This window comes from Protopterus annectens, chromosome 7.part0 (assembly GCF_019279795.1).
Source record: "Protopterus annectens isolate FY-2018-M chromosome 7.part0, PAN1.0, whole genome shotgun sequence".
In the NCBI taxonomy this organism is placed as follows: Eukaryota; Metazoa; Chordata; order Ceratodontiformes; family Protopteridae; genus Protopterus; species Protopterus annectens.
The window spans coordinates 986,736,094-987,312,809 of record NC_056739.1 but is presented as its reverse complement, the minus strand read 5'-3'; the positions used below and the strand labels follow the sequence as shown (position 1 = coordinate 987,312,809).

Sequence of the window (576,716 nt, the reverse complement as noted above, 5' to 3'; positions counted from 1 at the left end):
CATGGTGCAATGGACAAAAGGCACTCTCACTATCAACCATACACAGCAGTAATGTGGCGGTGATGCACCCTGTGGTGCTACAGGTGCTGCGTGATGCTCCGGACAATGTGTGTGTGTACATGCTATGCATGGCCTTTCCTGCTAATGTGTCATGGTTACACATTGCCCTATGTCTATTACATGTGCAACACAGGTGAGCTGTGGCAAGTTGTCCAACACCCGTACAGTGCTGTGTGGATGTACATGGCACAACACATGCATGTGCAGGTGTCCATGTGTATGTGTACAGTGCCACTGCTGATGTTCACAATGGCTACAGACGTGATGTGTACTGACATATACACAGCGTCCAGGTGAACAGTTGCACCGACGTCACATGGGGACCTATGCCAAGTGATATGGACACAGGTGCAGCCAGGTACACATGTCCACAGCAGGCTAACATCTACATGGTGCGTGTACAGTGTGATGGGTTGGCACACAGATATGATGTGACACCCACTGCTCAATGGTGTGAAGCCAACACATCGGCTGTGTCACTGCCACAATGCCTTTCACAGATTACTGTGCAGATGTCATACTTGTCATAGCAATGTATTTCCAACAGTATGCCAGCACAGCAGTGTAAATGTGACCTGCCACCATCATTATGTCTTACAGATAATGCCACGTTCCCGGCTTCCCGCTTTCAGTCGACAGGAGGAGGAGGTGATCATCCCATACCTCCATACTAATCATGACGTCTTATTCAGTCATGTGCCACAGCAGGCACAGGAATGACAGGAGATGTGGGAGGAGATGTGTAGGAGGGTGAACAGCCTGGGCGGATACAACCGCACTTATCAGCAGATCCGCAGGCACTGCACAGACCTGATCCGGCATACAAGACAGCGTGCCGCTGCAATTGCCAGACAACAACGTGGGACAGGTGGTGGCCCACCAACCCGGCCCCCACTCACAGCCATGGAGGAGCTCCTGGCCAGTCTGGGGACACCCATGGAACAACATGCAGAAATCCATGCGTCCATCGTGGAGGTGGGTGTCTCCCGAACTATGAGCTTGGAGCTGCATGGTAAGTCAGTGTTGCATGTTTGTATGATAAGTGACGTGGGGGTGGGTGTCATAGTACAACACATAATATAGCAATACATGGCAGGTATATGGCCACACAAGATGCATACTACAGTATGCTATGTTGTGTTAGCAGACATGTGCATAGCACATGCTAACTCACAGATGCATGATGTGACATGCACAGTGCTGACCGTGGCGATAGTAATGGATAATGTGAATACCTTTGTGTCATCCCTTTACAGATACGTCTGGCGTGTCGCAAACACAAGGGTCTATTGCAGGTAAGTCTGTTGCTAGTCAAAGGCATGATATGGTGTATTGATATTCCCCATGTGTCCAGGCATGACATGCACACCTGTGTGTGCCCCAGTCACGGTATACAGGTTGCACCACCCGACACACACACCACCCATGTACAGTAGATACAACCGTTAGCGTAGAGTGGCATGACACCACACGACCTATTGGTGTGTTACGTGCATTCAGCTATGCATACAATGGTGTAGGTGTTCCACAATGGCTGCATGTGTAGTATGCATTGGTATGCCTCTGCAGTATGCACACAGTACCACATAGTGAGCTGTGATCTTGCCAGAGCACAGGTGTTACCAATGTGAGCTATGCCCCTGCATCGGGTGCACACGTTGTGACATGGCACATGCCATGTCCCATGCACGTGGATGTCTGGCTACAACATTTTCACACCATGACATGACCTATGCACGACATAGCAGACATCCACACTGTCTGCATATCTGTAGGGAATGTGACACCTTACACCAGTATGGTTGTATGTCACATGGGCCACCACAGGGCCGTGTGCACGATGTCCACCACACACAACTGTCAATGACCCAGACAGACAAGGCCATGGTCGATACCTACAGGCATGTTGCCACACAGTACATCCACAGTGGGTAGTCACCGTTGCACCCTGTGCACACATAGTGGGCTCATCACTGTAGTGGACCCCCTGGACATCCGATGTAGTACACCAGTGACATGGAATGCCTCTCCACAGCTACTACAGGTGCCTCCAATGTCCACCATATACGTGCTGCTGAGCAGCTGAACTGACTTACAGACATGGCAATGTAACGCGTCCCGGTCACGCATCGCACAGAAACATAACTGTGTCCTGCTACTGTGCAGTGGCACAGTGCCCGCACTCCACACTGTACAGCTATGTACACAGATCACACCAACCGCACCTGCACAGACATCCCTGTTACCCATACATTGTATCTGTAGACTGTACACATAACACTGCACCGTGACAGCCGTTGTGATGTGGTGCATGCGGTGGGACACCATCGTCACATGTCCACATGATACCACACATGTTTGCAGTGTACATGACATAGTGTCGGCAGCCATGTGTACTGTCAACTCGCCCGTGGCCACACGGTGTATCACGGTGATGCATGCAAACTACCATGAATGTGTGTACTGCATGCCTACTAAAAGACACCTGCCTGTTGTACTGTTCCCACCAGGGCAGTGTGCATACTGCCACTATGAATGTCTGGTCTACATTCACTGGTCTGTGGTGTGTGAATGCTGCATGCCACCTGCATTATCACATGCATGATGTGGTTCCAGACTGTAATGGCGGCGCAGGCACGTGCCGAACGGCAGAACCAGGAAGGGCAGAGGCTGCAGAGGTCTGCAATCCGTTCCTTGAATGACAACATCCAGGCATTGGCGAATGCCCAACAGCATCTTGCCAATGTTCTGGATAGGAGATTGGGTGAGATGGTTGGTATCCTCGACCGAGGCATGGCCATCCTTGAGCGTGGGCTGTCCGTGCAGGAACACCAGGTAGGGGTGAGGCATAGGGCACGTGGGCGTGGGCCAGCAACACCACCTGGTGCAGGTCAGCATGTGCGTGCCACCTCCCATGCCCACCCACACAGTGCTGGTAGCAGCAGCAGTGCAGCTGCTACTACACCAACCACACCAGGACAGAGCAGGCCACATGGGCGGCCCTGGACGGCCCCGCGTGCACGCTTTCCAGCGGACATGTGACATCGGAGAGTGGACAGTCTGTACCTCCACCCGGTCGTGCCCATGTGACCCCAGGCAGGCACAGGTCACGTCGCCGCAGGCGGACACAGTGAGCCGTAACACCTGCACTGTACAGTCTGGGGCTGCCAAGCATACCCGTGTAGGCATCACAGATGACTGAACTGTGTACACACAAACCCACACACAGCAAACACGACTGTAGGGCTCCACCACACCCACATGCAATCTACACAGTCATGCCCAGTCAATGCACAGGCCCTTACACACACACATGATGTCATCCATTGGTACAGCCCATGCCTGTGGCACACATATCACCCTGTGCATATGATGAAGTCTCTGCTGCATAACTGTGAGCTACACCATCAGTGCACGGTTATGCAAACATATTCTGATGCACAGGGTGGACAAGATAGTGAGAGGTGTATGTGATACCTGTGTCCGCATAGTACGTGATGTGTATGTTGTGGTGTGTGTGTATGGCTGGTGACAGGTGTGTATGTGATGTGGGTTGTGCACTGACATCATGCAGCAGACATACCATGCAGGACAGGTGCAGTATTCATTGATCTGTGTACACAGTATGCGTGGTGGTTACATGTGTAGCACCATGTTGGTTCAGTTAACCCGTATGACAATGATGGTGTACTTGCATGTGCCTACTGGGAGTACTGTAATTAGTTCCCCATGTGTAGTCGTGGGGTACCCACAGGCATGTCTGGCAACATCAGCATAGCACAGGTACCCGCAACCGGCATGGACACCTACATAGGTACATAGGCGCACATGTACATAACAGGGTATGTGCCCTATGACATGTGTGGACCTAGCATGACTGTGTGTGGCTGCTAACACCCCTCAGGATGAGGATGCCACATCCATCAGTCCCCAGTCCCTCGTCCAGCACTGACACACAGATGATGCCTGGCGCATAACTATATTCACACATCCACACGTCATTATTACTCCTGGACGAAGGCAGTCAGGGCCTTTCCTTCACATGGGCTGGCACTCCTCTACGTGTTGTAGGGGGTCTCCGGCCGTTGACCCTGTTCCCCCAGCACGTCCCACTCATCTTTGTGGTGATGTGTCTGACAGTCGCTTCTGTGCCCGTGTTTGCCTGGAGCCTAGGAAGTGGAATATGCCCATGTCACCCAGGTCAGACATGGCCGTGTATGCACTCCACACTGTACAGCTATGTACACAGATCACACCAACCGCACCTGCACAGACATCCCTGTTACCCATACATTGTATCTGTAGACTGTACACATAACACTGCACCGTGACAGCCGTTGTGATGTGGTGCATGCGGTGGGACACCATCGTCACATGTCCACATGATACCACACATGTTTGCAGTGTACATGACATAGTGTCGGCAGCCATGTGTACTGTCAACTCGCCCGTGGCCACACGGTGTATCACGGTGATGCATGCAAACTACCATGAATGTGTGTACTGCATGCCTACTAAAAGACACCTGCCTGTTGTACTGTTCCCACCAGGGCAGTGTGCATACTGCCACTATGAATGTCTGGTCTACATTCACTGGTCTGTGGTGTGTGAATGCTGCATGCCACCTGCATTATCACATGCATGATGTGTGTGTGTGTGTGTGTGTGTGTGTGTGTGTGTGTGTGTGTGTGTGTGTGTGTCTGTATTGTAACCGATGGTATGTCTTTGTATTGACAGGTGCTGTAGGTGAGTTACCCTCCTGCGGTCCATCTGATGCTAGTGTCCCCACAGATACTAGTGGTGATGACCATGTGCATGAGGCACAGGCAGGGTCGTCACAGGCAGACACTGTGCCATTGGAGAACATCACACTTACGTCCCCTTCATCCCTGCACACGGTTCGGATGCCGACACATACCCCAACACCGTTGCCCATAGATGACGGTCAGTCAGCGTCTGTTGGCACCGAGCAGGAATGTGTGGTGGCTGCAGAAGATGTGGGTACACACGATGTTGCCAGTGTAATGACTGGTGCAGTGCCACGCAGGCATGTGGCAGGTGCTGCTCGTAGGGGGAGCACCGCTAGACATACACTTGCCGTACAGGGTGCAGCAGCTGGTATAATCAGACGCATGTTCCAGACTGTAATGGCGGCGCAGGCAGAACCAGGAAGGGCAGAGGCTGCAGAGGTCTGCAATCCGTTCCTTGAATGACAACATCCAGGCATTGGCGAATGCCCAACAGCATCTTGCCGATGTTCTGGATAGGAGATTGGGTGAGATGGTTGGTATCCTCGACCGAGGCATGGCCATCCTTGAGCGTGGGCTGTCCGTGCAGGAACACCAGGTAGGGGTGAGGCATAGGGCACGTGGGCCAGCAACACCACCTGGTGCAGGTCAGCATGTGCGTGCCACCTCCCATGCCCACCCACACAGTGCTGGTAGCAGCAGCAGTGCAGCTGCTACTACACCAACCACACCAGGACAGAGCAGGCCACATGGACGTGGCCCTGGACGGCCCAGCGGGCACGTTTCCAGCGGACATGTGACATCGGAGAGTGGACAGTCTGTACCTCCACCCGGTCGTGCCCATGTGACCCCAGGCAGGCACAGGTCACGTCGCCGCAGGCGGACACAGTGAGCCGTAACACCTGCACTGTACAGTCTGGGGCTGCCAAGCATACCCCGTGTAGGCATCACAGATGACTGAACTGTGTACACACAAACCCACACACAGCAAACACGACTGTAGGGCTCCACCACACCCACATGCAATCTACACAGTCATGCCCAGTCAATGCACAGGCCCTTACACACACACATGATGTCATCCATTGGTACAGCCCATGCCTGTGGCACACATATCACCCTGTGCATATGATGAAGTCTCTGCTGCATAACTGTGAGCTACACCATCAGTGCACGGTTATGCAAACATATTCTGATGCACAGGGTGGACAAGATAGTGAGAGGTGTATGTGATACCTGTGTCCGCATAGTACGTGATGTGTATGTTGTGGTGTGTGTGTATGGCTGGTGACAGGTGTGTATGTGATGTGGGTTGTGCACTGACATCATGCAGCAGACATACCATGCAGGACAGGTGCAGTATTCATTGATCTGTGTACACAGTATGCGTGGTGGTTACATGTGTAGCACCATGTTGGTTCAGTTAACCCGTATGACAATGATGGTGTACTTGCATGTGCCTACTGGGAGTACTGTAATTAGTTCCCCATGTGTAGTCGTGGGTACCCACAGGCATGTCTGGCAACATCAGCATAGCACAGGTACCGCAACCGCATGGACACCTACATAGGTACATAGGCGCACATGTACATAACAGGGTATGTGCCCTATGACATGTGTGGACCTAGCATGACTGTGTGTGGCTGCTAACACCCCTCAGGATGAGGATGCCACATCCATCAGTCCCCAGTCCTCGTCCAGCACTGACACACAGATGATGCCTGGCGATAACTATATTCACACATCCACACGCCATTATTACTCCTGGACGAGGCAGTCAGGGCCTTTCCTTCACATGGGCTGGCACTCGTCTGCGTGTTGTAGGGGGTCTCCGGCCGATGACCCTGTTCCCCAGCACGTCCCACTCATCTTTGTGGTGATGTGTCTGACAGTCGCTTCTGTGCCCGTGTTTGCCTGGAGCCTAGGAAGTGGAATATGCCCATGTCACCCAGGTCAGACATGGCCGTGTATGCCAGGCACAGATCACCACAGAGCAGATGTGCTGGGAAGATTTACAGCCGGAGTCCCCTGGGTCGTGCAGCTTGTGACACATGTCCTAGCACCGTCATCCCCGCCTTGTGTAACGCTTATGTCCTTCCGAGTGCTGCAGGCATCAGGTTAGCTACAGGCCAGATGTGCCATTGTACGCAGTCATTGCTCTGGTGTGTGATGTGTACAGGGGTACAATGAACACCCCTGATGTGGATGCGATTCCTTCCAGACCAGGAGGCCACAGTGGAATGTCTTCACACCCACATTGCCATTGTGTGTGTTGACAGAGGTTACCGACAGGTGTGGTAGCCATTTCCATGTACATGTCCACCATCTTGAATGGCTTACCACCTACATGTGACATTGGGCCGAACATGTCCTTCACACTGGGTAGGTCTGCACCTTCTCTGGCATGTAGTAGAAGGCCATGGCTCTGGCACCAGTTATCCATGTCTATGACGCCCTAGGTGGATGTCCGTGTCACATGGGGTGTTGGGTATGGTGGCCGGTGTGTAGTCATCTGCATACCTTGCCTGCCACAATCCCCCTATGATTGCATGCACATTGGAAGGTCGAATGCCGTATGGCAGGGGGCCCAGGACTGAGCCCTGTGGGCCTCCACTGGAGACCAGATATGAGTGTGACAAGGCACCAGGAACACCGACCCTGTGTGGTGTGACCTCCAACCTTTCTGAGAAGCATCGGGTGACATATGTCCCCACATGTCTGCTGGCGAGCCTTTCCATGAGTCCCATGTGGAGTGTGCTCTGAACGCTCCCACCAGGTCATGGTACTGTGTGCAAACCCGCGTATCCCCATCAATGGCCTTGGTGACCACTCCAGACAGGACGAGCAGGTTCGGGAGGCAGGATCCGCCCTTGACTATGTTGTTGTGGGTATGTTCCGGTATTGGCTGTACACCGCTGTCTGTATCCATGGGCACCTGTATGGACCTCCCCACAGCTTTGCAGACAAGGCTTGTCAAGCTGATAGGGTGTGGCTGTCTACAGTCCATAAGAGCACTACCCTGGCATAGTGGGACCACAGATGCCATATGCCATCCATCGGGGACATAGCCCATAGTAAGGCTAACATGACACAGTGGCCGCATGTGTGGGCTGAGGACCTCAATGAGGATGGGTAGCACACAGCCAGGGACACCATCGGTGCCCATTGGTGCTGTGTCAACTGCCATAGAGATATGGGATCACTCCAGGCCATATGAGATGTTTCGGAGGCTACACTCTGGTGGGATGGATATGTCCCCTCTTGGGGGGGGGGGGTGGATGTATGCATGGAACATGTCCGCTGGTTTGCAGACAATGTCTGTGGGTGCAGTGACCGTTGTACCATTCTGGACCATTTCCGGCAAAGTCTGTGTGCCCCCAACCATGTCCTTACCACAGTTAGGGAAGGCCCTATGGTTGTCACATGTGCCCTCTGCAGTACCACTCCAACAAGCGGCCGTGGATGATTGTATGTGTGGCCGTATGGTGACGCCGGTATGAATGGGAGATGGTTTCCCTGGTACTGACATTGCTCTGTCATGTATTAGCTCCAACTGTTGATGTACAGCTTGTCAGTGGCTGGGGTCCACCACACCATGTGCCTACCTGTGGTGGACAAGGTCCTGATGTTATCATGTTTGCCTGTTGCAGACATGCATGTGGGTGCTCAGAGAAGGCATTCGTTAGGCGGTTGGCAGTCTGGCCTGTGTTCAACACTGGCATGGAGGACTTGTAGGGTACCACACCGGTCGTATGATGTGTGTGGTTTGTTATGGAGAGGTCATCACTTAGGTCCTCCATGCCGGTGTTGGGTGCAGGATGTGGATGACCAGTGGATCCACTATATGGTCTGGCATCACCATTGAGGGCTGTACATCCTGTGTGGGGCATATCCTCACCATGTGTGATGGGCAGAACTGTCAGACATCCCCCCCTAGTGTGTATGGTGCATGGCTGTTTAACAGTGGCCAGGTGTGAGAACACCTGGGACCGGGGCGTAGTGTGTTGTGCCATGGGTAATGTTCCCAGTCTATGTATGGGTGGTTCATGTCACCCAATACGGTGCTGTTGTGAGAGCATGCACACTCACCAGTGTCCTCAGGACGTCTGTGCAGGTATCCTGTGTTTGGGAGGGTTGTCTGTAGCATGCAACAAACTGTAGGCCAGTCCTACACATGGTTCATTGCACCTAGATATTCCCCGCTGCAACGGCCATGTCTGTGGCATGGCCGGGTTGCTGTTGTGTGGCTGGACACACACGATGGTCCACATTCCGCCACCCATGCCGTCGCACCATGTGTATGCATGTCTGCTCTGTGCCGAGTCTAAGTGTCTGAGCATGCCCAGTAGGCATCTGTGTAGATAGACACACAGCACAGTGCACACCATGCCCGACTGCAGTTATACCCCGGGTGCATGCCTGCATCCCCTTCACAACGGCCACGTCTGTGGCTTGGCCAGGTTGCTGTTGTGTGGCTGGACACACACGATGGTCCACATTCCGCCACCCATGCCGTCGCACCATGTGTATGCATGTCTGCTCTGTGCCGAGTCTAAGTGTCTGAGCATGCCCAGTAGGCAGTGATGTACTGCTCAGTAGTTACTTGGTATTCCCGACTGCAGCACTAACGTGTTACTGTACGGCGACCTTGGGATGGTAACAGGCTGCATGACTGCGCACTCTGACATAATTCCCGATCGGGCGCATTGCCTCTGCAAATGATACCACCCACGTAGGGGTATGCCTCCTGACAGCGCTCTGCTCAGTAAACTCGGTAGCGCGTTCTGTAAATGCTTCATACTGTAGTGTGTTCATGTAGATAGGCGTAGGTTCGTCTCCCGTCCCTTCCGTGTGTGTGTGTGTGTGTGTGTGTGTGTGTGTGTGTGTGTGTGTGTTTCCAGCTGCCTCTGCGAATGAACATGCTTTTAGACGCTTCGCAACACATACCTTGGCTATTGCCAACTATTGTCTTGCGGGTGATGTCACCAGCCTACAAGTATGCCTCTGACAGCGCTCTGCTCAGTAAACTCGGTAGCGCGTTCTGTAAATGCTTCATACTGTAGTGAGTTCATGTAGATAGGCGTAGGTTCGTCTCCCGTCCCTTCCGTGTGTGTGTGTGTGTGTTTCCAGCTGCCTCTGCGAATGAACATGCTTTTAGTTGCTTCTCAACACATACCTTGGCTATTGCCAGCTATTGTCTTGCGGGTGATGTCACCTGCCTACAAGTATGCCTCTGACAGCACTTTGCTCAGTAAACTCGGTAGCGCGTTCTGTAAATGCTTCATACTGTAGTGAGTTCATGTAGATAGGCGTAGGTTCGTCTCCCGTCCCTTCCGTGTGTGTGTGTGTGTTTCCAGCTGCCTCTGCGAATGAACATGCTTTTAGACGCTCCGCAACACATACCTTGGCTATTGCCAACTATTGTCTTGCGGGTGATGTCACCAGCCTACAAGTATGCCTCTGACAGCGCTCTGCTCAGTAAACTCGGTAGCGCGTTCTGTAAATGCTTCATACTGTAGTGAGTTCATGTAGATAGGCATAGGTTCGTCTCCCTTCCGTGTGTGTGTGTGTGTGTGTGTGTGTGTTTCCAGCTGCCTCTGCGAATGAACATGCTTTTAGACGCTTCGCAACACATACCTTGGCTATTGCCAACTATTGTCTTGCGGGTGACGTCACCAGCCTACAAGTATGCCTCTGACAGCGCCCTGCTCAGTAAACTCTGTAGCGTGTTCTGTAAATGCTTCATACTGTAGTGAGTTCATGTAGATAGGCATAGGTTCGTCTCCCGTCCCTTCCGTGTGTGTGTGTGTGTTTCCAGCTGCCTCTGCGAATGAACATGCTTTTAGACGCTTCGCAACACATACCTTGGCTATTGTCAGCTATTGTCTTGCGGGTGACGTCAGCAGCCTACAAGTATGCCTCTGACAGCGCCCTGCTCAGTAAACTCTGTAGCGCGTTCTGTAAATGCTTCATACTGTAGTGAGTTCATGTAGATAGGCGTAGGTTCGTCTCCCGTCCCTTCAGTGTGTGTGTGTGTGTGTGTGTGTGTTTCCAGCTGCCTCTGCGAATGAACATGCTTTTAGACACTTCGCAACACATACCTTGGCTATTGCCAGCTATTGTCTTGCGGGTGATGTCAGCAGCCTACAAGTATGCCTCTGACAGCACTCTGCTCAGTAAACTCGGTAGCTCGTTCTGCAAATGCTTCATACTGTAGTGAGTTCATGTAGATAGGCGAGGTTCGTCCCGTCCCTTCCGTGTGTGTGTGTGTTCATTCACAACTTCTTGAAAAGCAAATTCTTAAACTGTTCACAATCAACAATGTGAGATTTAAGAACGTGTTTAGACTCACATTGTTGATTGTGAACATTTTAGAATTTGCTTTTTTCTGCAGAAGTTGTGGAAACAACGAAAACGTTGCATGTTTTAATAAACTGTTTAAATGTTAAGAAGACTTGTGTTGTGTCGAACTACAGGGACTATTCTTGCCGCAGGTTGCTGGTTTGTTTGTTTTTCATAGTACAATATCATGTAATACGTGTGTTCATAGGATGCTTTCTGAGATGTTGACATGTGTGTGTTTTGTTAGCAGTGCGTCTGTGCTTTCTATGCTGTGGCTACATGTTCATTGTTCGCATAGAAAGTGACAAATGGAAGTGTAAGGGTGGATATTTAAAGCCTGGATGCTTCCATGTTATGTGTAAGTCTCACGGGGCCTACGGGTGGTAGCGCATACATGTCTATGAAGAACGTTTGGATACCATATGCGACCTGTCGTGGACGAAATGTTTAAGTTGACTGTTCCATCTACCTATGTGTGACATGGTTTGTGGCCATAGGGTGCCAGCAAGTCTTTCCTGTTCATTGGGTGTTTGCCATGGTCAATTGACATCAATCCTATTAATTCACTGAAGGATGTCTTTCATTGGTGGGAACGCCATAGTTTGACCATCGTATGTCTTTCCCAGCCGACGCTGAGATTGTGCCATTGGTATGTTTACACAGGTCACCCATCTGTTCCACTGTATGGAAGCGCAGATCCCCATTGATGTGCTGGCAGATTGAGTGCTGTGTACGCCGGTATCTGCCCAGCGGTCTGGCTTTGTATGGGGAGTGTCTACTGTAGTTCCTATCTGTATTTCCTGGGTATGCCTTGCAACAGCTGTGGGATTCCCCAGGTTTGCAGCTATGGGTGCCATCTTGGCCGTACGTTTGTCCATCCATGGGAACTGCCTACTGGACACTAGTATAGGGCTGTACACATTTCACAGCTGCATTCTGCATTTCCGGTGGATGATCGGCATTATTAGTGCGGAGTAACGATATGCCATGGCCACGTCCCGCACACGGGGCGGGACAACGAATCATCTGCCAATCCACACCGAGACCCATTTTTGCATACCCACGATCCCATGTCTGCAACCCTCGACAGTACCCATTGCACACCCTTCATGTGTGCGGAAATGGGATGTGAACGACGTGTATGGGCGCAGCAACCTGGGGAGTCCTATTCATATGTCCTGCATTTCATGGACGGTTGTCATCACCCTTGAAGACGCTTGTGGTGCATATATCTACCTGTGCCGTAGTCACGGCTGTCACCTCTTCTGGGTCACACGATCGCAGCCTGTTGCCAACACTTAAGGAGAAATTTTGGGTCCTGCAATGGACACCGATGTGCATATGTAAAGTGTAGAACATGTTGGACTGTGTCCATTCGGCCAGTGGGTTTGACTGCCGCCGTATGTTCCCCAGTCCCGGATGTCTGTTTGCCTACCCATATTATGTAGTGCTACGGAACCCGTGTCCTTCCACAATTAACCCATATGGTGTTACTGTAGTACTGCAGGTTGGCAACTGCTCTAAGTAATCCTCAGAGGTACCATTGTGAACTATCCGCCACTGTATTGTCATTATAACACAGCCGGTACATGTAGAACCTATTTATTCATGAAAGGATGTTATTTATGTGTGGGAACTCCATAGTTTAACCATAGTATGACCTTCCTAGTTGACGTTGTTGGTGTGCCATTAATATGTGTTCCACAGGCCGCCCGTATGTTCCGCGGAGTGGAAGCAGGTGATCCCCACATACTGGCTAGCACCTTGGCTGCTGTGTACGCCGGGATTCGCACGGCAGGATGGATGTCTATGGGGTGTGTCTACTGTTGTTTCCATCTGTATTTCCTGTGTTATGCCTTACTACGGCTGTGTGATTCCACCAGGTTTGCTATTATGGGTGCCATCTTGTCCGTCCGTTTGTCCATCCTTGGGAAATGCCTACTGGACACTGGTGTAGGGCTGTACCCATTTCACAGCTGCATGTAGCATTCTCCGGTGGATGATTGTCAGTATTGGTGGGTGGTAAGGCATGTTCTGTACCCACATCCTCCCACGGGGCGAGACAATGGATCATCTGCCAATCATCTCCAACACCCATTTCTGCATACCCACGATCCCATGGCTGCAACCCTCGACAGTACCCATAGCAAATCCTCCATGTGTGCTGGAATGGGATATGGACACACATCTGTGGACTCGACAATCTGTGGATTTCTGTGCATATGTCCCGCATTTCATGGACAGTTGTCATCAACCTTGAACACGCTGGCGGTGCATATATGTAGCTGTGCCATAGTCACGGCTGTAGTTCATCTTGGTCTTCCGCACCGGCTGGCGCTGTAAAAGGACAAATTTTGGGTCCTACAATGGACACAAATGTGCATATGTAAAATGTAGAACATGTTGGACTGTGTCCATCTGGCCAGTGGTTGTGACCGCTGCTGTATGTTCCCCAATCGGATGTGTGTTTGACTACACATATTATGTTGTGCTACGAAACCCATGTTCTACTACGATCAACCCAAATGGTATTGATGTAATGCTGCAGGTTGGCAACTGCTTTAAGTAATCCTCAGAAGGCCCAGTAGGACATATACGCCACTGTATTGTCAATATAAAACAGCCAGAACATGCATACCCTATTTATTCATTGAAGGATGTTCGTTATATGCGGGAACGCTAGTGTTGAAACATCGTATGACCTTCGTAGTTGAGGTTGTTAGTGTGCCATTAGTATGTGTTCCACAGGTCGCCCATTTGTTCCGCAGTATGGAAGTGAGTGATCCTCATGTTGTTGCTGGCAGATCGAGTGCTGTGTACGCCGGTATTCGCACGGCGGTCTGGATTTGTATGGGGAGTATCTACTGTAGTCCCTATCTGTATTTCCTGTGTTATGCCTTACCGCAGCTGTGTAATTCCACCAGGTTTCCAGTTATAGGTGCCATCTTTGTCGTACACTTGTCCATCCATGGGAATTGCCTACTGGACACTGATATAGGGCTGAACACATTTCACACCTGCTTTTAGCATTACCCAGTGGATGCTTTGCATCCTTAGTGGGGACTAAGGCACGTGCTATACCCACAGCCCTCCCATGGGGCGGGACAACGGATTATCTGCCAAACAACACCAAGCCCCATTTTTGCATACCCAGGATCCCATGGCTGCAACCCCCCACGGTACCCATTACACATCCTTCATGTGTGCGGGACTGGGATGTGGACGCACTTCTATGGACATGACAATCTGGGGATTTCTGTTCATATGTCCTGCATTTCATGGACAGTTATCATCAACCTTAAACACGCTGGTGGTGAATATGTCTAGCTGTGCCGTAGTCACGGCTGTCACTCTGTCTGAGTCGATCACCGCTGGTCGACGGTGCAAACGGAACAATTTTTGGAGTCCTACAATGGACACCGATGTGCATATGTAAAGTGTAGAACATGTTGGACTGTCACCATCTGGCCAGTGGTTTGACTGCCGCTGTATGTTCCCCAATCGCAGATGTCTGCTTGACTACCCATATTATGTATTACTTGGCCTATCTATATCCACGTGCCAGTAAGCGGAAATACAGCAAACCTTGCGTCCTGCCCATCTTCATAAAAGACATTATTGAACATATATCGGCCAAAACAGACAATGACAAAAACGATACACTCCACAGTCAAAAGATACTGAGCTCTTTCACATACTAACATGGGGCATCGTCGAGTACCTAAATACATTACATAGTCGTCCCTTATACACTTCCTTCAGAGTCAGTTTAAAGTCAATTAATCAATAAACCTGCTCATAGTTAAGTGGACAGTGCTCCAAGTCTTGATGATAACGTGACATATACAAATCAGTGTTGCATACATTACTTAATGGAAACAATAATACGACAACAATGTGTTAATATAAATACAATATTGGTCAATACAATCAGTATATTGAAACATAGTTGATAATTGTCGTGAGTAAACCTTAGAATGTAGTGTGTTGATCAGGATATTTTATATCAATGTGTAAAATTGTAGCATTACGATTCCAAAGCATGGAATCAATAAGTACAATTTAAGCATATATTTTACAATTATGAATGTAAATGAGTGGAGGACACATCCTTAACCTTCCCTGCTTCGAGTGGATCACACACTCGCATTTCCTAATTGTGGGTTACGCGCAGGTGCACATGCATATCCGTATTCTGTTTATATATGTTTACTGGGTCTGTGTGGTTACGTGGTGTGTGTTAGTTGTGACTATTCCGGTAACATATCTCTGATCTGGTTGACGGACGTGTGCAGAACGCACTTACAACTTTATACATGTAACAGTCTTTGCAGCATGGACGCATTACGTACACGTTCACATCTATATGTTCTATAGTCGTAATTCAAACGTGACTGCATTCACGTTTGCCGGTTACTGTGACCAGTACACATTAGCTGTTTGGTGTCATTAATATGCATACCCATGGTACTTAGCTACATTTACATATCCCCCCACCCCCCCCCGCACTCACGCACGTCACAGGCATCCATTCTCCTGCTGGGAAAGGTGCGGTACTGCATGTTAAACATTCCTTATTCCCTCTCGCTCATGGCCCAGGATGCATATGTCGTGACCGCAGGGATGTTCAGATCACAGGTGCTTATATTCCCTACGCATACAGGCCTTCGATTGTCAGGGTGTTCCTGTGGTGCTTTGGGTTTTGTCTTGTCCGCCCAGTGTACGGAACTGCCCTGACCGTGTACGAATGTTAGATGAGTCACATGGGCACGGTTTGTCCGTGTCTATGATACCATGTCACCCCCCCCAATTATTCATAACCATGTGCGCTGATTGGCCGGTGTACCCGTTGTAGATCTTGTTAAACTAATTGCACACGGTCTGGTCGAACGGACCTATTTCCATTACTAACCCTCTGTATGTATGACCTGTGTCGCAATATTACATGGGTTTACCATTGCGTGACGGCTTTCACTGAGCCACAGACATGTCCGTTGCTTGGTTTGGGCCGGTTCCGCTCTGCTACACATTTAACATGGCGGAACAGGTTGAACAGCTCAGCCACGGGGACATCGGGCTCTCCGTCGCTGTTTAGTATTGAATCGCTATGTTGAGTTTGTTTCACAAAGCGAGACAGTGTCGACATTGGTAACGGACATCTCGCGCAGTACGTCCGCACCGCCGCTGGTGCCGTGATGTCTGCGCTTGGGCGGCGGACAGGCATTATGCTGTGCCATTATGTCTGGGAATATATGGTTTCTTGCCATAGATGATATGGCATACTAGCAATGACCCGCGTCTGGGTGTGGGTACTGCTGTATTACCCACGGGAAGAGTGGCCTTAAGTTAAGTGGTGCCCTAGGCAGAAGGACTCCATGTTGCCACCGCCACATCACCCGCTACCCCCCTCCTGGTCTACCTACACCAAATAAAGTCTGGAAAGGTGCCCCGAGTAGAGCAACGCCCTAGACGGCTGCCTACTTGGCCTATGCCTAAGGCCGGCTATGTGTGTGGTCCCTCGGGCATCGGACTCAGGAACGCGCCACGTCTGCCGTGGGTATGACCAGCATTACCCACATCCGGCCGTGGTTTATTGCTATGATGTTCCATGTGTACAGTGGTGCCGGTTACCATACATATACCTTTCTCAAAAGCCGATTTCACACTTCTGAACACTACTGTGGTCTCCTTTAAGGCCCCTGAGCCAGTGGTGAACATTCCTCAAACCGCTGAATCACGTACATATGCCTTCCACCAGCACCTACAGGACTGCATGGATCAGGCAATCCCATACAAAACTGAGACTCTTTGTACCAAAGACAAGCATCCAGTCTGGTGGACCCCAGCCATGAACAAGCTCTACAACGACAGGAGGTAGCTACTACAAGTTAAAGCGGAATACTTGTAAGGTAACACACCCTTGCTCATTATATGTGAAGAACTACAAGCTGTCATGAAATCATCCAGGGGAAATTCAACAGAGAAATTAACAAGGACTCAACAGACAATCATAAGGCCTTCTTTAGCTATGTTGGACACCTGGGAGGACACTCCCAGATATGCTCAGACTGGGTTCAGAATGATGTGAAGATGACTGCACCTACACACATTGCCAACATACTGGCTGACAGGTTCAGTGCTAACATTTACCCCTCCCCGCCACATGGAGAGATATCTATACCAGAGAATTGTAGATCCTGGAACATCTGTAACGCACAGGTGGGAAATGCTGTCTCCAAGGCAGTAAACACAGCATCCATGGGACCTGATGGTGTCCCAGCTGTGTACTCCATGAACTCTATGGGGAATTAAACCCACACTTAGGACAGCTGTTTAATCTTAGCCTCACCTCAGGATACGTACTCAAGTAGTAGCACAAGGCGACTGTAGTCACACTTCACAAGGATGGTGCCTCCACTGACCCTGGTTATTACCATCCCATTAGCTTGACAAGCCTTATCTGCAAAGCCATGGAGAAGGATCATAATGGAACTCATAGATAAAGACATAGGGGACTTGCATACTTTGGATCCAACCCAGTTTGGCTTGGTCAAAGTCAGATCATGCCTTTTACACGTGTTTGACTTTGTAGGATCAGTCACCAAGGCCATTGATGAGGGTAAAGCAGTCCATACAGCCTACCTCAACCTGGCAAAGGCCTTCGACACAATACCCCCCTCGGGTATCATTGATAAACCCATCATCTTGAACGTAAATCCATACATCGCCATATGGGTTGCAAACTGGCTAATTCACAGAACCCACACGGTCATAGTTGCTGGCGCCATGTCATACTCACAGCCAGTTACAGGTGGTGTCCCATGGGGCTCAGTCCTGGGTCCACTATTTTTCAGCATCTACATTTCCAAAGTACAAGCAAACACAGGGGGGTTATGGCTGACAATGTTTGCAGATGACTGCAAACTGGGTGCCATAGCCGGACACACATCTGACACAGATATCCTTCAGGAGGGCCTCACAGATGTGGATAAGTGGTGCCAGAGACATGGCCTACAGCTAAATGCCAGGAAATGCATAGTCATACCCTTCGGTAAGAAGACGGTTACCCCTAGCTAACATATAGGTGGCAATCCACTGAGCACAGAGGGAGTTACCAGGGATCTGGGGAGCCGGGTTGTTGTTAACCGTTTGTTCGACACACACGTTGCTAACGTAGTTAGGTAGACCTTCAACATTGCACACATCATCATGAAGGGATTCACATCTAGATCAGGGGAGGTCATTGTCCCCTTGTACTCATCACTCATTAGACCTATGATTGGGTACAATGCCCCATTCAGAATGTATCTGACCCGACACCTGCAGCAGCTGGAAAGGCCCCAACAGTTCATCGACAAACAGATGCAGGGTCTCAGGAATATGTGTTATGCTGACCGACTGAAAGAATTCCAGCTGTATACAGTCGCATACCACTTGCCCAGAGGTGACCTGTGCCTGGCATACAAGGCCATGTCGAACCCAGATCTGATGACTACGCTTCACCTAAAGAATTTATATCCCTCAGAACCACAAGGGCAGGTGACGTACACCTTGACACTGTCATTAATAGAACGTGCTGGTGGGACAGATTCATCACCCAGACACTCACTATGCTGTGGAACAACATCCCAGAACATGTGAGGCCAAGCACCTCGCTGGCCTTGTGTTAGTATTTTGACAAGGATGTCTGAATTGATTTATTTAACTAACCTTCTAAATGAATATTTACTTTACCACATTGTGAATCTTTACATTTTGTTGGTCTATTTTACATTAGTCATAATCATACGGTTTATCTGTATATATTATGTTTCATTTATATTACTAGGTGTCTGTAGTTCTTTTAATATATTGGCACAATCCGTAGAACATATATATGTAACTTAAACAGTCAGACATTTGGAAAACATTATGTTGGTTCTTCTTTCATATATATACATATATTTCTATTTTTCTATGAAGAATGTACCTTTCGAAGCAATGTCTGATGTACTCACTGTGTGGAATCTGTAACCCAAGTAAAGTTTGTTTGCTTGTTTGCCTTTAAGGCATTTAATTAATACTTAGCACATCTAATTTACTGACCAATTAAGGGTTTTAAATGTAGTAGGTTGGACTGCATTGTATGTATTCTGAATAAGTCTGCTTATGAAGCAGACGAAAAGAGCTTCAATAAACTATGGTGACTGCATTTAATTCCTGGTGGGCTCTGAGTGGACGCTGACGGTGTCTACAGTACCTCGTCTTTGCTTTGAACTTCCTCAGCTGGTTGTCTGTGTGTTTTGTATGGGGAATGTCAAGTGTAGTCCCTATGTGTATTACTTGTGTAATGCCTTACTGCGGCAGTGTAATTCCACCGGGTTTGCAGTTATGGGTGCCGTCTTGGTCATACCCTTGTCCATCCATTTGAATTGCCTACTGGACACTGGTATAGGGCTGTACACATTTCACACCTGCATTTAGCATGCTCCGGTAGATGGTTTGCATTATTAGCGGAGAGTAAGGCAGGTGCTACGCACACATCCCTCCCACGGGGCGGGACAAAGGATTGCCTGCGAAACTGCAACAGTCGACAGTACCCATTACACATCCTTCATGTGTGCGGGACTGTGATGTGGACGCAGTTCTATGGACCTGGTACCCTGGGTATTTCTGTGCATGTGTGCTGCATTTCATGGACAGCTATCATCAACATTGAACACGCTTGTGGTGCATATGTGTACCTGTGACGTGGTGACGACAATGAGTTCACGTGAGTAATGCAGGAAGCTAGCAGGCATTCAATGAATGGAATTTTTGGGTCCTACAATGGACACCGATGTGCATATGTCAGGTTAGATGTTGCTGGACTGTGTCCACCTGGCCAGTGCTTTTCACTACTGGTGTATGTTCCCCAATCGCGGATGTCTGTTTGACTACCCATTCTACATGGTGCTACATAACCAGGTGATTTAGTACTGTGAACAAATGTCATACATCCAAACATGCTGGTTAGCAACTGCTTCATATAAACCTCAGACATCCCAATGGGACATATCCGTCACTGTATTTTCAATATAACACCACCGGAACATGTTGATCACCTATGTATTCATTTAACCATGTTGTCTTCATAGGTGGGAATGCCATAGTTTACATATCCTACTTGACGTTGTGGGTGTGCCATTAGTATGTGTTCCACAGGTCGCACATCTGTTCCGCTGTATGGTAGCGGGTGCTCCTCATTCTGTTGCTGGCAGATTGAGTGCTGTGTACGCCGGTGTTGGCACGGCGGTCCGACTTTGTATGTGGAATGTCAACTGTAGTCCCTATGTGTATTTCCTGTGTTATGCCTTACCGCGGCTGTGTAATTTCCCCGGGTTTGCAGTTGTGGGTGCCATCTTGGCCATACGGTTGTCCATCCATGACAATTGCCTACTGGACACTAGTATAGGGCTGTACACATTTCACACCTGCATTTAGCATTCTCCGGTGGATGGTTTGCATTATTAGCGTAGAGTAAGGCAAGTGCTACGACACATCCCTCCCACGGGGCGGGACAAAGGATTGCCTGCGAAACAACACCGAGCCCAGAGTCTACATACCCAGAATCCCTTGACTGCAACAATCGACAGTACCCATTACACATCCTTCATGTGCGGGACTGTGATGTGGACGCAGTTCTATGGACCCGATTTCTGTGCATCTGTGCTGCATTTCATGGACAGCTATCATCAACATTAAACACGCTTGCGGTGCATATGTGTACCTGTGATGACAATGAGTTCACATAGGTGATGAAATAAGGCATCATTCCTGTCTTTAGACAATTTTTGGGTCCTACAATGGACACCACTGTGCATATGTAAAGTGTAGAGCTTGTCGGACTGTGTCCTTGTGAGCAGTGGGTTCCACTGATGCTGTGTGTTCAACAATCGCGGATGTCTGCTTGACTACCCATACTGTGTAGTGCTACAGGAACCATGTTTTCCGACACCAGAACCCAATGGTGTACATCCAATGTTGCAGGTTAACAACCACTTTAATACCCAGAGGTCACGATTGGGAGGTATTGCCACTTTATTATCGGAACAACACCTCCAGACTGTGTAAATCACGGGAACTTTAGGCCAGTCTTACCAGACATTTGCAATTGTAATTAGCAGACACGTGTCAATACATGTATGATAAGACATATTGTCATGCAGAAGTTAATCTATGTTATTTGGACATTGGCTTCTGCTATTGGCATCCGTTGCTGTGAGTGTTGCCAGTTACCATACACATTGCTTGCTCAGAGGCAGACTACACAATTCTGCACACTACTGTGGTCTCCTTTAAGGACCCTGAGCCAGTGGTCGACAGTACTGCAGCCACTGCATCAATCACATTTGCCATCTACCAGTACCTACAGGACTGCATTAACCAGGCATTCACTTACCCAACTGTGGTTCATTGTACCAATGCCAAGCATCCAGTGTGGTGTACCCCAGCCATACACAGGATGTACAACACGAGGAGGTGGCTACTACAAGGTGGAGCAGACACCTTGTGAGGTATGACACCCTTGGTCATCATATGTGTAGAGTTACACACTGTCATGCCATGGTCCAGGGCACATTCCACAGATATACCTACATGGACCTGGCTGACAATCATACCACCTTCAGTTGCTATGCTCAACACCTGTGAGGTCACTCCCACATATGCTCTGACTGGGTTCACAAAGAGGTGGAGTTTACTCAACATACACACATTGCCAACATACAGGCTGACAAGTCCAGTGAGGACATCTCCACACCCTCCCCCACACATGAGGAGATGTCTGTACCAGCGGTTTGTGGTCACCAAATGTTCTGTGACACACAGGTGGGACATGCTCTCTCCAGGGTGGTGGACATAGCATCCATGAGACCAGCTGGTGACCCCACTGTGTACTCCACTATCTCATTGAGGAATTAGACCCACAGTTAGGACAGCTATTTCTTTGTAGGGTAAGGTACCCAGGTTGTGTCGCATGGCAACTGTAGTCCCACGTCACAGGGCCAATGCCTCCACTGAGCCTGGTTATTACTGTCCCATTACCATGAGGAGACCTATCTGCAAAGACATGGGGAGGGATCATACTGCGGCTCGTACATGAATGCATAGGGGACATACACACTTTGCATCCAACACGGTTTGTCTTGTTCAGGGGCGGTTCATGCCTTTAAAGCATGGTTGACATTTTCGGGACAGTCACCGAGGCCATTGATGGGGTGTTGCAGTCCATACAGCCTACCTCGACCTGGCAAAGGCCTTCATCACATTACCCCTCAGGTATCGTTGATAAAACCCATTGGCTGGGATGTAAACACGTACATCACAGAATGTGTTGTAAACTGTCTATGTGACACAACCCACATGGTCATAGTTGCTGGCAGCATGTCAGACCTACTGCCTGTCGCAAGTGGTGTCCCATGGGGCCCTTCCGTGGGTCCACTCCTGTCATACAGCTACATTTCCACGGTACAGGCACACACAGGGGTGTTATGGGCAACATTGTTTGTAGATGACTGCAAAACAGGTGCCATAGTGGGACGGACATCTGACACAGATATCCTTCCAAGGGGCCTCCCAGATATGCATATCTGCTGTCAGGGACATGTCCCACAGCTAAATGCTAAGTAATGAAACATCATACCTGTCGAAGTACTAGTTTACCCCTGTCCAGCATAAAGATGGCTATCCACTCAGCACAGGGGTGATTACCAGGATCAGGGGACAGAGTTTGTCGGTCACCATTCATTCAACACACACGCTGCTATCGTGGTTCTGTGGGACTTCTACACTGCCCACCTGTTTGTGCAGGGATTCACATCTACATCAGGCTAGGTCATTGTCTCCTTGTACCCATTACGTGTTACACCTATGATTTACTACATTGCCCCATTCAGACTGTATCTGACCATACACCTACAGCAGCTGGGAAGCCCTCATAGGTTAATTGTACAGATGCAGGATGACATCATTTTGTGTAATGCTGCCCCACTTGTAGGACCCCTGCCCCATTAAGTCACATACCTGCTGTTTAGTGTTGACCTGTGCCTGACATACGAGGCCATGTCAACCCATATGTCATGTGTATGCTTCACCTACTGTATCTGCATCCCTCAGAACCACTAGGGCAGGTGACATGAACCTTGTCATGGTCATTAATGGGATGTGTTTGAGTGACACATATATCAACCAGACACTCACAATGCTGTGGATCTACATCACAGTACATGTGAGACAGAGATCCTTCCTAGCCTTGTTCACGGGTATGTTGTCCATTGGATGGAGAATTGCAGGTATAGGCCAGGGATTACATCATTATCACTGCTTGATGGAGGTACAGCAATATCATGAGTATTTTATCTGAAGCACAGAAGGTTGGCAAAGTCATCCTAACTATGGTGTAGTGTTATGACTGAACCTGGGACGATGGCCTACCCTGTACCTATGGACGTATGAACCTATATTCATAGTTTGTCACATTTACACTTGTCTATCCCCTATACTCTTTCTCCAGTGTATATTTCTGTGGCACATGATTGTCCTCTGTATTACATGCAGGTATGCTGTGTACAGTGCACATACGTCACAGTTGATGACAGTGTATCTGTGTCCCTAACACTGTGATACTGAGGACTACCACACATCCTTCACAACATTACATGCATATGTCCATTCTATTCTTCTTTGGCCTATGGGGGGTGTTAAGGCAAACATTACACAAGTCCCTGTTTGTGCATGCTTCATGTTGGTGTCTGACCAGGCTCCGTTGCAGTCGTGTGTTGGACGGTAGTGTTTCTGTGTGTTTGCCATGTGTTTTTATTGCCGGTACATCTGTGGGAGGTGTGGTTGGCACATGTTCCTCTTTGCAGGGACACCCATCCTGGGGTTTGTGTCATGCATCTGCACTTGGCATGTGCCATATGTCCTGTACTATTCCCACAGTCGTATGCCTTCATGCACTACTACTGCGTGTTACTGGCTGTTTGTATGTACATCCAATGTTGCATGTTAACAACCACTTTAATACCCAGAAGTTAATCTATGTTATTTGGACATTGGCTTCTGCTATTGGCATCCGTTGCTGTGAGTGTTGCCAGTTACCATACACATTGCTTGCTCAGAGGCAGACTACACAATTCTGCACACTACTGTGGTCTCCTTTAAGGACCCTGAGCCAGTGGTCGACAGTACTGCAGCCACTGCATCAATCACATTTGCCATCTACCAGTACCTACAGGACTGCATTAACCAGGCATTCACTTACCCAACTGTGGTTCATTGTACCAATGCCAAGCATCCAGTGTGGTGTACCCCAGCCATACACAGGATGTACAACACGAGGAGGTGGCTACTACAAGGTGGAGCAGACACCTTGTGAGGTATGACACCCTTGGTCATCATATGTGTAGAGTTACACACTGTCATGCCATGGTCCAGGGCACATTCCACAGATATACCTACATGGACCTGGCTGACAATCATACCACCTTCAGTTGCTATGCTCAACACCTGTGAGGTCACTCCCACATATGCTCTGACTGGGTTCACAAAGAGGTGGAGTTTACTCAACATACACACATTGCCAACATACAGGCTGACAAGTCCAGTGAGGACATCTCCACACCCTCCCCCACACATGAGGAGATGTCTGTACCAGCGGTTTGTGGTCACCAAATGTTCTGTGACACACAGGTGGGACATGCTCTCTCCAGGGTGGTGGACATAGCATCCATGAGACCAGCTGGTGACCCCTCTGTGTACTCCACTATCTCATTGAGGAATTAGACCCACAGTTAGGACAGCTATTTCTTTGTAGCCTCACCTCGGGTAAGGTACCCAGGTTGTGTCGCATGGCAACTGTAGTCCCACGTCACAGGGCCAATGCCTCCACTGAGCCTGGTTATTACTGTCCCATTACCATGAGGAGACCTATCTGCAAAGACATGGGGAGGGATCATACTGCGGCTCGTACATGAATGCATAGGGGACATACACACTTTGCATCCAACACGGTTTGTCTTGTTCAGGGGCAGTTCATGCCTTTAAAGCATGGTTGACATTTTCGGGACAGTCACCGAGGCCATTGATGGGGGTGTTGCAGTCCATACAGCCTACCTCGACCTGGCAAAGGCCTTCATCACATTACCCCCCTCAGGTATCGTTGATAAACCCATTGGCTGGGATGTAAACACGTACATCACAGAATGTGTTGTAAACTGTCTATGTGACACAACCCACATGGTCATAGTTGCTGGCAGCATGTCAGACCTACTGCCTGTCGCAAGTGGTGTCCCATGGGGCCCTTCCGTGGGTCCACTCCTGTCATACAGCTACATTTCCACGGTACAGGCACACACAGGGGTGTTATGGGCAACATTGTTTGTAGATGACTGCAAAACAGGTGCCATAGTGGGACGGACATCTGACACAGATATCCTTGAAGGGGCCTCCCAGATATGCATATCTGCTGTCAGGGACATGTCCCACAGCTAAATGCTAAGTAATGCAACATCATACCTGTCGAGAAGTACTAGGTCACCCCTGTCCAGCATATAGATGGCTGTCCACTCAGCACAGGGGTGATTACCAGGGATCAGGGGACAGAGTTTGTCGGTCACCATTCATTCAACACACACGTTGCTATCGTGGTTCTGTGGGACTTCTACACTGCCCACCTGTTTGTGCAGGGATTCACATCTACATCAGGCTAGGTCATTGTCTCCTTGTACCCATTACGTGTTACACCTATGATTTACTACATTGCCCCATTCAGACTGTATCTGACCATACACCTACAGCAGCTGGGAAGCCCTCATAGGTTAATTGTACAGATGCAGGATGACATCATTTTGTGTAATGCTGCCCCACTTGTAGGACCCCTGCCCCATTAAGTCACATACCTGCTGTTTAGTGTTGACCTGTGCCTGACATCACGAGGCCATGTCAACCCATATGTCATGTGTATGCTTCACCTACTGTATCTGCATCCCTCAGAACCACTAGGGCAGGTGACATGAACCTTGTCATGGTCATTAATGGGATGTGTTTGAGTGACACATATATCAACCAGACACTCACAATGCTGTGGATCTACATCACAGTACATGTGAGACAGAGATCCTTCCTAGCCTTGTTCGCGGGTATGTTGTCCATTGGATGGAGAATTGCAGGTATAGGCCAGGGATTACATCATTATCACTGCTTGATGGAGGTACAGCAATATCATGAGTATTTTATCTGAAGCACAGAAGGTTGGCAAAGTCATCCTAACTATGGTGTAGTGTTATGACTGAACCTGGGACGATGGCCTACCCTGTACCTATGGACGTATGAACCTATATTCATAGTTTGTCACATTTACACTTGTCTATCGCCTATACTCTTTCTCCAGTGTATATTTCTGTGGCACATGATTGTCCTCTGTATTACATGCAGGTATGCTGTGTACAGTGCACATACGTCACAGTTGATGACAGTGTATCTGTGTCCCTAACACTGTGATACTGAGGACTACCACACATCCTTCACAACATTACATGCATATGTCCATTCTATTCTTCTTTGGCCTATGGGGGTGTTAAGGCAAACATTACACAAGTCCCTGTTTGTGCATGCTTCATGTTGGTGTCTGACCAGGCTCCGTTGCAGTCGTGTGTTGGACGGTAGTGTTTCTGTGTGTTTGCCATGTGATTTTATTGCCGGTACATCTGTGGGAGGTGTGGTTGGCACATGTTCCTCTTTGCAGGGACACCCATCCTGGGGTTTGTGTCATGCATCTGCACTTGGCATGTGCCATATGTCCTGTACTATTCCCACAGTCGTGTATGCCTTCATGCACTACTACTGCGTGTTACTGGCTGTTTGTATGTGGTACACATGGACATTGTGATGGTTGGCTTGACCTATTCCCATGCTAGAACATACACATCTGTCAATTACGTTGTTTAAATCAAACTGTAACACTCATTTGTCTTTTCAAACTGACAGTCAATAACACAGGAACCTGAGATTAATAGCGTTTTACTACTGTGCAGCAGGAGGCAAAGAACTATGCAGTACAAGTTTAGACTTTTGTTTTACTCTATACATGTTACAGCTGTATGAGCATTGTGTATACTATCATCTTTTGCACACATTAATGATGTGGTCAGTCACAGGGCATTTACATCACTATAGTCCACAATGTTGTATTCCTACAACAGTGCTAAGGTAATGCTTATTAAATGTTTTCCCATGAGGATAGCACAACCTTGCGAGCCACATAGTCAATTAGAATGTACTTCGGTAAATTCTGCTCTGTCATGGTTCCAACACTGTTCAGATCCGGTCGTCACTCCATTTCCTACTAGGTTCCTTTGTCTCTCTGGTGAGCAGCTGTACTCTGTGTTACATAGAGCTCACAAGCCTATCCTCCTCAGTGGAAGGATGACAGATATACCTGTACATACATTTATTATTCTCTAACCGAGCAGATGACTAATGCTGAATGACATACACCTGCTGCACTGGTTACTGCCAGGGTCAGGGTTAAATCACACTGCAGCTACACTACAGGCAATTACATGCATGATAAGCTCTACTGCCATATTGTAAGATAGAATAATATGCATTATACACTATTTGCTTCTAAAGTAGCCGTCATATATATGTTTAAATATGTATTTTGCTAACATTCTCCCTCCTTTGATTGCTTCTATTCTATCCAGAAACATATACAACATTATTTCATTCCCTAGCCTCTTCCTCTCTGGAACGTTTAACTAGGCAAGTAATTTGTTGTACATTTCAAGAAGGATTGCATTTTGTATTGACAAATACCACTACAGATCTTGATACATAGTCTCAGGTACAGATACGTCGACAGAGTCCCTGACTAATACTTACATGCAAAGTATCCATAATAGACACATGCTCCCAATATGAGCAGAACAACACAAATGGCAATCATGATATTCAGTATGACTGAACCCCATCCACCAAATGGTTTGTGGAAATGGTTCGTCAGTGGGTTTGGGCCTGGTTCCGCCATGGATGACACCTGCTGTATTACCTCTAGGTGGGCTTTGATTTTGGTCATTTTATGTGGTACCTGGACACAGCGATCTTCTTTAATAAGCGCGCACGTACCAATTCTCGCCGGCAGGGTGCAGTCGTGTGCTATTACATTTTGTGACACAACAGTTCTCATTGCATCCAGTTCATCAGTCACAAGTTCAAGAGCGGAAAGTCACATTCATCATTCCTCCGACACGTTTTGACAACTTCCTCTGTTCCCTGATTGATTTCACTACTCCACAAGCTGGGAGTGTTCCAGCCCAGGTTATGACGCTGTCACTCAAGTCCATATGAATCGATATTCCTTTATCTCTTGCAGAAAACTGGAATGTCAGAACAGCTTCCATTTCACCCACTGGATTAGTAGGTTTCTCGACTGTGTTCCCAGTTCTTTGAGCTATGCGTGTTATAGTTCGTTTGTACCCAGAGGCAATTGTGCAGTATGTCATGTGACTGGAGCCAAATAACCCAAATAACAACTGCCGGACCAATTCTCAGGTAACCATTGATATGCTTTTTTCCCACAAACAACATAACAATATTCTACTTTACTACTGATGCGGGTTACCTCTGCATGTAACATCTTCCTGTCTATAACAGAGGACTGTTTATACAAATCAGGATGTTTCTGCACATCCTTCCACGTTGTTCTCATGAAGCTTCAATACAGATAATGAATGGTGCTACAAGTAGTACTGTGATCTTTGGCTGTTATATGTCATTTGTAAGACACAGTTATGTTACAAATACTCCCACCAACTTGAACTGTATCATGTTTATAACAACATACAATTACTTTTTGTGTAACAGGTAAGTACAGTGCCACTTTGTCCTGTGATCTCACAGAACCTGTATCAAAGTGTAAATATTCACAAGTCTCAATGTATCCCCAAGGGGACACCATACATAGGAAGTCCTCCATATGATGTAGGTATGGCAGTACAAACACAGCAATTTAAAATGTTCATAGTGTGTACATGCACACGCGTCATGCCTAGGTATTTGTTGAAGTGTGGAAGACACTCTGTGGCCAGTTCATCACGTATCACTATTTGTATCCATGTAGTTATATGCAGGTAAGGTCCCAGCAAATGTAAAGTAAACACAAACATGGTTAATAGGTGTATAATCATTATGACAGTAAACCAAATGTCTTTGGGGTTGCTTTGTATTGTTATACAGTCTGGCCCGGGTGATTCAGGCTCTATGGTATATCAGCTACAAGATGTAGATCAGACTTGATATCCTTTACCGGTTTGACAACTGTGAGGTGAACCCAGGACGACCTCTCAGCATACTTTACTGCAGTAGGCGTTGCCAACAGTACCTGGTACAGACCTTCACACTTTCCACTTGCCAATTATCTTGTTTGGATAACAGTGACATACACACAGGATACTGGTGTCAGCTATGCATCCGGCTTCACTTGCTCTTTATCTGTAAAAGACTTTAACTGCAAAACAGTGTTATTGGTTAACAATCCTCTCATGTCACCTGCTAATGAGCCATCGACCTCCGGCTCTGCAGGCATGACAGCTTTCCACTCTGGCACATGATATGCCATTCCACATACTACTTGAAGTGGGTGCAACACTTTACATTTGGAACTGTTGTCATGCTCAGCAATGCTAGAGGTAGACAGCAAATGTAACTCGTCTGGGTGTCACCCACCAACCTCCTCTACTTATTTCTCGGGATCCCATTGTACCGCCAGCAGTCATGCTGACTGTGGGTTGTACATGCAATTTACATTCATGGAAATACAAAATAATCCCCCAGGTTGCGTGATTGTCTGGTTCAGTAAATGTGTTCTATTGTCACTGTAGCTTCTTTACAGTATGCCAGATCTAGGGATACTTTATTTTACTGGCACCTTTGCCACTGCTGCTGCATCCAGATTCATGGTTGGGAATGCTTCTACCCATTTTGATTATATATATGTGTAATCACTAAACAGTATTACTTCCCTTCACATTTATTCAGATGTATGAACATCATACAAATAGTACGGAACGGTTATGGTGGTGTAGGTAAACTCACTCCCTTCGGTTTAAATGCTCCCTGTGCATGATATCTACTGCAAATGTGACACACTGCTCATGATGTTTGTATGTGGTTCCTAATTCCGTATGTTAGGGGTATTCTGTTAACCAAATGTACCATCCCCCCTGTTGAGACATGTCTCTACCCATGGCTCCACAAAGCCGCATATCTGAATACATTAGATGTTAATATTGGCTTTCTCACTGTGGATATGTGCAGTCCGTCTTCAAGGATTGCTCCTCGTCATACCCACGTCGGCTTTTCTGCTTTCATAGTTGATGTTTGCATTGTTTGTAACATTTCTACATGTAAAATGTCTGAGGATTGTCATTCCTCATTCAAACAAACACTTTACAACTGTGAGGCTGCTTGTTTTGCAGCTGCATGAGCTCATGCCTTACCTTTCCTACCGTTATCCTGTTGCTTTCTATGACCTGCACATTTACAATTAGCTACTTTAGTGGGTAACTGAATGGAATGGAATGCATTCAAGATCAATTGCGCATGATTAATCGGTTTACCGGTGGATGTTATCATTCCCCTATTCTTCCACTGCTGCTCATAAACATGCACTGTACAGACAACATACTGACTATCGGGACATATGTCCACACATCAGTTTTTCGCCACAGTACAAGCACGTGTTAAAGCTATCTATTCTGCTGCTTGAGCAGACACGTTATGCTGCAGGAGTTGGGCGTCTACAATCTCATTATCAATAACTACTGCATAACCTACTTGATTCGTTCCTGTAGGACTCTGTCTACATGATCCGTACACATTAACTGTCACCTCTGCATCATCTAAGGGTATATCACTGATATATCATGTCTGTGTGTAGTTATTTCATCCATTTCGTATAGGCAACTGTGTGGTGTGCCATACACAGGTGTCGGACGTGACGTTGATAGGTTTAATGTTGTACAACGTTCAATCACCATATGAGGTTGACTCAGTGGTATGGTCAAACAAGACAAATGTCTAGCACGGGTCAGGAATGCTATCTTCTCTTGCAGCAGAATGATCGCAACTGCAGGAGACATTCTCACAGTGAGAGGGTGGTATAATAACATTAAGGCCAGGGCCTGTACTGCCATGGGTGCTACAACAACTGCCTGTACACAATGTGGCACTGACCATGCCACAGTGTCCAACTGCAATGAGTAGTAAGCTATGTAGCGTTGCTTACTTCCATGCTGTTGCATCAAGACTGACGTCATATATCTCCGCTTACAATCTATAGTCTGACAACATGTGTTATGATTATTCGAGACCTAATACAGATGTTGAAGCTATCAATCGTTTTAGTCTGCAGAAAGTTGTTTCTGCTACTGTAATCCAGTGTAGTATGTGTTGTGCTGCCATAGGTGTATTAAAGATTAAGGCAGACAATACAGCGGATTCAAAAGCATTGTTTGGTAACCAGCTTTGACAAATGTTAGTCGGCCCAGAAAGGACTTCATTCCCTTCTTGGTAGTTGGCTTGGGTGCTTGTGAAATTGCTACCTTCCTATCGTCATGTAATGTTCTACCCTACTTGGATACCACATATCCCAGGTACTTGACCTGTATTCTCTGTAGTTGCAATTTATGCTTGCTTACTTTATGTTCCTGTTCTGCTGAATATCTCAATAATGCTATTGTATCTTCCATACATTGCTGCTGGGTAGGGGCCGCAAGCTGAATATTATCCACATAAAGTAGAACTTGACTGGCCCCGGGTGGAGTAAACACCGGAATGTAGCTAGCCATCTCCTGTGGGAATATCGTTGTACTTTCACAGTATCCCTGCGATAGCCGGGTATGGCTGTATCTGTTACCCTGAATGTAAATGCAAAGCAATACGGACTATCTGGATGTATAGGTATTGCAAAGGAAGCATAGCTTATATGTACCACGGTAAGATACTTCTGTGGCGTGTTCATAGCATTCAATATTGTGTGTGGGTCTGGCACCATCGGTACCCTAGGTATTATTACATGATTTACAGCTTGTAAATCCTGTACCATCCGCCATTCCCCTTTGTTTTCCGATCAGAAGATACAGGGTATTGCATGGTGAATAGCGATTACTTTGTAGATGGGGAATTCCCTCTGTGACTTTACAGATATCATCTGGTGTCCACGGTCTATACACTAGGGGGGTTGGGTCCTGGCCTTCCTGTCCTGCATGAGGGTTTGGTACTTCAATTAATTGACTGATATCCTCACTCTGTTCTAGTGACTGTCTTCTTACTCGAAAGTGTCCCTAGGTATGTGACGAGTTCGGGATGTGGTTGCAATAGCTTCGCGTACATTGGGTCGTTGTGATACCTCTGTTGCCACAGGATAACGTGGGGACTAGCCTGCCCTCCGCTTCATATCCTGGATGTGGTATCGGAGGTGGTAGAGGGGGCTGTCGCTACTACTGTATTATTATCTTCTTTGTGTAACGTATGATGCTTTCGCATTTGTAGTGTTCTGTTCCCTTCGGTTCACTACCTCAATCCACCTATGTGCTTGACGGATACCCAATTGTCGCTGTTTTGTCGCCTGCACATCTTAGGGCTGCCACCTTTTCAAATGCACAATGTGGGACATTAGTGTTCAGAACGTGTAATTTGCCAGGAAAAAGCATACCCACGGCCAGTACATAGGACAGGATTTCACTTTTTGCCAGGAGAGCTAGCAATTCTTGTAGCATTTCAGTTGCTTATTCTGTTTATTATGATATTTTGTTGTTCCAGATACAAAATTAGTGTTTTATGCTACCATTTGAAAAGATATCTGGGAAATCTTTGTCCTGAGATATCAAGACATTTGCCATTTGTTCGGTTTGTTTGCAGGACACAACTGGGCAAAGAGGGACTGTCCCTCACAGGGTGGGACAGGTGGTTACCCTAGAACATGTGCATCACATTTTCAGAGATTACAATGTTTCAGTAACGATATTTTGTCTAATATACCATCAGTGTCATATTTATTACCCCATTTTGCTGAATATCTCACATTATGTGCTCTCTGCGATTGCATATACTTCACGTCACCCGTCAAACGTGGATCACATGATCTGTTTGTTCACTAATCTCCCATGTCCTCTACACGACTGTTACATACCCTTCTCTCATACCACGTGGTATCTCCTTCCCTGTATCCACTGTAGTGTCTACAATGACTATTTACTCTGCTCTGTGTTCCCCTGACCTATGTTCAGATTTAACACTATTTGGATTGGTCTTCGACCCGCTATCACGACTGTTAACAGAAACACAATGTAGTCTGGTCCCTGATCTACAATAGACACAAAGAGGCAAACACTCCTTACCTGGGCCTCCTGTTTAAGACTGCACGTTTTCTTCTTGGGATCCAGTTTTCCGCTTTTCAGCCACAGATCAGATGGTAGACAGCCTCTTTACACACAACAATTCAGTTGGAGGTCTTTTCATTCAAGAAGAACCATTTAGGCAAATTCTCCTGCGCAGATGTCTAACCACCCATGCACTCTGACCTGTAGCTTACCAAGGGAATTCCGGATAAGAAGGATCACAATGTCAAATAAGTTTTTAAAACCAGACTGTAGTTATCAGTAGGCTTTTCTAAGTGACAGTCAATAACACAGGAGGCTCGGGTTCACAACGTTTTAGTAGTGTACACAGGCAGGCAAAATAATATACAGTCCAAGTGTGACAGTTTTGTCTGACTCTATACAGTATGCAATTTCTTTATATAGTGTTTACAATCAGCTTTTGCCCACCTTACTGACGTGGTCGGTCACAGGGCATTTCCATCACTATGGTCCGCAATAGTCTATACATACGTGGGTGCTGAGGTCGTGCTTTTAAAATGTTTTCCCATGAGAATAACACAGCCTTGCAAGGCACCTGGTCAATTACAGTGTCCTTTTGTGATTGTAGCTGTTTCAAGGACCCTGGACTGTTCCGATACAGTAGTCAGTTCATTTCTTAATACGTTGCTTTGTCTCTCTGGTAAGGAGTTGTACTCTTATCTTCGATAGAGCTCACAAGGCCATCCTCCTCAGGGGAAGGGGTGATGTTATGCATGTACATACATTTATTTTTCTGTCACCCAGCAGATAATTAATGCTGAGAGACATAAGCCTGCTGTACTGGTTACTGCCAGGGTCAGAATTCCATCACACTACAGCTTAGCTTCACCAATTACATGCATGATCAGTTCTACTGCCATATTGTACGGTACAATTCAATGTATTATATAGTATTTCGAGTCTAAACTTGCACTTCATATGTGTTTTTATATATATTTCTCGGACAACATCCATCTGGCCATATGCATGTTGTTCTGTCCTTTACCTTGACCGTGTGTATTTGGCCGTCCGGCAACGCTACTCTCCACATGTGATGTCCCACCTTCCCCTTCTTTGCCTTTAGCACCCTGTTAGGACGTCCTGTTTGGTAGGCACGTGTTCCGCTATATGTGTTCGACTTCTCTGCATAGCTAATCATCGATGCGGTGGTTCAACAACCCGACTTGTCCACATGTGTACAGTTATGTGCACCGTGTCGTATGCAAACCTATATGGTGTGGACGGGTACATACCACATGCGGGATGTTCACATTCTGCAGACACATTCACATGCAGCCATTTCCATATCTGTACCTGAGGTGGGTTGGTGACATGTGGTACGTATTTGCCCGCGTGGCACTGCCTAACACAAACATCTTACCACATTTCATGTATGCACATTGTGTGTAGGTGTATAGCTGCACACGGATGCTAGCAGGTTTGGGTGCACAGGTGTACATGGGTGGGACTTACATGCTACAATGAGGCTATTGTGTATTACATCTGAATGCATGGGTTCTGCTTCTGGATATTACACTTCAACATACGCCATCCAGTGTATGCGACAGAGACGTTGCTGGGTGTGGGATATGCTGCTATGCACATGTTTGCCTGTGTTTAAGGTATCTTGGTTCCTTCCTGTTGTTATGTCAACACAGCTACCCGGCTATGTACTGTCACTACTGCTTGTGACCATTATGGTTGGCACCTTTTCCAATGACCATAGTGGGACATGTTTTGTGGGAACATCGGATTTTGCAGGACAACACATACCCACAGTAAGTGGAGTTGACAGGACTTTACTTGTTTGCCATAATATACGCTTATTCTGTTAGCATTTGGGTTCCTTATTCAGTTTCTTATGCCATGTATGTGTTTCATATACAAATCATATGTTTTATGCTACTATTACATGTATATTGCGGGAATATTTTTGGCAGGGAATCTCAGGTCATTTTCCATTTTTTCGACTTTTGCAGGGACACAACTGTCCAATGAGGGACTGTCCACGGCACATTGGGACAGCTGGTAACCCTGGTGACCATGCCCATGTCGCTACTGGGGTTGCCACCAATTCCAGTTGCCAAGGTGGGATATTTCCGGGACTCACATCTGAGTTTACAGGCCGACACATACACACGGTCACTATATAGCATAGAACTTCACTTGTTTGCCTAAATAAAAGCTTATTGTTGTAGCAGTTTGGTTGCTTATTCTGTTTCTTGTGTCATTTAGGTTTTTCAGTTACAGAAATAACCAATTCATGCTACCATTACATTAAATACGGGATATCATTATGTCCTACAATCTTAGCACATTTGCCATTTTTAATATTTTTTTTCGGGACACAACTGCCCATAGAGGGACTGCCCCTCGCAAAGTGGGACAGGTGGTGACCTTAGTCGCTACTCCTATGTCGGTGCGGCGCGCTGACATGCTGCTGTACACCTTCTCTGAGTATAACCAGTGACGGTGCATTGCGGGACAAATGCGGTCTCATGCGTATCCTTTGCTCCTTGGACGGGTACACTTAAGCCTTCGTGGGTTGTATTTGCTTCTCCGTTTAGTTGGGACGGGTACTATGTTGCATACTCTACGTGCGTTTCATTCTGCACGGGCCCTGGCTGCTGCCATTACTATTATGGGCGGACCGTGGCAGTCAGCACATTAGGTTGCTCACCGCATGCCGGCTTAGCCACGCCTCCGGACGCATCCTACTTGGGCTCGCTCACGTACACTACGCACGTGTCTGTGGTTGCGGTGCACTCTCATTAATATGCATATGGCGCTACTACGCCGGTTATTCACTGCACCGCCGGCGCAGACCTTATGCCGGCCTTGCGCCGAGCTTCATGAATCCCGGGGACTATGTATTATGTGATTCATCACCTTTTCTCCAAAGGAGAAGAGAGACCTGGCTAGAGCTAAACTATGAGTCTAATTTGGGGGCAGTTAGAGGTAAGAGTCAGTGCCCAGCATCAGCAGCTACCGAATTTGTTTACAAAACCTAATATACATTGGTATTTACATAACTGCAAGAGCAAAAGGTTTCCGAATCACATTTATTTCATCCATTGATCAGAATGACCTGATACTCACATATTGACAACAACAGCAGCTTGTTAAACCAATGATTGTTATGATAGACTTTAGTTTCCTATTAAGATTAACAGAGTGCACAGTTCTTTTATACATGATGTTATAGTTACTGATGTATTTTCCTTTGTTATTTTAATGAATTTATCTAGGGGTGTAGCTAATGTGAAGTCAGTTAGTACATGCTAGAAGTGTGGTAGGGCAGAAAGCAGAATGCAGAGTGTTTTACATGCCTATTGCGTACTACTTCCCTTAAGATATTTTGTTAATACTGCTAAGGGATTTTAACTGGTGTTTCTGTGTGAATGTATATTTTCAAAGTTAAATTGGGAAACATTTTCACAATTACTTGAATGCTGGTATCCCACAATTCCACTGGAGTGGGTGGCATAGCATTATTATACATGCAAATTTTATGTTGCTTAGTGTCCAGATTGTTGGCCAGTTGTAACTACTTTTCATGGGCCTTCAGCCTGAGAGGTATGATTAAAGTGATTGGTGAAGTACTACAGTGTTAACTCCTCAGCATAGTATTCTTCACTATATAGTTATAGAAAAGACAATACAATAAACATCTTCACTGGTGACACAAAGATAAGTGCAATAGTGGAGAAGAGGAGGAAGCAAAGTCATTGTAAGGATGGGGAAAAGGGGGGGATACCCCAGGTGCCAGCGGTTTCCAAGCATGATCTAGACTGTCAATGAGGTGCCAACTGGTCCCTGCAAAAAGTACAGGCAGTCATTAAAACATTCAGTGTTTGTATGTTAGGAATTGCAGCAAAGAGCCAGTGTAGCTCTTTGCCATATTTAGCAAACCAGTGGAACAAAGAGATAACAGCTTTTTGTGTATCCTAAAGATAATCTTTTTTTTAATAATCATTGTATAGGTCTACTACAGGTCTGCACATGTTAGTAGCTTGTTGCACATCTGGTCACTGTCACTTTTCCAAAAAAGCAGGAGCTCAAACTCCCACTAGTCCGATCTTCCATTTCTACTGAGCCCTCCCATTACCAAACCCTATAAAACTACATAGCCCTACCAGAACCTAAACTCCAGTTCTAAAAATCCCAACCCAGTTCCCAACCTGAGTCCGCCACTCTCTTACCCTAAAATTCCACTACCCCTCTCTAGCCCTAAATTGCCTAATTGATCCTTAAACCTAAAACTTCAAACCCTTCTCCCTAAACTTGAATTCCCCAAGCACTCCTAACCCTAAACTTCCCTTCCTGCTCCCTAAATGCAAAATACCCATCCCACTCTAACTGTAAAATTCCCGTCAACATGACTGCTTGCTTGAACTTATATTCGAGTTTAAGCATGAGCATCAACCTACATGAATTATAAGGTGCTCAGGTCCCTAGCTTCAAGATAGTAGTCTCCAAGTTCTTGAGAGACTAGTGCTTGTAGTGTTCCCTCAGTGAACTGCAGCAATACGCTATCATAGCTGTTTACTATAGTTTAACAAAGGTGTAAGTAACTTTCTCAAGTCTGACAGGACTTTTCTAGTCCTAAAATTTGAGAGGACCTTTTTTGTGGAGGAAGGGTGTGCCAAATGGGAGGCATTGCCCAGGGCAAAACCAACGTAGCTACAATACTAAGGGGAAGATACTAGGAAATGTCTTTGAAAGACTGGCCAAAAACGGCAAAATAATGGCATCTGGGCAGAGTACAGAGAAATGCAAAATACCTGTCTTGGATCACAATAAATCCATTGTTAGATTATCTACTAACAGTGACATAACAGGAAGAACTGAGGAATCACATTTAGATTGGCCATGTGGAGCAAAGTGAGAGCACCACAGAAGCAGAAAACAGAATAACATGGTGCATCCTAAGGAAAATGAACTATAGAAGCAAAGAGGTAATGTTCTCACTCTAACAACCCCTGGTTCAACTACACCATAAGTACTGCTTACAACTTTGGTAGTCATAAAATGGCAAGGGCATCAAGCTGTATTGGAAGGAGCCCATATAGAAGCCATTAGAATGAGGTGTATCTGCAGGAGAGAGAGAACAGGCCCAGATTCTAGAGCAGTCTCAGCTTTTTTCACAGAAGAACAGAAAAGATGAGGGTGGATCATTATATATGCACATACAATCATGTCATTGACATGGGAGGGGGGGGGTCACCAAGAGCACGAATCATGAGATTGGAGAGGATGCCACCAGGAAAAGATATTAGTGAGTCACTGCTCCTTGCATCTGAGAATGTGTTTCTTTACAGAGAGGCTTCTGGACCTATGTTGACCCATGGAATAAATCACCAGAAAGACTGGTAGAAATGGAACACACCGTAGGAATCAAATAGAGAAAGGGTCAGGAGGAACAGACAGAGAGAAGGTAGAAAATTGAAAGTACAGCAGAAGAAGGAAATCATTTCTCTAGTCTATCAAGCAAATTAATAGAAAATGCATTTGCAACAATATGCATAAGGATTTATTCCAATATAGCCAACTGACTTTTTTATTTATATATTTATTGTTTTGTGGCAACTGCACCCATCCTATGAAAACAAACAAAGCAACATATAGTTCCTATCATGCAAAAAAGAAGAGCACAAAGACAACTTATCAAAATCCCTGGACTGGTGAGATGCATAGACTTCTAGCAAAAACAAGTGTGATTTTGTCAAAGATGACATTTTGCATTGTTAATAGATGGTTACTAAGCAAATGGCCCTAGGGGTTTTACAAGCCTAGCTGTGTAGCACCCTAATTGATCATAGTTAGATGGCCATTGCTAGCAAAGCAATTCTATGATTATCACTGACTGCCCCTGTCCATGAGGGGCATGGGTTCCACTTCGGGGTGAATTTACTGTCCTCCCGATCCAATGGTCAAGGTTACATTTAAATAGAGTCATAGAGGAGCTCTGATTCACATGAAGTGGGAGCTTATTCCAGAGGAGCAGCAATCTCTGTGAGATATACCTGTCTCTCCAACATGATTTGTTAATGTCACATGGTAGGTTGAGATCTCTGGAGCAAGTGACTCTTGTCTGACTTGATTTGCGGATGTGCAGCATATCCATTAGGGCAGGGTCAGAGACTGCTCTGTAGGCTACGCACAGGTCACCTCTCAGCAGCCTGTATGATACAGTGTATAGTTATATGGCTTTCAGTCTTTTCATATAGGTCATGCTTAGGAGGCCCTGGATTATTTTGGTTAGCAACTTCTGTGGTCTCTCCAGTTGCTGCAGGTGTCTGGAGTGTACATAGAGAAGAGAGCATTGTACTCAATTAGTGGTGTGATCATTGTACTCAATTAGTGGTCTGATAAGGGTCAAGTACAGTGAAGTTATAACCTCCTTAGTCTTGGATGCAATACCCTTATTTATGAGATGTGCAATGTAGAAGTCTTTCCTCAGCAATATGGACAAATCGTGATCAAAGTTTAGACTGCTATCGACCTGTGTTCCCAAGTCTCTCACCACTAGGTTAGAATTATATCATAATTAACAGTGGATACTTCATTGCCAAAGGGTATAATGAGCCATTTTTGGCATTTAGTTTTATTACATGACTTTGGCACCAATCGTTTGTCTGCATCTCCTGTAATATGTTAACATTGATGCGGGATTCTATGATTGCACCCAGTTTACAGTCATCTGCAGACTTGGTAAGCCACAGACCATCTACTCTCACAAGAACTTCAGAGAAATATATTTCAAACAGTAGGGGGTCCAGAACAGATCGTTGTGGTACCCAACTGGTAACATTTCTCTACCTGGTGGAGGCAGACTCCCCAACTTTGACAGTGTGCATTCTGTGAGCCAGTTGGCCACCCACCTAGTGATGCATAGGTTAATCCCCAGCTGGGAGACTTTCTCAATTATCCTTGCATGGGGGAACTGTGTCAAAAGCCCTGGCCAAATCAAGATAGGTGTTGTGTACTGCTTTGCCCTCACCCAGGCCTTTGGTGACATTCTCAAAGTCCACCAGGTTTAATAAGAAAGATCTACCCTTGACAAAACCAAACTGGGTTGGGTCGAGAGTTTGAAGGTTGTCTATGTCCTTGCTGATAAGGTCCATAATGATCCTTTCCATGGCCTCGCAGATAAGGCTGGCTACACTTATGGGCCATTAGTTCGTAGGGAAATGTTGACAGACCCCCTTTGTGCAAGGGAATTACTGTTGCTGTTCTCCACTCTGCCAGAAAAAAGCCTATACTCAGGCTATGGTTAAAGAGAGCACCAACTGGTTCCACTAGGTCTTGTTTTATATTGTTTAGTAAGTAGCTGGGGATGTTATCTGGTCCCATAGAGGCCATGTTTTTGGCCTTGAAGATACACGGTAGAGGACTGGTGGCAGGAATGCTTTGGGGTATAGTTGGTGGGGACATGGGGGTGAAGTTACTGTCAAACCTGTCAGCTAGCAGGTTGGCAATTTCTTCAGGTTCAGTGTGAGTGGTACCATCCACTATAAGTTCAGCATACAGCTGAGTATTCCCTTTTAGGTTTTGGACATAGCTAACAAATGCCTTACAATTGAGGGATGCAAATTTAGTTTCATAACTAACCTTAGAAGATTTTACAAGATATCTAATTTGCTTGTGCAAGCTGTGGAGGGTATTCTTCCTCTGTTGAGTAAGTTCCCTCTTGTGCTTAGATATAAGTTTCTTTCTTTTGTTGTATAACTTATTTGTACTTACAGTGCATCAGGGTGACTTGCTTTTTCTAGAGGACCTGTTTTTCTTCCTGTCAGGTACAGCCGGGTCAATACATTTGTTTAAGTATTTGTATACTTCTCTGCATAGAAGTCATTGCTGCCTGTGTTAGCAGGGGCTTTGAAACTTTTTATATCATCACTTAGTAGGCTACAGTTTGCTATAGAGAAAATTTTCAGTTTTTTTGCTCCTGTGGGGGTGTCAGGTCTGATCTTTACTTCAAATGAGAAAGATTTATGGTCTGACCTTAACAGGGAGGGGAACACACAGAGGGTATTGCAGTGGTCCCCATGTTGTTGAGCACTAGGTCTAGGACATCTGAGCCCCTTGTGGGGATGCATTATGCAGACTAACTGTTCCAAGGCATTTGAATTAACAAAGTCCAGGAACCTCATAGTGATTGTGTTTCTGCTCATATATGTCACCCAATTGATGGGAGGATAGGTGAAATCTCCCATGACCAAGGTGTTTGGCTGTACACTGTGGACTCTAGCAAGTCCAGGTAGGCTGTGTGATTTTCCTGGTTCATGGTGGGTGACCTTTAGCTGGCAATGATGTGGTAGAGTATTTTACCTATAGTTATTTGGACCTGGAATAGCTCAGGAGAGTCCAGTCTTGAGGTGTATTTGGATTTAATGAAGATGGATACACCTCCACCTTTGGTTCTTTCATGTTCATGTTAGGGTCTGAATGTGTGAAAGTCATTGTAGCCTTGTATGGCCAGGGTGCTTCCTGTGGCCTTGAACCAAGTCTCAGTGACTGCACAGACGTCAGCATCTTCCAAGGTAACGAGTGCTTCCAGGGAGTGCAGTTTACTGTTTAGGCTACTAGCATTAAGCAGAATGACCTTGAGTGTCTCTAGTGAATTTCTTTACATCGTAAGTTTTGTTGTTTTGACATTGCCTAATAAAGGCACTATGGGGGAGGCAAGTATCTTTACTAGTATCCAAAAGCCTTGAGGAAACAGGTGAAGGCCACCTCTGGCAAAGCAGTGTGGTCAGTCGACCATGGCTTCCCAGGCTGACAGATACTGGATCCCCACCTGGAGTGACACCAGAAGCTAAGCCAATTATTGAATCAGTCATTTTTTGCCTGTATTGTGGCATCATCCTAGGTAAAGGTAGAATGCTGCTTAGGGCTAGGGACATACCTGCTGGTACACATAATCTGAGAGTGCAGTCATGTTCATAGGTTCATAGGTTGATACTAGGCTATATGCCCTAGGGCATTTATAAGCCTAGCCAGAATGAGTTTGGCTTTCGCCACCCTTTTAGATTAGTTGACTGTGCCTCTGTATAGTAGGTCACAGAAGGTAGCCCTTTTAAGGTTAGTTTACTGTACTTCTGTCAAGCAGGGACACAGAAGAGATCCCAGGGGTAAACTTACAATCTCTCTCTATATAGTCCAGAGAAGTATGTCTCAAGTCATTCATTCCAACATGTACTATGACAGACTCATAACAGTAATTGTTTTTGAGTGACATGAATGTATGCATGATTTGATGGATCCTGACACCTGACAGGCAGCTTGACTGTGACCTTCTCCTTGTTCAACCTGATGAGGGGGACATCCGTGTCTCACACTATTGAGTCGTCTATGACCAGGACATTAGGTTTTGAGGTTTTTTCCCTTAGGGGCTTAATTGTTGAGTCACTGATATATGTGATGTTATATGTAGTGGTGGATTCTGTTTGTGTACTAGCATGTGTGGGTTGTTTGCACTTGGGAGGTCTCTGGTATTTTGGTAGGCTCTTAGTGAGTACCTCCGAGTATGTGGGTTTATGTGTCTTGACATTACCTTGTGTAATGTGAGAAGAGGTGTGTGTGACAACCTGTTTGATATCTTGTTTATTGTTACGTGAGAGGACTGATTCTAGTTTCATAGTATAGTTACATCTCTCACAAATTGTATTTGTTTGCTTTAGGAGCAAGTAGTTGTCAGTATATATGAGGCAATTACTACATTGCCTCAGGATGTCCATGTCAATCAGGCTGGCTAGAGAAATGTTGGTAAACTGACATTGTAGCAGGCAATCCCTGAGTACTAATTTGTGAGAAGGGCAATCTAGATCAGGTTTTTGTTCTGGGATTACGAAGGGGACTTATTCTATAGATCATCTTTTGCACTGGGATTAACAAGGGGATTTATTCTGTTAAGAAAAAATATAACTGCAATGTGCAAGCTTAAATGCATTTAGGGTTAAAAAGAAATTAATATGTTTATTCTGCTTATACTGTGTGAAATATGTACAGCTGCAGGAGACCTTGATAAGAGAACAATTGATGCCTGAAAGTCTACCATAGTCAGCAGAATATGTATTGAGGCCAGGGTTGTATCTTAACCCTAGGCAAATGTATCATATCAGAACTGGACAGCTGAAGGAGTGTGAGAAACAAGGGAGGGCTGAAATTAGCCCAAGGCCAGGTTGTTTTTCTCAAACACGTTTTTGCAAGACAGCAATTTACTGACTATGTCAGCAGTAAATCTAACAATATCTTCTTGTGTACATGCAGATAACTGTATAAGAACAGCATGGTGAACTATGGAAAATCAGACAAACCTTGTACTTACATGCTTTGTCTCCTTGCTGCAAGTAATAAAGGGTGCCTTACTTGAACCTTATGTGCATTGATCTTTGTGTTTTCCTTTACAGATTGGTCCCTCGAGCCGGAAACCCTCACTTCACCTCGGATCAGACGGCCAGGTGGCTGAAACCGTACAGGGAAGAAACCAAATTGGTTATTCTTATGTGAAAAGTCCTCCGACTGAATTGTCGTCAAAGAGGCCAGCCACTTTCTGATCTGTGACTGAAGGACGGGTTTTCCGCGAATCAGCGATCAGTCATGTGGGCTCAGGTAAGGTGAATCTACTTTTTCTGTTTCAAGATCAGGGTCTAGATGTGTATTGTTTCTGTCAGGTTGTGTTTTCTTACAGTCAGGGATAGAAAAGGTACAATCTTGTCATAGATCAGGTGAAACAGATCAGTAGGCTTTAGACAGTCATTCTGAAGAGACTTTAACAAAATCCGCGGTACACGTAAAAATTTGAAGGCATCAGGTAATATTTTTCTGAACAGTCTACATAGTAAGCAAAATAGGGAAAAATGGGTAATAATTGTGCAAAGACACCTGGAAATCCACTGTTAACGAAAGATGCAAAATACATGCAGTCACAGCACGCAGACAATATTAAATACTTTTCAAAATGGGTTATTAAGTATGAATTTGACGGTAAATTAGAAAAATCCACACTTATCAAACTTATCAAGCAACTCAAAACTGATTCTAAGGGTCAAGTTAAAAAACAACGACAGTTAGGAATTCCCCAGGCACACAGGTGGCTGGAGGAAGCAAACCGCAGAGACCAAAAGAACAAAGACTCAAAGACAATGTTTCTAGATAAGGAAGACAATAACTTTGTAGTGGCATCGGCACCTCTGCCTCCCCCTTCTTTACCAGAGTACGGAGCAAGTGGACAGATTGACCCACCCCCATTATATCCTATGCTCACTAGAGATAGGGACATTATAAAATTGAAATTAGCTAAAGTTATAGATCCCATCAAAACTAGGTCCCGAACAAAGGGAAATAATCAAGAAGAAGGCTCTGAATTATGGCAGGTGGTTAAGGATACACAACCTGTAGAAGAAGAAATATGCCCAGTTATAGAAGTTCCGAACTCTCAGGCAGGACAGGAAGATCAGAGTCCAACTATCTTAGTGTATAGACCCTGGACTCCGGAAGATATCCGGAAAGCTACAGAAGGGATTCCCCATCCGAAACTTAATTTCAGAAAATTTTCGGAAGATTTACAAGGAATGAGGCTAAGTTATAACTTAAATGGGGAAGAAATAGAAAAAGTAGTTCGACAGATTGTAGGACCGGATTCGTACATGATTTGTGGCAACTGGAATCCTCGTGACGCTGCACAAAAACCTCTTCCACACAGCAGCGCAGAATTAGACACTAGAGTGACGGGACTTACAGACCGCATCTCTGAGAAATGGAAACCTAGGGCAGACTGGACTTGCATTAATCAATGCGTCCAGCAGGAGGGTGAATCAGTTGACCAATACTTTGCTAGACTGTTAGAATGTTTTAACAACCACTGTGGGATGCAGGTTCCCGAAGATCAAAAACAAGATTCCCCATATGAACAGCAGTTAAAGAATGCATTTCTAAAAGGTAGTAGTACACCTATTAGCAGTTTCATTACAAAACACATGGTTGACCATCGAACAAGCAGATTACATTCACTACTCGAATATGCTAGACATGCTGAAAGGCATTTTAATAGCAAAAAGAAGAAGAAGGCTCAGGTATTTTCCATAGAAGACAGAGCAGAAGTTTATGTAATGCACCCCGGGAAAAAGGGCAGGAAAAATACACAGGGAGGTAGGCAATCTGATCAGCGATCAGAAGACTTTGAAGGACTCAAGAAAAGGGGAGAATGTTTTAAATGTGGTAAAAAGGGACATTTAGCAAGGGATTGCAGGAAAAATAAGAAGGCAACAACGGAAGATAAAGAAGGTGAGGACTGACTATATGATAGTCAGGAATCACTAGAAGAGCCAGTAGAGAAAGGACAAATGAGGATGTGAAAAGGGAAGTAGAGGAAGTACAGGAAATTAATGACGGCGCAGAAGAAGATGAAGTACTAGATTTAGCTTTATTGAGCTTGGAGCTCTATTTAGCAGATACAAAACCAGAAGTTACACTTTTAGTGGAAGGCAGTGAGGTTAAATTTTTGTGTGATTCAGGGGCATCACGGACCCTGATACACCCCTCCAAATTACCAGACAATTCAGAGTCACCTGATTACATATTGGTCAAAGCAGCGAATGGGCAGCTATACCGGGAGCCCCTCTCCCGCAATATCACCATAACAGATCCTGTTTCAGGATTAACACAAAGAAGTAAGATTGTAGTTTCTGCGAAATGCCCAGTAAATCACTTGGGCAGGGATCTTATGCAGTTATTTGGCATAGCGGTGGTTCCAACTATGCAGGGCATGGAAGCGCAACGACGAACCGACACCTTTATGGTTCAATCAGGCGGTGAAATGTTTTATTTGTACAGTCAGGACCTGGTTACGACTGGTCCAGGGACTGTGACCAAAGAACTGATGAACATAGCCATCAGTAAGTTTGCCTCCCTGGACATTGATAAACAGCACCTGCTGCATTGCACCCTGTATTTTTGTAACACACCAGGGCCTGATAATGAGTACGAAAAAGAATTATTTAAGCATCATACAAACAGATTGGTACTGAGAAACTTATACTGGGACACAGAAGGGAATAGTGTAGCCAGCTGTTCGCTGTCCCAGGAGTTTTTGACACTTTATAAGTCCAATCGACTACCATATGTTAGTCTGACCAAGAATAAAAACATACGGTGGGCAGACCTAGGGGAGAAAGTTACAAGATGTGAAAAACAAACAGAACTAGAGTTGTCAGGCCAGGGAATACAAGTGCAAAAATTGAATTGGGTGACTCAAGCTATCCCAGCTGTACATCTGCAGTCTCATGGAGACAGCTGATGGATACTCCTGTTGATGGAAGAAGAAAACGCCTTACAAGATATACCAGAGACCCTCTGGTCAGCAGGAAAATCAGATGTAGGACTTATCCGTACTGCAGGTCCAGTTAGTATTACACCAAAATCAGCGTTTAGACCACAAAAGAGACAGTATCCCTTAAGAAAGGATGCAGAGGCAGGAATAAAACCTATCATAGCAGCATTACTTAAGGGAGGGGTGCTAGTAGAATCCCCTGATTCTCCGTGTAATACACCTTTATTTCCAGTTAAAAAAGCCAATGGAGAATGGCGTATGGTTCAGGATTTGCAAGCTGTAAATGACGCAGTAATACCAAGGGCACCTATAGTGCCAGATCCACACACCTTGTTGAATGATTTAAAACCTCAACAAGAATATTTCTCTGTGGTAGACATTAGTAATGCATTCTTTTCAATACCAATACACCCAGACAGCCAGTATTAGTTTGCATTCACGTTTCAGGGAAAAAGATACACATATACGTGATTACCACAGGGATATTGTGAGAGCCCTACTATATTTTCACAAGAAATGTCAAGTAATCTGGCAGGATTTAACCCGCCAAATGGTAGTCAGGTCTTACTTTATGTCGATGACATTCTGTTAGCAGCCCCCACCCTGCAGGATTGCAGGGAAGATACAATAGCACTTCTACAATTTCTAGCTGCTGAGGGACACAAAGTGAATAAGAACAAACTGCAACTTTGGAAAAAAACAGGTAAAGTACTTGGGATATGTAATATCCAAGGGAAGTAGAACTTTAGATGAGGACAGAAAGGTGGCAATTTTGCAGGCACCGAAGCCTACCACCAAGAAGGAAATTATGTCCTTCTTGGGGACGACTAATTTTTGTCGAAGCTGGATTCCAAACTATGCCTCGGAATCTGCACCTTTAACTGACCTTATTTACAAGACACCTATGGCAGTGCAGGACTTGTTACAATGGACAACGGAGGCAGAATCTGCTTTCTGTAAGCTGAAACAGTTAATAGCCTCCTCTCTAGTTCTGGGTTTGCCTAATTACCATAAGCATTTTTTCCAGACTGTAGATTGCAAGCAGGGTTATATGACATCAGTACTAACACAACAACATGGGGATAAGCAACGTCCCATTGTTTACTATTCATCACAATTAGACCCAGTGGCATGATCTTTGCCACACTGTGTGCAGGCAGTAGTCGCGGCAGCAATGGCAGTGCAGGCTTCGGCTTCAGTAGTCTTGTTTCATCCACTCACTCTAAGGGTACCTCATGCGGTCACGATTATTTTATTACAAGAAAAAGTAGCATACCTCTCTCCTGCGAGGCATCTCTCCTGCATGACCATATTGTTGAGCCAACCTCATATGACAATTGAATGATGTACGACCTTAAACCCTTCTACTCTGCTCCCAACTCCTGCAGACGGCACACCACATCGCTGCCTGCAAATAATCGAGCAGAAGACATTACCTAGGAAAGACCTCACGGATATCCCCTTGGATAATGCCAAGGTGACATACTATGTAGATGGCTTGTGCAAAAGTAGCCTTGCAGGACAGAACCTAGTAGGATATGCAGTAGTCTCTGATACTGAAGTTATAGAAGCAAAATCTTTATCGCATCATTTATCTGCGCAGGCAGCAGAATTGATTGCTCTGACATGAGCATGCACCTTAGCGAAGGATAAATGTGTAAACATCTTCACTGATAGCCAATACGCTTTTTCCACTGTACATGTGTTTGCACAACAGTGGAAAAACCGAGGAATGATAACATCTACTGGCAAACCTATAAATCATGCGCAGCTTATTTTAGATCTTTTAGAATCTATTCAATTGCCTCGAAGGGTAGCTATTTGCAAATGTACAGCTCATACTAAACAACAGGACATAATTTCAAAAGGTAATGCGAGAGCTGATGCAGCTGCAAAACAGGCAGCTACAGAGGTATTCCTTCTAGATAAGGAATTACAACCCTCTGAAACCTTGAATTTAGATATGTTAAAAACAATGCAGACACTCACTACGCAAGCAGAAAAACAGCGATGGATGAAATGAGGAGCAATCCTCGATAAAGGGCTGTACATCTCTAAGGAGGGAAAACCAATACTACCCTCTAACTTCTTCCGCTATGCGGCATTATTGAGCCATGGGCAGTGCCATGTCTCAGCAGGGGGGATGATACAGCTGGTGAACCAGGTGTTCACAACGTACGGATTTACAAACTATTCTAAAAAAATTTGTTTAATGTGTCAGATCTGTAACAAACATCATGCACAGGGGGCGATAAAGCCTAAGCGAGGGAGTTTTCCCACACCACCATATCCGTTTCACACTATCTGTATGGATTTTATTGAACTAAACAAATGTGAAAACAAGAAGTACTGCCTTGTCATTATAGATATGTTCTCCAGGTGGGTGGAAGCTTTTCCAACCAAAAATCCAGATGCAGCTACAGTAGCAAAGGCACTTGTTAAGGACATTATTCCTAGGTTCGGTATTCCAGAAAGAATCTATAGCGACAACGGTATGCACTTTGTAAATCAAACCATACAGCAGCTGAGTAAGTTTTTTGGTATTTCTCTTAAAAATCATTGTGCATATCATCCGCAGTCTGCAGGGCTGGCTGAAAGGCATAATGGTATACTAAAAAGCAAACTAAGGAAATTGATAGCTGAAACGGGGAAAACCTGGCTGTACTGTTTACCTCTGGCACTGTTGAGCATGAGAACTGTCCCTACAGCAAAAGGACTGACTCCTTTTGAAAAGCTGTATGGAAGAGCTTATTACACACCCCAGTGGAAACCTCTCATGTCATCAGACCAGGAAGCTGATTTTACACTAGCTGAATATATGAAAAAGTTGTTGAGTTCTAAACATCTGTTGCAGTTTAATTCTGTTTCAGGTCAGAAACAAGCCGAAACATCGGAAGTGACAGTGACGCCAGGAGACTGGGTGTGGATTAAAATCATGAAGCAAAAGAACTGGGCATCGCCAAAGTGGGAAAGTCCCTACCAGGTGCTTCTTTCAACACCTACTGCAGTTAAGATAGCAGAACGGGCTTCGTGGATACACCTGACGCACTGCAAGTTGGTGAGAAACTTCGAACTGGACAAAGACCTTACCTCTCCATCGGGACCCTAAGCACAAAAGTCTGGCTACAAAGGGGGGTAAGATCAATAGGAACTGATCTGTCTCAAACCCAGTGAAGCAATCATTGGTGCTAAGGTCCTATAGGGCAGAGAGTAAGATCACGTTTCCAAGTAAAATGACTGAATCAAGAAAATATCTTTTTGGAAGAGCCGGAGAAGACAGAGACAATACAGAACAACCATTTCCACAGAAATATTGCATGACCATCCTACTGATCATCATGGTAACAATAATCGTTTTGTTATGGCCATTTCTCTTCTCTGTTATGCAAGTAGAATTTAATAAGCGTGAGTGGCACCCGAATTTCAATACTTACCAGGCAGTCAAATACGTGTATGCTGAAACCTACAATGTTTCGAATTGCTGGGTCTGCACAGATCTACCAACAGTACATGGGGGATTACTGCTAACTTCAGTTCCCCTAGGGGCTAATAAGACCTGGGACAACCTAATTCATGACACATAGAATGTCACGTCAAAAGATAAAGTAGCATTACACTTGTCTATTCGTCAAAAGGGAACTATGTGTTTTCATAAGAATGATACAGTCAAGGTCAGATGGAGCCATTGCAATGCAACAGTTCCCTATAGATGCTACACTAAGCCTAATAACACCGGATCTTATTGCAACACGAACTATGACTCGTTTTGTGAATTAATGCATAGAACAATCGAGGAAGTAAAACATGAATCTGTTCTATACAAACAACTGTCCATAATTGACAAAAAAATGTTTCACACAGGACAAGGGTATGTTCATAGTAAAGTTACCACTAAAATAGAAAATTGTTACTTTATATGCGGAAGAAAAGCATATAAATGGCTACCTGAAAACTGGTCCAGTAGCTGTTTTTTGGGATACCTGGTTTCGGCCATACAACACACGGCAGTCTTACTTCAAGGGAAAATTCGGAATGTCCAAGAAATCAAGAAGCCTGCTAATCCAGTGGGACAAATCGATGCACCCTGGAAATACCATCATGATTTAGGCCATAAGAATAGCAAGGGACTGTCGCACATGGATCTGGGTGATGACATCATATCTTGGGCAGGCATAATACCAGCATATGGAGCAACAAAATCGATCTGGAAGCTGAGAAAACTATCTAAACTTCTTGAAATAATGAGTAATGTGACCTTTTCTGCCCTAGAATTGGTAACCAATGAACTAACTGCCATGAGAACAGTGGTACTTCAAAATCGCATGGCTCTCGACTTCACCCTAGTGGCGAAAGGAGGTACATGCGCTTTAATCCAGGAGGAGTGCTGTTTGTTTATTCCTGACAACAAACACAAAATAGACAGCCATCTTGAAGTAATTCAGCAAGTATCGGCCATGACCAAACCAGGACCAAATCCATTGACCGACTTTTTCCAGAAATTGTTCGGGGGTTGGGGCAGCATCCTGATGAACAGTCTGGTTGCCATCTGTGTATGGGTAGCCTTACTGATGGTGTGTGGATGCTGCTGCATCCCCTGTATGAAAGGACTAGTTAAGAATATCATAGACGCTTCAGTTTCAGAAACTTTATATCAGAATGTTGAATTCGAAGAATTACTCAAAACTGAAAAAATGCTTTCACAAGCTTAAACTGAATGACTCCCTAACTGCAAATACTAAGTAGGAAATGGTTATGGGAATAAAAAACTGTTTGTGCTTGTTTTGAAGGTAGAATAAAGTATTAAAGGGGGGAAATGTTAAGAAAATGTATAACTGCAATGTGCAAGCTTAAATGCATTTAGGGTTAAAAAGAAATTAATACGTTTAATCTGCTTATTCTGTGTGAAATATGTACAGCTGCAGGAGACCTTGATAAGAGAACAATTGACGCCTGAAAGTCTACCATAGTCAGCAGAATATGTACTGAGGCCAGGGTTGTATCTTGACCCTAGGCAAATGTATCATATCAGAACTGGACAGCTGAAGGAGTGTGAGAAACAAGGGAGGGCTGAAATTAGCCCAAGGCCAGGTTGTTTTTCTCAAACATGTTTTTGCAAGACAACAATTTTCTGACTATGTCAGCAGTAAATCTAACAATATCTTCTTGTGTACATGCAGATAACTGTATAAGAACAGCATGCTGAACTATGGAAAATCAGACAAACCTTGTACTTACATGCTTTGTCTCCTTGCTGCAAGTAATAAAGGGTGCCTTACTTGAACCTTACGTGCATTTATCTTTGTGTTTTCCTTTACATATTCTTTAGAGGATCAGGGATGAAAAATGTGGTGATGCTGCACAGTGCTCAGCTGGGTTGCCTGCAGTGCTGAAGTGCACAGCTGTTTTGCCCACAGAGCAGCAGAAGTGAGCAGCTGTGTTGCCCGCCGAACAGCAGGTAAGCCTGGGAGGGTTTCACTGACTAGTATCTAGGAAAAAAATGTGATTTTTGGCATTTGCATCTATCCAGGGCAGTGCTAAACACCATTGCAAGGTGCACAGCTAGGTGAAAAGCACAAGGCTTATATACAGATGAATTTACACAGTTTTAAATTAGTCTGCCAATAGAAAATCAAAATCACACAATGATCCTTCCTCCAGTAATCCCCAGCTCAGTCAAGGCTATATCCACACTCTTTTGTGACATGAATGCAGGGGAGCACTTCTTAATGTAAGATGACTGGATCTGAGTTCAAGTGTATGAAAAACAGGCTAGATTCAGCATGTCTGGATATAGTCTATCCTAAAAGCAATATTTCAGTGCAAGACAAGTGCAGATAGTGAACCAGTGAAAACAGTCAAAAAGGCACAAATCAATGCAGTAAGAGTAAAATACAGTTGAAAAGTGCAGATCAAACTCAAAATAATCTGAATTTCTTGCTCTTAGATTTGGATGGCTTGGAATCAAGCAGAAACACTCTGGACCTCTGGAAAAGGATGCCAAATGGAAAGCAGCTTCAGTTCATTGAGTCAAAAACTGCACAAATGTGAGGCTTATATACAGCTAAATTTAAACAGTTGTAAGCTAGTATGCCAACAGGAAATCACACAAAATCACACAATGATCCTTCCTCTAGCAATCCCCAACTCGGACAGGGCAACATCTACACTCTTCTGCCACAAGGGCCCTTCTTAATGTAAGATGGCTGTATCTGAGTTCAAGTGTATGAAAGAGAGACTAGATTTAGCAAGCCTAGATCTTGTTTATGATAAAAGCAATATTTCAGTGCAAGACAAATTCAGATAATGAAGCAGAGATAAACAGTGAAAACAGTCAAAAAGTCACAAATTAATGCAGTAGAACAGTAAAATACGGATGAAAACATGCAGTTCAGACTCAAAATAAACTGAATTTCTTGTTCTTAGCTTTGGATGGCTTGGAATCAAGCAGAAACACTCTGAACCTCTGGCAAAGGATGCCAAATACAGAGCAGCTCCAGTTAATTTACATTTAATTAACAAGTATAAAATATACAAATCTCAGAAAGAAGTTCTAACCACATTAAAGGCATACAGCCCTCAGAATGCAGCTAGCTAAATTGGTAGACTGGACACAAAAAATTCTCCTCCATACTTAAGGAGCAAAAAAAGAGCTCTACACATAAGATCTTCTGAACTGTGGCAAGCAATGCCTGTTTGCTAAGTTTACAGAGGAATATCTGACATGCATGCATTCATTCGTTTTAAACAGCTGTGGCTATTTATAACATATGAATACTAGTTTCGACAGTGCTGCTATTGCACTTACACCAAACTGGCATTGTCAGTCACTCCCCCCAAGAGGTCGCACTTGGGGCATCTGCCCACTTAGCTCCACCACAGTGACAGATTTGGAATGCTTCATAAATGAGGTCATACTTAGAACTAGTAAAGTGTTACCACAATTTACTAGTGACCCTCTGGATGACACTACAAGGCATTAAATCCATAGCTATATAAATATGAATGAAAATGAACAGAGGACTGCAAATATGACTTGAAGGGGACAAAGAAAAATGAGTTCTGACTCACGTTGAGCTATCTTTGCCTGTCTGGACACTATCTCATACTTCATTTAACAAAAGTGGCACTGTACTGTCATTGCAACTGCAAGACGGTATGCAAACCTACAGACCAAAGCCGAATGTAACAATGCCTATGTAAAGGAAAGCCACCACGTCTCAGGAGTAAAGGAATTCAGTTAGTGCCAACACTGATAAAGTTACTGGTTACAGATCACAGGCACTGTTACCTGTCTTAGGACAGAAGATGAATGCCTGCTTTGACTGCATACCATTTACAACAATGCTATATGATGTTATAGCAACATCTTTATCATAGTAAGTAGGAGGAAAAAAATAACATGGTAATGCTGATGGATTGCTATTCCTTTATTACACAAAACATAAGGAAACAACACTTATGTACCAGTGTATATGTATTATTATTCAATAATTACACAGTCATGTACAATAAATGTTGTGCAAACAGAAAGAATAATCCAATTTTATCACAGCTGTATGACTTGGATAAATAATGGCCTAGATGTTATAATTTACCATAATCCAATTTTAGTGCTATAGAAATGCAGCTATATACTTATCCATATGTCAGATAACTATATTATGGGACTCCAGAGTAGAACGTTGAGGCAGGCTGTGCATCAGAGTGCTGCACACTCAGTATGAAGAGTGCTACATGATGGTAAAGATGTAGTTTCTTGTCCAAACTTTTGAGGCATGATCTGATTATAATAGGAAGAATTTGGAACTAACAAAAAGCTGTAGTGAATGCAAAGTGGTCCAAAAAGCCCCCCGCAATAAAGCTGACTCAGAGACAATAACGCCAACCCCAGTTATTAATTAGTATGCATAACTGGCAAATGTATAATCAAACAATGTAATAAATCCCTGACCATCACACAGGGAAATGAATGGAACCTAGTAAGCTCTATCCCAAACTGGGAAAAAAATGGACTACAGGGCTCAAGCCTGACTTGGGAATGAGCCCAGCTGTTACCCTCATAGTGATAAAAATGAATTTGCTCGAAGGAGGTAGTAGAGCTACTGGTTTGTGGGCCATGTATGGAAAAATCAAAACAAAAAAAAAACGGTACACTTACTCCCAAGACATGAACTACAAGAGCCAATGGTATATTAACACAGTCTGTATTTGCTTCCAAGTAACAGACCAAAGCAGAAAGTAACAATGCCTATGGAAAGGAAAGGCATTAGCCTGGTCTCAGGAGTGTAGGAATTCAGTTAGTATCAGCACAGATGAAGTTCTGTACTGGTTTGCATACATGTGTGGGGGTTTTACTGTACGCGGGTTTCACATTAGGACCCTACATTTTAAATTAGCTGAATACAGTACCTCAATTATGCTGTTCAGTCAGTGTATTGCTTTTATGAAGCCTGTTTGATTGGGATGAGCCAAATGGAAAAAAAAAATCAGAGATTCTTAATTATAATTTCGTCCAAATATTGGGTGACCTTGAACTCAGGTATTATTAAGTGTGATGTGTGGGATGTTGATTTCTCTCCCTATATCTGGGGGTGCTGGAGTTGAGCTTCTCATGAAACATCAATGTTTTCTTAAAGCTCTAATATATCACTTGGTTGCAACAGAATAGTTTCACCTGAAATCATAGTCAATGCACTGAATTGCTTCCCCTCAAAACACTAGGATGCAAAAGCATATAATACTCAAAAAGAACTGGTTCACTAAACACATTCACATTTTCCTTACATACACATTACTTTTTAAAGAGAAAAAATGAAAATATCCAAAGAAATTATATCTAGGGAAGGTATTAGAGAAAGGTCTAGCTATAAATAAAATCTTATTTATAGACGTCTCATAATGTACAGCATTACAGGATATACAGCAGCAGATCTTTTATATTTCTTATAGAGAGGTGATTCTGTTTAATAGTTCAGTAAGCAATAACTCTCTGTGTTGAAAGTACATCGGGGAACAGAATAAACGTGGCAACTCCTTTCTCAGAATACACTTCCATTATTTTCTGGAAAGGAGGATTATATCAGGCTAAAGCTGTATGCTTTCCTGAAAAAGTAGTTGTCACATTGCTCAACCTGGCTGTAAATAACCATATAAGAGCAGGGAAAGTCAGGCAGTTCTGTTTTTTATGGCCAGTTTATGACAATGACATTTAAACTAGGTTTGCAGCCCAGAATTCAGCAGCTTGCTCTCTGTAGAAAGAGTAATAGCTTAACTCTTATGTAAAAGTATTTGATTCAGCTGGTTGTTTATTCTAGGGTGTAGGAAATACTGTTCATTTCCACTTTAAAATCTTTATTCTGTCGTGATCACCAACAGACTTGCAGGTATTACTGATATGCTTATTCAAACGAATCGCTAACATCAATACTTTCAAGCCGACCCCCGACCCTGTATGTCAAACTATTTTAAATAAAAGCAGAAAAAAGTGAAGGAAATACTGTTTGCAAACTTGATTATTTTTCCCACAAACATAAAATATAATCATTAGCCACTATCGGTTTATAGCTCACAGGTAGTTACTAAACACGAAGTCCTGTTGACCACTAAGGAGCCTAGCCCAAATTCCCAATTATCCCAAAGCACTGTGTAAGTGATTTGCTCAGGTCACAAAGCTGGCAAATGCAGATGAAAACATGTAAACCCAGTCACCTTGAAATGGGAAGCATCTCATTAACAAATCAGAGATTTAGACCTCTGAGTTAATTGCCAACCAGCCGTTGCAGTCTCTTACTACCCAGCTTTTCAAAAAAAAAGAACTGTTCACTGGTAAGTTATTGAAAATCATTCCTCAGCTGACTGTCTCGAGTGTGACTCCATAGTCCTTGGATTTTGAGTAAGGCCTGTTTACTATTAGAGAATAAATGTCACAAAAGCTGCAACAAAAGCCAGTGATGATCAGAATGCCATCGCATTGGGTGCAGTAGCATCGGATCCTAGCCGTGAGTGGAAGAAGTCTAACATTTTTGAAAAGCTCAGTACCATGAAACTGCAACATCAGTAGGTTCATAAGTAGTTATTAACTTGTATTCCAGGTGACTGTTGAGGAGCCAAGCTTAATTCTGCAATTTTCCCCAAAGCATTATCTGGTTTAGTGACATGCTTAGGTCACACAGTAGGCAAAGGAAGACTGAAGGAAACAAACCCAGCACTACAGCTTGTTAGCAACTCATAGCCTTAATCCTGCACACTAACTACAAGACATAGATACAAATACCCCCTTTTAGGGGTGATCTTGGAGCATTGTCTGGTTGAGTGACTTGCTTAGTCACATAGCAGTTAAAAGGAGATGGAAAAAAACCTGGGATTGAGCCAGGGACCTTTAGATCTACAGTTTAACACTCTCCCAACTGAGCTTTTTCAGCTAAAAAGAACAGATACCCATACCAAATTACCAGTAATATCATAATACATAACTGAGGGTGGCAATCAAATCCACAGCCACCATTCATAAGCGATTTGAAAGGCAGAAAGAGGCACAGATGCAGACAGTACATATAATGGGATTTTACATTACATACAATGGGATTTTGATGTAGATGGTTGCAACTCTTTGTCTTCTTCTCTTTCAGCTATTCCCATTAGGGTTTGCCACAGTGGATCATCTGTTTCCATTTCTTCCTGTACTCTGCATATTGCTCAGTCACACCAACCACCTGCATGTCCTCTCTCACCACATCCATAAACCTTATCTTAGGCCTTCCTCTTTTCCTGTTACCTGGCAGCTCCATCCTTAGCATCCTTTTCCCAATATACCCATCATCCCTCCTCAGCACATGTCCAAACCAACACAATGTCGACTCTCTGACTTTGTCTCCAAACCGTCCAACCTGAGCTGACCCTCTAATATACTGATTCCTAATCCTGTCCACCATCGTCACACCCAGTGCAAATCTTAACATCTTTAACTCTGCCACTTCCAGCTCTGACTCCTGCCTTTTTGTCAATCCCACTGTCTCCAACCCATATAACATAGCTGGTCTCACTACCCTCTTGTAGACCTTCCCTTTCACTCTTACTGGTACCCGTCTGTCACAAATCACTCCTGACACTCTTCTCCATCCATTCCACCTTGCCTGTACTCTCTTCTTCACCTCTCTTCCATACTCACCATTACTCTAAACTGTTGATCCCAAGTACTTAAAATCATCCACCTTCGCCATCTCTACTCTCTGCATCCTCATCATTCCTCTATCCTCCCTCTCATTCACACACATATATTCTGTCTTAGTCCTGCTGACCTTCATTCCTCTCCTCTCTAGAGGAAATCTCCACCTCTCCAGGGTCTCCTCAACTTGATCCCTACTCTCACTACAGATCACAAAGTCATCTGCAAACATCATAGTCCATGGGGCCTCCTGTCTGATCTCATATGTCAACCTGTCCATCACCATTGCAAATAAGAAAGGGCTCAGAGCTGATCCTTGATGTAATCCCACCTCCACCTTAAACGAATCTGTCACTCCCACTGCAGACTTCAACACTGTCACTACCCTCGTACATATCCTGTACCACTCTTACATACTTCTCTGCCACTCCTGACTTCCTCATACAATACCACAACTCCTTTCTAGGCACCCTATCATATGCTTTCTCCAAGTCCACAAAGACACAATGCAACTCCTTCTGACCTTCCCTATATTTATCCATCAACAGTCTCAGAACAAACATTGCATCTGTAGTGCTCTTTCCCAGCATGAAAGCATACTGCTGATCACTAATCATCACCTCCCTTCTTAACCTAACTTCCACTACTCTTTCCCATGACTTCAAGCTGTGACTGATTAGTTTTATCCCTCTGTAGTTACTACAACTCTGCACATCCCCCTTATTCTTAAAAATAGATACCAAAACACTTTTTCTCCACTCCTCAGACATCCTCTGACTTTCCAAGATTTCATTAAACAATCTGGTTAAGAACGCCACTGTCATTTCTACTAAACACCTCCATGCTTCCACTGGTATGTCATCTGGACCAACAGCCCTTCCATTCTTCATCCTCTTCATAACGGTCCATACTTACTCCTTGCTAATCTCTTTCACTTCCTGATTCACTATCCCCACATCATCCAACCTTCACTCTCTCTCATTCTCTTCATTCATCAGCCCCTCAAAGTACTCTTTCCATCTGCTCAAGACACTCTCCTCACTTGTGAGTACATTTCCCTCAGTATCCTTTATCACCCTTACCAGCTGCACATCTTTCCCAGCTCGGTCCCTCTGTCAAGCCAATCGGTACAGGTCCTTTTCTCCCTCTTTAGTGTTCAAACGTTCATACAACTCTCCATATGCCTTATCCTTAGCCTTCACCACCTCTCTCTTCGCCATGCTCCTCATCTCCTTATACTCCTGCCTACTTTCTTCATCTCTCTGACAATCCCACTTCTTCTTAGCCAGCCTCTTCCTCTGTATACTCTCCTGTACTTCCTCATTCCACCACCAGGTCTCCTTGTCCTCCTTCCTCTGTCCAGATGTCACACCAAGCACCTTTCTAGCTGTCTCCCTTACCATCTCGCTGTAGTTACCCAGCTATTCAGTAACTCTTCACTGCCCCCCAGTGCCTGTTTTAACTCTTCCCTGAACTCCAGCTCACAATCACACGTTTTCAGCTTCCACCATTTGATCCATGGCACTGCTCTCACACTTGTCCTCCTCTTCTTGATCACTGACATCATCCTACAGACCACCCTTCTATGCTGTCTAACTACACTTTCCCCTGTCACCACTTTACACTCTCCAATCTCCTTCAGACTGGCCCTCCTGCATAAGATATAATCCACCTGTGTGCATCTTCCTCCACTCTTGTACGTCACTATTCACCACAGCCATGTCCATTCTTTTCGCAAAATCCACTACCATCTGACCTTCTGCATTCTTCTCCTTAACACCACACCTGTCCATCACTTCCTCATCCCCTTTGTTCCCTTCACCAATATGCCCATTGAAATCCACTACAATCACCAGTCTCTTACCCTTGGGTACACTCACCACCACTTCATCCAACTCACTCCAAAATGTTTCTTTCTCATCCATTGCACACCCAACTTGTGGAGCGTATGCACTAACAACATTCATCATTACACCATCAATTTCCAGCTTCATAAACACCACTCTATCCAACACTCTTTTCACCTCCAAAACACTCTTGGTATACTGTTCCTTCAGGATAACCCCTACCCTATTTCTCCTCCCATTCACACCATGATAGAACAATTTGAACCCACCTCCTATATGCCTGGCCTTACTCCCTTTCCATCTGGTCTCTTGCACACACAATATATCAACCTTCCTTCTCTCCATCATATCAGCCAACTCTCTCCCTATATCAGTCATACTGCCGACATTCAAAGTTTCTACCCTCACTACTACACTCCTAACCTTCCTCCTCTCTTTCTGCTTTCAGGCATGCCTTCCCCCCTCTTCTTCTCCTTCTCCTCCTTCGGCCAAAAGTAACCCAATTTCTGCCAGCACCTTGTTGGCTAACAGTACTGGTGTCGGTCATTGTTAACACGGGCCTTGACCGATCCGGTATAGAAATCTGTATTGTTGTCTGCATATGTTATTTGGCAGAGGTTTTATACCGGATGCCCTTCCTAATTAAACCATCCCCATTTATCCGGGCTTGGGACTGTCACAAAGAAATGCACTGGCTTGTGCATCCCCAGTGGCTGGGTTGTTTGCAACTCTTTGTAGTCATTTAAATAAGAGATAATATTGTAGGTCATAAGGTCAGATGCAAATGAGCAGACTTCCCTTTAATGGAAGGGCAACTTTCCAACACATGGAATTACACCTCATAGGCTATCGACCCAGAGGTCATTTTAAGTGTAGTCATTTCGTCCCAATGTAATACCATAGAAATGCTAGTCAATACCCAAGATTGCATTTAATGATGACTGCACATGTACAGAAGGGTTGTGGGCACTATCCCTGGTAAGAATTTACAATGTCTCATCCACTCGTTGAGGTTCCTGTTGAACAGTGTCATAGAGGTGCTCTGTTTCACATGAATTGGTAGCCTGTTCCAAAGACACGACAGTTGCTGGGAGATAAATCTGTCCCGTCAGTAGGTCCTATTTAAGTCACATTAATTTATGATGAGACCAAATGACTAAAAGATTAAAAAAAAAAAAATATATATATATATATATATATATATATATATATATATATATATATGTTTCTGTGTGTTAATCTTTATTTGTAAACTTCAGTATGAATTCTCATACAGAGCAACAGAATCACTTCTAAGCCAATAGAGAAAAAAAGTACAAGTTGATTCATGAAATTTCACTTTCTGGATTTTCTTCCACATTCCCTGACCAATAAGTGTCTCATAATTATACTCCAGAACGCTAACCATTTGAAATGTCAGGACCCACTACAGTGAGTCCCAAAATATATGCACTGAATCACCGAAAGAATGAATTTACATATAATAAGTCTGAGATGCCATTTCTCAGAATGTTTCCTTTTCTCTGAGGTATGGCCATCTTGGAGTTGGTATATATAAGTTTGAGGTGGGGGGGGGGGGGCAAAAACGAAGTTTAAAGGAGAAGGATGAGTTTTGACATTTGCTCTTCTTCTGTGTTTTTGGTCTTTTTTTTTTTTTTTTTTTCTTTGGCTTGTAGGCACTCAGCAGTTGGACTGCCAACATTTCAATAGGGAGCCCTCTGGAACAGTCATTATCCACATTACCAATGCTTATCCATGTGGAGAAAAGACTCAGAGAACTATAAACGATCACTGGAATGCAGAGGTGATGTGATAACTTTTATTGGACCAATACAGGTTTTACACTACAGCTACTTGGGCTTTCAGACTAACAGGAACTTTTCCACCAAGCCTTAATTATGTATCAATTCAAGATACAGTGTATTATTACTCACTTCTGCCTAGAAATGGACAGAGTACATTACTTCTTTCTCACCATCTAAAAAAAAAATGATTAAAAATACCAATGCAGGGAAAAATATTGTGTAGCTAAAAGGCTTAGAATTAAGGCACATTAGCTGTGTGCATGAAAACTTCATGGAAGAGTCTGTGGCCTTGCACAAAAGGTAAAGTCCACTTAAATAATACACTAGAACCAGTGTTAATTTAGGACACAAGAAAAGCATTAGAACCAGTGTTCATTTACGGGAGAATCTAGTTTTCCAGATGTAGTCGCCTAATAAGACTTTCTCAGTTCAACCAAAAAAGGATTATAAATATATTCGATCCTTCTCCAGTTCTGTATGCAGTATTTTCACACCTTCTAAACTGAATTTATAGTCTCCAGCATCTGCCACTTACCCATTACCACAAGGTTACTGTCTCCACAAAACTACTTGATTCAGATGAGAGGAAAGGTTTACTTCTAATCACTGACCAGAAAGCAATAATGAACAGGCATACAAAATATTAAAATAAATACGCATACAAATGTAGGAAAAAGCTATCTTGAGGATGCTATAATAGTGACTGTGCAAGCACTCTCAAATACACCCAGAAAAATATAAATAAACTTCTCAGTTTTTCAAAAATATCTGTTTGCAATTTAACAATTTAAGTATTCTGAGTTCAGATTTGCATTTTCCCATCAATATGTTTCTATCATATGACCTATAGAATTTGTATTGTACAAGTGTGTTTTCAAATGTAATTCTAAATTCCCTTTTAGAAATTACCTTTTTAACAGAAGTTTTATTTTTTACGCCATTTTTGCCCCCATTATCTATTGATCATTGGGTCCTTCACAGCCATTCAGCCCATTTGTACCCTTTCACCATGGTAAGGGTCAGGGAGGGGGCGGCCCTCATGTAAACAGTCATCAGGGTTAGTTTTAATAATTTCTTCTTTAGACCTACTTTCCCATACACACTTGGTGAGGTGGCAGGGAACTGACATGCAATTAACTGACAATATAAGACATCCCTTCAAGGTGCCCTGCCTCACCCTTGAAGTGTTCAACTTTCTCTGCTGGAGAATATTGCACCACTTTATGTTCCCGAGAGTCCACACAGCTCTCACCAGCCCCAGGAGTGGGGTGTGGACCATGCCCCTTCATTCCTCTCCCTCCCAATCTGTCTCTTTCAGTGCTAGGGCTGCTAATAGAACTCCTGTCTCTTGAACCATAGTCAGGACACCTTCCTTCTGTGAGAGAGAGCAAGGCTAGACGGTTTACATTTCCTGTTTTAGTTCATGACTGCAATGGTAATGTGCAAGGTTATAAAGTTTGGATCCCATACCATTGCCATCAATATGTCAAGTGTAAGGGAATGGACTTTAAGTTCTGCATCTGGTGCCAAATAATATACTATAGGCCAGGAGTATAGGCCTTAAAAACCATACTGGTTGCACCAAATAATATATGACAAATGGGGTAACTGGCCTTAAAAGCACACAGCAAAAGCAAACCAATGGTTCAGTTTATGAGCAACACCTACCACACCCAAAAAATTGTACACCATGCAGCTATAGAACAGTTATAATCAGTGATCTCACTCTGAGTCCAGTTTTTTAATGCAATCTTTTCAACAAAAAGAAAGACTAACCAAACCTATAAATAGTGTGTGTGTGTATGTGTATATATATATACAGATATGATCTCTGGACATGGCTGATGATGTCTCTCCAGTGCCACCATCCCATTTCTATTTTATGGAATATACTGTTACCAGCCAGATTAAATTGCACCAAGGTCTCAATTACTGTACAGTTTTCAAATGAGACAAACTTATTAAATTATTATTGCTTACAAACAGACTCTTTTCAAAATGGACAGATGACAGTCTCATTAATGTTATGGCTTTACCCATATAAACAAATAGAACTTCAGCCACAATGTTTGTAGCTGAATAAATAACATTTTACCTAACAGAAAATCAGACAAAAGAATAGAAGACTACACATAAATATGCAAGCAGGTTTATGACCGTGTGAAGAATGAAAGAAAACATTTTAAACATATACTTGGATGCAGAACAACTGTAACTCCACTTCCATATAATCATTCCTAACACTTTCTAGAGAATACTGTCATCTTACTTCAACCAAGTCTCTAAAATATTGAGTAGGTGCAGGTGACACAAGAGTAAGATTAGAGACTGGAGAAATAAAAATGAAAATACTGTATTCCAGAGTTAGCTTTCTCTACAATTTAGAGGTCTCCCAAACATTAGTAGTATTCCAAACAAAGAGGAACAGAGACACAGTTCTGATTCAGCACTCCTTCAATACTACTGTTTTAAGAATAAAACAAAATGTTCTGACTTTTAAATCAATGTGCTCAGAACACATAAAGACCTCTATTTCACTGAGAGGTAATGCAGCATTTGATAGGAAGTACCAAGTGTAAAATATGATGTTCTTAATATTGATCACTGCTGCAGTAGCCTTAGTAATATGGGTTATATCCTGCCAAGGACATAACATCTGGCCAGCATCCAAATCTTCAGGGCATCTTCCACATGCCTAACCTGTCCAGCAGCTTGAGCTGAGTTGACTAAAAGACAACCTTGGGTGCAAAGCTCTTTAGAACTTTACTGCTGCTGAAAAGTACACCCCTCTGAGGCTTTTGAGGATGAATGGTCATCTTCTGCTTTTCTTTGCTGGACAGATATGTTCCCTTTGAGGACAAGAAAACTTTCATTTTATTAAATTTTGTTGACATTTTATTACTTTCCTCTTCAGGAAAATTATATTAAAGCTATGAGTGTTGTTACTTAATTGAGTGTCTCAAGATGATAAAGTACTTTTAAATGAAGTATTCATTTTTTTCTGTCAATTTAATAGTTGTGTAAATTAATTGAAAACATATTTTCTGTAGAGAAATTGTTTATTTTTCTGTTTTGGGGCTGCAATTGTGTTTTAGTGTGCTTTTACGGTGTTTTTCCTTCAACAAAGTAACTTTTCCAGACTGGTAGTTTTATTGGCATTTGCTGTTTGTCTTCTCTGGTAAAGAATAGACTACCAGTTCCATGGTTGGGCCTTCTTCCAGCCACAAAAAGAAAAACTTAAGCAAACAGCCTTTGACACCACAGTAGGCTAGCAATTTGCCCCAGACATAGGTGGATTACTCTGCTGTGGCCATTAGTTGTGCCTCAGATGACATCTTTTACCCCAGATCCCTCTGCCGTAACACCTACAGCCACTATGGACACAGGGTTACCCATGTCCTCTGCTGCTGTTAGAGTCCAGTCAATGGGAAAGGGAGAGCCACTCTTGTCGTTCCTGGGAGAAGGAACAGGTAGGTTTCCCTGTCGTGTTGGAATGTTGTCCCCATCCCTGAGGAAGCAGTGGCTGTCATTAGTAAGTTGGTCTTATTTTCCTATCAAAAAGAAACAGAAAACCATCCATGTATCTAGTCCTGTCTTTGGATAGGAGCAGTTTACTGGGACTGGCTCAGTGTTTAATTCAGGCTATTGGTCTTCTTGTAAAGTAGCTTTTGTTAAAAGAAAGAGGAATTCCTATTTTCCCGAAGAGATTCAAGATTATTAATCTGAATAATGCATGGATGGATTCAAGGCTTTGTCATCAGATTTCTGATTCTCACGCGGAGGAAAACTCAGTTTCTGATTCTCCCTGTAGGGGGGTTCTCTTTCTCTGAGACTATTGCTAGAATGTCCTCATGTTTTCAGTGGTTTGATGAGTTTCTCAGCCCCACAGAATGTGCTGCGAGTTGCTATTGAAGGATTTTTCAGAACATACACCCATTCCTTCTGTGCTGTCTTCTTTAGAGGATCTGTGTCTTACTGCCTGCAAGTTTTCTGAAAGTCAGCCAGGTGTCCCTAAAATAGATAGGATTTGTAAAGTTCTTCAGGCTTTTAAATTTTTACACACTATTCCCAAATTTGTTTCAGGAGCTTTAGTTGATTCAGCTGCTGCTGAGCACTTAGTTAATTCCATTCCTGCTCTTTCTGGTAAGGACTGGAAATTATTGATAGCTATGGGGAAAGATATTCTTCTACAACTTTGATTTTTATAATTTTAAATTGCCAGGCTCATATGTTAAAGTTTATTTTGACAAATTGTGAAAGTATGATGAATGCAAACCAATAGCCGACAAGGCAAAAACAAGACTAAACTGCAGAGAATCCACCAACAGCAAAGATAACAAAAGGTCCTCTTTATTCACACCAGACTGAGCTCTTTCATATGGCTGTAACAAAAACTTCCTCAGAATCAGCAAATACATCACACACCCACATTTAAATAGCCCTCTTAACAGATCACATACCTAAAATATACATCCATTTAAAGAGATGTGACTCTAAAATCAAACACCCACTACTGTGTCCAAAATTAAAAACTCAAATTCTATACAAAAACAAACCCAGTAAATAAAATATGTATATAAAATACATAAATTTACACATGATAGGACAATAACCTAAGCACACTAGCTATAGAAACTGAGTCATTTATACCAGGGGGAACTGTGGCGTTTAGCTTTAATTGCCAATACAATTCCATATGCTCTAATAAATCACACCATGGACCCCCAATGTACTCTGCTGAATCACATCAATACCAAAAAATAAGAAATCATGTTTGGGGTATTTTTCAATATGACAACATAATGAATTGGTACTTCTCTTATGTTTAATATCATTTATATGCTCATAAATCCTTTCCTTAAAAGGATGGGAACTTCATCCTAATACGACTATTGCTCACAAACGCTTCAGTATTTTCCAAGATAAACTGGCATTGTGAACGTGCCACATTTAAACGTGCCCCTTCTCTTCAAACTAACAGTAACAAAGGGAGTATCATCCTTTTCTAACAAATTCTTAATACATCTGGGCATGTTGGTGCACAAATCTAGGCACCTTCCTCAAAATATTTGTTATTCCATCAAAAGCTTTAAAAATATTCCAGTTGTGTCTAATAATTTTCTGAATATCAAGGTATTCAGTTGTATAAGTAGTAATAAATGCACTAGAATACCCATCCATTTTTTGGTTGTCAGTCTCTATATAATGCTCATTAGCAGCTAAAATAGGTTTAATGTACCCCTGATTCCTTTTCGTTGAAACCTCTTCATAAATAACTTCAATTAATTCTATGGGGTAACTGCTAGCCACAAATATCTCCCTTAACTTAATGCTTTCTAGCCGAAACAGATTGTCATCTGATATCATATGGGCTAACCTCACATATTGTCCTTTTATTATCCCTCTTTTTTGATGGGTCAGATGACAACTACCATAATGCATTAGACTGTTAGAATAGGTCTCATTTCTAAGATAGAACTTTGTATTGATTTATTGATGTCATCATTATAAATCAAAACATCCAAATAACTAATACTGTCAGTACTGTAGTGAGACGTGAACTTCAAAAAGGACGTAGTGGAATGTAAATATTCAATAAATGTGTTGGTATACAATTCACTTGCATCCCAAGCAATAAAAATATCATCCAAAAACCTGGCATAAAGATGCTAGGTCGGAAAATTCGCTTGGTCAAACACAAATCATTTTTCCCATTGTAATAGGACTATATTTGCAAAAACAGGGGCTCAACTAGCGCCCATCACTACTCCTTTCTTTTGTTGGAAGAACTGCCCCTCTAAATGCACAAAGTTATTCTTAAGTAGCATCTCTAACAAAACATCGAGCACATTGATATCATCTTGACTAAATGCTCCAGATTTGTGAATGAAATCATGAAACGACTCTATTCCTATGTCCTGCGGAATCATGTTAAATAGATTCACAACATCTGTAGTAACAAAAGCCAGTTTGAGACTATATTTTACTTTTCCTCAATTTAGCCAAAAAGTCCCAAGAATCTCGTACTATGTGAGAAAATTTGGTAACCAAAGCCTTGACTTTCTGGTCTATATATACTGCCATAGGGTGGGTAATTGAAGTCCTGGCACTGACTATGGGTCTCATCGGGGGGTCTGTAAGGGACGTATGAATTTTGAGGATGCTGAAAAGAGGGGGGACCACTGGGTACTTCACTTGTAAAAAATCAAAGACCTCTCTATATATTTCTCCCTGGTCTAACATGTCCTGAAGAAAAAAAATTATCTTGGCATATCAAACTTGAACATAGTTTAGTGAAATCTGTTCATAACAATTTTCATCAAAAACATGAATAAACATTTTGTTCAAGTAATCCCCTTTTGTCATAATGACTACCCCACCCCCTTGTCCAGCTTCATAACCCTCAGTTGCTTGTCAGACATAAGTTCTCTCAAAAGTCTAAATTCAGCATTGGTTAAATTGTCATCATGTGCATCAAGACTCTTACATCCCAACAAACCCCTAAAATTAAACTCACACATCTTTTCAAAAATAATCAATGGCATAGCCAAAACAGGGTTGAAAGTATTATTCCTTCACAAGGCATTGCCCAAATATGTATTGTCAAAACCTTTAAATAACAATTTAAAGTTCAACTTTCTTAAGTAAAGTTTCAAGTCAATAAGCAAGGTTTCAGTTTTAGCATGTGCAAACGTTTGCCCCTTGCTTAACAAGCCTGGTAAATTTTCATCAAATATGCAGATTGTAAAATTGTAGACTTTAAAGTCTCCGCTTGGATTTACTAAAATATTAGGAAATGTTTCAACAGTACCTGTGGTGTAAACAATGTCATAATTGTCCAGGGATTCTGTAATTAATGGTGAAAGGAATTCCTCCTTGTGTAGCCTCCCCTGGTCCTCCCTCAATTCCAGGGTCGCTGGAAACAGGTCTGTGGATGATAATCCCCTTCTACATTGGAGAACCAATTCTGGTTCCAGTTCCTGAGCCTCTCAGACCTCCTGGGTTGAACCAGTTCTAAAGGGATTGCAGGTTCATCTTGTGTTTTGTCATATGCAGCCTCTATCTGAGGATTTCCCTCGTTCTCACCCCTAGACACATGGCTCCACCTTCTGGGCCCTCCTATAGGCTGGGGATATGCTTTCCCCTCCTGGTACTCATGTCAATCATGATCCAACTTTTTACATTTCCTTTCCTGAATATCTGTAACTACGGAATCAATTCTAGTAAAAATAGTAGCATATTGTTGGTGTTGAACCGAAAATAATACATCATTTTTAATTTTTGTGTCCAAAGATTCCGCTTCTCTCATTAAACTGTCAATGTTCAACTGGTTGTGTTTTCTCAAAATTTTAAGCATTTCTACACTTGTTTGTTGAACAATTCCATTAATTCAAGGAGCAATAGAGACCCTGCCACCAGCCCATTAGGGTACTTCCAAAGACGGAGTCTTTTAGGGTCTCTTTCAGAATTAATACATTCTGTTAAAAAAAATTTTCCACCTGCAGTTTTAACACTGCAAGAGGACCTTTTCAAAAGCATTCAAATATTCACTATAAGAACCAGTCTCTGTGCTTACGCACTGCAGGTTGATAATGGAATGTAACCAATGATTTAAATTGATGTTATGGTTAATATTGTCCCTCACCTCGGCTCCTGAAGAACTTGTACCAATTAAGGCTGGAGGGAGAGGGTTCTTCAAACACAAAGGTGTGCGCTGAAAGTCCGAATGAGGGGGTGTACTTATACCAGTTCTAGTGAAACGCTCCATGAGCTGTTGCATCAACAAGATAAGTTGCCCCACATTCTTATGAAGTTCTTCTAGACTGGGACCAGTCCTGTTACCACTGCTGCCTTGACTCTCCACAGAGGACATAGTAACAGACCAAGGCAAACCAATAACCAACAAGGCAAAAACAAGACTAAACTGCAGAGAATCCACCAACAGCAAAGATAACAAACAGTCCTCTTTATTCACACTAGATTGAACACTTTCGTATGGCTGTAACAAAAACTTCCTCAGAATCATCCAATACATCACACACCCACATTTAAATAGCCCTCTCAACAGATCTCATGTCTAAAATACAAACCCATTTAAAAGATGTGACTCTAAAATCAAACACCCACTGCTGTGTGCAAAGTTAAAAACTCAAATTCTATATAAAAAAACACAGTTAATAAAATATGTGTATAAAATACATAAATTAGCTAAATTAGCTATTTTAGCTGCTAATGAGCATTATATAGAGACTGACAACCAAAAAATGGGTGGGTATTCTAGTGCATTTATTATTACCTATACAACTGAATACCTTGATATTCAGAAAATTATTACATAACTGGAATATTTGTAAAGCTTTTGATGGAATAACCAATATTTTGAGGAAGGCGCCTAGATTTGTGTACCAACATGCCCAGATGTATTAAGAATTTTTTAGAAAAGGATGATACTCCCTTTGTTACTGTTAGTGTGAAGAGAAGGGGCATGTTTAAATGTGGCACGTTCACAATGCCCATTTATCTTGGAAAATACTGAAGTGTTTGTGAGCAATATTCGTATTAGGATGAAGTTCCATTGTACTTGCAAAACGGGGGGGGTCATAGTGTATTTAGCTATTTTCAGAAAATGCCCCAGTTTTTATGTTGGCAAGACTGTCCGTCCTTTTAAGGAAAGGATTTATGAGCATATAAATGATATTAAACATAAGAGAAGTACCAATTCATTATAGTGTCATACTGAAAAATACCCGAAACATGATTTCTTATTTTTTGGTATATATGTGGTTCAGCAGAGTACATTGGGGTGGTCCATGGCATGATTTATTAGAGCATATGGAATTGTATTGGCAAGTAAAGCTAAACGCCACAGATCCCCCTGGTATAAATGACTCTGTTTCTATAGCTAGTCTACTTAGGTTATTGTCCTATCATGTAAATTTATGTATTTTATACACAGATTTTATTTACTGTGTTTGTTTTTATATAGAATTTGAGTTTTTAACTTTGCACACATTAGTGGGTGTTTAAATTTAGAGACACATCTCTTTAAATGGGTGTGTATTTTAGACATGTGATCTGTTGAGAGGGCTATTTAAATGTGGGTGTGTGATGTATTTGATGATTCTGAGGAAGTTTTAGTTACAACCATATGAAAGCGCTCAATCTGGTGTGAATAAAGAAGACCGTTTGTTATCTTTGCTGTTGGTGGATTCTCTGAAGTTTAGTCAAAGTACGATGAATGTTTTATCTACAGTTTCTTCTTGTAAGGACAAATCTGATTTAAATAACTTAGTTTCTGCTACTGTAGAGGTCACACTATTCAGTGTCTGCACTGTGAGTATGACTCTGTTGATACTTCTTTCAGGGCCATGGCCACTGGTACTGTTTTAAGAAGATTTGCTTAGATGCATTCTCAGAATCTCACAGATGGAGTAAAACAAGATTTTAAATTCCACCTTCGACAGAAATTTAGTAGTTGGTCCTTCTGCTGCAGAGGTGATCAAAATATGATAAAGGGAAAAGCTGATCTAGGGAATCTCTAAGATTTTCAGCCTTCCAAACTGTCTAAGGAATTTATTTTCTTCTCATCTAGTTTTTGCAACAAGCAGAATACAGTGTCTCAACAGAATTCAGGTAAACAGACATTTAAGAAGAAATGATGTTCCAAAAGGAAGTTGCAAACTTCTCAAAACAAAGGACAGTCCAACAAGTCTAAATGTCTGTTCAAGAGACGTTGTGACCTCCCGCATCCTTGCCCTTTTTCTCTTCCAGAAAGTCTGAGTCTCCATTTTCTTCTTTGGCAAGATTGTACTGGATAAATGGGTTTGGAACATCATTTCTTAAGGTTACAGATGGCAAGGGAAGGAAATTCCTCCTTATCCTGCAGATTATACTGTCTAGTTTTGACCTGTTCCTCAACACATGCTGCCCCAAGAAGTGATAGGACCAGTTTATTCTTACCAAATGGGGAAGGGTTTTTATTAAAGGATGTTCATAGTGACAAAGAAAGAAAAAATGCTTGGAGACCAGTTCTGGATCTTTCTTCCCTAAACCTATTTGTGATAGTACCTAAATTCAAAATGTTGTTACTTCACAACCTGTTTCCTTTTCTTCCTCTTTCAAGTTTCCTGATAACATTAGGCTTAAAATATGCTTATCACATCCCTATTCATCCAGACTTCAGATGTTTCTTAAGGTTGTGTGTGTCTGGATAACATTATCAGTTCTCTGCCTTACCCTTTGGGCTATCCACTGTACCAAGAGTGTTCACAAATTGTCTAGCTCTGGTTAAAGCTTATGGCAGACTACTGGGTAGCTACATTTTTCAATATTTAGATGAGTTGTTTATCTTGGCAGAGTCTATTTCAAGATGTCAGGAATATCTCTCTCTCTTGGTTTAGACATCTCTTGCACAAACTGGAATTCCAAGAGAATATTCAAAAGTCTTTCATGACTCCCTCACACAGGATTGCGTTCCTGGAATGTCAACTAGACACCTCAGTTCAATGAGCTTTTCTTTCACAGAAAAAAGAGAGCTTTATCTAAATTTACTGTGAGGGAATGCCTAGGGATTTTGAGTCTCACGGCATCTATGATTCTCATGACATCCCTGGCAAGATTCTGCATGAGAAAGATACAGTGGCACCTGAAATTCCTCTGGTCCCAGCATCAACACTCTTTATCTTTTCAAATCCTAATGCTGGGATTTGTCTGAAGAAAAATCTTTTAGTGGAGACAACACTTATCCTTAAATTTTGGACTCCCCATCTTCCTGCCTGCTGCAAAGCAATCAGCCACCACAGATGCTTTGGACTTTTCCTGGAGAGCCGTTTCAGGAGGGATAAAAGTGCAGGGAGTGTGGGACACCACTGACAGACACAAGTACATAAATATAAAGGAGATGCTTGCCTTGATCAAGGAATTCAATTCTCTGAACCATCTTTGACTCCTGGGATGTCTTCAAGTGGTTACAAACAATACCAGCCATGTGGTACATCAACAAGCAAGGGGGAACCAGGTCATACCCCCTTTGCAGACTAGCCATATTAACTTGGGATACAGCAGCATAAGCACAGTCTCACTGTACAGAGATCCTATATTTCATCAGAGCAAAATTGTGGGGCAGGCAAGCTGAGCAGGAACAAGGCAGACCCTCATAAATAGAAACTAGATCAGGGGTCTTCCAAGATTTGATCCATCTGTGGCAAATTCCTCAAGTAGATCTCTTTTCCTCCTTGCTGAACAATCAACTGGAAAAATTCTGTTCCAGGACTCCATCTCTGGAAGACATATGCCTTTTCTTTGGACAGAAATGTTCCTGTATGCCATTCCACTCTTTTCGCTAATATCCAGAGTACTTCTGAAATTCAGAAGGAATCCCCAAGATCATTGTAGTGACTCTCTTCTGGTGCAGTCAGTCATGGTTCTCCCTTCTTTTGGAAATGACCAGAGGCAATTACCACAAGCTTCCTCACAGACTGATCTACTCACACAAGAGCTGGGGCATTTGATACACCCTAACATCAATCATCTTCAATTGACTGCTTGGATGATAGGGTCTTAATTCCTTGTAGGCATCTATTTTCTGAGAATGTGCAGCATTTTCTAATGGAGGCAAGAAAGTCTGCTACTAGAAAATTGTCTATTAACACATGGAAAAGGTTTTCTAGTAGCTGCCAACAACATAACCAGTATCAGTTTATGGATAATTGTTCTCTGGTTTTATAATATTTGTTCTTATGCCTCTATAAGGGTTAATTTACTGGTAATTTCAGCATGGCTGCCCATGGATCTCTGCAAGAATGGTATTTTGAGTTGCAAGCTCTAATTGTGAGTAAACACTACCTCATTTTCCACAGGGACAGGATTTCTTTGAGAACTAATCCTTCTTTTATGCCTAAAGTGGTACCCACATTTACTTTCAGCCAAACTATCCATCTCCAAGCTTTCTTGCCTGAATCTAAAAATGAGGAAGAAAGGATATTCCATACCTTGGATGTACATAGACAATACAGGCACTGTCTTGACAGAACTAAATCTTTCTTTGGTTCACTTGTTCATTTCTTGTGAAGGCAAGACGGAGGGATAACCTGTGTCAAAATGACGATTTCCAAATGGTTGTCTAATGCTATTACCTTTAGTTATACTCACCGTAACAGATCTATTCCAGGCAGGGTCAACTCTGCCAGGGCCTTGGCTTCAACTATGGCTTTTTATAAAGGGTTGGATTCTGGTAGAATTCTAGAAGCTGCCATTTGGTTCTCAATTTTCAAAGCACTGTAAGCTTCATGGCTTCTCCAGGTTAAGAATATGCTTGGTTAAGACCATTCTCCAGGGGCTCCTGGACCCTTATTTTGCATCCTCCTAAATACAGTTAGCTACGGTAATCTAAGGCTACTGCAGCAGTGATCAGTTATAAAGAACATAGTACAGTTGTGTAGGGCAAACTTACCATAACAGATGTTCAAATGATCACTGCTACAGTAGCCACTCACACCCACCATCCCCATTTTTTTTATGTTTGTTTTATGCCAGGGTATGGACATTTGTTTTTTTGTTGTTCTTAACACTGTCCCTTCAGTGCTCAGCCTCCCATTCCCTGCTGGCAAGAAAGCTCTGAAGGACTTTGTGACCCAATGTGTATTTTAGTCAGCTCAGCTCGAGCTTGATAGTTTGGCATGTAGAAGGAGCCCTGAAGCTTCGGAAATGGGCCATCTGTTATATCCTTGGCAAGATATAACCCATACAGCTAAGGCTACTGCAGCGGTGATCATTTGAACATCTACTGTTATGGTACATTCAAATTATACTTTCCATTATACTATACAAAACTACTTGTAAATAACAGTATAGATGTTATACATCTGCAAAACTCTTGACATTTGTATATCTAAAAACATGTGCAAATCTTGATAAAAGCTGTGTTGAAAAGTGAGGCGACACTACTAAAAATGTTTCAGTACCAAGCTGTCTCTGCTTTACCGCTGATAAATGTAGGGTCATATTCAGGAATATCTAACCGAGTATGCAAGACCATGCAACTTGATTTGTATTTCCCCCAGTAACGTGGAAATTCAGAAAGGATTGTTGAAAATGTAAGTTACACTGAAAATCCTACTGACTATGGAAGCAGACAGTTCTGAAGGGAGCCTCAAATAAATGAAGGTAGACTATGGTTCCCTTGCAGATGTAGTCATTACAGAATTGTTTACATTCCAGTATCTGTGTATTTGCATAGTGCTAACTTCTCTCTCATACCATGTTAGTGAATAGAATAAATAAATAATGGTGTCCGGATACCTGTGTAGGTCCACACACTCTGCATTATACTGATCAGTATTTGTGTACAAACAGAAGAACTTTGCACAGTTAAAACTATAGGCAGTCAACATTATGTTTTGCTGCTTGCAACTACATAGTTAGGATGTGGGTGATTTGCTAATTATTTGTCTCTCATAGGTTCATAGATGTATAATAGGCTAACAATGACTAGGGCCTTTATAAGCCTAGCTATGTAACCCAAATATGATCCACAGATTTGATTTAGATAGGGGGTTATTTACTGACTGCCTCTGTCCATTACAGACATAGGCACCAGACTAGCAGCAGAAGTCTGTATGATATCGAGTAAAGAGACAGGATTTTGAGGCAATCAGCGTAGGACATTGCATTTATTCCCTCTATTCTTTTTGCAAAGAACCATTGTGGATGAGTTAGTTGCTGCATGTGTCTGATCAGGTACATACTGAAGGAGGCATTATACTCTATGATTGGCCTGATGATGCCCGACTACAGTGGTACGATGACCTCTCAGGACCTAGATGCCATGCCCTTACTTATAAGTTGATCAAGAACAACTTAGATAGATTTATTTTTTACCTTGGACACATGTTTTTCAGACATTAGGCTACTATCTCTACATGGGTTACCAGATCCCTGACTAGTTAATCAACTTTTAGGACTGTTTTATTAATGAAGTAGTTACCCAGGGTGGTAAACTTCCCAAAAGGTACTATAATACATTTCTTGGCATTGAGTTTTAAGTTAGGGCTTTGGCACCAAATACCTGTCTGTGTTAGACCTTCCTGAAGGATGTTCTCATCTTGAGGGCATTCAATAACTGCTCCCAGTTAATAATCATCTGCAAACTTGGTTAGCCAGAGGACTTTAACATTGACTTTGATCTTTGAGAAGTAGATGCCAAAGAGGAGCGGGCTCAGCATGGAGCTTGAGGGGCTTCACTGATTACCAAATTCTCTGTGGATCATAACCTCTTAGGTCCTAACCATCAGACAGCTAGTTATCCAGCATGTTATACAGGGGTTTATGCCAAGTTGCATAAGTTTGTTGACAATGCCCAAGTGGGGTATTTTATCAAATGCTTTAGCAAGATCTAGGTAGGCACTATGCACTGCTTTCCTTTCATCCATTGCCTTAGGGATATTTTCGTAGAAGTCCACAAGCTTCATTAAGTATAACCTTCCTTTGACAAAGCCAAACTGGGATGGATCCAGTGTCTAGAGGTCTCCTTTGACCTTGTGGATAATTTGCATGATAATTATTTCTATGGTTTTGTGAATAAGACAAATCAGACTAACGAGTCAGGATCTGTTGAAGGTCATCCCTTATGGAGGGGGATGGCCATCACAGTCCTGCAATCTTATGTCACAAAGTCTGTTTTAAGACTATAGTTAAATAGTGACTCCATGGGTCCTGATAAGCTATATTTTAGACTGTTCAAGATGCATCCCGGGATGTTATCGCATCCCATTTGGGGTGTGTTCACAAATTTAGCAGTGCACTGGTATAGGCTCTCAATGTATTGTTGAAGGGGTTATGTGTTTGAAGGTATTTCTTGGGTATGGTTGGGGATGAGAGGGAGAGAATAACGCTTGGAACTGAATTTGTCTATCAGCGAGTTCGCTATATCACCAGGCTCGGTGAATGTGGCACCATTAATCACCAGTTCAGCACAATGCTGTTTGCTGCCTGTGAAATTTCTGACATAGCTAAAGAAGGTCTAGAAGGCTAGCTCTGAGCTTTCTTCTGGTAGGTACAGCAGCCACTGACATGGTTGTACAGAGTATGAGAGCAAATCAGTCTAGGGTGCTGTATTCTTGCGGTTTGGAGGGGCACTGAATTTTGACAAACCATTACTTAAAAAGTCGTTTGCCTTGGGATACTTTCTGTTACTGGTTTTATTTGGGTTAAGGAGTTCATTCTGATTTCAAAGGAGACAGCCTTATGGTTAGACCTTACCAAGGAGGATGAGATACTTGGGGATGCAGCTTTCTGCCATATTTGTGAGCATAAGTCCAGTATGTTGGAGCCTGTAATGAGCATATTCACTATTTGGTCAAGGGTGCTTCCATTTATGAAGTCCAGGAATCTCTATGTCTGTCTTATTGAGGTTATGTAGTATTCCCAGTCTATAGAGGGGTAATTAAAGTATCCCATGATTAGGGTTATAGGTTCTATGGTAAGTGTCACCAGTAGGTCCAAGTATGGACTGTGAGTTTCTTCGGACATGGAGGGTGACTTATAGCTGGCTAGGATATGGTATGGGATTTTGTCTAAGATGATCTGCATGTGAAGGAGCTCCAGTGCATCATCTTGTTTGACCAACCTAAAGGTATGGTTGTTATGGATGTATATAGGGACAACTGCATGTTTAGCTCTTGTATGTGCAGCTACTGGTCGAAAAGTGTGGGAGGCACTGAAACCTAGCACTGCCAGGGTACTGTGCACCACTTGAACCATGTCTCTGTAACAGCACAGATGTCTATATTCTCAAGTGTGAGGAGGGCTTGGAAGGAGTGTAGTCTTTTATTTAGGCTCCTGGCATTGAGCAGCAACATCAAGGTTCCGTTGAGTTGAATTTGCTAGGTCAGTAGGTTTGCTAATCTGACATTGCCTAAAAAGGCACTGTGAGGGTTGAATAATGTTTTAACCTGTATTTAAAAGCTAAGGGGGACAGGTGCAGACCATTCTTAGCAAAGTAATGTGGTCTATTAACCATGCCATCCCAAGATGACAAATATTGGATCCTCTTAGAATGACATCAGAAAGACAGCTAATTATTAAAATTGATCTTTGGCTCATACTGTGGCATCATCCTTAGTGCTGAAATTATGCTGCTCAATGCTAGTCTCATACCAGCCAGTTAGTCTGGGAGAGCTCCATGATGTATGTATTCACAGTCCAGGGAGGTTATGTCTGAGGTCATTTACACCTACATGGACTATGATGGAATTGTTCTGGTACTAGTGATGTAATGACTTGAGAGCATGAATGATTTGGCAGAGCATGGCAACAGATAAGCAACTAACTATTATCTTCTCCTTGTTCAGCCTGGTTAGAGGGGCATCAGTGTATCTTACAATGGAGTCCCCTTTAACAAGAGTTCTATGAAGTGTGTTTGCTTGCCTTAGGGGCTTCTCGTCTGGGGCTCCTTTAAATGTGACTGCATATCTCTGAACTAGATTAAATCTACAACACAAAGTTCAGCCATGTCAGATCAGTACATGTGGCTCGAGTTTCAAGATGTGTCAAAATCCCAACTGTAGCATCACTACTTTAAGATACTGATTTGAATCTTAAAGATGGCTATTTGTTTGGACAGCATCATGAAAATTAAATGGTTCCATACAACATTATTTGGCAAAACCACTTTTTTCTACCCTAAAAGGAGATTTCCACTTAAGCATCCCATGAAACTTATCAGAGCTCTATTCCTTCTGACCATCTTGTCAATATAAAAACTGGTAATTATTAGAAGGGGCCAGTAAGTATTCTGTACCACAAAATAACATTTAGCCTTCATTTTGTAACAGCTGTTCCCACCCAAAGTTAGACAAAAAGTGATAATTATATATGGCAGGCTACAACCTAATATGTATGTGATTTTGCATTTCTTAGCAGTTATGCCCAGTATTCTTACCTGGATGGCAATTAAACTGCAGTTTCTCTCTACCACAAAAACATGCCTTTTTGCAATTGTGCTGTTAAGTTACCAAGTTCTAAAATAAGGAGAGAAGTCCTCAGCTTAATAAAGTTAGAAAAGCTTACCAGTGACCCATTCTAATTTCATACCTTCCATAACACTTGCTCATTGCAATGGCACTACAGCACAAGGTTTGCAAAATCTCATTGCTAGCCAGAGGTGATATACGTTAGCTCCCTGTAATAAAAAAGTAGTTCTCAGTATTTAATCAATTAGTATAAAAAAATCATCTCCCTACTGCAGTTTGCCACCATAAACCAAGATAATCCTCATTACAGTAACACTATAGGGATTGTACACTCCCTTAGTTATCAGCAATCTTACCACTGACAAGTTTCAGCTCCACATAAAGAAAATGGATCATTCTAATTTCATGACCCAGCTCGCAAGTTTATCACAATTCTGTTCACCTTTACTTACGTCGAGATGCCAGCACTGCTACTTTCCTGGGCAAAGGAGACTCACTTTACTTGCTTAGTTGGAAACTGCATTTGAAGTAAATGATTTATTTTTATTGTTTTCTATTAGGCTTTCAACAAATGAAAATTAACTTTGTAATTTCTTAATATTCTAGTCACACATTGATAACATGTCACTGTCCAGTATGCCATCCTTGAGACTCCACCTTGTCAAATATGCCACATTTAAGAAAAAAAAAATCCCAAAATGTGATTTTGCACACTGACTGAAAAAGAACTGTAAAAAATCTATTACTGGATTAAAGTGGACAATGATACTGCCAAGCCCTTGGGCTGGATTCAGAAAGGTCACCATAAGGTGTGCAAATATGTGTACACTTTGTGTATCTTTTCTGAGTGAATAGACAACACAAGCATTGTGGTAGGGTTGTGCCTGACTACAGAAAGTGTACACTCCATGGTAAACTTTATGAATCTAGCTCCTCATGGTTTTATTCAATAAAATAAGTAACTGAATAGTTAGTCTCTGACTATTGATAGCTAAGTTGAATACTCAGATTTCCAACATCACTAATGTGAATTTTTCCTCTGTAACTATGAGTATTATGACTAAGTTTACAACATGCCATTTGCCATTGTCAGTGCCTCTAGTATCATGATCCACATCCCTCCACAGTGATTAATATGTGATGCTCAGGGACTATGGTCTCACAAATTGCATTGCTAATCGACCAACTAACAAGTAATGTCATGGGTCTACACCCACCATATGTTACAACTGATATTTGGCGGACAGGGGCTACTCTCAAACAGTTCATACAACTGATACCATTTATATTTGATTTGAGCAGATTTGTTATATTCATTGGCTTTCCAGGATTTCAGCCACCCTGACTTCACTCAAAAGCTTTCCACTGCAACTTTACCAACTAGAACTGAGACCTGACCCAAAACCATTTTGAATGCACACACTGTTTTCAAAGAAGGACCTGATGATACTTTTCCAGTGTTAGCACCCTCCTTTCTGTATTTACAATAATAATAATGCTGCCACTACCTATACTAGTCTTGCACACCAGTTACAAAATCACTCTTTCCCCTTAAAAGGAGACAACCATCATATAATCATTTGGTAACTATGGCTTTCACAACTGCCCTTACAAAGATGAATGCCAACAGTTAATGATTCACCAAAAATGAGCCAATACTTATATGTACTAACAAATTCACAACCAGCTACAACCTTATGCAACAGAATAATAAAATTACTTTACTTAACAGAAGTTGAGCAATAGAATGTTAACATAAACAAATATACACATAGAGAATAATAATGTTTTCTTAAACAGATAGCACATAAAAAACTAACTATATCTAAATGAACCTAGTTATACCACTAAATAGTCTTACCCCAATATGTTTTCCTCCACTGATAACAAATAACAGTACTAGAACACCATTTCACTTTTTTACTAAATAATTCTCAAACACCACGTAAATAACTCCATATCACAACACAAAGCCTAGTCTGTAACAGTAGCATCCTCAGCTTTACAATCTTCTGCACTTACCCCCCATTCTCACCTGATCTTCTACTCCTGATGCACATACTTCTCAAAGGACTACTTACTACATCTACCTTTCTCAACTCATTCTCATACATTCCCCTTATAATCACCATCTCCTTTCAATAAAAAATAAATCTATCATCAAATAGAAACACCATCTTTTATTCCACCCATACAGCTACTCTTCTTCCCAGAATCATACTCAGCACCTCTTTTTCATATAAATATCCCTCTACTCCCTTACCTACTTCTCCTCCTTTGTCAAGTTTCTAACCAGGATCATACCAGTTACTAATTTATCAACAAATGAACATCCATCCTTTACTAACATGCTCCTCCTACCTGGTACTCAGTTTCTTCAGATAACATACTCATTATTAGGTAACACTTCACACTAACCAATATACTCCACAAACCAAACCAATACTTAATTTTCCATTTTCACCAGCCTCTATAATTTTCCACACTTTCACTTCTACAAACCAAAATTTAACACACAAACTAAATTGTGCAAGCTGCTACTTTAAACCCAAAATTAAACTCAAGACTCTGTTCTGTATTACTTAACGCTTTTCTTTACTACAGTTGTGCGGAAACATATATCCCAATCCAGATCTATCACATCCACTAAATACTACAAAGACCAGCTCATGTCCCTCTGTCATACAAGTATCAGACGTCTCGGCAATAATATGTCTGATTGCCATGCCTGAATAGCCAAACTCCACAGACATCTTTCAAATAAAAGAAACATGGCTAAAACACAATATTAAGAATTAATTTCTTCCCCCAGATAGTGTCAATAAAGTTGACAGAAAGGAAAAAAAGAAGATGGCATTTTGTATTCAAACATTTTTTAATTTTCTACCCTCACAAAGTTCCACAATTCAACAATGACCAAATCCTTATCACCTTTCCAAAGTTAATTTCTCACAAAATCCTCTGCATCATAGCTCTAAATACTCTTCCTTGCAAAACATATTTCTACTGCTGAAAATATAAAATCCTGTCAGCACTCACAAATCTGCCATGAAACATGCATCACAGGTGACCTGAACATTAATTGGTACCAAAAAGACTCAAACCATCTTCCAGCTCAACTCAATATAAACTTGCATAGCTTCTCACAAGCTTAACTCTACCACCATACATGAAACTACCAGAAAGAAAGTCTGTCCTTGACATGGGCTTTTGAGGTGAGCATCCAGTCATCAACTCAGGTATCTTGTTGTTATACTGAGTAATCAACTTCATACACACGCCATTAGGACCACAATCCCAAAATTCAGTACTTAGTTAACCCCCATTAACCTGTCCTCCTTTAATAAAGATACCTTTATCACTACCTTAAAACTCTGCAACTGGGATTTGCCAACAACATTGCCCATAGATGAAGCCACAGTATATTTTAATACAACCTCTCTTAGTAGCCTAAACAGCTTAGCACTGATCAGAAAGAAAGAAACAAGATAATTATAACCCTGTCCCCTGTCTAAAAAGAAAAACAAACTAATGAGGGAATGTGACAAGACATGGAAAATGTGGCTCTCATATAAAACCACCCCAAATAATCAAACATTTAGAAAACAACAAAATCTTACAAAATTTTGTGTAATCTCTGACAAAACTATACATTACCAGAATCTGCAAATCACCCATCAACATAATGCCAAACGTTTCTGAAAAACCAAGAAAATATCCTACATACAAGACAAATCCTCCCAACCAAACTCTTTCCCAAGTGAATCAAATTAAAGAAATGCATCCAGATCTGATAATCACTTCATTAACTGTGAAAAATACCACCATTCTTAATCCTACTACACAAACAGTAGATAACCTGCCAACAGAGGATATTTAGGTGACTCATGCTCTAGCTTACCCTGTGTCTATTCTAACAGGACCCCCCAAGAATCATATATCCCGTACATCTGGAAACAATGTTATATCATTCCCTTATATAAAGGAGGAAATTCAGTAGAACTACCCAAATACCATTTGATTGCCATCCACTGATATAAATTATTCAACATTACAGTTACACATCATTAAATACTCCTCCTTCCTTATCACTTCATTTAACAAAACGCCAAAGTAATTTCACAGTCTAAACCTCTAGGTCACAGTTGGAGATAAGCTAAAATTTGATTATTACAAAAAGGTAGGCCTTCTGTGCAGAACAGAACCTTTGACAGACATCAGCGAAAAAACACTAACCTCCATATATTTATTCTCAAAATGTCTCCCAGACCAAAATCAAGTAATGATCACAAATCCTTCCCAATCATCCCTCCCCTGAACAGGTAGTGAAGTAGAACAAAAGGGCAATAAAAGAAAGTTACATGGAACAAATTATCATTTGTTTTTAAATAAAGTGATAGTGGAGAACTGTAAAAAGGGGAAGAATCTAAGTATGGCATGGATTGACTACAAAAATGCATTTGATAGTATCGCACATTCATGGCTAAAACAGTGCTTAAAAATGTATAAGATACACCCAACACTGATCGACTACATTACAGTGACCATGAAACAGTGGCAGACCACTTTGCAATTAAGCCATGATAAAGGACAAATTATTATCCAAGGGCTAAAAATTCAAAGGGAGATAATCCAGGGTGACTCTGTCACTGCTGCTATTCTGCCTTGCCCTTAACCCATTAAGCTGTCTACTTAACAGCTTAGGCCATGGCTATAATGTGGCTGCTAGAAAACAACAAAGCATAAAGACTTTTCATCGTCTCTTTGTTGATGATTTAAAACTGCATAATTCATCAGATGATTAATTGAAAGCACAACTGCAAGTTGTCAAAACTATTTCAGATTATATAAGAATGTCATTTGGTTTTGATAAATGTGCAAAAGCAACCTTTAAAGCAGGAAAGCTGCAACACCAGGAAAACATCAGTTTGGAACAAGAATGTGATATAAAAGAAATTGAGCAAGGAAGAGTATACAAATATTTGGGAACTGATGAAGAATCAACAATAAAACATGAACAAATGTAAATAAAACTTAGCAAGGAATATTTCAGAAGACTTAAATTAATCCTGAAAAACAGCACTGACATCTAAGAACAAAATCCATGCTATAAGCCAATTTGCTCTTCCTGTCCTATCTTACAGTTTTGGAGTGATTGACTAGCCCCAAAATGTGTTGGCTATATTAGATAGGAAAACAAGAAGTATGCTTCATGCTCACCAAATGATTTATAAAAATCAGTGTATACCAAGATTATATATTCCCTGTTCCAAAGGAGGGATGGGCCTCCTTGAAATTGATAACATGTATAGATCTGCAATTGTGGGACTCCACACATATCTGCTGACCTCACAAGACCCAAATGTAGTGAAAGTTTTGAAACATGAGGAGAATAAATCTAAGATGACTTCTCTGCTTAATTTAGTAGAATCACATCTGCATCAACCAGGAATGAAAATCAAACCAGAAGTAGATAAAAATCAGGCAGCAACTGAATGTGCCAAAAAACGAAAGAAAGAATATAAGGTGAAGGACCAGATGAGAAGGCAAGAAATGTGGAAAAAGCATAAATATAGTTGCAGGTATAGAAAATGTCTGGAAGAACCTCATGTTGATCAGTAACGAATGCAAGAATGGTTAAGGAGAAGCAAATTCAAACCAAGAGATGAAAGGTTAATATTTGCAGCCCAAGATAGTGGGCTACATACATGCTGGTGTACAAAGTCAATTGAACATTTGGGAGATACAGACAAATGTAGGTTTTGTAAAACCGATAGACCACAAAAACAGACAAACTTCCAGAATATCACAATAAGCCACAGGAACTGGAACTTAGACTGAGAACAAAAGGCACAAATTTTAGTGTAGACAACAATTTATTTTCCGCTTTTGTCATTAGACTTCATCAGAAAACAATATATTCAACAGTAAAATACGTTCAGTTTAAAAATATCTGTAAGCCAATATAAAGTACTTCTTCATCCCACAATTAAATGACATCACAGACTCAACTATTAAAGATATACTTCTTTTTTCGGCTGCTCCTGTCAGGGGTCGCCACAGCAGATCAACTGTTTCCATTTCTTCCTGTCCTCTGCATCTTGCTCTGTCACACCAACCACCTGCATGTCCTCTCTCACCACATCCATGAACCTTATCCTAGGCCTTCCTCTTTTCTTGTTACCTGGCAGCTTCATCCTTAGCATCTTTTTCCCAATATACTCTGCATCCCTCCTCAGCACATGTCCAAACCAACGTAATCTTGCCTCTCTGGCTTTTTCTCCAAACCTCCCAACCTGGGCTGACCCTCTAATACACTTATTCCTAATCCTGTCCATCCTCGTCACACCCAGTGTAAATCTTAACATCTTCAACTCTGTCACATCAAGCTCTGACTCCTGCCTTTTTGTCAGTGCCACTGTCTCCAACCCATATAACATAGCTGGTCTCACTACCCTCTTGTAGACCTTCCCTTTCACTCTTACTGGTACTGGTCTGTCACAAATCACTCCTGACACTCTTCTCCACCCACTCCATCCTGCCTGTACTCTCTTCTTCACCTCTCTTCCACACTCACAATTACTCTGAAGTGTTGATCCCAAGTATTTAAACTCATTCACCTTCGCCACCTCTACTCCCTGCGTCCTCACGATTCCTCTATCCTCCCTCTCATTCACACACATATATTCTGTCTTAGTCCTGCTGACCTTCATTCCTCTTCTCTCTAGAGCATATCTCCATCTCTCCAGGGTCTCCTCCACCTGTTCCCTACTCTCACTACAGATCACAATGTCATCTGCAAACATCATAGTCCACGGGGACTCCTGTCTGATGTCGTCTGTCAACCTGTCCATCACCATTATTAAAGACATAGACCTGTTAAAAATGTATTTGTTCAAGTGAACCCTGTGATTCTTTAAGAAACACAATGTTAACTACATCATTCATCCCTGGTGCTTTGTCAGCGTTTAACCTAATCTGCCACAGTGCTTCTTTTTGTTCCAACTCTGTCTCAAAATGCCTACCCCTTATATGATGTGTTCCCTGTTCCAGAACTGAAAACTGGAACTTATTATAGTTAGGACACTTCAAGGGGTGTTTAAAAAACGCATTTCTAATATCCTTCTTTGTTATGCTATAGTAGTGCTCTTTAATCCTGGCACAGGGACCCCAGGTGGTCATCCCAATGTAAAATGCAGTAGAATGAGAACATAACCCAATGTACACCACACCTTTGGTTTTACAGTTAAAATAACCAGACACTGGAATAGTATCGGGCAAATGGGGCAAATTTACAAACAGCCCCTCTAATATGTACCTTCAAACGGTACAACTTTCACATTTGTGCATGCCAAATGGTTTATTTGTGTGTAAAATAGTCATTTTCTCTGTTTTTTTCACCCTCTCAAATAATAATTTTAAATTATAGTGATTTATATACACAAAATGGGGGTGGGGGCAAACCGTTGCAAAAAGGTCCTGATTACCCTCTAAAATTTTCCAGCTGTCCTGTATAATGTCTCTTATCAATCCACTATCCAAAGTCATGTTCAAGTTACAAAATATTTCTTTGTTAGACTTGTTCAAGACTTTGGAGTCACTATAAGGAACTTGTAATATGGGCGGGTAGCGTGACATCCGATTGCCCATGACATACTTAGCTTACTTCTTAATTTGTCTTCATGGTAACCTCTTTCCAAAAATAGTGAACAAATAAAATCTATTTCATTAATAAAATCACTGTTTTCACTGGTCATTCGACTGACCCTTGGGTATGTTGTCTTTCATAAACCACGGATGAAAGCTTTTATAGTGTAGGTAACTGTTAGTAAAAGTTTCTTTACGGTGAATACTGCTTACAAATCTCTTCAATACCTTAACTCATTCTAAAGTGACGTCCAAAAAATTAACATTTAAACCCATGTCCCCTAAAGTAAATTTTAGAAACTCGGAGCCAGAATTTAAACAATCTATAAGCTCTTTCACCTGGTTGAGGTCACCTTCTAAGATAAAAAGAATCTACAATAGTATTTAGAAATGCTACCAATATGTGTAATTCCATATGAATTGCAGTAGTAGTCATTAATGGGCACATTGCAGGTGCTGCAAAGAGCACTTTTGGCTGACATAAAAGATTGAAACAATACTAATTTCATGAACTTTAATCATACTTTGACTTAGGAATGGGGTCCATATTCCTGTCATGGTATTAGAAACCCAAAAGATTTGGAGAAATTAAAAATGTAGGGAAATGCAGAGGCTGTACAAAGGGCATCATGTAGTTTGTGGTCTGCCTTCAACTTAATGGCATCTCCATGTAAATTTCAAAGAACACAGAAAGAGCATCATAGTCTCTTTCTTTACTCTCTTACAAAAAAACAGTACGTTACTACTGACAGCTCAATGAATTTATATGTAAGGTAAAATCAGAGCATTTGTAACCATGAACTTTACAGTCCGAATAAGCAAAAAGTAAAAGAACGTTAAACACTGATATTGTGAACAGCAAGGATTTCTAACAAATAAAAAATAGCATGGAAGAAAATATATTCTGTATGGTATGCCAGCCTGCTATAAATAAATGAACTGGTATGCTATAAAACATGATTTTTCTGCGGGGGGGGGGGGGGGGCTGCATCCAATCTACCTCTCAGTGTGGAAGCTTTGTTTCTGTATTGTTGATCTTTTATTATGGTACATAACTTTGGAGAAAAGGCAAATACACTGACTTCATGACTCAGTGCACCCTCAGTAGTACATTTAAAGATCAAGGTGGGGCCAGACTCCCTACACCCTAAACCCCTACTTTAAAAAACACTCTTTATATGGTTCCACTGCAGTTAACTGGTGTGTCAAGAGTCCATGGCAGACCCATAGTGAACTACAAAATGTCTTATCACAGTGATTACTCAAAAATAAAACAAGGTTAGGAAAAGGAAAGTGGAATGAAAGTCTGTCAGAGAGATAAAAGGAGGAAGAACAGAAGTGGACGGAGAGTAAAACATGTAATAAACATTAATAACAATGCAAACTGATCATAGAACAACACAAGCTGAACATATTGAGTTTCATAGAAGGGCACAGGTACATCATGTAATACCACAACTGTACACCTAGCTGTTGATTATGAATTTCAGAACATAGGTAAGTCTAAGATTAGAATCGTTTGAGAGTAGTTTTATCTGAATCCCTTTCATTCAGTTTTATATGTACATGATTTAGCATTACTACCTCTAATCCTGAAAATTGTGAAAAGAAAGCAATAAACAATCTGTTTTAAAACAAAACAACCCCCATCCCATAAAATAACTTGATAGGTATACAGGAACACTTTTGAGCGCACACACACAGACAAGCACTACAGGCCAAGCTATCTCACTCTAGCCTACCTATTCTCCATTACTGCAGCACACAAATATTAATTTGTGTCTTATACACCACCATGACCACTTATCACAAACCTCCATCAGACTCCATTTACACATTGCCTTTGCAGTTCTTGCTTTCTTCGCCAAGCCATCTATTGATCAAACACACCCCTCACTTCCCCTCCCTAACCCTGTACTCAGCTTCTGTACCCATCTTACATTGTCCTTATCCCACTGTTTCAATGGCACCATGACATTTCAGAACTTACAAATGTCACACAGTTACATAATCTATCCCCCCACCAACATTATTAATTTTACCCAAGCCTCCCTGGACCACTCTGACCTCACCCTTGAAATGCCAAACACTCAGAATTATGATTTCTTACCAAATGCCCAATTCAGCTGTCCACTGGAACACCCCTCTAAGAAAATTATTCTCTTAACAGAACTACATATGGGAAGATGATCTTCCCCCTTTTCCTCATTCTACCATTTCAAATTCCCAGCACTTCCCTAACAGCCCTGTTTAAGGTGCAATATCCCACATATGCAGCACCATCTTCTAGAGTCACCATGGACTTCATGCACATCCTTAAATCTTCACACAGTTTGCAAGCTTTCATCTGAATACTGTCCTCCAATCATCTGTCAGTCCATCTCTCACTTGAAATGCAACTCCCTGATACCCTTACCATTCTCTATTTCCATTGTGTCTGTAAATCCGAGCTTTCCTGCCTCTTGCAATTTTCGTGTGCGCTGTAACCTAACTTCCCTTGTTCTTCCTCCCTCCTTCTCCTTCAGTTTATCTATACTAATTTTCAGCTGTTTGCAATCTAACTACTTACCCTCCCTCAATCTAGACTGTTTTCTAAATTCCTCACACTTTAAACCTCATCCCATCCTCCTCCTTATGCTTCTCTTTAACCTGCATTGCCCCTCTATATTTTCACTTATCAGATTGTCTAACAAAAGACTCCTCAAACCTTAAAGCCTCCAAGCGCTTGTCTGCCAAACTTCATGTTCACCTTCAACACCAGTGTAATTACCCTGGCTATTGCCTTCACCACCTTACTCATCAATCCTACTTCTGTTGCCTCCATTTATCTTAAACCCTTCTCCTCCCACCCCCTTAATTTTTGAATTCAACCACTACAGTATACCTTGCAAAGTCTGTCATCTTTATTATACCTCTGTTTGTTCAGCGTTAACTCTTGTTACCCTTTAACCCTCCATACAAATCAGTCACAAGTTCTTTGCAGTTCCCCAATATTCCTATCCTGTACTGTCCTTTCAGAGCACAACAAAGCAATGGAAACCCTCAAATGCATAGATGAGATCACCACCACCATCTCTTGTAGATAGGAGAAAAAACTTTGTTGATGGCTGTCATCACAGTATAAATCCTTGAGGCTTCTTCTGGCAAGTTAGCAGATACAGAAGTCACTCTTCTAAATTTTCATTAGTGACATGGAGACCAGCTTCAGTTCTGAGATGACACATGACCGTTCAGTTCTTATAGATTACACATCCCCTTAACTGGTCTTGCCATCTTTAGGCAACAGAGCTTCACTCTGCTTTTGTGATACTGGAATAGTAAACATCAGTATATACTATGGTTACCTGGAGACCTCCATACTTTCTGGTTTGCTGCTGTAGACTCCTGATCTTATCTTCTTTAAATGCACCGGAACATTGCCCTCAACTCCTTTTTTCAGGTCAATGAGCCTTACATTTTCCAACACTGGTCTTTTCTCACCATCACCCTGAATTTGCAAGCTCAACACCACAAATTAGTCAGTTCTTCATCACATTAGCATAAAATCCATTATTTGTTCACCAGGTAAGTGGATTGGTCTATTGACTCTCTTCAGCCACAACCTGAGCTCAAAGAGCAGAAAATACATCATGGTCTTTCAAACAATATTTGTATGCAATGATTACACAGCAAAATTCAGACTACAGTAAAATTGAAAGCAGATTGTATATTTTAATGTTACCCTATCAGAATGCATTGAGAAAAAATATGTATAAAATGCAAGCTAAAATTTTAATAAAATACAGTGCAATCATACATATACTACATAAAATACTATATACATGTGAAATATTTAGATACAAGATGTCACATTAAGAGACTGAGCAAAGTTTATTAAACGTATTTTATTACTCATGATAAGGGATGGTAAGTTACCTAACCATTGTCATGGTAGCAGTTGAGGGTAGATTCAGTAAAGAGATGCTTATCAAGTGCATATTTATCTTTAAATTCCTTGTTATAACTGCTATAATTCCACAACTAGATGGTCTTCCCCACTCCATAAACTACTGAACTCAGCATACAGCCTATACAGTTCCATATTACTTTCTCCTCCCTTTTCACACACTTTTGCTGCTGTAATTCAGGTACAGGCAAAACACCAGGATGACCATAATAGATCAGGCTTTATAAGGGTCATCCAGAGCTACTCACTACAAATTAGAAGGTTACTCTAAACTTTGTCTATATGGACTCCCCATACCTGTTGTTAAAATACTTCACTTTCATTTGAGGGATATTTGTACAGCATATGCCATGTACACATAGTGTGGGGCACTTGGAGAGTCACATTATCTGACTATCAATCTGAGATGGACTGAGTAAAGCAGTTTATGAAGCTTGTGCTGACTGTACACAAGGCCTCTTAATGGTGTGACAAAGGATAGTAGACAAGCAGGGAAAATGAGCGCTCAACATTGGCTAATCATAGGGGCTCTAACCTGATATAACTCGCCAGTTTTTGATGAATTTTGGAGATAGTTGACTTGAGATGGAGAGCAAATTTTTGAATATTTTCACTGATGTGTTAAACATTTCACTTGAATACCTCTGTGCTTGTGTTATCCAAGAATGTTATATGTAATATAGTAAAGGTAATATAGAAGTCTGTATATTTGAGGTAAACATCTGGAGATACACATGCAGACACAGTGCAAATAAATCTGGAGTAACTAGTGAACAAAATAAATCCATCTTAGAAATTGAATGCAGATAATCTAGGAGTTTAGAACATAGGATAAAGTTGTAGTGTTTTATAAGCCCCAAGGCTCTGATTGTTTGTACTTTTGCTAAGCTTCTTTTAAAACACAATGCACCCATGAAGACCAAGAATATGTGTAATCAAAAGGAAATCCTCATAGAGGTTAACAGGCAGAGTCTAAAATGTAATGCTCTTCCTTGCAGAGACAGAACTGTTGCATGTCAGGGAGCTGTAACTGAGTGCAACAGGTTAATTGAAGAAGCAATATGTACTATTAGTCTCAGAGTCATTAAGTTTATTTGGTCTGATTTTTCTCTAGCAGTATTTGTTAAATCACTGAAACTGTAAAGATGTCTATAACAATTCTTCAAAAAAAAAAGAACATTTCTGCGAGCTCAAAAATGTGCATGCATTCAAACTGAAAATGTAATTATCTCCTCATTGTGTACCTATATGTAGACATTATTCAAAGTCATTGCCTTCATGACTTGGATCATAATAGAAAAAGCTCCTTTGACTAGCCCACCTTACTGGTTATCACAGATCAATGACTAAACTCTTAACTAACAGTAAATGTTTACTGTTGCAGTATCATTCGTGGTCTGTCATCTGCAGGTAGACATTTGCCCTTGAGCACTTGACTTCCAGAACTTTCAAACATTCTTAAAGGACAGCTGAATTCTATCATACCAAGTATGCTGCTTCGAAATCCAGATAAAAGTAAGCACAATCTTCAATACCACTTTGGTAGATGCATCATTACCAAGTGTGCCTTAGGTGATACTTCTGATTTATCTGCCTGCATTTCTTTAGTCCTAGTTAAGTAAGAAGGAATTATTACGAATGCACCTCAAAGACCTTGAAAACTGGATCAGAAGGAAAGGTTAAGAAAAGAAAAAAAATGCATGCATACATAAATAGATAGATACAGAGTTAGGTCCTGAATCCCTCCACTTTAAACAGGAAGATAGGAGCCCACATAAGATAATCTTCCATCCTCCATTTCCAGGATAGAGAAAGGTGATGGTGAACCTATAAGGCAAAAGTAATCCTTCTACTCAAACATCTACTATTATAGTGAGAGCATTCATACAGTTGTACTGTTTCATCATAAGGATTACTGCTACAGTATCTTTAGTTATACATGAAAAAAGCCCTAAAACAGATACCTACCCAGGGGGGGGGGGGGGTCACAGAATGTAGTGCAGGACAGCAGTGGTAAAGCCTGCCTTGTTCCTATATTGAATATCCAGCTTGAAGTATTTGGGGAAAGTAAGGACAGTAGTCACTGTGATTGTCTCACTGATACTCTACATTGAGACGTTCTTTCAAAAGCTGTTAAGGCTGATGTCCTGGTGCAGTGTTCTCTTACCTATCTGTCCAGAAGTTATTTCATAATATACTCTCATATCAAAACACAAACAACTGGCAATCTCCTTCTCTGAAATTTGGTTTGGGTATAGTCTGGCACAAAGACAAAGAGAGGGATGCACCACCTGAAGGCTTTTTCTTTCTTTATAGTACCTAAATTGTCAGTGCACATCCATCTAGTCCACCTAGCAAAATATCTCCTGCACCTTGTTGCAGTGGTAGTCCTGCAGTTTGATTCAAATCTACTTACATTCCATCTTAGAACAAAAGAACTCTAAGGCTTATTTTGTCTAAACAGATCACAGTGTGGGACTATCTAGGTATTAAGAAATACAGTTCAGAGATACTCTTGACAGCTATTAACTTCTATTACAAAAACAGCATTCTAGGATAAAAAATTAAGGAGTACACAGCCAAAAGGTTTAAAGTGCTGAAGGCTAACTTCTTCACAAATCTGAAGTACTATGGAGGATAGATGGTCTTCCTGAGGGGTTGAAGTATAGGAACACCTTCAAGAACAGCAGACTACAGACTAGGCGGAGAAGGTAGAGGCTCTAAAGAAAGGCTGACTGCAATTGCTCAAAGATGTACTTTTATGGGTGCATAAAATAACACAGTATGGAACGTCTCAGCTAGTAACAATAGGACTGCAAGTTCAGCAGCTTTATCAAACAATACCTTTAAATTTACATCAAAAATAACTGTCTTTTAGCATGTACAGCACCTCTGCAGAGAAAATTATCCCTGAAGGGTGTTTGGATGATGCCCTCCATGCTACAAGCCTAAAACTCCTTAGGTTTTTGTTCAATTGTGACCTGCTGTGCTATGTTAGGAGGGTGGAGAACTTTAGTAGCAGCATGGTGCACTCTGTGCATATAAATTAGCTGAGAGAAAAATGGGTGGCTTCATAGTAGCAGCAGAGCTATTAAACTAACCCTTGCACTTTTATCTTTCTTTAATGATCTTGGAGTGGAGAGGAAAGAGCAGAAATGAATACATGAGCCATTTTATTCAAGGGAAATTAAAAAAATGCACTGCATAGGTTCCTTTTTATGGGAATCTGACAAAAAATGTATCCACATGGCACATTATATCTGTCTCTGAGACTTCCCACTTTTGCAAAATTTTGGACATCCTATCTACTTCACACCAAATTATGGAGAAAGGATAATGATCTGCTGAGTTTGCCTGTCAGTATGTTCAGTTATGATATGATGTATGTGGTCAAAGGGCATAGACTTTGCTAGGAGGTCATGTCCCACACACTACCATCACTTGTGTGTGCAGTAGATAAGATTGGGTGCCTCCTTGATTATGTACCACATACCTATAATGCTGTCTGGCACCACCTTCAACATGCCTGAGTGCCAAAATGTCACCATCATTCCACTGATGTGCTTGCTTTCTATGGAGGTGTTCCACCTACTTTGTAAGTTCCATCTGGGCAGTAGGATCCCATCAAGCTATTTTCACAGCACCTGTTGTTATGGTGTGCATAACATCTGGGGTTATAATGGGCATAACTCAGATTGGCCACCACCTGCTGGAACCACCCATCAAAACTCTTAGGGGATTTGGAGGCAATTATTTTACTAAGGGGTACAGGTGCTGATCACAGAGTTTCTTGAGCTATCTTGGAATATTCTTCATATGGAGTCTGGAAACTGATAATTTCAGAACAGAGGCTGACTTGTATCCCAGAATCTTTAGGAATACTCAGCCCAACATGCACATCCTTTGGATATACCAGCAAAAAAATGATTCAGTTGAAAAGTCATATCCTGAGGCAGAATGTCTATCAATCTTCACTATTCAACATAGCTTATGAGAAAATCTTAGAGTTGTATGGTGTTAACCTGGGATTTTGATAGGTTCAGAAAATGTGTGATTGGATAGGTTCAGAAAATGTGTGATTGGTCAGGCAGTGAACAGAGTACTGCAGGGTCCTTTGCATCTCCTGTAAGGCATGTACTTTGATTATGCAGTCAACCAGATATAGGAGAATGGGTACTTCCCTCACCTAGATACTAGTGCCAAGGTGTTGGTTTATATTACATGCAGCAGAAGACATAAAAGGTGAGGTGATAGAATGGAAGTGTGTGTGTGTGGGTGTGTGTATGCGCACAATGCCTTGAAATATATGAAATGTGTGGAGTCCTTGTGGATTGGAATATGCAGGTAATTGAAACTGACTGGGCTTAGCAGGAGATCTAATACCAATAAATAAAGTAGGGCTTGCAAATTTAGTATACTGAATTTTGCTACTTTCAAAGATCTGCTAGGTTTGGAGAAATCTATGCTAGGCCTTGAAGTGTGTATCTTTTTTAAAAAGCAACAGACTTTTAAGAATCATTTTCCTTGTTTCTTTGCAGGCACTATCTCTATGAATCTGCACAGCAAAAACTGGGCCAAAATTCATTGGACTAACACTGCTTGATTTGATGGGACAGAAGGTATGCCAGTAATGGGAAGGAATGTTCTAAATTCTATTTTGTAAACTGTTTATACAACGCACTTTAATGACCTGCCTAAAGTTAGCTGGAATTAATTTCTTTTAAATTTTAAAAGCTTCCATCCTAGATGGTGGAGTTAAGGGTGGATTATGGAAGGGTTTTGAAAGGGATAGAAAAGGAACTACTTAGTATTAGAGGGTCTGTTTTGGGTGGTTGGAAATGTATCCCCCCTCCCTGATTAGCGTTTCCTGCAAGTATATGGCATGGATTTTCTGAAATGTGCACAAGATGCAAGAATGTAGTCCTTTCCACAATCAGCACATCCTCCCAGGCCACAAACAGCACTGCAAATTCATTATAGCATTACCACAGTACGCAGTACGCACTTTGTGCGTTGAGTGCCACAATTAAGCAGCTTAAAATATGAAGCTTGGATTTAATGGCATTTGTCACCTTTAAGCTTATTATATCTCAATATTCCAAACAAAAAAACTAAAGAAAATTTTAAAAAGTGCCCGCAGTGGCATATACTTGTCCTTTGGTCCCCACCCCACCTTTAGCCACCACTCCAGGCTAATTTCTTTTCAAGGCATTCTTTTACTAAAACTACTCACCCTAATTGCTTCCTGTAGAAAAGTTACTGTTTGGTGTGGTAATTTCTATAGCTGGCAAAAAATGAAGCTTTACTGACTCCAAATTGTCTCCCTCAACATTCTTTTGCACATTTCCTGGAAATGTGAATCAAAACGTTTTGTCTACAGGAATGTTTAATGATTCCCATTGAAGGGGGCTCAATCTTTAGCCATGCAAGTATGTGAACCACAGTCTGTCTAGCTGTGCCACTACTGCTGGCATTAGTGGCATCAAAACTGCATTTAATGGCATGTTAACCCAGCTTGAATGTAGTTTGCTTCATTCTTTTTATCCTATCCTTTAAGGCTTCAACAGGGATTTCACAACATGCACAAGGATATTTCCCAGCATTGAATTGCTTGATAGCTAAAGACAAAACTGCTTATGTGATTTAACAAAATGATCATACAATGAAACTTGGAGACAACATATACCACCCAGAATTAAGTGTTTCTTGCAGGTTTCTACATAAAATAAATATCAAATAATCAGACATTTTGATTTATTTGTTGGTAAGCTTTCTACCCTTCACTGTATTGGTACTATATACCCCAGGATTCATGAAGCTTGCACCAGGTGCAGGCGTAGCGTCGGAGTTCCAACCCCAAATATGGCTGCCGAGCGATCCAGGTACGAGCCATTCCCATGTGCACTACCTGCGTACGCTACACCCGCACAGCTCCTGGGCCCTGTATGCTAATTACTCCATGTGCAGCAGTGTAGCATGCAAATGAAGGTATGTAGCGATCCAGGAAGTGGTGCATGCATAGTGTAAGCATGCAGAAATGTAAACCGTAAAAAACGGTTTACATTTTTGCAAACATAAAATTGGAGCCATGACAGCCGACCAAACACAGGTATTATATTGTTAATATATGCCAATGACTAAATATATAGCCACTGGAATAAAAAAAAATGTACAAAATATAAAATTAGCATTTAATATATATAGTCACACTATCGCGATGTGGAAGCGCAGGGCAGCGGCGCGCAAAGGAGATCGCAAGGAAAATACAAAAATATAGAATAAAACTGCAATGTAACACATATCATGATTTCCCCATAATAGTCAATGGCAGGCATGCTACACCATACTATGGCGCAAGGGTTGCTAAGTGGCTGTGACAGTGTTATGCACGGTAGCTAGGAATTAGTAGGCAATGCCATGCAAATGAGAGGAGTAATAGTGAATCACAGATTCCCCGCTGGTGTAAGTATGCACCTCACAGCGTAGCATTATAACACCGAGGTGTGCCCTTGAGATAAAAATGACATCAAGAGAGGGGTGTGTCACCACTGCTGTAAGCACATTGGAGCATTGCTAAACCGGTTTGCCCCTAGCTAGGCAAAGCTGCAGGATAGGGGTGTGTTGAACTGCCCATAGCTTTGCTTAGCGGAGAGTACACAAGGTAACCGAGTATGCATGTGAACGGAGATGAAAACGTACGGAAATCCGGTAAACGGGTTTGTGCGGCACACACTGCAGTTGAAACAGGAAGGATATAGGAAAGAAATAAGGAAATGCTGCAGCAGGGAAATTGGAGTACAAATGACTAATTAACACCTAGAAGCCTACAGTGGGTCATTGACAACAGCTAACAAGGCTGGAAGCAGCTACCTGCAGAACAGGAAAGGGGAGGGGCTGTACTGCAAAGGAAACAGTAAAGTGTGAAAGCAGAACAAAGCCGATTTGCAGTATATCAGCTACAAGACGCATTTTACCATAACTGGGTAGGGAAAGTACAAAACAAGAAAGACGGCAAGTGGATGCATGCCTGATAATGGGAGGGGATCCAGGTTTAAAAGTGAATTAAAGGGCAACAGATTAATCAAGGCAGGCAAGGATAACTCCACAGTAAAGGCCCCACACTTGTAGTACTCATTGTAAAACCCATAATTAAGATACTCTGCGGCTGGAATAGCTCACACACACCCAATGACATCAGCAGCATCCATAGCACAATAGTATAAAGTGTGAAAGCACCTCACACACGCTTGTGTATTCCCATACACTCTGCACCAGTGGTGTATACAGACGGGGAACTTTTAGTATGTACATGTTAGGGGCTGCCATAGCTTTGATCCACCAGCATGTGTTGGAGACTGAAGGTGGTGTGGAGGATGATACACACGACCACCTCAGGCAGCAGAGGAGGAGGAGAGTGTTCAGACCCAGGGTAACCTACCAGGGGCTACATGATCTGGAGATAGTAAAGCATTACAGGGTGGACAGAGACACCCTACAGCAACTTGTGGAGCTGTGCCAGCCATGTCTCAGAGCCAGAACAAACAGAGGGGAACCCATCCCAGTGGATATGAAGGTATGTGCAAGCCTGAGAATACTAGTTACAAGTACCTTTCAAAGACCAACTGGGGATATCATGGGGATCTCACAGGCATCAGCATTCAGGGTACTACACCAGTCCCTGGATGCCATGTTAACACATGCCAATGGGCACATATATTTCCCCCGAATGCAGGAGGAGTTGGCCAGCAATACGTGTCTCTTCCACCATGTGACAGAATACCCAGAGGTACTGGATGCAATAGACTGCACACACATACATATCAAGTCACCACCTGGTGAGCAGGGTAGGTGCTACATAAACCGCAAGGGATACCCCTCTATCAACTGCCAGGTCATGTGCAATGCCCAGGGCATTATCATGGATGTGTGTGCTGACAGCCCTGGAAGCTATCACGACTCCCACATCTGGCATGCCTCCCAGCTGTATCAGGTATTTGCCAGGGGGGACATCCCAAATGGCCACCAAGTGGGGGATGCCGGCTATGCACTGGAACCATGGATGATGACTCCCATCAGAAATGCACACACACCCATGCAGGAACACCATAATGAGGCACACGCACAAACTAGAATCATCATAGAGCATGTGTTTGGGATGCTGAAATCACAGTTCCGTTGCTTGGACATATCTGGTGGAGTCTTGCAGTACTCTCCAGGCACGTGTGCCCACATCTTCATAGTATGTGCCATGCTACACAATATGATCCTGCAGAAACAGCTGCAGCAGGGACTGAATGGTGAAGGCCCTCACAGCCCACCACCATTGTCAAGGGCACCACAGGCACAGAGGTACTCAGACCATGAACACCCTGAAACAGCCCCAGTAGGCAGACGGAGGTGTGCCCAGTATGCCCATGCCTTGGCAAGGAGGGAATGTATAGCACACACACTGACAGTGTAGGCACCTAGGGACTGACACCTTTCTCCACCTGCACACACAGTAAAAATGGATGGCACACACACGACTACCTGTAAATTGTCATGTATAGCCAGTCTACTGTAAGCATCCAACATAGGCAGCCCTCAACTATTGCACACACAACTGCCATTGGCACAAGGTAAGTCAACACCTGAACAGTAGATTAAGCTAAAAAAAAAATGAATAGAATAAAAAACGCTCTCTTTATTAAAAAACAAAGCTTTCTTAAAAAGAGAGCGTTTTTTATTCTATTCGTTTTTTTTTTTTATATTTGTCGTGTAAGGAGTAGAAGAAATTTGAACTGTGGTTGGATTTGGACTTTTTGCAGTAAATTAAGCATCAGCATATGCTGATACTGTATGTGTAGGTTCATAGGTAGGTACTTGGCCAACTGCCAGAGGCCATTCATAAGCCTAGTCAAAATGTGTCATTTTTTGCCACCCCAATGATTCATTAACTGTCCCTCTGTGGAGCAGAGCCAATGGCGAAATCCCTGGGGTGTATCTACTGTTCCCCATCCACTCTTCAAGGTTTCTCTTGAAGATTGTTAGTGAGGGGCTCTGTATAATGTAATTAGGGATTTTGTTCCAAAGTATGAGGAGTGTCTGTGCAGGAATCCATCCCTTCAGCATCTTTCAGTTATTGTTGTGGCAAGGTTCAGCTCACTAGAGTGTGTGGCTCACTGTGACATGGATTTCCATAGGTGGAGCATATCCATTAAGCCTGAGTTCGACATGGCTGTGTTGGCCAGCAGAGATCATCTCTGAGTAAACGATATGCCACTGAGTAAAGCAGGAGTTTATTCAGTCTGGCTGCATAGGGCATATGTTTGAGGCCGGTAATCCCCTTGGCTAGGTACATTTGTGGACCTTCCAGTTGTTGGAAGTGTCTTCTGAGGTACATCCTAAATGGGTTATTATACTCTATGATGGGACTGATGAGTGATGAGTGATGAGTAAAGGGGCATTATAACCCCAGTATGTCTAGATGGGAATCCTTTAGAAATCAGATGGCCTACATAGAAGAATGTCCTAACTACTTTGGAGATATGATTGTCAAAGGAGAGATCACTATCTACCTTAGTCCCCAGATACCCCATTACCTCGTCCATGTTAAAGTGGCTGCCACTTATGTGTTAATATGTGGGTGCTTAATATTCCACAATGGAATGACCATGCAGTTAGTGGTACTTAGCTGGAGGCCATGACTTTGACATCCTGTGTCGGTCTCTGTGAGGCCCCTTCAGGGATGTCTGTGTCAGCTGGACTGTCAATTATGGCTCCCAGTTCACAGTCATTGCCAAACATGGTCTGCCATAGTCCACCTGTGTTTGCCTGTACCTCTGAAAAGTATATAACAAACAGTAAGGCTCCCAGGACTGAGTCCTGTGGGACACCAGTCATGACTGGTCAAGAGCTGGACCTGGAGACCGCTAGTTGTACCATGTGGGTTCTGTGTGTAAGCCCATTGGCAACCCAACCTGTGATGAATGGGTGTATGTACAGGCTGGTGTATTTATCAATAATACCTGAGTGAGGCATGGTGTCAAAAGCCTTGGCGAGGTCCAGGTAGTATGTGTGAACCACCTCTCACCTCATCTAATGTCTTGGTGAGTGTATGTAAGACGCCAGACAGGTTCAGTAGGCAGGAACTGTACTCAACCAAGCTGACCTGGGTTGGGTCATGTGTTTGGAGGTTACCAATGTCTTTGTTAATGAGTGCCATGAGGATGTGCTCCATACCATTGCAGACCAGGCTAGTCAGGCTTATGGGGTGGTAGTTACCATGGTCAGTTGTGATTCTACCTTGGTGGAGTGGAATAACCGTTGCCACGCACCATTGTATGGGCATGTAGCCTGTGGAGAGGCTGAGGTTGAAAAGCTTAATTAGGTGGGGGGGTCAGGTTGTCTTGTACTGTTTGCAAGATGCAGTCTGGGACAACATCTGCTTCCACTGACGCTGTGTTCTGCTGTTAGAGAGGGCCATTTCCACCTGTGTGTCTCTGATTTGTGGGATACTGTACCTTTCGGGTAGTGTTGTGGGCTCTTTAGGGGGTAAAGTATGCACTGAATGTATCTGCAAGGATGTTGGCAATATCAGTAGGGTCAGCATATTTTGTGCTATATTTCTCTGGCACAGTGCAAATGTGTGTGTCACTACTTAGATCCTTGACATAGCCAAAGCAGGCTTTGGGTTATCTTTCGAATCCTTGCGTACTTTTCTGTTGATGTTAGCCTTGGATAATTTCATGAGGGACCTACAACTCATACTAATAGCAGTCACGGATGTCTGCCCTTTGTGGGATTTTCTGTTTGTCTGAAACACTGTCCTACTTCTGTTGTATAGCCTGTTTATTGCAGGGATCCGCCAGACTGGTGTCCTTGTCTAGGAGGAGTGAGCCTTGGTTTACCAGTGATGGTACGAGCCATATATCCATGTAGGTGCTTATAGATTGCATTTGTAAATCTGTCTGTATCTTGAGCAGTGTTTCCCCTTAGCGTGGGGGCTGTGAAACCCCCACCCCTGTCTCTAGTAGTGTAAATTTAGCTGTAGGAAAGCTATACACTGTGGTTTCCATGGGTGGGGGAGATGTTTGGGTGTGGAAACAGTGAATAGTTCATGGTCAGATCTAGCCAGTGACCGGTTAACCTCTGCTGTGGTGCACCTGTCGCCCATGTTGGTGATGACCACTTCTAGTATGTTTCCCCCCATCATTAGGGAGGTTACCACCCGATACAGGGCATATGAGGTGATAAATTCCAGGAAGCACTGGGCCTGGAAGTGAGTACTTGAGTAAGTTTCCCAGTTAATGGTAGGGTAGTTGACATCGACCAATGCCATGGTGTGTAGTAGGACTGTCATGTTCTCCACTGTCTCCAGGTAGGTGGAGTGGTGGTTGTGGGTCATGGAGGGTGATCTGTAGCAGGCCACAATTTACATTGCAGTTGTGGCTGATATTAGCTGCACATGGATGATCTCACTGGAGGTCTAGGTATCCCTGATGAATATGGATACACCTCCTCCATGTCTGTGTCAGTCCATGTTCTGTGGCTGAAATGTGTGGTATGGGTTCTAGTCTGGTAGTGCTGGTGTGCTCTCAGGAGCCTTAAAACAGGTCTCAGTTACTGCACAGATGTTGATGTTGTCCATCCTGAGGAGTGCTGTGAATGCATACATGTTGTGATCACAACCCCTGGTGTTGAGTAGCATAACCCTTATTGATTCTGCTATTGTGCTGTTTATGGAGCTAGTATTCACCTTTGAGACTCTCCTAAAAAACGCACCATGGGGCCGCCAATTGCCTTGGCTAGTATTCCAAAGCCTAAGGCTGACACATAAGCCGGTATGGTATTGTTGCATGCATGTTTTCCATCTGTGCTTGTTTCTCATCTCTCCTGTAGGTAACCTACTGTTAAGCAATAGAAAGCCTTAAACTTATACAAGGCTTCTAGCTTCCAAGATAGGCTTATAGAGTGATTACATATCAGTGTTCTGTATGTTCTTGCTGTACTTAACTGTTTCCTGACTACATGGTGATTTCTCACTGTATATTGTGATCTGAAGGTCTGTTTATTCACATATTATAGCTGTGATGGCCTGCACTTTAGAGGTTCACAGATAGCCTACTACCTAACTGCCCAAGGGCAATTTGAAGCATAGCTAAAGTGTGTTGGCTTTCTCTGCACCATTGATGAAGTAACTGAGCCTCTGTCAAGCATAGCCAATGAAGCAATTCCAGCCAGAGTTGCCGGAAGCTGTTGAAGTCTGGGGTGGTGGAGGGTGATAGGGGCACTTAGTGATCTAAAGAGGGTATGTCAATGTGACAATTCAACACCATTAAATTTCCCCAGCTGGTCTTGCAGATATCAAACTGGATGGGCTCACCCACCCCCTGGCTGTATGGTTCTGGGACACATGATCCCAGGGGTGTATATTCTGTTATCCATTCACACAACAAGGTTTTCCTTGAAGTGTGTCAGTGAGGGGCTATGCCTAATGTAGTTAGGAATGTAATTCATTGTCTCACATTACATTTGTTATATGTTGTTAATTTAAGAGTAAGTGATGCTCAGTGGGTTTGGGTGCCTCCCCCCTTTGCTTAGCCTAGCTTACACATAGAAATCATCTAAATAGGAAATAGGCGGAAGCAACGTTAATGTCAATAGTGTAATGGTTACAGCATCTGCATAGTATCTGTGCATCCGAGGTCCCAATCCCAATAAAATCAGGAATGTTTGTCATGTTAAAAAGTATACCTTAACCAAAGCTTGCATATATATCGTAATCGTCTGAATAATAAACATTCGAAAAACCCATATAAACCCATGTGTACTGGAGAGTAAAGTCAACAGAGAATGTAATGTTATGTAAGCACATAGTGAGATGTTACTTCACTGAAATGTATATATCCTGAGTAGTTAGCGGATGTGGCGCACACAGGTTACACGTTACAAAGTTTAACTGTGTTTGACTGCTGCTATAATGTCACAAAAACACTTTTAAACATGCTTAGAACTGCTTAAATGAGCCTTATTCTGGAGTAAAAAATATTTTTAAAGCATCGCAGGTGTTGAACCCTGGACCATGCACACTATAGTCATGGGACTTACCACTAAGCCATCTGAGGTATATACATGTTTCACAGTCTTTGGACTACACCTTATACCACATGCATTCCACTGTAATGACCACAAATGGGACAGTCACTTTGATTACATATGTACAGTACATTGTAATGTACTGTAGTTTGTGAACCAACACATACAAGTCTACATATGTATAACTGTTATAAATTAATATGACATATATATATATATATATATATATATATATATATATATATATATATATATATTTACACACATGCCAGTGATGTCTGCACATAGATATAAATATAAAGATATATATATCTATGTGTATGTATATATATATATATATATACATATATATATATATATATATATATATATATATATATATATATATATATATATATATATATATATATATATATATATATATATATATATATATATATATATATATATATATATATATATATATATATATATATATATATATATATATATATATATATATATATATATATATATATATATATACACAGTTACATCAATAGCCACATATATAAACATCTATGAACACACTTCGTGACACAGAAGCAATCCAAAGGAACTGAAGTGTATACAAAACACATGCAGCTCTGGTATTATAACTATTAATATTAACCTAATTCACCATAGAAGGGATGGTTGTTGTGTATGTGAAGATTGGGGTGGGGGAGGAATGATGGGTAATGAAATTATGCATCAAGGAGAGCCTGGGTCGGATGTTCAATAAATTAACTGGAGGGTTATACATGGAGTATGGGGACAATAAAAAAAGGACACAAAACAAGAACCTTTCTCATTCATAATACACCCTGTCATGTCACATTGCAACACCTAATTTAGCAAACATATGAACATTAACATGTATCAGACATATGTACACCAACTGTCTCATTTGTTTTCAGTAGTGAGGAATGCCTGTACAAAAATGTATAACTTAAACACCATAACATTTGTACATATCTCAGATGCCTTAGTGGTAAAGTCAGTCACTGTGGTGTTCATGGTCCAGGGTTCAAGGGCTGTTAAGTTATTTTGAGGGCCAGAATAAGGGCTGTTGGATGCAGGTGGATTAAAGCACATTTAAGCAGTTGTAAATGGGTTTGCATGGGATTGTGCGACGGTAAGAGGCGGTTAAACACTGTTAAATGGAGAAGCGCTTCACAGGTTTAACCTTTGCTTAATGTCACATAGACCACGGGCAAACCTGCTTACAACCACTTAAATTTGCATTATTCACACTTTCCCTACCAATGCCTACTTTGAGAGGTAAAATAATAACACCTTCCAAGATTAGAACCCGCAACCATGTACTCCATCCTTAGGATAACCTACCACTAAGCTGCCTGAGATGTACCTATGCCAGTTATATATGCAGACAGGTTAAAACACAAAAGGGAGGAATGTGTTGAAATAGGACAACCCATGTACCCAATGAAAGGTGTATGGTCATTTATATATATATATATATATATATATATATATATATATATATATATATATATATATATATAGGGAGAGATACATAGAGACATGTCAATATATACAGATCTACATATATGTGTAGATATATAGATAGGTTAAAAACATCTACACATCTATGGAGGTAAAGATAAATGTATGCAATAATATATATTATATCTATATACATATACACATATATATATATATATATATATATATATATATATATATATATATATATATATATATATATATATACATGTGTGTAGACAGCATCCAAAGTGTTCATATCTGAGTATAACATGGACCATAGCAATCACACATCCCCCCCCCCAAACAATATGAACATAACATATGAAGAGTATATGCCCATACACTATTACAAATATGCTCTATGGACACAGTCACCAACACAACTGCAATGACTGCAAATATCCATGACAGAAATACACAGCTTTCATTTAGCAAAACTTTATTACATTCCGATGTATTGCCAAAAGTATTCAAGGACTAACAGTACCTGCATGCTATAAAGGAAGCTTTTAACTGTGCCTTAATGAATCAGCCTGCAATTACCATAGTATTAGTCCACTAAGGGATAGGTGTTCACATAGGGAAAGAACACCCACACACATATAGAAGTTGCATAAAAGGGGTTCCTACACACCTGCATCTATGTACACCCACCATCTCCCCCACACCCAAAATAATTACATCAGTACATACTGTCATACCATAACCAATTATTCAACTACTGTATCTGCTGAAACCTTAACATAACATACCTGGACACAGACACACTAACATGGCCCTATGTGAAATAGTTGCTGTTATACAATTGAACAGCTGCTGGTGTTACAGGGTTTGTATGAACTAATCCCGTTTCAGATGGTTGAAAGGTTTGTACACCAGGAAGCGTTACCGAGTACTGATTATCAGCACAGTATAATACACATTAACACCAAACTAAAGATGTCTGGTAAGCACACTGTAAACCCCCTAACATCATATGCATAGCTATGCAGCCTTGAGCTGGTCAAACATCCTGGCCAGACTGAAACTTATGCAGAAGTATTAGGTACAGACAAACCTGCACAAGTAGCAATGTTCAGAAAAATAACAGCAGTACTCACATTTAGACCAAATCCTCTAGGCATTACACACAATATATTACTGTTAGTCTCCATACAGCTGTTGCAATAGATTTCAAACAACACTTCCAGGCTGTATTCCTCACAAGTAAGGCAAAGTGACAACGCTCAAGTGGAGTACTCAATTATACTCCACTGTAGCCATGGTATTGGCTAAGGCAGTAGCAGCATAGCTGATGTGTATGTAATTAGCTACTTAGGGACACCAACTGGTTATCGGGATAGCACATGTTACTGATCAGTAACTATAAAAGGATGCCTTGTCACATATTTAAACTATCTGTATCTACCTGTAGAACAGTACAAAACAATAAAAGACAAACCGAAAACGAGTATTATACTAGTCAATAACACCTCCAATTACTAAGAAGACATGTATAACATGTAGTATGTCTGTGTATGTAGTACCTGTTCATTAAAAATTAGTGTAATCAATGCATATAGTGGAAAGAGCTATCTTGTAGCGATGTATTGTTGAGCAATAGTAATGCTTGAAGTATTCTACGTATGTACTGCTGTAGATCACAAGGAAAACTCCTCATACACCACAAGGGATGATAGGGGCTTGGAACTCACCAATTTGCTTCCAGCCACTGTCAGTGTCAGGGTTGGTCCAACAAGTATGTGCTATAACAAGGGATGGCATATGCCGACATATTGTAACAGTAGACATATGTATGGGTGTATAAGTAGATGAACATGTCAAAGGTGGGCTTACTGTGCAAATATGGTTTGCATTGTGGGATATTGTGCCAATAACTGTGTAATGTACAGTATTTTAGGCAGATCTGTATTCCATTCTACATAGCATTTCTGTTATGTTATGCAAACAGTAGTTATGCTTATTGGAAATTACAATACTCAATGACAGGATACATATCACTTGTATTCATCTGACAGTTTAGCAGCATGACAGCAAAGATAATTGGAAGAGCTAGGTAACTATCCATGTACATAACACATGTAATATCCACCTCTCTAGTATCGTTTGCAAGCAATAACAGCTGTGCATGTGTACATGTTATGCAAATGTGTAGTGACCCTTGTTACAGGGCTGGACCTCTCTAGTATCGTTTGCAAGCAATAACACCTGTGCATGTGTACATGTTATGAAAATGTGTAGTGACCCTTGTTACAGGGCTGGGCCAAATGGCTATGTGCACACCTACATAGAGTGGATATTGAGAGTAGAGACACACTGGTTGAACTGCCAGGTTTGTGTAGCCTAACCTCTCATTGCCAACCTAACAGCTGCTTGCACATACTGTATGTAAGGTAGTGCACAGTACTGGTAATGAAACAGGCTGCATTATCATCTTTAACTCCAGTGTAACATCTGCAGTAGGAGTGTAAGATGTAGGAGACTGCTGCCTATGTGTAATAGCTGCTTCATAGGTGATGGCTTACACTATCTGACTATATCCTGATCATGTTGATAGTGGCATCAGAGTCTATTGATACTTGACTCTGTTTGGGGAGTGGGTGTCTGTGCCCAACAGAGCTTATGGTCCTGGTGGATATGTGAGTATATACCCAGAAAAGGAAACAGACCTGTAGACACTTGCATCATCTGTAATCAACTATCAGGATGTGATGTGCTCCTCAGAGGAGGATTGCTGCTAAAGGTAGCTACAATGTTTCCATAATAGCCAGTGTTGTCATGTCCATAATGCAAATATTTACATGTGAGCATCACTGTCTAAAACATCTTCATAAGCAATAAGTAAACTAAATACAGTACTTGGTACTTGTAGTACTGAATGCTCATACAGGCATGTCCACTAATCAGCTACTGGTGTTTACTAATGTCAGCTTTGTGTATGTGACCATCCTGGGGGGAATGTAATCTCTATGCCATGTACACTGACAAACCCACCTAACACCACACCCCACACATTGTCTGGGATGCAGCTACAGGGGTAAGCTGGAAGGCAGTCCAGTCTACAGCCATGACTGGACTGGACAATCATGAGGTGTAGGTTAACACATGCATCTCATCATCACAACCAACACATACCCTTACCAGAACACAGTAATGACACCCACACACACTACCAGAAATCACACACATTCACAGATGCTTCTAAGTATCTGGCCAAAAAAAGGGACCTCCCAAGCTGGAATAGACAGACAATGAAATACACAAACTGTATGGCATAATTGTGCCACACCTCAGAACACGTGGCCGGAAACAGGACCAATAGTACTCATTTGTGAATGCAAACTCTAGCACTATGTTACACACCAACCTATACAAGGGCATATATAATGTCAGCTGCCTGTCTGCCATGATTAGCCACATACCCATACACTCAGGCCACCTTTTGAACTATACACATGGCTCTGGCATATTACATGTTGTTGTGCAGGACATGTGATGCAGTAGCCTGGACGGCATGGAAACACATGTAGGAACTGTCAGGTCTTGTAGCCCATGCAGGTATGTCCCAAGGCATGGGTAGCATTCTGACATTGGCTAGAATGATACTGCAGTACAAGGACAAAAGGATTGTATTCCACAATTGTCTAATGTATTGGTGCAAGTCAAAGGGTATCCAGTATCTGTCTGCCTGGGATAACATGGTTGACAGACCATGATGCTTTGCCAGACAGGGCCTGCACCTGTCACCCTTGGAATCTGGATACTGGTAGGGCTCATGCTTCCCCTATAGTGCCTTAATCATGCACATCTCAAGAGAAGGTTCACTGCTGTTACAGGGACAGCCAAGCAATAAACTGCGGGTCTCGCTACTCAATGATACATGTCAGAAACACAATACGGACACATGTCAATCCCTAACATAGAGAACATATCTGTGCAGTGGCTGAGACATGTTTCAACGCTCCGGAGAGCACACTTGCATGACCATGTTATAACACATACCTCACCTCTTGCCCATTATCCTTTATTGGAACACACGGGCTGCAGGTGTGTCCATATTCCTGAAGGATATGCACATCCCATCTAGTTGCACTTGCATAACTTCAGATGCATTATGCTGAGCAACTACCTTTGTGCCAAAGTGGAATTCAAATTGCACCTTGCGACAGATCACCCACCATGCCGCAGATTTCCCAAATGTCATAATGTACTGTAATGGGGAAGATTAGGTTTGAGACAGAAAACCATACTAATGGCTACTCTCAACTATTCCATTATGAACTGGGAAGACTCCTCATGTACCAACACCTGCGCTCATTGCATGTTGGATTCCATCAACCCCAATTACCTGAATCACAATAGTCACACAAACAGGGCTAACAGTATGCTACACATAGTCATTCTTCAAAGCCAATGTTATGCTTCATAAGAGCAAAGTAGTGACTGTCATGGCACCCATGCAGATGGACAATGCATGTGCAAATGCTGAATCCTATACAAATGAAGCTTAAGCAGTCACATACGTGCAGTGATCGTGCCATTGAAACAGAACCAAGATTCAACCAAACACAAACAAGAAGGCAAACTGGTGGTACCGTGCTTTAAACTGTATCACAGAAGGTAGTAACTGTTGTAAGAGTGAACACACATGAGTGAAGGTGAACCCTGGACAGCCTCAGTAAGATGCAGATACACCATATAAAACCACACAAAACTACTGTGAAACTAATCAGCCACATATTATGAGGCCAACCACAGAGCATTCTATAGCTGTGTCATTAATCGTAATGGCAATGACAAGACCTGACGTGCTGCACAGCACTATGGCATGGGAAATACTGCACCTACAGAAATAGCATCTGTTCATCCAGATAGGGTCTTGGAGAACCTAAACCCACTCCCACCTCCCCCCACAATAAGTACACATAGTTATGTATCCATGTATACTACAGAGCCCCTGTAATAACAACTATGCAGGTACAAGCTGCACTCTCTAAAGCCATACATACAGCTTTCATGGGACCTGTCAACATCCCAGAGTAAATCCTACACAAATGTAAAAACAAAAGCCATACATACAGCTTTCATGGGACCTGTCAACATCCCAGAGTAAATCCTACACAAATGTAAAAACAATCAGCTCTCCACATACACATCATGTTTAATCAGAGCTCCATGTCAGGCTGTGTACACACTGAATGGTGCACAGCAATAGTTATCACACCCCACAAAGGGGGAGTCACCATTGATAATGGGAAATAGTGCACTACTACCCTGCTGAGTCAGGTCTGTAAGGCCATGAACCATGATCAACTTATTGGATGTACTCAGTGCATATGTAGATGACAGTAAGGTTGATTCACACAGCATATCATGACGTTGCCAGGACTTAGGACACCATCACCCATACTGTGTCCAGCTACACTCAGTAAACTAGGTGTATATTCCTATGTCACAGGAGTGGTTGGCAACTGGACTGCTGGGCAGAACTACATGCACATCAAACCAGTGCCAGCCACAGTAATACAGGGTTCATTCCTGGTACTCCCCCACTTTGTTATCTATACCACACAGACTAACACAGAAGGCATCTGCCTTTTGATGTTTGCAAATGACTATGAACTAGGAGCAATAGTTGACTCAATGTGTGCTGCAATCAACATACAGAAGGGCCTTTGTGTGTCAGATGTGTGGTGTGTGATGCATGGCCACAATTTGACAGCTAAGTATTGCATTGTCCTCCCCTATGTTAAAAACCCTGTACCCATGAACTACCACCTAGGCAGCTGTCAACGTAATGGCAACTGTGTGTGTATGGGTTGCAGTTGGACAGTAGTCTTTCCTTTGATAGTTACTTCACCACACCAGTCAAGTAGTCATATGTGGCACCCCTAATCATGACAGGGTGCCATCCATAAATGTAGAGATAATTGTTCAGCCATACTCAACACTCATGTGATCCATAATAGATCACATATTTCCTTTAAGGGTTATTGCCCATGTGTAGATGGCCTACACTGCCCTTCCCAATCCCTAGCTCCACTATGTAGCATGCAGCCTACCCTGAATAAAGCCATGTCCAACCCAGAGATGTTGGACATGCTACATTTAACACATCCTGATTCCAAATAAATACATACTTCATGGATATCCACCTTTCTAGTACAAGGATCACAACATGCCTGACAGATCTCTGTCCCATACGCTTTACATACTTCTTTCATACTATACATCCCTGTCCAGCAAAGCTGCACATCTCCCCTCGCTGTAACATGGTGGGATGACTGCATGCCAAATATATCAGTAACCCTGTGGATCAGTTCTGTGGCACTGCTTGAACTGGCCACTGAAACTTACCTGTCTGTTGGCTACAGCTAGGTAACCTTTTTGCCTAGGCTCATAAATGGCCCAGGGCATATAGTCTACTAGTTCAGTATGACCATACATGCTATAGTTGATATCCAACCCTGCAAATACCATCAGGCTAGCTATTGCCCCATGTGTTTCACATGTGCAACACAGGAAATACATGGCAGGATGCTACACAGCTGTACAGTGCCATGTAGATGTATATGGCAAAACACATACATGTAAAACATTCCGTGAGCAAGTCTGCAGGGTCACAAGTCACGTCCCTAAAGGTTGTGTATGACTAGATATGTGACATATACACAGCATTAAGGTCTATTGCATTAATGTGAACACATCCAGGCATGTACTGATAGGTACCAGTACAGGCAGGCAGACAGACATGCCCACGTCAGGACAACATCCACATGGAGTATGAGCAATGACATCACATGACACACACATATATGGTGATAACATCACATTACCAGTAAGTGTCAAATGTGTGTGACTTAAACATGTCAGTGGTGTTAGTGTCATGTAGATTTGCAAAGACTTATTAGTAATTTTAAAAATTGTGATACACATGCATGTTCAGTTGTACTTCTGTACTTCTCTGTGAGTTACTGTGACCTGTCTCCATTGTTATGTCTTACAGGTATGCCACGTGGCAGGCTGCCATAATACACCTGCTTGGAGGTTGAGGTCCTCATCCCATACCTCATCGACAACCATTGAAAACTCTTCAGCCATGTGCCACAGGATGCACAGCAGCAGGATGCCCTGCGGGAGGAACTCTGCAGGAGGGTAAATTATGTTGGCTGTCACAATTGCACCTACCAGCAGGTGCGCCAACACTGCACCGGCCTCATAAGATGGGCAAAGCAGCGTGCTAATGCAATCACTAGGGAACAAGGTGCAACAGGTGGGGGGCCACTCACCCAGCCCCCACTCACATGTACCGAGTAGCTACTGGCTAACCTGGGGACACCTGCAGACCTCTATCCACAAGCTTTAGCTGGTATTTTGGTGGTGGGTGTCTCTCAACCACCAAGCCTGGAGTTGCCTGGTAAGTCAGTACTGCACATATAACACAACTATAGTTACATGTGTTACTGTACAATATGTAATATAACATCATATGCAAGGCATGTATGCACACATGCCACATACTATAGTCTGCTACTCTATGTATGCACAGATGTGCATACTCCATAGTATAGTGTATTGTACTGGCTTATGTGCTAACATGGACATTGCACCCTGTAGCTATCACACAGGTGTTGATAATGATCTTACTGCTGTGACACTCCTGTTTAGGTACCTCTGGCATTTTGCAGCGACAGCAGCCTGTGTCAGGTGAGATCATTATTTACCAGGCTTGATAATGCACAGATCATATTAATTGCATGCTATCTGCCATAACACACATACACATAATGTATGGTGGTCCTGTTAATTGACACTGGTTAGACCTGCAATACATCACAGTGGTTACCCATGTGAAACAATTGAAGACTATACAAAACACTTACAGTAAACCTTCCAAATTGTCATTGCCAGATCTGTGGACAACTGTGAATACAATGGTGGAGGTGTGGTTCACTGTAGGCACAGGTACTACAGATCAGCATTACACATGTTGGGAATACAAACAGTGCTGTACAGAGAGCATATGTATGCACACACTCTAAATGTGTTGGAGCTGGAGTATGACCAGCCCACAGGATACACCCTTGTGGATTATACCCTTGCTATGAAAGTCACACAATGTCATGTGCTATCTGACATGTCCATGACATGTAGTGGGCTGACTGCAACACTGCTCAACTATCCTGCAAAACATATCTCACATCCCATACATACCACCCTTTGTCTGCATAACCCTGTCCACAGCGGAGCATATGACATCTATGGGTGTATGTCATATGAGATAGCAATGACATGTGAAATAAATGGGCATCACAACCATTGGACAGAAGATGTGTACACATGGCCATGGAGGATGGCCAGAGACATGAAGCAACACACACAGTAGAAGTGATATACATGTGTGTACACCATGTTGTACATTGGCTCAACACAATACAAATATGTCCTTTGTGTAATGGTGATATTGCATATGTGAAACACTAAATATCATACAGGTCTGTGCACAGCTTGTGTAGGCATAACATGAAACCACCACATAACATGTCTTGAACATCTTGAGTGTGTCATGACATGAAAGCATTCACCTATACAGTATCCAAATACATACATGTGTTGCACAACATACACATATAACCACATCAGGCCACACATACAGTACATTCACCTTGCTGGTGTCAGACATCACTGTCATGCCTGCTCCTCATGTGTGTGAGGTACACAGATGGCATGTGGGACATAGAGTACTGCTAAGTTAGCCATGTGTGGGCGTAGTTGCCAGGCATCAGAAATATGGTTGCAGATGTGCAGGGGTGTCATCGGTATACCCTTCTGTGACCCGTTTCACACATTCCACATTAGGGTTTAGTGTGTATACACCTCAGTGACGTGGGTCACTTTCCACATTAGATATGTATTGTATGTGAACACAGTCATGGCTATGAACTGTGTCAGTAACTCACACTGTATAGCAATAGTGAAGCCACATGATGCCCTGCAATGGCTATGCACATCAGCTCAATGTGCAGTACGTCACTGCATATTTGTAGGGCGGACAGACAACATTGCTTCAGATGAAGGCCCATAAGCTACTAACACAAATGGTGCAATACAGGTATGTATGCTAACCACCACTATAATTTTGTAAGGTGCATGCCATCTGCTATAACACATGCATGCTGTTGTGTGCAACTCAGGGATGTATGATAACTACCACTATAATTTTCTAAGCTGAATGCCATCTGCCATATCACCTGCATGTTGCATGCCATTGGGTGCCATAGCATGTGTCTGTGTGTCTGTGTTGTATAACTTGTAATGTACAGTTCTTGTCTGCCCCTCACAGGTGTTGATGTAGGTGTGTTGCCCTCCTCCGGTCCACCTGATGTTAGTGTCCCCACAGACTCTAGTAGTGATAATGAAAGTATGATTGAGGAACAGTCAGGGTTGTCAGGGGCTAAATCTGTGCCATTGGTTGCCATTCCACCTGTATCTCCCTCATCCTCACACACAGTTCCCCTGCCTACACATACCCTATCACCACTGGCCATAGAGGAAGGACAGTTGGCGGGTGGTAGCATGGAACAGGGAAGTGTGGAGACTATGGAAGGTGTGCCTGCACACCATGATCCCAGTCAACTGACTGGTGATGTCCCACACAGGCATGTGCCCAGTGCTGCTCGTAGGAGGACCACTGGCCAACATGTCCCTGTGAGACAAAGTACATCAGCTGGAGTCACCAGATGCATGTTTCAGGCTGTAATGGAGACACAGGCACGTGCTGAATGCCACAACAGAGAAGGTCTGAGGCTTCAGAGGTCTGCTGTCCATTCTTAACTGACAACATCTAGGCAATTGCAAATGCTCACCATCATCTTGCAGATGTTTTGGATAGACAATTGGGTGACATGGTGAGAATCCTTGACCATGGCATGTCAATCCTTGAGCATGGAATGTCTGTGCTGGTACATCTGGTGGGAGTGAGGCATCGGGCACGTGGATATAGGTCAGCTATATCACCTGTTGAAGGTCTACATGAACATGCTACTACACATGTTGCTCCCATAGTGGAGGTAGCAGCAGCAGTGCAGCTAGTGCTGTGCAGTCCACACCAGGACACAGCAGGCCACATGCACGTGGTCCTGGATGGTCCCAACAGGGACACGGTTCCAGTGCACATGTGTCATCAGACAGTACCCAATCTGGACCTCTGCCTGGTAGTGCCCGTGCAACCCCTGACAGGTGCAGGTCATGTGGCCATGGCCAGACACAGTGAACTGTGAAACCTGTCTTGTACAGTCTGCAGCTGTCAATAATACCCCTGTGTAGGCCAGCCACATGTCAGACCTGTGTGCATGCATACACACATACCAGAAACAAATGTAGGGCACCTCAACACACACACACACACACACATAACATCCACACACACCCAATGATATCACAGGCCCTAACACACACATGATGTCATCCAATGGTGCAGCCAGTCCTCTGGCAAACATTATCACCCTGTGCATATGATGATGCTTGTGCCGCATCCCTGTCATCCACACCATCGGAGCAGGGACATGCTCATATGGTCTGATGCACAGGGTGAACATACTAGGTAGACAATTGTAAATTAATATTGTTGAGTAGTGTTGACAGGCAGCAGACATACCATGTATTACAATTTTAGAATGCATTTTGTGCATTTGACAGTATGTGTCATGTGTAACAACATTAACAGCATGTTGATCTTGATGTTCTGCCTTCCTCTTTCAGGTGTAATTGCATGTGCCGGGGGATGTCATTGTTTGCAGTTAGTGTCCCATATGTACATGTTGACTACTGACAGGTCTGTATGACAATACCTGCATGCACTTTGTAGCTTCCACATCACAGTTATAATCTCCTATGTTTCAATTGTGTTTACTGTTCTAATGATCCAAAAGCATGATAGCTGTGTAGTAAGCAACCGTGTTCAGAGCCATCACATCCATAGTGGGTGACATCACAGGTATAGTTACCTGGAGAGGGGAGGAGGTAAAAGAGTGGTATAGTGGATGATAAGGGTAAAGGCTAGTGGAAATAGTGGCTTCTCATTGGGAAGCAGTAATACCTGCTGCCATGACAGGATGCAAACACAGACACACCCACACACTCAGGGATTCACAGACACAGTAACACACACTCTGACACACACACACACAGTTGCCATTGTTGGGATGAGAGCCCCTGCCTATGTGCAAATCATCATTATAGTACTACGCAATTACAAGACGTGCCACAGAGATTACACATTTACAGGTAGTCGGAATGGCCTAAGATCGAGGACTTCGACAGGGATACTACAGTGCAGTGAGTGTATGTGGAGAGGGGGGTTTCATCAGTAGGCTATGTAACAACAAGCCACACCCCAGGGTATACATGTTAACAGGTGGTTAGAATGCCCGTCTAAGATTGATGATATCAGCAGGGATACTAGATTGCATTGAGTGGAATGGGGAGAGGGCATTAACATTTCACTATGGTAAAATAAAACCTCACTCCAGGGACCAGACAGCCATACACGCACACACACACACACACACACACACACACACACACACACACACACACACACACACACACACACACACACTGTGGCATTCACAAAGATATACACCTATGTCATACACATACAGACACTTGACATGTGAGGTTCAACCACCTGCCTATGCCTTTCTTTCTACACTTCAATCTGTACTGATGTCAACAACAGTGTTCAGGAGAGTGAAAAACATGTGGGATGTATTCCCAACCATACATGACATATATGGACACACACACACCCACACGTGTCAGTACTGTGAATCAAACACCTGCCTATCTCATGATAGGTATTACAGAGGTACAGCACTATCACATTTGCTACAAAGTGTACTGACTCTTTCCTTTGCCAACTGTGCTGATATATGCACAATATATGCACAGGGGAGGTATTACTGTTACAGGGGTCAAGATGTTTTCCTTCAGTGTCACCCTTACTGCATTCTACATTGTCTGTCTTCCACTTCAATTAACAAAACCAGACCTTAGCAGTTACACAGGTTATTGTAGGAATGGTTGTAACACACCTGTGAGCTGTCCTCAGTAATCATTCATCTGCAAAGTAGCCCCACCACTTAGTAGTCATGTCCAAACATCTGTCCATACCTCATGTACAGCTTACTGTACTTTGAGCATATCACCATATACAGTTGGCAATGTTGAGGCTGATTTGCAACAGCATGATGTACTAAGACAACAGTCACATTCAAACATCAGACACTGCACATGCATGGAATCTAAACAAACATCAATACATGTACATATATGCGATCTACATCAGTAAGTGGACTAACAGGTCAAGAGGATACATTCCACACTTTCCCCACGCCATGTGTGAAACATAACCGAACATTACACCATAATGGATGTTGTATACATGTACTGGTAGGACACAACCACCTTCACTGAGTAGCCAAGTGTACATATATGACAACAGCACATATCAGCAAGACACACACAGCATTATTCCATGTCATGCTCCTACAAACTGTTACTTGACAGTTCCATGGTGAAGCCAGGGCACTATAGTGGTTAACAGTGAGCACATCATATTTGCCACACACACTTCATGTTTACTGGAAGAGTGCCAGCAATGAGCTCTGTTAGAGCTAGGCAATACACTCATTCAAGCATGTGCGAGGTCTGTGGCTTGTAAACATCTCACCCCAGCACGTACTGGCTATTGTGGTACTAAGGCTAATGTCCAGACAGCACACAGCATGCATGGCTTGCAATTGTTGACATGGGGTATATGTAGGCGCTGTGGGCACATATGGCTGTACATGTCATGAACATATCACCTGTGACTACTCAGGAACATAAAGAGCAGAGCTGGATTTCCCTGAGTCTGTCAATACAGGCCTTGTGTAGGTCCTATGATCCTGTTATTTGGGTATGTTTGTAGGCAATGCATTAGGTGGACATGTCTAATGAAATACATGCCACATGGGTTGTTGTATGATATGATAGGTGTCATGGGTGACCAGTAGAGAGGGAATATTACCTCTGTTAACATAGATATCAAACCTTATGCACTGTTAGCATGCTATCTGCTATGTGCATATGTGTAATGAATGTAGCCACCTGTATGTAGAAAGGATAATGAAAGCTATGGTAATGTCATTTGTGTTGTATGAGTGTGGGATGTACATATCCAGGGCAGGTACAGTTAGGTCATATACAACCATTAGGGTGTGATTTACTGGTGTACAGCAACAGTCGACTGTGTTAATGCTGACAACATCCGATGGACCCTGGTATGTGTACAACTGACCTGGTTGCAAACAGTGGTATTATTGCATTGCATAACACATTATGCAGCTGTGTCTGTACATGGGTACTTTGCACAATTGATGTAAGGTAGTCGGAATGGCCTAAGATCGAGGACTTCGACAGGTACAGTCCACCAATCGAAGGTTATCTGGTGGTCTACCATACTATGTCATACCACATATGGATGTGTGTTGGTAGTCTGGGGACAAGGTGGTGGATGTATATGAGGATGCAACCTAGAATGCAGCATTTGCCACTGTCACCTGTACCTGACTCATCTGTGATGAGTTATATCAGAGTAGTGGTCTATACATGTGAGTAGCCTTTATGAATATGTGGACACCACCATCTGGAATGGTCTGTACCAGTGTTATGGCCCACATGTCTGGATCTGAGTTATACGCTGGTAGTGCAATTGTGCACTACACAGCCTACAGCTAGATGTTCCCCACTGCACAGATGCCAGTATTCCCCATTGTAGGTTCTACATTGAGCAAATGGATTACGAAAGCCACATATCTAGCACTGATAAACATAAGCATCCAATGCAATTGTCTTGTAGATGTCAGGGTGTTACTTCTGTGTGTAGGACTTTTGTCTTGGAATGCGACTATATATGTAAATGCGACCTAGATATTAGCCACACTCACTTGAAACATGGATGCATGTGCTCTGTGTGGAAGGCTTGTCGTTCAGACATGACAGCCCGGAATGACAGACACTGGACAACCTCATAATAACAGCAGGACATTGGCTCATTGTTTTTGTCTAGTAGTTGCCACTTGTACCATGACATCACTGCGAGTGGCAGTAATGTGCCTGGTAGCAAATGCCACATCTAAGGTGACGAACAGCAGCAGATGTTGTGTATATGACCAATGTGAGATATACTTAGTGCAGCAGTCCTGCTAATAATGACAACTACTAACACAGCCGGGAGAGGTCATCTTGACACCTGCACCTCAGTACCATTACACAATGGGGCTCACACATTATGCTTGCACATGCCGCTGTTCCAAGTATAATGCCACTGTCCATAACCTGCTATCAATGTATGCCTTTCAGGGCAGCAAGGTGTGTGATACATGCTGTAGGTAGCATCCACCTATGTGTCCCAGTTAACCTATTGTCTGTCATGTTCACACATGCATGATTGTGTATACTTAATATATATATGTCAGTACTTCATGTACATGTATGCAAGTGTATCACACAGCACAGACACAGATATATCACTTATGGGCCACATACAGGTATCTGGTAGTAAACAAGTATGATGTGCATATATACTGATAGGTAAGATGTACATAGCTGTAAACCAGTGTGTTTACAACAGGAGTCCATTACAACGTGTTCTGTATATATAAGTGTATGAGCATGCACACTGTGGCCTTCTGTGGTTAGAATCAGAGTGCATCCAAAACAGCCCTGTGCTACTAAGTGTATGAGCGTACCCACTGCCACCTTGTGTAATTTGAGTCAGTGCATCCAATCCCTTTGTTTCTAAATGTATGAGCATGCCCAGTATAACCTTGTGTAGTTGTAGTCATAGTGCATCCCAAACAGCCCTGTGCTACTAAGTGTATGAGCATGCCCACTGTCACCTTGTGCAATTGGAGTCAATGCATCCAAACAAGTTCTGTGATTCTATCTGTATGAGCATGGCCACTGTAACCCTGTAGAGTGATAGTAGTTGTCCATTCCACAGATTGGCATACTCCAGTTCAGGGCTTGTTGTGCTACAACTATACCTCTTAGGCCTACCTATGTCTTACCTGCAAATGGTGTGTCTTGTTTGTGCATACAGGTTGTAATGGACTCCTACTTTAAACACACAGGTTTACAGCTATGTTCATCTTGACTGTCAGTATCCCTGTTGTTGTCCTCAATCTTAGAAGGGCATTCTGACTGCCTTGGAATGTGTAATCTCTGTGGCGCATCTCGTAACTGCGTAGTACTGTAATAGTGATCTGTAGATAGGCAGGAGTTCTGATCCCACCCCTGGCAACTATGTGTGTGTGTGTGTGTGTGTGTGTGTGTTTCAGCAAGTGGTTGTGTGTGTGTATTTGTGTCTGCATCCTGTCATGACAGTGGGTTTTGCTGCATTCCAAAGAGATACCACCTTTTGCACTGGCCTTTATCCTTGTCCTTGTCAACTGCTAAACCTCTTTTCCCCCTTCCCCTCCCCACTGCAAGTAATCAGTCCTGTGATGTCATCCAGCTCAGAAGTGGAATCAGAGTAAGTGTAATTGTATGTGTTCTGTGGCACATACCCCAACTGCATACCACTGTACTAGTTACCTTTACATAGGGAAGACGTGTATGCACAATACTGGCAAGTGTGTGTGTGTTTGTGTGTGTGACTACCCTGTAGCCAGGCATACACATGTGTAATGTCTTTTAACATGCTGCACACCATGGTAGCCATCTGTGGTGACTGGAGTCTACAAAGTATTACACAGTTAGGAATGGAAAAGAATACACAGTCAAGAATGACTACAATTGGGTATGTTATTTTCCTGTGCCACTGTCAAGCAGTGACACAGACATGGTCACTGGGGTGTAAGTCCATACCCATCATTCCCCTACCCAAACTCCACAATCCATGGGGTAGATTACATTAGCCATCATTTCCCAACCCAAACTCCACATACACAACCATCCCTTCTCTGGTGAACTGATTAAGATTTAAATGTTATAAAACAAGAGATGCCTCTGTTTTGTGTACATGTCAGTTCCTTTGGAACCCTTCTGTGTCACAAAGGGTGTTCAGATATGTGTGTATATGTATATATGGCTATAGCTGTGTCTGTGTATATGCATATATGTGTGTACACATCCCATAGGTGTATATATATATATATATATATATATATATATATATATATATATTTATTTATGACAGTTGTACAGATGTAGACCTATGTTGTTTCACAGAGTACAGTACATTCATGGGTATTGTACATATGTACACAAAGTGATTGTCCCATTTGTTTTCAGTACTGTGGAATACCTGTAGTAAGATGTGCATTATAAAATCCATGAAACATGTATACAACCCAGATGGCTTAGTGGTAAGTCCAGTGACCTTAGTGTGCATGGTACAGGGTTCAAGACCTGCAAGGCTTATTGGTACTGTCAATTAGGACTGAATAAGGCACTTTTAAGCAGTTGTAAGTGGGTGTAAATGTGTTTTCGCGACAGTAAGCAGCGAGTACACACAGGTAACAGACATGTACAACTCGAAATACACTTGAAATGCCCTTCTTTGGCAATCCTGTTGATGTTACCCACCTACGAATACACCTCTGGGACTGCTGTAACCCAGTAATCTCCATAGCATGTGCTGTAACTGTGTAGTGTGATAAAGTAGTTTGGTAGGTGTTCTAACCCCAGACAAGCCAAATGTGTGTGTGTGTGTGTGTGTGTGTGTGTGTGTGTGTGTGTGTGTGTATGCCTGTCTGCCTGAGAAAGGAGCAATGCTTTTTAGAGTATGCACGCTCTTTACAATTCAGATACTCACCTTTGGCAATCCTGCTGTCACCCACCTAGAAATACACCTCTGGGACTGCTGCAACCCAGTAACCTCTGTAGTGCATGCTGTAACTGTGTAATGTTGTAGTGTGATAAACTAGTTAGGTAGGAGTTCTATTCCAAGACATGGCAGGTGTGTGTGTTTGACAGTCAGAGCCTGTATGGTGGTGGCTGTGAGTGTCTAACCACTGGACATGTTGGGGAGTGTTTTTTGTAATTTTCCTATATGGTGTCCATATGACGTCACAATGTCCACCTCACATGGAGTACAGATGTCAATCAGCCAAGGGACTGGGTTGGCAAGCCATACTCCTACATCTGGCAAAAGGCTTGGTGAACAAAGTATGCAGCCCTACTATTACCCGGAATACATTCTGGACCCATGTGTCACACACAAACACACTTGCCTAGAATATCCCACTATGTTGCTAGTACCCTGCACATTGACAGATAGTAGGCATAGTGTGATTGCAGTGGGCTGCAGATGGCATAGCACCCTGTCCAACAGTACAATAGGCACATAATTGCGGATAATGTGCCTTCACTATGTTCCCCACTGGATGCCTGCAACATATGTGGTGCCATCAAATGTGATCCACAAAGGACATGTAATGCCTTACACACATGCCCGGCATGGACAGATGCCACTGACACCAGGGAATGCCTGTATCATGCTATCAATGCATGTGCAGGGTCAACCTGCTGTCTATTAGCAGGTCCTGCCACACCAGGCCAATATTGGCATATCTGATAACAGTCTGTGTACACACCATGTGCCAGCCAAACCAGGTACACTTGTACATGCCACTGTACATTATTGTGGGACATGCACATCCCAGGCAATGTCCATGTCAAGGACTATCAAACACAGACATGGCATTCATTGGAAAGCAATAGCCATACATAGTGGTAACCAGGATGATAGAACAGTTCATACAATACCCATCTGTGTGGGACATTGCAGACTCTACACCCCTGAACCACACTGCACACCACTGTCAGGTGGTGTGATGCCAAGGATTACCCCTCACCCAACCTTGTACAGCCATCTTGCACAGCCACCCACTACACACCCATGAAGCAATGCACACATGCGTGTCAGTAATGGCACCTTGCATCTGCATGTGAGGTATGATGCTCCCAATCACAGTCACACCCAGTACAACTCCCATTGGCATACTGACTGATGTCAGACACGTTCACATGCCCTAGCCCAGAGTACCTCAGGATATCCCCTGTGGTGCATGTAGTACCTGTGCATTACTGCATTGTGGGAAACTAAGTAGTTAGGAAGTGTATTTGTGAACCTGGCAATGTGTCTGAGTCCCTTAGAGAGTGTAGTTGTGTTGACAATGACATCTGTTCATGTGGACAGTCACGTGTGCTACACCTAATGTATGTCTGCTATCTCTGTTGCAGATGTTGCTCACCAGCACACATATATGTTCTTACAGCACACCACCATGTCAGCTATGTGGCACATGGAGTAACTGCATGCACTTGTAATAGTAATGGCTGGTCAGTCAAGGGTTTGAACCCCTGTACTGGTAGATGTGTGACAGACAATGCTTAGATTTTAGTCTCTAAGCCCTTCTCTGATGTACTTTGCCTCTGTCTATCCCTCCCACACACTCTCTGGTGGATGTGGAGTTGTACACCTGCTCAGCAGCAGCTTTTGTTTTGTAAGTGATGGTCATGATCAGGTGATGGCCTCTGCGCCTATTGCAGTCCTCCTCTAGCTGATTGCATGTGGAACAGCTGTGGTGATGTTCCCATAGCCAATCGCATGGAAACACAGTACAATATCTAGGAACATCATATTGGTGTTTGACCATGACAGTCACTGTGAGTGAAACCTGGATCTGGTGTTTTGTAAACAGCATCACAGATGATATCCAGATATTCCTCAAACAACATACACAGTGGAAAATAGCCAAAAGACAGGAGGGTGATGTGCCAGACATGACTGCAGCATGTAAGTGTAGCTATGCTTCATTGAGACTACTGCCAGTTTAACAAGTTGTGTGGTAATGGCTGGTCTGCATGTTTTAAAACTGACAAGACAGTGCTCTGTTTGTGAGTGAACCCCCATCTGTAGGGCCATCTGTGGACTGGTCAGCATGTGGAACCATTTGTTTCTTTTGTTACTCACTGAACACACATCTGTGAACTGCAGAAGCATAGTGTGAGGATTGCAGTCAGTACATGGTGATAGTGATGAGAGTTACTGCCATTGCATCCCTGATTGGACATATGTTACATGAAACAGTGGTATGACAGTCAGTGTCTGAGGTTCTCACAGTGACATGCCAATAATGGGCCACTGTTCATAGCTGCAGTCACAAGTCTTATACACTTTGTACAGATGTCATGCAGTATATATGCATGTGTTGTGCTCCCTCTCCAAATGTATGCCATCTGTTGTGTTGGTTTGATGGTAATATCTATGCATGCTGTTATAAGTAATCCTGAATGCTGTTGACTATTACTAAGCCATATCTGTGTTAAAACTGCAACACCATAGGCTGTATGGGATTGGAGGTCCCGGCGGAACCTCCTGTCCCATTTCAGCTGGCCATGGCACCGGGCACCAGCACATTTGGGGCCCAGCCTTGGACCTCCACCTCTGTTGGCTCTGCACCACCTTCTGGTGGAACCGCCACTGAGGATTGGGCTTGTCCCCCCCGAGGGCAGGTCCAGACAGGAACTTGTCAGCCATCATACAGTCCTGGATGTGGTGCATAGGTGGCTCAATAAAGGGTTTCAAGGCCAGATACGCCAGCTCGAGGGCAGACTGTCACATTTAGAGGGTGAGCCTGCCCCTCCTAGACAGCCCCCAGCACAGCCACCTTTGCGGCTGTTTTGGTGCAGTGGTGGCAGCCCATGGGTGGGGACCTCCATCCCACTGTTTCCATCTGGGGGCTCATGGGCTTGTGACTGCCGAACACCCCTCCCTGTCCAATGTGTATCCCCCCACATGTGTCATATACCGACCCTGTATACTGTCTTGTCTGTCATCCTACCCAACCTATCCTCCACGAGCATACCTACTCTCCTTCCCCAACATCCCACTCTCACCTTACGGAAGCAAAAGACCAATCTGTTACTAGAACAACATTTGCCCCATACATAGCTGTCCATTTCACACACGTCCACTGGACACATGTAACCTTTTTAATTTGCACCACAACATACTACTGTTGTCCTCACCCCTCTCTCTCAGGCACAGGATCCTGGTATGCACATGACTCCTAGAGGTTCCAGGTACACGTGATGCAGACTACTGGTTCCTCTATGGTTACCCCATTTACCTTTTTCATGATGATGATGTCGCTCACAGTACCTTGCAAGAGTACTGTTCTCACATAATGATTGGACAGGAACTGTTGTAAATAAAATGCACAGAGTAATGTATTTGGCCAATGTACAAATGTTTGCATGTATTAATGACACATGTCTGTATGAGGGAGTCTTTATATTACATACGACAACACCACTACATAATAGAGGAGTTGCTGGTGTTTCCCTTTTCATTCCTTTTTAATGCTTTGGTGTCACATGGGATATTCTTGACATATCTATATATATGTATGTATCCATATCTGGACATAAATACACACACATACATCTACATGATGGAATACATTTCCTATACAGTTGAATAACTATGCTGGATGATATGTTTGCGATAACATCCAATGTCTGTATATCTGCCATGGCTTAGTGGTAAATCACATTGGCTGTGGTGTGCAGGGTCCTGGTTTCGAGCGTTGCAGAGACCATTTATTTTGTTGCTGGGCAGAACAAGGCCATTGGATACGGAGTGATTAAGGCACTTTTTAGCAGTTGTGAGCAAGTGTGCATGGTTTTGCGTGACGGTAAGCAGTGGTTACTTTTCGTTACAGTTCCTTACACTCAGTTATCTTCTTGATTGCTTAACCTGTGTACGCAGTGCTTACCCCCGTGCAAACAGGCTGAAACCTGCTCACTGCTGCTTAAAAGTGCTTACTCCCACTGACCTCCATGCTAAGCATATGCAATAAATTTGGCGGGACATTTGGACCCACAACCCTGAGAGAGGAGTGAGGACAATAATAGGATGTTGTGATGCCAATTAGAAACATTTACATGTGTCCAGTGGACACGTGTGTGAAATAGACAGCTATGTATGGGGCATGCTTTTTTTGCGGGAACAGATTGCTCTTCTTTTCTTTTATGTTTAGGTGAGAGTGGGATGTTGGGGAATTAGAGTAGGTATGATCAGGGATGATAGGTTGGATAGGATGACAGACAAGACAAGATGCGTACAGAGGCGGTATATGACACATGTGGGGGGGACACCTTGGATGGCAAGGGGTGTTTGGAAGTTGCAAGCCCATGAGCCCACCAATGGATACAGTGGGACTGAGGTCCCCACCCATGGGCAGCCACCACTGCACCTTCACAGCCCAGAAGGTGGCTGCACTGGGGGCTGTAGGAGGGGCAGGCTAACCCTCTAGTTGCACCACTCAGCCCTCAAGCTGGCATAGGCAGTCTTGAATCTCCCTGTTGAGCTCCCAACGCACCACGACCCGGACCATACCAAGGGTGACAGGTTCCTGTCTGCTACCGCTCCCAGGGGAGTCTGAGCCCCATTCCTGCAGCGGTTCCACCCAAAGGTGGTGCAGGGCCAATGGACGAGGAGGTTCCAGGCTGGGCCCCAGATGTGCTGGTGCCTGGTGCCATGGCCAACTGAGGTGGGACAGGTGGGTCCACTGGGACCAGCCTTCCCATACGAGCTATGTTGTAGCATGTTTAAGGCAGATATGGGTTAGTAATAGTCAACAGCATTCACAATTAGTTATAACAGCATGCATAGGTATTCCCATTACCCAGGGCACCAGATATAACATAGTTGTAGAGCAGGCAGAACACATGCATATATGGGTAAACAGTGGCCATTACAACAACATGCAGGTTTCATTGATGGCAACAGGCTACCAATATGGGTGTATTTTAACATGGCACATGCATAGAAACAGATGTGAATATTTATAAACCAATAGGACATATGTCCCAACAAAGGTTAGGAGTGTAGACATACCAAATGAGTTGTGTCAAACGGTTATGTTTGCACATATGGTAGGGGTGAGAGAGAGAGACTTCAATTAACAACTAATACATCCTTGTAGTTTTCACAACATTCATAATCATTGCAGTGGTCTGTCCCTTACATGTATTATTACACTACACAATGGAGTTATATTGTACAATGTTATGTTTGTAGATTAGTATGTACGGGACCTGTATCTTATGTACAGGCTTGACAAGATGCAGGTATTAATGCAACATGTTTTGAGAGTGCTCTCATGCACTTTGGGTGAGATGCTGGGATGACAGATATGTTTGCATGTACATTCTCTGACTATGTACAAGTCTGACTATCAGTTATATGTCATTAACAGCTGCCTACATTTCTTGGATCTTCACACTAATTTGTCAGGGGAACAGGGCAAAAGGCAGGTGATGTGAGCCATTTATCAGGACATACGGGGCAGATTGGAACTGTTGAGGGGTATGAATATGCACACCACTCTCCATTTAAGCATTCTAGCAAAATCTGTACAGTCATTAAGTGTAACTATGCATACAGCTTTCTCTCTGAACATTCTAATGTGCAGTTGTGTGGAATGATTATGCATACAACTTACTAGACCTCCTGGGATCCAAACACTTTCTCAGGCTCTTACATTTATTTGTTATGACAGTATGTGCAGGCTATTTACTAACCTGCCTCGCAATGCATCCTTTGCAGCCTAGCATCATAGGCCTGCTGGTTCGCAGCATGCTCATCTGCAGCTGTCAGGGAAGTACAGTGATATTTAGCCATACCTATCCATAGCATACACAAGCAAGGCAATTATTAACTATGTAGTGGAAGGAGTACTTAGTTCTGGGGCATTCTGCATCTGCCTTGCTTCCTGGATCCACTGTTCCAGGACATCCCCCCTCCACCACTTCAGGTCTGCATGGTGATGCCTGACCTGCTCACCAGTCCAGGTTATACCTGTGGCACTAGTGATGTCAAGGGCGAGACTGTCCCAGGCCACCGTTTTGTACTGCGAGCCCTGGTACTGGCCCTGCAGTAGTCTCCTGTCATGGTGCTTTACCAGGAGCCATACCATGAATTTGGATGCCTGGATGCCCCAGCGCTGTGCTCTAAAGCAAGTGCCTTCTCCCACTCCAGCCATTCTGCCTGCAGGGGGATGCTACAACCAGTTATGAGATATATTCCCGCTTCTTTGGTTTAAGTAGGGCCAGATTCCCGCACTTTTCAGTAATTGGCTGGTTTCAAAAAGGCTAAGCTATGAGCACACATGCTTACTTCAGGTTGGCACTGCTTAAAGAGGTGTACCTGTGGGCATATTGTATTGGCTTCCCTACACATTGCTTACAATTACTTAGTTGGGCTGTGCGGCGGTTAGCATTGCTTATTGGTTATCTAGCATTACATTTGAATTTTGTCAATGATGTCTTACTCATTACAGGCTATGTATGTGTCTGGTATCTGTCATTCACATGTACGTACACTGTATGGGGTCCTGGGGACTTCTGAACCTTATTACAGTGACACCTCAACTCTATGTTTACTGCAGTACTCCAATTCACATATTTATGGTCTGTGGCAGGTTATTGAACATTACACTGTACATAGATTCAGTTCACATATTTGATATGTTTCCCTGTTGTAAGGATTAGTTTGCTGATACCTCCTTTATATGTATTGCTATCATGGCGTAGTGGTGTACTACTATGACTGTGATGTACAGTGTCCTGCATTCTAGCCTTGCAGAGGCTGGCTCTTTTGTTGCTGGCCAGAACACGAGCTGTTGGGTACAGAGTGATTAAGGCACTTTAAAGTAGTTGTGAGCAGGTGTGAGCAGGTTTGCATGGAGCTAAGCAATGCTAACATCCAGTTACAGTTTCTTACACTCAGCCTCTACACTGCTTCACCAGTGTGATACTCGCATACCGGTGGCCAAACAGGCTTGCTCCCGCACTTGCAAATGCACTGCATTTGGTGTTTGCATCTGACACTCCCCTGGGTGGGAGTGAGGACTACAATATTACCTTGTGATGCCTATTACATCGGATTACATGCCTACAGTATCGGGAATGGCTGCCCATTAGGCGTAAGCATGCCGTTCGACTGTATGGAATCCGCGTCCTGTCCAGAGTTTGATTCATACTACTGGTGTGTTCCTCTTACAATCTGCACCTTTCTGGCTAATACATGGGAACTGACACCATTCAGTATAAACAAGTAATTGGGTTTTGGAACCCACATCCTTCAGCCGAGTCATGCTACTGCATACCTATTATTTTATCATCTTTCTAAGGTTGTAAGTGGAAGATGTGCTTTCTGTCCCTATCAGACCTCTCAAACGATTGGGGACAAATATCAACTGAATCAGGGACAAGTCATGACAACGTCAGGGACACATTTAAAATATTAGTGCTATTAACCTGACACATTGACAGACTCAGAGCATATGAATTAATACACATTTTCTGAGGTAAATGAAGTTTATAACTCTTAATTGTTGTCATTATTCATTACGTGTAATTCACCACCTTTCCTCCAAGAGTCACTAGTTTTAGGAGGGATTAAGTGTGACAGAGTTAGAATCTGAGTCAAAATCAGGGACAGTTGAGAGGTATGGTCCCGATTTGTTCCCTCAATGGTTTATGTCCTGTCCAGTGGATTTGCTCTTAGGGGGTTTTGAGGTATGGGCATAAGCTATGCCCATTTCAGAATATTACTTACATCCCCGGGATGGTCCTAATATGACTGCGCCAGCCAACATTTGCATGCCTAGGCCCATAATTGCATACCCATAGTTCCCCCACCTGCCCTTCCTCTACAGCACTCATCCTTACTGTGGGTGCAGGTGGGGTATAAACACACCAATACACACTTCCCACTCTCCGCGTGTCGGGACACATGTACGTTGTTTCGACCCATGGGTTATCAGGCTTGCACAACCTACTGGTCCGTGTACGTCTATAGCCTGGTTTGATGAATCATTTCAGGGACTGAATCCAATGATCAGTAATTTTTGGTGTGTCCCACAAGGGACATTGATGTCTTTGTTTCAACATTAGACCTGGCAGGTCTCTCCCACTGGTAGTATCCTGTCGGTGGTCTGGGAAGCAGTAGTGTGTTTACTTTTATTGTTTGTCTGTATGTCTCACTGGCCTAGCTGGGGTGGGGGGGGGGGTGATGCTACGTGTTACACATTAGATGATTGGATCCCTCACCCCCATATGCACGGCCTGTGAACATATGTAAGTCGTAACTGCTGTATCATATCCTAGCTATATACATGTGTATATTTACACATATATGACTGTAAATATACACATGTGTACAGTCATATATATATATATATATATATATACATATATATATATATATATACATATATACATATACACATTACTACATATGGATATATCTCTATATGTATGCATACATGTATATATTTAGATATTGCTGTCTATATATATCTAACTACATATGGGTCTATGGGTGTTTGCATATGTATATATCTATATGTGGGTATGTATATGTATTCTGTCTTTGTATGTATACATTTGTACTATGGAGAGGGAGATGTATATCTCTATGTCGCTATGGGTAGATATACATGCACATACCTCTACATATATACATCTACATCTGGTTATTCCAATCCTTGCCATGTAGATTACAATTTGCTTCAGTGGGACTCAAAGCGGGTGTGGCTGACAGTTGGGCGATGCCTCTGCCCAATGAACACTTTTGCTTACATCCCTGGGGCTGTCCATGCAGATCCACATCAGCCAACACCCGCACACCTAGACCCATAACTAGCTACCCACAGTTCCCCTACCCGCACCTTCTCTACAGCACCCATCCTTACTCTGGGTCAAGGTCGGGTCTGAACACACCACTACATGCTGCCCACTCTCCACTTCACGGGACCCATGTCATACATTGTCTCGACCCATGGGTCATCAGGCTTTCCCATTCTTGTATTCCAGGTATGTACACACCCCAGCCAAAATGTTCAGCGTATCACCTTCCTTTGGCTATATGTCCAACAAGGGATGCTCCTGTCTGTGTTCCAAGATTAGATTTCACAGGTGCACTGTGTACCCCCCGGTTGTATCCTGCCTGTGGTCTGGGGAGCAGTGGACTATTTACATTGTTTGTGGGTTTGTGTGCATGTTTCCTGTGTCCGGCTGGGGGGGGTGGAAGGTTATGTTACATGTTTCATGTTTCTTGCTTGGGCCCCTCACTTCCATTGGCATAGCCTGTGAACATATGTCATTCTTGTGTGCTGTTTCCTATCATAGCTGCATATCTGTGTATATCTATGCACACACACACACACACACACACACACACATATATATATATATATATATATATATATATATATATATATATATATGTATGTATATGTTTGCAACCATACATATATATATATATATATATATATATATATATATATATATATATATATATATATGTATATGTGTGTGTGGCTGTAAAGCAATGCATACCCCGCGCAAACGCACTTACGCATGCTTACTGGTGTTTATATATGCTTAAACCTGCTTACTAGTGCCTTATTTATTATGACACTGACACTTCTCTCTAGTTCACTTTTAATTGTCATTTTGCAGGTTATACAACGGACAGATGTCAAAATATGTTCATATACAGATTACCGATAGAAAATGGTATGTGCTGCAGTGGGATTCGGAAAGGGAATGTCAGTTCATTAGACGGATGCTCTAACCAATACACTACTGCTGTGCTGCTTCATTTGCATATATACCCATATACCCATGACTCCTAGTTCCCCAAACACCCACCCCAACACTTCACTAACACTGCAGTCTTCCTTTCTCCTGTTGGATTCGTGGTGTATCCACACTACTACACATTGGGCACTCCCTACTCCTGTAGACCCATCCCATAGGTTGACTCACTTCATGTATCCTCAGAAATCCCAAACTTTTAGTCCACAAACATTGGTGACATGAGCAACCAGTAGGACACTATTTGCAATTTTTGGGTTGTCCCACATGGGACACATGTCTTTATTTCAAGATTGGACTCTATACTTCACCATATCCTTATTCCCGTTAACATGACACTACAATAAATTAATAAGTATGACTATGTGGTAATGCACATGTTAAACATGATAGCTAATTATGTATGAGTTTGGCGTAATTCTTTTACAAATAGACTGGTTTAGTAATTGGCGTTGCCATAGCTGGCAGATCACAGGAATGATTCCATGTGTGAGAAAGTACTCACATTTGATTTTGTCAGCACAGCACTGACTTCGGACATTGTACACACTTCTGCGTTTTAGCAGTTTCGTCCCTTCCCTTTTATGCATAACCTTTTATTCTATCTACTGTCAATGTTTGTAAGGGCACATTCATGTTATTTATGTCTGCAAATGTAATGAATGTGTTACAGGGAATATACTTCTACATATAGATGTATACATGTGTGTATGCATATATACTTATAACGAACTCGCTGACCTCCATGAGGTGGTCCAATTAGAACCAGCCCAATCAACCCTGACACACCTGGATCCATAATTTCATACCCATAGTTCCTCCACCCCACCCGAGTTCAATATACACGCATACCATCCATTGTCCAGATGCTATCTGACACACCTCCACACATTGCCCTCTCCCGAGCGTTAGGGGCCCTACATGTATGTTGTCCCAACCCATGTATTATCAGGCTCTCCCACAATTTAGTCCTTGAACATACCTGCCCTTGCTTGTGTAATGGTCGGAGGTCCAATCATCCTATCAATTTTTGCGTAGTCCCACTAGGGACTACCCTCTAATTGTTTGTAAAGTAGACTTAGCAAATCAACAATGTTACTCCCACTGGTAATATCCTGCCTGTGGTGTGAGTAGCAGGGCTTTGCTCACTCCTGCCCAGCTTGATATGACATACACTGACAGCACTATATAATACTGGGGTTGCTGTTGATTCCCCTTCTCATTCCTTTTGTATGCTTTATTGTTACAACGTTCATTCTTCATATATATATATATATATATATATATATATATATATATATATATATATACACATCTGTACATACTTATATACATTTCCTTTGCTGGGCACTGCTTACATCTGCGCAAGCGCACTCACACTTGCTTACTGGTACTTATATATGTTTACTACTGGTAATTTGTGCTTACATCTGCTTACTAGTGCCTTATTCATTATGACAGTACCATTTTGATTGAATGACGTTTAGTTAAACATCTCATGCGATACTCCAGTTCACATTTACATGTTATGTCGGTTTTACAGCAAAATGACATTCATTCCAAATGGAAAATTATACGTGCTATAGTTGGACTCGAACTGTGAATGCCTGCTTGTTAGGCAGATGCTCTTCCCACTACACTACTGATGTTTACGTTGATTTTGCATGTTTTTCTCTATTTGAATGAGTTTGATGTGTAAGCTATGCTCAGTGGAGGGTGGCCACGTGCAAACACGCTGCACTTTGCTTACACTTTAGATATTGCAGCAGTACAAATGTAAAATAGGGACACAGGGAATCTACTTGTGAAAGTTCTATGGATGGGGCTCAACATTCCACTACGTTCTTGTGTGTTTACTACTTTGATCTTATTTCAGTACTTGTGGACACTCCTGTATGCTTAGCATACATTTTGATATCCACGGACATTGAATTACTGGCTTACTATTAGAGGTGGGCTCTAATAGTAAGCATAGTAGGTTGTGCAACTGTCGGGGCATGTTTATGCCTCCATAGAGCACTTGTACATGCCCCCTGCACTCGCACAAGTTTCCTGTGCAAGTCGAGGGTGCAGTGGCGCACCCTCATAAATATTCATATGGTGCTGCTGCACCATCTGTACTGAGGACGCTCGACGCAAGGCTAAAACTGTCCTTGCACCGAGCTTCATGAATACCGGGGATAGTCTTACTATACCCACAAATTTGTCAGAAATTTAAATGCTTTCAGTGATTTTTTCATCATTACTTCAATATCGTACTCTCCTGAGGAAGAGAGTATTTTTATGATTCTCAAATGGTGGATACACAGTCATTGCAGCTGGTTCATAAGTAATAAAATAAATGCATTTTGAAAGCTGCAGTGATCCTTAATTCAGCAATTTAATTTGGCGAAAGGCCGCAGTACCAGAATACAATTTTGAAGTCCTCTGGTCTGTGTGGCAATGATCCCTTTGAAGTGTTTTTTTGCTATCTTCGTTTTGGTATTTTTTGTGATCCTTAATTCTAGTCTGCAAGCTTGAGTGTATGTTCCTGTAGGATTTAGTACTCTAACGCATAATAATCATCTAGACACCAGATCATCAGTGTCATTAATGTCAACACAAAAATATCGAAAAGACAACATTGACAAGTTATCGCACATGTTCCAAGCCAGACGATTAGAGCATGCAACAATTACAGTTTTTTTGAAAGGGGGCAAACCCTTCTGTACCGCCCCAGACCCATTGCTAATTATATATCCTCACTTCAGGACTGCATAATAACAGGGAAGAGGGAATATTCCTCAATCCCAGTAACACAGTGATTTCACACAGTTGTAGAGCTGTCTTATCAGCCAGTGTATCAAAAAGAAAACATAACATTTAAAAAGTTGACTTTATTAAATGCTTTTGTATATATATATATATATATATATATATATATATATATATATATATATATATATATATATATATATATATGTGTATGATCTACTTCATAACACTGAAATTTCATAATGTCGAATTTCATAACATTGAGACCATAACACACTGAAAATTCAAAACACTGAATACCCAAAACAATGAAAACTCAGAACATTGAAAATGTGCTTCATAACATTGAAAACTACATTGCACAAGTAAATAAGATGCCCTCCTCCTACAACAACACAACAAACACACTTTCTACTACGTTTCTCCAGAGATGCAAGCCCCCCTGCACCCCCAAGTGGCAGGCTCTGCCCCTCCCACCTCCCGTAAATTAAATATACCAACTCCAAGATCGCACTACAGTGAAAAAAAGCTAATTTCCTAACCTCAGACAATGTGGTTAGGAAATTAACTTTTTTTCCACTGTAGTACAATCTTGGAGTTGGTATTTAAATTTGGGGGGGGTGCAGGGGGGCTGCAGAAACGTAGCAGAAAGTGTGTTTGTTAGTTAGTGTAGTTGGAGGGGATGTTATTTACATGAGTATTGTAGTCTTCAATGTTATGAAGCACACTTTAAATGTTCTGAGTTTTCAATGTTTTGGAATTTAGATGTTTTGGTCTCAATTTTACGAAATTCAGCATTATGAAATTTCGATGTTATGAAGTAGACCCGTGTGTGTGTGTGTGTGTGTGTGTGTGTGTGTGTGTGTGTATATATATATATATATATATATATATATATATATATATATATATATATATAGAGCTCGAAATACTGAAATATCGAAATTCAGTATTTCAAGCCCATAAAGTGGAATCCTGAGAACAGCGAAAGCTCAGAAGCGCAAAATTCAAAACCTCAAATATCGGCGGTTTTGAATTTCCCGCTTCTGAGTTTTCACTGTGGTTATGGATTCAGTAAGTGTGTGTGTGTGTGTGTGTGTTTTAAGGATTTTGGGTACGGGCTGTGGTGTGCGTCAGTGTGTTTTGTTGCTGTGATGTGTGTGTGCGAGGAGAATGTAGCTTGTGTAGTGGTATTTGTGTTTAGTGCAACCACGGAGTGAAAATATTTAAGTAGGGAGGTGTGGGGGGCTTGCCCCCCTGCTTTTATGTAGTAGAAAGTTTATGTGTGGGGAAGATGGTGTGTGTGTACATGCAGTAGAAGCGCAAAATTCAAAATCTCCGGTGTGTGAGATTTTGAATTTCACGGTTCTGAGTTTTTATGGTTTCAAAAATTTGACTTTATAGATTCGAAATACTGAATTTTGATATATATATATATATATATATATGGTTTACTATCAAAATTTGGAACAGCAATTGTGCATTTATGCACAATTCCGAACCGAAACTATGAAAATGTATTCACCGATCCTTCATAAAGTCAGAAATCACAGCGTTGGTCCCATTCACAACACCAAACTTTTGGAAATAAAAGTCAGTATTAGCATCAATGTTTTGTACGGGGGCAAGCACTCCTGCACCCCCACACCCCCTGCAACTTACTTATACCAACTCCGAGATCGCACTACAGTGAGTAAAATGGGAAATTCCCCACTCCCCACTGTACCGATATCTACATTCACAATGCTGAACTCATAATAATGAATACAGCTCTACATTTGTTATTATGGTTCGTAATATTGCAGTTCGGCATTGCAGACTTTGAGTGCCACGATTTCAATCACGTGGCAGTCGTAAAACTGCCATTCCACATTTTGATTATAAGCCTGTATACATACATATATATATATATATATATATATATATATATATATATATATATATATATATATATATATATATATATATTATACACACACATATTTTAAACTAAATATTTCTTCCCAAGTCATGTCACTATCATACTTACTACAGCTCTTCACATTGCATTCAGCTTTATTCATTCTTAACCAGAGCCCCTACCCTGTCTACTGAACTGATTGATCAGCTCTTTGAAGCTGAAATTTGGGTCTCATTCACTCCATCTGTTTTGCTTAGGTCCAAAAGCAGAGTACACAGTCTTTTCAGACAAAAACAGAACCATGTGCAGTTATTTTCAACTACCCTTCTACAGGATACTTGCCTCTGCTATGATGTCCACCACAAAGAAAGCAGCGGACCAAGCTGTATTTTGAAGATGACCTTTACATTTGCCAAATTAAACTCATTCCTGCAGTTATTTGGCTTCCTAAAGCAACACAGGGCCATTGTTATCACCTACAGTATACATATATGATTTGTATTAGATGTCCTGGAGTAATTTTGCTCCTAAGTGAACTGTTCTCACTGAAATAAATATATACTTAAAAATACATTGCATATTATATTCCATGCAACACTTGTGTACATTTGTAATAGTAGTTAAATGCAGCAATAGGCAATTTTTTGTAATTTACATACCAAAATACGAGTTAGTTACACTTTCACTTGTTTTACATATAAAAATAGACATCATTTTTATGAATGACAAGAAAATCAAACACAAACTCAGTTGCATAAATAGTTGTGTAGAATCTTACCATTACCACAGATGACATTCCCTTCTATGTTTCAGTATTGTTAACACATGGGTTGTCTTCCACCTAACGACCCGATGTCTGGCCTGTATACAAAAGCTTATAACCACTGCCAGTACATGGGACATCGCACATAGGTTCTGACAGGGTCAGCCATTAATGGACATCTGCAGGTACCATCCTCAGAACAAGGAAGCCCCATGAGGAACAACAGTTCTAAGGCAAACAAGGAGTCATCCTAGGAAGGGACAAGTTGCAGGGGGAAGACTGGAGGGACAGAATACTGCAACATAGAAGAGAAGGAAATCTATGGTTATTGTAAGATTATACAACTATTCTATGTCCTTCTATTCAATGTTGCAGTATTCTTTACAATGGGAGATTGCCAAAGCTTAGTGGGAACCTAGGGAGGAGGAAGGAACAGAAGAAAGTGAGGAAGAATTCTCCACAAATCCTTTCAGAAGAGTTCAACAAATCCTTCCCTGGACCTAGAGACAGTGTCCAAATTGTAATGTTTAGACAAAGTATGGACTGAAGACCAAGTAGCAGCCTCCAAAATGGAATTAGGATCCAGGCCTTTAAAGAAAGCCTCTGATGAAGCAACCAATCTGGTGGAATGGCTCTGACAGAAGACAACTGATTTTCCATGAAAAACATAACAAAGAAATACAAGATGAAATAGTTTGTTTAGAAACAGGTAAACTCAGAGACCTGGGATAAAAGGACAGAGCTGATCTGACTTCCTTAGAGATTTTGTTTTGTCAAGGTAAAATCTGAGCTGACTGTGTACATCTAAGGTATGCAAAATCCTCTCACTACAGGTTTGAGGAGAAGGGAAAAAAGGAGGGCAGTTGGATAGACTGATTAAGAGACAAGTCATTCACCACTTCAGGCATGAAAGATGGATTAGTCATCAAGGATACACTGTCCTTGTGGAAGACCAAGAAAGGAGGGGATGCCTTCAAGGCCTGAATCTCAGAAACCCTCCTAGCAGAAGTTAAGGCCACCAGAAAGTACAGTTGTGTACACTTACCATAAATCTAGATGTTCGAGTATATTCACTGTTGCAGTCATTACATTTGGGTTATCTGCTTGCAGGTAGCCCTCAGTTGGCCTGATTATCAAAGTCTTGGGTCCTGCATCAGTTGCTGTCTCATCTTTTATGACTTCAGGTAGTCAGGGGTATAAAGCATGCAGCCGATGCCATTACATCAGTTTTTCTTGCCCCAGATGTCAGGTGCCCTCATAATGGGAAGCAATTATATACAAGGTTACACCTCCAACAAAAAGCAAATACACCGGAAAGTTTAAATACAGTAAACAAGAAGAAAGGTATAGCCAATAGAAGTCACGGGGCTAGAGGGAGGGTAACCAGGACTGCAATAGTGAATACACTCAAACATCTACATTTATGGTAAGTGTACACAACTGTACTATGTTCTTCATGTTTCACTGTTGCAGTCATTACATTTGGGTAGATTCCCAAAGCTAAGGAAGGGAGGAGGCAGTTAGAGAGCATTAGGACCAGCTATTAGGCAAATGAAAGACTGCAGTTGCAAAATCAGCTCTGGATTTAGAATAAATTGGCAAGTGGTAATGCTTGGGGAAGATATGTACAAAACTCCAGATAGCAGCTTCTAAGATGTCCCTGGTAGGAACACCTCTGAGAATGGCTGTAGAAGAAGATGCAGCCCTGGTGGAATGGGGTCTTATCCCCTGTGGGGTAGGTTTTCTACAGTGCTTATAAGCAGAAATGAATGCAATGGCCTATCCACTTAGAAATGGTTTGCTTTGAAATGGCCTTCCCCTCTGCCCCTGCAGCAAATGCAACTAGCAGCTGTTCAGATTTCCTGAGAGGCTTAGTCCTGTCCAAGTAAAATCTAAATTGTCCGTGTATGTCCAAGGAGTGCAGTATTTGTTCCCCTTTGTTATGTGGATTAGCAAAGAAGGTTGGCAAATGAATGGACTGATTAAGGGCCACACTGGATACCACCTTGGGCATAAAGGAGGGATTGGTCCTGATGGACACCCTGTCCGCATGAAAGATGATGAAAGACTCCACTGCCATGAGGGCCTGTAATTCAGACACCCTTCTTGCTGAAGTGATGGCTAGAAGGAAGGCTGTTTTCCAAGAAAGGAATTTCAAATCTGCAGTTGCAGCTAGCTCAAAGGGAGGTAGAGTGAGATTTTCCAATACAATGTTAAGGTCCCAGGCTGGAGTAGGGGCTCTCCTAGGCGGTCTTAAGTTTTTGGCCCCTCCGAGGAATTGCTTCAGCAGTGGATGAGAGAAGAGGTGTGGCTCCATATTGTAATGTGCTAAAATGGCAGAGCATTAATTTTAATGGAAGAGAAGGAAAGGCCCCTGTGAAGCATCTCAATTAAGTATTGAACAATATGCGGTAAACTGGGCACAGTTGTGCCCATCCTCTGAGTTTGGCTCCAAGAACAGAATCTTTTCCACTTTTCAGCATAGGATTTTCTAGTACTATGCCTTCTTGCCTCCAGAATGACATCCATCACTTGCTTACTGAGGGATGGTAATGGAGAGTTCAGGTAATTAGCCAGGCTGCAAAGTTGAGGGTTTGAAGCTGGGGGTGCAGAATCTGGCCCTCCTGTTGGGACAGCAGGAGGGTGTCTGAGGCAGGTGCCATGGTTCCAGCAGTGACACACTGCGCAAGAGGGGGTATCAGTGTTGGCGTGGCCAGTCTGGTGCAATGAGTATTGTCCTTGGTTTGTCCTGTTTGATCTTTAGTAGAACTTTGGAGAGGAGAGGCAGAGTGGGAAAGGCATAAACTGATAGGCTTTTCCAGGTGAAGGACAGGGCATTCACTTTCCAAGCTAGCCTGTGGGGAGTCCTTGTACAGAATTTGTCCAATTGGAAGTTCTGAGGGGAGGCAGAAAGATCTGTCTCTGGGCTCCCCCATATGTTTCTCAACATGTTGAATATCTTTGGTTCCAGTTTCCACTCGTGTGGGTCCATGAGATTTCTGCTTAGGTCATCTGCCAGTGTGTTTTGCTTGCCTGGCAGCTCGAAGATGCACTTGGTAGCTCAAGGTTGTGTTCCACAGAGCCATGGCTAGTCTGCAGAGAGGGTATGAGTGGGTACCCCCCCTGCTTATGTACCACATAACAGTGGTGTTGTTCGTCTTTACCAATAATTGTCCTGGAAGAATGTGGTTCTTGAAGGCTATAAGAGAATTCTGTACAGCTAACATTTCTTTTTGACTGATATGCAGGTGCATTTGACTTGGGTTCCATTTGCCCTGAATGCACTACCCTGCCAAGTGAGCCCCCCATGCATAGTCTAATGTGTTTGTTTTTAGGGATTGGGCTGCAGGGGGTAGAGTAAATGGCAGTCCCTTGTTGTGGTGGCAGGCCTCTGCCCACCAAAGGAACTCTGTCTTTATACAAGGAATGATAGGAATCATTGATTCCAGGTCCTGAGAATGTTGACACTATAGGCTTTTTAGATACCATTGTAGTTTCCTCATATCCAGTCTTGCATATGGAATTAGTAGAATGCAAGATGCCATGAACCCCAGGGCTTGCAGTATTTTCCTTGCAGATAGCTGGGTCTTTGTGGCCAGTAGTTTGAAGTAGGCTGTCAAATAAACTTGTTTCTCTGGCGTGAGGTAGGCCATCTGGGAAGTTGTACTCAAGCTTGCTCCCAGGAATACAATTTGTTGGCAGGGTACTAGGTGTGATTTATTTTCATTTATGGTGTACCCCAGTGAAGTTAGTAGTTTCTTTACAAATGCCGGATGATTTAATAGTATGTCCTGGCTTTCTGCCTGAATTAGACAATCATCCAGGTATGGGTATGTCTGAATATTTATTTGCCTGCAGAATGCAATGACTGGAGCTAGGCACTTTGTGAATACCCTGGGCATAGTAGATAAGTCAAAGGTCAGTGTAGAGAACTGATAGTGCATGTAGCCTGCTCTGAAGCGTAGGTATTTTCTGCAAGATTCCCTTATTGGGATGTGCAGGTAAGCTTCCTTTAAATCCAATGTTGCCAACCAGGCATTTTTGCCTAACATGGTCATCAGCTGTCATCAGTTAGCATTTTGAATTTTGGGATTACCAAAAAGGTGTTTAGGATAGACACGTCCAGGATAGGATGCCAGGAATTGTCTTTTATTGGTACCAGGAAAAGTCTTGAGTAAAAACCTTGCCCCCATTCCTCTTCTGGGACAGGTTGAATAGCCCTGATACTTAGGAGAGAGAGAACCTGCTTTTGAGCCCCTGCCCACTGATTTGGGGGTAGGTCTCGCCAACCACTTAGTGTTGGTAAGGAGTGGAAGTGGAATCTGTATCCTTGGGTAACTATATTTAAAACCCATTTGTCCTGGGTAATGAGCTCCCAATTTTTTGCATGCAGACTGATCTTTCCCTCTAAAGGAACAGTCAGTTGAGCAGGGCTTGGAATGTTTAAGGTTAAGTCATTGTGACAGTTTACCATATGGGGTGTCTTACTACTTCCAGATTTGGAAGTGGGAGCCCCCCCCCCCCCACTGCTTAGGCCTGTGAGTACCTTGAGACTGAAGCCTGGGTGGTCTGCTGGTCCTGGGTTTGGACTGAGAAGGCCTGGAAGAGACAGGAAAGGACCAATTCTTAGAAGGCCAGTGCCTACTAAATCTGGGAGGCTGTACTTGCAGGAAATCTATAACAGTTTGCCTAGATTTAGCTTTTTCCTCCATCTTTTTAAGTACTACTTCTGCTTTGTTGCCAAACAGGTGGTCTTCGTTTAAGGGACCATCCAGTAATTTATCCTTAACATAATCTGGCAAGGTTTGCTCCTTAAGCCAAGCATGCCTTCTAAGTACAGACCCAGTCACAGCAGCCTTGCAAGATGCTTTTAATGAATCAAAACCACATAGCAAAGTAGGTTTACCAACTTGCTCAGCAGAATGCATTAAATCATGTAATTCTTTATTTTCAGCACAGTCAGGAACCAACATAATTTTCTGTTTAAGCAATCCAGTAATATGCTGCTGATACTTTAACATATGAAACTGGCAGATTAAGGCCTAATTGCCAAAGCAGCAGAATTGTATACCTTCTTACCCCATCTGTCCAGGGCACTGGAATCTCTATCAGAGGGGGTAGGGTTTTTGTCAGTAGTAGCCTTAATGCCTTTGGGCCCCTGTGAAATGGTCTCTGGATCTGCAGTAGGATTCTTAGAGAGGAACTTGTGAGAGTCAGGTACTCTGTAAGACCTGTCAGGTTTCCTGGAAGCCAGAGGTAAAGTGTCTGGGGCCAGGCTAGATTCTAAGAAGGCATCATCTACAATGTCCAGTACAGGAGGGATAGCAAAAGGCCTTTGTTGAGGAAGGAGTAAGAATTTCCTAAGCCTCTTTTTGGAGTCAGAGTAATCCTGGCTTTTCCAGTGGAAATGCTCCCTAAGAGTATGCAAAGTTTCACTAAAAGAGACATCTTCTGGAGGGGAAGCAGAGGGAATTGAGTCCTCTGCATCAGAATCCTCATAGGTAGATAAGGGCAAATCCTGGTCATCAAAAGAAATAAATTTCAGAATCCTGATCAGAAGGAAAATCAGTTCTAAGTCTCTTAGAGGGAGAAGGGTGGCTTCCCCTGATTAGAGTAATAAGGTCTTCAGCCATTCTTATCATTTGTTTTTTAGGCATAGGGGCCTAACCATGCGGTCTGGGCATCGGTTTTCTAGGCGTGGATCAGGTTTTAGGCCTTGAAGAAGAAGATGGCGTTGGTTTAATATGCAAGTCAGTAGGCCCTAATACACCCTCAGAAGCTGGTGCCTGCACACCGGCTCCAGACTCATCCAAGGTAGAGACATTCACAGGTTCCACAGTCGGAGAAACATCTCGCGGCATACCGGTCTCTGAATAGGTCTAAGTAGAGGCCTGCGTATCTGAAGTAGTGGGTATCAGGGTCTGCGAAAGTACCTCACTGAGTACAAGCGAACTGGCGACTAGCTTAACGGTAACATTGTCGGCAGCTTTGGACATATGCAGTCTGTGTCTGTCTTTATCTTTGCATTTTTTCAGAATGTTGGTAGTCGGGTGGCTTACTGAAACCATTTCTGGATAATTGGACTGGGTACCAAAATAGTTAGATGCGAAAATGAACTGACAACGAATAGTTTGAGGATTGAATAAGGCACAAAACCGACAGCGAGGGATGTCGTGGTCTGGGCCTAAGCAAGGAATGCAGTACTAATGAAAATCTTTGAGGTATTTGCTTTCCACACGTAATACAATTGTTAACTTTTATTGACATTGGTTTAGAGCAAGAAAAAAGGATCCTCAATGCGGTACTTAGCTTTGTTAAAGACTTTGGATCTGAAACTCGAAAACAAAAATTTCAGGAGTCGGCTGACCAGCACTTGCGAACTGCTTCTGCTTTGGGCACCGCATGGCAAGAAAGACTGATGTAATGGCACTGGCTGCATGCTTTATACCCCTGACGTCATTGGAAGATGAGACAGCAACCGACGCAGGACCCAAGACTTTGATAATCAGGTTGACTGAGGGCTACCTGCAAGCAGATAACTCAAATGTAATGACTGCAACAGTGAAACAAGAAGAACATGCATTGTTTTCCAAGTGCAAAACTACATATCTGTTCTAAACCTGCACCCTAAGAAGAAGTGATCCTGAGATGGCGTCAGATTGCATTTCTTGAAATTTATTGTGAACCCTAGGCTCTGAAGGAGATGAATATCCTCCACAACTGGAGACAACTGATCTGGATTGTTGGCCAGAAAAAGCAGATCGTCTAAGTAAGAATAAACCTGAACCCTTTGGACCCTGAGGAAAGCAATGGCTGGGCCCAAGCACTTTGTGCAAACCCTTGGGGCAGTGGAAAGACCAAAAGGCAAGGCAGAAAACTGAAAGTGCAAAGAACCCACCGAGAAATGTAAGAATTTCCTGTACTGAGAGTGAAAGGGGATATGCAGATAAACATCTGTGAGATCTAGGAAAGCTGTGAAAGATTGAGGAACAATGAAAGAAAAAGTGTCTGAACTGACAGCATCCAGAAAGAAGGCACTACCAAGAAAATGTTTGAGTGAGAGGTCTAGAATTGCTCTCCAAGTACCATCCTTTATTGCCACCAGGAACATTCTGGAGTAAATCCCCCTCTCTCTCTGAAGCAGGGAGACAGGCTGAATAGTGCCTTGAACAAGAAGTTGAGATAGAATCTGAGGAAGCAGATGAAGTAGACAGGAAGGGGGCTGGGGAATCTCCATGAAAGAAGGGAGAATCTTCCAAGTCATAAAGTAACCATTTTTTGATGATGGAAAGAACCCAGGTATCCTGAGTGATCTTTGCCCAGGATGGAAAGAAAATGAGAGGTGAAGAGAAAGAGATGTATAACCTGGAAGTAAGGGGTGGTTGTCACAGGGAATTGAGCCTACCCTGAAAGGGCTGCTGAGTAGGAGGAGCAGAAGCAGTAGCTTTGGATTGAGGGGGTCTCCTAGTAGACTTCTTAGCCTTAGCACCAAAAGAAAAAGCATAGGAAGAATGAGCTGGTCTCCTAATAAAAGATGTTTTGGCAGGGAAATTCCTATGGCGTTTGGGAACTGGTGAGACAAGTATTTTAAATCCTGAAGTTCCTTTCTTTTTTCCTGTAGGGCTTTAAATAGTTCTGCAGCTGCTGAACCAAACAGAACAGACTTATCTAGAGGAGCATCAAGTAACTTCGATTTTATGTCATCAGGTAATGATTGAAGCCTTAACCAAGAATGTCTCCTAAGCACAGAGGCACAAGCAGCAGCCCTGGAGGATGCCCATACAGCATCACAGTTGCACTTGATGGAATGTCTAGCTACTTGAGAAGATGCAGCCAAAAGTGAGAAAACCTGTGACAACCTCAGAATCTGGTAACTGAGCCAAAGTCTGAGAAAGAAAAGCCAAAGAATATCTAGACATATGCGTCTGGTAGTTAATAGCTCTACTAGCTAAAGTAGAAGTATATACCTTCTTACCTAGTCTCTCAAGGATTTTGCTTTCCTTATCAGAAGAAAGAAGCTTGGCAGAAGGAGACAAGTGAGAAGATTTATCAGAAACAATGAAGGCCACAGCTGGATCAGCAGAGGGGCACTTATAGAGAAACTTGCAGTCATCTGGTATTTTATAAAATCTATCAGGCTTCTTAGGAGCAGGAACCTGGGAGTCAGATGTTTTGGAAAAAGAAGCAAAAGTGTCCAGAAAAGCTGGAAAAACTGGAGGCACAGCAGAGGGAGCAGGAACCTCCATTTGTAGCAGATCATAACATTTTTGTTCCTCAGAAATCTGGGAGGAATCATATTTTAAGAACTCTCTCATCTTATTAATGGTTTCTCCAAAGGAAAGTTCTTCAACTGGGGAATCTCCCCCATTTGACTCCTCCTCAGGAGATGCATATTCCAGAGGGGAAGTAATCTGGGTGGAGTATGCAAGGGAGTCTTCATCAGAGGAGGAATCCTCAGAATCTGTGTGAAGAACTTGAGGTACAGCAGCCTGCACAAGAGAAGTAAAAGCAGGAACAGGGAGAGAGAGAAGAAAAAGGCTTCAAAGCCATCAAGGCCCTAGTAAAACCCTGGGAGAAGGCATCCCAATCGGATTGAGGGATAAAAGGTATGTTTGGATGCTTGGTCGTTTCTTTTTTTCTAAGTATGTCTTTCAGTATGAGGAGACAAAGAGGAGGAACCTGATGTAGGCCTGATGTCCATTACTGACAGTGATGGATCCCTAGTCAGAATAACAGGAACTTCACCAGAGCCCTCTAGCAGCACAAGCTGCAGTTTCCCCTTAATCCATAATGGATGTCTGCATTGCCTTGGATGTGTTAGGATCTGAATCCTTGGTGGCTTCCCCAGGGGTACCTGCTGAAGTGGACCCAACCTCCAAACGGACCACAGAGTCTTCACTGACCTCAAGGAAGATGTCAGAGTTAGTATGAGCAGACAAACAGGTTTCAGGTTTCTACTTACTCACATTCTTCTTCAAACTCTCCTCAGCCGAAGGACCCACAGCACCTTCCATTGCATCTCTAGCAAGAAGCTTGAGTCATTGATTCTCAAGATAGAGATTTAAGGCAGAAAGACAGCTACCTAAAGCCTTTGGCATGAAGGCCTGACAAATGAAAAGGAATAGTAATCGTGGCTAGGTCCTAAACAATAAAGACAGAGTTCTTGGCTATCTTTATGTGGAATCTGCCTTCCACACCTACACTTGCCCTTCCTGGATGACATGAACAATTGCAAATGGCAGTAGCAATAAAAAAAAATCCCGATGGGGTACTTATCTGAAACTGGCAGCAAAGCATGGAATCCAACTGCAGACCATATGTAAAAGAGTCAACCTTCTGAAATAGCAGCAAAAATGTTCTGAGGATGGTATATGTGGATGTCCTTTTATGGGTGACACTGTCAGACAGTACAGTTGTGTACTCTTACCATAAATGTAGATGTTTGAGTGCATTCACTGTTGCATTCATTACATTTGGGTAATCTGCTGGCAGGTTGCCCTCAGTCGGCCTGTTTAACAAAGTCTTATGTCCTGCATCGGTTGCTGTCCCTTCTTCCATGACATTAGGTCGTCAGGGGTATAAAACATGCAGTTGTGGCCATTACATCAGTTTTTCTTGCCCCAGATGTCAGGTGCCCCCCAAATGGGGAGCTATATATATATATATATATATATATATATATATATATATATATATATATATATATATATATATATATAATTTAAAACAAAAAACATATACCTCCAAACAAAAGCAAATACACCAAAAAGGCTTTTAATCATAGTAAAAGAAAGGAGAGGTATAGTTATTGAAAAACAGAGGGCTGGAGGGAGGGTAACCAGGACTGCAACAGTGAATACACTCAAACATCTACATTTATGGTAAGTGTACACAACTGTACTATGTTCTTCATGTTTCACTGTTGAAGTCATTACATTTGGGTAGAATCCCAAAGCTATGGTTGGGAAGATAGATTTATACAGCATTAGGAGCAGCTATAAGGCCCTGCAGGACAGCAGTGGCAAAGCCAGCTCTGGATTTAGAGAAGAGAGGTAAATGGTAATGTTTGGTGAACGTATGAACTGAGCTCCAGGTAGCAGCTTCTAGAATGTCTCTAGTAGGAACCCCTCTGAGAAAGACTGCAGAAGTAGATGCAGCCCTGATGGAATGAGATCTGATCCCCTTGGGGATAGGTTTACCATGGTGTCTATAGCAGAAACAAATACAATGGCTTATCCATTTGGAAATAGTCTGCTTTGAAATAGCCTTTCCCTCTGCCCCTGCAGCAAATGCCACCAATAGTTGCTCAGATTTTCTTAGAGATTTTGTCCTGTTTAAGTAGAATCTAAGTTGTCTGTGTACATCCAATGAATGCAGAATCCGCTCACCCTTGTTCTGTGGATTGGGGAAGAAAGTTGGCAGATGAATGGTCTGATTAAGATCCATACTGGATACCACCTTAGGCATAAAGGATGGATTGGTCCTGAGAGCCACCCTGTCCATTTAAAAAATAATAAAAGGCTCCACTGCCATAAGAGCCTATAATTCTGAAATCCTTCTAGCTGAAGTGACTGCTAAAAGGAAATCTGTTTTCCAAGAGAGAACTTTTAGGTCTGCAGTAGCAGCTGGCTCAAAAGGAGGTAGAGTGAGTTTTTTCAAAACAAAATTGAGGTCCCATGAAGGAGTTGGTGCTCTCCTGGGAGGTCTTAAATTTTTGGCCCCTCTGAGATACTGTTTTAGCAGAGGATGAGAGAAGAGGGGAGGTTATGTGTTGTAATGAGCTGAAATGGCAGAGGCATGGATTTTTATGGAAGAAAAAGATAGGCCTTTGTGAAGCATTTCAGTTAAGTATTGCAGAATCTGAAGAATATTGGGCATTGGTGTGCTTATTCCTTGTGATTGGTTCCAGGCACAGAATCTTTTCCATTTGTCAGCATAAGATTTTCTAGTACTAGGCCTTCTAGCCTCCAAAATGACATCCATCACAGGTTTGCTGACAGATGCCAAGGGTGAAATTAGTTGATTAGCCACGCTGCATGATTCAAAGTTTGGAGTTGAGTGTGCAGAATTTGGTAGTTCTGCTGAGACAGTAGGTAAGGTGTTTAAGGCAGGTGCCACGGAGGAAGGTGTGATACATTGTGCAGGAGTGGGTACCAGTGTTGGTGAGGCCAGTTTGGAGCAATCAGAATCATTTTTGGTTTGTCCTGTCTGACTTTTAGTAGGACTTTGGAGAGCAGAGGCAGAGGGGGAGAAGCATAGACTGATAGGTTTTTCCAGCTGAATGCTAGGACATCCACTTTTCAAGCTTTTTTGTGATGAATTCTTGTGCAGAATTTGTCCAACTGATAGTTCTGGGGTGAGGCAAAAAGATCTATGTCTGGGCTCCCCCATTTGCATGTCAACATGTTGAAAACTTGTGGTTCCAGTTTCCATTCATGTGGGTCCATAAGATTTCTGCTTAGTTCGTCTTAGCTTTCCTGGCAAGAATTGAGCTTGTAGATGTATTTGATAAGTCAAGGCCGTGTTGCACAATGCCATGGCTAGTCTGCAAAGGGGGCAGGAAGGTGTACCCCCCTGCTTGTTTATGCACCACTTGACTGTGTTGTTGTCTGTCTTTATCAGTAGTTGTACTGGATAAAGGTAGTCCTTGAAGGCTGTCATAGCCCTCTGTACAGCTAGCATCTCTTTCTGATTGATATGTAGGTACATTTGATTTGGGTTCCATTTGCTCTGAATGCATTTCCCTGTCAGATGTGCCCCCCAAGCGTAGTCTGATGTGTCTGTAGTTAGGGTTTGGGTGGCAGGGGGTGGAGTGAATGGCAGTCCCTTGTTTTGGTGGCAGGCCTCTGCCCACCATAGGAACTCTAGTTGCAGGCAAGGTATAATAGGAATCATTGTTTCCAGGCTGTGACAATGTTGACTCCATAAACTTTTTAGGTACCACTGAAGTTTCCTCATATGCAGTCTTGTATATGGAATTAGAAGAATGCAGAAGGCCATGAACCCCAAGGCCTGCAGAATTTGTCTTGCAGATAGCTGGGTTTTTGTGGCCACCTGTTTGAAGTAAGTCATCAATTGAATTTGCTTTTCTGATGTAAAATAAGTCATCTGGGCAGTTGTATTCAAGCTTGCACCCAGGAATGTAATTTTTTGAGAGGGTACCAGTTGTGATTTATTTTCGTTTATGGTATACCCTAGACAAGTTAGAACCCTTTTTACAAATGCCAGATGCTTTAGAAGAGTGTCCTTGTTTTCTGCCTGAATTAGACAATCGTTCAGGTATGGATACATTTGAATATTTCTTTGCCTGCAAAATGGAATTACTGGTGTCAGGCACTTTGTGAAGACCCTGGGTGCAGTAGATAAGCCAAAGGGCAGTGCAGAGAACTGGTAATGCAAGTAGCCTGCTTTGAAGCAGAGGTATCTTCTGCAAGATTCCCTGATTGGGATATGCAGGTAAGCCTCTTTTAAGTCTAGAGTTACCAACCAGTCATCTTTGCCTAGCATAGGTAGCAAGAGTCAGCATCTTGAATTTTGGAATGTCCAGAAATATATTTAGAATGGATAAGTCCAGAATTGGGTGCCATGATTTGCCTTTTCTGAGTACCAGGAAATGTCTTGAATAGAAACCTTGTACCTTTTCCTCTTCTGGTACTGTCTGAATAGTCCCCATATTCATAAGGGTCAGAACTTGTTTCTGGGCCTCTGCCCACTAATTTGAAGGCAGATCTGGTCATCCTTTTGGGATTGGCAATGTGTGGAAATGAAATCTGTATCCCTGGGATACTATATTTAAAACCCATTTGTCCTGGGTAATCAGTTGCCAGTTTTGTGCATGAAGTGCCAGTTTTCCCCCCAAAGTGGCAGCCAAAAGGTAAGTGCTTGGTGATTGTAGAGGAAAGTCATTGAGACTGTTTACCATAGGGAGGTGCCTTGTTGCTTCCAGCTTTGGAGATGGAGGCACCCCATTGTTTTGTTCTAAAAGTTCCTTGTGACTGAAACCTGGAGCCTTTGGAATGTCTGGATTTGACTTGAGCAGCTCTCGACTGAACTGGAAAGGACCAGTTCTTAGTAGGCCAGTGCCTACTAAATCTGGCTGGCTGCACTTGAAAGAAATCTTTCACCATTTGCATAGATTTAGCTTTATCTTCCATCTTTTTTAAAACTTCTTCAGCCTTATTACCAAAGAGACTGTCCTGTTGTAAAGAAGCACCCAACAATTTTGCTTTAACATGGTCAGACAGACTTTTCTCTTTGAGCCAAGCATGCCTTCCTATCACAGATCCAGTTACAGCAGCCCTTCAAGAGGCCTCCAAAGAATCAAAACCACATCGCAAAGTATGTTTTCCAACTTGTTTAGCTGAATGTAATAAATCCTGCAACTCTTTATTTTCCACACAGTCAGAGATCAATATAATTTTCTGTTTAAGTAGACCCATGACATGCTGTTGATATTTAAGCATATGAAATTGACAGTTTAAAGCCCTGACTGCCAAGATTGCAGACGTGTAAACCTTCTTACCCCATCTATACAGCACCCTGGAATCTCTGTCAGAAGGGGTAGGATTTTTAGCAGTAGAGGCCTTAACGCCCTTGGGACCCTGAGAAATGGTTTCAGGATCAGCAGTAGGGTTTTTGAAAAGGAATTTGTGGGAGTCAGGAACCCTGTAGTATCTGTCTGGCTTACTAGGAGCCAGAGGCAGATAATCAGGAGTCATACTGGATTCTGAAAAAACATCATCAACAATGTCTAGAACAGGAGGTATAGCCAAAGGCCTATGCTGAGGAAGAAGAAGAAGAAAATCCCTATGTCTCTTTTTAGATTTAGAGAAATTCTGACTTTCCCAGTGGAAGTGTTCCCTTAAGGTATGTAAAGTTTCTCCAAATGAGAAATCCTCAGGGGGAGAAGCAGAAGGGATTGAATCTTCTGCATCACAGTCCTCATAAGTAGGCATAGATAAATCCTGATCAGAAGAAATAGAAACCTGATCTGGCCTTGCCTAGACCTCTTAGCAGGAGGGGGATGGCTACCCCTGATCAAGGTAATTAAATCTTCAGCCATTTTGATAATTTGTTTTTTAGGCATTGGGGCCTGTACACATGGCCCAAGTGTCATTTTTTAGACACAGAAGTAGATTTTGGCCCTAGTTTTGAAGATGGCATCAGTTTAATATACAAATCTTTAGGCCTGAAAACACCCTCAGAAGCCAGTGCCTGCACAGCGGCTCCAGACCCATCTAAGGTAGAGACATCCATGGGTTCAATACTTAAAGCATCTTGTGGCATACTGGACTCCAAATGAGTCTCAGTAGAGGCCTGCGTATCAAAAGTATCAGGTATCAGGGGCTGCGAAAGTGCCTCACTGAGTACCGGTGACTGGCTTAATAGATGCGTCGTTATCGGTTTTGGACCTCAGAGGTCTGTCTCTGTTTTTTTCTTTGCGTTTTTTAGGTATTCCGGTAGTCGGATTGCTAACCGACGACATTTCTGGATAGTTAAATCTTGAGCCAAAATATTTAGAAGCAAAAATATACTGACGTTTAATCGTGCATTGATTAAATTTAGCACAAAACCGACAGCAAGGAACGTTGTGGTCAGGGTCTAGGCAAGGAATACAGTACAAATGAAAATCCTTATGAGGTATTTGCTTCCCACAAGTAATGTAATTGTTAACTTTTATTGACATTGGTAAGGAGCAAGAAAAATTTTCTCCAATGGGGTACTTAGCTTTTAGTTGAAGACTTTGGTTCTGAAACTCGAAAATGAAAATTTCAGGAGTCGGCCGACTGGAACTTGTGAACTGCTTCTGCTTCGGACACCACGCGGCAAGAAAGACTGATGTAATGGCATCAGCTGCATGTTTTATACCCCTGACGACCTGACGTCATGGAAGAAGGCACATCAACTGACGCAGGACCCAAGACTTTGTTAATCAGGCCGACTGAGGACAACCTGCCAGCAGATTACCTAAATGTAATGACTGCAACAGAGAAACATGAAGAACATCCTATGTGCGACGTCCCATGTACTGGCAGTGGTCATAAGCTTTTTATACAGGCTGGACATTGTGTCATTGGGCGGAAGACAACCCATAATTAAAGAATACTGCAACATTGAATAGAAGGACATCAGTTATGTGGTTGGAGCCTTAAACTTCAGTAATGCATATCAAAAATACAGATTTACAGCTAGCAGAAACTGGTCCTGACAGATCATGAACTGTTTTTCAGATAATACAAGTAGCACAATTTATGGCATTTCTAACATATTACTAATTTTATACAAAATTTAACACTTCAGAACAGTATGCATACTTCATAGTTTCACTCAGCCTCTATATAAAATGTAATTTTAATAACATGCAGAAATTAGGAGCTGCCTTTAGAAACTGTACTGTAACAAGTGTTAGCAAAACATTTACCATTTTTAACTTTTCAGTCAACCTTATAAGCTCTTACTGGGATTTCTCATTTGGAATAATCATGCAAACACGTGGTAGGACACCAGAATTAACAGCCTTCACAATCCAATTTTTAAAGTGTGGTTCATCACAGATTGAAGTAGCTGTACAAGATTACCCTTTACCAGGTTAAGAAATACACAAGCCTTTATGATTACGCCAGTTCACGTATCAAAATAGCTCAGAAAGATACACACATTTTTATCATCCCACACTTCAGGAAACCATGAATACTGTGTTCTGTCAGCATATCTGTACTAGGTCTACTTGATATAATCGAAAACCCACTTACCTGAAACACTAAATGTCAAGACAACATTGCCAAACCATATTCAGGGAATGCCTGGATCACCAAACAGAACTCTGGGAAACAAATCACTCACTCAGCTCCACAAAAATAAAAAAATGAAGCAAATCAAACCCACCCACATGGGAGGCTTTTTCCCACACACCCCTAGCTAAATATACCAACTCTGAGATCACACTACAGTGGGGAAATAGCCAAAGTTCACCATGGTGGCCAACTGGTTCATTTCCTGGAGTTCCTGTTTGGTGATCCAAGTGTTCGTTGAAGAGAGGTTTCGGCAATGTCATCTTGGCATTTAATGTTTTCAATTATATCAAGTAGGCCCCTGTATTATATTGTACTGGCTTATTTAAGCACTATTGACTCATTGCATTGTCAATCAGACCAAACATATTTGTAACTACCATAGCCCAGCTAGATAGAATTTTTGTAAATAATTCTATGTAATTTGTAAATATTAATATGATACACAGGCGTGTGTTACAAATGTAAGAAAACAGTGTTATATGCTGAGCTTCAAAAATGTATCCACAGTGCACTCTGCTGGAAAGAAATCAGAAATGTGTATACACTCTATGCCTATGTAATGTATGTTTTATGGTAGAAACTGGGACATACAGGTTAACTTGCAAACTTTGAGAAATTAAGTAAAGAATTTTATGACTGTGTGTGATCTTAAGCTAAGAGACAGAATGTCTAGGCTAGGAGTTGCTTTCTATTTTCCTAAGACAGAGATGATTACTAGGTTTCACATGTAAAATGTATTTTATTGCTCTGTGACTTCCTGGCAACTGCAGATCATAAAGAAATGCTGAAGTTTAAGTTCTGTGAGCCTGGGAACGTAAGTAGAGGTGACAAGAATGATGTAATCTGAAATGAGTCAGCAGTAATGTGTATTATTAATTTAAGAACTCTCTCTCAGAGAAAGAGAGTGCATTTTGTATTTTGTTCTGAAACTGACAACTCATCAGCACTTTGCTTTGCTCTGTAAGTAAGACTTAGATCTTAGTATTTCTCTTAGAGATAGATAGAAATACAGACAGATTAGTGCAGATGTGTTCTATATTTATGTCAGACTGTCCTACAATGTTATTTTAAAATATTTACTGTGATTTCTGAACTCTATATTGTCACTGTGTTAAATTAATGAGCAATGTCTTCTGTTTTGATTATTTATTATTAAATATTTTAAAACCCTTTTTTTTAACTGTGGCTGTTTTATGTAGAGACAATTTAAGCTCTTAAAGTACTTGCATGTATTTAGTGATACTGTACAAGCCAATCCAATAGCCTTCAAGTCTCAGTCACACTATTTGGATAACAGCAACATTACACAGTAGAATTGGACACCCTTTGGTAAGAACCTTTATAGTAGCTGATAGTAGCAGTTTGTGACCGTCAGTACTACCTTATAGTCTGGGCAGAAGGGAGCATAGCTAGTGAACCTGTGCCAGCCTTCCCCAGGAGTGTCTGTGTGTTTGTATATAAATCAAATCTCAAAGTGTGTGTGTGTGTGTCAGCTACTTGGGCAGAGACACAAAGCACTGGTTGGCTGGAGGTTTTGGCTTGACTACTTGGCTGAGATCTGAACTCTACAGCTGTGTCAGTGGGGAGTCTTATTGGGGATCTGGAGAGAAAGGGAGCAACCAGCCCCGACTGACTGTGATCTCTGTGTGTTCTTAATGGAAATTGTACTTTACTGTGTGTGCACTTGTTATCCTCCAAATGTGGACACCCCTCACTAGTGCTAGTGGTGAGGATTGAGGCTCCTTAATTACTCGGCCAGTGCATGGGTGTCACATATTGTTTGGCAGTGGTAGGATATCCACATCAAATATTAATTGGTTGATAGTGGTGAGTTAGCCACATCACTTATTAATTGGCTTGTAGAGGTGTGAATGGTGAATTCTTGTAGCTTGTGTACAGTGACCACCGAAGGTGCTTTTGTACTCTAAATCAGCCACGCAGTAAACATTCAGAGTTCATATTACAATTGCTTTATTTCTTTTGTTAGCTTAGTTAGTCAGGGAGAGCAGACAAGCATGTCAGCAGAGGAGCATGGTAAGCTGACAAGGGGCCATTTGGCTGAGATGTACCAGGCTAAAGGACTGGTGCATGGAAACCTGACTAAAGCAGACATGAATGCAGCTTTGGTCACAGCTGCATCAGAAAATAGCAACTAGGAGGATGATCAGACTGGATGTGGAGATGTACAACACTCAGAGAATGGACAGATCAACCTTTCTACAGAGGACTTAAAAATCTATCTGGAGCTAAAGAGACTTGAGTTGGAGGTCAGGCATTTGGAAACAGAAGCTGAAGAGAAGAGGCAGAGACAACATGAGAAGGAGATGCTGACTCTTCGCCAAAGTCATGAATGTAATAGGGAAGGGAGTAACTAGACCCCAGAAGCACAAAAGGTCAGTAAATTTCTTCTACAGTTTACAGAGGGGGATAACTTTGATAGTTTCATTCATATGTTTGAGAGGGTATGTAAACAGTATGATGTTGACCAAAGGCTCTGGGTACAGTTCCTGACCCCCTTACTCCATGGTAAAGCTGTAACTGTGTTGTCCAAACTATCTGATCATGACTTTTTAAATTATAATATTGTAAAGAATTGTTTGCTAGAATTTTTTAAGCCAACGCCTGAAGCTTGTAGGAAAAAGTTATGTGACCATAGACGAAAGTGTGTGTGAATATGTTGCTGAACTAAGCACTTATTTTCATAGGTGGGTGAGTGGATGTCAGGTCACCACTTCTGAAAGGCTGGCAAACCTTTTGGTGAGGGAAAAAGCCCTTAGCACTTTTCATGAGGACATGAGGATCTGGTTAGCTGATAGACAATGCTCTACTGCATATGCGTTGGAGAAGAATGGAGACTTAAACCTAGCAAGCAGGGCATTACTGCACAGGAAAGGGACACCCAGTGCTGCCCATGGGTCTAAGGGAACCCATGGTGGGCAGCTCAGACTGCCTCAACAGAATTTGCCAGTAGCAGGGGAAGCCATTAGTCTAGGTACATGCCCAGGACCTAGGGTCAAATGTTTTGAGTGCAGTGGGGCCATTAGCATATAGATGTCCATGGAGGCAAGGTGGGGAGCAAAAGGTGAGGGAGCCAGTAAGTGGGAATGACAAAATGCCAATAGTAGGTTGTCTTGAGACAACAGGGGTACCAAACTACCATCCTGCAGATGTCCAGATAGGGAAGAATTTTGATGAGGCAGTACCGTGTGTTTATGCAAGTTACATGCAGTCAGGATTGGAGACAAGCATGTGGGTCTGCTAGCCTGGGGGAAACCCAGACAGACCACACACTTGCAACCAGGACTGGTGAGGTGGTTACTTCAGGGAGGGAGCTACAGTGTAGCAGTGAGACTGAAGTCGAGCCACATTTGCTTCTGGGTAATGACGTTCCCTTGGACAGAGTTGACTGCAAGGGCAGAGTTGAGTAGTAGTAGTACCCGGGCTGGCAGTGAGGAACCACTGTCAGAGGATACCAGACTTCTCTCTGGAAGGGGAGTGGGAAAGGGTTACAAAGAGAGAGTCAAGACAGGCTCAGCTCTCAGACCCTACATTACAAGGCCTGAGGCAGGTAGCTAGTGAGGCACCCGATTCTCAAGGGAAGGGGGAATCTATATACTGGGACAAAGGGTTACTGTACAGAGAGTGGACCCTTGAGGGAGGGCTAGATGGTGAGAGAATAAAGCAGTTGGCAGTGCCTAGAGCCTACCATGTGGCACTTCTAGCCATAGCCCATGATATTCCCTTTGTAGTTCATATGGGCATAAAACATACAAAGAGACATACTATGCAGGACATTAATTGGTCTGGAATTTCCAGAGATGTAACAGAGTACTTCCAGACCTGTGAGCAGTGACAAAAGGTAGGTAAGGCAGGAGATAACATGAAAGCTCCTTTGATGCCTTTGCCTGTGATTGAGGAGCCATTTCTGTGGGTAGCTATAGATATTGTGGGGCTTCTGAGTACCCAAAGTTCCACAGGGAAAAAGTATATCCTAGTGGTAGTAGATTATGCTAGAAGATACCCTGAGGCAGTGCCTTTGTCCTCCACTGAGGCAGAAAAGGTGGCAAATGTTTTGTTAGAGATGTTCAGCAGGGTAGGTTTCCCAAAAGAAATACTGACTGACAGAAGTGCCAATTTCATTCAGACCTCCTGGCTTGTCTGTGGAAGTACTGTGGGGTGAAGCACCTGAAGACCACCCCCTACTATCCCCAGACTAATGGTCTTGTTGAGAGGTTAAATTCTACACTCAGGTCCATGCTATGGACATTTGCAGACCAGTTTAAGAAGGAGTGGGACAAGTATTTGCCCCATCTGTTGTTTGGCTTACAGAGAAGTTCCCCAGGAATCTACAGGTTTTTCACCCTTTGAGTTATTGTTGTATAGGCATAGGGTGAGTGGGCCTCTAGACTTAATTCATGATGAGTGGGAAGGTGAGTGTCAATCTCACAAGGAGTCTGCTGTGGCATATGTCCTAAACCTCAGGACAAGACTCAGAGAACTAATGGGCTTGGCCCAGGAGAACCTGGCAGAAGCCCAATAGCAGAAAAAGGTCTGCTATGACAGGAATGCTCGAGCTAGAGAGTATGCTGTAGGGCAGCAGGTAATTGTTCACATTCCAGTCAAACACAACCAGCTGCAGGCAGCTTGGGTGGGACCCTACAAGGTGGTAAGGAAGGTCAGTGATGTTAACTACATGGCAGAACTGCTAGGCAGGAGGTAGAGGCACAAATTGTACCATGTCAACATGATGAAACCTTCCCATGATAGGGAGGCCGTTTTGCTGAGTATTTGCAGTAGATTGCAGGAGGAGTCTGAGGGAGATCTGGTGACTGATCTCTTCAGTGAGGCTCAGAATGACAAGTCAGTGGAAGGGGTAGCAATGCCCCAGCAGCTATCTCCTACCCACGTTCAAGAAATCTGAGCAGTGTTACAGGAGTTTGGGGACATGTTCACTGGAAAACCAGGGTGCAGGTGTAGCACCAGGTGGATACAGGACCCCACAGGCCTATTAGGCAGGCCCCTTAGAGGGTGCCTTAGAGTCAAACAGACTCTGAGGGAGGAGATGCAGGAAATGTTGGAACTAGGGGTAATTCAGGAGTCCAACAGTCCCTGGGACTCCCCAGTGGTGCTGGTGCCAAAGAAGGATGGCAGCACCAGGTTCTGTGTGGATGTCAGGAAATTAAATAGTCACACAGAGTCAGATGCTTACCCCATGCCTAGGACAGATGAAGCCCTAGAGCAGCTGGGTGGAGCTAAATATCTTACCACCATTGATCTTACCAAGGATTACTGGAACGTGCCCTTGACTCCCAGTGCTAGAGACAGGTCAGCCTTTGTGACTCCTTTTGGCTTGTATGAGTTCACAAAGATGCCCTTTGGGATGAAAAATGCCCCAGTGACTTTCCAAAGGCTGGTAGATCATATCCTAGCAGGAGCAGGATATTTTGCCCTTGCTTACCTAGATGATGTTGCCATCTACAGCCATTCATGGTAAGAGCACCTTCAGCACGTCAGGGAAGTGCTGGACAGACTACAAAGGACAGGGTTGACCATTAAGCCCAGCAAATGTCATGTGGGTATGGCAGAGACCTCATACCTGGGACATAGAGTGGGGAGTGGTAAGATCAGGCCAGAACCTGCCAAAGTGAAAGCCATTCAGGCATGGCCTGCACCTGTTACCAAAAAGCAGGTGAGGGCATTCTTAGAGACAGCAGGGTACTACAGAAAGTTCATCCCCAGTTATAGTACCATAGCTGCTGCCCTCACAGACCTAAAAAGGAAAAACAGGCCAGATAAGTTAGTGTGGACCCCAGCATGTGAGCAGGCATTCCAGAAGCTTAAAGATTCTTTGGGAGGAACCCCTGTGTTAGCCAGTCCAGATTACAGCAAAGAATTTGTTGTGCAGTTGGATGCTTTAAACCATGGGGTGGGGGCTGCACTTAGCCAGATTTCTTCTGAGGGAGAAAAGCACCCAGTGGTGTATCTCAGTTGTAGGCTCTAAACCAGGGAGGAATGGTATCCAGCTGTAGAAAAGGAATGTCTAGCCATAGTGTGGGCACCACAGAGACTTCAGCCTTATTTGTATGGAAGAAAATTCACCGTAGTTACAGATCACAATCCCCTAACATGGCTACAAAGCTGCCAGGAAAATGCCAAGTTACTAAGGTGGAGCCTAGGGCTGCAAGCATATATGTCAGTGCAGCACTGCAGTGGGATTTGTAATGCCAACGTAGATGGGCTCTCAAGACAGGGAATGGGGTAAGGTATACCCAGATAGTCTCAACCCTCTCAAGCAACGTTTCTCAAGGGACACTTGAAAAACTAGCATGAGTTCTCAGGGGGGAATAAATGTAATAAACTGAGAGGCTGCCAGCCCAGCTAGACTTTTGTAAATAATTCTATGTCATTTGTAATTATTAATATGATCCACAGGCTTGTGTTACAAATGTAAGAAAACTATGTTATGTGCTGCGCTTCAAAAATGTAACCACAGTGCACCCTGCTGGAAAGAAAGAAGATATGTTTGTAAACTCTCTGCCTATGTAATGTTTGTTTAATGGTAGAAACTGGGACATACAGACTCTGACAAAATAAGTAAAGAATTTTACAACTGTGTGTGATCTCAAGCTAAGAGACAGAATGTCTAGGCTAGGAGTTTCTTTCTATTGTCTTAAGACAGAGATAATTACTAGGTTTCACATGTAAAGTGTCTTTTATTGCTCTGTGACTTCCTGGCAGCTGCAGATCACAAATAAATGTTAAATTGTAAGTAATGTGAGCCTGGGAACTTAAGTAGAGCTGACATGAATGATGTAATTTGAAATGAGTCAGCAGTAATGTGTATTATCAATTTAAAAACTCTCTTTCAAAGAAAGAGAGTGTATTTTGCATTTTGTTCTGAAGCTGACAACAACTCACCAGCACTTTGCTTTGCTCTGTAAGCAAGACTTAGATCTTAGTATTTCTCTTATACATAGATAGAAATGCAGCCAGATTAGTATAGATGTTTTCTATATTTATGTCAGACTGCCGTCCTACAATGTTGTTTTAAAGTATTTCCTGTTATTTCTGAACTCTCTATTGTCATTGTGTTGAATTAATGAGTATTGTCTTGTGTTTTTATTATTTATTATTAAATATTTTAAACCTTTTAACTGTGGCTGTTTTGTGTAGAGATAATTTAAGCTCTTAGCATACTTGCATGTATTTAATAATACTGCACAAGCCATTCCAATAGCCTTCAAGTCTCAGTCACCCTTAATATTTGAATAACAGTAACATTACACAGTAGAATTGGACACCCTTTGGTAAGGGCCTTTATAGTAGCTGATAGTAGTGGTTGGTGGCAGTCAGTACTATCTTATAGTCTGGGCAGAAGGGGGGCATAGCTAGTGAACCTGTGCCAGCCATCCCCAAATGTGTCTGTATATAAATCAAATCTCAAAGTGTGTGTGGGTCAGTTACTTGGATAGGGACATGAAACACTGGTTGGACAGAGAGGGTGCTGGAGGTTTTGGCTTGACCTCTCGGCTGAGATCTGAACCCTACAGCTGTGCCAGTGGGGAGTATTACTGGGGATCTGAAGAGAAAGGGAGAGACCAGCCTCAGACTGACTGTGATCTCTGTGTGCTCTTAAGGGAAATTGTACATTACTGTGTGTGTACTTGTTATCTTCCCAATGTGCATGCCCCTTACTGGTGTTAGTGGTGAGGATTCAGGCTTCTTGATTGCTAGGCCAGTGCATGGGTGTCACACCCTTGCAGTTGAGTCTTCCTTTGAAAAGACTTGAAAACAATACTGGCCTTCTCTGAAATCTTGCAGTTATGAGTGGAAGGGACAGACCACAGCCCTTCAAGATGTGTGTTCAGTAAGGGAAACAATTAACAGTTTATTTGGCATAGCCAGGCAGCTAAGTTTTTAATGGCCACAAACTGTGTCAAATAGTACAAACTACGCCAGTCACTGAAGAACACAGTAATGAAGACACAAGCAACAAAACATGAAGGCTTTATTTTTTCATAAGTACAGATTTTCAATTCAAAGCTGTATGTGTATATCAGTACCAGAAGACCTACTTTACACAAATATTTAAAATGAGCACACAGATTTGAAACTAATAACCTTGGCTATCCCTTCCTAATGTTGTTTGCAGTGATAAGATTCCTTAAAGTGCAGTTTGGTTTTCCTTTGTCTACAATGTTAAAGTGTCTCACAACAATCTTCAATTATACTTTAAAGATGTAGTTTCTATAAGCACAATGGCATCTACAGTTTTCATACTTCAGATTAAGCAGTTGCTTATGTGGAGAAATCATTTTAACTTTGAATGACTATATTCTACTCTTCAATATGAAATTAATATCTTGGTTTAAGAAACAAAGCAGACAGGTAGTAAATCTTCAAATGTATGCTTTAACTCATTTGCTCCTACAGACCTCTGAAATGCCACAAATGTCATGGAAAATGTGTTTCATTGGTCTGAAGGAAATTATTATACATCTTAAGTACACTAGCTTATATAAATGAAATGCTAAAAAATGTTATCACCATGTACATGTACAGACACTCTGTAACCCTTTCTCCACAGTTTGTTGAAATTATCCGAACCTAAAAATTGTACAAAGGATAACAAACACTATTCATCCACTGCAGTGTGCACAGATGAGAATCTCATAAAGGTGGAATATGCAGGTGTAAATACAAACTCAAAAAATCCAAGCAATCGTCTCTTCATTTATATCACCAAAAACAAAAAAAAGTTTAGCTCAGCTGGTGAGAAGGGCACAGCCCTATTAGTACACTGAAGTGTTCCCGACAGACAGTGATTATCATTGTTTTGGCATGAAAGATGAAACCTTACACACTGAGTAGCATCCGTCCTGCAGACACCTTGAAAATCATGTATAAACCTGAATTGAAATTTTTTTCTCTCTTTTCATCCATTTATTCCCCAACAGCCAGTGCAAGTGGGCAACACCTTGATAAAGCTCTTTGTCAGATCTGTCCCAAATCTCCTGAATGGGTGCTTACTGACAGCATAGAGGAAGTCACCTCTACAGGAAGGGGGATAAAGCAATGGATCACATGGCCATTACAGAACAGCTAGAGGTGCTTCTTGTACTCAGTCCCCATTTTTGGCATGTAATGATAATGTTTAAAAAGGATACACACACTCCAATAAATGTAAGCCTAGACAAACCTTCTCTTCCATCAGTGCTGATAAATCTAATGTACACGGCCCATGTACACTAACAAAAGGTAACCACTGTGACCCCAAAAAACATTGCTTCTTTCATCTGAAAGAGAAAAGCTGCTTGATTCTTACTGGTGCTACTTTGTACTGAGAGACAACATAACATACTAGGTTAAAGCATTGCCCAGTATGTTTAAAACCAGAGAAATAATAGCTGGAACCAGCTTGGACCATGTTCCAGTATAATACACTTATGTTGCTCGTCATCATTAAAACATTAAGCGGATGTTGACTTACTTCTTGTGGTTTTCAATAACGCAAAGGCTATTGTACTGAATGAATGAGGTAAGTGGGTCTAAGCAAGAACTGGAAATATTTATAGAATGTAACTTTTTTTTTGCCAGGAGTGAGGCTCTGCAAATCCCTTTAACTTGCACAAAGGGTGCCAAATAAGCATAAAAGTACAAAGTTGTGGTATCTTTTTAAACAATTTACTGCTGATAGACTTTGCAAGAGGTCTCTCACAACAACAGATGAATTAGAGATGCTAACAGTATTGTGTGGTTTAAGTCAGCATTCATATGATCAGAATGCGTTAAACTGTCTACTTGGTAAACATCTGTAATTGGACAAAAGAGTTATGGTAGTATCAAGCATAATGAAGCAGAGTATCAGGATATACACTCTTCAAGGAATATGTCATGACTGCTAATTTAAAGGCATTCTTCCTTCTGATGCAAAATTTTTGTTAAATGTAGAGTAATTCCAAGAAACATTACTGCTAAATGTAACAGACTGATTTGGGACATTTGACTTTAGTTATCATGATTCGTAGTATATCCTGCACATGTCATCTGGTCAAATACAAGCATTCTTTTGATATCAGTGTTTTAGGGGCAATTTAAACAAGTAAGACAGGACATCCCATTTTTACTGCAGACATGAAGGAGTATAAGGCCAGGGGCAACTCCATGATCAATACTCTAAGTAGGTAACATAAGTAATTTAGCAGTGTTCAGGCCTATTGTCCAATTAGGACCACTGATTAAAACATCATAAAATTCATTTCCCCAGTGCAAAGTAAATGACTACACATGCATATGTATCAATAAACTGCATTCAATTTAACACAGAAAAATAGTGTTTGTTCAATACAGTAACCATACAGAAATTATTTTGCTAAATAAGTCTGTTTTATCAAAACCAGCATGTGTCTGATTAAATTTAAACAAGGGGAGAACATAAAAACTTGTGAGAAGTTAGTTTATACTTCTATAGGACATGATTTCTTGTATGTTTGTTGATTGCTGACAGTCTGTCTTTCTCGTAGGCAGGAATACTCTCCCTTGGAAAATGTAAGGGGGGGGGTAGAAAAACCTATGTAAGGTGCAACAAAGCTTCAGACCATGCTAGTTCTTCAAGTGTTGATATCAGCAGAAAGTTTTATCATGTTTATAAGTTAGACAATATGGAGGAGGACATCAGCCTAAGCAATGAGTACACATTTCTTAAGTAATAGTCCCTGCTTCTTCTCTTTCGTGTGAAACTGCTGCATTTCTCATCAACTTCTTACAGTGCTTATTGTCGGTGACTTATTCTTTTGAGTCAAGTTAACTGATCCACAGGCAGAACTGAGAGTCTGGGTGGATTTTGTTGTCCATATAGACACAATAAATCCCACTGGCAGGGCCATCTCTTCAGAAAGTACAGGTGTGTAAATGCACTTGCCATAACAGTAGATGTTTGATTAAATCACTGCTGCAGTACCCTGCATTCATGTAGGTTATAGTGTTCCTAGGATATAACAACTGGACAGTCTTCCAAGCCTTTAGCTCATTCTACTCAAGCACCTAGGATGCTTGTGGCACAAGAAGCCAAATGAGAAAACCAGCAGCTTGGGAAACAAAATTTTCAGGACTTTCTTAACAGCAAAAACAGAGATTTCTGTCCTGATACAAGAGAGAGTAAAGCTAGGGAACAAAAAAATTCTCTAGGTACAGCAAAATCCAACAAATAAAGTAAGAGGGTTGGAGGGTGACAGCAGCTCTACAGCAATGCTTTGAAGTGCACTTACACAGCTATACTATGCTCACTCATACATCAGGGCTGCAGTAGTCATTTCCAAAAGTTCACACAGACTGGGAGAAGGCAAGTTGAGGGTCCATGAGCCTCTGAAGAATGGACCTAGCAAAGCATGCTCTAGAGCTGGGAAAGAAATCTAGTTTGTAGTGCTTTGTAAAGGGATGTACAGAGGACCAAATAGCTGACTCTAGAATGCTTCTACATTTCACCCCTTTCCAATAAGCCACCAGAGAAACAAAAGTCATAGTAGAATGAGTATTGACCCAGCCATAGGTATTGTCATTGTGGGAATAGCAAGGGGCAACCTCCTGGAAATGGTCTTGCTTTTTCCCCTTCATAGGAAATAAACAGATGCTCAGCCTTCCTAAAGTATTTAACTCTGTTAAGACAATTCCAGATGTGTCTATGCACATCCAGAGTATGGAGAATCCTCTCTCCATTTTTTATAAGTTGTAGAAGGAAAATAGGAAGCTTGATGGCTTAATTCAAATTAACACTCAGAACTATTTTAAGCACAAATGAGGGATTTGTTCTTAAAAGTATCCATATCTTTAAGAAAAATGAAATAGGGTTCATCCACGATAGGAGCATGTACCTCAGATACTCTTCTTGCAGATGCTGGTTCAACAGAAGACATAGTTAACTTTTCTAAGTTAAGATGTCAATAAGGTACCACCTGTTGCATGCAAAACCCTTTGTAAGAAAAGTCTGAACAAAGACCGAGAAGAAAAGGGGGGATCCATAAGAAGACATGCTGAAATAGCCAAAAGATAACCTTAACACTAGAGTAAGATAGGCCAGAGGATAGTAACTTGTACAATTATCATAAAACCAGCGGTAGAGAAACCTGGAAATGCACCTGGTTCTTAGTTCAGCACCAGCTAGTAAAGTTCTTCCATTTGCTAATATATTATTTCCTAGTAACAGGATTCTTGGCATCTTTTAATATCAACTGTGTCTAACCCAGGCAGTCAGTTGTACCTGCTTGAGAATGTGGCATATCAAACTCCCCTTGTTTCATGTGAATAGATCAAATGTGGGAGGAAGCTTGCTGTAATAGCCCTTGGCTAATTCCATAAAAAAGGAGAACCACTGTTGCCTAGACCGGAAGGGAGTCATCAAAATGATTTTTGTAGTGTCCTTCTGACTCTTCAGAATGACCCTGGATATCATTACAAAGATGTAAGAACATCCTGGTCAGACACACAGACCCCGGGTAGTAAATAGTAAGGGTGGGGAAAGGTGATAAAGATGATGACAACAACGGTTATTGACATTCAGTCTGATGTGCTCACTGAACTATGCTGTGCACATCAAATGCAATTTTAATTTTGATAGTCTTTCCAGAACTGTAGAAAAATACATAAAAAAAAACTCTCAGCATACAAAGAACTGTAACTGGAAAGCTTGGAATATGAACACTGGCATTTTCCTGAATTGGGGGTAGGATATTCACAGTTTCCTGGTCAGGCTGTTGGCACAACATACATCATTTGTCAGCATAGGGCATGATGCTCAACAGTACAGTTTGCTTCACTAAAAATGGCCTGCACTTCTCATTCAAGGACTTCCATATGCTGACTAATGCATTTTTTTCATAAGTTGATAAGATATTCTAACACTGCTACATATCAGCCCCAAAACTGGATCACATTAGGGTGGCTCTCCTCAACACCAGAAGTCTGAACAAAAAATTACCTGACCTTGAGGCACTCCTGTATTTGGGAAAGATCCATGTAAGTACAGTTATGGACAGTTTAAATGTAAAGCAAGCACTCCCTCTATACCAGGGTTTTGCACTTTTCATATCTTCAGGCCCAATGGCAACTGTGGTGGAGTCTTCGTATTTGGCAAGGAACATATTGCCTCCAAGGCAGATCCTGAGAGAGAGACAAACTGAACTCAGTGAACTACAGGACACTGTAGAAAGGTTTAATAATCAATGAATAGCTTGTTACAGAACACCACCTTTGTGTTCTGATGACTACTTGAGATTCCTCAGTGTCCTAAACAATCTCCCCATTAGTGCTAATTCATTATTTTGGCTGTCTAACTATTCTTGAATAAACTGGGACACCTATACCAACAATATAGGATCTTCCCCAAAAATGTCTAGACTTTATAAATAAAAACTCCCTTCAGCAGTTTGCAAACAAACCTACTAGAGAATATCATTCGTAAACCAGTTATTACAATAATGCAACTTCTTGCATTACTATAGTATCACCTTCCCCAGTGAAGTTTGATCACAAACTTGTGACCTTCTCCCTAAACTCCCAAGTCCCTACAGTAAACTCCACTGGATTTAAGCACTACAAATGTGACCAGCCTCAACCTACTCTACGATAAAACATCAAAATTCACTTATCACTTCACCACCCCTGACCTTGATACAGCAACAAGCTTTTCTAAGGAATTCTACACCAGTTTAGAAACATACACAGAGCTAAAAATCCCTACCAGAACCAGGTATCACAGTAATTTCAAAACTAAACCACCCTGGTGGTTCGCCACCATAAATAAACTCTACAACAAAAGAAAAACTCATTAAATTATACAGCACATCCAAACCCTCTCTTCTCAAGGAAAATATCCAAAACTTCATAAAAAAAATGAAAAAGACCACCAGGTCCAATAAAGTAGCTCACATACTTAAGCTGGTCTCAGAAACCAAAGACAATTAGAAAGCCTTCTTTAGCTATGTTAGAAAACTAAAACAACAACCTTTTTCTGCTCTGAACGTTTTCATCATGACTTTTCCTATTCTGACCAGAGACTGCCAATAACCATGCAAACAAATTTGGTTTCAACTTCAGTCCCATGACTTCTATCTAATGCCCAGAGATACCTGAATCACCTACTCTCTCAATTATCTCATCTCTAATGATACTTTACTGGAAGTGCTAACGAAGGCCAAGAATACTTCCTTCATGGGACCTGAAAATTCTCTTGGTTACTTAATTCATAGTGTTAAGCATGGCCTTGAAGATCAACACCTTAATCGGTTTGACCTAAGTTTAGCTACTGGTTTTGTCCTTGCTAAGTGGTGTACTGCATTGGTGATGCCCATCTATAAAGGTGGTCTTAAAACTGACCCTGGGTAAATACAGCTCATCAGTCTTACAAGCCTCATCTGCAATGCGACCCGCACTAAAAATGAGACCAAGCCTCACTTTTGGAAAACAACCATTTCCCTCATGCATACATTACACTACACAATGAAAATGTAATCAGGGGCCTAGGAACTTTGGTTGATAATTCTCTTTCTTTTCACCATGACAGTGGTTGCTAGGAAATCTTTGTTTCTAGCACAACTTATTGCTAAAAGAATATCAAGGTCTAAAGAGGTCTAAAACTCCATGTTCAGCATAATCAAAGGAAATATAGAGTACAATGTCCCCTTTCAGCTATATCTCACTAAACATATCAATTACAAAAAAACAAGGTTCTTAACCAAAAAGATTGCAGGCCTAAAGTTCCTCAGCTATAAAAAGAGGCTGGAAGCTCGGTCCCTTTATTCAGTGCCTTGTAGACTTATGAGGGGAGATTTCAATATTTCATTCCATTACCAATCTGTTTGCCGTGGACTTTTGGTACCTCCAAGTCCAATGGCTCTAGGCATCTAAATCTTCACAAGTTTATAAACCACTGCCTCCCCAAACTCTGGAATAAACATACCCAGCATGTTAATCAGTGGAACTTGCTATCTTCCATAAAACATAACCTGGATAACCGAATGGTTTTCACAAACTTACTCCGGAATTGACTGTTAAGGCCCTCCTGGAGTAAAGAGGTATAAACCTGTGAAAGGGCCTAGGCATACATGGTCATAAGACACAATATCACTGACATATTTATAAATCTAACAGGAAGAACAAATACAAAAAAAAATCTCTCTATCCTCCATTTTAGAAACAAGCTGTACTTACTAAGAAGCTTGTTAAAGTTGAGCATTTGGAAAAGCTAAGCTTAGCTCATCAAATTTGCATTTCAAATGTCATCATTTTTCAGAATTCACTTTTTGAGAAACAGTGGCATTTGCATTTCAAATTTCACTATTTCTCAAAAAGAGAATTCTGAATGAGCTGGTCAGATCACCAGACCAGTTGGTTTTGCACTATTTTATATCATAGTTTCATGCCACCCAAAGGACACTAAACACTCAATACATGACAACAGTACAAAAGTGTGACACTTGCCAAAGATAAACTTAACTGTGGTCATCTAGAATTTCCTCAAGTGGTATGCATACCATTAAAAAAAGTAATACAATTTGAAAAACACATTTTTATAATACACAGTTTAAGCACTGGAATGTTCATCACACACTACTGTTAGTTTCTGTTTTCCTTGAACAATGAAAATGATGCTCAATGAACTTAACAGCCTCTTAACTCAAGTTGAAATTAGGTAGAGAACATCATCTAGTTCCAACTCCTGCTCAGTACTTTACATACAACAGGGGATTCATATGGAGTTCTAGTCACATGCCCAAGGGGTTACAGACAGTACTTATTTTCCATACAAGGACAGAGTAATGCATGCCTCAATGTAAAATGCCTTCAGCTACCATACCAGTGCAATTAAAAATAAAGTACTTCCAAGAACATTAGATACAGCTAAAGCATGAAAGAGTAGCTTACACTGAGGGGAAAAAGTAATCATTCACTGAAGACAGATAATGCAAATGTAAGTACTTCTTTAGCATTTTTTCAACAAGAAATTCTGCACGCTTATGACACAGACAACAGGCCTTCATTCCTGCCCCCACTGACCCAAGTTTTTGAAAAAGCAACAGAGTTTGGTAAAACTTCTCTGAAAGGAAAAATGAGGAATAGTAAGCTCTCATCTAAGGGATGTAAGGGGGTAGAGAACTCTACATACCACCTAGGGAAGGACAGGTGCTGTATGGTCATCATACACTATTTCCTGTGCATACATAAGAGTGTAGTCTACAGCAAGGTAAGCACGAATGCTTACTCAGTGGCATAACACCATTGCAACTGGCATGACTGGTGTCCTACCACAGCCACAAGAATGCCATGCATGTGAGGACTATTTCATGATGACGAAGCTGGCAAACAAGAATCTATGCCATGTTCATTGTGAAAAATTCCCTCTGACCCTGCTCAAGGTAAAAGTTAAGGCAAACTTGTGAAAAAAGTCTCTCAAATGTTGAGCAGAGCTACACTAATGGGATGAAAAGAGATATGTCTTTTTAAAAGACTGGAGGACAGGCTTTAGTAGGCAAGAGAATTAGGTGTGTAGACTCCAAAATAAAATATTTAAAGGTAAAAAACAGAAGCTTACACACATTTTTCTTATTAAATGACATCTAAACAAGTTCTGCAATCTGGGAGAGTAATTTTGATAAAGTACAGTTCTAATTTACCTGACCCATTTGATGGCATAAGTACCCCCTGTGCTATAGATCATGAATGATTTTTGCCTAGTGTGGCTGTCTTTGTCTTATCAATGTTCTTATTCTATAAAAATGAAACCTCAAGCTTTTTCTTAACAAAACAAAATAACTTAAATCATTTATAAAATTGTCAATTTTGCATGGCTGAAAATGTGCTAGAACTGCAAAAAGTTAATATTTAAAAATTCTCTTCCATTGCACAATAATTCCAGATTCAATACTGTTACTCTAAGTCGGTCTAAGTCTGTGTGCATCACTAGAAAATCATTTGTCTTAAAAACATTTTTTTGGCTGTCCTTTTTTTTAAGAAAGTGGAAAACTGTATGACATCAAAGTCCAGTTAATGGAACCCATCACAGCTCCAGGAACTCTATGTTGTGCTTTTACTATGCAGTATGAAGAAATCCTGCTCCTCTAAGATGAGAAGGAACTTGCTGAAGATCTTCTAGTATTTTCTTTATTCAAATGCCCTTAACAGCCATACATTACAGTTCTCTGACCTATAGAAATGCAGTCTTCATCTGTGTGGCATGGCTTTTCAAGCAATTTCTTCTCTTTCAGCTGAAAGGAAAAAGGAGGAAACAATTATCTATAATCCAATGCATCAAAATTCATTTTCCAAAGTAGAAATTCACTTTCACGTTTCACACATTAATCTGTAAAATAACAAAATGCACCGAACCTGATGGACTCGAGCCACAAACTACATGAGCAAAATGCATGAGTCTGCCACAAAATATCATATACTAAACAGTAAATGCATAAGGATAAATGTTGTTAAATTATACCTATATACATAATATCAGGTGAGAATCTAGCAAACTGCAGATTTGCTACTGTGGTTCAGTGACTCTCATGGTCTAGTCAATGCCTGGAAACGTATCAAGTACAGCCCTTACAATCAAGCACTATATATTACTAACAGTTTGATAATTAGGTGATCTTGTGTGCTCATGTTGAAGCCATTTAAGCTTATGGATCTTACACTGCCAGGCAAGATTCTCTAGATCTTCTATTATATGGAAGAAAAAACATCTTTTCCCAGTATTTAATGTGGGCAGATAAGATAATTAGGTGCTGAGTAGAAGATGGAAGTTCCCGGAAGGTGAATTAGTGACTCTAGATACCAATTAGCTAATTCAATGATGAGAATGTGATGCAGGAGCCCTACTTTTCTCTTTATGAAAAGACGCACTGCTTTGCCCCAGAAAAATCATGTTCTTTCTTCAGTTGCTTGGGTAAAGGACCACAAACTTATGGATCTCCATTAGCAGCTACTCACAATGACTAGACATGGATGAAGCTGGCAAACATGATCCATGCTTTAGCTGTTTAATAAAACTTAATGTTCTTGAAGCAAATCTAGCACAAGTGAATACACATCTGATAAATAAAAAGCAGGTCTCACTTTATCCTGCCACCTCAACACTAGCTTAGCTCATGTATCAGCACACAGAGTACAAGAAAGCTACAGATGGAGGGCATTTGAACAGAGTCTTCTGTGTGTATGAGAGGACTCAGTTTCACATGGATGGCCGCCAAAGCAAAACTCTGCATACAGCACAATAGCAGCCTTTTTTATACATAGGCAACAATCTGAAGTATTTGCCCAGAACCAATTAACTATGACAACAAAGTAAGTTTCTAGTTATTCATTAATATACAGAGCTGAAAGGAAGAGAGAGTAATACGGTCTTAATAAAAAGGATGATCCTCACACTACCCATTATGGAGAGAAAAGTAACATCTTTATGTGAGATGAATTTACCGGGGATACTCTAGTAAAAATAAAAAAGACTAGAGAAGTCACAATTTTCAGGCAAGAGTTTTGGAACAAAGCAGTTACTTCTGTGTACAACTGCTTCAGTACTTATGCAGAAATGGCAAACTACATTTTGCCAAGCACACTTTCTAAAAGCAGACTTGTAATTATCACCAAGTCAAAGCACTTCACCTTCATACAACCAATATTCAGAGAATGAGTGATATGGACATTCCCCAGAAAGAGACATTTCATCTGGACATTCATTTGATTGGTCCATTTCAGATGAGTTCCTACTACTTAGAATCAACTTATCTTCCACTGTAAGTGTAGACACTCTCTTTTATGTCCCACTTACTATGTAAACAAATTAATCAATAAAATATCCTGGCATTCATTTGGTTTAGGTTGGTAAACAAAACATCAAACTCATTTTGATAATCTTGAGATCCGATGCTAAACAAATAAATACCCTACAAACTGCATATTACAGACTGTTCTTAGTAAAAAGAGGACATCTTGCTGCCAGATGGGGGTACATTAATACAACAATAACCACTGAAAGGTGTGAGTTGTGATACTGACTCCCAGCTGGCCAGGGTTGGTCACAGTGGTGAATCTTGATGGACTAAATGAATGGGTGTGACCTTTACCCAACACAACCTATACTCACTTATGGAGTAATGTCATGGAAACATTTTATCAACATTGTTTTCTTTAGTTGAAAATGGTGCAAAGAAATGCAGTGTAGAGATTTTCATGAGATATGCTAATGATAGTCAAGTTGTTTATATAGAAAACATTCCTTTTTTCTGCTTGTTTTTGGAAATCAGAAACATTTATGTATTAGCAAATCATCCACAGTTCTAATAAAGGTAACAGCTAGTGTTTCCTTAAATAAAAATGCATTTCAGAAAATGCATTGCTCTCTTTTATAACCATGCAATCCATTACCCAATGATTACCCATTGCCTCCATAACTAATGACTATGATTGAATGGCAACCTCTAAATTCAACTTCAGCTTGATAAGCTTTCCACTCCTAAAAGTGGGGAGTGTATCTTGAGGGCGGTATTTGGCAAGGTACATATGATCTCCAAACTTGTGTTCCTCAGTTTCTATGGGCCTTATACAAATGATGTATAATTATAAAAAAAATGCTTAGTTAGAATGAAGTAAAGGACTAACATACATGAGAATGAGTGTGAACATATCAAAGTATATAGTTGTGAAAGTAAGAATACAAAAGAAAAAAACTTTAAAAATGAGAACATGCACCATTTTTACGGGCACACAGGAATAAAGCCCCAACTATGATCCAGGTGTTCCAAGTTCAAATGGCAGTGCAGGCATCTGTTTAAGCATATGTAGGGGAGAAGAGGAGTGATATGGCTTTAATGGTTCTACCCTCTACTGGGGGCAAGATGCAGAATGTTCGCTAAGGACATATGTTCCTACTGCCAAAACCCCAGTGGAGACCAGAGACCGTATAGTGGCTTCAGTGTGGTAGTACCGTCTTGAAGGGTTATATCAGTCATGGAATTGAGTGACAATACCTCACTAACCACCATTCATTGCTGATCCCTGGGCACGCATGGTGTGGTTGGAACCACAAAATCAAAACATGAAACGATTCCTGGTACTTTCTAAAATGATGATCCTAGTTGGCTCTTGTCCTAGTCCATCAAAAACAATCAGTTGGATGATTGCCAAGCAGTGCCTGTAAAAGGGTTCCAAAAATTAGAACTCCGAAACATTAGGTATGCTGTTTAAAAAATGGAGTTAAAGAGACGGGATAAAGTTATACAGAGAATAACTTTCAATGATGTTAAGAGTGGCTGTAAAACACAAGAGCAAAATAATGTTTTTCCAAGATTTCACATTGTAAGGTAGGAATCTTAGCCAGCGGGTAGATATTTGGACTGCATGGACTGAGGCCACACCTCCCAACCATACGAATTACTCGTTTTTTACCGAGTTTTGGGGTCTAAATGATGGGGGTGCATGATTCCCAAATGGCACCCCTTCATTTCCGATATTTTTTCCAGCTTTTTGTTTTTGAATTTTTTGTTTCGTGCTTTTGAGGTGATATCAGCTCCATCAGCCTGTTGGAATTGAGCTTAAGGGCTCACATCCACACATTTCAGGCTGTTGGATCTATCGGCACGACCGCAGAGGGTATTGCTACATGGAATATCTGCTGCAGCTGAGAATGGAAAGGAATTACGTTATTTTTGCAGAGAAGGATTATGTCTGCTGCAATGGGACTTTATTTTCTAGCACGGAGGAAAGTACTGCTGCAAGGAGAAGGAACTGTCTGCTACAAGAACGAACGGGAAGGATTACTGCAGGTATGTAGCAATCCAGACTTATAACACCGTAGACCCAGATATTTGTAGCACAGTTAAAAGTTCCATGAGGAATGGTCAAGCTAATGAAATATGGCAGCTGGTGGAGGGTCGGTTTCGGCCCTTTCTTTGGACAGACGTAAATCATGCTGGACACAGTAATGATTTTAACCGTGCCCTTCAAAAATAAATATCGATAGTTGAAAACTACTATTTACAGTCAGTAAATTGCACAGAGCTTAAAATAAGTGTAGTTTAGCCAACTTACATCATAAAATGAATACTAAAAGACATTTTTTGCATGTATTTTACTAAGAGCAAAGAAGTGTACGTAAGTTAATAAATACAGTGTACAGTGGCAAGTGGCAAGATGAAGAAAAGCAATTTGTAAGAGGATGAGGAGAAAGGGCACTTCTTTAGGGTGTATTAAAATAAGCAATCACTTATTGGTGATACAAAGTAAGTTTAAAGTAGTGGAGAGGGTGGTTAGTGTGTTAGAAAGTTTTAAAAGTACTTGAAAAAGGGGTAATGTAAAGGTTGTTGGAGCTTATGATGGAGGTAATGTAACAAGTTTGAGGTAATAACAAGGTGGCTAAGAAAGGTTCTATAATCAGTTTGATCTTGGCCTTTTTTTGGGCTAAAAGATTACATCAGAGAGTGCTTACTATATATATTAATAATAAGATATTTTATGTAATGCGTGGACAGTGCCATTTGTTATGTAATTGACTTGGGGTGTTGATGATTTGTGTAGCGCTTCATGTTTTTGCTGTCTTACTGTAACACTCTGCCTATATTCCTTATTTTCCCCTTACTATCTCCCTTTTCTTAGCTTGTTGCTTCTTGTCCTGGTTCTCCTTCACCTCATCTGACTGCTATGTGTTTACTTCTTTAGCCTACTTGTGTGTTCTTTGTAATTTCACAATTAACTGTTACCTTAAATAATAGCTTGATGTTTTCTAGAATATTTTCCTCTGTCATTTTACAATATCTACTATATCTCAATGCTCTAAGTTAATCAGCTGAGCCTGTATGATAACTTTAAAAAGATCTTAGCTGTTGCATATTTTTATTAGATGTCTTGTAACTTAGCATCCACCTCTTCTCAGTGACTGCAAGTGGAATGCTCGTTCCTCCTCCTTAGTTTTAGTACTAGACTGTTGATTGATTTTAGTTTACATTTCTGTAAGACTTTTGCCATTATTTGATGGAAGAACTTCCGAGCAGGAGACTCTACAGTTGTCATTTTTCCTGCGCCTGTGGCAATGACAGATAGTGCCCTTTAAGAAACAGGCTGGCTACTCCTTGTATTTTAATCACAGCCGTTGCACATGATTTTTGTTTTAATTGATATTTCCTGCCTTCCTAACATCTGAAGACTCAGGCTGTATTTTCACTATGTAACAAATTATCTGTAATCTGGGAGATGTTAATTGTGGGATTAGTTACCAAGTAATACCAACTGTAAACGTCTCACTGGTTGGAGGTTGATATTCCCAAACCATTACATGCTTCCTGTCCCAGATAGAAGTGTCCTTTGTGTTTGTTACATCATGATCTTCCAGTAAGCAGTGATGTCTGTCCTACACCAAGTCCACGTGTGTTCCCATTAACTGGGTGACCTATGAGTTGCTTGTGAACAGCGCACTCTAGAAATTTTCATGGATGACTCTGTATAGCTGTTGGTCTGTAGCTGTCTGTTTTAACATACCACCACTTTTATATAGTAGTGTTATTATCTTGGCTTATTTCTATAAATTAAGTATGATCCCCTGCTTAAACATATGTTAATTAAACTGGGAACTGGAGTGGCAGTGAATAGAGCCACTGTTTTAGGTAGCCTGGTAGGAGGTGGTCTACTAAGGGAGATTCATACTTCATCAGTTTGCTAAGGTTTTTCTACTAGTACTGTAGAAGTGGGTTAAAACTTGAATTTGGCAGGTGGTTTGTAGCTTTCTTGTGAAATATTAATTCTACTTGGCTATAGAGAATATCGTGCAAGCTTGAAAGCTTCTCAGCTGTGCATTTGAAACAGTGAAGTGTTGGGCATCTAATAATGTGGAGGTCCTAAAGGGTTCAGGTTAGTGGATTTGGAATTTACAAGCAGGTTATTGACAGATTTCCAGATACATAATTGATTATTATAGTTAGCATGTTACAATTTGCAGAAGTAGCTGTTTTGCTTTTCTTTTAATATTTTGACATTTATTTCAACTTTGTCTGTATGTGTTGAGCAAGTTACTGCTGTTTCTTTGTTTATACTACATTCATATCATGTCTTTTCTGACCTACTTTAAACTATCCCGGGTAGAATATAATTTCTCACTGATAGTCTGCATATAGTCATGTATTTGTTTAGCTGGCTTAGAAGAAAAGAATTGAGTGGTTGTAGTGCTGATTAGTGTTTGTGCATTATGCTACAAAATGTAAAAATAAAATCCAAATAATCATTGTAAAAGTAAAGCAGTATGCACACATTAGTGTTTATGGTAAATGGGGTGAAATAGCCAGGTAATGGGACACTATAATGGCCGCAGGGGGACTCGGTGCTATATTTTGGTTCTGTTGTTCAGTTTGCATTTGAAAGTTGGTATCCCACAATTCCACTGGAGTGGGCGGGGTTATGTAATTACATATGCAGATTTTATGTTAATCAGCTTACAGATTTGTACCTATTTTTGATGGGCCTTGTCCACATTTTTGATGTTTCCAGGTTGAGAGGTATGATTGAGGCTAGTCTATCAGATGTAAACAAATCAGTTAAAAGGCAGTTTTATACATACATTGCCACTGTCTTTTAAAGGGAGTTATATGTATCTTTTGTTTTGCATTAAAACAGAGGAGACTGGAAAACTTAACTTCACTGGCATTGTAACCCAAAGTAACAAAATATCTGCTGTGTATTTAGTGCATTCTAGCACTAAATATTAAATGCATGAGTGCATACCTTCACAAATGAGAATCATGGTTTCCAACTAACAACAAACCAGCTATTAGTCACAACTGGTTGATCACGTAATTCCCTACAATTTCTTTTTTTTTCCCCCTGGGGGGGTAGCGACTGTCATGTAGTGAACTTTACTTCCTACACCCAATACTTAGTTACAGAAAACCAATACATGCAGAAAAAAGGAAAGAAATTTGATTTTGATATTGAAAGAGTTTACAAAGATGAAGATGTTCTACTATTTTACCTACTTCAGAGGTGTATAAGTTGAATATGTCCAGTACAGTACTAGTTTAGGTTGAGCTGCTAACAAGTACCATGTATAAACTTGAAAATGCTAAACCTCTTTTTACTAAATGACAAGAATGTCTAGAAACAGCCATTTTCCTTTTCTCATGCCAGAAGAACTGCACAGGTACAGAAACAATGTTAGAAGGGAACACTTTGTGCAGGGTGCAGATGGTAACTGTAGCAAGAATGCTGTTTTGGAAGGCTTGAAATCTTTTGATTAATGACTAATGGAAAGCATTCCATTTTAATAAGCTGAGTGATTGTATTGTAATGTATGGCAATATTGTAGGTAGTAACAAATTCACCAAATAGGAGCCAAAACCACCCTAAAAAGAACAACAGGTAACTTACAGAAATAGGGTGAAGGAGAGTCCACAAATGACAGGCTGCAAACAACCACTTTATTCACAGAGTTGAACCATTAATGCTCAAACAACACACGTTTTCATCCAGATGAATGGAAGTATAGGTAAAATCCCACTTTAAATACCTCACTTTATGTAAAGCTGCCAATCATGATCGTCATTCAGTTTGAAACAAAATTCAAACCAATCAAATACATTGAGTATAATAAGAGTGCTTAAACATTTTTTAAGTACTCTTAATACTGAATCGTTTAAAAAATATACACAACTCATTATATAAAAACTACCTAAAACCACATATAAACCCTTGGTTAAAAAAATTTTAAAATAACTTTTATGTTGTTGTTGTTTCTTTCGGCTTTTCCCGGTTAGGGGTCGCCACAGCGGGACTCCGGTCCGCTAATGATTGTTAGTTGATTTTTACGTGCCGAGTTACCAGCCCTGATGTACAACCTTCAACGAAGCTATGCCCATTCACGCATGTCTCCACGCAGAAGGCGCTCTAGCTGAGAATCGTCTTACGGTGAGGCGACAACGCTACCGCAGCACCACCAACAACTTTTATGAATGGAAGTAATTTTTGTGAATGGAAATAATAGAAGTTGGTCAATATCACCATCTACTGGCCAATCATGCTAATTATGCCCTCTACTTTACGACCTTGATTAGATGTTCTCATGTTTCCCTTAGGGTCAGGGTATCATCTTTTTTCTTGTATTCACAAACATCCCTATCCAGTTTTTTAATCTTCCTATTAATAATAACACATTTCTTGTCTATTCTCTCCATAATGGCTAAATACTTCTTCCTTTCTGATCCAGTAGTGTATATAAGACCCAAAGTAATTTGGTTCAACTCTGTGAACAAAGTGGTTGTTTGCAACCTGGCATTTGTAGACTCTCCTTCACCGTTTCTACAAGTTACCAATATTGTAGAGAGCAAATATGTATTTATATATGGAAAAGATTAAATACATGCTTAAACCAGTTTATTTTTACAGTGGAAATGGTACTGTTTACAAAGTACTATCATAAGACCAAGTTTACACCAGTTTGCACAATTTTAACAGCACCAGCTTCTAACCTTGCAGAGTGCTAAATGCAGTCACAATACTCATAAGATAATGCCATACCAGAATGAAAAGTACATGATCCTTTCTGTCCCACTTCAGTGAGGTCCCTTTTCATTGACAACATGCAAGCTTGCCTAAAGTCAACCAGCGCTTCTTCATGACTTCAAGAAATGTTACGTAAAGGGTGAGAGAGTCTGCAAATTCAGTGACTTTAGATGTCACTGTTGCAGGTCTAAATTAAATTAATTATAGCAGAATTAAACATATTAAAATGAATAACAAAACATGTCGCTTATGCCCTTTGCCTACAGAAATGGACATTTTTTTATTTCACGTTGGCTGGTTTATGCACAGTTCGATTAATAGTTCAAAGTATAATCCAAGCAGGAAATGAAATACGATTGACCTTGCTTGTACCTCTGCATAAGAAGGCAGCCTTGGTTGGTTAACCTTTGGCATGTACCTAGGCTCTAGCTTTCCTGGTGAAACTAAAGAAAAAGCTGATTAGAGTTGCTGGGAAAACAGTGTTTTAAGGAAAATTCCTCTGTGGTAATTAGGATCAATCGGGAATAAAAAGAGAAGACATCATCCTTTGTGTTTTCTCATCAAAAAGGCTTTTAGATTGTTGGGAATTTTCTTTAATTTAAACACATTGCTTGCCAACAATTACACAAAATAAAATGGTATATCCATGATGAAATAAGACAGTGGCAAACTACAGAACAGTAAAAAGCTATAGGTTTATGGCACAACGTATGAAATATAGAAAATATTACTTATTTCTATGACATAACTAAGGGATTTTCTTTAAGAGATATCATTCATAGCTTTATATAATACAGGTATGGGTTATTATAAACTGAGAAATTTCTAGCTTTAATCCACAAGGTTCTTGACCTTTCATTTTAAGGCATTATTGGGTATTTCATATAATACAAGACATATGAATTAATTTGTGAGCTGAAAACAGTTAAGGCCACTGACTAAGCCATTGTGTTTTGTAGTACATTTGCAAGTAACTTGGGATTTATCAGATATAAACTCTTAAAAATCCATTGTGAGAAATGGTTCATCAGTAGACAACATCCTTCCCCAGATATGTAGCTACTTTTCTTCGTCTTCCAACATGAATTTCATTTAGAACGAAGTCAATAAAACTTGGCTATCACTGTTGCACTGTTTTCACTGCTGTTTTTGCAATGTGCTATCAAGCTGTAAATGTTTAAGAGTACCTACACCAGAACATGATTTTTTACTTGTGTATGTTATAAAGTCCCAAGACAAAAAAATGGAGCTACTGTACATCATTATACACCGTGTTTGTGCTTGCCAAGAATAATGTTGCGATGGCATCATAATAATTCTAAGGCAACACTATGCTGTGTTGAATACTATGACAAAATAACATGGAAAGATTACTACTGCCTGTCATAAATGGGATAGGTTAACCGTACTAAGACAGTAGCATAACCGCTTACATTTTTTGCTAAGACTGGAGTGCTCTACAGCCATGAATAGCACAGTTGTAACTTAGAACTGCTTTTAAGTTCTAGAAATCCCCTGCAGACATCTGTCTGACATACTGAAGCACCAAGACCCAAGAACACTTTTAGAGGTCACAAAAAGACAGAAAGAAAGAAAGAAAGGTCACTATTCCTGTTGCAGCAAAATACTGGCATAACCCACCTAATGAGACTGAGACCTCCACATCCTGCTAAATGATTAAAACAAAGCTTAAAAAATCATGTCTTATACAAATATAACTGTTCATATTCAGGCATCTCCTAAATATTGAAATCACTGCTAAACCTACATAAACTTTTACTTGGTGAAATTAGAAAAAAATAATTTTTACATAAATGTTTTACATAATGTTAAACAGCTCTTGACTGGCTTACTTATACCTGCCTGGCCATATTCATTGTGCCCTCCTAGGACTAGACACTTTTTCTTTCTAATACCATGACTGCAGAGTGCCACATGGTTCTATCTTAGGCTAACAACTGTAGACAGTGTATACACTTCCTTTTGTACAGCTTTTAAGAGAATGAGGTTTAGTATACAGTAGCAATGCTGAGGATACTCAGGTCTATTTCTCCTTTCCCCAAGATGACATGGAGCATGTACTCTGTAACTGATTATCTTGAAGATGTATACTCGTGGCTAACCAGAGATCAGTTAAAAAGTACAGTTTTGTACCTACCATAAATGTAGATGTTCGAGGATTCCCTTGCTGCAGTCCTGACAATTGGGTATAGTCCGCGTCCCAGTCGGCCCGAATACCAGAGTATAAGGCTGACGTCGGTCATGGCGCCTTAGACTGAAGTCAGTACGTCAGGGTACTAATGCGCATGACCGACGTCATTTCCTCAGTCTTTTCTTGCCCCAGATGTCAGAAGACCCAAAAAGACAAGTCCCAAAAAACAACCTGCACCAACAAAAACATGTACAATATATACAGTAATATATATACAAAAAATATAAGCATGTAAACTCACCTACACAACCACCCTGAAACACAGAGGGGAAGGAGGGAGGGAAAATTGGACTGCAGCAAGGGAATCCTCGAACATCTACATTTATGGTAGGTACAAAACTGTACTATGTTCTTCGTCTTCCCTTGCTGCAGTCCTGACAATTGGGTAGAATCCCAAAGCAGAGGTAAGGGAGGCTGGCAAATTATAAAATAGCAGGAGCTGACAACATGCCTTGTAAAACAGCTGTGGCAAAACCAGCTCTAGTCTTAGAGTATACAGGCAGGTGATAATGCCTAGAGAAAGTATGCACTGAACTCCAAGTAGCTGCCTCCAGAATATCCTTAGTTGCCACCCCCCTTAGAAATGCTGTGGAAGTGGCAGTAGCCCTAGTGGAATGAGGCCTAATCCCAGCTGGAACCTCTTTGCCATGATGGAATAACAAAATGCAATGCAAAAGCCAATCCACCTAGAAATAGTTTGTTTTGACACAGGCTTGCCCTGTGAACTTAAAGCAAAAGAAACAAGTAACTGCTGAGACTGCCTAAAATCTTTAGTCCTGCTCAAATAATAACGCAATTGCCTGTGTACATCTAAAGTGTGCAAAATCTTTTCCCCTTTATTTTGAGGATCTGCAAAAAACGTAGGCAAATGAATAGTTTGGTTTAAAGCCACACTAGAAACCACCTTAGGCATAAAGGAAGGATTAGTACGCAATGATACCCTGTCCTTATGGAAAATCAAAAAGGGCTCTACTGCCATAAGGGCCTGCAACTCAGACACCCTTCTTGCAGAAGTAATAGCCAACAGAAAAGCAGTCTTCCATGACAAATATTTCAATTCAGCAGTAGCTGCAGGCTCAAAAGGTTGTAGAGTAAGTTTTTCCAACACAAAATTGAGATCCCAAGCAGGAGTAGGAGCTCTACGTGGGGGTCTTATATTCTTTGCCCCTCTAAGAAACTGCTTGAACAAAGGATGCGAAAACAAAGGTGGGTCACAATCATAGTGAGCTGAAATTGCTGCCGCATGAATCTTTATGGAAGAGAAAGACAAACCTTTGTCCAGTAATTCAGTAAGATATTGAAGAGCCACACTCAAATTAGGCTCTGAAATCTCCAAATTCTTTGCTGTACTCCAAAATAAAAATCTCTTCCATTTTTCTGTACACTCTCCTAGTACTAGGCCTTCTAGCTTCCATAATCACATTTAAAACTTGTTGAGGAAGCTGAGACCTACCATGCTTCAACACAGAATATGCCAAGCTGTGAGATGAAGAGATGGAAGCTTGACATTGAGCAGATGACCGCCCTTCTGAGATAACAGATGAGGAATCAGAGGTAAAGGCCATGGAGGCTTCTTTACAAGACTCCTTAGAAGTGGGTACCAGTGTTGCCGAGGCCAATCTGGAGCTATCAAAATCATCCTTGGCCTGTCCTGTCTGACCTTTAGTAATACCTTTGGAAGAAGAGGTAGAGGTGGAAAGGCATAGACATGAAGGTTTTTCCAACTGAAAGACAGAGCATCCACTTTCCAAGCTGTGTGATGAAACCCCTTTGTGCAATACTTTGGCAGCTGGTGGTTTAGTGGAGAAGCGAACAGATCTATGTCTGGAGTTCCCCATGACACTGTCAATTTCTGAAATACATGAAGATCCAGTTTCCACTCGTGGGGATCCATGATTTGTCTGCTTAATACATCTGCTAGGGAGTTCTGTGCTCCTGGCAGAAACCTTGCCTGAAGAGTCAGTTGCAGACTTAACGCAGTCTCCCATAGAATCATTGCTTGCCTGCATAGAGGATAAGAATGTGTTCCCCCTTGCTTGTTGATGTACCACATGACAGTTGTGTTGTCTGTCAGAATCAACACCTGCCCTGGAAGAAGTAACTCCTTGAACGCCATCAATGCAAACTGGACTGCTAACATCTCCGTCATGTTGATATGTAGATGCTGTAGTCTGGCAGGCCACTTGTCTTGTATCCACTTTCCATTTAGATGAGCTCCCCAAGCAGTGTCCGAGGCATCTGTCGTTAAAATCTGACTCGCCTCTGGCCGGGTCACAGAGAGTCCCTTGTTTAGGTGACATTCCTGAGCCCACCACAAGAATTCCTTTTGAAGGCAAGGTATTATTTGAATGACAGTGTCCAAATCTTGGCAGTGCTGTGTCCATACATTTTGAGATACCATTGCAGCTTCCTCATATGCAGTTTGGCATTGGGAAGCACCAGAATACAAGATGCCATGAACCCTAATGCTTGAAGGACTGTCCTTGCAGTCAGCACGGACTGATGAGATAGTTGATGGAAGTAAAGTGACAGACTCTTTTGTTTGTCCGGGGTTAAAAGGCCATCTGGGCTGCTGTATTCAGTCTCACACCCAGAAAGCACATGTCTTGAGAGGGTACTAGACTGGACTTTATTTCGTTCACAGAATACCCTAGGCATCTTAGCACTGCTATGACATATTCCAGATGCTGTAGAAGGTGTTCCTTTTCTTGAGCCAGAATCAGGCAGTCGTCCAAGTAAGGATAAATTTGAATGCCTTGAAGCCTGAAGTAAGCTATCACTGGAGCCAGAACCTTTGTGAATACTCTGGGCGCAGTAGATAAGCCAAAGGGCAATGCAGAGAACTGATAATGAAAATCTCCAGTTCAAACCGCAGATACTTTCTGCAACTTAGCCTTATGGGCACATGAAGGTAAGCTTCCTTGAGATCCAAAGTTACCATCCAGTGATCCTTGCCCAGCAGAGGTAACAGTTGCTGTAACGTCAACATCTTGAACTTGGGAATGTCCAGATAAGTGTTGAGGATAGATAAATCCAAAATTGGTCTCCACGTGTTCCCCTTCTTTGGTACTAGGAACAGGCGAGAATAAAATCCAAGCCCCTTTCTGACACAGGGACTGGCTGAATAGCCCCTATCTGGAGTAACTGAGAAACTTGCTTGTGAGCCTCTTTTCTTTGTGGAGGAGGAACATCTGGCATGCCTTTGAAACGGGGCATTGTGTGGAAATAAAATCTGTACCCGTGATGAATGATATCCAGCACCCATCTGTCTTGAGTGATTAAATCCCAATTTTCTTTGAAAAGAGACAATCTTCCTCCCAAAGGAGCTGCCAGACGAGAGTCCACTGGCAGCTGGAAAGGCAGGTCATTGGTTCTGCTTACGAAAGGACTGACCCCTGCCCTCACCAGAAGTCTGAGCAGGTGAACTGTCTGATCTAGGCCTAAACGAACCTTGAGCCCTGCCCCTACCACGCCTAGACCTACCCCTAGACTGGGAACCATAAGCAGGATATGTCCACCCCTTATCAGGCCAAATTCTACTCAACACTGGAGACTGCACCTGCACAAAATCTTTAACAGTCTGCATAGACTTAGCTTTGTCCTCCATTTTCTTTAAAACTGCTTCCACAGGCGGTCCAAACAACACATCAGACTGTAAAGGAGCATCCAAAATCCTGGTCTTAACATGCTCAGCTAAATTCTGATCCTTCAACCATGCATGTCTGCGAAGAACAGAACTAGTAGCAGCCACCCTCGAGGAGGCCTGAACAGCATCAAAACAACACTGCATATGAATTAATTTGTGAGCTGAAAACAGTTAAGGCCACTGACTAAGCCATTGTGTTTTGTAGTACATTTTGCAAGTAACTTGGGATTTATCAGATAAACTCTTAAAATCCATTGTGAAATGGTTCATCAGTAGACAACATCCTTCCCCAGATATGTAGCTACTTTTCTTCGTCTTCCAACATGAATTTCATTTAGAACGAAGTCAATAAAACTTGGCTATCACTGTTGCACTGTTTTCACTGCTGTTTTTGCAATGTGCTATCAAGCTGTAAATGTTTAAGAGTACCTACACCAGAACATGATTTTTTACTTGTGTATGTTATAAAGTCCCAAGACAAAAAAATGGAGCTACTGTACATCATTATACACACGTGTTTGTGCTTGCCAAGAATAATGTTGCGATGGCATCATAATAATTCTAAGGCAACACTATGCTGTGTTGAATACTATGACAAAATAACATGGAAAGATTACTACTGCCTGTCATAAATGGGATAGGTTAACCGTACTAAGACAGTAGCATAACCGCTTACATTTTTTGCTAAGACTGGAGTGCTCTACAGCCATGAATAGCACAGTTGTAACTTAGAACTGCTTTTAAGTTCTAGAAATCCCTGCAGACATCTGTCTGACATACTGAAGCACCAAGACCCAAGAACACTTTTAGAGGTCACAAAAAGACAGAAAGAAAGAAAGAAAGGTCACTATTCCTGTTGCAGCAAAATACTGGCATAACCCACCTAATGAGACTGAGACCTCCACATCCTGCTAAATGATTAAAACAAAGCTTAAAAAATCATGTCTTATACAAATATAACTGTTCATATTCAGGCATCTCCTAAATATTGAAATCACTGCTAAACCTACATAAACTTTTACTTGGTGAAATTAGAAAAAAATAATTTTTACATAAATGTTTTACATAATGTTAAACAGCTCTTGACTGGCTTACTTATACCTGCCTGGCCATATTCATTGTGCCCTCCTAGGACTAGACACTTTTTCTTTCTAATACCATGACTGCAGAGTGCCACATGGTTCTATCTTAGGCTAACAACTGTAGACAGTGTATACACTTCCTTTTGTACAGCTTTTAAGAGAATGAGGTTTAGTATACAGTAGCAATGCTGAGGATACTCAGGTCTATTTCTCCTTTCCCCAAGATGACATGGAGCATGTACTCTGTAACTGATTATCTTGAAGATGTATACTCGTGGCTAACCAGAGATCAGTTAAAACTAACTCCCAACAACACAGAGGCCTTGGCATGACATGCACCCTTAAAAGATGCATCTGCCACATCACTGCCCATCATCATGTATGGTGGTTACAAGCCTGAATTTCCTAGCAAGTAAGAACTCTTTGTATTACTCTTGACACATGGCTAAAGCTTCAGGACTGCATGGCAGCAGTAGTTTATCTGTCCATTTATGACTCTGGTCACTGTCATCTGAAAGGGAGTGTCATGTTCTATTGCCCTACATGGGTTTTGAGCTCAGCCACCAAGTGACAGTTCCAAGACAGTTCCATGGCTTAATCATGATATTCTGAATCACCACATATTTTATTATCAAACTACCCATATGTGGAACTTTCTACCACAGTGGCTCTAAGAGTGCCCTTCATTGCACACCTTCAGATATGTTCTTAAGGCTTATCTTTTTGATATGGCTTTCAATGATGGGGGAAGGAGAATAAATGAACTGATTTTTTTTTCAGTCATCATATCTTATTTTATGTTACTGGCAATTTTTGTTACCTTAGTTTTGTGTTAGAACACCTAAATAAACTTCAACTGAAATGTGGCTAATAAAAGCAATTTGGTGTTCATCCTTAAAAAAGGGACTTCTGCAGTGTTTAATACTGGTGCTTCTCAAATCCAGTGTCCTATTCGGTACTGTAAAAAAGTTTTTAGACATGCAGTGAGACTAAACTGTTAAAAATATATGAAAAGATAATTAGAGTGAGCATGAAGAAGATGTTGATTTTGTTCATTGGGTACTGCCATCTGAATATTCTCTGTGACGTCTCTCTCATATGTAGTACATGTGGCATTATACTAGAACACAGCAGATATACAACACTGATGCTGACTTCATAACAAATATATCTGTGTAGTATTCACATACAAAATGGCTTCAGACTCAGGTAGGTTTACTCTGTAAAAGTACAACTGAAACAAATAGATGAATGCACACATACATAAAATAAAGCACTTCAGGTTCCTCTGGAACCTAGTCTTTTATATGCAGCAATCATCCACTAACTGTACAGTTATCAGCACTGAAGATGAGAGATCACCAGTGTCTGGGACTATCCCCAGGAGTGTATGTCCTGCTCACAGACATTTATCAGATAAAGCCATCTATGCACTACCTTAATCAAGATTTCACATGGACCTTCTGTAGATTTTATACTTGTATAGAAATATACACACACACACACACTTCCCTCAGATAAGCCATCTGTGCACCACCATCAACTGAGGCACCCACCCCATCCACCACACTGAAGGACGTGTCAGCAGAGAACACACAAGCTTATGTGTGCAAATTATGAATGATACACCAGAGGGATACTAGACAGGTATCATGAAATGCTGTGTTGGAAAGGGCATGCACATGCACATGCCTAATTAACAGACATATTTATCTTAACCTACAGCTGATATAGGCGATATAAGGTGTCCTTGCAAGCATGACTATGTTTACTACACTATCTACAAACAGTGACCAAGGAAAGAGAAAAACTGCCTTCACCCTAGTAAACTTCATAGTACATTCATCTTTTGGGCACAACCAACAAAAGCAAGTAAAGAACAGAGGACACTGAACACAGCTTGAAGCATGGTAGACACCTATATTTAGACTGAGCATATGTGCCATATATAATTTTATCTCACTCAGGGTGAGGGGGCAACTGCCACAAGTAAAAAGTGTTGCGAACATGATCAGCCAATACCACTCTCTCTTTAATGCAATACTGGGTTTTAAAAGCCAGTATTGCATTTGTGGTCAGACATGAGCTGTGCGCCACTCTGTGTGTGGCCTAAATTGTGGCAAATAGTTTTTTTGCATTTTTAAACTAAAACATGAGAGCTGTAGCTGTATTTTTTGTTTTTAATTAAGACATGAGTAACGTAGCTCTCCATGCATGCAGGGTATAAACTTTAGTGACTATTTGCTACATTTGTAGCAAACGGTTTACTATTGTTTAAAAGAAGACTTTTTTTGAATGAAATAAGTTGAAGGAGGGTTAGAGGCATGGCACAGAAATGTGACCTGAATGACTGGGGTGGGAGAGGGGTGCATCTCGTGACCTAGATGGTGTACCAGGAGAAGGAACGTTTTTTTTTTTTTCACTTTAATGGAAGGGAGCTGCATAGATCTAAGTCAATGGTTGTGGCCGGCTTATTACAGTGAAGTTCTTTTGAACAAGCTATGCTTCTGTGTAGCTTCTTTTTCTATACTTCCACTTCACACCCATATCTCCTTAGGACATCTGTAGCTCCTTAGGGCAATCAGATACTCTGTTGGTCTGACTTAATTTACTAAGTGACTTGCCAGCTAATAATGGGCAGTATTACAAAAGGCAAGCTGTTATTATTAACAAAATGACACTATACTGTTAGTCTATGATGTCCTGCAGTAGAGAAATTAATCATACTTTTTTATTATTCATATTTTCATATTTATGTTCATATTTTCATAATGGTGATCCCTATGTGCTACTGAGAGATTTGGTATATGTCATTGTGGGAATCAAGAAACTTCATTGACAATGTCCTTTTATATCACAATATATTGGAGGTATTACTAGTTATTTGTTCGTAAGTATGAAAATAAATAATATTTCCATATGTACTCAATATTTCAAAAAAAGCGACGTGCAAATTGTTGCATGACATCAGGCAAAACTAGCTTAAATAGTTGCACTTTAAGTTGCACATCTTGAGAGATAATTAGTGTTATTTATATTGCTAGTTATGGAATTATGCATATGTTTTCACATTTCTGTAAATATCTCAATAAGCATGCACTCAGAGGAACTTTTTGTCATCATGTCTGGTTAACAAAAATGTTCTAACAATACATGTCTAGATTGCATAGATACGATTATTTGTTTGTGAAAATGTAACAAAAAATATAACTTTCAGTTTGTGTGCATTATAATAAATTATAACTTTAATGCACTACTTTCACTGTAAGGAAAACTTACTGATAGCATTGCTATTTGTACAGCCTTAATAGCATTTGTTGTTTACAAAATACATTTGTTTATCTTACATTTTTTAAGTTTATCAGAAAATACTATAGAATACAAGCTGTGTTAGGCTGCTAGAGGTGTGACATTCCACACCACACAGGTGTTAATGAGTTATGTAGCACACATTACAGTTTATGTCAATATGAACATGCACAAAAAATATTGAGTATGTCATCCAAATGATACTGAGTGTGAACCACAGTGTACATTGGTGTGTGTGTGTGTGTGTGTGTGTGTGTGTGTGTGTGTGTGTGTGTGTGTGTGTGTGTGTGTGTGTGTGTGTGTAATATATACATACACTGTAAATACGCAGTATACAACACAGGCCAACTCAGATCGAGAGTTTTGCACTGCACTACTTAATTTAAAGACCACAAAACACACATGTAGAAATCACACACAGTGGCTACAGTATGGTACAAGTTGAGACAAACCACAGATGTGGGATTACATGCATCACTTCATGTACTCTGGTTACATAAGGATGCAGCTCTTGCACCAAACATGGCTGCAGAAAGGCATGAATTATTCCATGGTTTTCTCCCTTGTGCTAGACAGAGCTAGACACGAACACATGCATACATTTTTATAATATGGATTGGCACTATAAGCTCTGGATGTGACCATACGGATGCTGCACGTCTCCCACTGCATCTTAAGTATAGGATGGTCTACAAACTAAAAAAATGATAGGCTAAGAGGAATAGATTTGGTACTGGCAAAACTTGTAATGATCCCAGTACTACAACAACCCTAAAATCACTTTCTCTTGCAAAAGTCCACACACTACTGTAAACTGAGCATAGCACACATTTCACACACATTTATGGATTGCAAACAGACATATTATTGGTACAAAACAATTTGCCCCTTGTTTACACAGACCTGGTCTAACACAAGTACACACTGCATATCATGGATAAGCACCTTAAATTACTCAGGGTTTACCAAAATAAGGTCAGTGCCATCTTGCATATCCAAGATCTAGAAAAGCAGGACAGTGCAGCATATAATGAAAACTTCATGATATGGAGTGCTGTGTGACATTACTACTAACCGCATCTTAAGTGCAAACATACTGCATGTGCCACATCTCCGATATAAAACAGATTGTCCTTCCAATGGACTTGGCAGTCACTGTCCTCAGAAGATATAATGACATGATGAGAAGTGAGCCATATTGCAGTCAGCAGCAGCACTATGATGTTGCACAGTTCGCAGTGTACCATAAGTGCAGCACCAGAAGCATGTAACCCCTTATACACAGTCCATACTATACTACCAGGATGCATACATGACGCATTCTCTGTAGAAATATGTGAAACATGTAGAACACTGCTAGCCAACACTTGGCTGTCAAATGATACCCAAGGCAATAATTATAAAAATACCAGTATGTATGTATAATACTACTGGTTCATTCACAAATATAACCAAACAAGCCCAAGCTACGCAAGTACGGCAAAAGTGCATGGCCAAAAACCCAAATAGCAAAACCAAAAACAATGGCCAGCACAAGAACAGTGATGAGTTATTTCAGTAAATTAAATATAAGTGTACAAAATATACAAAATGTTTCAAGCCAATACATGGGCAAAACGGTTTCAGCTATGCCTTCATCAGTGCACTACAAAAAATGACAAACAAATCACTATATATAAAAAATGTAAATGACACACACCCCCTGCCTCTACCAATACAATCAAAAATCTCATTTAGACCAGTAGAAAACAGATCACCTAATTTATCTATCCACATGTTCCTTTTTATTAAGCAAATCATGCCAACTCAGCTTACTAGAACGTTTAATAATTATACGGTCTATAGCAATAAACCTAAAAACAGATGTAGAATCTTTTAAAGTATGTTTATAGAAAGCATTAGTCAACTTTTTATTCCTAATGTCACTTAAGTGTTCATAAACACTTGTTTTATACTGTTTAGAAGTCTGTCCCACATAAAAAGCAGAACTACACTGTGCCAGATAAATAACACATTCAGAAGAACAATTATTATAACAATGAACATCAAACATCTTAGACATATTGCAAGATTAAAAGTGTTTAATTTTTAAAACATATATACAAGCTGTACAATAACCACATGTGTGATGCCCGTGCACTGGCCCAGCAATCAAGGAGCCTCAATCCTCACCACTAACACCAGTGAGGGGCGTCCATATAGGGAAAGGATAATAAATACACACACAGTAAAGTACAATCTCCCTTAAGAGCACATAGAGATTACAGTCAGTCTGCGGCTGGTCTCTCCCTTTTCCTCCAGGTCCCCAATAAGACTCCCCACTGGCACAGCTATAGGGTCCAGATCTCAGCCCAGTGGGCAAGCTAAAACCTCCAGCACCCTCTCTGTTTAACCAGTGCATGTCTCTGCCCAAGTAGCTGACACAAACACACTTTGAGATAAGAGTTTATACAACCACACAGACACTCCTGGGGAAGGCTGGCACAGGTTCTCCAGCTGTGCCCCTTTTCTGCCCAGTCTAAAAGGTAGTACCAGTTGCCACCACCCACTAATATTTATCAACTGCTCAAAGGCCCTTCAAAGGGTGTCCAATTATTACTGTGCAGTATTATTATCCAAATGGTAAGTGTGACTGAACAGTCAAGGCTTATTAGAGTGACTTGGTACAGTATCACTATATACATGCAATGTACTCTAGAGCTTAAATTAACTCTACATAAAACAGCCATAGTTGAAAGGTTTAAAAATATTTGATAATAAATAATAAAAACACAAGACAATACTTCTTACTACACAGTGCTAGTCAAAAGTTCAGCGATCACAGAGAAATACTTAAAATACCGTAGAAAAGTTCTGACAACACAGAAAAACACTTAGTCTAATCTTGCTAATTCCTAGCTATTTCTAAAAGAAAACACAGTTCTAAATAACTTACATATAGAACAGGCAGAGTGGTGAGTTGAATGTTCTCAAGACAAATGCTCTGAGCTCTCTGATTCTCTCTCTTTAAACTGATAATACAGAGCTGATTCACATGACATCATTCTTCCCACTTCTCTGGTGTTCCCAAGCTAACAGAACTACATTTACATTATTTACACCGGTTCAGAAACCAGAGCATTAAAGGACATTTATACATGCAAATTCTAGCCATTAACTCTGGTTTTACAATAATAGGCAGGATGCCTCCCTCTAGACATATCCGAATTTTAACATCAAAGACAGTCATGAAATGCTTGACTTAGCTTTCTTACAGCAGAGTGCACTGTTGCTACATTTTTGCAGTTCAAAATCCAATGCAGTCTTTTCACATTTAAGAGAACAAGCCTGTGGCTTACATTAATATTTACAAATGACAAAATTATCTACAAAATTCTATCTGGCTAAGCTGGCAGCTTTCACCTATCTTCACAATATGGAAAGCATCCAAATACTGGGATACCATCCAGGCAGTTGCTTAGTAAAACCCACACAAGATGTGTTTTTTTTTTAAATGACTCAAATAATTCCCAATAGTTTTTCCTCACCTATAAGTAAAGGAACAACATGTTGGCAACAATTTAGCAAGCTTATGATCAGCCTTAAGAATTCCCCAATGTCTATTAAGTCACAAAAATACTGAGTACTGCTACCAAAACTGGTAACAAAATGAATATCAGTGTCACGTTTTTCTTTATTTTTATATTGTAACAACTTCTATTCACAGAATTAACCAAATTCTGAGTTTTAGAAATAACAAAACTATTGTATTACCTGGCCAAAACCTATGAGTCAGTTCATTATTGTGTTTTTCCAACTCAAACTCAGAAGAGCAAATCCTCTTAATCCACATAAATTGTGATTTTGGAATATTTTTGAGGATATGTAAAGGATGACAACTGTTCACATCCAAAAAATAATTATAATGAAACTTTTTTCCGAAAAAGAGAAGTATCAAGTGCATCATCATCATTCTTCATAACAGTTGCATCCAAAAAAGCAATCTGTTTAGTATCTAAAATGGTAAACTGTATACCCCATTTATCACCATTTAAATACTCTAAATATTCTCTCAAATATATGCCATTAGACTTCCATACAGCCAGCAGTCATCCAAATAATGATGCCAAATATCCATCTCTTCCATATAAATATTATGGCTAGGATTATAAAGCAGTTGCTCTTCAACACATCCCATAAAAACGTCAGCATAAATAGGGGCAAAGGAAGCCCCCATAACTGTACCTTTAAGCTGTAAATAGCAATTCTCATCAAAATAAAACACATTTTTGATTAAAACATACTCAGTTAAACAAAGCAGGAATGTATTAAATCCTAGACTATAAATACACAACTTATTTAACCAAAAATCAATAGCCATCGACCCACCCCAATGTGGATGTTAGTATACAGAGATTTTATATCCAAGGTACGCATATACCAAGATTTTTCCAATTGCATTTCTTTCATAATATTTATAAATTCAGTTGTATCCTTAATTCTAGATTGGACACCAATCAATAAGGGTCTTGGGTATTGAACAAGAAAAACAGAAAGGACAAAGGAGTTCAGTCAAAAATCCATGACTTGACACAATGGGTCTGCCAGGGGGACACTTAGGGGTCTTTATGAATTTGGGGTATCATATAGAAGTGTTGAGGTGAAGGGACAGAAACAGATGATATAATGTATTTTTAGTAACGATGCACTCATCTAAAGCCAAATGTAAAAAGGCATCAATTTCCTTTTTAAAATGTAAAGCAGGATCTAATACCATCTTCTGATAAAACTGCAAATTATTCAACTGATTTTGGGCTTCCTGTAAGTAAGATTACAACTGCATCCTCTTTATCAGCACTATTAATACCAAATTAGTGTTATCGTTCAAGGCATTTAATGCTTGATATTGCTCAGAGGTCAGATTTCTTTTAGGACCCAAATGATAATGAAAATTAAAATGCAGTTCTTTCAATACCTTCTGTTGAAAGACAGACACAAATTTATTCATAGGCAGAGAGAACCAGGAGGGTTTAAAATGAAACTGTAACTCAGCAGATACATTTTGATTATCAAAATATAGCAATACATTAAGTTTCATACAAAAAGAAATAACATCAACAAAAGTCTCTTCAGTCACTGAATAAGTTGGAACAAACCCCAGTCCCTTGTTAAGCAACTCTGTTTCGGCAGTAGTAAGGGTAGTTTGAGACACATTATGCAAAACAGAGCCATCTATTTCAGTAGCATCAGCCAAAGCAACACATCCAACAAATTGGCTTTTTTAGTGTGTTTATATCCAGCCCATCTATTATTAGTAAAGGGTTCTTCTTCTTGCTGCAGAAGCTTCTGCATCAGTGTCAACAGCTGAAGAGGATTACTCAGCTGAAGATGCAGTAGTACCACAGAAAGTTTAAGTATGGATCTAGTTAATTTCTTGCGATCTCTATTTGGGCCAGGAGAGGAAACAGGTTCATACTTTCTAGAAAACGTAACTGTTTTACGATAAACAAATGGCTTACCTCCCAAACAGTCCGCAACATCGCTTTTAAATTTTTTGATTTTCTGAGTTTGCAAATCACACTCAAAAGTACTTAATTCTGAAGTTAACAATTCAAGCTGTTTGTTTTAATCAGAATATTCACAAAAAGATTTAACCTCTTCGCAGCTCCGTTAGACTTCTAATGAAATCTTAGAAATCTGTCACTCATAAAAAGCAATTAGAACACGTACAAACATCAAGGAAACAGCTTGTTGTATTCTGAATCATTCTTTAGCCAATATATCATCAGGTTCATGCACCAGAGGTTGCATATGAACACACAAACCATGCGGACTATATTCTCTCACTTCACAAGTCTTTAAGAGTCTCAAATGCCATATATTGGCTCTTAACGTCTTCATAGAGGCAGTCAGTTTATCAAAGGCCGTATGCAATTGACCCCTGATGTAAAAACAGTGCCTGCCTTTTCTCCAGCAGTTGCAGCCAAGCTGTCAAATAATTCAGTGTCATCCTTATCCGACAATAATCCAGAACACCAAGACGATATATCCATGTTGTCAGAAATTTCCATACAAGAACAGCTGAGCTGGATGAAAAATGCCAAACACAGGGTCACTGAACTACAGGCAAGGAGTAAGGTCTGACTAAACCAATAGTGTAGGAAAAATGTAACCAAACAGGCCCAAGCTATGCAAGTACAGCAAAAGTGCACAGCCAAAAACCCAAACAACAGAACCAAAAACAATGGCCAGCACAAGAACAGTGTTTAGTTATTTTAATAAATTACATATAAGTGTACAAAATATACAAAATGTGTCACATCAATACATGGGCAAACCAGTTTTGCCTATGCCTTCATCAGTGCCCTACAAAACAATCACAAACAAATCACCATGCATAAAAAAGCAATCCTCAAATTAACTTAAAATATATGTTAAAAATCTAGTCATTTCCCTTTTTCTTAATACACTGTTGAGTGAAATACATTAATTTATACCAGGAAATGTATCTGCCAATGTAACTCCCTTCATTGATGGTGATTGCTGCTAAAAGTATCTGCCAATGTAACTCCCTTCATTGATGATGATTGCCCCAAATGCCTCCTTTTTCTTGTTTAGAATTAACATTAAAGAAAAAACAAACCACCATTTTTACACTCGCTAAACAGTGCTTTGTTTGTTTAGCAAGCATACTGTTTAAATAGAAGTGTGTGTGTGTGTGTGTGTGCATGTGTATACATAAAAGTAAAATCAAGATAAGAGTGAGAGATTTAGACACAAGGGAGACAGATCGCTGACTGAACAGGCAATCCATCAGCTCAGCGGTACCAACATTTTAAATTCACACTTTGGACTTTAATTCTAATTGATTTACCAGGTCTATATAATATATTTGAAATTCCAAAATATCAAACACCATATGTTCGAACTTGGAATTTCGAATATTGATAACATCAAAAGTTCAGAATAGCAAATTTTTTCCCAGGGAAAAAATTCGCTGTTCTGAGAAACATACACAAAACACAAGCACACCAAAATAAATAAACCACACACATACAGTTAACAAAACCCAACCCCACACTAAACCATATATACATTATTAACTATCCACTTGCCTTAACCTGCACCCTAACCCTAAGGTCTGTAAGTATCGCACACATACCCTACAAAACTATACACAAACAAAGCAATTAATACACACACATATATTTAACATAACCCAGCCCTACACTACACCATACATACATTACTAACTATCCACTTACCTTAATCCGCACCCTAACCCTAATGTCTGTAACTCTCACACCACAGTGGAGGAAATAGCGAAGCCATGGAACGGCCCACCAAAATCTTGCCTAGGTAAGATTTCGATGTTCCAGGGCTTCACTATTTTCATCATTCGATGTTGTAGGTTCGACGTTTTTACATTTGACATTTTACTACTTCGAATTATTGATATAGACCCAATTTACCATGACATGAAGATATGAATATACAGTGCAGCTAACCATGGTTTCTATCCATTTCTTAATTGCTCTTCAACAATACAGAGCTCTCCTTTTAACTGTGCTTTAACAGCCAGTGGCATATTTTTGCTACCTTACTTTACATGTCTAACAAACTGTTCATTGTTTTTCAATATTAGTGCAGAAACCACCCTTTTATTATGCTTTAACATAACTGGGACAGAAACATGTAAGTGGTTGAAGGTGATGAAAGAGATGCAAAATCTTTTTTTAATCTATATTGTGGATGAATGGCTCTGAGGAAGAAAGTAGTTTTAGTGTGTGTTTATTTATATATATAAACATTATATGTATGTGTGCATGTGCTCCTGTATTTTTGAGTGTAGGTTTCTATGTACATGCGATTATGTTATGTATCAGATTGTAAAAAAGCCTACCAGGGAATAGAACATGCTAGACATTGTGCTCCTAAAGAAATTACTGTTACTTCATCTCAAGTTTTACCATCATTTACATGCAGTGATCAAGGGGTTATAAAGGTTAACTTACTGTTGTCTGCCAAAATTAAATCTAACCAACACACAGAAGATATCAGATTATATAGAAGCAAAACAGTCACTATGTAAAACTACCTGGAGTGATGCATTCAGTGGAAAAACTGCAGATGCAATGTGGAAAGTTTTGTAAAAAACTGTTTGAATGCAAAAAAAAACCATCTGGATCTAGACACACAATGTCAGGAGGATATATTTTCATAAGAAAAAAATACATGATTAAGATGAGGCAAAAAAAGTATAAGAAATGGAAAAGAAGTAAACTACCACTTTGAAAACTGAAATAAACAAGCTGGAAAGACAAATTAAACAGTGCGAGATGAGATCAAGAAAAACTTGAAAAAAATTTATACAGAGATATTGAGCATACATAGGAAACCATTTTATAGATACATAAGACGCGGTAGGAGTAGTAAAGACGTAAAAATTGGTAAACTGTGTGTAGATTCAGATTGTAGATATATTTATGACATCTTAAGCAAAACAGTTTGGCACCACAAAGGGGGTGATAAATTGTCCTAGTGACATCCTGTAAACCTCAGATACGGAAATCAAATTAGATTATATTGAAAAAAAGTATGCAAACTGGATCTAAACAAAACACATGGAGAAGAAATTAGTAATAATGACCTGAAAACTCTTTGCCATAAATGTACAGCACCATTATATCTATTTACTAGTTCATACAAATATGAGGAGATTACTCATGATTGAAGACATGCACCTGTTAAATAGGTCTCTAAGGGAAAGGTAGTAGTACAGACCCAGACTCGTATAGACCCATAAATGTACTTTCATGTTGTGGAAAAATAATGAGAATGACATATTTGAAAAATTGTCAGAACTGGAAAGGCTGGGGCGTGAAACTCTATATCAACATGGATATGTTGAAAACAAATCTATTACCACCTGTAACACCATGTTCTATAGCAATACAACAGCTATGAATGAAAATTTGTGCTGTGATGTAATTTATATAGACTTAACTTTAGCATTTGATAGGGTTATATACAAAAAAAAAAGATCTGTAAATCAGAACAACTAGGTACTGATGTACTGTTGATAAGATGGATAGCTGCACAGCTTACAGATAGGACATAGAAAGTGTCATACAGCAAGTGGATAGGTGAAATTCGAGGTTACAGTCAGGGTATCCCATAGGTCTCTGTCCTACGCCCATATTTGTTTAGATCATATCTTTCATATCTTTTTCATCTGAGGTGTTCTACAGTCTATATGCAGATGATTTGAAAATGGGTAAATTGATTACATGTGTTACAGATGTGGCATATCTGCAAATGAACTTGACTAAATTGATCATTTGGGCACAGGAGAATAATATGCTGATAAACACTAAACATACAAGATTTTCTAATCATATCAACCAACTGGTTAATGACAGTTACAGAACAATAGGTTGTATAAAAAGATTTATAAAGAATAGGAAATCAGAAATGAAGTCCTTGCTTCTTAGTTATATTAGACTCCAACTTGAGTTTTAATAACAATATGGAAACTTATAAGAAATTAGGCATGAGTAAAATGGAAATAATTTAGTTTAAATATACCACATGCATCCATGGATGTGAAAATTTAAGTTATTATGAAACACTAAAATATCTGAACTTGTAGCGTCTCATATGGATATTAACAGGAGAATTTATTCAGGTATATACAGCATTTAGAGACACTCAAAATATTCAATAAAAATAGTAGAGAATCATCAGACGATCCATGTAGATGATACCATAGGAATGTGAAGTGCATTAATTGGTTCTCTGAGAGAGCAGCTGATGCATGGAATAGACAACCAAATTATATTAAAGCAAGCACTAGTTTAGATAATTTTAAGAACAGCCTGGACACTTAGTATGGGAACAAATGTTTTGGTGTTCTAACTTTTGACAACAAAATCTGAATGCTCAAAATACAGACCAAAAATACTCAAACCCACAGATAATAAATTGCAAAAAAAAAAAAAAAACACTCTATAGTACAGTAAAACAAAACCTCTAAACTATAGCAACATCACAGGACATGGTTTGCCTAACAGTGGTAGTGCTACAGAAAGGGTTTTAGTAAATTAAGGTGCAGGGTTAGGGGCAGGGTCATGTTTAGCATGCATTGTAGTAAGGTGGGCAGGGGGTCTTCATGCTCCCACCCCTTTTACCAGCCTACTTCCCTTTGTCAACATTCTGAACATTCAGCATTTTTAAATGCACCTAGTGTGAGGCTGGTAGGAAAGTACAACAGAAGCATTGGTATGTATCAGTAGAAGAAATGGGTATCCCCATGAGTCAGCAAGACTTCAGGGAAGGAATAGATCTACAACAATTGTGAAGAATTCCAGTTTATTACAGGTGTTAAATGTCAGTCATAAGTTAATCTGTGGACAACCAAAATAAAATCACCTCATAGGAGGGAATGTAAACTTGAAAGATGTTTGAGTTTAAGGATAAGATCATCAACCACAACATGGGTCATTTGGATTTCTGAGCAAGTCAAAGGAAAGCTGCTAATAAAGACAGAAGAGTAATACCGCACTAGTGTGTGTAATCGAGGAGTTCCATCACCTGAGAAGTAGTTTTTATTAATCAATGGATGGCTCATTGGAACTCACTCAGACAGCTCAGTAATAACTGAACAGAATTAAAAACTGTAAAATCAAAAAGATGACACTTGTTACAAGTCCTTTACTCACATTACTCTAAGGCTGGTGGTTTGAGAGAGAGTAATGGGAAGACTTTATGCCTTTCCACAAACCACACTGACAAAGGAAAAACTGCATTTTGTTCAAAACATTATTAAATGAAGGCAAGTGATTTTTCGTGGGTAAGTGTCTCTTAAATGTCTCCTGTAAAAGAGAGCTTGGTTATGGGCCAATGGCATTTTCTTTTTGAAATATCGGGATTTTTTTAAAAAAAGGAAAGATAGTAGCAGGTATCCTTTCAATAGAAATGGATCAAGACCTTAAGTAAAGATTTAACAAAAGAGTGACAGGGCAGGAAATACAGGAAACATCTTTTTAAAGAACTTAAAGTTATGGATTTGTAGTAGAGCATTTTGTATTCAACTTAGTGTGGAGAAAGTAGACAGATTTGTTGGTGAAAGCTTAGAAAAGAGCTGTGACTGAAGACATGAGTATGAAAGTAGGAGAAATGCGAATATCGGTTAACAGAAAACAACTCTCAAAATAGGCTGGTAGATTCCAGAGTGGGATGAAGATGTACTGTTGCAGTTTCCCCCAAGAGCTTTTCATCCCCTTTCTAATGAACTTTGAGGTTTCTCTGGATAAACTGCTTTTTTTAAATAGTACAATTAAGATGTTTTACTTGTATTTTTCTACTGCCTCAAATATTTCAATTCAGCCAGATAAAAAATATTTTTGGTTTCCATACCATTGCTAGAATGCCAAGTGGATAAGGCTGAAAAACAGTCTATCCCATCTGAATAGGATGCAAGTCATCAAAAAACAATCCTGATACAGAATTTTTGCTGGTGCTATTTTTATTACAGCTCCAGCAATGATTCATTGCTTTGTAATATACAAATAAGGGGGGGGTGGACCCCCACATAGGATGTAATGGGCATCTTGCCCCTCTTGGAAAAATGTGATTTGGGTGCTACATCTGAATGAAGCTAATACCAGTTGTATTACTATATCTCCATCTTTAGCTGAATGGAACTTAACTAGTTCATAGTTGAACCAATTTGCTTTGCTACAAATACTAAATTTTACCTTTTGTTCTCATCTAGGATCATAGATCTTGAGTGAGCCAGGAGGCATTAACTGTCATGAAGAAACTTTTTAATGGCATAAAAGAGGCATGTAGAAAGACGAGAGATAATTAAGGGTTAGACAGAGGACAAAAATGACCAGTTAATAAGTAGTAGGGTGAGGCAGAGCAGGTTATTTTGGGATGAATGCATTTACTTGAAGGACCAGTAAGTCTTGTATGGACAGTAACATAATACTGAATTAAGAATATCAATGTGGGTACATCAGTGAAGGGAGTTATGACGATGTCTAAAAGACAATCAAAGGAGAGTGATGGGTTAATGTTACATTGAATAGAATAAGTTTCAGGGGTTATAAGTGATGATTTGTTGGTGATGTGGATTTAACAGATAAAAGAATTCAGATTTAGGTCACCAACAAGTAAATATTTTTTTCTGTAGTTTCTGTTGGCTATCCATGGGTCTGACTCAAGAAAGGAGTTTAACACGTTAAGAAAGGAGGAGGAAGACAGTAAAAATCTGCTATGAAAAGAAAAGAACCATGCAGAAATACGTACAGTATGTGAACTTTTAGTTAGGCTCAGTCTCAAAAGGGGGAGGAAGAAAAAGATAAAGTTGTGGTATTAAACAACTAATTAATGGCAACATCTCACCCAGTTTTAGAGCTAGAAAGATAAGGCTGTGGTATTAAACAACTAATTAATGGCAACATCTCACCCAGTTTTAGAGCTAGAAAGATAAGGCTGTGGTATTAAACAACTAATTAATGGCAACATCTCACCCAGTTTTTGAGCTAGAAAGATAAGGGTGTGGTATTAAACAACTAATTAATGGCAACATCTCACCCAGTTTTAGAGCTAGAAAGATAAGGCTGTGGTATTAAACAACTAATTAATGGCAACATCTCACCCAGTTTTAGAGCTAGAATGATAAGGCTGTGGTATTAAACAACTAATTAATGGCAACATCTCACCCAGTTTTAGAGCTAGAAAGATAAGGCTGTGGTATTAAACAACTAATTAATGGCAACATCTCACCCAGTTTTAGAGCTAGAAAGATAAGGCTGTGGTATTAAACAACTAATTAATGGCAACATCTCACCCAGTTTTAGAGCTAGAAAGATAAGGCTGTGGTATTAAACAACTAATTAATGGCAACATCTCACCCAGTTTTAGAGCTAGAAAGATAAGACTGTGGTATTAAATAACTAATTAATAGCAGCATTTCACCCGGTTTTAGAGCTAGAAAGATAAGGCTGTGGTATTAAATAACTAATTAATGGCAACATCTCACCCAGTTTTAGAGCTAGAAAGATAAGGCTGTGGTATTAAACAACTAATTAATGGCAACATCTCACCCAGTTTTAGAGCTAGAAAGATAAGGCTGTGGTATTAAACAACTAATTAATGGCAACATCTCACCCAGTTTTAGAGCTAGAAAGATAAGGCTGTGGTATTAAATAACTAATTAATAGCAGCATTTCACCCGGTTTTAGAGCTAGAAAGATAAGGCTGTGGTATTAAATAACTAATTAATAGCAGCATTTCACCCGGTTTTAGAGCTAGAAAGATAAGGCTGTGGTATTAAATAATAAATTAATAGCAGCATTTCACCCGGTTTTAGAGCTAGGTCAATCATTTCTGTGACAAGAGAAGCTGATCTTTTAATTGGTTTTGGAGACTGACAGTATTTCAAGTGTGTACTACATAATTCAGGATCTGATGGTTTCTATTTTGTTTGATGTACTTCTGCTATTTAAGTGGGCAACGAAGACATGTTTAGGGTGAAAGATAAGAGGAAAGGAGATGTAAAAATGTCTGCAGACTGAAAAGAAGTTGTCCCAGGACTGGTTTTTAGGTCTCCAAATGTCTGTACTAGAATGGAGCTGTGCTATAGTTTGCAAACATAAAAGTGGAGTTTATTGAGAGGAAGTGAACAGTTTTTATATTCTCTCAAATTTCACCAAAAACTAAGTGGAAGTGCGTTTCAGATTCTTAAGTTAAAGACGAGATGGACAGATCAGGGTAACAAAAAACATGAGGTGGAAAAGGAGAGCATAGGAAATGAGGGAAGGTAATGGTAGTAAAGAGGGATAATTAAACGGAGTGAAACTTGTTAAGAAAAATAGGTGCTAAACTTGAAATATCGAAGGAAAGTTAACAAGGAAAATAAAGAGTAGAAGTGAAGAGATGAGGAGATGAGAGAAAAAAGCTACAAGAACGAAGCAGGGTGATTACAATAGGAAACAGGTTCACAGTGAAGGATGGTTAGAGGATACTACAAAGGTGCGTGAAAGGAATTAACGCTTGCAATTTCTGAATCCATGGTGATCTGCTAAGCACCGTTAATCGAGTCAGGGTTACAGGATTCAGAAACTGATACATTTCTCAACTATGTCAATCATCAGAATAGCAGAAACTAATACTCTGCATTATGTAAAGTTAATGAAGGAGAAATGGTGGGGCAGAGTGTGAATGGAGAAGGCATTAGTGGAAATGAGTGAGTTAAGGAGTGAGATTGGAGAGAGATGAATTACAGGAAAAAAAAGAGAAAGGTAGATTTGTCAGGGAATACACTGCAACCACAAAACAGAACACAGACACAGGCAATACCAAGAGGTGAATGGATAGCAGGTAGAAGCGAGTCAGGAAGAAAGCAACAAAGCTGATACAAGTAAAATGGACAAAAATAAGACAGGAAATGTAGCATTTTTTCTGTGCCATAAATAGATGCGTGTGTATTTTACAGGTTCTTCCAGCACATTAATTCACTGCTTTGGAATGAATATCCAGTGGGGTTGCCGTGTTTCTAATCCCATTATCTAAACCGCGGCATTTACAACTATTTCTACTGCCTGTAAAACTGATACTGTGTATGTTCTTTTGCACAGCACACAAGGATCTTTAAACAATTCAGTATGCGATGTGAAATAGAGTGAAATAAATCTGAAAGGTTATAGCAACAGTCAGTTGTGCTGTGGCTTATATTTAACACAGAAATGTATTTTATATAAAAATGTAATTTATACAATTTTTAATTTTTTTATAAAGTCCAACCCCACACCACAGCTGACAAATGAAACAAAAAATCATGATAAAAAGGGATAAAGCCTGGAAAAACTGGTACAAATATAGAACTCAAAATGCCCTTCAGCGATTTAGACATCTTAGAAACCTTGCAAAACCGACAGTGGTTCTCTCCCCTCTACAAAATATTAGAGAAATGCATCCATATGCAGCTGATGCAATACCTGGCCTTAAATAACCTGCTGTCAGAAACACAACATGGCTTTAGGCCCCAGCACAGCACCACTTCTGCTCTATTACATTTTACCAATATAATAAACCAACATAGAGACAATGGCCTGCTTGTGTCCACCTTGTTCTTAGACCTGCTGTCTTGCACTAGCAACTGCTCGTTCAACTCTCCTCAATAGGACTTTCACAATACTCCTTGCCATGGTTCCCTAGTTACCTATCTGGAAGGCAACAAGCCATTAAATTGCAACAAACCTACTCATATTTTCAACCAGTTACAGCAGGGCTCTATCCTGGGTCCTCTACTATTTAATATATTTATTAATGACCTCCTCATCTCCACTCACCATGCTAGTTTAGTTCAGTATGCAAATGACTCACACAATTATGGGCAGCCTCAACAATAAATAAACTCCAGGACATTACCCTGAAATCTTCATCTCTGAAGAAAACCTGGCTCAAAGAATCAAACCTCCTACTCAACCCCCCAAAAAAAGTTTCCAAAATTAAAAGCAATCTTTTACCAGAAAGTTAATAAATACTGTTATTGAAACTGTAACTCACAGTAAACTTCTAAGCATTACAATAGATGACAGTCTCAAATATGAATACCATATACTGCACACCATTAAATCTACACAACAGAAACTAGGCTCTCTTTATTGGATCGATGGATTCCTTGCAGATACTACAAGGAAAAACTCTAGCCACCTCCTTCTTTTTAATGCCGACTGTCTCACACTCTGCTCCTATCATAACAAACAATACTCATAAAAAGAAACGTGCTTCCTGCTACAATAAAATAGCTAAATTTGCTGCCAGTCTCCCTCACAGGAGCCACCATTGTCTTAGCTTAAAGCAATGAAACTGGTTTGAACTGCACAACTGCCTCATTCACAATGAACTACAGCACACAAACTAATTCATCATCCAGAAAAATGGCCTGTGCTACAAAACCTATTACTACCCTACTGTCCAGCAAGGGACATCCCCCCTAGTAAGAAATTCTTACTACTTACAAATAAGTCAAATAATGTTTCAGGAGACTCGCTGTACTCCCAATGTGTTGCTAAACTCTGGAATAGTATCCCCATGCAAATAAAACTCCCGACAAACTCAGTAGTTTTAAAACCACTGCTTAAACAACTTAACCAATCCTGGTCCTGTACATGCTCATCACAAGGTTAAAACTTTTTCTCTGTACAATACTGTGCAAATACTCAACTTAAACGTAATACTCTCAATCTCTTACTGAAATTACAAAACAATTTTTATATAGCTGCTGCCTGTACAATCCACTAAGTTGCATGTAAGCTTTCTCTTTAGCAACTTCCACCTCTGTAAAATCTTAGAATGCATATGCATAAATGTAACTCCTGTTTGTGTATAAATGTAACTACTCTGTGTTTGACTGGAAGCTTTTCTCCCTGGGTCTCCACTGAAAATGGGTATTACCCAGTCAGACTTTCCCAGTAAACAAAGATAAATAAATTAATAAAAGTATACAATAACATACCATAGTATTAAAAAAAAAACATGCTGGGAAGGGTTAAGGGTATCAGAAGAGAGAAGGTTGAAAGGAAAGCTGGTTGGATTATAGAATGTAAACTGGCTGCATTACCAGTAATGAAAAAAATAAAACAAATAGGAAGTCATTCTTCCTCTGCAAAAGACTTTTAGTAAGTCTTCATCTGCTGCGCTCTATAATGCATTACAGGCATTCTCTTTTCAAAGACGTTGGCAGGATGAAATCTGTATGACAAGAGCTGCAACAAAAACAGTGCAGGTTCAACCCAAGAAGGCAGATTAAAGGCAGTGTTTCTCATGAAGAAGTCACCCTCCTTGGGGAGGCACAGGATTAATTCAGTGGAAGCTTCAGTATGTCTGAAAACCTACATGCTTATAACATTAATGTGACCAGGTTAAAGTCATAAGATAATGACAATAGATATATACATTACTGAACAGTAAAAGAATAATGCAAAGCAAATTTTATTTAACCGGGTATGTTGGGGAGGTGGACCAGTCTGATTCTTTGCAGTTCACCATTTCATGTGGAACATGGGGAGGCCCAAAGTTCTTTTGTGATACCTAGTGTTTGATGGAAGGCCACAGTGTTTTGTGATCTGAAGGAAGCTCACTGTGACAGTCTGAGAATCTGTGTTCTAAATTAACTTAATATGTATAAAGTAGAAGAAAGGAAACAGCTCTGCAGCACAACAGAATTAAAACCCAAGAAAGCAACCTATATTAGCGAATATATAAGAGGATGACATCACAGTATGAAGTTAGAAGGACGATTGTTCAGAGGTGATGCAAAGTAGCATTTTTCTCAAAAAGGGATGATGCAAAATGTAGATTGTGATGCAGGAAATAAAACGTTGATTAACAAGGAACTGTTGATGGTCTATTACTAAGAACCGTTGATGGTCTATTACTATTAATTAATTAATTAACTAATTTTGGAATATACCCTACCGTTTACTACAGTGAACTCAATGAACTTATTCTACAATACTGCCTTATTCCAGATGGCAGAAAATAAGATACTGTGCTTTATGTATGTAACCACTGACTGACGCTCCAAAATGTCAGTTGTTCTATTACAAAAGAAAGAGTAACCTTTCTGCACAACTCTGACTTAGACTGCTCAGCAATGGATACTATCCACCTGTTGCAAAACAAATAAATAAAAACAAGAGAAGTTTCCTACGGTATGCACAATCTGAATGCCTCATTTCTATATAGACCTTTTTATCTTGCTATTTATTGCATAAGCATTCTGGAAAGCTGTACCTACCAGAATAAACTCAAACCTTTATCCATCAAAAAGTATAATGAATAACCATTTAGAAAACTAAACAGGGAGAATCTGACAGAAGTAAAAAGATGAGCATGCTTTGAAGACCACAGCTAATCACATACGCACAACTTCTATTACCAGAATGAACAAACGTCTCAGTTCCTTTTTGTGGTATCTGCCATCATAAACAAACATATACACTGCACAGTCTATAATTCCTTAATATGACTTCTCTAAGATTTTTGTGCATGTATCTTCAGTTGTATATTACCTATATATTGCTTGGTTTTTATGTCCATTTAAGTACATTGCTTTGTAAAGGTTCTTTTACATTTCCTACAAGCTTTGCATGCACACTACTGTGTATCTCTTATTTCACTGTTGTGTTGTCTATACCTTTCAGCCTGGATCATGATTAAAAATGGTCTTTGGAGTAGCTCATCAGACCAGTTAACCAGACATTAAATGGAATGACTGGTAGTGCAGATAAATCATGTGGCCAATATCAGATGACAAACCATCTTTAATTGTACTACCTTCAGTTAGAAGCCAGAGCATTTACTTGAGTGAAAACAAAGGCTCTTGTACCAGCCCTGAAGAAAAATATTTTTTGTCCAAGATGTGTAATATTGACAAAATGAAGTAAATGAAATGAAATCCACAACTACAAATTAGCAGCATGGACTGATACAGTTACTGAACTTTTGCACAGGCCCATATGATTTACTCCATCTCACACCAGGTTGAATTTCTTGCCATGTGTTCCTTTATTAGGAAGTAAGATGGATATTTGTCTACACAATGTTAGAACGCTTTGTTTTATGACCATGTAATACATTCAACCACATCCAGGTTACATAATTTACTTGGCCTCTGTTTACAGTAACTGATTTTTCTCCACTCATTAAACATGCCAGTTTATTTTATTTTATTTTATTTTATTTTACATTTGTTGACCGGGCTAGTCCAGCTGGATAATTTCCATTTTCAGTGGAGGCCCGGGGAGAAAAGCTCCACAATTAAAACAAGGTTAAACATTTAAGCAACAATGCATACATTTTAGTGTAGTAGAAAATACAGCGAAAAAAAACAGGTAAAAAACAAATAGCCTAAGCTATATATTCATATTTTTTTTTTTTTTAGAACAGTACAGTAATTTAGTCATTTGAAATAGCAGGGAAAGATAGTGATTTTTACGTAGGGAGGTATGGCTGAAGAGCGAAGAAGTCATTTAGTCTGGATTGGTACAGGAGCAGAGCCAGAAGTTGTTAAGATGTAATAGAAGTTGTTTTTTGAAAAGTTGAAAGGAGTCTAGTGAGGTAATGTGTGAGGGGAGGTTATTCCATATTTTCCCTATGGAGTTTGAAAATAGACAGTTACCTGCTGAATTTGTAATTCTAGTTGTGGTGACTTGTATCTTTTCGGCAGATCGCAACTGTTTCAAGTTTTTGTAGGGAGTAAGGAGGTTACTGAGAGCTGGTGTTTTTGTTGGTTGATAAAGAATGTTATGTGTAATTAAGAGTTGTTGATAGATAAGCTTGTCAGGTAGTTCTAACCATTGTAATTGTTTTAAGTTATTACAGTGGTTTCTTACTACATTTATAACATGGCTAGCATATTTTTTCAGATATACCCAAACAATACTTAACTGACCTGATTTCATCTGCACAGACAAACTTAAAATTCAATAACAACCATTTTAAAGGATTTCTACAGAAAACTGGACTGCAGTCTCCATCTCATACATAGTGTTTCCTTGGAAAATAACCAGAGTATTCCAAAAGGGTGTCACTATCCATAAACAATACTCCTATCCTTATCTGACTAACTGGACAAGGGAATATTAGGCACATTATTCACAACTAACCAAAAGTATGTGCTATTAAAATAGGCAACATATATGCAACAGTCTCTTTCACTAACTGAGGGAAACCACTGTCCTAGCCATAGAGCCTTGAGCATGCATGTTACACAGTGACACATCATCTTCAAGAAGGAACCCAGGTTGTCATCTGTGAATGTCACCAAGTATGCCATCTCCTTCGTGAAGATGTCCAGTTATTGGCATCTGTGAATGCCCTTAAGAAATCAAGTATACGGCAGGCCTTCTTTCTTCGCTATGCCAGCCTAAATATCTTTTTTTCTCAAAAGATGCAGTCCCAGCAATAACAGCCATGAGACATGTTCAGTGAGATTTGACTCTCTCTCTCTCCATCTATCATAAATAATAATTTAATCCATTTTGGGGTCTCCTGACCTTAAATCTATTCTGAAATCAGAGAGAACAAAGACAGGTCACAGCTTAGTTGCCATTTCAGTCCATTCTAGGGCACCAATCACACCAAATTAAATTTTAAAATAGTCAATTAAGTTAAGTAGGAGGTTTCTGTGTTGGAAAGTTAGAGTACCCAGATGAAATCCACACTGACAGATGAAGAATATGCAAATTCCATGTAGAGAATAACAGTCAGATTGAAGCTTAAATGCTGGAGCTGAAATGCAGCAACACTAACCACTACACCTCCATGCCACCCATAAAGCATACAACAGCAGTGTTATGTGACAGCATTACTGCTGACGATTCTACCAAGATGTCAAGAATGCAAATGATGTTACAATGAGGACAGCTACAAACCTGTGCAACGTTACTCAAAAGTTCTTACAGGTTCTTACAGTATGTATTATAATAATGAATTTATAGCTAATAAGCTTTGGAATGTCAAATGCTGAGTGTTTCTAAAACCTCAAATGTTGCGTGCATGAGGGCTTTATAACACACATTTTTCTAACAGTACTGTCCACTTTTTCAAGAGATACTGCCCAAAGAGGTGACACATTATTATAGCTGGGGAATTTATGAACATCAACCATTTGTGCATCTGATGTCTTCCTGAAGATATTATGCTGCTTGATCTCTCTCTTCTTTGACTCTCCAGAGATTTACTGAGGCACTGTTCCAGTCCAATCCATCATACGTACAGGGATTGGATAAGTGAATTATTGCATGACCTCAGGCTCAAGGAAATGATCTTCAACTTAAACTGCTGATTTTACCTCTTTGCAATGAAACAGGGAAAACAAATCATCCTAGTCTGGAGATAAGATTCGACAGCCCTTCATCTTAAGTAGATCAGAGACCATCTGCACGACACTACCCGCTTCCTTTTCACAGAGCAGCTCAGACAATACTCACATGGTAAAAAGGAAAGCATGAATAAAAATATTACCTCTGCAAGATACTTTGAGGTCCAAGCCTTCCACTCATAGTCCTAATTATGAAATACAAAATAAAAAAAGGTAGCCACAAACTTGAACCCCCTGCTTTGCAATCATTTTTAACAGAAACCTTTTAAATGTGCTCAGATGTGCTCTTTATCACAACATTTTGAAATAGTAATGCTTAGCCCAAAGTCAGAAAAATGCAGTTCTGTACTGATCTTCCTTGCTATACCATTGCTAGATTACACTGCATACTTCATGTAAAATAAAACATCTTAAATCATTAAAAAAAAAACGTATTTGTAATGTAGCATTTATAAACAGATTAATTTAGGAAGCATATATTTCTGGTGCACTGTATTATAACATGCAGTTGAGAAGGATGCATTAAGTTGCTCTCCCTACTGCTTTACATTCATGGATGTTACATTTTGCTTCCCAGCATCATTTTCAGTCCAATTAGCACTATACACTCTACTGACCAGCCCCACCTTCAATACTGAAGGATGCATGTAATGAACCTAAAGAGCTGTGGCTGCAGCAACCTGCTATCCATCTCACTAGTTACACAAGGAGGGCCACTTAATCATATTTCCTGTTCTCTCAGTAATGACAGATGCATAAAATGAACCTGAAGAGTTGTGGCTGCAGCCACTAAATCATGTTCCCTCGATAATGAAGGAAGCATACAATGAACCTCAAGAGCCATGACTGCAGCAGCCCTGCTACATATTGCACTAGTTACACTAGTAGGGCTGCTAAATCATGTTTCCTGTTCCCTCATGGTGTATTCATACAATGAACCTGAACAGCTGTGCCTACAGCAGCCAGCTACATATCTCACTAGTTACATTATTAGGGCCACTAAATTATGCTGTCTGTTCCTCAATAATGGTGGATTCATACAATGAACCTGAACAGCTGTGGCTGCAACAGCCTGCTACATATCTCACTAGTTACAGTAGTAGGGCTGCTAAATCATGTTTCCTGTTCCCTCAACAATGGTGGATTCATATGAAAAACCTGAAGAGCTATGGCTGCAGCAGCCTGCTACATATACATCCTTAGTTACAGTATTAGAGCAACTGAATCATGTTCCCTGTTCCTTCAATAATGGTGGATGCATACAACGAACCTGAAGAGCTGTGGCTGCAGCCACTAAATCACATTCCCTCAATAATGAATTATGCATACAATGAAAATGAAAACTTACTGTAGCCTGCTATCCATCTCACTAGTTACACTACTCAGGCTACTAAATCATGTTCCCTGTCCACGTCACAATAATTTTGTGCTCTGGTACAACCAAGCAAGCCTCCAAATCTCATAATTCCTCTACTGCACCATCTGATATCAAAGGGTACTGTTTGCAGAGGTTTCCCACCTACAAAAGCCTTGATCTTCAGTCATTGTAAGTCACTTACTATGCTGCCCCTTAATAGGTTCATACTACTGTACTCTTCTGTATGACAAAGTTTTGTCTAACCACAACTAGAACTTCTGTGCTGTTCAAGCCTCTGACATCAAAATCTGATATTATTTATTTATTTCCATTTTGATGACCAGGGAGGTCCACTGGGCTCAAGGAGCCCGTTTTCAATGGAGACCCAGGGAGAAAAGCTTCACATTGCATACAAGTAAATCAAAACTTACAATTACAATCATAGAATTATATACAGAGATGTAGCGAATTACAAATGCAAAATATGAGCACTCTTCATGACATACAGACATAGTTGATTAGAAAGCCATTTGTACATCATATGGTTGAACTGAGGCAGCAGAATAATCTGAACAAAATACTAATAACTATCAAATTGTAACTTTTTCTGTTGGTAATTACAAAGACTGAAAATTTGAAAGATAGTAGTAACTATTGGTTTTGTAGAAAGTGGGAGAAATAATGGAGGACAGTACTGTGTATACAATGTATACATTCAAGATAGTGCTGGAAGAAGAGAGAGGTAGCTGAGCAGTAGAGAAGGAGGTAGATGTTTAGCAGAAACAGATTCTGGTGTAAGCAGAGAGAGGCAGAAGTATGGAGGAGAAAGAGGCAGTTGTTTTGTAGCAAAAGTGGAGTACACACATAGCATAGATAATTATCTTAGCTAAATAGCATCATCTAGAAAAGAGTAGAGATAGAAAGCTATGTACAGTATTTACATTATATACATTCAGGTTTGGTTGTTATATTACGTTGGATTCAGAGAGGGGCAGCTGAAGAGGAAAATCAGCAGGGTGTAGAGGTAGATGTGGAAGTACGTGAGTAGGAGACAATAGTAGGATTAGGTAGGTAGAATGCAATTACATTTCCAGTTATGAAAGAGGTAGGAATGGAGCAGAGATTTGAAGTGTTCAAAGTTTTTAGAGATTCGTAGTGGGGGTGGGAGAGTGTTCCATTTTTTGGCTAAGGAAAAGGATAGCAGAAGCTGGCCAGCAGGACGCTTTAGTTTGTATACAGAAAGTAGATTTTGTTGGGCAGATCTTAGGGGTCTAAGAGGTGTGTAAAATGGTAAGATATTTGTTAGGGGAGGGCATGCAATAGGTTTAAAGATTAATTTGTGGGCTGTAGTGAGTTGGAGGTAGTCAAGGTAGTTGGGAAGCTCTAGCCGGTTTAGCATATGGAGGGAGGTACAATGGTGGGAGGAGTGGTTAGATTTAGTAGCGAATTTAGAGATTTTGTTGTAACAGATTTCTAGTTTTGCAGAGATGGTGGAAGAGAGGTTGGTTAGTAGTAGAGCACCATACAGTAGTGATGGTGGTAAGTAGGTAGTGGCGAGAGTTTGCCTTGTAGCGGGAGAGAGAAAGTGAGAGTTTCTGTATAGCATACCACATTTCTGATGGATTTTCTTAATATTTAGTTGGACATGTGTATCGAATTTCAGGTGTTCATCCATGGTAACCCCAAGAAGTTTAGTAAAAGGAACAACTTCAATAGTGGAGTTGGTATGGCTTATGATATTGAAGGATTGTTTGTTGAGGGAGGACTTTTGAGGGGGAGAAAAGAAGTATTTTGGATTTGTTGGCATTAAGGGAGAGATGTTTTTTAAGCATCCAGTTCTCTGTAGTTGTAAAGGCTAATTGGGTTTTAGCCTGGAGCTCGGGAAGGCTAAGAGCAGAGCAGACTAAGGTGGAGTCGTCTGCATATTGCACTATTTGGATATTAGGAATCGCAGAGTGAAAACCATTGATGAATATATTGAAGAGTACTGGTCCGAGTATAGACCCCTGGGGAACCCCTGTTGGGGTAGGTAGGAAGGTTGAGGTACCAGTTTGCCATTTCACAGCCTGAGATCTGTCAGAGAGATAATTATTGAACCATGTAAGGGATTTTTGGGAGAGGTTGAGGTTAGAGAGGTGATTCAGAAGATGGGTGTGTCAAATGCCTTGGATAGATCAAGAAGGACAGTGGAGACAATTTCTCCCGAGTCACAGGCATGGTTAACTATGTTTAAAAAAGAGAGGAGAGCAGTTATTGTACTATGGCCAGGATGGAAGCCATGTTGCGTAGTGGTGAGGAGTTGATTATTGATGAGGTAGGGCATGAGTTGCAGGTGGATGCATTTTTCAAGGATTTTTGAAATTGGGGAAAGAATGGCTATTGGTCGGAAGTTAGAGATGCTATTGTTTTTGCCTTCTTTGTGGAGGGGCAAGATGAAGGCAGCATGCCATAATTTGGGGACATAAGATTACTGGATAGATATATTGATGAGAATGCTGATGGGGATAGCGATACCATCTGGGGCAAGCTTGAGAAAGAGTGAGGGGATATTGTCGGGGGCATTAGAGCATGGCTTAAGTTTGGAAAGAAACTTTTTGATGTAGGAGGTAGAGATGGGTTTTAGATGAAAAGTGGGGGGAGGATTAGGAGTGGAGGGATGAGGAGAAGAAGGGGAAGTGGGACTGGGAGGAGATGTGGTTGGGAAAAGTCTTAGTATAGAGTTGGTAAAGGAGGAGTTGAAAAGGATGGCAATTTCTGTGTCAGTTTTATTGTTGTCAGGACAGGGATTAGATTTGGTACCAGGGTGCAAAAGAGAGTTGATGGAGTTCCAGAATTGTTTAGTATTTTTGGAGTGGGAAGCCTGTAGTTTGTTGATATGTCAGATATTCCAGAAAAACTGGAGCCAGAACACAAGGGATTGAAATGCACAATTCCTTACTGTTTTAGCAAAACAGTGGAAGCATCTGGGTATAGCAACCCAGAGTGAGTGACAGGGCTTACTTAATACTGGGTAGATGCTGTAATGGGAACCAGACTGTATAGACTATCCTGACTAGATGCTTTTACCAGTAAGCATCATGTTTTAAAAAAGCAGAAAGAGTTGTCTGTATATCACCTATTCTGGTTAAATTGAAACCGAAAGCTGTGGTCCTAACTGCTACCATAAGGGGAAATAGAAAGTACAGTTCTGTACACTTACCATAAATGTAGATGTTCGAGTGTATTCACTGTTGCAGTCATTACACTTGGGGTTATCCTGCTGGCAGGCTACCCTCAGTCGGCCTGAGTTCCAAAGTCTAGGTCCGGCATCGGTTGCTGTCGCCTTTTCCCTGACATCAGAACGCCAGGGGTAAAAAAGATGCAGCCGACGCCATTTTCTTCAGTTTTTCTTGTCTCAGATGTCAGGTACCCCCAAAAGGGTAGGCTAAAAATATGTCAATAAAACATGCAAGCACCAAAATATATATGTTATACCTTCATCTACAAGCAAATACACCACAGAGGTTGTATAGATTAGAGAAGTGCAGATAAGTTCCCGCAAAGATAAGGGGGATGGAGGGTGGGTAACCTGGACTGCAACAGTGAATACACTCGAACATCTACAATTATGGTAAGTGTACACAATTGTACTATGTTCTTCGTGTTTCACTGTTGCAGTCATTAGACTTGGGTTGAATCCCAAAGCTATGGTTGGGAGGCTGGAGCTAAATAGCATTAGGAGCGGCTATGAGGCCCTGCAAAACTGCAGTGGCAAAGCCTGCCCTGGATTTAGAGTAGAGTGGTAAATGATAGTGCTTTGTAAAGGTGTGCACTGAACTCCAGGTAGCAGCCTCTAAAATGTCTTTGGTTGGTACTCCCCTGAGGAAGGCTGCTGAAGTGGCTGCTGCTCTGGTTGAATGCGGCCTAATGGCCTTAGGCACTGGCTTGCCATGTTGTGAATAGCAGAAACGAATGCAGTGGCCTATCCACTTTGAAATAGTCTGCTTAGATCTAACCCTTTCCTAGTGATCCTACAGCATATGCCACAAGTAGTTGCTCAGTCTTTCTGAAAGCTTTGGTTCTGTTCAAACAGAAGCGTAGCTGTCTGCGTACGTCCAAAGAATGCAGAATTCTCTCCCCCTTATTCTGTGGGTTTGGATAAAAAGTAGGCAGATGAATAGTTTGGTTAAGGGCCACAGTGGACACTACCTTAGGCATAAATGTCGGGTTGGTCCTCAGAGAAACCCTGTCTGGATAAAAAATTATAAAAGGTTCCACAGCCATGAGTGCCTGTAGCTCTGAGACTCGTCTTGCAGAGGTTATTGCTAGGAGCAGAGCTGTTTTCCAAGATAAAATTTTGATATCAGCTGTAGCGGCTGGCTCAAAAGGGGGCAGAGTGAGTTTTTCCAAAACATAATTGAGGTCCCATGCAGGTATTGGTGATCTCCTTGGAGGCCTTAAGTTTTTGGCTCCTCTGAGGTGTTGCCTTAACAAAGGATGAGAAAAGATTGGTGGCTCTGTACTGTAATGAGCCGAAATGGCAGAGGCATGAATTTTAATTGATGAAAAGGATAGGCCTTTGTCCAGCATCTCAGTTAAGTATTGCAAAATCTGAGGAATATTTGGTACTGCTGTGTCAATTCCTTGTGCCTGGTTCCAGGCACAGAATCTCTTCCATTTTCCAGCATAAGATTTTCTAGTACTAGGCCTCCTGGCCTCCAAAATGACATCCATCACCGCTTTAGTGAGAGGTGTGCTTTGTATGACTACATTATCCGCCATGCTGTCAGATTTAAGGTCTTGAGTTGGCTGTGCAGGATCTGACTGTTTTGTTTGGACTGTAGATTAGGTATTTGAGGTAAGATCCAGGCTGGGCATTGAGACAAGTTCCTTAGGATTGGTTACCAGTACTGGTGGGGCCAGTTTGGGGCAATCAGTATAATTTTTGGCTTCTCTTGTCTGACCTTATCAGTACCTTGGGGAGGAGAGGCAGTGGAGGAAAGGCATATACTGTTAAGTTTTTCCAGCTGAAAGACAGGGCATCCACTTTCCATGCTTGTCTGTGATAAGTCCTTGTGCAGAATCTCTTTAGCTGGCAGTTGCGAGGAGAGGCAAATAGGTCTATGCCCGGGCATCCCCATTTCCTTGTTATCATGTTGAAGACTTGTGGATCCAATTTCCACTTGTGGAGCTCCATGAGGTTTCTGCTTAGTTCATCTGCCAAAGTATTTATCTTTCCTGGCAGGAATTGTGCCTGCAGATGTACTTGGTAAGTCAATGCTGTGTCCCAGAAAGTCATGGCTAGTCTGCAGAGGGGGTAAGAATGAGTGCCTCCCTGCTTGTTTATGTACCACATGACCGTGGTATTGTCTGCCTTTATCAGTAGTTGTCCTGGATGAAGTAGGTCCTTGAAGGCTGTCAGGGCATTCTGAACAGCTAGCATCTCTTTTTGATTGATATGTAGATGCATTTGGTTGGCGGACCATGTGCCTTGAATACATCTTCCTGCCATGTGGGCACCCCAGGCATAATTTGATGCATCCGTTGTTAATGTCTGCCTGGCTGGGGGTAAGGTGAATGGCTGTCCCTTGTTCTGGTGACAGGCCTTTGCCCACCATCGAAACTCCTGTTGCAGACAGGGAATGAGAGTAATAATTGTTTCCAGGCTGTGGCAATGCTGAGTCCAAATACTTTTTAGGTACCATTGAAGTTTCCTCATATGCAGTCTTGCATATGGAATTAGTAGAATGCAGGATGCCATGAAGCCCAAAGCCTGCAGAATTTTTCTTGCAGATAACTGGGCCTTTGTTGCCAACAGTTTGAAATAGGTAGTCAGTTGCCTTTGTTTGTCTGGCGTGAGATAAGCCATCTGGGCAGCTGTATTTAAGCTTGCACCCAGGAATATTATCTCTTGAGAGGGTACTAGTTTTGATTTCTGTTTGTTGACGGTGTACCCTAGGCATGGTAGTAATCTCTTTACAAACGCCAGTTGCTGTAGTAGAATGTCCTTGTTCTCTGCTTGTATGAGGCAGTCGTCCAAGTAAGGATATATCTGTATTCCTCTTTGTCTGCAGAATGCAATTACTGGTGCCAGGCACTTTGTGAAGACCCTGGGCGCAGTAGATAAGCCAAAGGACAGTGCAGAGAATTGGTAGTGCATTGAGCCAGCTTTGAATCTGAGGTATCTTCTGCATGTTTGATTGGGACATGCAGGTATGCCTCTTTTAGGTCTAAAATCACAAGCCAAGTCTTCTTGCCCAGCATGGACAGAAGCTGCTGTAAAGTCAACATTTTGAATTTTGGTATATCCAGATATGTGTTTAGAATAGATAAGTCCAGTATTGGTCTCCAGGCTTTGTCCTTTCTGGGTACCAAGAACAGTCTTGAATAAAATCCTTGTCCCTGCTCTTGCTCTGGTACTTGTTGAATGGCCCTCATGTCCATGAGGGATGAGACTTGTTTTTGTGCCTCTGCCCATTGTTTTTTTGGTAGGTCTGGCCAACCATTTGCCCTTGGCAGGGTATGAAAGTGAAACTTGTAGCCCTGTAACACTATGTCTAAGACCCATTTGTCATGGGTTATTATGTGCCAATCTTGAGAAAAAAGTGCTAGTTTTCCCCCTAAAGGTGCTGCCAGAAGATAAGTGCTTGGCGCAGGCAGGGGGAAGTCATTGGGAATGTTTCCTGTAAGGCTGTGATTTGTATTCTCCACTTTTGGAGGTAAAAACACCCCATTGTTTAGACCTGTATGAACCTTGGGGCTGGGGTCTGCCTCTTGGGCGTCTGTATCTGCCCCTTTGTGGTCTGTCTGACACTGGAAAGGACCAATTCTTTGTAGGCCAGTGTCTGCTAAATTTTGGAGGCTGTACCTGTAAGAAATCCTTGACTGTTTGCATAGATTTAGCTTTGTCCTCCATTTTCTTTAACACCTCTTCTGCTTTAACACTAAAGTATCATGCTGTAATGGAGCAACTAATAATTTTGCTTTAACATGATCTGGTAGATTTTGTTCCTTTAACCAAGCATGCCTCCTAATGACAGAACCCGTGACAACGGCCCTGCAGGAGGCCCCCAAAGAATCAAAACCACATTTCCAACTTGCTCAGCTGCATGCAATAAATCCTGCATTTCTTTGTTTTCTGCACATTCAGAATTTATCAATATTTTCTGTTTAAGCAGTGACATAACATGTTGCTGATATTTGAACATATGAAACTGGCAATTTAAAGCCCTTATAGCCAAGGTAGCAGAAGTGTAAATCTTTTTTCCCCATCTGTCCAGAGCCTTAGAACCTGTCAGAGGGGGTAGGGTTTTTTGCAGTGGAAGCCTTGACCCCTTTGGGGCCCTGAGAGATAGTTTCAGGGTCAGCAGCAGGGTTTTTGAAAAGGAATTTATGAGAGTCAGGGACCCTGTAGTACCTGTCCAGCTTAACAGGAGCTGGAGGTAAGGAATCAAGGGTCAGACTGGACTCTGAAAATACATCATCTACAATGTCTAACACAGGTGGAATAGCTAGGGGCCTGTGTTGTGGGAGTAAAAGGAAGTCTCTGAGCCTTTTCTTAGACTCTGAATAATCTTGGCTCTCCCAGTGGAAATGTTCCCACATGGTATGTAAGGTTTCCCCAAAAAAGTAATCCTCAGGAGGAGAGGTTGAAGGGATAGATTCTCCAGCATCAGAATCCTCATAGGGATGAACAGAGTATTCCTGATCAGAAGAGCTTAACAGTGCGTTGGTTAAATCTAGCACAAAACAGACAGCTAGCAACGTCGTGGTCAGGGCCTAGGCAAGGAATACAGTAAGAGTGAAAATCCTTATGAGGTATTTGCTTCCCACAAGAAATACAATTATTAACTTTTTCTGACATCGGTCTGGAGCAAGAAAAAAGTTTTCCCCAATGGGGTACTTAGCTTTTAATGAAGACTTCGGATCTGAAATTCGAACACGAAAATCTCAGGAGTCGGCCGACCGGCACTTGCAAACTGCTTCTGCTTTAGGCACCGAGTGGCAAAAAAGACTGAAGAAAATGGCGTCGGCTGCATCTTTTATACCCCTGGCGCTCTGACGTCAGGGAAGAGGTGACAGCAACCGACGCCGGACCTAGACTTTGGAACTCAGGCCGACTGAGGGTAGCCTGCCAGCAGGATAACCCCAAGTGTAATGACTGCAACAGTGAAACACGAAGAACATCCTCTTTTGCATGTCGTCTCACAATAGGTACAAGATGCATGAGTATCCAGGTACAGTAAGGCTAGAGTGACATGCTGCAACTCTCATACAAACACAAGAAATTAATTTCGACAGCGAAGCACAGGAAATAACTGCATCGTACAACATGAGCAGCACTGTGCACAATACATCTGTAACAAAAACAAAAAGTGTGACGGGGCAAGTTTATTACAACTCTGGTTACAGGCAGCAGCAGCAGTTTATGACATTTACAATACAGACATTCGTAGTACTTAAAACAGCAGTAAGATAGTTCTAGGTAGAATATTTACAGGCAGAGTGCCTTAAGTTTTTAAGCATGTTGAGCTGTAAGACATCTCCAGAGGTCAGTCATATCAGTGACAGAAAGCACAACAGAGAGTAAATTTGACTAGATGTGATTAGATTGTTGATCATATGGATGCCAACGTTGTAGGAAAGTTTCATAAATCTGTGAGCTTGTGAGTAACTATACCTTGGAACAGTAAACACCAAAAAAGAAGAAAAAGTGCTGTATAAAACCAAAACCCAATTCTTCAGCACTACGAATGTCACCAAATAAGCACAAGCAGGCAAAATCTTCCCAGAACAGTTTTAATGCAGCAATAAAAGCTCTACAAAATACATTAATGATAGCAGCATCCACAATATGCTTTTGTCTCTTACTTCATCAGATAATATGACAAGACATCAATCCCCTTATATACCCTCACCTAATTCAAATCAAACAATAAAAAACATTACGCGTTAAAATTCTATATTCTAAAATGTAATCTAATTGAATATACCATTTCATTATTTAATTTACACATCGTAAGTATCTCTATAACAATCTATCTATACTATTAATAAAATGTAATGAATTCATAAAACTTAATCACACACTATTATAAAATACATAAATAAAATAACATACCATACTTTCTTTAATACATCTCCCTCTAGTGGTAATATTAATAACTAGTTTAAAAAATAATGAATGAATTAATGAATTAAAATACTGTTAATGCTTTTTAGTGTAAATAAAAGCATATTAATAATGCTTTTTATTATTGTTACAGTCTAGCTGCCCTTAATTTAAGAACTGGGGCTTGGGAAACTGCATCACTTAAACCAGGGAATCTACTGGCCTCCAAGTAAATTTGCCAGTATAATTCCCTGTACTCCATTTTAGTTTACCACATACCACCCCTCACATCTTTAGGAATTTCTTCAAGCATAAAAAACTTGTAGTTCACCATGTCACATTGTATACTGTGTTTATATAAGGCGTTATTAATATTCTGTGTACATACAGCATTTAAATGTTCGTATATTCTCCTTTTTAACTTTCTCTTTGTTTTACCTATGTAAAACGCTTGACACATACACAAAGCTAAATATATAACGCCCATACTTTCACAATTACTGTATTGTTTCGCTGTGATAGTCTTGTTCCTAGAGGCTATACTAATAGACTCTGTTATATATATAAGGACACTGGGTACATCTACCACATTTAAAGGTCCACAATCTACATTTATTTGGAGTTCCTTTTGTTTTTATGTTGACTTTCCAAAATGGCTTTTATATTGAACCCTCTCCTCTAAACACACTTAAAGGGTGTATCAAATTTCAACTTTAAATCTGTCAATTTGCTAAACTTAGTCCATTCCTGTTCAATGACTTGAGAAATGATTTTAGAGTCACCACTATAATCAGTAATAAATGCTGAACTAAATGTGTCTTCACCATCTCTTTCTTTTTTGTCGTTAAATGTAACCCCCATATTTGATTCTTTAAAACCTAAAATAGGTGCAAATCTATTCATTCTTTCTTGTATAACTTCATTCTTAATTTGAATAATCAAAGGGCCCGGGTAACCTCGCTCAGTAAACATATTACTTATTACATTCCTTCACAAATTCTTCCTCGTTTGAGGTCATTCTACTTATTCTTACAAACTGGCCCTTGATTATACCTTTCTTCTGATGATAGGGGTGAGCACTAACAAAGTGTAAAATGGAATTAGAATAAGTTTTCTTTCTAAACACTTTCGAATTATATTTATCCTCTTTCTTATATATGGTGACATCTAAATAATCTATCTCCTTGTGTCCTATATTGTATGTAAATCTCAGAAATTCAGTGGACTTCGTTATGTATTGGTAAAACTCCAAAAATAACTGAAATGTTCCTTTCTAAAAAATAACTATATCATCCAAAAAGCATTTGTACAACATCCAACATTCTCAATATTTACTATTTAAAATGTATTTCTTTTCTCACATTAGTAGCACCAGATTTGCATACATAGGGGCGCACCTGGCGCCCATAGCTACAGCACTGACCTGTTGACAGAATTTTCCTTGAAAATAAATGAAATTGTTCTCTAGTACTAGTTCCATAAGTATATAAATGTGTTTCATCATTACTCAAGCACGCTTCTTCTCTCAGATATTCCTCCATCCATTCTGTTCCTATGTTATGAGGAAAAGATCCAAACAAATCTACTATATCAACAGTAACAAACATTACATCTTCATTGTATATTTCTTGAGTAATGTTTCTCAAAGTCCCAAGGATCTTTTAAAATAATATTTTTCATGATCAGATCTTTTAATTTTGTATCCAAGTATTTAGCTATAAAAGTAGTGACTGAACCTTCAGCTGCTACTATAGGTCGGAGGGGTGGGTCATGAATATTCTTATGAATTTTCGGTATCCCAAAAATTGACGGGACCCTTGGCTGAGGATTGTATAAAAATTCAAATAATTTTTTATCAATAAAACCCTCTAGCAATAAATCATTTAATGCCATGTATATCTTTTTATAGGCTATATTGATATGATTGTTGGATACCTCTCTATATTTCGTATCATCTTGCAAATTTTCTAACATCTTGGCCTCATACATAATGTTATTCATAACTATCCCCCCTCCCTTGTCTGGCCTCAACTCTCACTTGTTTGTTTTCTTTTAGCTCATGTAAGGTATCTTTCTCACTATGTGTTAAATTTGGAGGGAACCTGTACTTATTCAAATTGTTCCTTAGCTCATGCTCAATATTGACTTCCAAGTTTCTTAACTGGGGATGTAATGGCGGGTTAAAGATACTTGCCCTTTGTAAACTTGTACATTTACTTATTCCTGTGCCTTTCCCTTCAAATACTAACTGAAAATTAATTTTCCTCAAATACATTTTTAAATCAATTAAGGTCCTGCTAATGTCACATTTTTGGATGGTACAAAATTTAAGCCTTTAGATAATAACAAAAAATGTTTTTTATTTATTTCAATTTCACTAAAATTAAATATGTTAAACCCCTGGTAGGTGTACTTAAAGCCTTCTTGTATAATGTTGTCTTTTTCAAACAATATTTCATTTAAAAGCTGTCTCCGCCCTTCCCCCTCCTTTGATTCTACTGATAATTCACTGGCAATTGGTTCCGAATCCTTTCAGATCTCCGGAGGGGGAGGATACTCTAAAGGGTCTTGCAGAGAAGGTAAATTACTCTAAATATTCCTGTCATCTCTTTGGCCCTCATTATTGTAACAAGTCTGTTCATCCCTATGGTTTACTTGGGGTTCCATGTTCTCCCTATGTTTGTCTAGGTCAGGGGTAATGTGTCTTGTGTAGAAATTCCTGTCTGTCCCTATCATTTTCTTTTTCTTTCTATATGTTCCCTAACTAAAAAATTATTTTTCTTATGTTCATCTATTGTAAACATTAAATCACGTATAATGTGTTCATTCACTTTATTAATGTTTTCCATAAGTAACACCATATTTCTTTCATTATTTTTATGATAGCCTTCATTAAATCCATACCCCACTTATTAAACATATCTAATAACTCATAATGAAATTCTGAATCTTGTTCTACATTGTTTGGAAATTTCCAAACTCTTAAACCTTTGGGAACTATACCCATACCAATACATTCCTTCAAATATACATTGTCCAAGTCTAAACTTCTGTATTTCTATAACAAATCATTTAACATATCAATATTTTCATTGTATGAACTACCATATGTTCTATTATCTATTTGGCTATGTCTAAAATTAGTATTACAGTCACCTCTTTGTTGAGATACAGGAGTCTGTTCAACGCTATCAGCTAAAGTCTGCTCATTTCACCCAGTATCGTTTGAGTCCGTAAACACCCTCTGTAAACCGCTACATCCATTCTGGTAGCTTTTTTCTCTTATAGTTCTTGAAATTGAAGAAAAAACCCCAATTCCATCTTCTGAGACCGCTTTGCTAGTTAGGCAAGGCTTGTATGCTTCCTGGTTACCCGGAATAGCATGAGATTGCATCACCAACGTATGACATAGTGGAGTTAACACTCCCACCAGCTGGGTCAGCTGGCCGATAAGCTTGGAGACCTTGCCGCCTTCAAAATTCAACAATCCGGAAGTCCCTGCTGTACAAACGGCTCCATCCATCTTCAAAAGACCAGTACACACCAAAAAAGAAGAAAAAGTGCCGTATGAAACCAAAACCCAATTCTTCAGCACTACGAATGTCATCAAATAAGCACAAGCAGGAAAAATCTTCCCGGAACAGTTTTAATGTAGCAATAAAGGCTCTCCAAAATACATTAACGATAGCAGCATCCACAATACGCTTTTGTCTCTTACTTCATCAGATAATACGACAAGACATCAGTCCCCTTATATACCCTCACCTAATTAAAATCAAACAATAAAAACCATTACATGTGTTAAAATTCTATATTCTAAAATTTAATCTAATTTAATATACCATTTCATTATTTAATTTATACATCATAAATATCTCTATAACAATATATCTATACTATTAATAAAATGTAATGAATTCATATAGCAATAACCCACGCCTGGGTGTGGGTAATGCGGGATTTATCCAGAAGTGGGTTATTGCTATTATACTATGACATCATTTAAGAAAAGAAATAATTACTTTTCTTAAATAATGGCATTGTATAATGTCTCTTTTGCTGCCCTTCCGCAGCTGTCTGGTATCTGCGGCAGTTTTTTTTTTTTTTTTTTTATATCTGCGGCAGTTCTGATGTACTGCGCATGCCTACTCAGTACATCAGAGCTGTGGCCAAAAGCAACGGAGAAAGCAAGATCTCCGTTGCTTTTTATTGTTTCGCTATGTTAAATGGGTTTAACATAGCGAGACAGCTTTAAAATAAGCAACAGAGATGTCCGTTGCTTTTTTTAAACCTGTCTCGCTATGTTAAACTCTTTTAACATAGCGAGACAGTGTTTTAAAAGAGACTTATACTAATGGAAAAAGTCTGGGCGACCGGACCTTTTTCCATTAGTATAAGTCGATTTACAACGTGCACGCTGGCCAATCAGCGTGCACGTTTTGGAATATTAATGGGGGATCATGGTATAAAAAAACTTAATCACACACTATTATAAAATACATAAATAAAATAACATACCATATTTTCTTTAATATAGCTCTCTCTAGTGGTAATATTAATAACTAGTTTAAAAGACAATGAATGAAATAATGAATTAAAATACTGTTAATGCTTTTGCTGATTGTTGATCATGTGGATGTCAACTTTGTGAGCAAGTTTCATAAATCTGTGAGCTGGTGAGTAACTATACCTTGGAACACTTAACACGTGTGTAAAACTTGAATCCTCAATTACAATTCAAAGCAATTTTTTAGTATTGCAATGAGATGCCTTTGCTTTACGGATTGGTTCTGAAAAATGACTATGAAAGTCAATGTGCACATCTCACAGCTCCGTGCCTTACTTAACTACAAATTCATGTTAGAACCAGGAAACACACAGACAGGCTCATTTCAGAAGTGCATAGGTCAACTCCATCAATTTTCAGTAAACCCCAACTATACTGTTTTCATGAACTTTGGCACCAACAGGAAGCTAAAGCCTACTGATAACTTTAAACTTCATAGATGGAAAAAGTTACAAAAAACAAATATTTAGGGCTATGGCTAGACCCAATTATGTCCTTAAGGGAACACACACAACTGATACTGACAAAGTCTTAACCCAACTAAATCCAACTATCTAGTGTCAGAAGCTAGCACAGATACAACAAGAGTAATTTTAATCTAAAACTTGTATATACTTTACTAATTATATCCCTCAACTTACGCCAAAACACACAAATTATACAAACTATAGTCAACAAAATCTTCCAGTTTTTCCACCCTTACTTCTAAAGCTGATAATCAATGCCTTACCTACAGAAAGTTATCAGCCTTCCAGTAGCTGCACATGCAACTGTATGCACTACTCAAACCTTCCACCTGCTTTATAACTAGTATTGCTCCCACTAAGGCACAAATTAGTTAGGATCTCCCCCTATAATCTGCAAAGCAATCTTAAAGAGCCCTTTACCTTACATAGGCCAGAAATTATTCTACCAACTTGGAAAAGAATTTTAAGAAAACTCTTGACAATAGAATCACCTTCTTCACAACATTAACAATGACAGAAACTATCTACAGTGTCTTTACATCTAAGCTGAGCACTTAATGAATACAAAGGCCTGTAAATGCTTCAGACATGGGTTGGTGCACTAGGTCATCTGAACTCATACCTCCAGTCCATTATAGCTCCCTTTTTTATAGTGTTGCTGAGATTATCTCTAACACACAACTTAAAGTAACTTCACTGTAAATATATATTTATAGTTTACCCTATACATGGTCAAAGTGCATTGTTTCCAAATGCATTTTATTTGAATTATACAAAATAATGTTTGAAAAGTGGGAATTGTATGTTTTTTTTTTCCAGTGAGGTTACTAAATACCAGCGATAGGGAGATTTTCCCTTTTCACTAGTTTTGTGTGATCTCAGGGTTGATACATTTATGTCAGCCGGTATGTTGACGATGTAGTCTCCATGTCGGGGATACACAGGGTGCTCTCTCTCTCTCTCTCTCCTGAAAAAAAACTGCATTTTTATGTGGCTTACTTTGATAATTCTGCCCTGCAATCATTTACCATAAACTTCATAGGTTCATATGTGTGTACTAGGCTAATGGCCCTGGAGCCTTTACAAGCCTAGCCCACAGGATTACCCTGGCATTGTGTCACCTGACCTTAGTTCCCAGTGCCTCTGTCAAGTAGAGCCACTGGAGTGATCCCTGTGGTGAATTTTCTATTTCCCATCCACTCATCAAGATTTCTCTTGAAGAGGGCCAGTGAGGTGCTCTGTTTGACATGTATGGGAAGTCTATTCCATAGCCTGGGGAGTCTCTGGGTTATGAACCTGTCCCTCCAGCACGTTCTGTTGATTGTGGTAATGAGGTTGAGGTCTCTGGAGCATGTTGTGTAGAGGGATTGGGATTTCTTTAGATGTAGCATTTCTAACAGAGCTGGGTCAGACATGGCTTTGTAAGTCAAGCAGAGATCGCCTCTAAGTCGGCAATATGAGATAGAGAATAGTTGGAGTTTTTTTAGTCTGTCCATATAGGACAAGTAAAGGCCTAGAATCCTCTTTGTGAGGTACTTTTGCAGCCTCTCCAGTTGTTGCAGGCATCTAGTGAGGTACATGCCAAATGGGGCACTGTACTCGATGACTTGCCTAATGAGGGAAGAGTAGGGGGAGAGAATGACCTCTCTCTTCCTGGATGCAAAACCCTTAGTAATGAGATGTGCCACACAGAAGGACTTTCTGACCACAGTGGCAATGTGGTGGTCGAAAGAGAGGCTGCTGTCAACCTGTGTTCCCACATCCCTTATAACGTCTTCTGTGTTCAGTGGACTACCATCAATGTGGTAATTCATGGGAACCGGGTTTTTCCCAAAGGGAATGATGACACATTTGTTGCCATTGAGCTTAAGGCCATGGTTCTGACACCAGTCATTGGTCTCAGTGAGGCCTTTCTGTAGGATGTCAACTTCACTTTGGGAGTTAATAATAGCTCCCAACTTGCAATCGTCTGTGAACTTTTGTCAGCCAGATTCCCTTCGTGTTGGCCTGGACTTCAGAGAAGTAGATTCCAAACAGGAGAGGACCCAGGACTGAACCCTGTGGGACTCCACTCGTGACTGTTTGGCAGTCTGACTTGGAGTCAGCTACTTTCACACTGTGGGTTCTATCTGTAAGCCAGTTTGCAACCCACCTAGTGATACAGGGGTTGATGCCTAGCTTACTGAGGTTTTCTATAATTCCTAAGTGGGGAATGGTATCAAAGGCCTTGGCTAGATCAAGGTAGACTGTGTTAACCACCTTGCCTTCATCCACAGCTCTGGTGACTGACTCAGAGAAGTCGACTAAGTTGAGCAGGCATGATCTACCCTTCACAAAACCAAACTGTGTGAGATCCAGAGTTTGGAGATTCCCTATATCCTTGTTTATTAGGTCCATGATGATGCGTTCCATAGCTTTGCATATCAGACTCGTTAGGCTAATGGGGTGATAGTTCCCAGGGTCTGTAGTCGCTCCTCCTTTGCAGAGAGGGATGACTGTAGCAGTACGCCATTCGGTAGGGAAAAAGCCTGAGGTGAGGCTGTGACTGAACAAGGCACACAGGTGAGGTGTCAGTTCACTTTGTAGTCCATGTAGCACACAGCCAGGGATACTGTCAGGTCCCACAGAAGCTGTATTCTTGGCCTTGGACAGTGCTGTTTTAACCTGTGCAGCAGTAATACTGGGTGCCTAGCAATCTACAATTAATGTGATAGGTCCTTTGGGAGGGGAGAGAGGGGTAAAGTTGGCACTGAATCTGTCGGCCAGTATACTGGCAATATCTATTGGCTTGATATAGGAGGTTCCATTGTGCAGTAGCTCAGAGCAAATCTGGGAATTGCCATGGAGATTCTTTGCATAACTATAGAAGGCCTTGTGGTTGTCTTTACTATCTGCCGCAATTCTGTTTTCATAGCTAGCATTAGAGGATTTGATGCGTGATCTCTCCTTTTCTTCTTCTCACCATGGGAGCAATTAACACACCTTTAAATTGTAAGTATATAGTGCTCAGTAGTGAAAACCCATTTAATAAGCTGCAGACAAGATGTGCTATTAAGAAACTAGCAATGATTCAGAAACGTATAACATGCTGCACAATCCTGTCTGCAACAGGAATGCTTAGAGCAATATGTCAGAACAACTCAGAGACCATTGTACTGTTACAATATAAAAATAACTGTGGTATGTAGCTCTATACTAGTGTCATTGGCGAAGGATGCAGGTACATGTGGAAGAGTACGGGCTTGTCTAATGCATGTGCTTTCTTGGAAATTTTCACCAGGATTGGAATAGCACAGTGATTCAAAGAAATGTTCTACCAAACTATTTGGGGAGTGAAATGAAAAACGTATCTGCTATCAAAAGTTGGCATGTACCCACTCATTGCTATGGCTGCATCAGGACTTTTAGCATTGCGGCAGGCAACAGCTGCAAAACATTGTGTGTGTGTGTGTGTGTGTGTGTGTGTGTGTGTGTGTGTGTGTGTCTGGGAATATGCATCTGTGTGTCAGAGTATCTGTATGCTTGTGTGTTTGTACATTAGTATTAGTGTCTGCACGTGTTGCCAGATTCCTATGCAAGTGTTGCATGGACCATGGACAATAAACAGAACATGCCGGAGGGATAGATTCCTGCCCCAGAGACTTCCCATACTCTGGAATAAACTATCTTTCTATATCAAACAAAGCTCCTCATTAGCACTCCAAGAAAAATCTTGATGATTGGATGGGAAATAGGAAATTCACCCCGGGGATCACCTCTGTAGCTCTGCTCGACAGTGGCACAGGAAAATAATTTTCTTGGGTGGCAAAAGCCAGGGTACCTTTTTGGCTGGGCTTGTATAGGCCCCAGGGCCAATAGCCTAGTACCTACCTATGAACCTATGACTGGTAAGAGTAACCCTAGAGTGGTTACCTGTAACTGCAAAGAGTTTGATTCAGAGACATGATAATGAGCTGCTAAGGAGCTATTGCTCCATGCAGCTTTATCACATTATATTGTCACTGCATTACTGGATGCTATGGTATTGCTCAAATAGCACTAGCAACAATATATTTTAATGAATCTCTGCTTCTGGCTAAATGTGCACTTAAAAGTTATATATTACAATTGTATTCTCAATTAATTTACTCTTGCAATTAAATGTGGCTACTTCAATACTTGCGATAATATCATATGGTTAGAATTTCTTTTGTTTTATAATGTTGTATAGTTACCACCTCATCATCATTTTTGTATTTATACACAGACTGGTGATCTGGGTCATGCGGAAAAATGTCTGAAGACCAGTCCACCTAGCTGGCTACAAAATCAAAATAAATAAAAAATTAATACCTAAAAACATGTGCAGCCTTCCCATGATGCATGTTAACGAAGGAAGAAAAAACTAAATTTATTGCTGCACATGGCTTTCAGCTGTTGTAATTCTATCTATACAGCAATATTCTAGGCAATTTTATTTTTATATTGTACCTCCTGTTGAACATAATCTTCAGATGTGTTTCTTGGATGCACACATGCAACTGGATATATTCACCTATACGGTTTTATTCTGGTTTAAATCTTCCTGCCTACAAGAATTACACATGGCCATATTGCAGTACTTCTTGCAAATTTAGCTGATAGATTATGTGGCCTATACTTAATAAAATGAGTCAAACCTGAAATGTCTGTTATGTCAGTCATGATTAAGTTTTGTTAAACTACATTTTATTTTAGTGGTTCCAGGAAGTGGTGTCTCATCATACCTGTTAAATTTCTTGGATACATTTATTGTGCTGAAAATCTGTTTTTATAGAGCTGTGTTAACCCACTTTTTATTATTCGGTCTCTTTACTGTTCCACTGTGCATTTACAATACACTTACAACATTTCTACCACAGAACTAACTGCTAACAGTGATGTACTGTAATTTCAACCCGCTCTGCTTTTTCTGGTAATCACCACTGGGTAACTTGGGAGCCTTTTTCCTTTTGATCCTTTATGGAATGGTTCCACAATAAAATGCAGAGATACATTTTTAACAGCAATAGCTTTTGTTTAAGCAAGTTTTGTAGCATAAAGTATGAGCATAGGTTACCTAAATGTGTTAGTAAATCAGCCCCCGGGGGGGGGGGGGGTTGAATGTGGCCCAATGAGCATCTGAGTGCTATACAATCCCAAAGGGTTTGATTAATTTACACATTAAACTTACCATAGGAATACTTTATTACATTCAGGTTTTGCACTTTATTCCTGTTTTTAAATCCTACAATTGAGTCATATTAATATACTGCAGATATTTATTTAAATTAATCTCTATACCACAAATCTTGCAGACATATGTTGGTAATTAAACGGAAACTACAGTTGTGTACATTTACCATAAATGTAGATGCTCAAGTGTATTCACTGTTGCAGTCATCACACATGGGTTATCTGCCTGCAGGTAGCCCTCAGTCGGCCCGAATACCAGCGTCTTAGGATTTCTGCGTTGTATGCTGTCAGGTCATCAGGGGTATAAAACATGCAGCCGACGGCATTACATCAGTTTTTCTTGCCCCAGATGTCAGAAGCCCCCATAATAGGAAGCAATCAAATGGTGTGGAACACCTCCAATAAAAAGTAAATAACATTTCCATAAGATATGGCCAAAAAAGAGAATAGGTAGAAAGTAGAGAAGTCAAGGGGCTGGCGGGTGGGTAACCCGGACTGCAACAGTGAATACACTCGAACATCTACATTTATGGCAAGTGTACACAACTGTACTATGTTCTTTGCGTTTCACTGTTGCAGTCATCACACTTGGGTTGATTCCCAAAGCTGAGGAAGGGTGGAGGGAGTCAAGAAGCATTAGGGCTGGCTAGCAGGCCTTGTAAGACTGCTGTGGCAAATCCTGCTCTGGATTTAGAAAAAGTACAGTTGTGTAAACTTACCATAAATGTAGATGTTTGAGCGTATTCACTGTTGCAGTCATTACATTTGGGTAATCTGCTGACAGGCTGACCTCAGTCGGCCTGAATAACAAAATCTTGGGTCCTGCATCGGTTGCTGTCTCCTCTTCCATGACGTCAGGTCATCAGGGGTATAAAACATGTAGCCGACGCCATTTTAATCAGTTTTTCTTGCCCCAGATGTCAGGTGCCCCCCAAATGGGGAGCAAAAAAAAAAATTATATATATATATATATATATAAACTATGAATATATACATGCACTGTAGAACACATAAAATTTACCTTCAACTAAAAGCAAATACACCACAAAGGCTTTTGAGCATAATGAAGGAAAGAAGAGGTGTAGAAAGGGGGCTGGTGGGTGGGTAACTCGGACTGCTACGGTGAATACACTCGAACATCTACATTTATGGTAAGTGTACACAACTGTACTATGTTCTTCGTGTGTCACTGCTGCAGTCATTACATTTGGGTAGAGTCCCAAAGCTATGGATGGGAGGATGGATTTAGACAGCATTAGGAGCAGCTATAAGGCCCTGCAGGACTGCAGTGGCAAAGCCTGCCCTGGATTTAGAAAAGAGAGGTGCTTTGTGAACGTATGAACTGAGCTCCAAGTAGCAGCTTCTAGAATGTGTCTGGTAGGAACCCCTCTGAGAAAAGCTGCTGAAGTAGAAGCAGCCCTGGTGGAATGGGATCTGATCCCCTTGGGGACAGGTTTACCATGGTGCAAGTATCAGAAACGAATACAATGGCTTATCCACTTAGAAATAGTCTGCTTTAATATAGCCTTCCCCTCTGATCCTGCAGCAAATCCCACCAGTAGTTGCTCAGACTTTCTTAGAGATTTTGTCCTGTTTAAGTAGAATCTTAATTGTCTGTGTACATCCAATGAATGCAGAATCCGCTCCCCTTTGATCTGCAGATTTGGGGAAAAATTTGGCAGGTGAATGGTCTGGCTAAGAGCCACACTGGATACCACCTTAGGCATAAAAGAAGGATTGGTCCAAAGGGCCACCCTGTCCAGGATAAAAGATAATGAAAGGCTCCACTGCCATGAGAGCTTGTAGTTCTGAAACCCTTCTAGCTGAAGTGACTGCCAAAAGAAAAGCTGTCTTCCAAGAAAGAAATTTTATATCCGCAGTAGCTGCTGGTTCAAAAGGAGGTAGGGTGAGTTTTTCCAGCACAAAATTGAGGTCCCATGCAGGAGTTGGCGCTCTCCTGGGAGGCCTTAAATTTCTGGCCCCTCTGTAGTACTGTTTTAGCAGTGGTTGAGAAAAGAGGGGAGGCTCTGTGTTGTAATGAGCTGAGATGGCAGAGGCATGGATTTTTATTGAAGAAAAAGACAGGCCCTTGTGAAGCATCTTAGTTAAGTATTGCAAAATCTGAGGAATATTGGGCTTTGCTGTGTCTATTCCTTGTGCCTTGTTCCAAGCAAAGAATCTCTTCCATTTATCAGCATAAGATTTTCTAGTAGTAGGCCTTCTGGCTTTCAAAATGACATCCATCACAGGTTTACTGAGAGATGTGATTGGTGAAATTAGTTGATTAGCCATGCTGCAAGATTCAGAGTTTGGAGCGGAGTGTGCAGAATTTGACAGTTCTGCTGAGACAATAGGTGAGGTGTTTGAGGCAAGTACCACGGAGGAAGGTGTGACATATTCCTTAGAAGAGGGTACCAGTGTTGGCGAGGCCAGTGCGGAGCAATCAGAATCATTTTTGGTTTTTCCTGTCTGACTTTTAGTAAGACCTTGGAGAGTAACAGGAAGAGGGGGAAAGGCAGAGAGTGATAGGTTTTTCCAGCTGAAGGATAGAGCATCCACTTTCCATGCTTTTTTGTGATGAGTTCTTGTGCAGAATTTGTCCAACTGATAGTTTTGGGGAGAGGCAAATAGATCTATGTCTGGGCTCCCCCATTTTTGTGTTAACATGCTAAAGATTTGTGGATCCAGTTTCCATTTGTGTGGGTCCATTAGATTTCTGCTTAGGTCGTCTGCCAGAGTATTTTGCTTTCCTGGCAGGAATTGAGCTTGAAAATGTATTTGGTAAGTCAAGGCTGTGTTCCACAAGGTCATGGCTAGTCTGCAAAGGGGGTAGGAGTGGGTACCCCCCTGCTTGTTTATGTACCACATAATTGTGGTGTTGTCCGTCTTTATCAGTAGTTGTCCTGGATGAAGGAAGTCCTTGAAGGCTGTTAGAGCATTCTGTACAGCAGCATTTCTTTCTGGTTGATATGTAGATGCATTTGGTTTGGGCTCCATTTGCCTTGAATGCATCTCCCTGCCAGATGGTCCCCCCAAGCATAGTCTAATGCATCTGTAGTTAGGATTTGGGTGGCAGGGGGTTGAATGAATGACAGTCCCTTGTTTTGGTGACATGCCTCTGCCCACCAAAGGAACTCCTGTTGCAGGCAGGGAATGAGAGGAACCGTTTCCAGGCCATGACAATGTTGACTCCATAAGCTTTTTAGGTATCATTGAAGTTTCCTCATATGCAGTCTCGCATATGGAATTAGTAGAATGCAGGATGCCATGAACCCCAAAGCCTGCAGAATTTGTCTTGCAGACAGCTGGGTTTTTGTTTCCACTTGTTTGAAGTATGTTGTCAATTGAATTTGCTTGTCTGGCGTGAGGTAAGCCATCTGGGCAGCTGTATTCAAGCTTGCACCCAAGAATGTTATTATTTGAGAGGGTACCAGTTGTGATTTCTTTTCGTTTATCGTGTACCCTAGGCATGATAGAAGCCTTTTTACAAACACCAGATGCTGAAGAAGAGTGTCCTTGTCCTCTGCCTGAATGAGACAATCGTCTAGATATGGACAAATTTGAATGTTTCTTTGTCTGCAAAATGCAATTACTGGTGCCAGGCACTTTGTAAAGACCCTGGGCGCAGTAGATAAGCCAAAGGGCAGTGCAAGGAATTGGTAATGCAAATAGCCTGCTTTGAAGCGGAGGCATCTTCTGCAAGATTCCCTTATTGGGATATGCAGGTATGCCTCTTTTAAGTCTAGAGTCACTAACCAGGCATTCCTGCCTAGCATAGGCAGTAGCTGTTATAAAGTCAGCATTTTGAATTTTGGAATGTCCAGGAACATATTTAGAATGGATAAGTCCAGAACTGGAAGCCATGATTTGTTGTTTCTGGGTACCAGGAAAGGTCTTGAATAAAATCCTTGTCCTTTTTCCTTTTCTGGCACTGGTTGACTAGCCCCCATATTAATGAGGGACATGACTTCTTTCTGGGCCTCTGCCCACTGATTTGGTGGCAGATCTGGCCATCCGTTTGGAATTGGCAACGTGTGGAAATGAAATCTGTACCCCTAGGATACTATATTTAATACCCACTTGTCCTGGGTAATTAAATGCCAATTTTGAGCATGAAGTGCTAGTTTTCCCCCCAAAGGGACTGCCAAAAGATAAGTGCTTGGAGATGGCAGAGGAAAGTCATTGAGACTGTTTACTGTAAGGTTGTGCTTTGTTACCTCCTGATTTGGAGGTGGAGGCACCCCATTGTTTTGACCTGTAAGATCCTTGTGATTGAAACCTGAAGCCTTTGGAGCATCTGGGTTTGCCCTAAGCAGCTCTGTTGGACACAGGAAAGGACCAATTCTTAGTAGGCCAGTGTCTACTGAACCTGGGTGGCTGCACTTGCAAGAAATCTTTTACAGTTTGCATAGATTTAGCTTTGTCTTCCATCTTTTTTAAAACCTCTTCTGCCTTATTACCAAACAGACTGTCCTGCTGTAAAGGAGCATCCAACAATTTAGCTTTAACATGATCAGGTAGATTTTGCTCCTTGAGCCAAGCATGCCTTCTTATCACAGATCCAGTTATGGCGGCGCTGCAAGAGGTCTCCAAGGAATCAAAACCACATTGCAAAGTAAGCTTTCCAACCTGTTATGCTAAATACAATAAATCCTGTAACTCTATGTTCCACACAATCAGAAATCAACATCATTTTCTGTTTCAGTAAGCCCATAACATGCTGTTGATATTTGAGCATATGAAACTGGCAGTTTAAAGCCCTGATTGCCAAGGTGGCAGATGTATAAACCTTCTTTCCCCATCTATCTAGCGCCCTGGAGTCTCTATCTGAAGGGGTAGGATTTTTGACTGCAGAAGCCTTAACACCCTTGGGACCCTGAGAAATAGTTTCAGGGTCAGCAGCAGCATTTTTGAAAAGAAATTTGTGGGAGTCAGGAACCCTGTAATATCTGTCTGGCTTACTAGGAGCCGGAGGCAGGGAATCAGGAGCCATGCTAGATTCCGAGAAAACATCATCAACAATGTCTAATACAGGAGGCACTGCCAAAGGCCTATGCTGAGGAAGAAGAAGAAAATCCCTAAGCCTCTTTTTGGATTCTGAGAAGTGCTGACTCTCCCAAAGAAAATGTTCCCTTAAAGTGTGCAAAGTCTCTCCAAAAGAGTAATCCTCAGGAGGAGAAGCAGAAGGGATGGATTCCTCTGCATCAGAGTCCTCATAAGGTGGAATAGAAAATTCCTGATCAGAAGAAATGGAAACCTGATCTGAAGATTCATAATCAGTGCCTTGCCTAGGCCTCTTAGTGGGGGGGGGGGGGGGGGTTTGGGAACCCCTGATCAAGGTAATTAAATCCTCAGCCATTTTGATCATTTGTTTTATAGGCATATGGGCCTAAGCACGTGGTTCATGTGTCGGTTTTTTAGACATAGAAGTAGATTTTGGCCTTGTTTTTGATGATGGCGTCAGTTTAATATACAAATGTTGAGGCCTGAAACCACCCTCACAAGCCAGTGCCTGCTCAGCGGCTCCAGACCCATCCAAGGGAGAGACATCCGCAGATTCAATACTTGCAGACTCTCGCGCCATACCGGATTCCAAATGGGTCTCGGTAGAGGCCTGCGACTCAAAAGTAGCGGGCATCAGGGGCTGTGAAAGTGCCTCACTGAGTACCGGCAAACCAGCGACTGGCTTAGGAGAAGCTTTGTCATCGGTTTTGGACTTCGACGGTCTGTCTCTGTCTTTTTCCTTGCGTTTTTTGTGAACTCCGATAGTCGGATTGCTAACCGACGACATTTCAGGATAGTTAAATCTGAACCAAAATATTTAGAAGCAAAAATATGAACCACAAAGGAGATGAAGAGCGAAAAAAACACAACTAATAACCAACCAAGTTTTGCTCTATAGAAGCCAAATAAGGGTCCAAAGACTTGAAACAACGAAGTTGAATAAAATGGCTTTAATAACACACCAGTCTAACGCTGTACTCCAAAAAACTGCGTTTTCGAATATCTTCGTCAGAACCAAAAAAATACATCCTGCTATATACCAAATGCTCTCCTTTTATAACCATCATAATGAACCAATTAATGCAATAAAACAATAAAACAATAGAACAATAATCCAATTAAACAATTAAACAGTAACTTGATGTCATTGCCCACAGTTTACTTATCCTAAAAAAGACAGACTTTAAGTACATTTGGTTCATAGAATACTTATATAAAAACATTATTTTAAAAAACATTGTTTTTAAAAAAACTAATAAGAATTTGATGCATTGAATTTGTGTGAAATTAAATATAAATACCAAACAATTTAACACAAAAAAATGAATGAACCATCTAAAAATAAAAAGTTATTATTAAAATGACTATTACATTGAGCACCATCTAGTGGACAAAGATGGTATTGTAACTCATAATTTGGCTGCCCTTAGTTTGAGAACAGGGAGAAGAGAAACCATGTCATTGAGACCAGGATTTGTGTTGGCCTCCAGTATAATCTGCCAATAAAGTTCCTTATATTCCAGCTTAGTTTCCCACATACCACCCCTAACTTCTTTGGGAACCACGTCCAAAACAAAAAAGAGGAAAGAGGCTTGTTGGCATGTCTGGGTATGTCGAAAAAATGCATTGTTTCCATTACATTTTCTAATTTCATAAAGGTGTTCGTAAATTCTAGACTTTAACTTCCTTTCTGTCTTTCCCACATAAAAGGAATGACAGAATTGGCAAGTAGCAATGTATACAACACCGCAGGTGTTGCAATTAGAGTATGTGTTAGCAACAATCTGCCTGTCTCTGCTGGGAAGATGAATACTGGTAATATTGGCAATGTACTGACATTGCGTACAAGAACCACACTTGAATGTTCCAACCTTACCCATTCTAGATTTGTGGTTCAAACTACCCCCAAATTCAAACATGTTCTTAAAATTAAAATCTTTCCTGTATGTAAACCTTAAAGGTTCCTTGTGTATGTGTTCTAAATCAGTGAACTGTTTAAACCTATCCCATTCGCTTGTAATGGTCTGTTTTATAATGTAGGAATCTCCAGTATAATCCATGACATTATGCTTTTTCCCAACAATTGGTAATATTTTTGTTAGTAGTTGAACTAACCTCCTCCATACCCAAAATAGGTGCAAATCTGAACTTTCTCCCCTCTAATACCTCCTTAAACAACCCTCTAACCAACTCTTCTGGATAACCCCTCTCTCTGAACAAATCCATAATAAATCCAGCATCATTGACAAAATCTAGGTCGTCGGAGGTCATACGACTACACCTCACCAGTTGCCCTTTAAGGAGATTCTTTTTTTGTAAAAAGGGGTGACCGCTGGAGAAATGTAAATATGAATTCGAAAAAGACTTTTTCCGATGAATTTTAGATTTGAAAGAGTTGTTGAACTTGGTTAAAGAAACATCTAGGTAAATACATTCATGTTGATTTAAATTGTAAGTAAAGTCTAGAAAATTGGTTGTACTCTTAAGATAAGCTAAAAATTCAAAGAATCTTTCCTGGGAATCTATCCAAAAGATGCAAATATCATCCAGGAACAGTTTATAAAAAATCCAAGACTTGACGTATTCACAATTGTTAACAAATAGATGCTCCCACCATGACAAGACTATGTTGGCATAAGAGGGGGCACATTTGGCCCCCATGGCCACTCCTCTTTCTTGTTTATAAAATTCACCTTTGAAATACATTAAGTTGTTTTTCAGGGTAACTTCCATTAACAAAAGACATGTTCTGAAGTCATCAGAAGAAAGACCACCATACTCTCTCATGCTCTCCTCAAGCCATTCGAGACCAATTTCATGTGGAATGGAACCAAACAGGTCCACAATGTCAAGAGTCACAAAAGTAATATCTGAGGAATAGAGGTTAGATTTGATCTGTCTCAAAAAGTCCCATGAATCTTTTAGAACCGTGTTACCCTGGTTGGCCAAGTCCTTTAGTTTCACATCAATAAACTTAGCCAAAGGTGTAGTCACGGAACCCACTGAGGAAACTATGAGTCGTAATGGAGGGTCATCAGGGTCTTTGTGTATCTTTGGTATTCCAAAGACTGAAGGAACTCTGGGATTTGGGTTGTTCAAAAAGTTGTATATGTCCAAATCTATGGAACCTTCTAACAATAAGTCATTGATTAAAAGACTAATTTTTGATTTGGCAATATTGACCTCATTGATCGATGCTCTGGAATATTTTGAAGTATCAAGTAAACTGTCCTTCATTTTAGACTCATATAGAATAGAGTCCATAAGAACCGTTCCACCCCCTTTATCGAGTTGCATAATTCTTATTGTCTTCTTGTTTTTTAAGAAAATCAATAATTGATTTTCATTTGGGATAAATTGGAAACTATTCTGTGTCCTTTGATGGTATTTCTAATCTCTTTTTTCAACAACTTTTCTAGGTTTTTAAGCTGGGGGTGGAGGGGGGGGTTCATGGTACTTCTTTTCTTTAAAATAGGTAGCTCACTGGATTTGAAATTGGTAGCCTGGAACATTAAAGATAGGTTTTGTTTTGGCTTCTCTAGAGCGAAACTTGGTTGGTTATTAGAAGCAAAAATATACCGACGCTTAATAGTGCGCTGGTTAAATTTAGCACAAAACCGACAGCAAGGCACATTGTGATCAGGGCCTAGGCTAGGAATACAGTACAAATGAAAATCCTTATGAGTTATTTGCTTCCCACAAGTAATGCAATTATTAACTTTTACTGACATCGGTAAGGAGCAAGAAAAAGTTTCCCAAACGGGGTACTTAGCTTTAGTTTGAAGACTTCGGTTCTGAAACTCGAAAACGAAAATTTCAGGAGTCAGCTGACCGCCACTTGCGGACTGCTTCTACTTTGGGCACTGCACAGCAAGAAAGACGGATTAAAATGGTATGGGTTGCATGTTTTATACCCCTGATGACCTGACGTCAATGGAAGAGGAGACAGCAACCGACACAGGACCCAAGACTTTGTTATTCAGGCCGACTGAGGGCAACCTGCCAGCAGATTACCCAAATGTATTGACTGCAACAGTGAAACACGAAGAACATCATAGGTAAATGGTAATGCTTGGTGAAGGTGTGTACAGAACTCCAGGCTGCAGCTTGCAGGATGCCCCTGGTAGGGACTCTCCTGTGAAAAGCTGTAGAGGTTGAGGTAGCCCTAGTGGAATGAGGCCTGATCCCCTGTGGGGTAGGTTGTCCATGGTGTTTGTAGCAGAAATGGATGCAGTGTGCTATCCATTTAGAAATGGTTTGTTTCAAATGGCCTTGCCGTCTGCCCCTGTAGCAAAGCTGACTAGCAGCTGGTCAGATTTTCTGAAAGGTTTAATCCTGTCAAGGTAGAACCTGAGCTGTCTGTGCATGTCCAGTGAGTGCAGGTCCTTTCCCCTTTATTCTGAGGATTAGGAAAAAAAGTTGGCAAATGGATGGATTGGTTTAAAGCTACGCTGGATACCACCTTGGGCATAAAAGATGGGTTAGTCCTGAGGGAAACCCTGTCCACATAGAAGATAATGAAGGGTTCCACAGCTATAAGGGCCTGTAACTCAAACACTCTTCTTGCTGAAGTGATGGCTAGCAGCAAGGCTGATGATCTTCATGTTTCACTGTTGCAGTCATTACATTTGGGTAATCCTGCTGGCAGGTTGCCCTCAGTCGGCCCGAATTCCAAAGTCTTGGGTCCTGTGTCGGCTGTTGTTGCCCCTTCCCTGATGTCAGGTCGTCAGGGGTATAAAAGAAACAGCCGACGCCATTTTCTTTAGTCTTTCTTGCCGCGCGGTGCCCGAAGTAGAAGCAGTTCGCAAGTGCCGGTCAGCAGACTCTTGAGATTTTCGAGTTCGAATTTCAGATCCGAAGTCTTCTATAAAGCTAAGTATCCCATTGGGGAAACTTTTTTCTTGCTCCAGAACCAATGTCAGAAAAAGTTAATAATTGTATTTCTTGTGGGAAGCAAATACCTCATAAGGACTTTCATTCTTACTGTATTCCTTGCCTAGGCCCTGATCATAACTTTCTGGGTTGTTGGTTTTTTGCTAGATTTAACCAATGCACTATTAAGCATCGGTATGATTTTGCTTTAAACTACTTTGGACGCAGGTTTAATTATCCAGAAATGTTATCGGAAAGCCATCAGACTACCGGAGTTCACAAAAAACGCAAAGAAAAGGGAAAAAAAAAGACAGCCGAGGCCCAAAATCGACGACGAAGCTTCTCCTAAGTCAGTCGCCGGTTCTCAGTGAGGTGCTTTCGCATCCCCTGACGACTGCTACTTTCGAGTCGCAGGCCACTACCGACTCCCACGTGGAGTCGGCCATGCCGCTGGAAACTCAAGGTATTGGAGCCTCGGACGCTAATCTTTCAGATGGGTCCGGAGCCGCTGAGCAGGCACCAGCTTCTGAGGGTGTATTCAGACCCAAGCATCTATACATTAAACCAACTTCAAAGGCAAAGACTAAAGCACATTCAAAGGCAAAGAAGCAAATTCAAGAGCCACGTGGACAGGCCTCCATGCCCAAAAAACAGATGCTCAAAATGGCTGAAGACTTGATTACCTTGATCAGGGGTTCCCATCCCCCTACTGATAAGAGGCCTAGGCAAGAGACTGACTATGAATCTTCAGATCAGGTTTCCATTTCTTCTGATTCCTCTTCTGATCAGGAATATTCTTTTCCCCCCTATGAGGATTCTGATGCTGAAGAATCCATACCTTCAGCTTCTCCTCCTAAGGACTATTCTTTTGGGGAACCTTATATACCATGAGGGAGCATTTCCACTGGGAGAGCCAAGATTTTTCTGAAACTAAAAAGAGGCTCAGGGATTTCCTGTTACTACCTCAGCACAAGCCACTAGCCATCCTTCCTGTGTTAGACATTGTAGATGATGTGTTTTCGGAGTCTAGCCTTACCCCTGACTCCTTACCTCCAGCTCCTGTTAAGCCTGACAGATATTACAGGGTTCCTGACTCACATAAATTCCTTTTTAAAAACCCTGCAGCAGACCCAGAAACTATTTCTCAGGGTCCCAAGGGAGTTAAGGCTTCCACTGCAAAAAAACCCTACCCCTTCTGACAGGGATTCTAGGGCACTGGACAGACGGGGAAAAAAGGTTTACACATCTGCTACCTTGGCTATAAGGGCCTTAAACTGTCAATTTCATATGCTCAGATATCAGCAACATGTCATGGCATTGCTTAAACATAAAATGTTGTTAAACTCTGAATGTGCAGAAAACAAGGAAATGCAGGATATATTGCATGCAGCTGAACAAGTTGGAAAGCATACTTTGCAATGTGGTTTTGATTCTTTAGAGGCCTCCTGCAGGGCCGCGGTTACAGGTTCTGTAATCAGAAGGCATGCTTGGTTAAAGGAACAAAATCTGCCTGATCATGTTAAAGTTAAATTATTAGATGCACCTTTACAGCATGATACTTTGTTTGGTGTTAAGGCAGAAGAGGTATTAAAGAAAATGGAGGACAAGGTTAAATATATGCAAACGGTCAAAGATGTCTTACAAGTACAGCCACCTAGGTTTAGTAGACACTGGCCAACAAAGAATTGGTCCTTTCCTATGTCAGACAGCTCTCAAAGGTGCAGACCCAGATGCCCTAGAGGCAGATCCCAGGCACAAGGTTCATACAGGTCAAAGCAATGAGGTGCTTCTACCTCCAAAAGTGGAGAAGACAAATCACAACCTTACAGGAAACAGTCCCAATGACTTCCCCCTGCCTGCACCAAGCACTTATTTCCTGACAGCACCCTTAGGGGGAAAATTAGCACTTTTTTTCTTAAAATTGGCACATTATAACACAGGACAAGTGGGTACTAAATATCATGTTACAAGGCTACAAGTTCCATTTCCATACCCTACCAAAGACAAACGGCTGGCCAGATCTGCCAAAAAATCAATGGGCAGAGGCACAAAAACAAGTCTCATCCCTCATGGACACGAGGGCCATTCAACAAGTGCCAGAGCAAGAGCGGGGACAAGGATTTTACTCAAGACTGTTCTTGGTACCCAGAAAGGACAAGGCCTGGAGGCCAATACTGGACCTATCGATTCTGAACACATTCCTGGATATACCAAAATTCAAAATGTTGACTTTTGCAGCAGCTTCTGCACATGTTGGGCAAGAACGCTTGGCTTGTAACTTTAGACCTAAGAGAGGCATACCTGCGCATGTCCCAATCAGACAAATATGCAGAAGATAACTCAGATTCAAGGCTGGCTCATTACCAATTCTCTGCACTGCCCTTTGGCTTATCTACTGCGCCCAGGGTCGTTACAAAGTGCTGGCACCAGTAATTGCATTCTGCAGACAAAGAGGAAAACAAACATATCCTTACTTGGACGACTGTCTAATTCAAGCAGAGAACAAGGACATCCTTCTACAGCATCTGGCGTTTGTGAAAAAACTTCCAACATGCCTAGGGTACACAGTAAATGAAAAGAAATCAAAACTAGTACCCTCTCAAGAGATAATATTCCTGGGTGCAAGCTTAAATACAACTGCCCAGATGGCTTATCTCATGCCAGACAAACAAAGGCAACTGACTACCTATTTCAAAATGTTAGCAACAAAGGCCCAGTTATCTGCAAGAAAAATTCTGCAGGCTTTGGTCTTCATGGCATCCTGCATCCTACTAATTCCATATGCAAGACTGCATATGAGGAAACTTCAATGGTACCTAAAAAGTGTTTGGACTCAACATTGCCACAGCCTGGAAACTATAAATTACTCTCATTCCCTGCCTGCAACAGGAGTTTCGATGGTGGGCAAAGGCCTGTCACCAAAACAAGGGACAGCCATTCACATTACCCCCAGCCAGGCAGACACTAACAATGGATGCATCAGATTATGCCTGGGGGGCCCACATGAAAGGAAGATGCATTCAGGGAACATGGACCTCAAACCAAATGCATCTACATATCAATCAAAAAGAGATGCTAGCAGTTCAAAATGCCCAGACAGCCTTCAAGGACCTACTTCATCCAGGACAACTACTGATAAAGACAGACAACACCACAGTCATGTGGTATATAAACAAGCAGGGGGGCACACATTCTTACCCCCTTTGCAGACTAGCCATGAATTTGTGGAACACAGCACTGACTTTCCAAGTACATCTGCAGGCACAATTCCTGCCAGGAAGGACAAATACTCTGGCAGACGAACTAAGCAGAAACCTCACGGATCCCCATGACTGGCAGCTGGATCCACAAGTCTTCAGCATGATAACAAGGAAACGGGGATGCCCAGACATAGATCTATTTGCCTCCCCTCACAACTACCAACTAAAGAGATTCTGCACAAGGATTTATCACAGATAAGCATGGAAATTGGACGCCCTATCCTTCAGCTGGAAAAACCTATCAGTATATGCCTTTCCCCCTCTGCCTCTCCTCCCCAAGGTACTCCTAAAGGTCAAACAGGAGAAGCCAAAGATGACACTGATTGCACCAGACTGGCCCCGCCAGCACTGGTACCCAATATTAAGGAGCTTGTCTCAATGCCCAGCTTGGACCTTACCTCAAGTACCACATCTACTGTCCCAGCAAAACAATCAGATCCTGCACAGCCAGCTCAGGACTTTAAACCTGGCATCATGGTGGATAATGTAGTCATACAAAACACACCTCTCAGCAAAGCTGTGATGGATGTCATTTTGGAAGCCAGAAGGCCTAGTACTAGAAAATCTTACGCTGGAAAATGGAAGAGATGCTGTGCTTGGAACCAGGCACAAGGAACAGATACAGCTGTGCCAAATATTCCTCAGATTTTACAATACTTAACTGAGATGCTGGACAAAGGCCTATCTTTGTCATCTATTAAAATTCATGCCTCTGCCATTTCGGCTCATTACAATGCAGAGCCACCAATCTTTTCTCATCCCTTATTAAAACAGTACCTCAGAGAAGCCAAAAATTTAAGGTCTCCAAGGAGATCACCAATGCCTGCATGGGACCTCAACTATGTCTTGGAAAAACTCACCCTGCCTCCTTTTGAGCCAGCTGTTACTGCTGATATAAAGTTTTTATCTTGGAAAACAGCTCTGCTCCTAGCAATAACTTCTGCAAGACAAGTTTCAGAGCTACAGGCACTCATGGCTGTGGAACCTTTTATCATTTTTTATCCAGACAGGGTCTCCCTGAGGAGAATCCCAACATTTATGCCTAAAGTGGTGTCCAGTGTGGCTGTTAACCAAATGATTCATCTGCCAACTTTTTATCCAAATCCACAGAACAAGGGGGAAAGAATTATGCATTCTTTGGACGTACACAGACAGCTTAGATTCTACTTGGACACAACCAAAGTTTTCAGAAAGACAGAGTAATTACTAGTGGCATATGCTGCAGGACCACTAGTGGCATATATGCTGCAGGATCACAAGGAAAGGCTATCTCAAAGCAGATTCAAAGTGGATAGGCCACTGCATTGGTTTCTGCTACTTATACCATGGCAAGCCAGTGCCTAAGGGCATTAGGCCACATTCCACCAGAACTGCAGCCACTTCAGCAGTCTTTCTCAGAGGAGTACCAACCAAGGACATTTTAGAGGCAGCTACTTGGAGTTCAGTGCACACCTTTACAAAGCACTATCACCTGCCACTCTACTCTAAATCCAGGGCAGGCTTTGCCACTGCAGTTCTGCAGGATCTCATAGCCGCCTCCTAATGCTGTTTAGCTCCAGTCTCCCAACCATAGTTTTGGGAATCTACGCAAATGTAATGACTGCAACAGTGAAACACGAAGAACATACTACAGTTGTGTATACTTACCATAAATGTAGATGTTCGAGTGTATTCACTGTTGCAGTCCAGGTTACCCACCCGCCATCCCCCCTTTTCTTCTGATGGAACCTATCTTTCCTTCTCTGATTTATACAACCTATGTGGTGTATTTGCTTGTGGTAAGGTGAAGGTAATGTTTATATTGCTGCATGTAATTTTATATATAAATATAAATTTTGGCTACCCTTTTAGGGGGCACCTGACATCTAAAGAAAATGGCGCTGGGTGCTTCTTTTATACCCCTGATGACCTGACGTCAGGGAAGGGGCGATGCAGGACCCAAGACTTTGGAATTCAGGCCGACTGAGGGCAACCTGCCAGCAGGATTACCCAAATGTAATGACTGCAACAGTGAATACACTCGAACATCTACATTTATGGTAAGTGTACACAACTGTACTTTTTCCAAGACAGGAATTTTAACTCTGCTGTAGCAGCAGGCTCAAAAGGGGGAAGCGTGAGTTTCTCTAGTACAAAGTTAAGGTCCCAGGCAGGAGTGGAAGCTCTCCTTGGGGGTCTTAAATTGTTAGCTCCTCTCAGGAACTGTTTGATCAGAGGGTAACAGAGGAGGGGTGGGCTCAGTATTGTAATGAGCTGAGATGGCAGAGGCATGAATCTTAATTGATGAGAAGGATAGGCCTTTGTGGAGCAGCTCTGCTAGATAATCTGGGATTTGAGGCAAGGAGGGCACGGCTGTGTCCTTCCCTTGATACTGGCTCCAAGAATAGTATCTATTCCACTTTTCTGAATAGGATTGCCTAGTACTGGGCCTCCTGGCCTCAAGGAAATCATCCATCACCTGTTTGCTGAGGGCTGCTGGTGATGTAGTCAGGGAATAAGCCAGGCTTGCCAGGATCAGGGTTTGCAGCTGAGGATGCAAAATCTGTCCCTCCTGCTGGGACAGCAGAGAGGGGGGTCTGATGTAGGTGCCAGGGTGGCACTGCTGTCAGACTGCATAGGAGAGGGTACCATACCTCTCAACCTGGAAACATCAAAAATCTGGACAAGGCCCATGAAAAATAGGTACAAATCTGTATGCTGATTAGCATATAATTTGCATGCATAATTATGTAACCCCACCCACTCTAACAGAATTGTGGGATACCAACTTACAAATGCAAACTGAAGAATAACCAACCAAAATATGGCAGCAGATTCCAATGTCCTATTACCTGGCTATTTCGCCCCATTTACTATAAACACTAATGTGTGCATACTGCTTTACTTCTACAATCAATGATTATTTGGATTTTATTTTTACATTTTGCAGTACATCAATGCACAAACACTATTCCCTGGTTATTTCTTCCCATACTATTTACTATTGAATGTATGGATGCGTATGCAGAAGTAATTTATAATAATTTCGAATAATATGATAAACACTAAAACATTAAGACTAATTAACAATACAAATATTTAAGAGCTATCATAATGTATAAAATCGAAGATCAGTTTTTAAAAGCAATTAACTGTTGTATCAAGTATGTTTTTTTTTTCTTTGATTAAAACAAACTGCATTCCCTGGACGAAGGATGCTGATATATGCAGAACAGCAATTAGCTTAGGGATATACTAACATTATTACAGTCTCACAGACTGTAGTATTACAGATGTCAAAGAGGTATCACTTCCTAGCTGCCACATCTATCACGTTATACCCCCATATGCAGCTCTGGTTGACTTCCTCCTGTAGAATGACTAATGCTATATACATTATTAGTGCTGTGACCTCACCATAACTATAAACTGTTTGGCACTGAATTTATTGGTTTACCTCACCATAACTGGCAGTGCATGTAACTAATCTAGCCATCACCAAATGACTCTTCCTAAGCAACTGTGATATTTCACTGTACATTTCAAAGTCTAAAATGGAAGGCCTGTAAGTTAGTATAAAGACACTGCTGCATATTATGAGCAGAATTGTCAGCTATACCAAAGAAAATAATTAACAGCTTAAAACGAAGTTCTTCAAACAGATTATAAACCATACGTATGACACTGATTTACCAATAATTTTTCCTCTTCCACTAACTTCCTGTAAACACTGTGCAGATGTATATAAATGAAATCAAAACTTTAAAGCAGATTCTTCCATCAAAAAAGTCAATTCTTACTCTTCTGGAAAAGAATGGAACTAGCAATCTGTCTTCACGCAACCTGAAGTACTTTCTAGATACAAGAAACCAGGATTTGTACTTCACGGCATCTCAAGGAAGACCAACAGAAACAAATTCTGACTAACATACTTTCTGTGACATAGAAAGCTACAGTTAGGTCGGAATGTTTTACCACTGATCTTGCCTCATAATATCACCATATTATTTAATTCACACATCAAGCAATGTTGCTGACAAAATACAATTTTGTACTTGCTACAGATCTCTACAGTGAGAAACTAGAGACGTTTAAACTACATGTTATGAGCATGTGTGATCCTAGCTGCCATGATTTAGTTAATTCTGACAGGATCACAACCTTTTCTTCAAACATGTCCATAGAATAACTATTAGAAAAGCTCAAGTGTCTAATATCATTAGGCACTGCAGCAATAAGGCTCTTTCATACATTTTGCAACTACATATTGGAGATTTTCTCTTGTTTAGGCTAAAACACTATGAATGCAGTCTGAAGACAACTTCCAAATGCCAACAAGTTCTTCTCTACTGAGGATTACTGTTCCACAAATGCATGTCACACAATTCCGACTTGAAAGCACAAAACTGCTGTTTCACTTTCAACAGGAAAAGCAAGTGGAAAAATAATCAAAAAGCATTTTTTGTTTTGTTTTAAAAATCTCCAGACCAAGCTATTCTTTCCAAGCATTTACACATCAGACAAGCAGCTGAAGTAATTATTTAAAAAAAAAAAAAAAAAACACATGAGTTGTGACTTGAGTCATTTGCCATTACCTGCAGGCATGAAGCATTACTGCATGCAGTGACTGTTCCATTTCATAGCACAGACTTGAGGAAAGCATCACCTACAGCTCATGGAATGTGATTCGTCCCACCACACTATCCTAAAACGTCCCCCCTAATCCTTTTGTTAAGCTATGGGATCTTGCAGCCTGTGATTACTGCTTATGTAAAGAAAGAGGACATTCCGTCCCACGCTTACCTGCTCGCGCTGCCTGCTGCTTGGAAAAATAAAACTGATAGCACTGCTGCCTGTAATTCCATTGCTGCTGTATTCCTGCTCGCAGCCAGCTTGGATAAAAAAATAAAAGCGTTACTGCCTAGTACTCAGTGCTGCATTCCTTCCCACTCGCAGCCAGCCGGAAATAATGACGTGAGCTCCTTGAGCTCAATTCCGACTGGCTGGTAGCCCTGACGGCGCTGACGTCATCGCACACGTGATGACATCAGCTCCGACAGCGCAAATTTAAAAAAAATTTAAAAAATGAAGTAAAAAAATCGGAAATGAAGGGGTGCTAATCAGGAATCGTGGCACCCCTTCATTTGGACCCCAAAACTCGGTAAATACCGAGTAATTCGGTATGGTTGGGAGGTATGGTGGGTACCAGTGCTGGCATGGCCAGTCTGGTGCAATAAGGATTATCCTTGGCCTGTCCTGTTTGATCTTGAGTACTACTTTTGGAAGGAGGGGCAGAGGGGGAAAGGCATAGACTGAGAGGTTTTCCCATGTGAAGGATGGGGCATCCACTTTCCAAGCTTGGCTGTGGGGAATTCTGGTGCAAAATTTGTTTAGTTGATAGTTTTGGGGGGACACAAAGAAGTACACCTCTGGTGTCTCCCACCTGTGTATTAGAAGTTTGAATGAGTTTGGTTCCAGTTTCCACTCATGTGGGTCCATTCAATTTCTGCTTAAGTCGTCTGCCAGTTAAATTTGTTTGCCTGGTGGGAATTGAGCTTGAAGGTGCACTTGGCTGCTTAAGGCTGTGTTCCACAGAGCCATGGCTAACCTGCAGAGTGGGTAGGAGTGAGTTCCCCCCTACTTGTTTATGTACCACATAACTGTGGTGTTGTCCATCTTTATCAGGAGTTGTCCTGGCAGGATAAGGTATTTGAAGGCTGTCAGTGCATTCTGTACAGCTAACATTTCTTTTTGATTGATATGCAGGTGAATTTGTCCTGGACTCCATTTGCCTTGAATGCATTTGCCTGCCATGTCAGCCCCCCATGCATAGTCTGATACATCTGTTGTCAGAGTTTGGATGGCAGGGTGTTGTGAGAAAGGGAGTCCCTTGTTGTGGTTGCAAGCCTCTGTCCACCAAAGGAACTCTGTCCTTAGGCAAAGAATGATAGGAATCACTGTTTCCAAGTCCTGGGAATGTTGACACCAGAGACTTTTTAAGTACCATTGAAGTTTCCTCATATGCAGTCTTGCATATGGAATCAGTAGAATACATGAGGCCATGAACCCTAGGGCTTGCAGTATTTTTCTTGCTGATAGCTGGGTTTGGGTGGCCAGTAGTTTGAAATATGTTGTCAAATAAACCTGCTTTTCTGGAATGAGGAATGCCATCTGGGAAGTTGTGTTCAAGCTTGCTCCCAGGAATACACTCTTTTGGCTGGGTACCAGATGTGATTTCTTTTTGTTGATGGTATACCCCAGAGAAGATAGGAGTCTCTTTACAAATGTCAGGTGCTGAAGTGGCAATTCCTGACTGTCCGCCTGAATCAGGCAATCATCCAAGTATGGGTAAATCTGAATATTTCTCTGCCTGCAGTAAGCACTGCAGTAAGCAATGGCTGTAGACAGGCACTTTGTGAATACCCTGGGTGCAGTAGATAAGCCAAAGGGAAGTGCAGAGAACTGATAGTGCATACAGCCTGCCCTGAAACGTAGACACTTCCTGCAAGATTCCTTTATGGAGATGTACAGATAAGCTTCTTTTAAGTTCAGGCTGACTAACCAGGAGTCCTTGGCTAGCATAGGAAGGAGCTGCTGGAGTGTAAGCATTCTGAATTTTGGTACCACCAGAAAGGTGTTTAGGGTTGACAGATCCAGAATAGGGCACCAAGAGTTCTCTTTCCTGGGCACCAGGAACAGCCTGGTGTAGAAACCCTGTCCCCTTTGTTCTGCTGGCACAGGTTGAATAGCCCTGACACTGAGAAGAGAAAGTACTTGCTTTTGGGCCTCTGTGCACTGGCTTGGAGAAAGGTCTGGCAATCCGCTTGAGGTTGGCAGTGAGTGGAAGTAGAATCTGTATCCCTGGGATACAATGTTTACGACCCATCAGTCCTGGGTAATATACTCCCAGTTTTTTGCATGCAGGGTGAGTTTTCCTCCTAGGGGTGCAAGTACTTGGGCATGGCTGGGAAGGATTAAGTCATTGTGAACTTTTTCCATAGGGGGGTGGCTTACCACTCCCAGTTTTTGAGGAGGGAGCACTCCATTGTTTAGATCTGTGCATATCCTGAGACTGTACTGTTTGTGGTCTGTTGCCCCTGGGTTTGGGCTGAGAAGGTCTGGAAGGGACTGGAAAGGACCAGTTTATTGAAGTCCAATGCCTACTGAATCTAAGTGGCTGTACCTGTAAGAAATCAGTTTGCATGGATTTAGCTTTTTCCTCCATCTTTTTAAGAACAACTTCTGCTTTAGAACCAAACAAACATTCTCAGTTTAATGGAGCATCAAGTAATTTTGCCTTGACATGGTCTGGCAAGATTTGTTTCTTCAGCCAAGCATGCCTTCTCCAAACAGACCCAGTGACAGCAGCCCTGCAAGATGCTTCTAAGGCATCAAAACCACACTGCAAAGTATGTTTACCACCTTGGTTTGCAGAATGCATTAAGTCTTGTAAGTCCTTATTTTCTGCACAATCAGGAATCAACAATATTTTTTGTTTAATTAGATCAATAATATACTGCTGGTACTTCAAACATGTGAAACTGGCAATTTAAAGCCCTCATGGCAAGAGTTGCAGAGGTATATACCTTCTTACCACATCTGTCTAGAGCCCTAGAATCCCTGTCCGAAGGGGTAGGGTTTTTGGCTGTACAAGCCTTTATACCTTGAAGACCCACGGAAATGGTCTCTGGATCAGCAGTGGGATTTTTAGAGAGAAATTTGTGAGAGTCAGGAACTCTGTAGTATCTGTCAGGCTTTCTAGGAGCAAGTGGTAAAGTATCAGGGGTAATGCTGTATTCCATGAAGACATCATCTACAATTTCCAGGACAGGGGGAATAGCTAGAGGCCTATGTTGAGGCAAGTCTAAAAATTCCATGAGTCTCTTTCTGGACTGTGGGTAGTCCTGACATTCCCAGCAGAAATGCTTTCTTAGGGTATGCAAGGTTTCACCGAAAGAAAGGTCCTCTGGGGGGGAGGCTGGGGGAATTGAGTCCTCTGCATCTGAGTCTTCATAGGTAGATAAGGGTATGTCCTGGTAATCACAGGGGTCAGAGTCATCAGACTCATGGTCTGAAGAATTAGAAGGAAAATCAATTCTTTGTCTTTTAGAGGGGGAAGGCTGGCTTCTCCTAATTAAAGTAATAAGGTCTTCAGCCATTCTAAGCATTTGTTTCTGTGGCATGGGAGCTTGAGAATGTGCTTTGGTCGTCACTTTCCTAGGTGTAGTGCAAACTCTGGGCCTGAGAAATTCGGTAGATTTAGTCATTAATGAAGTAGTTGGTTTGATACGAACATCAGGAGGTCTGAATACACCCTCAGAAGCCGGTGCCTGCACAGCGGCTCCAGACCCATCCAAAGTAGAGACATCCACAGGTTCCATAGTCGAAGAAGCATCTCACTGCATACCCGACTCCAAATGGGTCTTAGTAGAGGCCTGTGAATTTGTAGAAGTGGGTAACAGGGGCTGCAAAAGTGCCTCACTAAGTACCAGTAGACTGGCGAATAGCTTAACGGAAGCATCGTCAGCAGTTTTGGACCTATGCGGTCTGTCTCTCTCTTTATCTTTGCATTTTTTCAGAAGATTGGTAGTCAGATGGCTTGCCGAAGCCATTTCGGAATACGGAGAATGAGAGTGAAAGAATTTAGAGACAAAAATAGCCAGACGATGAATAGTTCGGGTGTTGAGCAAGGCACAAAACCAACAGCGACGGACATCGTGGTCTGGGCCTAAACAGGTGACACAGTAAGAATGAAAATCTCTGTGAGGTACTTGCTTTCCACAGGCAAGACATTGGTTAGAGCAAGAAAAAAGGATCCCCAACGGGTTACTTAGCTTTAGAAGGCTTCAGGTTTGAAACTCGAAAAATGAAAATTTCAGGTAGCTGCTGACCAGCACTTGCTAACTGCTTCTGCTTCGGGCTCCCGTGCGGCAAGAAAGGCTGATGTAATGGCATCGTCTGCATGTTTTATACCCCTGACAACCTGATATCATGGATGAGGTGACAGCATCTAATGCAGAAATCCAAAGACTGGTATTCGGGTCGACTGAGGGCTACCTGCAGGCAGATAACCCAGGTGTGATGACTGCAACAGTGAAACACGAAGAACATATGCCTCAATGACTAAAAGATTTATTACACCTTGTCCTTTTTTTTTCAGAACGGTATGGTATGAAATAATAGCACTCATTAATGGGGTGAGGGGTGTCCAACATTGCAGTGATCTGGAATCTCTGATCATCTTTAAAGTTTCTTTCTTGGAAGTCAAAAAAAATGCATTGAATTCTGCTTATGTAAACTACAGACAATACAAACCATCTGGACTATGTTCTTGTCTGTCCAAAGCGGAGTACAAACCCTAAAATAGCTGTGATTTTATGAATACCTGTACCAGTGGCTAGCTAGAGTTTGTGCCGCTCCAGGCTTTGAGTTTGCCGCCCCTCCCCCCTCGCAAAATCATAGTCATATGAGCCCCCCCATACAAAGCCCACCCCTGCAGCCATTCCAGTGTCCCATTACTTGGCTATTTCTCCCCATTTACCATAAACACTGTAATGTGCATACTACTTTATGCTTCACTTCTACAATGATATTGTGGATTTAATTTAAAAAACTTTTATTTTAAATTTTATTGCACAAACACTGATAGACATCTGCTAAACAAAGCAATACAGTCTCGCAATGAAAACAGAGTTAGCATTAACGCTTCTCTGCCCTTGAAACTCACATTCATTGAAACAGCATTGAAATCCACATTCAAAGAAAACCATCTGGCCAGTGGCAGATAAAGTTTACCTTTGGCCTGTTTTCCAATGATACGTCATTTGCATACATATTTAAGACCATGCAAACATACCTGTGTTTTTTGATTCACCTTCCTGATTGTATTAAATTACGTTCCTTGTTTAATACAGCACACTTGTTAGAGCGGGTTTTAAATTTGTTTTGAACATTTTTCCAGTAAGCAATTAAACAAAATGTATGTATCAATAATGAAAAAAACTGCCCAATTCAGAACATTTCCATCATAAAAGTCTACTCAAATGTCTGTCATTACAATCCAGCAATATCAGTAAATATGCACAACCTCTGCAGAAGTAAAAGCCATCTAAATAATTCCAAATTAAAGATATCTGTAGCTAATTAAGAGGTTGCTGGTAGCAACTAACTTTATATCATTGTTTCATCTACAAATAAAGTGTCTGCTGCCCTTGAAAAATAAATTGCCTATGTTACATTAAAAAAAAATGATAAGTTAGTAATATTGCAATAGGAAATTGATGGCAAACTGATAACAGGTTCGTAGTTACTAGGTGTCTCGTCCAAAGGAGGACATTCTCAGGACTGCAACATCCACCCCCTTTAAAGTACAACACAGTACAGTATCAGCAATCCATCTATATACTGTGGGAGTAGAACCCACAGCCTTCTGCATCAAAAGCAAGTATACTACCTGTTGTACTAACAATGCAAACAGCCTTGGTGTAAGTAGCACCAAACTTTTCTTCCCCTGAAGCTCTCAGCTCCTTGTAAAATCCACTTGACACTCAACTATATCTGTCAACTTTGCAGCACAATAAATCTAAAAAAAAAGCCACAATGTATTGGGGGGGGGGGGGCATACACAGAAACAGAGTGACACATTTTTAACATTGTTTGTATAACCTTAGAAAGTTGCTAGAATAAAATGTTTTGTGTTAACATGCCTTTCCTGAACACTGAAACTTAAATGTCATTATTTAAAGAATTCAGTTCTCACTGATTTGCCGGAAAACCACAAATTTTAAGAGGAACAGACCAAAAATATGAGCCAAACGTGCAGCATTCACCCCCTAAAGTACAACACAGTAGAGTATCAGCAATCCATCTACATACTGTGGGAGTACAACCCACGGCCTTCTGCATCAAAAGCAAGTATACTAAATATTGTGCTACAAACAATGCAAACAGACCTGATATAAACAGTACTAAACTTCTCATCCCCTGAAACTCTCAGCTCCTTGTAAAATCCACTTGACACTTATATTTGTCAACTTTGCAGTACAATAAATCAGAAAAAAGCCAAAATGTATTGGGGGGGGGACAAAGGCACAAAACCAGGGACACATTTTAAACATTGCTTGTATAACCTTGGAAAGTTGCTAGAATAAAATATTTTGTGTTACCATGCATTTCCTGAAAGATAAGAAGACTGAAACTTAAATGTCATTATTTAGTGAATTCAGCTCTCACTGATTTGCCAGAAAACCACAAATTTTAAGAGGAACAGACCAAAAGCATGAGTCAAACATTTCCAAGCCAGGACAATTCCATGAATGGGTAAAGAATTCAGGCTCTTGTTCCCTGTGCACAAGGTACATGGTTTGAGCCCGAGTAACACCTAATTGGGGCATCACACACACACACACACACACACACACACACACACACACACACACACACACACACACACACACACACACACACACACACACACACACACATTGAAGCTGCATATATCTTCTTGTTTGAAGTTGAACTCGCTCTACACTTGGACTTCCCTACATGGCTCCTGGCTTGCGCACAAAAAAGTAGTATTTCAATGTCACGTACATTAACGACCGGAAAAGTGCCGCCTGTGGTGAACCGCCCCTCACACCCCCTTCTAGCTATGTCACTGACTCATACTAATAACGGAAATGGAAATTTTCCAGCAATATTGTTGATGGGTAGTTTTGTCATCAAGGACGTGGTGAGAAGATTAGATATAAACATTACACATTTATGAAAAACTGATAAATTGTTAATACTCAGCTGCAGTAAAGGGAACTATGCATGTAAAGTGATAAGGGTCAACTTCTACTTAGAGCGGTATCACAAACCCTAATACTCAGGCAATGCTGTGCCATAGCCTATAAATTCAAAAGCTGAAACCTATTGTTGACACTTTACATTAATATATGTAAGATCCCAGCATAGATAAACAGCTTGAATTAAGCTTCAAACTGGCATTTTACATCACAGTTCTGAAATGTACTCCGAGTCCAGGATTGAGCAATGGAGGGGGCAAAAGGATCACCACTTTACCTTTGTAGTCTTTAATTTGCTGTACACAACATTATTCAGTGTTTGACTTTCTAGCATATAGACAAGGGCCAAACTTAAACATGCTTTTGTGGTCACCAAGATTTAGTAGAAGTAATATGCAAAAATATGCCTGAATGAAAAACTGTGGGGGAATGTCATGGATTAGTTTAATAACTCTCATAAGTAAATTTTAATTTTAAGCAGTTCAGTACTGCACAAGAAACAGTAAAACAGTCAAATCCATGCTTTCAGCAGAAGTACAGCAAGATAATTGTAAGTAAAAGATCATGTATAGTGATGAGCTAAACCTTATGTTTAACATTAGCAAATGTATAGTTAATAGAAAATATGGTGTTTTAGTGCCAAATGCTAATATATGCGGTTAATAAAAAAACTATAGAAGAAAAAAAACGAATGAACCAGCAAAGTGCATCCTTACATTAAGACTGAATCAACACAAGCTGTTTCAGCAAGTTTAGCACTTTATTGTATTCCAGGATAAGGAATCCTGCTTATGTTTCAGCATTTAAAATACTGACGCTGTAATTTGCAGCATCAAGAAGCTTGTTTCAGATTTAGGAATACTGTTTACCTATCTCATAAGCTGGCCTTGGACCTAATTAGAGAGATTGCCAAACAAAAATGTGTAGACATTTGGTTTCTGTGTGTAACAAACACTAATTCTTTTTGAATGCAAAATTTTTATGAATGCCAGGCTTTGGTTATATGAACAAAATGGCTAATTTTTTAGGCATGTCTGCAGCCATGTAGTTTCAATGATATCATTATCCCTGGTACAAGGCTCAGCTAAGCTGGAGTCTTCACTGTGTAATACCTTAAACCTCGTGTAGTGGAGGCCCATGGGATATATACAAATGACCGCTTCAGGAAATAGTGCTTCAGCTACATGAGTTCTGAATGCCCAAATCCATTTATGCTACACTGATAGGTACAACCCCCCCCCCCACCCCCAAAAAAAAAAAAAAAAACACGCATGCCTAAAGCTAGCAGAGCTTTGCTTTACTGGCCTAAATGTACCCATAAAAACTTAAAAAGTAAAATATCATGGGCGGTATTAATACTGCACAAGATGTCAATAGCGCAATACTTGAAAATTATACCTATACAATGTTAAATTTTGTTTATGCTATTAAAGAAAACAACTTGTACTTAAATCATGTCAAGGCAAAAAAAAAACAGATCTACGATTTAGTCTAACCTAGCACAAACCAGTATGAAGCCATTAACATCATTTTATGATTGACTTTATGCTATATGTAAAAACTCTCAACAGTGAAACCAGAAAGACAAGGCAATTCAAACTATACTGTGGAGAAGCTAAACCAATGTTCCTTTTCATTCCACATATACAGTGAGTTCCTTATTACATTACTAAAGCTGCCTTCCCATTAACTGTACTGTCCAATAAATTTTGATGTCACAATGCATTTCCATGGCTCACTGCATTAAGGAGCTAAATGATGCAATTAGGCAAGGTACAGGTAATGAGGAACTGCCAAAATGTTGCCCTGCTGGTCAAACAAGTAATAAAAATTAGTGTTGCAGAGAGTCAGCCAGCAGAAGCCAATAATTTTCAATACGAGTTTTAACTTTTTTTTTTTTAATTTCTTGCCTGAAGTATTACAGATGTTCACCTCACTGCTTACAATGTCGCAAGAGATACTGTTAAAGAAATGACTCCGTTCCAACTTGCCTGGTAAACTATAAGACAGAAATAACTTTTCTCTTCCCCTTTCTAAGCTCTGTACTGAATGAAAGCAAGAGATCAGCCCCTATGAGAATTTCGATACTTGGCAACTGTTCGAAACTAGGTCAGTCTACTACCCAATGAGATGCACCTTTTACTAGTGGTTTGAGATAAGCGAGTTGGTGCCACTAGCGGGGGAAGAAACAAGTGATGACAGAATTGCTTGAAGTCAGGCATGCGTTTTGTTAACATAACAATATAAACAATCTGTTTACCATAATAACAGGGAGTGGGACAGGCTGCAATCACAAGGATGGAGGATGAATGTGGTGTACATGCTAACTGGGTTGCTGGGTATATTTGGCATATTCTATTAATTGATTTATTATATTTGTAGATAAGAGATATCCATTAGGGAGTCACACTTTCAGAGGAGTCTCAGGGTTTAAAGCCTCAAGACCAGGTTAACAGACATACACAGTGAACATCCAAATAATTACAGATAAAGGGTTTCTATGCAAGACACTACACATAAGAACAATAGTGTAAACCATCCATCATGTTACATGCGTGTGTAGTAATCATACTGTAAAGTCAAAATATTCATGTTACTTTGTCTGCAGTACAAACAATACAAAGTATGAGACAGCTGAATTTAAACATCTGACAACTAATGATTCAGCATAAAAATACAATTGGTGTGGTACTGGAAATAAGTAAACACGGTACAATATTTGGGGGATTGCTTATAGTCACTGAAACATATTGTGTCCCTAATTCTTTATTACTAAATTACATACAGCACAACGGAAATGCTGCTGTATCTGTAAACATTTTTTAAAAGGCTTCATTTTCCCCCAGAAATGTGTCACTGCGTATACAGAAGCTTTACCAAACTTTACCAGGTAGTGTATAGCTTGCATTTCTATAGCTATTTCTCACTTTAGTTGGGCTGTCCAGCCTTGCCCATAGTAAGTCATGGCCCTTCCTTTTGGTATTTACCAAGCTATGATGGCCATAACCAGGATTTTCTATCTTGAGTCCATGCAGTCAAGCTGTGCAGACACAGTGAATGAAAATACACAGTAGTGTCATGGCTAGGAAAATGATGGTCTGCGTGTCAGAGTTGTAATGATCAGTGTTGCCATGAAACGTTGTGGAATGGTCAGTGAAAATATGGCGGGTGACGAATGCTTTAAGGTCTGGGTGGAACCACTGCAGCTGGCTAATGAAGAGGGCGGTAATGTCATGATCTAAAGACTGCTGGTACTACAGCTTGCTACACACTGGGAAGTGTGGCCTTGGCTGGGAAGATGACCCATACCTCATACTAAATTAATTTTCTAACTCTGAGGTCACATAACAAGAAGAAAAGTACAGTTGTGCACACTTACCATAAATGTAGATGTTCGACTGTATTCACTGTGCAGTCATCGCACTTGGGTTATCTGCCTGCAGGTACCCCTCAGTCAGCCCGAATACCAGAGACTTAGTATTTCTCCGTCGGTTGCTGTCACTTCAGGACTGACATCAGGTCATCAGGGGTATAAAAACAGGCAGCTGACGACATTACATCAGTTTTTCTTGCCCCAAATGTCAGGAGCCCCCCAATAGGGAGCTATGTTATGGTGGAAAAAACACCACCAGTAAAAAGTAAATACCTGAAGCCCTGTAACAGGTGAGTAATAGAGATAGAGATAGAGAATGAGAGAGAGAGAGAGACAAGGGGGCTGGAGGGTGGGAAACCAGGACTGCAACAGTGAATACACTCAAACATCTACATTTATGGTAAGTGTACACAACTGTACTATGTTCTTCGTGTTTCACTGTTGCAGTCATCACACTTGGGTTGATTCCCAAAGCTGATGAATGGGTGGAGGCAGTCAAGAAGAGATGGGGCTGGCTAGTTTGCCCTGCAGGACTGTTGTTGCAAAACCCGCCCTGGATTTGGAAAAGATAGGCAGGTGGTAATGCTTGGTGACGGTGTGAAAAGAACACCCAGGTAGCAGCTTCCAGAATGCCCCTGGTAGGGACTCCTCTGAGAAAGGCTGTAGAGGTTGAAGTTGAACTAGTAAAATGCATTCTGACCCCCAAGAGGGGTTGGTTTCCCATGGTGTTTGTAACAGAAATGGATACAGTGTGCTATCCATTTGGAAATGGCTTGTTTTGATATGGCCTTGTCCTGTGCCCCTGGTGCAAAGCTGACTAGTAACTGGTCAGATTTCCTGAAGGGCTTAGTCCTGTCAAGGTAGAATTTAAGCTGTGCAAGTCTAAAGAGTGCAGGACCTTTTCCCCTTTATTTTGAGGATTAGGGAAGAAGGTTGGCAAATGGATAGATTGGTTGAGAGCTACACTGGACACCACTTTTGGCATAAAAGTAGGGTTAGTCCTGAGGGAGACCCTGTCGGCATGAAAAATAATGAAGGGTTCCACAGCCATAAGTGCTTGCAGCTCAGACACTCTTCTTGCTGAAGTGATGGCCAGAAGCAAGGCTGTTTTCCAATAGAGGAATTTTAACTCTGCTGATGCTGCAGGTTCAAAGGGGGGTAGCATAAGCTTTTCCAGTACAAAATAAAGGTCCCAAACAGTGGTGGGGGCTCTCCTCGGTGGCCTTAAGTTGCTGGCCCCTCTCAGGAACTGTTTGAGGGTGAGAAAAGAGAGGTGGCTCAATGTAGTACTGAGCTGAGATGGCAGAGGCATGGATCTTAATGGAAGAGAAGGCTAGGCCTCTGTGAAGTAGACCTGCTAGGTAATCCAGGATTAGAGGTAAGGAGGGCAGTGCTGTGTCCACTCCTCTAGACTGAATCCAAGAACAATACCTTTTCCACTTATCAGCATAGGATGTCCTTGCACTGGATCTACTGGCTTCAAGAATGACATCCAGCACCTGCTTGCTTAGGCTGGCTACTGGGGGAGAATAGCCAGGCTGCAAGGTTCAGGATTTGCAGTTGTGGATGCAAGATCTGTCCCTCCTGCTGAGTGAGGAGGGTAGGTGCCATGGTGGCACCAGTGACAGACTGCGCAGTAGTGGGTACCAGTGCTGGCACGGCCAGTCTGGTGCAACCAGGATTGCCCTTGGTCTGTCCTGTCTTATACTGAGTAATATTCTTGTAAGAAGAGGCAGAGGGGGAAATGCATAGATTGAGAGGTTTACCCACTGGAAGGATAGGGTATCCACTCCCCAGGCCCTGCTGCAAAGTGTCCTGGTGCAGAATTTGCTGAGCTGGTGATTGTAGGAGGAGGCAAAAAGGTCTGCCTCCGGAGTGCCCCATTTCTGGGTTAGCTGGCTGAAAGTGCTGGGGTCTAACTGCCACTCGTGTGGGTCTAGGAGATTTCTGCTTAAGTCATCTTCCAGAGAGTTTTGTTTGCCTGGCAGGCATTGAGCTTGTAGATGAATATGCATGGTCAAAGCCGTGTTCCACAGGGTCATGGCTAGTCTGCAGAGTGGGTAAGAGTGGGTTCCCCCTGCTTGTTCATGTACCACATCACTGTGGTGTTGTCCGTTTTTATTAGCAGGGGTCCTGGAGACAGTAGGGATCGGAAAGCTGTCAGAGTGTGCTGAACAGCTAGCATCTCTTTTTGGTTGATGTGCAGATGAATTTGACATGGGCTCCAGTGGCCCTGAATGCACTTGTCATCCAGATGTGCCCCCCCCAGGCATAGTCTGATGCATCTGTGGTTAGGGTCTGGGCGGCATGGGGTTGTGTAAAGGGAAGTCCCTTGTTGTGGTTGCATGCTGCTGCCCACCAAAGAAACTCTGTCCTTAGACAAGGTATGATAGGTATGATGGTTTCCAGGTCCTGAGAATGTTGGCACCAAAGACTTTTTAAGTACCATTGAAGTTTGCTCATATGCAGTCTGGCATATGGAACTAGTAGAATGCAAGAGGCCATTGAACCCTAGAGTCTGCAGGATTTTCCTTGTAGATAGCTGGATTCTGGTGGCCATTTGAGTGAAGTAGCCTGTTAGACTTGTTTTTCTGGAGTAAGGAATGCCATCTGGGATGCTGTGTTCAAGCTTGCTCCCAGGAATATAATCTTTTGACTGGGGACTAGTTTTGATTTCTTTTCGTTGATAGTGTACCCCAGGGAGGTAAGAAGGTTCTTTACAAATGTCAGGTGCTGCAACAGCTTTTCCTGACTGCCTATCTGAATAAGGCAATCATCCAAGTAAGGGTATATTTGAATCTTTCTCTGTCTGCAATAGGAAATGGCTGGAGCCAGGCATTTTGTGAAGACTCTGGGAGCAGGGGATAAGCAAAAGGGAAGTGCAGAGAACTGATAATGCATAGATCCTGCCCTGAAACGTAGATATTTCCTGCATGAGTCCCTGATAGGGATGTGCAGATAGGCTTCTTTTAGGTCTAGGGTGGCTAACCAGACATCTTTGGACAGCATAGGAAGAAGATGCTGAAGGGTGAGCATTTTGAATTTTGGTACCATCAGGAAGGTGTTTAGAATGGAAAGATCTAGGATTGGGCGCCAAGTGCCTACTTTTTTGCATACCAGGAAAAGTCTGAATAAAACCTTTGACCTATCTGTTCTGCAGGAACAGGTTGAATTGCCCTAATGGACAGCAGGGATTGAACTTGGTTTTGTGTCTCTGCCCACTGGTTTGGAGGAAGGTCTGGGAACACGTTTGGGGTTAGTAGTGTCTGGAAGTAAAATTTGTACCCCTGGGAAACAATGTTGAGGACCCATTGGTCTTTGGTGATGGAGGTCCAGTTTTTTGCATGGTGGGCAAGTTTTCCTCTGAGGGGCACAAGCAATTGGGCAGAGATGAGGAGTGGAGTTGAGAAATCATTGTGAATTCTTTCCATAAGGGATGGCTTAGCACTCCCTGTTTTTGAAGTGGAGGTACTCCATTGCTTAGATCTCTGCATCCCTGAGACTGTAATCTGGGGAGTCTGTTTCTCCTGGGTCTAGTTTAAGATGGCCTTGAGGGGGCTGGAAAGGACCAATGTTTCGAGGGGCAATGCCTACTGAATCTTGGAGGCTGCACTTGCATAAAATCTTTGACTGTCTGCATAGACCTAGCTTTTTTTTCCATCTTTCTTAGAACCTCTTCTGCTTTGGTGCCAAACAGATTGACCTTGTTCAAAGGAGCATTCAGTAATTTTGATTTGACGTGGTCTGGTAAGGTCTGCTCCTTAAGCCAAGCATGCCTTCTAAGTACAGAACCTGTCACTGCTGCCCTGCAAGATGCTTCTAGGGCATCAAACCCACATTGCAAGGTATGCTTGCTGACTTGGCTTGCAGAATGCATAAGCTCCTGTAATTCTTTATTTTATGCACAGTCAGGAAAGGTAGATAATTTTTGCTTAATAAGTTCCATAATATGTTGCTGGTATTTCAGCATGTGGAACTGGCAATTCAATGCCCTAATGGCGAAAGTTGCAGAGTTGTATACTGTTTTTACCCCATCTGTCTAAAGCTCGGGAATCCCTGTCCGAAGGGGTGGGATTCTTAGCTGTAGTTGCTTTTATACCTTTAGGCCCTTGGGAAATGAACTATGGGTCAGCAGTAGGATTTTTGAAAAGAAATTTGTGAGAGTCAGGGACTCTGTAGCACCTGTCTGGTTTCCTTGGAGCAGGGAGTAAAGTATCAGAAGTTAGACTGGATTCCATAAAGATATCATCCACAACATCCAGAACAGGATGGATAGCTAAAGGTCTATGCTGTGGCAAATCTAAAAATTCCCTGAGTCTCTTTTTGGACTGAGGATAATCCTGGCATTCCAAGTGGAAATGCTCTCAAGGTATGTAGGGTTTTCACCAAAAGAAAAATCCTCTGAAGGGGAAGCAGAGGGAATTGATTCCTCTGCATGTGAATCCTCATAAGCAGATAAAGGCATGTTTTCATATTCAGAAACCTCAGAGTCATCAGACTCTTGGTCAGTTAAAACTGCTGGGGACAGGTCTCTTTTTCTCTTAGCAGGGGAAGGCTGGCTTCCCCTAATCAGCATGATCAGGTCTTCTGCCATTTTAAGCATTTGAGATTGTGGCAAGGAAGCAGGTGGTTGAGTTTGGATCATCATTTTTTTAGGCGTAGCTCGTATTCTTGGCCTGAGAAACTCAGTAGTTTCAGACAGAACTGAAGATGTGAAAGAAGTCACTGGTTTGTGTCGAATATCTGTAATGCGAAGAACTTCCTCGGAAGCCAGTGCCTGCACAGCTACTCTGGACCCATCCAAGGTAAAGACATCCACAGGTTCTATAGTCAAAGAAGAGTCTTGCAGCATACCAGACTCCAAACGAGTCTCAGTAGCGGCCTGCGAATCCATCGAAGTGGGCATCAGGGGCTGCGAAAGCACCTCACTGAGTACCGGCAAACTGGCGACTAGCTTAATGGAAGCGTCATCAGCATTTTTGGACCTGGGCGGTCTGCCTCTGTCTTTATCCTTACGTTTTTTCAGAAGATCGGTAGATGGATGGCTTACCGAAGCCATTTCAGAACACGGAGATCGAGAGTGAAAGTATTTAGTGACAATAAGGGCCCAACAATGAATAGTTCGGGCGTTGAACAAAGTACAAAACTGACAGCGAGGTAAGTCGTGGTTTGGGCCTAAACAGGTGACGCAGTAAGAATGGAAATCTTGGTGTGGTATTTGCTTTCCACAGGCGAGACAATTGTTAACTTTATCTGACATCGGTTAGAGCAAGAAAAAAGGATCCCAATGGGGTACTTAGCTTTAGAAAACTTCAGGATGATTCAGTTCGGAAACGAAACATCAGGTAGCAGCTGACCGGCATCCGTGCAAACTGCTTCTGCTTCGGACTCTCGGCAAGAAAGACTGATATAATGGCGTTGGCTGCCTGTTTTTATACCCCTGACAACCTAACATCAGTCCTGAAGCAACGGCAACAGACGCAGAAATACTTAGTCTATGGTATTCGGGCCAACTGAGGGCTACCTGCAGGCAGATAACCCAAGTGTGATGACTGCAACAGTGAAACACGAAGAACATGGGCATATTCCCAAACACATCTACCACTGGGTTAGTCAATTAAATTGTGTTGACTAAACAGATGTAAACTCTACCTACATTCAGCATAATTAGTAGCTCCTGTATGTGTGTGCATATATATATATATATATATATATATATATATATATATATATATATATATATATATATATATATTGTAATAAAATTCTGTATGAACAACTACTTTGTATCAGGCATAATAAGGGTTAAACTATCTTGTGTGCAAAGAAAGAATTTCTAAAAGAACTGTTTGACCTGTTTAAACAGGCTGACCATGAAAGAATGTGCAGATGTTAACCTGCAGTTCAAGAAAAAAAACGGAACTTGTAATTATCTTATGACTCTTGCACATTTCTGTCTTAACTGAAACTGACCCTTGCATATTTCTGTCTTAACTGAAACTCAGTGTCTGATAAACATCTTGTCAAGTATGTATGTGTACGTGCAGAAGGGGCTATAAAAACCCCTGCAGTTTGTACAGAAGTTAGACTGCTGACATTCCACCATCGATGTGGCAGGTCTCCATGCATGTAAATAAAGCTTTTTACTTGCTTATCGAAATCGCTGCGTTTCTTCTGGCGAATGTTGGAGAAATAAGTGTTTTTCTTTTAACATATATATATATATATATATATATATACACATTTAATTATATTATTTAACATTTGTTTACTGGGAAAGTCTGACTTGGAACAAAGCCACTTTTCAGCAAAGGCCCGGGCAGAAGCGCTCCAGATGCATATCTTTGAAACGTGGGAGGAAACTGGAGCAAACCCACATGAATGCAGGGCGTACATGCAGACTCCACACAGAAGGCACTCCAACCGAGAATTGAACCGGAGAACCTCTTGCTGTGAGGTGTGTGTGTGTTTGTGTGTGTGTGTGTGTGTGTGTGTGTGTGTGTGTGTGTGTGTGTGTGTGTGTGTGTGTGTGTGTGTGTGTCTGTGTGTGTACATATCTGCCCAGATTAGTCCTTAAAATAAAAAACATCATGCAAAAGGTATATTCAGGAAGCTACAAATAATTACACAATATTAAATACAAAATAAAAAAGTGTGAACAGATCATTAAATACGATTATCGAGAATAATTTGTGATTTCCAGTTAAGAATTCATAACGGACAGCAAGAAACTGCCCCAAATCAGACCAGTTTTAAATGATTCACTACCACACTGTTAAAGTACACTTACCCTAGGGTTTATTCTGTAAAACAGTCTTCCAAAGAAAGCAATATTGCTACCTACAGACAGTCAACAACATGTCTGTCTTAAAAGCTGATACCAGAGTCAGTTATTAACCATATTGCCTTTTGCTGTAATTCTCAGCTTCATCTTAGATATGTAATAGTTATATATGGGTTTGTAGGACAAATCCTTCACATTCTCAAAGTGCTGAGATGTTTCTAATCATTTATTTAGGGTATTCCAACCTCAGCAATATATTTTTGTCATAAGATGTTTTAAACAACTTTGCAGCAATAGCTTCATTTGCTTTATCTTTACAGTGATGTCTTTATATTGAAAAATAATGAGTTTTAAGACTGTTGCTGACAGTAAAATATAAACCCAGAAATTAACTTTAAGGAAGCACATTTGGTTTGGTTACCTTCACTGAATTTAAAGATAAAAATGGTCATCAAGGAGCGTACCCCAAAAAACCTAGTAATCTAAGGCAGGCGGGTACTTGTCTTGGTAAAGAAAACTGTTCTCCAAGTGACTCATAAGTCAGCATCACAGTGGCCTGCACTTTTGTGTTGCTCAATTAATGTTTCATTTTACCATCAATACATTGGGAATAAAATTATGTTCTACCATTTTCAATGGCACACCGTAGTAACAATGGTTACAGAAGGGAATCTATAATCAGGTCTTCATGTCTGTCAATCCAGACTTATGACTGTTAGAGTTGTACAACAAAGTTGCCCCTGTATGTCTTTTAGAATGCACATGACTTCCATAATATCATCTGCAAGTATTTACCGAGTGTAGTTTGACAAATCTGATAAAATATCAGCAAACTCTTGTACCTGTTAAAACTGGGGGCCGACTTGAGACAGTCCTTTCCTCTTTCATCTTGCAGGAATAAAACCAGTGTAGGTTGCAGCAGCTATCATCTGTTTAACATACATCCTTGCATGACATTTATGCAAATCTGAAGCTAAAACACCAGCTACACAACTTTTACATGTTTGTTACCTTGAAAAGTCTGATATATTCAGACCCTCGATATAAATACTGCATATTGTTCATAATGTACTGATCTCAGCTGTCACACTACATGCTACTTAATATTCACCACCGAAACTAAAATGTAATTTCTGTCAAAAGTGATTGCTTGTGTTTCATACATCTTTAACTTCTACAAAAGTTTGCTCTTGGCTTGTAATCAGGTTATGGATGAGAGAGAGTCAAAGGATCACTCCATTTACCTGGCTAACATGACAATCTTCTCTTTACTGTTCCAATTTTAATATATGTGCTGCTGATTCAAACACTTACTTGGCTAACACGAAATCAAATAAATAAAAATTTAAGTCAAAGGATGAGCAAGGTCCTGAGGAGGAGACTTTTCATGTAAAACATCTTCAGCTATGATCAGCAAGCATGAAAGTATTATTTTTGGGAGCAGTGGCCTGAGGATAAAATACAAATGCTGTGGAGGCACTAATTCAAAAGGTTTTGGTCAGATGATGTAATGGAGATAACTCTCAGCTACAAATTCAGCCCAGGGTTCTCTCATGGAAATGAGGCTATGGAGGAAGCTCACTCTCCTTATGCTTCTTATTGATAAGGTCAACTACTAGAATACAAAACCAGAGGTATTTCTTTAACTGGAAAAGGAACTGTTTTGCAAACCTGCATCATCACAGGGAATTTCAAAGAGAAGTTAGTTCTAGTAACTTAGGCCTATTCTCAAAGAGCCTTACTTTCTGCCTATCTACTTCATACTGCATGATCAAGGACCCCTTCAAACAATACTGTTTTATTTCCCCCACTCTATATTTTCTTTCTTCAAGGTAGGAAAGAATCATGTTTCAACATGCAGTAAAGGGAAGTCACGCTTACAGACTGCTGTCAAATTATGGCATTTGGGGATGCCATGTGAACAGCCATAGCAAAATGGGTAAAACTGGTGATGGGCCTGCTTCAGTACATGATGATCATGATGGAAGTTTAGCTACAGGAGACTTAGCCCATGTTTTTCCTTTGGCAATGAATGCAGATAGTTTCCTACTATGAAAGGCAAGAAGACTGACAGAGTGGGCTAAGACAACAAATCCCCTGACTGTGGCAGCAAGCATGCCTTTTATCACACACAAGTTGCTAACAAAGACCATGGAATGTGGGTCCCACAAAACTGGGTACTGAAATTGTTATACTGGGTGATGAGCTGTAACAGGATTTCATTCTGGTGACCCCACTTCAGAAGTTATTTAAGATGGGGTGGTAAAGGCTTATTACATATTATATTCTGATGGCTGGTTATATACATAGTGTGTCAACACTACATGCTTCTTAAGGTGCAGAATTCCATAAAATGAATATAGTTAATATATGAGATGAGGAAAACAAGACAATTGTTTCTGGACTGCATTTTTATGCGGAGAGTGTTAGCTGCTGCAAGAAAGAGGATACTGGTTGGTAAGACTGGTACCAGACCATAGTTAATGGACATGATCACTTTAATGACATCTGCACCAAATGTGGCAGTATTTTTTTAATATACAGGCAGCTAAGCATATGGTACTTGTATCCTAATTCATACAATTCCCCCAAATAACACAGATTACATATCGATGTTTTTAAATTATTCACGAGAAAATTCAGTCTTAAACTAAAATACAGAATGCTGGTCATTTAAGAGGACTCTGACTATAGTCAGTGTGCAGACGCATACTATATACACAAACAACTAGGTTTAACAGTGAATGTGCAGGTTGGGCTGGCCAGGCACACGGAGTCTTGTTTCCTAGCTATTTTGTACTTCTCTTCCCTGTTTCAGCTTAATTTTTACCATTGGCTTGGGCTACAGTCTTTCAATGGTAATCCCTCCTGGCATTAATCTGTCCTGCCACTACACTGGAACTACCTGCAGCAACAATATATTTATGCTTTAAGTGACAGTCACACCAGCAAACATGATGCATACTTTTTTTTTTTTTTTTTTTAATTCATTTGCTGAATTAAAGAAACTGATCACCATGGACCCTTTTCAGTCACGTTCCAGACCATATCAGCAATCATAGATGCAATATATGTGCAAACATTAGAGTAGCCGGTCAATCAGGATGTTTCTGCGAAGTGGTAAGAAACCTGAATACCCAGAGAAAATCCACACAGACGAGAATATGTAAACTTCACACTGACAATGGACAGACATCAGAACTGAATGCTGGACAAAAGAACTATGAAACAAACATCTTAACCATTGTTTGATCCTGCATCTTCTAATACAAGAGGACTGAAGAGACTGTATACTTGTCTGTTGTTCCTTCAAATCATTTAATGGGGACAACACCTATCAGGTTTGACAGCACCAGCTCAGATACACATGTGCTAGTCTGGTAGTCTGGGCCACTCCTCCATTCTTCTTCATTCCAGCAGGTACAAGCCTGAAATCAGCAAATATATGTCACATAGCCCGATACATCAGTTACCTCTAACAGTAAGCAAAAGGAGTATAAACAATCACAATAATTCTGAAAAGATAACCTCATTCCACTTCCATAAAAGAAATTTCACTGATTTAGCTGTTACTTCTATAAGGAGGAGAACTTAAAGTGAAGAAAGAACATTTTAATTATACTGCATGGTTTTAAAGCTATATTCATTCATGTACATATGACAACCATTTCATTTGAATTCATATTACTGTTTTGTGACCCTGTGACATGTACAGCAATTAAAAAGTACAGTTGTGCACACTTACCATAAATGTAGATGTTCAAGTGTATTCACTGTTGCAGTCATCACCTGTGGGTTATCCTTGCTGTGTGGTAGCCCTCGGCCGACCCAAATACCAGACTCAATTTTTTTTGTGTCAGCTGCTGTTGCCTGTAGTCTGACGTCAAGTTGTCAGTACTATAAAGCAAGGCAGCCAATGTCATTACATCAGTTTTTCTTGCCCTAACCCATCAGAAGTACAAGGAAATAAGGTAAAGTGGTCCTGGTGGCTAAAAGCCACCATGGGAAGCTTATATCCCTCTAGGGGAAGAGAATATAAGGGGGGTGGAGGGAGGGAAACCAGGACTGCAACAGTAAATACACTCAAACATCTACATTTATGGTAAGTGTACACAATTGTGTTCCACTGTTGCAGTCATAACCTGTGGGAGGATTCCCAAAGCTGAGGAGAGGGTGGAAGGATAGGTTAGAGTCCTAGACATGGGTCAGCAGGCTATGCAGAACTGCAGAGGCAAACCCTGCCCTAGTCTTAGAAAAAAGAGGTAGGTGGTAATGCTTTGTAAAGACATGGACAGAGGTCCAGGTGGAAGCTTCCAAGATGTCCCTGGTGGGGACTCCTCTGAGGAAGGCTATGGAAATGGAGGCTGCCCTAGTGGAATGGGTACGGACAGACTTAAGGAGGGTTTTCCCATGTAGTCTGTAGCAGAAATGGATACACTGATATCCATTTGGAAATGGTTTGTTTGGAAATGGGCTTCCCCTCTGCCCCATGGGCAAAGCTGACAAGTCGTTGGTCTGTCTGAATGGTTTAGTACAGTCCAGATAGTATCCGAGTTGTCTGTGCATGTCTAGTGAGTGCAGAATTCTTTCCTTGTTTTGAGGGTTGGGAAAGAAGGTGGGTAGGTGTATGGCCTGGTTGAGGGTCACATCAGATACCACCTTGGGCATAAATGAGGGATAAGTCCTCAGAGAGACCCTGTTTGCATGGAAAATGATGAAGGGCTCAACAGCCATGAGAGCCGGAAGTTTTTTTACCCTTCTGGCTGAGGTAAACACTAGTAGGAAGGCAGTCTTCCAAGAGAGGTATTTTAATTCTGTAGAAGCAGCAGGTTCGAAAGGAGGTAAGGTTAGTTTTTCTAGAACATAATTCAGGTCCCAGGGTGGCATGGGAGGCCTTCTGGGAGGTCTGATATTAGAAGTCCCTCTGAGGAATTGCTTAATTAAAGGATGAGAGAAGAGGGGTGGGTCTGAATCATAATGGGCAGAAATGGTTGAGGCATGGATTTTAACAGAGGAGAAAGAGAGGCCACTCTTGAGCAACTCAGCTAGGTAATCCAAGATAAGAGGGATGGAGGGCTGTGAGGTACTGCCCCCTCTGGACTGGCTTCAGGAGCAGAATCTTTTCCATTTTCCTGCATATGATTTTCTGGTGCTGGGCCTTCTGGCCTGTGTGATAATGTCTAGGAGCAGTTTGCTTAACAGGGACTCCTTGTTAGCTTTTAAGGTATAAGCCATGCTGAAATATTGAGAGTCTGTAAGTCTGGGTGCAGTATCTTCACCCTTACCGGGGTCAAGAGGTCTGAGATCAGGGGAAGGTGCTTTGGGGTAAGGTCAAGCTGTGCAGTAAGGGGTACCAATGTTGTCGGGGCCAATCTGGAGCAATGAGGATGGCCTTTGGTCTCCTCTCCCTTATTTTGATCAGTACCTTGGGAATAAGGGGCAGAGGAGGGAAGGCGTACACAAAGAGGGAGTTCCAGGGGAAGGTCAAGGCATCCACCTTCCACCCTAGGAGGTGATACTCCCTGGTACAGAACTTTTGCAGCTGATGGTTGAGGTGCGAGGCAAAGAGATCAACTTCCAGAGTCCCCCACTCTTGAGTGTTTTGTAGAAAGATTTCCCTGTGGAACTGCCATTCGTGGGGGTACAGCAAGTTTCTGCTTAGGCGGTCTGCCAGGGTGTTGTTGACCCCTGGTAGGTATTGGGAAATTAGGTGTAGACCCATGGAGGTAGCTGTAAGCCAGAGGCTCATGGCTAACCTGCACAGGTCCCCCCCCCCCTGTTTGTTGATATACAACATTATTGTGGTGTTGTCTGTTTATATAAGGAGAACCCCTGGCCTGAGATGGGGTTTGAAAGATGTCAGAGCCTTTTGTACTGCCATCATTTCTTTCTGATTGATGTGCAAGTGAAGTTGCTGGGAATCCCAAAGACCTTGGGTGCACCTGCCTGCTAGGTGAGTGCCCCAAGCAATGTCTGAGGCGTCAGTGGTGATGGTCTGGCCAGAAGGGCGGAGATGAAGGGAAGATCCATGTCCCTGGCACAGGTCTCTGCCCACCAGAGAAACTCGGCCCTTATACGTGGGATCAGAGGGAGAGAAGTCTCTAGGGACTGAGAGCGTTGGCACCAAAGGTTCTTTAGATACCACTGAAGTTTTCTCATGTGAAGCCTGGCTAGAGGAATGAGAAGGATGCAAGATGCCATGTATCCCAGGGCTTGCAGGAACTTCCTTGAGGTGAGGTGACTTCTGGAAGCCAGCTGGGTAAAGTAGAGAGGCAGGAAGCTCTGCTTTTCTGGGGATAAGAAGGCCATTTGGGATGCTATGTCTAGCACAGCCTCCAAGAAAATAATCTTCCTGCTGGGGTTTTGCTTTGATTTCTTCTCGTTGATGGTGAACCCTAAGTTAGGACTGAGTTGACAAAGAGAAGTTCCTGGAGCAGCTTCTCTTTGCACTCTGCCTGAATGAGGCAGTGGTCCAGGTAAGGGTAAATCTGTATACTTCTCTGTCTGCAAAATGCTATGGCTGGGGCCAAGCATTTAGTGAATACTCTGGGAGCAGTAGATAAGCCAAAGGGCAGCACAGAGAACTGAAAGTGTTGTGAGCCTGCTCTGAATCGCAGGAATTTCCTGCATGATTTCCAGATGGGGATGTGGAGGTAGGGATCTTTTAGGTCTGGGGTCACTAGCGAGGCATTTTTTGTTAGCATAGGCGGCAGCTGCTACAAAGTTAGCATTCTGAATCTGGAGATCACCAGGGAGGTGTTCAGAATGGATAGATCCAGGATGGAGTGCCAAGAGCCCTCTTTTATGGAACAAGGAATAGTCTGGAATAAAAGCCTTTGCCTGTTTGATCTGAGGGGACAGGTTCTACTGGCCCCTGGGATATGAGAGTTTGGACCTGTTTCAATGTCTCTGCCCACTGATTTGGGGGTACGTCTGGGTACCCTCTTGGAATTGGGAGTTCGCTGAAAGAGAATTTGTGGCCGTGAAAAAATTATCTTTAATACCCATTGGTCCTTTGTTACAGAAAGCCAATTGTCTTTGAAGAGACAGAGAGCTTTCCTCCTAGTTTTTGATGAGTGAAGGGAGGGCAGAGAGGAGAGGGGGAGTCATTGTGAGTGTTTGCCATAGAAGGTTTGCTTAGAACTCCCTGCCTTTGGGACGGAAGTGGTCCATTGTTTGCTTCTCTGCTGGCCCTGGGATAGGGGCCTGGATGGTCTGTCCCTGCGGGGCTTACCTTGGCCCTGTCTGCTAGGTGCAGGGAAGGACCACTGCTTAGAGAGAAAGTTCCTGCTGAAGCTGGGAGATTGAACCTGAAAGAAATCTTTTACGTTTTGCATAGATTTTGCTTTGTCTTCCATCTGTTTAAGCACCTGTTCTGCTTTTTCCCCAAACAAGCGCTCCTTATCTAGGGGTGCATCAATAAGTTTAGACTTGACATGTTCAGGGAGAGGTTGTTCCTTCAGCCATGCATGTCTCCTAATAACAGATCCTGCCACTGCTGTCCTGCTAGAGGCTTCTAGGCAGTCATAGCCACATTGTAAACAGTTTGGCCACTTGACAAGCAGAGTGCAGTAAATTGCTAACTCTTTTGAATTAGCACAGTCAGGAAATGTAGCAATCTTCTATTTTAATAGTTCCAAAGTGTGCTGTTGATATTTTAACATATGAAACTTACAATTGAGTGCTCTGATGGCTAAGGTTGCAGAGGTGTATACTTTTTTTATCCCATCTGTCCAGAGCTCTGGACTCCTTGTCAGAAGGAAGAGGATTCTTGGCAGAACTAGTCTTAGCTCCTTTAGGTCCCTGTGTAATGACCTCTGGGTCTGCAGCAGGATATCTGTACAGGTATTTGTGAGAATCTGGTACTCTGTAGTACCTGTCAGGTTTACTGGGAGCAGGAAGGTGGGCATTAGGGGCTAAGCTGGATTCATGGCAAACATCATCCACCACTTCTAAAATGGGGGGCTGGCCAGGGGTCTGTGCTGGGGAAGGTACAGAAACTTTATAAGTCTTTTCTTAGACTGTGGGAAGTCCTGACATTCCCAATGGAAATGTTACCTGAGGGAGTGAAGGGTTTCCACAAATGAAAGGTCCTCTGGAGGGGAGGCAGAATGATGGATTCCTCTGCATCTGAATCCTCATAAGCAGTTAAGTCCTGACATTCCCATTGGAAATGTTCCCTGAGGGAGTGAAGGGTTTCCACAAATGAAAGATCCTCTGGAGGGGAGGCAGAATGATGGATTCCTCTGCATCTGAATCCTCATAAGCAGTTAAGGGATGCTGTTCCTCTTCAAAAACTGAATAGTCAGATTCCTCAAAATCCTGTTCTGCCATAATTTCTGGAGAAGGGTGCCTTTTCCTTTTAGAAGTTGTGGCCTGACTACCCCAGATAAAGGAGATGAGATCCTCCGCCATTTTAAGTATTTGTGCTTGGGGTGGTGGAGCAGTAGCAAGATGGTGGCTAGAAGCAGTTTTCCTAGGAGTGGCTTGACTTCTAGGCCTGAGAGAATCCATCAGTCTGAGAGAAATGGTAGTCGGATGTGAAGACATTGATTTTTGTCTAGATTCGGTAGTGCGAAAGGCCTCCTCAGAAGCCGGTGCCTGGGTCGTGGCTCTGAACCCAATCAAGGCAGAGACAGCCAAAGGCTTGGAAGATGAAGATTTCTGCGGCATACCAGACTTCGAAAGGGTCTCAGTAGAGGCCTGTGTAGATATCGAATCGGGCATCGGGGGCTCCAAAAGTGCCTCACTGAATTCTGGAGAACTGGCAACCTGCTTAGCGGTAGCATCATTGGAAGGCCTGGAGAACTGACAACCTGCTTAGCTGTAGCATCTTTGGAAGGCTCAGCCTTGTGTGGTCTCTGTCTCTATCTTTATCTCTATGTTTTTTCGGAATGTCCACAGATTGTTGGCTGATGGATGCCATATTGAAATGCGAAGATGGAACACGAAAATAATTGTCTACAAAAAGAGCTCTATGGCAAATGGTTCTCACATTAAACAGGGCACAGAACCAGTAACGGGGGACATCGTGGTCTGGCCCTAAAAAATGATGCAATAAGAATGGAATTCTCGCTGTGGGATCTGCTTTCCACAGGTGAGACAACTGTTAACTTTTTCAGACATCGGTTAGTGCAAGAAAAAAGGCTCCCCAATGGGGTAATTAGCTTTGACATTTTCAGCTGAAATTCAATTTCTGGTAGCGAACGACCAGCACTCGTGTGAACTGCTTCTGCTACAGGCTCCACTGCAAGAAAGACTGATGTAATGATGTCAGCTGCTTTGCTTTACAGCACTGACGACCTGACGTCAGACTACAGGCGACAGCAGCCGAAGCAAAAAAAATTGACTCTGGTATTCGGGCGGGCCAAGGGCTACCACAGCAGGGATAGCCTACAGGTAATGACTGCAACAGTGAAAAACAAAGTACATCAGCAAATGCAATGAATAGCAAACTCTAGACAGCTGACAGTTTCTGTAACAGAACCATTATATTGCTTTTGACTAAAAGGGGAAAGTGCTGCAGAGACCTTTTTGAAATACAACATAAAAAGCGATTCCTCTGTCTCTCACCATTATTTCTATAAAGCTTAGATTGTATTCCATCAACAGCGGACAAGTGAGACGTAACCAGTCATAGCCCTTTTTTGCCCAATGTCCTAGCCATGTTCCTTGGGTTTAAAAAAGTTACTAATAATCAGCACAGAAACGCTATACACTTACTGGCAATGGGAGCAGTTTTAAAAACTGGTTTCACTTACCTCACATCAAAGCTGCATCATCACAACTATGAAGCAGATTTTGTTCTTCCTTTAGCCTGCAAGTTCAGCTTCACTCAGCTACCTACTCACCTGTTATGTGCACTGAAGACGCAGTTTCAACAAATTCATACTTCCGGAAAAGGCACAAGTGGAAAATGAACAGAAGGTTTAGTGACTGCTGCTGCTAGGAATTCAGGAAAGCCTGATAAATACTGAAAGTAGAGTAAAAAAATGAGAAGACTAATGGATAAGACTGGGACATACATCACTTACCTTTCTACCAGGAGGGTACTAACACAAAGTGCCCTTGTGCTTAACAACTATGTGCTATTTCTTGTGCCTCAGATGTGAAGGTGACTGATGCCTTGATGCGTTCTTCAGCTGTGGTGCCTCTAAAGTGGTCACAATGCTTCATGTTGATACAACACAGCAGAAAAGTCTTAACTTCTTACTGCAGAGGCCAAACTAATTTTGTCACAGTTGAGGCAACTCAACTAGAGAAACAAGCTTTTTTCATACTTGCATTTAAGCTGGCCTGACAACTGACCAACCATTGAGTATCACATGAAGTCATCTCAATACTTCAGATAACAATACTATATTTGTTACTATCCATGTCAAAGAAAGCCATCATGTCTTAAGAGGATAATTATCCTTTCAATAACTGGATTCTTTGGTTTTCTAAGTTCTCTGAGTTGACATTCTTCAGCTGCTCTTCTTACACTTTATTAATTTGTTGTCAGTTAATACCATCATCAATTCATGACACAAACAGATTGGGCCTAATCTCTAGCGATCCAATTTATGGAGGGGGAAAGAAGATGACTGAGACCTCCCATTGTGAAGCCTTAGGTTTCCAAGTCATCTAGCTGGGGAATACATATAGATGGCACAGAAGTCCCTGCAAGATGCAGTGAACACCAGGAATACACATCAGCCTAGGAAGGCAAGGAAATGGCTCCAAATCCTCAACAGCTGTGGGGCATGGACAGCTACTCCCAGAGAGAGGTAATGCTGGGTCCTATACATATCAGATGGGAAAAAAAATTGTGTTCAACAGATCATCAGTGGGGCCAGGCAGTCAAGCCGGTAGCAGCAAAAACATTGTATATCTAGTGTACACATTAAAATTATAAGGACCAATATACATGTCAGATAGCAAGAAAAATGTCACCAGTGAATCATTCTAGTTTTTGTGGATGCTATTAAATTATTTACGATTGCACCTCTACAGCATGTCTAAGTTGTCTACAGTTGAAAATGCAATGGAAATATCAACTCAGGGGTTATTTCTGTGTGTCATATAAAGAATCCTAATGTTTTCACAAATAAAAAAAAATAGTGCTTAAAGACTTCTGAGGAATACAGCTAATTTTGCAAGTGTGTGCACGCACGCACGTGTGTGTGTGTGTGTGTGTGTGTGTGTGTGTGTGTGTGTGTGTGTGTGTGTGTATATATATATATATATATATATATATATACGTATATGTATGTATGTGTGTGTGTGTGTGTGTGTGTGTGTGTGTGTGTGTGTATATATATATATATATATATATATATATATATATATATATATATATAGATCTACTTCAGTAGATTGAAATACCATAACACCGAAATTTAGAAACTTGAGAAGAAAAGACCACAAATGAACATCAATGAAAGTTAACAATGCCGAAACTTTTAAAAATCAAAACACCTAATGTGCAAGCCCGGAAGCACTCGGAGGTTTTGAATGGAGCTGCAGTTAGAACAGCTTCTTCATTTAAACATACCATGTAAAGCAAAGATTTTCCACTTTTTGAATGCAGATCAGGGTACAGTTAGGATCAGGAAATTTACAATTGTCCCCACTGTAGTGTGATTTCGGAGTTGGTATATATAATTTTCAGGGGGTGTTGGGGGTGCTGGGGGCTTGCCCCCCTGCAAAAACATTGAAAATGGTATATTTTTTTAAGTGATGTTTTTAAATGTAGAGGATGTTTTTCCGATTACAGCTCAATCTCCAAGTGCTTCCAGACATATGCATTAGGTGTTTCAGTTTTTAAAAGTTTTGGCATTGTTAACTTTCATTGATGTTCATTTGCGATCTTTTCATCTCAGGATTCTAAATTTCATTGTTATGGTATTTTGATATACTGAAAGTAGCTCTCTTTCTCTCTCTGTAACTATATATATGCACACACACACACACACACACACACACACACACACACACACACACACACACACACAGAGGTGGGTTACCCGTCACAACTCTGAGCTGAAATACCAGACTACAGGCTTCTGAGCTTCCAAAACACCATAAGTTGCCTGTTTTTTTTGCTTACTTTTATACTATTTGCTGCAGCTTTTTATTGCTTGCTGCCTACTTTTATACTGTATTTATAGAATGTGTACTAAACTACACTGTTGTACTGCAATTGCCTGCATTACTGTGCCACTTGAATCTAATTTTGTTGCTGTTTTCACTGCTTACAAAGGTTTTTCTGCTATTTTCACTGTAAGTATTTACTGGTATGTTTCACTGTTTTAAAGCTATCTGTTCTGCTTGTTCTGGTTTTCCTGCCAGGCAGTGTTTAAATAACTGATCTGTTAGCTGTTTAAAACATTCTTTAGAGCTTCCTTGCTGATTTTCTGGTGTTTTAATGCCTTTTTAGTGTCTCACTGTACTTTCATTCCCGCCATGCAGTCTATACCTCTACTATTAATTACCTTGCTTATTGTTTTTCTTTTTAGAGAGCTGCTCAAAAGACTAGGGCTAGCCCACTCCAAACCTTCTACCTTACCCCCATTCCCACCCACCCCCATTTCAATTGCATTTATACCTAGCAACCCCACAGACAGAGCTACCAATCAACACCCTAACCTCAATTAACACTAACAGCTGTACGCACTACAACTCACCCTACTCTACAACATTAGTATATAATTAAATTACCTATATCCCTACAGTAAAATATATTCTCTATTCACAGATATAACTATACACCACCAGCCTATCTGCATACCCACACACTAAGCATTGCACATGCAGTCCATCTGCAACCTACCAACTTACATAAATACCTTTTCACAATACCTTTCTCACCACACAACATTCAAGCTGCCCTAATAAAATGCTCCCCCTTTACAAGGCTCACTTTCACATATCACTCCTTCAAATTGTCACAAGTTCATTGCTACTACTCTCACACTCCCTCACCTCCTATCATACTCTACAACAACACAACTGTCCCCCTCCCTGGCAAGCTACTCCACTAATACCTCTAAAATAAACTTCAAAACTATGCTATAGCACCTTCCTTTTTCTCTACTTCCAACATGGACTCTCATCTAAATAAATTCCAACAAGCTCATCAAATTCTACTTACACATACATGATCAATTAAACTAATCTGGTGACATACAAACAAATCCTGGCCCCATGCCACCACCAGACAGTAATCAGCAATAATATCAACCTCAAAACTCTATACCAGGAAAAATAAGGCTTCCCTACTCCTCCTTAGCATGAAAGTAGGGAGCACAGCAAATAAAGTTCATGACCTGCATGCCCTACTCTCCCTATACTCACCAGATGTAGTAATATTAATCAACACATGGCTTAAACCTGACAATAAAAGTAATGAAATAACTTCTGGATATAACATTCTAGGTAAAGACAGAATAACCAGAAAGGGTGGGGGAGTGATAATTCTCTTTAAAAGCCACCTAATACTAGACCTCTTAAGCCTAAACACTCCTGACTTTGATAACACTGAACTTATATTTGTCACATTAAAAATTAACCATAAAAAGCACATTAACATCATTGGTTGTTATATTCCACCAGGAAACAATATTCCCACTTTAGATAATTTACTTCACTGGACCTCCATGTCCCTCCCACAAGAAACAATCCTGATGGGTGACTTCAACATTGATTGGTTTAACTGCTCTTCATATAATCCATCATCCCATATTAACCTCCACGGATTTACCAAACTCATCACATCCCCTACAAGGACAGACAAATCTTGCAAACGTCAGTCAGTCTTCGACTGGATTTTGGTTAGTAAACCCTCCCTAGCATCTCATTCAGGCTGTCTCCCTGAAAGCCTAAAAGACCATCAGCCATCCACCTTCTGATTAATCAGAAAAAAAAAAAAAACTTCAACCCAAACATTTCCATATCCTCTCTAAGTAGTTGCATCTGGGAACCGCTCAAACACCTACCTCTAGAAGATGATGTAAACATCTTCAACACCACCTTCCTAGACATACTGAACTACCATGCACCCCCTAGAACTATTAGAATTAAAACTAATTATGCACCCTGGCTAACTAAAGAATGTAGAGCCTTACTCAAGGCTAGAGAAAAGGCCTGGGAGCAATTTCACAAAAACAAAACCAAATTCACAAGGCAAACATACCTACAACTGCATAACAAAGCAAAGAAACCAGCAAGATTACATAAAATCAATTTACTATCAAAATATCCAGAATAAACACGCAAAACACCCTCAAAAATTCTAGGCCACAATTAATAACATACTTCATCCAGGTAAATCAGCTACCCCCAATCCAACATTAACTAATAATTCTGACAATACTGTAACCCAATTCAGTAAATACTTTACAGAAACTATTCTAGCTCTAGCAAACTCCCAAGGGGTTGACAGCATATCTACTCCTTTTGCACCCCAGCACAGCACCAGCTCCCAAGATGACACCTCCCACTTTAACTTATACCTAGTGTCTATAAAAAAACTACTTCAAAGCCTGAAACCAACCACCCTAGCTGCAGATAACCTCCCATCTGACTTTCTACAAATTTCAGCAGAAGCAATAAAATGTCCTGCTGCTATACTCAATCAGTCCAATATCTGAAGGCCAGGTCCCTGTTATTTGGAAAACCTCCCATATTCTACCACTACACAAGGGTGGTAATTCCACTGAACTTACAAATTATCGCCAAATAGCTATCCTTCCCCCCTTATCCAAAATACTAGGAAGGAGTAATGCACACCCAATTAATGACCTACCTTCTCACGCACAAACTACTGCACACACCCAACATGGTTTCCGTCCCTTTGACAGCACCACCACCCCACTAAGTCATTTACAAATACAGTCAACCACCATAGAAACAATGACAATATGTATCTACTATATTTTTGGATCTGTCCAAAGCCTTTGACATGGTAAATCATAATAAACTCAAACATTCTCTCTGCCCTAAACCTTAGCAGCTCCTCTATCACATGGTTCCAAAGCTACCTTGCAAGATGACTGCAAGCCATCTAATGGCAACACCACCTTTCACCATTGCTCGCAGTTGCCTTAGGGGTTTCACAAGGCTTCATCCTTGGACCTCTACTATTCTCTCTATTCACCAACCAGCTCAGTACCTCCACACGTCTGTAGTACAATACACAAATTATTCAAACTTAATATGTCCACCCCCAACTTTACAAGACCACCATACCATAATCCAAGATTCCTATCTGTTGAAACATGGCTTACTAATGCCCAACTCATTCTGAATCCCAAAAAACTAAGCTCCTCCTTTTTAGCCCAACTAGATCCCCCTCATCTTCCCATTCTTTTACCATCATGTCCAGAAATCAAACTATGATTACTCCAATAGCCCACACCAAACTGCTTGGAATAGAAACTGACAATAACTTCAAATTTGACATTCACATAAGCCAAACCATCAAAAAGGTCAACAAGAAACTAGGTCTCCTGTATAGGAACAAACAATTTCTTACAAAATTACAAAAGCGAATATAGCCTACACACGCCCCTTATCATCCCTCCTGTACGCCTCCCTAATACTAACTAATCTCCACAAAACTGACAAACTGGAATCCTGCTATAACAAAACAGCAAAGTTTGCTACTGGTCCCCCCTATAGGTCACATGACTGTACTTCTCTCAAGCAATTAAACTGACTCAAACTCCCTCAGCTTCTATACTTTAATCAACTTACCCTTGCGCACAAAATCAGCCACTAACCTGAGAAAACTTCTGCTCTCCAAAATACTATACAAACATATACTGCCTCGAGATGTCTTCCAGTAACCTGCACCTTCTTGAGACCACCAAAGCCAACAACATAGCCGGGAATTCTCTCTTTTCTAACTACTTTCCAAAAATGTGTCACAATGTCCACAAAGCCTACCTGACCAAACTGTAGACGATCCAAATTTTACCTAACACTCTGGTTATGGAGGATTTCAATTATCCTCTAGTCCCCAGCTCATTAGTACAAAAGTTCCTTGAATTTGTCAGTTCAAATGTCCTGTAACAAATTGTTCATACCCCAACAAGAGGAACAAACATTCTAGATCTGGTCCTCATTAACATGTCAAACAGATGGAGTACCACAATTGTTGGATACTCATTAGTTAAATCTGACCACAAAATAGTCACCATTGCACTGGCACTAACACCAGAACTCACAAAGGGTGAAATCAGTAAAAACTTCACCAAGCCAAACTATATCCTCCTAGGTGAAGGTATAAATGCATTCCAAGCCCCATCCCAAGCTGGAAGTGATAACTACACTGAAGCTTACACTAAAGCCTTGTACAATCACTTGCATAAGTGTATAAACTCAGCTGTACCAGAAAGAATCAAAACTAGAGCCCCCAGTAAAAACAAGCTGCCGTGGTGGGCATCCAGGATGAACAAACTTTACAATAAATACAAAAAGTTGCTGTCCAAGAAAACAAAGGCAAGGCCCCAACAATGGAAAAGCAACCTACTCAGCCTCAACAGGAAATAAGACAATCTGTCAAATCCTGTAAGGGCTCCTTTGACAGAAACTTAGCAAGTACAGCCAAGGATAACCATAAGGCCTTTTATAGCTATGTACATAGCCTAAAACGTAGGACCGAAGCATGTGCAGAACTAGTGACCAACGATATCACACACGCTGTCCCCACAGAGATAGAAAACCTGCTAGTGGATAGGTTTGGTGAAAATTTTACCCCCTTATCCCCCCTAACTTATCACAAACTTCCCCCCACCCTACATATCTGATGAGCAAGTCCTCACAGTCTTGTCCAGGGCAAAAAAGCACAGCTTCTATGGGACCAGACGACATCCCAGGCTGTCTTCTAAACAGGCTGAAACATGAACTAGCATCTCCATTAAGTACCCTTTTCAATCACAGCCTAACCACAGGCTTTGTTGATGCGGAATGGAGAACAGCAACGGTCATTACCCTCCACAAAGATGGCCTAGCAACAGACCCAGGGAATTAGAGACCTATAAGCCTGACCAGCCTTATCTGTAAGGCCAAGGAACATATCATTATGGACCTCATAAATAAAGACACAGGCGACCTCCAAACCCTGGATTCTACCTAATTCGGTTTCGTCAAGGCCAGATCCTGCCTGTTAAATCTGGTGGACTTCTTTGAAAATGTGACCAGGGTCAAATCTGTGCACACAGCATACCTCGACTTGGCAAAAGCTTTTGACACAATCCCACATTCAGGCATTACTGATAAACATAGCAAACTGAATGTAAACCCCTTCATTGTAAGATGGATTGACAACTGGCTTACAAACTGGACACACTATCAAAGTGGGTAATTCCAACATCAACCAGCAGACCTGTTACCAGTGGGGTGCCACAGGGGTCAGTGCTGGGCCCCCTACTGTTTGGTATATACTTCTCAGATGTACAAGTCAAAACTAAGGGGTTGTGACTGACCAAGTTTGCAGACAACCGCAAACTAGGTGCAAACATTGAATCCCCAAATGATGTCAGTATACTCTAGAAGGCCTCACGCAGAGCAATGACTGGTGTATTAATCATGGTCTCAAACTGAATGCAATGAAATGCATCATTCCCTTCGTCACAAACAATGCACTTCACATTATCAAATCAACAATACCCTAAGTACCCACAAAGTGGTAAGGGACCTGGGATCACAAGTTGACTGTGACCTTAACTTCGTCCAGCATGTGTCTGCTGTAGTAAGGAAGGCTTTCTACATAGCACACAATTAGTAAAGGCATCGCCTCGAGAGCCCATTCAACATATCAATGCATAACAAAGCACCTACAGCAAAAAGGGAGGCCTCAAATGTTTCTAAGATGATCACAGGCCTCCTGCATGTGCCTTACACAGACCAACTAAAGTCCCTGTCACTATACTCAGTGTCATACAGACTTGAGGGAGACTTGTTCTTGGCCTACAGAGCAATCCAAGACCCAAACCTAATGAACTTGCTGCATATCAGTAAATCAAATTGGACTAGAGACTACCCATTCCAGGGACCTAAACATGGCCTGTGACTTAAATCTGTCCCTCCAGCATGTCTTATTTATCTCCCAGTGACTGCTGTATCTTTGGAACAGGCTACCAATTCATGTGAAACAGAGCACCTCTATGATCTATGACACTGTTAAAGAGAAACCTGGATGAGTGGATGGGGCACCGTAAATTCTTACCTGGGATAGCACCCACAACCCTTCTGGACATGGGCAGTCATCACTAAATGCAATTTTGGCTATTTTCATGGTATTACATTAGGATGAAATGGCTAGGCTTAAAATGACCTCTGGGTCAATAGCCTAGTAATCTCCTATGATTATATATATATATATATATATATATATATATATATATATATATATATATAAATAAACAAATATATAAGATGTAGATATATATGTGTATGTATGTATGCATGTATACTCATACACATGCACACAGGCTGACAAACAAACATATCTCTCTCTCTCTTCAGGTCTGGTGTATTGGGCTTTAGGTTATATACACATAATATATATTGTGTATCTATTTAAAAGGTATGGTTTTTAATGGGGCAAGTCACTTTAAAGGTTTTAGTGCCATGACTTATATTTAAGGAAAGGGGTGTGATCTGTTTTGTAACTCTGATGAAGTTCTGGCATCCATAGGAACAAAAGCACTTAGCAATGTTCATGAAAAGGTTGTGGACATTCATGGAGTGGCATTTTTCTATTACATTGTTTTCTGAGTACACTTTTAGTGTTTTGTAACACTGGTGCACTTTTTTTATCCCTAAAGAAAAACTTAGGTTTGCAGTTTAAGTACGGTCTATACTTTTGTAGGGTTCAAAAATGTGGTTTGCAGGCAGAAGACTGAAGAATGACCCAGACACTCTTTCAGTCAAACCCTGAACCAGGTTGAGTGTACCTCTTAGGGCACATTCAGATTTTGGTATTGGGGTTAATTTGTGCTTTGCCTACTCTGCCAGCTTCAGGGTCCAGTAAGTTGCCATAATGTGTCCAATATATTTTATTTTGCAAACACTGCCACACAATGTGATTTGATTTGAAGGGGAGGCATGCAACATAAAAGTTAACTTGTATCTCTCTTTTCCTCAGGAGCATGTGGATTACATGGAAAGTACAGTTTTGTACCTACCATAAATGTAGATGTTCGAGTGTCTTCACTGCGGCAGTCATTACACATGGGTTATCCTGCCATCAGGTGGGCCCGCAGTCAGCCTGAGTTCCAAAGTCTTGGTCCGGCGTCGGTTGCTGTCTCCTCTTCCCTGACATCAGTGTGCCAGGGGTATACATGAAGCAACCAACGCCATTTTCTTCAGTTTTTCTTGCCCCAGATGTCAGGTGCCCCCAAAAATGGTAGGCAATACATATTGCTAATAAAACATACCAAAAAGGTAAAAATAAAACATTCAGTAACCAGCAAATACATCACATAGGTAGTATAGGTTAGTCCCAGATAAGAAAGAGGGGCTGGCGGGTGGGTAACCTGGACTGCAGCAGTGAAGACACTCGAACATCTACATTTATGGTAGGTACAAAACTGTACTATGTTCATCGTGTTTCACTGCTGCAGTCATTACACTTGGGTAGAATCCCAAAGCTGAGTTTGGGTGGCTGGCTCTATGGAGGATTTGGTGTGGCTATGAGGCCCTGCAGCACTGCAGTGGCAAAGCCAGCTCTGGATCTAGAATAAAGAGGCAAATGGTAATGCTTGGTAAATGTGTGCACTGAACTCCAAGTTGCAGCTTCCAAGATATCTTTGGTAGGTCCTCCTCTAAGGTAGGCAGTAGAAGTGGCAGTTGCCCTGGTGGAATGTGGTCTAATATTACTAGGTACAGGTTTTCCATGTTGTGTGTAGCAGAACCGGATACAGTGTCCTATCCACTTTGAAATGGTCTGCTTTGAAATAGCCTTTCCCTGTGATCCTGCAGCATATGATACAAACAATTGTTCAGATTTTCTGAAAGCTTTTGTTTTGTCCAAGTAGAAGCGCAATTGCCTGTGTATGTCCAAGGAATGTAGAAGTCTCTCCCCTTTATTCTGGGGATTTGGATAAAATGTTGGCAAGTGAATAGTTTGGTTAAGAGCCACACTAGATACCACCTTAGGCATAAAGGTAGGGTTAGTTCTTAGAGAAACCATGGCTTGGTGGAAAATGATGAAAGGCTCCACTGCCATTAGTGCCTGCAGTTCTGAGACTCTTCATGCTGAGGTTACTGCCAGAAGCAGAGCAGTTTTCCATTATATATATTTTAAATCTGCTGAATTGGCTGGTTCAAAGGGAGGCAAAGTGAGATTTTCCAAAACGAAATTGAGATCCCAAGTTGGTGTTGGTGCTCTCCGGGGCAGTCTTATGTTTTTAGCCTCTCTGAGGTACTGCTTTAGCAATGGGTGAGAGAAAATAGGAGGATCTGTGTTGTAATGAGCCGAGATGGCAGAAGCGTGAGTCTTAATGGATGAGAAGGATAGTCCTCTGTCCAGCATCTCGGTCAAGTATTGTAGTATCTGAGGAATGTTATGGACCAGAGGGTCAAGGTTTTGAGCCTGGTTCCAGGCACAGAATCTCTTCCACTTGTCTGAATAAGATTTCCTGGTGCTAGGCCTCCTGGCCTACAAAATGACATCCATAACAGCTTTAGAGAGAGAAGTAGTCTGTTTGGCTAATGAATCTGCTATGCAGCCAGGTTTAATGTTTTGAGCTGACTGTGCAGAATCTGATTGTTTTGCTGAGTCAGAAGGTGTGGAATTTGAGGCAAAATCCAAGGTGGGCCTTGAGCTAAGTTCTTTAAGATTGGGTACCAGTGCTGGCGTTGCCAGTCTGGAGCAATCAGAATCATCTGTGGTTTTTCTTGTCTGGCTTTTAGGAGTACCCTTGTAAGGAGAGGCAGAGGTGGGAAGGCATAAACATGTAGGCTTTTCCAGTTGAACGAAAGAGCATCCACTTTCCATGCTTGTGTAAGCAGTCCTTGTGCAGAATTTTTGTAGTTGGTAATTCAGTGGTGAGGCAAAAAGATCTATGTCCGGGCACCCCCATTTTTGCATTATCATGCTGAAGATTTGTGGATTTAATTTCCAGTCGTGAGGATCCATGATGTTTCTGCTTAAGTCGTCTGCCAGAGTGTTTTTCTTTCCTGGCAGGAATTGTGCTTGCAGATGGACTTGATAGGTTAGAGCTGTGTTCCACAAGGTCATGGCTTGTCTGCATAGGGGGTAAGAATGAGTGCCCCCTTGTTTGTTTATGTACCACATTACAGTGGTGTTGTCTGTCTAATAGTAACTGTCCTGGATGCAGAAGATCCTTGAAAGCTGTAAGGGCATTTTGTACAGCCAACATCTCTTTTTGATTGATGTGAAGATGCATTTGGTCTGTGGTCCATTTGCCCTGAATACATTTTCCTGCCATGTGTGCTCCCCAGGCGTAATCTGAGGCGTCTGTTGTTAAAGTCTGCCTGGCTGTGGGAAGAGTGAAAGGCTGACCCTTGTTGAGGTGACATGCCTGTGACCACCTTCGAAACTCCTGTTGTAGGCAGGGAATTATTGGAATTACTGTCTCCAAGCTGTGAGAATGTTGAGACCAAACACTTTTTAGGTACCATTGTAATTTCCTCATATGCAGTCTTGCATATGGAATTAGTAGTATGCAGGATGCCATGAATCCCAAGGCCTGCAGAATTTTTCTTGCAGGGAGTCGGGACTTTGTTGCCATCAATTGAAAATACTGAGTCAGTTGTCCTTGTTTGTCTGGGTGAGATAAGCCATCTGGGCCATTGTATTTAAGCTGGCACCCAGGAATATTATCCCTTGTGAGGGCACTAGTTTTGATTTATTTTCGTTTACTGTGTACCCTAGGCAACTTAACAATCTTTTTACGAACGCCAGATGCTGTAGAAGGATGTCCTTGCTCTCTGCTTGTATCAGGCAGTCGTCCAGATATGGATATATTTGAATTCCTTTTTGTCTGCAAAATGCAATTACTGGTGCCAGGCACTTGGTAAAGACCCTGGGCACAGTAGATAAGCCAAAGGGCAGTGCAGAGAATTGGTAGTGCATTGAACCAGCTATGAATCTGAGGTATCTTCTGCAATTTTGTCTGATAGGGGCATGCAGGTATGCCTCTTTGAGGTCCAAAGTAACAAGCCAAGCTTTCTTGCCCAACATGGGAAGAAGCTGTTGCAGTGTCAGCATTTTCAATTTTGGAATATCCAGGTAAGTATTTAGAATGGAAAGGTCCAGAATGGGTCCCCAGGCTTTGTCCTTTCTGGGTACCAGGAAGAGTCTTGAGTAAAATCCTTGTCCTTTTTCCTGCTGTGGTACTTTTTGAATAGCTCTCATATCCATGAGAGCTGAAATTTGTTTTTGTGCCTCTGCCCATTGATTTTGTGGCAGGTCTGGCATTCCTTTTAGCCTTGGAAAAGTGTGAAAGTGGAACCTGTAACACTGAGACACAATATTCAGCACCCATTTGTCTTGGGTGATTGCTTGCCAGTTTTGAGAAAAAAGTGCTAGTTTCCCCCCTAAGGGAGCTGCCAAAAGGGAAGAGTTTGACATTGGAAGGGGGAAGTCATTGGGACTGTTTCCTGTAAGGTTGCGACTTGTCCTCACCTCCTTTTGGGTTTGAAGCACCCCACTGTGGTGGTCTGTAAGAGCCTTGTGGCTGAGATCTGCCTCTTGGGCATCTGTATCTGCCTCTTTGTGGCCTGTCTGACACTGGAAAGGACCAATTCTCTGTAGGCCAATTTCTGCTAAATTGTGGTGGCTGTACCTGTAAGAAATCCTTCACTGTTTGCATAGATTTTGCCTTATCCTCCATTTTCTTTAATACCTCTTCTGCCTTAATACCAAACAAATTATCTTGTTGCAAAGGAGCATCCAATAATTTTGCCTTAACATGATCTGGTAAACTTTGTTCTTTTAACCAAGCATGCCTTCGAATCACAGATCCTGTAACTGCTGCTCTACAAGAAGCTTCTAATGAATCAAAACCACATTGCAAAGTATGCTTTCCCACTTGTTCAGCTGCATGCAATAAATCCTGCATTTCCTTATAGTCAGGTTGTTCTGCATTTGTACTCATTTTCTGTTTTAATTGAGACAGTAAGTATTGTTGATATTTAAGCATGTGAAACTGGCAATTTAGAGCCCTCACTGCTAAAGTTGCAGAGGTGTAAACTTTCTTTCCCCATCTGTCTAATGCTCTAGAGTCCCTATCCGAGGGAACTGGATTCTTAGCCGTGGAAGCCTTAACCCCTTTGGGACCCTGGAAAATAGTTTCTGGGTCAGCAACAGGGTTTTTATAAAGAAATTTGTGAGAGTCAGGGACTCTGTAGTACCTGTCTGGCTTGACTGGAGCTGGGGGTAAAGAATCAGGATTTAAACTAGATTCAGAGAATACATCATCCACAATGTCCAACACTGGCGGAATAGCAAGGGGCCCGTGCTGAGGCAGTAAAAGAAAGTCTCTGAGCCTTTTCTTGGATTCTGAGTAATCCTAGCCCTCCCAATGGAAATGCTCCCTCATGGTATGTAAAGATTCCCCAAAAGAATAATCCTCAGGAGAAGAAGCTGAAGGAATTGATTCTTCAGCATCAGAATCCTCATAGGGGGGTAAAGAACATCCCTGGTCTGAAGACGAATCAGAATATATTGAAACTTGGTCAGAGGAATCATAATCTGTAGCCTGCCTAGGCCTTTTATCAGAGGGGGATGGGAACCCCTGATCAGAGTTATCAAGTCTTCGGCCATCTTGAGCATCTGTTTTTTAGGCATGGAGGCCTGTCCAGGTGAATGCTGTACTTGCTTTTTTGTCTTTAATGTAGGTTTAGTCTTGGCTGTAGTTGCAATGGTAAGTTGAGTAGGCCTGAAAACACCCTCAGAAGCCGATGCCTGCTCAGCGGCTCTGGACCCATCTGAAGGGTTAATCTCCGTTAGTCCAACACCTTGAGTATCCAGAGGCCTAGGCACCTCCATGTGGGAGTCGGTGGCGGCCTGTGGTTCTGAGGTAGCTGGTGTCAGGGACTGCGAAGGTGCCTCACTGAAAACCAGCGAACCGGCGACTGGCCTAGAAGAGGCTTCGTCGTCAGTTTTGGGCCTCGGATGCCTTTCCTTAACTTTGCGTTTTTTGTGCATTCTGGTCGTCGGTTGTTCCAGCGGCATTGTATAATTAAACCTTCGCCCAAAGTAATGGTGAGCAAAATCAAACCGACATTTAATAGTGCGTTTGTTAAATCTAGCACAAAACCGATAACTAGTGATGTCGTGATCTGGGCCTAGGCATGGAATACAGTAAGAATGAAAATCCTTATGAGGTATTTGCTTCCCACAAGAAATACAATTATTAACTTTTACTGACATCGGTCTGAGGCAAGAAAAATTTTCCCCAATGGGGTACTTAGCTTTATTGAAGACTTCGGTTCTGAAATCGAATTTGAAATCTCAGGAGTCGGCCGACCGGCACTTGCGAACTGCTTTTGCTTCGGGCACCGTGCGACAAGAAAGACTGAAGAAAATGGCGTTGGTTGCTTCTTATATACCCCTGGCGCACTGATGTCAGGGAAGAGGCGACAGCAACTCGACGCCGGACCAAGACTTTGGAACTCAGGCTGACTGCGGGCCCGCCTGACGGCAGGATAACCCAAGTGTAATGACTGCAGCAGTGAAACACGATGAACATTTAAATGAAGACTCTAGATGAACTTTTCACGATGTCTGCCAACAGCATCAAACATAATATTGTCAATTTTCACACCACACTGTCAAAAATTGGAGTTTGAATCCAAGATGCATATTTTCAGTAATCCTAAATCAGCTGCCATTCCATGACCAGGCATCAGCCATGTTCTAGCCATGTTGTCACCGACTGTGGAATGCCATCCATGTTAAGCACCTTAATTCCCAAGTCTTTAATGATGGTTATGCAGGCCCTGTTTCTCTCTTCCTTTGACTATATTAAGGTCCTTTACCTGAAGATCCCCAGCTCTGAACCCAGGTCCTTTTCCTATCATGTCCCCGACCTATGGGATACCACTTTCACAGTACCTTCAACAATGTGATTCTGCACACTACTTCAGCAGGTGTCCTTAAGATTTACATCTTCCACAGGGCTATTTGGGACCTTTTTTTTTATTACTGTGCTTTAAGTTACCATCACTCTACTTTTTATGTGACATCTCATTTTATGTGATATGCTATTTATGTATGTACTGTTTTATCACTGTGATGTGCCTAGTCTCAAAGGCATCCAAATAAATATGGAATAATTCAGCACTGATATACCTTACTACAGAGCAAGTCCTCTGTGATGAGGACAACGCTTGAATAGAACTTTAACATTCAAAGGGAACCTGAACCAGAAGTGCCTATCCCCTAGTTGGGTGCCCTTTAACAGCATTAGTCAGCGGCTAGCATCTCTTTGGTGGCAAATATTGATACTACACTAGACAAGTGGGCTGCATTTCTACAGTCATAGGAGTACATGCTTTGTCTGCAGCAACAGTGGCAAACAACTGTTCTGTCTATGCTCAGGAGTGTGGCAGAGATGGGACTACAGCTTGCAATGAGCATAACTTGTTATGCACATGTATTTTCCTTGGGGTTCTAGACACCAACTCAACACCACTTTCCTCAAATGCTAGTTCCTCAGTGGATCTTCCTCAAATGTCTGGATTCCTCACTAAAACTACTATACCAACTCTAAAGCTGTGTGACCATGGTTATAACGGTTATAAGGGAAAATTATAGTTTGTTGGAAAGGTGTTGCCTTTCAATGCTGTATGACCTCAGAGTGAGCAAATATAAGTCATATGGTTAAAGAGATGCAGAGCAGACACTCCTGCTACAAAAACACTAAGCAGATGCAGCAAAACGTGAATTTGTTTTGATTCTAGGAACTGCCATCATAGAGATGATGTTTGAGGAAATGTGATCAGGAAGTTATGCAATTTGTTTTCTTGGTCAGACTGAGTGTCAATTTCTACTGCATTCCACATATACAAGGATCACCTTGCCAGTGGTAATTTCAGTGAGGGATTAATTGCAATGCTGAAAACCACTTTTGCTAATTTGCAAAGTTTTGTTTCTGACATGGGCAAATCTCCCTGCTTGCCCACATGGCAGGGACCTCACACACACCCACCACCAAACTTGTATATACTTATCCCATGATTGCACAACAGTGAGGAAATGAAACTTAAGAACTGAAAGTGTTTTTCAGCAGGAATGACTTTACCAGCACTTGCACAGCTGGCAGTTCTACAACTGCTATGCTCCTACACAGAAATGGTTTGAACACTGTTCAGAGGCAGGGAAAAATCCAGCAGCAGATTGTAGCGAAGGCGAAATATGGATACACAGAAATGTAGAGCACCACCAGAAAGATTTGGCAGCAGGTGGCTCTCTCACAGAAAAGGCCCCGCATTCCTGCAGGTGTCATGAGTTTGCCCTGCTCTACTTCCTCAGATACTACAACTGCTTAATTTGACTGTCCTATCAGGAGAGGCTTAGGCTTCAGAGATCCATGCCTTAAAATGCCACCAGTTCAGCTTCAGATAAGGAATTATGCACAGAAGGTATTTCAATGAATTCCAAAACCTTTGAACCTTAGCCAAACCAAAAAGGGCTCCACATCTTGCTAGTGATGTATCTGAAGTGACGGACTTCTTTATGGAAAAGAAAGGAGGAAAAAAATGTAGATTGAGGATACTTGCTGACTGTCAACCCCTTTAAAGGCAAAATGGGGACTGCTAAACTATCTTCATCAGTTCATGTTTCATAAAAAAATGTCACAAAAGGATGGTGACAAAAAGTTTCTCCTTACCCCTACAAGTGATGTAATCTAAACTTAAGTATACTACAAAATGAAGGGGAAGACAGCCCACTACACAAGGTGTACGGAGCTTGCCCCCCTTCCAAAATGTTCTTTTTGTAGTTTGATGCATGATGTTATTTTTCTGAGAAAAGTAGTTTCCTTTTATGTTGAATTGATGACTAGCCATATATCTTCAGGTAGCAGGGTGTGAACCACAAAAATATGGAATAGCAGCACGAGCCCAAGAGTATTTATTTGCTTTTGTTTACTGGAAAAAGTCTGTCTAGGAACTGAAATTCCCATTTTCAATGGAAGCCGAGAGAGAAATACACCAAAACAAGGACAGAAATACGTTTTTGTCAATTGAAAAGAAAAAACAGTCAACAAACATTATTTGCAAATTATTTCAAACCAAACTGTCAACAAACATGCTTTACAAAGCATATCAGATTAAGGAAATGCACATTTTCCATATATTGTAAGTAAAATATAAAATACCGTATTAATACATTTGTATGGTATCCGTAGAGTTAGGCTGTAAGGGCTTTCTAGTTTGTTTTTGGTGGAAGAGTTGAGATTTGTAAATACTGCTGAGGCAAAGCAGATCCAAACATAATAGGTGTACAGCCCTGGTGAGCAATGTCCAGTGTGACACTCACACAATACTAAAAGTGGCTAGCATCAGAAAAAGGCTAATATCACTAAAACTCTTTGTTACCTACCACTATGATCTGAATAAATTATCAGAATCCAATAGGTCAACTACTTGAGTACACATACATAGGCATGGGAGGACCTGTAGACACCAGCAACACCATCAGTTCTGTGCAGTCAAATTCTCTTGGAGGTAGGGGGCGTTATGTTTAAACCCTGGATCCAAGGTTTGACCGCTATCAGCAAAGACTTATACCTGCAACTTGAATAACCCATTTTACTCCCTATAGAACCTCAAGATGACCCTACAAGTGTACTGAACAGAAAATATGCCCTAGGTCTTGCTCCATAAATCAAGACTGAGCAGTCCTCTGTCTGTTCAAGATTACAGACTCTAAAAAAGTAGGATAGCAATAATGCCTCTCACTACTGGAAACTATCAAGCCAAAGGTATTGGGTAGCTTGGGACAGAGTCCATCTCTACATATTTTAACTTAAACCTTCTGGCCAGTCATGACAATGGGACAGTTACATCCATGCCGAAAGATTATTGATGAAAGCTTCAAGATTTTCTTCGCACTGCCTGTAGGTGACATCTGTAGATCAAATGCAGTGTGACAAATGTCCGCATTTTCCTCTGCTGTTATGAAATCCAAGGAACACCTGCAGTCATCTCAACTCAACCTCGCAACACCTGCAACAGCTGGTGCTGGGATACACATATACCTGGAGATGATCTGAACTGCATTAACAACTGTCAAAAGTTATAAAGTACTTGGTTGTACACACCATATACTCCTGACATCAGGATGCAAGGAGTGCACTACAGGGGTTCACTTTAATGACATCAGGATGCAAGGAGTGCACTACAGGGGTTCACTTTAATAACATCAGGATGCAATGAATGCACCACAGTGGTACGCTTCAGTGACATCAGGATGCAATGAATGCACCACAGTGGTACACTTGAATGACATCAAGATGCAATGAATGTACCACAGTGGTATGCTTCAATGGCTTCAGGATTCAATGAATGCACCACAGTGGTACGCTTCAATGACATCAGGATGGAATGAATGCACTACAGTGGTACACTTCAGTGATATCAGGATGCAATGAATGCACTGCAGTGGTACGCTTCAGTGACATCAGGATGGAATGAATGCACCACAGTGGTACACTTCAGTGATATCAGGATGCAATGAATGCACTGCAGTGGTACGCTTCAGTGACATCAGGATGCAATGAATGCACCACAGTGGTACACTTCAATGACATCAGGATGCAATAAATGCACCACAGTGATATGCTTCAGTGACACCAGGATGCAATGAATGCACCACAGTGGTACACTTCAATGAGTGTGGGCACTGAAGACTCTTAGAAAAGAGTTAACTAAAAGGCAGAGGATGTGGGTAATTGGCCAAGTACCAGAACCATCACAGACAGCATCTCAGTTTAAGATCTTATTTTTTACTGCTTCACTTCACAACTTACTGATTTGATAATTAAATCACTACTTCTTCAGTGGAGGACCAGTTACCAGAAACATATCCTACAGAACTAATTATGTAATGCTTGTATTCCATAAACTGCAGAAAATACAATGTAGTCATAGAAAAACTGTTTAAATGAAACATGGCAACCTTTTACTCTGAAAAAGTACCTTTTCACAAAATGTAGCTGTGAATTTTTAATGTATAGTTATGGAAATATGCAGCTTCTGACTGGTACATCTGCATTTTCAATCTATATATTAACTTATAGCAAGTAGTTCCAGTTGTGTTAAGTAAACATCATTCCACTAGTGATAAGTGAACAGATTGAGCAGTTCGTACATAAACATTCTAATTTCTATAAAATTAGTGCAGGCAGAAAAACTTATAAGATATGCAGATAAATATAAAGGAAAAGTACACAATGAGCAATTTACTGATGACCCTAAAACGTTTTATAGAGAACTAGGAAACAAGCCAAAAGGAACAGAAACACCACCAAAAAAAAGAAGGAAATAGACACATTTTGGAGAAATATCTTTGAAGATCCTGTGAAACATAAAGATGCTGAAGGGACAGAAATTGTAAAAAAAAGAATAAGAAGTTCAAATGTACAGAATATGAAATGGGATGAAGTAACGGCCAGAGAAACTGAAACAAAATTAAGAAAAGCTCCTAAATGGAAAACCCCAGACCCAGATGTAGTACCTAACATCTGGCTAAAAGCAGTAACATCTTTACATAAAGATTTAGCACTGAGTAAGAACTATTTATATGTGCACCTCAAACAGATGTCAACCTGTTTAACAGCAAGACAATACTGCTCCTTAAGAGAGAACCTGTAAGATATCCTAAAAAACTACAGACCAATAACTTGCCTTTTGATGATGTATAAACTATACCCTGTAACTGATGCAAACAGAGTTTATATTCATTTAGAAGAAAACTCATCACGGCAATATAACAAAAGGGTAACAAAAGAAACTCATATGGAACAAAGGATCATTTTTGATAAATAAAGTCATAATGGAGAAAGTACAGTTGTGTACACCTACCATAAATGTAGATGTTCGAGTGTCTTCACTGTTGCAGTCATGACTGTAGGGTTCTCCCCTGCTGGCAGGCAGCCCTCGGTCGGCCAGAATCCCAAAGTCTGGGTCCGGCATCGGCTGTTCAACCATGCTCCCTGACGTCAGAGCGCCAGGAGTACAAAGCTGACAGCCGACGCCATCTTCTCCAGTTTTTCTTGCCCCAGATGTCAGGAGTCCCAAAATGAAAAAGGTCCCATAACCATTGCAAATACACCTCAGAAGAATGGTGGAAAAAAAAAAGGAAAAAATAAGAGGGGACTGGAGGGAGGGAAACCCAGACTGCAACAGTGAAGACACTCGAACATCTACATTTATGGTAGGTGTACACAACTGTACTATGTTCATCGTGTTTCACTGTTGCAGTCATGACTGTAGGGTAGAATCCCAAAGCTGAAAGAAAAGGGAGGTGGTCATAATGAAGAAGGGGCGGCTAAAAGGCCCTGCAAGACTGCAGAGGCAAAGCCAGCCCTAGACTTAGAGTAGAGAGGTAGATTGTAGTGCTTTGAAAAAGTATGCACTGAACTCCAAGTTGCAGCTACCAAAATGTCCTTGGTAGAAACTCCCCTGAGGAAGGCCGCAGAAGTGGCAGCAGCTCTGGTGGAATGAGTCCGTATACTTCCTGGGATTTGCTTTCCATGGTGTGAATAACAAAATCTGATTCCATGAGCAATCCATTTAGAAATGGTCTGTTTTGAAATGGCTTTACCTTGGGAACTTGAAGCATAAGAAACAAACAATTGTTCTGATTTTCTGATGTCCTTGGTTCTGTTCAGGTAAAAACGTAGCTGTCTGTGTATATCCAAGGAATGTAAGATCCTTTCCCCTTTATTTTGAGGAGTGGGGAAAAAGGTTGGCAAGTGTATAGTTTGATTTAAAGCCACTTTGGAAACCACCTTAGGCATGAATGTAGGATTAGTCCTCAAAGATACCCTGTCTTGATGAAAAATAATATAGGGTTCCACAGCCATAAGGGCTTGTAGCTCTGACACTCTCCTGGCAGAGGTTAGGGCTAACAGGATGGCTGTCTTCCAAGATAAAAACTTGATGTCAGAAGAGGCAGCAAGCTCAAAAGGAGGCAAGGTTAGTTTTTCCAAAACATAGTTGAGATCCCAAGCAGGAATAGGAGGAGATCTAGGAGGTCTTAAGTTCTTAGCTCCTCTGAGAAACTGTCGCATGAGCTGGTGGGAAAAGATGGGAGGGTCTGTATTATAATGAGCAGAAATAGCAGAGGCATGAATCTTAATGGAAGAAAAAGAGAGACCCTTATGTAAGAGATCTGTCAAGTAAAGTAAAATTAAAGTAATGTTTGGAAGAAGAGGATCAGAATCCTGAGCCTGCATCCAGGAACAAAATCTTTTCCATTTGCCTGCATAAGATTTTCTAGTACTAGGATGTCTGGCTTCTAAAATGACATCCATAACCTGTTTGGGCAGTAAAGAAGAAATCAAAGGCCCTGGATTAACCAGGCAGCCAGGTTGAGAGTTCTGACATGAGAGTGTAGGACCTGACCCTGAAGTTGGGACAGAAGGTTCGGAGACTGAGGTAAAACACAAGGGGGGTCCTGGCATAGGTTTTTTAAAGTTGGATACCAAAACTGCCGAGGCAAATTTGGAGCCAGCAAGATTATCATCTTGGGCTTGTCCTGTTTTATCTTCAATAAAACCCGTGGAAGAAGAGGAAGAGGTGGAAAGGCATATCCCGAGAGGTTCCTCCAACTGAATGACAGGGCGTTCACTTTCCAAGCCTCTCTGTGAAAAGTCCTGGTGCAGAAAGTCTGTAGTTGATGATTGAGATGGGATGCAAAGAGGTCTATGTGAGGACATCCCCAGACTGCTGTTATCATCCTGAATATTTTGGTGTCCAGCATCCACTAGTGTGGATCCGAAAGATTTCTGCTCAGACTGTCTGCCAGGAAGTTTTGTTTTCCTGGTAGAAACTGAGCTTGAAGATCCAGATTGCAAGCAAGAGCTGCATTCCATAGATCCATGGCTAGTCTGCAAAGGGGGTAGGAGTGAGATCCCCCTTGCTTGTTTATGTACCACATAACTGTGGTGTTGTCTGTCCATATTAACAGTTGTCCTGGTTGTAAAAGATTCCTGAAGGCCAATAGAGCTTTCTGAAAGGCTAACATTTCCTTTAAATTGATATGCAGGTGCTTCTGATCCTTTGTCCAAAGGCCCTGCAGACTATTGCCCTGAAAATGGGCTCCCCAAGCATAATCCGAGGCGTCCGTGGTTAGAATCTGGGAGGCAGGAGGCAGACGGAAGGGCTTCCCTTTGTTTAGAGCACATGCCCTGGACCACCAAAGAAACTCCTTTTGAAGGCAGGGAAGGACGGAGATCAGTACGTCTAAACTGTGGCAATGCTGAGACCATACACTTTTTAGGTACCTCTGTATTTTCCTCATGTGTAGTCTTGCATATGGTACGAGAAGGATGCAGGAGGCCATGTAACCCAAAGGCTGCAGGAATTTCCTTGCAGATAGATGAGTTAAAGTTGCCAAGGTTTTGAAAGTTGAAGCCAGCTGTAACTGTTTTTCGGATGTCAGAAATGCCATCTGGGATGTGGTGTTTAGAAGTGCCCCCAGAAAAGTTATCTGTTGTGATGGTGTCAAATTTGACTTTTTTATGTTTACAGAAAATCCCAGGAACTTGAGGAGGTTCTGTACAAATTCTAGATGCTGGAGTAAGACATCCTTGCTGTCTGCCTGAATTAGACAATTTTCCAGATAAGGGAAATTTGAATTCCCTTGAGTCTGCAGTAAGCTACTACTGGAGCCAGGCATTTGGTGAAGACCCTAGGCGCAGTAGATAATCCAAAGGGCAGCGCAGAGAATTGAAAGTGCCTCGATCCGGCTTTGAACCTGAGGTATTTTCTGCGATCCTGCCTGATGGGAATGTGTAAATATGCCTCCTTTAAATCCAAAGTTACCATCCATGCGTTTTTGGACAGCATTGGAAGTAGCTGCTGTAGAGTAAGCATCTTGAATTTTGGAATTTCTAGAAAGGTGTTCAAGACCGACAGATCCAGAATGGGTCTCCATGAGTTTTGTTTTCTTGGGACTAGAAAGAGCCTTGAATAAAAACCTTTTCCCATCTCTGAAAGAGGAACCAGTTCTATGGCATTCATAGCCAAAAGAGCTTCCACCTGATTTAAGGCCTCCGTCCATTGATGTTTTGAAAGGTCTGGCCATCCGCTTGGCCTTGGCAATGTGTGAAAATGGAATTTGTAACCTCTTAAAACCACATCCAAAACCCATTTGTCTTGGGTTATTTGAGTCCAATTTTGATAAAAAAGAGAGATTTTTCCTGAGAGAGGGGCTTCCAGGCAAGAAGTTCCTGTAGCCCAACAGAGGGAGTCATTGAGTTTGTTTTCTTTGAGATTGTGATCTGTCCTCTCCTCTCCTAGGAGTGGAAGCAGTCCACTGTCTTGGTCTATAAGCAGCTTGTGTTTGAGGCCTCCCTCTGGAACGTCTATATCTACCCCTCTGAGGCCTGTCTGAAGAGGGAAAGGACCAATTTTTAGAAGGCCAATTCCTGCTAAATCTAGGAGGCTGTACTTGTAAGAAATCTTTAACTGTTTGCATATATTTCGCCTTATCCTCCATCTTTTTAATCACCTCTTCAGCTTTTGATCCAAACAAAACATTATGCTGAACAGGAGCATCCAATAATTTAGCTTTTACTTGTTCAGGTAAATTTTGTTCCTTTAGCCATGCATGCCTTCTAATGACTGTGCCAGAGGCCGCAGCCCTACAAGAAGCCTCCAAGGCATCAAATCCACAGTGTAAACCATGCTTCCCAACCTGTTCAGAGGCATGCAATAAGTCATGTAATTCCTTATCATCTGCACAGGCAGAAATGGAAGTTAGCTTTTGTTTTAAAACAGACAGAAGAAATTGCTGGTATTTAAACATATGAAAATGACAATTTAAAGCCCTAATGGACAAAGTAGCAGAAGTGTACACCTTTTTGCCCCATCTTTCTAAGGATCGAGAATCCTTTTCAGAAGGAATAGGATTTTTGGCAGAAGCGGCCTTAGCTCCCTTAGGACCCTGAGAAATGGTTTCAGGGTCAGCAGAAGGGTTCTTGTATAAAAAATGATGGGAATCAGGAACCCTGTAATATCTATCAGGCTTAACAGGAGCAGGAGGAAAAGAGTCAGGGGTTAAGTTAGCCTCCGAAAAGGCATCATCCACAATATCCAAAACAGGAGGAATAGCCAGGGGTCTATGTTGGGGAAGAAGAAGAAATTCCCTCAGTCTTTTCTTGGATTCTGAATACTCCTGTCCTTCCCAGTGGAAATGTTCCCTCATTTCATGCAAAGTTTCCCCAAAAGAAAAATCCTCAGGGGGAGAAGCTGAAGGAATGGATTCTTCAGCATCAAAATCCTCATAAGGAGGGAAAGAATATTCCTGATCGGAAGAAGAAACAGAGGAAACAGAAGCCTGATCAGAGGAATCATAAGAAATATCCTGCCTAGGCCTTTTGTCTGGAGGGGGATGAGAACCCCTAATCATAGTAAGTAAATCCTCCGCCATCTTGAGTAACTGTTTCTGTGACTTGGGAGCTGGTTCAGAAGAGGCCTGTGTAGAAGTCTTTGATTTTGTAGGAGTCTTTGCCTTTGTCTTTGGCTTTGCCTTTATTAGTAGCTGAGTAGGCCTGAAAACCCCTTCGGAAGCCGGTACCTGCACAGCGGCTCCGGAACCATCCGAAGGAGCATTGTCCGAAGGTCCTGCAACAGGAATATTTAAAGGCCTGGTTGGCTCCTCATGAGAGTCCGTTTCGACCGTCGGTTCTGAAATGGCCGACGACAGGGGCTGCAAAAGCGCCTCACTGACGACGGCCGAACCTGAAGCTGGCTCCGGTTGTGCGCTATCATCAGATTTGGACCTCGGAGGCCTGTCTTTATCCTTGCAACGTTTGTGAACTCCGGTAGCCGGAACTGTATCCGACGACATTTTGTAATTAAAGCACCTACCGAAGTAATGAAAGGCAAAATCGTACCTTCGCTTAATAGTACTTTGATTGAATCTGGCACAAAACAGACAACTAGCTTACGTCGTGGTCTGGGCCCAAGCAAGGAATACAGTAAGAATGAAAATCCTTATGAGGTATTTGCTTCCCACATGAAATACAATTATTAACTTTTTCTGACATCGGAGTGGAGCAAGAAAAAAGTTTCCCCAACGGGGTACTTAGCTTTGAGTGGAGAAGAAAAATCTTCTGATTGAAGTATATCAGTAAAATTCGTCAGGAGTCAGCCGACCGGCATTTGCGAACTGCTATCACCGCACGGCAAGAAAGACTGGAGAAGATGGCGTCGGCTGTCAGCTTTGTACTCCTGGCGCTCTGACGTCAGGGAGCATGGTTGAACAGACGACGCCGGACCCAGACTTTGGGATTCTGGCCGACCGAGGGCTGCCTGCCGGCAGGGGAGAACCCTACAGTCATGACTGCAACAGTGAAACACGATGAACATCTGTATAAAATGGAAATAATCTAAGCATGGCATGGATAAACTACAAAAAAAGCCTTTGATGGCATCTCACATTCATGGATAAAAGTACGCTTACAAATGTATAAGATACACCTTACATTGATCTATTACATTAGCGTGACCATGAAGCAGTAGGAAACCATTTTGCAGCTAAGCCATGATAAAGGACTAATTATTATTCCAGGGATAAAAGCTAAAAGGGGGATAAATCCAGGGTGACTGTCACCATTGCTCTTGTCTTGACCTTAACCCATTAAGCTGCCTACTTAACAGATTAGGTCATGGTTACAATTTGGTTCCTAGAAAATAAAGTGTGAAGACTTTTCTTTTTGTGGATGATTTATAACTGTATAGTTCATCCGATGAGAAAATGAAAGCACAACTGCAAGTGGTCAAAACTTTCTCAGATATAAGAATGTAATTTGGTCTTGATAAATGTGCAAAAGCAACATTTAAAGCAGGGATGCTGCAGTACCAAGAAAACATTAGTTTGGGACAGGAATAAGGAACTTGATCAGGAGGGAGTGTATAAACATTTGGGAAATTTTGAAGGATCAACAATAAAACATGAACAAATGTGAATAAAACTTAGTAAGGAATATTTTAGAAGACTAAAATTAATACCGAAAACAACCCTGACATCTAGGAACAAAGTCTAAATTATAGACTAATTTGTATTTCCTGTTATAACTTACTGCTTTGGGTTGATTGGCCCCAAAAGGTACTGGATCAGTTGGACAGGAAAACAAGAAAAATGCTGCATTCGTATCAAATGATTTATAAAAAACGGTGTATACCAAGATGATATATTCACCTTTCTGAAGGAGTTATGGGCCTCCTCGAAACTGATTACATGTATAGATACGCAATATTAGGACTGCATACATATCTGCTGACCTTACAAGATCCAAACATAGTGAAAGTTTTTAAAAATGAGAACAAGTCTAAGATGATTTCCCTAGCAAAGACATATCAGTATCAAGCAGGAATGGAAATCAATCCAGAAGAACATAAAAATAAGGCAGCAAATGAATGTGCCCAAAAAAAAGGAAAGAATATAAGGCGAAAGATAAGATGAAAAGGCAAGAAATGTGGAAAATGCATAAATGTAGTTGCAAGTACAGAAAACTCCTGGAGCAACCTCATGTTGATCACGATCTAATACAGGAATGGTTACGGAGGGGTGAGTTTAAACGAAAAGATGAAAGGTTAATATTGGCAGCCCAGACCAGTGGTTTACAGAGTCCATTGAACATGTCGGAGAAAAAGACAAATGCAGGTTTTGTAAAACAGAATTAGAAACAATTGTACATCTTGTTGCTGGGTGTGATAAGGCCTGTATACTTACAGGCATAACAATGTGTGGCATGACTGTTGTTGTACTGGGAATTGTGCAAACATTATAATATTGAAATAGCTGATGAGCATTAGAAACATGAACCGCAAAATATTACAGAAAATGATGTTTATATCACATGGGATCACCCATTACCAAAAGTTCAACAAAATAGATGCAAGAAAAACAGATATAGTTGTCCAAGGAAAGATAAATGTAGCATTGATCATTAAAATTGCTACACCCAGTGATTTCAATGCATTTTATGTAGATAGAGAGACAAAGGCATAAAATACCAGGATTTCCGAGCAAAAATAAGGGCAATGTGGAAGAAGGATACCCAAACAGTTCCAACAGTAGTAGGAGCAACGGGTCTCAAAAAAGAATTTACAGTCTTATTTAGATATGTTACCACTGCAGTGGTGGTGCTGCCGTAGCGTTGTCGCCTCACAGTAAGTCGTTGTCCTGTTCGATTCTCAGCTAGAGCGTCTTCTGTGTGGAGACATGCGTGAATGGGTGTACCTATGTTGAAGGTTGTGCGTCAGGGCCGGCAACTCGGCATGTAAAAATCTACTGCCAATCATTAGCGGACCGGAGTTCCGCTGTGGCGACCCCTAACCAGGAAAAGCCGAAAGACACAACATTTAGATATGTTACCAATACATATAACTTCATATGAATTGCAGGAGTCATTACTGGGTACATTGCAGGTTCTGTGAAGAGCACTTTTGGCTAACATCAAAGATTGAAACGATACTAATTTCATGAATTTTTATCACAATTTGATTTAGGAATGGGGTCCATTCCCATCATAGTATTAGAAACCCAAAAGCTTTGGAGAAATTAAATGGAGACAAGATGAATACCTGTAGTTAAATGGCAGTGTAATGGACAGCTACATTTTCTTTTCTCCATATTCAGTTACAGTGAGAATAATTGTATTCCATTATCATGATGTCAAACAGGTGACATACAACACTTTATCTAATCACAAGTCATTGTAAAAAGTCTAGTTATGTTTTATCTAATGACATTCTACAATACTTCTTACCAGTTATAACTTTGATAAGGAAATTGCATGATTTTTGAGCAGAGGTATGAGTTTTTTTTTTAAGATTTATAAGTAATATTGCAGTTTGCTTTATTACAGTGCGCTGAGTTGTGAAAGCTGGTGGTTCACTTCCAGTGTTCATCCTTTTCTTCTACTGTAGAGTGGCCATGGTGAAAAAAAAAGGTTTTGCTAGTTTAGATGGACTGAATTTAGAAAATTTGTGTTTAAATATTTTGTTTTTTTAGATGAAATGAGACATCCATGTTCAGACATATCCCTTTCTAAATGGATCAAAAAAGGGCCATATTGTTCTTTCTTCTATGTCTGTAAGAGAGACTTATAGAATGGAATACAATAAAATGCTGCAGACTTGTTCTTTATGTTGGGATACTGGTCTCCTGTCCTAATATCGCCCATTCATTGTAAATATCACACAAGGTCATGCAATAAACAAGTTCTTACTGGCTCCCCACTTAAGCACCATGTTCAATAATAGCCTCGCATCAGGCTTTGTGCCCACTGAATGGCGCACATCAACAGTTATCCCACTCCACAAAGGGGAAGCCACCACTGATCCCAGGAACTATCGACCTATTAGCCTGACGAGCCTGGTCTGCAAGGCCATGGAACGTATCATCATGGAACTCATAAACAAAGACATCGGTAACCTCCAAACTCTGGATCCCACCCAGTTCAGGTTTGTGAAAGGCAGATCATGCCTCCTGAACCTGATCGACTTCTTTGAGGCAGTCACCAAAGCCGTAGATGAGGGTAAGGTGGTTCACGCAGCCTATCTCAACCTCGCCAAGGCTTTCGACACCATCCCCCATTCTGGAATTATAGCTAAGCTCACTAGACTAGGTATAAATCCCTACGTCACAAGATGGGTTGCCAACTGGCTCACTGACAGAACCCACACTGTAAAAGTTGCAGACTCCAAATCTGACCTCAAAGCAGTGGCAAGTGGAGAACCACAGGGTTCCGTCCTGTGACCTCTCTTTTTGGTATCTACTTCTCTGAAGTACAGGCTAACACAGAAGGCCTCTGGCTAACGAAGTTCGCAGATGACTGCAAACTAGGAGCCATAGTCAAGTCCCCTATGATGTGGACATCCTACAGAAGGGCCTCGTTGAGACAGACGTCTGGTGTCAGAGCCATGGCCTCAAGCTCAGTGCCAAAAAGTGCAGTGTCATCCCCTTTGGTAAAAACTCTGTACCCATGAACTACCACATAGGCAGCAATCTACTTAACACCGAACGTGTGATAAGAGACCTTGGGACCCAGGTGGACAGTAGTCTCTCCTTTGATAGTCACATCGCCACAGTAGTCAGGAAGTCCTTCTACATAGCACACCTCATCAGGAAAAAAGAGGTCATTGTTCCCCTCTACTCAACACTCATTAGACCCATTATAGAGTACAACGCCCTTTTTGGAATGTACCTCACAAGACATCTGCAGCAGCTGGAAAGGCCACAGAAGTACCTCACAAAGAGGATTACTGGCCTCAAACAAATGCCCTACACTGACCGCCTTAAAAAACTCCAGCTTTACTCAGTAGCATATCACCTACTCCGAGGTGATCTCTGCCTAACATATAACACCTAAAGAAATCCCAATCCCTCTGAGCTACACGCTCTAGGGACCTAAACCTCGTCACCGCAATAAACAGGACATGCTGGAGGGATAGATTCCTGTCCCAGAGACTTCCCATACTCTGGAACAGGCTACCCATCTATGTCAAGCAAAGTTCTTCATTAGTACTCTTCAAGAAAAATCTTGATGAGTGGATGGGAAATAGGAAATACACCCTGGGGATCACTTCTGTGTCTCTGCTCGACAGTGGCACAGGAAAGTAACTTTCTTGGGTGGCGTAAGCCAGGGAACCTTGTTGGCTAGGCAATAGCCTAGTACCTACCTATGAACCTATGAAACTATAATTACACTTATCTGGTTACTAAACTAAAAGTTAAATGTCTGGGGGGGGGGGGTTGGTTAAGACTAGTTTGCTAAAAATGAAGGTCAGATAATGCACACATGGGACATTTTTGCTAAGGGATGTTGCTTGTAACTAGTAGTGTAGTACTTGGGGACAGGAAACAAGCAGCAGAATACAGATAATTTGAGCCCAGCCAGTAAGACCTTGCAAAAAACAATCTTCCCTTTATGAAGAGATATGAAAGGCAACCCAGAAAAAAAAGCAGAGAAGTTTGAGAAAACAGGCTGAAATGTAAAAGGACACACACACATATTTAACAGTTAACCAATTTTAAATGCAAAATTTCAAGTTGACTGCTAACTTTCAGTCTTCTCTTGAAGCTCATTCTAAATGACAGCTTTCCCGACAACTGGTTGCATGTATAATCTAGTGTAGAAAAAGACAAACTATGAAACCTCAAGACTTTAGAAAGTTACCATTATATTTAATTACAAAAGTAAGAATATTTGCATAAATATGCAAATTTATTTATTATCTCGATTAGGTCTGCATTTTCAGTGTTAACAGTCCCAATTTAAAGTAGGTGTTTCCCATTTGACAGGAAAACACAGGGTTTTTTTGTGAGTCAGAAAAACAGATAAATATAAAAGCAAACTTCAGGACAAAACTCTTCCCAATGAAGTCTACAAAGCCTTACATCAGTATGCAGCAGACAATACCCAAACAGAAACATGAGTTTCAGCAGTGTAGTCAGAGTGGCACCTTTGTAGCAATTTAATATGACCTCTGGCAGCGATTTACCTCCTCTTCTACTGTCAACCCTCCGCTTCTGTCCTAAGGAAATGATTTACACAAAATAAATTCCTGTATCACAGAATCAAAGTCCTGAAGCTTCACTATAATGAGCTAATCTGTTCTCTCGCCCCAGCCCTTGCCACCACCATCCTAGAATCACAGTTTCTAAACAAGCACTTTGAGAAAACGCTTATGACATTTTGAGTGCTGATGATCTTTCCTTGCTAACAAAGTCAAACCGTTATGAAGACCTTTGGGGCTGGGGAAAACACTCTCAGTTCTTTGATTAATGACTCTGCTATCAACAGATATCTTAGCCCTTGATTTCAGAAAGGGCGATAACAGATGACTTACTGCGACAAGAAAAGCTACTGTTCAGCCAGCAGAACAGAATGCTGCTACAATGTGCGCAACTAAAGTAAGTCTGAAAACTGGGTGAAGTCTGCAACTGTGCAACATTAACCTCTCAGCAGTAAAGGAAGCATCAAACAAGCATTTTACAATGTACAATTAATCTGCAGCTGAATACAGCTTAGACGAATGAGGCAGAAGAGATGTGGAAATACAATGTACCTATGCATTTTGAATATATTATACTACAAACCTTCTCACGCACGCGCGCGCACACACACACACACACACACACACACACACACACACACACACACACACACACACACACACACACACACACCAAGCTATGCATTAGTGAAAACTCCTTTAATGTTGGTGAACTTGCAAATATGTTTTAAGTGGGACAATGACAACAATGAGATCACAGCGAACTATTGATAAGGAAGGTTTGTTCTCTTTATTCGCACTGTGACTTACTCTCGGAGTTAGTTTATTTAGGGATGCACAGAGACTGCATTTATGAATTACATCAAGCCTTTACTGAAGTAAGCTTCTCACGTCAGTTTACAAGTCCAACAGCTCTTTGAAATGCTATCAGATTAAATTACAAAACAAAAAAAAAAAAAAAAAGATTTTACTTGAGTTCAATAACTCACACTTCTCTTCAGTCTCACTTATAACAAATGTATGGGATGACTTTGCCCGTGTCTCTTGCTTTACTTCAGAGCATCTTTCTTCAGCCTCCCCTGGCCTCCCTGGTGCTCCAACCCCAATACTGAGCTATGTTTTCTCTCTTGCTACGTGAAATTCCTCTCTCACTGCAAAGTCCTTACCTGGGTATAACGTTCTCGCCTATATAACCTTTCTTGGGCAAGCTCTCACCTGTATGATTCTTTGACAGAGGTCATTGTCTTGGTATCAGGTTCCTGCCTATATTATACCTGTGGACCAGGTCACCACCTGCATCACTTAGTAATCCCTCTACAGTGAGAGGCAAATGTCTCCATTTTGAGCTTCCAATCTCTCTCTCTTTGTAGAAGTGTGCCACCTTTCTGAGTTACTTCATCTTCACCTACATGCAGCCTCACTATATGACAGATCTTACAACTCTTTCTAATTTCACCTATAGGCCTTTTTAGTGAATGACGATCTTCCACGTCTGCTTCATCACACAGTACATGTATAAAAACATATTTCCTCAGCAAATTTGAAAGGAGTCATTCATCAGTATTATGAAGGAATACATAAGTACTAGAGATTGTGACAAAATGAAATAGACACTCAAAATATCTGTGCTTTTCAGAATTTAAATCTGCAAGTGTTCAAAAGAAATTGGCCACTGAAAATCTTATCTGGTTTGCAATATATTTTCACAAGGGAAAAGCACAAATATCCTTCTCGAGATCAAAAAGCAGCATCAGTGGTGTAACAGGTAGCACGCTCACCTTTGGTGTAGTAGGCTGCAGATTCTTTTCCCACATTAGGGAGATCCATTGTAGATACTGCAGTGCAGCATGGGGGGGATGCATTCCTGGATTAAACCAAAGTCCCATCATCTTGACTTGGTTGTAGCTCAGGTAAATTTAAAAGATCCCATGGCACCAACTAAAAAGAGTAGGAGAAGCTTCCCAATGCCCGGGCCAAATTTCCCTTAAATGAGTAAATACCACTTTGGTCCCCTGAAAAAAGGCCAATAGCCTAGTGGGACTAACCCAGTTAAAGGAAAACTAAAATAAAACAGAGTAAAATAATATAAAATAAAGCAAAGCATTTTTGTGAACCAAAAACTTGATATTTAACTTGTACAGTGAAGAAATTGCTACATTGCCAATTGCATGAGAAAATATTAATAATGCCAAAGTAAAATGGTTGCCTTTATAAAATTCAGCATTAGATGGTACAGTTCATTGTCAGCAGTAATTTTATTCCAAAAATTCCACACTTATTATGCTACCCCCATGAATATAAAGCAAAGTTAGTAAGGTTATCATTCATCTTCTTTAACATCATACTATCTTCACTGTGTACATTTTTCCTCTGATCTTTACAACAGTTTTAGCCTGCATATACCCGTATTTCCATCACTGCCCTACCTGCATCCAGTGTTTCTCTATTCTTTTAATCTCTTCCCACCCACAGTAAAGCCCTCATGTACTGCTTTCACAATAATCTAGCTCGTCTTTCCAAGAATATTCAAGTTTTATAACTTGTGGGGCAATGCTGCCCATTACAGAGTCTATAAACAATTCATTACAGGTCTAAATTTTAGTAACCCAAAGTCAGCAGAATCTAAGTGCCTCTCAACCTTTTAGAGAAAGAAATCTGAACAAAGTCAAAATAATAGGTGACAAAGGCCCGCCCAAAAACAGGAACGGATGTTAAACATTGTTCTTACAAACTTAGAAAGTTGCTGGAATAACAGGTTTGTGTTAACATGCATTTCCAAAAGGATATGAAGTACATAGCTTAAATGTCATGTCACTAATTAGTAACTTCAATCTCCAGTGGTTTGCCAGAAAAGGACAGATTTTTATGAGGATGAGTCCAAAAATATGAGGCAAATGTCTGGACATTCTGCAAAAATATGGCCAGTTGAGAAGTATGCCTAGGCAGCAAATTCAAGGTATTAGCTCTGGCAGAATGCTGCTTTTAATTCTGTTCTTAGTGCCATCAATATACAAAGGGCTATTTCAGATATTAAATGAATGGCATTGGGTTACACAGTTCAGACTGGCCTTAACTGCACATCAGGTGGCCTTAAATTGACTGATTAACTATTCTCCTTAGTAAACCAAGTGCATTTAAAAAAATGTTAACACTTGTCTTTTGCTCTTAGTTTTGTACCATAACATGAAAACAGTTCTGAAAATACTCTGGTTTACTGACTCCCTGTGGTACAAACAGAAAGAAGACCCACATTTGACAACAGGCCTAGTTAATACAATTCTGAATGACAAAAAGGCATTCACATATCTCAATGGCAGAATATGCTAGTTTTTTTTTAAAGCAAGCTGAACAATCCTTTGAGATACTAATATTCAGAAGTCTTTACAGTAACTGTTAGAAACCATATCGTAATTTAGTATATGGGTATTCCAGTTTACTATTTCCAAAGTGAGTCACAACACACATTGTTGTATTAATCTCCACTTCATTTGTAATAGGATGTGTTTTCAAGTCATTCAAGTCTGTCAGCAGGGTCTGGTGAGCTTTTATGGCAGTAACCAGCAAAGAAATCTTTGCATCATCAGCAAACTTTATACATCATACCAGTTGATTCATGGGAACAGAGGTCATAAATAAATTTAAAAGACAGAGCCCCAAGACTGAGCCCCAGGGAATTCCATGGGTTTTACACACCTAGTACTAAAATTGCTTATCTTCTTTTAACTATCAGTCAGCTAAACCATATTAGTCGGTAACTGGGTAGATGGACAGGTGAAATAAAGTACAGTTGTGTACACTCAACATAAATGTAGATGTTCAAGTGTATTTACTGTTGCAGTCATCACCTGTGGGTTATCCCTGTTGTGGTAGCCCTCGGCCGTCCCGAATACCAGAGTCAATGTTTTTCTGCATCGGCTGCTGTCGCTTGCTGTCTGACGTCAGGTCGTCAGTGCTATAAATGAAGGCAGCCAATGCCATTACATCAGTTTTTCTTGCTCTACCCAGTCAGAGGCCCCAGTAAATATGGTAAAGTGGTCCCGGTGGCTAAAAGACACCGTTAACAACTTATGTCTCCCTAAGGAAAGAAGATACAAGGGGAAAGGAGGGTGGGAAACCAGGACTGCAACAGTGAATACACTCGAACATCTACATTTATGGTAAGTGTACACAACTCTACTATGTTCTTCATGTTTCACTGTTGCAGTCATCACCTGTGGGAGGATTCCCAAAGCTGAGGAGAGGGGTGGTAGGATTAGTAAGAGACCTAGGAATGGGTCAGCACACCCTGCAGAGGCAAACCATGCCCTAGCCTTAGAAAATAGAGGTGGGTGGTAATGCTTGGTAAAGGTATGGACAGAAGTCCAGGTGACAGCTTCCAGGATGTCCCTGGTGGGAACACCTTTGAGGAATGCTGTGAAAGTGGAGGCTGCCCTAGTGGAATGGGTCCGAATAGACTTGGGGGGGGGTTGCCATGCAAACTGTAGCAGAAATGGATACAATGTGATATCCATTTGGAAATGGGTTCCCCTCTGCCCCTGGGGCAAGGCTGACAAGTAGTTGGTCTGTTTCCCTGAAGGGTTTAGTACGGTCCAGATAGTGTCTGAGCTGTCTGTGCATGTCTGATGAGTGCAGAATTCTTTCCCCCTTGTTTTGAGGGTTAGGAAAGAAGGTGGGTAGATGTATGGCCTGGCTGAAAGTTACATTAGATACCACCTTGGGAATAAAGGAGGGATTAGTCCTCAGGGAGACCCTGTCTGCATGGAAGATGATGAAGGGCTCAATGGCCATCAGTGCCTGAAGTTCTGAAATCCTTCTGGCTGAGGTGATAGCTTGAAGAAAAGCATTCTTCCAGGAGATGTACCTTAGTTCTGCTGAAGCAGCAGGTTCAAAGGATGGTAAAGTAAGTTTTTCCAAAACATAATTCAGGTCCCAGACTGGAGAGGGTGGCCTTCTGGGAGGTCTGATATTAGAAGTCCCTCTGAGGAATTATTTAATCAAAGGATGGGAGAACAGGGGCTGTTCTGTATCAAAATGAGCTGAAATGGCTGAGGTGTGGATTTTAATAGAGGAGAAGGAAAGGCCACTATTAAGTAGCTCTGCTAGGTAGCCCAGGATAAGCAGGATGAAAGGTAGTCAAGTATTGCCTCCTCTGGACTGTCTCCATGAGCAGAATCTACACCATTTTCCTGCATAAGATTTTCTGGTGCTGGGCCTTCTGGCCTCTATGATAATGTCTAGGACCTGTTTGCTTAACAGGGGACCCTTGTTTGTTTTGAGAGTATTAGCCATGCTGATAGTTTGAGAGTCTAAGTCTGGGCGCAGCATCCCCCCCACCTGAGTTAAGAGGTTTGAGATCAGTTGAAGCTGCCTGGGAGGCTGTAAGGTCAGGCTGCGCAGTAAGGGGTACCAATGTTGTCTGGGCCAATCGGGAGCAATGAGGATGGCCTTTGGTCTCTCCTCCCTTATTTTGATCAGTACCTTGGGAATAAGAGGCAGAGGAGGGAATGCATACACAAAGAGGGTGTTCCAGGGGAAGGTCAAGGCATCCACCTTCCATGCTAGGTGGTGGTAGTCCCTGGTACAGAATTTTTTCAGCTGATGGTTGAGATGCAAAGCAAAGAGATCCACCTCTGGGGTCCTCCATGCCTGAGTGATTTGTAAAAAGATTTTTCTGTGGAGCTGCCATTCGTGGGAGTCCAATAAATTTCTGCTTAAGTGGTCTGCCACAGTGTTGTTGATCCCTGGCAGGTACTTGGCTATCAGGTGTAGTCCCATGGAAGAGGCTGTCAGCCTGAGGTTCATCGCTAGCCTGCACAGAGGGTAAGATTGTATCCCTCCCTGTTTGTTGATGTACCACATTACTGTGGTGTTGTCTGTTTTGATAAGGAGAACCCTAGGCTTGAGATGGGGTTTGAAGGATGTCAGAGCCTTTTGTACTGGCATCATTTCCTTCTGTTTGATGTGTAAGGGAAGGTGCTGGGCATCCCCAAGACTTTGGTTGCACCTGCCTTCTAGGTGAGTGCCCCAAGCTATGTCTGAGGCATCGGTGGTAATAGTCTGCCCGGTTGGGTGGAGGGTGAAGAAAAGACCCTTGTTCTGGGCATAGGCCCCTACCCACCAGAGAAACTCGGCCCTTACACAGGGGATCAGAGGTAGAGAGATCTCTAGAGGTTGTGAGTGCTGACACCAAAGGTTCTTTAGGTACCACTGAAGTTTTCTCATGTGAAGCCTGGCCAAAGGAATTAGAAGGATGCAAGATGCCATGTACCTCAAGGCTTACAGGAACTTCCTCGCAGTGAGGTGACTTCTGGAAGCCAGCTGTGTAAAGTAGAGAGGCAGGAAGGTCTGCTTTTCTGGGTATAGGAAGACCATTTGGGATGCTGTGTCCAGCAGTGCTCCCAAGAAAATTATCTTCCTGGAGGGTGTTTGCCTTGATTTATTCTTGTTGATGGTGTGCCCTGAGCAGGTTAGGAGGGTTTTGACAAAGAGAAGGCCCTTGAGGAGCTTTTTTTTGCAATCTGCCTGAATGAGGCAGTCATCCAGATAATGGTAAATTTGTATATTTTTCTGTCTGCAAAAGGCTATGGCCGGGGCTAAGCATTTGGTGAATACACTGGGAGCAGTAGATAAGCCAAAGGGTAGTACAGAGAACTAAAAATGTTGTGAGCCTGCTTTGAAGTGAAGGAATTTCCTGCAGGATTCCCTTATGGGGATGTGGAGGTAGGCATCTTTTAGATCTAGGTTAACTAACCATGCATTTTTCATCAGCATAGGCAACAGCTGCTGGAAAGTTGGCATTTTGAATTTGGGGATCAGTAGGAAGGTGTTCAGAATGGATAAATCCAGTATGGGGTGCCAAGTGCCCTTTTTTCTGGGAACAAGGAATAGTCTGTAATAAAAGCCTTTGCCTGTTTGATCTGAGGGGACGGGTTCTACTGCCCCTTGGGAAAAGAGAGTTTGGACTTGTTTCAATGCCTCTGCCCACTGATTTGGAGGTAAGTTTGGAATTGGGAGTTTGTTGAAGGGAAATTTGTATCCCTGAAAAATGATCTTTAAGACCCATTGGTCCTTTGTTACAGAAAAGCCAATTTTCTTTGCAGAGGGAGAGCCTTCCTCCTAGTATTTGGTGAGTGAAAATAGGGCAGAGGGGGTCTTTGAGAGTTTTTGCCATAGAGGGATGGCTTAGAACTCCCTGCCTTTAGAGTGGAAGAGGTCCACTGTTTGGTTCTCTGCTGTCCCTGGGATAGGAGTCTGGGTGGTCTGCCCCTGTGGGGCTTGCCTTGCCCCTGTCTTATAGGTGCAGGAAAGGACCAGTGTTTTGAGGGAAAATTCCTGCTGAACCTAAGAGGTTGTACCTGAAGGAAATCTTTTACTGTTTTCATAGATTTTGCTTTGTCTTCCATCATTTTAAGCACCTCTTCTGCTTTTGCTCCAAATAAGCTGTCCTTATCCAAGGGTGCATCAAGTAACTTAAATTTGACATGATCGGGGACAGGTTGTTCCTTCAACCATGCACGTCTCCTAATGACGGATCCTGACACTGCTGCCCTGCTTGAGGCTTCTAGGGCATCATATCCACAGTGTAGTGAATGTTTACACACTTGACAAGTAGACTGCAGTAAATCTGCTAACTTTCGAATTGGCACAGTCAGGAAAGGTTGAAATCTTTTGCTTTAATAGTTCCAAAGTGTGTTGTTGATATTTTAACACGTGGAACTGACAGCTGAGTGCTCTGACAGTTAAGGTTGCAGAGGTACATACTTTTTTACCCCATCTGTCCAGAGCTCTGGAGTCCTTGTCAGAGGGATTAGGATTATTTGCAGAACTAGCCTTACCTCCTTTTGGCCCTGTGTAATGACCTCCAGGTCTGCAGCAGGATTTCTGTACAGGTATGTGTGAGAATCTGGAACTTTGCAATACCGGTCAGGTTTTCTGGGACCAGATGGAAGGGCATCAGAAGCTAAACTGGATTCATGGAAGACATCATCAACCACCTCTAAGATTGGAGGGATGGCCAAGGGTCTGTGCTGGGGCAGGTCTAGAAACTCACTGAGCCTTTTCTTAGACTGAGGGAAGTCTTGGGATTCCCAGTGGAAATGTTCCCTGAGGGTGTGAAGGGTTTCCCCAAAGGAAAGATCTTCTGGAGGGGAGGCAGAAGGAATGTATTCCTCTCCATCTGAATCCTCATAAGCAGTCAGAGGTTGTTGTTCCTCTTCAAAATCTGAATAGTCAGACTTCTCAGAATCCTGTTCTGTCAGTGTTTCAGGAAAAAAGTCTCTTTTCCTTTTAGAAGATGTGGCCTGACTACCCCTGATAAGGGTGATAAGGTCCTCTGTCATTTTTAACCATTTGAGCTTTGGGTGGTGGAGCAGGAGTAAAATGGTGCCTAGAGGTAGTTTTCTTAAGAGTGGCCTTGCCTCTGGGCCTAAGAGTATCTACTGGTCTGAGAGAAATGGTAGTCGGAGAAGGCGTTGTTTTTTGTCTAGAATTGGTAGTGCGAAAAGACCTCCTCGGAAGCCGGTGCCTGCGTTGCGGCTCCAGACCCAACCAAGACAGAGACAACCAAAGGCTCAAAAGACGAAGAAGATTTTTGCGGCATACCGGACTCCGAAAGGGTTTCAGAAGAGGCCTGCGAAGGTGCCTCACTGAATTCCAGAGAATTGACGACCTGCTTAGCGGCAGAGTCATCGGAAGGCTTAGCCTTGTGTGGCATACCTTTCAACCTGGAAACATCAAATATCTGGACAAGGCCCATGAAAAATAGGTTCAAATCAGTACGCTGATCAGCATATAATTTGCATACATAATTACATAACCCTACCCACTCCAATGGAATTGTGGGATACCAACTTTCAAAAACAGATTCTCACACTTATTTTCAATTTCAGTTTGTTTGTTTTTTTTTTGGGAGGGACTCATTTAAACATTGCTTGTATAATTTTGGAAAGTTGCTAGAATAAAATGTTGTGTTACCACCATGCATTTCACTGGCAAGTCTTGAGCCCAGGACCCTGTGCACTACAGTCAGAGTAACATACCACTATGCCAAATCAGCAGTTTCCTGAAAGATAGGAAGACTGAAACTTAAACGGCTATCATTTAGTGAATTCGGTTCTCACTTCTCACCATAGCTCTCAACCTCTTAGCCCAAAAAACCTGGACAAAGCCAATAATGGGGTAATACACATTCAGTTCTCACTTCTCACCATAGTTTGAGCATCATTATTGACACTAAAATTAATTTTCTTCGACATACCAGTCAAATTAGTTGGTTATATGAGTTTGAAGGTGATAAGTAAAAGGGAACCTTCTGAAGATATGTCTCACATAGATTTACACTAAGAGTAGTATTTTTCTTAGATTAATAATTAGGCCAGTACTAGATTTTAGAAATTTGGTCAGGAATTTGTCATTTAATAAGATCATGATGAGAGCAGTGTGGATACAGATGTCATTTACTGGAAGCATTACAGGTTTGAAGGGCAGTCAGTATGAGAAAACAGCAAGACAGTCTGCTGTTATTCATGTTTTTATGCTTGATGGGTGACTTAATATTTCACAGGTTCATAGTTGTTCACTAGCCTAATGACTGCAAGGGCCTTTTTAAACCTAGCAATGTATCCCAAGTCTCTGACAAGTTTTGTTAACCTTGATAAGAAAAAGCAGGGGCTTGGAAGATGAAACATTTACAAGCAGGGCCTGAGAGATGTATCATTTACAGGTTGCCTGTATCCATTAGAGACATAAGTGCCAAGCCAGGGGCGAATGTCCTAGTTGCCATCTAATTGTCCAAGTTACACTTGAATTGGGTTAGGGAGGAACTCTGTTTCACATGGATGGGAGCCTGTTTTCAAGACATTGTAAGATGAGTTCATTTATGAATATACAGATTTAGACAAAGTTGCTTATACAAGGAATTTTAGAAATAAAAACTGCAATTAAGATAGGTAAACTTTTCTGAATGACAGAAATATAAAAAAAACGTTTTTCCATTTCAGTAATACAGAAATAAATATATATTTATCAAATATTTATCTAACAAGTAATCTAATTACATGGGCAGCTTCTTGTTATAGTTCCACTACCTGTAACTGACAATCTCAGAATTATGAAAAAAAATCTGTGAAAGTAAACACTGAATATTAAAAATCACTGTCCTTCTTTGAAGTTATTTTTACATGGGTTAATTCCATTGCACCCTACTCCCCCATGCAGGGGCTGCACCTCCAGACCCCAACAGTATATATATATATACATACATATATATATATATATATATATATATATATATATATATATATATATATATACACATATATACATATATACATATATATATATATATATATATATATATACACATACACACACACACACACACACACACACACACACACACACACACACACACACACACTCACTATCTCCAAGATTGCTATGCTTGTTCCCTCTCATGCAAATTAAATGCAGCTGTTATACTCAAATACATACACAAACAAACCAATAAATAAGTAATTTACACAAATAAAAGCATGTCACAAAATATTGCACCTTTTTTTGCCCAGAAATAATGTTGAAATATGTTTTAATGCCCAAAGTAGAATACAGCCTCTTAATTACTTTACATTCTAGTTATAACAGTCCCACTTTGCAAACATTTGTCAAAAATATTAAGTTTGCCCTCCTGGCAGATGCAAATACTCATAAAAAAGATTCTGATGGTTATCTTTAGTTGCAGAGTAACATTTGTGCTAAACATTCTGCTACTTAAAATAATAAACCTAACATACTGCTCTCCTCTAGAACATACAATCAAACACAAACTATTCTCTTAGGTTCAGCTGAGGAGACAGCTTAGAACTACTCAGACCCCTTTTGAGTCTGTTAGTGGAGAAAGGGCTTTATGTAAAACTGTACTAAGATCTTGGAATAAAATCCCAAGCAAGGTCAGAAATAAAGCATATATCACATCTTTCCAAACAAATGAAGGAAGTAATCACAAATGAGCACAAATGCAAGTGCTTCAGAGATAAATGGCAGGCATTACACAAAGAGGACAACTATTTACCGCCTATGTGAACAACAATATCAAATGCTGTGCTACTGAAAGATCAAGGAAGATCAAATTAGAATAACAGTGTTCTCTCACAAATAAATGCTTATTCATAACCCCAATGAGTGCCAGCTTGCTTGGTAGCACAGCGAGTCTGAAAACTAGACTAAAAAATATACAGATATTACTCAATTTTATTTGTGCTTGCGCTTGCTTGTTAACTAGGTAGACTGGTCCAAGAACCCCTTTTTGTCATGACCCAAGTCACAAATGGCAGAAGACATAGTGACACACACACACACACACACACACTTTTCCCCGAACATAAATAAAGGTTTCCTTACTAAAAACTGCAAGTCCGTAATCCATAAGGTCTCAGAGTTAAATCTGTTCCTGCTCGCATTTATGAGTTAAATCCTCCATTCAGCAGTTCATAAGGTCTCTGCTCCGGAGTTAAGTACATTCCATTACTGCTCAAATTTGAGCCAGTCCAGCCAGAAATGCATGCACAATGCGAGCTCCTTGAACTCAATTCCGACAGACTGGTAGCCCTGATGGAGCTGACGTCATCACGCACGTGATGACGTCGGCTCACAAAGCATGAAAAATAAAAAAAACAAAGAAAAAAAATCAGAAATGAAGGGGTGCCACTCAAGAATTGTGGCACCCCTTCATTTGGACCTCAAAACTCGGTAAAAGCCGAGTAATTCGGTACGGTTGGGAGGTCTGTTGTGTGGTTTGTCTCCATCTTGATTTATTTGTGTAATTGCATTTTTTCAGAATGTCTATGGATTATTTGCTGATGGATGCCATTTTGGAATGTGAAGACAGAAGACAAAAATACCTGGCTACAATAAGAGCTCTATGACGAATGGTTCTTGCATTAAAGAGGGCACAGAACCAGCAACGGGGGGCGGCGTGGTCTGGGCCTAAACAAGTGATGCAGTATGAATGGAAGTCTCGGTGTGGTATTTGCTTTCCACAGGAGAGACAATTGTTAACTTTTTCGGACATCGGTTAGTGCAAGAAAAAAGGATCCCCAACAGGGTACTTAGCTTTAGAGATTTTCAGCTGTAATTCAAACTCTGGTAGCAACCGACTGGCACACTTGCGAACTGCTTCTGCTACGGGCTCCACGGCAAGAAAGACCAATGTAATGGCGTCAGCTGCCTCCCTTTATATCACTGATGACATGACATCAGACAGCAAGCCAGAAATAAGTATAAGTGAGTCAAACCACCACAGTCCAGCCAAATAATGTCCAGAAGATATGTAAAACAACAAACAGTTTATTGGAAAAGGTTAGCTAGTCTGATGAAGCGGTAACCCTGCAAAAGCGCTAACCTTTTTCCAATAAACTGTTTGCTGTTTTACATATCTTCTGGACATTTATTTGGCTGGACCATGGTGGTTTGACTCGCATACTTATTTCTGGATTTGCTGCTTTGTTTTGTGAGTCTCCTTTAGCGGTTGGGATAGCTTATATATATATATTTTCATCATACAGCAAGCAACAGCAGCAGACGCAGAAAAGCATTGACTCTGGTATTCGGGCCGGCCGAGGGCTGCCAGAGCAGGGATAACCCACAGGTGATGACTGTAACAGTGAAACACGAAGAACATCTCATTTAAGCAACGACCCAGGTGCAGATAGGAGAAATTGCACAGCAAGCAGCAATGTGTATACATATGTACAATGTGTATACATACTGTACATACATTAGCATTCAAGTTCACATCGCAATTACAGTGAATAAAGTCAACCACAATCCAGTGAGATCTTAGTGACAAACACATTAGTTACTTATAAGAGAAATTTTACAAGGTTCTTACTATAGTTACAATTCAAGCATTGTTCATCTGCTGTTTCATCTTACTACAGTTTTCAAAAGAAGTTACTTCACACCAATAGAAAAGCTCATACAACTGAAATTTACTAACCATTACCTCAATGCATTTTCATGCCCTACCTTTGAACAAATGCTCATTCAGTTTAGTTTTGAAAGTGGATAATGTTTCTTGTGGGAATGTTGCCAGGTGCACTTGTAGCGGAATTTATTCCACTGCAACAATGAGAATTGCTTATGCCTGTCAACCTAGCAACCACTTGGGTCTTTATAAGCCTAGCTATGAGGCCCAGTCCAGTTTTGCCCTCGAGTGTATTGGACACCTATATGGTGGGGGTATAATAGTAATGAGGTAGTTAAGGGTTGTGTATATGTGTGCGTGTATGTGTGGGGGGGTGGGGGGGGGCTATGTTTAGGATTAGTTAACTTACTGCCTTTCTCTGTCCATCAGAGACATGGGTGTCAGACTGGGGGTAAATTTATGATTTCCCATCCTATCATAAAAGTTTTGCTTGAAAAGGATCAGAGAAGAACTCCACTTCACATGAATGGGGAGGCTGTTCCATAGTGTGGAGAATCCTCTGAGACACATATGGGTCTTCCCAGCATGTTTGCTGCAGGCAAAGTTGAGGTCCTTGAGTCTAATGTTCCTGATGCTGTTTGTTTTGCAGATGTGCAAGAGGTCCTTTAAAGCTGGGTCTGAGAATCCCTTATAAGCCAGGCAAAGATCACCTCTCAGTAACCCATAAGACACCGAGTAAAGAGACAGGGCTTTAAGGCGATCTGTGTATGACATGATATGAATACCCTGGCTTCTCCTGGGGAGAAATCTTTGAGGGCATTCCAAGTGTTGTAGGTGCTGGGTTAGGTACACACCAATGGGGGCATTGTATTCGATAAAGGGCTGAGTACAGTGGTACTATAACTTCCTTCAACCTAGATGGTATACCCTTGCTTATCAGTTGGGTGACAGAATGATTTTCTTATTATCTTGGGTACACATTGGTTGAAAGACAGATTACTATCAGCATATGTTCCCAAATCACCAACTACCAGGATAACTCATAGGAGTGTTTTATCAATGGAGTAATTAGCTTGGGTGGATGAGTTCCCAAAGGGCACTATAATGTATTCCTTCATATTGAGTTTTAATCGTTGGCTCTTGCACCAATCATTTATTTGTGTCAGACCATCTTTGTAGGATGTTTGTATTGTAGGGAGACTCTAGGATAACCCCAATTTACAGTCATCTACAAACTGCGTAAACAAGAGACCTTTGACATTAGCCTTGACATCTGAGAAATAGATGCCAAACAGGAGTGGGCCCAATACAGAGCCTTGGGGTACTCCATTGGTGAATGGTCCCCTGGTGGAAATGGTCTCACCAATCCTGATTGCTTGAATCCTATCTGTGAGCCAGCTAGCAATCTAGTGAGTTATGTAGGGATTTACGCCTAGTTCTGAGAATTTGTCAACACTACCCAAGTGGGTTATTGTATCAAATGCCTTCGGCAGGTCAAGGTAGGCAGTATGCACTATTTTTCCCTCATCCATAGCCTTGGTGACCTGCTCAAAGAATTCTATCCAGGTTGAGTAGGCAAGACCTTTCCTAGACAAAGCCAAACTGGGATGGGTCCAGTGTCTGTAGTTTGCCAATGTCCTTGTTGATGATTTCCATGACAATTCAGTCCATAGCTTTGCATATTTGACTTGTCAGACTGACAGGTCTGTAGTTCTTCAGGCCGGATGATGGTCCACTCTTGTGGAGAGAGATGACTATTACAGCTCATCATTCACTCAGTATGTAGACTGTTTTAAGGCTGCAGTTGAACTTTGCTTCTAGTGGTCCTGCTTGGTCATGTTTTAGGCTATCTAGGAGGCAACTGGTGATATTGTCAGGGCCCATTGAAGCAGTGTTTTTTTTTTTCCTTAGACACCACTGCCAAGACCTGCTCCCTGTTGATAGTTTTTGTTTTGGGGAGGGGGGGCTATGTTAAAAGGGATTTCACAGAGGGTAGTGAGGGTAAAGTTAGAGCTAAGTTTATCAGCTAGAAGATTTTTATGTCACCTTGGTCAGTGAAGGTTGTGCCATTTTTCATCTGTTCTGCACACTGCTGTGTGCTACTTTTAAGGTTCCTGACATAGCTGAAGAAAGCTTTGTGATTGTTCTTAGCCTGAGGGGTTATCCTGACCTTGTAATTGGTGTTCTTGAACTTTATTAGACCTCCTAGTTTCTTGTTGAATCAGAGGTCTCTTGTCTCTGTGAAAGTTGCTCTCTCTGATTTTGGCCATGACTTATTTTTCTTTTGTTAAGTTTACCTGTTAAGGTTAGGATTCCACCAGTGAGGTTTGTTTTAATGTTAGATCTTGATTTACTTCTGGTAGGTACAGCAGCCTCAATGCAGCCATTTGCATGTTTGTTTAGGTTTCTGTGAACAATTATGAATATGCAACTGTGTTCTTGGGATTTGCAGGAGCCTCAAATTTTGACAAACTGTCACTTAACGGGATGCAGTTAGCATTAGAATAGTTCCTAACTGTTACTGGTTTAGTTGGGTTTTCCAGGTTTATTTTTATTTCAAGAAGGCAGTTTTGATCAGACCTTACCAGTGAAGACAGCACACAGTGAGGAGTGCAACATTCTCATGTTGGTGAGTACCAGAGCTAGTATGTTTGAGCCCCTGGTTGGAATGTGCACTATCTGGTCCAGAGTGTTTGTGTTGACAAAGTCCAGGAAACGTGGCTGAGAGTTAGAGGCAGTGTACGTTTCCCAGTCTATAGAGGAGTAGTTAAATTCTCTTGTCAAAAGGTTGCTTGATTGGATTTTGAGCCTCTCCAGTAGGTCCAGATACAAGCTGTGAGCTTTTGTTGGTCAGGGTGGTGACCTGTAGCTGGCCGGGACATGGTACAGAACCTTGTCTATGGAGACCTGGATGTAGATGAATTCTAGGGCATCATCCTGTTTATCAAACCTGGAGTTGCATTTGTTGCAAATGTAAATCAAGACACCTCCCCCTTTAGCCCCTGTCAAAATGTGTGGAAGAAACTAACATAGCACTACCAAAGTATTTTTGTCATTCTGCCATTTCCTAAAAAGGCTCTAAAGGGGTGGACCAAGTTTTAGCAAATATCCAAATGCCCAGGAAGGACAGGTGCAGACCATCCTTAAAAAGCAACATTATCTGTTAACCATGTCCTCCTCATGCTGATAGGTGCTGGATCCCCCTGGAGTGACACCAGAAACTAAGCCAATTGTTAAAATCAATCACTTTCTGTTCATACTGTGGCATCATCCTAGGAGAAGGTAGAACATGCTCAATGCAAGGCATGTACCTGTCTGCAAGACATTCTGAGAGATTCATAATGTCTCTTTTTATATAGTCCAATGAGGTATGTCTCAGGCCATTCACATCCAAATGAACTATGACGGAATTATATTGGTACATGTAGTGCAGTGACTTGACTGCGTGTGTGATATTATGGATCCAAACTCCAGACAGACAACTAACCATTATCTTCTCCTTGTCAAGATTGGTGAAGGGAGATCGTTGTGTCATAAAATATAGAATCTCCTATGACAAAAGTATTAGATACAGTGTTTGTTTGCCTTATGAGCTTTGTTCTTTGGGGACCATTGGGTGTAGGCTTACGTGTGGTGTTAGGTGTTGTTTTACATATCTGCTTTACTGACTGCTGAGGACAGAAGTTGCCTTATATTGCTTGGGATGTTTGAGGTTGGGATATGTTTTTTTTAAGTGCCTCAGCATAAGAAGGTCTATGTGCATGGGACAGTCTCTCTCCTTGACAACCTTGTTAGTAAGCAAGATTTTAGCCTCCAAGGAAATTATGTATGTACCTGTATATACTGTTATTTCTTTAAAGATTAAACAGTTGTCAGCGTGCACAAGGCAACTGCTGCATTTTCTCAGGATGCCCATATCTACCAAGCTGGCCACAGAGACATTAGGAAAATGCATATCCATACTGTTAATACCTGTATTAGGGTTTATCCATTATGGTTTAGAGAGATGGTTTTACAGGGGGTCACCAGAGTTGTATCTGGGAATAAGGCTAGCTGTTAGGTAGTGTTAAGACTGATTATTAGTGCTGTTCAGTGCGCTAATTAGTCACCCTAAGTTTAGCTCCACTCAAAGCCTTACTGCGTTATACATTAACATCCTAAGTACCAGATTTAAGTAAACTTTATACTCTTAAGATTTTTCTGCTATACAGGGCACTGCTAACCGCCACTGTGCAGTGAGCAGCTCTGTGTAACCACACCTGCTTTACAGCCACAGGAAAAAAAAAAAAGATGAAATCTTTTACACCCTCTCACCAACAAGCTACACTTCTCCCTGATGTGCTTCCAAACTCAGAGAAACCAGGCAAACACCTTCTGACACAAGATGCATGACCCTGGAAATTCTTAATATAAAATAACAGCAAAGGTAACTCTCAAGTGCAGGCAAACTACAAACTGCCCTTCTGCAAGGCTATTTAAATCAAGGCAAATCAGTAAGCCAACAGACAGACGAGAAGAATGATTTTTCAGGTAGAGGTTGCTTAAATACTTTGAAAATACCATAAAACAGCAATCCTTTAAATTAGTACGTGACAACGTAAAAATACAGTAGAGCTCCTAGTCTTAGCCTGGAGGGCTCTGGATGCAGGAAAAACACCACTGATTCATAGTCAAGGTGGCCAAACATTGTTAATCCTTATGCTTAGGAAGTATGGAGATATAGATAGTAGAGTAAGAGGGTTGAAAGGCAGAGGTATACTATGTTGAAGGAAGTAGTAAATGAGATACATGGGAGTTGTATCAAGTTGTATTTTGAAAGCTGGATGTGTAGATATTTGGAGTGTTTTATAATGTTGGAAGGTGGGTTAGTTCTAAATATGTAAGGTTTAAGTAGTAGAAGATAGATGGAGAGTGGGGCAATATGGGGATACAGAGGAGTGGGCGGTAGGTGGGAAAATCTAGTTATGTGGAGCTGTTTGTAATTGGTTGAGTAGGGTGTGCGTCAGAGGGGTGTGATTAAGGTGGAGAGCATATAAATTTAAGGAAAATGAGGGTGTGTGGGAATGGGGGTAGGGGAGCGGAGTGAGCCAGAGCAAAGCGAGGGCAAATGGAGCAGGTTGAGCAGAGACTGAGAAAGGATCGCCAGAGACAATCAGTTCAGAAGGTGAGTAAGAGTGCTTGTAGAAAGGGAAGACCAGGCCATATAATTTAATTTAATCAGCAGACAACAGCCAAATTGAAATCACTTAGTAAGAGGAGAGGGAAGAAGAGAGAAAACAGGGAGAGAGGGGGTATTACGTAGATTAAAAATAGACTACAGTTAAACAGGAAGAGAAGGGGAGGAAAATGGGGTAACTGGACTAAAACAAAAGAGAGAAAAAAATAAGCCGAGAATGCTGTAGAACAAACTATGTAGTAGAAATCAAGATAGGACCATTAACAATCAAACTACAGTCAGGAAATAGAGTGAGGAAGGGGTGGGTTTTGGTGATGTGTGAGAGGTCCTCCAGATGGTACAGGTAGCAAAAATGAAACAGTGGTGTAGTACTAGCTACAGGAACCCACTTTAATGTCCTTTAGTGGACTGTGCAGCTGCAATGTTCAACTAGCACAATGTGGAGTAGGTTGCAGGTGGCTGGGCTTGAGTCGGTGTGCCAGAAAAAAAACACTGTTCTTTTGTGTTTTTAGCTGGAATGTGGTGCCCTGCCACACTGATTTAAGTACCTAGAGAGGGGGGAGATAAAAAGAAGGGAAAAGAAACATGAGAATTAAGAAAGCAAAGCAGTCTTACAGTACTATGGGGTGAGCCAAGTACATTAAGCAGTACTGGAAGTAAAAGTGACAAGTAAGCGGCAGAAAAAATATATTGGACATGTACTTATACCCAAAAATAAAACATTATGAATATTCACTGAGCGTAAATATGTTCCGCAATTGATGTAATAATAAATAAAACAGAGAATCAAAGCAAACAGTTTATGCATAGGTTATGCTAAACAGCAGTCTATAAGCACATATAATTCAAAGCATGCAGATTAGGTTATGTAGAAAAGAAACAATTGTCATATACACGGAACTGCCCTAAGTCTGGCATGCTCATGCTTTATACTAAGTCACTCTTGCTAAAAATAAAACATGACCATATGCTGTCCATAACAAAAGTGTTAGTAATATTGTCCACAGTTTCCGGCAGACAATAGGCGACAATTGTTTGTAAACCCCAGGTATTCCAATTAAAAAAAAAAACCAAAAGTCAAGCCAATTACAATGCTGCACAGACAAAAGAAAAGAGTGAAATGGTAACCATTAGTTTCAATATAGAAAGCCATCGCTGAAAGGTTAAACCCAGGGTCTCAGAATGTTTAACCAAGACAGACTGGTATAAAGTTGCAAAGATATGAAGCTAAAAATGTACAGTGCCAGGTATGACTGCAGCATAGCAATGCGGATAGCCGCAGAAAAACAGAATTCCAACCCCAACATTCAGTTGCAACAGAGTGTCCATATATAGGTAATATCTGGTTGGAAAACAGATAAACATACTGCACTGCATCTTTCCCAGTACAGATGTAGATCTAAAACAATTATGTGCACCATGTGTCAGTCACAATACACTTAGTAATGTCTATTACATTCTTCTTAAGACTAGAAAAGTAAATAGCTATAGCATTTACTTCTGCACAACAGCAGAAAAGTAGGGAAAGAAAGGCGCGAAGTAAAGGCCTGCATTTTTTAAATGGTGCAAAGGAGGGAGTTAAAAGTGCACCTACATTCCTTACAGGTACAGCCTAAAGCAAAGCGTAAAGGGAAGTGTAAAAGGCGGCACGAAAAACCGTGCTGAGACTGAGAAAGGATCACCAGAGACAATCAGTTCAAAAGGTGAGTAAAAGTGTTTGCAGAAAAGGAAGACCAGGCCATGTAACCAATCTTAATTTAATCAGAAGACAAGAGGAAACTTTAAATCAGTAAGAGGAGAGGGAAGAAGAGAGAAAAGAGAGATAGGGGGAGTATTAAGTAGATTAAAAATAGACTACAGTTGAACAGGAAGAAAAAGGGGGTAACCGGACCAAAACAGAAGAGAGAAAAAAAATAAGCTGGGAATGCCGTAGAAGAAACTATGTAGTAGAAATCAAGATAGGACCTTTAACGTCAAACTAAAGTCAGGAAATAGAGTGGGGGAGGGGTGGGATTTGGTAATGTGACAGGCATCCTCTAGTAGGTACAAGTAGCAGTTTAAAATATGAAAGTGGTGTAGCACTAGCTATAGGAACATACATTAATGTCTGTTAGTGGACTGTGTGGCTGCAGAGTTCAACTAGCAGAATGTGGTGTAGGTTGCAGGTGGCTGAGCTTGAGTCGGGGTGCCAGGGAAAAAATGTGTTATGTTCTTGTGCATTTTTAGCTGGAATGTGGTGTCCTGCCACACTGATTTAAAGACCTCTGCACATCACTGGAAAGGTAGGGAAAGAAAAAATGATGTATGAAAAACAATGGGTGGGAAGAAATATTTAAATAACTTATGCAACTGGCAATAGCAGTGAAAGAGAATCTGGTAGATTACAATAAGAAATATTTAAATAGCTTATACAACTGGCAATAGCAGTGAAAGAGAATCTGGTAGATTACAATAAGGGGCAGAAATATAGACGCTGGCTGTTTGAAACTACAACAGAAAAAGGGAGAGAGGGTTGGGGAAACCACAGCAAGAGATTCACTTATGTGCAGAGATACTTGATAGCTAGATTCTTTTGTTTAAAGATGTAACCAGGAGGTGCTCCCAAAGCACTAACTAAAACACAAAGTGACATACAGAATTAAGAAGCAAAAGCATTCCAGTCAAAAGTACTGCTGCTTTCTTACCTATAACTGCCTGCACGTTTACACCCTGGGTCTTTGTTGTGACCTCATTTCTCTTTGGCATCCCACTGATGTACACCAAATTAGCTGCTGTAATCTGTACAACTTGTTTTACATGTACATTTATGTGTATTTGTGTGCTAAAGATACTTCATCACAATGAACCTGAAAATGGGCTTTCACAATTAAAATCCTATATCAGTGAAATAACTATAAATGTGGACTTTGGCAGCAAACACCTTCAACTCCTCTCACAGCTGTCATGACTAAACAGATGGTCCACTTTTCTAGTGGCTGGACAGAATCTATTTCTCCTGAAGCTGACATTCAGCCATCAGCCAGGACTCTGACACAGGCTTTTCCAGAGACACAGAGGACTGATCTCCCTATGCTTTAAACATGCCCTCTTGTTCCATTTTTTAAAATTAGTGAAACCACCAAATCAGTTGGTCAATCCAGGGGAACTGCCCTGCCTTCTACACATGAAAACGGCTCGTTGGTTCTGCCTACCGTAATACTGTCTACTGTATTCAACATACCCAGACTAATCTCATTCATACGTATACACTTCACGTTTTCACTGTGATGGCCTCTGATCACTACAATGACTTCAGTTACAGTGATGGACTCTGATCCAGAGATTTTCATGCTATGCCTTCTGACAGGAGGGCATGCCCACCAGGTTAAGGAGATCCAAAAATGTTTATTCCAAGTTCTTGACAATCTCCTGAGCAGAGGTCAGTACTTTCCAGTATACTTTAAGTGAAATCTCATCTTCCTAAGGTGTTAGATGAACAATTTCTTCATGGTAGCCAGCTCCATAACGTGGAAGAAGAAATCCATAACTACACTGCAAGTGACCCAAGCTCATTCATTGGGTGCTGACAAAACTGGCCAGAGATGATTGCCCATGAGCTGGAGGAGGGAGGTGGATTAGCACACTACATATGACAACACCCAGCAGGAAGTACTAGGTGTTACTCAATGGAGTTCCAAACTAGCCGGAGCCTGGAGTCATGGTGCTTAGTACCAGTACATTAAGGGGAATCTGGCATGTACAGAGACACTTCCCCTCAGGGGAATGCAATAACAGGTTCAACAGAACTGCCAAAGGGGGTGATCCCAATGGGGAGAGGGTAGCTACTTCCTGGGCCAGCAATCTGTTCTTGCTACCACCATGACTCTCACCAGAGAAAGTACAGTTGTGTACACTTACCATAAATGTAGATGTTCGCATGGCCGGCCTTAGGCATACGCCAACTAGGCGGCCGCCTAGGGCACTGCTCTAGTAGGGGCGCTTTTCCAGTATTTATTTGGTGTAAGTAGACTAGGATGGGGGCACCAGATGGTGTGGTGCGGGGCGCTGTGGAGCCCTTTTGCCTAGGGCACCGGTTGACCTAAGGCCACTCCTGTTCGAGTGTATTCACTGTTGCAGTCATTACATTTGGGTAATCCTGCTGGCAGGTTGCCCTCAGTCGGCCTGAATTCCAAAGTCCTGGGTCCTGCGTCAGCTGTTGTCACCCTTTCCCTGACATCAGGTCGTCAGGGGTATAAAAGATGCGTCTGATGCCATTTTCTTTAGTTTTTCTTGCCCCAGATGTCAGGTGCCCCCAAAAAGGTAGCAAAAAAAAAAAATATATATATATATATATATATATATATATATATATATATATATATATACATGCATCAATATAAACTTTACCTTCATCTACAAGGAAATACACCAAAAAGGTTGCAGAAAATAGAGAAGGAGAGACAAACTCCAGAATGACAGGGGGATAGCGGGTGGGTAACCTGGACTGCAACAGTGAATACACTCGAACATCTACATTTATGGTAAGTGTACACAACTGTACTATGTTCTTCGTGTTTCACTGTTGCAGTCATTACATTTGGGTAGAGTCCCAAAGCTATGGATGGGAGGCTGGAGCTAAACAGCATTAGGGGCGGCCATGAGGCCCTGTAGCACTGCAGTGGCAAAGCCTGTCCTGGATTTAGAGTAGAGTGGCAGATGATAGTGCTTTGTAAAGGTGTGCACTGAACTCCAAGTAGCAGCCTCTAAAATGTCCTTGGTTGGTACTCCCCTGAGAAAGGCTGCTGAAGTGGCTGCAGCTCTGGTTGAATGTGGCCTAATGCCCTTAGGCACTGGCTTGCCATGGTGTAAGTAGCAGAAATGAATGCAGTGGCCTATCCACTTTGAGATAGCCTTTCCTTGTGATCCTGCAGCATATGCCACTAGTAATTGCTCTGTCTTTCTGAAAACTTTGGTTCTGTCCAAGTGGAATCTAAGCTGTCTGTGTACATCCAAAGAATGCAGAATTCTTTCCCCCTTGTTCTGTGGATTTGGATAAAAAGTTGGAAGATGAATAGTTTGGTTAAGAGCCACACTGGACACCACCTTAGGCATAAATGTTGGGTTTGTCCTCAGAGAGACCCTGTCTGGATAAAAAATGATAAAAGGTTCCACTGCCATGAGTGCCTGTAGCTCTAAAACTTGTCTTGCAGAAGTTATTGCTAGGAGCAGAGCTGTTTTTCAAGATAAAATCTTTATATCAGCAGTAGCAGCTGGCTCAAAAGGAGGCACGGTGAGTTTTTCCAAGACATAGTTGAGGTCTCATGCAGCCACTGGTGATCTCCTTGGAGGCATGAAATTTTTGGCTCCTCTGAGATACTGTTTTAATAAGGGATGAGAAAAGATTGGTGGCTCTGTATTGTAATGAGCCGAAATGGCAGAGGCATGAATTTTAATAGATGAAAAAGATAAGCCTTTGTCCAGCATCTCAGTTAAGTATTGCAAAATCTGAGGAATATTTGGCACAGCTGTATCAGTTCCTTTTGCCTGGTTCCAAGCATAGAATCTCTTCCATTTTCCAGCATAAGATTTTTTATTACTAGGCCTTCTGGCCTCCAAAATGACATCCATCACAGCTTTACTGAGAGATGTGTTTTGTACGACTACATTATCCGTCTTGCTGCCAGGTTTAAAGTCCTGAGTTGGCTGTGCAGGATCTAATTGTTTTGCTGGGACAGTAGATGAGGTATCTGAGGTAAGGTCCAAGCTGGGCATTGAGATAAGTTCTTTAGGATAGGAAACCAGTACTGGCGGGGCCAGTCTTGGGCAGAAGAGGTAGTGGGGGAAAGCATATACTGATAGGTTTTTCCAGCTGAAAGATAAGGCCTCCACTTTCCATACTTGTCTGTGATAAGTCCTTGTGCAGAATTTTTTAAGTTGGTAGTTGTGAGAGGAGGCAAATAGATCTATGTCCGGGCATCCCCATTTCCTTGTTATCATGCTGAAGACTTGTGGATCCAGCTGCCACTTTGGGGATCCATGAGGTTTCTGCTTAGTTCGTCTGCCAGAGTATTTTTCCTTCCTGGCAGGAATTGTGCCTGCAGATGCACTTGGTAAGTTAATGCTGTGTCCCACAAAGTCATGGCTGGTCTCCCAAGGGGGTAAGAATGTGTGCCCCATGCTTGTTTATATACCACATGACCGTGGTGTTGTCTGTCTTTATCAGTAGTTGTCCCAGATGAAGTAGGTCCTTGAAGGCTGTCAGGGCATTCTGAACAGCTAGCATCTCTTTTTGATTGATATGTAGATGCATTTGGGTTGAGGACCATGTGCCCTGAATGCATCTTTCTGCCATGTGCCAGGCATAATCTGATGCATCCATTGTTAGTGTCTGTCTGGCTGGGGGTAATGTGAATGGCTGTCCCTTGTTTTGGTGACAAGCCTTTGCCCACCATCGAAACTCCTGTTATAGGCAGGGAATAAGAGTAATCATTGTTTCCAGGCTGTGGCAATGTTGAGTCCAAACACTTTTTAGGTACCATTGAAGTTTCCTCATATGCAGTCCTGCATATGGAATTAGTAGGATGCAGGATGCCATGAAGCCCAAAGCTTGTAGAATTTTTCTTGTAGATAACTGGGCCTTTGTTGCCAACATTTTGAAATAGGTAGTCAGTTGCCTTTGTTTGTCTGGCGTGAGATAAGCCATCTGGGCAGTTGTATTTAAGCTTGAACCCAGGAATATTATCTCTTGAGAGGGGACTAGTTTTGATTTCTTTTCATTGACTGTGTACCCTAGGCATGTTAGAAGTCTTTACACATACGCCAGATGTTGTAGAAGAATGTCCTTGTTCTCTGCTTGAATTAGACAGTCGTCCAAGTAAGGATATATTTGTATTCCTCTTTGTCTGCAGAATGCAATTACTGGTGCCAGGCATTTTGTAAGACCCTGGGCACAGTAGATAAGCCAAAGGGCAGTGCAGAGAATTGGTAATGCATTAAGCCTGCCTTGAATCTGAGGTATCTTCTGCATAATTGTCTGATTGGGACATGCAGGTATGCCTCTTTTAGGTCTAGAGTCACCAGCCAAGCATGCTTGCCCAGCATGGGCAGAAGCTGCTGCAAAGTCATCATCTTGAATTTTGGTATATCCAGGAATGTGTTCAGAATAGATAAGTCCAGTATTGGTCTCCAGGTCTTGTCCTTTCTGGGCACCAAGAACAGTCTTGAGTAAAATCCTTGCTCTTGCTCTGGTACTTGCTGAATGGCCCCCCATGTCCATGAGGGATGAGACTTGTTTTTGTGCCTCTGCCCATTGATTTTTTGGCAGATCTGGCCAGCGTTTGCCTTTGGCAGGGTATGGAAATGGAACTTGTACCCATGTGACACAATTTTTAGAACCCACTTGTCCTGGGTTATAATGTGCCAATTTTGAGAAAAAAGTGCTAATTTTCCCCCTAAGGGTGCTGCCAGGAGATAAGTGCTTGGTGCAGGCAGAGGGAAGTCATTGGGACTGTTTCCTGTATGGTTGTGATTTGTCTTCTCCAACTTTGGAGGTAGAAGCACCCCATTGCTTTGACCTGTAGGAACCTTGCACCTGGGATCTGCCTCTAGGGCATCTGGATCTGCCCCTTTGAGGTCTGTCTGACACAGAAAAGGACCAATTCTTTGTAGGCCAGTGTCTACTAAACCTAGGTGGCTGTACTTGTAAAAAATCTTTGACAGTTTGCATAGATTTAGCTTTGTCCTCCATTTTCTTTAACACCTCCTCTGCCTTAACACCAAACAAAGTATCATGCTGTAAAGGTGCATCTAATAATTTAACTTTGACGTGATCAGGCATATTTTGTTCCTTTAACCAAGCATGCCTCCTAATTACAGAACCTGTAACTGCGGCCCTGCAGGAGGCCTCCAAAGAATCAAAACCACATTGCAAAGTATGCTTTCCAATAAATCCTGCATTTCCTTGTTTTCTGCACATTGCTGATATTTGAGCATATGAAACTGACAGTTTAAGGCCCTTATAGCCAAGGTAGCAGATGTGTAAACCTTTTTTCCCCATCTATCGAGTGCCCTAGAATCTCCGTCAGAGGGGGTAGGGTTTTTTGCAGCGGAAGCCTCAACTCCTTTGGGATCCTGTGAAATAGTTTCTGGGTCTGCAGCAGGGTTTTTAAAAAGAAATTTATGAGAGTCAGGAACCCTGTAATATCTGTCAGGCTTAACAGGAGCTGGAGGTAAGGAGTCAGGGGTAAAACTAGACTCTGAAAACACATCATCTACAATATCTAACTCAGATGGAATGGCTAATGGCCTGTGTTGAGGTAGTAAAAGGAAATCCCTGTGCCTCTTTTTAGATTCTGAAAAATCTTGGCTCTTCCAGTGGAAATGCTCCCTCATGGTATGCAAGGTTTCCCCAAAAGAATAGTCCTCTGGAGGAGAAGCTGATGGTATAGATTCTTCAGCATCATAATCCTCATAGGGGGGAAAAGAATATTCCTGATCAGAAGAGGAATAAGAAGAAATAGAAACCTGATCTGAAGATTCATAGTCAGACTCTTGCCTAGGCCTCTTATCAGGAGGGGATGGGAATCCCTGATCAAAGTAATTAAGTCTTTGGACATTTTGAGCATCTGTTTTTTGGGCATAGAGGCCGGTCCATGTGGCTCTTGAGTTTGTTTCTTTGCTTTAGTAGGTGCTTTAGTCTTTGCCTTTGAAGCTGAGATTGGCTTAATGTAAAGATGTTTAGGTCTGAATACACCGGCTCAGCGGCTCCGGACCCATCTGAAGGAATAGTATCCGAGGCTCCAATACCTTGAGTTTCCAGCAGCATGGCTGACTCCACATGGGAGTCGGTAGCGGGCTGCGACTCTAAAGTAGCGGGTGTCAGGGGCTGAGAAAGCACCTCACTGAGAACCGGCAACTGGATTAGGAGAAGCTCCATCGTCGTTTTTGGGCCTCGGTTGTCTGTCTCTCTCCTTTTCTTTGCGTTTTTGAGAACTCCGGTAGTCGGATGGCTATCCTATGACATTTCTAGATAATTAAACTGGCATCCAAAATAGTTTAAAGCAAAATCATACTGACGCTTAATAGTGTGTTGGTTAAATCTAGCACAAAACCGACAACCAGCAACGTTGTGATCAGGGCCTAGGCAAGGGATACAGTAAAAATAAAAGTCCTTATGAGGTATTTTGCTTTCCACAAGAAATACAATTATTAACTTTTTCTGATATCGGTCTGGAGCAAGAAAAAAGTTTCCCCAATGGGGTACTTAGCTTTATTGAAGACTTCAGATCTGAAACTCGAACACGAAAATCTCAGGAGTCGGACGACTGGCACTTACGAACTGCTTCTGCTTCGGGCACCACACGGCAAGAAAGACTAAAGAAAATGGCGTCGGCCGCATCTTTTATACCCCTGACAACCTGACGTCAGGGAAGGGGCGACAGCAGCCAACGCAGGACCCAGGACTTTGGAATTCAGGCCGACTGAGGGCAACCTGCCAGCAGGATTACCCAAATGTAATGACTGCAAAAGTGAAACACGAAGAACATCGACAAACTTATCAGGACTCCTAGGTAGAAAAAAATAGGCTGTATGGCTTTCACACAGTGCCAGCAGTGTCTGGCTTTCATGGTTCTGTAAAAAATAGGCCAACTGTGTGTTATAAGCAGAATCACTGGACAAGGACCTTGGCCTCCTTAAACATGACCACGTTTTCACTTCAGCAAAATATCCAAGGCTTTTACATACATCAAGGTTTTCATCACAAATGCTCAAGTAGACTCATTCTGTGACTCCACATCTCTAAAACAGCATGTGACAGCAGCTCCTGGGTAGAAGATAACTTTATTAGATGACTGTAAAAGCATCTGCTGTAACTGCATTGTACATTTTACAGTCATCTGGCTATGTGATTAATAGATCCTCCATTATGTTACATTGATTGTTCTCTTTTGTTAACCTGACAGATAGCATCTTCAGTTTGCTAAACACAGTGCTCCCCTGTGACTTTAAACTCTTTTTACACTTTTACATTTAATCTTATAATAAATTACAGTTTCAGATGGTTTTCTTGTCTGGGTGTAAACTCACTGTGGGCAGCAGTGGTTATTCTGTGGCAGGGAATAATTTGCTGCTGTTTCTGTGGGGTGGCCATTGTTGTTTGGAAGTCTGTTTTTTTTTTTTTTTGTATTCTTTTTCACTTTATCTCTTCAGTTTAACAGTGGGGGGGGGGGGGTAGCACTCCACAGAGAGCTAAGCAAAGCTATATTTGACAGATAAAGGCACATTCAGGTTCAGATTCACTCACTGGGACCATGGTTAACTCAACCTCCTATTTAAAGCTGTACACATCACAGAGTAAAGCAGTGGTGTATTGCTGCATATCTAAACCAATCCCATAGCCAGTCTAGACCAAAGTATTTATTGCTCACCATTTTTGTGTGCTTAAACCTAATTTCTCTACATTTATTATTTTACCTCAAATCAATACCTTAGCTAGGAACCAAAACACTATCATCCTCTCAGTCACAGTTAACATCCACCAAACTGAACTTATAGGTAGGATAGTCTAGAATATTGACCCACCAAACTGACCTTATAGCTAGGATAGTCTAGAATATTGACTGCATACTGTTAAGCTTAATGCTCAGACCCAAATTAAATTTAAGTCTACAGTTTTTCTTTGAACCAAAACTTTATACATTTCAGCTTCTGGATTATTCTCTTATTCTTCCTTGACACACCTTGCATACTTTGTCAGAAAAACAAGGTCTGCTAGCTGGTCTACCCTCCATTTCATATCACTTGGTATAATCAGGCAATGTAAAAATAGTCTGATGCTTACAGATGATTTTTACTTAACTCATCACTGTTTGTGAGACATGCAAGTACCTAGCCAAATTCATGGCCTCATTCTCACAAATACATCCTGTGAGCATCTCTCACCTACAACACACTCTGAACACACCCACACTAAATTACACATGAAGGCACTTAAAAAAAAATCCTTGTCCAAGCTACACAGCAGACTAGTAAAGTGCAAGGTCCAGCATAAACTAAACACTGCAACACAACTGGAAATCACCAGGAAACAGCACATCCTAGACCCATTACACTAAAGCAAACAGCAACTTACTAGTGACTGCTGACTCCATAGTTCAGCACAGATTCGATACTTGAGATTGGACAAAAGTAAAGTGATAGTGAGATGTCTTTCAGGTGCCAAGATTGCCAAGACTACAAGGGCCCAGAGGACACTTAAACCAGATAAATCTGAGTACAGAATGGTGGTAGCCCATATTGGGATAAACAACCTGACTCTCACAACCCTTAAAAACAGAGGAAGAGACATGATAAACATCTCTCTCTATGTCACAAATGTAGGAAAGGACCTAGTACAGAGTGGAATCCTTCCAACATCAAAAATGATGCCAATGTACAAAGAAAAGATGATGGGTTTTTAACAACTGGCTAATTGCCTGGTGTCATTCTTGGGGATCGAGTATATGTCAGCATAGGATGAAATGCTTGAAAACCATCTATGCTTCAACAAAGACACTTTGTACCTCTCACTCCAAGGCTTCTGCATACTGACAAAAGTCTTTTCTGCTCCCACTGTGTCTTTTTTTGGGTGAAATCCAGTTGACAGACCTCCCAACTTAATTTACAAAACAGATTATCCATTGAATCATATCATGGTGCCTCTACTTCATCCTAGAAGTTTAAACAATAAAATGGAGGACCTAGAGGGGCTCATGCACGTAGAGCACCATGTGCTGTTACAGAAACCTGTCTTAAGTGCCCAGAGAGCACTCCCTCAATACCCTGGTTTACGATTACCAGCCATTTAGACCTGATGAAACTTGTGGTAATGTATCCACATTTGATAAAGACCACATTATCTCAAGACAGATATCTACAGACTCTCAAGCAGAGCTTATACAGATTCAAATCTCATTTAATAAGGTCAGCTACCAGTTCACAATATGCTACTGGACAGCCCCCACTCATCTCCCGAAAATTGGGCAACATTCCTAAACATTCTCGATTAACTCCCCATAAGTAGGAATGTTATCCTAGGTGATTACAATTATCCACTGATTAAGTGGCACACCTACACCATGAATACAAGTTATGCATAAAATTCTTAGATTTTATAAAGAACTCCCTTAACCAAATTGTTATGAACCCACTAAATAACAGAATATACTTGACTTAGTCAAAGTTAGTATCAGTTAAGTGCCACCCCCAAGGTGTCCTCCTCACTGGTCAAGTCAAACCACAAATTAGTAACCTTCTCTATCAAAATCTCCAAACTTTGAATGCACAAAACTCCTGAAATTCTATGAAGTCTCTAAATATAACAGTAGTACCCACGAAGTTCATATTGTAAATAGTTATGCAGACATGTTCTGCTCCTACCTGGACACGTGCTTAAGTCAAGAAAATGGAGAAATCTAAAAGCAAGTTGTCCTCAGGCATTAATCAACTATATAATAAAAGAAACAAAAGACCCCCACATTAACAAGAGCATCAAATAGCTAGATGGGAAACTATAAAAAGGACACAAGAAAAACGAAGGCATTCCATGAACTCAAGACTAGCAACACAAGCCAAGCAGTTACAATTTCCTTCTTTAGTTATGTCAGAAAAAGTAAGGAAAAACAGCCAGCATTGTTCCAATCTTATTCATAATGGTACTACCAGGCTGATCCAGTGGATCTCTGAAGAATCTACTGACTGAAAAACACTGAGCAGTTAAGGCCTGATCTCCCTCACATTTACAAGAGGAGGTAGATCGGGAGGGAACTGTATTATGCAACCACAAACAAGTGAAAAGCACCTTTTTTGCTATAAATATAATTCTCAAATAAGCTACTAAAGTGCAAATCTGGTTTCCTCATCTTACTTGCCTGCTTACTACTACTTGGTGGAGATGTGGAACTAAATTCAAGGACTACAACCGTATTCTTCAAAATGTTTCCAACCATACTGCTACCATGACTACCATACAAAATGAAAACAACCTCCATGTAAAACCAAGTAACCTAATACAGAAGACCTAATTGAAACAAAGTAAAACCAGTCCACCCTGTTTCTCCTAGAATGCTTGGCCACTATGACTTTTTTTTTTTTTTGGGGGGGGGGGGGGGGTTGGCAGGCCTGGAATTCGGAAGAGAGTAGTATCTTTGTTTTGAAAAGTGTACCACTTGTTGCACATTGTACATCATCTGACATAATCCTATTTAGGGTATCTGAGAAAGTGACACTATGACTAACTGAAAGACCCAAGATTACTTATGAAAATGATCTGCCACATTCTTCCATCACGTAGAATGATAATGTAGAAATAATACATCTCCACCTGCATAAGCAGTACCAAATATGTATAGGTGGTATATAGGATAAAATGACTTAGCAGTAAGTTGCAAGTACTGACTCCTCCCACTCCTTAGTAAAGTGACTTGTTCAAGGTCATACAATAGACAAATGAAGGCTGAGATAATCAAACCCTGTAACACAGGAAGTAACTTTTTAACAGTTGATAGCCTTAATCCTCCATACTATCTGCCAGATAGGTCTTTTCTATACACACACACACACACACACACACACACACACACACACACACACACACACACACACACACAAATCTGCATAACAAAAATAAATGGAGAAGTTAAAGGGCTTTCTCAAAATAGTGAACTGATTATTTTCTGGTCATGGCATGGATCTTTTGGGGGTAGTGGCATCAAAGTTCAATCTACCTGACTATTGGTTTAAGATTAAAAAGGGCAGTCTCCAGTGTCTGATTTGGTCCACAGGCCACATTATGATGGTTTGAGGTAGGCCAACTGAATACATTAATGGCACAGTTCTTGAAGCAATATAGATCGAGTTCCATATATTGTTTTGATGCTTTTGACAAAGCATACAGATTGTGTCAAAATGTCATTAAGTGCCAATTGTACACACTTTGAAAGTTCTTCTCATTAGCATATTAGACAGAATTCCAGGCTTCAAGCTCTAAGTCATGATCTCAGTTTTTTGGGCAGTTGACTCATTTGTCCATATATGCATGGCATTTAATGCATTGCTTGCTGTGAACAAAAGATTGTCCTGTTTGTGTTGTAGTGGCCTAACTTTCACTGCTTGTTGAAAGTCTGTATGAATCTCCCTAGTGCAGGGTTTGATTCCCAATTCCCCTCAGCCTTCACCTGCAACACAAACTGGACAATCTATTGCTCATAGCAAGCTGATTAGTGACTGAAACATGGAGTGCCAAAGACAAGCTTTAATCCATTCTGTTTCCCTCAGTTTTTGAAATCAAACAATGCAAACTGCAGCCTGTTGTAACTCAGTTTGTGGGAACAACTCATTTTCATGAATACTACAATCAGGACTATAGTTCTCTCTCTCTCTCTGGCATAACCAACCACATGTAGATCGCTTCAGGCTACTTGAAATAAGCATCCACTGCTACAAAAAAAAAAAACCTTTCCCAGAAAAGGACACAGCAGTACATGTACATGTGATGTCACATGATTAGCTAAAGATGTATTTAAATTTCGTGTGTTTTAATAATGGCAGTTCTGAAGAAGTCCCACTTGGGGACGATAGTGCTTAACTGCCTGTAATAAATCTGTGGAGTTTTATCTGGACTTTTACTGTTTCTTCCACATTTCTGGTGTGGTTATTAGTTGGATTTTTGTTCATTTGAATCTAGACTGCCATCCAAGGGCTCTTTCTTACACATTACCAGAGAGTGAGTGTGAGCGTGGGAGTGAGTGAGTGTGTGTATCTCTGTCTGTACTCACATGCAAGTGCATCCATGCCATCCCAGTGATTCAGTGTGCAAAGGGGCTTGTCGCCTGTTTCATTGAGAAATGCTATCACCCAAACCCCCATTTTCTTGGAGGAGGATACATATATCAATCTCCTGTCTCCACTATAGATTATTGGAGTAATCATCCTGGAACAGACACCCACACACCCAACATTCCCACCATCTGGTAAGAGGTGAACAATGTCTACCCCATCAGTGTTTTCACTCTATAGTGGAATACTAGTGTTTGGGATCACTAACTGAACCCATATCAGCTGGACAGCAGTTAAGGTTTTATCCTTCTGCAACACAGATCCAGATGATACAAAGGCAGATGGCTCTTTTCATGTAAAAAGAGACAAGTTCAACTATCATTCTCAGCAGTTTATCCACTGACATGCTGATTTTTTCTGTAGTAAATATTTCAATGGATGCATACAACATACAAACAAGTTAAGAATCTATGTAGTAATTTACCACTACAAAGCAGGATCAAAGTTAAAAAACATTTTTAGGTTTAGGTGTCTTTAGCAGAGCTACAGCTTCATTTCCTCGGTCCATATCAGGCAATAATATACAAACAGAATTGTGATATATTGAGCAGAGCATAATTCCATTAAAGCAAGCCTGGACACAATTTTATAAAAGTGGCTGCGCAAGTACATTGCAAGTCTGTCAATGTTCAGTCAGTGCCAGAGGCAGCCTGTGCTATTGGACTGCAGCCCCCCCCCCCCCCCAGCTGTAAAAAAGAAAAAAGTAATAGAAAGTAAAATAAAATAAAATACAAAGAAAGAAAATAAAAAAATGATCACAAGTAGCGGACCTTCGCGCATGCGCGCTAGCAGCATTTCCGATATCCAGACTGCTGCTGGAGCATGCGCAGACTGTCTCAGCAGCAGTCTGGATTAAGAAGCATTCAAGTGCAGAGATCCCAGAAGTCTATGCAGTTGTAACTGCATAGACTGTCACTGGAAAGGGATCGGATTCGGACTGCAACATCGGCAGGCTGGGAGTCTCATCGGGGAAGGACATCTCACGGGGCTTTCTAGTGCAAGGAAAGATTTAGTGCTGCAATGAATGGACCAGTCCATGTGTGTGTGTGTGTGTGTGTGTGTGTGTGAAATGCCCCAGGTGCTACATGGATAGAGAATAAGGCTTGAACCCAGTACCTTGGGCCCAGGTGGCAAGAGCCTGAATTCCCTACCCACCACCATTTGTAAAAATGTTGCAGATTTTTCCCTCATACTTGTTCTGTCCCTCATAAAATCTGTGGTTTCTGTATTTTTGTGTCCTTGCAAAGCCAGTAGTGCATTGGTGCAGTGGTAGCATTGTTGCCTGACAACTACATGTTCTCTGGTTTGATTCTTGGCTGGGGTGCCTTACCTTCTGTGTGGAGTCTGTATGCCCTCCCTGTTTTTGTTTCCTCTAGTGTCCTCCCATCTTACAAAGACATGTGTCTGTCTGGAGTGTTTCTCCCTGGGCCTCTGCTAAAAATTAGCTTTTGTTCCAAGTCAGACTTTCCTGGTTAACAAATGTTAAAAATGACACGCATTTGAATATCAGGCTTCATATTCTTCAGAAAGTGCATGGTAACACAAAAGCTTTTATTCTGGCAATTTTCTAAGTGTATAAGATGGATACTTGAAATTTGTCTCTATTTTTGAAATGTATGGTGGTAACACAGCATTTTATTCTAGCAACTTTCCAACATTATACAAGCAATGTTTAAAATGTGTCCCTGGTTTTTGGGCTTTTGTCCCCCCAACAATAAACTTTGGCTTTTTCCAGATTTCTTTGTGCTGCAAAGTTCAGAGATACAACTGAGTGAGTAGATTTTACAAGGAGCTGAGAGCTGCAGGGGAGCAAAAGTTTAGTGCTGCTTATGCTGAGTCTGCTTGCATTGTTAACAGCACAACAGGTAGTATACTTGCTTTTGATGCAGAAGGCTGTGGGTTCTACTCCCACAGTAGATAGATGCATTGCTGATACTGTACTGTGTTGCAAAAGGGTGGATGCTGCACTCCTTTTTGGCGAAGATACCTAGTAACTATGAACCTGTTATCAGTTTGCCATCCATTCCCTATTGCAATATTGCTAGCTTATCATTTTTTTAGTGTAAGACAGGCAATTTATTCCTCAAGGGTAACAGGCACTTTATTTGTAGATGAAACAATGAAATACAAAGTTGTTTGCTAGCAGCAACCTCTTCATTAGTTACAGATCTCTTTAATGTGGAATTATTTAGATGATTTTTACTTCTTCAGAGATTGTGCATATGTACTGATACTGGTGGACTGTAGAAGTTTGAGTAGACTTTTATGATGGAAATGTTCTGAATTGGGCAGTTTTGTCATTACAGGTGCATGCATTTTGTTTCATTGTTGACTGGAAAAATTTCAAAACAATAAATTCAAAACACCCTCTAAAACTGTACTGTATTGTACAAGGAATATAATTTAATACAATCAGGAAGGTGTATGAAAGAGCATGTGTATGTTTTGTGTGCAAGGGGCCTGTGATTTGAAAACAGCCCAAACCCAAAGTTAATCTGCCACTGGCAAAATGTATTTTCTTTGAATGTGGGTTTCAATGCTGTTTCGGTGATTGTGAGTTTTCAAGGGCAGAGAAGTTTTAATGCTAAGTCTGTTCTCATTGTGAGACTGCATTGCTTTGTTTAGCAGATATATCTATTAGTGTTTGCACTGTAAAATGCAAAATAAAACTTTTAAATGAAATCCAAATCATCGCAGAAGTAAAGCAGTATGCACATTAGTGTTTATGGTAAATGGGGTGAAATAGCTAATGGTTCATTGGAATGGCTGTAGGGGGGGAAGCTCCATTTGACCATGATTTTGTGAGGAGGAAAGGGCAGCAAACTCAAAGACAGCCACGGCTGAACTATACCTCTCAACTGTCCAGATTTTTGCAGAATGAATAGATTTGTGCTTCTTATTTTTTGTTTGTTCCTCATAAAATTTGTGGTTTTCTGTCAAATCATTTAGGAATGAAGTCACTAAATAATGACAGAAACTGAGTTTTAGATTTCATAACCTTCAGAAAAATGCATGCTAAAGCAAGACCTGTTATTTGATCAACTGTCTCAGTTTATACAAGAGCAATTTTTAGTACTGTTTATATGTTCCCCCCATATATTTGGCCTTGTCCAGATTTCCTGCATTAACAGGTTGAGAGGTACATGCAAATAAATTGCTTTATAGAATTAGTAATAAATAATGCCAGGAACTGAGCGACAGTAAGAAAATCAGAACGATGCAAAAATTAAAATCTCCACCTTTAATATAAAAAATAACAGGATAAGCGCTTTCGCAAGTAGCTTCATCAGATCCATACAAAACCAAGTACTAAATACATATATATATACCTGCAGGTAATGGCTCATGCTCCTAATTAATTAGCATGCAAGCTGCTGCCCATCATTTTTAAAGCGACAGATAATATATAACACAATAAATAAAAATGTGTGTATAAAAACTTCATCAAATGGCATTACTAAGAGATGAATTACAGCTAGGCACCAAATTACAATCATATTTATCTAAATATTATAACTTAATAGTTGTGTTAAAAGTGCACAAGACTATATAAATATTAAAAATGTAAATACATCAATATGTGATATTTCATTTGACATTTCTGCGTTGTTTTAATTTTGGCCTTATAGAGGCTCTCTCATTCAGACCAAAACCTTTATCAGCCCTTAGTGAAATAATCCATTGCATCTCCTTGCTTTCTGTGTAGGTTCTGATATCACCTCCCCTTACATTAGGAGAAATCGCTTCTAGCACCTTAAATAAAAAATAATGTTCGTTGTTGTTATATGATGTAATATGTTTGGCTAGAGCATTATGCAGTGTACCTCTCTTCATGTGGTAAATATGCTCCCTCATCCTGTCTCTTAGGGGGCGGTTGGTCTTGCCTACATAGAATGACGGGCAGGATTGATAAGTAGCCAAATAAACCACATCTGATGTCATACAATTGGCATCAGCTTGTATCACGAATACTTTCTGTAAGTCTGGTTGAAAAAACTGAGTGTTACTGTCAATGAAATGGCAAAAATTACAATGCCCACATGGCTTAGTGCATCCACCCTTATTATTACTTTTTATAGTTTTGGGATAACAGAGCATCCTTTTTAAGTTATGCTTGTTCCTATAAAGGAAAGTAGGTGTCTCACCCACGATCCATTTTAAATCACTGTTAACATGTAAAATGCCCCAATGCTTATTAATGACTTCCTTAATTTTAAAGTAATCAGAGGAAAACTGTGTTGAAAATCTAATACTTTGATTATTGCAATTGTCATCTAGAGGATTATCAAATTCCCTAGGACCAAAATAAGGTGTTGCTCTGGTAGAACGCAGTTCATATACATCATCCAAGTGGGAGTTAATTTCAGTTTGGGTGTAACCCCTGTTGACCAATCTATTTTTCAGGCTGGTTAATTCAGTTTCAAAGCCATCGTTCATAGGATTTAATCTTGAGGCCCTGATGGCCTGTCCTCTTATAATATTTTTAAAAACATAAGGGGGATGCATACTGGATCTAGAAAGTAAGGTATTACTGTAACAAGCCTTACGATGCACACCTTTACAGATTATGTCATTAGGTAGTCTCTCAGTGAACAAATCTAGGAACTCTATCCTACGTGAGGAATGGTGCATGGTGAACTTAAGGCAGGTCGTCAAGTTGTTCATCATGGAATACATAGATTCTAGTTGTTCAATTGACCCATCCCATAAAATAAAAAGGTCATCGACAAAATGTCGATAAAACACTACATGCTGCCTAAATATCTCCTCACGGAAAAGAACATGTTCTTCCCAGTATGCAAGAAACATATTTGCGTAGCTGTTGGCACATGGTGTGCCCATTACTATGCCCTCCTTTTGTCTATAAACAGTGGTCATGAACATAAAAAAGTTGTTCTCTAAGACCAACTCCAGAAAATACACTACCAAGTCTATTAAAACCATAGAATAATTACTATGTTCCTTTAAATATTCAGTTACATAAGTCAACCCTAGGTCATTGGGAATGGCAGTGAACAAAGATTGTACATCTAAAGTGACAAATAAATAACCAGATGTTGCACCAATATGTTTAGTACATTCATAGAGGTCAATAAGAAATTGTCTAGAATCTTTTAATACTGTGATGTTATTACTCAGAACTTGTTTTAAATGTTTTTCAATAAATACAGAGAGGTGCTCTGTTAACCAACCACGGCCTGAGACTATGGGTCTCATCAGTGGATCAAGAGGGTCCTTGTGTATTTTGGGCAAGCCATTGATAACCGGAATGACTGGATGTAGGATATTCAAATACTCATAGAGATTCTTGTCTATTAGGTTACTTTTAAAGATATCATGCAAAGAGTGTCTCACATAGTTAATCACTGTATGTACACTTTCTAGGGAGACAATTTCATAAGAATCATCTTGCAACATGGTAGTCATGCTATTGGTATAATCAGACATGTTCAAGATAACTATTTTGCCACCTTTGTCGGCAGGTCTAATAATAATGCTAGAATCATTCTGTAATTTATTCAAACAAAGCCTTTCTTTATATGAGAGATTATCTCTTGTTTTAAATATTTGTCTAGTATCTCTGCCACCATAATAATTATACAATTCATCTTCTGTTAATTTAAGGTAAGCTTCCAGAAGAGGGTGGTGAACTGGTGTAAAATCGCTTAAGTTCTTAAAAACAAAATTGTTGTCCTGTAATGCATTAATATTAGTGTCTTTATAAAGAAACTTTAGCATGACATTTCTAAAAAAGATTCTTAAATCGACGATGGTGTCAACTAGTCTGCTCTGATTTTTGGGAATAAAATTCAGGCCTTTGCTCAAGAGCTGAATATCCTCAAAGGTAAGTATAATATCAGATAAATTATAAACTAACGCTTGTTGGTCCATATTTTTTTGAGAGTTTTTTGTGTTGCAAACTCCTCTGAGAGTTTCCTCTTCTGTCTCCCTCTGCTTAAGGAGCGTCCTCTTTGCGGGCCCTTCTCCATTCGAACAGGCAAGGGAAAAGACAAAGCATTGGTGAAGGACCTGTCCATGTTAGCCTCTCTGGGTCTAACAACGACCTCCCCATTTGTATCAATGGAAATGGGTTTATTTTTAACAATGTGTACATCTGGGTATAAGTTCGTGTCAGTGCCCATACTGGGATGGACAATGTGTATAACATCTACAGAGTCATTATGATTGTCCATAATGGAATCAATTCCATGTAAATCACTGGTAACAATATTCTTGGTCTTACTCACAGTACCCATATCAATGATACTTGGATTTAAAGCATGTGGTCATTGTAATTTTTGCCATTTCATTGACAGTAACACTCAGTTTTTTCAACCAGACTTACAGAAAGTATTCGTGATACAAGCTGATGCCAATTGTATGACATCAGATGTGGTTTATTTGGCTACTTGTCAATCCTGCCCATCATTCTATGTAGGCAAGACCAACCGCCCCCTAAGAGACAGGATGAGGGAGCATATTTACCACATGAAGAGAGGTACACTGCATAATGCTCTAGCCAAACATATTACATCATATAACAACGAACATTATTTTTTATTTAAGGTGCTAGAAGCGATTTCTCCTAATGTAAGGGGAGGTGATATCAGAACCTACACAGAAAGCAAGGAGATGCAATGGATTATTTCACTAAGGGCTGATAAAGGTTTTGGTCTGAATGAGAGAGCCTCTATAAGGCCAAAATTAAAACAACGCAGAAATGTCAAATGAAATATCACATATTGATGTATTTACATTTTTAATATTTATATAGTCTTGTGCACTTTTAACACAACTATTAAGTTATAATATTTAGATAAATATGATTGTAATTTGGTGCCTAGCTGTAATTCATCTCTTAGTAATGCCATTTGATGAAGTTTTTATACACACATTTTTATTTATTGTGTTATATATTATCTGTCGCTTTAAAAATGATGGGCAGCAGCTTGCATGCTAATTAATTAGGAGCATGAGCCATTACCTGCAGGTATATATATATGTATTTAGTACTTGGTTTTGTATGGATCTGATGAAGCTACTTGCGAAAGCGCTTATTCTGTTATTTTTTATATTAAAGGTGGAGATTTTAATTTTTGCATCGTTCTGATTTTCTCACTGTCGCTCAGTTCCTGGCATTATTTATTGATTTAAAACTTTTTTACTGTGAATCTGAGCGTTCACCTGCCCTAGTGGATTCATTTTGCTATTCCTTTATAGAATTAGGCATATCCAAACCTCTCAACTGTCCCTGATTTTGGCTCAAAATGTTGCTCTTCCCCTAATAATTCCTCTGCAAAATGGCAATTTTGGAAGAAAACATGGAGGGTTTACAATTAATAAATAACTGTAATAATCAGTTATAGATTACTTTTATTTCAGAAATGCATGTACATTCTTTTATTTTGTCAGCTGCTCAAGTTAGCAGTAGTAAATTAAAAAGTGTCCCTTCTTTGACAGGTTCCCAGCTGTATTGTGTGGCCATTTTCTATTTTTGAATCACATTTTTGGTCCATTTTTCATAAAATTGTGGGGTTTTTTTGGCAAATTAGTGGCAAATCATTAATGATTGAAGTTAGAAAATAATGACAGACATTTCAGTTTCAGATTTCATACCCTTCAGAAAATTCATACTAATGCAAGACCTACTATTCTATTATCTTTCTAAGTTTATAAGAGCAGTATTTAAAAATTTTCCTTATTTGTGGGCCTTTGTCCTACTTCTATGTATGGCTTTGTCCAGATTTCTTGCTCTGAGGTTGAGAGGTATGACAAATGTGTCAGGGCCATCACAGTCAGCCAGAGACATTTCAAATTGTGACATACTCGTTGCACCCCACTCCCCCATGTAGTGACTCTGGATGTGTCCAAGCAAGGCAAGGAGCAGTTATGCAGTGTAAATGTGCAGACTATCCCCCCATCCAAGGTAGACACAAGTACTACAATGGCTTTTCATCTGTCCTTGATTTTGCAGAATGTTCTGGTTTCTGTCATATTTTTATACAGTTGACTTATGCTTATTATTATTCAGAAAGTGCCTGTTGCTCTGTGTTTAAGTAGCAGTGCTTTAATGACCATCTGGTAAGCTTGTCTGAGATTGTAAGATGCAAGTAAGTTTTAATAAGCATACTGTTAAAGAAATGCCAACATTGAAAGCCGTTCTGTTGTTGCCATGCAGAGAATACTTACATAACTAGATAACATATAAGCCTTGAGTATTGAAATGCATATGACAGTATTTGTAATAAAGGACAGGATTATATTATTTTAAGAGCTCATTACAGGCTTTACCTGCAAACTAAACAGAATGCCAATCTATCATGTGTGGTCCATATCCTGTGCAGTAATCCTTTAAGCAATGTATGTTGAGCTTGTTTCCTGTTTGCTTTTCATTTTTTACTTTGATCATGTTTTCCCTATGAAACAAGTAGATAGTTGTTGTCAGGCAGCAGGTCTTTTTTGGATAAGAAACATTTTTACAAGTGGGGGTATCACAGAGATTGCTACTTTCAGCATGTTACTTGGTACTTTAATAAAGCTGAATATAAATTATAATTAGAACTGGAGTACAAGGAGAAGTGGTTTGAGTTGAGTGCTGCTTGTTTTTCTTATACTTGATTTTGACTAGCATTCCAGTAATGTATTTAAAAAGTAATTTATTTTTTCATGCCTCACAACCTTTTTGTTTCCATCTAGATATTAAGTAAGCTGTCATGCAGCCAATGGATTGAAATATGTTTTTTCTTCTACACTTCATTTTGTCTTGATTGGACTCTCATAATGATGGTTTGGCACCCAGGGCAGAGTATTTAATTAAAGTTACAGTTTTTGTGGTTTTGAGCACAGCTCCTCCCCTTTCTAGTTGGCCACACTCATTCTCATTGACCCCACCCATTCAGCTGTCTCCTGCAGCCCCCCTTTTGTTTTGAAGTCACCAGCCGCCACTGGTCATCGCACAGCAATAAAGTCGCATCAGAGCTATTTCTTGCTCACTATGTGAGTTTAATCACAAGTATGTAATACACAAACAAGAAAATATTGTGATAAAACTTGGTATGGTTCAGCTGGGAAGGATCAAAGAATTTAAACTTGCAGGGTAGCATTACATGATCTTATGCAAAAACAAAAATAAGTCTGTGGCTTCCCAGTCTTCTTAATAAGTAATGGTAGAATATTTGCTTAGTTATTCTGCATTTACTTGGTTTTGGCCTGCTGAGTTCTGTATTAACAGACACTACACCCAAGTATCAAAAAATGGATTATTTCCCATCGGTAAGGTCCTAAAGAGACTGAGACTGAGATTAGCATCAACTTTGTTGATGCACTGTTTTGCTGGTGCTTTATGGTTATTCCTTCTTGCAACATCGGGTGTGACAAACAGGTACCAGTAAGGTTATTAAAATGATTTGAGAACACCTCCAGAAAGGTCAGTAAATATTTTGGATTGTTTGCAGCATAACTGGTTTCTGTGGGACTGCATGACAGCAAATGAATATGTGATGTGATCGAGACATTTCCAGAAGAGCTTGGTGGAAGCAGTTTCTTTGGTAAGCTGATTTTGCAGAGTTAACACTAATTTCCTCAATATTTTAATTATGATTTCCTTTATGGAAGTGGATAATTTAATAATATATAATAATTGATGATTTAGTAAACACGTTTCATTTGATGAATATGGTAGCAGTTTGAGCCTGTTATTAATCAGAAAATGAGGCTTGCATGACTGTGGGCTTAGTAATCACTGAAGCATTGTCACTCTAGTTTTAAGTAGGATGTGCCTGTGGGCTGCACCATGCTTGAGAACTAACCAGCCAGCAAAGTAAACCAAAACTCTTTCAGCAAACAGTGGAAAATTATTTATGAATAGAAACTCAATGGAAACATAAAAGGTAAACCAACAGCAGCGCAGTCAGCAATCACACTTCAAAATATTTCATGATATTATGCCCAGAAAGCAAACAGTAATTCATAAATCTGTAACATAAAACCCTTCACATGGGCATTAAAACTTGCTCACATCAACTTAAGTGCGTTAACTAACACTACTAATCTCATATCAGACTGTAACAATACAGGAAAGATATGGGAACTATTGACTAATAAGCAAAAATCAATACAAATGAATAACATTATGCTGTAAAACTTGACATGTAATAATTTTAGACATTTGGAAGTTACACAAATGTATTTTGAAAACAATATTAGAAATTTTATCTTGTGTATGCTTTACTATCTTCTCTAAAACTTTACAATTTCAGAATTAATCATACCCACACATTGTAGTCAGTATAATATGTTTGAGATTTCTTACTCCAGAAAGCTTGCACTATCTTATGAATTTCACAGTGGGGAGTTGATCAAGAGATACTACCTTTGCTCAGAAGATTTATGAGAGAGATTGTTACCAGTTATTACTTCTGCTCAGGTTAATGATCCCATGATAACACTGCCACAAAGAATCGTATCTGATTTCCATGACTCAATGTAGTAATGATTCTTAAAAATCTGAACTTATAAGACTAAGGAAATGTACATTCTCAAGCCGCTTAGTGATGTAATCCCAAAATAAAAATCCTCCTGATTGGCTAAAGGCCAGTGTTCCTTCGGTGGGTAAATGCCACAGAGAAAGACCCTTGCATTTATATGCTGCAATCACAGAACATTCAGTTGCTAAAATTCTCCAGTGAGCACAGTCTTAACTATTAAGCCTACAGCATACTGCAAGCCTAAGCAAATAAATTCTCATAAAACAGAACTGTAGTATATGTGGAAAACAAAGCAAAACAAGTGTTTGCAAGACAGAGTATGTTGTTTGTGTGAAAAGGAATTCAGACTTCACTTATAAAGAAACACTAAAGTTTTATCACAGCATACAAATCTGTAGAAAGGATATTAGAATATCCCTTTGGCACAGTCTTTGGTTTTTATCTACCTTCATGCTACCCTTGTTGTCCATGCAACTGCTTTCCTTTCTTTATCATATCATCCATCTGGTGCAGTGGTAGCATTGTTGCCTCACAGCAAGAGGTCTCTGGTTTGATTCTTGGCTGGGGTTCCTTCTGTGTGGAGTCTGCATGTCCTCCCTGCATTCGGGTGGGTTTCCTCTGGGTGCTCCTGTTTCCTCCCACATTAAAAAGACATGCATCTGGAGCATTTCTTCACGGGCCTCCGCTGAAAATTGGCTTTGTTCCAAGTCGGACTTTCTCGGTTAACAAATGTTAAATAAATAAAAAATAAAAAAAATCTGTCTGGTGTTTCTTTTGTTTCATCCCAAACCTCCACAAAGCACTATTACTATGCCTAATCTTTAACCATGCTGAGTCCTAGCTCACTTTTGTTTCTCACTGTCTTGCCATTTCTGCCCTATAACATGAGTTTTGTAACAAAAGTGTTGTGTTTGTGTACTGCTATGAAATACGATCTGTAACCTTCCAAAGTTACAATCATCTTTCCATGACTATTGCTAGTTTCCTTTGTTTACTTTTCTTTATTTGCTAACTTATGTGTAGCTTCATAAAGAGTGGCAATGCCATGCCCAAAAGTTGTTTCCAGTGCAATCAAAAACAATCTAGGGTGTACAGTGCATGACTATTTCCTACATGTTCTGATCAATATTTCCAGTGTGGTGCTTCACTTGGTCACTAACCATAATTATCAGTCATCTTATATCTAGGTTTATACAGTAGAAGAGCAACTGTAAAATGCTGGCACCATCAAAGATGAGAGACAGGGACTCTCAGACATGGAGCTATTTATTAGTTATAAGCAGTGCTTAAGCAAGACTCACTGTGGTATGGCAATGAATATAAGACAGACTTTTTGAGAAATGCCACAATGTTCTGTCTAGTGGCTGCCACTATCTTTGCCATGTCTGGAAAAACAAATATAGCGACCTGTCCATATTAGAGGCCAAAGTCAGGATGATGAAACAGTAGCCACTTAGTGAAAGAAAATACATGAACAAGAGCAGCTTGTCAGATCCACAGGCCACAATCTAGCCTGTTGAAGGGCTTTTTTATGGCCTGACAAGTTCTGCCCAGCTACTAAAATAATTCAATGTCTTTGTCTTGTAGCTAGGAATTTTGGTATGCACTACCCCAAAATTCTTAGTGCATATGACAAAAGCACAGAAGTTATTCTACCAGCATGGTGGATTATTACTACAGACAGTGAGTTAAAATTAATGGCAAGTTTAGGTTCCAGCACATGGGCTTGTACAGTAACGGGTAATGCTATGATTGGGCTGCAACATATGTCTTTTGAAGGCAAGATGTTTTTTACTCCTACAACATAACCAAACATACCACAGCAGCGTATTCCATTCTTCTTCTTTTTTTTTTTTTTTAAGTTTGCTGGGGTGATCATGGTGGTACTGGTGGAGAGGGCTGTAGCAGCAAGTTGAAGTGTGTTACTCTGGCCATTATAGCAGTCACTTCCTTCCAATGATACACTGAAAGCAATCACCAGAAATGACTGAGAGGCACTCTGAATGCAAATGGCAGTTGCAAGTATTCATTGTGTGAGAGCAATGAGCTGAAACAGATTATCATTGCCATTTCTTTCATGTTCTTTACAATCTAATATAAGAGAAGTACAAAAATGGTGGCTATCCATAGGGAAGCAGGCTGTGTATAAAATAATTACTGACACTGATATGGCTTGTTAGTGGCCTAAATGTGGGTCTATGAGCAACAACTGTCTGAAAGATATTTTTTATTTTTCATTATTTCACCTTCCTCACAATCAAACTTCATTTGATGCACACAGGCTATGTCTTGCGGATGGGGTGAGGAGGAATGCTGTATGACAGCACAGGTCAGCTGCATGTTACTTTGCATGATCATTACTATGGCGTAAAGCAGTGCTTGTATCTGACAGCAACAAGCTGAAATTTGCGGCAAGTAAGTTATTTTCTTAATGAGACATCAGAATGTGCAGAATTTGTATTTTATACATATATATATATATGTGTGTGTGTGTGTGTGTGTGTGTGTGTGTGTGTGTGTGTGTGTGTACATATATATTTTGGTAGGGAGAAGGCTTTGTGTGAAACCAAAGGGCAACAGTAATACAATTATTGTTAAACAATTAATCTGGCTTCTGGGGGAAACATATGGCATCAGTGTACAACTCAGACAACAACAACAAGATGAAGGACATTACTATGTCCATTATTTTTGTACTAGTTCACACCCAGATGTGGTGCAATGTCTCAGAAGGGGCACAATCCACTGGGGCAGTATGCGTGTAAACAGCTGATTACTGATTTTGTTGTATTTTTAGAAACATATTGAATACACATCCATTTTCTGTCTTTCAAGTAGTTAATATTTGATTATAATTTGATATCCTTCTTAAGCCAAATGTCTTCAGTCTGCCCACAACAAATATGTAATTTTTCTCACTATAAAAGCAAAGTGTATGTTGCCTTTATAACATATGACCCACTATCCCTTTGTCCCTGAAAATTATGCCATTTGAAAGTATTAATGAAGAAAAAAGGAATTCTGACTTGGCATTTTCTGGGGAGGGGCATCAACCCTCTCGTCCATAATGCTGTGGAATACCAAATCCAGCTACTAAAAAGAGCAAAAAGGTTGGGCAAGCCTGAACTAGATGTTACAGAATGCATTTTGAGTTTATATACTACAGTCTGAAGAACCATCACAAAATGGATTATTTTCTACTGCAAACATTCAACTACACATCTTTGGTGCTACAGATGCTTAAAAAAAGGTGATAAGGTCTGTAAACTATTTTTCAGAGGGAAACAAAGTGAAGCAATAATAAAGCAACAACAGTGAGGAAATTATATCCCCCACATGCACTCTATAAAATGATAGAAGCAACTGTGATCTGATAAAGCAGTCTGTCAGAAAACATCTTTATAGTCAAACACTGCAATATCCAAGGAACTGCATGATCGAAAAACTAATAGTTATAAAATGTCTCCATCAGACAAATGGTACAGCTACTACATTTTTGATTAATGGCAATTCAATTCTCAGCAAGTAATCTCTCAATACAGTACCTTAAGGCAAGTCAAATAAAAGCCAAAATACAGACATGACAGAGGTAAGTTTAAGAAATCTCCTCCTTTTGCCTTCTGACCTGCAAAACTCTATTGTGGGTGGAATTAAGTTTAAAGGTCAACACTTTCTTAGCACTGGGATAGTAAAGAAAGGTCACAATTTCACTATCAGGTATTGAGGAAATGCCAATATCTCAAGAGTATTGTGAAATCAAAAAGCAGAATGAATTCTTAATAATGCCATGGCTGAACTCCAAGCATTTAATGGTTTTGTATCATTAATCAGGCACTACTTGAAGGAACGGCTGAAATGCAAGGAAAAGCTTAATTCCAATAAATCATTTTCCCTCACAAAAAAAGAAAACAATAGATGTATAGTGCCTCACTTGACCAAAAAAAAAAAAAAAAAAAAAAAAAAAAAAAAAAAAAAAGGCATGCAATCAGATCAGAGAGCATCTGTTTTTGATACTATTCCTGTTGTCAGGAGCGATTACACCCTGATAGGTTCTGTTGATGGAGAATTAGATCCACAAAATGGAACACAGAGAATCTATTTTCAGATTCACAGCTGCCATTAGCACTTAGAAGCAGAAGCTAAATGTACTGCAAATTGGTATGCAACCCCCGCTCACACATCATAAGCAGTTAAATGCCCTTACATTCTTCCTGAGTTTTTGCAGTGGTTGCACTGCCAGACATTTAGCAGTATGCCCTGTCTCAGTAGTGGCTAATATTTCTACAAAATGGTACACTGAAAACTTCTTTTACAGTTCCACACTAGAATAACAAATGACAATGTTGTGCAATACCCTTCTTAAGCTGACACACACAACCACTGCAGGTGTTTCCTTTCTACAAGAGCAGACACAGCTGCACTTTGTCCTATTAACTCATTTTGTACAAGAGAATGTGCTCCATTCTCTTTGTTTGCGCAAATTCATTGTGGTACAGAATTCTACAGAGAAGCACACAAAAATGTTGGAAGGAGGATACTCAGATTACAACAGACAATACCTAAAACAGTACAAATGACAGCTGACAAACACTACAATTCCATCTTCCAAAGGTTAATTTTTTTCCCAGTTTCTGAACAGTCTGTCTCCTCTACTCGTGCAGTTATAATCTCCTTTCTTGCTACAGGGACTAACACTTCAGAGCAATAATACTTCAGGATATCCTCATCTTATATTCCTACATTTAAGTTCTAGTTAAGTTCATATACTGTGGAGTCTGTCACTTAAATCACTTAAACAGAGTTGTACAGGTCATCCATGTCAATTTTCTTTCTTTTTACATTTTTCTGCATGAATTTGTTTTTTTTTTTACATTAAGTATACTAAGCAGAAATACAACAAATGACCAAAGTTATATCAAGGCTTATTAATCTTTCCCCATAACTAGAGTGCCACTACTTATAACTAAAGGAATTAAACAGAGTCCCACACACTGCATGCTCTACCTTTCCTCAAAGTTAGTGGTGGTTCTACCCCTGCCTAAGTAAACAAACCAAAACCAGCTCCATACTTTTGATGAAGAGAGAACATTGCAAAATCCTTAGCCTATATCATCTATCCTTTAATCTCTGTCATACCTCTCATCTGCAGAGATTTTTGTAGAATGTCCAGATTTTTGCCTCATATTTTTGGTTTCTCCTCATAAAATTTGTGTTTTTCTGGCAAATCACTGAGGACTGAATTTACTAAATAATAGCATACTATTTTGCTTCAGATTTCATGCCCTTCAAAAAATGCATTCTAACACACATCCTATTATTCTAGCAACGTTTTAAGTATATAACAACAACATTTAAAATTTGTCCTTTGTCCCCCCATTATTTTAGGCTTTGTCCAGATTTCTTGTGCTAACGAATGAGTGCTATGCTCTGCATTAAAGAAAAAAGCTTTTCAAAAATTATCCCTGGGAAATGCAACCACCTCCCCGCAGATATTAGAAGTCCTAACTGCAAAGGATTTTGATAAGGCAATGTAGGCAAACATTGCCAGATTCAAAGTACCTAAATGCTAGATGTTTGCAGCACTAATTATGTTATACAATGTCTTCAACGTCTGTGTGATTTTCACTGAAATATGGTTACTCATAATACTGATACAACTGCTTTGTAGCTGTTCATACACTGGGTTGAGGCTGAAATGGGTCCAGGGATCAGCCCATCTACCTCGTTAACAAAGTCTTTAATAATAATAATAATAATAATAATAATAATAATAATAATAATAATAATAATAAAAAAACCTAAAAGGCCTTCACACACAGTCTTTCCTTTGTAGTACCTACTGAAAATTCAGAGAGTGTTTAATTTGTGAAAGATTTTAAAAAATCTACTAAAATTCATGGACATCGATCTTTGCAACTTTTTCTTACACAGAAAAAGCAAAGGTCCTTAGAAAAAGTCACTGAAGATTCATCTCTAACCTGCAAAATCTGAAAAAAATCAAAATGCTTATTCAAGAGAGAGCAAAGTGCATTACAAAGATCTGTCACCCATGGATTCTGAGACTTCCTTTTCCATCTTCTCTCCAGAAGAGATTGGCATGTCTGAATTACCGTTTCCTGGTAGAAGGAAAAAGTCATCTGCTTGTCTGGTGCCAGGGAGAGATCAACTGGCACTGTTTCCTAAAGTTACGTTTTATCAGGCAACAACATTGGTATGAACTAGGGTACAGAAGCTTATTCCCAAAATTATAACTGGAGGTTTGGAACCTAAACACGCAGCTCTCCACAGAACAGGGCTGTCAAACTCTGTAGCCACATCAGTATGCGCTGGACTGCCCTCCAAATGCTGTAGCCTACAGAAGGCTTGAACCCACTGTAAATCTTCAGTACCTACCATGGTAGCTTACATTGATCCATACAGGTTGGAGTCATCACTTCACCAGTCTTTACTTGTGGTATCTATGAAGGTGCTTCAGATTGAAAAAAGTGAGTTGTCGTCCTTCACTTCTCTTCTCTCATCAGATGAGGATGTTTACTGAACTTTCAGCAGGTCTCTCTACATCATATTGTTTATAATCATAATGAGACATCCCCATAGTCATTTAGCAGGAGGATAACTTTAATGAAAATCAACATAATTTGAGAACATTTAGGGTGGCCTATCTTGCAAACTTCCTCCCAAAAGATGTTATCTAAAACGCTCAAGGTTCCAAAAGGCACGCTGAGTGTTCCTCCTCTGTTCAAAACATTTCAAGATTTATGGACAAATACTCTAGAAAACCTGACACACAGTCTCAAGCTCACAGATCAATGGATTTATAACTCTTACAAAGAGAGTTTTCTTCAAGACTATAATTTTAAAAATTAGATGCTGTAACTAACAGTCCCTACGTCTTCCACTAAAGGAAGTAGCATTTCCTTTGGTGTGGAAATGAGGCTGTTGGAAGGCATGGCAAGAGGTTTTCTACCTCCAGTACTGTAGCAATAAGACATATTTACTCAGCTCACATGCTGCCCTTTCAAAGTTCTCTTCCAGGAACTCAAGATGCAGAAAATAAATAACTTGGAGACTACAAAACTAAAGCAGAGTTACTTTCTAAGGTAAAGTATGTTCATTTAACTGGTCTACAAGCACTAAGGTGTGCATGTGCTAAACTGGAAGCAATGAGTAGACCAGTTATGACTGGCACTGTAGTAGTAGTAGTATGTACATAAGGCTAGCTCCCGAGAATCTACATGCAGATCTTAAAACTCATCTTTCCTTTTTGGTCCTCCAATTCCAGATTTGAGGCACTGAGGGATAAACAAACTTATGAATCAAAATTAGGTATACCTTTCAGATACTCCCTCCTTTCATAGGAATTACCCATCTTCCTGTTCAACAAACTCCCTCTTCTAAATGTCAAAAGACTAAACATGTGAAGATACCACACAAAAAGTACAGTTGTGTACACTTACCATAAATGTAGATGTTCGAGTGTATTCACTGTTGCAGTCATTACATTTGGGTAATCTGCTGGCAGGTTGCCCTCAGTCGGCCTGAATTCCAAAGTCTTGGGTCCTGCATCGGTTGCTGTCTCCTCTTCCATGACGTCAGAGGTATAAAACAAGCAGCCAACGCCATTTTCTTTAGTTTTTCTTGCCCCAGATGTCAGGCGCCCCCAAAAAGGTAGCAAAATATATATATATATATATATATATATATATATATATATATATATATATGTAAACTATATATACATGCAACAATACAAACTTTACCTTCATCTACAATCAAATACACCACATAGGTTATAGAAGATAGTGAAGGAAAGAGAAACTCCAGAAGAAAAGGGGGATGGCGGGTGGGTAACCTGGACTGCAACACTGAATACACTCGAACATCTACATTTATGGTAAGTGTACACAACTGTACTATGTTCTTCGTGTTTCACTGTTGCAGTCATTACATTTGGGTAGAATCCCAAAGCTATGGATGGGAGGCTGGAGCTAAACAGCATTAGGAGCGGCTATGAGGCCCTGCAGAACTGCAGTGGCAAAGCCTGCCCTGGACTTAAGAGTAGAGAGGCAAATGATAATGCTTTGTAAAAGTGTGAACAGAACTCCAAGTAGCAGCCTCTAGAAAGTCTTTGGTTGGTACTCCTCTAAGAAAGGCTGCTGATGTAGCTGCAGCTCTGGTGGAATGAGACCTAATGCCCTTGGGCACAGGTTTGCCATGGTGTAAGTAGCAGAAACAAATGCAGAGGCTTATCCACTTTGAAATAGTCTGCTTTGAAATAGCCTTTCCATCTGATCTTGCAGCATATGTCACTAGTAACTGCTCAGTTTTTCTTAGACCTTTAGTTCTGCTCAAGTAGAATCTTAGCTGTCTGTGTACATCCAATGAATGCAGAATCCTCTCCCCCTTGTTCTGCGGATTCGGATAAAAAGTTGGCGGATGAATAGTTTGGTTAGGAGCCACACTGGAAATCACCTTAGGCATAAATGAAGGGTTGGTCCTCAGAGACACCCTGTCTGGGTAAAATATGATAAAAGGCTCCGCAGCCATGCAGGCCTGTAGCTCTGAGACTCTTCTTGCTGAAGTAATTCCTAGGAGCAGAGCTGTTTTCCATGATAAGAACTTTAGATCTGCAGTAGCAGCTGGTTCAAAAGGACGGCAGCGTGAGCTTTTCCAACACATAATTGATGTCCCATGCAGTTATGATCTTCTGTGGGGCCTTAAATTTTTTGCTCCTCTAAGATACTGTTTTAGTAAAGGATGAGAAATGATTGGTGGCTCTGTACTGTAATGAGCCGATATGGCAGAGGCATGGATTTTTATAGATGAGAAAGGTAGGCCTTTGTCAAGCATCTCAGTCAAGTATTGTAATATCTGAGGAATATTAGGTTCTGCTGTATCAGTTCCTTGTGCTTGATTCCAAGCACAGAATCTCTTCCATTTATCAGCATAAGATTTTCTAGTACTAGGCCTTCTGGCTTCCAAAATGACATCCATCACAGTTTTACTGAGAGATGTAGTTGGTGTAACTATATAATCAGCCATGCTGCCAGGTTCAGTGTTTGGAGTTGATTGTGCAGGATCTGATTGTTTTGCTGGGACAGTAATTGAGGTCTTTGAGGTAAGGTCCAAGCTGGGTATTGAGACAGCTCCTTAGGATTGGGTACCAGTATTGGCGTGGCCAGTCTGGGACAATTAGTATCATCTTTGGTTTCTCTTGTCTGACTTTTAGTAGGACCTTGGGAAGAAGAGGCAGAGGAGGAAAGGCATAAACTGATAGGTTTTTCCAACTGAAGGATAGGGCGTCCACTTTCCATGCTTGTCTGTGATAAGTCCTTGTGCAGAATCTTTTCAATTGATAATTTTGAGGAGAGGCAAATAGATCTATGTCTGGGCTCCCCCATTTCTTTGTTATCATGCTGAAGACTTGTGGATCTAGTTTCCACTCGTGAGGGTCCATAAGATTTCTGCTTAAGTCATCTGCCAGCGTATTTTGTTTTCCTGGCAGGAATTGAGCTTGTAGATGTACTTGGTAAGTCAAAGATCTGTCCCACAGCGCCATGGCTAGTCTGCAAAGGGGATATGAATGTGTGCCCCCCTGCTTGTTTATATACCACATAACCATGGTGTTGTCCGTCTTTATCAGTAGTTTTCCTGGATGAAGCAAGTCCTTGAAGGCTGTCAGGGCATTTTGAACAGCTAACATCTCTTTTTGGTTGATATGCAGATGCATTTGTTTTGGGGCCCATACGCCCTGAATGCATCTTCCCACCAAGTGGGCCCCCCATGCATAATCTGATGGGTTTGCTGTTAAGGTATGGATGGCAGGGGGTAGAGTGAATGGCCATCCCATGTTTTGGTGACATGCCTTTGCCCACCATAGGAACTCCTGTTGTAGGCAGGGAATGAGAGGAATCATTGTTTCCAGACTGTGACAATGTTGACTCCATAAACTTTTTAGGTACCATTGAAGTTTCCTCATATGCAGTCTTGCATATGGAATCAGTAGAATGCAGGATGCCATGAACCCCAAAGCCTGCAGAATTTGTCTTGCAGATAACTGGGTTTTTGTTGCCATCAGTTTGAAGTAAGTAGTCAGTTGCCATTGTTTGTCTGGCGTGAGGAAAGCCATCTGGGCAGTTGTATTCAAGCTTGCACCCAGGAATGTTATCTTTTGAGAGGGTACCAGTTGTTATTTCTTTTTGTTTGTGTACCCTAGGCATGTTAGAAGCCTTTTCACAAACACCAGGTGCTGAAGAAGAATGCCCTTGTTCTCTGCTTGAATGACACAGTTGCCCAAGTAAGGATATATCTGTATACTTCTTTGTCTTCAAAAAGCAATTACTGGTGCCAGGCACTTTGTAAAGACCCTGGGAGCAGTAGATATGCCAAAGGCCAGTGCAGAGAATTGGTAATGCATTAAGCCAGCCTTAAACAGAGGTATCTTCTGCACGATTCCGTTACTGGGACATGCAGGTATGCCTCTTTTAGGTCTAATGTCACCAGCCAAACATTCTTGTCCAGCATGGGCAGAAGCTGCTGCAACGTTAGTATTTTGAATTTTGGAATGCCCGGGAAGGTGTACAAAATTGATAAATCCAGTATTGGCCTCCAGGCCTAGTCCTTTCTGGACAGTCTTGTCCTTTTTCCTTTTCTGGTACTGGCTGAATAGCCCCCATATCCATGAGGGACGTAACCTGTTTCTGTGCCTTTGCCCACTGATTTTTTGGCAGATCCAGCCAACCGTTTGCCATTGGCAGAGTATGGAAATGGAATCTGTATCCCTGTGATACTATGTTTAGTACCCACTTGTCCTGGGTTATTAACTGCCAATTTTGAGCAAAAAGTGCTAACTTTCCCGCTAAGGGTGCTGCCAAAAGGTAAGTGCTTGGTGATGGCAGAGGGAAGTCACTGGGACTGTTTTCTGTAGGGTTGCGCTTTACCTCCTCCAGATTTGGAGGTAGAAACACCCCATTGCTTTGACCTGTAAGAATCTTGTGCCTGGTATCTACAACCTTTAGGGCATCTGGATTTACCCCTTTGAGCTGTCGGACACAGGAAAGGACCAATTTTTTTGTAGGCCCATGTCTACTGAATCTTGGTGGCTGCACTTGTAAGAAGTCTTTTACAGTTTGCATAGACTTAGCTTTGTCTTCCATTTCCTTTAAAACCTCTTCTGCCTTAATACCAAACAAAATGTCATGCTGTAAAGGTGCATCCAGTAATTTAGCTTTAACATGATCAGGCACATTTTGCTCTTTTAGCCAGGCATGCCTCCTAATCACAGATCCAGTAACTGCAGCCCTGCAGGAGGCCTCTAACGAATCAAAACCACATTGCAAAGTATGCTTTCCAACTTGTTCAGCTGCATGCAATAAGTCCTGCAATTCTTTATTTTCTGCACATTCAGAAATCATCATCATTTTCTGTTTCAGCAATCCTATAACATGTTGTTGATACTTGAGCATATGAAACTGGCAGTTTAGGGCCCTAATTGCCAAGGTTGCAGATGTATAAACCTTCTTTCCCCATCTATCCAGTGCCCTTGAATCTCTGTCAGAGGGTGTAGGATTTTTTGCTGTTGAGGCCTTAACTCCCTTTGGACCCTGTGAAATAGTTTCAGGGTCAGCAGCAGGGTTTCTAAATAAAAATTTGTGTGAGTCAGGGACCCTGTAATATCTGTCAGGCTTGCTAGGAGCTGGAGGTAAGGGGTCAAGCTTGACTCCGAAAACACATCGTCCACAATGTCCAAAACAGGGGGTATGGCTAAAGGCCTGTGCTGAGGGAGAAGGAAATCCCTGAGCCTCTTTTTTGATTCTGAAAAATCTTGACTCTCCCAGTGAAAATGCTCCCTTAAAGCATGCAAGGTTTCTCCAAATGAATAATCCTCAGGAGGTGATGCAGATGGGATAGATTCCTCTGCATCAGAGTCCTCATAGGGAAGAATAGATTATTCCTGATCAGAAGAGGAATCAGAAGAAATAGAAACCTGATCTGAAGATTCATAATCAGTGTATTGCCTAGGCCTCTTATCAGGAGGGGGATGGGAACCCCTGATCAAGGTAATTAAGTCTTCAGCCATTTTGATCATCTATTTTTTAGGCATAGAGGCCTGTGCATGTGGCTCATGCATCTTTTTTTTAGCTTTAGAAGTTGCTTTGGTCTTTGGTTTTGCAGCTGTCGTCGGTTTTATATGAAAATGTTGAGGCTTGAATACACCCTCAGAAGCCGGTGCCTGCTCAGCGGCTCTGGACCCATCCGAGGGACAGACATCCGTGGGTACAATACTTTGAGTATCTTGCGGCATGCCAGAATCTGCATGGGTCTCGGTAGGGGCCTGCGACTCGAAAGTAGCGGCCATCAGGGGCTGCAAAAGCACCTCACTGAGTACCGGCGAACCGGCGACTGGCTTAGGAGAAGCTTCGTCGTCTGTTTTGGACCTCGACGGTCTGTCTCTGTACTTTTCTTTGCATTTTTTGTGTACTCCGGTAGTCGGATTGCTATCCGACGACATTTCAGGGTAGTTAAATCTGTTTCCAAAATATTTTGAGGCAAAAATATACAGACGCTTGATAGTGCGTTGGTTAAATCTAGCAAAAAACAGACAGCCAGGCACATTGTGATCAGGGCCTAGGCAAGGAATACAGTATAAATGGAAATCCTTATGAGGTATTTGCTTCCCACAAGTAATACAATTATTAACTTTTTCAGACATCGCTATGGAGCAAGAAAAAAGTTTCCCCAACGGGGTACTTAGCTTTAGTGAAGACTTTGGTTCTGAAACTCGAAAATTTCAGGAGTCGGCCGACCGGCACTTCAAATTGCTTCTGCTTCGGGCACCACGCGGCAAGAAAGACTGAAGAAAATGGCGTTGGCTGCATGTTTTATACCACTGACGATATGACATCATGGAAGAGAAGACAGCAACTGATGCAGGACCCAAGACTTTGGAATTCAGGCCGACTGAGGGCAACCTGCCAGCAGATTATCCAAATGTAATGACTGCAACAGTGAAACACGAAGAACATCATGAGTAGAGAGGACCCTTTTTATTCTTTTTTCTTATTCTTGATATTTTGGTTTCACATGTAGTGTTCTATCATTTAACATACCTATATTTAAATTAAGATTATTTCTTAGGACACTAATTTGACAGATTGGATAAGAAGCTTCAGCTATATTCACTACTGTGTGTACTATGGAGTCTCGGTACTCAAGGTACATTACATTCATGTTTTTGTATGGCAACTGTGGTCTTTCTAACAAAGTGAAACCACAATTTATATGGAATCTGATATGAATTAATCCACTGGTATTCTTGAAGGATGAATTTATTTTTGTGTTGCTTACTGACCTACATAAACAAAACATCCAAATGTCAATGCCATTACCGTCAACATAAAAAATGGGGGGGGACATTGACATATCACTGCTCATTCTCCAAAAGATAACCTCAGAGCATGCAACAATAACAGAACAATTTTTTGCAGGGGGTAAGACCCCCTCCCCGCAACCTTCATGCCAATTTTATATACTAACACTGAAATCACACACCACTGAGGAAAAAGTATATTCCTCAAACTAGTGGACTGCACAATCTCGCACAACAATCAACCAAAGTCCCACCATGCAGTCTTGCCCCTTCCCCCTCACAAAAGCACTTTTGCAGTCTCTGCTAGTAGGTTATAGGTGCAAGGTGGCCTCAGTCAATTTCACCAAAGTTCTATCACTTTTCTGTTCGCAATTATACACCAAAACTACTGGGTATAATAAAGACATGATCAGCAGCAGGTGGGACTACAGGGCATTGCTGTGATTATTTCATATCTTTGTTGTAGAATTCCTTGCTATATATTTTAGTCATGATACTTACCAAAATACTTTAGCTTCTGAGGTTTTCAGGACTTATTATTTATTTGCCTTGTTCTTTACTTGGATCAGATATCTCCTCACTTTTCTGGTCCAATGGCTTAATTTAATATGAAAACAAAAATAAAACACAAATCCACTGTGCCAGCTTTAGCGCTTTCGTTTCTTTACTTCCACAACTTCATCTGATGAAGTTCTGAAAGTAAAGGAACGAAAGTGCTAAAGTGACTTGTGTTTTTCTTCAGCTGACACTGTGTTTTTTTTTTTTTAAGTTGTCTAGACTGGTTCTCACTTTGTTTGCTTAATTTAATATTTTTTTTGTACTAAAATCCTGTTGGGAGCAAAAGCGATGCATCATTTTTACTTTCTGTAATAAGACTTGTATGAAACTGGTCTGTGGCAGTTTTGACTGGATTGTTTCAAGTCTTTCCCAGCTTTATTTTCTGCTTTCTTTACGTTAAGATTACCACACATTTGTGTTATTTCCATCGCACACATACCTAAACAGGCCTTCATTAGTAGTTTAGAAGGTATACCATATCTCCTGTAAAATTATGGTCAGCCTAGAACAGAGCATGTGTATACACCTTTAAGAAGCATTTCCAGATGTAGGTATGTGCATATAAATAGTGAGCATGTGCAGGCAGCAGTGCCATTTTGAGAGCACAGCCAGTGTGTTAACATGTGTGTGTGTGGTAGTCAATAAGTTACAAAGCCTCATTCCTGATGTGTGTGCGTGCAGTAAAGCTGCTTGAACTGAACCACAACTGTTCATCTGTTTTATCCTGACCACACAAGTGACATGCTGTCAGAACCAGGACTAAGAGAGCAACTTCTTCAAGCCATGAGGTGCAGAGTTGAAGTTGAAGGTAGATTGAGTGAAACAGAGTTTGAACGATCAAAAAAGGTCCAGAAATTAACTTAAGGTAACCAGAACTTGCACAAATTATTTATTTTGCAAAGGAAATGAAATAGAGCAGTTGTAAGGCACAAAATGCATTATTAATTTAATGAGTAGCACAAAACGCATTGTTAATCAAACAAAAGGCAAAAAACAATTTATTAATTAAACAAAATGCTCAAAACCACGGTATTTGATAAAACTTGCAGAAATATTCATATGGGGCTCAGCATTACCTCCGGTTTGCATAATGAGCATGTTTACAGTAAAACGACAAGAAAAGTATGAGCATAAGAGATTAGAAGAGCATAATGAGTACAATAAAAGGGCAAAATAAGCTTAAAGAGCAAAACAACTGCATTTCTTTTTTAGTAAGACCGTGTTTGGGCATAAGCTACTATTTTGCATTGACTGAAGCCATTCAAAGCATAACTAGAGTTGTTTGAAGTATCTCAGAGTGTGCAGTGTTTGCAGAGTATGTGCTTTATTACGGTGCAATTATTTCAAAGTGTTTGCTGTGTGCAAAGTACAGTTATATTGCTAAGTGCAGTCAAAGTACAGCCATTTCAAAAAAGTTTATTGTGCTGTGTACATTTATTCACTTTTCAAAGTGTTTCTTGCACTGTACATAGTTATGTCGCAAAAGTGCAGCCATTTTGAAGAGTTTCTGTGCTGTGTACAGTTTACTTGCAAAGTGCATTCACTTCGCAGTGTTTCTTACTCTGAGCTTTTTCTGCTGTTAACAGTTTATTTGCAAAGTACAGTCATTTTGAACTATTTCTTACACTGATAAGGAGTGGTTTCACAAAGTATAGTGATTTTAAAGTGCTTTTGTGCTACGGATACTTATTTGGCAAAGTGCAGTTATTTCAAAGAGTCTGTTGTGCTACTGGGCATAATTACAATTTCTGGCATATATTTATGTGTGTGTATGTTCATACATAATTCCAAGCATCTTCACTACTATGTGTTGACATGGCAGAGGCATTTCGCAGACCCAATCCACTCGTGTTTGATTATAATATAGCATAGAATCGGTGAGTATTTGAGCAGAAATACAATATTTTCAAACAAGTAGCTTTTTCTGACAAAGATACACATATAAGAGCATTCACTTTGCTTAACTTAACTGAGTCAGAGGCCATTGAAAGACAGCACTCATTTATGTATGCTTCAAAGGTATATGCAGGAGAGGGGGAAAATGCTATATTGTTGTACCAGCTGAATCAAGGGAAGCCCTGAGTGTTTGAAATGTAAATTTAGAAAAATATGCAACCCCTAGACAAATGTTACATTAGAGAGGCACCTATTTTATACAAGAGACCAAAAGCCAGGTGAAAGTTTTGCAGCTTATATCACTGACTTGAGAAATAAGACTAAAACGTGCAGATTTGATTTGAAAGATGAGTTAAAGGACATGCTTGTGTGTGGTGTTAATAATGCTGCGGTGAAAAAGATTTTACTTTGTGGCAGTGATTTAAGAATGAGCAAAGCCATAGAGGTTTGTCAAACCAATGAGCTCACAGAAAGGCACACAAGTAGGCCTGTAAGTTATAACAGCATGGTTTTAACAGCCTCAAGAACAAACTTGGACAGCATGCAGCACATGGCAAGCAGGAGCAGGACTAAGCACATGGCAGCTGCAATCCCTGTGGGATTCCCTGGGAGGAGCCATAACTTTCTATGAAATTCTAAGACTAGCTCAGCAAAATGGACAGTCTCAGTGCAGTATAAGGGTGAGTCAGCAATACCACAACTGTAAAAAATGGAACCACTTTCAAAAGTTTTGTAAGTCAAGCAAGCCTCATTCAGTTAGTAAGAAAGGTCACTCAAAAAAGCAAGTTGATCATATAGAAAGCTCCAACCCTGCTTTCAATGTAGATGGTGCATTAGTGGTCACTGAAAAGGTTAATGCAGTAGATTTGTTGGCAAAGAACAAAGTATTTCATACTGTCCTGATCAAAGGTAAACGCACAGAGCTCAAAGTGGACACTGGTTCAAAGTGTAATGTAATGTCTGAAGAAACATTTGCTGAAGTGAGAGCTGGTGAGCAACTTAATCTGGTTAATTGTGCAAAGCTTGTTGCTGATGGAGGTGAGGGGATTCAAACCGAAGGTTCAGTACAGATTTCAAGCTATTCGGCTGGGAAGAGTTACAGCTTGCAATTGTATGCAGTTAGAGACCTGTGCCGTCATTATTAGGTCTCAGTAACAGTTTAAGAATGAAATTGCTTTCTTTTCCCAAAGAAGTACATCAAGTAAGCACATGTCCCAGTTCCAGTTTTACTGATGCTATTTTCCCAAAGTATGCTGATGTTTTCGATGACAAGCTAAGCAAACTTCCAGTTGTGTACTCCATGAAAGTAAACCCAGAGGTCAGTCCAATGGTCAGACCAGCAAGGAGAGTTCCAATAGCTATGCAGGACAAAGTCAAGGTCCAGTTAGACAAAATGGTGCAGCAAGGTGTGATTTGTCCAGTCACAAAACCAACTGAGTGGGTGCCTTACATGATAGCTGCTCATAATAAAAATTCAGATGAAATCAGAATATGCATAGACCCAAGATACTTGAACAAGGCATTAAAGAGACCTCATCATCCTATGTATAGAGTCGAGGAGACTGCCACCCTCATGCCAAATGCTACTGTGTTTTTTTTGTCTTAGATGTAGAGTTTTCATTTTTGCAAGTAATGCTTGATCACAGATCTTCATTACTGACTACATTCAGCACCCCATTTGGTAGATACAGATTCCTCAGGATGCCTTTTAGAATAAATTCTGCCAGTGAAGTCTTTCAGTGTGCAATGGAGCAACTTTTTTCAGACTACCCGTGTGCAATAACAGTTGATAATTTACTAGTTGGAGGCAATGGTAAAGCAGAGCATGACAGAAACCTCAGGAAAGTTCTGGACAGAGCATATGAAGTGAACTTAAAGCTTAATCCTCTGAAGTGTAAATTCAGACTACCAAAATTTACTTATGTGGGTCATTTATTTACCACTACTGGCTTACGATCAGACTCTTCCAAGCAAGAAGCCATTCTTGAAATGCCAGCTCCAGACAATGTCCAAGCTTTTACAGCGTTTTATTGGTATGGTTAACTATATGGGCAAATTTTCCCTGACTTTAGTGAGTTATCAGTGCCTTTAAGAGAGCTGACATGCAAAAGTGTTGCCTGGTCATGGTTAGAATACCACCAGTGAGCATTTGATAACCTTAAACAGCAAATTGCCAACCCTTCTACATTAATATACTATAATGTCCACAAACCAGTAGTTATTTCCTGTGATGCCTCAAAGTTCGGTCTTGGTGCAGTTACTCTTCAAGAGGGCAGACCTGTTGCCTATGCATCTAGAACTCCTACCCAAACTGAGATGCAGTATGCTGAAATTGAGAAGGAACTTCTGACAACTGTGTTCACATGTTCGAAGTTCCATGATTATATTTATGGTCGAGCTATCCAAATCGAAACTGACCATCAACCTCTAGTCACTATTTTAAAGAAGCCTATGCATTCTGCTCCAGCAAGACTACAAAGAATGATGCTCAGATTACAAAAGTATAATTTCAAAATGGTCTATACAAAAGGTAAAATTCTTTATCTGGCTGATACCTTATCCAGATCACCCAGAAATACCATGGAACAGCTTGATGCAGAGATTTTTGACTTTGGTGTCATGGAAGTGCATAATTTTTCCTACCATGAGACTTTATGAGCTGAGAGATCATATAAACACTGATGCAGTTTTTCAACACCACAGCCACTTCATCAATGTAGGATGGCCATCGAAGCAATCCTGTGTACCGCCAGAAGTGCAACCGTACTTTCCATACAGAGATGAGATGCTGATGGAAGATGGTCTCATTTTCAAAGGTCACAAAGTTGTTGCTCCTACTTCCTTACAACATGAATACATCCAGATTTTGCATCGTGGCCACCCAGCTTCAGACTCTCCCAAAAGAAGGGTGAGAGGACTAATATTTTGGCCTTCTCTATCGAAAGACATTGATAAAGTGCTTTCTTCTTGTTCAGTATATAATACTACTAAACCACATTTGCAAAAAGAGCCATTTTACCTAAGCCAAATTCCTGAAATACCTTGGTCAACAGTAGCCACTGACACATTTAAGTAGAACAACCACCATTACTTAGTGTTGATAGACTCTTATTTGAATTGGTTTGAAATTGATTTGCTACCTAATCTAACGTCCAGTGCTGCTAATGCCAAGATTAAATGTCATTTCTCAGTCCATGGTAGTCCACACAATGTTATTTCTTACAATGGTACCCAGTTTACCAGTCAAATGATCCAGAAGTTTGCAAAAGAGTGAGACTTTATCCATGTTACTATTAGTCCTGAATACCCACAGTCAAATGGCCTTGCTGAATGTGCAGTGCAGACTGTAAAGCAATTACTTCAGAGATCAAAGAGTGACAATACCGATATCTTCTTGAATTTACTTAATCTCAGAAATATATCCCGTGACAACCTACTTGGCTCGCCTACTCAGAGACATCTATCTAAGCAAACCAGAACAATCTTGCCCATCAGTTCTAGGTTGTTGGTGCCTAATGCTAAAAACAACAAAGCAATCAAAGCCCAACTTTTTAAAAAGCATTCTTCTTAGATGTCCAGCTATGACTAAATGAGCAGATTTCTTCATCCATTGAAAGGAGGAGAGACAGTGAGGATTCAAATGGTGAAAGGCTTTGATCGAATTGATCAAGTGAGAGGTATACGTGCTGAGCCGAGATCCTACTTAGTGGAATCTGAGGGTATGAAATATAGGGGCAATCACAGGCATCTTCTTCTTCCTGTATCATAGGAGCTTACTAGGCTATTGGCCCTGAGGCCCTTATAAGCCTAGCCAAGAGTTTATCCTATGTTTAGACAAGTCAGCACCCAAAGCCCCTGTCCAGCAGGGACACAGGTGGATTCTCAGGGTTATATTTTCTGTTTCCCATCCAGTTATCCAGGTTGTGCTTGAAAAGGGATAATGAGGTACTCTGCTTGACATGGACAGGGAATCTATTCCACAGATGGGGAAGTCTCTGGGACAAAAATCTGTCCCACCAACAAGGCCTATTGATATCACAGACCAGGTTGAGGTCGCATGTACAGGTTACTCGAGTGGTGCTTGACTTGCGGATATGCAGCAGTCCCATCAAGGCGGGGTCCGAGATTGCTTTATATGCCAGACAGAGAGATCACCTCCGAGAAGTCTGTATGAAACTGAGTAGAGGGACAGGGCTTTTAGTCTATCTGTGTAGGGTAGATGTTTGAGGCCCTGGATTCTCCTGGTGAGGAACCTCTGTGGTCTCTCCAGCAACTGCATGTGCTTTGCGAGGTACATGCCGAAGGGGGCATTATACTCAATAATTGGCCTTATAAGGGAAGAATACAGGAATGTTATGACCTCTTTGTCCCTGGATGACATACCCTTACTTATGAGATGGGCCATGTAGAAAGCTTTCCATACAACTGAAGCAACATGGTGGTCAAAATTCAGGTTGCTATCAACCTGGATGCCCAAATCCCTCACTGATTGTGTACTTAAGATGTTATTAATGTGATAATATATGGGGATGTCACTCTCCCCAGAGGGATGATGATGCATTTTTTGGTATTTAGCTTGAGGCCATGTTTCTGGCACCAGTCATTTGTTTGGATGAGACCCTCTTGGAGGATGTCCACATCACTTGGGGAATTGAAGATCGCACCCAGATTGCAGTCATCTGCAAACTTGGCCAGCCATAGCCCACTGGATTTGGCCTGCACCTTACAGAAGTATATCCTGAATAACAGAGGCCCCAAGATTGATCCCTGTGGTATGCCGCTTGTTACAGGTCTACTGCTTGAGGTGGCTTCCCCTATTTTGATTAGGTGGGTTCTATCAGTGAGCCAGTTTGCTACCCATCTGGTAACATATGGATTGATGCCTAGTTGAGAGAGTTTATTTATTATGCCTGAGTTGGGAATAGTGCCGAAGGCTTTGGCCAGGTCAAGGTAGGTGGTGTGCACTGTCTTCCCCTTGTCTATGACTTTGGTGACTGTCTCAAAGAAGTCCACCAGATTTAACAGACATGACCTCCCCTTGACAAAGCCAAATTGCGTGGGGTCGAGTGTTTTAAGGTTGCCAATGTCACTGTTAATGAGACCCATGACAATCTGTTCCATGGCCTTGCAGGTCAGGCTAGTTAGGCTGATGGGTCTATAATTTCCAGGATTGGTGGACGCTCCAACTTTGTGTAAAGGGATGACAGTGGCTGTCCTCCACTCGGCTGCAACAAAGCCAGTACTCAACCATTGGTTGAATAAGGTACCTAATGGTGCTGCAAATTCATGCCTGTGTTCATGTAGGATGCAGCCTGGGATGTTATCTGGTCTCATGGAGCCTGTATTTTTTGCCTTTAAGAGGGCAGTGATGACGTGCTCCCTAGAGATAAGGGGTGGAGGGCAGGTACTGGGGATGTCCTGATTTACTGATGGGGGGGACAGAGGGAAGAAGTATCAGAAATGATATGGGAACATAGTATTTGTGATACAGACTCTAGATCTGAGAGCAACCCTGACAATCTTCATACTGAAGAACATGTCTCAGTATCCATTTCTGTTCCTGATGATGTCCCAGTTATCCCCCCCAAAGTTGAACATTCCTTGAAAACAGTCCCCGCTGCTAGATCTAATTCTGACTTTTATGTTACACGATCAGGTTGTACTACTAGACTTAGTGTAAAATATACAGCAACCTGTTCATGATTGTTTTATGTGTGTCTAATTTTGTAAGACTGCATGTCAAAGGATCGTTTCTGTATAATCACATCATGGAATACTGTCATTTGATGTATGAGCTACTTCTCAAAGATGGAGGCTGTAGAACAGAGCATGTGTATGTACCTTTAAGAAGCCCTTCCAGATGTAGGCACGTGCATATAAATAGTGAACACATGCAGGCAGCAGTGCCATTTTGAGAGAACAGTCAGAGGGTTAACATGTATGAATGTGGTTAGTCAGTCTGTTTATAAGTTTAAGTTACAAAGCCTCATTCCTGATGTGTTTGCATGTAATAAAGTTGCTTGAACTGAACCCACAACTGTTTGTCTGTTTTATCCTGACCAGACGAGCCACAGTCAGTTTTTATGTTTTCTGTACAGGTATTAACACAATGTCATCACATTCAGTTTTATAGGACAACTTCATTATTTTCACCTACATTTTTTAATTATTTGAATTTAAGACTGTCCTTACCATAAGATATCAGGGTGGTAGATATACACTCTATGATACTGTATTTGCAATATGTACTCCTTATACTTAATGCTTGAATTATTTAACAGTCCTGACCTACTACCTCCCCATTGAATGATACCCTCAACTACCACCTCCCAACTGAATTAGATGGTGCCGTTCTGGAGTCTACACAAATGTGATAGTTTACTGTCGAGCAATTCTTCCTTAAGACAACACAGTTGTAGTAAGTATACTTACTTTAGCAGTGGATCTTTCAGGAACATAATTGCAGCAGTAAGGCTATCTACCCACATATACCCAAGTCATTTTTGAGGGAGTTTTCATTTTCTTTCATATATATATATATATATACATACATACATATATATATATATATATATATATATATATATATATATACATACATATATATATAAGATTTCAAGCAACACTTCCACAATGTTTATTGGTCATGATTTGGATGAGAATGTTACTACTGCCAAGTTTTCAGAATATTACCTATCTCAATGTCAGACCACATTATTTATTTTAACACTTCAGCAGCCAGATTGAATAAAGCCTACACAGTCCATTTACACAGTGTGAACACCTCTGTGTGACGTGCAGATGGTAGCGCACTGTTTTGGATTCAATAAGCACCTCTACACAGTGTGTATAGCTTCACATTGCCATGCAAACAAGGTAAACACTGTGACATGCAAATTACAGCATAAGCAGCTGAATTGTATGCTAATCGACCAATCCAAAATGGAGGAGTCACTCAATAAGCAATAAAGCAACCGTGTAGATTCTGTGCTGGTTTTCCCTGCGAATTCCAAAACCTACTGGAATACAGCCACAGAAAGGAGTCTAAACAGAAACAATGTTAGGGGCTGCTGTTGCTTTAATTCAGTGGTCCCAAACCAACAGGCGATGGACCAGTACTGGGCTGCACAGAAAGAATAAAAAACTTTTTATTGAAGTGAAACTTTTAGGCACAGAGTGAAATGAAAAAGTGAATGAGTGTATGTATGTGTACGAGTGTGTTTATATTTCTGTCTGCGTGTGTGAGTGGATGCATGCATGAAAGCAGAATGTGTGTGTGTATCAAAGCAAAAGAGACTGTGTATGTGTGTATAAGAGAGACAGTGAACCGAGAGATCAATTGAGCCATTATTTTACACTCACTAAGCAGTGTTTTTGCTGTTTAGCGAGTGTAAAATAAAAATAAATGAAACCAAAAAAGTGTGTGTGTGTGTGTGTGTGTGTGTGTGTGTGTGTGTGTGTGTGTGAGAGAGAGAAAGAGAGTGAAGAGTGAGAACGATCCCTGGTAGCAGCAGCATCGGTGATTAAGAGGTTTGCGTACCTCTCGACCATACCTCTCACACAATAAATCTGGACAGAGCCAGAAACAGTGACAAATTTTAAATATGGCTCTTAACTTAGAAAGTTGCTAGAATAAGGTTTCCATTAGCATGTATTTTCTGAGGATATGAAGTCTGAAACACTAAATAAATTAAGACCACAAGTTAACCCTAACTAAAATGAGTGAAAATAGCAAATATCACACTAGTCCGGGAGTAACTGCCATTAAGGTAATTTATTTAATAGGTTTGAGAAAAGCGCTTTCGTTTTTCACAGAAAACTTCATCAGATAAAAGCCATTAAAAACAGGAAGACTTTGTTATAATGGTTTTTATCTGATGAAGTTTTCTGTGAAAAACGAAAGCGCTTATTTCAAACTTATTGAATACATTACCTTAATGGCAGTTACTCCTGGACTAGCATGATATTTGTTGTTTTACCAGTTTACAGTGTTTACTTGTTTGCGTTCATCAGTTAAAATGAGTAAAAAACAAACATTTCTGGAGAGCTTCTTTGGAAAAGGGGAAAGACCCAATGATGAGACAGCAGAAGACTCTTAGCCAACAAAAAGAAAGCTGCATTTAAAAGAAAAAAACAAGTGTCCTACGTAAATTATGGGTTTATTGTGACAGGTGATTCACATGCCCCAAGCCCTCTCTGTATAATATGCAGCAACCAGCTATGCAATGAGGTCAAGAAGCATTCAAAACTGCTTCTTCACATAGAGAACGAGCACCCTGCACTAAAAGACAAGCCTTAGGGGTTTTTTTGAAAGAAAAAAATGTGAACACTTTAAGGACAGAAGCAATTACTGAAAGCCACCACATCAACATATCTGTCTGCACTGAGAGCATCATACTTAGTGGCTAACCGTAGTTCTAAAGCTAAGAAGCCTTTTACTATTGGTGAAGGGTTGATCTTGCCTGCTGCTAAGGACATTTGCCATGAACTTTTAGGAGAGGCTGCAGTTAAAAAGATAGCACAAGTTCCTCTTTTGGCTAGCACTGTCACTAGACAAGCTGATGAAATAGCAGAGGACATTGAGGCACAACTGTTAGAGAGGATTAATGACTCATTGTGCTGCGCAATCCAGGCTGATGAGTCTACTGATGTTAAAAACAAGGCAATAATGCTTGTTTTTCTTTGATATATATACTTCAGAAGGATGTGCATGAGGATATGTTATGTGCATTATCATTGCCAACCAACACCACAGATGCAAAACTGTTCAAGTCTTTGAATGATTACATATCAGGAAAACTGAATTGGTCTTTTTGTGTTGGTGTATGCACGGACGGAACTGCTGCCATGACTGGACAGCTTTCTGGTTTCACTACTCAAGTCAAGGAGGTCGCACCTGAATGGGAGTCTACACACTGTTCACAGAGAAAGGCTGGTTAGCTGAAAAATGTCACCTGAACTTAATAGTGTTTCGAATGATGTCATTAAAGTTATTAACCACATCAAAGCACATGGGCTTAACTCGTGCCTATTCAAGCAGCTTCATGAGATCGATCGATGGAGAGCACAAACATCTTCTCTCATACACAAGTTAGATGGCTTTCTAAAGGTAGATTGCTGGCCAGAGTGTTGGAGTTATGAGAGCTGCTCCAGAGATTTCTTTTAGAAAGAGAGTCACCACTGGCAGCACATTTCAATAACACAGAATGGATCCCAAAACTCCCTTACTTGTGTGACAAATTCAACCTGCTCAACGAACTCAATCTGTCACTTCAGGGGAGAAGAACAACATCTTCAAGTTGGCAGACAAAGTGGCTGCATTCAAAGCTAAACTGGAACTCTGGGGACTGCGAGTGAACACAGGGATATTTAATATGTTTCAAACATTAGCAGGGATTTTGGAAGAGACTGAGCCTGGGCCTTCATTGTTCCAACTGGTGCACAATCACCTATCTTTTGAACTTTGAACTTAAGAGTTCAAGTGTTACTTCCCAACCACAAATGACTCACAAACTGAGAAAGAATGGACCTACGACCCATTTGTAAACATGACAGGTGAATTAACCTCATCAGTGTTAGAAGATGATCAACTGCTTAAGACTGCAAATGACAGTGGCCTTAAAAGTATGTTAGAGACAACTTCAAATCTACTGACATTCTGGATTAATATCAAGAAGGAATATCCTGACATCACGACAAAAGCACTGAAAACCCTGCATCCATTTCCATTATCCTATCTTTGTGAAGCAAGGTTTTCAGCAATGACAGCAAACAAAAGGAAATTGCAGAGTACACTGGATATAAGGAACACACTTCGGGTGTCATTGTCTTCCAATCAACCTTAGATGGGACCGTCTTGTTGCAGGGAAACAAGCTCAGGGCTCCCACTGATTCTGAGTTATAGTCAGTTGTATTTATTATGCACTTTATTATGCATGCGTGATGGCCAGTTCATAGAAAAGTGTCGTAGATGAAACCGGTCCGTGGTGCAAAAAAGGTTGGAGACTGCTGCTTTAATTCATGTGTATGTGCAACAGGCTGAAGTCTATGCTGCTGCTAATAATATACCCAGGCCAAGAAGAAAAAAAAGTTTTTAGACCCTGGGTAAGTTATGACAATCTACATGATGTGGACATTGTACAGTGCTGCAGGGTATATAAAGACACACTACAGGAACTTTGTCATCCTCAACTCAGAGCCAGGTAAACCGAGGGGAACCCATCACAGTAGAGACAAAGGTATGTGTAGCACCTAGAATCTTAGCTACAGTTACGTTTCAGAGACCAACAGGGAGCATGCTGGGGGTGTCACAGGCATCAGCATCCAGGATCCTCCATCAGTACTTGAATGCTGTGCTCCAACATGCTAATGACCACATATTTTCCCCATACTCCTGAGGATACGGCCATAAACCTGCACAAGTTCTACCCTGTAGCACACTACCCTAAAGTACTGGGTGCCATAGATTGCACACATGTAAAAATTAAGGCACCACCTGGGGAACAGGGAAGGCTCTATATTAATAGAAACGGCTTCCACTCTTAACTGCCAAGTGAAATGCCAAGGGAATCATCTTTAATGTGTGTGCTGGCAACCCAGACAGTTACCATGACTCACATATCTTGCACACCTCCCAAATGTATCAGATGTTCACTGGGGGGATATCCCACAAGGTTATTTACTGGGCAATGCAGGTTATGCACTGGAACCATGGCTGATGGTACCCATCAGAAATACACACACACACACACACACACACACACACACACACACACACACACACACACACACACACACACACACACACACCATCTGAAGAACGCCATAATGAGGCACACGTTCAAACCAGAAATACTAGAGAGTATATTTCTGGGTTGCTAAAGTTGCAGTTCCAATGCCTAGATACATATGATGGAGCCCTGCAGTATAATCCAAGGACATGTACTGAAATATTCACAGCATGTGCCATGCTACACATCATCATCCTGAGAAAACAGTTTCAACAAAACAAACAAGGGGAAGCAGCAGTGGAGCACCAATACCAAGGTCACCACAGCCACATGCAGGTGAGTAGTCAGAGGGGGGAGCTGCTGTGGGTGTAGGCAAATTTAGGCATGCTCAATATGTCCTTGCATTGGCAAAATGACAACACATAGCACACTCACTCACCACCTAAGAACCTAAAACATTCCTCCTACGCACATACATATAGTAACATTGATAACAGGGAATTGTCACAACCTTTACCTCCCCGTGTATTATCTGTGTACTGCTTGCATCAGACAGAGTCAGCCCTGAACTAAAACTGTTGCAACTGCTGGATTTACAAGCTAAGCATTGAGCCTGGAGTGTTTTGTGTAATAACATGAATGACTGGCATATCCGTGCATGTTGTTATTTGGTAGTGTAAGCAAGTAAAAGGTGGGAGATTTGGAATATGAATAACAGGCTGGATGCATAAAAAAGGAAAGTAACAGCAGCAACATATTCTTGTTTGTGCCATTACAGAAATGCAGCTTTGCTCCCCCACCCCCAAAAGAACAGGCAAATGACACATTTTGCTAACAAACTATCTATGAAATGCTAAATGTGCTATCAAATGAACTACCCCTGAAACATGTCTACAGATTTAACACAGAACATTCCATCTTAAGGTATTGCCAGTCATGTAAACCTATGAAATGCCCTGACAAACATGGCCATGCTATCAGTACACTTCTAACTAATGTATACAGAAAAAAAGTATAAAAGCCTTTGCTAGTGTATATGTATGTATGTGTGTGCGTGTGCGTGTGTGTGTGTGTCTGTGTGTGTGTGTGTGTGTGTGTGTGTGTGTGTGTATGTATATATATATATATATATATATATATATATATATACATATATATGCATATACACACACAGATATATATATATATATATATATATATACGTGCATTACATGGATTTTTCTTAATTACATTTCAGCATATTCAGTATGTAGCAGACAAAATGCAAGCATACCTTCTCAAGTTCAGTAATCTTCTGCGCAGATATATCCCAAAGTAATAGCCTCTTTTCTGTGTTCTCCACATAAACACGTCTGCTCACCTTCAGTTTTCCCTAACTACACGGTTGCCTTTTTATGGTGTAGATTCAAGGCTATCAGCACAGGGAAGATGCAAATGAGATGTGAACTCATTAGAATTGGTGAATCCCAAATTCTTGGCTCTGTGTAGCAGATCTAAATATAGTGAAGGGCACTCCCTCAGTAAGTTTTTTAATGGACTGTAACTGTGAATGATTACTGGTAGGAGAAGGAAAACACAACAGCAATGCAGACTGCCCTACATCCAGTGGGTGTGTCAGGTTAGACTTAAAGCATTAGGCATAATTTTGTCAAGGTTGAAAATGTTAAGTAAGCAGAACACAATTCACAGGTTCTGTTCATTAACATCCAACCTCCCCTTGATTTGTTGGCAACTGCATATTATATTACTGACATTTAATATGCTCACAGATTTTAAGAACAATGATATAGAATAGCTTACAGACTGCATGTCTCAGATTACTGGTCATATAAGAGAAGAATGACCAAGAAGCACAGAGGGGTAAGACAGAGCTGCACATTTGCAAGCAACTCATAACTGATTGTTTGGTCACTTTGTGCACTACATTAAAAAATCATAAATTTACACATAACACTTGCATGGTTTCAGTTTATTGTAGATGATGTTGCAGTTGTTGCATGCAGAATGATTTCAGTTCTTTGCTGCAAATCTGTTTGTGTGGTAGAGGGATAAGGCACCCTTACTGTGTTCTGAAGGTTCATTGGAGTGAGTTCAAATCCGGACCTATGTAGAAATATCTCGTCTATACTACCATTTTAAAGTGTGCATGTCATTTTGCTTTTCTTCATTTCAACTAGCTTTCCATTTTTTGTCTTTTTTTCATTTTTTGAGGGCCATTGTTTGTAGGATGCACCGCTTAGCCCAAACACGGTAAAAAGGAACCTGAATGTCAGGTTTCCCTGTGCTCATCTCATTTTCATGAAGCACTACAGTGCACAAAGTGGACTAGTGGCCCACCCAGGAAGCAGAAAGAACACCTGCAAATAGGCATCTGTAAAAGGGTCAAAGGTCAAAAACAACACACAGTTGCAATTTTTGTTTTCCATTGCCCAACTTCACTTAGCAGCATTGCACAGTGGCTAGCAAGGTTCCCCAGCAGCTGCAGCCTTCGAACACCTGTAGACAGAACTCAGACACCCAATAAATGAAACTGGATGCATTCAATTAATTCTGTTGGGCACCTTGCAAACACGCTAACTGCTGCACAATGCTGCTTAAGACAGAGAACTTAAGAGTGATTAGGAAATGAAAAAACGTCATGTAACTAGACCTGTGGCAGCAGGTGTAAGTGTAGGGTTGAAGTACGGATGGTTCTGGGTTCTAGTACACTGTGCACAACCTATTTTTACTGTTGTGAGAGTGCAATTTATAGCAATGAAAGTACAGCTGTGCGCACTTACCATAAATGCAGATGTTCGAGTGTATTCACTGTTGCAATTATCACACTTGGGTTATCTGCCTGCAGGTAGCCCTCAGTTGGCCTGAATACCAGAGTATTGAGATTTCTGTGTCGGATGCTGTCACCTTTTCCATGACGTCAGGTCATCAGGGGTATAAAACATGCAGTCGACACTATTACATCAGTTTTTCTTGTCCCAGATGTCAGGAAACCCCAAAATAGGAAGCAATTACATGGTGTGGAACACCTCCAATAAAAGGTAAATACCATAGCCATAGGATATGGCAAAAAGGAGGATAGGTAGAAAGCATAGAAGAGTCAGGGGGGCTGGAAGGAGGGTAACCAGTACTGCAACAGTGAATACACTTGAACATCTACATTTATGGTAAGTGTACACAACTGTACTATGTTCTTTGTGTTTAACTGTTGCAGTCATCACACTTGGGTTGATTCCCAAAGCTGAGGAAGGGTGGAGGCAGTCAAGAAATAGTAGGGCTGGCTAGCAGGCCTTGTAAGACTGCTGTGGCAAATCCAGCTCTGGATTTAGAAAAGACAAGTAAATGGTAATGCTTGGTGAAGTTCTGTACAGAACTCCAGGTTGCAGCTTCCAGGATGTACCTGGCAGGGACTCCCCTGAGAAATGCTGTAGAGGTTGAGGTAGCCCTAGTGGAATGAGTTCTGATCCCCTCTGGGGTAGGTTTTCCATGGTGCTTGTAGGAGAAATGGATGCAGTGTGCTATCCATTTGGAAATGGTTTGATTTGAAATGGCCTTGCCCTCTGCCCCTGTAGCAAAGCTGACTAGCAGCTGGTCAGATTTTCTGAAAGGCTTAGTCCTGTCAAGGTAGAATCTGAGATGTCTGTGCATGTCCAAGGAGTGCAGGATCCTTTCCCCTTTATTTTGAGGATTAAGGAAAAAGGTTGGTAAATGGATGGCTTGGTTTAGAGACACCCACACTGGATACCACCTTGGGCATAAAATATGGGTTAGTCCTGAGGGAAACCATGTCAGCATGGAAAATAATGAAGGGTTCCACAGCCATTAGTGCCTGTAACTCAGACACTCTTCTTGCTGAAATGATGGCTAGAAGTAAGGCTGTTTTTCAAGAGAGGAATTTTAACTGTGCTGTAGTAACAGGCTCAAAAGGGGGAAGCGTGAGCTTCTCTAGTACAAAGTTAAGGTCCCAGGCAGGGGTGGGCACTCTCCTCGGGGGTCTTAAATTGTTAGCTCCTCTCAGGATCTGTTTGATCAAAGGGTGAGAAAAGAGAGGTGGCTCAGTATTATAATGAGCTGAGATGGCCGAGGCATGAATCTTAATAGAAGAAAAGGATAGGCCTTTGTGGAGTAGCTCTGGCTAGGTAATCTAGGACTTGAGATAAGGTGGGCATGGCTGTGTCCTTTCCTTGAGACTGGCTCCAAGAACAGTATCTTTTCCATTTTTCTGAATAGGATTTCCTAGTACTAGGCCAGCTGGCCTCAAGGATGACGTCCAGCACCTGTTTAGTGAGGGTTGCTGGTGGAGTATTCAGCCCGGCTGCAAGGTTCACGGTTTGCAGCTGAGGATGCAAAATCTGTCCCTCCTGCTGGGACAGCAGGGAGGGAGGTCTGATGTAGGTGCCAGGGTGGCACTGCTGCCAGACTGCATAGGAGTGGGTACCAGTACTGGCGAGGCCAATCCAGAGCAATAAGGGTTGTCCTTGGTTTGTCCTGTTTGATCTTGAGTAGTACTTTTGAGAGAAGGGGCAGAAGGGGGAAAGGCATAAATTGAGAGGTTTTCCCATGTACAGGACAGGGCATCCACTTTCCATGCTTGGTTGTGGGGATTTCTGGTGCAAAATTTGCTCAATTGGTTTTGGGGGGAGGCAAAGAGGTCCCCCACCTGTGGGTTAGAAGTTTGAATAAGTTGGGTTCCAGTAGATTTCTGCTTAAGTCATCTGCCAGTGAATTTTGTTTGCCTGGCAGGAATTGAGTTTGCAGGTGCATTTGATTCCTCAAGGCTGTGTTCCACAGGGCCATGGCTAACCTGCAGAGTGGGTATGAATGAGTTCCCCTCTGCTTGTTTATGTACCACATAACTGTGGTGTTGTCTGTCTTTATCAAGAGTTGGCCTGGAAGTATAAGGTTTTTGAAGCCTGTCAGAGCATTCTGTACAGCTTACATTTATTTTTGATTGATATGCAGGTGAATTTGTCCTGGGCTCCATTTGCCTTGAATGCATTTGCCAGCCATGTGAGCCCGCCCCATGCATAATCTGATGCGTCTGTTGTCAGAGTTTGGGCGGCGAGGGGTTGAGTGAAAAGGAGTCCCTTGTTGTGGTTCAAAGTCTCTGCCCACCAAAGGAACTCTGCCCTTAAACAAGGAATGATGGGAATAATTGTTTCCAGGTCCTAGAATGTTGGCACCAGAGACTTTTTAAGTACCACTGAAGTTTCCTCATATGCAGTCTTGCATATGGAATTAGTAGAATGCATGAGGCCATGAACACTAGGGCTTGCAGTATTTTTCTTGCAGACAGCTGGGCTCTGGTGGCCATTAGTTTGAAGTAGTTTGTCAAATAAACCTGCTTTTCTGGAATAAGGAATGCCATCTGGGAAGTTGCGTTCAAGCTTGCCTCCAGGAATACAATCTTTTGGCTGGGCACCAGATGCGATTTCTTTTTGATGATGGTGTACCCCAGAGAAGTTAGAAGTCTCTTTACAAATGCCAGGTGCTGAAGTAGCAATTCCTGACTGTCCACCTGAATCAGGCAGTATGCAATGGCTGGAGCCAGGCACTTTGTGAATACCCTGGGTGCAGTAGATAAGTCAAAGGGAAGTGCAGAGAACTGATAGTGCATAGAGCCTGCCCTGAAACGTAGATCTTTCCTGCAAGATTCCCTTATGGAGATGCACAGATAAGCTTATTTTAGGTCTAGGGTGACTAGCCAAGAGTCCTTGGCTAGCATAGGAAGCAGCTGTTGTATTGTAAGCATTTTGAATTTTGGGACCACCAGGAAGGTGGTGAGAATGGACAGGTCCAGGATAGGGTGCCAAGAGCCCTCTTTTCTGGGCACCAGGAACAGTCTGGAGTAGAAATTCTGTCCTCTTTGCTCTGTTGGAACAGGTTGAATAGCCCTGATACTGAGAAGAGAAAGTACTTGCTTTTGAGCCTCTGCCCACTGGTTTGGAGGAAGGTCTGGCAACCCGTTTGGGGTTGGCAGTGAGTGGAAGTAGAATCTGTATCCCTGGGATACAATGTTTAGGACCCATCGGTCCTGGGTAATGGACATTCAGTTTTGTGCATGCAGGGCGAGTTTTCCTCCTAGGGGTGCAAGTACTTGGGCATGGCTGGGAAGGATGATAGATGAGTCATTGTGAATTTTTTCCATAAGGGGGTGGCTTACCACTCCCTATTTTTGAGGGGAGCACTCCATTGTTTATATCTCTGCGTACCCTGAGAATGTAGCATTGGTGGTCTGTTGTCTCTGGGTTTGGGCTGAAAAGACCTGGTAGGGGGACTGGAAAGGAACAGTTTTTAGAAGGCCAATACCTACTGAACCTAGGTGGCTGTACCTGTAAGAAATCTTTAACAGTTTGCATAAATTTATCTTTTTCATCCATCTTTTTAAGAATGTCTTCTGCTTTTGTGCCAAACAAACGTTCCTGGTTTAATGGAGCATCTAGTAATTTTGCTTACACATGGTCTGGCAAGATTTGTTCCTTCAGCCAAGCATGCTCAGTACAGACCCAGTGACAGCAGCCCTGCAAGATGCTTCTAAGGCATCAAAACCACACTGCAAAGTATGTTTACTGACTTGGTTTGCAGAATGCAGTAACTCTTGTAAATCTTTATTTTCTGCAAAATTTGGAAGCAACAACATTTTTTGTTTAATTAGTTCCATAATATGCTGCTGGTACTTCAACATGTGAAAAGTACAGTTTTGTACCTACCATAAATGTAGATGTTCGAGTGTACACCCTGCTGCAGTCATCACACTTGGGTTATCCTGTCGTCAGGCGGTCCCGCAGTCGGCCAGAATTCCAAAGTCTTGGTCCGGCGTCGGTTGCTGCCGCTTCTTCCCTGACGTCAGTGCGCCAGGGGTATATATAGTGCATCTGACGCCATTTTCTTCAGTTTTTCTTGCCCCAGATGTCAGGTGCCCCCAAAAAAGTGGTCAGTAATTAGTACCAAATTATGTAATTTTTGCACAAACACAAAATCCCTCCAGCTATAAGCAGATACATCAGGAAGGTATTGTAGAGATTTAGCCAGTTAGATCAGAGGGGATGGTGGGAGGGTAACCTGGACTGCAGCAGGGTGTACACTCGAACATCTACATTTATGGTAGGTACAAAACTGTACTATGTTCATCGTGTTACCCTGCTGCAGTCATCACACTTGGGTAGAATCCCAAAGCTAAGGATGGGTGAAGGAGTTATAGAGGGTTAGAGGAGGCTAGAAGGCCCTGCAGAATTGCAGTGGTGAAGCCAGTCCTAGTCTTAGAGTAGAGTGGTAAGTGATAGTGTTTGGTAAAGGTGTGTACTGAACTCCAAGTTGCAGCTTCCAAAATATCCTTGGTTGGAACCCCCCTGAGGAAGGCTGTAGATGTAGCTGTTGCCCTGGTAGAGTGGGGCCTAATGGTAGCAGGAACTGGTTTTCCATGATGGGTATAGCAAAAACGAATGCAATGTCCTATCCATTTGGAAATGGTTTGTTTTGATATAGCCTTCCCTTGTGAAGTTGTAGCATAGGATACAAAGAGCTGGTTAGATTTTCTGAAAGCCTTAATTTTATCCAAGTAGTAACGAAGTTGCCTGTGAATGTCCAAGGAATGCAGGAGTCTTTCTCCTTTGTTCTGTGGATTTGGGAAGAAGGTGGGTAAGTGGATGGTTTGATTTAAAGCCACACTGGAAACCACCTTAGGCATGAAGGAAGGATTAGTTCGTAGAGAAACTCTGTCTTGATGGAAAATGAGGAAAGGTTCCACTGTCATTAGTGCCTGCTGCTCTGAGACTCTTCTAGCTGAAGTTATGCTAGCAGCAGGGCAGTCTTCCATGATAGGAACTGTGGATCTGCAGAGAAAGCTGGTTCAAAGCAAGGTAGCGTAAGTTTTTTCCAGAACAAAATTGAGGTCCCATGTTGGTGTAGGTGCTCTCCTGGGGGGGCCTAATGTTTTTTGCCCCTCTGAGGAACTGCCTTAGAAGTGGATGCGAAAATAAGGGTGGATCCGTGTTGTAGTGGGCTGAAATAGCTGATGCATGGATTTTAATAGAAGAAAAAGAAAGTCCTTTGTGTGACATCTCAGTTAAATACTGTAGAATCTGAGGCATTTGAGGCTGAAGTGTGTTTTGGCCTTTAGCTTCGTTCCAGGCACAAAACCTTTTCCATTTATCCGAACAGGCCTTCCTGGTGCTGGGCCTCCTAGCTTCCAGAATAACATCCATAACTGCTTGGGAAAGAGGAACTGGCTGATGTTTAGGTGATTTGCATGCAGCCAGATTTAAGGTTTTGAGCTGGCTGTGAAGAATCTGATTGTTTTGCTGTGTGAGCAAATGGTCAATTTGTGGTAAAATCCAAGGTGGGCCCTGGGCCATATTCCTCAATAGTGGGTACCAGTGCTGGCGTGGCCAGTCTGGGGCTATGAGTATCAGCCGTGGTCTCTCCTTTCTGACTTTCAGAAGCACCATTGTGAGGAGAGGCAATGGAGGGAAGGCATATACTGTCAGGTTTTTCCAACTGAATGAGTGCGCGTCCACTTTCCGAGCTTGATGGTGAAGTGTTCTTGTACAAAATTTTGTTAGTTGACAGTTTTGAGGACTGGCAAACAGGTCTATGTCTGGAAGGCCCCATTTTTGAGTCATCATTGCAAATACTTGTGGATCCAGTTTCCACTCGTGGGGATCCATGATATTTCTGCCGAGGTTGTCTGCCAATGTGTTCTTTTTTCCTGGCAGGAATTGAGCTTGTAACTGAACTTGGTAAGCCAGAGCTGAGTTCCACAAAGTCATTGCTTGCCTGCATAGAGGGTAGGAGTGTGTACCCCCCTGTTTGTTTATGTACCACATTACTGTGGTGTTGTCCGTCCTTATTGTAAGTTGTCCTGGATGTAATAGATTCTTGAAGGCTGTCAGAGCATTCTGTACAGCTAGCATCTCTTTTTGATTGATGTGCAGATTCCTTTGATCTGCAGTCCATACACCTTGAACGCACTGTCCTGCCATGTGTGCCCCCCAGGCGTAGTCCGATGCGTCTGTTGTCATAGTTTGCCTGGCTGGGGGCAAGGTGAAAGGCTGACCCTTGTTGAGGTGACATGCCTGTGACCACCATAGAAACTCCTGTTGTAAGCAGGGAATGAGAGATATCATTGTGTCCAAGCTGTGTTAAGACCATACGCTTTTTAGGTACCACTGTAATTTCCTCATATGCAGCTTTGCAAATGGTATTAGTAGTATGCAAGATGCCATGAAGCCCAAGGCCTGCAGAATTTTTCTTGCAGGTAGTTGGGTCTTTGTTGCCATTGTTTTGAAATATTGAGTCAGTTGTAGTTGTTTCTCTGGCATCAGATACGCCTTCTGGGCCGTTGTATTCAAGCTGGCACCCAGGAATGTCATATTTTGTGAGGGTACTAGTTTTGATTTCTTTTCGTTTACTGTGTACCCCAGGCAACTTAGAAGATGTTTTACAAAAGCCAGATGTTGTAAGAGGATGTCCTTGCTTTCTGCTTGGATGAGGCAGTCGTCCAGGTATGGGTATATATGAATTCCTCTTTGTCTGCAGTATGCAATTACTGGTGCCAGGCATTTTGTGAAGACCTTGGACGCAGTAGATAAGCCAAAGGGCAGTGCAGAGAATTGGTAATGGGTTGAACCTTCAATGAAATGGAGGTATCTTCTGCAACTTTGTCTGATAGAGACATGCAGGTATACCTCCTTGAGGTCCAACGTTACTAGCCATGCTTTCTTGCCCAACATAGGAAGAAGCTGCTGTAGTGTTAGCATCTTGAATTTGGGTACTTGTAAGAAGGTGTTTAGAATTGAAAGGTCCAGAATTGATCTCCAGGCATTGTCCTTTCTGGGAACGAGAAAGAGTCTTGAGTAAAATCCTTGGCCTTGCTCTCTAGTAGGTACCAGTTGAATGGCTCTCATGTCCATGAGAGCTGTAATTTGTTTTTGTGCCTCTGCCCATTGCTTTTGTAGCAGGTTTGGCATTCCTCTTTTCATTGGCAAGGTGTGAAAATGGAATCTGTATCCTCGTGAAATTATGTCTAGGACCCACTTGTCCTTTGCGACAATGTGCCAGTTGTCTGAAAAAAGTGCGAGTTTTCCTCCCAAGGGGGCTGCCAAGAGAGTATTGCTTGGCCAGATGAGGTGCAAGTCATTGAGTTTGCCTCCTGGTAGTTTGGGACCTGTCTTCGCCTCCGTTCTGTGTTGCAGTGCCCCATTGGCGAGGTTTGTACTGGGCTTGTGGTTGTCCTCTGCCTCTTGGACGTCTGTATTTACCCCTCTGTGGTCTGTCAGTAGCTGGAAAGGACCACTTTTTGTTGGCCAATTTCTGCTGAAGCGAGGGGGCTGTACCTGTAGGAAATCTTTGACTGTCTGCATAGATTTTGCCTTATCCTCCATTTTCTTTAAGACTTTTTCTGCTTTAACTCCAAAAAGAACATCCTGCTGTAAGGGAGCATCTAGAAGCTTTGCTTTAACATGATCAGGCAGAGTTTGTTCCTTTAACCAAGCATGCCTACGTATAACAGACCCAGTGACAGCTGCTCTGCAGGAAGCCTCCAAAGAATCAAACCCACATTGTAAAGTATGTTTGCCCACCTGTTCAGTTGCATGCAACAGATCCTGCATTTCTTTCAATTCAGACTGTTGAGGGAGTGTGCTCATTTTTTGTTTTAACTGAGACATTAGAAATTGCTGATATTTTAGCATGTGGAATTGGCAATTTAGTGCCCTCATAGCTAGAGTGGCTGAGGTGTAAACCTTTTTCCCCCACCTGTCTAGTGCTCTGGAGTCCCTTTCAGAGGGTACAGGATTTTTTGCCATAGAAGCCTTAGCCCCTTTGGGACCCTGGGAGATAGTCTCTGGATCAGCAACAGGGCTTTTATAAAGAAATTTGTGGGAATCAGGCACTCCGTAGTATCTGTCAGGTTTGGCTGGAGCAGGAGGCAGAGAATCTGGGTTCAAGCTGTATTCTAAGTAAACATCATCCACAATGTCTAAAACTGGGGGGATGGCAAGTGGTCTGTGCTCGGGGAGTAAAAGAAACTCTCTGAGCCTTTTCTTTGAGTCAGAGTAGTCCTGACCTTCCCAGTGAAAATGTTCCCTCAGTATGTAAAGTTTCCCCAAAGGAGTAGTCTTCAGGAGGAGAAGCTGAGGGTATAGAATCCTCAGCATCAGAATCTTCATAAGGGGAGAAGGAGTAATCTTGGTCCTCAGAAGAGCCTGAAGAAATAGACACTTGTTCAGAGGAGGCATACTCTTCCTCTTGACTAGGCCTTTTGTCGGGTGGGGGTTGGGAACCCCTGATTAAAGAGATCAAATCTTCAGCCATTTTGAGCATCTGTTTCTTAGGCATGGGGCCTTGAACTGGAGACTGAAATGCAGTCTTTTTAGGTTTAATAGGAGTCTTAGTCTTAGGGTACGTTTTTATGGTGAGCGTCGTCAGTCTGAAGACGCCTTCAGAAACCGAAGGAGTTTCTGCAGCACCGACATCTTTTTCAGCAGTGTCGTCGGAAGGGGCTAAACAAAATGTCTGCGTCGGCCTAGTACTTTCCGTCAAAAGTTCTGAAGCGGTCTCGGGTTCCAGATCTGCGGTAGTCAGGGGCTGCGTCGGAGCCTCACTGAAGACCGGTGAACCGGAGACCGGACCAGCCGAGGCCTTGGAGTCTGGCTTGGGTCTAGGCTGCCTTTCCTTATCCTTGCATGTGCATGCCGGTAGTCGGTTGCTCCGACGGCATAGTGCAGTTAAATTTTCTACCGAAGTAGTGTCATGCAAAATCAAAGCGTCTTTTTATAGTACGCTTATTAAACCTAGCACAAAAATGACAACCAGTGACGTCGTGGTCTGGGCCTAGGCAAGGTATGCAGTAAGAATGAAAATCCTTATGAGGTATTTGCTTCCCACAAGAAATACAATTGTTAACTTTTTCTGACATTGGTCTGAGGCAAGAAAAGTTTCCCCAATGGGGTACTTAGCTTTATTGAAGACTTCAGATCTGAAATTCGACTTTGAAAATCTCAGGAGTTGGCCGACCGGCACTTGCGAACTGCTTCTGCTTCGGGCACCGCACGGCAAGAAAGACTGAAGAAAATGGCGACGGATGCACTATATATACCCCTGGTGCACTGACGTCAGGGAAGAAGCGACAGCAACCGACGCCGGACCAAGACTTTGGAATTCCAGCCGACTGCGGGATGACAGGATAACCCAAGTGTGATGACTGCAGCAGGGTAACACGATGAACATCTGGCAATTTAAAGCCCTGATGGCAAGAGTTGCAGAGGTATATACCTTCTTGCCCCATTTGTCTAGAGCCCTGAAACCCCTGTCCAAAGGGGTAGCATTTTTGGCTGTAGTAGCCTTAATACCTTTAGGTCCCTGGGAAATGGTCTCTGGATCCATAGTGGGATGCTTAAAGAAAAATTTGAGAGAGTCAGGTACCCTATAGCACCTATCAGGATTTCTAGGAGCTGGAGGTAAAGTATCAGGAGTAAGACTAAATTCCATGAAAACATCATCTACAATATCCAGAACAGGGAGTATTGCCAGAGGTCTATGCTGAGACAAGTCTAAACATTCTCTGAGTCTCTACTTGGACTGTGGGTAGTCCTGGCATTCCCAGCAGAAGTACTTTCTTAAGGTATGCAAGGTTTCACCAAAAGAAAAGTCCTCTGGAGGGGAGGCAGAGGGAATGGAATCCTCTGCATCTGAATAGTTTCATAGTTTCATAGTTTCATAGGTTATGAGTTTCATAGGTTAGTACTAGGCTAACTGGTTTGTAAGGCAAACACCTTAACCATTAGGCCACCCTCCCAACCCAATCCTCATAGGTAGATAAGGGTATGTCCTGGTAATCAGAGGGATCACAGTTATCGGATTCATGGTCTGTTGAATCAGAAGGGAAATCAATTCTTTGACTTTTAGAGGGGGAAGGCTGGCTTCCCCTGATTAGAGTTGTAAGGTCTTCAGCCATTCTAAGCATTTGTTTCTGTGGCATGGGAGCTTGAACATGCTCTTTGGTCGCTGGTTTTCTGGGCGTAGTGCGAACTTTGGGGCTGAAAAACTCGGTTGTTTTAGTCTGAAACAAAGTAGTAGATTTAATACGAACATTGGAAGGTCAGAATACACCCTCAGAAGCTGGTGCCTGCACAGCGGCTCAAGACCCATCCAAGGTAGAGACATCCACAGGTTCCATAACTGAAAAAGCATCTCGCGGCATACCGGACTCAGAATGGGTCTCAGCAGAGGCCTGCGAATCTGTAGAAGTGGGTATCAGGGGCTGCAAAAGCGCCTCACTGAGTACCGGCAAACTGGCAACTAGCTTAACGGAAGTGTCATCGGCAGTTTTGGACCTATGCGGTCTGTCTCTGTCTTTATCCTTACGTTTTTTCAGAAGATTGGTAGTTGGATGGCTTACCAAAGCCATTTCAGAATATGGACAACGAGAGCGAAAGAATTTAGCAACAAAGATAGCCCAACGATGAATAGTTCGGGCATTAAACAAGGCACAAAACCAACAGCGAGGAGCGTCGTGGTCTGGGCCTAAACAGGTGACGCAGTAAGAATGAAAATCTCTGTGAGGTATTAGCTTTCCACAGGCAAGACAAATAACTTTTTCTGACATAAGTTAGAGCAGGAAAAAAGAATCCCCAATGAGGCACTTAGCATTAGAAGACTTCAGGTTCGAAACTCTAAAAACAAAAATTTCAGGTAGTGGCCGACCGGCACTTGCGAACTGCTTCTGCTTCGGGGTCCCGTGTGGCAAGAAAAGCTGATGTAATGGTGTCAGCTGCATGTTTTATACCCCTGACGACCTGATGTCATGGAAGAGGTGACAGCAAGCTACACAGAAATCCCAAGACTCTGGTAGTATTCAAGCCGACTGAGGGCTACCTGCAGGCAGATAACACAAGTGTGATGATTGCAACAGTGAAACACGAAGAACATCTAAAAAAGAGACAAGTGTTACTTCAACATTCTTGTGGCAATAAGTGTAAGTGTAGGACTGCCATACACATGGTCCTGGGTTCTAATATAGGATATTCCATATACTTTTACTGTTGTTCCACTTCACATCATATTCACTCTTACTTATAACACTTCAGATAGTGGAGCTGATATGAATTATATGTATGAGGAATGAGGCACTATTATTGTGCTTTTAGATGTATGACAGAGTATACTGTCTACTATATTTCTGTAACTATAATTCTGCCTTCTAGACTTGCATGGGCTTCACAATTACATCAGACACATACACAACTGAATCTATATCCAATAACCTTGTCAAGTCACATGTGTAACATCTCAAATTGTCACCTGCATTTATGTATAATTCCAGACTATGTCTGAGCAGCACTTCTGTGGCAAAGATGGGAAATCAACAATGTTGAAGAAAATGGTTTTGTTCCTAGGTTTGAATCCCACAGTGTAAAAATCAATTTTATTCGGTGTATAAAGGCAAAAACAAATCTGTCAGGTCATTACATTTATGCCCCCAGTGCATGTCTGCAAACTTAACATACCTAAAAGTTACCGTCCAATTTCCAATATATATATCCAGGCTATATCAGTAGACACTCTCAAACTAAGGCCAAGTGTCAGACTAACCTTCGAATTTCAATTATTTAATTCCTCCCTGCTTGGCACTGCTGCCCTCTGCTTAACTTATTCACTCTGGAGCAGCTCAGAAAAAGCTGCCTGCTTAATTCCACCATAGGAACAACAGTGCAGTCTGAGCTCATTTTCAGAAAATCCATTTCTAATACCATACAGAAAACAAATGTTCATAACTCTAAGAGCTACACTAAAAATGTAAATGCAAAAGTTGTTCAGCAGACACTGACCTTTCCAACAGTGTAAATGTTGATAGTGGTATCAAAGTCATTATTAAATATTTGGCAAGGAATACTGACATTGTGCATGTTTACCTTTTTGAAAATGCAAAGCACAATATATTGGTCAATGTATCATGTAGACCCATACAATGTGTATTTAATTTGTTTGTAAGAATGTTAGCTTTAAAATGATACCTTAACCATTACTGTATGATGCTCCTTTATGGAGATATTCACAGAAATATGATTAATATAATATTTCTCATAATTGATAAATAAACAATGCATAATATCTCATCACCTGTAACAGACAGAGGCTACATATCAGTGTAGAAATTGTGCATCTCAATGTCAGCTTCAATATGATGCTTCATTTGTGTCATCACCATGCTCCCTTGCAAAGATATTGGCATAACAACGAGAAGTATTTGAAATGTATAACTGTCATAATCCTACAAGACTAAACAAACTGTGACATCTGTAAATGTGTATGCTGCACATACACAGTTATGTTACCATGTTGTAAGGAGTAACATTGTCTTCAAAATGAGGTATTACTTGGTACACTGACATGCTCCCTTGCAATGTTATTTACCAAAATATGAAAAAATCATAATTTCCATAACATAAGTCCGAAACAAACTTTGATGTCTGTAAATGTGTACAACATACAGACCCAGTTATTTTTCCATGTTGTAAGGAGTAACACTGTCTTCAAAATGAGGCATTACTTGGCACACTGACATGTTCCCTTGCAAAGTTATTTACCAAAATATGAAAAAAAAATAATTTCCATAACCTAAGTCCAAAACAAACTTTGATATCTGTACATGTGCATAACATACAGGCCCAGTTCTTTTATCATGTTGGAACTATTAGTACTGTCTTCAACATGAGGTATTACTTAGCACAGTGGCATGCTCCCTTGTACAGTTATTTACTAAAAATATATAAAAAAATCATAATTTCCATAACGTAATCCCTAAACAAACTGTGATATATGTACATGTGTACAGCGCAAGGCCACATTTCTTTTACTACATTGTAAGGACTAATACTGTCCTGAAAATGAGGTATAACTTAGCACGTTGACATCTTTCCTTAGCTAAGTCATTCTCTAAAATATAAAATATATAATTTTTGATATCTGTACATGTGTACACCATACAGACAGTTCTTTTATCGTGTTGTAAGGACTGACACGGTCTACAAAATGAGGTATGACTTGGCACAATTACATGCTACCTAGAAAAGTTATTTATCAAAATATGAAAAAATCATACTTTCCATAACCTTAGTACTCAACAAACTGATACCTGTACATCTGTACATGTGTACAGCATTCAGACCCAGTTGTTTTACCATGTAGACAACATCATTGTAAATATACACATTCTTGGTGTGGCCAACATACTGCTGAATGGATACATGTAAAGAGAAAAAGCAAGGTAACGACCACCACTCCACTAATGAACCCAGGACAGGCATGGGACTTCACTGGCATGCAAGGCCATCTGATCTGTTCGATAACTGTGCTGGCTACCCACTCAGACAGTTGATACTACTATAGTCTCACAACCTCCTTCAGTGTCAGCAGTCTGCCTTACCTATGCCTTTTCTCTTTACATGCGTCCATTCAGCAATGGACCTAAGGGATCAAGTTATGTATTACTAAGACCTTCCTGTCATCTAAACTCTACATATGCCTGATAAAAGCAGAAGAAAAAAATTATTTCAGGATGGTTACTGACATATTCGACTGTATGTGGTAACACTCTCCTGAAACAGTTCTTTCTCAGCATTTTCACCAGCTCCCTACCACAGTTATTTGCCAAACTCAGAAAAATATATTTTCAGCACAATTCATAAGCAAATGCTTATTTGTACCTGTGCACCTCATACAGATAGTTATTTTACAATGTATTACTCAGCATGTGTACAAATTCCCTAGCACGTCTTTTCCTGTGTTGTAAGTAGTGACAACAGTGTTCATAAATATAGTAGAGTTTTACTGACCATACTGGCCCTATTTGATCATGGGTGTTTTCCATTCTTCTCACAAGCTGAATGTTACTAATTTATCCCGCATGGCTCTCCTCACCCCATTGTGGAGGTCAGTCAAGAACAATGCAATGCCCTCCTCAGTTTGGTGAATGCCATCCCTTCTGAAAAGGTGACCAACTTCTGCGGTGATGCTGTCATGGCAGATTGTAGATCCACCGACCCTGTCATCAAGCCATGCATGAACCCATTCTGTAAATGTTTGGCCTTGTGCGCTGCCCGTTGACTGTTTGCTGTTTTCCATATCTGGCAAGGAATTATGTCAGACCACACAAAATGACCATGTGGCCACCACGACTGCAGGTGTTCAAAAATTACTCTGATATGAAACCGTAGGCTTCTCTTCCAGCAACTGCAGGAGTCTGCTCCAATGCATACCTCTTCTTGCAATCCAGTATATCTTCACAGTAGATGTGGGGAAGCTCAAGTTGTAGTGGTTTTCACTTACGGAGGCATGGCTGGCAGCCCAGTGAATGGAGGAATGGCCACATACCCACACTCTCACTTGTCTTTATCCTGCTCATGAAGCCATGTCAGTTTCAGAAGGTGGATGAACCTGCACAGGAAAAAGAATGCAAACAGATTACTACAGATGTTTGAGAGATGTATTGGAAGACTAGATATATATGTATATCATATGCATTACCTGCTAAGCATCCAAATCTTCACTACTATCCACAGGGGCATTATTCTTTTGATAAGGTACATAACTGGTGATGATGATGCAGAAGTACATACCTAGAACCCTTGACAACACCAAACAACACACAATGAGTCATGCTGCAGAGGTACATCACCTACCAGCCCTGAAAACATGAAATTACACACAATGACTAACAAGGGGGCACATAAAGGCACATGTAAAGATAAAAGGCAGGGTAAGGACCACCACTCCACTAATATGCTGAGGACAGGCATGGGACTTCAGCTGGTGAGCATCTGAAGTGTTCCATACCTGTGCAGGCTACCCACTCAGACTGCTGGTAGCAGCAATGACTCCCGATTGTATGCAATGCCAGCACTCTGGCTTACCTCTGCTTTTTCCATTTACATGTGTCCTTCCGGCAGTGGACATAAGGAGGGAGCTAATGTAAAACCTCTTGCCCTGACCTACATACATTCACTATAATAGTGGGACAGAGGACCACAATTAGGGACAATTTGCACATATTGCTCTTACAAAGTTAGAATAACAGGTTTTGTGTTAGCATGTTCTAGTAAATGTTATTGTTGAGTGGAGAGCAAGGTTGACTCCATTTGTGGAAGATCATATTTGCCACTGATTACTTGAGACATCACTCATACGTATCGTTCTGCTGAACTTGTCTGCAAGAAAGCTGGAGTTCCCCAGTATGTGCATCAGTAAAAATAAAGCAGTTGGAGGAGATCGCCCACAGCTCAACTCTCATAGCTTGCTGGTAATGGGGGCTGGTTCCCCCTTGTTTGCTGATGTACCAAACCACTGACATATTGTCTGTTTGAATAACAATTATCCCTAGAGGAAGGAGATCTGAAAGGCCTGCACTCTAAAATGACCGTTCTCTTCCCCAAGATATTTATATGCATGTTGTTCTCTTCTGGGAACCATATAATCACAATGAGGACTTTACTGTGTATTTCTAACAAATTGTAAAAATGATAGAAAGAAATTGGGGGTGGTGGTGGCTTGAAATGACTCTACGTAGACAAAAATCCAAATCTGGCTTGTGCATTCCTCAATGTGATAACGACCTCTACTCAACAGTGACAGCTGCTGAGAGTTTTAAGTGAAAGTGATAATGACTCAGTGCTATAGTGGAACTGCACTTATTGTTAATGTGATAATGAGCTGCATTTAATCACTTGAAAGTTATGCACACACAGACACAGGTGAGAATTGCTGCAAATAAGCTGTTGAGTAGGCATTCATTATAATTCAGTAGAAACAGTATATCATTATAATTCAGTAGAAATACTATAACACTTGGATATTATTGAGCCCTTCCTCCTACCACCTACTTTCCACACAGGACTGACAAATCCAGGAAAAATGTCCAGAATATATGGTAGCTGCATGCTGGTAGTAATCAGCAAGTAATAACCTTTACCTCACTCAGACAACTACTTCAGCAGCCCTTCCAAGTGTGCATAACAGCCAAATGAAACATTCCTCCCTAATGGCCCCTTCAGTAGTATATTCCAGCATACACAAGCTCTAAAATGAAACATTTGCCACGTGACCCCTTGAGTAGTATGTGCAAGCATGCACAAAAACCAGAATGAAACATTACCCCCAATGACCCCTTCAGTAGTATGTCTGAGTATACACAAGCATTAAAAAGTACAGTTGCGTACTTACCATAAATGTAGATGTTCGAGTGTATTCACTGCTGCAGTCATTACAATTGGGTTATCCTGCTGGCAGGCTACCCGCAGTCGGCCTGAATTCCAAAGTCTAGGTCCGGCGTCGGCTGCTGTCGCCTCCTCCCTGACATCAGTGCACCAGGGGTATAAAAGATGCAGCCAACACCATTTTCTTCACTTTTTCTTGCCCCAGATGTCAGGTGTCTCCAAAAGGGTAGGCTAAAAATATGTCAATAAAGCAGGCATGCACCAAGGTAAATTTTTCCTTCATCTACAAGCAAATACACCACATAGGTTGTACAGAATAGAGAAGTACAAATAAGTTCCAGCAAAGATAAGGGGGATGGTGGGAGGGTAACCTGGACTGCAACAGTGAATACACTCGAACATCTACATTTATGGTAAGTACAAAACTGTACTATGTTCATCGTGTTTCACTGTTGCAGTCATTACAATTGGGTTGAATCCCAAAGCTAAGGTTGGGAGGCTGGTGCTAAATAGGATTAGGAGCGGCTATGAGGCCCTGCAGAACTGCAGTGGCAAAGCCTGCCATGGATTTAGAGTAGAGTGGTAAGTGATAGTGCTTTGTAAAAGTGTGCACTGAACTCCAGGTTGCAGCCTCTAAAATGTCTTTGGTTGGTACTCCTCTGAGGAAGGCTGCTGAAGTGGCTGCTGCTCTGGTTGAATGTGGCCTAATGCCCTTAGGCACTGATTTGCCATGTTGTGAATAGCAGAAACGAATGCAGTGGCCTATCCACTTTGAAATAGTCTGCTTTGAGATAGCCTTTCCTTGTGATCCTGCAGCATATGCCACTAGTAATTGCTCAGTCTTTCTGAAAGCTTTGGTTCTGTCCAAGTAGAAGTGCAGCTGTCTGTGTATGTCCAAAGAATGCAGAAGTCTCACACACTTATTCTGTGGGTTTGGGTAAAAGGTAGGCAAATGAATAGTTTGGTTAAGGGCCACACTGGACACTACCTTAGGCATAAATGTCGGGTTTGTCCTCAGAGAAACCCTATCTGGATGGAAAATGATAAAAGGTTCCACAGCCATGAGTGCCTGTAGCACTGAGACTCATCTTGCAGAGGTTATTGCTAGGAGCAGAGCTGTTTTCCATGATAAAAATTTATATCAGCTGAAAAGGCTGGCTCCAAAGGAGGCAGGGTGAGTTTTTCCAAGACATAATTGAGGTCCCATGCAGGAATTGGTGACCTCCTTGGAGGCCTTAAGTTTTTGGCTCCTCTGAGGTACTGCCTTAATAAAGGATGAGAAAAAATAGGTGACTCTGTACTGTAATGAGCTGAAATGGCAGCGGCATGAATCTTAATTTATGAAAAGGATAGGTCTTTGTCCAGCATCTCAGTTAAATATTGCAAAATCTGAGGAATATTTGGTACAGTCGTGTCAATCCCTTGTGCCTGGTTCCAAGCACAGAATCTCTTCCATTTTTCAGCATAAGATTTTCTGGTACTAGGGCTCCTGGCCTCCAAAATAACATCCATCACCGCTTTAGAGAGAGGTGTGTTTTGAATGACTACATTATCCGCCATGCTGCCAAATTTAAGGTCTTGAGTTGGCTGTGCAGGATCTGATTGTTGTGTTGCGACAGTAAGTGAGGAAGTTGAGGTAATGTCCAGGCTGGGTATTGAGACAAGTTCCTTACGATTGGGTACCAGTGCTGGCGGAGACAGTCTGCAGCAATCAGTATCATTTTTGGCTTCGCTTGTCTGACTTTTAGGAGTACCTTGGGGAGGAGAGGCAGTGGAGGAAAGGCATATACCGTTAAGTTTTTCCAGCTGAAAGATAGAGCATCCACTTTCCATGTTTGCTTGTGATAAGTCCTTGTGCAGAATCTCTGCAGTTGGTGGTTGTGAGGGGAGGTAAATAGATCTATGTCCAGGCATCCCCAATTTCTTGTTATCATGCTGAAGACTTGCAGATCCAATTTCCACTCGTGGGGATCCATGAGGTTTCTGTTTAGTTAGTCTGCCAGAGTATTTATCTTTCCTGGCAGGAACTGTGCCTGCAGATGTACTTGGTAAGTCAATGCTGTGTCCCACAAATTCATGGCTAGTCTGCATAGGGGGTAGGAATGAGTACCTCCCTGCTTGTTTATGTACCACATGACTGTAGTATTGTCTGTCTTTATCAGTAGTTGCCCCGGATGAAGTAGATCCTTGAAGGCTGTCAGGGCATTCTGAACAGCTAGCATCTATTTTTGGTTGATATGTAGATGCATTTGGCTTGTGGACCATGTGCCCTGAATACATCTTCCTGCCAAGTGGGCCCCCCAGGCATAATCTGATGCATCTGTTGTTAATATCTGCCTGGCTGTGGGTAAAGTGAATGGCTGCCCCTTGTTGTGGTGACAGGCCTTTACCCACCATCGAAACTCCTGTTGCAGGCAGGGAATGAGGGTAATTATTGTTTCCAGGCTGTGGCAATGTTGAGTCCAAACACTTTTTAGATACCATTGAAGTTTCCTCATATGCGGTCTTGCATATGGAATTAGCAGAATGCAGGATGCCATGAAGCCCAAAGCCTGCAGAATTTTTCTTGCAGATAACTGGGTCTTTGTTGCCAACATTTTGAAATAAGTAGTCAGTTGCCTTTGTTTGTCTGGCGTGAGCTAAGCCATCTGGGCAGTTGTATTTAAGCTTGCACCCAGGAATATTATCTCTTGAGAGGGTACTAGTTTTGATTTATTTTCGTTTACTGTGTACCCTAGGCATGTTAGCAATCTTTTTACAAACGCCAGATGCTGTAGTAGAATGTCCTTGTTCTCTGCTTGAATAAGGCAGTCGTCCAAGTAAGGATATATTTGTATTCCTCTTTGTCTGCAAAATGCAATTACTGGAGCAAGGCATTTTGTAAAGACCCTGGGCACAGTAGATAAGCCAAGGGGCAGTGCAGAGAATTGGTAGTGCATTGACTCCGCTATGAATCTGAGGTAGCTTCTGCATGATTGTCTGATTGGGACATGCAGGTATGCCTCTTTTAGGTCTATATTCACAAGCCAAGTCTTCTTGCCCAGCATGGGCAGAAGCTGCTGCAGAATCAACATTTTAATCTTGGAATATCCAGATATGTGTTTAGAATAGATAGGTCCAGTACTGGTCTCCAGGCTTTGTCCTTTCTGGGCACCAAGAACAGTCTTGAGTAAAATCCTTGTCCCTGCTCTTGCTGTGGTACTTGTTGAATGGCCCTCATGTCCATGAGGGATGACACTTGCTTTTGTGCCTCTGCCCATTGATTTTTTGGCAGGTCTGGCAAACCGTTTGCCCTTGGCAGGGTGCAAAAGTGAAACCTGTAGCCTTGTGACACTATATCCAAGACCCATTTGTCCTGGGTTATTACGTGCCAGTTTTGAGAAAAAAGTGCTAGTTTTCCCCCTAAAGGTGCTGCCAGAAGATAAGTGCTTGGCGCAGGCAGGGGGAAGTCATTGGGACTGTTCCCTGTATGGCTGTGATTTGTCTTCTCCGCTTTTGGAGGTAGAAGCACCCCATTGTTTAGACCTGTATGAGCCTTGGGGCTGGGATCTGCCTCTAGGGTGTCTGTATCTGCCTCTTTGTGGCCTGTCTGACACTGGAAAGGACCAATTCTTTGTAGGCCAGTGCCTGCTAAATCTTGGAGGCTGTACCTGTAAGAAATCCTTGATTGTTTGCATAGATTTAGCTTTGTCCTCCATTTTCTTCAACACCTCTTCTGCTTTAACACCAAACAAGGTATCATGCTGTAATGGAGCATCTCATAATTTTGCTTTGACATGATCAGGCAGATTCTGTTCCTTTAACCAAGCATGCCTCCTAATGACAGAACCAGTAACAGCGGCCCTGCAGGAGGCATCCAGAGAATCAAAACCACATTGCAAAGTATGCTTTCCCACTTGTTCAGCTGCATGCAATAAATCCTGCATTACTTTGTTTTCTGCACATTCAGAATTTATCAACATTTTCTGTTTAAGCAGTGACATAATATATTGCTGATATTTAAGCATATGAAACTGACAATTTAAAGCCCTTAAAGCCAAGGTAGCAGAAGTGTAAAACTTTTTTCCCCATCTGTCCAGTGCCCTAGAATCCCTGTCAGAGGGGGTAGGGTTTTTTGCAGTGGAAGCCTTGACCCCTTTGGGACCCTGAGAGATAGTTTCTGGGTCGGCGCAGGGTTCTTAAAAATAAATTTATGTGAATCAGGAACCCTGTAGTATCTGTCTGGCTTAACAGGAGCTGGAGGTAAAGAGTCAGGAGTCAGACTGGACTCTGAAACTACATCATCTACAATGTCTAACACAGGTGGAATAGCAAGGGGCCTGTGCTGAGGTAGTAAAAAGAAGTCTCTGACCCTTTTCTTAGATTATGAATAATCTTGGCTCTCCCAGTGGAAATGCTCCCTCATGGTATGCAGAGTTTCCCCAAAAGAATAATCCTCAGGAGGAGAGGCTGAAGGGATAGATTCTTCAGCATCAGAATCCTCATAGGGAGGAAGAGAGTATTCCTGATCAGAAGAGGAATCAGAAGAAATGGAAACCTGATCTGAAGAGTCATATTCTGTCTCTTGCCTAGGCCTCTTATCAGGAGGGTGATGGGAACCCCTGATCAAAGTAATTAGGTCTTTGGCCATTTTGAGCATCTGTTTTTTAGGCATGGAGGCCTGTCCATGGGGCTGTTGTACTTGTTTCTTTGCCTTTAGAGATGCTTTAGTCTTTGCCTTTGAAGCTGAAGTCATTTTAACATATAACTGTGTAGGCCTGAAAACACCCTCAGAAGCCGATGCCTGCTCAGCGGCTCTGGACCCATCTGAGGGAATAGTTTTTGAGGTTCCAATACCTTGAGTTTCCGGTGGCCTAGTCGGCTCCACATGGGAGTCAGAAGCGGCCTGCGGCTCTAAAGTAGCGGGAGTCAGGGGCTGTGAAAGCGCCTCACTGAGAACCGGCGACTGGCTTAGAAGAAGCCTCGTCGTCAGTTTTGGACCTCGGATGCCTGTCCTTTTCTTTTTCTTTGCATTTCTTTTGAATTGTGGTACTCAGATGGCTATCTGACGACATCTTGTAATTAAATCTTCTGCCAAAATAGTGAAATGCAAAATCATACCGACTCTTAATAGAGCGTTGGTTAAATCTAGCACAAAACCGAAAATTAGCAACATCGTGATCAGGGCCTAGGCAAGGAATACAGTAAGAATGGAAGTCCTTATAAGGTATTTGCTTCCCACAAGAAATACAATTATTAACTTTTTCTGACATCGGTCTGGAGCAAGAAAAATGTTTCCCCAACGGGGTACTTGGCTTTTAATGAAGACTTTGGATCTGAAATTCGAACACGAAAATCTCAGGAGTCGGCCGACTGGCACTTACGAACTGCTTTTGCTTCGGGCACTGCGAGGCAAGAAAGACTGAAGAAAATGGCATCGGCTGCATCTATTCCACCCCTGGTGCACTGATGTCAGGGAGGAGGCGACAGCAACCGACGACGGACCTAGACTTTGGAATTCAGGCCGACTCCGGGTAGCCTGCCAGCAGGATAACCCAATTGCAATGACTGCAACAGTGAAACATGATGAACATTGAAACATTTGCCACTCATCAAGGCAAATCTGTGGTATCACAGTAATGAATGATTGATGTACTTGGACGGCTTAATATATCACTATCTGTGACAATAAAACATATCACTTTACCATGTATGTAACCCAAATATTACACATACACCATGTGCATATAACAAAAATACACATACATGCATACAACATACAAATGTACTTCTATATATTACATGCACACTCTCTTGTATGAATATATATTTGTTTCTTTGAACTGATATAGTCCAACTGGAGAGGGCCCTTGTCAAAAGGAGCCTTGCGAAGAAAGCTTTGCCTACACTGACAAAACAGCAAAACAGCAGGTACTGACAATTACGAAACAAACTTCAGAGTAATAAAAGTATCATATTCACAGAAATCAGAAGGCATACTGGCAGCTACAATATACATTACACACTATCCATTCTAAAACATACACATACACATATGTACTCGTACATACATAAAACATTTATTTGGAATATGACAGATGTTGGATATAATTCTTATTTGTTCTACAGGGGAACTTGTACTGGTATATCTCAAGTTGCAAACTTGATGAAATACTAAATCACAACCTATAGTACAAGTAATATACTCAGACCTCCACATATACAAACACAACCGCATTAAAGTTAAACTCTGACCCCTATAGCAAATGACAAAGTCAAGAAAAACAACACAGCATGCCTACATCAACACTGAATCACCTAGGCACATGTTCAAAGGTTCACAGGTGTGTACTAGGTTAATGGCCGTGGAGCCTTTACAAGCCTAGCCCATAGAAGTGCCCTGGCATCATGCCACCCAACGTTAGTTCCCAGTGCCTCTATCAAGCAGAGCCACTGGAGTGATCCCCAGAGTGAACTTTCTATTACCCATCCACTCATCAAGATTTGTCTTGAAGAGGGACAGCGAGGTGCTCTGCTTGACATGTATGGGAAGTCTATTTCAGATATGCGCTTACTCAGTAAGACACTTTGAATTTAATCTCAACTGAAACCATAAAATGTCATCAATATTTCTACTTCTACCATCCTCACGTCACTTAAAGATAAAATCGGTTTAACACATTAACATCTTAGCCCTTTCATAGCACTAGTATAAATAAACCTTCCTTTCTCAAACATTACATTACTTTACAGTACTCCCCTGCAGCTTTAAAACTCTCTCTAAACCATACTCCACACCTTTTTTAGTTATTTGCTAGTCAGCTCTGTAGCACAGAGGGATAAAGCCCTTAATCTGACCCATCGATTTGGGTTAAATTAATAGCCTATGTGCTGGAGAAAACAATCAGGAAGCTAGGAGATTTGCTTATCCCATGCACAGTGGGGTGGTTTAGTTGCAACATCGGCACTTTAGTTCTTGGGGGTGTGCAGCATACAGCACGGGGTCACAGACATGCACTTTGCACTCTCAAACCAGTGACCGCCTATTCTATGACAAAGGCTAAGAAGTCTGCACAAATGTGTGGAGGTTCTGCAGCCTCCCACATGACTTGGGTACCCCCATCAGCCACCAAGGGTTAGGGTTAAGTTTGCAGAAAGGTCCCCGAACCTCACATTGCAGAAGTAGGCAGAAGCAGAGGAATCAGGTAGTTTTCTGGCCTGGGGGCAATTAGGGTCTGACCCTTAAAAGTGGGCAGCCCTTGTCCAAAGGAATGAAGCTAGCCCTTCACACTGCTGGGATGAGGACATTTCTCATTCTCATAGAGATACACACACTATAAGGTAGGACAGTGTACAAACAACCTTCATGCCTCCCTGGATGACAGCCCCCTCGAGCCAGATCTCACCTTAGTCAGTGGAAGTCTACTGTAGTGTGGTGAATGACTGAGGTCAACAAGTACAGGAGGGGGCAGATGGTTTGGCACACAGGGAAGCAAAAAATGTTTAAAAAGCAGTTACTTACTACATTCACACCAAAGGCAGACACATTTACTAGATCCCCACAGAGTGCTGACACATTTACTACATCCCCACCGAGTGCTTGACACATGCCTATCCAGATACACAATTACGTTACCCTTCTTACAACTACTTACCAAGCAATCAATTCTGTACTAAAGAATGACACACATACAACAAATCCCATGCATCATGAAAAAATATATAGATGAGGTCACTCTAGTTGTTGGGCCAGGACATTTTACAATGTTAATCATCATAACCCCCCCCCCCCCCCCAATACCACTCAACCTCTTAGAATAGAAAATCTGGACAACGCTTTACATAATGGAGACAAGGGACCAAAAATAGGGAAAAATTTTAAATATTGCTATTAGAACAATAGGTTTTGCATTAGCATGAATTTTCTGAGGGGTATGAGGTCTGAATATCAAATTTATGTCATTTTCTGACTTCAGTCCCCCAAAGAATTGTCAAGGATTCGCCAAAAAAACCCCACAATTTTATTAAGAAAGACCAAAAATAGGAGGCAAAAATCTGAACATTCTGCAAAAATCTGTACAGTTGAGAAGTATGCGGGCCCCCTTACAGTCTGCAACTACAAAATCTCATATGGAGGGTGCAGCTCACATACATTTCACTTTTTACTCTAGCTGCCAGATGTATGTTCTAACTACAGGAATGTTTCCATATCAAAGTCAGCACCCCCAAAAAATTACTCCCTTATCCTAAAACATAGTTAGTCAAAATCCATACAGGTTTGCTACAATGAACGCTTATGCTCTTATCCTAAAAGCAGATAACACTGAGACAAATTCTGGTCCAAAATTGTAAACCATCAAAATAATAAAAATGTCTTGCTCATATACAGGCAGCATAAGAAACAAGCTCTGTGGAATACTGGATCCAAAAACAGCAAGGTGATATTACAGCCATAGCAGAATTTTGGGTAAATCAAGAAACAATCTGCCTCTATCAACATATTTGGTCAACCTTTTTCAGAATCAGAGAGCAGGGACTAGCAATAGTGGTGGTGCGCTACCTCTAGAAGCCAATCACGTTCCCATTAATCTAATCACCTGTTCCACACACCTCTAAAATGGCCTTATTTGCTCTTGTTAGATTAGAGGGCACATTAAGGTTACCATTGATAACTTGCACATGCCATGTCATATTTCCACAGAGGCTGTAAACTTCCTGCTCAACACACACTACCAGTAATTAAAAAGAAAATCTGGGCAAACAAGACCAGTGAGTTCCTTGAGGACACATTACACAAAGGAGGACTAGCACAGCTTCTAAGTACAAACAAGACCAAATCCTCATTCCTCTGAACACTCTCAGGTCAGGAGTCTTACAAACTCCCCCAGAATGGTATATCCTCTAAATGGACATGCTTTTTAGCAAGTTTTTTAAAGCACTAAATGCATAACGGCCCCCCACAGCCTCACAAAGATTCTTCCAAAATACCACTAAAATTTCTTTCTTATATGACCTGGCATGTGCCAAATTGTCCTATATTATATCACAAGGGCAATGCAACACAGCAGAACATCTTCTGAAAATCATTTTTCCTTTTACTACTTGATAGGTTCATGGGTACGTACTAGGCTTTTGAAGTGTGAGGACATTAAGAAGCCTAGCCTTACATTCCCATAGAAGATTTTAGCCTTTATATTTTGCATACAAATAAACCAGAAATAGGGTAACAAGGACATGTTGGGACATTTACATGTTCCCACTATCCACAAGTGACAGGGAGTTAAACTGGGGGGTGAATTTACAGTCACCCATTCATACAAGTTATGTTTGAAAAGAGTAAGACAATTACTTTGCTTTATGTGGACTGGAAGACTGTTCCCTAGAAGCGGTATTCTCTGTAATACATACCCATCCCTCAAACAAGTTCTATTTATTTTGCAAAAGAGATAGAGATCCCTTTAGTGGGTGTTTATGATAATCATTACAAATGTGCAAAAGACTTGACAGAACAGGGTCTGTTGATACTCTATAAATGAGGCATAGTGCCTGCATGACATTGAGGAGGACAAGGCTTTGAGATGGTCTGCATCGTTTGTACCATTTATGTATATGATTTTTTTTAATGATAAAGTGTTGTGGGTCATTCCACTTGCGACAAGTGTGAAAGTGGCATTAAAATCTGATCAACCTGAGTGCCAAGTACGGTGGAACAATTACATCCCTGGATACAGATGCAATACTCTACATATACGCTGTATGATAAAGGACTTACAGCAGTGGATGATCAAAGAAGTGTTGAGAGGGAGCTTAATTATGGCCAACTTCCCTTTATGTGACATTGTGTAGAGTTGTGAACAATTTACAAAGAATTAAAAAGAAACTAGCACCATGGCTAGCACCTAAAATTATGAAAGCAACCTGTGTTTAAAAACAAAAAAATCAGCATAGAAGAGTTGCTATTATGAGTAGCTGAATTCTGCTTTGTCAGAAACCAGTGCAAAAAAAACAAAAAAAAAACAAAAGGTGCCAGTTACAAATCTTTACTGTAAAGGTTGTGGCATGAAGTTAGTAACCTGCTTGGTATAGCCAAATCTACAAATAAAGATAATAATCAGCAATGTCAAGTGATGGTTAGCGGAGGTACAATGCTGTGGTTATCTTTGCACAATGCCACTTAACCCTGCTGCAGTATGCCAACACACAGCAACACATGTACTATAAAGACTTCATGTCATTGCATTATTACGGTTTAGTCTAAAGTATTTAAAAGTATTACATGCACCTGGATTCAAGCCTAGTATCATCTGGGCTCAAAAAGAAATGTGTCAATGCATTTACACCTGCTGCCACAGAATCTGTTAAGCAGCAGATGTGCTTCATAGACTCCATACTAACTCTCAGACTTCAGCAATGTGGCTCCTGTTTGTGTACTGCTTAACTACACTCAAACAGGGAAAGTATTGGAAATGTGTACCTCTCGCATGTGCAAACACTTACCTAACCATTGTGCAAACCAGCTGCTCGCTGCACTATGGAAAAGTAATTATGTAATATTACTGATATTTACTGTCCATTTTGTCTATGACATGAAATTACATGTGGAAACAAACTGAAGGCCTTATCTAACAATAAGTCACATATTTACAATACAGCCATGTGTTGCCTCCCCCCAAGCACTGCAACCCTGGTGTCTCAGTACTTTTTTCACACATATATCACCTACACTACAGAAATTAATATAAAATGTTGTGTGATATGCAATTAGCATGAATCTTTCAACATGCAGAAACATAAATATTGACTCATAAGCCTAAAAAGCCTTATCTGCAAGGCTAGGGAATGAATCAGCATAGACATTACTCACAGGGACATAGATGACCCTCAACACACTTGATCTGACCCATTTTGGTTTTCTCAAGGCTACAGCTAGCCTATTAAAACTAGTGGACTTCTTTGATACTGACCCCAAAGAGCTGGATGAGGGACAACAGGACATAACACCTATGTGTTATCCAAGGTCTTTGAAACTATCCCCCATTCGGGTATAATAGAGAAAATCTTCCATCCGGGGATTAACCCACACATTACTAGATGGACAGCCAACTGGCTCACCAACAGAACACACACTGTCAAAGTTGAGGACTGCACTTCCACCAGTAGAGCACTTATCAGTGGAATACCACAAGGATCTGTGCTGAGCCCATAACTATTTGTAAACTATTTCTCTGAAGTCCGGGAAAAGGTAGATGGCCTGTGGCTTACCAGGTTTGCAGATGACTGTCAACTGGATGCAGTCATATTGAGTCTCCCAACTACGTTGACACATTAAAAAAGGGACTGACAAATTATTGGTGTCAAACTCACGGACTGAACCATACAGCAAAAAAAATGTCTCATTGTCCCCTTTGGAAATGAAGTACTCTTGCTAATTATGATATACATAGCACCACTCTAAGCTCAAACACAGTGTAGGAAGACTTGGAAATGCATGTTGATAGCAATGCAATCTACACTTCAATCACTATGTGTCCATAGTGGTGAGACACACATTCTATATTGCACACCTTATAAATAAGGCCATCATATCCAAGACCAGGGAGGTCATAGCTCTGCTGTACTCTGCTCTTATCAGACCACTGAGTACAATGCCCCCTTCTATTTGTACCTCACCAGACACCTTCAGCAACTGGAATAAATACAGAGGTTTGTGATCAGGAGAATCCAAGGCCTCCAACACATGACATACATGAAAAGACTGAAAGCCCTGTCTCTCTGTACTCAGCATCATGCAGTTTGCTGAGAGGTGACCCATGCCTGGTCTACAGAGCAGTCTCAGACCTTGCCTACTGGAGATGCTGGACATCTGCAAATCAAATGGACAAGAATAATTTACTCTAGGGATCTCAACCTAGCCTGTGACAAACAGAACATACTGGAGAGAGATGCATCTCCCAGTGATTGCCACTCCTCTGTAATAGGCTCCCACCACATGTGAAGAAGTGCTCCTCAATTACCCTATTCAAGTGCAACTTTGACAACTGTATGGCTGATTGTAAATTCATTCTGGGGTGACACCTATGTCCCCTCATGGATATGGCCACTTGGTGTTGATGACAAAACTGCTCTGCTAACAACAACTAACTATGCACAATAAGGTACTTGTGCTTTTACATGGCTAGGCTTGCAAACACCCTAGGACCATAGGCTAGTAACCTCTTATGAACCCATGACGCTATGAACCATGTCATCCACTATAAGTTGACCTGCAGTCTTGTAAAAGTCAGACTTGTGCCATGGTGCTCACATAAAGCACTGAGTTCTGTAGACTGTATACTTAGATTGGTAAGGGCTCAGTTCTCACTGCAGTCAACTGTGTGTGTGTGTCTGTGTGTGTGTGTGTGTGTGTGTGTGTGTGTGTGTGTGTGTGTGTGTGTGTGTGTGTGTGTGTGTGTTTGTGTGTGTGCACACATGCTTGACATTAGGCAGCCTTTTACACCAGCATGTAGGATGCTTATTGCCATATTCACCTCACCAGCCACCAATGATTTCATCAGTTATAAAGTGTTGTCTGAGACACTCCAAGACAGACTTGAGCTGTGGAGCTTGCCTTTAATACAGAGTTCTGTAGTCTGTGTACTTAGGTAGGGGTTCTATTCTCACTGCAGTCAACTGGGGTGTGTGCATCTGTGCACTTGCTTGTCAGTACAGAGAGCCTTTTATACCAGCATGTGGGACACTTATCGCCATATTCTCCTCAGCAGACACTGCCGATGTCATCAGCTATTATGTGATTTGTGGACGTGCACTATTCCCACTAGGGCAGGGTCAGAGACTGGCTTGAAGACCAGGCAGAAGTCATCTCATCCTATATGATACATATTACAGTGACATGGATTTCAGTCTATTCATATACATCATAGCATGGTTTACATGCACTGTGTTTTCTTAGTGAGTAACCCATCTCTCCAGCTGCTGCATGTGTCTAGTGAGGTACATGCAAAACAGCATTATACTCAATATGATGATGTTATGATGAGGTCCAAGTACAGTACTGTAATGTAATCTTGAGATCTGAATATGACGATGTGACTTATTGCTGTACACAACATAGGCTTTCGATACCAATGTGGACACTTGGTGGTCGAAATATCCACGGGAGAAGACAACATCCCAGGCTGCGTTCTACATGAACTACAGAATGAATTGGCACCCCACCTAAGTACCATGTTCAATCATAGCCTCACCTCAGGCTTTGTGCCTGCTGAATGGTGCACAGCGACGGTTATCCCACTCCACAAAGGGGGGAGCCACCACGGACCCCGGGAACTACTGTCCCATTAGCCTGACAAGCCTGGTCTGCAAGGCCATGGAACTTATAAACAAAGACATTGGTAATCTCCAAACTCTGGACCCCACCGAGTTTGGGTTTGTAAAAGGCAGATCATGTCTCCTAAACCTGATAGACTTCTTTGAAGCAGTCACCAAAGCTGTAGACGAGGGTAAGGTGGTTCACACAGCCTATCTAGATCTTGCCAAGGCTTTCGACACCATCCCCACTCTGGAATTATAGATAAACTCACTAAACTAGGTATAAATCTCAATGTCAAAAGATGGGTTGCCAACTGTCTCACTGACAGAACCCACACTGTGAAAGTAGCAGACTCCAAATCCGACTTCAGACCAATGACAAGTGGAGTATCACAGGGTTCAGTCCTGGGTCCTCTCCTGTTTGGTCTCTACCTCCCTGAAATAGAGGCTAACACAGAAGTCTTTGGCTAACAAAGTTCACAGATGACTGCAAACTTGGAGCCATAATCGAAACTCTTAACAATGTGGACATCCTACAAAAAAGGGCCTCACTGAGACAGATGCCTGGAGTCAAAGCCATGGCCTCAAGCTCAATGCCAAAAAGTGCACTGTCATCCCCTTTGGTAAAAACTTGGTACCCATGAACTACAACATAGGCGGTAGTATACTTAACACCTAAAGTGTGATAACAGACCTTGGGACACAGGTGGACAGTAGTCTCTCCTTTGATAATCAAATCACCACAATAGTCAGGAAATCCTTCTACATGGCACACCTCATCATAAAAGGTTTCTCATCCAGAAAAAAAGAGGTAATTGTTCCCCTCTACTCATCACTCATTAAACCCATTATAGAGTACAACGCCCCCTTTGGTATGTACCTCACAAGACATCTACAACAACTGGAAAGGCAATAGAAATACCTCACAAAGAGGATTACCGGCCTCAAACAGATCCCTACGCAGACCGTCTCAAAAAACTCCAGCTTTACTCCATCGCATATCACCTACTCAGAGGTGATCTCTGCCTAACATACAAAGCTATGTCAAACCCAGAGCTGTTGGACATGCTCCACTTAAAGAAATCCCAATCCCTCCGAGCTACATGCTCTAGGGACCTAAACCTTGTTACCACAATAAACAGAACATGCCAGAGGGATAGATTCCTGTCCCAGAGACTTCCCATACTCTGGAATAAACTACCTATCTATATCAAACAAAGCTCCTCATTAGCACTCTTCAAGACAAATCTTGATGATTGGATGGGAAATAGGAAAATCACCCCGGGGATCACCGTTGTGGCTCTGCTTGACAGTGGCACAGGAAAATAATTTTCTTGGGTGGCAAAAGACAGGGTACCTTTTTGGCTGGGTTTGTATAGGCTCCAGGGCCGATAGCCTAGTACCTACCTATGAACCTATGAACAACTAACACTAGGTAAGACTGCAATCCAAACTGTAACTTGCTACACATCCTCCACCATGCCCCAAGATTCTCACTACACCTTTCTAAACATACTGGAAAATATTAAGATACAACCAAACACCCTAATACATTAGTGATTTCAACTACCCTGCCATTAACTGGGAAAACCACCCAGGTACCAACCCCTTTTTCCAACGGTTCTTGGAATTCATAAATTCCAACGCCCTGGATCAACTAATCCATTTTCCCATCAGGGGTTCCAATATCCTAGACCTGGTCATTACCAACATGGGAGATAGATGCTTCACACCACTGGTCACCCCCTCATTGGTTACGTCTGACCATAAGCAAATCACCCTTGACATCCACATCCCACCCCCCCCACCTCCCAGTAAGGAAACCTCCGTAAATAAATTCTCCAAAGCCAACTTCATGCTACTCAAGTCTGAAGTGACCAACGTCATGACACCCATGCAGACGGGAGCTGAAAGTTCGACTGCTGAATCCTACACTAAGGCATTGTACAAACACTTCCACTCGTGCATGAATCATGCCATCCCAAATGCTCATCCCAAGATGCTCTCCTCTAAAAAAAAGGAAAACAATCTTGTGGTCCCCTGCCATAAACAAACCATACAACAGAAGAAAGAAACTGTTGCAGAAAAGAGGAAAATCCCAGGATGCAAAAAACTCCCTTACCAGCCTCAGTAAGAAGCTGAGATCCCTCAAAATATCCTACAAAGCTAGTTATGAAAATAAAATTGCCCAAGATTCCAAAGACAACCACGAGGCATTCTATAGTTATGTCAAGAATTTAAATGGCAATGCTCACATATGCTCTGAGCTACAACAGAATGGCATTAAATATACTGATCCCTTGGATATTGCCAATATCCTGGCAGATCGATTTAATGCCAACTTCACCCCCTCTCACTCCCTAAAGGGCCCATCTCAATACCAAAAGATTGCCAAATTCCGGTAATCATGGCCACACAGGTAGAAACCACACTCTCCAAAGCTAAGAATACAACAACCATGGGACCAGATGACATCCCGGGCTGTGTACTACATGAACTACAAAATGAACTGGCACCTCACCTAAGTGTCATGTTTAATCATAGCGTCACCTCAGGCTTCGTGCCCACTGAATGGCGCACAGCTACAGTTATCCCACTCCACAAGGGAGGATCCACCTTGGATCCCTGGAACTACCATTCCATCAGTCTGATGAGCCTGATCTGCAAGGGCATGGAATGCATTATCATGGAACTTATAAACAAAGACACTGGCATCCTTCAAACACTGGATCCCACCCAGTTTGGGTTTGTGAAGGGCCAATCTTGTCTCCTGAACCTGAATGACTTCTTCGAATCAGTTTCCAGAGCTGTGGCCAAGGATAAGACTGTCTACACAGCCTATCTGGACCTCGACAAAGTCTTTGACACCATCCCCCACTCTGGAATCATAGATAAACTTACTAAGCTGGGCATAAATCCTTATGTCACTCGATGGGTTGCCAACTGGCTTACTGACAGAACCCAGACTGTAGAAGTAGCCGACTCCAAATCCAGCTCCAGACAAGTGACAAGTGGAGCACCTCAGGGTTCAGTCCTGGGATCACTATTGTTTGAGATCTACTTCTCTGAAGTACAGGCCAACACTAAGGGACTCTGGCTAACATAGTTCACAGATGACTGCAAACTGGGAGCAATTACTGAATCCCCAAATTATGTGGATATTCTACAAAAGGACCTTACAGAAACAGATGTTTGGTGCCAGAGCCATGGGCTCAAGCTTAATGCCAAGAAATGTACAGTTATCCCCTTTGGGAAAAAACATGTACCCATGAATTACCACATAGGTGGCAGTACACTAAACACCGAAAGTGTGATGAGAGACTTAGGGACACAGGTGAACAGTGGTCTCACCTTCGATAACCACATCATCACAACAGTCAGGAAGTCCTTCTATGTGGCACACCTCATCACTAAGGGCTTTTCATCCAGAAAAACGGAGGTCATTGTCCCACTGTACTCATCCATCATTAGACACATTATATAGTACAACACCCCATTTGGTATGTACCTCACAAGACATCTGCAACAGCTGGAAAGGCCACAGAAATACCTCACTAAAAGAATCACAGGCCTAAAGTAGATACCCTATGCTGACCGTCTAAAAAATCTCCAGCTATACTCTGTGGTATATTGTCTACTCAGAGGTGATCTCTGCTTAACATACAAGGCCATGTCAAACCTTGAGCTGTTGGACATGCTCCACTTAAAGAAATCCCAATCCCTCAGAGCCACACACTCCAGGGATCTAAACCTTGCCATCACAATGAACAAAACATGCTGGAGGGATAGGTTTCTGACCCAGAGACTCCCCATACTCTGGAACAGACTGCCCATACATGTCAAGCAGAGTGCCTCCTTGGCCCTCTTCAAAAGGAACCTTGACGATTGGATGGGAGATAGGAAATTCACCCCAGGATTCACATCAGTCACCCTGCTAGACAGGGGTCCAGGAAGTAAATATTGTGGGAAGAAATATCCAGGGAATTGTTATGGCTAGGCTTGTATAGGCCCCTAGGGCCGATAGCCTAGTACCAACCTATGAACCTATGAACCTATTCATCACATACACCTTCCTGACACAGTTGAATACACACTTCAACACTCCCTCCACACAGACTGCGTTGCTGTAGAAGGCTGTTCTCAACATGCATCTGTGTGAGTTGGGGGGGGGGACAGAACCTGATGCATGCATGTATAGACACATCCTGGTAGACAACACATCATCATGGACAAGCTCCAATATAACTCCTGGAAACAGGATAGACACTGGACACCTCCAGAATATAAAAACAATTTATTTAATACTCAGATTAAAATAAGTGCTTTCATCCACCTATACAAATAGCCTTCATCAGATCTGATGAAGTCTATATGTATAAGTGGACAAAAGCGATTATTTTAATTTGACTATTAAATAAATTGCTTTTAACATTTTGGAGGTGTCCGGTGTCTATCCTGTTGCCAGAAGTTATACTGGAGTGTGCCTTTGTTCCTGTTTTTAAATAAGTACATCATCATGGACCTTTTCTAAATGGACATATAGTGATATCCTGGCTGTGTGCAACAGACTTGTGTGAGTTGTTAATGCTACATCATGTCTGTTGCATCTGTTAGATATCCTGAAAGAGATCAAGGGCATGCATGATGACAGCATTATCAGACTTTTGCACTTGACAAGGCCAAGGCATTTTACAAAACCCCACACTGAGGTATTCACTCAACACTGTCAGATGTGGCCATAAACACCTATAACACCAATTGGGTAGACCAGTGCATCACATACATGGCATCTAAATATGTTGACATGCATGAAGTGACCTACATTGCAGGTCCAGTGATCAGGTCTGTACATCAAGGATGTGCTAGGCCCTTTCCTGTCCATTATATAGGTGATGGACATCACAGGTGACATACATATCATGTGTCCAAACAGCTGTCTGAAGGACTACAGATTGTGGGTAATCATTAACTCCAACTGTGATATTAGTATAATACAGACAGTAACAACATACACCAAGGACTGCTGCCACATTTGTGATGACAAAACATGGAGGGATTTGTTACACCAGGAAGACAAACACACAACCCAAGTATAATGTGAACACACCCTATAATCAGACCAGTAGGTATGTCACCTGTTTCCTGGGGTAGGTGGTAAGTGGAATGTCCATTAGCATGTGGTCACAGTGCTGACTACTCTCTTGTACGCAACACAAGTACTGAGTATGTGAAGGACATACACATCAAGAGGCCATAATACTTCCATAGTTCCCAGCCTTCACCACACCAATAACTAAATACAATGCACGCTTCTTCATGTACCTCCAGTGATGTGTAAATGAAGTATACCACCTTTGTCACAGTGAGCTGTCACACATCTTATTGGCCAAACGTAGGTATTATTTTTGTGGCATAAACATTACTGTCTGATAGTGTGGACCCCCCATCAATTGTTACTCCAGATGCGTGTGTGCTACCTGTCCTGGTGATGCACACAGTGAATACACAGGTGCTTGACAATATAATGGCATGGGTAAACATTTGTGACAACAGTGTGGATTGTGCCATACATATATATATATATATATATATATATGCCATGCACACCAGTCAACTAGCCTGCTGCCTACAGTTACAGCAACCTCCAGCAGATGTTATGGTGCCAGGACAGTGTGTGTGTGATTACCTTCATAAAGTGTGGATGTATCATAATAGTTCTACAAGTGAGTTTGTGCAGAATCATCTCTGATCACTATAAATCACATATGTTATGTCAAAGGTATGGGATTGCTGGTGGTATTATTCTGATATTGTCCATGATTGTGCATGCTTCTTTTAATGTTGTCCATGAATCTTACCTGTATCCCACTTGCTGGAGACCTCTGCTGAGATTACACTCATATTCAGGCAAATCAGTTTGCACAGCTTCACCATATGCACCCCACCCCAATTGTATATAACATCTCTGATAGATGTCCTCTGCATTAGTCATGTAAGGATGCTTATCTCACATAGATATCCTCCCCATTGTTACATCACCTTGTGTGACAGTCACATAATACACATTTTCACTGCAGTCCCTACTGTACCAAACTGACATGTGACTGGCGTTGCTGCTACAACCTCTTTCCACTGACATGCCACCATCTGCTGTACATTAGGATGCTTCACTTGCTCTCTTTCCCTGTGTTCATTCCTACAATTCATCTGTGTGTCCCTACTGGATACATGCACTTCACCTGGGTGTTTATTTTATGTGGCAGTCCAAGTACCCTTACAGATAATTTACACAACTTCAGTAGAGAATGCAAGGAATGGGAGTTCACGATACCCGGCACTGTAAATACATTGCCTGTACTGTGTTTGGACCATATACTTGACTATCATACCTGTCAACTGTCCAGATTTTCACAGAATGCCCAGTTTTTGCCCTGTATATCTTATGGTGTGTTATCAAAGTTATGGTTTTCTGCCATATCAGATATTGCTGGGATGATTTCAGGACTGATGTGACTCAATAATTACATACATTTAAGTTTCAGACTTCAAATCCTTCAGAACATGTACCTTAACACAACCCCCTGGTTTTTCTAGTACATTTCTAATGAGCAAATATGACAAATATGTCCCTGTTTCTGGGTCATTGTCCCCCATTTTGTTGGCCTTTGTCCAGATATCTTGCACTAAGATTGAGAACTGTTAAGCCCTGGTGATCATTGTGGCATTCCACACAAAACAGTGGACCTTCAGTGCTCTGATTTAAACAGGATCGCTATCCATGTCACTTACACAGCTTCCTGGCCAGTAACACTGTTGCCAGCCACAAAACCTCCCTTATTTACACTTAAACATGGTGCAGAGCATGAATATGCAATTAGCACTGCTGCTCACCATGCATCACTGTACACACATGTAAACTACAGAGTTTATTGAATCCCAGGGCAGGTGTTTATTTTTTCGCTGTTCTGCAAGAGTAGTCTAGGAGCAGACCTCCTCCCTCAAGCAATCACACCAAGTCTTCAAAAAGGTCCAGCGTTTGACCTTACACAGTTGTGGCACAGAATATGGGATCTTAGAGCACCTACAATGAAGGAAAAGACACTAGCCTGATTAACAACAGGCAAAATAATGCTCCTACTTAGTGAACCTATAGAACAATAAACTTGCCTTCCGACGACATATAAACTATACACAGGAATTGATGCCGAAAGAGTTTATAGTCATTTAGAAAACATAATTACGGCAATAGAACAAAAGGGCAATAAAAGAATGTCATATGAAACAAAGGATCATATGTTGTTAAATAAAGTCATAGTGGAGAACTGTAAAAAGGGGAAGAATCTAAGTATGGCATGGATTGACTACAAAAAAGTGTGACAGTATCCCACATTCATGGATAAAAGAGTGTTTAAAAATATATAAGACACCCTACACTGACCGTTTATATTACAGTGACCATGAAACAGTGACAAACCACTTTGCAATTAAGCCATGATAAAAAACAAATTATTATTACAGGAATAAAAATTGAAAGGGGGATAGTCTAAAGTGACTCCCTGTCATCACTACTACTCTGTCTTGCCCTTAACCCATTAAGCTGTCTAGTTATCAGATTAGGCCATGGCTATAATTTGGCTCCTAGAAAACAACAAAGTGTAAAGACTTATCTTGTCTTTGTCAATGATTTAAAATTATATAGCTCATCAGATGAGGAATTGAAAACATAATTGCAAGTAGTCAAAACTTTTTCAGATGATATAAGAAAGTCATTTGGTCTTGATAAATGTGGAAAAGCAACATTTAAAGCAGGAAGGCTGCAGCACCAGGAAAACATTAGTTTGGGACAAGAATGTGATATAAAAACATGAGCAAGAGGGAGTGTATAAATATTTGGGAACTGATGAAGGATCAACAATAAAACATGAACAACTGTGAATAAAACTTAGTAAAGAATATTTTAGGAGACTTAAATTCTGATAACAGCATTGACATCTAGGAACAAAATTCAAGTTGTAAACCAATTTGCTCTTCCTGCCTAACTTACAGTTTTGGAATGACTGACTGGCCCCAAAAGGTGTTGGACAGATTAGATAGGAAAACACGGATGCTTCATGCTCAAATGATTTATAAAAACCAGTGCATACCAAGACTATACATTCCCTGTTCCGAAGGAGGTATGTGCCTCCTTGAAATTGATTACATGTATAGATCTGCAATTGTGGGACTGCACACATCTGCTGACCTCACAAGACCCAAACATAGTGAAAGTTTTGAAACATGAGGAGAATAAATCTAAGATGACTTCCCTGCTTAGTCTAGCAGAAGCATATCTGCATCAAGCAGGAATGGAAATCAAATCAGAAGTATATAAAAATCAGGCAGCAACTGAATGTGCCAAAAAAACAAAAGAAAGAATATAAGGTGAAGGACCAGATGAGAAGGCAAGAAATGTAGAAAATGCATAAATATAGTTGCATGTATAGAAAACTCCTGGAAGAACCTCATGTTGATCAGGATCGAATGCAGGAATGATTAAGGAGTGGTGAATTCAAACCAAAAGATGAAAGGTTGATATTGGTGGCCCAAGATAGTGGCCTACATACACAATGGTTTACAAAGTCCATTGAACATGTGGGAGAAATAGATAAATGTAGGTTTTGTAAAACATAACTGGAAACAGTCGCACATCTTTTTGGTGGCTGTGACATACTAATGGCAGAAGGACTATGTACTGAAAGGCACAATAATGTGGCAAGACTGTTGCACTGGGGATTGTGCAAACATTATTGTACCGAAATGGCTGAAAAACACTGGAAACTTGAGCCACAAAGCATCATAGAAAGTTATGAAGTCTACATCACATGGGATCACCCATTACCAACAGTTCAAAAAATAGATGTGAAAAAAACAGATACAGTGGTCCATGAAAAGAAAAGAGTACCACTGATCACTAAAATTGCTACACCCAGTGACTACAGTATCTTGCGTACACAGACACAAAGTCATAAAATACTAGGATGTGTAGGCACAAATGAGGTCAGTGTGGAAGAAAGATACCTAGACAGGTCCAATAGTAGTAGGAGCAATGGGTTTTATAAAAAAGAATCTATAGTCGTATTTAGATATGTTACTGATACGTGTGACTCTGTATAAATGCAGGAGTCATTACTGGGCACACTGTGAAGAGCACTTCTGACTGACATCAAACAGTGAAACAATACTAACTTCATGAACTTTAATCGTAGTTTGACTTGGGAATGGGGTCCATTTCCAATCATGCTATTAGAAACCCAAAAGACTTGGAGAAATTAAAGGAAAATTATTCATACAGCATATTAATATCATGAAACCCACAAAGTGAAGGGCAAAACTATTTTTAATTATAAATTTCTTAACTAGATAAGTAAACTGGAGCCATTCTCAGTCATGACGCAGGTCAAAAAAGCGGGGATAAGTGCAATACACATGTAGTTCAGAGTAGCCATTTAGTCCACCCCCCAGAGGCATACAGAAACCAGAGCACAAACTCCTGCAAGTTCAGGAAAGCAAACTATTCCTCTAATAAACAAGTGTTTGCTTAGAGCCAAAAGTCAAGGAATAACAGCTCTGTGACTAATATCTTGTCTTCCTACAGTGTGAGCACTGCTTCTTTCATGCTCAGTAATCAGGCAGGAAAACATCAATATTTCATATTGAAACTGCTTTCACTTACATATCTTTTTAATGGACTCCTGGACTGCATGCCTAGTTGCTACCTATGAACTTAAGGGCAAAACCAGGTAGTTGCTGAGGATTCTGTAAAAAGGATCAGTAATTACATGGATAAGTACATTCAAATTCTATTCATATTGCATTTACTTATATTACACCTCTTTAATTACATTTTTTTGATTCATTAGAAATAAATACTAACTTATCAAGCCTACCCTGTGAGTGCATTTAACGTTTTACTTCCTATTCATCAGATATATTTCCCATCTCCACATTGTTACATCTGAAATATGTCCTCTAGCATGCCTTCATGGATTCTTCACCACCACCTGTTCAAGTAGTTATTACACAAGTTCATAATCCATAATTTTTGAAGTAGTAATTCTGTAGAGATGAAGAGTGGATGACCCCTATAATCTAATACCTACACCTCTCTCACATTAAGTAGGCCTCTTCAGATCTACCTGACATTACCTTGCAGACCCATATCAAAGTCTCTTCCTTTCTGTTATGATCTCTAGAGAGAACAGCACTAGAGAGATCTCGCATCTTTAGTGTCTGGCCAAAACCTTTCCTCCCCATACCACTCACCCTTCTGGTGACTTTCTTCTGGGCTCCTAATCTTTCACGTAATATGACATCCAAAACTATTAAAATTGTGTCCTGATGAGGACCTAGTAAAGCAGAAGCATTCTCTGCTTTAGCAGTCCACTCTTATGAGGATACAGTGTGGTATTCATCGGTAGTCCAGGAGACTATTGAGGAGCATAAACCAATTTCTCAGTTGCCCCCAGAGCACTGCCTAGTTAAGTAACTTGCACATTCAAATAGCAAGCAAATGGAGGCTGACAAAATCAAACCCTGGTCTGCAGAAAACAGCTCATGAGCAGCCCACCACCTTAATCCTCTGCACTAACTGCCACATTCTGTTCTCTTTTGCCATGGTCCTCTTGTTCTGCTCTTAATGTTTCATTTGGATGGGATATGCATGCCCACATCTGTTACTACTCTTATGCTCTTTTACCATCAGTTCTGTTCCTCATATCGGATACTTTACACCAGGGCTGTGACCCAAGAATAGTATTTTGCAGGTGTCTCAATGACCCTTAATACCACCTTTATTTACAATTAGACTTTCCAAGACCTTCCTTAAAGTCATCCTCCCAGTACCCAATGCAGCACCTACCTTTATGTCTTTAGTAAACTGATCCTGTTTTCTTCACTAAAACATACTTAAAATAAACACTGAAGAAGAGACATGTCAGGACCAGTTCAAGCATTAAGCATAAGAAGTGCATATTACAAGTAAAAAAACACAGTAGAAGGGGCATGTACCCTGAGGACTTAAGGTAAGGACAGTCAGATTCCAAAAAGTAATTTCCTAACATTCCATTGTGTTCTCCCCTTTTGACCGTGTCATAATCCAATCCCTCAGTCTCATTCCATAATGGAATCAAGTCAAAGAAGTGGGTGAAGTCTAGGAAGACAGATCTACCAAACACTTCTTTGTTATAAGACTGGATCAGGTTTGTGAGACAAATATTTAAGGCCACAGACCAATGTTGGTCTAAATTCTAGGGGCTTTTGTTGTCTAGGAAAGCAGGCAGTTTTTCCTTCAGGATCTCCAGGTTTTCTTACCTTCACTGTTAACCTAAGAGACCTGAAGTTTCCTGCATGTCTTTTTTTTTTAATTATCTTGTTAAGGATGCCACTCAGTTTCTTACAGCCTTCAGTAACATCTGCAGCAGCCACTCAGCTGAATAAGACTCCTGTGGGGAGTCCATCAGCACACTGGCCAGATTAGACAGAAACCTGCAAGGAAGATAGTCTGGTCCCTCTGCCTTCTTCTATAAGCATCTGAAACCTTAGTGTCTCCAAACTGCTTGCCCCACTGTCTACATACAAACAGATGCAAAATGTTCATTCAGCACATCAGCTTTTTTCCTGTTGCTTGTGATCTCTCTCCCAGTGTTACTCAGTGTACTTGGTGTGGCCAGGTCTCTCTCTCTCTAACTTTAATGCTATACACTTAAACTCTCCTTCACCCATTCTGCCATCCCCCGTTTGACGTGCATTACTGTTGCTCTTGATCCCATGTCATTCATGTAAGTGCTTGCTAGCAGTTTGTCTCCTCCACTTAACCAGGCAGTGCTCCAGGGCAATTGGAAAAATAGTCTACATCAGAAGTTCTGGTGAATTCCTAATAATTAAAGGATGAAGGCAATGAATTTTAAGAATACCTGATATATATTTTCTGTACATTAAGTTTTCCGTGTTGTGTCTGGAGGTACCTCCGTATATTTTTTTGATTATTTGTTGTATTGTACACTGGTCAGCTCCTTGGTGGTTCTTATAGAAAAATATGTAACAATTATTGCTGGGGGTACAAATGGTGCCGTAGCATGGGTGGTGCAAACATAGCACCTTCTCTGGGCACCAACATGTACGAAAGCCAAAAGTTTGTCAGCTTGCAAATTTTCAGTTAAGTGAATGTCTGCTTAGCAGACAGCTTGGGGACTGTCTAAATGCAAAACTGTTCTATTTTTAAGACAGTTAGGAGGGGAAAAAAGAACAAATCATACAAACTGTAAATGTGACTGCAACTGCAATCACTTAATAACAGTATGTAAATGATAAAGCAAACATAGCACCTTCTCTGGGCACCAACATGTAGGAAAGCCAAAAGTGTGTCAGCTTACAAACTTTCAATTAAGTGAATGTCTGCTTAGCAGACAGCTTGGGGACTGTCTAAATGCAAAATTGTTCTATTTTAAGACAGCTGGGGGGGGGGGGAGAACAAGTCATACACACTGTAAATGTGACTGAAATTGCAATCACTTAATGACAGTTTGTAAATGATAAAGCTGTTCTTAGAGTTTGACAGTTTAATAGCAGTCATTAAATCATCAACTTTGAGACAGGTTATAGATGGGTGAGTGACGAATGGTCATACTGTCTAAGGCTCAAAATTTCCTTGCTATATAGTTCCATAGCTGAGCAGGTGGAACAGAGGCATTGTCTGTTTTATGAGGCAAAATGGAAGCCATATCTCCAAATTTGGTGCATTCAACTGAGAATATTCCAGCATATCTAGAACAGGCTGTATACAATCGTCAATAATATCGCACAACTGGCACAATTCATATACTGTTAAATGGATAACATCATGGCTATAGGAGAGGAGATAAAAGGAACTGTTAGGGGAGAAGTACCTAAATGCACTACAGAAAAAGAATATTTCAGGGCTCTGCATTATGCTCACTATTGTTTTACTCGGCTTTTATTACATTCCAAGCTAATACTAACTGGTGGTGGTTAAAATTTGCAGACAACCATAAGCTAAGTGCATGTGCCAAGAAGCTGTGACTAAAATTTAGTGTCAACAAGTGTAAATTTCTATCATTATATATCCAAATGTCGTAAAACTCTTAAGCTAGACAATAAGTTGCTGAAAAAGGTAACAAAGATGAAAGATCTGGGAACAGTGACGATTATTAGACCATGCTATGGAAAATCAAAATTTTAAGAATGGTGGGTTAGATGTTTAAAACCATATTGACAAGAAATCCACTTATCCTCAGTAACTTGTTTAAGACCATTATTCTCACAGTTTTAGAAGACAGTTCTGTATTCCTTAACTGTACCAAAACAGAGATTAATGTGTTAGAACTGGTTCATAGGAAATTCACAAGAAAAATGCTACCACATAGGGACTTAAAATATAATGAATGTTAATAAAACTTAGTGTTTTTAGTATTAGACATACATGTTCGAGAGTAAGCTTCTGTTTAGCATTTGTGGTCTTTAGGGGCAAATCCATGTTTGTAATCCTGGAACTGAGTATTCACAACAGCTCTAACACACTAAAAAGCCTTTCACGCTGGTTCTCTTCTTTCTCTGTTATGCTGATTGAAACCTACTCAATGGGATTTCCCGATTTCCGCACTCTTGTTTTAGGACCTAATTAGTGCTTCAGCGGCCATTTTCCCTTTGATACTGCTCATTTGTGCACATGTAGACTTGGGAGCCAGTTAGCAACTGAACAGTATTCCCTTATCAGTACTGCATCGAATTGTCTTAACTACACATTGTACTGAAGCTTACAAGTGATAACGACCGCCATATACAGTCTAGTAACTATCCGTTAAAGCTCTGCAGACCTCTAGTTACCTTTCCTATGCAAGCCCTATCTAGTCTTCTGACTGTAGAACTGATTAGCTTGCTTGTAAGCACAATTACTAGACCCTTGGTTATCCCTCCTCTTGCTTGCTTGTACGCACAATTACAAGTCTCTTGGTGATCCCTTCTCTGCGTCTTCTACCACGCGCTGGTTTTCCTGTCCTTAACCTTAATCTTTATCCTTCTTGGCCACTATCCCTCCCTTTTGCAGCTAGTGACCTCTGCTTTAGATATTATTCCTTGTTTTGTTTCTATTCCTGCTACCCTACCTCTGCTGGTGACTACTGTAACCAGACCTCAGCTAGCAACCACTGTTTAAATAGTATTTGCTACCTCATCTAGAACAACTGTTCTTTTAAATATTATTTTCTCCTTGTTCTTGGTCCTATCCTGCCATCCTGCCTCTGCTGTCAACTACCTTAACTAGACCACAGATAGCGACCACTGTTTTAGAGGTTTCTCTATATATATATTGATATACTGTTATATACATTCTACTCTGAATGAATGCCTACTTTGCTTCGTTGCTGAATTCACCTGTTGACTGTGGCTCTGCTTAAGTGACCTGCACTGAATGCTCATTTGCATCCTGTTGTAACAGCTAATGTCTGTAAGCCTGTTTTAGTATGATTGCCACTCTGTTTTAATTGAATTGCTGATTCTGTTCATTGCATATGTTGTATCTCTGTTTTTATCATCTCCTGTTTGCCAACAAATTGTGATATTGCATTATTCCTCTGTATTGTGATACATTTTTATCTACACTGCTGTATCATTTACTACTACTCCTTTACCCCCCCACTCATATATCTATCACCCTATTTATCCTGCACTCTGTATAAACCCACACTCGCCCCTCATTTCTTAATTAAGTGATCTCCTCCCTTTTTTCTATTGCTTGATCCCTAAACACTCACATTTCACCTCCCCTTTACTCCACACACTATACTGACTCTAACCCTCTTTACATCTCCCCTCTACCCCATATAACTCACTCTGTATTCTTTTTTCAGGCAAATAAAGCTACCTGAGCAGCCCTGATGCCCTCTGGCCCACTCTAGCTGGAAATTCACCTACAGTCAAGTACCTCCAGCGTGCATCCCTCTCAAGTGAATACCATCTAAGTATGTACACTTCATCTGTAAAGGATACCTGCTACCATTAATCCTTGATTACTCCTGTGGTAGCTCTTTCTCACCTGCAGACCGCACCCTGTAGCTATTTTCTCTTACACTTGTTTAGTTATCCCTTTTTCTTCCAGACTCCCTCCAATCTACTCTACTCCTCTCTAACTTATACCTCCTATCTGAATTATTCCTACTGCCTACCAAACCCTCTTTCACTGTCCGCTACTCTCTATCAAAGTTAATAGTTTTTTCAGTCCTGAACAGACCTCCTAGCTATTCTCTCCTGCTATTTTCAGTACTTTTGCCTCAACTTCTAGAGCCCTACTGACCTAAACACAGCCCAGCCACTTCTGCTCTTACCTAGAACTCCCTGCCTTTCCTGCTCACATTTCTGTCCTTTTCACCAGCTTCTCTGATTGTTTTCTGAGTCCTTCCTTGTGGGTGTAGCCCCGCTCTGTTTGTCCTCGCTACGCTCAGGCTCACTTCGCTCCCCTACCCTACACCCCCACTCCCACCCACCCCCAGTACAATTACCTTTATACCTAACTATCCCTCCCCTTCCTCTCCTGCTATCCACTACAGCTCCACTTCCTACCAATCACCACTCCCACCTCACCAATCTGTCAGTCTTATCAACATCACTTCCTACACACCACCTACTTCCCAACCCAACCATATTCTACTCTAACATGCAATATCTACTATCTTCTACGCTACTTCTTTTTCTCTCTATCACCACCTCTTACCACTCCAATCTGTATGACCCACTCCAAAGCTCTCCAACTTTTCACTCGTACAACATACCTCCAACTACTTCATCTTTTACTATCTCCCCAGATCTCTTCACTACCTCTACCTCAAGTCTATTCAAGCCACCATTTTTACAGGTTATTAAACCTTCCCCTAAAGCTAAGTCAAAGCTACACAAACTCTATCATTTACTACAATCTCTCCTCTCTCTAAAATACTACTCTGCTCTGGTGATGTCCATCCCAACCCTGGCCCCTCTTCATTTCACCCCTCCCTCACTCTCCCCTAAACTACCTCTACACTGCCCCCATCTTACACCTCTTACAATCATCAGTCTCAATCACAACAATCATTTCCAGCCAAAGACTTAACCATTTACTCTCTGAATATTCAAAGCCTAACAAATAAGGTTACTGAGCTGCACTCATGGATTGCTCTCAATACCCCAGAAATTCTTTCCCTAGCAGACACCTGGCTTAAGTCACATATCTCAGACAATGAAATACTCCCACCTGGTTATAACATCTTCAGATCTGATAGACCTGTAAAAAGGGGATGGCGTAGCCATCCTCTACTCTAACAACCTTAACATCTCACCATACCCCTCCTCTATTCCTGACTTCCTCCCAGCTGAACTCATCATCCTCAACTGCCATCTGAATGCACACAAAAAACTTGCTATAGCTTCCATCTATCTTCCTCCTAGCAACAATCTGCCAATTATAGAAAACATCCTATCCTGGTTCTCCCACAATATACCATATGAGACACTTATCCTTGGAGATGTCAACATAGACTGGTCCAAACTCTCAACTGACTCTCCCCAACTCAGCATCCACCTTCATGGGTTCCGCCAACTTATATCATCACCCACTCGCTTCCATAAAAATTCAACTTCCAGCTCCATAACAGACTGGATCCTTACCAATACCCCTCATTATTACCACAATCCCACCACCTTACCCGATTTCCTTAGTGACCATCTCCCTACCTCCATCCTTAGACACTATTAACATACCCCCAAAACCCACCTTATCAAGGACTGTCAAAAACTATCTACTTTCAATTCTTCCCACTTCACCTCTATTCTCCACAACACAGATTGGTTCACCCTTAAACAACTCCCCCTAAATGACGCTGTCAGCACTTTCAATAGCATCTTCTTGAGTACTCTAGACTTCCTAGCTCCATCTAGAAGGATCAGAGTAAAATCAAATCATGCTCTCTGGCTCTCCAAAGAGACTAAGTCCCTTATGAAACAAAGAGACAGCACTTGGAAAGCCTGGATTAAAACTAAACAACCACCTCTTCTTCTCAAATACAGACAACTGAGGAATCTTGCAAAAAAAACTTACCTCTAAAGACAGAAAGTCATACTACAGTTCTGCCAGCTTAACAACATATCCAATCCTCAGAAATTTTGATCAACTCTCAACAACATTCTCTATCCCGGAAGTCCCTCTAATCCCTCCCCATACCCAAACTCATCCCCTTAAGAAACTGCCACCCTCTTAAACAAACACTTGATCTCTTCCATCCAAAATCTCATAACCACCAGTCCTAACTCTACTTCTATACCTGCCCCTCCTAGTCTAACTAACACAACTTTGTTTTCCTTTCAGCCTGTTCCCACTACTTATATAAAATCTCTACTGCTCAAACTAAAACCATGCTCTCCTTCCACTGACAAATTACCTCAAACTTGCTGCTGATTCTATTGCCTACCCTATATCTATACTAATAAACAGATCCATTCACGAATCAACTGTCCCCACCCTCTGGAAATCTTTCTTTACTATCCCTCTTCATAAAGGTGGAAACTCCACTGAACCTTCAAACTACCGACCTATTGTCATTCTGTCCCCCCTCTCTAAGATACTAGAAAAATGTGTACACTCTCAGCTTCTCAATCACCTCCTTAACCACCACTTGCTTACCCCTACCCAACACGGATTTAGTCTCCACCACAGCACCACCACTGCCCTCCTCTCCTTCACACACACCATCACAGAGGCCCTAGACAACAATAAACTCATTTCCTGTCTCTTCCTAGATCTCTCCAAAGCTTTCGATACTGTCTCTCATCCTTTACCATTATCCAAACTTGTTAGCCAACACCTATCCCCCTCCTCACTTGCTTGGTTCAATAGTTACCTACCTGCCAAAGAACAATCTGTCAAATGGCTCTCAGCCTCCTCCCCTTTTTTTCCCATCTCTACTGGTGTTCCTCAAGGCTCCATCTTAGGACCCCTTTTGTTTAACATCTTCACCAATGATCTTTTCTCCTCTTGTAAAGATTCTTCTCTCATTCAGTATGCAGACAACTCCACACTTATCTCTATTTCTAATAACATTTGTGAACTACACTCCCTAACCCAACAAGCCCTACTATCCACAGAACAATGGCTTTCTCACAACCTACTGATCCTAAATCCCAAAATGACTAAACTCCTACTTTTCCTTCTCCGTTCTCATTCTCACCATAAAACCTCCTTTGTCATTACATCTTCTAATAACACAACTATCTAACCAGATAACCACACAAAACTCCTAGGGGTCATCATTGATGATGAACTAAAGTTCAACCTACACATACACCAATGTATAAAAAGAACACACCAGAAATTAGGCCTGCTTTATTGGAACAAAAGATTCTTAACTCCTGATGCTAGACTTCCCCTGGGACAGGCCCTCCTCCTCCCTACCCTCCTATATGCCGCTCCAGTACTTACCAATATTCAGGCCACCACTCTTAACAAACTTCAACAAACTTACCATAAAATAGCCAGATTCATTACTAACTCCTCATACAACTCACACCACCGCACTGCTTTAAACCGTCTCCAATGGCGTGAACTTCCCCAACTACTGCTACTTTATCAATTTCACATGCTTCACTCAATCCTTTATAAACCCTCCTTCTGTCCATCTCTCTCTTCCTTAGTCTCTACACTCCATCCCGAACCCAACATACTTCTAATCAACAACTACTTGATATTTACCACCCAACAAAGTCTGCAGGCAAACTACTCTATAAACACTCAGTCGACCATACCTGGAACAGACTTCCTCTTGATTTATGTTCAATTTCACACACCTCTCACTTTACAAACACACTAAAAACATATTTTCTCAATTGCAGGACCTGCCCTTGCAATGATCCCACTTAGTCTCCCCCCACACACTTGCCCTTATTAAGGACCCTACTTAGTCCCCCTACACACCTCTCATAAGGTATTTGCATAATTCCACACAAACAGCAGAAATATATATATATATATATATATATATATATATATATATATATATATATACTTTGTTTTACTCTCAACCTATTGCATTATCTCACTGTAAAATTACATGTTTCTTAGTGTCATTTTTTTTCCTTCTCCATACTTGGAACTTTAACTTGCATGCATGTACTCAACAAATGTAAAACTTTTGCTCTGTAAAATTGCTTCTCACCTCAATATTTTGTGTAACATTATACTTTACAAGAGAAATGTATTGTTGGAGCTTTTCACCTTGGGTCACTGAAAATGGGCCACAAACCCAGTTGGGCTAATCCGGTTAACAAATGTCAATAAATAATAAATAAAATAAGACAAGGAAACATGACAATTATATTACACAACTTTTCTTTTCCCAAACTGTGGAATGAAGTACTAGCACAAATTAAAAAGATTTCAACTATAAACCAGTTTAATGAAATTTACTATCATGATCATGAATGGCATTTTAGTCATATCATCAAATTTAATCGTTGAATTTAGTAATACCAATAAGGTGGAATGTTGAAAATGAACACCACAAAGGTCAACATTTGGAATTATTTGAAACTGACGTAAAGCAGTGCAAGTGTACCCAATGATTCCTGCACTTCAGTCACACTTGTTCTTCACTTGCGCTCACCTCTGTATGGTGCATGTCAGATGTTTGCATGTCTGAACATTCACACATCCAAAACCCTCTTAAACAACCATACAAATGCACTTGTTTTCATGTTTTTGTAAGGGGGACAAGTCTCCCTGCGCCCCCCCCCCCACGCTCCTTGTAAATTATACATACCAACTCCGACATTGCACTACAGTGAGGAAAAGGGAAACATTTCCCATTCTGCTCTGTACTGCGATCTTCATTCATAACATTGACTTCACAACAGTGCGTGCATACTCATTTTCATTCAATTTCAGTCAAACACTTTCAGTTTGGAATTTTTTTTTTTTTTCAGATAAGATTTTTATTGTTTTATGCAAAAATCAGAACAATTGCAGAGTAAAAAAACATTGTACATGACTTACAATAGCATCCTAGCATGCATAAAATAACAGTATCATTCGAGGTATAGGAGAAAACAAAAAGGATAACCAGACTGAACTATATACAATATTTACAAGTGTGCTACTATTGTATCTTGGAATAGGGAAGAAGCTTAAGGAAAAAGACTGAACCTCCAAATATCAAGAAGAACAGAAAGGAAGAAAAAAAGAGAAAAAAATAGTTTTCCTCAATCTTTAAAACATTCCGTTTGATTAACCATTTAAAATCTGGTTAAGTCGAATTTTCCAGAATTTCTGGTAATATGCTCTCGTCCTAGGACCTTTAATAATAAGTTTTTGTGATGATATGTGCTTAAATGCCATATCTCTAAATCCCGTCCAACTGAGTTTAGTACAATCTAGCCAGTTTTTAGTAATGTATAACTTAACAACTGAGCAAAGTGTAATTAATACATGTTGCTTTACTTTAGGTAATTTGAGATCAGAGATGTGTAGTACAGCAAGCTCCCAATACAGTGTGGATTTCTGATAACCCATTTTTTCTAGACATGTTTTAAGAGAGCACCATAATTTATAAGTTTGATTACAGAACCATAACTCATGTATGAGGTCAGCATGTGGATAGGAACAGCATGGACAGGCTGGGGAGATTTTAGGATCAAATCTATTTAGAACAGTTGGTGTGTAATAGGTGTTATTATTAATCATTAATTGTGTATATGTAAGATTTTTAAAGGGAATAAATTCTATGGTGTTTTTGATTGCCTTTAGTTTTTGTTCCTCAGTGAATGTGGTACCATGTTCATCCCAATATTTAGAGAATAGACACACTGAGTTATGTTTTATAGAGATGATAAGAATATAGGTTTTTGAGAGCATATTCTTATTACTCGGTAATGTAGACATAATTTCAAGTAGTCTGTTGATGTCATGAATATTAGTAGACAATTGCTGGCTAGTGATTTGTCATAGAAATCTGTGTATTTGTAGTTTAATTTCAGAATTAGACGTAGATCAGGGATACTCTTGTTGTGTTTATAAATGCGCCAGACTGTACAGTCTTTGATAAGGATGAAATCTGTAAGATTGACTAGTTTGTTGTTGATTTTTATATTAGGATTTAGGTGAAGTGGCTGGAGAAAAGGGAAGGTTTTATCAAGGTTGATAGATTTTAACAGGTCCTGTAGTGTTCTAATCTTGTGTTTCAGGGTACTGTTTAATTTAATGACTCTAAGGTTTGTAAGGGTAAGGAAAGGAAGAGGTTTTAGATTAATATTACTTTTGGTCACGTGTTGAAGCCAAATTTTAACATAAGAGGGGGATGTCTTGATGTTGTTTAAGTCTAGGTTTGAGATTACCATGATTCTATTAGCATACACGATCTTGTAATATAACTGAAGATCTGGTAAGCTAAGGCCTCCCTTATCCTTGGGGTAGGTCAATTTGGAGTAGGTTATCCTGACCGATTTTGGAAACCAAATAAATATGGCTAATTCTTTGCTCATTTTGATAAAGAGATTGTTTGGAATAGTAAGGTTCAATGCATTGAACTGATATAGTAGTCTTGTCAGTACATGCATTTTCACAATTGCTGCTTTGGACAACATAGAAAGTTTCAATTGTTACCACCTGTGCAGATCATGGGTGATTTTTGACCATGTCTTATGGAGATTATTTTGGATCAAGGAGGCCTGATTATGCTCAAAGCAAATCCCTAGATATAATTTAAGGTAGTAGGTTATTTGAAAATGAGATTCCTGAAAAGTAGTTTACTTTATAATTTGCAGGGTTGATGGAAGAAATATGGGACTTCTTACGACTGACTTTGTACTCTGAAACTATTAAGAATTTATTAATAGCCTCCAATATTTTCTTCAGGTCAGTATTGGGGTACTGGAAATGTATGTTAAGATCATCTGCAAATGCAGACAGCATTGTTTTAGTATTGAGAACTTTAGGTATTGAGTGGAAAGTATTTTGCGAGATATAGAGGAAGAAGGATTCAATAAAAATAGTAAAGAGGGAGGGTGATAATGGGCAGCCTTGTCGTGTTCCATTTGTTATTTTAATTGGGTTAGATATCCTTTTGTTCACACAGAGGTAAGTAAAGGAATCTTTGTACAGTATTTTTATCATGTCAGAGAATTCTTTAGGGATATTAAAGTAAGATATAGTTAGGAACAAGAAGTCCCAATTGACCCTGTCAAATGCCTTACAAGCATCAAGTGTTAAAGCGTATATCGGGTTTCTATCATTCATGGTTAACTGTATCACAAAACGAAAACTCTAGCAAAGATAGACTTCTAACATTGTGATACCTTAAACTTATTGCATCAGAGGCCTCATGGGTATATGCAAATCACCCTTTAAGGATATCAGGTGTTTCAGCTAAATGGCAATTCTGAATGTCCATGACTTTTTCTTTTACTTTCATTTTTAAGTCTATTTATGGACAGTTTCAGGCCATTAAACCCAAACCCCTTTAGCTGTGGACATGCATGTTTCTGCCTTCTTATGACATCATCAGCACAGCATAAGAGGAATGTTTGACCTGTATCAAGGAATCTAGAGTTAGGGTGTTGCCCCATGTGTGTCTATTGGGCATAAAACCTGCCTGGTCTCGGAATATCAAGGATGACAGCACTTTTTTGAGTCTATTTGCAAGGATGGCGGAGAGTATTTTAATATCTACATTAATCAAAGAGAAGGGCCTATAGTTGTGTGGGCTGGCTTTATCCTGGTTATTTTTCGGGATTAGGATTGTCTTAGAGTTGTTCCAATGTAGATCTGTTATACCATTCAGTTTGATGAAGTTAAACACTTTTAAAAGAATGGATGAAATTCTTGGGTTGAATGTTTTATAGAAGTCAGATGTGAAGCCGTCTGGACCGGGGGATTTTCCAAGTTTAAGGTTATTGATGGTATCAAGAATTTCTTGTTGTTCAAGTGGCGCAGAGAGAATTTCGTTGCTCCTCAGTCAGTTTCGTGAACGTAAGCTTATTCAAGTAGTTCACCATTTGGGATATATCTGGACTGCCATTATTCCTTCCATATATGTTAGAAAATAGAGTGTAAAATAGCTCTATGATATCCGAATCTGATTTATGCATTTTATTTTGGTAATATAGGAGAGGAATTCTGGTAGAACCACATTTGCTTTCGTTAATTCTTGCTAGGGTTTAGATGGTATTTGTGCCCATTCAGAGTATGTCGCTATATATTTTTGTTCTTGGAGGGAATAGTTATGTTGATGGAGTTCTCGTAATTCTTTTTGGGTATTACTGATCAATTTTTTTAACTCTGGGTTAGGACCTGAGTTACATTTCTTTTCTAAGTCTGATAGATTGCAGGTTAATTCGACTTCTTTCTCTGTTTAATTTTTTGTAATAAGAAGCCTTCTGGATTAAAATTCTTCTCAGTTTTGTTTTGTAAGCCACCCATTGTATGTCTAATGGTACTTTGAGGGACTCGAGATTATCCTCAAGTTCTGACAAGCTTTTGTTGATTTCCTGCAATATATCTTTTTTAAATAGTAAGTTACTGTTTAGGGTCCAACTACCAACAGGTTTCGATGACACTTTGTAAAGCTTAAAATAACAGAGATTTTGGCATGGTCTGATAAAACCCTGGGCTCTGTGTGGAATTTTATCTCTAGGCTTGCTAGGGATTCTGAGATTAAGAAAAAGTCTAAACGTGACCAAGTGTTATAGCATTTTGAATAATAAGTATATATGTTATCCTTAGTTAGATTTCCACTAAATGAGATTGGATCTATGAGCCTTAAATCAGACATTAATTCCCCCAGTGCAAGTCAGGCTTGGAAGTTGTAGGAGTTCGAGTTGCTGGTGCGATCCAAAACTGGGTCTATGACTGCATTCCAGTCTCCTCCTATAATATATTGATGATTGTACTGATGATTCTGAAAAGTACAGAGAATATTATACATTTCCAAAATAAAATCTTGCTGTTTTGTGCATGGACCATATACATTTAAAAAAAGGACCGGTTTACTAAATTTAGGATTCACTGTTGTGAAAAGGCACCATCTTCCATTTTTTTCAAATTTAGTTTCTGTAATAACCTCTTGATTTTTTTTTTAATAATAATGGCCACCCCTTTTGAATATGAACTGCCCCCCACAGCTATTAGAGATTTTATCCAACTTCTATTAGTATCCCTTCCCCAGTCCTCTTTGAGCATACGAGTTTCTTGAATAAAGCAAGCATTGGCCTGGGATTTAAACAATAGGTGCATCAAGAGATTTTTCTTTCCTTTATTCTGTAGACCCCTTACATTCCAAGAATCTAACATCTACCCCATGGGTTGTGGATAGAAGGGATTGAATAACTAAAAGACTTTTTAACCATTTTTTTCTATCATTTTATCCCCCGCCTTAGGTTTTGAATGTAATTTTATTCTACTTGACCTATAAGTGATAGTTATGGAGGTCCATATCATATTCAGAGTTCCTGTAATTTAATTTAAGTTTATAATAGTAGCATAAGACTCCTTCAGCCTTAACCCAGTGCCTGACCACCCAAACCCCCTATTTGAAGGAGTAAAACAAGAGAGAGAAATTCGATATGCCAAATTTGAAAATATTTGTGTCAGTGTAAGTATATAAACCACTAGAAACAACATAAACATACTTAATAAATCTATATACAAAAGTATGCTCGCCTCAAGGCTGATCATCCTAGGCCCTACTTCCAAAGATCCACAAGCCTCCTCTTAATGTGTAGTGTTACAGGAGGAAAAACATCATAGGTAGTTATAGAATAGCATAATGTATTTACTTTGTGAGCCAGCAAAAACTCACTGGCACCATGTTCTAGGTTCTATGTCTCCAGTTAGTTGGCCCATAGCGTAAAAAGATAATCTAGAGATTGCAGCTTGTCAGAATGTCTGCAGAGAAGTGATAAAGTTCATATGAAAATATAACACAATATGTAGTATGCAGTATATGCTGTTTAAGTTAAGTAATGCCTAAGCACCCTGAAGCAAATATATTAAACAGCACCGACTCAACAAGCACAATTAGTTTACAAGCAACTAATAAAAGTTTGATGAGTACAACATCTATAGTATACTAGTAAAATCTGTAACAGCTTAGTACATATAATAACCTTTCAAGTACAAATGTAGTTTTGTTTAAAGACCATCTTGCCCTGCATTCAAAGGTCAAAATTAGAGTTTAATTAGATTGTTTATACACTTAATATGCTCATTAGTGACCAAAACTACATGTAGAGGTGATTATACTAGAAGAACAAAACCATAGACAGATACAAGGTGACCGCTTTCCTCTAGTTCACAGGCATCTAATGCATAAAGTATTAGAAATTAAACAAACTGTCACAACACTCAAAAATATTACTGGGATGAAAGCTGAGTCAATAATCGATCTTTAAATTGTTTTATTGAGATGTAGAGCGAGTCGAACATTTCTGTTCACTGCTAAACAGTTATAAAGAAAAAAAAAACTAGACAGTTTTTATAAACCGCAAGCTTGTTAAAGCGTTTTCTATTATATGACAAAGTGAGATTAAGCAGGCTCACACCATAACTAGTTAGGTAAGAATCTAGTAAATAAAATACATTTCACAAAATGAAGGTTGGATAGATAAAGAAATTTTCTGGGCATTTGAAGCAGAAAGGATTAAAAGAAATGACTTGCTGTAATGTCCCTGGTTTCACTGTGTTTACTTATATGCGAGAGAGGCAAGAAACGTTACAGTACAGTTTTGTACTTACCATAAATGTAGATGTTCAAGTGTTCACACTGCTGCAGTCATTACACTTGGGTTATCTTGCCGTCAGGCGGTCCCGGGTCCCGCAGTCAGCCAGAGTTCCAAAGTCTTGGTCCGGCGTTGGTTGCTGTCGCTTCTTCCCTGACGTCAGTGCGCCAGGGGTATATAAGATACATCCGACGCCATTTTCTTCAGTTTTTCTTGCCCCAGATGTCAGGTGCCCCCAAGTAGGTAGGCAATACATATTGCTAATAAAAAATTTACATATAAAATAAAAACAATACCTTCAGTTACAAGCCAATACACCACAAAGGTTGTATAGGATAGAAAGGTACAGATAAGTCCAGCTAGTTCAGAGGGGATGGAGGGAGGGTAACCTGGACTGCAGCAGTGTGAACACTCGAACATCTACATTTATGGTAGGTACAAAACTCTACTATGTTCATCGCGTTACACTGCTGCAGTCATTACACTTGGGTAGAATCCCAAAGCTAAGGTTGGGTGGCTGGTCTATAAAGAGTTAGGATTGGCTATGAGGCCCTGCAGAACTGCAGTGGCAAATCCTGCTGTGGATTTAGAGTAAAGAGGCAAGTGGTAATGCTTGGTAAAGGTGTGCACTGAACTCCAAGTTGCAGCCTCCAAAACTTCCTTGGTAGGTACTCCTCTGAGAAAGGCTGTTGGAAGTGGCTGTTGCCCTGGTGGAATGTGGCCTATTGTTATTAGGGACTGATTTTCCATGCTGTGTGTAGCAGTAATGAATACAGTGCCCCATCCATTTGGATATAGTCTGCTTTGAGATAGTCTTGCCCTGTGATCCTGCAGCATATGCTACAAACAGTTGCTCAGTTTTCCTGAAAGCTTTTGTTTTGTCCAAGTAGAAGCATAGCTGCCTGTGTTTGTCCAAAGAGTGCAGAAGTTTCTCCCCTTTATTCTGGGGGTTTGGATAAAAAGTTGGCAAATGGATGGTTTGGTTAAGAGCCACACTAGATACCACCTTTGGCATAAAGGTAGGGTTTGTCCTTAAAGAAACCCTGTCCTGATGAAAAATTATAAAAGGTTCCACTGCCATTAATGCCTGTAGCTCTGAGACTCTTTGTGCTGAAGTTACTGCCAGGAGCAGAGCTGTTTTCCATGATAAAAATTTTAGATCAGCTGTATTGGCTGGCTCAAAAGGTGGCAGGCTCAGTTTTTCCAAAATGAAATTGAGGTCCTAAGTTGGTGTTAGTGCTCTCCGGGGCGGTCTTATGTTTTTAGCCCCTCTGAGGTACTGCTTTAGAGAATAAAGGAGGATCCGTGTTGTAATGTGCTGAAATGGCAGAGGCATGGATCTTAATTGATGAGAAGGATAGGCCTTTGTCCAGCATCTCAGTTAAGTATTGTAAAATCTGAGGAATGTTTGGGACAAGATGGTCAAGGCTTTGAGCCTGGTTCCAGGCGCAGAATCTCTTCCATTTTTCTGAATAAGCTTTCCTGGTGCTAGGCCTCCTGGCCTCCAAAATGACGTCCATAACAGCTTTAGAGAGAGGTGTTGCCTGTTTGACTAATGAATCTGCCATGCAACCAGGTTTAGGGTTTTGAGCTGACCATGCAGGATCTGATTGTTTTGTTGAGTCAGAAGGTGTGGAATTTGAGATCCATGGTGGGCCTTGAGCTAAGTTCTTTAAGATTGGGTACCAGTGCTGGCGGTGCCTGTCTGGAGCAATCAGGATCATCTGTGGCTTTCTTGTCTGGCTTTTAGGAGTACCTTTGAAAGGAGAGGCAGTGGTGGGAAGGCATAAACTTTTAGGCTTTTCTAGCTGAACGAGAGAGCATCCACTTTCCATGCTTGTGTGTGATAAGTCCTTGTGCAGAATTTTTGTAGTTGGCAATTCAGTGGGGAGGCAAAAAGATCTATGTCTGGGCATCCCCAATTTTGCATTACCATGCTGAAGATTTGTGGATTAAATTTCCATTTGTGGGGGTCCATGATATTTCTGCTTAGATCATCTGCCAGAGTATTTTTCTTTCCTGGCAATGTGCTTGCAGATGAACTTGATATGTTAGAGCTGTGTTCCACAAGGTCATGGCTTGCCTGCATAGGGGATAAGAATGAGTGCCCCCTTACTTGTTTATGTACCACATTACTGTGGTGTTATCTGTCTTTAATAAATAATTGTCCTGAATGCAGAAGGTCCTTGAAAGCTGTTAGGGCATTTTGAACAGCCAACATCTCTTTTTGATTGATGTGAAGATGCATTTGGTCTGTGGTCCACTTGTCCTGAATGCATTTTCCTGCCATGTGTGCTCCCCAGGCATAGTCCAAACCATCTGTTGTTAGTGTCTGCCTGGCTGTGGGTAGGGTAAAAGGCTGACCCTTGTTTAGGTGACATGCCTGTGCCCACCATCGAAACTCCTGTTGTAGGCAGAGAATCACTGGTATTACTGCTTCTAAACTGTGAGAGTGCTGAGTCCAAACACTTTTTAGGTACCATTGAAATTTCCTCATATGCAGTCTGGCATATGGTATTAGTAGTATGCAGGATGCCATGAATCCCAAGGCCTGCAGAATTTTTCTTGCAGGGAGATGGTACTTTTTTGCCATTAATTGAAAATATTGAACTTGTTTGTCTGGTGTGAGATAAGCCATCTGGGCTGTTGTATTTAAGCTGGCACCCAGGAATATAATATGTTGTGAGGGCACTAGTTTTGACTTCTTTTCGTTTACTGTGTACCCTAGAGAAATTAGCAACCTTTTTACAAATGCCAGATGCTGTAGAAGAATGTCCTTTGTCTCTGCTTGAATGAGGCAGTCATCCAGGTATGGATATATTTGAATTCCTTTTTGTCTGCAAAATGCAATTACTGGTGCCAGGCACTTTGTAAAGACCCTGGGCACAGTAGATAAGCCAAAGGGCAGTGCAGATAATTGGTAGTGCATTGTGCCAGCTTTGAATCTGAGGTATCTTCTGCAATTTTGTCTGATAGGGACATGCAGGTATGCCTCTGAGGTCCAGAATAACTAGCCAAGCCTTCTTGCCCAGCATGGGTAGAAGCTGCTGTAATGTCAACATTTTGAATTTCGGAATATCCAGGTAAGTATTTAGAATTGAAAGGTCTAGTATGGGCCTCCAGGCCTTGTCCTTTCTGGGAACCAGGAAGAGTCTTGAGTAAAAGCCTTGTCCTTGTTCCTGTTGTGGTACTTTTTGAATAGCTCTCATGTCCATGAGGGCTGAAATTTGTTTTTGTGCCTCTGCCCATTGATTTTGTGGCAGGTCTGGCATTCCATTTAGCCTTGGTAAACTATGAAAGTGGAACCTGTAACCTTGAGAAACAATATTCAGAACCCATTTGTCTTGGGTGATTGTTTGCCAGTTTTGAGAAAAAAGTACTAGTTTTCCCCCTAAGGGGGCTGTCAAAAGGGAAGTGCTTGGCGTATGAAGGGGGAAGTCATTGGGACTGTTTCCTGTAAGGTTGAGCCTTGTCCTCACCTCCTTTTGGGGTTGAGGTGCCCCACTGTCATGGTCTGTTAGAGCCTTGGGGTTGAGATCTGCCTCTTGGGCATCTGTATCTGCCTCTCTGTGGCCTGTCTGACACTGGAAAGGACCAATTCTTTTTTGGCCAATTTCTGCTAAATCGAGGTGGCTGTACCTGTAAGAAATCCTTGACTGTTTGCATACATTTAGCTTTATCCTCCATTTTAACACTTCTTCTGCCTTAACACCAAACAAGGTATCATGCTGTAAAGGAGCATCCAATAATTTTGCCTTAACATGATCAGGTAAACTCTGTTCTTTTAACCAAGCATGTCTTCGAATCACAGAACCTGTAACTGCGGCTCTACAAGAGGCCTCTAAGGAATCAAAACCACATTGCAGAGTATGTTTTCCCACCTGTTCAACTGCATGCAATAAATCCTGCATTTCTTTACAGTCAGCAGCTTCTGAGCTTGCAAGCATTTTCTGTTTTAACTGAGCCATTAAATATTGTTGGTACTTAAGCATGTGAAACTGGCAATTTAAAGCCCTTACTGCTAAAGTTGCAGAAGTGTAAACTTTCTTCCCCCATCTATCCAAAGCTCTGGAATCTCTGTCAGAGGGTACTGGATTTTTTGCAATGGAAGCCTTAACCCCTTTTGGACCATGGGAAATAATTTCTGGATCAGCAGAAGGGTTTTTATGAAGAAACTTGTGAGAGTCAGGGACTCTATAATACCTATCTGGCTTGGCTGGTGCAGGGAGCAAAGAATCAGGAGATAAGCTGGATTCAGAGAACACATCATCCACAATATCTAGCACAGGCAGAATAGCCAGGGACCTGTGCTGAGGCAATAATAGGAAATCCCTGAGCCTTTTCTTAGATTCTGAATAATCCTGACTTTCCCAATGGAAATGCTGCCTCATGGTAGGTAAAGTTTCCCCAAAAGAATAATCCTCAGGAGGTGAGGCTGAAGGGATAAATTCTTCAGCATCAGAGTCCTCATAGGGGGGTAGAGAGTATCCCTGGTCTGAAGAGGAATCAGAGGAAATGGAAACCTGATCAGAGGAATCATAGTCTGTATCCTGCCTAGGCCTTTTCTCAGGAGGGGGATGGGTACCCCTGATTAGAGTAATGAGGTCTTCGGCCATTTTAAGCATCTGTTTCTTAGGCATGGAGGACTGTCCAGGAGAATGCTGTACTTGCTTCTTTGTCTTTAATGGTACTTTTGTCTTGACTGTTGCTTTAATGGTAAGTTGTGAAGGTCTGAAAACACCCTCAGAATCCGACGCCTGCTCAGCGGCTCCGGACCCATCTGAGGGATTAGTTTCCATAGGCCCAATACCTTGAGTTTCCAGAGGCCTAGTTGTCCCCACGTGGGAGTCGGAGGCGGCCTGTGGCTCTGAGGTAGCGGGTGTCAGGGGCTGTGAAAGCGCCTCACTGAGAACCGGTGAACTGGTGACTGGCCTAGAAGAGGTTTCATCGTCGGTTTTGGACCTCGGATGCCTGTCTTTATCCTTGTCTTTGCGTTTTTTCAGAATTGCGATCGTCGGTTGATCCGACGGCATAGTATCATTGAACCTACGGCCAAAGTAGTGCAAAGCAAAATCAAAATGTCTTTTTATAGTACGTTTGTTATATCTAGCACAAAACCGACAACTATGACGTCGTGATCAGGGCCTAGGCATGGAATACAGTAAGAGTGGAAGTCCTTATGAGGTATTTGCTTCCCACAAGAAATATAATTATTAACTTTTTCTGACATCGGCCTGAGGCAAGAAAAAAGTTTCCCCAACAGGGTACTTAGCTTTATTGAAGACTTCGGATCTGAAATTCGACTTCGAAAATCTCAGGAGTCGGCCGACTGGCATTAGTGAACTGCTTCTGCTTCGGGCACTGCGCGGCAAGAAAGACTGAAGAAAATGGCGTCGGAAGCATCTTATATACCCCTGGCGCACTGACGTCAGGGAAGAAGCGACAGCAACCGACGCTGGACCAAGACTTTGGAACTCTGGCCGACTGCAGGAACCGAGACCGCCTGACGGCAGGATAACCCAAGTGTAATGACTGCAGCAGTGTAACACGATGAACATCGTGGTGTTTAGACTGAAATAAAATCTTCATCCCATAATGAACGCTTGATTATTGAGGTCTGTACTGTATACAAACTAGTTCCGCTGACCCCACTCACTGTGGTTTTACAGGCTGAGAGGAAGATATTCAAGTGGGAGATTAGGAGAGCATCTTTGTTGAAACAAAAGGAAGTTGTAAGAAAAATAGGTCCTACTAGCCAACAGGCAATCACAATTTTGTTCCTCTCTTCTCAGCTAGATCAATTGCTTTAAAAAGATTTTAGAGATTATTTAGAAACTTAATCTTGGTTTTCTGGAGACAAGGGCTCACACTAATAACATCAGAGTGGAGTGTTTTTTGTATTAACTATTCTTGTAAGTCAAAAGATTACGATTCCGGGGATTTTCCAAAGCAACTGATGAATGTGGTTTTTGCCTCCTTGGGTGAGTTGATAGCAAATCTAGTGTCATTGTTATAGAAGATTAATGTACTAGGATAACACATTTGGAACTTTATGCCTCCTTTGATTAAGTCAGCACAGAAAGGAGAAAGTTTTGGTCTGTTTTTTTTTTTTTTAATTGTGAGGGGGAGATCTTGTTAAAGGTAATTCTATGGGTGTTCCAGGTGAATGCTTTTTGTTTTTTGGTAGCTACTAAAATTCTTTGGGCATCTTGAAAGTTGAGGAGTTTGACATAGACTTGGCCTGGAGCTGTAGAATCTTGACGTTTGTAAAGGGTGTGATGGGCCTGCTCGATTATTAATTCTGTCGGATTTCCCTCCGAGCGAAAAAGGTGTTCAAAGATTTGTTTAGCAGTACTAATCAGCTGGATATTTTCAAATTTTTCTGGAAGACCCCTGATTAGAACATTGTTGCATCTGCTACTTGCCTCCAGATCTGTTAACTTTTGTTGGATCTCATTTAGCGAAGCTGCTTTGGTGCGAAGTTCCACTTTCAGCATTTGGATTTCATTTGACTGGGTCTTATGTTCCAGGTTATCCACATGATCAGCAATTTGGCTGACTGTGGTACCAAAATGAGTAAGTTGCTCGGAGAAACCCCTAATCACCACTTGTATTGGTTGAAGAGCTTCTTTGAGCTCTTCCATGTGGAAGCTTGCTTCAGCTTTAGATTTAGCACTAGATTTGTTAGACTCCAGCATGTGTTTACTTTTTGTCTTTTGGAAGCCACTTCTTTCTCAGGACAGGCTGTTACTGAGAGCTTTGTTTTAGTGGTTTGTGTTGCCATAGTGTCCAGTTCTTTTACCATTTTATTTTAATGTTGATCCTCCTGTACATGTTAAAGGATCTGAGAATAGCTTCAGGCCTGTAGAATACATGTGGCTGAATCACGTAAAACATAATGAAGGCAATTAAGCTAAGTTTGGTTCTTTATGAAGCTAAATATCCAGCTTAATGGAGTCTTTGCAGTCTAGTTAACCCTTCTCAACAGGTTAAATTCTTTTCCAGACCGATTCTGAGTTCTTTTTCCTTAGTTTTAAGTAGAAAAGATTGACAGCTCTATGGATAGGGTGTTTACTGGACAACCACAATCTTGAAAGTCCTTCAGTTTGGAATTATGAAAACTTAGAAACATGCATTTAATTAAGCATTATTCAATCTAATGCAATTCCACATTTTGATAATAAGCCAATGAAATGATGGGCATCAGGACTGGAAAGAGGAAATATGCTCATTACATCTTGGGGTTTGTGTTCCACAGAAACATTAGGGCCTGAACATGAGAAAATTAAACATGCATGAGGATCCTGCATACAAATCATGGGACTGCACAAATGTAAAAGTTTTATGAAAACAGCTAATGCAGTAGCTAGGGAAAAGTGTTAAAAATATCAATCAGTGCTTTGGGGCCCTGGGGTAGAGTAGTTAGAAACAAAAACTGAGTTCTACCTGTCAGAAAGTGGCAAAATCTGTGGCGTTTTCAAGTGGTAGGTTCCTTGAATGTTTACATATATTCACAGTAAAAAAAGCAAACATATAATAAACATACCCAAACTAGGGTTCTTTGAAACAGAGTTAACTTATGAGGTACTCTGTCTAAGGCGATAGGAGAAACTAATACAATGGAATGTTACACCATCACTGGACAAAGATATGTGAGCTATCTCAAAAATTAGAAAGCAACTGTAATAAAGTCAAAACAGTTCTGAACATCAGTGTAAAGCCAGTCAGTTGATATAAACAGGAACAGACACTTTGTAGCAGTATGACCTGCAATCTTACATTACATATGTCAAACGGTTACTCTATATAAGCAGTGGAGAGAATAATGCATTTGATGGTTTAATGTGCCTTACTTTATGACAAAACAGGTTATGATCTTATTTGCATTTACAAAGAGAGTAATACAGGCTGAGAAAAATAAGGTTCTCCTTGGATTATTTATAAAGTAACTAGGTTACTTGGTTTGTGCATTAAAGGCTGGATACCAACCATACAAAGAATAGTGACTCGGGAATAGGTTACTGTGAGCATCAAGGCCTCCAGCTTCATAAAGTAATAAAAGTATGTGAGCTTGTATCCCCACTTTGTATAGTACTAAACGTCTTAATACAATCCATGTTATAAACAAAGTAAACGTGACTATATATATATATATATATATATATATATATATATATATATATATATATATATAATACACATATATTATATATATAAATACACATATATTATATATATAAATATACACACACACATATAGTGAAGCTCTCAGTTTCTATCCTTAATCTTATTGCATCAAAAAGCAATATTCCAAATGAATATGCTCATTTACCAAGATGTAAAATATACCCAGTGCAAAATAAAAGAGGAAGGGGGGTATGCAAAGAAGTCAAAGAGGCAGACATGCACAGCAAAATTATACTTTCAGATTTGGATTGAAACTTGCACTTTCAAATCAGTGACTCATACTGGATTATTTCTCATGAGACATTGGATCTTGACTAACTCACACCTACAATAATACTGCGGCAGCAGTGTTCACTAAAAATAGATTACTTTACTAGAAAGAGAAAAAGTACTAATATTCAAGTAATAACAGTTATATAACTGTTCAGTGTTATCAACCACTGGGGGTGTAATTAATTAATGATTCTATAACTGGGGGTGTAATTAATTAATGATGCTATAACTGCGGGTGTAATTAATGATGCTATGAAATGTAGCAGAGTGTCACGCTGCTCTTTACATTAATATTATCATGACAAGTGAAAGTACCTCAATGATGCAACTATAAATGATTTTCTGACTCTTGACTTCATTTCTGTGACAATTAGATAAACTCTATATGCAACAAAAGTGCTACTTATAACAGAGGGCCAGTGAAGTGAATGCAATGAATGGTTACAAAAACAACTGTTTTCATAGTACATTTTTTATATCTAATTTAACATTAAAAAATGCCAGGACTAATTTGTATTTTGCTGAAGAAGTAACTACATCAGGCCTGGATGCATGCTTGCTTCCACAGATATCCAAGCTCAACTATAGTGTACAACGCTGCTTAGCAGTCCCAGAATTTGAGTTGAACATGTGTTCCAGGGATATCCTTCCCAGCCCCTAGAATTCTTTATCATTCAGTGCACATTCTGTCTTCCTTCCCAAGGATGGGCGAGATAAGAATAACTTTTCATTCCCACTGTCCATACCTGTATCCTCTAGCATCCAGACCATTAATGAATAGCAGGCAGTCTATACTGCAGTCAAGACTACAACTCCTCTGTGTCACAGGGACACCCAGATATGTTACATGAAACTGGCAATCCATTTCAGATAAGACTTTTTTGATATAACCCAAGAAAGCCTAGTTACATTAAAAGAACGAAGATTATTAAGTATGCATGCTTTGGTATATCTCAAGAAAGAATTACTGTACTCAGACAGGAAGTAAACGTACTTAAAAAAAGAGAAAAAAAATGACTAAGCTATATAAAGGAGAAAAGAAAAACAAATTACTCTACAGGGAGGATGCCTAAAATGATGGGAGTGTGGGCAGAGGGGGATGGTGAAAATGCAGGGCTACAAGAGGAATACCTCTCTCTCAGTGATCATGAAGGAATTTGAGAGAGATGTGTCAAATTCATTTAGCATATTTTGAAAGGATAGATAAGTGGTGGATAACATTCCAAACCTCTTCACAAAAGTGAGTTCTGAAAGAATTCTAAAAATATAATACTGGATGTGACAATGAGACATGACAGGGTTCATTACAGAATTATTTGACAATCAAGTAAACTGGCAACAGCTCTAAATCAAGAGTGCAAGGTATGTGATAACTGCAAAAGGGCAGATGCGACTCCATTTCACACCAGTCGGAGCAAGACAGAAGGTGGAAGCTACCCAACTTGTACTTTGGCCTTGTTAAAAAAGAAATCTGATTATTTGCAGAATGAATAAATACTGGAATAACAGAATGCCAAGAGCACACAGGACTTCACGAACAAAAGGTAATTTCACACTAGTCTACCACAGTTGTCTACTTGAAGATCAATTTCTCAAAAAGTGAGTCGGTTGAAAATTAAGTGACTAACTCATTTTTCAAGGAAGCATTTTTTTTCTGCAACTGTGGTGAATAAGCCTCTCTGCGCATGCACATAATATAATCAGCTCTGTGGTTGCTGACACCTCAGGAAACAGGCCAAAACTTAATCACAGTAACCATCTTCATCAAACATCTTTTGGCCAAAAGCTTATTTAAGCACTTGGCTTTCAGACAACCACCCTCCTTCCTGGATTGGTTAATCAAGGGCTTGCACAAGAGGATGCAACGCTGTGGGCAGTTTTCAGGTCACAAAAATCAGAAAAAATTACTATACAGAGCCTATTCTCTGGTGAGTAACAGAAGAATGTGCAAGTACAAAATTACACCAAAGCATTACGACAAGTTAAAAAGTAACTGCTCTATTTAAAGTCTATAAGGGCGATGCAGAGTATTGTAGAAAACAGCTAGGCAACTTTCAAAGGTGGCATACGTACATGGTCCAAGGATAGTATTCACAGTGGAGGAAAAAAGGCTTTTACCAGTGGTGATAATTAAATGTTGTATACAGAGAGGGTCAGGAAAGGTAAAATAGACATTTTAGTACTGTAGGAATGGTCTAAAAACAAGGCATCTTAAGTTTGGTAGAAACAAAATAAAAAAAATAAAGCATCTGACAAATACGCTTTCCACTGAAAGAGAAAAGGTAACACGAATGAATGAAAGAAATCACTTAACAGTAAATGGCTTATGTGAGAAGACTTCAAAGAAGGCAGCTAGAACACAGGGATGTGGAGGCATCCAAAAAATAAATGCTTAGCTTTCTAAGTAAACAATTAGGAGTACAGTGGCAGATCAGAACAGGACAACAAAAAATGGCATGGTCTCTGTAAGCAGTCAGCAAGGATCCATATGCCTTGGGTGCTGTCCTCATCTTCAGAAGGGTAATTACCAGATAAGGTGGACAGTGGCAGTTCAAAAAATGGTGCAGTCACTGTGCCAGAGATCAGACTACGAATTTACTGGAGTCCCTAGTTCTAAAGAAAGGGGAATGGAAAGTACATTGTGTACACTTACCATAAATGTAGATGTTCGAGTGTATTCACTGTTGCAGTCATTACATTTGGGTTATCTGCTTGCAGTAGCCCTTAGTTGGCCTGATTAACAAACTCTTGGGTCCTGCATCAGTTGCTGTCCCTTCTTCCATGACGTCAGGTCGTTTGGGGTATAAAACATGCAACCGACACCATTACATCAGTTTTTCTTGCCCCAGATGTCAGGTGCCCCCTAATGGGAAGCAATTAAATCTATAAATACAAGGATACACCTCCAACAAAAAAGCAAATACACCAAAAAGCTTTTAGAGCATACTAAGTGAGAGTAGAGGTATAGCCAAAAGAAGAAAGGGGGGCTGGAGGGAGGGTAACCAGGACTGCAAAAGTGAATACACTCGAACATCAACATTTATGGTAAGTGTACACAGCTGTACTATGTTCTTCATGTTTCACTGTTGCAGTCATTACATTTGGGTAGATTCCCAAAGCTAAGGTTGGGAGGAGGAATTTAAATAGAATTAGGACCAGCTATAAGGCCCTGCAAGACTGCAGTGGCAAAACCAGCTCTGGATTTAGAGAAAATTGGCAAATGATAATGGTTAGTGAAAGTATTTACAGAACTCCAGGTAGCAGCTTCTAGGATGTCCCTAGTAGGGACACTCCTGAGAAAGGCTGTAGAGATAGATGCAACCCTGGATGAATAGGGTCTGATGCCCTATGAGATAGGTTTTCCATGGTGCTTATAGCAGAAATGAATGCAGTGGCTGATCCATTTTGAAGTGGTTTGTTTTGAAATAGCTTACCCCTCTGTCCATGCAGCAAATGCCACCAGCAGTTGTTCAGATTGTCTTTGAGGTTTAGTCCTGTCCAAGTAGAATCTAAGCTGTCTGGGCACATCTAAAGAGTGCAGTATCCATTCCCCTTTGTTCTATGGGTTAGGAAAGAAGGTAGGCAAATGAATGGACTGATTAAGAGCCACACTGGACACCACCTTGGGCATGAAGGAGGGATTGGTTCTGAGGGACACCCTGTCTGAAAGGTTCCACTGCCTTAAGGGCCTGTAATTCAGATACCCTTCTTGCAGAAGTGATTGCTAAAAGGAAAGCTGTTTTCCAGAAAAGAAATTTTAAATCTGCAGTAGCAGCTGGCTCGAAAGGAGGAAGAGTGAGTTTCTCCAAGACAAAGTTAAGATCCTAGGCTGGAGTTGGAGCTCTCCTGGGTGGCCTTAAATTTTTTGGCACCTCTGAGGAACTGCTTGAGCAGTGGATGAGAGAAGAGGGGAGGCTCTGTGCTAGAATGAGCTGAAATGGCTGAGGTATGAATTTTGATGGAAGAAAAAGACAAGCGCTTATGAAGCATCTCAGTCTAGTATTGTAGAATCTGAGATAAATTGGGCACTGTTGCGTTCATTCCTTGAGATTGGTTTCAGGCACAGAATCTTTTCCCTTTTGCAGCATAAGATTTTCTAGTACTACACCTCCTTGCATCTAAAATGATATCCATCACTGATTTACTGAGGGATGGTGAAGGAGAGATTAGGTAATTAGCCAGGCTGCTAGGTTCAGGGTTTGCAGCTGAGGGTGCAGAATCTGGTTCTCCTGCTGAGACAACAGGGAAGGAATCTGAGGCAGGTGCCATGGAGCCAAGCATGACACACTCCGCAAGAGTGGGTACTAGTGTTGGTGAGGCCAGTCTGGTGCAATTAAAATCATCCTTGGCTTGTCCTGCTTGACCTTTAGTATTACCTTGGAGAGCAGAGGAAGAGGAGGAAAGGCATAAACTGACAGGTTTTTCCAGCTGAAGGATAGAGCATCCACTTTCCACGCTAGCTTGTGGGGAATCCTTGTGCAAAATTTGTCCAGTTGATGGTTCTGGGGGGAGGCAAACAGGTCTATATCTGGGCTCCCCCATTTGCTTGTCAACATGTTGAAAATCCTTGGTTCCAGTTTCCACTTGTGTGGGTCCATGAGCTTTCTGCTTAGTCCGTCTGCCAGTGTATTTAATTTTCCTGGCAGGAATTGAGCTTGTAGATTCACTTGGTAGCTCAAGGCTGTGTTCCACAATGCCATGGCTAGTCTGCAAAGGGGGTAAGAATGTGTACCCCCCCTGCTTGTTTATGTACCACATGACAGTGGTGTTGTCCGTCTTTACCATTAGTTGTCCTGGAAGAATGTGGTCCTTGAAGGTTGTCAGAGAATTCTGTACAGCTAACATTTCCTTTTGATTTATGTGCAGGTGCATTTGACTTGGGTTCCATTTGCCCTGAATGCACTTCCCTGCCAGGTGAGCCCTCCATGCATAGTCTGATGGCATCTGTTGTTAAGATTTGTGCGGCAGGGGGTAGTGTGAATGGTAGTCCCCCGTTTTGGTGGCAAGCCTCTGCCCACCAAAGGAACTCTAGGCATAGGCAAGGTATGATAGGAATCCTTGCTTCTAGATCCTGTAAATGTTGACACCATAGGCTTTTGAGATACCATTGTAGTTTCCTCATATGCATCCTTGCATATGGAATTAGAAGAATGCAGGAGGCCATGAACCCGAAGGCTTGCAGTATTTGCCTTGCAGATAGCTGGGTTTTTATGGCCACTTGTTTGAAGTAATTTGTCAAATGAATCCGTTTCTCTGGCGTGAGGAAAGCCATCTGGGTAGTTGTATTCAAGCTTGCTCCCAGGAATATAATTTGTTGGCAGGGTACCAGGTGGGATTTCTTTTCATTTATGGTGAATCCCAGACAAGTCAGTACCCTTTGAACAAAGTCCAGATGATTCAAAAGAATGTCCTTGCTTTCTGCCTGAATTAGACAATCGTCCAGGTATGGGTATATCTGAATATTTCTTTGCCTGCAAAATGCAATGACTGGAGCTAGGCACTTTGTGAATACCCTGGGCACAGTAGATAAGTCAAAGGGCAGTTCCGAGAACTGACAGTGCATGTAGTCTGCTTTGAAGTGTAGGTATCTTCTGCAAGACTCCCTGATAGGTATGTGCAGGTATGTTTCTTTTAAGTCTAGTGTTGCCAAAAATGCATCCTTGCCTAGCATAGGAAGCAGCTGGTGAAGAGTTAGCATTTTGAATTTTGGAATCATCAGAAAGGTGTTAAGAATAGAAAGGTCCAGGATAGGACGCCATGTATTGCCTTTTCTGGGTACCAGGAAAAGTCTCGAATAGAAACCTTGTCCCTTTTCCTCTTCTGGTACCAACTGAATACCCCCCATGTTTAAGAGAGAGAGTACTTGACTTTGGGCCTCTGCCCACTGATTTGGGGGCAGATCTATCCACCCGCTTGGTGTTGGTAACGTGTGGAAATGAAATCTGTATCCTTGGGACACTATTTAAAACCCATTTGTCTGGGGTAATGAGTTCCCAGTTTTTGGCCTGCAGACCAGTCTTTCCGCCTAAAGGAGCATTCAGTTGGGAAGTGCTTGGAAGTTTTAAAAGCAAGTCATTGAGACAGTTTTCCATAGGGGGGAGTCTTATTCCCAGGTTTGGGTGCGGAAACCCCCCACTGCCTAGTCTTGTGTGTCCCTTGGGACTGAAACCTGGGGTTTCTGCTGTGTCTGGGTTTGGCTTGAGAAGACGTGGAAAGGGCTAGAAAGGACAAATTTTTAGTGGGCCAGTGCCTACTAAATCTAGGAGGCTGAACTTGTAAGAAATATTTAACAGTTTGCATAGATTTAGCTTTATCTTCCATCTTTTTTAAGAACTTCCTCAGCCTTGTTGCCAAACAGGCGGTCCTGATTTAAAGGAGCATCCAACAATTTAGCTTTAACATGATCAGGCAAAGATTGCTCCTTAAGCCAAGCATGCCTTCTGAGCACAGACCCAGTAACAGCAGCCCTGCAAGAGGCCTCTAATGAATCAAATCCACATTGCAAAGTATGTTTTCCAACCTGTTCACAGCAGAATGCATTAAATCCTGTAATTCTTTATTTTCAGCACAGCCAGGAATTAACATAACTTTCAGTTTAAGCAGTCCAATAACATGTTGTTGATACTTTAACATATGAAACCTGCAGTTTAAAGCCCTAATAGCCAAGGTTGCAGAAGTATAAACTTTCTTACCCCATCTATCCAGCACCCTAGAGTCTCTATCAGAGGGGGTAGGCTTTTTAGCAGTAGAAGCCATAATGCCCTTGGGTCCCTGTGAAATAGTCTCTGGATCCACAACAGGATTTTTAAAAAAGAACTTGTGAGAATCAGGAACCCTGTAATATCGGTCAGGTTTTCTGGGAGCAGGAGGCAAAGAATCAGTGGCCAAACTAGATTCTGAAAAGGCATCATCAACAATGTCTAGTACAGGAGGTACAGCTAAAGGCCTATGCTGAGGCAGGAGTAAGAAATCCCAAGCCTCCTTTTTGAATCAGAAAAATCCTGGCTTTGCCAGTGGAAATGTTCCCTTAGAGTAGGCAAGGTCTTACCAAAAGAGAAATCCTCAGGAGGTGGAGCAGAGGGAAGAGTCCTCTGCATCAGAATTCTCATTAGTAGATAAGGGTAAATCCAGATCATTAGAAGAATCAGAAAAATCAGAATCCTGTTCAGAAGATTCATAAACAACTTCAGTCCTAGGTCTCTTAGAAGTGGGAGGTTGGCTTCCCCTGATTAGAGTTATAAGATCTTCAGCCATTCTTATCATTTGTTTTTTAGGCATAGAGGCCTGAGCATGCGGCCTGGGCATCGGTTTCTTAGGCATGGTTCGAGATTTTGGCCTAAATGAAGGAGGAGGCGTCAGTTTAATATGCAAGTCTGTAGGCCTGAATACGCCCTCAGAAGCCGGTGCCTGCACAGCGGCTCTGGACTCATCCAAGGTAGAGACATCCGCAGGTTCCACAGTTGAAGCATCTCGCGGCATACTGGACTCCGAATGGGTCTCAGTAGAGGCCTGCGAGTCAGAAGTAGCGGGTATCAGGGGCTGTGAAAGCGCCTCACTGAGTACCTGCGAACTGGCGACTGGCTTAGGAGAAGCGTTGTCGGCAGCTTTGGACCTCGGTGGCCTGTCTCTGTCTTTATCTTTGCAGTTTTCTGGAATCCCGGTAGTCGGATGGCTAACCGATGACATTTCTGGATAATTAAACCGAGAACCAAAATATTTAGAAGCAAAAATATACTGACGACTGATAGTGCGCTGATTAAATAAAGCACAAAACCGACAGCAAGGTAAGTCGTGGTCAGGGTCTAGGCAAGGAATACAGTACGAATGAAAATCTTTGTGAGGTATTTGCTTTCCACAAGTAATGCAATTATTAACTTTTACTGATATCGGTAAGGAGCAAGAAAAAGTTTCACCAAAGGGGTACTTAGCTTTAGTTGAAGACTTTGGTTCTGAAACTCGAAAACAAAAATTTCAGGAGTCGGCCGACCGGCACTTGCGAACTGCTTCTGTTTCGGGCACCGCACTGCAAGAAAGACTGATGTAATGGCGTCGGCTGCATGTTTTATACCCCTGACGACCTGACGTCATGGATGAAGGGACAGCAACCAACGCAGGACCCAAGACTTTGTTAATCAGGCCGACTGAGGGCTACTGCAAGCAGATAACCCAAATGCAATGACTGCAACATTGAAACATGAAAACGATCTGCAGAACCATAAGTGTGTCTCTAGGAGATGAAAAGTCCAAAGGAATTTTATTTTTTAAGGAAAAAAAAAAAGAAATGTGAAAATGTAAATAAATGAATACATTTGAAATATCCAATGTGGTCAGCCTGTGGAAAGTAAACAAAAACTCTTTAAAAAAAAAAAAAAAAAGTAGGTAGCAAATGATATCAGACTTCCTGAAAAGCTAATAGGGTTAAAAGCAATAGTCAACAATGTTTAGGGCAGACGCAGATGACCATAGTTCAATTAGTGGCTCAGGAATTGGTAGATCCCGGACAGGAAAGGATGGGCGTGACTGGCTGCTGTAAGCTTGTCCATGTCAGGGGGACAAAAATGATTCTGGATTGCTAGTGGTGAGACACCTAGTGGGAGGACCAAGTCCTGCCGTCGTGAAGTGTGGACTTGTTAAGCACATTGCCGCTGTGTGAGTGCTTGGCCATACAGAGGCACACTTCCTGCAGAACAGTAGCACTTACCTGGAGCTTGAAGAAATGCAAAAGGAAGGGGAATGCTCCAAGTGTTCCATTGAACCTAAAAGCTGGTAGACTCCCTGTCAGCCAAATCTCACCATGGAGGAAGAACAGGCTAATTAGGCATCCGGCGAAGGAACAAGCAGGTCATGGGGCCCTTGACCAGCTCTCACTCTCTGTGGAATGAATGGACCAAATCAGGCAGGAGTATGAAAAAGGTGATCTGATGCTAAAGTTGGTTGTGTGCCTGACTTAAGAAAGGAAATGGCCAGATTAGAACTGACAATCTGCCATCACATATATGTTTCACTGTTATCCTATCCACCACAAAACTGCTGTGGTAATAGATGTACAGCAAAAATGATCAGTTAATTAAACTGAGGGCAATTAAATAAATACCCTCCATTACAGACACTGATAATCACTTATTTAGCAAACATTTGCTGTGAAGTATACAGAGCTTGTGTGATGCCACCAAGAGTACTATTTATTTAACATTTGTTTGCCAGGATAGTCCGATTGGACAACAATTGTCTGTTTTCAGCAGAGTCCTGGGGAGAAAAATTCCATAAGTTTACAACAAGAAGAAATATTTACAAAAGAAACATTACAGAGTAGTAGCATACAGATTGTACACGTTACAGCCGTTAGTATACAATAAGAGGATATTCCCCCTTTTGGTTGAAAATACAAGTGTACAAAATAAACAATGAAAGTAGATAAGAATCTGGTAGAGCATTACATGATATTTCACAACTGAATAAGAGTATATAAATGTTTAAATTTCCATATATACACTCAAGCAAATATACATGTAAGAACATATATATATATATATATATATATACACACACACACACACACACATATATATATATATATATATATATATATATATATATATATATATACACATACACACACATATACATACACTTATATATAGGTTATTGCTCACACATGGATAGGTATAGTTAGAGTGTGTTGTTTGTGTTGTCCAGGACAGATGGGTGTAGAAAAAGTGAGTGGATGAGGCTTCAGGGGGTCAATTACAGTTGCATAGATGGCTGGTAAAGAGGTATGTTTTAAGTAGGCTTTTGAAGGAGGGTGCGGAGTTTTGTAGTCTGAGGTCAGGGGAAGGGTGTTCCATATTTTTGCTATTTCATGGGCAAATGATTCCCTGGAGTTGTTTTTGCATGTGATGGCTTTGATTAAGGCTTTGTTGGTGGACCAAAGTTGTCTATTTGAATTGTAGAAATTCAGCATGCCAGTCAGGTCAGGGTTTTTCTCAGGATAGTACACAATTAGATGAACTAGGTTGAGTTGAAGATACCTTAACAGGTTCGGAAATTCAAGCCAGTGCAAGTCTTGTTGGGAAAGGCAGTGGTGGGATCGTGATTTGGCAATGGTAGCAAATCTAGCGATTTTGTTGTAACAGATGGAAAGTTTATTAAGGTCAGTTTTATAAAGATTAGTTAGAGTTGGGGATGCATAAAGTAGAGTAGATAGGAGTTGGGTTCTGGCTAAAGATTAGTTAGAATTGGGGATGCATAAAGTAGAGTAGATAGGAGTTGGGTTCTGGCTATTGCAGTTCAAGATTAGGTGGTTAGATAACTTTTACAGCAACAGAGGGAACCTAGCTTTTTTGGACTTTATTAATGGTTGTCGATACGTGATTTGTGAATTTGAGTTGCTGGTCAATGGTAACTCCTAGGAGTTTAGCCACAGTGACAGGGGTGATTTGGGTTTTGTTGGCGGAGACTGTAGGGAAGGTAAAGTTGCTCATTTTAGTAGAGTGGACTAGCATTAGTTGTGTTTTTGGGGGATTTAGTAGGAGTTATGAGTTGTTAAGCCAGTTCTCTATTTCAGAGAAGGCTTCTTGGGCTTTTTTGTTGGACAAGTTGGATGTTGGGTGCAGAGCATAACAGAGTTGTGTCGTCAGCCTACTGGACTATGTTGGCCGGCTTTAGAGGCAAGTGAGTGGAGTTGGTTTGTGAAGATATTAAAAAGAAGGGGTCCTAGGATTGATCCTTATGGCATGCCTAAGGAGGTTGGGAGTGGGGGGGATACAGAGTTATGCCATTTGATGGACTGTTGGCGGTTATCTAAATAGCTTTTAAACCAGAGTAGGATAGGGTTGTTAAGGTTGAGGTCAGAGAGACAAATTATGTGAGACTGTATTGAATGCCTTGGATAAATCTAGGAAGGTAGCCGAGACTAGAGTCCGGTGGGAGTTTATACTACTGGTAAATTTCAGTAGGGCAGTGGTGGTGGTGGTGTGGGATGGGTGAAATCCGTGTTGGGTTGAGGAGAGAAGGTTGTTGGTGAAGACATAGGAGAGGAACTGGTGATGAATACATCTTTCTAGGATCTTAGAGAGGGGTGAGAGAATTGCAATTGGTCAATAGTTGGAAAGGTTTAGGGAGGGGGCCACCTTTGTGGAGTGGTATGATATATGAGGTTTTCCACAGGGATGGAGCAGTGTGTTCGGTGATGGATCTACTTATAAGAATTGAAATGGGATAGGCTACAGCTGTAGATGCAATTTGGATGTATTCAGCAGAAAGATTATCGGCTGCAAGGGTGGTTGGTTTGAGTTTGGCCAGGAGTTTTTGGATAGTAGAGGTAGGAACAGACTTAAGTGTGAAAGGTATGGTATTAATTTGAGCGTGTGGTGGTGGTGGGGTTTTGGAAGAAGTGATGTTGTTTAAGAGTTTGAGTACTGAGGAGGTGAAATAATTATTAAAGCTGGAGGCTATGTCCAGGTCTGTACCTGTTATATTGGGGGTGGGAGTGGTAGTCCTTCCTGGCTTGTAGGGTGTTATTTATTGTTGCCCAGAATTTTTGTGGTTTGGTACTGTATTTGTTTTGTTGAGTGATATAGTCATTTTGTTTATTGAACTTAACCTGCTTTTTTGCTTTGTTCTGGAGCTTGTGAAAGGTTTGCCTAGCTGTGGGTGATCTGGTGTGGTGCCAGGTTTTCCAGGCTTTATCCCTTGCTCTAAGTACGGCTTTTATGGTTTTCTGGAGCCAAGGGGTGGGGGTTGCTATGTATCCTGATAGTTTTTAAGGGGGCTAGTTGGTTGAGGATATTTAGGAATGTGGAGCTGAAGTAATCAACTCCTTTGTCTAATGAAAGGGTTTTGATGGGAGACCAGTTGCAATGTTGCAAGGCTCTTATGAAGTGGTCTCTAGGAACATTTTTGTTAGAGCGGGTTTGTAGAAGGGAGGGAGATGTTATTATTTTAAGTTAGTGTCTGAGGATAACATTGGGGCTGTGGTCGCTCAGAGGGTTTGGTAGGGTGCTACATTGATGGGCAGTATTTAGTTGATTTGTGACGATTCAATCAAGTATAGGGTAGCACAATGCAGCAAAATAAAACTACCTCCAAACAGTATTACTCTCTAGGTACTGTTGTTGGTTGCTTGGCAGTCACTGATTGGTCTGTCACTGCACTTGTATACCTGCTTGAAGCCACTGTTGTTTACTAACACCTCTTTCAATACCTAAATATATATATATATATATATATATATATATATATATATATATATATATATATATGGGTCTACTTCTAAATACCATAATTCCAGAATCCAGAAGACCAAACTACCGAGACAAGAATAGCGAAACTTAAAATGACGAACTGGGCAAGTTTTCCCAGGGCAAGTAAACACATCTCCAACATGGGGAATTATGCCCTTTCTCCACTGTAGTGCAATCCCAGAGTTGATATATACAGTTGAGGGGGGGGGGGGGTAGCAATAGTCAATTCAATCTCATGCAAGTACAAATAGGTGCAAAGGCCAAAACCCAAAGCTCCAAGTACACAAAACAGCTAGCACTCCAAGTCAGCTTCCAACCAATTTTTTAATTATTAGTCAAAACACAATGGGTCACATCACATATAAGAATATCAAAACAGCATACCGGTTTCGGCTTTATGCCTTTATCAGTGCATAGTAAAATCCACCGTTTACAGTGTTTAAATATAATTCCATCAGCCAATTAAGGACATAATCAATCATAGCTGCTCATTAAGCCCCCCAACTAGGTGGGTTTTAGATAGCTCAGTGTGTTTTAATGTTGTGTTTGGCAAGTTTTTACTTCCCCGAAAAGGTTACGCGGTTCGGCATTTAAAGTTTCATGATTCTCGTCTCGGTATTTTGGTCTTCGGGATATATATATATATATATACACACACACACACACACACACACACACACACACACACATACATTTTTTTATTTTGGTCAAGGATGACAATTCAGAAAAATGCCACTATCTGTACAACAGTGTTTCATGACATTCAACAACTACAGCTATGGTAAATCTACAACAGAACAGCTTATTTTATAGATGCAAAACATTACGAGCCATTTGGTGAATGTAAATTACAACAGACTCAGAATTCTGGCCACATGTTGACCACACACTGTCTGTATCAATAGCATTATTGGAAATATTGACCATAATCTAACAATTGCGACCAACTGATTAACTTAAAGAAAAAATAAGCAAATTAATAAAATTGCGATGCTCAGACATCAGTTGTAAACTGCCACAACATGGCAGCAAAACAGAAATGCACAGGAACTGAAATCTAACAGATCTCTACTTAGGTTACCTACTGAAACACCCCTTACATCAAACGGTATAACTGGTGATGGTATCTGCACATTTACTGCTTATACACATAATCCAAAATACCACCAAGACATACTCATGGACATGTATAGAACATACAGAATAATAACATGGACAGGACTGTCACAAATTAACAGCTATGTTTCTCTACACAATGCTGTTATTTTACTATATGATTTTCTCTCTCTATATATATAAAGCAATTATGACAGAAAATCAAAATACAAGACATCACATACACTAAAATGCAGCCACAACAATCAAGCATACAAAAATGTAGTCACTTAAAGAATAATACAAAAAAAGTTATCAAAGAAACAAGCCCCCCTCCACCTCATATAGAGTTATAACCCTTTCTTACATCTATTTACTCCAGAGTCTCACAAAGGTCATGCTGTACTTTAACACTTAAGAGACCATTTTTTTTAATCAAAGCAGGAGATGGAAACAAAAATGCTTGAAGTTTTGACACAGTATTTGTCAGATTCTGATGTCCTTCACAGATTTCAAGCCAAAGCTATTAAATTATAGAACCTCAGCCCAGTGTGATGACCTAGAGGGATGAAGCCCTGATAATCAGAGCATGATTAGTGGATCAAGCACTGGAAAACACTGGTAAGGAAATGGTAGGAGTGAACAGCAAATGATAATTCCCCTAGCCTGATGGGGAGGGACTGATCATCTAAGCATGGTTCTGTCACATATATGAAGAGGCTGAACAGCAAATGATAATTCCCCTAGCCTGATGGGGAGGGACTGATCATCTAAGCATGGTTCTGTCACATACATGAAGAGGCTAGCAGGCAAAACAGCCTCCACATTTACTCACCTCTACTGTAAGACAGAGATGCAGGTTTGGCTTACCAAGATGGTTATGGCAGCCATTAACATGTACACCGCATGGTGATGTTGGTGTGTTCATGTCAGCCACCAAAGGACAGGGTTAGACTTTAAGTGACCCAACCAATGGCTACAAGAGTGACAACCTCTGAGAACAGCTCTCACTCTATGGGGAACAAATGGGCTAACTTGTTAAGGAGAACTGATGGCCTACAGGCTGCATGAGGGCAAAAGGGATGCAACATATCATGCAGTACATGGTCACTGAAACTAAGGTCAGTACCAAACAGGGTCAGCTAGTTCAGCTGTGATTACTAAAAATGTCACTGATAAAGCACTTTCATATGCCAGGTGAGTCATAACCTACCGCACACCTTGCCTGTCTAGATTATGCATCTGTTGCACTGCTACCTGCCTTGTGCCTTAAAGTCTAGGAGTAATCCATTCATAGTAAAAGAGAACCAGCACCATCACACCAACTCTACAGCTGGCAGTAGTTTAACAGTTCTTAAAAAAGAACATTGCTACAATAGCTCTGTACAGTGAACATGTCAAAAAAGTACAAGTACCTTCTTGCCATGGTAGTAAAATCAGAGATCCCTGTGCACTTCTGTATGAGTCTAGACAGTTGAGTCTTGACAACCAGAACTACAGGGTGTGTTGTCTTGGCTGTTATAAATGTTTTTCATCGAGTCTTTACATATTATATGCACTAAATGCTTGCAATCTTAAAAACCTTGGTTATACATCCTTGCTTTTTTCCAGAAGAAAAAAGATGCTGTAATTTGTCTGTGCCTATACAATATATGATGAAACAGTTGTCTTTTATTCTTTTTATGTTAACTTCGATTAATTTTTATACCTAACAGTGAATTAATAAATTATAATAACTAGTGTGTACACTTCCCACTAGGAAAGCTAAAGGGCATTTCCTTTACTAACTTGCTGGCCAGGCCATTACGGCAAAGATAGCAGCGGCTGTTCTCCTTTATTGCGCTGTCCGCCTGCCTCATCTGCTGCTTGGCAATGTATCTATGATTCTTTTTACTGTTTCATACAGTTGCCAAGATGGGGAGTGCTTGCCTGCAGTTAAGTTAGACAACCATGAGGGGAAACCTTTCTTTCATGGAATACTTGCCCTCAGCATCAAAGTACTACTGTGTAACACATCATCCTGTATGTCAAAGCAGGTATACTGTGTATACTTTTATTTTTCTGAATACCTTTCACAAAGCCATAAAGTAGAAGTGTCATATATTAACAGCTACAGTTAAATAGCCATGTAAATGCCTTAAATTGTGGTTATACATGCATATAATCTACTCAAAGACATGAGGAAAACAATTTTATATTTGCAGGAGGCAGCAGCTGAAAAATGGATGTATTTTTTGAAAGCACAATAGCTTGAGATCAGTTTCCTCCCACATGCATGCCAAAACAACAAATTACCATAATGTCAACTGACATAACCGCAAGATGACGTTGCTGAAAATTTAAATAAACAAACTCCCAGAATGGCATATTTTACCTCTGGGAAATTAATCACTTGGCCACCAATACATAAAACACAAACAAACAAATTAAACCCACCAAAGTAGGGGCTTCACCCCCCCCCCCCAACTAAATATACCTACTCTGAGATTACACTACAGTGGAGAAAAGGGCAAAGTAAGCGAAATGTGCCGTTACGGAATTTGTTCATTTAAATTTTCACCGAAATCATCTCTCTCTTATGTGAATCAACATTATGGTAATTTGTTGTTTTGAAAGGAAATCCATGCCCACACATACACAGGATCATAGCCACTGAAAGCATACAAGATTGCCCCTTCCACTCAATATCAAAAGTCATTGGCTTCCCTGTCTTTCTACATCATTCTGCATATAGTTATCGGTCTTCTGCCAGAAAGATTTGCAGCCTGCAAAAAATATTTACAGTGCTACTAGTTAAGCTGCTAATGTCATCTGTACCACTGTGCTTGCAGCCAGTTCTATTAAAGGAAAAGGACACTTCTTGAGTTAATGTACTTCAGGCATGTTAAAGCCATTACATCTCGATATATATGGCTTTTTTTTACCCATGAGTAGCTTGTCTTGGCTTTAACATATGGCCTTCTTAATCATGAGCAACTTTTTTAAAACTTCCTCGGATCCCCTGTCCTGCTGACCTACGCACATTATATTAGGAAAAAGCACTCTCACTGCTGTTTAAACATTCCCTTACATCTATTACCGTCGGCTGACTTTATTTTTGGCTAGTAGTTCCATTTGTGAGGGGTTCTGACCAGGTCCGTTCACCCTCACTCCACTCTCATACCTTGCCCCCAATTTACTCCGGTATTGTTCTAACATTACAATATATACTTTCATCCTCCCCGTGTACAGTATTCGCTTCTTCCTCCTTAGCACGTCCCTCAGTATTACCCTTCATTTCATAATATGATTAAACACCTCTATTGAATTACTACTTGTGACACAGGCAAACTTACATTTATATAAAAGTAATCAAACCATACTTGCAAGTTCACATTTACAAATATAACAGGATATACAACAATGTGTGTGGCATATAAAATAAGTAACACTACATAAATTATTCAGTTTCAGCCTTCTCTTAAACCTCATTCCACCTCAAAACATTTTTCTGCATGTATTGTTCACACAACTTCCATTTTTTCTATGTAATTTTAATCTGCAGTTTTTTCTAAAGATCCCAAATGTTGCTCTTTTATGTCTGTTACATCATTCACTACTTCAAGTACAGTTGGTTTTAATGCTGATCTCCATTTTCTAGCAATTCTTTTTTGGCAGCCACCAGAATTAAATTTAATGAGGCCTTACTGTGCCTAGGCAATTCAGATCTGTATCCCAACACAGAAAAAATTATTTACTTAGTTACACACTCATCTGCTCACCCAGTACTCCTGAAAGAACACTCAGTAGGGATTTTTTAAAGTCTGCCAACTCATTACACTCCCAAAACATATGTTCCCAGTTACCTCTGTCTTCTGCAACACAACTACAAAATTTGAAATCTACTTCCTTTCGTAATATCAATCCAAAATGTAATACCCACAAACTTTTATTGTGCACATCACCCACTCTTCCTAATACTTCTTGTAATTTACAATTTCACCCTAGTACATCTTGGTATAATCTACATTCCCCTGACTGAATATTCTCTACTTAAAATCTCAACTTCTTCAACCCCTTAATAAGGGATCACCTTGCTTGGAATCTCCAGCAAATCAATTCAACCCTCGTCTCCCCCTTACTTTCCACCCTTCTCCTTTAACGCCTTTTCCTTTAACACTCTCTCATTTTCATTCACATATATATATATATATATATATATATATATATATATATATATATATATATATACATACATATTTACACATACACACACTTTTTAATTACATCTATACTACTGTATTATTTGGTGTTACTTAACACCTTAGCGCTATTCTCCTCAGGCCTCTGCTAAAAATGAATATTTATTACCCAGTCAGACTTCCTTTGTATACAAATGTCAAATAAAATATTTTCATATATCAGAAGATGGAAGAAACATGAGGCCAACATTTCAGTCAACAGTCCTGCTTTAATTTGCTCTGTGTATTATGAACAGAAACCAGTAGTGTTATATCTTTTAAAGACACATTTCAAGTTGGTGGACCAGCATTCACGTAACGTATCTGAGTAAAAGAATTTTAATATCACCAAAAACTGCCAAGATACACAACAGAGATCTTCATCAATCAATACACCCATTTAAGTACTTATCAAGCAGTCACCTGCTGGCATTTCTAAAAACCAAAACTGCACATACAAATACATCCCAAAGTAGCCATTCAAACAAATTTATGTAAAATAATACAAATATTTAAAATCTTTCCACCCTAACCGAATGAAGACATTCACAATCAATAATGCAAAAAGGTTTTTAAAAATGTATAATTTACTATTTCCAACTCAGTGTCATGTGGGCTTTACCTAATCATTGCATCAGTGTTTGGGATTTTTAAAGTATATTTTATATTCAAGATGCTAATTAAACTAGAGTACAAAAGTACAGTTTTGTACCTACCATAAATGTAGATGTCCGAACTGGATAGCATCTGCAGTCATAACAACTGGGTTGTCCTGTCGTCAGGCAGCCCTTCAGTCGGCCGGATTCCAAAGTCCGGGTCCGGCTTCGGCTGATGTCGCACTTCACCCGACGTCATCTCTGTTGGTCTTCGGGTATAAAAGCATCAGCCGACGCCATTTTCCTCAGTGTTTCTTGCCCCAGATGCCAGTAGCCCTCTTGAAGGCTAAAATTTGGATAGATGCCAATGTTTCCAAAAAGATAGAGGTAAACACAAAAATAAGCATGTATGTACATATATACAAACAAATACACCATAAAAGACTCGCCCCACCAGCTAGCTATTAGGAGCGTAAACACCCTAGGAGTACCACACAGGGGAAGGAGGGAGGGTAATCCTGACTGCAGATGCTATCCAGTTCGGACACCTACATTTATGGTAGGTACAAAACTGTACTATGTCCTTCATGGATGCATCTGCAGTCATAACAACTGGGTAGAATACCATAGCCAACTAGGGAGGAGGATAAAAGTAGATTATGGTGTGTTTAGGATCCCTTGCAGTACAGCAGTGGCAAACCCTGCTCGGGATCTGGAATATAGAGGCAAATTATAATGCTTGGCAAATGTATGCACGGAGGTCCAAGTAGCCGCCTCAATAATGTCTTTGGTTGCCACTCCTCGTAAGAAGGCTGTGGTAGTGGCTGTTGCCCTTGTAGAATGAGGTCTTATGTTCTGTGGAATTGGTTTTCCATGGAAGGAGTAACAGAATCGTATGCAATTTCCTATCCATTTGGAGATTGTCTGTTTGGAAATAGCTTTTCCTTCCCTTCCTGTTGCATAGGCTACAAAAGTTGGTCAGTCTTTCTGCTAATTTTTGTTCTGTCCAAGTAGTAGCGTAGCTGTCTATGTACATCCAAGGTATGCAGTATTCTTTCCCTCTGTTTTGTGGGTTGGGAAAGAAGGTAGGTAGGTGGATTGCCTGGTTTAAAGACACTCTGGATACCACCTTAGGCATAAATGTAGGATTAGTCCTCATGGACACTCTATCTTGGTGGAAGATTAGGAAGGGTTGCACTGCCATTAAGGCCTGTAGTTCTGAAACCCTCCTTGCTGAAGTAATTGCCAGTAGGAAAGCAGTTTTCCATGACAGGTGTTGTAGGTCTGCTGTTGCTGCTGGTTCAAAGGGTGATAGTGTCAACTTTTCTAGCACAAAGTTTAAGTCCCAAGCTGGTAATGGTGGTTTCCTTGGAGGTTTTACATTCTTGATTCCTCTGAGGAACTGCCTGAGCAAAGGGTGCGAAAAACAGGTGGATCAAAGCTGTATTCTGCTGAAATAGCTGATGCATGTATCTTGATGGAGGAGTAGGACAGGCCTGAATGAAGAAGTTCGCCAGATACTCCAGAATGTTAGGCATATCTATGTTTGACACATCTTTTCCTCTTTCCGTACTCCAAATGACAAACCTTTTCCATTTTCCAGCATAGTTCCTTCTTGTTGAAGGTCTGCGTGCTTCAAGAATAATGTCTTTAACTCTTTGGGAAAGTTCTGGATTAGCTGCTGCTATGTGATGTTCCATGCAGTCAGTTGCAACGTTCTTAGGTTTGGATGTATGATGCTGTAGTTGTTCTGAGTTAACATCAAAGGCATCAGGGGTATTGGCCACATATTGTTTCGAGACATGCTCCTCAGCAGTGGGTACCAGTGTTGTCTTGGCCAGTTTGGAGCTATCAGGATTATCCTTGGACGTTCTTCCTTGATTTTTAGTAGTACTTTGTATATCAAGGGAAGAGGTGGGAATGCATATGCTGTTAGGCCTTTCCAGCTGAAGGAGAGCGAATCCACTTTCCATGCTAGTGGGTGGAATGTCCTTGTGCAGAACTTTTGAGCTGGTGATTGAGAGGTGATGCGAATAGATCTATCTGAGGCATTCCCCATTTCTTTGAGATGGTCTTGAAGATGTCCGGGTGCAGCTTCCATTCGTGGGCATCCGATGTGGTTCTGCTTAATATGTCTGCTAGAGTATTTTCTTTTCCGGTACAAATATTGCCTGTAACTGGATGTTGTAGCTGAGTGCCAGGGTCCACAGCTCCAAAGTCATTCTGCATAGGGGTATGAATGAGTGCCTCCCTGTTTGTTGATGTACCACATGACTGTGGTGTTGTCTGTCCTTATCATCAACTGGCCCTCTTGGAGAAATGGTTTGAACTTTTGGATTGCCAGTTTTACTGCCAGCATTTCTTTTAGGTTGATGTGCAGGTGAAGTTGATCCTGTGTCCACAATCCTTGCACGCATTTGTCCAGCATGTGGGCCCCCCATCCTAGGTCTGAAGCATCTGTTGTGATGGTCTGGCTTGCTTGACATCTGCGAAAGGGTAGGCCTGGGTTTGACTGACATGCCTGAGCCCACCATAGGAACTCCTGCTTTAAGCATGGAATTAGTGGGATTTCTGTTTCTAGGCTGTGTCTGTGTTGGGACCATAAATTCTTTAGGTACCACTGTAGTTTTCTCATATGTAGTCTGGCAAATGGGACCAAGATTATGCATGATGCCATGAAGCCCAAGGCCTGCAGTACTTTTCTTGCTGTTAACTTGTTCAGTTTTGTTAGTGCCAAGAAGTAAAGAGCGAGTTCTTTTTGTTTTTCTGTAGTCAGGAATGCCATTTGTTTTACTGTGTCCAATTCAGCCCAAGAATGTCCTTGTTTGGGATGGTATCAGCCTTGACTTTTGTAAATTGACTGTGTATCCCAGTGCTTGTAGCAAGTAAATGACCCTTTGTAAATCTGTTGTCAGCTTGCTTTTGTTGTCCCCTTGTAGCAGGCAGTCGTCCAGGTATGGGTAAATTTGAATTCCCTGTAGTCTGCAATGGGCGATTACTGATGCCAGGCATTTTGTGAATACTCTGGGCAGTAGATAAGCCAAAGGGCAATGCTGAGAATTGATAGTGCTCTGATCCTGCAAGAAATCTGAGGTATCTTCTGCAGATTGGTCGAATGGGGACGTGCAGGTATGCCTCCTTGAGATCTAGAGTTACCAGCCAAGACTCCTTGCCCAGCATGGGAAGAAGTTGCTGTAGGGTCAGCATTTTGAATTTTGGGACAATGATGTATGTATTTAAGGTGGACAGGTCGAGAATTGGTCTCCAACTTTTTCCTTTCTTGGAACTAGGAATAGTCTGGAGTAGAACCCTTTCCTTGCTCTGCTGTTGGCACTCTTTCCACAGCTCTCATGTTTGCTAACTCCATTATCTGTTGTAGTGCCTCTGTTTTTGATTTGGAGGTAGATTTGGCATTCCTCTTTTGACTGGTAAAGTGTGGAAGTGAAACCGGTAACCTTGATCTATGGTTTGTAAAATCCACTTGTCTTTTGTTATGTAGTGCCAGTTCTTTGAAAATAAGGTTAACTTTCCGCCTAGAGGAGCTGCTATTTGTTCCCTGGTAGGCGAATTTAGGGTTAAGTCACTGTGGTTGTGCTGATGTAGTGGCAGTGGTTGTGTCTGTGCCTCTGTTGTTACCTTGCCACTGTCGTCCTCTGTAGGCACCTCCTCTGGATTGGTTTCTGCCTCTGGAACGTCTATTCCTGCCCCTTTGATATTTTGTGGAGTCAGGAAAGGACCAATTTTTGGCAGGCCAGTTCCTGCTAAACCTTGGGGGTTGAACCTGCAAGAAATCTTTAACCGTTTGAACAGATTTTGCCTTTTCTTCCATTTTCTTCATAACCTGCTGGGCAGGTGTACCAAACAAACTTGTCTTATCCATAGGAGCATCTAGCAACTTAGCTTTAACATGATCCGGTAAAGCTTGCTCCTTTAGCCATGCATGCCTTCTTATCACTGTGCCAGTCATGGCTGATCTAAATGAAGCCTCCAGTGCATCATAGCCACATTTTAAGGAATGGTTGCTAACCTGTTGTATGTTATTTACCATTTCTAATACATATTTCTTATCAAGAGATTCATCAGTGGTTAGTTTTTAGTTAACTGATCAAGCATAAACTCTTGGTATTGTATCATGTGAAACTGACAGTTTAAAGCTCTAGCTGAGAGAGTAGCTGAAGTGTAGACCTTTTTACCCCATCTGTCTAATGACCTTGCTTCCCTTTCAGAAGGAATAGGGTTTTTAGCTATGGTCGTGGCTACTGCCTTGGGACCCTGGGATATAGTTTCGGGTCTGCAAGTGGGGCCTTGTAAAGGTGGTGATGAGTATCTGGCACCCTGTAAAATCTGTCTGGTTTGGCAGGGGCTGGGGGTAAAGAATCTGGAGCGGAGCAGACATCATTGAAAGCATCATCCACCACAGAGAGAACAGGAGGTATAGCTAAGGGCCTGTGCTGTGGGAGGTGCAGAAAGGTCCTAAGTCTTTTTCTGGAGTCTGAAAAATCCTGTTGCTGCCATTGGAACTGCTCTCGCATGGCATGTAAGGTTTCCCCAAAGGAGAATTCTTCTGGTGGGGAAGCAGCTGGAATGGATTCTTCAGCATCAGAATCTTCAAAATTGGAGAAAGGAGCCTCTGGCTGGTCAGTTATGTCTGATTCGTCAGCAGAATCATCAGAGGACACTGGCTCAGGGGCTCTGCCCTAGGTCTCTTCTCTGGGGGCTGAGAGGCCCTGTCTGGGTGAGATTGAGATCCTCTAATTAATGAAATTAAATCTTCTGCCAAAGTAAGCATTTGAGAACTAGAAGAGGGCCTGGTTGTGGGGGTTTAACAGGCACTGTCTTAGTAGTCTTGGCTGCTTTAGCCCTGGCGAAGGCCTTAATGGACATGGCTGCTGGAGGCCTAGCAGCACCACGTGCTGGGGTAGAGACATCCAAGGGAATGGTGTCTGATAAGTCAGTGGCAACCACTGTAGTGGATAAAATTTCTGAGGCCGATTCAAGAGTGGTAGCAGGGGCCTCAGTTGTAGAGATAGGTTCAGCTGTACTTTGATCAGTTTTCTCGGTTTCTGCCGAAACCGAGACACTCGCGGTTTGCTTAACCATGGTTTCGGCCGAAACCGCGGACCGCGAGTGTCGGTCTTTATCTTTGCGTTTTTTGGCAGATTGGGTAGTCGGAGGATCCGACGGCATAATGTACGCAAAATCAGAACCGAAAAACTGTTCTGCAAACTCCGACCGTCGCCTAAGCGTTCGTCGGTTGAAAGAAGCACAGGCCGAACAGGCTGCTACGTCGTGGGCTGGGCCTAAACAAGGCAGACAATAAGAGTGGAAATCTTTATGAGGTATTTGTTTCCCACAGGTTAAACAATTATTAACTTTTTCTGACATCGGCTGAGGCAAGAAAGAGTCCCCAACGGGTACTTAGCTTTAGAAGTCTTCGAAGTAGTATTCGGTAGAAGTAATCTCTGGATCCGACCGACCGGCACTTGCGAACAGCTTCTGCTTCGGGCGCCACGCGGCAAGAAAGACTGAGGAAAATGGCGTCGGCTGATGCTTTTATACCCGAAGACCAACAGAGATGACGTCGGGTGAAGTGCGACATCAGCCGAAGCCGGACCCGGACTTTGGAATCCGGCCGACTGAAGGGCTGCCTGACGACAGGACAACCCAGTTGTTATGACTGCAGATGCATCCATGAAGGACATCAACTATCAGTGTAATACATGCATTTCCAAAAATGTTTCCTTATCCCCTCTGCTCAGATCACACCCACCTTTTCAAACACGAAGTCCAGGCAAACCTGAACGGCCTGTGGCTGACCAAGTTCACAGATGACTGCAAATTGGAAGCAATCAAGGAGTCCCCCAATGATGTTAATACACTGCAAACAGGGTTAACACAGACAAATGATTGGTGCCAAAGCCATGGATTAAAGCTAAATGTAAAAAATGCATAATTATTCCCGTTGTGAAAGCTGACATCCCTGCTAAATTACATTATAGACAGCCCTCCCAGTGGTATGTGATCTGGGCACTCAGGTTGACAGCAACCCGAAGTTTGACCACCACGTATCCACTATAATAAGGAAGTCCTTCTACGTGCACATCTTATAAGTAAATGCATCATATCTAAATCTAAGGATGTTATAATTCCATGATACTTGACCCCCATCAGACCAGTAGTAGAGTATAATGCTCCTTTTTGCATGTACCTCACCAGACACCTGCAACAAATGGAGAGATCACAGAGGTTTCTCACCAAGAAATTACACAGTACACAAAACAAGTCTTACGTGGAAAGACTGAAAGCCCCATCACTGTATTCTGTCTCTTATGGGTTGCGAAGGAGTGACTACACATTCATAAATCAAACTGCAGGACGGTTACTCGCTCCAGGGATCTTAACCTATTCTCTGACATGAACAGCTCAAGCTGGAGAGACTGCCACTTCTCTGAAACAAGCTTCCAATTCATGTGAAACACGGCCCTCCCTGACTCTATTCAAATACAACCAAGATCAATGGATGGGTGACAGCAGATTCACTCCAGGGGTGGTGCCTATGTCCCTCCTGGACAGAGGAAGTCAGTATTAACTACCATAGACCCTTACCTCTGTGAACTTCACTCACCTAACAGACAACTGGGGCAACTTGGGATAAATATGGCCAGACTTGTAAGGGTTCTACGGCTGTTAACCTAGTAACCTCCTATGAACTTCAAATCCTGACCATTTCCCATAGACAGCACTATGAAAGTACAAAATTGATGCCTTTACAACTGCTGAAACTTATAATTGTTTTCTTTCCAAAGCTTAAATAAAACCTCTTTATGATATAAAAAAGTTAAAGCATACAGAAAGATATTCCTCAAGGGAATAAAAAGGGTATCCAGATTCTCTGCAGCTGGATCCTCTTTCAAGGAGAAATACACTGGGGAGCTTCTCACTGCTTCTCGCTGAAGGTCTTCCAAAAAACAAATATCCATGAAATGACATTATGTAAATATCCACCACCACAAATTCTTTGAGATCTATCACACATGACTCACTTTCATGGATCCTGTGGTTGAGTTTATCCTCTCCACCATTCAACGACTAGCATATTTTTTTTTCCAAAAGATGCCACACTCAGGGTTGTACAAATACCACTCAAGTACACTATGCCATCATGTACTGACAGCAGTAATAATGCCTATAGCATGCAAAGCCATTTGACAGTTTGCCAGTTTGCATATAAGGCAAGGCTGTTCCCATTAACAGAGCCCCCTCTTGTTTGTTAGTACTGCTCTGCATTACTGGTAGGAAGAAGTTTGGCACCATTAAAAGTAGGGCCTTTGCTAATCAGGTCCTGTAAGTACTCTGGAGCACTACACCTTTAATATACTTCCATAGTACTGAATTCCTACACTTGTATGCAAGTTAACCTAAAATCAGAGCAGAGAATGCAAAACTGTATGCCTCTATATAGCTATGTGTACATGGGCATTTCACTTGATGAGAATATGTGCAGGGAAAGTGGGACAGCTTTACTCTGTATAAATTAAAACTATAGATAAGGGAAAGTAGTTGGCAATGTATGTACACAACTAAGTATGTGCATACGTGGGTGTGGGTCTATGGATAACCAGTGTGTGTGTGTGTGTGTGTGTGTGTGTGTGTGTGTGTGTGTGTGTGTGTGTGTGTGTGTAAACTCTCCCTTTCCAGCAGAGTTACTACCAGACGTGCCCACCTACTCACCCAATTTAAGAGATAATTGTCAGTGTCTGTAAAATTGCAAGTAAGTATTTATCAGCATTCTTTGTGTGTGTGTGTGCGTGTGTGTGTGTTGAGGGGGTAATAATGTTGTACTTGTACATCAATATGGGTATCTGCATGGGTGTATGACTAGGTAGTCATGTGCTTGTAACATGCCTGTCTGTCACTGATGGGGTGGGGGAGTCTGGGCTTGTGCGTGTTCTGCATGGCATTCTCAGCTTTCTAGTATGGGGTGTAGGGGAATGCAGAACTGCTTAGTTCAACTATTTATACTGATTCACATTCCCAACTCAATTTTCTCCGATTTTCCGGGTCATCCCTGATTTTGGTTTAAAGATTTGCTCTTCCCTCCTAATCTAAAGCTCATGATTTTGAAGAAAAGATGGTGAATTACACTTAGAAAATAATGACAATAATTAGAGTTGTGGATTACTTTTACTTTAGAAAATACATATTAACTCACAGTCTTATTCTCAAGTTAATAGTATTAATGTTTTTAAAAGTATTTCTGGTTGCCCCCGATTGTTTCTGGATTTGTCCCAGATTTTGATGGCAAGATGTTGAGAGCAACTCAACATACCACTGTAGTGCCAGTTGAACCACTTTGCAAATATCTATGAATCCCCAGCCCTTGTCCTTAGTGGGATTTGGCCCGTGTTCTAATCTTATAACCGCAAATGGAAGCATTATCATACTATCAAGAATGCTGTCATTATTTTTACTACCCTCTTATTCTTTTCTTTCCATTATACAGCCAGGGCTGACAAAGTTCTGTTATACGGTGCACAGGTAAGACTAAAGGGAGCAAAATCCATATCATTTTTTAGGCCTCCCACATACTTTCTCCAGTTTATACAGTGTTGCACACATGCACTGTGACGACCACCACCAGTGCGACATAAAACACAAATACAGTAGTTTCAAGTCAGTGCCCGGTAAAGAGGAATAAAGTGCTTACTTTGATCCAAGTGACTGAGGTTCGATTACTGGCGGAGATGCAGACAGGAAAGGGTGGGGGTGCTCATCCTGGGTGCACCTCATAGCCAGTCAATGGCAGTGGCTGGGGCCATGCAAGGGAGCATTGTCCTAAAAGGGGAATAGAAAGGGATCCTTGGTTCAGTTATTGTAAAGGCAGGATGATATGCCAGTATGTGCCCCCATTACATGTCTGCTCCTACATGTACAACAGATACTTGCAAGAGGAACTAGGTATTAATTTAGTCTGCATGCCTGTTCCACATGCCATAGCCCATATCAACTTTATACATTAGGGACTCTAATCTTGAAACTGATTGGCCTAATTATCATTTGTCAATTCAATAGTCACATGCTAGCCAGTAACAAATCTTTGAGTTGGCTTGTCATTCACGTTCTGATATTTGCGTGCTTTGTACTATCTGTTGATACCTGGTTTTAGGTCTAAGCATGGCCTCAACTTCCAATTAAGGAGCAGCTTCACTACCATGACATTAGTGGCTGCAAGTGCTGTGTTTCATTATGCAATGGTAGTGGTTACATACTTTGTTTCAATATGCAAATCTATTTTGAACTCCATTAATAATCATTCGTGGTCTTAATGGCTTCCTTAAATGTTACCATGAACCTTTTCCTGCTAAAATATTTGCAGCTGGAAATCAGGGAGCAGATACAAAATATTTAATCCTATTCTGCTTTGTGAACAACCTGAATCATTTTTTTTAATAGTGAACTATGCCCCATAGTTTCTGCAAAGTTGTTCAGGTAATCCATTTTTTTTTTTGTAAATATTGTCCAACACTGCAACCATATTCTCACAACTGATTTATTCCATTCCAATGCCATTTCAGGCTCTGGAATGTACATCAACAATTACAAATGCAAAGTCCAAAAATGGTCCTGAAGAGAGTATGGTAGTTAGTACAGAGGATTAAGACTCTGAGGTGTTAATGAGCTGATACCAAGCTTCAGTCTTCATTTGTACACTGTGCAACACTGAGCAACTGAGTCACTTATCCAGAAAATGCTCCCAGGCCACCCCTGAAAAGGGACACATGTTCAGTGGGCTTACCTGTTTAACAAATGCACTAAAAGGTCAGTGTGAATAGGATGCCATGATAGTGCCAGCCATTTTTTTTAAGGGATAAAGTGCGCTTGTGGGAGTAGTGGTGCTTTTTGCAGTATCTGCCATTTATTTGACATGTGATTACCAGGAAAGTCTGACTGGGTTAATATCCCATTTTCAATGGAGGCCAAGGGAGAAAAGCTCCACTTTGACATAACACGGTTACAGTTAAAGTTATTATAAAGCCTAATATAGAAGAACAACATATTAATCAAGTAAAAATTCACAACTTCACTTCATACAGAGTGAACTTATACATACAGAGTGCAAATGTTTGGAAAGAGAAGTTGAAAAAACATTGTCAATAGTTAAATAATTCACAAGTTGTCATTCATAGAGATGACCTTAAACACTCTATAGATGTTTATACATTTGCTAGCTGGGAAGATATACTGGACTGAAGACTATTTTCAGTTACAACCACAGAATGCAAAGGACAAAACTGACAAAATACAAACATTACAAACTGTACATATATAAAACAGGAAAGCATAACGCCAGCATGAATATGCACATAAAGAAAACTATACATAAATAATCAATTTTAGTATCATTTACAATACCAAATTCTCCTTTTAGTTTATCTCTGCTGTAAGCAACAGAGTCACCTTACAAACCGAAATTTTCCTTTGCAGATAGTGTCTAATGTTGTAATACATACCTTGGAAGGAGTTACCATGCTAGGTCTATATAACAGAGACCCCTGATACTGAGGATATGTTATTTCCAGCTGCAAATGCAAGGTATAAACAAATCTAACTTAGACTGAACTTCTACATTACATACTCTGGACAAAAAAAGTCTGGTTTCTCTTTGGAGAATGGAATTTGCCAGCATTTAGCGATTGTGACACAATATGAACACAAAGAATCGGCAGTGCTTGGCTCTTCTGCTTTCCCATACGGTAACTATCACTGTCCATTGTCACCATCATGCTGCCTTTGGCCACTCATATCCAAAGCCATGGAAATGTGTTCCCAGGTTCAGTGCCCAAGGCTACCAGCATGCTGCTGTCATGCATTATATTCTCTTTCTTGGCTTAAGAATGGACATCAAAGGATGGGAAACCTGACATCAATATAAGGCTTCTTTCATACAAATCCTTGTGAAACTTCTCTGTGCCAAAGAGCAGGACAAAGGCTTCACGCTCAGCCTTGGCATAATTATATCTGTTAGTGACTTTCAAGTAAATTGACTGGGGTTTTCTGTAGCATCCATGGACTTGTGGGATAGAATGGCACCAGTGTTATAAACCTGAGTAGCAAATGCCAGTCTAACAGCTGTGGAAGAGTCAATGTTGGCAAACATTTTGCCTTGCACATTAATCATTCTGGTTATCATGAAGACCAATTCTTAAGTCATTTCTCCACTTCCAGGCAGGCCTATTCTTCAGGAATGCATTCAAGGGCTAGACTGTATCTTTGAATTCAATACCAGTCTCAATACCCTGCATAATGGAGAAAGTACAGTTGTGTACATATATGTAGATGTTCGAGTGTATTCACGGTTGCAATCATCATCTGTGGGTAATCTCTGCTCTGGTAGTCCTCGGCTGGCCCGAATACCAGAGTCAATGTTTTTTTGAGTCGGCTGCAGTCTCCTGTAGTCTGATGTCAGGTCATCAGTGCTATAAAGCAAGGCAGCCGACATCATTACATCAGTTTTTCTTGCCCTAACCCATCAGAAGCACAAGGAAATAAGGAAAAGTGGTCCTGATGGCTAAAACCACAGTGGGAAGTTTATGTCCCCCTAGGGGAAGATGCCATATGGGGGATGGAAGGAGGGAAACCAGGACTGCAACAGTGAATACACTCAAACATCTACGGTTATGGTAAGTGTACACAACTGTACTATGTTCTTCATGTTTCACTGTTGCAGTCATCACCTGTGGGAGGATTCCCAGAGCTGAGGAGAGGGGTGGAAGGATAGGTTAGAGCCTTAGGCATGGGTCAGCAAGCCCTGCAGTACTGCAGAGGCAAACCCTCCCTAGACTTACAAAAAAGAGGTAGGTGGTAATGTTTTGTAAAGGTATGGACACAGGCCCAGATGGCAGCTTCCAAGATGTCCCTGGTGGGGACTCCTCTGAGGAAGGCTGCAGAAGTGGAGGCTGCCCTAGTGGAATGGGTACGGATAGACTTGTTGGGGGGGGGCTTTTCCCATGTAGACCGTAGCAGAAATGGATACAGTGTGATATCCATTTGGAAATAGTTTGTTTGGAAATGGGCTTCACTTCTGCCCCAGGGGCAAAGCTGACAAGTAGTTGGTCTGTTTTTCTGAATGGTTTAGTATGGTCCAGATAGTATCGGAGTTGTCTGTGCATGTCTAGCAAGTGTAGAATTCTTTCCTCCTTGTTTTGAGGGTTGGGAAAGCAGGTGGGTAGGTGTACGGCCTGGTTGAGGGTCACATCAGATACCACCTTGGGCATAATGGAGGGGTTAGTCCTCAGGGAGACCCTGTCTGCATGGAAAAGAATGAAGGGCTCAACAGCCGTGAGAGCCTGAAGTTCTGATACCCTTCTGGCTGAGGTGATAACTAGTAGGAAGGCAGTCTTCCAGAAGAGGTATTTCAATTCTGTTGAAGCAGCAGGTTTGAAAGGAGGTAACGTTAGTTTTTCTAAAACATAATTCAGGTCCCAGGATGGCATGGGAGGCCTTCTGGGAGGTCTGACATTAGAAGCCCCTCTGAGGAATTGTTTAATCAAAGGATGAGAGAAGAGGGGTGGGTCTGAATCGTAATGGGCATAAATGGCTGAGGCATGGATTTTAATAGAGGAGAAAGAGAGGCCACTTTTGAGCAACTCGGCTAGGTAATCCAAGATGAGAGAGATGGAAGGATGGTAGTTACTGGCCCCTTTGGACTGGCTCCAGGAGCAGAATCTTTTCCATTTCCCTGTGTATTATTTTCTGGTGCTGGGCCTTCTGGCCTCTGTGATAATGTTTAGGACCTGTTTGCTTAACAGGGACTCCTTGTTAGCTTTTAAGGTATAAGCCATGTTGGAAGATTGACAGTCTGTAAGTCTGGGTGCAGTATCTTCCCCCTCACCTGGGTCAAGAGGTTTGAGATCAGGGGAAGCTGCCTGGGGGGCTGTAAGTTCAGGCTGCGCAGTAAGGGGTACCAATGCTGTCAGGGCCAATCTGGAGCAATGAGGATGGCCTTTGGTCTCTCCTCCTTTACTTTGATCAGTAACTTGGGAATAAGGGGCAGAGGAGAGAATGAGTACACAAAGAGGGAGTTCCAGGGGAAGGTCAGGCATCCACCATCCACGCTAGGAGGTGATACTTCCTGGTACAGAACTTTTGCAGCTAGTGGTTGAGGTGCGAGGCAAAGAGATCCACTTCTGGAGTCCCCCACTCCTGAGTGATTTGCAGAAACATTTCTCTGTGGAGCTGCCATTCGTGGGGGTCCAATAAGTTTCTGCTTAAGTGGTCTACCAGGGTGTTGTTGACCCCTGGTAGGTGTTGGGCAATCAGGTGTAGACCCATGGAGAAGGTTGTAAGCCAGAGGCTCAAAGCTAACCTGCACAGGTGGTAAGATCGGGTCCCCCCCTGTTTGTTGATATACCATATTATTGTGATGTTGTCTGTTTTTATAAGGAGAATCCCTGGCCTGAGATAAAGTTTGAAAGATGTCAGAGCCTTTTGTACTGCCATCATTTCTTTCTGATTGATGTGCAAGTGAAGGTGCTGGGCATCCCAAAGACCTTGGATCCACCTACCTGCTAGGTGAGCGCCCAAAGCAATGTCTGAGGCAATGGTGGTGATGGTCTGGCCAGTAGGGTGCAGGATGAAGGGAACGCCCTTGTTCTTGGCACAGGTCTCTGCCCACCAGAGAAACTCGGCCCTTATACATGGGATCAGAGGAAGAGAAGTCTCTAGGGACTGAGAGCATTGGCACCAAAGGTTCTTTAAATACCACTGAAGTTTTCTCATGTGAAGCCTGGACAGAGGAATGAGAAGGATGCAAGATGCCATGTATCCCAGGGTTTGCAGGAACTTCCTTGAGGTGAGGTGACTTCTGGAAGCCAGCTGGCTAAAGTAGAGAGGCAGGAAGCTCTGCTTTTCTAGGGATAGGAAGGCCATTTTGGATGCTGTGTCTAGCACAACTCCCAAGAAAATGATCTTCCTGGTGGGGTTTTGCTTTGATTTCTTCTCATTGATGGTGAACCCTAGAGAAGACAGGTGTGATCTAACAAAGAGAAGGTCCTGGAGCAGCTTTTCTTTCCACTCTGCCTGAATGATGTAGTTGTTCAGGTAAGGGTAAATCTGTATACTTCTCTGTCTGCAGAACGTGATGGCTGGGGCCAAGCATTTGGTGAATGCTCTGGGTGCAGTAGATAAGCCAAAGGGCAGCACAGAGAACTGAAAGTGTTGTGATCCTGCTCTGAAGTGCAGGAATTTTCTGCACGATTCCCTGATGGGGATGTGGAGGTATGCATCTTTTAGGTCTAGGGTCACTAGCCAGGCATTTTTTGTTAGCATAGGCAACAGCTGATGCAAAGTTAGCATTTTGTATCAAAGGACCACCAGGGAAGTGTTCAGAATGGCTAGATCCAGGATGGGGTGCCAATTGCTCTCTTTTCTGGGAACAAAGAATAGTCTGAAGTAAAAGCCTTTGCCTGTTTGATCTGAGGTGACAGGTTCTACTGCCCCCCTGGGATAGAAGAGTTTGGACCTGTTTCAATGCCTCTGCCCACTGATTTGGAGGTAAGTCTGGAATTGGGATTTCGCCGAAAGAGAATTTGTATCCCTGAAAAATTATCTTTAAGACCCATTGGTTCTTTGTTACAGAAAGCCATTTTTCTTTGAAGAGGGAGAGCTTTTCTCCTAGTTTTTGGTGAGTGAAGGGAGGGCAGAGGGGAAGAGGGGGAGTCATTGTCAGTGTTAGCCATAGAAGGCTGGTTTAGAACTCCCCGCCTTTGGGATGGAAATGGTCCATTGTTTGCTTTTCTGCTGGCCTTGGGATAGGGGCCTTGATGGTCTGCCCCTGCAGGGCTTACCTTGGCCCTGTCTGCTAGGTGCAGGAAAGGACCAGTGCTTAAAGGGAAAGTTCCTGCTGAACCTGGGAGGTTGAACCTGAAAGAAATCTTTTACGGTTTGCATAGATTTTGCTTTGTCTTCCATCTTTTTAAGCACCTCTTCTGCTTTTTCCCCAAACAAGCACTCCTTATCTAGGGGTGCATCAATAAGTTTAGACTTGACATGATCAGGGAAAGGTTGTCTCCTAATAACAGATCCTGTCACTGCTGTCCTGCCAGAGGCTTCTAGGGCGTCATATCGACAGTGCAATGAGTGTTTGGCCACTTGACAAGCAGAGTTCAGTAAATCTGCTAAATCTTTTGAATTGGCACAGTCAGGAAAGGTAGAATTTTTTTGTTTTAATAGTTCTAAAGTGTGTTGTTGATATTTTAACATATGGAACTGGCAATTGAATGCCCTGATAGCTAAGGTTGCAAAGGTGTATACTTTTTTACCCCATCTGTCCAGAGCTCTGGAGTCCTTGTCAGAAGGAAGAGGATTCTTGGCAGAACTAGTCTTAGCTCCTTTAGATCCCTGGGTAATGACCTTTGGGTCTGCAGTAGGATTTCTGTACAGGTATTTGTGAGAATCCGGTACTCTGTAGTCCTGTCAGGTTTATTGGGAGCAGGAGGGAGGGCGTCAGGGCTAAGCTGGATTCATGAATGTCATTATCCACCACTTCTAAAATAGGGGGGATGGCCAGGGGTCTGTGCTGGGGCAGGTCCAGAAACTCTCTAAGTCTTTTCTAAGACTGCGAGAAGTCCTGATATTCCCATTGGAAATGTTCCCTGAGGGAGTGAATGGTTTTGCCAAAAGGAAAGGTCCTCTGGAGAAGAGGCAGAAGGGATGGATTCCTTTGCATCTGAATCCTCATAAGCAGTCAGGGGATGCTATTCCTCTTCAAAAACTGAATAGTCAGATTCCTCAGAATCATGTTCTGTCATAATTTCTGGAGAATGGTGCCTTTTCCTTTTAGAAGTTGTGGGCTAACTACCCCGGATAAGGGAGATGAGATCCTCCACCATTTTAAGCATTTGTGCTCAGAGTAGTGGAGCAGTAGCAAGATGGAGGCTAGAAGCAGATTTCCTAGGAGTGGCCTGGCTTCTAGGCCTGAGAGAATCTATTGATTTGAGAGAAGCGGTAGTCAGATGAGATGTCGTTTTTTGTCTAGATTTGGTAGTGCGAAAGGCCTCCTCAGAAGCCAGTGCCTGCGTCACGGCTCTGGACCCAACCGAGGCAGAGACAGGCAAAGGCTCAGAAGATAAAGAAGATTTCTGCGGCATACCAAACTCTGAAAGGGTGTCGGTAGAGGCCTGCACAGATATCAAATTGGGCATCAGGGGCTGCAAAAGCGCCTTACTGAATTCCGGAGAACTGATGACCTGCTTAGCTGTAGCTTCGTTAGAAGGCTTAGCCTTGTGTGGTCTGTCTCTATCTTTAGCTCTACTTTTTTTCGGAATGTCCACGGATTGCTGGCTGACAGATGCCATATTGGAATGCGAAGATGGAACACGAAAATAACTGTCTACAGTTCACTACGGTGAATGGTTCTTGCATTAAAGAGGGCACAGAACTGGCAACGGGGGATGTCGTGGTCTGAGCCTAAACAAGTCACGCAGTAAAAATGGAAGTCTCGGTGTGGGATCTGCTTTCCACTGGCAAGGCAATTAACTTTTTCGGACATTGGTTAGTCCCCAATGGGGTACTTAGCTTTAGACATTTTCAGCTGAAATTCAACTTCTGGTAGCGGCCGACCGGCACTCGTGCAAACTACTTCTGCTACAGGCTCCACAGCAAGAAAGACTGATGTAATGATGTCGGCTGCCTTGCTTTATAGCACTGATGACCTGACGTTAGACTACAGGCGACTGCAGCTGACGCAAAAAAAATTAACTCTGGTATTCGGGCCAGCCGAGGGCTACCACAGCAGGGATAACCCACAGGTGATGACTGCAACAGTGAAACATGAAGAACATCTCCATTTACCTGTACATGTTTAAATAACACTCCACTAATTTGAGGGTGGAGAAGTAAGTTGTTAGTACCATTAACTCAGTCACACAGATTGCCTTGTGCTGTACTTCAACAAAATAAAATGACTTAGACTTTTTTTGTCAATAGTAAACTGCACTGGAGTTATTAACCTTAGATGTTTACCTATGCAATACGTATACTTACATTAAGATGTCCATAACTGACTGGATTACATGTTACTGAGAGGCACAGGGTGAAATCTCATGATGGAAGACAAGGTTACACTACCACTGTCGATGTATAATGCACTGCACTGGACATATTACTAGTTGTTTATTAGCCTTTATAAAATATTCATTATGTCCTTATTTTCATTAACACTGCCAGATCTAGGTAACCAACAAACTATTATAACATGTCAAGTGAAATCCTGATGCTGAAGAAAACTGACCGACACTTGCAGGGTAAACTGTACAGCTTAAAGAGATATTGAGTTTTGTTCACATTGTTAATGATGCGTATAGAACATTTTTCATATATATGTAAATATCTCAAAAAAGTATCCAAAAAGGAATTCCTTGTCATCAGATGAAAATTTACATCTGACTAGCAGATGTGCTGATGTTATGCATGCAGGATGTATGGTTTCCAATATATGAAATGTCAATGATACTAGTGCATTGATGCAATGCCTTTACATGTGAATTTCATCACTGTAAACTGCGCAACAGTGTTCATACAGCATTTACTGTTCACACAACAGATAATTTTTGTTTGGTTTTAACTTGCTTTTCAAAAAAAAAAAAAATATGTGGAAAGTGTTGTTATTGGTTATTCTAATTTTAAATACTCATTCATGTAATGTTTTAATTGTCTGATGAAGCAGCAAAACCTGCTGCGAAAATGCTCACCATTAAAGGAATTTTTTATCTACTTGTTGTCCGTGGGTTGGTTCAACTATTGTTTGTGTTACATTGTTAAATATTTGTGTATACAATTTTATTTTTATAATTTTACATAAATGCTTTACGTTATTAAAGCCACAAACTCTTTCCCATAAGTGTGATGAGATACTTAATACTCACCTAAGCTACTGCTGCTATCATCTTAGGCAGATGAAGATCTGGTTAATGTCTTACCACAGGACATCTCCTCCAAAGCATCACACCTACCACAGCACTGCTGGAATATGAATCCAGCCACCTCATGTAGGATACAACCTACATATTTTGTTCTTACCACAAAAGATGTGTTCAAATCCTATTACACCACTAATGTCTGGTCTCTACACAAAAGTTTTTCTCTGGGAAAAAACAAAATGCTCCAAGATATGCCTAGAATTTTAACTACATTGAGAAAGTGTGGGTACTTCATGATGCCTCTCCAAGCCTAGACAAACTGAAAGAACCACCACCAACAGGGATGGAGCTTTAAATGAAAACCAGGGGACTGTGGTATGACTAGTGTCCCTGGAGGAGCCCAGTAGGGAGGGAGAGGAATGAAGGAGTGTGACTTACTTACATCTCTCGGGGGAGGGGGGGGGGGGTTCAGGCACTTGGGGACAGCAATTTCTCAGGCAGAGACCAGCAAATCAATTTCCTGCACCTCATGGATGGGGGCATAGCTGCTGGCTGAAATCATTCCTTGAAGGCATGGACCAGTGAGGTCAGCCCATTACATTTTCCCCTTCATCTGCTAAGCTGAATGTATGCAGGAAGGTTGGGACATAATTTCATATTAACCCTGATGAATGCCTTAATGACTGCCCTTTTTGACCAACTCTTGGCCTCTGTAATGAGGGAGCAAATGGTTGACTAGCTGGCACGGGGTAGACAATGTTATAGCAGCAAGATTAGATAACACACTAAAATGATTTGCCTGACTTTTGAAAAGGATTCTTTTTCTGAAGGGTGATTATAATTTCCCAGGCCTAGAAAAAAAAAAAAAGATGTAGAGAAGTTCAAAAGAAACTCAGAGAGGTCATCTACAGTGTGGATAGCATGGTCTCCTCTTACAGGTCAGCCATCAGATCCTGTGAAAGCTGATCAGGTAAATCCTCCCATTAAAAGGAAAATACATGATAAACTGTGAGCAAAGCCTTTCTATATAGGCAGTCATGCAAGTCTGCAACCCATCCATAATGTTAGTACAGACGTAATATTGGGATGCATTTAGCACATTCAGGAGCCTCAAAATCTTGACCACCACCTCGACCCCAGAACACAGCTGAGGAACACTTAGGTGCCTAATCCACTAGTGAGAACTACAATTTTGACAGCTGAGATGAAGAGTTTAAGGCCCTAATCCCCAGTGTGAAACAAGAAACATTTTCTTGGCATGCTCTCCAAGTTTTTAGACTCCTTGTGTGGTAAAGTGGGAAAACATTGTCATGTCTAGGCCCTGTGCTGCAACAAGATTATAGTGGCATCCTCCAAGGGATGTTTGGTCAGTTCTCTCTCTGCTCATAGATTTTACAGAAAGCATCCACCTTTTTGAGAGCCAAAAAACTAGAGCAGAGCTGTTTCTATTGTTCTTTGGCTTCAAAGGGTGTGGGTGATCTCAATAATATTCTTTTTACTGGCTAGATGTACACTAAAGCACTTCCAGGGGTCAAGAAATGAGAAAGAAACCAGAGACCAAACCTATAGATTATTTAATAAACCTTGTGGCTTTACAAAATGAGCTGTAATCTGGAGTGGAACTGTTGGGGAGGAGTCATGGTCCTTATCTGTTTCAGGAATTGCGAGCATCAGGTCCTCAGACTTCTCATAGAAGCTTTAATGGAAGTGTATGTCCCCCCATCAGCTTTAGCCAGGGCAAGATTATGTGTGCTTAGTGGACACAGTGGTTGAAGGTGCAGAAAGCATATGCCGTGTGTTAGGTAAAAGGAATCCTATGGTCCAGAGAGCAACAAGAAAACAGAGGCCAATACTGGGACTGGTTCTGGCATCATGCCGTGCCCATTTAGGGTATATTCACACATGCACAAGAATAGGTCCAACAAGTCCAAGTATCTGATATCTATGGCCAAAAATTGTTGTCTCTGGTGCAGTAAGACCCAGTAGGCACCCCTCAACTCAGATTATATATATATATATTTTTTTTTTGAGGTAGTGAGTGGAGACATGAGAAAAGTTCTCAGTCCCAAGTACAACCAACTTACTACCTGATAGTGCAAGGGGCTACTCCAATAGATCCGGCTATTTTTCAGGCCAGCTAACTAGCCGAACAGTAAAAAGACATCTGAAGTGCTGCTCCTCTTCAGTTTCCTTAGCCTCATACCTACCAAAGCTGGAGACTAGCACAAGCTTGAAGCTACACTAGCCAAAGATGGGTTTCAATGTGATGCAACAGGGGACATTTCAATAATGGACATACCCGAAGAAGGTCTGACAAGTCCTGCCTCCATTTCTTGGGTTATATTCATCAAGTTCAGCAAGTATTTAGGACTGTGCATGCAGCCCTGCAAGCTCTATCTATGTTGGGCCTTTCCAACTGCCACCATCTGCTTGGAAGACAGGCAAGTCAAAATCCCCCCCCCCCCCGATGTTGGATTCATAACTTATCAAACCAAGTTTTCATCAAAAATGGAAATCACTGAAACTGCACTCCCACCCAATTATTTTTTCAGTGGAAATGGAATTCAGAAAAATGACCTGCTGCTCCTAACATCTTCTGGGGTTATAATGACTATATGGTATTTATACCAATATTTTACATTGTGCTCTTCTAGTCGGGAGAGACAGTGTTGGTGCGGGTCTCGGCTCATTATCTGGATACCAAACAAGAATCAAGATCGTGCTACTTAAGACACCAAATGCAGAAACTTTTCTACTGAATGCCAAGAATGAGATCTGTATTGTACAAGCTGTAGCAAACAACTGGAAAGCTGATGGGCAGGGTGCATACACAGTGGGTGTCATTACATCATAATGTGCAACGCTGACATGAAGTGCCTGTGTTCTCAAACAATGGAACTTCAGAGAGAAAAAAATCTGAAACAGAATACAGGAAAGGATTACAGACCTACTAAGTAATAGCTCTGATTTGATATCACATCATTCCACACTGCTAATGTGTGCGGTGTGCAAAATGTTCATTTGTATTTGTTCAGCCCTTTGGCTGTATGTATCCAACCTCTCCATTATCTTTGTTAATGAGCACAGCTCAATGGGCTTCCTGTGTTTTTGGGTAACGTATCACTTCATTGTATTTCTTTTGGTGTGTGTGTGTGTATGTATGTATAAACACATGGAAAAAACAGGCATATTTCCACTTCAGTTCCGAAATCAAAATCTACACAACCTGTCACTTGCTTGTGGGTCAGAACACAATCATCTAAACTTTTGTGCAGTTGAGTGTGTATTTGTTTTATAGTTTTCAGATACAAACATGAGTTTCTTTTCTTGCAAGTGTACTAATATACAACACTTTGTCTTGCAGCTCTACACTTGTACATGGCTTCAGAGATAATATCTGATAATAGTCTGAGTAATACAAACTAACTTTGTTAACAAGGAAAACTAAAAAACTGTTAATGTTACCTTCATTACTTTCTGAAACTTTCAGAGGCTGCATAGCTGTAAAAGGAGGAAAAAAGACTTGTCATGTGATGATAAAAAAATCAAGAATTTATCTAACACTTCTTTATGATTCACATTTCTATTCAGTCTAGAAAAAAATATCAGTATTGGTGGTGGTGAACAAGACCACACGCTGTAAGACAATGACTTATCCAGCAGCACAGCACTACAGTCAAGTTGTACAACAGAATAAAAAAAACAAAGAGGCAAACCAACATCGCTGCAATAGTTAGCCACAAATCCACATTTCTTTACAAATCATACCAACCACAGAATATTATGTAATGCATTAAAAAATGAATTATGGTGCAATCCCTCCCCACACCCACATACAGACACACACATACGTGACATTCATGCACAACAACAATATTACTTCAGGTCATAAAATCTACGACACTAATATTAAAACATCAATATGTTGTAACGGGAGCGCTACAGAATCTTGAAAGCCCAAAATCCTGAAGACCAAAATCCTGACACCAAAATCCTGAAAACACACAGGATACCAACACTTACTATATTCCAGTACAAGTACATACAGAAACATATTACCCTTCAACTACATATAATTCAAATTCAAATATAACAACTCAGAGATTGCACTTCAGTACAATAAGTGCAATCCTGGAGTTGATATATTTAAGTAGCAGGGGGTGTGGGGGTGCAGGGGGCCTTGCCCCCCCCCCCCCGCTTATACTTGGAGAAGAGTAATACAGTTTGTGTTTTGTTTGTTTCTGTATGCACTTGTGCTGGAATATAGTAAGTATTGGTATTCTGTGTGTTTTCAGGATTTTGAGTTTTCAGGATTTTGAACTTTCAGGATTTTGGGCTTTCAGGATTCTGTGGTGCTCCCGTTGTAACGCACTATACTATGTTTTCTTGCCACCAATTCATTCATTCCAATATAACATAAGTTGTCCTGTTTCTGCTCATATACCTCACTCTTCCTCCTGAACATTATTCCTCATGTATTTTTCCCATTATTTTCAGTTATTTCTATGAAATTTAAGGCCTTACTATGTCTAGGCAATTTAAATCCTACATCCCAACTCAAAAGAATCATCCTTAGTTACAACCATTTGCTCCCCCAACATTTCTGTCAATATATTCTATACATTTTTGAGAAATTCTCTTACAGCAGATAGCAGAAATTGCTATTCTGTTTACAGATTTGAATTTAGCCATAAAGCTTGAGCAGCATAACTCTCAACCCTACCAAATTCCTCTGTATTTACCGGTTTTGAGGGCAAAATAATTGGGGTGCCACAAATTAATGAATGCCCCCCTCTTCGCAATTTTTTTATTTTTTACATTTTTTTACAATTCTGCATGTATGGCTGACATCAACACTCATCGCCAGTGTTTCCTGCAATGTCATCAATGTCCAGGCGTGTGCATGATAACATCAGCTTCGTGACGAAGACTGCAGCCTACTGGACATCTCCGTGACTCCTTCAGAGATTGTGGAGGGGAGAATCATCTCAAGAGTGATTGGAAGGGAATATAAGCAACCAGACCAGCAGCAGCAGAATTGCAGCAACCAATTCTGAAATTCTGCAGAAGAGTCCGGCTCTAACAGTCCACCCACACAAAGTGCCCATCTGTGTCTGCAGGATCACCAGAATGAGAAATTTTACTTTCTCCGATGGTCCAGATAAGTGAAAAATAATTTGAAAAAATACACTGCATAATGTATTCAAAGTTGATGAGTCGACTTTTAGAAAGTTTGTGTACTTCCTGTAAACTTTTCACTATGTTGGTTGGCTTCCTTGGGTTTGTTGTGTTCTGTTCGGCGAATCATTAACGTTGTCTGTCAAGTATTTTGCGGGTATCTGATGCTGGTAACATTAAGGGAAATTTAAGTTAGTGATGCTTGAAAAGTGATGGGCTTTTGGAGTGTTACGTTACGTGTAGTAACAGTTTCCAAAACTCTGTATTTGACGAATGGCCTGATGAAGAGTGTGGCAAAGTGCTGCTTTCTCTGAATGTCAGCCAGTGGGAGCCCTTCTGATCTCTTCAGAAATGGCAAGAATTTTATGAGGCAAGTCATTGTTGGAATTGTGAAGAAATTGTGTTGGCAAAAGGTCAGTGTTTAAAAATGAGATTTCTTAATGTGCAAGATGCCAGTTTCATTATTTCAGGTATCGTATGACACTGCCCCCATCTATCCTTTTAGGTGATGTGTGGCCCATGGGTGGGAGCCAGACGTGCTTTAGTAAAGCCATGATGTATGAAATTAGTTTTGTTAACAGTTTGATCCCTATAAGGCGTGACAGTTTCTCATCTTGTAATGGCATGTATAACCTTCGTTAATCATCTCAATATTACACGGATCCATGTGCGCAGTACAATCCTGTCATTTCTATCAGCATCCATACTCGCAGCCATTGTTGACAGTCAAAGAATTTCAGAGTTGCACTAGCATTCAGTTTGCTGGCTGTTAAAGACATGAATCTACAATGTTGACTGCCTGAGCTGAAACCTGCACACGATAGGCTGCAAAGATTTTCTTTCCTATGAAAGGCTTAGCAAGCTGCAGCACTGTGCATTTTAGTAGTCATAGAAACACAAATACCAGGAATTGAAATGCATCTAGTACTTCTTTGCTGTCTACCATTTCCCTGTGTATATCTGTTGTTAGTGTAATATCATATGTGTCTTTGTATCTTGGTACAGTGTATAACATTAGCAGGCTTTAACTTACGAGTTAAGTAGTTTGTTAAATGGATGTCACAAGCAAGTTGGAGTTGAATTTGAACTCAACAAGGTGTAGACAGCTTGGGGCTGCTCCAGAGTACATTGCTTCTCTGTTCTCATCCTACTATGTGAAATCTCTTGAGACAAAGCTGCTGAACATAGCTCTCAACCTGGAATCATCAAAAATCTGGACAAAGGCCCATGAAAAGTAGGTAGAACTGGCCAAAAATTGGTACACTGATTAGCATAAAAGTTGCATACATAATTATGTAACCCCACCCACTCCAGTGGAAATGTGGGATGTCATATGTCTTTGAATCCAAACATATCACAGTGAGGAAATGGGTCCATTTTATTGCAGCCCTTCTCAAGGGTGCTAGGATTCTTTCTTAATCATTGGTTTTGACTTATCAGGAGGAACTTGCCTTATTTAAGTTCTGTTGTATGGAATGAAGTATCTTGTGTAATGTTTACAAAGACTATCTTATGTACATGCTTTACACAGTACTTACACAAAAAACACACATGCATACATACATACATGGCAAGCTATACTACATGTCATGTGTAATATTTGTGTGCGTGTGTCAGTGTATGTACAGTACATCTATTATATATTCTCTGTTTTATAGTATATATATATTATATGTATGTATGTATTTACACACGTTATATCTTTGTATTATAACATATACATTATAATTTATTTGTATTATAATAAATTACACTTGTGTACAAGTGTGTGTCAACAGTCAACAACAAATGTATAAAAAAGAATATGCATATTTACTTCTATCTATAGGATACATTTCTATTTATATTTAACAATTATTACATTCATTATACCTATACATGGGTTATTTTGTATATACATCCTAATATAAACCATGGAGTTTAAAAACTAATTTACACACTATGCACAGTTCCTTGAATGGTTTCTGTTGAATTCATCCATGTCTCCTTTAAGGGTAAATCAAAGATTTTGCAATTTTATGGCTGTTGATTGGTAGACGAATATGATGTGCTGTATTTAGCTTCCAGCCTTGTAAAAAAATTTTTATCTGATGAAGTTTTGTACTATGAGATGAAAGCACTTATACTTGAGTGTTTTTATGTATTATAGGTTCATAGGTAGGTACTAGACTATCGGCCCAAGGGCCTAAGTAAGCCTAGCCAACAAGGTTCCCTGGCTTATGCCACCCAAGAAAGTTAATTTCCTGTACCCCTGTCAAGCAGAGCCATAGAAGTGATCCCCGGGGTGTATTTCCTATTTCCCATCCACTCATCAAGATTTTTCTTGAAGAGTGCTAATGAAGAACTTTGCTTAACATAGATGGGTAGCTTGTTCCAGAGTACAGGAAATCTCTGGGACAGGAATCTATCCCTCCAGCTTGTTCTGTTTATTTTGGTGGCAAGGTTTAGGTCCCTAGAGCATGTAGCTTGGAGGGATTGGGATTTCTTTAGGTGTAGCATGTCCAACCATGGGTTTAACAGAGCTTTATATGTTAGGCAGAGATCACCTCGGAGTAGGTAATATAATACTGAGTAAAGTTGGAGTTTTTTGAGTCAGTCAGTGTATGGCATCTGATTGAGGCCGGTAATCCTCTTTGTGAGGTACTTCTATGGCCTTTCCAGCTGCTGCAGATGTCTTGTGAGGTACATTCCAAAAGGGACATTGTACTCTATAATGGGTCTAATGAGTGCAGAGTAGAGGGTAACAATGACCTCTTTTTTCCTGGATGAGGTGTGCCACATAGAAGGATTTCCTGACTACTGTGGCGATGTGATTATCAAAGGAGAGACTACTGTCCACCTGGGTCCCAAGGTCTCATCACATATTCGGCATTAAGTAGACTGCCGTTTATGTGGTAGTTCATGGGTACAGAGTTTTTACCAAAGGGGATGACAATGCACTTTTTGGCATTGAGCTTGAGGCCATGCCTCTGACACCAAGCATCTGTCTCAGTGATGCCCTTCTGTATGATGTCCACATCATTTGGGGACTCGACTATGGCTCCTAGTTTGCAGTCATCTGCGAACTTCGTTAGCCAGAGGCTTTTTGTGTTAGCCTGTACTTCAGAGAAGTAGATACCAAACAGGAGGTGTCCCAGAACTGAACCCTGCGGTACTCCACTTGTCACTGGTTTGAAGTCACATTTGGAGTCTGCAACTTTTACAGTGTGGGTTCTGTCAGTGAGCCAGCTGGCAACCCATCTTGTGATGTAGGGATTTATACCTAGTTTAGTGAGCTTAACTATAATTCCAGAATATGGGGATGGTGTTGAAAGCTTTGGCGAGGTCAAGATAGGCTGTGTGCACCACCTTACCCTAGTTTATGGCTTTGGTGACTGCCTCAAAGAAGTTGATCAGGTTCAGAAGGCATGATCTGCCTTTCACAAACCTGAACTGGGTGGGGTCCAAAGTTTGGAGGTTACCAATGTCTTTGTTTAGGAGTTCCATGATGATACGTTCCATGGCCTTGCAGACCAGGCTCATCAGGCTAATTGTAAAAATTCTAAAAACTTCTAAATTGTAATTCTAAAAAACACATGCTTCTGGAGCGTTTCTCCCCGGGCCTCCACTGAAAACAGGATCTGTGGAACCTAGTCGGACTTTCCTGGTCAACAAATGTTAAATAAATAAAAAAATAAAAATAAAAAAAAAAATAAAAATTGGGCGAGAGTTCCCAGGATCAGTGGTGGCTCCCCTTTCTGGAGTGGGATAGCTGTTGCTGTGCGCCATTCAGTGGGCACAAAGCCTGATGTGAGACTATAATCGAACATGGTTCTTAGGTGGGGAGCCTGTTCGTTCTGAAGTTCATGTAAAATACAGCCTGGAATGTTGCCCGGTCCCATGGATGCTGTGTTTCTGGTTTTAGAGAGTGCAGCTTTTACCTGCACAGATGTGATTACAGGGACTCTACATTCTTCCTGTATAGATATGGGCCCTTTAGGGGGTGAGAGGGGGGTAAAGGTAGTACTGAACCTATCTGCCAGGATGTTGGCAATATCGGCTGATTCTGTAATTTTCATGCTGTTGTGCTGTAACTCAGAGCAGATCTGGGTGTTGCAATTGAGATTCTTCCCATAGCTATATCATGCTTTGTGGTTGCCCTTAGTATTGGTGGTGATTTTGTTTTCGTAGCTAGCTTTGGAGGATATTATAAGGGATCTCAGCTTCTTACTGAGGCTGACCAGGGAGTTCCTCCACTCATGGGATTTTACTCTCTTTTGCAACAGTTTCTTCCTTCTGTTGTAGAGTTTGTTTATGGCAAGGGACCATTATCCTCGGGTTTTACAGATTTTTATCACTGGGATTTGTTAAAACATTAAATACTTTTGTGTTGTGAGTCCGCAGGTTCTGATCCATGATTTTTATCTCTTGTTGTGTTTCCTGCTTTGGTTTTTGGATTTGTGACAGATTTTTAGACATATGAAAGAATTAGAAAGACTGCAAAGGTTCTTAACTAAAAAGACCACAGGCCTAAAGTTCATGAATTATCAAGACACACTGAATCACTATCACTTTATTCAATGTCTTATAGCCTTTGAGGGAAGATCTTAGTCTCACTACAACAGTAAAGACCTGATTGCCCTGACACTTCTATGCCTACTAGTTCACTGGCTCCAGAAGTACTAGAACCACAGACCTAACTCTTGACCAATCTCCTTCTTCTTTTGGCTTTTCCTGGCTACAGGTCACCACAGTGGATCACCCGTCTGCTCATGATTGGCAGTGGAGTTTTTACGGTGTCGAGTTGCCAGCCCGGCGCCCTTCCACAGAAGGCACACACACGCATGCACTCACACCTAGGGCCAATTTAGAGAGTCCAAGCCTCCTACAACATGTCTTTGGGATGTGGGAGGAAACCGGAGCACCCGGAGGAAACCCACGCGACCACAGGGAGGACATGCAGACTCCGCACAGAAGGCACCCAACCGAGAATCAAACCGGACAACCTCTTACTGTGAGGCAGCAACGCTAAACGCTGCACCACCATGGCCGCCCTTACTAACTCTTTACCAATATATAAATAAAATACAATAGGGGGACAGTTTATAACCCAGTGCCCCCTAATCCTCTGGAATAATCTTTTACTGCCTGTTAGGCAGTGCAACTAGCAACCTTCCTTTAAACATAACCCAAAAAGATTGGATGGGTATCCACATATTTACTCCAAGATTAATTGGTATGACCCTCCTGCAGAAAGGAGGTGTGGCCTGAGGGTAGTTGCAAGGCACAAATTGTCAGGAAACTCAACAGTCTTGGAATATCTATTGATCTAGCCAGTGTACATATTTAAAATATACATGCAAGGCATCACAGAAAAATAGCTAATAAAGAAAATAAAAACGTATACTCCCCCTTAAAAAAATAATGACATTTTAATATCTACACCACAAAAAAAACAGTATCAAAATGTGAGGAGTCATTGTGCTTTTCTACCCTATTATTGTAGAAATGTCTGGAACTAGAACAGATGAATCAGAACATACATAAAACACTTGCCTTATGATGATTTTCTCTTCTTTAACAACTTGAAAATATTCAAAGCATAAGTCTTAAAATGCAAAAAACACAGACTGAATACTCAAGGAGAAATGAGTCTCAGTTTATATTATGATCAGTGCTGGGGGCACACATATACCTCTTACATAAGGCTTCACCATGTGCAACAATTTCCATATCCCCTTTCTGTTTGCAATACAAATGACACTAAACTCCTGTCCTGCATACAGCATAAAAGTTATCTTCCACATGCAGATGTGATGCAGCTCCCAAAGTTAAAGTACATGAGAACGAACCAACTTGGTCATGGGATGCAATGCAGATTTAATTTATGCAATACATACTAGCTAATAAAGCAAAGCACTGCACTTTTAGAGAAAAAAAATTAACATGTGACTTTTTCATATTTTTTGTTAATAAAAGAATGCAAAAGATGTAAATTAATCATCACACATGCCCAGTTCTTACTATCTGGCAATGTTCCTTAAGGTAGTATATTTTTTCTATATAGGGCATATCCCCCACTTACTAGTTATGCAAGACATCTCGCATCATTATGAAGGGAAACATGTCTCCTTTACAGCTCTTCTTAATATAATCAACTCTGAAGTTCCTGCATCATTGCACCAAGGGGCAAGTTGTGTACTGTAATAGTTTTGGAGATGGGGGGGGGGGGGCACTCACCCAAACCAGCACATGAAAGTGCACATTCCATAATTTTCAAACTATTAAACTAAAGCATACGGGTCAGAAAATATTTCATATAACAAGGAGAATGTTACCACACACTGTAAAATAAATGTTTCCAGTGAAGTACATTTAGTTCTGGAAGCTTTTGTTTATGCAGCTTAGCTCCTGTACAAGAAATCTAACAGTGGTTTCTCAGCTACTGAGCCATAAACACTGGCTTTACTACTGCCACTGCTGTAATTATTGAAATCTAGATCACTAATTAAATTTGTTAAATGCCTTTAAGGTGTTTCACACTTTACTTCCATATATAATATAACACTGGTTTCCTTGACTAAGCTGAGGCAGTCAGCAATCGAAAAGGACTGCTCCATCTTGTTTACAATAATGGAATTCCGGTCTCTACAGGTAGAAAGTATTCCTCTAAATAAATTATAAGAACTTTAAAAGTAGAAAATGTTTTACATAAACTAATTTGGTTAAATCTGTATTTGACAGAATAAAGCTTCAGCTGAGCTAACATCGTCTCATAGATCAGATCCTCAAAACCATGTGTTTGACAAACAAAAATACTTCTGTACTAATTCCAATTTCACTGGATGAATATTTTTTATAACAAAATGTGTACATTCCAAGTAAAGTGCAAAAGAATCAAAATGTCTCTCTTCTCTAAATCATATTTTATAAATATCCCCTTTTAATTCCATATGCACTACTGTGGTTAAAATTAAAATGTATGTCATGCGGCCTACGCTGAGTACATGTAAATTTGGTTAAACAAAGTGTAAAATAATGAGAAAATGGCAAAGGTGGTATGTCACGAATAGACACACCCAGATAAATATAAACAGGTACTCAGTATTGGCGTCATCACCAACACAAGCCTGCTCTTAGCCAGCCTGCTAACAACAGATGAATGCTATCATGTCAGCTGAAATTGTACATATTGCACATAATGTACTGCACAAATTCTGGAAATTGCAAATTTATTTGTGCTGGTAGTCATCAAATACATTAGATTTTTTTCCACTTTGTAAAATCCTCTCTCTCATGAAGCTATCAATATGCTTTGCTGCTTGCTTCTTCTATCCTATGTCATGGCTGAAAATGATCTTCGGACCAGTCTACCTACCTGGTTAGATAATAAATAAAATAAACCCTCCTATACCTACAATATAATAACTTCCATACAAGTCTAAAAAAATTGACACACTGTAACCGATTTTTCATTTTCCCTTACCTCCAGTAATATACACTTCATCTTGTTTTTACTCCCATGGTTTCTTTTTTCTCCTCTATAATTAATACATATAAACATATTTTATTTCTACTCTAATCTCCATATTACTAAAGCAGCTAAATATAATCCATACTTACACATGTAGCCTACTTTTCCTGCATACATCAAGAACATGCTTCCCTCTACCCACTATCTCATATTCTCTACAACACTAATGTTACTTAGGTCACTCCTACAAGCCACCACTAATAACTATATTCCACTGTCAGCTCCTATTAAAACATCTACCCAGTCCGTACCCATTGACATCCGTTCAGATAGCCATTTAACATATCTTACTCAAATTCAACACAACTCACCTTACTGAACTCTACTAACTGCCAACACCCAATAACATAAAGCTTACACCACACAAATACACCAAGTACACCAATAAAGACACTTCTCCATGTCACACACCAATTCCTTAAACTATTACAGTGTGGTGATATTCAACCCAACACTGGACCTACACAACCATCCTCCACCAAAACACTATTTCTAATAACACTTAACAGACATAGTATAAGTAACAAAATCTCAGAACTCCATGCCTGGCTAAGACTTCATAGCCCAGATATAGTAAGCAGTTACTGAGACTTGGCTCAAGCCACATATTCAGGACTCTGAAATTCTCCCTCCATGACATAACACCCTGAGAAAAAATAGGACCAGTAGAAAAGGTGGAGGAGTAGTACTAAATTATTGCTCCACTTTATCAATTACCCTGTCCCTAATTTTGGTAAAGCAGAAATGCTACTAGCTTCCTTATACATAACACTGAACAAATTTCTATTGGTGTAGTTTATTTACTTCCTGGACAAAACATCCCAACTCTTGGAGACTTTCTTTCCTGCACTTCCAATATCATCTCTAAAGAAACTATTATAACAGGCGACACAAATATTAAATGGCAAAACATGACTGTTATTCCTCCAACAGAAGATATTTACCTTCATGGCTTCACACAACCTGTAACATCCCCTACCAGAGTAAATAGCAAAACACAGGTAGGTGCAACTCTTGACTGGATACCAGTTAAGTTAACGACCCAATAAAATATTCCAACTCTAATATACTACTAAATACCCTAAGCAGCCACTCATCAACTTATACATACAGAGCATCCCCATGTATGCCTTAAAGCCATAATTATAAAACCTGTAGAAACTTAGGCAAGTTCAACCAACAGCTCTTCAACAATGTCTTAAAAGCTATAAACTAATCCCCACTAAAAACACTTCCCCTAGATGCCATAAGCCATTTCAGCAAAACTTTCCTGGATACTCTAAATAGCATAGCTTCTTTATAAACTAAAAGGACTAAAACAAATCAAGCACCCTGACTTACAAAATCCACTAAACAAATATTACAAACTATAGACCGAGCCTGGAAAGACCGGCAAACAGCCAAAAATGAAAATCAATCACTTAAAATGTAAGCAACTCCAAAACCAAGCAAAATAAAACTAGTCATCACTGACAAAAAAATCTATTTTGCATAACAGCTAAATTGGCAAACAACCACCATAGAAAATTCTGGAAATCTGGATCAAAACTTCTGTCTCCAAGGACATCTCGAAACCCTTCACCAGCCCCAGATAAAGAAGTATCTGAAATAGCTAACATGTTTAACATCCACTTCATAGATAGTATTCTAAAACTTACAAACTTTTCCTCGCCCAAAAATAATTCTAATCTTACTGAGAAATCACCTAGCACAGCCTCCATAGACAGTCACCCCAGCTCAAACTCCTCCTCCACAAAAAAAATCTTCTCTCTACAAGCTGTATAAACTTGGATCCAGCGTGTGCTTATTTTACCTGTTTTGTGGGACTACATTGTGGATCTACTACTGGACTGGACTATAATTTTAATAAAATATAAAGGTAATCACTGGCTTCTTTCCTTGTGTGGTGGTGAGCTGTTCTGTTTCCAGTTCATGGTGAAGTAGCTGTATAAACTTCTCTAGTACATAAATTACTTTCTAAACTAAAGCCATGTCCCTTGCCTACAGGCAATCTCCCATCAGAATATCTAAAACTTGCTGCTGACTTTATAACTTATCCGGTTAGTATTCTGATAAATAGGTCTATCTCTGAATCCTATGTCCCCGAACTCTAGAAGAAAATCAATTATCTTTCCCTTAAATAAGGGAGGAAAAAAACATGAATTATCAAACTATCATCCTATCTTTATCCTCCCACCCCTATCTAAGCTAATAGAAAAATGTATACACAAACAACTAATAACATTTATATAAAGACCAAACCAGACACGGCAGTAACATATAACAATATAAAACTTTATTCAGGTAAGCGCTTTCATGCTCTTGAGAGCACTTCATCAAACCAACTAAAACATTTAAAATCAACCCTATAAATAATCACACAACCATAGTAATTAAAATCACATGACCAAAACTAATGGATTACAGATGAAAGTCATTTGAACAAAGTATGTGCGTTAAGAAAGAGTCTTAAAGGGACTTTACCATTAAGAGAAGGACATCTATCAGATTGCAGTCTAATAATCCATTGAATTTGATGCTGTTCTGTAATATTTCTAAAGTCTCCAAGACGTTCACTCTCACATAGACGTTCCAACACATTAAACTTAAACAAATGAGGGGGACCATTATTCTGGTCTCACTAGCATGAAAGTGCTTACCTGATATTGTTATATTTTACTGTAGTGGTTGCTTTGGTTTTTATATAAATTTTATCCCTACTAGTTTTGCTGACCAGTGAACCGTTTCCACTGCAAAATATTGTATTATTTTTCTAACTAATAAAATTTCTTAGACAACCTCCTCACATCTACTCAACATGGTTTTCAACCTGCACATAGTACCACTACAGCACTAAATCCTTCACAAATACTGTTTATAAAGCCATGGACCAAGGCCAATTCACATATGTAATATTATTAAACCTATCAAAAGCCCTTGACACAGTGTCTCACTCTAAACTATTACAACTTTCCACTTTAGGCTGTTCCCACAATACTCTAAAATGGCTTCCAACTACCTAGCAGACAGGCAACAATGTTTTAAATGGCAAACTAGTATATCTGAATACGAAGTAAATAGTACAGGAGTTCCCAAACGATCCATTCTTGGACCCCTGCTTTTTAACATATTCATTAAAAAACTTTATACTGCCTCTTCCCAAAGTTCAATCATCCAATATGCGGATGATGCCACTATCATCTCCACTTCCAGCAACCCTACTCACCTCCTATTAGTCAAACTGCTTTTACCTCTACTGAAACCTGGTTAAATGATAGAAAACCAAGCTTTTATTATTATCTTCAAAGCCTTTCACATATGACTTCAAACTATATTCACAAAACACAACTCAAATTAAAATAATAACCCAGGCAAAACTTCTAGGTATCACTATAGATAACAAGCTCATCTTTGAACAACATACATCTGACAATCAAAAAATGCACATCAAACTAGGCAGACTTTACAGACAAACAGTACAGGGATGCTTCCACCAAAATAATCCTTGCCAACACGCTCCGACTCCCAACCTTCTTATATGCAGCCCCCATTCTTGACTATGTTCATACAACACTGAAGAATAAACTACAATCATGCTACTACAGAACTGACAAATTTGCAACTGGGGTACCTTACCGTACCCACCAATGTGATTCCCTAAAAAAATTAAAACTGGCTAGAATTTCCTCACTACCTAAATCTAGTGCAACTCTCTCAGCCTCATAAAATAATCTACAACCCAGATAAAAGCCCTGCACTGAAATCTATCTTGTTGCCTTATATCCGATCCAGAACCCTTCGCTCCACTAACTACTCTTTCAAGTATATAAATCTACAAAAAGACTTGGGCAAAGCATCTACTCCCACAACATTGTTAAACTTTGGAATGCCCTTCCACCAGATATCTGTGGCTTTTAATCCCCTAAGACTTTCAAATTAACACTGAAAAATCACTAAGTACTCTTGTCTGTCCTTGCTCCTAAGTAAATGCAGTTAAAATCCTATCTCATCAGGTCCTGGACTTGTATATGACCCGGGATAACTAATATAAGACCACTATTGGCAAAATTATCTGACCAAGGAAAACTCCTATAAGACAGCTGTAGGCATATTATCCTCCATACATCCTCCAAAACTTCAAAACCCAAATAATTTTCTTGTTTTTCTTTTTGTGATACACACTTTACCAATGTTATAAAATTTTGCATCAAGTCTTTCAACTTAACAATGCTGTCTTAAATAACAATCTTTGTAAATGGAATCCGACAAAGCTATCAAGTTTCTTTCTAGACTGTTATTTTGTATTTTTGCACTTTGTAATTTATATTATAATGGATATCATGTATTATCCAGTATGTATGGATCTTGTTTTTACATTTTGTAGTAGAATGTGTGCCATGCATTTTTGCTTATTTTATGGAGCTTTTCTTCCCGGGCCTCTGCTGAAAACGAACAAACCCTGTACAGTTGGACTCCCCTGGCAAGCAAATGTAAAATAAAATAAAATAAAAATAAGTATATGCATACCAGTTTCACTAAGCACCCATACCCCCTTTCCTTTTAGCCTATGCCTTCTTGCACCAATCTTCTATCATAGTTTAAATAAAATCTACTGTTAAGTCCTGTATTTAAGTTTTATTTTTAAGCTTACAATTAGCACTTCCATCCTCCATTATATCTTGAACTCCTACTGCACTTTCCTCTCACTTCTTCCTGACCTATAATTCCCACACTTTACCTAGCCACAAATTTATCTACTTCTAACCATAACCATGCTATCAACCCCTCTCAATACAGTCTAAAGCAACTTTTTACACTGTCTCCCTTTACTATATACCCATCTCCTATCTCTAAGCTACTTACTACTAATACTGACTTCTCATACCACTCCTTAACCCCCATTACTTAAAACTCAAAACTTTTTCCAAAACTTATTCAACAGCTCAGTAACTAAACTCTCTCTCTAAACTGTTTTGTCAACAAATGCCATATCTACTTCCTAAAAATATTAAAGGATAATCTTTTCCTGATGGCACATATGTTTTGATTGCAGATTTCTCTTTGCCAACTTTATACCTTATTCTATGTTTAAAAAAATGCATGCTAAGTATTGATGTTAAAAATGTTTAAACTTCTACTGTTCAGACTTTGTACTGTGGGCCTCCACTGAAAATAGGTTTCTGACCTAGTCGGACTTTCCCAGTCACCAAATGTCAGTCAATAAATAAACAAATTAATTAAATAAATAAATAAATACCTGCACTTACAATTTGAATGGTTAGCCCAACCAAATGTAACTAGATTAAATACATCTAGCTATATTAAGAAAGTACAGTTGTATACACTTACCATAAAAGTAGATGTTCGAGTGTATTCACTGCTGCAGTCATCACATTTGGGTTATCCCTGCCAGGGTAGCCCTCGGCCAGCCTGAATACCAGAGGCTTAGTATTTCTGCATCAGTTGCTGTTGTTTCAGGACTGATGTCAGGTCGTCAGTAGTATAAAGTAAGGCAGCCGATGCCATTACATCAGCAACAGTGAATACACTCGAACATCTACATTTATGGTAAATGTACACAAATGTACTATGTTCTTTGTGTTTCACTGTTGCAGTCATCACATTTGGGTTGATTCTCAAAGCTAAGGAAATGGGTGGAGGCAGTCAAGAAAACTGGGAGCTGACTAGGATGCCCTGCAAGACTGCAGAGGCAAACCCTGCCCTGGATTTGGAGAAGATAGGCAGGTGGTAATGTTTGGTAAAGATGTGAACCGATGTCCAGGTGGCAGCCTCCACGATGCTGCTGGTGAGGACTCTCCTGATGAAAGCTGCAGAGGTGGAGGCTGCTCTGGTGGAGTGAGTCCTGACCCCCTTTGTATGGAGGCTTTCCATGTTGTTTGTTGCAGAAATGGATGCAGTGTGCTATCCATTTTTAAATGGTTTGTTTGGAGATGGCTTTGCCCTCTGCCTCTCCAGCAAAGCTAACTAGCAATTGATCAGACTTTCTGAAAGATTTAGTCCTGTCTAGATAGAATCTGAGGTGTCTGTGCACATCTAGAGATTGCAGCATAATTTCCCCCTTGTTCTGTGGGTTAGGAAAAAAGGTGGGCAAATGAATGGATTGGTTGAAAGCCACACTGGACACCACCCTTGGGTATGAAGGATGGGTTAATCCTGAGGGATACCCTGTCAGCATGGAAGATGATGAAGGGTTCCACAGCCATGAGTGCTTGCAGCTCGAAGACCCTTCTGGCTGAAGTGATGGCCAGAAGGAAAGCTGTCTTCCAGTAGAGAAATTTTAGCTCTGCTGAAGAGGCTGATTCTAAGGGGGGCAGGGTGAGCTTTTACAACACAAAGTTAAGGTCCCAACCTGGGGTTGGTGCTCTTCTGGGTGGCCTCAAGTTGCTAGCCCCTCTTAGGAACTGTTTGATCAAAGGGTGTGAGAAAAGGGGCTGTTCAGTGGGAAAATCAGCAGAGATAGCAGAGGCATGAATTTTAATAGAAGAAAAAGAGGCGCCACTGTGTAGCAGGTCAGCTAAGTAATCCAGGATGAGAGGGAGGGAGGGCTTTGCCATATTGGCTCCCTTAGCCTGAATTCAGGTGCACAACCTTTAAGGTGTCTGACCTCATGTATAACATCTAGAACCTGTTTACTGAGGTTGGTAGATTAATCGGGGGTTAGGGAATAAGCCAAGCTGCCAAATTGAGTGTCTGCAATTGGGGATGCATGAATTCCCCTTCCTTCTGGGTCAGGACATTTGGAATCTGAGGAAGATGCCATGGTGGCAGAAAGACAGGCTGTGCAGCAAGGGGTACGAGTGCTGGCGAGGCCAGTCTGGAGCTATAAGAATTGTCCTTGGTTTTTCCTCCTTTATTTTAAGCAGTAGCCTGGGGATGAGAGGTAGTGAAGGCAAGGCATAGACCAATAGATTGACCCAGGGGAAAGACAGGGCATCCCCTTTCCACGCCATGCAGTGATGCTCCCTGGTGCAGAACTTGCTGAGCTGATGGTTGGGGGGGGAGGCAAAGAGGTCGACCTTCGAGGTGCCCCATTTCTGAGTTATTAGGGTAAAGGTTCTTCTGTTGACCTGCCACTCGTATGGGTCCAGAAGATTTCTGCTTAAGTGGTTTGCCAGACAGTTGAGAGAACCTGGTACGAATTGAGCTAACAGGTGGAGTTGCATGGCAGAGGCTGTGTGCCAAAGGGTCATGGCCAGCCTGCATAGAAGGTAGGAGTGAGTCCCTCCCTGCTTGTTGATATACTACATCACAGTGGTGATGTGTGTTTTGATCAGGAGAGCCCCCATGGGAGAGAAGGGGTTTGAAAACTATCAAGGCGTGCTGGACAGCTATCATCTCTTTGTGGCTGATGTGCAGATGGATTTGCTGTGGGCTCCATTGGCCCTTTATGCACCTGCCGTCGAGGTGTGCACCCCAGGCATAGTCTGATGTGTCTGTGGGGAGGGTCTGTACAGCGGGGGATGGTGAGAAAGGTAGTCCCTTGTTGTGGGAGCATGCTGATGCCCACAAAACAAAATCTTTTTTGAGGCAAGGTATTATAGGTATAAGAATCTCCAGGTCTTGAGAGTGTTGACACCAAAGGCTTTTTAGGTACCACTGAAGTTTCCTCATATGCAGTCTGACACAGAACGAGTAGAATGCAAGATGCCATGAACCCCAGAGCTTGCAGGATTTTCCTTGCAGATAGCTGGGGTTTGATGGCTAGTTGAGAGAAGTAGGCTTTCAGGAAAGTTTGCTTTTGCGGTGTAAGTAATGCCATCTGGGATGCTGTGTCCAGGCTTGCTCCCATGTATAGAATCCTTTGGGTGGGTACCTGTTTGGATTTCTTTTCGTTGATTGTGTACCTTAGGGAGGTTAGTAAGGACTTTACAAAGGCCAGGTGCTTGAGGAGCTTTTTCTGGCTGTCTGTCTGAATTAGGCAGTCGTCTAAGTATGGGTAAATCTGGATAGTCCTTTGTCTGCAAAAGGCAATGGCTGGAGCCAGACATTCTGTGAAAACTCTGGAGCAGTAGATAAACCAAAGGGAAGCGCAGAGAACTGAAATTGCTGAGATCCTGCCCTGAAACTGAGATATGTCCTGCATGATTCCCTGATAGGAATATGGAGGTAGGCCTCTTTTAGATCTAGGGTGGCTAGCCAAGCATCCTTGGAGAGCATGAATAGCAGCTGCTAGAGGGTGAGCATTTTGAACTTTGGGATCACCAGGAAGATGTTTAGAATGGATAGATTGAGGATGGGGTGCCAGGTGCAGAAAAAGTCTGTAGTAAAAACTTTGGCCTTTCTGTTCTGCAGGAATGTGCTCTACTGTCCTCATAGACAGCAGCGAAAGAACTTGCTTTTGCGCCTCTGCCCACTGGTTTGTAGGTAGATCTGGGAACCCTTTTGGAGTTGGAAGGGTGTGGAAAGAAAAGCTGTATCCCTGGGACACTATGTTGAGAACCCAGCAGTCACTGGTAATGGTGGCCCAGGTGTTTGTGTAAAAGGAGAGTTTTCCTCCTAGGGCTAAGTGAAGGGGGGCTGAGGGAGGGGGTGGGGGAGGAAAGTCATTGTGAGTTCTTACCATAAGGGTGTGGCTTAGAACTCCCTGGTTTTGAAGTGGAGGTAGTCCACTGCTTAGATCTCTGCATTCCCTGTGGCTGCTGTCTGGGGGGTCTGGCTCCCCTGGGTCTGGGCTGAACTGGCCTGTTGGGAGCAGAAAGGACCAGTGCTTGGTGGGACAATGCCTGCTGAACCTGGGTGGCTGGACCTGTAAGAAATCCTTAACTGTCTGCATAGATTTTGTTTTTTCTTCCATCTTTTTTAAGAACTCTTCTGCCTTAGTGCCAAATAAGTTGTCTTTGTGCAAGGGGGCATCCAACAATTTAGATTTAACATGGTCTGGCAAGGTGCTGTTCCTTAAGCCATGCATGCCTTCTAAGGACAGATCCATTGACTGCTGCCCTGCAAGAAGCTTCTAGGGCATCAAAACCACAGTGCAAGGTGTGTTTAGTTACTTGACTTGCAGAATGCATTAGCTCTTGTAACTCTTTAGATTCTGCACAAGCAGGAAAGGAAGACATTTTTGTTTGAGGAGTTCCAGGGTATGCTGCTGAAATGTTAGCATAAGGAACTGACAATTTAGTGCTCCGATAGCAGGAGTAGCTGAGGCATATACTTTTTTACCCCATCTGTCTAGTGCTCAGGAATCCCTATCTCAGGGAGTGGGATTCTTAGCAGAGGTTGCTTTAACTCCTTTAGGCCCTTGAGAAATTACCTCCATGTCAGCAGTAGGATTTTTAAAAATAAATTTGAATCAGGGACTCTGTAGTACCTGTCTGGTTTTCTGGGTGCAGGAGGGGAGGGTGTCAGGAGTCAAACTGGATTCCAGGAAAACATCCTCCACAACATCCAGGACTAGGGGGATGGCCAAGGGCCTGTGCTGTGGAAGATCTAAGGATTCCCTGAGTCTCTTTTTAGACTGAGAGTAGTCCTGACTTTCCCATTGGAAATACTCCCTTAAGGTATGAAGGGTTTCCCCAAAGGAAAATCCTCTGGGGTGAGGCTGAAGGAATGGACTCCTCTGCATCAGAATCCTCATAAGCAGAGAGGGGTTGCATGTCTTCACATTCAGATGCATCAGAGTCATCGGACTCCTGTTCAGACAAAACTACAGGGGACAGATCTATTTTCCTTTTGGAAGGGATAGTTTGGCTTCCCCTGATCAGCATGATAAGGCCTTCCACCATTTTAAGCATTTGAGACTGAGGCAAGGAAGCAGGTTTCTGAGATTGGGTCGTCGGTTTCTTGGGTGTGGTTCGTACCATGGGTCTAAGAAACTTGGTAGTTTTGAATGGACGTTAGTCGAGAATCGGTAGTACGAAGGACTTCCTCGGAAGCCAGTGCCTGCTCAGCGGCTCTAGACCAGGCCAAGGTAGAGATGACTGTAGGATCCTTAGTCAAGGAGTTTTGCGACATATTGGACTCCAAAAGGGTCATGGTAGTGGCCTGCGAATCCACAGAAGCAGGCATCAGGGGCTGTGGAAGCGCCTAACTGAAGACCAGAAAACTGACGACTAGCTTAACGGGAGCATAGTCGGCAGGTTTGGACCTGTGCGGTCTGTCTCTGTCTGTCTGTATCTTTACTTTTTTTCAGAAGATCTGCCGTCGGATGGCGAAAATATCTAGCTACAATAAGGGCCCGACGACAGATAGTTCTGGCATTGAACAAAGCACAGAAGTGACAGCGGGGGATGTTGTGGTCTGGGCCTAAGCAAGTGACACAGTAAGAATGAAAGTCTCTGTGTGGTATTTGCTTTTTACAGGTGAGACAATTGTTAACTTTTTCTGACATTGGTTAGTGCAAGAAAAAAGGATCCCCAATGGGGTACTTAGCTTAAGACTTCAGCTTCAATTCGGTAGACGAAACTGAGGTAACAACTGACCGGCATTCGTGCGAACTACTTCTGCTTCAGGCTCCATGGCAAGAAAGACTGGTGTAATGGTGTCAGTTGTCTTACTTTATACTACTGACGACCTGACTTCAGTCCTGAAACGACAGCAACCGAAGCAGAAATACTAAGCCTCTGGTATTCGGGCCGGCCGAGGGCTACCCTGGTAGGGATAACCCAAATGTGATGACTAAAACAGTGAAACATGAACAACATGCTATATTTTCATGACCACATAAACATGCTTAGCATTTCTAAAACTGTGTCCACTTTACCATCCTCAGTGTCCAATATGCAATTTCCTCTTTATAGGTTCATAGGCAAGTCTGTCCACTAGCTGCCCTTATGGACCATTTTAAGCCATAAGTCACTGATTTTTGAAGTCTACTTCCTGAAAGGCTAGGCACTGCTTCTTCACTCTCGGGTGATCTATGCTGCAGTAACAGTAACTCAAATATCAGTGCTTTACTTTACAGCCAAGCTACTGTTCCCTCCTTCTTGCACTGCAATGATGGTATGAAAATAGCCCAGGCCTAATGCAAGTTCCTTGTTAACCTAACTGCACAGTCTTAGCTCCTTCAAAGTTACATGGTGAAAGTCAAGTTTACAGAAGTGCCCAGTGCAGGGAGTTTAGTACAACAATCTTTGGAGAACCCAGTTGTGGACTTGCATACTGCATGTATCAAAGTTTTTGAAGCTAGCTAGTATAAGGCACTTAATATACACTGATCACAGACAGCATCCTAGGTATGCTCACCAAAATTAAAAAACATGAATGAACTAATCACCAATGTAGTGAAGTTTTAATGTTGCATTGATATTTAGGTTTATGGAACACAGAAGTAGCGCAAAACAGACCTTGGGCCCAGTGCGGCAACCTTAAAATAAAATTAATGCAGTGCAGCACACAATACCTGAACATCCTATAATGATATAATTCAGTAACACCACTTAGTTCTCTTCATATTAATAAGCCTTACAGGTACAGAGTACTATTGTCACCCGTGGGATGGAAACTGTCCTAGAATGGTCAATATGGTGGGCCATGTTCTGATTTGGGTGAACATCAGACTATATTTCACCTGACAGCTTTAACCACTATATTTCAGTACTGAGTTTTTTTTTAGTTTGTTTTAACAGGTTGGTGCTGAGAAAAAAAATGACTCATCTGCAGACATAAATATAATGCAAGTCATCAGGAAATTACAGAAGAGTTGTAAAAATATCAACACAAGGAAAACAGAGAGGATGGACTCTGTATTCTTATCTCTGCATAAGCTCTTTGCAGTACAGAGTACTAACCTAGACACAACCTGAGAAAACAGAACAGTACATCATATGCACACACAGCTAGAACAAGAGCACTTGTGTAACTTTTTGTACTGCAAGATACTAAAAATAATCACAGGGACAATGTTCTTTCAGACATGCAGACATGATGGGCCCCATGTCTACTGCCACAGGGGACTTAACTTGTCACTTTGCATTTCCTTCAAGGACATGAGGTCACAAGCAACTTAGATCTTCACCTCTTGATACAGTTTTGACAGTGATATGCCCATAATTTGAAAATGTAAAAAATAAATTAAACCTTCAATTAGAAATATTTAGCTTGCTATAGAACAGTCACCAATTTATATATCCCAGTGTGATTGTCAACCTCTAGCTTTTCTAACAGAACATTTATATGTTTTACCTTCCAGCTTCCTACTGAGCAATATCCTAACTTTAAAAAAGCTAAAATTGGGCAGTCCTTTAACCCTTTATGTCCTAGAGTTGCCACGTTAACCAAACTGACACTGAGCATAAAGATTTAAACAGCCCAAATATATATGCACAATTGAATGAATATGGCTTCACGACTAAGGCCACAAAAAAAGACACCCTTAGAACAGATAACCAAGCCTCACTGTGATTCAGATGAATGACATGTTTAGCTGCAACTTTAACTCAGAGATCAGTTAACACTAGGGAAAGCTATGCACAAATTAATTATTCATCAATACATACCTCATCTAGGCACGTATTTAGGCACACTTACCTTACTCAACTTTTCATACTAGTACAAATGTGCACACTCAACGACCACAAAACTTTTCTGCACAGTGTGTGTGCGTGTATAGATATATATATATACATATATATATAGATACACATACACATATATGTACACATACATGCACACACATAAATGGAGAGAGCGTCATATAGATATATAACTTCAGTCTTGTAGATTACCAGATCAAACATTTTGTCTCTTGAAACATCTTCTATCAGGCTAGGCATACTTATTTAGAATCACAATGTATTCCCTTATTGTGTATGGTTTTCACAAATTAGCCTTTGATAATACAGCACTAATACTTGCATTAAACACTGTTCTTGTGACATAGCATTTACTTTTGTATAATGACATACATTACACTGCTGTTCTATCTATGCTCCATTCCAAAGTCATTCAGAAATTTCATATTTACACCAAGATGCACTTCCATCAAAAATATAGCAAGAAATACAAACATTTTGATACCAAGTCAGATTTCTACCCTTTCCCTAGGAATGACTGACTCCTAAAATGCCAAGTGTAGTAACTAATCATTCATAAATGAACCAATGCAGGCATCCTAAACACCTCAGTGCACAGCATTAATACAATTAATTCAGCTTCCCCCATGTGGAGGCGTTGACCCCTCAACCTCCATTACTTATATAAAACTATCATGATTGCATAATCATGGGAAAAGAGGCATCCTGCCAATGGCCACTGCATTTAATATATAAATTGTGATCTGGCATAGCCCTTATTTCAATATGAGATGCACTCAGGCAAACAGGGCTGGGGATATAGCACACAACAAAAGGGGGACTGACCTCCTTTAGGGAAAAACAGTCATACATCCTGGCCATGCAGACCTACATCACAAAAGTTTATGTGGAGACTCTTTGCAGTGTTTCAGAGCAAGAAGAATGGAGAGTCATACCTGTTTTTTCTTCTTCTTCAATGACATCATCTTTCTCAGCATCTGGAAAATAAAGCAAGAAAGTGAAATACCAGCGACTTAGAAATGCGCCAACACATCACATTTTCACATAATTTAATTTTCACTTCCACATTATCTCACATGCTTTTAAATGGTGAGAAGTTGATACCCACATCTCCATTATGTACACAATACATTAACCTTAACCCTCCTCCCAGAAACTTCAATCCCTGACCTAGAAAGGGCAGATGTCTCCAAATGATGTTTTGCACCCTTTCTGATTTTCTTCAATACCCCTGACCTTCACTGATTAAACAAATATCCAAGTGTTGTACAAGCAACTGGTTTGTAATTTCAGCCGCTGCCTTTTACACAAGCATGATTTACTTATGAGCACTTAATTGGGTTGGGTGGGTGGCTTAATGGCTAAGGTGTTTGCCTTACAAACACAAGGTGCAGGGTTTGAGTCTCACAAGGGATAATTGGCTAAGCTTAAAATGGCTCACAAGGGCAGTTAGCTTAGTACTGAACTATGAATTCCCCATTCATTCTGAGTACAATGGATTAACTATTGCATAACTGACATCAGCCATATTCAAAATCACAGGCTCTATTTGCTCCACCTTCCCTAGCCTTGTGGTATTTGCAGGCAGCTTACTTATTTGTGTAGGTTTTAATTGCTCTTTGAACAGTAAATATTTAGGTTTAAGTATTATAGTTTAAAGAAATACAGATATGAATTAATAACACTGTAAACACTGTACTCTTCACAATATATTTGTTTCATCATATAGAGGAGACGATTCATATTTCACTCATGTCAGCCACAACCTGACAGACAAAAAAAAAGTACAAATACATGCAAAGTAAACAGAAGCATTAAGAGAAATTATAACAAAGAATTTCATGACTTCAGCAAATTTTGAGAGAAAGCTTAATGTTGATTAGGCAACAAGTATTGCTAACAATTAATATTTATATACTGGCACAAATGTGCAAGTGGTCAGCAGGAAGAGGAAGCAGAGCACGTGCCAGGGAGGGGAACTAATTAACCATTTGAAGGGACACCGTGGCTTTCACCCTGTGTATTAAACAATCAATGTAATGAGATGGCCATTGTAAAATACATTTAGAATAGCACACAAGACAAACTAATACAGGGAACTTACAGACTAGCTGGTCAACAAAGGTATAGGCTAAACAAGTTTAGTTAAGCTTTTAAAGCACTGACTAAATAACAACACTAAAACTATCCCTAGCAAAACAGGCTAAGAGACAGTATTGGGGGTATTATTTGATTAAATAAAGGCAAGAGGAGGAATCTCACTCTACAGTGGAATTAAAGTGTGTATTAGTAAGGGTAAATCACAATGTCAGCAAGTCCCCCCTGTATGGGCTGTGGCCTGGTTGGCTATTAGTAGTAAAGAACAGGATGGAAGAGAAGGGAGGGCAGCACAAAGTAAAGTCCTGTTGCACTAGTCAGTGTGCAAACTATGGAACAAGTAGGATACAGCTGCAATAAAGGTCGGAATGAGCTTTACAAGATTTTGAGCAGTGTGCGACACAAGATTAGTGGGTTATGAACTTAAGATGGCTGTTCCAACCTGAGGAAATCACTTTTTTTGTTTGAGAAAGAGAAGACAGTTTGTTCAGAAGTTTGGCAGTGTCCAAGATTTTCAGGACAGGAAGACGCACCTAGGTTAACAATCCAAGGAAAGTAACGATCATGTTTCCATGCTTAAGACAAGCGTGAAGGCAGTTAAATCTCCATTAACTATACATTTAAAGTTATGGCAAAGGGATTACAGACAAGGAGGTTGGTAAAGGTGGCCAGTATTTAATGTATAAGAAGTTAGAGTGAAGTCATTTAATAACGTTTGCCCCCTTCTCTAAAGGGGAGCCAGTATGCTCATTTTAGTGAAATTATGTTTATACTGTTAGTATAAAATATAAACCTTCATACAGTAAACTCTCAGTTAAACAGAACTCAAGCAACCAGCACTCTCAAGCAACCATCAAAAAAAAAAAAAAAAATCAAAGAAATGCAGTACAATTTTCACGTATTGCTCTGCCCCCCCCCCCCCCCCCCCCACACACACACACACAGAAACATACCTTATATTTTTAGAGTTTTAAAAAGGAAGACAGGAATAAATTCCCTCTCTCCCCAACCTGAGAACAAGTCAAACCAAACAAATAGTATAGGGTACAGTATTAGTCAAGCCGATTTTTAATAGTAACTCTCAAGCAACCAAAAACTACAGTTATCTGGCATCTACCAATCCCCATTGTGCTGGTTAACTGAGAGAGTACTGTACATTATTGAAAATCTATGAAGTTAGATTTTTTGTTAGCAGAAGCATTAGGAAGAAGAAAGTCACACACAAACTTTAAAATGAATATACCCTGTGATGCCTGTGCCCTGGCCCAGCAATCAAGTAGCCTCAATCCTCACCACTAACACCAGAGAGGGCATTTCATATGAGAGGAAAGGATAGCCAATACACACAGTAAAGTGCAATTTCCCTTAAGAGCACACAGAGATCACAGTCAGTCCAGGGCTGGTCATTCCCTTGTTCCCCAGGTCCCCAATAAGACCTGCCACTGGCACAGCTATAGGGTCCACATCTCAGCCTAGCTGGGCAAGCTAAAATCTCCAGCACCCTCTCTGTCCAACCAATGCTTCATGTCCCTGCCCAAGTAGATGACACACACACTTTGAGATAAGAGTTTACACAACCACACAGACACTTCTGGGGAAGGCTGGCACAGGTTCTCCAGCTGTGGCCCTTTTACCCAGACTAAATGGTAGTACCACTTGCCACCACCCAGCTAATATTTATCAGCTACTCAAAGGCCCTTAAAAGGGTGTCCATTATTACTGTGCAATATTACTATCCAATTGGTAAGTGTGACTAATCAGTCAAGACTTATTTGGAGTGACTAGGACAGTAAACCCTATAAATATGCAACGTACTATAGAGCCTAACTTATCTCTACACAAACCAGCCACAGTTAAAAGGTTTTAAAATATTTAATAATAAATAAAACCACAAGACAATACTTGCTATTATACAGTGCTAGTCAAAAGTTCAGAGATCACACAGAAATACTTAAAATAAATCAGTAGTACAGTTCTGACATAACAGAAAAACACTTAGTCTAATCTTTTCTAATTCCTAGCTACTTCTAGGAGAAAACACCGTTCTAACATACTACTTACATAAAGAGAGCATAAGGCAGTGCTGAGATGGATGTCCAGACAAAAATGCTTAATAATCTCTGGTTCTCACTGTTTAAATTGAAACTGCAGTTCTGCTAAAACATTACATCATGTTTTTACACTTCTTGAAGTTCCCACGCTGACAGAAACTGCATTTACATTCTTTTACCCTTAGAGCAATAAAGGACATTCCTCACGTAAATTCTTGTCGTTAACTTTAGCCTTAAAACAATAAGCAGGAAGGCTTCATCTAGCCATACTGGAGTCAACTTGTAAAACATCAAAGGCAGTGATGGAATAACTTTAACTACAAAGGACCAACAAGAAATGCTGGACTTAGCTTTCTTTACAGCAGATGGCAATGTTGCCACATTGTTTTAAGTTCAACATTCATATTTACAAATGATAGAATTACCTGCACAATTCTATCTGGCTAGGCTGGCAGCCTTCACCCATTTCTACCAGTCTTCACACCCCCCCCCCCCCCGGAGAACTCAATCTAGTTTTTCAAGTGGCCCTTGAGAAATGCCACTTGAGGGGGTTAGGTTTATCTGAGTGTACCTTACTCCATTCCCTGTCTTGGGAGCCCATCTGCATTGGCATTGTTACTCCCAATGCGGTTCTGCACTGACATATCATATGCTTGCAACCCCAGGCTCCATCTTAACAACTTGGCATTTTGCTGACTATCTCTGTTTAACCATGTTAGGGGTTGTGATATGTCATAACAGTGAATTTCCTTCCATGCAGATAAGGCTGAAGTTTCTGCAGTGCCCAAACTATGGCTAGACATTCCATTTCTACTGCTGCATAGCATTCCTCCCTGGGTTGGAGCATACAACTGAGATAAACTACTTTGTGCTCTTCCCTCTCTGAAGAAATCTGGCTAATTACAGCCCCCACCCCATGGTTTGAAGCATCCACCTGCACAACAAATTATTTGCTGTAATCTGGACTGGCTAACACAGGGGATCCTCCCAAAGCTTCTTTATGCATCTGGAATGCCTGCTCACATGCTGGAGACCACACTACCTTATCTGTCCTGTTCTTCCTTGTCAGGTCTGTGAGGGGAGCAGCTATGGTACTATAACTCCCTGCTGTCGTTAAAAATGCCCTCACCTGCTTTTTAGTAAAAGGTGCAGGCCATGCCTGAATGGCTTCCACTTTGGCAGGTTCTGGCCTTATCTTACCACTCCCCACTCTATGTCCTAGGTAGGAGATCTCCGCCATACCCACCTGACATTTGCTCGGCTTAATGGTCAACCCTGCCATCTGTAGTCTGCCCAGCACCTCCCTGACATGCTGAAGGTGCTCTGGCCAGGAATGGCTGTAGATGGCAATATCATCTAGGTAAGAAGGGCAAATCCTCCTGCTCCTGCTAGGATATGATCTACCAGCCTCCAGAAAGTCGCTGGGGCATTCTTCATCCCAAAGGGCATCTTTGTGAACTCATACAAGCCAAAAGGAGTCACAAAGGCTGACTTTTCTCTAGCACTGTGAGTCAAGGGCACCTGCTAGTAACCCTTGGTAAGATCAAAGATTGTAAGATACTTAGCCCCACCCAGCTGCTCTAGGGCCTCATCTGTCCTAGGCATGGGGTAAGCACCCGACTCTGTGTGACTATTTAATTTCCTGTAGTCCACATGAACCTGGTGCTGCCATCCTCCTTTGGCACCAGCACAACTGGGGAAGCCCAGGGACTTTGGACTCTTGAATCATCCCTAGTTCCAACGTCTCCTGCACCTCCTCCCTCAGAGTCTGTCTGACTCTCTCAGGCACCCTATAAGGGGCCTGCCTAACAAGCCTTTGGGGTCCTGTATCCACCTGGTGCTGCACCAGGTGGGTGCACCTTGGTTTCCCAGTGAACATGTCCCCAAATTCCTGCAACACTGCTCACATTTCTCGAACCTGGGTAGGAGATAGCTGCTGGGACATTGCTACCCCTTCCACTGAGGTGTCATCCCAAGCCTCACTGAGGAGATCAGTCCCCAGATCTCCTTCAGACTTCTCCTGCAATCCACTGCAAATGCTCAGCACAAGGGCCTCCCTATCATGGTAAGGTTTCATCATGTTAACATGGTACAATTTGTGCCCCTGCCATCTGCCTAGCAGTTCCACCATGTAGTTAACATCACTTACCTTTCTTACGACCTTGTAGGGACCCTCCCATGCTGCTTGCAGCTTGTTGTGTCTCGACAGGAATGAGAACCATTATCTGCTGCCCCACAGCATACTCTCTAGCTCAATAATTCCTGTCATACCACACCTTTTTCTGTTGTTGGGCTTCTGCCAGGCTCTCCTGGGCAAAGCCCATGAGTTCTCTGAGCCTTGCCCTGAGGTTTAGGACATATGCCACAACAGACTCCTTGTGAGACTCGCACTCACCTTCCCACTCATCTCGAATTAAATCTAGAGGTCCCCTCACCCTATGCCCATACAGCAACTCAAAGGGTGAAAAACCTGTGGATTCCTGGGGAACGTCTCTGTAAGCAAACAGATGGGGCAAATATTTGTCCCACTTAAACTGATCTGCAAATGCCCATAGCATGGACTTGATTGTAGAGTTTAACCTCTCAACAAGACCATTAGTCTGGGGATAGTAGGGGGTGGTCTTCATGTGCTTCACCCCACAGGACTTCCACAGACAAGCCAGCAGGTCTGACATGAAATCGGCACCTCTGTCAGTCAGTATTTCTTTTGGGAAACCTACCCTGCTGAAAATCGCTAACAAAGCATTTGCCACCTTCTCTGCCTCAATGGAGGACAAAACCACTGCCTCAGGGTATCAAGTAGCATAATCCACTACCACTAGGATATACTTTTTCCCTGTGGAACTTGGGGTACTCAGAGGACCCACAATATCCATAGCTACCCTCTGAAATGGCTCCTCAATCACAGGCAACGGCATCAAAGTAGCTCTCACCTTGTCTCCTGCCTTGCCTACCTTTTGGCACTGCTCACAGGTCCTGCAGTACCCTGTTACATCTCTGAAAATTCCAGGCCAATAGAAATTCTGCATAATACGCCTCTTTGTACATTTTATGCCCATATGACCTGCAAAGGAAATATCATGGGGTATGGCTAGAAGCGCCAGATGGTAGGCTCTAGGCACTACCAACTGCTGTATTCTCTCACTTTCTAGCCCTCCATCAGGGGTCTACTCTCTGTATAGTAACCGTTTATCCCAGTATACAGAGTTCCCCTTTCCTTGAGAATCAGGTGCCTCCCTAGCTACCTGCCTCAGGCCTTGCAATGTACGGTCTGAGAGCTGAGCCTTTCTCAACTCTCTCCTTGTAACCCTTCCCAGCTCCCTTTCCACAGGAAGTCTGGCGTTCTCTGACAGTGGTGCCTCACTGTCAGCCTGGGTACTACTACTCAACTCTACCTTTGCAGTCACTCTGTCCAAGGGACCATCAGTACCCACAAGCAGCTGTGGCTCACATTCAGTCTCACTGCTACCGAGTAGCTTAATCCCTGAAGTAACCACCTCACCAGTCCTGGCTGCAAGTATGCAGTCTGTCTGGGTCTCCCCCAGGCTACCAGACCCACATGCTTGTCTCCTAGCCTGACTGCGTGTAACTGCATAAGCACATGGTACTGCCTCATCCAAATCCTTCTCTCTCAGGACATCTGCAGGATGGTAGTTTAGTACCCCTGTTGTCTCAAGACAACCTACTATTGGCATTTTGTCTTTCCCACTTACTGGCTCCCTCACCTTTTGTTCCCCACCTTGTCTCTGTGGACATCTGTATGCCACATGGCCCCACTGGTTGCATTCAAAACATTTAACCCTAGCTCCTGCACGTGTACCTGGACTAGTGGCTTTCCCTGCTACTGGCAGATTCTGTTGGGGCAGTCTGTGCTGACCACCGTGGGTTCCTTTAGACCCATTAGCAGTACAGGGGGTCCCCTTCTTGTGCAGGGCTGCCCTGCTTGCCAGGTATAGGTCTCCCTTCTTCCCCAACTCATCTGAAGTAGCACATTGTCTATCAGCTAACCAGATCCTCATGTCCTCAGGCAAAGTGCTAAGGGCTTGTTCCCTCACAAAAGGTCTGCCAGCCCTTCAAAAGTGGTGACCTGATATCCACTCACCCACCTATGGAAATGAGTGCTCAATTCAGTAACATATTCACACACACTTTCATTTGCCTTGCATCTATGCTCACAAAACTTTTTCCTATATGTTTCAGGTGTTAGCTTAAACAGTTCTAACAGACAATTTTTTACAGCAGTATAATCAAAACATGCGTTAGACATTTTAGATAAAATAGTTACAGCTTTACCATGGAGTAATGGGGTCAGGAACCGTACCCAGAGCCTTTGGTCAGCACCATACTGTTTGCATACCCTCTCAAACATATGAATGAAACTATCAAAATTATCCCCCTCTTTAAACTACAGAAGAAATTTACTAACCTTTTGTGCTTCTGGGGTCCAGTTACTCCCTTCCCCATTACCTCCATGACTCTGGTGAAGAGTCAGCATCTCCTTCTCATGCTGCCTCTGCTTTTCTTGTTCCTCAGCTTCCACACATAACAGTTTCTCATTCTCCACAGCCTGCAAACGTCGCAGTCTCTCATTTGCTTCTAATTCCATACCCCTGGCATCCAACTCAAGTCTCATTAGCTCCAGCTGGATTTTTAAGTCCACTGCAGAAAGCTTGAGTTGTCCATTCTCCGAGGGAATTATATCTCCACTGCCAGTCTGATTGTCCTCCTGGTTGCCATTTTCTGATGCAGCTGTAACCAAGGCTGCAATCAGGTCTGCCTTAGTCAGGTTTCCATGCACCAGTCCCCTAGCCTGGCACAACTCTGACAGCTGGCTCCTTGTCAGCTTTCCATACTCCTCTGCCGACATGCTGCCTGCTCACCCTGACTAAGCTAACAAAAGAAATAAAACAATTGTGATCTGAACTCTATCTTCATTGCATGGCTGTTTTAGGGTACAAAACACCTTCAAAGCTCACTGTACACAAGCTACAGGATTCACTCTACCCACACCACTACAAGTCAATTAGTATTTGCCAACTAATTAATATGTGGTGTGGATAAACCACCACTGCCAAACACAAATGTGAGGATATCCCAAACACTGCCACCAATTAATATGTGAGGTGGATATCCCAACCATTGGCGCCAATAAATATGTGACGCCCGTGCCCTGACCCAGAAATCAAGGAGCCTCAATCCTCACCACTAGCACCAGAGAGGGCATATCATATGAGAGGAAAGGATAACCAATACACACAGTAAAGTGCAATTTCCCTTAAGAGCACACAGAGATCACAGTCAGTCTGGGGCTGGTCGCTCACTTGCTCCCCAGGTCCCCAATAAAACTTCCCACTGGCACAGCTATAGGGTCCAGATTTCAGCCTAGCTGGGCAAGCTAAAATCTCCAGCACCCTCTCTGTCCAACCAGTGCTTTGTGTCCCTGCCCAAGTAGCTGACACACACACACACACACACACACACACACACTTTGAGATAAGAATTTACACAACCACACAGACACTTCCGGGGAAGGCTGGCACAGGTTCTCCAGCTGTGCCCCTTTTACCCAGACTATACAGAAGTACCACTTGCCACCATTCAGCTAATATTTATCAGCTACTCAAAGGCCCTTGAAAGGGTGTCCAATTATTACTATGCAATATTATTATCCAATTGGTAAGTGTGACTAATCAGTTAAGACTTATTTGAAGTGACTTGGACAGTAAACTCTATAAATATGCAATGTACTCTGGAGCCTAACTTATCTCTAAAAAAAACAGCCACAGTTAAAAGTTTTTTTAAATATTTAATAATAAATAATTAAAACCACAAGACAATACTTTCAATACAGTGCTAGTCAAAAGTTCAGAGATCACACAAATACTTAAAATAAATCAGTAGTACAGTTCTGACATAACAGAAGAACACTTAGTCTAATATTTTCTAATTCCTAGCTACTTCTAGAAGAAAACACAGTTCTAACATACTACTTACATAAAGAGAGCATAAGGCAGTGCTCAGTTGGATATCCAGACAAAAATGCTTAATAATCGCTGGTTCTCACTGATTAAATTGAAGCTGCAGTTCTGCTAAAACATTACATCATCTTTTTACACTTCCTGGAGTTCCCAGGCTGACAAAAACTGCATTTACATTCTTTTATTCCTAGCGCAATAAAGGACATTCCACATGTAAATTCTGGTCATTAACTTTAGCCTTAAAACAATATTCAGGAAGCCTTCATCTAGCTGGACTGGAGCCGACTTGTAAAACATCAAAGGCAGTCATGAAATAATTTTAACTTCAAAGGACCAACAAGAAATGTTTGACTTAGCTTTCTTTATAGCAGATGGCAATGTTGCCACATTGTTTTAAGTTAACATTCATATTTACAAATGATAGAATTATCTGCACAATTCTATCTGGCTAGGCTGGCAGCCTTCACCCATCTCTACCAGTCTTCACATACCCTTTTCCATTATCTAACCTGGCCTCTTAGGTAAGTAGTGTTGGCATTTTTCCAACAAATGCCAAGTTTATGTGTGGTTCTCAAAGAAAAGCTGTGGATGAATAAAATTCCCAGTTAAAGCATTCAACAATTTGGATAGATATACTATCCATGCTAAGTTATGCTGCAAATTGTCATGACACTGCTCAATATGCCAAGAAGTCCAAAAAGCTTTAGTTTTAGTCAGACCAATTGAGAGGAGTTTGCAGGAGAGCTAACTTTCAAATACAACCAAATCTCACTGAGCATTTCTTTAATTTCCAATTTCAGTCACAGCTATCAATAAGGCTACGAGCTAGAAACAAGCTGCTTCCAAAAGTCCAAGTTTGATTCCCTCTACCTCCATTTGCCTGCTGAAGGACTCTGAACAACTCACTTTAGCAGACACTACTCTGTGGTTACTCCTGAGAAGAGGACACTAGTGCTCACTGGTACCATCTAACAAATAAAATGAAAATATTCAAAGGTGTAGTGTATTTTTTCTGATGACAGCCATGTAACTGGAGTAAGTTATTATATTCAAGCCTGGTAAGTGGCACATAAATGACTTTAATAGCAAGAATAGGGAGAATCAAGTGCCTCTTTCAGGTACTACCCTGTGATATGCTTATGTTGACCCATTTAAAGTCAGACAGACAGCTGAAAGTATTTAAAACTACAGAAACATCCTGACAGACCTAAATAGTGAAGTGTGTTTTTCCTTGGCAAAGTCAAAGGAAGACAGAGATTACAAAAAAAAGAGTAGATTACATGGTTGAAAGTGCATCCATCAGCAGCATCCTTGAGCATATGGTCATGGCTCTATATCAAAAGTGCAAAATCCATAATTCTGAGTTCCACAGCAATGCAAACTGTGGTAATGTCAGAATAAAAGTAGGAATCTTAAAACATGCTGTAAAATCATTAAAGAATTTCTGTGGCAGGACTCTGGCTCCCCGGCATCCCTCTTCCTCTAATGCGTATGGATTACATGTTATACATAAAATCCACAATCAATGTACCTTGGAGTAAGGGAAAAACACATTGATTCTCACTATTGCCACGATCAATGCACCTTGGTGTAAGGGAAATACTCATTAATTCTCACTATTCCCAGGACTGCAAGTGTGATCCTCAGAATTTCAACAGGGGGTCACACAGAAGCCATTTGGTGGTCATGGTCCATGCTTTCCCTTCAAAAGAATGCCAGACTGGAGAGGAAGTCATTTAGTTGTAAAATAGCTGCATTTTAACAAGTATTCATAACTCTGGAATAAATCTATATGGGAAAGCCTGAACAGGATGTGCCATCTTAAGCACTAGAACACTTTTAATTTCCTTACAGATATAACCTCTATGAAGGACTGGCAAAATATCAGGTTAAAACATATGCATTAAACATTTAACAATACTACAGAATCGGACCTTCAGGATTCCAGGATGAATGTTATCACTACCACCTAGGGTAGCAGAAATCGGGTAATAACAGGAAATTGAGACTCTACTTAAGAGATTTTTTTCTAAAGCAGAAGAGTGGAATACTAGATCCTTTAGTCGTGAACATATAAAATTGACAAGTCCTGCCCAGAAGGTACAGAAAAAAATCTTCACAGAAGACAGCAGCTAATTAGGAATGGTCAGACATTGTAGCAATGAGGCAAAGGCCATTTGAGAACTTAATGCAACCACTGAGATTGCTAACCTCATTTTAGAAGCTTTCAGAAATGTTAAAGGAATGCGCTAACTGTACCCAAGGTAAATAGATTTATGTCTTCACATAACTTTCATGCAGAGATTCCAAGTCGAAATAAATGAGCAGTTTCATTATCACCTGTAATCTTCCATGCCACCTGGAGTCACATAGCCTAAGAGGCTGATAAATTTCACTGATCACCCAGGGCTGCCTGTCACCCATCAGCCTTCCGCAGAACAATGGTGTCTACATGCATTTGCACACCTGTGTTACAGAACATTGCCTAAGTAGAAATATCAGAACCAGTGATGATGAAGCCCTAGCAAATACAACAAATTTACTATAATGCTGTATTTCTCATTCACAGGAAACATTTTGTAGTGATACGAATGACCAGGATTATAGGTATCTTAGCAAATCAGTTAAAAATAATAAACAGTGATAAGAACTGATAAGACTAACAGATCCATGACCATTTATGTCTGTTAGTGTCAACTACATCCAGCACAGAATGAATTCTAGTGTAGACATTGGGCCTGGGATGATCATCAACCACTAAATAACAGCTAAGTTAGGCAGTCATCAAGAGACACCCCTAAAAACTAAGAAGGTTAGCATGAAGTTTGATCAAACATACAGTATTATTCTTGAAACACTAAGGTCTAAAAATTTGTGTTTGGGTAAACAGTACAGAGGAGGCAGCAGGTACATTAAAAGAGTAAGCTGGAATTTAGATCTTGATATAATCTTTTCAGAGTAATCTCAGAAACCATCCATGTGGGACCATTCTGGTCAGTATAATACCATTTGACAAAGTGCACAGGCCATTGTGTTTTGGCTAGAAAAACAAATACATCACCAGAAAGTACAGTTGTGTACACTTACCATAAATGTACATGTTCGAGTGTATTCACTGTTGCAGTCACCATACTTGGGTTATCCTGCCAGGGATAGCCCTCAGTCGGCCCGAATATCAGAGGCTTAGTATTTCTGCATTGATTGCTGTTGCTTCAGGACTGACATTAGGTCGTCAGTGGTATAAAAACAGGCAGCCAACGCCATTACATCAGTTTTTCTTGCCCCAAATGTCAGGAGCCCCCAAATAGGGAGCCAGGTTATGGTAGAGAAACACCACCAGTAAAAAGTAAATACCAACAGCCCTGTAAGGAGTAAGGAAGAGAGACAGAGAGACAAGGGGGCTGGAGGGTGGGAAACCAGGACTGCAACAGTGAATACACTCAAACATCTACATTTATGGTAAGTGTTCACAACTGTACTATGTTCTTCGTGTTTCACTGTTGCAGTCATCACACTTGGATTGATTCCCAAAGCTGAAGAATGGGTGGAGGCAGTCAAGAAGTGTTGGAGCTGGCTAGTATACCCTGCAGGACTGCAGTTGCAAAGCCTGCCCTGGATTTGGAAAAGACAGGCAGGTGGTAATGCTTGGTGAAGGTATGAACAGAACTCCAAGTTTCAGATTCGAGTATATCCCTGATAGGGACTCCTCTGAGAAAGGCTGTAGAGGTTGAAGTTGCCCTACTGGAATGTGTTCTGACCCCCAGAAGGGGTGGTTTCCCATGGTGTTTGTAACAAACTAAAACAATAAGTGAGAAAGTCACTGAAAAAACAAACAGTAAAAACTAAATGAAAACTGCAGCAAAGCTAGAACTTCCACTGAGTGACCTCTCAAACCTCTTGTATCAGAGGCACATGGGATATATGCAAATGACCCTTATGAACATCAGATGTTTCAGCTAATTGGTGATTCTGAATGCCCATGAGTTGTTTTGTCGTTTTAATGGAAAATTTCAGGCCAATAAAGCCAAACCCCACTAGCTGTGGATATGCATATTTTGGCCTTATGACCTTGTCAGCACAGCACAAGCAGAGTGCTTGACTAAGCATAAGAAACACAGGGCTGTTATACCCAGCTGATGTCAACTATCATTAGGGTCACTGCAAAAATATCCCAAACAAACTAAAACAATAAGTGAGAAGGTCACTGAAAAAAACAATCAGTAAAAACAAAATGAAAACTCCAGCAAAGCTAGAACTTCCAATGAGTGACCTCCCAAACCTCTTGTATCAGAGGCACATGGGATATATGCAAATGACCGTTATGAACATCAGGTATTTCAGCTAATTGGTGATTCTGAATGCCCATGACTTGTTTTGTTGTTTTAATGGACAATTTCAGGCCAATAAAGCCAAACCCCACTAGCTGTGAATATGCATATTTTGGCCTTGTTATGACCTCGTCAGCACAGCACAAGCAGAGTGTTTGACTAAGCATAAGAAGCACAGGGCTGTTATACCCAGTTGATGTCTATTATCATTAGGGTCACTGCAAAAATATCCCAAACAACAGAATAAAACAATAAGTGAGACGGTCACTCACTGAAAAACCAATCAGTAAAAGCAAAATGAAAACTCCAGCAAAGTTAGAAATTCCACTGAGTGACCTCTCAAACCTCTTGTATCAGAGGCATATGGGATATATGCAAATAGCCTTTATGAACATCAGGTGTTTCAGCTAATTGGTGATTCTGAATGCCCATGACTTGTTTCATCATTTTAATGGACAATTTCAGGCCAATAAAGCCAAACCCCACTAGCTGTGGATACGCATATTTCGACCTTGTTATGACCTCATCAGCACAAAACAAGCAGAGTGTTTGACTGAGCATAAGAAACACATGGTTGTTATACCCAGCTGATGTCCATTATCACTAGGGTCACTGCAAAAATATCCCAAACAAACTAAAACAATAAGTGAGAAGGTCACTGAAAAACCAATCAGTAAAAACAAAATGAAAACTCCAGCAAAGCTAGAACTTCCACTGAGTGACCTCCCAAACCTCTTGTTATCAGAGGCACATGGGATATATGCAAATGACCCTTATGAACATCAGGTGGTTCAGCTAATTGGTGATTCTGAATGCCCATGACTTGTTTCGTCATTTTAATGGACAATTTCAGGCCAAAAAATCCAAACCCCACTAGTTGTGTATATGCATATTTTGGCCTTGTTATGACCTCATCAGCAAAGCACAAGCAGAGTGTTTGACTAAGCATAAAAAACACAGGGCTGTTATACCCAGCTGATGTTGGATACAGTGTGCTATCCATTTGGAGATGGTTTGTTTTGATATGGCCTTGCCCTCTCTGCCCCTGGTGCAAAGCTGACTAGCAACTGGTCAGATTTCCTAAAGGGTTTAGTCCTATCAAGGTAAAATCTGAGCTGTCCTGTGCACATCTAAAGAGTGCAGGATCCTTTCCCCCTTATTTTGAGGATTAGGAAAAAAGGTAGGCAAATGGATAGATTGGTTGAGAGCCACAATGGACACCACTTTAGGCATGAAAGTTGGGTTAGTCCTGAGGGAGACCCTGTCAGCACGAAAAATTATGAAGCATTCCACAGCCATAAGTGCTTGTAGCTTAGACACTATTCTAGCTGAAGTGATGGCCAGAAGCAAGGCTGTTTTCCAAGAGAGGAATTTTAACTCTGCTGACACTGCATGCTGAAAGGGGGGTAAGCATGAGCTTTTCCAACACAAAGTTAAGGTCCCAAGCAGGGGTAGAGGCTCTTCTTGGTGGCCTTAAGTTGTTAGCCCCTCTCAGGAGCTGCTTGATGAGAGGGTGTGAGAAGAGAGGTGGCTCAGTGCTGTAATGAGCAGTGATGGCAGATGCATGGATCTTGATGGAAGCTAAGGATAGGCCCCTGTGGAGTAGGTCTGCTAGGTAATCTAGGATGAGAGGTAAGGAGGGCTGTGCTGGATCCGCTCCTTTAGTCTGGATCCAGGAACAATACCTTTTCCACTTGTCAGCATAGGATTTTCTAGCACTGGGTCATCTGGCTTCACTTATGACAACCAGTACCTGCTTGATTAGGCTGGCCACTGGAGGAGAAGTCAAGGAATAAGCCAGGCTGCAAGGTTCAGGGTCTGCGACTGCAGATGCAAGAACTGTCCCTCCTGCTGGGTCAGGAGAGTTGGGATCTGGGGGAGGTGCCACGGAGGCAACAGTGACAGACTGCACAGTAGTGGGTACCAGTGTTGGCATGGCCAGTCTGGGGCAATCAGGTTTGTCCTTGATCTTTCTTCCTTTATCTTGAGTAATACTCCTGTAAGAAGAGGTAGAGGGGGAAAGGCATAGATTGAGAGGTTTGCCCACTGGAAGGATAGGGCATCCACTTTCCAGGCCTTTATGTGAGATTCCCTGGCACAGAATTTGCTGAGCTGGTGGTTGTAGGGGGCAAATAGGTCCACCTTCGGGGTGCCCCATTTCTGGGTCACAAGGCTGAAGGTGTTGTGGTTTAATTGCCACTCGTGTGGGTCTAGGAGATTTTGATGGGTATGTTGGTGAAGGGAACAGAGGGGATGAGGAAGTGATGGGTAGATATGGTGTTAAGCAAAGGAATGCAGAAGGTCAGATGGTAGTGGATTTTGTGAAAAGGATGGACATGGCTGTGATGAATACGTATTTTAACAAGAGGGGAGGATGACATAGGTTGACAAACAAGAGTGGAGGAAGATGCACACAGGTGGATTATATTTTATGTAGAAGGGCCAGTCTGAAGGAGATTGAAGACTGTAAAGTGGTGGCAGGGGAAAGTGCAGTTAGGCAGCATAGGATGGTGATTTGTAGGATGACATTGGTGATCAAGAAGAGGAGGATGAGTGTGACGGCAGCACCAAGGATCAAATGGTGGAAATTGAAAAAGGGTAATTGTGAGGTTATGTTCAGGGAAGAGTTAAGACAGGCACTGGGTGGCAGTGAAGAGTTACCAAATAGCTGGGTAACTACAGCAGAGCTAGTAAGAGAGATGGCTAGAAAGGTGCTTGGTGTGACATCTGCAAAGAGGAAGGAGGACAAGGAGACCTGGTGGTGGAATGAAGAAGTACAGGAGAGTATACAGAGAAAGACGTTGGTGAAGAAGAAGTGGGATTGTCAGAGAGATGAATAAAGTAGACAAAAGTATAAGGAGATGAGGTGCATGGCAAAGAGAGAGGTAGCGAAGGCTAAGGATAAGGCATATGAAGAGTTGTATAAAAGGTTGGACACTAAGGAGGGAGAAAAGGACATGTACCGATTGGCTAGACAGAGGGACTGAGCTAGTAAAGATTTGCAGCAGGTAAGGGTGATAAAGGATAATGAGGGAAACGTACTCACAAGCGAAGAGAGTGTGTTAAGCAGATGGAAAGAGTACTTTGAGGGGATGATGAATGAAGAGAATGAGAGGGAGAGAAGGTTGGATGATGTGTGGATAGTGAATCATGAAGTGCAGTGGATTAGCAAGGAGGAAGTAAGGATAGCTATGAAGAGGATGAAGAATGGAAAGGCTGTTGGTCCAGATAACATACCTGTGGAAGCATGGAGGTGTTTAGGTGAAACTGCAGTGGAGTTTTTAACTAGATTGTTTAATGAAATCTTGAAAAGTGAGAGGCTGCCTGAGGAATGGACAAAAAGTGTATTGGTACCGATTTTTAAGAATAAGGGTGATGTGCAGAGCTGTAGTAACTACAGAGGGATTAAATTGATCAGTCACAGCATGAAGTTATGGGAAAGAGTAGTGGAAGCTAGGTTAAGAAGGGAGGTGATCAGCAGTATGGTTTCATGCCAGGAAAGAGCACTACAGATGCGATGTTTGCTCTGAGAGTGTTGATGGAGAAGTACAGAGAAGGTCAGAAGGAGTTGCATTGTGTCTTTGTGGATTTAGAGAAAGCATATGACAGGGTGCCTAGAGAGGAGTTGTGGTATTGTATGAGGAAGTCGGGAGTGTCAGAGAAGTATGTAAGAGTGGTACAGGATATGTATGAGGGTAGTGTGACAGCTGTGAGGTCTGCGGTGGGAGTGACGGATGCGTTTAAGGTGGAGGTGGGATTACATCAAAGATCAGCTATGAGCCCTTTCTTATTTGCAATGGTGATGGACAGGTTGACAGACGAGATCAGACAGGAGTCCCCGTGGACTATGATGTTTGCAGATGACATTGTGATCTGTAGTGAGAGTAGGAAACAGGTGGAGACGACCCTGGAGAAGTGGAGATATGCTCTAGAGAGAAGAGGAATGAAGGCCAGCAGGACTAAGACAGAATATATGTGTGTGAATGAGAGGGAGGATAGAGGAAGTGAGGATGCAGGGAGTAGAGGTGGCGAAGGTGGATGAGTTTAAATACTTGGGATCAACAGTTCAGAGTAATGGTGAGTGTGGAAGAGAGGTGAAGCAGAGAGTACAGGCAGGATGGAGTGGGTGGTGAAGAGTGTCAGGGGTGATTTGTGACAGACGAGTACCAGTAAGAGTGAAAGGGAAGGTCTACAAGAGGGTAGTGAGACCAGCTATGCTATACGGATTAGAGACAGAGGCATTGACAAAAAGACAGGAGTCAGGGCTTGACGTGGCAGAGTTGAAGATGTTAAGATTTGCACTGGGTGTGACGAGGATAGACAGGATTAGGAATAAGTACATTAGAGGGTCAGCCCATGTTGGAAGGTTTGGAGACAAAGCCAGAGAGGCAAGATTACGTTGGTTTGAACATGTACTGAGGAGGGATACAAGAGTATATTGGAAAAAAGATGCTAAGGATGAAGCTGCCAGGTAACAGGAAAAGAGGAAGGCCTAAGATAAGATTTATGGATGTGGTGAGAGAGGAAATGGAAACATTTGATCTGCTGTGGCGACCTCTAACGGGAGCAGCCAAAAGAAGAAGAAGAAGTGGGTCTAGGAGATTTTTGCTTAAGCTGTCTGCCAGAGAGTTTTGGTTGCCTGGCAGGAATTGAGCTTGCAGGTGAATATGCATGGTTGAGTCCATGTTCCAAATGGTCATGGCCAGCCTGCAGAGTAAGTTCCCCCCTGCTTGTTGATGTACCACATCACTGTGGTGTTGTCTGTTTTGATTAGTAGAGGCTTAAAAGACAGTAGGGATCTGAAAGCTGTCAGAGCATGCTGAACATCTAGCGTCTCTTTTTGGTTGATGTGCAGATGAATTTGATTTGGGCTTCAGTGGCCCTGAATGCACCTGCCATCCAGATATGCACCCCAGGCATAGTCTGATGCAGCTGTGGTTAGGGTCTGGGTGGCATGGAGTTGTGTAAAGGGACGCCCCTTGTTGTGGTTGCATGCTGCTGCCCACCAAAGGAACTCTTTCCTTAGACAAGGCATCATAGGTATGATAGTTTCCAGGTCCTGAGAATGTTGGCACCAAAGACTTTTTAAGTACCACTGAAGTTTCCTCATATGCAGTCTGGTATATGGAATTAGTAGAATGCAGGAGGCCATGAACCCTAGAGCTTGCAGGATTTTCCTTGCAGATAACTGGGTTCTGGTGACCATTTGAGAGAAGTTGCCTGTCAGATAGGCTTGTTTTTTTGTAGTAAGGAATGCCATGCTATGATCTTATGAACCATCTGGGATGCTGTGTCCAAGCTTGCTCCCAGGAACACCATTTTTTGACTGGGGACTAGTTTGGATTTATTTTCATTGATAGTATACACCAGGGAGGTTAGAAGTTCCTTTACAAATGTCAGGTGCTGCAACAGCTTTTCCTGTCTGCCTGAATCAGGCAATCATCCAAGTAGGGGAAAATTTGAATATTTCTCTGTCTGCAATAGGCAATGGCTGGAGCCAGGCATTTTGTGAAAACTCTGGGAGCAGTGGATAAGCCAAAGGGAAGTGCAGAGAGCTGATAATGCATAGATCCTGCCCTGAAATGTAGATATATCCTGTAGGAGTCCCTGATTGGTATGTGCAGATAGGCCTCCTTTAGGTCTAGGGTGGCTAACCAGGCATCTTTGGACAGCATAGGGAGAAGCTGCTGCAGGGTGAGCATTTTTAATTTTGGTACCACCAGGAAGGTGTTTAGAATGGATAGATCTAAGATTGGACGCCAGGTGCCCTCTTTTCTGGGCACCAGGAAAAGTCTGGAATAAAAACCTTGGCCTATCTGTTCTGCATGGCTGAATTGCCCTTATGGAGAGCAGGGACTGAACTTGGTTTTGTGCCTCTGCCCACTGATTTGGACGAAGGCCTCGGAACCCTTTTGGGGTTGGCAGCATGTGAAAATAAAATTTGTACCCCTGGGATACTATGTTGAGGAGCCATATATCGTTGGTGATGGAGGTCCAGATTTTTTTGCATGGTGGGCAATTTTTCCTCCTAGGGGCATGAGCAATTGGGCAGAGGTGGGGAGGAGTTGAGAAGTCACTGTGAATTCTTTACATAAGGGGGTGGCTTAGCACTCCCTGTTTTAGAAGTGGAGATGCTCCATTGCTTACCTCTCTGCATACCCTGAGACTGTAGTCTGGGGGGGGGGGTCTGTTTACCCTAGGTCTAGTCTGAGGTGACCTTGAGGGGGCTGGAAAGGACCAATGTTTTGAGGGGCAATGCCTACTGAATCTTGGAGGCTGCACCTGCAAAAAATCTTTGACTGACTGCATAGACTTAGCTTTTTCTTCCATCCTTTTTAAAACCTCTTCTACGTTGGTGCCAAACAGATTGTCCTTGTTCAGAGGTGCATCCATTTGACATGGTCTGGCAAGGTCTGCTTCTTAAGCTAGGCATGCCTTCTGAGCACAGAACCTGTGACTGCTGCATCAAACCAACATTGCAGGGTTTGCTTGCTGACTTGGCTTGCAGAGTGTATAAGCTCCTGTAATTCTTTACTTTCTGCACACTCAGGGAAGGTAGATCATTTTTGCTTAATAAGTTCTATACTATGTTGCTGGTATTTCAGCATGTGGAACTGACAATTTAATGCAAGATTTGCTGAGGTGTATACTGTTTTACCCCATCTGTCTAAAGCTCGGGAATCCCTGTCCGAGGGGATGGAATTCTTCGCTGTTGTGGCTTTTATTCCTTTAGGTCCTTGGGAGATGACTTCTGGGTCAGCAGTGGGATTTTTTTTAAAGAAATTTGTTTGAGTTAGGGACTCTGTAGTGTCAGATTTCCTGGGAGTAGGGGGTAAAGTATCAGGAGTTAGACTGGACTTCATAAAGACATCATCCACAACATCTACAACAGGAGTGATGGCTAAGGGTCTGTGCTGTGCTAAGTCTAAACATTCCCTGAGTCTCTTTTTGGACTGTGGATAATCCTGGCATTCCCAATGGAAATGCTCTCTCAAAGTATGTAGGGTTTCATCAAAAGAAAAATCCTCTGGAGGGGAGGCAGAAGGAATGGATTCCTCTGCATCTGAATCCTCATAGGCAGATAAGGGCATGTCTTCATAATCAGAAACCTCAGTGTCGTCGGACTCTTGGTCAGATAAAGCTGCTGGGGACAAGTCTCTTTCTTTTAGCAGGGGAAGGCTGGCTTCCCCTAATCAGCATGATCAGGTCTTCTGTCATTTTAAGCATCTGTGATTGTGGCAAGGAAGCAGGTGCTTGAGTTTGGTCGTCGATTTTTTAGGCGTAGCTTATACTCTTGGCCTTAGAAACTCGGTAGTTTTAGAAAGAACTGAAGACGTGAAAGAAGTTGTTGGTTTGTGCTGAATATTGGTAGTGCGAAGAACTTCCTCAGAAGCTGGTGCCTGCACAGGGGCTTAGGACCCATCCAAGGTAGAGACATCCGCAGGATCCATAGTCAAAGAAGAGTCTTGCAGCATACTGGACTCCAAATGGGTCTCGGTAGCGGCCTGCAAATCCATCGAAGCAGGCATCAGGGTCTGCAAAAGCGCCTCACTGAGTACCTGCGAACTGGCGACTAGCTTAACGGAAGCGTCATCGGCTGTTTTGGACCTGTGCAGTCTGTCTCTGTCTTTATCCTTACATTTTTTCAGAAGATCGGTAGTCGGATGGCTTACCGAAGCCATTTCAGAATATGGAGATCGAGAATGAAAGTATTTAGCTACAATAAGGGCCCGATGATGAATAGTTCTGGCTTTGAACAAAGCACAAAACTGACAGCGAGGTACGTCGTGGTCTGGGCTTAAACAGGTGACGCAGTAAGAATGGAAATCTCGGTGTGGTATTTGCTTTCCACAGGCAAGAAAATTGTTAACATTTTCTGACATCGGTTAGAGCAAGAAAAAATGATCCCCAACAGGGTACTTAGCTTTAGAAGACTTCAAGATGATTCAATTTCAGAAATGAAAACTGAGGTAGCAGCTGACCGGCACTCATGCGAACTGCTTCTGCTTCAGGCTCCTTAGCAAGAAAGACTGATGTAATAGGATCAGCTGCCTGTTTTTTATTTTTTTACTGACGACCTGACGTCAGTCCTGAAGCGACAGCAACCGACACAGAAATACTAAGCCTCTGGTATTCAGGTCGAATGAGGGCTACCCCTGACAGGACAACCCAAGTGTGATGACTGCAACAGTGAAACACAAAGAACATCTATCACCACTGATACTGACTGCCTTGAGACACAGCTCTGAGGGACAATCATCACCTCGGTCACATATCAAAAAGTACCCATCAATTTATTCAGTTTTATTGCTAATAGGATCATTCATTTAGATGACAGTTCAAAGTCCACCAGAAATAGAAATGCCATCCAAATTGTATCATCATCATCATAACCCCCCCCCCATTTTCTACATGGGGTTGAGGTGTTGTGTCAATTGTTTTGATTCAAAGTCAGTTTCTGTAGTCATGCCTGACTGTTACAGGTATTCTATCATATAATCCAGTCACCTCTGTTTGATGTTCTCATTTCCTGTTGCCTTCTTCCTCTCTATCCCAAATCATCTTCACCAGATTGTCTTCCACTTTTCTGCACATGTGCCCAAACTACTGTAATCTCTTCTCTTTGACTTTTCCATAATTGGAGCTACTTTGGGTTCTGCTCTGATGTCCTCATTTTTTCATCTGTACTACATTGGGCATCCTACCACCCATGTCTCAGGCACCATCTCCATCACTTCTAGCTTTCTCAACTGCTCTACCTTCACTGCCCAGGTTTCTATACCATACAGAAGTACTGGTAGCACCACTGTTTTGTACTACTTACATTTTAGCTTCTTGGGCATTCTTCAGTCATATCCCACCACAACACTCTGCCATTTGGCTGCAGCCCCTCAAATTCTAGCTTTGACCTCCTAATTCAGACTTCCCTTCTCCTTATCCACCCCTCACAGACACTTGAACTTGTTAACCTGTTCCACTTTTTTCCACTCTATCTCAGCTTCTTCTAATTTCCCCCATTTGCTGCCATTACAACAGGACTACAAACTGTACTCATTCACTTAGACTTCCTATAGTACTAGTAGTGCACTTAAACTCTTGCCCATTATAGCCATCTAATTAAACTGCAATGAAACAGCCATGTAAGCAGGGCATCTGCATGTTCTATCAGTTAATACATTTATAGTTATGCAAACATCTTATCTCATAACTATACTGCCTGCCATGCATTGCTTTTTGTGTTGTAGGATTACAAATTGCATATAAAAACAAAATACAATATATGTTATATCTTTCTGTAAGACATTTACTACAAACCACTGAAAACAATGCCTAAGAGTTGTTAATCTGCCCAAGCCCTCTGATCACTGTACAACTAAAAAAAAAAAAAAAAAAATAGCCGCCAGCACAACCTTCCTACAAAATACACTAACCCTCAAACTAATGTATCAAGACTACTGTTGCTCCATTAAAAATATCTTTTTAGTTCAAAATGGCCACTGTTCTGTGAGCACTGCTATCACCTAGGTCTCGATATACCCTGGATTAAAACAAACGCAGAATTAATAATACAGAAATAACTGTAGATATTTACTGCTAATATCATCCAGCAAACAAAAGAGGAAGAAAAAGTGACAGATTCAGCTCAGAAACAGCAGGATTAACTAAGATTTCTGAATAACAGCTTAAGCAATGTGCTACTAAGGCCCTGCATCTGACTGCAAGATTGGTAAAACACTATACAGCAAGATGTCAAAAGAGGAAAATAATATGGAAACAACAACAACTAAGACCAAATTCTCAGTACTAGCCTCACCTGAGAAAGACACAACTTCAAAAGACAAAAGACAACTAAACAAACTGACAACTCTAAAAATACAAATAAATCCAAGACAGACCAGCCAGCTAATCTGGAAGACATAAAATCTGCCTTATTACCTATCCAGCAAGCATTAAAGGACTTATCATTACAATTTCAAACCTTTGGTGACTCATTCAGCCAAATAATATCCAGAATGGAGAAATCTGAGTCCAAAATAATAGAAAATGAAATAAAAATAGACTCTATTTCTCAAAAAACTGATGCCCATGACAAAGAAATACAAAACTTACAAGAAAAATTAACAGACCTGGAAGCAAGATCTCGAAGGAACAATATCATCATCAGAGGAATACCTGAAACTGTACTTCATAACAATCTAATATCAAGCAAATAATAAATTCCCTCCTAGAGGAATCTGAAGAAATGCAGCAAATAACAATAGAGAGAGCCCACAGAGCCCTGAGAGAAATGCAAACATCACTGAAACCAAGACCTGTCTATATTAAAATATTAAACTACCAAGATGTAAATAAAATCATACTGGCAGCAAAGAAAAAAGGCACACTCACCTGGAATAATAATAAAATCTCCTTTGCTCAAGACCTCCCAATACAAATAAGACAAGCAAGACAACTACTATCTCCATACTGTAGGTTCCTAATAGAAAAAAAAATCAAATTCCAGATGAAATATCCAAATCAGTTAATCTTTTACATCAAAGAGGTTAAATACATGGTAGCTAACCCCAAAGAGGCAAAAGAGACATTCCTGGCTGTTTTCAAGCAAATTCCACCTTCAGAAGTGAAATAAATCCACAAAAAAAAAGATAAAGGTCCCTTGGATGAAAAAACGACCCCATTCACGAGCACTCTAGCTGGGATCCAACTCTGAAATCTTCCCCTTGCTGACTAGGCCCTTGGGTCATTGATGTGAGCCATGAGGAACACAGGAAAGGGAAGTACAGCCTGGGGAACCAAAATGAACTGCTGTTTCCGATGCGAATATAGGAAGGAAGTTCCCATCTCGGATATTGGCTTGCAAATTCAGTCCCCCTAGGCTTTTGATGGCTTCATTAAGAACAGTCAGACAAAATGGATTTCAGCAAGCTCCAAAGGATTTTACTGCCTGAAAAATGAAAATTGATCTGCACCAGCTAAAAGAAGAAAGCTGCACCATAGATGTCAACCAACCTGCAAGCAAAACCTTGAAGAAATAAGGTACTGTTGAACTGAACCATTCACTAAAACAGTACACCCAGTACTGTGTAGGTGAATGAAACTCCAGCCTTAAATAATAGGCAAGAAATAAACTGTCAGAATTATGCTAGTTCATAGATTAATATTGGGAAAAAAAGGGAAAAAATTGTTAAATGTTTTATGTAAATACTAGAAATGTGTTAAAAGATCCTGGAGAGAAGTAATCTCAGAAAATTAGTAAAATAATCTAACAATCCTGGGATAATGTAAATATAGCCTTAATATGTCAACTATAGCAGAAGGACTGTTTGGCTAAGCTGTTTTTTTTTTTTTTTGTCTCTCTATACTTCCTAATTCTGTTAAATAGGTGCCAAGTATATATTTTATAACCCACACAGATTGATGTGGAAAAACATCACTATAGGCACCAAAGAAGCCGAAACCTGAATAAGTAAAGGGGAGGAAAAAGAAGTCAAATGAGAGAAAAATGTAAAAATGACAAGATTGATTGTTTAACAATATTACTATGGTACACATATTGCTATAATTTACTGAGGAATGTATATTAATATGCTGTTTTAAAAATACTATTAGAAAGAATTAGTTACAAGACAAAAACAATACATGCTGTACCTTAAATGCAATACCATCACTGTATAAATAATATGTTGGAAGAGGCTAGGGATATTAAGTAGCAGTGTTTGTTGAGGGAACTAGTTTGTTCAGCTTTGTCTACATTGTTTATAGTAACACAGGGGGGATACTATGGAGTAAATCTATATCTAAAAAGAAAACACATTCCAAGATTAGACGTAAAGGTAAACCATATAATGAACCTTCATCCTCCCCCCCTGATTATTCCTGGTCCAGGGATATAGTGGTTAAGCACAGTGTAGGGAAGGGGATAAATAGATGCTTTCCTAAACCATCACACAGTAGCACATACAAAACTAACAAAACAAAACTAATATACATGGCATATCTAAGGAATACACCTAATAAATAAATGTGGGAAATAGAATCATGGAATGTTAAAGGGCTCCAAAACAAGAAGAAAAGAAAACTATTCTTACACCTTACATTAAAAACCACAGCCAACCTCATACTAATACAAGAAACGCACTTGACTGCAGATCAATGGGCAGAAATTAGCAGAAAGAAATGGATAAGTCAAATCATAGCTTCAGAGGGGAAAACAAACAATGTTGGGGCTGCCATAATAATTAAAAACCAATTTAAGTAAAAATACTTAAAACCAAAGCTGACAAGGAGGGAAGATGGTGCTATGTAACATTTAATAGTCCTACAATACCAAAACCTATAATGGTACTTAATGTTTACGCACCCTGTAATAACCAACAACACTTTTTTATGTCATTATACCCAACCTTAAACCAATTTAAAGATCACTACCTAGTGATTGGAGGTGACTGGAATACATATCAAAACCCAGAAAAGGATAAATCTAATCTGACCAAATCACATAATAAACAAGCCACATTAGCCCTTAATGAACTCAAACAAGATTTCAAACTATATGACCCTTTTAAACATGGGAACAGTGCAGATAAAAAAGGGAAATTCACATTCTATTCGCAATGCCACATAATGTGGTCAAGGATAGACTTCTTCTTAATCTCTGACATATTCATTAACATGGACCCAACAATAACTATACATACCAGGTTCTTTTCAGATCACTCCAAAATCACACTGAACATTAACTGGGACAAAAAGATATATTTAGAGAATAGGGGTCATAATTGGTCATTAAACCCTAATTTACTTTCCAAAATGGATGTAATAAAAGAAACAGAAGCAATACTAAAAATAGCTCTTACAAATATCACTAACTCCCAAGTACCAACTGACATAGAATGGGCTGCAACCAAAGCACAAATCAGAGGATTGTTTATCAAAAAAGCAGCATACTATAAAAAATACAACTGAAAGAGGAGCATATACTGAAAGGGAAAATGGAGCATCTTGAAAAAGAACTAACAAATAACCCTAAGAACCAAACAGAAGTAGAACTTTTAAAACTGCAAAGGGATCTATATATGTTAGAAACCAGGAACCTATCTTTCTATGAAGCCAGAATGTTAGCCACTTACGCAGAAGCTCAAATACCATCTAGAGCTCTGGCCAGAATTATCTGCCAACACAAAAATGCCTCCAATATATCAGAAATAAACTACAGAGACAAAAACTACACAAAAAATGAAGACATTATTAAAACATTTGAACAAATATACTCCCAAATATATGGAGCACAAATACTACAAACCTCAAAGGAAGATAGAACTCTTTTTCTTCAAAAACTGAAATTCCCTAAACTCAATTTAGACCAACAAAAAACACTAACTGAGCCGATATCCATCAGTGAAATTATTACAACAATCAAACACTTAAAAGTGAATAAGGCTCCGGGTCCGGATGGACTCGCATCAGAACTTTACAAAGCATTTTCCCCCTTGATAGCCAAACTACTATACTATACACTGAATTACATAATAAACTATAAAATAAATGATATCCACTTTAATGCCTCTAAAACTATATTTATATTAAAAGAACACACAGACCCCAAAAACCCCGACAGCTACAGACCCATCTCCCTCTTAAATATAAATACTAAAATATTTACCTCTATACTTGCAAACAGAATGAAAAATCTGATAGAAAAAATCCTCTCCCCAGAACAATCCGGTTTTACACCACATAGACAGACTAGTGACAATACATTAACATTAGATGTACTAATATCCTACGCTAACTGATACAATATCAACATCTACACAATGGTAGTGGATGCCCACAAGGCATTTGATAGGGTTAATCTAGAATTCTTACTCCAAACACTACCCTACTTTAATATATCCAATAACTTCATTCAGATCATCCAAACTCTCTATAGCAACCCATACACATCTCTGTATATAAATAAAACTTGGTCAAATAGGATCCTAATAAAAATGGAACAAGACAAGGATGCCCACTATCACCCTTCCTGTTTAACCTATACCTAGAACCACTCTTTCTATACATTAAACAAAATACATATCACAATCCTCCATCAATACACAACTTCAAAATATACCTCACTGCATTTGCAGATGATCTGAACATATACTGCACTACACCAAATTCAGATATAAACAAAATAATAGCTGCAATTGTACATTTCTCGACTATGTCTAACTACAAACTAAACCTTAATAAAACTAATATTTTCCCCTAAAACACCCAAACTCATCTCACTAATACCATTGTTAAACACAATAAAAATTAAAGAAGAAACTAAATACCTGGGAATCACCTTTTTCCAGAGTAACAAAGACTTCTACCAACACAATGTAAACCTTAAATGGCAAAATATAATGCAAGACTGCAAAAGATGGAACAACCTAAAACTACCATTCTTGGCCAAAGTATCAATAATCAAAATGAACATTTTACCTAGATTAATGTATATATTCATGACATCACAGACAACAATACATAATAAATTCTTCAAACAAATTCATACCTTCCTAGCAAAATTTATATGGGAACCCAAAAAAACAGAATCTCCTATCCAAAATTAACACTCCCCAAAAGCAAAGGAGGACTAAATCTACCAGATTTTAAAATGTACTACTCGATCATTAACACTAACAGAATATTGAGAATAGCTGAACATAACCCGTCAATGGAAAATCGGTCTCCTCTCTGGGTGACAATATATTATAGATATATTAAAGCTCTAGGTTTCAATCCCAAAGCACTTCCATTCCTGAAGCAGAAAGAAATACAAACTTATAACATTATAGAGCCCTTAAAACATTCTATCAACCTAGCACAAAAACTCTTTCAATTCTTGAACCTTAGACATGCCATGACAATACTGCAACCCCTTCATAAAAACACAAATTTAAAAATAAACAATAAGATGCTGGACTTAGTCCCTTTTCCCAGACTAAAAGATAAAACAATCCAAGATATCTATCCCTACCTTAACTGTTCAATACAAGAAATGAGGACCAACTTAAACCTCCCTAAATCACACATAATAATCCTAAGACAAATCAAAGAACTGTGTTCCAGTTATCTCCAAAATATTACTATGACCAATAGTGACATAGAAAACTATTATCACAACAAAGAAAACTTTTACCAATTCATATAAAATGATAAATGAAATCAAATACCAGAAGGACCTCCTCTTCTCTAACTACTGGAGAAAAATTAAACCATCCATAGATGATCAGCAAATAAGCCAGGCAATCAATCTAACACTGAAGATTATACCCCTCAAAAAGTTAGCATACACTCAGCTCATGATCAGTAATAATGCTTATTTTACACCTGCAATCCTACACAAATTTAACACATCAAAATCACCTTTCTGCCCACACTGTAAGGACCAGATAGCGGACTTAATCCATGTATTTTGGAGCTGTAAATGTGTCTATAAACTCTGGAACTCTCTCAAGGTACAATTACAAAAAACGGGTTATCAAACATCAACATTAACTTGGGAATTCACTCTGTTACACATTCTCCCACCAAACATCCCAAGAAAACAAGCAAATACACTTTTAACAATTTTCCTACTAATGAAACTGTATATAGCTTTTAAATGGCTAGATACGATAAATATCTCTTGGGAGGGTTTTAAACAAGTAGCTATACAACACCTTTTAGCTCATAAAATAGTAACAGATAAAAGGAACAAAAACATGAAATCCAGAGAAATTTGGGAACAAACCTTTAACATCATATTAGCATAATTCATCACACAGCAACTTAGAAATACACTATAATGGAACCAAAGAACACATACAAGTTCAGATATTAAATAATAACTTGTATATTACGAATGTATATACTGTCTATATAACTGTGGAATTAACAATGAAAGCATCTATGTACATAGTGTAAATAGATATGCTGTATGACCTATATCCTGTGGTATTTGACATCAATGTATAACATATGTATATGTGTGTATGTATGTGTATATGTGTGTATGTATGTATGTATATATATATATATATATATATATATATATATATATATATATATATATGTGTATGTATGTGTATGTATATATATATATATATATATATATATATATATATATATATATATATATATATATATTATATATATGTGTATGTATGTGTATGTATATATATATATATATATATATATATATATATATATATATATATATATGCACACAGTCATGTTGTAAGATGGTTTTTATTTGTGACACTTATTAATGTAAAAATAAAAATTATTGAAAAAAAATATATATATCTTTTAACGTACAAAATACAAACAACCTGAGAAGTCATGATATAACACTCATCTAGGGAGACCTAACTTTATATTAGTCAGAACATAAACACACTTCTTTAAAACCACCGGAGCTTTCTGGAATAGAATGGCAAATGAACTAAAAACAAAGTAATAAAGCATTACTCAGAAAAAAAGCTAAAGGCTCATTAACAAAGGAAACAGTGTGATTGTTTCAGAGACACGGGTAAATACACATCACATTACTTCCATAAGCACTGAAATTTATAGTTTGTGTGAATATTCATCACAGTAAATTCCACTCCCTAGAGTGATATGTATATATGTAGCAATGTTAAACTGTCAGATTTAGAACAGCTATAAGTTACACAGTAATAGTTCAACCTTTAGGGTACAGTTTTCCCCGCTACTTCTACCAACTGCATCAATAAATTACATTCATTTTATGACTAAGATGTTTATTACATGCCAGATATTGCTATTTAATTCTAGATGTCTGTTTTATATATTGGACACTACCCTTTAATCAGATTCTAGATGTCCATCATATTTACTTGAAATAGAGTTGCAGTGACCGTTCTTATTAATGGTTAACAGAACTGTGGAGTGGCAAACATTGTTTACATAAGTGGTGCACAACTTTTTTGTGGGGAGAGCCACTACATGAATTCTTAATGCATCTGCGGGCCACCTCAAAACATAGTAAGTCGTTACAAGTTAACGATAGGTACAGGTGACTGGCATTTTTACTAAAGACAGCAGTTATGAAATTGCCTGTTTTCTACATCAACTTTGCATTTAACTTTATTCTGGCTTGCAGCCATGACTTATTAAAACTCTCGCATAAAGTTACTACTATAAGTTATAAACAAGAAAGAATAGTTACTTCCGCAGCTAATATTAGAGGTGTACGCAACTGCAGTCAATTAGGTAAGTAAGCACGTGCTGGAAAGTTTGCATGACTGGAGTAAGGCATAGTATATTTTCATTTTTTTTTAATTTTTTGGTTACTCTCTGGGGGTCGGATGGCATTGCGTGGACGGTCAGATTTGGCCCCCAGGCCGGACGTTGTGCACCACTGGTTTACATAATGTGTACATATAAATGCTTTTTAATACTATTTAAATTTATATATAAACAGTGCTGAAAACTACTGAAACTTCCATCTTGCAATATTACACTATTAATCAGTCGTCTTTTACTGTAATGCAATGCATTTCAGCCATGTGCTCACAGCTGTGGCTAAAAATGTTCCTTGTACCAATCCACGTAACTGGTTAACAACAATAAAATAAACATCCATGATTAGGAAAAACCTTTTTTAACTTCAATTAGAAACACTTTTTTAACCTCTTTAAAAAGCCTGCATAGATGTTAATATAGGTACCATCATGAAACAACTGCATTTCAACAATACTAGTATTCAATAATTAAACAAGCAAAGTAAATTCAGGCAAGCATGCAAACAATAAGACAGGAAGAAAGTCAGAGGACTGACACGCACACGGCACTCAGCAGTGCAAACACTAAGGTGCAATGACATCTGATTGCATAACAATTATAACACTGCATGCAGTGCCTCTGAAAATTTCTCTTACTTTAAGGTACAGTAATGACAGAGTTAGTCCAGAAACTAAAAGTACAATTGTGTAAGTAAACTTACCATAACAGTAGATGGTTGAGTGATCACTGCTGCATCAGACTAAGCTGTGGGGGTTACAGCCAGTTATATTAGGCCAGCTTCCAAAGCACCAGGGCACTTTTCATGATCCCAAACCATTAGACAGCTTAAGCTGAGCTGAGTAAATGAAAGGTTTGGGCACTGCACCCTTCAGAGCTTCATGCCAATTTGGACAGGGAGGCTAAGCCCTTAGAGGCCATTGCTAGGGGAAAAAAAATAAACAATGTTCACACCCTAGCATAAAAAAAAAAAAAACAAGAGGGATGGAGGAGGGGAGTAGCTGCTACAGCAGTGATCACTCAAGCACTTACTGTTATGCCAACTTTACTTACACAGTGCTGCAGTAGCCTGACCTATATGGGTAGATTATCATGGCTTTGAACATCTGGTAGGTGGAAAGGGAAGGGTCCAGGAGCCCCTGGAGAATGGTACTAGCAAAGACTGATCTAGATCTGGAAAAGGATACAAATCACTACACGGTAGTTAAGTACGTACAAAGAACCAAGTTGTTACTTCTACAATACTTCTTGCCTAACTCTTTCCAAAAAGCCACAGATGAAAGTGAGGCTCTGGCAGATTGTGCTTTGACCCTGACTGGAATAATTTTGCTGTTGTGGGAATAACAAAGATAACATGCTGAAACAACCACTTACCTGGAAATGGTCCATTTCAACACAGTATATCCTTTCTTACCTTCACAACAAGTGAAGTGATCAGAAGTTCTGAAAGACTTTCTTCTGTCAAGACAGTACCCCTGAGTGGTCTGTGACCACCCAAGGTATGAAGCATCTTTTCTCCCTCATTCCTGTGTTCTGGAAAGAACACAGATGGATGGATAGTTTGACTTAAAATAGACATGGATACCAATTTAGACATAAAAGGATTCGTTCTCGAAGGAACCCTGTCTCTGTGGAAAATGAGATAACGTTGACTCACCATAACAGCTTGCAGCTCAAGTATTCTTCTTGCAGAAGGCAAAGCAACCAGATATACAGTTTTTCATGTTAAGAACTTCAAGTCAGGCAGATGAGCTGGTTCAAATGGAGCAAGTCTTAGCTTCCCCAACAAAAACTAAGATCCCACGGAGGAGCCGCCATTTTTCTTGGAGGTGTATTATGTAATGTCTCCCTTCAAAAACATTTTATTTATTTATTTATTATTTATTTATTTACATTTGCTGACTAGGAGAGTCCGACTGGATCCAGGTCCGTTTTCAGAGGAGGCCCAGGGGAAAAGCTCCACATTAAGTGTTACTGACATTATACAGTTCGAGAAAAATAGCATTTAAAAATATAGACATTAATTCAGCTGAAGGACATAATACAAGAATAAAACATAGTTGTAAAATAGCTGTACAACATAGTACAATTTTAAAACATGGTGACAGATGTTGAACATGGTTACAAACGTAGATGTGATTCACCAGTGGACAACTGAAACAATTTGTTTTTGAGGTGCATAACAGCCATTAGCATTTGTTGCCACAAGAAGTTAGTAATATATGGCAAGTAGCTAGGATTATGAGTAGCCAAGCTTGCTAAAAGTAGGTAGTTAGTGGGGGGCAGAGAAAGGTAGTGGGTGGGTGGAGTGAGTGATACTAGAGGGGGGGTTGCAAGGGCATATTCGGCAAGTTTTTAAGTGTAATTTTAGTAAGGATTTGAAGTGGGTGCCAGAAGTTACAGAGGTAATTGAGGGTGGGAGGGAGTTCCATAATTTGGCTATAGTGTAGGAGAATAATGCTTCTCCAGCAGAGTTATTGGCTCTTGTGACCTGTAGGTGGTTTTTGTTGCTGGATCTTAGTGGTCTAGCGGTTAGGTAGGGTTGGAGTAGATTCTGGAGGGATAGGACTTTTAGTGGATGGTTTACTGGTTTGTGGGCGAGTGCAAGTTGGTACCATTGATGGAGGTGAGGGAGCTCTAGCCAGCCTAGTTCCGCCAGTGAAAGACAGTGGTGAGTACGATAGGAAGCCCCTGTGGTGAATTTGGCAATTTTGTTGTAGCAGGTTTCGAGCTTATTTAGGTTGCATTGTCTTGGGTTAGTAAATATTGGAGAGGCATAAAGTAGGGTGGGGATAAGGTGAGAATTTGCTACTGAAATCTTTGCTGCTTTGGTAAGTAGTTGCTGATTTCTATATAATGCTCCTAGTTTTTGTGCACTTTTTTAATAGTCATGGATATGTGAATGTCAAAGTTCATTTTATTGTCTATTTCCACTCTTAGTAATTTGGTGTGTTTTGCAGGATGGATAGTGGTGTTGTCTTTTGCTGTGATGTTAAAGTGAGAGTTGTCTTGGGTAAGTTTGGTAGGCTGGAAGATTAGTAATTTAGTTTTGTTTGGGTTGAGTACAAGTTGGGCATCGGATAACCAAGTTTCAACAGAGGAAAATGGCTCGTGTGTGACTTTTACAGTTCGGGTGAGGAGTGGGCTTGCAGATGATGGTTGAGTCATCTGCGTATTGTATGAGTGTGCCATGCATGGTGGCTGAGGCTAGATTATTGGTGAAAATAGAGAAGAGTAGGGGTCCAAGGATAGACCCTTGGGGAACCCTTTGAAGACTGGTAGTTGGGGGGACAGGTCATCCTGCCATACAATGGATTGTTGGCGGTCAAATAGGTAACTTTGAAACCAGTCAGTAACTGATTGAGAGAAGGATAGGTTATTGAGAAGGGAGATGAGTTGTTTGTGTGGTACCATGTCGAAAACTTTAGAAAGTTCTAGGAAAGTAGCTAAGGAGAGATAACCAGCATTTTTATTTTGTAAGATAGTGTTAGTGAAAGAGAGTAAGGCAGTGGTGGTGCTATGGTTAGGTCGGAAACCGTATTGTGTGTTGGAGAGGAGGTTGTTAGCAAGGAGGTGATCTGAGACCTGAGAATGGATGCATCTATCTAGTATTTTGGAGAGTGGTGAGAGAATAGCTATGGGGCGGTAACTGGTTAGATCTGTGGAGGGGCCACCTTTTTGTAGGGGAATTATGTGTGATACTTTCCACAGTGTGGGAACGTAACTTTCTGACAGAGATGTGTTAATCAAGAGGGATACTGGTAGGCTAGAGTGTCAGCTGCGAGTTGTAGGTATTCACTTGGGAGGTTGCCTGCTGCTAATCTGGTGGGTTTAAGTTTAGTTAACAGTGGTTTTATTTTGGAGGTAGGAATAGGAGAAAATAAGAAGCTGGGGGGAGATTGCTAGTTGAAGTTGATGGTGTGGGTTGGGGGGGGTTGTGTTGTCTAGCTAGTGTTAGTACGGTTTGTGTGAAGTGTATGTTGAAAGAGGGAGCAATACTTTCGTAGGAGTGAGTTATGTTAGGAGTGGAGGTACTTACTTTACCTGGGTAGGACTGTTTGGGGTTATGTTGGGAGGAGGTAAGGGCAGACTGGTAGTATTGGATTTTGTCCTGTTTTATTAGTTTTTTTACTCTATTGCATAGTTCTAGAAATTTCTGTCTAGTAGAGGGGTTTTTGGTTTTGCGCCAGTGCTCCCAGGCTTTGTCCCTGTTTTTCATTTCAGACTAAGTGGTTTTCTGTAGTCATGAGCATGGTTGGGCTCTGGTTTGGGAACGCCTTATGGGGGCGTGGTAATCAAGGATGCTTAGGAATGTATTATTAAAGTAGTCAACTGCTTCATCTAGTTTGATGTATTTTAGAGGTTACCAGTTACATTCTTTTAGAGATGAGCTGAATGAGAGAGGATTAAAGTTTGTTTTTTTTGCATATTTGATGGTAGATGATGGGTTTCACTTAATAGAGGTGTTTTCTGAGTAGGAATGTTGGGGAGTGATCACTGAAGCTATCTGATAGGCAGCCTGCTATATATGACTGGGGGCTCTTATTGACTAGTATACAATCCACGGTAGTGTGTTTGTTGGAGCTTTTATTTATCCTAGTAGGTGACTGGACTAGTTGGGTGAAGCCATGAAGGTTTACATGATGGGTTGGGTGGTTGCTAGAACAGGATTGCCAGTCAGTGATGAAGTCTTCTAAAATTAAAGTTTCTTGGGGTAGGTGATGGGTTGTCCAGCTGAGGAGGTTTTCTAGTGGAGGGATGTTTTGGCCAGGTGAGAAGTAGCATCCTATTATGTTTAAGGTTTTATTTTGGTTTATTTTAAGGTTGGTATATATTATTTCCTCCTTACCTATTTGGGGAGCTGCTAACTAAGGTCTGAATGTCTAGATACTGTTTAAATATTATAGCTATACCACTTCCTTTGTTGTTTAGTCGGTCTACTCTTAGTATACTGTAGCCAGTAGGGAGAATTTGCTCATTAGTTGTTGTTGTGTCTTTCGGCTTTTCCCGGTTAGGGTCCACAGCAGAACTCTGGTCCGCTAATGATTGGCAGTAGATTTTTATGTGCTGAGTTGCCAGCCCTGACGCACAACCTTCAACGAAGGTACGCCCATTCACGCAGGTCTCCACACAGAAGACGCTCTAGCTGAGAATCGAACAGGACAACGTCTTACTGTGAGGCGACAATGCTACCGCAGCAGTGTTTTAATCATGTTTCTGTAAGGATCACTACATCAGGGGAGTACAAATCTACGGTAGCATGGAATTCATGCACCTTGTTGGATATACTTCTAATATTTAGGCTTATCAGAAGGAGGTCGCTTGGCTTTCTACAGGCTGTGATTTGGGAGAAGTTGTTGTTTGTTGTCTGATTATGAGGGGTGGGGTTGGAGATTGAGGGGCCAGGATTGGGATGGAGGTCTCCACTGACTGCTAGGTTAGATATGGATGAGATTATTAGTTTGATCAATTTTTGAATATGCTTGCTTATAAGGGAAGTTATATGATTGTGTTCTGTGGTTAATAGGTATGGTGGTAGGGTTGTTATGTTAAGTTGTGGGGATGATTTTAGTTTAGGTATTGTGGTTCGTAGTCTATGTTGAGGGTGTATAGGGAAGGTCTTTGACCTGATGGGAGAGTAGTAGAGTAGGGGTGAGATATGAGTGGTGGTGTGTGTGGTGGTACAGTGGTAGTGGTTGAGTGCGGGAATGGTGGAGGTTTGGTAAGATGTGATGTATGCAAGGAGTGTGCATGCAGTGAGTATAGGTATGGTGTGCTTGTACATGTTAGCAGAACAGGAGGGACAGTAGTGGGAAGCTATAGGAGGTAGTGCTGGTGTAGTGGTGTGGTAGGCTGTTTTGAAAGGTGGGAGTGGTTACCATTTTGAAATGAGAATGCACTAAAAGAGGGCATCCATAGGCAGACACGCTGAAATGGGAGACAAATAAATCTTGAAAGAGGAACAAGACAGGCCATAAGAAAATTAACACAAACATTGTAAAACCCGAGAAACAGTAGTACTTAATGGGTGCTGGTTATTTTGTTGATACCAACGAGAAAATCTTTTCCATTTCTTTACATTGGATTTTCTAGTAGCAGGCTTTATGGGTGGCACAGTGGTTTAGTGGAAAGCAGTATCATCTCACAGCAAGAGGTTTTCCCATTTGATTCTAGGATGTGGTGCCTTCTGTGCAGAGTCTGCATGTTCTCGCTGTGTTAGCGTGGATTTCCTCCAGGTGTTCCACTTCCTTACCACATTTTCCTTACCACATTCCAAATATATGCAGTAAGTGGACTGGACACTCTAAATTAGCCAGAGGTATGAGTGTATGATATGAAAGAATAGCTGTGGCAAGGCTAGCCACCTAGCAGTATGAGACTTAGCTCTATATGACTGTCACTGTTGAAGTGACACCCCGACCTCATGTGCAAAATTGGGAAAAGTGGGTTGTGGATGGATGGATTTCAAGTGGCAGGCTTTCTTGTTTCCATCAGCAATTGCTGTACATCCTCAGGAAACATGTGCCTAAAAGGAATGAAGGCCCTATTATCCAGGCAACCTGTTCTTGTGTAAGTAGATCTAGTTTGTGAGAAAGCTTGTGGTAACTGCCCCTGGCCAATTCCAAAAGAATTCTGATGAAGTCTCATACTTGAGATGAAAGCACTTAATAAATTTTATAGCAGTGTTCCTTGCCTCAGTTTCTGTGTTTGGTTTTACTTAGTTTATAATTCCAAAAGAAGGGAGAACCACTTCTGCCTAGGCCAGAAGGGAGTCACCACAATGATTTTCTGGGATTCCTTATGAATCTTCAGAAGCACCCCAGAAATCACTAGAAAGGGTAGAAAAACATACAGGAAACATGCCTGTCTTAAAAAAAAGGAAAGCTCATCTGTTTTCCAGGCCTTCTTGCCTAGAGCCCTGGATCAGGATTTTGCCAGCTGATTGTTTGGAGGGGAGGCAAAAAAGGTCTATCTGAGGTACTTTACACAGATGGATCAAATCTTGGAAGATCTATCAGTTTGTCTGTCACACAGTTTTGCTGTGGCAGAATGTAGGATGCCTGTAGCTCTGAAGCTATATCCCAAGCTAACATGGTTAGACTGTAAGGGGGGGGGGTATTGACCAAGTGCATCCTTGTTTGTTCATATACCACATGACTTTGGTATTGTCTGTAACTACTTAGAGAGAGGCGAGTACCTTGATAAGCACAAGCATCTCTGATGCTTTTGTGCTTTGATCCATCTTTTTTGTCCCAGATACCTTGCACTTGTTATCCCCTTGACACTGCTCCCCAGCCTGTGATAATTTTCTGCTTTGTAGCAGGAGGGGTAACCTGGATTCATACATATTTGGTGACTCCACCAAGTGATTTATTTTCTCACAAATCCCACAACTTTTGAATTTAAGAGCATAAAGGGCATTTGTGGTGGGACCAAGAGAGATTTCAGATGCCATTGTATCTCTCTCAAGTACCATCATGAGAATGAAATGCCTTGAAACCCAGAATCTAGAGGTACTTCCCTTGTAGTGACCAAAGTGAGTGGACAACCAAAGCAGAAGATCTAAATACTATTTTTTCATGTGGAAGAAAAAAATCTTTGTACTGAGGTGTCTAGCAGACAACCCAAAACACAGTCCTGTGTGTTGGAGTGAAAAAATGACTTTTGGATGTTCTGTTGGAATCCCACTCTGTGTAGGAGCTCTCTTACCCAATTCAGATATTCCTGACACTTTGAAAAAGGCTTACAAAAAATAAGTATGTCACCTAAATATGGAAAAATGTGGATACCCTGTAGTCTGCACTGGCCTATGACAACAGCTAGACAATTTGTAAACACTCTTGGTGCAGTGGATAGCCCAAAGGGTAAGGAAGATAATTGATATTATGATGTAGACATAAAAAACCTTAAGAAATACCTGAAATCTCGATGAATAGGAATCTGACAAAGATAATTTAAATCTAAGATTAGTAAAAAAAAATTTAAATGAGGAAGAACGGGTGAAGAGGTTGTGGAGTAAAAGCATTTTAACCTTGGGCACTACCACATACTGACTCAGGAAAGAAAGACCCATTAATTGTCTTCAAGTATTTTCTTTCTTTGGTACTTAAAACATTCTATAATAAAATCTTTTTCCATATCGAAAGGGGGAACTGTTTATACTACCCCCTGTAACAGCATGTGTTGTAGGACAGGAGGAAAAAGAAGAATTGTTCTGGTGAATGTGGTAGAATTCCTTTTAGAGGAATCTGTCTGTTGCCAAGCACAAATGAAGATTCAAACTTTCTGGTAGGCATAAGGGACTGTCAGGGAGGGAAGGGGAAAGAAGGTCCCTTATATAGTCTTTCTGTTGTTTGACTGCCTTTGTTCTGGGGAGATCCTGCTTTCTTTTTGGAAGCACTGTGCCACTTCTTTTTAAATCTCTGCTTACCGGCATTCTGCTAAGACTGTTTTTTTGTTCCTTGCCAAAGGTACATGATGGAGCAAAAAATCCCCAGGGAATTTAGAGGATGAGGGCTGAAAAATCTGAGTTTCCCTGAATACGTTTAGAATTCAAGGGTCTATGTCAGATGAATGACATTTCCCTTACCTGAATTTCATTTACTCGAGACACCACCAAACATTCAATTCAACAAACATTCACATCACTGGAATTTTAATCCAGGAAAACAGGTAGTTGGCCAACATTTAAAAAATGCACTGAAGCATGTCAAACCCACCCAAGTGGGGGGCTTAGCACCCCACACTCCCAATGTGAGTGGTTGTGCCACCCCCCATTCTCTCCACCCTCCACCCACACCACCCTAACTAAATATACAAAACTCTGAGATTGCACTGTAGTGGGGAAAAGAGCAAATTTCCCCATGTTGGCCAACTGCCTCTTTTCCCGGACTAAAATTTTGGTGCTGTGAATGCTCGTTGAATTAAAATGTTTGGTGTTGTCAACTTGGGTAAGTGAAATTCAATTAAGTAGAATTTCAGTCTACTCAAGTAGACCCGAATTCAAAATTTTACTTTTGAAAATCTTCTGGGAAGTCCTGAGAGCACAGCCAGGCAAGCCTCCTCACCAGAGTACCAGTGGATGCAATACTTACAGAATCGTATAAGCATTTTAAACAATGAATAGTGATAGTGACCTGAAAAACAGAAGCTAAACAGCACAAAGCAGATTTTTTTCCCTCACAAGTCAGAACAGCTAATAAAATATTCCTCATACTTTCACAATTAGTAATAATAAACTCAATATATACGAGCCTAACAATTCAAAAAACTAAAAATTAAAATTACAGAAGCATATTCTTTCCCCCACACTTATCAATAGCATTATCATCCATTTCAGGAGGAGGATGTTGAGAGAAAAAGTTTTAAAACATACTGTTATTTGTCTTTTTCCTGTTCTTGCAAAGTGAACATGTTATTTGTTGGGATATGCCTATCAAAGATGGGCCTCATCTGTGAACAAAATGCAGCATTGCTTATGAACCTGAATAATAACTGTTTTCTGCATTTCAGAATAAAGAGATTTGGTTATAGCTTGGTGAAGCCTGGGATAAGGACGCACGGCCGAGTAAGAGTTAATTTACTGAAGCAGGCTGTGTGTCCTGGGAAATTTGAGCTACCATTGTTGAACTGAACATTCTGTACTTCTTGAACATTCTGTACTAACTGTTGGTTTGAGGTAATTTGTGATAAACATGTTTATCCTATATGTTTTTCATAGCCAACTGTCAACGGTCAGAAATGTAACAAAAAGTTGTTTTGCTTGCAGTATAAAAGTTGATGTCAGTAAACAAGTTGACCAGAGGAGATCATCTTGGCCAACATGCTGTGTAATCTGGTTAGCTGCTAATAAGTTTTTCATCACCTGAGGCAGATGCGACTCGTTTGAATTTTCCTTCTGACATTTTGGTCCTTCGGACCGGAAACCTCTACGAAGATATGGATTAGACTGACAGAGAGACCGAAAAACCTGTGCAGGTGAGGGTTTCTCATCTTAAGATTCCCTCGACTGAAAGCCCTCTGACTGATTTGTCATTGAAAGGAGGCCGGCCGCTCTCTGATCCCTATCTGAGGGACGGTTTCTGAACGAAAAGAAACGGAGTCTCATCTGGTTCAGGTAGGATGAAAAATAAATTTTCTTTTAATTTAATTTAACCTTGTCGACAAGGGTTTTATTTTTAGTTAAGGGTGGGTATGATTACTTGTTAAGATTCTTTTGTTAGGATCACCCATTAAGATAGCCCCATTTTATAATAAGCCGTGTAAAATAACTTTGATACAGTCCTAAAATAAGAAATCTAGGGGAAACGTGGGTTTGATTTGCTGCAAGTGTGAGAGTGATGTTGATGCTAAGTATATGAAAGGTTTAAACAAAAATAATGTTAAATTTTTGAAAAAGTGGACGTCCAGATATGATTTTGATAGTACCCTGAATAAGAATGCCTGTGCAAAATTGGTTAGAGATATGAAAAGAGACGCGGGAACTAGAACTAAAAAGCAAAGACAACTGAGATTTTCCCAAGCACAAAAATGATTAGAAGAAGCAAATAAACGAGTTATAAAGAAAGTGCCAGGAAAAAGAAAAAATAAATCAAAAGGGATCACTGGTGCCAAGTGGAAAAGTAGCTTTATTTTTAGATAAGGAGGATGAGCATACAGTTTGTGTGGTACAAAGGCAGGCAACTGCCCCACCGTATGGGGAAATTGCTGCTGCCGTACCGGCGGAACCTCCTCAATATCAGTCTGAAGATGTGGGATCTGTACAGCAGGGTGGGTTATTGGCTGCTCAAGGAAGCGTTGTGACCCCTCCAATTTACCCGCAAATTCCCGTAGTATCCAAGGTTGCTTTGCAACAGGTAGACCAACCTATGCAGTTAAGGTCAGGACCAGCAGGGCAAGGACGTTGGGCCATTAAACTTTCTGATTACTCAGAAGCTCTTCCCTTAATACAAGTTGCAAACCCACAAGCAGGGGATGTTGGACAACAGCCAACTATTTTAGTTTATTGTCCCTGGGCTAGAGAAGATATAAAACAAGCTACAGATGGTATTCCTCATCCCAAAGTTAATTTTCAAAAGTTTTCTGAGGACATAGTTGGTATGCGTTTAAGTTATCATCTAAATGGTTTAGAAGTAGAACAAGTAGTGCGACAAATCCTGGGTCCAGATTGGCACTTAGTTTGTGGTACTTGGACATGTAAGGCAGATGACGGCACTACATTAAAGCATAATTCTGGGGTGTTAGACACGCGAGTCACTGATCTGTTAAAGAGAATTTCTGATAAGTGGCATCCAAGAGCAGATTGGACAGTAATAAATCAGTGCATCCAAAATGATGATGAATCTGTAGATCACTATATTGTAAGATTGACAGAAGTGTTCAATAACCATTGTGGAATGATGATTCCGCAGGATCAGACCAATGATAGTCCGTATGAACAGCAATTGAAAAATGCTTTTCTTAAGGGTTGTAGGGCTCCGATAAGTAGTTTTATAACTAGGCATGTAGTAGATCATAGAACATGTAGACTGCAACCTTTGTTTGAATATGCACGGCATGCTGAGCGACATTTCAATTTAAAAAAGAAAAAGAAAGTACAAGTGTTAGCAGTAGGGAATAATGGTGGTATATTCTTGGTACAGGACCAAAGGGGGAAAGGGCGCTGTGGTGGTGTAAAAAAACGTGGGGGCCTGAAATGGGACACGTTAAATAAACCGGGTGGACATTCAGAGGAATATGAGGGGAGGTTAAAACGTGGAGAATGTTTTAAATGCGGTAGACATGGGCACTTTGCTGCCGACTGTGAAGAGTGGCAACACCCCCCACAGCTTACGAACAAGGGCTCTGCATGACTATATGATAGTAAAGGAAGGCGCCAAATTCATTATTGTGATTATTGTAGAGAAGAAGAAAGTGAGAATGATTGTGATGATGATGAGGCAGACACTCTCTGCGATGAATGTCAGAACACTCAGAAGGAAGGGCGGGATTGTGACTGTGAAGTCATAAACCTGGCAAATTTGGGTATTGCTATGCATCTAGATCAAAGACCCATGATAGAGTTTTTGGTTGAAGGACAGAAAGTGGAGTTTTTATATGATTCAGGTGCATCGCATACACGTTTGGGTCCAGCAGTTCTGCCCCCGAACTGCGTGACGGACGAGTTTGTCCTTGTGAAAGCGGCAAATGGGAAAATCTATAAGGAACCACTGTCACATCCTCTATTGTTCACAGATCCGCAAACAAACCAAACTGTTAAGTGTAGGGTAATTATATCAAAAGTTTGTCCAGTTAATTTGCTGGGAAGAGATTTGATGCATTTGTTTGGGATAGCGGCAATTCCCACACCTAATGTCCCTTATTTTTAGAAGCCTTCAGCTGAGGACTACTTTTTTTTCCCTGTGTTTATACAGAGAAAAGTTGATTATAGGGAAATAAAAAAGTCAAAGCGCTGGTTTCTTCAAGTCTAAATGTTAATGTTTTCTCAAAGCATGCGAGCGGTTTTTCATACCTAGGATGAAAATAAATATAAGACACCAATTGGTAAGTAGGAACACAGGCAGAAGCATTCGTCTCAGCATGGATAACTTCAAATTTAGGTTAGATAAGGTCTGTGTTCATAGCTGTCTGTTTCAATTGTTCCTATTAGTAGGGCTAAACATTATTTGAAGATGTACCTAGGTTTTAGGTGTTTGCATTAAGCTAACAGGTTATGGAGATGTTTAGGGGGCGTTTTTTTTTTTTTTTTTGAGGTTTTCATTAAAACAAAAACTCTTGGAAAATGTAACATATGTTCAAATGGAGATAGCAAATCTACAAAGGATCAGCTTGCCAAACATTAGTGGATGCACGTACCACAAAAGATGGACAGACATTTAAAAATCTGTCATATATATTAGATGGGAATAATGACTTACCATAATGGCAACACTTTCCATATTATTTTGGAATGTGTAAGGTCTCAGAGACATATGCAAAAAGGAAAGGTTATTTAGTTATATTAAGAAATGCACAGTTCTAATAGCATTATAATAAGAGACATTATTTGGAAAGAAGTGAGCAAGTGAATTTGGTAAAGAAAGGATTTCAAGATGGATATTCAGCAGAGTATCAAGGAAAAGGGAAAATGGGAGTACTTGTACTAGTACTAATACTAGTACTAGTGGTAGAGAGGAAAAAAGATAATAATGGTTGATTTGTAGAAGTAAGGGGCTACTGGCAAGGGATGAGGATTATGCTGGCATGTATTTACATTCCACTTAAACTGCTATTATGGAGCTTAAGAAAATTTTGGAGAAATAATCAGCAGGGAATATTACTTATAGTAGGGTCAAATTTCATTTGCAAAAATGAGGATGTATCTGGAGAGCTAAAAGTGAAATATAAGCAAAGATGATAGACTTCTGAAGACTTATGAACATATTTGGTACAGAAGACAAGAATTCAGTGGCAGAAACTCAGAGAATTTACATAATATTCCCCAATGTACAACTGGCTTAGACTAGACAGAAATTATATTTCATAGGAACATGTACATTTAATTACAATCTCTGCCACACATCCAATAACTATTTCAGATCATGCACCAATAATAACCAACATAAAAACGCATAGTAATGAAATGAAAATGAGACACTGGTGCTTACCAACCTACCTGTTAAAAAGAGAGGAACTTAAGGAATGGATAGTGGAAATTATCTCCAAGTTATTAGGGAAGATAGAAAGTACTCCAGAAGTTACAGCTAGTGAGTGAGATACAATGAAAGTGAAGTTTAAAAATAGAGTAAAATAAAAGAAGACAAAATTAAGTGACAGGAATTATTTAGAAGGGCTGACAAAGGTTAAAGGGGAATCTCACAGAAGAAGAGGCACATATGCAGAGTGCTAGAGAATAAATTAGAGAGTAGCCGGATAATATGCATGACTTTAGAAAGACTGACATTAAGCAACATTTTTTTTTAATGACTTTAGATCACAAAAACTTTTGGCATAATGATGTAGGCAACAGAAAATAGCCACGGTGGTGCAGCGGTTAGCGTTGTCTCACAGCAAGAGTTTTTTCCCATTTGATTCTCAACTGGAGCGCCTTCTATGTGGAGTCTGCATGTCCTCCCCATGGTCGAGTGATGTTAAAGACATGCAGGTAGGTGCAAGCGTGAATGGGCATGCCTTCTTTGAAGGTTGGGCATCGGGCTGGCAACTCGGCACTGTAAAAATCCACTGCCAATCATGAGCGGACCGGAGTTCTTCTGTAGTGACCCCTAACCAGGAAAAGCCAAAAGATATAGGCAACAGAAAGTGGAAAGGGTTGTGGCCAAACTTAGGAAGCCTATAGCAAGAAAAATAATCTGATATTCTGTAGAGGCATTAGAGATACTTTGGAAAATTTATGAAAATTTGTATAAGGCAGACAAATGGGGAAATAAAAAAAAAGCACAAATGGAAACATTATGGAAGACCTAAACATGCCAAGATTAGAGGTAGATGAGGGTCAACAATAAACAGCTGAGATAGGAGGAGATGGGAGGAGATAAAAATGGTGATGTATAACCGATCTGCAGAAAAGTCCAGAGAAATAGATGGTATTCTGGTAAAAGTTTGGAAGCTAAGATGGAAGAAAATGACAAAGATCTGGAAGGGTTTGCTTAACATTATTTTAATAGCAGGGGAAGCACTAACATCCTGGAAAAAGGCTGTTCTGGCTGTAATACCTAAAAACGCAAAAGATCCATCATATCCAGCTTCATGTAGGCACATTTCAATTTTAAACCATGTGTTTATGCTGATAATGGTTAAAACAATGCCAAAGGTGTTGCCAAAATTGACAGATATGGATCAATGTGGTTTTGTGGAGGGGAGGCAAACATTTGACAACATTAATAGAACAATGAGGATCCAGAGGGAAGTGGAATGCAAGAAAATACTGCTGCTATTGGTGGATCTTGATGAAAAAAAAAACATTCAATAGAGAGAGCTGGGATTTTTTTAGTAGGGCAATGGAAGCATTTGCATTTCCTGACTTAATTAAGTTAACTAGGAGGATATATAAGGGATTGGAGGAAAAAGTCAAAGTGGAAGGGTTCCTCTCTGATAAGTTGTGTCTGTACAGAGAAACCAAGCAGGGTGTCTCTTTCCCCTTTGTTATTTGCATTATATTTAGAACAAAATAATAAAGCACTCAGAAATTAAAGGATGTAATTGATATGGTAATCAAAAAAGCTGACTTTATTTGCAGACAATATTATTTTGTGCCAGATAAAACCAGAAAAAAAGACATCTCAGTGTTGTGGAACAAGATATTTCCAAGTTTGGGGGATATAAAAAATAATTAAGATAAAACAAAGACTAAAGCTGTACCCATACATGAATTGGTTCAACAATTCCCACAATTATGGGGGCATGATAAAATGAAGTATTTAAGATTATGGGTAACAAAGGATTCTGTTGTGGCAGATAAGTATATGTGGGAAGAGACTAAACAAAAATACAACACAATGCAAAAACTGAGAAACTGTATGCTCTTGCCTGTGGATATGGCTAGAAAGATACAAGCAGTAACAATGCCTTCTAGTCCTTTTAGTTTTAAGCACAGGTCAGACATATTTTGATAACCAGAAGTTTTGGATAGTAATTAAAGAGCTGAAAGATTTTAACTGGGAGGGAAAGACAGCAAGAGTCAAGTGGGATAAGTTTATCTTTCCAGTAGAATAAGGTGATTTAGGATTACCTGATTTGAAAGGATAGTTTAGAGCTACATACATTTCAGAGCTACACAGTTAATGCTTGTATATGTAATACAAACAGAAAGCTACAATTCAAAAGTGGAAAGGGATTATGATTAAGCAGGGGGTAGGAATTCAAGAAATTAGGACAGAGTGGGATTTTTGATGCAGATCCTTAAAGAGAACAGTAGTCACATTGAATACTATATTCATGAAGTAGCAGAAAGTATACTAAAAAATGAACCAACACAGAAATAAAGGAGATTCTGTCAATAGGACGACTTTAATTACATGCTCATACAATAGGCAAGAGGGTTTTGGAATTTACTGGAGGAAGCTGGCAAAGGAACCAAGGTACTGTGAAGAAACAGAGAGGGAAAAATAACAGAATGGGAAGAGGCTAAGAAGACATTTGGACTGCAGGCTAGAGACTCTCCTCCCTATCATGGACTGGCATCAGAGTACTGGTAAACATAGAGGGATAGGGGAATCCTAAGTGAAATCCTGCAGTGGTTGAGCTTTAAGTTGAATCTAGAACAGAAGTTGCTGTTACAAAAAGGATAATTAGTAGGACATATAAAATATTCCACAATAACTATAAGAATCAATCAGAAGAGATCAGAAAAGATTGGGAAGAGATATTTGATAAGCAATTCCCATTGAAACAATGGGAGGACATCTGTATGGCTACTAAATATGCAACAATGTCTAGAATATTTAGGATTTTTGCTTGGGAGTCTTTGCATAGGTACTTTTATACCCCAAGAAGACTCCTCTAAGAATTTTTCCTCAGTTAGATGGCAAATATTGGAGGTGTGATGGGGAAGAAAGTGGTACCTGGGAGAATATATTGTAGGAGTGTAATAAGTTGGCAGACTTTAAAAAAATCCCTACAGAGTACTCCGTCAGGAATACTGGGTGTTCAAATGATTCTAAGGAAAAATCTTTTTGAGCTGAGATACATGATCTGTATTGACTACTCATAGTAAAGCCTTGTTGATTTAAATTCTGGTGGCTACCACAAAAGCAATTACTACAAAATGGAAATCAAAGTCTAAACCAACTGTACTTGAAATAACCAATATTGCAACAGAGATAAAAGAACAGAAAGTGGGACCTTTAGAAAAGTGTAAAACAAATTACATAGAAAAATAGGAATTATGGGAACAATACAATTAAAAATTGGTTCAGAAGAGGAGTGAGGTTTATGAGAAGGTAGGAATTGAATAATTTATGTAATGTTGAATTAATTATATTGTATAGAAGAGTATACGTAACATATGTTTGTAAACATGAACTTGTAAATATGGTTTGTTTACTTTTACCTAAGTGTAAGTTTGCCCATGTCAAAAGTGATAATTCATTAAAGGTGTTTAAAAAACTTGAAAAACAGAGTAACTTTATACGTGCTATTTGCTTCTTTGGTGCAAACACATCCTCCAGTGCAGATAGCACTTGGGGAAATGGGTGAAGATTCTGGGAATTTCAGCATTTTCTGAGACTGAGAAAACTTTGTGTTCTCCCACTGAGCACACTGGCAGATTCTGGAAATAGATTCAGAGAAAGAATTCCTCACAAGGAGTTTCAGATACCATGCTCTTCTGAGTCTGAATCAGAAATCTGAGGAGAAAACCTGTACCTGTCCACTAACACTTCTCCACTGATTCAGTTTCTTGACTCTTAAGGAAAAGAGGAATCATTTTTTTTCATTTATCAGAAACCACCTCATAAGAAGGGTCACTAGCCTGTACAAGACCCTGAGCCAGACCTAATAAACTACTCCTGTCCAGTGGAACTGGTGCAGGGGAAGATAACAGTTTAGTTTTCTGTTTCTTTTGACAGGAATGTTGGGGCAAATTGGTTTGTCAATGGCAACATCTTCCCCAGGGATTGCACAACATTCTAAGTAGAGGCACCTTCCCTGTCCCTTCCCTGAAGGTCAACAAGAATGGCTCTCCCTTGTCCACTGAAGGGACCCCAACTACTGCACAAGATGTGGCCAAACCCCTGGTCCATAATGGCTATATGGACACCAGAGGGGGATCTGTGGAAAAAAGATGAGTGGTCTGAGGAGCCAGCTTTGGCCACAGTAGTCACACATCTGCGGTCCAGGTAAATTACTAGAGTGCTTTGGTGGCAAAGGCTGTTTGGTTAACGTCTTCTTTTTTTGGCTGGAAGACAGGCCCACCATGGGACTAGTAGTTTGCTTCATGGTCAAACCAAAAATGGTGCTACTTTCCCAGGGAAGCTAAGTAATACAAGACAGTGAAAATAAAAAGACCTTAAGAGTACATTTTCCTAGACAAAACACAGTAAAAGTACTTCAGTACAGTTGCTAGCCCCAAAAGTACATTAAACACAGTTCTTCCACAAAAAAAGAAGTTTAAATAGTTTCAGACAGCTTTTAAACCAACAAGAACAAAAGTGCAGTCCTGTCTAAAAGTACAGTTAAGTCACATAAGTCAGCAAAAGCATTTTTGTAGCAAAAAAACTTTCCCTAACATTTAAGGAATAAAATATTTAATGGTCAAAGGTTTTTCCCCCAAAGGAATTTATCTACTCAACAACGGAACAGCACAAGCATACAGATTCTTGAAAGCCCATAAGAGGGCGCTCTCTTTGGTGCCATGAAAGCTCTAAATGGCTTGCCGCCCAAACCTGTCATTTAGTCAGCTCAGCACAAGCTGTCTAATGGTTTTTGTGTGTGTCGAAGGCTCCCTGAAGACTTGGAAAATGGATGGCGGTTACACCCTTATTAGGATATAATGCATACATAGCTTAGGCTACTCCAGCAATGGTCAATATGATTAATATCAATACTCACAGGATAAAAAGTCTATGACTAATGTCACATTCAGTGCCCAGCTGGTTATAGTTCTGCTGCCACCACTGATCTATTGACTAAAGCAGGTGACAACAAAAACAGAACCAGAGCCAACTTTAAACTGCAGCTAGACTGCAGAACTGATACGTTCATGTGCATTTTAACTTGGAGCCATGCAAAAAAAGAAAAGTAAATCATCTGTCTGTAGAAGCTAGAAACACTGGACACAGCTGAAATGAACTGAGGCAGATACTAAACTGTGCTCTCTCTTAGAGATGGATGCACCTATATTTAAATGTTTCATTTGAATTAATATGAATAAAGATGCTGAATTTGAACAGAATCCCCAGTCAATACAGTGTCCTGTCTCGGGGGGCAGAAAATCAAAGGCCACTTTGGTTGTCATCCATTTATATCACTCCCCCCATATTTAAATGATCACACCACTATTTTCACATGTGTTACTAGAGCATTATTAACCATACATAAAGTTTACTTTAAAGGCAATTTTTGACAAAGACGATCTTTAATGGTGAGGAGCCTATTCACTGTAAACACAGGCTCAGCAGTATCCAGCCACAAAGCATATCTGCTTACTAAATGACGGTTCAGGGTTTTCCATGATGACAAAACTCATGAAAGCCCATATGGTTGGAAACTAAAAGACCAAGCAAGCATCTGATAAAGATTTATAACAGGTAGCATATTTGTCTTTGATGCAGAAGGCTATGGGTTCTCTTCCCACACTAGGTACATGGATTGTTGACACTGCAGTGCAGCATAAGGGGGATGCTGTGTTCCTGAGTGTGTCATCCTTCAGATAAAACACTAAGCCCAAAGTCCCATCTGCCCGAGTTGGTGGTAAATCTGGTGAACGCAAAAGATCCCACAGCACCTATCAAAAAAAAAAAAAGAGCAAGTTGCCCAGTGTCCTGGCCAAATTTCTCCAGCAGTATAAATACCACCTTGGTTCTCACCTGAAAACAGCCTACTAGCCTAGTGGGACTAACCCGGTTAACAAAGGATGATTAAATAAAATAAAATCACTGATGAGGTCTGGAGACCCCAGAGGTAATTATTTTAATTAGAAGATATGACAGGAACAGCCTCCTTCCTGCATGGGTGACATAAGCAGCACTGCTTTATGAAAAGAAATACTTTTTCCAGACATCCATTTCATCTGTCATACAGAAGAAAAGATTTTATGTATTTGATCATTGTAGAGGTGTACCATACTGTACTAACTGACCTTGCTGCTTGAAACTCAGATGGATGCAAAAAATCGCCCGACTTTAGCTAATGAGTAGCCCATCACAAAAACATGTTAAGCTGACTGTTCTATGTTTCAGCCATTAATTTTTTAAAACAGCATTTCACTTAGTGGGACTTACCTGGTTACAAAAATAAATATTTTTTCCAGGGTCCCAGCTAAACATATTTTAGTCGAAATAAATACCAGTTCAGGTTGTCCTCGAAGCAAGGTACCAGAATCAAGGGAATCCACTTAGTCAACAAAATGATAGTGGTAAATAAGTGTACCATATACCCTGTTATTCCTGAAAAAGCAATACTTTTTTTGCTATGAATTATTCATACAAAATCTTTGTAAAGGAACTCAACATAAAGAAGAAAGTGAATGGTAAAGAAGAAATGAGACTGGTAATAAAATACAATGCAGGTTAGAAAGACATTCTTGGCGAAACACGAGGCAAAAATATGTGAAATAGTTGCTGCTTTTTTACATTTCACAAGTGCAGGTCAGTTTCTTTCCTCAGCTGCCACCAGGAAAAAAAAAAATTAAATTCAAAGTGAGGTCACTATCATCAGCCAGAAACAATGCAGGCAGTACTAGTATACTCAATATTAAGTAAAATCCAGAAAAGAAAATACTTAGCCGATTGCCTTGGCTTCAATAGCAGAGTTAGATCCAGTTTAAGCCAATACAAACTGGGGTCTTGTTTATCATAGATGGCAACCCTCAAAGAAATCCAACTAGTGAAACAGGTTTATTAGGTCATGAACAGCTGTTCTGCTAGTGAAGAATGTCTATTCACCACAGAATGGGGGCAGAGAAAGGTTGTAATCTGTTACCAACTATGGGCCAGACTTTGTGCATAAATAGTATTATGGTTGACATTTAACTGTCAAGCTGATAAGAAGAGAACCAACTTCAATAACCAGGAGGACTGAATAGCTATCAATCATTCTTGAGTGGTCCGAATAATGATAATATCCCTTTGGCAAGGATATCTCCAGATGGTGCTCTTGTTCTGAAGTAACAACCAATGTGCGCTGTTCGGTGACTGAATACAAATACTGTTGACTGTGGCATTAAACAGCTGTTGTTGCAGCCCTGTTGAAAATGGAAGTGGGAAAAATCAGTGATTTGCTTAAACAGCAGAACTTTATGCAATCCGCCAGCTGCCTGGAGAGTATATCATCTGAAATGCTAACCCTGCTTCTTTAAGGGAGGCCAGAGATGAATAATTGGTCACTGTTTCTGAAGGGATATATTCTGCCCAGATAAAGGTGAGAGTGGCTGTTAACATCCATGCAATGACATAAGTATTTGCCTTTGTTGGCATAAAATGGGGAAAAACACTTCCAAGTTTATTAACTGATGTGTCTCACTTTTAGCTGCTACCTTCAACACAAAGGAAGCATTTATCCTCTGCAACTACCCTTTCATTATGAAATCTTTATAAGGAGATCTGACTGATTAGTTTTTTTTGGGGGGGGAGAAAAACATAAGAGACTTTGTGGCCACTTTAATATTGCGTCCCTTGCTTGTGGGTACTACATTTTGACGTGAGAAGAATTGGTGACAATGTGTGTTTAACGGAGAGGAAAACAGGTCCGTTACTGACTGGCCTCACAAGTGGAAAATTTTGTTTGCCAAGCTCTGACCTTATGACATTCCAATGGGAGAAGATGGCACTTGCTAGCATATCACCTAGTGCCTTCCTAGATCTGAATGACCATTGGACAGGGAGTTTTCTCTATGGTTCACTTCAGGGACCTCTTGGCTTCCTTGTAAAGAAGGTAGAAGTGGTTAGTCCCCTTCCTTGTTGATGTAAAGGGTAAATGCCATGCTGTTCACATACACAGCCATGACTCCTTGTGAAATCCTGTCCAAGAAAGCCTTCAAAAGCAGTGCACCGTGAATGCTGTACAGACAGTTCCTACACACACTCACTCTCTGAACTTGGAAATATTCCCCCATCCTTGAGCACACACATCTGTAGTAACAGTACAAATGGAGATCAGAAGCTGGAAGGGATTCCAGATAGCAAGGCTGAAGTAATGATGATGCCACGTCTGTTGAGGCCAGAACCAAGTAAGGTCAATGCGTGGTTGCACTGACTGACTGGCACCAAGAGCATCAGACCTGACCTGAAATACAATCCTAGCAATCTTAGAATGGCTGTAGCCAATGGTAGTGCTTATACCTGCAGCACCAGCACTGGGTATAACCCCTGAGAGGAGTACACCACTGGATAATGTGATGGCAGCATATACAGTGCTGAAAAGAAGGATGTGTATTCACTGTGAGGCAACATCAGTACCTGGTTAAAGGAAGAAGTTTGGCCCTAACTCTTACCTCTGTAATGGGCCACTGGACCAGCCGAATTACTATCCAGTTCACTGGTAGGACAACTGAACAATACCATGGGAAAACCTACAGTGGCAAAAAGTAGTATTTACCTACTTACAATATACTTTCCCAGCTGCCCTCAAGTATGGAGATAGCACAGCTGGCAGTTAATGCTTTGCTTCAGCTCTATAATGGCTTCTGTTAACTTTTTTTTAGCCAGATAGGGAATAAAGCCTAACCCAGAGTAAGGAAGACATTGGGCAGGGGGGTTGTTTCAGGTTGTTCTAAAGATCCAGGTGATGAAACAACCAGCGGAAGCATGTCCAGCTTCTCATGGTTTTCAGGCACAAAAGACTTGGTGTGCTCTTATATGACATTACTTTGTCAGTGGAGATGAAGTCTTAGCAGACTTACCATGGTACAAAGCATAAATGTCTTAATCAGCCTGTCCCATTCGAGCCCAAGGCCAACATTAATGGGGTAATTCTGATGACTAAAGACAGATATTTTAAATGCTTGCCAGACTAGAACTATTTTGTCAAGCAGCATTACTTTGTGATACCTGCTCAATATTTGGTTAAAGCATTGGCAAGTACTTCAATCATTGGTTTTGTGCCTTTTATCAAAGTACTACACACAACTAATTTTGCCCTGTGCTGTGTGTGATCATCCTACTAAAGGCAAAAGGAGAGAAAAGGGGCTTCAGCATTGTGAAAGCAAGGTCACAAGACCTGCACACACAGAATGGGAGGGGAAAGAAAATAAAGTTTAAAAAAACACACCTAAAAAAATTACAAAAAAACAGGAAAAATGGTTAGGATTTGCAGAAAGGTTTCTAAAAGTTTTAATGCAGACTAGAAAACAGACAACTATGCTCTAGAGATACTAATACAATTTTTAATTTTACAAGCACTGCAATGGTATTTCCAATATGCTCACACATTACAGAAGAAGTGAGCGGTAATGTGGTGATACATAATGGGAGTGAGGAGGAGCCAAGCAGAAAACTAGGCTCTAGAGATACGAATACAATTTTTAATGTTACAAGCACTGCAATGGTATTTCCAGTATGTGCACACATTAATGAAGAAGTGAGCAGTAATGTGGTGATACGTAATGGGACTGAGGAGGAGTCAAGCTTACCAAGAAGGCTTTACGTACCAAGCTGTCCTAAAGCCTGTAGAGTATAATCCTACTGGTTTAGAGCTATGAACCACTTCTTACCAGATTCTATGTTTCTGCAAACGTTTGTCCTTTAACTGAGGTTATCGATTCACACACAATACACAATTAAAACTCTTAATATTGCTGAACATGAATATTGGGGTTAGTCTGCGAGGACACTGTCCATGGCTTGTGTAAAGAACCTACAGTCGTCTTGTCTATGGAAGAATGAAAGAATACAAAGCAGTCAGGGTGACAATGAGGAAAGGAGAATACAAGGCACGGCTGAACATCTAATCCAGCTAAATGATCAAAGAAATAAAGGAAAACATCACAGAATGGAGGCAATTAAATTAGAGAAAAGGAGAGGGGTGCATCAGGTCAAACTGAGAAATGCACAAACAATTGCAATGTTTCAAGGTCAGAGTGAAAGAGAAAGACAAACTTACTATAAAAACTGCAAAGAAATTAAACAGAAGAGTTCAAAAGAAAGCTGGTAGGACAAAACCAGAGTCCATAAAGACACCTCCACCCACACATGCAACCCCCCCAAAAAATCTACCTACCACACACATTGTACCCCACCCTTACTTATGTATCTACTCACCATAAATCACAGTCTACAAAGACAGAAACATGCTCAACAGAATTGAAGCAGAAAGAAAAATTTACAGAGAGATTCATGTAGAAAGGCTTTGTGAATAGTTCCTAAGCATGCCATCCAAGAGGCCATTAAGGAGTCTAGCTCAATCTGCAATTTTCCCAGAACACTGTCAAGTGACGTGCATTAAACTAACAGTAAGCAACTGTAGGGTTGAGGAAATCAAACCCTGTAATGCAGGAAGCATCTCAATAACTGCTCATAGCCTTAATCCTCAGCACTAACTTCCACACAATGTCATTGGATTATTTTATTTTTTTAGCATTTTTACCTCTCAACCTTTTAGTGCAAAACATCTGGATAAAACCAAAAGTAATGGGGAGACAAAGTCCATAAACCATGGACAGATTTTAAATGTTGCTCTTATAAACTTAGAAAGTTGTTATAACAGGTTTTATGTTGTCATATATTTGTGAAGGATATGAAGTCTGAAACTCAAAGTCTGTCATTATTTACGGACTTCTGTCCTCAATGATTTGCCAGAAAGCCACATGTTTTATGAGGAACAGACTAAAACACTGATGCAAAAATTTGGAAATTCTGTAAACTTCTAGACAGCTAGGAGGTACTAGGAAAGTTGGCTGATCCACAGACTGCCATCTCATCTGAGTTATGGTTGGAAACAAAGACTGAATATAATGTAAATGGATACTTTTTAGTGTACCCATTGAACCCGCAGATTTCTGAGCGGTGGGGAAAAAATAAAGTACACAGAAAAACCCACACAGGCAGAGGGGAGAACAAGCAAACTCCCCACAGAAAGTGACTAGATGTCAGGATTAAACCCTGGGCTCAAGCAGCAGAGATCGTGCCACTGAGGTACTTTGCTGTCTGCTATTGGCCATGTGTTCATAGGTTCTTTGGTGTATGACAGGTTAATGACCACTGGGGCCTTAACATGCCTAGCCATGCAACCCAAATGTATCTCAAAAGTTGTGTGTTAGAGGTTATTTTAAGGGGGTGTATGTTAGTTAGGGCATGATTTAATGACTCTCTCTATCCATCGGAGACAACTGCCTCTATCCATCAGAGAGACAGGTGTCAGACCATGGATGAAAGTAAGATTTTCGATCCAGTGGTCCAGGCTTCGCTTGAATAGGGTTAGAAAAGGGCTCTCACTTCTGTTCAATCTGAAAGAACAAAATCTGCATGCAACTTTCATGCAGACAGAAATCTAAAAGTGAGAAAGACGCATGAGCTAACTGCTTACAGCAGCCTTCAGTAAAGGGATATGTAGAGAAACTGTAGCTAATCCCTAATCATATTCTTAAAATATATCAGTAAAAATTATCAATAATGAATTATGGTATCTCGCAGAGAAAACAATATACACATCAAAGCTGTAAATGAACTAAGACACCAAGGGGACCAAGGAGAGCACCAAACAAGTCTATTAAAAACAGAGATCATACAGAAAGCATGTGAAGAAATGCAAATGCAGGGAGAATAAAGCTTTGAGCAGCGACTGTGTGTGCACATGCACTTGAGAACGAGTGAGTGACAGGCATTCAAGCAAGACTTAACTCTCCAAAGGCAATGGTGACTGTGATATGCTACATCAGGTCCAACATTCTTTTTCATTTTGATTTCTTCAACTCAATAAGCAAAGTCTTAAAGCTTTATGGGAATCAGAAAATGAAAGTTTCATAATCCCACTGTGGTGACTTGTGGCTGCTTAATATCAGGGCCATCGGCTGCTAAAGTAATTTCGTAGTTCTACACAGCTGGTGCTCAAGCTAATGAGGAATGCAGAGTAAAAGGCAACAATGGATAGGTTATTTTTAAAGAAAAAGCAAGACCGTGGAAATACAACTGAGGACTACCACACCTAAACCAGTCTGTACGTAGAGAGACAAACACACACACAATGCTGTGCATTTGGATATAATCTGACATCATAATTTATATTGTACAAACATTGTCCACTGCAAACAATACTTCTGTTAATTCTGTCACGGTAATCTGGGGATGCTGAGACAATTTGTATTTCTGATCCTAGTCAGTTATCACAAAGTACGTGCACAAATACTGAAAGTTCACACAAACACACACGCACGCGCACACACACACACACACACACACACACACACACACACACACTTCTAGAGAAAAGTCATTTTATCAGAATATGAAAGATCTTGGAGCATCACCATCTGCTCTTACTTTACAATGAAAGTTACTATTCAGATTATTCTATATGCTGTTCAAAAGTATGTTCAGCACCAAAACAAAATATTAAGATTTATCAGACAATCTTCCCTGTCCTTAAAGTAGTACTTAGAAATTTTCCTGGAGTTGCACTAAAACATATTATCCATAAAACTGGATTGACTTCAACTCCCAGAAAGCACTGCAGGTGCTTGTATCTGAGACTTGAATCTGACGAAGGGCAAAACATTATAAAGAGGAAAAGTAAAGATCATCATAGATTAATGGAATGTGTGACACACTGACAACAGTCAGTTTGTGATAACCTGCAACAAAGATGTCATTAATACCTAAAGGAAAACATGTGATTAGTTAAAAAAAAAAAATAAAACAAAAGAGTAGCATCAATCAATACAGTCAGATTGGCCATTACATTTAGTTATTTCGTCAATGTTTTTTCAATTGTAGACAGTTATACAGCATTAAACACAGGTAGAATTGCAAAAGGCATATGCAAATAGCATGTGTCTGCCTGGGAGTGCTTTCATTAGCAAAAGGCACCCAGCCAGATGCATGGTCTGTTGTACATGTGCCGTCTGTAGTAGCAGCACCATTTCCTACTGACGCAGTTGTATAACCAAGGGGGTAATTATGAGAGACTTTCAGATGTTATTTTTGGTTAGCACCACTTCCTACTGATGAATTTGTAAAACCAGGGAGATAATTTTGAGAGACTTTCAGATGTTACATTTGGTTAAAGTGGTAGCAGGTAAGAACAAATGCATTACTATAAACAAAACAAGTGCGGTCCAAATGAAACTAATAAAAATGAAAAACAACTACTGCCACACTGAAAAGCACAAAAGAATGAGCATAAACCTTCTTTAATCACCGCTTTTATCAGCAAGACTTCATCAGAATTTTTTTTGTCAGCAAGACTTCGTCAGAATTACAAAAATTCTGATGAAGTCTTGCTGACGAAAGCAGTGATTAAAGGTTTATGCTAAAGTTCATGCTCATTCTTTTGTGCTTTACAGTGTGGCAGTGGTCGTTTTTCATTTTTATTAAATGCATTACTGTGAACAGGCTTTTGCTGCGGTAGCGTTGTCGCCTCACAGTAAGATGCTGTCCGGTTTGATTCTCAGCTAGAGCGTCTTCTGCGTCGAGACATGCATGATTGGGCGTACCTTCATTGAAGGTTGTGCATCAGGGCTGGTAACTCGGCACATAAAAATCAACTACCAATCATTAGCGGACCGGAGTTCCGCTGTGGTGACCCCTAACCGGGAAAAGCCGAAAGACACAACAACAACTGTGAACTGGCTTTATTTTCATGGTGCAAAGGTGCAATAACATGATATTAATGTCTCCCAAGTCAACAGTTTAGATTAAAACCCATTATTAATCCTGAACTACTGCTTGATTTTAGCTATCCCACTCAACATTTTTGTAATTCATAACATTCTACCATACAAAGGCTCAATGTCTAAGAGATGGCCTCAGGTATTATGGACATTATTGCTGTGGCTCAACTTGGCTTGGGTCATCCATCCTCCTCCTGTGCATGGATCTAGCCATTCCTCCACCTCCTACATCTGTAACTATGATTATCCACCCCCCTTTTTTGTATGTATCCTGTAATCCTTTGAGTATGCTTTGGCCATTCATCCCTCTCTGGGAATGGCTCTGGACTTTCTACATCGAGTACAGCTCTGGTCTTCTGTCTGTTTTAATCCTGTAGTTAGTGCTGTGCCTCCTGGTGAAAACGTCACCACCATTTTGCATGCTGTCTTTATGTTTTACCAAACAAACAGTTCCTCAGTAGAGTAAACCCTCATTTCCATTTGTCATTTATGTTACTAATGGAAAACATACTGTCCCAGGGAAAGAAAAGTCCATCTGGTCACTCAGTCATATGCTCAGTTTGCTTGTTCTGTACTGTTCTTCACAGATCCGGTTTAAATAGGTTCCCTCCTGACCTCAGGTTCTGACTAAAACACTATTTCGGACAATGTTGGCACTCATTTTCAAATGCTACAAGAAACTTCTCTCTTTCGATCCGCAAGGGTTTTATGATCAGGACTCAAAGCTTTGACTGTTATTTTGTACACCTGGATAAATCTGTTAGTACTTATAGGTGGATATTTGGAGGCAGATGTGAAGTGCGTTACAACACTAACTCTGCTACTGACAACACCACAGTTTATTTCAGAAATCTTTTCTGGCAAACCACGCCTCATGAAGAGTATTTGTAGCACAGAAAAAGTTTTTCAGAGATAGCCAATTCCTTAATGAGAGCCTTCAGATCACTCAGACTATGTGTTCACAGCTACTAAGAACAATACGTCCATAAATCCCTGTCTAAAGTCAACATGGATATGCTAACATGATGTTGACAGTCACTTTCCAAAGGGTAATACTGACAGTGGGGGTGTATTTTTACATAGTATACCAGCCAATAAGATTTTGATTACCTTACAACCTGCTGGTCAGTTCCAAATCAGCACACAACTGTTAAGCAGAGATGTATTTTCACCATTGTAGTGCCCCTAATGTATGTTGTCCAACAGACTCGGTATGCAACTTAGAAAGAATTGCTGCTCTAGAACCACAGAAGTGCTTTCCTTGGCATGTCGATAAAGATATCTTTTTTAGCTGTCAATGCAGGATACACTGAATCATCCCATTTAGGCCATGATTTTATAATAAACTCAAATCCATTGTTAATATTTATTGCCAAAAGCTTTCATTAAGCTTGCTTGGTCACAAGAGCTTGTAGACGAACAACTCGCACACATCCTTGGAATGAATGTACCTGACTGGTACAGTGTCGAAAGATTTTACTCTTCTAACATATTCTGGAAGAATCACACCAAGTTCTTGTAAGCAAGTAAAACAGCTTTAATTTTACATGCATGGAGATCTGCTACATGATAGTAATATGCCAGCAGTCTGGCTACTTGTACTTTGAGTTCCCCTTATATAGACCCTCCTGCACAGAACATTCATTAAAATTGATAGTTTGATTACTTGTTTTTACCAGCCAGTACCACAGTTATTCTTGCACCATTAACTTCCTTATCAGTGGTTTAAGATTAACTCCTGCATTCCTCAGTGATCAACATTTTCCAGAACATTTCAGTTTGCACGCAGTGAACATTTTTCTGCTTAACCCTTTAAATACAGAATACAAAATATGTTGACTTCAGTATTTTTCCACATTTCCCTTACAACATTTTGTATACTGTTTATTTTACACAATCCCAGATCGTTGTATACCTTCTCATAATCAGAGAAATATGCTTTTGTAGCATTGGCAGAGATAACCTTCGATATTATCATTTTGATACATGGTATGCAACAGCAGCCAAGCAGCAAAAATATGATTGCACCAACACATACAGCAATTAAAATGTTCATCAACACAGAACCCCAGTTTCCAAACAGGTTTTGGAAAAAGTCAGTCAAGGGGTTTGGACCAGGTTTAGTCAGTTCAGAAACTTGTTGAATTATTTCAAGGTGGCTATCAGGGATGAACGAGCAGCACTCGTATCAGGTGAAATCGGTTCTGCAACACTACTGTTCGCTGAAAATGTCGCATTACTCAGAGTCTCTAACAGTTTTGACAGTTTTCTCAGTTCCCAGATGGATTTTACTGTCCCATATGCTGGCAAAATACCAGCCCAAGCAATTACATCATCGCCTAGGTCCATATGTGAGAGTCCTTTGCTGCTGGTGCCAAGTCATGGTGATAAATCCATGACGCATCAATGTTACCTACGGATTAATAGGTTTATTAAGAGAATTTACCTTGAGGCAACGTGATTGTTGCCTGATAGCTGGTATCAGATATCCCAAAAAACAACTTCCTGACCAGCCATATGGTAACCATTTATATGCTTTCCTACCACAAATAAAATAACAATCATTTGTTTTGATGGTAATACTGGTTGCAAATTCATAACTCCCATTTGGCTTTAGCCCTTAAATAACAGGCCATATACATACAGCATTTTTCAACAAAACTAATATCATTTACATTGATGTCTTTTTATAGCTCCAAACTTGGTCTCACACTGCCCTTCTAGGGTACAATTATGAACTATTGTCAAATTACATTGGCTCAGCCCCACCTTAACTTTCCCAATCTTTTGAAAACACACTGTTCCATTTTGGCCCCAGAAGAGGCAGCGCCACCTTGTCTCTCAGTGGTACTTCTGTGGTTTCAAACAACAAACTATTCCAAGTATCATTTATTCCCAGAGGGGCTGTCCCTAACATTAAGCCACTGTGTACAGTAGGTATTGCAGTACATACCCAACAATTTGAGACATTCATTGAGGATGCATATGCATATTTAATCGCTTGATATGTATTAAAGTTTGGATGCCAGCTGGTGTGTTTGTCTCTTTTGAATGGCTAGCTTCATTAAAAGACAGAAATGTCCAAAACAGAAATATTACAATCACAATAGTTATAAACAATAAAACATTGCAATAGAACCATTTTCTCTTATTCTCATTATTGTCCTTCATGATTGCTGCTGTCTGTTTGTTCCTCAGGGGAACTCAGGTCTTTATTTAACTTAAAATGTTTTATGATTTTGCAATGCGTTAGGTGGATCCATGAGGACCTTTCTTTAATCCGAACTGCTGTTGGAGTTGCGATTAGCACCTGGTAGGGGCCCTCCCATTTGGGATGCCCAATTCTTGCGTTTATTATTTTGATCCAGACCCACTGGTCTGATTTCCGTGATCTTGTCGTCTCTTGAACCTGAAAAACAATAATTTGTTAAACAGCTGTTAGTATTGGTCAGCATTTTCCTCATGTACTCAGCTATCTCCTCACCCCCTCACGTTCGCAGGCAACAAGTTTTGCCACTCTCCCATACAACAACTCAAATGGGGTGACTCCTTTTGAGGTGGGAGTTGTGCGCATGGAAAGGAGGGCTAGAGGTAGACAGGTAATCCAAGACTGATGTGTCTCGCCATGAGTTTTCTCAACTTGCCTTTTAGAATGTCATATGGCTTCCACCAACCCTGCTGACTGTGGGTGGTAGGCACAATGGTGTTTCAATTCAATTTGGAAAACTGTAGACAGTTTCTGTATGATCTGATTGACAAAATTGTCAGAGTAGATGCGTGTAGGAAGTCCAAAGTGCGGGACGATGTGATTGACCAAAATTTTAGCCACTGATTGAGCATCCGGATGTGTCACCGGAAAAGCCTCAACCCACTTAGTAAATGCATCTACTATTACTAACACAAACTTCTTTAGTTGTGCCGGGTCAATTCGATGAAGTCCATACATATTGTATGAAAAGGATAGGGGTGTTGGAAATGATGCCGGAGCAACTCTGACCCTCCCGTGGTATTTAGCACATACTATGCAGGATAGACAAAAACGTTTTGCATATGCAATGAAACCCTTGGTCCAAAAGGTAAGGTGGATAATTCTAACCATAGCTGCAGGGCCCAGATGGGAAGGGCCATGCACAACTAGTGCTGCATATCTAAAAGATTAGTAGGCAAAACATATTTATTATCCGGTCCCACATAGATTCCTTTGTTCTGCCTAACACCATACCTAGTCCAGCGTTGTTTTTCCTGTACTGTGCTAAGTTCCTGCATGACTTGTAAGGTTTGCAAATCAAATTTATCTGTTGGTTGTAATTCTGTAGGTGTGGTTTCAAGTGAAAAGGTACTGGACATAGCTGCCTCTTTGGCTGCTTTGTCTGCTAGGGCATTACCAAGTGATACCGGGTCCTTAGCACGGGTATGAGCAGCGCATTTACAGATGGGTAATTCAAGGATTAGGTCTTTGTGCATAATGTCTTTCCCGAGGTTGTAACCATCCCCTATTTTTCCATTGCTGAGCAAACACATGCACCGTGAGAAAGCATATTGACTATCCGTGATAGATAGTGACGTCCTGTCTTCTGAAAGGAGACATGCCCTTGTCACAGCAATCAGTTCCGCTGCTTGAGCGGATAAGTTGGAGTGGTCTTGCCTCTATTATCTGAGTTGCAGTAGTAACTGCATACCCTAGGTGCCTGTTTCTGTTTTGCGCGCTGACCCATCTACAAACAGTGTCCAGTCCGCATGTAGTAAGGGTTGATCTTTAAGATCCGGTCTTGGTAGAACTTTAGAATGTATGAGATCTAAGCATACATGCGGAATACCGTCTTCAGCAACAGGTAGCAATGTCGCTGGATTTAAGGTAGTGCATCTCTCAATTGTCATGTGTGGCTGCGATAACAGCGTAGTCATACAAGATAAATGTCTGCTAGGTGACAGAAATGTTAACTTGTCCTGCAGAAGGATGACTGCTACAGAGTGCGGGACTTTTAACGTAAGATCATGGAACAATACCGCTGCAATTACTGCTTGCACACAGTGTGGTAATGCTCGTGCTACTGAGTCTAATTTGCTAGAGTAAAATGCCAATGGTCTTAACTTATCTCCATACATTTGCATTAAAACAGATGTCATAAATCCCTGCTTGCAATCTACAGTCTGTATAAAGGTCTTACTGTAATCTGGAAACCCCAATGTTGCTGACCCAGCTATCAGTTGCTTGATCCTAGTAAATGCCTGTACTGCCTTGTCTGTCCAGTGCAGCAAATCTTTTGCCGCCATCGGTTGCAAAAATTAAGTCTGATAAAAGGACATCATTTCTTTTTGTAGTTGGCATGGGGCTTGTAAAATAGCATTCTTTCTGCTGTCATCTAATCGCCTGCCCTTCCCAGAGATAGTATAACCCAGGTAACGTACTTCTAATTTACAAAATTGTAACTTAGACTTATTTACCTTATGTCCTTCGTGTGCCAGAAAGTGTAGTAGTCGAATAGTCTCGGACTTACAGAGTTCTTCCGTAGTCGCCAGGAGGATATCATCCACGCAGCAGTAGGTGGCACCCTTGGGCTGGTTGGAACTGAGCCAAATTGGTGGACATCTCTTGTGAGAAGATGGTCGGACTTCGCAGTATGTAACCTGGTATAGGTATAACGCTTGCCCATAAACGTAAATGCAAACCAAAATCTACTATCTTCCTGCAAGGGAATAGAGAAAAGGCATTACTGATATCAATTACAGAAAAGTAGTTATCCGTTGGAAGGATATCGTTCAGCAGAATAGACGGATCCGGGACTATGGGGCCCGAGGTACCACCGCCGCATTTATTGCCTGTAAGTCTTGTACCATCCTCCATGTCCCATCCGGTTTTACTGGAAATAAGTGAGTCTGTGCACAGAATTAATACTCCAGCTTTCAAAAGTGCTGTGATTACCGTAAAATGCCCTCCTCTGCCTTTCTGCTCAAGGGATACTGCCGTTTATGAGGTCTAAATTCTGACTTGGGTGTAATCTTCACCTGTCCTGCCGTTCTAATCAGTCCGATATCGCGGCTGACCCTCCCTATAATGAGTTTGGAATCATCTGCAATTGAGATTCTTCCATGGGGGTAAGGAGACATAGTCATAATGTCCCAGGGGATTGTATCGGTTTGTCTTCCCTGAGGTGCACGGGGGTCTGGCTTGTGTAACCCAGTTAAGTTTTTGAACCTGAATGCCCTTACCTGCCAACTGTTCTGGTGTCCATCCTACCCATTCAGTTATTTTCTTACCCACGAGGTACCATGACATTCCTTCACCCTCCGTGACTGAAATATGTGTGGTTAATTCATTCTTATACAGCAGCTGCATATCCCTTGTAAGGCTACATGTGACTGCAGAATTACCTAGTGTGTCCCAAAAAGGCTATGCAATACTAGTTTGGTGACTTTAAAACTAAGAAATTTCTTTTCGTATTCTAAATCAGGTCCGCACATCTTCTGTAATACATTGTGCAATGTAATGGATCTGACACCTTCGGATTTGTTATGCCGTGATTGTTAATGCCAAATTTGTACACTCTGGGGCCTGTCTCTATCAAATCATTACTATACCAGTAATGTAGATCTCCCTGCCCCTCTAATAGCATTGCACTATTCAGTTCTATTCTCCTTGCCACCATCCCCGTGGAGGTTGGGACGGCTGCTATACCGAACATTTGCATTAAATCTCTTCCTAGTAAATGTACTGGGCAGATTTCTGAAATTATTACTCGGAACCGTATGGTTTGGTTCGTCTCTGGGTCGGTAAACCACAGAGGTTTGGACAATGGCTCTTTGTAAATACAACCATTTGCTGCTTTTACAAGCACATATTCATCCGAGGTAACATCGGATGATATGGCAGTACTTCTGACTACGCGTCGGTAGCCCGTGAGTCACAAAGAAATTCTATGTCTCGGCCCTCAACTTGCAATGTGATCACTGGTTGGGATTCCAATTGCATAGTTGATGCTAGTGCTGTTAGATTTACCATTTGATATTTCTCATTTTCTGCCATTTCCTGTCCCCACCCATCGTCTTCACTTATACCTACTTCCCCATTCTCACTTTCTTCTTCTTCCTCATACCCTCCATCTTTGACCATCATATAGTCATGCGGTACCACCGAAGCAACCATCGGTTTCTCCGGTCCTCTGCAATCTCTGGCGAAATGTCCTTTCTTACCGCGCTTAAAAACACTCCTCTTTTGCTTACCTCAAATCCTCAGAATGACTTATGCCTCCCGTGAACCTTGAACTAACATTAAAGTTCCATCTTCACTAACTGTAAAAGTCTGGGCTTTTTTATTTTTTCCTTCAGGTATTTCTCAGCATGTCTAGCATAATCCATAAGGGGCTGTAGACGCTGTCCTGTGTGTGATCATATGCTTTTGTATAAAGTTACCAATGGCTGTCTTGCAGCCCTTTAGGAACGCATTTTTCAGTTGCTGTTCATAGGGCGAGTCATTTGCCTGATTTTCTGCCTTAATCAACCCACTATGAGCATCAAAACATTGTGTGAGACGATGTAGATAATTGTCCTGATTGAACGCATTGATTAATGCAAGTCCAATCTGCTTTGGGCTTCCAATGTTCTTCTATTTTATCTAGGAGAGTCTTTATTCTGGTTCTACACACAAGGCTCCCCTTCCTCTGGTAGCAGGGTCCCAAGTTCCGCAAATAAGGTGCCAATCAGGTCCTAGGATTTGCCTTATTACTTGTTCAAATTCTACAGCGTTTAATCTATAACTCATTCTCATGCCCCTACGCCTGTACGGGAATACATATCTACTTTTGGATGGGGAATCCCTCTACCGCTTTTCGGATATCATCACGGGTCCACGGTCGGTAGACCAATATGGTAGGACCCTGCGCTTCTCGCCTGCTTGAGGATTTGCCACTTCTATCAGTGGGTATTCCTCTCCTTCCTGATCTACCTTCTCCTTAATTTTCCAGTCCCCTTCTCTCCTAATACAGTCAAGAGTGTTGGCAGGCTCTCTGTAATATAATACGTGTGGGGACACTCACGTGGGTCCTGGTCGGGGCACCTCAATAACCTGTGCAGGGTCTGGATACTGGATGGGAGGGGCCGAGGGATTCTGGTGACTACGACTGACTATGGAAGTTTCATTATCTTCCTTTTGAACAAAGTACACATCTTTTCACTTGAATTACCACACCCTTTTTCAAATTTTGTTCCTTATGTTTTATTTGCTTCCTCCAGCCATTTCTGTGCCTGGGAATCCCTACCTTCTTTTGCTTCCTTGTCTTATTTCCTGCCTGTTTGCGCAGTAATCTTACTAGATTTTGACATTCTGACTTATTTAAACATCCACTAAACCCATGTTCCTTTTTCCATTTATCTAAATACTTTACATTCTTTGGGTGTAAATCAAACATAAACTTTTCATCTTCAGTTTTGCTGTTCCCATTTCTCTTACGAAACTATTCCTGTTCCTGAGATCTCTTGTATATGGAATCTATTCACATATACCCCTTATACTTTGAGAAAATTCAATTTCTCCCTTGACTAGTCCCTTAAAATTTAGACAAAATTCCAATCAGAAACAACAAAAAATAGCTTTTCTTTTTGCTTACCTTTGTGATTCCTCTGCCACCTCACGGATTGAATCTGGAAAGAGTGACTGGCCTCTAATTTCAACCTGTTTCAGTTGGAGGTCTTTCATTCGAGGAGAGCCTGATCTCTCTCCACCTTTTCAGCCTCTCTTTGTTCGATTCGCGCCGTGCGGGGCCATTCCCGTTACCGCCAGTTATGTCGAAAGATTTTACTCTTCTAACATATTCTGGAAGAATCACACCAAGTTCTTGTAAGCAAGTAAAACAGCTTTAATTTTACATGCATGGAGATCTGCTACATGATAGTAATATGCCAGCAGTCTGGCTACTTGTACTTTGAGTTCTCCTTATATAGACCCTCCTGCACGCATATACACACACAGAACAAACATTCATTAAAATTGATAGTTTGATTACTTGTTTTTACCAGCCAGTACCACAGTTATTCTTGCACCATTAACTTCCTTATCAGTGGTTTAAGATTAACTCCTGCATTCCTCAGTGATCAACATTTTCCAGAACATTTCAGTTTGCACGCAGTGAACATTTTTCTGCTTAACCCTTTAAATACAGAATACAAAATATGTTGACTTCAGTATTTTTCCACATACAGTTTTGTAATTAACGTGAAACAAAAAATGAAAAATGTTTTGCAGTTGGACAAGCTTCATTTTCACAACAAAGTTACTGAACCCCAGAAGAACAGCAATAAATTATGGGCAATGTAACCCTGTCTTGCTCTTCTCCAAGGTGCACTAACCTCGGACCACTCAGAACTCACATGTACTTAAATCCTCAGTCTAAAGAATATTTATTTTGGGGAGGAAGACTTTTGTACAAATACCAGCTGAAGACAGTATATTTGAGCAAATGTGGGTCAAGAGTGAGACAATAAGCAAATGAAAGTTGACAATATAATTCACTTATGACGAATGTGACATTTCCAGATTCCCCTTGGATGTTTTTGTTGGTCACTGGCAACCATTTAATAACGGCCACATAGAATATATCCAAAGGATCAATAGTGTTGCACACTGTGCATGCTTACTTGGCAGTTCTGACATACTGTCATCATGCTGCTTTGTCTCTGAATTCTGCGTCATAACACAAGATTAGAAATGTGACCCAGTGCTTCAGGCAAGCCACTGTCATTAAAAATCTGCACTAGCAGCAGGCAATGCAGCTCCATTGTGACTAGCTTTCCCCATAAATACGGTCTAAAACTCTGTTACTCAAATAATCTGACTAAGGGCATCTTTTTCTGTATGAGTAGCTATGTTCAACTTTTATCAACGATCTTAAAGAAGATGTGACAGATCACTTCTAGCCATCTGAAACTTGAGCAACAGTGCAATACCTGTTCTGTAAAGAGAGCAGTCACATGAAAGTAACATAAAAGTACCATGAAAGTAACAGACAAGGAAGGCTCAAAGTACGTCAGTTAACATGAACATGTCTGTGGTCACCAAGAAGGTCCATTCTCATGCCTCTCTCCATTTCCAGGCAACAGCATCCTGGAACAATCCATGTAGTGATGCAGAAGTTGTTTCTGGTATTAATTCCCCAGTACTACTTACAACCTCAAATATGACATTCTGAGCTCAAAGTACCTCCAGCACAGCTTCAGTGTTATCTTATGATATGTATAGCTTATTTTCATTAATCACATACCTACAATAAAAAGTACTGGTGGTGAAGTCTCACATTTATCTGATAACGTAAGGCTTTTACTCTTTTGCTTTGTCTGGGACCACCTGTAACTTGTTTAGGAAATCTTTACATAACATTTTCAAGTCACCAACAAATCAAAGTAATATTACGCAACGAAAACTCTCTGTATTACTTTATTTACTGCCCACTACCAAAGAGTTGGCACAAATGCAACTGAAAAAGTAACTCTTTAATGTTTAAACAAGAGTTGTGTAGTTTAACAGTTGAAACCAGCCTGGAAGCTTTTTCTCCATTTCAACACGCAGCGTGATGCAGGTATGCCAAGTCAGTCTGTGTAAAGGAGGTTTTCCATTTGGGACAAAATTGTCTTCAGTTCATGGCAAATGAGCACAGCACAACGTATCACACTGGGTTAGTAGCAACACTGCCATCCCACAAACAAGAACATCTCATACCTTTCCCTTTTTTCGTCCGTGCCCACAATTTCCATACTGTTCGCTACATTACACAGAATTCAAACATTTTAAACATCCATACCTTCTATACCAGGTCAGACTGCAAATGGTAGTAGATGGCATTTGTGGAACATGGCATTAACATCCTAGCTAGCTAACTCTTGATATTCAAGCTTTTTCATGTCCAAATTTCCTTGGCAAAAACTTGTTTTGCACCTTTTAACAACTATAACAGCTTCTCTGCTGGAACAGGATTGTCCTACTTTATGATGACATATTCAGTGTTTTAAAAGAATACCAGTCAGAGTCAATTTTCTATAACCATTCCCTGCTAAACAATGGTAGCTCACTGTTTGCATATATACAAGTTTAACATCTGTGTTTCAGGGCTATCCATTACTGATGTCTTAAACGTAAATTATGGAACATTTTCTCATCTGTATATTTTTAATAGCACATTTGCTTTTTTCAGTGGCATGAGTGAAACATTTTTCATACAGTCAATAACAGAAACAGGCAACACCAACCCTGTTTTCAGTTCCACAATTAGTTTTACCCTGTTATTCCTGACTTTGATGTAGCTGTGGGGCCTTACACAATGGAATAAAGAATCAGATATGAATGACAATACTAGACAGGTGAACAGGTTTATTATATTTGCTAAATGCCTATCAAACCATGGCATAGACATTTAAGAAATCTAGAGAGCTCTTCAGTAACAGGATGTCCATTTTTGTCCAGCATATTATTCAGGGGTCTAGCTACCACTTTTGTGCTGACAGCCTGGAAATGAAACGTAGGCTGCCCCAAGCCAACCAACTGGATAATGAAGTGGTGACCTGGCTTCCAATGTCAACAGCAGAACATCGTCTAGAACTGTTTTAGCACCAAGTCCTGGGCACAGCTGCTTTCAGATAGATTACAAAGGCTCAAGTCAATGGTAGTCAACTTCAATTAATGTTTTGCTTTTAGCAAAATCTGCAGTGTAGGAGATGCTGAATCTGGCAGTTCTATATGCTCAGGTCCTGCATCTCTGATAGACTTCTAACAGTTTAGAATTTCTCACTAAATTAGGTTCTTCCTGAGGTCAGTAGATATGGTAACCTCTAAATAGAATGCATTCCACTTTCCTTGTTAGGCCTTCTCCAAAATGAAGAGGGTCATGTGACTGCTTCCACCTTTTCCATTAAGCATTTCTCAAGAAAACCCTTCAGAGAGCTAGAAAGCTGGTGCCATTTTTCCCGTGTTATGCTCTCTCATTTTAATGGGAAAACACTCTGCAGATCTGCTAGTGAAGTAGCAAAAAAAAATGTTCACTGTAAATGTACCAATAGCTGCAGTTATTCCATAATGACTGCTACAACACAACAATGGAACGATAGGTAGCAGTCATTCTAGGCCCTTTATCCTGCAATGCTCCACCACCTAAAACTAGGTCTAAAATAAGTCTAAGCATCCCTAATCTTTGGCTGGACAAAAGCAACATATAATAGAAATTTTTCATTTGTAATAAACCTGCTGCCCACCAGCAGACTGCGCATACTGATTTAGCAGTACATGATTTAGCAGTACCCATTATTGTAGTCGCATAATTAGAATGTAACAGTAATGTACACTTTATGCATGCTGTTTTCCCTTTAACTTTGTTATATGGGGACAGGGGCAGCTTCTCCTTAATCACCCACTGTAATCTAGATTAGTGTTAAGGGGAGCAACAGTCCCTGTGATAATGGTATTATAAAAAAATGCAGTTTTAAATACTATTAATCAGGGATATGTTTACATCAGGAAACAGCAGGTACAAGTGTATACATATTATAATCACTGTGAAACATGCAAAAGTCTAGTTTTCTTATCAATTGCCAAACATTTTTGAAGCAAACATCCGTCGAATACAGTTTCTTTTCTTGTGTTAGTCATTTAATTTAAGTTCCATAGAGATCACTTGCACTGATGCTTAAGTCCCAGATATGCCACACAAAGTTTGGAACTTGTTCATGGACCTCTGGATTCCAAAAATGCACTTATTCACCAGTTTTTGAGACAGTGATAACATATATATTTACTCAAATGTACATTAATTTTAACTTACCTGACTAAATCAATAAAATTGACTTAAACTGTCAACTATCTAGACACACACACACACACACACACACACACACACACACACACACACGAAACAGGACGAACAGTAGGGTGTATCTAAGCTTTTACAGGACCATGCACAAGCAGACACATATTACAATGAGACAGCTGCTTTCAGTAGTACTAGAAAAAATAGACATCAACACATAGGTCTAGTAGCAGTTTATTCAGCAATGCATGCTACGGTAGACTAAGGCCAACAGATGCTACTGATGCATCAGGTCATTTTAGCCTTTCAAATCGAAATACCACCTGTTTGTCTTCAAAGACTGGTTCAAGGTTTGATTCCCTCAACCTCCATTGCCTAACTTAGTGCTTTGAGCAAGTCATATAACCAGACCCCGCTCCTGGGCAGAGTCTGAAAAAGGTCTGTGGAGATCAGTGCTCTACCCTGGAAAACAAATAAAATAAAAAATTAAATATTTAGTAATTCCAGTATTATTAATGGAATTGCTAGATCTAGATTATAATGGGTGGTTAAGGAGAAGCTACCCCATGTCCCCATATAACAATGTTAAAGGGAAAACAGCATGCAGAAAGTGTAAATTACTATTACATTCCAATTAAGTGACTACACCAAATAATGGATACAGCTGAATCAGTATATGCAGTCTGCTGGTGGGCAGCAGCTGTATTACAAAAGACAAGTTTCTGTTATATGTTGCATTTGTACCACAGTCCAGAATTTTTAAATAGGTATGAATACTTTGCCTTATGA

At 41.1% G+C, this 576,716-nt stretch overlaps 1 long non-coding RNA gene across 1 annotated transcript; it reads right to left on the bottom strand.

The window, feature by feature from the left end:
* Nucleotides 1-160,819: 160,819 nt before the first annotated feature.
* Nucleotides 160,820-504,902, bottom strand: LOC122806821. The gene is made up of 3 exons (XR_006365559.1): nt 504,866-504,902; nt 482,211-482,246; nt 160,820-170,086 (listed from the first exon to the last, which is right to left on the bottom strand). It is a non-coding gene; the product is annotated as an uncharacterized LOC122806821 (long non-coding RNA).
* Nucleotides 504,903-576,716: the final 71,814 nt, after the last annotated feature.